Source organism: Callithrix jacchus, chromosome 5 (assembly GCF_049354715.1).
Source record: "Callithrix jacchus isolate 240 chromosome 5, calJac240_pri, whole genome shotgun sequence".
NCBI lineage: Eukaryota > Metazoa > Chordata > Mammalia > Primates > Cebidae > Callithrix > Callithrix jacchus.
The window spans coordinates 117,784,293-118,328,721 of NC_133506.1; the positions used below are offsets into that span (position 1 = coordinate 117,784,293).

The window sequence follows — 544,429 nt, forward strand, 5'->3', positions numbered from 1 at the left end:
TAGGACAAGTATTTTTATTTCAAATTCATATCACTGGAAACCAAGGCTCAGAGGACAAGTGACTTGCCCATGCTCACACAACTGAATGGAGAGGTTGGAATCTGAGCTCAGCTCTTTTGACTCCAGAAGCCAAGCTCTGCCATGATTCAGAAGCAGAGACAAAGAAGCTAACTCAATGCAAATGTGTTATCCTGAGATATGACCCCTTTGTGCTGCTGATCGTGTTTCTCACCTGAAGTAGTGTAAGAAGCTATCTGAAAGAGGATAAGCTATCATGATGAGTTCAGTTCTTCCTTCAGTCCTTTCCCCCCAGCCCCCACCTCCAGCCACCTAACAGCATCTCTAACCCTGGCCAAATACTTCACTAGCACAGGCTGTTAGCAATAATTGCCAGCACCTGTCACAGTGCCTGGCATTTAGTAGGCATTCAACAAATGTTTGTTGAGCCAAATAGAATTACCTAGCATTAGCAAAAGCTCTAGGTCTGATTACCACGGCACACTGGTAAAGAAGTGTTCTGGGTCTTCGTGACTTCTCTCTCTAGTCCTGGAGAAACATTCAAATTACAGGTCCTCCAGACAAGAATTAGTGACACCATCTTTTTAACTCGAAGGGCAGATTTTCAAAACAAATTATATTGTCTGTGTCTATCTATCTCCCAAGCAGGGCTCAAGCCAGGAGCTGCAAAAGCCTGAAGTAGATGAGTGTAGAATTTACATGCTTACACTGGAAAACAGGCTCTGCTGCATTTTCTTTGACTGGAAGCAGGGAGTGTGGGAAAAGTCGAGTGCATAGACTGAACCCAGTTTGGAGCCAGAGGTCAGCAGAAGGAGATTGTTGGGTGACAGTAACTGGGGTCTGCCTGTTAACATCCGCTAACGTTTGGGGCTTTCCCATTGCAGAGGGGAAAAACCTGAGGTTAACCAGGGAGGGGCTCTCAGTGCATCAAACGGAGACAGGGCTGAGTGGGAAATGCCTGCTTTTCTTTGCTTGCTTCCCCCAAAGAGTAGAAATGAAGCAAAGTTCTGAGGAGAGTTGAATTATTATGCTGCAAGAAGTTTTCTGAAGATCTGGGTTACAAAGATGGATCCCATTAGTAAATTTGACAGCCATTCCACTCCTCCTTGCATTTTAGCATCTCATGCCAAAATATAAATGGAAGGAATACACTATGTATTAAAGGAAGCTGTCAATCCTTACTCTCCCTAACTGGGCACATATTTGGGGGTTCTTCTACCTGGTTTTGTTGCTTTCCCCACGCATTCTCATCCAGCACTCTTTGTGTCTCGTGAAGTCTGTGAGCCATCAGACAGAGAAGTCTATAATATCTTCCTTTGTGTGCATCGGATCCTAAACCATGTAGGCATGGGAGGGAAGCCTACATGCAACAAGACACAGTGTGCCTTTGATCATATGAAGATTGGAGAGGTTTGGGTCATTCTCGTCCAACTCTGAAAGGCGGCACAATGACTTTTTTCCTTCTATATAATGATGTGGGTAGGCAGGGATTCAGCTCTTCTGCTATGGGTGGGAGAAAGCCCTCCCTTTGCCCCTACCCTGCTCAACTTGTTTTGGCTAGGAAACCTAGCCCTGGGCTTTTCTAAGAGTTAAATCAGAAAGGGAGAGAGTACTAGGCTGGGAGTGGTGGCTCATGTCTGAGACAGTACCAGGCAGGGAGTGGTGGTTCATGCCTGTAACCCAAGCACTTTGGGAGGCTGAGAGGGGAGAATCACTGGAGCCCAGGTGTTTGAGACCAACCTGGGTAACATAGTGAGACCCTGACTCATTTATTTAACTTAAAAAAAATTTAAATAAGAGAGTACCAGCTTCAGGGTGTATCTGTTAGATATGCTAGCTTCTAGGGGTTGTTTGCAGGGAAATATAACCCCATTCCTATTTCCCTTAATTTAGCTGGTTTGTTTGTCTCATAGCATTGCTAGGGGCAGGTAGGTTTCTTTCCCTTCCTACTATTCCTCCTACTCAGATCTTCTACTCCAAGCTAGTTGCTGGTTCATTCATTCATCCAACAAATATGGGACACCAATAGTGTGCAGAGAACCATGTAGGCATGGGAGAGAAGCGACCACTTCCTCCTTGGCACCCCAGTGTTCCCTCTGCAGACTTCTGTCACAAAACTAACAGCATTTTATTGCATTTATTTGATATGTCTTCATGTATCTTCCTTTAAAAGACAATACACAGCTCGAAGAAAGGAATCATACTATTTGTTTTTATCCTAAGTGTCTAGCCAGTGTCTGGTATATGGGAAATATTTAGTATATATATGAATGAGTAAGGAAGGTTGTTAGGACAAAGACAAATTAATCAAAGAAATCCACTGTTTGGAAAGTAAATAGATCTAAGTTCTTCTTCCGAGTGTCTTGGGCTTGGGGAAATTTTTCAAGACAATACTGGGTTTGGAAATTTGACCCCTTCAACCTTGACATTGCTACAGCCTCAGTGTGGTTGCTGTGCTGTTAATAGTATCACAAAGATATTTGACAGGACTGAGGACAGCTGATATGTCATCATTTTGAGCACCACATAGGACATTTATCAGTGATAGAACATTGCTTAGAAACTGTTGCAGCAATGCATTTTGTTAATTGATTTGTAAAATTATTAATATACATGTTTATATTTTGGTGTGCATTTAAAAAGCACTTTATTAAGGCATGATTGACATACAAAAAGCTGGACATATTTAATATGTACCACTTGATTGGTTGTATATTTGTGAAGTCTTCACCATAATCAATGCCATAAACATATCCACACCTCCAAAAGTTTGTGTGCATTCTTGAACAGAGCCATAAAATGTTAAACGTTAAAATACTGTAGAAGGGAGTTTGCCCTTTTCCTTTTACAAATGAGGATCGGAAGCCCAGAGACTGAGCAAGGGCATATTACCAGCTAGTGGAAGACCTGGAATTAGAATAGAATCCTCCCAATTCACAATATAAGGCTTAGAAACCATGGAGAAGATGGCAGTGGCTGTGTAAGAGTTACTTCTCTCTTATTCAGGAGACTTGAACATTTTTTTCCTAGTTCCTACATACAGAGGCATTCCTTTCTCTTTCTCTCTTTTTCCTTCCCTCCCTCCCTCCCTCCCTCCTTCTTTCCTTCCTTTCCTCCTTCCTTTTCCTAACATTTACAGTATGGAGCACTTATGACATAACAGGTAAGCATTTATACACATTCTCTCATTTAATCTTTTTAAAAATTTATTTGAGATGGAGTTTTGCTCTTGTTGCCCAGGCTGGAGTGCAATGGCATGATCTTGGCTCACTACAATTTCTACCTCCTGGGTTCAAGTGATTCTCCTACCTCAGCCTTCCAAGTAGCTGGGATTACAGGTGCCCGCCACCATGCCTGGCTAATATTTATATTTTTAGTAGAGATGGAGTTTTGCCATGTTGGCCAGGCTGGTCTCACACTCCTGACCTCAGGTGATCCACCCACCTTGGCCTCCCAAAGTGCTGGGATTACAGGCGTGTAATCCTGGCCCTCTCACTTAATCTTCACTACAATCCTATGAGGTAAACATAATAATAATAACAACAACAGTTATTATTCCCATTTTACAGGAGAGGTACAAGGAAGTTCAACAACTTGACCAAGATCCCGTAATCAGTGAGTGCCAGAGCTGGAATTCAAACTCCAATATTCAGACTCACTGCAGAGTCCTTGCTCTTAACCGTGGCTCTATAGCTTTTGTTTGTCTGTTTTTAACAGCTTTACTCAGACTTCAGCAATGCCCCACTATGGAGAGCTGGGCTCATTTGCTGACAGAAAATCACCCTTGCTAAGTAGGTACCAGACACCATCTTATTTTATACACATCTCCACTATAGCTGTTTGTAATTATTTGTTTTATTCCCATCTCTTATATGAAAGTAGAAGCTGAATAAACTGTCTTTCATTATTGTATTTTCAACACCTAGCACAGTGCCTAGCACAGAGAATGTGTGTCGTAGGTGCTGAATAAAGGAAGAGATGAATGAAATCCTGACACAGCTCCCAGGGTTATCCAATACTAACAGAACGACTCAGAGCCTCTGAATTGGGGACTTGATCCACCGCATCTGTTCTCTTGGCTTGGTTTCCTTGTGGGAGAAAAAAAAACCCACCTCTTTCATGCCCTACCAAATACAAATGTCAATAGATAATCTTCCAATCTCTGAAGCCAGAATTTGGCCTATATACTCCTTTGCTGGGTGAATTCTGGCCTAGAGACATGGCATGGGCAGTGAGGATCGTATCCACAGAACCCAGGGGCCATAGTGTCTGACATATCAGTAGCCACACATTCCATGTGGGAAGATGGCTCTGCTCTCTGGGTAATGCAGATACTTTGGGGAGGTCTGTGCACGGGTAAAAGAACAGTGGTGGTGTGGTGCCCCTCCCCATTTCAGCAGTACTTTGATGTCTGAATCCAGGAATCCATCTCCTTGATGGCTTGGCTGGACCTCCCCAAACCATGAATGATCTAACCTGGCATCATGGGCTTCATAAGAAGATTATAAGGCTATTGCTTGCTGAAGGCTAACCTGTTATTTTTACATGAAACTAATTTCCCCAAATCCAGTTTCCCTGCATTGGGTTAATCATATTCAGGTCCCTGTTGGGTTAATCACCTCTGCATTGGGTCTGTTTAGATACTTCTAGTCAAAGCCTGATAGGCCCAATGCTGGACTCCCCAAACCCAGCTCCCTTTTCCTGCGAAGGGAACTGATGGGACCCAGGCCTGGCTAGGCAGGGTGGGTTGCCATCCAGGTCTTTCCCCTTCCTAATGACCAGGGAGTTTCAAACTCCCTTTGGGAGACAGGCCTGCTGTCCACAACCCTCTCCAAGAATGCACTCTCCCATGGGAAAGGGCATGGGCCCTTCCACCCTGAGCCCCCGAGAGAGGCACAGACAGTCACAGGAGGGTAAAGAACGGTCCCGGTACGATAAATATTTCTCAAACGTCCCCTGTAAATCTGCAGATGTGTCATCAGGGCACAGGGAAGAGAGCTTGAATTAGAGCCGATTAGAGACTATATTCTCCCAGAGGAGGGCAAGCCTGCCCGTCAACCGAGCCCCACTTGGCCGCCGGGACCACCTCGGGAGGAAGTGTCTCCTGACAGCTTTCCTGGCGGCTGCCCCGTACCCTTCCGGGGCGCTGCGGGCTCTGGGAAGCACGGACACCATTTCCCCTTTGCCCTCCTGCCCTTTGTGGTGACAGCTCCGGAGTCGTCCCCGATTGTGCCCTCTTCCGAGGTGAGTGGGGGGACAGGCAGCGCGCGGAGGGAGAACCGAGACATGGCAGCCGCAAACTGCCCGGGCGGATGGGTGATTTATGAAGTGTTGAAAAGCATCTTCGAAGCTGTCATTTATCTTACAGCTCTCAGCCTAAATAAACACTGAATCCGCCTAATTATAGTTACAGTGGAAACACAACACCCCAACCTCCTCGCCAGCGCTGCCGGCCCGGCTCCGGCGCGCCTCCACCCTAGCCTGGGCTCCCGCGTCGGCCCACAGCTGCACCCTAGCGGTGGGCTCTGCGCCCGCGACTCCCGCATTCCCGCGCGCCTTTCCGGGCGCCCCTTCCTCCTTTCTCTCCTCTCCCCTTTCCCCTCTCTCCTCTCCCTCTCACTGTCCCACGCAGGTACAGTCCTGACAACAATTTCGGTCAAGAGCAGAGGCACCGTCTCATCCTGCTGGAAAACTGCACCTGCCGCAACCCGCCAGCTGCGGTAGAGGGTGCGGTTGGAGGGGACTCTTGGCCTGGATGCTCCCACTCTTTCCCTGTCCTGGGATTCCTTGTGGGGGGTCAGCCGGTCTAGCCTGGCTCAAGGGTCTACTGCAAGGCCAAGGGAACTCTCTTTGTGGTCGACCAGATCAGGAAAAGCGGGGCGGGGGTGGGGGTGTTGGGGTGTTGGGGGGATGGGGGATAGTGGTTAGGAATCACTTAGGGTAGAGAAAGGAGGACATCCTTTTTGTTCCCTGGTGATTTCGTGTCCTCCCAAGGAGAGGAGAAAGTTTCCTTTCTCTATTTCTGTTCCTGGCCTTGAACTTGGAACCCCGCTTTCTCTTTAGCATATGGGAGGCTTCCTGTCTTTAGAGATTCTTCTAACCTGGACTTCAAAGTGGGACAGGAGTTGAGCAGGACTTGTTTTGCAAGGTAAAAGTCACAAAGACCCATCTGATAAAATGCGATGTGGTAAAAAAAAAAAAAAAAGCTGGCTAAAACCTACCAAAACCAAGATGGTGATGAAAGCGAGCTCCAATGGTCCTCACTGCTCTTTATACATTAATTATAATACATTAGCATGCTAAAAAACATTCTACCAATGCCTTGACAATTTACAAACACCATGGCAACATCTGGAAATTACTCTATATTGTCTGAAAGGGGAAGGAACCCTCATTTCTGGGAGTTCTCCCACCTCTTTCCTGGAAGATTTGTGAATAATCTACCTGTTATTTGCAATACAATCAATAAATAACCATAAAAATAGCCAACCAGCAGCCCCTGGGGCTGCTCTGTCTATGGAGCAGCCGCCCTTTTATTAATTTACTTTCTTTTTTTTTTTTTTTTGAGACACAGTCTCTCTCTGTTACCCAGGCTGGAGTGAAGTGGCATGATCTCAGTTCACTGCAACCTCTGCCTCCCGAATTCAAGCAATTCTCATGCCTCAGCCTCCTGAGTCGCAAGTAGCTGGGATTACAGCCACCACGCCTGGCTAATTTTTGCACTCTTAGTAGAGACCGGGTTTCACCATGTTGGCTAGGCTGGTCTAGAACTCCTGACTTCAAGTGATCTGCCCACCTTGGCCTCCCAAAGTGCTGAGATTATGAGAGGGAGCCATTGCACCTGACCTATTCTTTTACTTTCTTTCTTTCTTTCTTTTTTTTTTTTTGAGCTGGAGTTTCACTCTTTATTGCCCAGGCTGGAGTGCAGTGGTGGGATCTCCCCTCACTGCAACCCCCACCTCCGGGGTTCAAGCAATTCTCCTGTCTTAGTCTCCCAAGTAGCTGGGATTACAGGTGCCCACCACTACACCTGGATAATTTTTGTATTTTTAGTAGAGACAGGGTTTCACCATGTTTGAACTGGTCTTGAACTCCTGACCTCAGGTGATCTGCCCACCTCAGCCTCCCAAAGTGCTGGGATTATAGGTGTGAACCACCATGCCCAGCCTTCTTTTATTTTCTTAATGCACTTTCTTTCACTTCATTGTATCGGCTCACTCCTGAATTCCTTCACCCATGTGAACCCCAATCATCCTGTGACAAAAGCAGAGGCAGATGCTTCAGAAGCAATCCAACTTTGATGCCCCAGAGTTGTTCTGAATGAAGCCATCATCCACTGGGGCACCATCTCTAACTTAGTCCTTGTTCTTGGGGGAGGGCTGGGTTTGACACAGCAAAAGCATTCAGTTATTCTAACAACTGTGGGACTCAGTGCCTGCCTGATGGAAGCATAGTCCCTACAACTCTGCAGAAACCAGTTTCCTAAAAATGAGAATTTTGGAGCCCGAGGCATTGCATCAACAGGGGCAGATCTAGATTTCATCCACATGCTATCAACTTACATGTAAATTACACTAGGCATATAACTCACCCCTAATTTACTGCTGTCCTTTTGGGTGTACAGGGTCTTGTTCTTGTAGACAAATTTGGAGATCTAATAACAAAGTAAAGGAAGGTTTCCTCAAGGGCAGGTGTAATCTGAGTAGCCTCCTGGAGGATGTGGTTTGGAAAAGAGTATAAATAAAGAAGGGGCTGCCACCTACCAGTTGAATAGGAATGGGGAGGATACCTTGTAGAAAGAGAAACTGGGAGTGAGCACATAAGAAAGAACAAGAAGAGGAAATAACTCTCCCTGCTCATTAAGAGCCCAGGCTGGAAATTCTTTTTTCTTTTTCTTTCTTTTTTTTTTTTTTTTTTTTGTATTTTTAGTAGAGACAGGGTTTCACCATGTTAACCAGGATGGTCTCCATCTTCTGACGTCGTGATCCACCCGCCTTGTCCTCCCAAAGTGTTGGGATTACAGTGGTGAGCCACCACGACAGGCTGGGAATTCTTAATTCTGATTTTACTTTCAGACTCACCCCTGACTTGTTCTATCAGAGAGTAATGGAATGTAGTCCTGCTTCAGTTCCAGCATTGAAACCAAGCCAGAGCAGCCAAGACAGTCAACCCACATAACTGTGAGGAGCTCGAGTAGCTGGGTTCAGGCCAGAGGCTCTGGATTTGAGCTTTTCCATGACACCAGCAACCTCCCCGCTAGTCTGTGGGTCCCTCCCCTCTCCAAAGAGTAGGATTTGCCCACTCAAATCTAGTCTACTCAGCCTAGTCTCTGAATTCCATCTGAAGGAGAAAGGCAGGGCCTTTTCTATAGTGTGCATCACAGTGTAACAAGAGAGAGATCATTTTCTTTCTTTCTTTTTTTTTTTTTCACTAGTTACACTACTGCTTATCCATTAAAGTAAGATAAAAATACCTGTTCCCTGCCTGGCTCCCAGAGCACCAATTCAAATGAATGAGGATGTAAAAGCTCATGGTAAGAAAATCTCTCCCTAGGTAGTTCCAGATGAAAGAACAGCTCTTTAGCACTTCTAGTGACTTAGACAATGAGGGCTCTCCTTACAGCCGGCTGGGGTAATCTCTGCATTTTTTTTTCTTTAAATAAAAGAGAGGCATAAAGCCTCAGTACATTTGAGTGACTTTCCAGAAGTCACATAGTAAATCACTCTTGAAGATTTGATCCTTTGTTTATCAGATCACAAATGCGTTTAAAGAATATTTGGTTTTCATTCACTCTTTGAAGGCCAAGACAGAAGAAAAGCATGTTTTAAAATGACATACCTACAGATAGATGAGAAAATACTGTTTTTTTTGAGGCTGAGTTTCACTCTTGTTGCCCAGGCTGGAGGGCAATGGCGCGATCTCAGCTCACTGCAACCTCTGCCTCCCGGGTTCAAGCGATTCTCCTGTCTCAGCCTCTTGAGTAGCTGAGATTACAGGAGTCTGCCACCACGCCTGGCTAATTTTTGGTGTTTTTAGTATAGATGGGGTTTCACCAGGTTGGCCAGGTGGTTCTCGAATTCCTAACCTCGTTCCGCCTACCTCAGTCTCCCAAAGTGCTGGGATTACAGGTGTGAGCCACCTCACCTGGCCGAGAAAATATATTTTTAATAGAAAAGGGAAATTCTCCCGATTTCTGTTTTGCTGAGTCTCTTTAGGTTTTGTGGGTCTTTCTGCCTCTCCTCCTTTTCCAATGTTCTCCCCTTACATCGATTTTCCTTTTTCTTAGCAGTCCAGTCAGCAGTTTTGTCCCCAAGATGCTTTGCTTTGCCTTTTTTTTTTTTTCTGCCAGCCCTTTCCTGCCAGCCGCCAGGGCTGCCCCACCCTCCCAACTTCCTCAGTTGATCCTGTGCAGAAGTCGATAGCTTATCTCCATGCAGCAACCAGAAAGTGAGACAGTGAGTGCAGATGCTAGCAGCCCTGAGGATCCTGGGAAACGGCCTGCTGTTGTGAGCAGCTCTGTCCCCTACCCTCCCCCACCCCAAGCAAAGATCATCCACAGATAGCTTTCGCCTTTCTCTCTGGTGTGTGATCCTACCATCAGAGGGGTCACTGGATTGGGAAAGAAAAAAGAAAAGGTCCTGGATAGCTGGGGTGCACCATGTCCCCTTGTCTTTCAGATGTCTATCTCAAAGGGAGTTCCAGTGCTGGTTTTGTCTCTGATGTGCTGTGCAATATTAGAAAGGTCACTCAGTCTCTGAAACTCCGGTTTCAGTAGGCAGATAGGCTCCAACCACAGTGGACCTTTATGTATCTGAAACCAGGTTCAGAGCCCTAGCGGGTCCCAAGGAGTGGAGAGTAATTGTTGTTTCTAGTAACTTCTGATGGGGCATGCCCTTACCCTCCAGCACTTCCCTCTTCTGTCACTCTGTCCTGCACCCCAATGGTCAGATAATTTTGTCCCTGGCAAGGATTTTTTCACCTGGAGTCCTCCGGGGTTGAATTCTGAGAAACCCTGGGAGTTGGAAGTACATTTCTCACCAGTTCTTTTCTTTCCCCCGCTTTGGAGATGGAGTCTCACTCTGTCACCCAGGCTGGAGTGCAAGTGGCACAATCTCGGCTCACTGCAGCCTCTGCCTCCTGGTTCAAGTGCTTCTTCTGCCTCAGCCTCCCGAGTAGCTGGGATTACAGGTGCCCACCACCATGCCCAGCTAATTTTTTTGTATTTTTAGTAGAGATGGGGTTTTATCATGTTGCCCAGGTTGGTCTCAAACTCCTGACCTCAGGTGATCCACCCACCTTGGCCTCTCAAAGTGCTGGGATTACATGTGTGAGCCACCACACCTGGCCACTAACCAATTCTTAATCTAATAAATATTCTACTTCTCTGTTAGAAAAATATTTTCCATTTCCACAGGCAATAGAAAGTAAAGAAATCCCATCTTGTTTTGCTTCGGTCTAAGTTGGTAGTTCTCAACTGGGAGTGATTTTACACCTCTTCACTCCCCTAAACACAGGACATCTGGTGTTATCTGGAGGGATTTTTGGTTGTCACAACTGGGAGGGGGTTGCTATGGGCATCTAGTGGGTAGAGGGCAGGGATGTCCCTGAACGTCTTATAATGCACCACCAGTCAGCTCCCCACATCAGAGAATGATCTGGCCCAGAATGTCAATAATGCTGAGGCTGAGACACCCTGGTCTAAGTCACCATTAAGCAAGGTTCTTTTTTTTTTTTAAAGGAAGATGCCAGTTTTATTTAAACACAAAATGTGCACATAAGCTGTCTACTCATTTTCTTCACTGCGCAGCCTGGCATTGGGCTTGGTGACTCTGATGGCCAGCTGGGCAGCTCTTTCCACGATGGCTTTGCGGTTCTTGGAGGAAACATTGTGAGCGATCTCAGCACAGTAAGATTTGTTGCACATCAGCAGCACTTCCAGCTCCTTGACATTGTGGACCAGGAACTTGGCATTTATTGAATACCTAAATGTGCAGGAATTATTTTATGTACTTCAAAGTTACAAGAATATGTTTGTTTATTATTTATTCATTCACTAACTGGATTCAATATGGAAAGCCCTTTTCTTCAACACGCTTTGGAGCTCACAGCAAGTGTTCTGTGAACATGGCAGAAAGAGAGAAAGCTTAGCAAGCCCAGTGCAGACTGAAGTGCTTTGGAAGCCACTGGGCAGCATGTGCTTTGTTTTCTTATTGCTCCCATAACCAATGTTAGGCATTAAGATCTGGCCCTTGAACCTTCTACGAACCCTGTTGTCAATACCTCTGGGTTTCCGCCAGTTACGCTTAATTTTGACATATCGGTCTGACTGGTGCCAGATGAACTTCTTCTTGACGAAGTTTTGGGAGCTCACAGAATGTGGAGGTGGCATGGGCTTACCCTCATAATGCTCCTGTATAATATGGGTTAGGAGGCATCTTGTCTGATAAGAGAGACATAGTTCTTAACTTTATGATTGGGGAGTTTATAGTCTAAAGAGAATAGTAGGCTGGGCGTGGTGGCTTACGACTATAATCCCAGCATTTTGGGAAGCTGAGGCGGGTGGGTCACAAGATCTGGAGTTTGGAGACCAGCCTGACCAACACGGTGAAACCCAGTCTCTACTAAAAATACAATAAATTATCTGGGCATGGTGGCGTGTGCCTGTCATCCCAGCTACTCAGGCAGCTGAGACAGGAGAATCGCTTGAACCCGGAAGGCGGAGGTTGCAGTGAGCCGAGATTGCATTGCTGCACTCCAGCCTGGGTGACAGAGGGAGACTCCATCTCAAAAAAGAAAAAGAATTGTATAGAAACATGATGGATTTAACCAACCAATATTTATCCATTTAATGTACATTAATTGAGCTCCTACTGTATTCCAGGTTCTATGTAAGGCACTAAGGATGCCCTAAATTAGTTCCCTTTCCATGCACCTGGGAGAGAGTTTTCTTTCCCCTCAGTCCTGTTTCCAGTCATCACAGTGGGCAAGTTTTGACCAATATACTTGTGGGTGGGAAGGAAGGATATTCCAGAAGAATAAAAGGTAGTATAAAGAGATCCTAGAGAACTGTGTACTTACAACACAGAGTATATTATGAACAGTGCTTAGAAAAGTAGAAGCCAAACTTGCAGGAAGGGGGAAAAAAAGAGATGAGTTTCATTGTAAGGGCGGGCATATCTCCTGGAGTCAAGAAGGCAGCCCAAGACTGGAGATGCTGCTGAGACTTGAGACTGGTGACTGCGGTCAGACCTGGGTCAGGTGATTGGAATTCTCTCAGTTGCATGGACTAACTGGATTCAATATGGAAAGCCCTTTTCTTCAACACGCTTTGGAGCTCACAGCAAGTGTTCTGTGAACATGGCAGAAAGAGAGAAAGCTTAGCAAGCCCAGTGCAGACTGAAGTGCTTTGGTTACTCTCACATGGAGCTCTTCCTCCTCTATATCCCTTGCGCAGTGGAATTTGCCATGAATGATGGAAGAGGAGGATCCCCAGAAAGTTGGGAGTAGGTCAAATACTTGATTCGGAATTGTCCTTCAGGACCTTTAGGGACATGAGCAAATTCCTTTTCTCATTAAGTAGGATACAGAAGAAGTAGGCCTTATATAGGATTATTACATGCATTCACTTGGCATTTATTGAATACCTAAATGTGCAGGAATTATTTTATGTACTTCAAAGTTACAAGAATATGTTTGTTTATTATTTATTCATTCATTCACTAACAGTCATATATTGAACACCTACTATATGTCTGGCACCATGCTAAATGCTTGGATACAGAAATGGAGCAGTCCCTCTCTTCAAGAGTTTATAGGAGACAACTAGTTCTTAAATTTTAACCATGTACCAGGCATCGAGCCAACAGCTTTGTGCACATAATTTTTTTAATACTCACAAAAACCTCAAGTCTATTTTATAGATGAGGAAAATAAAAGCCCAATAACTTTAAGCCAACAATGTGGTGATTCTTCCAAAAATTAATAATAGAACTACCATAGGATCCACCAGTTCTACTTCTGGATATATATCTAAAAGAATTGAAGAAGGCAGGGTCTCAAAAAGATATCTGTACACCCATATTTATAGCAGCATTATTCACAATAGCCAAAAAGTAGAAGCAACCCAAGTGTCCATCAGTGGATAAATAGATCAACAAAATGTGGTATATCCATATAATGGAATATTATTCAGCCTTAAAAAGGAAATAAATTTTGACATGTACTACAACATGAATGAAGCTTGAGGACATTATGCTAAGTGAAATAAGTGATTCACAAAAGAACAAACACTGTGTGGATCCACTCACGCGTAGTGAAATTCACAGTGATGGAAAGTAGAATGGTGGTCGTCAGGGTCTGAGGGGGAATGGAGAATGAGGAATCATTTAATGGGTATAGCTTCAGTTGTTGAAGATGAAAAAGGTCTGGAGACTGGTCACACAATAATGTAAATATACTTAATACTGCTGAACTGTACACTTAAAAATCGTTAAGATGGTGAATTTTATGTTATGCATATTTTACCATTATTAATTATTTTTTTGAGATGGAGTCTTGCTCTGTTGTCAGGCTGGAGTGCAATGGTATGATCTCCGCTCACTGCAGCCTCCACCTCCCGGGTTCAAGCGATTCCCCTGCCTCAACCTCTTGGGTAGCTGGAACTACAGGTGCATGCCACCATGCCTGGCTAATTTTTTTGTATTTTAGTAGAGATAGGGTTTCACCATCTTTGCCAGGATGGTCTCCATCTTCTGACCTCATGAGCCACCTGCCTCGGCCTCCCAAAGTACTTGGATTACAGGCGTGAGCCACTCCGCCCTGCCAATTAAAATTTATTTTTTTTTAAAGTTTAAGCCATGCAACCCAGGTCTGATTCTTAGAACCCACTAGTTTCCTTCATCACAAAACAACTATAAGGTAAGGGAAATGTGACATTAGAAGTATAAGTAAGAAATAATTTACTAATGTGTTATTGTTTACATCCAAAGATAACAGCATTATTAGTTCTCTTTGGGCAACTGTGGTTAGAAAGAGTAGCAAAAGCCAATAGCCCCTAAGTCAAGATTTAACAGACTTCACAGAGTCTGATGCAGTTGGAGATTCAGACCTGTCCTTGCTAAGTCTTTGTTCAGGAAGACCTTCACCCATCTCCCTTCTCACTCACATTCCTTTTTTGTCCACTCATGGCCTCTGGAACTGCTCACAGCCAAGAACTGAGATTCACTCCAGGTGGAATAAAATATTCTGAAGGCAGAAAGTGCCAGCCCCCATCAAATTTTGAAGGAGGCCAAGTTTATCTTTCAGACCTTGGGCTTTCGTTTTCTGCAACTGGCACAAGGCTAAGAGTCAGGACACCTGAGTTCTGGTGTCCTAGATCATACAAACTTGCTGTATGATGCTGTGAAAGATGTTCTCTGGGTTTTGGTTTCCTCATCTGCAAGAGAAGAAGTCTGGCTCATGATCACTGAAGCCTCCCCTCCAGCACTAACCTTGTAGGAGTTTTGAACCATTTGACCCCTTAACTCCATTGCCTCACCAGGCTCTCTCAGAAAAACTGAATTTCTCTTTCAGCAAAACTGCTCTGGAAAGGGTCTGATAAATTCATTCCCACAGAGACATATTTTCTCCTATGGTACTTGCATTTCCATTTGGATCCAGATGAAAGGGAATGGAACTCTCACTTGGGAATGAGCAACAGACTTTTTGAAGGGACAGGGTGGAGGTAGGGAGAGGGACTCACCCCAAGCTGCCAATTAATGAAGCAAGCCCTGGGCCAGGACTCAGCCCTCAGGTGGAGATCTTGGTGCATCTCTCCAAGCACACCCTTTTTGTACTGGCCCAGATATGAACCCACCATGCAGCCTCCTCTTTTTCCAGGGGCTCTGCAGAGATGTTGGCAGCCTCTCTGTCCCTGGAGAAGAGAGTTCCAGCTCAGATACCAATGAAGTCATCAAGATCTGAGGTCTAGCTGGAATCCGAAATTTGGCAGGAAGGTCCATGGGACAGCTGTTTGTGGTTTCTCTTTTCCTCTGAAGGAAAGTCTGAACAGATGATGGCCAAGGTGCTGCCTCTTTCCATGTGAGGGACAAGCAGGATGTGGCTGCAGATCAGTGGAACAGGAGGGAAATTGGCAAGGAGAGTCTGGGTGATACATAGATGACTTATTTCTGAGATGAAAGATCCCAGGATCTCTCATAGAACTTCCTCAAATCTGCTTTTGTTCTTGTGAAACCTCATTTCTTCCCTAATATTGATTCATGAGGATTTTTGTTTTTGGAGACTTCGAGGAGCAGCTGTTTTGGGTCTGAGGGAATTCACTCCACCGTGAAGACAGCTTTTCCTCTTCTGCCCAGCTAGGCTCCTCACCAAGAAACATTAGCTCCTCCCAGGGATGGGCCTCCAATTCCAGTGGGATGAGTGTGCTGTTGTGGAGGACTCCCGGCATCCTACCTCCTGCCCAGGCATCCCTGGGGCCTGGGGACAGGGCAGGAAAGGGCAGCTTCCAGAACACAGGGAAGGTCATGTGACAGGTCAGACATACCTGCCTGGGAACCTCATGGAGTCTTGTTGGTCAGCAAAACACTAACTGGAGGCTCCAAGAGCTATGAGTTCCAGACTGCCATCATCTTTCCAAGGCTCGTGTCTAATAGGATAAACCAGAAAGCAAATCCAATAGAACAAAAACACAAGTGCCCGGTGGGGAGGGCCAGGCTGGTTCAGGGTGCAGAGGGAGGACAGAATTAGAAAAAGATGTGCATGGGTGGTTTTGATTTGGGATGTCAAGACTTCTAGAATATCAAAGTTGAGACAGAATTTGAGTTCTGGCTCAACCCTTCTATTTTCCAGATGCAGAAATTGTGGGAGGTGTTTGTCCAAAGTCTGCATCAAAGAGGAGATTCACATAGACATGTTCTCACCCCAGTCCAGGGCTTTTTCCTCCACATTTGATCTCTAAATGTCTGGTTTGCCCAACATTATAGGACTCCAAGATTCACTACCCCTATGACTTCCCAACGCCCTACCTCACGTACATCCTTTTTGTGCTGGATTTCCACTCATCCCTCCCGCTCTCTGTTCACTGCTGTATTTTGTTTCGTTTTGTTTTGTTTTTGAGACAGAGTCTCACTGTTGCCCAGGTGGAGTGTAGTGGTGTGATCTCGGCCCTCTGCAACCTCTACCTCCTGGGTTTGAGTGATCCTCGTGACTCAGCCTCCTGAGTAGCTGGGATTACAGGCACGAACCATCAGGCTCGGCTAATTTTTTAAAATTTTTAGTAGAGACAGAGTTTCGCTATGTTTCCTAGGCTGGTCTGGAACTCCCAACCTCCAACAATCCACCTTGGTCTCCCAAAGTGCTAAGATTACAGGCATGAGGCACCACAGCCCAGCCCACTGCTCTTTTTAAATGCCCATCTGAGCAAACCCTGCTTTGTCACTGGCCACTGTAATGCTCACGGGGTTGTGAATGCAAAGCTCCAGCTTCCATATAAATAAGAAACATCCTGGAAATGTTTTTGTCCAAAAATGGGGGCACTGACATTCTATAAGGAAAGATATAGGGAAAATAGGACTGTGTTTAGGTTCTTCTTGAGGCTCTAGACTGGTTTCTCCTATTGTCTGCTGTCAGCACTTCAACCTGACACTCGGTTCCATCCTCCAAGGTCTTCACTAGTCTTGACTATCTGGTCTTCTCTCTCCACTTCCCACCTCACTCTCATTCAAGAATTGGAGCTTCAAAAAGTGCCATTGAGTACTTGGCTATATGTGAATAGCTACTGCACTCCAGGCTGTACAACATAGCAAGACCTCCCCTCTTAAAGAATTTAAAATCACATGGGAGGGCACATTTAAACTTTTTCTTAATTGAAAAAAAATTGTAACATATATGTATATTTCAAATCATCTTCCTTCATCAGTGTCCTCTGAGATATACTGGTAAGCAGCTATCTGCTAAGCCAAGTCTGAATTTCATCTCATTTTATATCTTCTCTTCTGGGGAGAGGGACTGAGAAGCAGTAGTATAAGCATAACGGAGGTTGGTGGAAATAGAAGACCTATACACCCCAGAAGGATCTGAACAATCTCGTGTCCATTGGGGGGGAAAAACAGGGAAATCTCAATAGGACAAGGTTCTGGGTTCCCTCTTCTTGTCTTAACAACCCTTGGTCATCTGGATATTGTTAGGGTTGGTTTAATTTATAATTAAGGTCTAGGTTAGGATTAGGGTTAGGGTTGGGGTTTCAGTTAGGTTTAGATTTCAAATTGGGATTCAGGTTTAGATTAGGGTTAGAGTTAGGAGTGAGAAATTGTTTTATTTTATTGTTTACTTCATTCATTCATTCATTCATTCATTCATTCATTCAGACAAGGTCTTGCTCTGTTGACCAGGCTGGAGTGCAGTGGCATGGTCAAGGCTCACTGCAACCTCTACCTCCTGGGCTCAAGCAATCCCTCCCTCTCAGCCTCCTGAGTAGCTAGAACTAAAGGTGCATACCACCATGCCTAGCTTATTTTTGTTTTCATTTTGAAAATTTTTGAGACAGGGTCTCACTCTGTCACCCTGGCTGGAGCGCAATGGTGTAATCTCAGCTCACTGCAGCTTCGACCTTCCCAGCTCAAGCAATCTTCCCATCTCAATACCACAAGTACTGAGAGTACCGGTGCACATAACCATGTCAGGTCAATTTTTGTATTTTTTGTAGAGATGAGGTCTCATTATGTTGCCCAAGCTGGTCTTGAACTCTTGGCCTCAAGCAATCTGCCCATTTTGGCTTCCTAAAGTTCTGGGATTACAGGTGTGAGTCACTATGCCTGGCCTTAGGTTATTTATTTTGAGACAGAGTCTTACTGTGTTGCCCAGGCTGGAGTGCAATGGTATGATCTCAGCTCACTACAACCTTTGCCTCCCAGGTTCAAGTAATTCTCATGCCTCAGCCTCCTGAGTAGCTGGGATTACAGGCATGTGCTACCACGCCTGATTGATTTTTGTATTTTTAGTAGAGATGGGTTTCGCCATGTTGCCCACGCTGGTCTCAAACCCCTGACCTCAAGTGATCTGCCCACATTGGCCTCCCAAAGTGCTGGGATTATAGGCCTCCTTAGGTTTATTCTTAAAGTTAAGGTTAATAGTATTAGTTTATTTTAGAATTAGGGTTAAAGTTGAGACAGCATTTCTAAACTTTGCAATATGGACATTTGGGGCTGAATAATTCTGTTTTGAGGGTGCTGTTCTGTGTACCCTAAACATTTTAGAATGTTTAGCAGTATTCCTGGCCTCTACCCATTAGATTCCTCTTTCTTTTTTTCCTTTTTTTTTTTTTTAAGGCTAGTCAAGTGGAGCAGTGGGAGTGGAGAAGGAACAAAGAAATCTGTAACTGGTTGTGATCAATTAGTTGTAAACACCACTGCACTTGGACCAGCCAACCCCTTAGATTCTGGAAGTATTTGCCCTCTCTCTGCATTATAGGACCCCAAAATATCTCTAGTCATTGCCAAATATTCCCTGAGAAGGAGAGGGGTAATCACCCAGGCTAAGTTAAAATAAGGATTAGGATTAATGTTAAGAGTGTTTTTAGCCGGAAGCGGTACCTCATGCCTGTAATCCCAGCATTTTGGAAGGCTGAGGCAGGTGGATCATGAGGTCAGGAGTTCGAGACCAGCCTGGCCAATATGGTGAAACCCCATCTCTACTAAAAATACAAAAATTAGCCAGGCCTGGTGGCACACACCTCTAGTTCCACCTACTTGGGAGGCTGAGACAGAATCGCTTGAACCCAGGAGGTGGAGGTTTCAGTGAGCTGAGATCGCACCACTGCCCTCCAGCCTATGCAACAGAGCGAGATTCCATCTCAAAAAAAAGAAAAGAAAATAAAAAAGATCAAAGATTGTTTTTAGAGTTAGGATTAGGGTCTGGATCAGGTTATCAGGTTATGCTTACATTTTGAGTTGGGTTCAAGTTTAGATTTGGGTTAGAGTTAGGGTTCAGAAACTATTTAGATTTAGGGTTAGGATTAAGGCTAAGGCTCAGGTTTAGGTTCAGGTTCGGGCCAGGTCTAGAGTTTGCGCTTTGGTTAGGTTTAGGTTAGCACCTTGCAGAGACAAATCTATTTCAAAAATATTACACAATGAATTTCAGGTCTGAATACAAACAACTGTAGGGCTGCCAAGCCACTATTTCTTTCCATTAGCCCTACTGGGAAGTCGCTGTCATAGCACACTGCTAGGAAATACGCCCATCGAACCCTGCTGAGTCTGGGGAAGGTGACTTCATGATGGACTTCAAGCCTAAGGAAAGTTATAATTTGGGGTTGTTCCTTATCTATACTCGATGGGTGACATAAAGACTTCCGGAAACTGGCCCGTATGTGCTCACATGCTTGTGCATACATACTCTTTGTGCCGAGTGATGATTTACATCTTATTTCATATCCTTATTTGCATATGATGGCCACAAAGGTCCTTTTGCTTACAGTTAAGAAACCAGTGCAGCCAGGCACGGAGGCTCAAGCCTGTAATCCCAGCACTTTGGGAGACTGAGGCAGGCAGATCACTTGAGGTCAGGAGTTTGAGATCAGCCTGGTCAACATGATGAAATCCAGTTTCTATTTAAAAAAAAATTAACTGGGCGTGGTGGTGGGTGCCTGTAATCCCAGCTACTTGGGAGACTGAGGCAGAAAATTGCTTGAACCGAGGAGGCAGAGGCTATAGTGAGCCAAGATCATGCCACTGCACTCTGCCTGGGTGACAGAGTGTGACCCTGTCTCAAAACAAAAACAAAAAACTAGTGCATATGTGAGGGCTCTCCTCCTGTCAAGTTGTGCAGGTATGAGGAAGAGTAAGGTGACCCAAAGATCCTAGAACTGGGAGGATCTTGAAGCTGGACACCATGACACCAATTTATTCTCACCTTCATTGTCCTACTGTGTGAAAAATCACAGACAAGTTCATCTCTCTGTCTCAGTGCTCTCATTTGTAAAATAACCAGAATAAACCTTACCTGAAAGCTTACCTGGAAGTTCCATCAGGGATGAAGTTTATTTCAACAAGCTCTTGAAATGTCTGGGAAGGAATATGCTGGGTCAACCCAAATATTTTTATTATTTCTTATTTCCAGAAGGAAGGGGTGTACAGAGCTTCCTCTAGCACAGCACCCATCTGCCCATGTCAGAGAACACAGGAGGAATGGTAGTGCCAGAGGCAGATGCAACAGAGAGGGAGCCATGCTTCACTAGCTTGTCAACATGTCATTAGGGTGTTCCTGTGGGAACCAAGAGCAGAGGCAGGAGGCAGGAGCCGTGGGAGGGAGGGAGGTGGGAGGAGGGAGGACGAGAGAGAAATGGAAGAGATGAAGGGGTCCATGCCAGTACCACATTCATCCCTGTCATGAGGAGAGCTCTATCAAACCAAGGCCAGGCCTATAAATCAGGCCATAATTAGTTGCAAAGAGAAAGCTTTAACATCCTCATCAAATTGATTAATACATCTTGCAGCTCAGGACAGGCTGGCCCTGCCTTGGAAAAACTGCAGGCTCGCCCAGCGTGGTGGGAATGGAGTGGGGAGAAGATAGCTCCAGCCCTGGCAGCATGAAGCATCCTGCTCCTCTGCTTACTCCCTTGAAGAAGACTCCGACAGGTGGCAGTGAGACTGGCTCTTAGTCCAGGAGGTCCTCATGGCCTGAAGCCTGGAGAAACAAAGGAATATGTTAATTTTGCCAGGAAATAGCCCCGATATTATTGGCAGGTTATTCTCCCCCCTCTGGGTCTCAGTTTTATCATCTCTAAAAGGGCCATGTTGGACCAGAGAAACGTTAATTTTGTTTCCAGTTCTGACATTACAAATGAATATGAGCCTTGTGGACAAGGATTTTTGAGAGTTATGGCTAGTGAAGATCTCATTTTGGCTTCAATTTCTAGGACACCCAGTGAGAAGTCAGGAGTCTGGGACAAATTTAAACAAATTGTTCTTGCCTCAGGCTTGAGACTACCAAGCATTGCCTGTGTGTCCATTCCTGAGGCCTCAGCAGCAGATACCCCTCATCCTTCAAGGCAGCACAAAGAAGGAAAGATAGCAGATCAACTTGGATTCATGACCTGACTTAACCATTTATTAGTTCTGTGTTTGGGAAAAGTTACTTAACCTCTTCAGCTTCCTCTGCAAGATAGGTATAATAATGTCAACCTTGCCGGGTCATTAGGAGGAATAAATAAGATATAAATAAAGTGTCCAGCTCAGTGCCTGGCTCACAGTAGGTGGTCACCAAGTAATAACCAGTATTATCTTTGTGCACATGACTCTTGACGTCTTCATAGTGACATCCAAATCACATGGAGACTGAAAAAGTAAAGTCCTTACTCCCTTTGGGATGTCCAACTAGTCACCCACCCAGGATAAAAAAAAATGAATATACAGCATTTTCTTTTGTGAAAAGTACTAGACTGAAACTTGGAAGACTTGGGTTCAGATCCCACCTTTGCTTTTTATGAATTGTGTGATTTTGTGCAGGACCTTTCACCTCTCTAAGTCTAGCTGTCCCTAATGAGGAATGCTTTCAACATTCAATCAAATGATACGTACAAATGATCCTTGTAAACTGTAAAGTATTATTTAAAATATAAATCATTTCATAAGCACTGTTCTGGGTATCCATCACTCTTGTCTGCTGCTGAATGCCCCTGCACTCCCCTGTCTGGAAGGACAAACAAAACAGGCTCTTTCCAGGCCCCTGGGACATGCTCCATTACTTGAAGGGATCCTATGTCCTTATGTCCTCTATGGATCATACTTTCCCTATTTCCACTTCAACAAAAAATCTGACCTAATTACTTATAATAAATGAAGAGCCTCTACTTGGTGGTATCTGGGTCACATCTAGGTTGATGTAATGACACTATCCAAAAACCCATTCTTTCCTTCTACAATAATTGAACTACTGGGCATACGCCTGCATATATATATATATTTCCCAGCCACCTTGCAGTTAGAGCTGGTCATGTGACTCATCTCCTGATAATGAAATGTAGGCAGAAGTGATGTGGGCCACCTTAAGAAAGGTGCCTCATCCATATTTTTTATTCCTCTTGAGACCTAGATCATGAGTGTACCCACAATCTAGTTTGGACCTTGCAGAGAAGGGCTACATCTGGGTAGGTGTGGTCCTGTAATCCCAGTATTATGGGAGGCCAAGGTGGGAAGATCACTTGACACCAGGATTTTGAGATTAGCCTGGGCAGCATAGCAAGACTTTGCCACTATTTATTTTAAAAAAGATAGGGGGGCTGGGCACAGTGGGCTCATACCTGTAATCCCAGAGCTTTGGGAGCGTGAGGCAAGAGGATCACTTGCAGCCAGGAGTTTGAGACCAGCCTGAGTAACATAGTAAGAACCTGTCTATACAGCAACGCAAAAATTAACTGAGCAGGGGTGGTGTGCCCTTGCAGTCCTATCCACTTTGGAGGCTAAGGCAGGAGAATCCCTTGAGCCCAGGAGTTCAAGGCTGCAGTGAGCTACAATCATGCACTGCACTCCAGCCTGGGCAACAGAGTGAAAGAAAACCTGTCCCAGAAAAAAAAAAGGCTACATGCTAGGGAATGGTGGAAAAGCAAAATAGAAGGAACCCCAGGCCCTGCACAACTGCATGAAGGAGAGCCCCCTGACAAAAAATAAGCTTCTATTTTGAACCACTGAATTTTGGCACCTCTTTATTAGATAAGCTTAATCTTTCATTCCAACTATTTATTTGCAAGAGTTCAGAAGTTTTCTGACTCATTCTACTATCTCTAGGTCATCCTGACAATCCATGCAAAAGATGTTCTCCATTTAAGGTTTTGTTTTTTTTTTAAAGACAGAGACGCTCTCTGTCACCCAGGTTGGAGAACGGTGATGCACTTACAGCTCACTGAGGCCTCACTTCCTAGGGCCGAGTGATCCTCCTACCTCAGCCTCCCAAGCAGCTGGGACTACAGGCGCACGCCACCACTCTCAGTTAATTTTTTTTCTACCTTTTGTAAAGACGGGGTCTGATATCTGTGACTGAAATCTCAACTTAAATTGTACCTCCCAGAATTCCCACATGTTGTTGGGGGGATAGGGGGGTGTGGGAGGAGGTGGGTAATTGAATCATGGGGCCGGTCTTTCCCGTGCTTTTCGTGATGGCGAGTAAGTCTCGCGAGATCCGATGGATTTATCAGGGGTTTGCGCTTTGGCTGCTTCTTCATTTTCTCTTGCCTCCACCATGTAAAAAGAGCCTTTTGCCTCTCACCCTGATTCTGAGACCTCCCCAGCCATGTGGAACTGTAAGTCCAATTAAACCTCTTTTTCTTTCCAGTCTTGGGTATGTCTTTATCAGCAGTGTGAAAATGAACTAATACAATAAATTGGTACCAGTACAGTGGAGCGTTGCTGAAAAGATACCCAGAAATGTGGAAGTGACTTCAGAACTGGGTCACTGGCAGAGGCTGGAATAGTTTGGAGGGCTCAAAAGAAGACAGGAAAATGTGGGAAAGTCAGGAACTTCCTAGAGACTTGTTAAATGGCTTTGCCCAAAATGCTGATAGAGATATGGACAATAAGGTCCAGGCTGAGGTGATCTCAGATAGAGATGAGGAACTTCTTGGGAACTGGAGCAAAGGTGACTCTTGTTATGTTTTAGCAAAGAGTGGCATTTTGCCCCTGCCCTAGAGATTTGTGGAACTTTGAACTTGACAGAGATGATTCAGGGTATCTGGAAGAAGAAATTCCTAAGCAGGAAAGCATTCAGGAGGTGACTTGGGTACTGATGGCAGCTTTCAGTTTTTGTTTTGTTTTGTTTTTTGAGATGGAGTCTAACTGTCGCCCAGGTTGGAGTGCAGTGGTGTAATCTTGGTTCACTGCAACCTCCGCCCCAATGGTTCAAGCAATTCTCCTGTCTCAGCCTCCTGAGTAATTAGGATTACAGGCACCCACCACAACCAGCTAATTTTTGTATTTTTAGTAGCGATGGGGTTTCATCATGTTGGCCAGGCTGGTCTTGAACTCCTGATCTCAAGTGATCCTCCCACCTCAGCCTACCAAAGTGGTGAGATTACAAGCATGAGCCACTGTGCCTGGCCTTTTTTTTTTTTTTTTTTTTTAGATGAAGTCTCGCTCTGTCACCCAGGCTGGAGTGCAGTGGCATGATCACGGCTCGCTGCAGACTTCATCTCCCAGGTTCAAATGATTCTCCTGTCTCAGCCTCCCAAATAGCTGCGATCACAGGCGCCCACCACTGCACAGAGCTAATTTTTACATTTTTAGTAGAGACAGGGTTTCACCATGTTGGCCAGGCTGGTCTCAAACTCCTGACCTCAAGTGATCTGCCCACCCAGCCTCCCAAAGTGCTGGGATTACAAGCATGAGCCACTGCACCTGGCCAGGTATTCAGTTTTATAAGGGAAGCAGAGAATAAAGGTTCGGAAAATTTGCAGCCTGATAATGCTGTGGAAAAGAAAGACCCATTTTCTGGGGAGATATTTAAGCTGGCTGCAGAAATTTGCGTAAGTAGTAAGGAGCTTATTGTTAATACCCAGGACCATGGGGAAAATGTCTCCAGATCATGTCAGAGACCTTCATGGCAGCCCTTACCATCACAGGCCTAGAGGCCCAGGGGAGAAAAGTGGTTTCATGGGCCGGGCCCAGAGTCCCCATGCTGTGTGTAGTCTAGTGACTTGGTGCCCTGTGTCCCAGCCCCTCCAGCCGTGGCTGAAAGGGCCCAACGTACAGCTCAGGCTGTGGCTTCAGATGGTGGAAGCCCCAAACTGGCAGTTTCCATGTGATATTGAGCCTGTGAGTGCACAGAGGTCAAGAACTGAGGTTTGAGAACCCCCACCTAGATTTCAGAAGATGTACGGAAATGCCTGGATGCCCAGGCGAAAGTTTGCTGCAAGGGTGGGGTCCTTATGGAGAACCTCTGCTAGGGCAGTATGGAAGGAAAATGTGGGGTCAGAGCCCCACACAGAACCTAGTGAGGAACTGCCTAGTGGAACTATGAGAAGAGGGCCACCGTCCTCCAGATCCCAGAATGGTAGATCCACCAACAGCTTGAACTGTGTGCCTGGAAAAGCCACAGGTACTCAACGCCAACCCGTGAAAGCAGCTGGGAGGGAGGCTGTACCCTGCAAAGCCACAGAGGCAGAGCTGCCCAAGACTATGAGAACCCACCTCTTGCATCAGTGTAACCTGGATATGAGACCTGGAGTCAAAGGAGATCATTTTGGAGCTTTAAAGTTTGACTGCCCAGCTGGATTTTGGACTTGCATGGGCCTTGTAAGCCCTTTGTTTTGGCCAATTTCTCCTATTTGAAAGGGCTGTATTTACCCAATACCTGTACCCTCATTATATCCAGGAAGTAACTAGCTTGCTTTTGATTTTACAGGCTCATAGATAGAAGGGATTTTCCTCGTCTCAGATGAGATTTTGGACTGGACTTTTGGGTTAATGCTGAAATGAGTTAAGACTTTGGGGGACTGTTGAGAAAGCATAATTGATTTTGAAATGTGAGGACATGAGATTTGGAGGCACCAGGTGTGGAATGATACGGTTTGGCTGTGTCTCCACCCAAATCTCAACTTGAGTTGTATCTCCCAGAATTCCCACATATTGTGGGAGGGACCCGGGGGGAGGTAATTGAATCATGGGACTGGTCTTTCCTGAGCTGTTCTCATGGTAGTCAGTAAGTCTCACAAGATCTGATGGGTTTCTCAGGGGTTTGCGCTTTTGCTTCTTCCTCATTTTTTCTTGCCTCCTCCGTATAAAAAAAGCCTCTCACCTCTCGACATGATTCTGAGGTCCCCCAACTCATGTGGAACTGTTAAATCCAATTAAACCTGTTTTTCTTCCCAGTCTCAGGTATGCCTTTATCAGTAGTGTGAAAACAGACTAATATAGGTCTTGCTATGTTGCCCAGGCTGAACATTCCCCACTTTTAAAGACATTTTAGGAGATCTCACTGCTCCTGTTTTCTTGAAGGCTGGGCCCGCAGCTAGCTCAGAATCAGTAATAATTTTATTTAAAAGCTCTCTCTATTATTACTATTATTTTTAAGACTGAGTCTTACTGTATTGCCCAGACTAGAGTGCAGTGGCACAATTCCGGCTCACCGCAACCTCCACCTCCCAGGTTCAAGTGATTCTCCTGCCTCAGCCTCCCCACTAGCTGGGATTACAGACACCTGCCACCATGCTCAGCTAATTTTTATATTTTTAGTAGAGACAGGGCTTCACCATGTTGGCCAGGCTGGTCTCAAACTCCTGACCTCAAGCGATCCACCTGCCTCGCCCTCCCAAAGTGCTGGGATTACAGGCGTGAGCCACCATGCCTGGCCTCTATTAATATATATTCAAAACTATCCCATAAAAATAAGGTTTAATGTTCTTCCTCCTTGTACCATTATATTATGACAAACCTTATTCTATTTCTGGAAGGCAGCTGCAACTGGAAAGTCAAGGGGTGGGAAGATGAGGCAGAAATTAAGACAACTGCAGATAAGAAGGAGGATGCCTGGGGGGACCCACAGGAATCGGAACTCCGACCCTGACCCAGGGAATGGGGCAGGAAGGGCTCAGGAAATACAGACCTGGAGAAAAGGACTAGAGATGCTCAAATGACTCATGATGAGCCTCAGGAAGAGGAATGTTTAAAATATGCACACTGCGTCTTATGCTTCTAATCTCCAAGAAGACGTGACGCTCTCTAGCTGACCCACTTCCTCATCAGTTAAGATTTTTACAGAGCCTCTGACATTTAGAAAGCCTATCTCCTGACACACACCTTTTGGAATGCGGTCCTGGGCAGACTCAGAATCACTGTTTAAAATGTTTAATTGAGCAGATGGTTTGGAATGTGAGGACTGAATAATACCCGCCCCCGCCCCCCCCCGCCTTTTTTTTTTCTTTTTTGAGATGGAGTTTTGCTGTTGTTACCCAGACTGGAGTGCAATGGCACGATCTCGGCTCACTGCAATCTCCGCCTCCTGGGTTCAGGCAATTCTCCTGCCTCAGCCTCCTGAGTAGCTAGGATTACAGGCGTGCACCACCATGCCCAGCTAATTTTTGTATTTTTAGTAGAGACAGGGTTTCACCATGTTGACCAGGATGGTCTCGATCTCTTGACCTCGTGATTCACCCGCCTTGGCCTCCCAAAGTGCTGGTATTATAGGCGTGAGCCACCGCGCCCAGGCTGAATACCCCCTTTTGAAAGCTAAGAGCTAAAGGAGTCTAGTAGACATGGGATAGGGGAAGAGGAGAAAACAAAGGAAGGACATCATGCCAAACAGCCACAGGTGGGAAGCCAGAGTGGGGAGGAGGGGCAGCCTCACTCTGTCACACCACTGACCTGAAACACAGGGCAGGGCCGGAAGGGAATACCAGTTGCAAATATTCCCACCTCATCTCACAGCTCACCAAATATTACGGCTTCGCACATAAAACCAGACTGCTAAGTTGCCAGGAGTGTTAAACTCAAGGAGCTGTGACCAGAAGCAGGCAGACTCCGGGGACAGGAGTGGGGAGGCTGTCTCACCGGTGCCTGCAGTTCCATTGGACCCTCCCGGTTCTTAGGCAGCAACTGAAACTGACCAGGAAACGTAGCTGTTGCCTGAGACCGGCCTCTGCTGCTCTCCTCTCCATGGTGACAGCATTTAGGGGAGTCCTGCACCTCTTTAGCAGTAGCTGTGCTGCCTCTGAGCAGAAAATAAATGCTCTCAGGCCACATAAATCAATGAAAATTAGCAGGCATCAAGGTAAAAATACATCCTCCACCACTTGGATGTTTGAGCCAAGGTTCTTCTCAGTGATTTAGAGCTGTGTAATTAGAGTGATCCAATCTCAGTTGTTGTTGTTTTTTCAACCTCCCTTCTCTTTCGAGACAAAGTCCTCCCCCATGAGGCAGGTTCCCACTGGCCTCTAGCTCCTCTGGCTAGAAGCAGGTGTGTGCACCTGTCAGCTTGGCACCTTGATGGATCTCTGTACTATCTTGGTTCACCTCCTCCCTGCCTGCCCTAATGAACAGTCTGCCCCAGGCTAGGTATGAGATGTGGGTGGAGAGACACACCATCCTTCATAGCTGCCCTCTATCCTCTGCAGAACTAGAGAGGTGTGGCTGCTAACCCCCACGTGAAATGTAGCCTCATACCAGAGGTGGAGGGGGGTGCTGGAGTAAAGAGAGCCTCTGACCTCCGAACTGGGGAAAAGATTGATAATAGCATGAGGATTTCCTAGCCTCACGACACCTGCCAGATTAGGAACATAATCCAGCAGTTGATAGACATGTGAGGAAGGATCCAGAGAAGTTAGGTGCCTGGATTCATATTTTAAAAGTCCCCAAGGCCCAGAGGGACAACATGATGTGAGGAAATGGAGATAGAATTTAGAGTCCTAGAGACAAAGGTTCAAATCCAGTCTCCATCACTTCCTACCCATATGACCATGAACAAATTTCATTATCTCTTTGAACCTCGGTTTCCACAGTTTAATTTTACTTAAAGTTAAAATGTTGATACTATCTTACACAGAGTTCTCATGAAGATTAGATGAAGTAATCAATGTAAAGTTCCAGCATATAATGCCTGGAACGTAGCTTGTTTTCCCAACATGATACCTTTCTGCCTTTCAAATCTTCTCCTTACTCAAGGCTATACAACAAGCTAGGAAAGGAATCACAACCTTAAGGTGACTCCTGACATGTAGCTCAGGAAGTGACCTATGAGGGACTTTCAAGCTAGATGCTCACCGAATGGCAGAGAAAACAGAATTAGTAGTTTCCTTCAGGAGGTCAACTAGAACATGCCTACTCTGAAGAGGGAGGAAGCACGATCAGTATGGGATGTACATTGCCAGGTTCAAGTTCTGCCTCAGCCTTTTTTTTTTCTTTTTGAGACAGGGTCTCTCTGGCTCTATCACCCAGGCTGGAGTGCACTGGTGTAGTGGCTCACTACAGCCTCAACCTCCCGGGCTCAACTGATCCCCCCACCTCAGCCTCCCAAGTAGCTGGGAGCAGCATGCCCAGCTAATTTAAAAAATATTTTGTTGAGACAAGGTCTCACTATTTTCCCCGAGCTGGTCTTGAACTCCTGGCCTCAAGAGATTCTCCCACCTTGCCCTCCCAAAGTGCTGGAATGACAGGTATGAATCACCATGCTCAGACCCTCAGCCACTGTTAAGTTATGACCCTGAGCAATTCCCTGAGCCTCAGTATCTCCCAACGTAAAGTGGTTATAATTGTAATTCTTACCACAGGGTGGCTCTGACATTCAAAGGAAATAGTGAATGGGAAAACCCTTTGCAAACAATTCTGTGTGTATAATGAAGTAACAATTTAACTAACAGAATTTCTCTTAGGAAGGGAATTCTGCTTAGAAGAATGCCTTGATATGCTTAACACATGGTAGATGTGCTCACAGCTTCAGAGAAGGGAGACTGCTGCTCTGCATGAGAGAGAAGAGAGCAAGGGGAGGAGGAGAAGGCAAAAGTGGGATGGAGAAAGGCCAGGTGTGGAAAAGGGAGAAGTGAAACTCCATTCTGTGTTGGATTGACCAATGAGTGTCTAAGAACAATGACGCCCATTGTGCCCCTTCAAGTTGTCTGTGCTGGGTACTATGAGCTCTTTCTCTTTCTCCCCAACAACATCTTTGGGTATATTTATTAAACTCACCATTTTTAGAACATCAGTCACAAAATCTGGTGATTTACACATATTCTTTCATTTATTTCCCCTATAACTTTCCACAGATGAAGAAACAGGCTCAGAAAATATGGACAACTTGCTCAAGGTGACACAAGTGACAGCTGTTGGAGGAGGGCTCTGGATACTATACTGTGTTGCCTTTCTGGGCCTCAGTTTTTGAGGTTAAAAAGGTCACCTAACCTCCATGGGCCCCAGTTTTTCTGTATTTAAAAAGTATCTTGGCTGGGCACAGTGGCTCACACCTGTAATCCCAGCATTTTGGGAGGCTGAGGCAGGTGAATCACTTGAGGCCAGGGGTTAGAGACCAGCCTCGTCAATATGGTGAAACCCATCTCTATTCAAATTAGCCGGGCATGGTGGTGCACCCCTGTAATCTCAGCTACTCAGGAGGCTGAGGTAGGAGGATGGCTTGAACCCGGGAGACAGAGGTTGCAGTGAGCCCCGATTGTGCCACTGCACTCCAGGAGTGACAGAGCGAGACTCTGTCTCAAAAAAACACAAAAATCTTTATTGCCGCTTTCCTTAGTTACTCAGATGCTTGATAGATCGAAGAGGTCATAGATGTAAGTACTTTCAGCGATTTTAAACAAACAACCCCACTGTGAAAGTAAGCTATTATTAATATAATACACATCTCCCCATGCTAAAAGGTCTACTTAGTCCATCCTGTCCTAAGCAGGCAAAGACAACTAACCTTCTCCCCGGTTTAGAGAGAACAGTTTAGTTTATCCTTTCTAGTCCAGTGCCAAGCCTATTACACTTTGCTTTCTCACAACAGAAACCAAGCATATGGATCTCCCTTAAAACCACACAATTCCAAATACCACGATCATCTCAAAGGTTCCCTTTCTACTGGAAAATGATTAACAAACAGCTCTTCAGAAAAAAATTCAGTCCTGATTTGTTGCATTTGTCTATTTCCTTGGTGTAAATACTTCCACCATGCCTGATTTCAACTTTCTTCCTGACATCATTGAAAACAGAATTAGGACGAGATGTGCAGGAGCACATCATCATACAGTGTTTCTACCACCCAGGTACACCAGACATAAATACCCTAAAAGGTTAGATAGCAATGACATTTAGCAAAATAATTAGGAAGTGATGATATTTAGTACTTATTTTCTTTCTTTCTTTCTTTCTTTTTTTTGAGATGGAGTTTCACTCTTGTTACCCAGGCTGGAGTGCAATGGCGCGGTCTTGGCTCACTGCAACCTCCGCCTCCTGGGTTCAGGCAATTCTCCTGCCTCAGTCTCCTGAGTAGCTGGGATTACAGGCACATGTCACCATGCCCAGCTAATTTTTTTTGTATTTTTAGTAGAGATGGGGTTTCACCATGTTGACCAGGATGGTCTCGATCTCTTGACCTCGGGATCCACCTGCCTCGGCCTCGCAAAGTGCTGGGATTACAGGCGTGAGCCACCACGCCCCGCCTATTTTCTTTTTAAATATAATTTGGGCCACCTACAGGTGGCCACTACAGCACTTTGGGAGGCTGTGGTAAGAGGATCATTTGAGGCCAGGAGTTCAAGACCAGCCTGGCCAGCATGGCAAAACCTCATCTCTACTAAAAATACAAAAATTATCCAGGCATGTTGGCATGCACCTGCAATCTCAGCTACTCAGAAGTCTGAGGCATGAGAATCACTTGAACCTCCTAGGTTCAAGTATATGTAAATATATATATATATAAATATACACATATATATATAATTTATTTAATTGTAATTTTATACAATTTTAGTTTTTACTGTTTTTTTTTTTGAAACAGTGTTTTACTCTTGTCACCCAGGCTGGAGTTCAATGGCATGATATCAGCTCACTGCAACTTCTGCCTCCCAGGTTCAAGCAATTCTCCTGCCTGCCTCGGCCTCCCAAGTAGCTGGGATTACAGGCATGCACCACCATGCCTGGCTACTTTTTGTATTTTTAGTAAGAGACAGGGTTTCACCAGGATGGCCAGGCTGGTCTTGAACTCCTGACCCCAGATGATTTGCCTGCCTTGGCCTCCCAAAGTGCTGGGATTGTAGGCGTGAGCCACAGCCACCTGGCCAATCTTAGTTCTTTGTAAAACAACTTATTTTTGCAAAATTCTTGAGAGTTTAACAATCAGTGCTCATGAGCAAGAATGTGGCAGCTTCAGTTCACTCCTTGTGACCTGCACTTGCACTTGCAGATAGGCTGTAGCACAGAAGCTGAGGCGTGTTGGAGAAAGTGCCAAGTGCTTCTGTGATGTATTTTTCCATTCTTGAAACAAGATTCACAGAAGAAATAACATGCTGGATTGAAAAATGTTTACTTCGATCTCAAAGATCTTTAATTGAAAATGCTCATCTAGGTCAATTTCCTAGTCATAAGCAAGAATTCTTTCTGGGTCTGTTCTCCAGGGTACCTGATTGATCACAGTCCTGCTGGAAAACAGATGACACACTCAAACGGGGTTTGTCTGAGAAAAGTTTAATGAAGGCATATTTACAAAGATATGGGCAGGGTTCACAGAAACCCATAAGACATGGTGATGTTAGCCAGAGTAGGGAATAATGACCACTTGAGGCCTGAAGGGGTGGAGAGGAGTGGTCCTCATAGTCTGGAGAGAGTCGCAGGAGAGGGCTGGCCTGCAGGAGCTGTGGCCTTTAGTTAGGAACACAGCCACTGTCAACATGAGGCCCAGCTGGGGGAATAAAAATCTTGATCCTACCCTCAGTCTTCTCCAGTGGCTTGCTGCATAAAAAATTATAAATGCATTCTCCTGTTTCCCTATAAAAACTTCAGGTAAAGTCACTAATTCTGTTTTTTTTTGAGACAGAGTTTTGCTCTGTTGCCCAGGCTGGAGTGCAGGGGCATGATCTTGGCTCACTGCAACCTCTGCCTCTCAGATTCAAGTGATTTTCCTGCCTCAGCCTCTTGAGTAGCTGGTACTACAGGCACGTGCCACCACACCTGGCTAACTTTTTGTATTTTTAGTAGAGACAGGTTTCATCATGTTAGCCAGGCTGGTCTCGAACTCCTGACCTCAGGCGATCCACCCACCTCGGCCTCCCAAAATGCTGGGATTACAGGTATGAGCCACCACACCAGCTGGTAAAGTCACTATTAAGTCACTGCTTCTTGAGCACTGACCATTGGCTGAGCCCAACCAGAAGCCAGATGACAAGGGGGCCTGTTGAAGCAATGCATAAAGGAAGCGAATTCGTCAATTCACTTCTTAGTCCCAACAGCAGGGGAATAAGGATGGTGGTGGATTTGGAAGAGCAGAGAGATTATCTAGCACAGTTCCTCAGCAGCTCACTGCAAGAAGTGATTCTCATTGAAGCATCTAGGCTAATGCTTCTGAAATTTTATGGACATACTTATCACCTAGGGATTAAAACACAATTTCTGATTCAGTATAGGTTTGGGATGAGGCCTTAAGAACCAGGTGATACTGATGCTGCTGGCTGGGGACTACTCTCTCAGTAACAGGATCTTAGGCTATCCCTGACCTCCATCCCAAGCCCCAGTGGTCTTTTCTAGCTAAGGGGATCAGGACGAAAAAAAAAAAAAAGCTTAGTGTTTCCCTTCCCACTTCCTACCTCTTCTTCCTCTCCTTCTATCAAAATATCTTCCTGATGCAGCCCAACTACCTAGTAACAATCCATAATTCTGTTCTCTGTCCTCCCCTTCTCCCAAAGCCAAGCTGGAAAGGGGTGAGTTTGTGGACCACAAGTACTTTAAAGCAGACCTTTCCAATGGAGGAAATTCTTAGGGAGTATTCCAAATTCTTCAGTCTCCCCTGTGTACTTCTTTTTTTCTCCTCATCCTCATCTTTATAGTTAAGGTTGCTAGAGAAAGCCAGTGATCTCCCAAAAGGAAAAAATTTTCAGCCAAGCCATGAGATAGGATTGGGGAGAAAAGTGCCCCTACTCCCTACTAGAACTTTTCATTGCATGGAGTAGCTCAGAGGCCATCCCACTTGGCACCTTTTAGAGTTGCCAGGGTGTCATTATTGATGGGGTCTGGCCATGATAGAGGCCCATGCTCCTTAACTAGCACTTAATGCAAGCCCTTTGGAAGGTGCAGCTCTGGGAGTTGTTCACAAATTTTGAGCATTAAATAAAAGATGTGCCTGTGTTTGTGTTCAGGACCAATTGGCCACCGGGGGTAAAATCTTGGGTGGTATGTCCATTCCTGGACATACACAAGCCAGAGAGGCTCCCATTTCTGGATAAATAGGAACCTTCACTTAGCTAGTGATGAGTGCCAGGAAGCAGGTTAAGCCTTCAATCCTTATAAGGCAAGGATGCAGCAACTCACAAGACTTCGGAACAGGATTATTTAACTCTGTTCTTAAGCAGGAGGAAGCAGCTATGGTCTTATCCCCCAGACACTTGGTCAGCTTGCCTGATATAAGAAAGATTGGCCCTAGGACTATTCCCGTTAATCCTAGATATGATGCAGGTGTATGTGCTTGCAGGTATATATTGTATGATCTATGTACAGGGATGAGGGGCAATGAATGTAAAGCTGGAAGTTGGATCAAGATGGCTTAGGCACAAATTCTTCTCAGGAATGGAGACAATCTTCTTCTTCTTCTTTTTTTTTTTTTTTGAGATGGAGTCTTGCTCTGTTGTCTAGACTGGAGTGCAGTGGCATGATCTTGGCCCACTACAACCTCTGCCTCCCAGTTCAAGCAATTCTCCTGACTCAGCCTCCCAAGTAGGTGGGATTACAGGCACGTGCCACCATGCCCAGCTAATTTTTTGTATTTTTTTTTTTAGATGGAGTTTCGCTCTTGTTACCCAGGCTGGAGTGCAATGGCGTGATCTCGGCTCACCACTACCTCCGCCTCCTGGGTTCAGGCAATTCTCCTGCCTCAGCCTCCTGAGTAGCTGGGATTACAGGCACGCGCCACCGTGCCCAGCTAATTTTTTGTATTTTTAGTAGAGACGGGGTTTCACCATGTTGACCAGGATGGTCTCGATCTCTTGACCTCGTGATCCACCCGCCTCGGCCTCCCGAAGTGCTGGGATTACAGGCGTGAGCCACCGCGCCCGGCCCAATTTTTTGTATTTTTAGTAGAGACAAGATTTCACCATGTTGGCCAGGCTGGTCTAGAACTCCTGACTCAAGTGACCCACCCACCTCAGCCTCCCAAAGTGCTGAGATTACAGGCATAAACCACCATGCCCAGCTAGGAATGTAGATAATTTCCTGAAAGGAAGACAACGCAAGAACAGTAATTAGACATAGTGCTTCAAAGACTTTCCTCATTATCTATGTTCACTCATCATAATTCCAACAAGGGATAATTTCCATGCACTGTTCTAAGAACAGGAGGTACAGTAAGTGAGGGCTTCCTAGGGATGGCTTGTTAGTGAAGTCAGTACTAGATATTCAGACCCTACTAGTAAAAGACCTGGAGAGTAAAAAGACTTTTACCCTGCTAGTAAAAGACTCCCCAGGTCTTTTTACTCTCCAGGTCTTTTACTAGTAGGGTCTGAATATCTGGTATTCAGAATATCTTTCACTCCTGGGGATAGCCCTGCTTGCCCCTTTTCCTGAAAGAAAGCAGAAGAGGATGTGTCCCAAGGCTACTGGCAAGCAAATGAACCATCCCATAATACTCACCATTCCATTTATTTGGCACTTACACACCTGATGCCATAGAGCAATTTCGTTTATAAGGAACTCTTTGACTAGATTATCACATTTAATTTTTACACAAACTCATGTGATCAGTTAAGGCAGGTTTATTACCATTTTGCAAACAAGAAGCTGAAGTTTGGTTGGGTGCGGTGGTTTATACCTGTAATCCCAGCACTTTGCAAGTCTGAGGTGGGAGGATTGATTGAGGTTAGGAGTTTGAGACCAGGCTGGGTAACACAGTGGGACCTTCATCTCTATAAGAAATTATAAAAATTAGCCCAATGTTGTGGCATGCACTTGCAGTCCCAGTTATTTGGGAGGCTGAGGTTGGAGAATTGTTTGAGCCTGGGAGGTTGAGGCTACAGTGAGCCATGATCTCACCATTGCACTCCAGCCTCAGTGACAGAGCGAGACCCCGTCTCAAAACAAACAAACAAAAAATCTTAAAAAAACAAGCAGGGTTCACAAAAGTTAAATATACTAAATCATCAAAAGTTGTAAGACTCTTAGGTAGGAGAGCAAGGACTGGAGTTCAGGTGTTCTGACTCTTAACACAGTGTCTTTCTTTAAGCTCTCTTCCTCTTGTATACTTTTGTCTAGTAGCTAATTTTTAATTATTTCCTGAGTTTGTCTCCTACAGATATGTAAGTACCCAGAGAACATAGACTTTGCCTCTTAAATTTACTAATATTCCTTCAATACTTTGAGCAGTGCCTGATACCTAGTATGTGCTTCATAAAATTATGTTGAGTAAAGATATGAAATAGATTACCAGAAGGCGGGACTCTAATTTTGACTTGTTGGTATCCCTTGCAATATTTACACAATGGGGGAGTAAATATTATTGATAAGTATAATGACCTAATATCCAGTGGGGCTGTGATGATTCCCAGGAAGCCATCCACCCTGCAAGGTGGATGTAAAGAGGATCCCTGCCATGGCTTCCCAAATTCTAAGTATTAACTCTCTATTCTTAGCCTTTCTCATTATCCTCAACTGCCCCTCTCTCATCCTCAGGGTTAGAACTTTGCCCTTGAACAGACTGCCTGGAAGTTGAGGCTTGCGTCTTTTTGATTTAGGAAATAGTCTCTACGGAGTCTTCTAACAATAGCTCTCATCTCCATGTGTTCCCACTGCCACCAGAAATTATAAAATGGTTTGTTTCTCTTGGCAGCCTCCACCCAATGGTTCCCCATGTGTGTATTGCTTTCTTCAATTTTCCCCTCTACAAAATCTAGTCATGTTTAATAACAATAAATCAGAGGAGAGATTGCAGCCTGGAAGAGAAGTCTGGGGCAGCCAGGGTTTCCACATCTGGGGCCCATTCGGGTTGAAGTGATGACAATTCCTAATAAATGGTAATGGAGAACCTCCTCAGATTCATATACTCCAGCCGTAATTTAGCCTGTCTCTATGCCAGATGACCTTTTGAATATCCAGAGCACAGCCAGCATAGCAGCAGCTACAGCCTTGGACTGCTTCCTGCATACGAAGTGAAAAGAACAAGGCTTGTTGTTATTGATTATATTTCTCCATTTTCCCCTCCCTGGATTTTTCTTTCAAAGGCTCACAAAGCCTTGGGACCCCTCAGCCACCCAGGTGGTTAGAGACAAGTCAGGATGTTATCCTCTGCTCCTACAGGAGAGCTCCCTAAGAAGTCTGACAGCCAATGCTGGTCACAGAGGAGACAGGGCCGGACATCAAAATTCTCCCTTTTCTAGGCTTCTGAGACCCTCTGCTGATTCTGTTTCTCTATCCCTCTTACCAGCCATGCTTCCCCCACCTGCCCTTGCTAACTAGGCAGTGTGCAGGGCTGGCTTCAGTCTCTGGCTTCTCTTTTCCTACACCTGTCACCTCCATGAGTCTAATGACCACAAGCAGTTTTTGTTCTGACTTCTCTCTCAAAGTATAATCCTGAATTAATTAAGTAATTAATCTTCCTTTCTCTCTTTCTTTCTTCTTTCTTTTCTTTCTTTCTTTCTTTCTTTCTTTCTTTCTTTCTTTCTTTCTTTCTTTCTTTCTTTCTTTCTTTCTTTCCTTTCTTTCTTTCTTTTTTCAGGGTCTCACTCTGATTGCCCAGGTTGGAGTGCAGAGGCATGACCTCGGTTCACTGCAGCCTTGACCTCCCGGGCTAGGTGATACTCTCACCTCAGCCTCATGAATAGCTGGGATTACAGGCACAGGTCACCATGCCCAGCTAAGTTTCTGTATTTTTAGTAAAAATAGGGTTTTTCCATGTTTCCTCAGTTGGTCTTGAACTCCTTGACTCAAGCAATCTACCTGACTTGGCCTCCCAAAGTGCTGGGACTACCGGCATGAGCCACTGTGCCTGGCCTATTCCTGAAATTTCTACCTAGGGGCTAGGAATTTTCACTTGATAACCAGCCATTGTCTAATATTCTATTTGTCTAAAATACATTATCATTCCTCCCAAATACAGCCGGCCTCTTCTCCAACTTCCATATATTTATTAAGAGCACTTCTATTATTTCAGCTATACAGTATAAAATAATGGAGCTACCTTAGGCACCCTCTCTCTCCTGCCTCCTTTTCCCATCAGGGATAGTGTTATTGAATCTTCCATCCCAGTCTCATTCCTTTTCACTCCCACTGCTACCCCACACTTTAGGCCCTTATTCGCTCACTTTGAAATTACCTTCTAACTGCTCCCCTTGCTCTGCTGACCCATCCCTGAACACAGCAAGCATATACATCATCTCAAGATGCTGGTTTTTTTTTTTTTCTTTTGAGACAGAGTCCTGCTCTGTGACCCAGGCTGAAGTACAGTGGTGCAATCTCAGCTCACTGCAACCTCTGCCTCCTGGGTTTAAGTGAGTCTCCTGCCTCAGCCTCCTGAGTAGCTGGGATTACAAGCAGGTGCCACCATGCCCAGCTATCAAGATCCTGTCTTGATCGGTCCTTCCACAGCTCAAAATTCCTCATTGGCTCTCCATTGACTATTATTATGATTTAAAGTTTTTCACAATTAGGTGCCCATTTACAATGGAGTGAATCTTTATGTTTCCCCCAAATTCATATACAAATCTAGTCCCCAAGGTAATGGTATTAGGAGGTGGGACCTTGGGGAGGGGATTAGGTCATAATGGTAGAGACCTCGTGAATGGGATTAGTTGCCTCATAAAAGAGGTGGTCCCAGAGAGCTAGCTTTCTCCTCCTACCATGTGAGGACACAGCAAGAAGGCACCATCTATGAAGAAGCAGGCCCTTACCAGCCACCAAATGTGCTAGCACCTTGAACTTGGACTTCCCAACGTTCAGAACTGTCAGAAATAGATTTCTCTTGTTTATATCCACCCAGTCTATAGTATTTTGTTACAGCAGCTGCAACAGAGTAAGACATCGTCGAACTATCTAAGATCACGTACTGTAGAAGCCAGATGTTTAGACTGTAAATCCCATCTCTTGTTCATTATTTCCCCCTTTCCTGGACTAGTGACATGCCTTATTAGAAATTATTTATTTATTTAACAATTTTTTTTGGTCAGGTGCAGTGGCTCACGCCTGTAATCCCAACACTTTGGGACGCTGAGACCAGGAGTTTGAGACCAGCCTGGCCAACATGATTGAAACCCTGTCTCTACTGAAAAAAATTTTTTTGAGTGACTGCTACATGCCAGAGTTTGCTGAGCACTGGAGACTAAAGCTGTGAACATGACAAACATTGTTCCTGGCTTTATGGAAACACATTCTAGTTGGGGAGACAGGCAAAGAAAATAATTACAAACTGCTAGAAAATAAATAATTTATAAACTGCTAGGAAAGAAAGCTAAGAGAAAATAAGGCAGTTCTTTTTTTCTTTTTTGTTTCCTCGAGACAGAGTCTTGCTCTGTTGCCCAGGCTGGAGTCCAATGGCATGATTTTGGCTCACTGCAACCTCAGCCTCCTGGGTTCAAGTGATTCTCCTGCCTCAGCCTCCCAAGTAGCTGGGAGTATAGGTGCACGCTATCATGCCTGGCGAATTTTTTGCATTTTTAGTAGAGATGGAGTTTTACCATGTTGGCCAGGCTAGTCTTGAACTCCTGACCTTGTGATCCACCAGCCTCAGCCTCCCAAAATGCTGGAATTACAGGTGTGAGCCACTGTGCCCAGCCCGGTTCTATAATATTTTAATTAAGTTTCCAAACTTGCATCTCTCCCATCACTACTCTTCTGGTTCCTGAAGATGACATTTCTCAAGGACCCACCTTCTAATAGCTCCAATAAGGAAAAGCATAAATGATACTTTGTAAATACAAATAATTCCCTGAATGCATCTCTATTTTATTTGCTTAAATATATATTAAGCAATTCAAGCTAGATTTGGACATTTAGAATCAAGGATGTAATCTAGTGATCCCTCATTTGTACCACAAATAAAATAAATCTTTACATGAATGTATGAGGGATTTAGGTTAGATAAAATGAAGAACTTTGCAGCAAAAGTTCAGTGGAACAGGTACCTGAGGGAGTGTATCAGTCAACTTTACTACAATAATCTTGCATAACAAATAATCTGAAATCTCAGAGATTTATAACATTCATTTTTTGCTCACAGGTTTGTGGATCGGCTAAATGACTCTGTTCCAGGCTGTGAATCTTGTACAGGTCTGTTCCATGTAACTTCTCATTCTGGGACTCATGCTGAAGCGACAAGGGCATGCTCTTCTCATGGCAAAAGGTAGAAGTGCAAGAGGCCAAGCTTAACCAAGCAAGTGGAGTTAAACCCTCTATTTACATTCTATTGGCCAAAACAAGTCACATGGCTAGACCCATCATCAATAGAGTGGGGAAGTTTGCTCCCCTGGTGGAGGGGAATAGAGGAGAATGAATGTTTGCTAAGCAATAATACACTCCACCACAGGGAGGTTATGGAGTTTCCTTCACAAGTGGTCTTTACAAATAGAAGAGGTTGTTATCTCTCTGGGTTCCTCTGGGTACCATATTACCTGAAGTATAGCAAAGGAGGACCAGAAGACATGATTTCTTAAAGATGCCTATTTTGGTACAAGGGCAATGTAATTCGTGTTTGATATCTGGTTGCCACTGAAGCCCCTTTTCCTTTCCCACCAGAGCTGTGCCATGGGGGTGATTTCCAGGCCAAGTCTTAATATCAGAGTCTCTGCGTGATTGTATACAAGTGACAGTCACATAGCAAACATAAATACAGAAGAGGCTCTGATACCATCGGGGAACAGTATTCCTGCCATCGGGCCAGTTTTGTCTGCTGCTACAGTGCAGTTAACTCAGGAATGAAATTGGAAAGTTAACTGATGGTCAGAGGGGACTGGGAATTTCATTTGTAACTGAGACAGGCAGAGCTCAGCAAAAGGTGAGACAAAAGCAGATTTTACCATAGGCTAGGTAAACTCAGCTAACAAACATGCATGCATTGTATTGAATCACTTAAGGATATTAATATTTGAATGTATTCAAATGGAAAGATGTGATTGTGCACTCACACCCTCAGCTGTTTTGACTCCAAGCCTTCATATTCTGTACCCTTTGCACCCTGGGTGATAACCTTTCCTTCTCCTACCTCAGCATTCTCATTCTCCCTCTTCTCCCTCCCCAATATCTGTTAGGGAACTCCTTAGGTCCTACTCAAAGTGTAGTCTCCAGACCAGCAGTAACTGGTCTTAGGTGCATTACCTGAGAGCCTGTTAGAAATGCAAATTTTGGGGTGCGTTCCCCGGACTTCCTGAATCAGAATCTCTAGGTTTGAGGTGGGGAACAGTTGTCTCAGAAAACTGTTTTCATAAACTCTTCAGGTGAGAACTTAAGCACATACACAGAAGTTTGAGAACCATGGCAATTCTGACTCAGTAGGTCTGGTTGAAAGCCATGACTTGTGTTTCCGACAGGCATGCAGATGACACTGATGCCGCTGTCTGTAGACCGCACTTCTAGCAGCACTGCTTTAGAACTCAATTACATACACATGAAATGATGGCCAACAGTTAAAAGCCTTACTGGTCCTGAGTGGGCAGGATCAAAGTCTTAGTGAATAAAATGAGTCACTAATGGTGGCATTTTAGACAACAGCCACCAGTTGTTTTTTTTTTGTTTTGTTTTTAAGTATGTTTTGGGCCTGGTGTAGTGGCTCACACTTGTAATCCCAGCACTTTGGGAGGCTGAGGCGGGCGGATCACTAGAGGCCAGAAGTTTGAGACCTGCCTGACCAACATGGCAAAACCCCATCTCTACTAAAATTTCAAAAATTAACCAGGTATGGTGGAGTGTGCCTGTAATCCCTGCTACTCAGGACGCTGAGCAGAAGAATTGCTTGAACCAAGAGGCAGATTTTGCCGTGTGAGCCAAGATTGCATCACTATACTCCAGCCTGGGTAAGAGAAGAAAAGCCTGTCTCAAAAACAAACAAAAAAACGGGAGGCTGAGGCAGGAGAATCACTTGAACTCGGGAGACGGAGGTTGCTGTGAGCTGAGATCACAGCATTGCACTCCAGCCTGGGCAACAAGAGCGAAACTCCTTCTCAAAAAAAAAAAAAAAAAAAATACGGAAAATGTATTTTTGGCAGAGGGTAAGCCTGGAGCCTCTGAAGCCACATTGTGTGATTAGTTTCCTTCCCATATACAGTACCTGTCCCATCTATGGATGATTAAAGAATGAATGTAGCATGGAGGGAAAGCACTGGCTGGGAGTGAGGAGATCTGGGTTCCAGTTCTTGCCCTGTAACTAAGACTGTGCACATGGTTGGGTCCCTTACCTCTCTCATACTCATCTATAACCTGAAAAATGAACTGATGAGAGATATACAATCTCTAGCATCCCTATCCTCTTTTTTGCCTTGGTTTTTCAAAAATTTTTGTGGGTACATGGTGTATATATTTATGAGGCACATAAGATATTCTGGCACAGGCATGCAATGTGTAAGAATTACATCACAGAAAATGGGTATTCTTTCCCTCAAGCATTTATCCTTGTGTTCCAAATAATCCATCATACTCTTAGTTATTTCAATATGTACAATTAAAGTATTATTGACATAGTCCCCCTGTTGTACTATCAAATACTAGGTCTTATTCATTTTTTCTATTTTTTTGTGTGTCCATCAACCATCCTGCCTCCCCCTCGGGTGCCCCATTAACCTTTCCAGCCTCTGGTAACCATCCTTCCACTATCTCCAGGAGTTGTTTTCTTAGATCCCACAGACAAGTGAGAATATGCAATATTTGTATTTTTCCATCTCTTTAAAAATTACACGAGGTTGTGATTACCTTAGCAACTCTTTCCTCTCCAGATGAGTAAGCAAGTCTCAAAACATGGTATACTCAAGCTGCAGAACTGAGGGCCCATAGAGTTGAATGCTGTGAACCACAAGTAGAGTTGGACCCGACTCTAACCATCCCACAACACTCACCTTAGTGCCTAGGCCTCCAGGCTCTGAGCCAGATCTCAGGGTAGGGGTCTCCACTTCCCACTTCCTAACTGGGTGACTTGCGTCAAATTACTCTTTCTCCTGGAGCTGTGGTTTTTTATTCCACAAAATAAAGATGAAAATAACACTTACCTGATAGGTTTGTTGTGAAGTTTAACATCATTAATATATGTCAAGTGCTCAGGACAGTGTCTGGCACGAGAAGAGCATTGGATAAATGTCAGGGACTATTACAACAGGAGGAGAAAGGACTGCCCTCATCAGCCCTCCTCCCCCCGACAGATTGTTGAAATCGCCAGCCCAAGCTGCAAATCTTCCTCTGTCCTGTAGGTGGCGCCTCCCCGCGTTGAGCGCGCCACCTGCGTCCTGGAGCGCTTTGAGAAAGCGGTAAGAAGTAAGTTTTCACATCTCTGCTCAGTTCAGTGTTGCTAGAGTGGGATCTTATGCAGTCACTTGAAGCCTGTGCCCAGGACAACCAGGTTTTGGATTCCGTCTTCCTTCCTGGAGTGGCTTTGAATCCATTTCCTGCTGCACCCCTCCCCCATCACCTAGGCGCCTCTCCTGCAATCCAGGAAGACTCCTGGGAGGATTGCACTCCCAGCACCTGAGGCAGGGAGTTGAGTGGGAGTTTGTTTCTTGCTCGGTTAAAATGACAAATTGGTACATGAGTGCTTAATGAAAGATGCTGGAAACGTCCGTGGAGATCAGAAAAATCGCCTCTCCGAGCTGACAGCCAGGCCATCTGCATTCCCGCATTCCTATTAATTCCTTAACAATAAACGACAGGTGCGCCTAGAGGGTTAACAGCTTAATTTAATCTCTGAGATTCCTTCCTGGAGCATTGAGAATTAGAAAGATATTTACACAACGTAATCTGCACACCTGATTTTTCCCCCTTGATGTGTCTGGGACTAGTCACACCCATTTCTGACCCATGTCCAGACAGGCTCTGCCCCTCTAGCTGATGACTGCGTAGTCCCCACAAGTTGCTGTGGACTCTGAACCACGTGACTGGGCCCCGACTGTCACAAGATTTGGCTTCTTAGCAGCTGCCCCCAAAGTTGCTTTACATTATGTTCCCAGGTCCTTTCAGGGACAGGAAGTTCCCCAAATAGAGATGGAAAGGTAGTGCCCAGTGAATTTCCTTCCCTTGTGAGAAGCAAGGCAAAAATGGAAAGACGTACGTGGTAGCAGCAATCAGTTTGGAGAGCTGTGAGGTCAGATTTTGATAGTCCCTGGCAGATCGAGAACTGTTTGTTGTTTTTATTGTTGTTTTGAGACGGAGTTTTGCTGTCGTTGCCCAGGCTGGAGTGCAATGGTGTGATCTCGGCTCAGTGCAACTTCCGCCTACTGGATTCAAGCGATTCTCCTTCCTCAGCCTCCCGAGTAGCTGAGATTACAGGCGTGGGCCACCATGCCCGGCTAATTTTGTATTTTTAGTAGAGACAGGGTTTCTCCATGTTGTTCAGGCTGGTCTTGAACTCCCAATTGCAGGTGATCTGCCCGCCTAGGTCTCCCAAAGTGCTGGGATTACAGGCATGAGCCACCTTGCTCGGCCGAGAACTATTCTTTGGAGGTGCTTGATTCTCATTTTATGGATAAGGAAACTGAGACTTGGAAATGTCTAATAAATTTGTTTAGGCCCTACATCCAGGTAATATCAAAGCCCCAAAGTAGAATTTAGGTCTTTTTACTCCTGGACAAATATATGTTTCACGATAAGGTTGGCAAATAGATTTCATCTTACATGATAACTCACATCATTGGCTGGTAGGGGCTGCCCAGGGCCCTATGGGCTTCTCAGGGTATTGCCAGGCATAGCAGGAAAAGCCTCAATGGACATTAAAAACGTCTTCCAGAAACAGGGAAGGAGCAAAGATGCCAGACATTTGCTATCCCGGCATTTTTCATGCTGTTTCCTTCAGGTTAAAGCATTTAAAAGCTCTATTAAAATGGAAATGTTAACTGGGAAGAGTAACCATTAAGCCATTATCTGTCATTAACACCTTGGGTAAACTGCATTGAAGATGAGTTTGCTAGTTGCCCAGCAGGACCCCAAAGGAATGAGTTTTGACTCAGATAGGGGCCAGGGAAATGACACACAGCCCTGTCCATAGGGGTGTAATATTTGGAGGCCCACTGCAGATAGGAGTTAGGCTGAACACACGGGATATCTAGTGGAAGGAACTCTGAGGGACCAAGTTAGGGAAAGAAGTGACACTGAAAACATTTTTGCACAATTCTCTCTTGGCTTACCTTGTATAATAACATGGTTTCTACCAGTCACACTGCTTGATCCTTCATTTCTCCACCTGTAAAATAAAATTAAAATTTTAAATACCAACGCTTGGCTCCTACCCCAAGCCAATTAAATCACAATGTCCAGGAATGGGACCTTGCTCTCCCTTTTCCCAACACTTCTCTATAGAACATTCTGGTATAATGACATACTAGTCATCATACTGAAAGAGGAAAATTTCCTTGACCCCCTTCATGGACCTTGCAACAGGGATAGTCTCTTAAACTCAGCTGGCAACTCTCAATCCCTCACAGGATGGGGAGCATACAAGTGAGCAGGTGCAGGAGCCAGAGTGAGTGCTTTTGGGTGCTGACAGGAGCAAAACAGTGTCGCCCTGCAGCAGCATCTGGGGTGGGGTGTACTCATAATCCCTGAAGCCCCAAGAGGGCATGTGTTACAGTGTGCTCTTTTAGCTTTGCTGTGCATGGATGGCTTAAGTGTTAACAGCTCAGTGGAGGGTCAGTGTGACAACCTTTTGCACCCACTCCCAAGTTCTTGTCTGGTGTCCACAAGGAATGAGGCTGCATGAAAAAACTGAAGGGTGATGAATATGGAGAATTTTATTGCTGATGAAAGTGGTTCTCAGCAGGATAGGGAGCTGCAAGGGGAATGGAATGAGAACGTGATCTTCCCCTGGAGTCTGGCAGTCCCCTGCTGGACACTTCTCTGAAGTCCCACCATCAAGCCATCCCTCTGAAGTCAAGCGGCTTCTTTCCAATGTCTGCTACTTCTTCTCTTCTCTCCTTCTTTGCAGAGGGCAAAGAAGGAGAGAAGGATTTTTATGGATACAGGATGAGGGGTGAGGCAGGTCATGGGTGATTTTGGAAAAGGCAACATTTGAGCAGGAAAATACGTTCTCACTTTGGACCAGGGTGGCGCTTTGCCAGGGACCCTGCCCTTTTCTGCCTAAAATTTCCCTGTCTCCTGTTCCTATCAATATTATCCTGCCCTTATCCACACACTAACATATTTTCTACACTTACAATGAAACAGGTTCTGTATCATTTTATATTTTGAATGTGTCAAAATGCAGAAGCAGGTAACACAAAACTAAAACTGTCAATAAAAGTTCTTACTCTCTCACAAAATAAGACATGTAGAGGTCCTATTTTGGTTCATCAGCTGAAAAATGCTATGGCTGACCAGGCTTCTTTTATCCTTTTGCTTTTCTACTTTCAGTGTTGGCTCTTGGTCTCTAGGTTTGCATGGTTGCCGTGGTTAAAGAAAACGTGCTCACACAACTGTATTCATAGACATGAAGGAAAGGGGAGGAGCCTTATGCATACTCATCCTTTTAACTAGAATAAAAATGTCCTCAGACATCTCCCAGTAGTCTTCCCCTTACCTCTCCTTGGCCAGAATGTGTCATGTGGCCTAGTATAATCTGAATGTTTGTGTCCATTCAAAATTTATAAATTAAAACTTAATCCCCAATGCAATATATTAAGAGGTAGGGCCTTTAGGAGTCGATTAAGTCATAAGGGTGGAGCCCTCATAAATTAGATTAGTACCTTTGTAAAAGAGGCCCAAGAGAGCTTGTTCATTCCTTCTATCATGTGAAGATGCAGCAAGAAAGTGCCATCTATGAAGCAGAGAGCAAGCCTTCATCCGAATCTGCTGGCACCTTGATCTTGGACTTCCCAGCCTCCAGAACTGTGAGCAATAAATTTCTCTTGTTATGAATTGTCCAGTCTGAGGTATTTTGGTGGAGCAGCATGAATAGACTAAGATAAGGCCATTCCTAGTTGTAAGGGAAACTGAGAAAGCAAGAATCTGGTTTTTCAGTCTCTGTCATGAGAGGCAGCTCTTCCAGAAGTATATTTGATAATTAATAAGTACATTTGATAAAACATGGGATAAAATTAAATATCTATTGAGGACTTAAATGCAGCTGCTACTTTATATACTACTTTTTTAAGCAACTAAAGCCATTTTCTTCATATCTGTGGTTCTAGCTCCTGAGACCACAACCTCCTATCTAGGCAGGAAGTATAAAAGAAGATCAAGGCCATTTAGATGTGTTTGTTAATTTGTGCTGTGACTATAAATGTCTTCCTCAACAGCAGACTCTTGTCATCTGGAATCTGATTCCTCCACCTCATCTTGCTAACTAACGTCACAGTGTTTAGACCTTCATCATAAGCTTGAACAATGGAGACTGCCCACTTTCTGGCATCTGTGCTTTCATCTCTAGATCCCTAGACCTGGTGTGTTTCTGTCCTTGACATCTGCATAGCTCTCTAGTGATCTTATCTCCCTGACAGACAAACCAGGTTCTGCTGCAGGGTGTGTGAAAAAAGGCATGACTCTAGTTATCAATCTGAATATCTATGGAACAAGCCAAATGCATAAGTATTCAGGAGAAACCAAACCAAGGAACCATCAGCAGAGTTAATAAAATTAAGCTTAGCTCCTGGCAAAACTTGACATTTTTAAAAAGTGGCCTTTGGTTAATGGGTTAATATCCTTAATATATAAAGAGTTCTTACAAATACATAAGAAAAAAGGGACAAATATCCCTAAAGAAAAATGAATCAAGAGTAGAACAAGTAATTTCCAAAAGAAGTAATATGAAAGGCCAATACATACAGTTTTAAAAGTTTATCCTGGCCGGGTGTGGAAGCTCATGCTCACAATCCCAGCACTGTGGGAGGCTGAGCAGGAGAGTCACTTGAGCTCAGGAGTTTCAGACCAGCTTAGGCAACATGGTAAGACCCCATCTCCACAAAAATAAAAATAAAAATTAGCCAGGTGCCATGATGCATACCTGTAATCTCAGCACTTTGGAAGGCTGAGGTGGGCGGATTGCTCGAGCCTCAGGAGTTCAAGACCAGCCTGGGCAACATGGAGAAATCCTGCTTCCGAAAAAAAAACCTTTAAAAATTATCCAGGTGTGGTGGCGCATGCCTGTAGTCCCAGCTACTTGGGAGGCTGAGGTGGAAAGATCACTTGAGCTGGGGAGGTTGAGGCTGCAGTGAGTCATGATGACAACTGCACTCCAGCCTGGAGTGGGCAGGGAGCAGAGTGACACCCTGCCTCAAAAAAACAAAACAAACAAAAAAACCCCAAAAAGCTTGTCCTTTATTCAAATAAATATTATTTGAAACAATACACCTATTTGCCAACTTGATAAAGGTTTAAGAAAGTTTTAGAAAATGTAATATATAATATGCTAGATAAAAATTAATTCCCACTTGATATTCATTCTTACTGTTTCTGGTGTGCTTTTTTGTACTGCAGTCTGTCAAGTAAAATACATCTTCCAGACTCCCATGTAGCTAGGACTCTGGATGTGAATTAGGTTCTGCAAGTTAAATGAACTCTCCTGAGATTTGTATGATGCTGTCTGCTGCTGTGCAGAGGCTTTAGTCATGATTCTTTTGGGTTAGAGCATTTAAATGGTCGAGCCTTGTGGCAAATAATAAGCTTCATAATAACTAATGTATAGAATGCTTTAAATAAGATAGAAGGCTGGGTGCAGTGGCTCATGCCTGTAATCCCAGCACTTTGGAAGGCCAAGGCAGGCGGATCATGAGATCTGGAGATTGAGACCAGCCTGGCCAACATGGAGAAACCCTGTCACTACTAAAAATACAAAAAGTTAGCTGAGCGTAGTGGTGCACTCCTGTAATCCCAGCTACTGGGGAAGCTGAGGCAGGAGAATGGCTTGAACTCAGGAGGAGAAGGTGGCAGTGAGCTGAGATCATGCTGCTGCACTCCAGCCTGGGTGACAGAGCAAGACTCTGTCTCAAAAAAAAAAAAAAAAAAAAAAAAGAAAGCAACTTTCCTGTGTATTAAATTATTTTGTTCCAATTTTGGCTCTGGTTTCATGGCCTTCAACAGGTCACCTATCTCTCTGGGTTTTAGTTTCCTCATCTATGTGGTAAAAGATGTATTAGATTACTCCTGCTGGCTCTAACATCCTAGCCCCATACCAATCAAACACAGGACTAGCTCATTTCTCCTTGGGAGCATCTGTCATTCAGGTGACCCTAACTTGAAGATCATTCAGGAACCCTAGATTCCTGTTGTGGCAGACCAAATTTCATTTCTTTGGTCAATTTATTTGGTCACAGTAGAGACCACATGTACTTGCAGTGTTAGTATTTATGTATTTTTGCCATTTTAGTTCTGTGACTCTTCTACACAAGTGGGTGAGTGATGTAGTTTTAGGGCTCCCTAGGTCAGGGTCCTTCAAACTCTCCTGCCAATGATTTCCCAACCCCTCACCATCCTGAATGCTGGCATAATGCATTCACCATTAGAAATGGCTCTATTAGGTCAAGGAATTGTTTTTAGTTAAAGTGAAAACACATTATGAAAAGAAGTAATACATTAATATATTAACCTCTGCTAACCTGATTAGGACTTATTACACATGAAGTTAGCTAACTGGTTATCATTTTGGAGGGCAGAGAGCAGATCTGGAGGAGAAAGGGAGCCTAGGCTTGACAAAGTTTGGGAGAAAGTGTTCCCAAGTAAAACAAGACTAGGTGAGATGCTGCAATGGGACACACTGGGAACCTTGGGGACAGCATGAATGTATGAATATACTTCTTTATTTTCTTTTATTTTTTAGCTCAGGCTGGAGTGCAGTGGTGTGATCTCAGCTCACTGCAACCTCTGCCTCCCAGGTTTAAGTGATTCTCCTGCCTCAGCTTCCCCAGTAGCTGAGATTATAGGCACATTCCACCATGCCCAGCAAATTTTTGTATTTTTAGTACAGACGGGATTTCAGCATGTTGGCCAGGCTGGTCTCAAACTTTTGACCCAAGGAGATCCATCTGCCTAGGCCTCCCAAAGTGTTGGGATTATAGGCGTGAGCCACTGTGCCCGGTTGAATATACTTCTTTCCTTCATTGAAAGAAATAAACATTTATCAAGCCTCCATTATATGCTAGACACTCTGTCAAGTGTTGTGGATACAGACATGAATAAAAATTAGTTGTGATTCCTATGGAGATATGATCTACTTGGGGAGAGGGATCAAATGTAAACTATTTAAGAAAGTATTACACGCACACACAGATGTATATGTGTACACGTATACATCTTCACTGCATGCACAAAATAAGGAGTGGCCAATTCTTGGGAGGCATCAGAACAAATTTCATGGAGTCAGTATTTCTTTCCTTCCTTATATGAAGAAGGAGCTGTGATGGGGAAGGAGGATGAACAAGCTGCAGCTACCTCATTATTTTTATCTAGGACCAGCCTTGTTAAGGGAAGTGAAAACTCTTCTTTACGATTGATAATGAGACAAATAAATTTATAGAGGAATTGGAAGCAGAGTGCCATTTGAATCCTATCCTTTGACCTTTGGAGGGCAAGCTGTCTACCCAGCATCTAAGGGTCACCAGTTGCAACATAAGATACAGCTTATGGTGGCTGAGAGCATGGGCTTTGCTGTCAGACACTCTGGGTTTGAACCCTGGCTCTTTGACCATGGTTCCCATTTTCTTTTCTTTTTTTTTTTTTTGAGGCGGAGTTTCGCTCTTATTACCCAGGCTGGAGTGCAATGGTGCGATCTCGGCTCACCGCAACCTCCGCCTCCTGGGTTCACGCAATTCTCCTGCCTCAGCCTCCTGAGTAGCTGGGATTACAGGCACACGCCACCATGCCCAGCTAATTTTTTGGGTTTTTAGTAGAGACGGGGTTTCACCATGTTGACCAGGATGGTCTCGATCTCTTGACCTTGGGATCCACCTGCCTCGGCCTCCCAAAGTGCTGGGATTACAGGCTTGAGCCACCGTGCCCGGCCGGTTCCCATTTTCTTGATTGTAAAATGGGGAAGAAAATAATACCTGTTTCATGGAGTTGGGAGAATTAAATGTAATAATGCATAGAAAACACTTAGTGACTGTAGTAATTATCATGGATTTTTCTGAGATGTGTTCTATGAAACAAAAATGACCTAATTTAATAGTAGAGGCAATTAATTCTAGCTCTAGTTCAGTATCTTTTACCTCATTGATGAAACTGACAGCTACTCCGTGGTGTTCCAGGGATCTTGCAAATCTTTTCTATAAACCCTTTGTCTGCCTTCTATTCCCATCCAGATCTTTTGTAATTATGATCATGCCTCACATTCAGAAAATTTAGGACAGGAAAATCTGAGTGTGTTAAACAGATATATCTAGGGTTTTTTGTTTTTTGGTTTCTTTGCTTTATGTTTTGGGATACATGTGCAGAACATGCTGATTTGTTACATAGGTATACATGTGCCATGGTGGTTTGCTGCACTTAGGTTTTAAGCCCTGTATGCATTAGGTATTTGTTCTAATGATCTCCCTCCCCTTGCCCCCTACCCCGACAGGCCCCAGTGTGTGATATTCCCTTTCCTGTGTCCATATGTTCTCACTGTTCAACTCCCACTTATGCGGGAAAACATGCAGTGTTTGGCTTTCTGTTTCTCTATTAGTTTGCTGAGAATGATGGCTTCCAGCTTCATTCATGTCCTTGAAAAGGACACAGATATTCTTTTTTAAGGCTGCATAGTATTCCATGGAGTATATGTGCCACATTTTCTTTATCCAGACTATCACTGATGGGCATTTGGGTTGCTTCCAAGTCTTTGCTGTTGTAAATAGTGCTGCAATAAATATACATGTGCATGTGTCTTTATAGTAGAATGATTTATAATCCTTTGGGTGTATACCCAGTAATGGGATTGCTGGGTCAAATGATATTTATGGTTCTAGATCCTTGAGGAATTGCCACACTGTTTTCTGCAATGGTTGAACTAATTTACACTCCCACCAGCAATGTAAAAGTGTTCCTATTTCTCCACAGCCTTGCCTGCATCTGTTGTTTTCTGACTTTTTAATAATCACCATTCTGACTGATATGAGATGGTGTATCACTGTGGTTTTGATTTGCATTTCTCTAATGACCAGTGTACATCTAGGGTTTTATATTCATATTACAAAATAATTATTTGTTTTAAAGGAGAATTAATCTTTATTACATTAATTTTCTATGTACTTGCAAAGCTAAATGCAGAATATAAAAACTTATTTTTACATGTATCTTAGAATCATAGAATTGTGAAATCTTAAAGGTGGAACAGGCCTGAGAAATCATCCAGGCCAGTGGTTTTCAAATTTTTATTGTAGCCCTATTTCTTTAAAAGTGTTAGAATTCGGGCCGGGCGCGGTGGCTCACGCCTGTAATCCCAGCACTTTGGGAGGCCGAGGCGGGCGGATCACGAGGTCAAGAGATCGAGACCATCCTGGTCAACATGGTGAAACCCCGTCTCTACTAAAAACCCAAAAAATTAGCTGGGCATGGTGACGCGTGCCTGTAATCCCAGCTACTCAGGAGGCTGAGGCAGGAGAATTGTGTGAACCCAGGAGGCGGAGGTTGCGGTGAACCGAGATCGCACCATTGCACTCCAGCCTGGGTAACGAGCGAAACTCCGCCTCAAAAAAAAAAAAAAAAATGTTAGAATTCTTAGACGCATGATGCAGATAAAAGCAGAGTTACTCTGATTAAAGCAGGATGGGAGGTGTAGTACTCACTCCTTTGCCCTCCTGCCCTATCCTGGAAGCATTTTCTGAACCCCTCTGAGTAAGCCAAAGGCTTCTAGGAACATAAATTTTGAGTTCCACTGATCCCACTCAACAATTTCGTTTTGTACATTCCTTTTGTAAAATGTGATACTACTGTTTTTCGATTGATTCAACTGTCATATTTTCTTTTTTAAATTATAGGTTCTTGCCCCCAAGGAACCTATACTTAGGTTTTTCAAAAAAAATTATGAAAAAATGATTTCATAATTTTTTAAAAGCGGGAGGATCGCTTGAACCTAGAAGTTCGAAACTAGCCTGAGCAACATAGGGAGACCCCGTCTCTACAAAATAAAAATAAAAATAAATTACCCAGGTGTGGTGCTACACTGTGTAGACCCAGCAACTCAGGAGGTGGAGGCGGGAGGCTTGCTTGAGCCTGGGAGGTAAGGCTGCAGTGAACCATGTTGTTTGCACCACGGCACTCTACCCTGGGTAGCAGAGTGAGACTCTGTCTTGAGAAAAAAGAAAAAATTCTTAGTGTACTTTCTCTGCATGTGAGTATTTCAGGCCTTGTCAAAACCTTCCTGTTAGTGTCAGAAATGACCAGAGACTATAATTATATATAAACATCCTTTATTGAATCTTTGAAAAGTGATTTCATAGAACTATAGAATTTTCAGCTTGAAGAGACCTTGGAGAACATGTACTTTAACACTCTCATTTTCTGGATGTGGAAACTGGGGCCCAGAAAAGTGATTTGGTTGATGTCATGTAGTGAGTTAATGGCAGAGCTGGGACAAGAGTTCTGGATGCCTGATTCTTGGTTTAGGGCTGTTTCAACTTAACTTACACTACTAGGTTATTACAGATTTGTATTCCTGAGAATACACTTCAAGCACCTACAAATCACCTTACTTTTCTCAATAGTTAGACCAGAGAACTATCTGAACTATCTTTATAATCCATGGCCTGTGTTTTATTATGTGTATTTATTGATTTATTTTTTGAGACTGGCTCTCACCATCATCCAGGGTGGAGTGCAGTGAGTGGCATGATCATGGCTCACTGCAACCTTGACCTCCCAGGCTCAAGTGATCCTTCTACCTCGGCCTCCCAAGTAGCTGGGATACAAGCAAGTACCACCATGCCTGGCTAGTGTTTTTTATTTTTTGTAAAGATGAGGTCTCATTATGTTGCCCAAGTTGGTCTTGAACTCCGGAGCTCAAGCAGTCCTCTTGCCTCTCAAAGTGCTGGGATTACAGATATGAGCCACTGTGCTTGTTTTTTTGTAATGTTTTTAATAATAAAAATTAAGAAGAACTGACACGAAGAGATGTCCATGATATATATAGTAAATGGAAATGCAGCTGTTAGATGTATCCCTTTTTGTTTAAAGTTTTGGATATTTCCCTGAAGTTTAGCTCGATGTGTTTTTCTGTTGTCATTCTTGACTCAAGGATCTAGTGAACACCAAAGGATTTAATGATATAATAACCTCATCTGTTAATTTTTGTAAGTTGACTTTCATGCCCTTATAACTCTTATAATAACCATAAAGTTATAAATTTACTTTCTTATTCTTTTTTTCTCCCCTCCCCTCCTCTTATTCTTTTTAACTATTACAGTGTTGCATTTTTATAATTTATTAGCTCAGTTCCTCATTGACAACATTTAGATTGTCTCTGAATTTCAATAAGTTGCAGTGAAATTCCTCACACATACATCCTTTTGCACATCTGTGAGCATTTTTGTGGCATAGATTCCTAGAAGCAAAATTGCTGGGTCAAATTTTGAGAAACATTCATTCTCATATTTTTTTGTTGTTGTTGCTGAGACTAAAATGAATAAACTCTAGCATCTGTACATAACTTTGTAGTCTATTAAGGTTTTTACACACAGAAAGTTATTTGAACTTTTAAACATCTGTGTGGGTTTATGGATGGAGAAAATGAGGCTTAGATAAGTTAGTTATTTGCTCAGTCTTAGAGCTAGGGAGTATATAGGCAGATTTGAAAACAGCCTTCGCACTGTAGGTATAAGGCTAAAATATAGAAATAAACTATTAGGAGAACAGGCATGTGAATATGTTTTCTTTCCTTTTTTTTTTTTTGAGACAGAATCTCACTCTGTCGCCCAGGCTGGAGTACAGTGGCGCGATCTCGGCTTACTGCAACCTCTGTCTCCTGGGTTCAAGTGATTGTCCTGCCTCAACCTCCTGAGTAGCTGAGATTGCAGGCATGTGCCACCACACTCGAATAAGCTTTGTATTTTTAGTAGAGACAGGTTTCATCATGTTAGCCAAGCTGGTCTCAAACTCCTGATCTCAGGTGATCAGTCCACCTTGGCCTCCCAAAGTGCTGGCATTACAGGCATGAGCCACTGCACCTGGCCATCATTACATTTTCTTTGGGCATAAGAGCCCATCAGTTTGGTCTGTTGGCAGCTATTAGCTGAAGAAAAAGCATCATCTGGCCCTCACCCTGATCCCTTACTGAAGACAGCACCAGCTTTTCTGTTGGAAGCTGTCTCCATCTTCACTAGTCTTTTTATTTATTTTTTTGAGACAGGGTCTCACTCCATTACCTAGGCTAGAATGCAGTGATACAATTTCAGCTCACTGTGCAGCCTTGACTTCCCAGGCTCAATTGGTCCTCCCACCTCAGCCTCCTGAGTAGCTGGGATGACAGGCACCCACCACCATGCCTGGCTAATCTTTGTAGTTTTTGTAGAGATGGGGTTTGCCGTGTTGCCCAGGCTGATCACAAACTCCTGGGCTCAAGCAATCTGCTTGCTTCAGCTTCCCAAAGTGCTGGGATTACAGGTGTGAGCCACTTGTGCCCAGCCCACAGGTCTTTATTTCCTGCACAGTCTCCTAAACCAGATGTCCTCTGTCCCTCTGAGATGGGGCACCTTTGGTGAAAAGTGGATGCTTTTAGATGATAGGGGTAGAGCATGTCTAAGAGCACACATCTTTAAATTATCCTGAGAACAGTTTGGTTGTATCTCTAGAAATGAACACTCCCATAGACTGCCATGATGACAAGAGGTTCAAAATGGTGTTAAGAAAACTATTTGTGTCTCAGATGCAGAGGAGAGGAGAAGCCCTGAGATATGTGAACTAGACCCACTGGACAGGCCTTTATGGGCAGAAAAGCTATATATGTGTGAGGGGAGAATGTGGCATGAGACAGTTTTTTTTTTTTTTTTTTTTTTTTTTTTCCTGGAGACAAGGAACTCTGTTTTGGTGAGATTCCTGCTCTGCTCCAAGGAGCTGCATTTCAAGTTGCCAGAGGATTTTTAACATGGAGTGGGCCCCATGAATGTCTGGTGACAGTAAAGATATCCCTGGATAAACATTTCCTTTTTTTTCTCTCCACCAGGGCCCTGTCCATGCTAACTTGTTTTAAACTTTTCAAACAAATTGATGGCAATGCATACATCAAGACTTACTCGGTTTGATAGACATTTAGCTGGTGCCTACTATGTGTAAGGGCCTCTGGATGCAAAGCTGAAGAATAATCAGAGACCTCTGCAGAAAGACTGAGAAAGACTGGAGGGCCTTCTGTAGCACCTCCATTCTCAGTCACCCAATCGTACCCAACCACAGTATCTCTTGGGAGCAGATGCTGCTGATGTGGGCAGAGCAGAGTTAGCAAAGGCCCGACTTGTCACATACCACTGCTACCATCTGTGGCTGTAAGGGGGCCTCAGCGACCTTTTGGGCCTGGGCTGTTTGGCTCAGCTTCCTCTTCTGAAACCCCCTCTCCTAGCTGCATATTATGCTAGCAGGACCCAGAGAGATTTATTTGGTGACCTTTCTGGATGCGGAATCCAAGCAGGGGGAGGGAGAAAATCAGCTCCGAAGCGGTTAATTTTACTGGCTCCTAAATTGATAAGCGGTGGTACGTCAGTCTGAAATGAACTTGCCTTGTTCGACGGGGTTCTAAGACAGCGGAACTCAATCAACAGCGGGCCGCACGGTTCAAGGCTGCAATTCATCCCGCCGTGCCTCTGAAAAATGGGAGGTGACAGTTCATTTTGCCAGTGACAGTCTGTCGGTCTCGCTCGCTGCTTCTCCTGTCGATTGCCTGGCTGAGGTGAAGTGCAGCTCTGAGACACCCTTGTTTGGTATTCTACTCAGCTGAGCAGGATGGTCCCAGGACCAAGGTGTGCAAATCTTACTGCCCCTACAGCTTGTCTTCTTCCCTTCTGGGATGCTCTGAACTATTCATGCATGATTATGGGCCCCAGAAGTCATCTTCCCACTTCCTGTCCCTCACCTTTCCCCCCAACCTTCACTTCCACTGGACTGGGCCTTCTTCTTTCCCTGGGACCTTGTGAAACAAAGCTAACCTGCTCAGGAGCCTTCCAGCCTCCCAATAGAGGACTGTGCATAGGCAGCACATGGGCATGGTGCAGAGAAGTTACTGGTGCAAGTGGGGGCACGAGGGAATGCCAGACACAATCAGCTTGGCTCTGCCTTGGCAACCACAGCTTTAGTTTTAGAGGAAACCCTTGAACAAGGGCAGAGAGAAGAGAAGGAGAGAGATAGAGGTGACCCTATGGATACATGCACCTAATCCCAGACTGCCACCGTTGCCTAGTACTTTCTACTTCTTTGAAAATGACAACACATATTTGAATTAGAACTCATGTGTCTTTGCTAACTTTCCTCATTTTGATAACTGTACTGGGTGTTATTTTTAAGGAATGTCCTCATTCTTAGAATACTGCTGAAGTTTTTAGGGAAAAGGAGCATTTTAAAACTGCAAAAACTGCAAATTACTCTCAAATAGTTCAGAAAAAATATGTAAATTAGGCCAGATGCGGTGGCTCACGCCTGTAATCCCAGCACTTTGGGAGGCTGAGGTGGGTGGATCACGTGAGGTCAGTAGTTCGAAACCAGCCTGTCCAACATGGTGAAACCCCGTTTCTACTAAAAATATAAAATTAGCCGGGCATGGTGGTGCATGCTTGTAATCCCAGCTACTTGGGAGGCTGAGGCAGGAGAATCACTTGAACCTAGGGGGTGGAGGTTGTACTGAGCCAAGATCATGCCACTGCACTCCAGCCTGGGCAACAAGAGCAAAACTCCAGCTCAAAAAAAAAAAAAAAGAAAAAGAAAAACATATGTAAATTAATCTAGTATTTATTATGGAAAATATAGTAAATTTAATAATTGATGATTATTAAATTTAATAATCAAAGTTAATAACTGATGATTCTAAGTGAATGGTATACTTGAGCTCTAGATACTATGGTGACATTTCTGAAAGTCTGGAATTATTTCAAAATAAAATAATTTTTAAGAAAACAACAGACCAGGCAGGGTGGCTCATGCCTGTAATCCCAGCACTTCAGGAGGCCGGGGTGGGCAGATCACTTGAGGTCAGGAGTTCAAGACCAGCTTGACCAACCTGGTGAAACCCCAACTCCACTAAAAATACAAAAATTAGCCAGGTATGGTGGCGCAGGCCTGCAATCCCATCTACTCAGAAGTCTGAGGCTGGAGAATCACTTGAACCCAGGAGGCAGAGGCTGCAGTGAGCCAAGATCGTGCGACTGCTCTCTAGGCTGGGTGACAGAGCAAGACTCTCTCAAAACAAACAAACAAAAACAAAAACAAAAAGACCTCACAGACTTACCTTGTAGCACTTACTCAATCATCTTTTATTGAGGACCTACTATACGCTAAGCATAGTAGTAGCTGGGAATACATTAGGAAATAAGATAGGAAAGATCTGGACCCTCAGGAGGAGATGACAGGTGGCAGATAGACAAGTATCAGGTTGGTGCAAAAGTAATTGCTGTTTTTGCCATTACTTTAAAATTTTTTAATAATTACATATGGGATGTGAGTTTTGAATAGCAGGGGCTGCTACAGGAATGTAGGAGATGGAAATATAACCCAGTCTGGGGGCCAAGGGTGGTTACCAGAGAAAATAAAGTTGAGACTTGAAGCATGATGAGTAGGAGTTAGCTGAGTGAAGGGGAAGGGCAAGAGTGTTGTAGACAGAAGGAATAGCACATGTGAACAAATGGAAGTGGGAGTAGGTATGGCTCATTTGAAAAACTGCAGGAAGTCTGTTACTGAAGATGATGGAGAGTAAGGGGTCCATGCAGGCAACGAGGCTGGAGAGATAAGCAGGAGGTTATGGTGGTGGCAATGGTAGAGGCCTGTTAGCCATTGTGAGGAGTTAGAAAGTGTAATGTTGGGAAGCTACTAAAATTTTAATTAGGGAAGAGGCATGAGCAGATTTTTAAAAATGACATCACTGGTTTTAGGGTGGAAAATGGGTTGATGGGGCATATAACCAGAGGGTTGCAAGGTAGGAGGTGATGGTGGCTTGGACCAGGATGGTGGCAACAGACTAGAGAGAAACAGATTGTTTGAAAGATATTTAGCAGCTAGACTTGGCAGAGGAAGAAAGAGGGATGAAGGATGACCCCCTAGGATTCCAGATTGGGCAGCTGGATTATTCATGGTGCCATTTACTAACCTAGGGGAGTTGGAAGGAGGAGGTGACTTGGCCAAGAAGGGGGCAAATGGTTGTGGAGTCTGAGTCCACCCTGCACATTTCACATCCAAAAATATAACACCAAGTATAGCAGAGTCCTAGGCAGGATGGCGCTAAGGCTTCAGTGAGCGGAGTGAGCGTAACCACGTCCCTGATTTTAAAGGCTCAGAATTTGAAATTTTTCTGTAATGATTCAAGCATATATAGCAGGTATGAAGAACAGGTGTTATGATGGATAGATTGCTTTTTCTGTGCAGCAAACCTATCCATTTCTTCTAGAAATAGCCATCTGTGTTGTCTAAGAATTTATTTTCTCCCCTATTCCACACAGTAGTTTCTGTAAGAGCTGCTTCATTATTACACCACCCCACACTCCACCACACCCATACCCCCACCCTTCCCATGGCCACAATGCACTCAGGTGGGCCAGTGAGAGCCTGCCCTATCAACTACTGGAATATTAACAACTTAGACTGTCATGAGTAATATATAAATTGTTGCCTCCTCCTCCTTAAAACACTAGAAGGAACCTCAGTGCATGTTTCTGGAGTCCATGGTAACCCCTGGGAGCTGGACAAACCCTTGGTGCTTGCCACACTGATGATGCTAAGCTTGGGGCCAGGGAAGCCTGCTACTTATAAGATATGCATTAAATGCTGTAAAGGGATCCTGGAAAAGGTTGGGAAGTCTCCACCTTTCAAGATCATGGAGTTCTGGCATGTTAGACCTAGAAGGAACCTTATTTCCTCATTTATAATTGGGAAACTGAGTCCTTTAATAAAAATGAAAGACAATTAAATTACCTGTCCTAGATGGTTTAAATTACTCAGCAACCAGAAGACATAATGTTAGACCATATGTTCTCTTGGGGTTCCTATAAACTCATTATTCTTTGATCTTGTGATTCTGTGTTGGACACCAGCCAATGAAACCACCGACAATCAGGTTTATGCTCTCCTCAATGGCCTTAGAGAAGGAGTGTGGCCTGGGTGGGGACAGTTATGCGGAAGCCCACAGTCCTGTCACTTAGCTATTTTCTTCTTCAGAATCTTCTCTCCTTTAGCATCAGCTGACACAGGAAGTGGTAAAGCTATTATCTGTAGATTCAGCCAAATCACCATTTCCTGATTCTAATGTTCATCAACCACTTTGAATCCTCCCTCCACTTACCCTCTATTTTAGTTTGAGGTTCAGAAGCACCCAGGAGGTAAATTAATACTTGGCTGAGCTGAGTGGGGCCCTGATGCCCTTGTGGTTCTCCCATTAATTTAATGTAACTCTGAGACATCCAGGCTAGTCCTCAGGTTTCTCTATAGGTTAAAGGGTTTCTAAAGTTCCTTCTAGACCTGAAATTCTGAGATTCTTTGTTGAATCTCATTCTGCAAGGGGAATCTTATGGACAAGCTCCCTCTGGGAAGAAAAATATTTCATGCAGCTGTATGAATCTCTTCTTAGCCCAAATCTTGTTGCTTTTTTCAAAACACTATACTGGAAAAGTGAAAGAATCAGAGAAGCAGGATAACTGGCAACTGAAGTCGGCCAGCATCTCATGTGAATTTGAAATGGAACTACAGGAAGCTAGCATCCAAGTGGCCAAAGGAGCTCTTTGCTGAGTTTGCGTGGAGTTTACGGAAAGAGGCTATGGGGTCCTCCTTTGATGCAACTACATTTCTCTCTAAGCCTCTATCTGTTTCCTGTCAGTTTAGTGCAAAACTCTAGTCTCCTACTCTGGGCTGGATTAGAAAAAAATTGCATCCTGGTTTTGTTCCCATTCGGGATAGAGGTGGGGAAGTCCTGCTGACCCCCTCCCATGGTGAGCCTTCCTCTCACCACTGGCAACACTGACACCAGTGACTAGCATTCACTTCTTGGGGCATGAGTCCACTGAAGTGGGCAGGGTCCTTGCATTAAGCATTATTTGGGTAGGATCTTAAATTGGGGACTTTGGAAGCCCTTGGCCTTCCCTTCCACAGGCATTTTCTCCCTGGAGTGAAGATGTTGAAAGTTGGAGGTTAAATGACTTGTCCAAGATCACACTGTTGGTGGCACAGCAGGGATGAAAACCTTGGCCAATCTTCTGAGTCCTTGGTCTGACCTTCATACCACAGCTGCTCCTTGGATAAGGGACAGTCCCACCTCCCAAGGACACTGGGCAAGGACACTAGGTATTGATATTACTCTCATCCCAGTCCCCAGTGACCTTCTGCATCCTGAAGCCCACTCAGACATTAGAGGAAGCAGCTCTGGGGCAGAGGGGACTACCATATGCAGAGCTGCCCTGGTGAAGATAACAGGTTGTCTGTCAACGTAGGAAGCCTATGTAAGGCCAGGACCACAGAGCTTCCACTGCAGGAGAAATTAAACCTGTCTCCCACACCAATCCCAGTGCTCTGATTACATTTACAGAGGTCATGGCCTGCATGCTGTCACCATGGAAACCTCTCAGGCTGCCGGGGTGTTGTCTGTGTGTGTGGTTGATATTTAAAGGCGAAGTCGCAGGCTGCATTGCTGAACTATCAGCTGCCAGGGGCAATTGCTCTCCTCCACCAGCCTGCGTCCTGGTGCTTCATCCCAGAGATAAGAGGAAGGGGAAGAGATGAAGAAGAGGGCCCACCTGTCTCTAACAGGCAGGTCTTTTTAGTAGAGCCAGATTTGTAGGGAGGAGGGCTATAGAGTGGGGGTGCTGGGATAGCAGATGAAGGGATATAAAAAAGGACCCCAACTTTGTCAGAATATAAGCATTTTCTTGCAAGCACACAGGCCCTCGTGTTGAGTAAAGCACATTTTTCTCTGATTCCTCCTTCAACTCATGAACACATGTCTTAGCAGCCATGTGGAGCTGGGGAAGCCCCTTTGCCTGAATGCCCTTGGTGGTTTCGATTTAGCACATCTGGTAGCTGTGTGAATCGTGCTGATAACAATATAGCTTATGAAAGATCCCTACTTCTTCCAAAGACCCCATAGCACTGTCCTGGAAAAAGCTACCATGGGAGTGACTTATCAGGAGTCCCAGGTGTTAGAAGAGGTAAATAACACCTAATTCAACAGAGTAAGAAAAGAATACAAGCGCTGACTCGGCTTGTGACCATCAATTTTTTTCTTTAGTCTCAAGACAATTATTTCCACACCATTGAATGGAGTGTAGATAACACGGGCACCTTAATAGGCTGAGAGCAGAGGCTGTTTAGAGGAGATTTCAAGCACTGTGAGCATAAAATGAACATGAATATTCTGCAATATGCATCTTACAACTTGTCATTAAGTGGATGGCCTCAATGGTGTGATGCAACAGGCTTTGATTGGAATATTGAGCTCGGAAAAAGGAAATTATGCATCAATAGTCTCATGATGCAGAGTATCACCTATTACTCAATAAGACATGTCATTGTGTTGAAAGTACAGATGCTAAAAAGTACAGCAGCAGATTGGAAAAGCTTGATCCACAAGGAACTTTTCTTTAGGAATTTACAGCCATTCCCTGAAGCTCCTCAATTGTCCTTGGAGGTGGAACATGGTATAGCCTGAAATTATAACCCTGAAAATGAAGTGGCTCTGTTTTAGTTTGTAATCCTCCAAACTATGAAGGCTTCTTTATTATGTTTTCTATTTCTCTACTTATTTATCTTTTCATTAAATTTCTCAGTCCCTTTCTTTTCCTTTTTTCTTTCTCACTAGCCTCATCCCTAGGCCATCACCCCTTCCACATACTCCCCAAATCACGTCCATCTGCCACAACCCCAGCCCTTCTGTAGTTTAGCCCTGCTGGCAGCTCTCCAGACTAAAGAGGCTACAGACTCCTGGGATATAATCTTCCTTCTGATTGGTTCTTTGCAGGGTCTTTATTTATAGTAGAAACTTTGTTTCTGCCACAATGAGTGAAAAGAGGAGTTAATATCTCATGCCTTCCAGATCAGTGTTTTCCCAAACACTGCAAGTATTCTACAATAGATAGGGCAGGGAGGAAATCTCTGGAGGTGTGCTGGGAGAATCTGATAACCAGAATTTGTTAGAGCCTGGTGCCAAGGAGGCCAAGGTCACTCTGTTCATCTCTTTAAAGGCATATTAGTTTCATAAAGAGGAAAACTCTCATCCTTGGTGACCAATGACACCCATATGTTGACTACTCACTCCTCAAATACATCTTTAATGAGTAAGAAAGATCAAATGAGAGATTATGGATAATTTGTATATGTATTTATTGAGCATCTGACAGGTGCTAGTTTTTGCAGGGAATGCAGAGACAGGACTCACTAAACTTTACAAAGCACCTACCATGCTGCAGGCAGGTGTAAGCACTACATATATTAGCTCTTTGGATCTCCACAACAACTTTGAGAATACAGTTACTATTGCTATTTAACAGCGGAGGAAATTGAGGCACATGGAAGATAAATAACGTGTCCCAGGTCACAGAAAGCAGTGGCAGATTTGAGCACAGGGCTGTCTGACTTTAGGACCACTATACTCTATACTCTATCACCTCTTTGATGGAGTGAGAACCATGCTTGTTGAAGATGAAAAAGAATGTGAGACTGAAGATCTCAAAGGTGGTGCAAGAGTACGATCACAAATTCTAGTGGAGGGATGAGAGGAAGTGAGACAAGAGTGAAACTGAAAAGCAATGCAACATAAACTGAGAGTGCTGTTTTGTGTATGAAAGACAGTGTGCTTTACACAGGAAGAAAATGCCATGGGAAGGGGAGTCCAGGGATATTTAAGAATAGAGGCCGGGTAAGGTGGTTGGCCAGACATGGTGGGTCATACTAGTAATCCTAGCACTTTGGGAGGCTGAGGTGGATGAATCATCTGAGGTCAGGAGTTCGAGACCAGCCTGTCAACGTGGTGAAACCCCGTTTCTACTAAAAATACAAAAATTAGCCTGGCATGGTGGTGCATGTCTATAATTCCAGCTACTAGGGAGGCTGGGGCAGGAGAATCACTTGAACCCAGGAGGTGGAGGTTGCAGTGAGCCGAGATCACGCCATTGCACTCCAGCAACAAGAGCAAAACTCCATTTCAAAAAAAAAAGAATAGACATTTAGAAAGAAAAAAGATGAAATGGATACTGACACAATTCTGAAGGCAAGGAAAGAACACATCTCGAGGACCTAAAGGTCATTCCAAAGGATATCCATTGCTGTTTTTGTCTCTGACTCTAGTGCTTCTGTCTGTATTTGAGAATGCTGGTGATTCTAGTAGATTACATCCACTTCTCTTAGTGTCAGCATCCTCCAAAGCACATGAGCACATGTGCAGTGTGGGCCAGAGCTTTCTAACAGCTTCTAAATAACTGCCCCTTCTCTCACTTTGAATTTCCTGCTCCAACTCTGAATTCTAAGACCTGTAGTAAACTGAGGAAGAAGAAAGGATTAAAAAGTAAGGAAGGGGTTTAGGGAGCTTAGACTTTTTACCTTTTGAAACAACGGATGAAAGGAAACCAAAGAAACCCATTTCAACTTTAGAAAATTGCTGTCCTTCTACCTTCAATCCCCTTAATCCCCCCAAATGAAATGATTACTTCTTTTATCTAGTTTCCAAAGTTATGCCTGCAAACATATCTGTAAAATTAGCCTTAGTCTCATCTGCCTCTCATGCAGTTAGCCACATAGACTGTTTCCGCATCTCACTCAGAGTGCACAGCTCATCTGGCTACAGCTGATACATTCTGAGTCCTCCCACCACCTCTTCAGATCCCCAGGAGAACCAATCAAAAACAGAGAATGTCAGAGTCAGCAACCTCTTTGGTCTTCAGGTCCTCTGCTGCTCAGCAGTGCCCAGGAGGTATATCTAATGTAGTCTAAAGGCTAGGTAAAGAAGATACGAAAAAAAAAAAAAAGGATTGGGACAATAGGGAAAAAAATAAGAAGAGTGGTGGAAAGATAAGATAAAGAACAAAGGAAGAAACGTTACTATTTATTTATTTATTTATTTATTTATTTATTTATTTATTTGAGACAGGGTCTCAGCTTTGTTGCCCAGTCTGGAGTGCAGTGGCACAGCAACCTTGAACTCCTGGGCTCAAACAATCCTTCTGCCTAGGCCTCAAGAGTAGCTGGGACTACAGGTTCATGTCACCATGTCCAGCTAATTTTTGAAATTTCTGTATTTGCTGTAGAGGGGGTTTCACTGTGTTGCCCAGGCTGTTCTCCAACTCCCTGCCTCAAGTGATCCCCCTCCCTCAGCCTCCCAAAGTACTGGGAATGAAACATTACTATTTAGATGGAAGAGGACCAACAGTGATTACTTCGTAGAGTGGCTTAGTGATCCCTAGGCTGTTACTATCTTAAGTGTTTTTCAGTTCTACAAGAGCTTCGTATCAGATTCTAATGCACAGCTTCTGGTGAGCTGGGGGCCCCTGGGCATAGTGTTGAGTCTGTTCCTCATCTTGAACTTGCTCCCCTTGAAGATTCTTTCGAGGTTTTTTTTGTTTGTTTTTTTGAGACAGAGTCTCACTCTGTCTCCCAGGTTGGAGTGTAGTGGTGCCATCTCGGCTCATTGCAACATCCGCCTCTTGGATTCAAGTGAGTCTCCTGCCTCAGCCTTCTGCGTAGCTGGGATTACAGGTGCATGTCACTGCACCCAACTAATTTTTGTGTGTTTAGTAGAGATGGGGTTTTACCATGTGGTCAGGCTGGTCTCGAACTCGTGACCTCATGATCAGCCCACCTCAGCATCCCAAAGTGCTGGGATTATAAGCATGAGGCACCATACCCAGCCTACTTCTTTTGAGTTTTTATATAGTTCCTTGTCCTGTTCCAAGCCTGTGCCTCATTGAGAAACTGCTTATGGGATTGTTTCCTGATATGATATGAGAAGCTGCTTATTTCTTTGTATGTATTAAGGCGGAGAATCTAGGAGTGTTGGCTGGAAGGAGAGACCATTTTGTATTTATGGCCAGGCATGGTAGCTCACGCCTGTAATCCCAGCACTTTGGAAGGCCGAGGCCGGCGGATCACGAGGTCAAGAGATGGAGACCATCCTGGCCAACATGGTGAAACCCTGTCTCTACTAAAAAAATATAAGAATTAGCTGAGCATGGTGGCGTGCATCTGTAGTCCCAGTTACTCGGGAGGCTGAGGCAGGAGAATTGCTTAAACCCAGGAGGCAGAGGTTGCAGTGAGCCGAGATCGCACCACTGCACTCCAGCCTGGCTTCTGGCAACAGAGTGAGACTGTCTCAAAAAAAAAAAAAAAAAAAAAGAAGTGTATTTGTGTGAGTACGTGTATAACAGGACCCTTCTAAGTTGAAGGGTTAGCTAATTAATAAGAAAAAGGCTTCTCATAAGCCGTGGAAACTCTTCATTCTTAGGCCACTGAAATAATGTGCCTAAGTTAGCATCTTTTGTCCATCTCTTCTGCCTCCAAGGTAGCACGATGCTTGCTTTCTGGGGCCTTGCAAAACATACAGTGAGCCTGGTTCTTGGCACTGACAGGATACATCATCTCTCCTTCCATATCCCTTAATGAAGTGTGCAGCTCTTGTCCTCATTAGGCCCTAGCATTGTCAATAAAAGAGTCAATAAACCTGGTTGATGGGGTTGGGACCGAGAGGTTGAGAGGCAGTGGCTGCACATCCACAGGGCAGACGTCAGCTCCGCCACATGTCATGACCCAGCATTCAGGGATCAATAACCAGCTCGGAATAAAGCCTCAGAGCCTGCCCTCCACAGTTTCCTCTCCAGACCCGTTTCAGCCAGGGCAGAGCAATGCCAGCCAGCTCCTGCTTTTGCTTGCAGTTGTTCCCACTCTATGACATTCTGGGTGCCAGATGCTTTTGTTTCTTCCTGATTGGGCCCTCTGGACATCCAAAGATGCCTATTTAGTGAGTGCCCACCTGGCATGAGAACATGTAGACAGCATTCCCAAGCAGCCCAGAGGCCAACACAGGCCCTATTTTCTGTGTCTTCCGTCTGCTGACAGTGCGTGAAGAGTCCCAGTGGACAAGGTGGTATATTTTCTGCATGTTGTGCTGTTGGACTCCATTCCTGGCTGTTCTGCATCTCTTTAGATACCCTTATCTTATCTAATTACAAGGAATTCCAGATTAATTTCATGGCCTCTGCTCTAAAGGACCTCTTATCTGTGAGGGTCTTGTATTTTAACCTTGTCATTCTTTTGTTGTTTGTCTTTAAGGGGCGGGCAGCTAAGGGGATTCTAAGATCTTGCTGGAATTGGGTCTTGGGGGAGGGGGAGAAAAGGGAGGCAGACAGACCTGAGATCTGTGTATTCCGTTCCATCCTCCTGGCAGTGTGCAGAGACAGCTGGCTGCTTTCTTCCATGACAGCCACATGGTACCCAGCCACACAGAACAGGACCCAGGCAGGAACTCGACTGCTGCCAACCTCTCCAGATCTCTTTGATATTTCTGACAGAGCAGTAAAGGACTTGTGACTATCACATTTTGCCTTGCCTCTCTTCACCTCCTCTAAGACTCCTCGGTGTGGTTTCCATGGCTACCTCCAATCAGATTTGGATTCCTGCAAAATTGGATTTCAAAGAAGGACAAGGCTTCAAAGGAATTTGTCCATTTAACAGAATGTCATTAGGAGTGATGCTGAACTGCTGAACCAGGGTCCTCAGATGATTAAGGAAGGGCTGCGTTCATGTGTGGAGCAGATTTCTGTCTGCAATGAGGATTCTTGATGCAACATGACAATACCGTATTGGAATCTGCCAGTCGCCCACTACACACTACCTGACTCTGTACCTCCCTCTACTCCTGTCTCTAAAACCCAGAGATTCTTGTAAGGAAGGATACATGTAGAATACCGACACTGTGAGCTTTTGCTGTTTTCCTCTGTTTAAGTAAGCTATGACAGGCAGTGAAGCCTGCAAAGAAGTGCAATTACCTGAGTTTATTGCTCTTTATCAAATAATTCATTAGCTGGTAGCCTATATTAGTATGCGACATCATATCCTTGAAGAAGAGAGGGAGGTTATAAAATTTCCTTATGTTGCCAAAAGGGAATGCAAAGCAAAGTTTGGGTTGACATATGGGAGGGACTTTGTTTTCCTTGCTGTATTGTTTTGTAACAGTTTAGATTTACCAAAAAAATTGAGATGATAGCACAGTCAGTTCCCCTACATCCTTCCTTGCTTTTTAACATGTCATAAATACTTCAGAATGATTCTAGAGCAGCTACGATTTTACAGGTGAAGTAATGAGGTTGGTAAAAATGCCTTGGGAGTACTGGTGCTTGATCCCAAGCCTGAAAGAGGGAGTCTGCCCATTGCTGTGCTTTCTCAGGGCAGGAAGGAGGATGAGCAGGAGCCAGATTCTCCAGAGAGACATGACAGCCTCTGTCCCCTCTCCCAAATTTACTGCAGCTTATAGGTGGGTCATGAGACCCTGAAACCAACAAACCGTTCCTTTGCAGATGGCAGGATGCACTGTATCCCTCAAAGGATCACAGCCCCATCCTTGAGGCTGTATCTCTGGGCAGAAAACTATACAAGGAGGCAGGCACTTCTACCACTCATCCTTCTCAGCAATTTCTTCTTACTGCTCTTGCCCCATCTCCTAGGTTGAGTCCATCCTTATTCCCCTTAAGGCCATTGTAAAAACCATTTTACCCACCGCCCCCTGTGTTTTTTCTTACCACTCCTAATCTTTTCCACATATTCTGTAGGTTGAGTCTGAGAATAGAAATGCCATTCTTTTACAAAGAAGGACAATGGTAGAGGTGGAGATGTGTGAGGCCACATACTATACAGGAGCTCTGGTTAGGTCACTCGCCATCTCAAAAATTCACAATGGCTCCCTGGTGCCCACTCAATTAAGTTCAAAATTCCTATTCTGACTTTCAAGTCCCTTTGCAGTAGAGCTAGTTTGTCTTGACAACCATAGTCTTCCTTTAACATCCAGTAAAAGAGGGCTACTAACTATTCCTCAAGCTGGTGAGGGCTTGTTCATCTTTCTTTACTCTTGTCCTTCAACCTGGAAAGTCTTCCTGCCCCTTCAAAGTCTGGTGTGTTATTCAGAGCCCATCTCAAACACCACATGGACCTTTAAACACTCACATGCACACTGGCATTTCCTTTTTTTTTCTTCTTTTTTAAGAGACAGGGTCTTGCTCTGTTGCCCAGGCTGGAGTACATTGGGGTGACCACAGTTTGCTGTAACCTCAGACTCCTGGGCTCAAGCGATCCTCCTGCCTCAGCCTCGCAAAGTGCTGTGATTACAGGTGTGAGCCACAATGCCTGGCCTCTTCCCTCCTTTTCTTGTATTCAACTCCCTTATTTTATCAACCATAGCACTTTGTACTTTTTTCATGGCAGTTGACCTATTTATTTTTAAAAAACCTCTTTATTTTGAGAGAATTGTAGATTCACAGAGAGTTTAAGAAATAATAGAGAAGCTCTGTGTACCTTTAGCCAGTTTCCTCCAAGGGTAACATCTGGCAGTATTACAGTACCATGTCACAACCGGGACTCTGACACCCACTGCACCTTGAATGAGGCCCTGTGATTTTGTCCTTCACTTTCCTCCCTTCCTCAGCTCTTGGAGGGAAAGGGTTTTTGTTCTCCTCACCCTCGGCTTTCTCCCTGAGTTACCGCTTCCTTTCCTCAGGGCCTTTCCAGCCTACAGGAGAAAGGCACAGTTTGGCTTCCTGCGTCCCTTGCTGCCGTGCTGCGGCGGCGATTCTCCCAAATGTTGGTGGCCTTATATTGTTCATTGGGACTTCCAACATTGTGGCTTCCCTAAGAGTGATGATCTGCCCTCCTTTCTGGGGATGGAGGTGCGAACTGGACGCCAATTGAGGGTCCCGGGGATTCATCTCTTCCTTGGATTCTGCCTCCGGGTACCCCTCAGGCACCCCGTGGTCCTTCACGTCTGCCACCGCGAGGCCAACTGTTCGGTGCTTTAGGATGGAGTCTCCAAAGCCGTGGTTCCTTTGAGCCTTGTGAAGTCTTCTGTTTTGGTGGGTGCTGGAGGGGCGCACCTTCGGCCTCTCAGGGTGCGGCGCTTCCGGCATCCCCATCCTTCTACCGCTGGGCCCCGGCGTGAGCGCCACGTGCACCCACGCCGCCCCGTCCCGGGCCCCCGCCCGCCGCCCGCCGCCCGCCGCCCGCCGCCCGCCGCCCGCGCCACTTCCTGACGCGCCCCGGGACCCACGGCCCCGCCCCGCGGCCGGGCTGGGCTGGCAGCGAGCGCGGCTGAGGTACAGGTGCCTCGCGGCGCAACCGGGTGGCCCTCCAGCCCATCCACCTCCCGACCAGGGCCCGCGCCCCGTCCCGCCTCGCACGTCGCCTCCCTCTGGCCCAGCCAAATGCAGGCCGCCGCCCTCCCTGAGGAGATCCGTTGGCTCCTGGAAGGTAACGCCCTGGCGCAGGCCCCCTCCTGTGCTGAGCCGAAGGCAGGAGAGGAGACACCAGGCCTCCCACGGCCGGGCTTTCTTTTCAGCTCCATCACTCACCTCCTTCTAGAACCTCAAGGTTTCTAGAGCCCTCAACTCCCCAGAGCCAGCTTTCCATCCTCTCACCTCAGGACCCCTTTCACTCCTTAGAGTCCCACATCTTCCTCGAGGCACCGCGGCGCCTCCATTTCACCTCCCAGGCTTCTACACTCCTTCAGGCCGGATTCTTGGTCCCCATGCCACCTGGCCTGGTCCTCCCCCTGTCCCTTCCTCCGAGGTACTCCCCTACATCTCTGGGTTTCCCGTCCCCCTCGTTCCCCAGCCCCGACTTCCTCACGTCTCACAGAAGACCCCAAACCTTCCTGCTTAGAGGCCCCTGCGGTTCTCCGGGGGGCTCCGAGGGGCTGGTGGGATCCCCATGGGCCAAGGCCCGGTGGCTGACCAGAATTTTGTCAGAGCGAAAACCCCGGCCCTCCCTTTATCACCCTGTAGACGTTTAGGGGTCTCACCCACCCCAAGGCAGGCTCGTTCCCAGTATGGCCTTAACTCCTTTTCTAGAAGTGCTCCCATTGTGGTGTGTCCACCTTCCAACTACAGGGTCTAAGCAGCGGTTTAAAGAGTTGCGGCCATCCTCACCAACACTCAACACACTCTGCCAACACTCCAAAGAGATACGGCAAAGAGACGTCGCTAACGGGCAGTTTCATCTGCTGGGTTTCATGGTGAAAGTCACTTTTACTTGCATTCCTGTGACTAACCTTCCAGGGAGGACAGAGGCCTGGAATCTGCAGTTGCATAAGGTCCCAGGAGGAAACTATTCAGAATTAAGCCTTTTGGCATCTAAGTTGACGTATTTGACACATATTTAACAGATGGCCTGCTCTGGGCAGGTCATATTTTTGGCAAGCAGTTTTTTTTTTTTTTCAGTTTCTCTCAATTTAATTGGTTTTATATCTCCATTACCTTGTTATCTCGGTATAAATGCCTCCTAATCAAATATTTGGCAAGTCCTTTTGGTCTCTGTTTGTAGCACTATTTCCATTCTGGATTGCCTCTATGTAAAAGCTGTCAACTAGATCTTTATTTTGAGGAGAGGTTTCCAAAATCCATTTTACTGGTGATGAGAATAAATCTAAACTTTGCGGGTAGAAAAGTATTTGCAGGGTAAAAGAGCATTATCTGGGTGTCTAAGAAGAAGCATTCCAGGCTTTCCCTCTGCTGTTGGTTTAATATTAGTCTTGTGAAGGAAAGCTGTAATTGTCTTTGGTTTCTAAGAGAAGGAACTGTGGCAAAAATTTAACTCTGTCCTTGCATTGAAAGATATAAAGTGATTATTTTTATTGGTATCTGTCATTTGATGAGAGGAAACCTATTTTATAAGCTTGTTAAACTCTAATTCAGTTTTTTGTCTAGCTTTGGTAGAAAATTCCTTTTTATTTTCAGAGGCTTGCAATGAAATTCACTCCTTCAGCATTTTTGATGTGCAGTTCTTTATTGTTCAGAACTGACACTTTGGTAAACAACTCATTTCTGCACCTGCCACCTTCCTTTAGCTTAGATTATTTTCTTGTTAGCTGACTGTTTTTAATTGAAGTCTTCAGATCTCCTTCTAAAGCAGAACCTTTGTTTGCTGACAAGTAGAGCAGGGTATGAATGGAGATTAATTGCATGTCACATACTTCTGTATCAAACTTGCTGTGTCTTAACAATCTCTGTTGGTGCTCAGGTCTTTAAAATATATGAAGGAGTCTGAAACTAAATTATAAGGAGCTTCGTTGGTTAAAGTATTTCTTTTAGGCTTTTTTTGTTTTAAGTTTGCAATTAGAACTTGAATCTGAAATAGAGAAAAGAAGTGTGAAGTGTGATTCATCCAGTGATTCTACTGAAAAATGTTTCAAGACTATGTTTTTGAAAGGTTCCTATAATAATAATAGCAACATGTTGGTTATAGGTTTTTATTTCTTATGGAACATAGGCTCTGATGTAGTACAGGAGCATTATTCATTGTGTTACAAATAATTTGTCGATATTAGAAACCCAAAATGGCCATGAATTTGTTGTTTCTTGCTATTTGTCTCTCCCATCACAAGCTTTTTAAGGTTAACTGTTGAAATTAGAAAAAGTGGAGGTCCTGACGTCTATATAGTTACTCTGTGAGAGGGAGTCACAGGATGTGAGGACTGCAACTCTAGTGCTGCCACATGGCTGTGGGGGTGGGATTTCCACAATGAATTATGACTTTGATAAACCAAGGCATAAGCATTTGCACAGTGATTTAACGCTGGATATCACAGTCATAACTTAAGCATTTATTTATTTATAACTACGTAAGCATAAGTGACAGGGGTATTTTCTGACATAATGTATGTGCTTTTAAGAATAAAATATGTAAAGTATTATGAAAGGTTGATAAAAAAATTTTGCATAATGAAAAAGAAAACAGAAATTCTCAAGGCCTAAAATGAATTTTGTTTAAATATAAAATTTTAAACATTGGAGATGTTTCACTTGACCTAGAAACCTCACTTCTAAAAATCTGTCACTGAAACTTAAAGGACATAAAGTAGTATATGCACAAAGACCTATCCTAAATATTAATGAGTTGGGAAACTCAGGGTGATGATTGAATGAATTATGGGACATTCGTCTTACAGAATATTTCGCAGCCACTAAAAAAGGATTCTGTGGATCTATATATAGGCTTGAAAGGCGTCCATGGCATATTTTTTAGGCAAAATGCATGATAGTATATGTAATATCCCATTTTTGCTTGAAAACCAAAAGACAAAACCAGAAAAGATACATATGTTATAAATGTCTGTGTAAGTGTAGGAAGAAGTAAAAAAGAATACATACCAGTCTGTTAACATTGGCTTCCTTGGGAGAAGAGTGAGAGTTTGGAGGAGGGGAAGTTATTATTAATTTTTATTTCATACATCTTTGTGTTGTTTGAATTGTGACAATGACCATGTGTTATTTTTGGTAAACAGGAAAAAAAATAAGTAGTAGGGATATTTAAAGAAAAAGGAACAAAAGATAAATAGAAACTCAGAGAGGTCAGATTGCTAATGGACCATTAACTATGCTTGTGGTCATGTTTTTCTCTTTTTAGCCCTGAGGGGTATGGAAGGTGGAGAAATTTAAAAAAAAAATGCTCTCTTGGATTTTTGGCAAGTATAAAAACAGTGAGAGGCTTCTAAGGTAACTCAGGAAATAGCTTCTTTAGATAGACTTTGTCAAGCTCTCATATAGAAATAGTAACTAGTCCCCTATCAGCAAATAAGTACCTTATAGATAAGTAAAATGAAGGGTGCTTTCTGCTTTATTGAAAGAGGAGGAAATATTCAGGTCTGTTTTCAAATAATAGGGCTTCAGATGTAGAAGTTATCTTTTTGTTTTTGTTTTGTGATAACCACACTGAAAACAAAAACAATGAAGTGCTGGCAGTTTGTATAATCTTTGCTCCACAGATATAAACATAATTAGTCTCTGCTTCCTGGTCTTTCTAACCCCGCTTTTGAAGTCACAAGCAAAAGAGGCGAGTATGAAGGAGGTGGAATAGGTATTTCTTTTGTTCATAGTTTGTCCTGTGTAATGGAATGGGGCCTACTGACTTTACCCTGGTAGCTGATAGGTCCCAACTGCCTACATGGTACTAAATCCTGCCCAGAATATGGATTTAAGCCAAAATAACATCAACAAGCTGGCTGCATGTAGTTCCAATTGCTGCATTAATGCTGATTCTGATATGAATACTTATTTTTAAACTTCCTTGTAAAGAAGCAGTCATTAATCATTTCCTTCCAGATTGTTCTCTAGACCTGTATTGGTCAATGCAGCCAACCATAAAATCCATTTCCGTATAGTAAAATTCCAGTTATGGGGAACTTGCAGGAATGAGTCGCTCTAGTAGCTGAGATTTTCTTTAAGTCCTCTTAATTTTTTATTATAAACATTTGTGACCAGGCTTTTTTCTAAAATGCATTAACAGCTTTTCTTTAACCAACTAGTCTATGGCTGTCTTCAAATGGACCTCTTTAGAGCACTGTTTAACTCAAAGTTGTTATAGTGAATATCTATTATCACACTTTATGGAAATGTATTGTTTAAGATGTTTTGGCCATAGTTGCCCCTGAACTGCTTTGTGAGTATCTGTGTCTGCTTTATATTTTTATTTTCTTTTTTTTTTTCCTGCTGTAAGGCCAGGACCTATCACTTTGTACTTTTGTCTGTGTGTCTACATTCCCAGAGCTTCTGGAACATCAGATAACCAAGTTAGTTGGAATTGAGATATGTGTAAAAGAAGTTACAAAGGGCTTTCTTGATTAACAAAGTACCCACACCTTTAACTGTGGGCTTTGTAAAATGTATTTTGGTTGCTCAGAATCTTTTTTGCTTAATTTTTGAAACTGGATTGCTTCCAGACTGGTTAGGCTACTGCTCAGTTGAATTCTAAAAAGTAAGATATGACCATAGTTCTATTCCTTTTTTATGTTGAACTTTTCTGATTATAAAAGTAATAATGCTAATTATAGAAAATTTAGAAAACACACAATAGGTTACAGTACACAGAATCAATAATTGTTAAATTTCCATGTATTTTTCTCAGTGTTTATTATATGGATTTACCTTAAAAGTTGGGATATATTTGTGTATAGATTTGCATATTGATTTTTCTACTTACAGTTTTTCACTTGTTATTGTCTCCTGAGGGTTTTCGATTCTTTTCTTTTTTGAGATGGGGTCTCCCTTGTTGCCCAGTCTGGAGTGCAGTGGCATATCCTTGGCTCACTGCAACCTCTGCCTCCTGGGTTCAAGCCATTCTCCTGCCTCAGCCTTTTTAACAGCTGGGACTACAGGCGCTTGCCACCATGCCTGGCTAACTGTTTGTATTTTTAGTAGAAGTGGGTTCACTGTGTTTGCCAAGATGGTCTCAATCTCCTGACCTCGTGATCCCCACCCCTCAGCCTCCCAAAGTGCTGGGATTACAGGCGTGAGCCATCGCGGCTGGCCTAATTTTTGTATTTTTAGTAGAGATGGGACTTCACTATGTTGACCGGGCTGGTCTTGAACTCCTGACCTCGTGATCCACCCACCTTGGCCTCCCAAAGTGCCGGGATTATAGGCATGAGCCACTGAGCTTGGCCTTCCTGAGGGTTTTCTTAGATCACTGCTATGCTCTGGATGTTTGTGTCTTGCCAAAATTCGTATGTTGAAACCTAATTACAAATGTGATAGTATTAGCCTTTGGGAGGTGATTACCCCTTATGAATGGTATTAATGTCCTTGTAAAAGAGGTCCCAGATAACTGCCTTATTCCTTTCACTATGTGAGGACGCAATTAGAAGGTGCTGTTTTTGAACTAAAAAGCAAGCCCTCACCAGACACTGAATCTGCTGGTGATCTGGACTTACCAGTCTCCCACTGTGAGAAATAAATTTCTGTTGTTTATAAGCTACCTAATTGGTAGTATTTTGTTATAACAGCCCAAATGAAATAAGACAATTATTAAGTGGGTTTTTTTCCTTCAAGTTATATATCCTATGTTTATTTCACAAATAGTTTTATCCTAATGTCTTTTTTTTTTTTTTTTTTTTTTTTTTAGACGGATTCTCCCTCTGTTGCCTAAGCTGTAGTGCAGTAGCTTGATCTTGGCTCACTGCAACCTTGACTTCCCAAGTTCAAGTAATTCTCATGCTTCAGCCTCCTGAGTAGCTGGGATCACAGGTGCACGCCACTTTGCCTAGCTGATTTTTGTATTTTTAATAGAGATGGGGTTTCACCACATTGGCCAGGTTGGTATTTAACTCTTGATCTCAGGTGATCTGCCCACCTTGGCTTCCCAAAGTGCTGGGATTACAGGTGTGAGCCACTGCACCCAGCCTATCCTAATGTCTTAAAAGAAAAATCAGGCTAGGCATGGTACTCATGCCTGTAATGCCAACCCTTTGAGAAGGTGGGAGGATCAGTTGAGCCCAGAAGGTCAAGGCTGCAGTGAGCTGAGATTGGGCCACTGCGCTCCAGCCTGGGTGATGGAGTGACATCCTGTCTCAAAAAACAAACAAGCAAGAATATGTTTTTCCTGCTTAACTTGTTCATTTCTTACTTTTGGTACCATGAATTTTTCATCCTTGAACTCTATTTTATATCTTAGATATTAAGACTGTGCTGTTGACCATAATAGCCACTAGCCACATGTGGCTATTTCAATTTAAATTATTAACTAAAATTAAATACAACAAAAAAAGTTGGTTCCTCAGTTGTACTAGTGACATTTCAGGTGATAAGTAGCCACAGTGGCTGCTATACTGGACAGCATGTGAAGTCCTAGTAGATGATGATCTAGAATATAATCATCTGGGTGAATTTCTCAGAAAGGGAACTTTGATAATAGGCTTGCTGCACCTCTGTATGTCTGAGAATGTGTCTCCATTATTTCATATAAACTTAGCTATGGGCATGAAGTTCTGGGGTCACACTTTCCCCCTTCCTTCTACCTCCCCACAACTCAACCTCTAAAAGTTGTGCCGTTATTTTCTGGTCTTCAGTTTTGGAAGGAGAAGTCTGATGCCAGCCTGATAGATTTTATTTATAATCCACTCCTTCCAGCTGGGGATTTATAGAATATTTTTATTGCTCTTAAAAATGTCACTAGGTTTTATCAAGGTCTTACTTAGACCTTACTTTTTAATAAATATTTTTTAATAGCATGCCAGGAAGACCTTTTAATAATTTTGCCTGGTATGTAGTGAACCCTGTTGATTATGGACTCAGGTCTTCCTTTGAGTTGGGAAAGTTTTCTCCTACTTTGCTTCTGCTCCATCTGTTTTATTCTGTCATACTTGGGTTTATATTATACATATATTGGACTCCTGATCTGCTCTCTCTGCTTTATCTTTTTTAACTGTCTCATCTGTCATTGCTTTCATTATGGTTTTAAATTCAACATTTATTTATTTTTTTTAAAGTTGCCATATATTCTTTTCTCATCATTCATTGTCTCATTTTCATTACATCTATAAAGTGCTGATTTATACATGTAATGACTTTTTGGATGTGGCCAAGAATTAGAAATTTTCTAAACATTTCTGTTCTTTAATAATAAATCTGCTTCAGAAGGAGGCATTTTCCTTAGTTCTTCAGGTGATCTTTTCTTTTTGAATATTATTTTTTTCTCATAGGTCCTGTGTATTTTCTGTGTGGAGTTTGCCTGTATTCAAATTCTAACTCTTCCACTTTCTTACTACCATTTACTCACTAAATAGACCATGAGCCTCGGTTTTGTGATCTGTAGTATTGAGATAATAATGGTACCTATCTGTAATATTGAGATAATAGCAGTACCTATCTTACATAATTTATATGAAGAATAAAGAAATGAATATTGAAAAGAATTTAGAACAGTATCTGGCATGTATTAAACACCATATAAATGTCTGATAAATAAAACTAAAAATTTTTTTCACTTGAGTTATTGAATTGGCCTCCTTTTTTCTTTTGGCAGCTGCCTTTCCACAGGAAAACTCCCAGTCATGGTCTTTATGGTCTTTTCCTTATATTGGTGGCCCATCCATGTTTTTCTCTATTATGGGAGGCTTTTAGGGATTCTTTCAAGATCTCCATTTCTTTCCTTCAGAGTCTAGTGATCATTTTGATGAGAAACTTTATGGAGGAAGGAGAGAGAAAATTAGCTTCATTGCTTTTGTTGTCACCTTGCCTGCAGTTCTCTGAATTTTCTATATTCTTTTAGATTCCCAGGCATATAATTTTTCTTTCCTGATATTTCAGTTGAAATTTTGTTTTGTCACAGGGGGATTCTCTGAGGTGGCACTTGAAACTTTAGCTAGTCTGTTTGTGTATGACTGAGCATATCAGGAAAGATCTGTGCTCCTTGCCTTGCTATAGAACACTCTGTTTTGTGGCCGGGAGTGGTGGTTTATGCCTGTAATCCCAGCACTTTGGGACGCCGAGGTGGGTGGATCACCTGAGGTCAGGAGTTCCAGACCAGCCTGACCAACATGGTGAAACCCCATCTCTACTAAAATTACAAAAAATTAGCCAGGCATTGTGGCAGGCATCTGTAATCCCAGCTACTCAGGAGGCTGAGGCAGGAGAATCACTTGAACCTGGCAGGCAGAGGTTGCAGTGAGCCGAGGTCACACCATTATACTCCAGCCTGGGTGACAGAGCAAAACTTGTCTCAAAAAAAAAAAAAAAAAAAAGGAACACTCTGTTTTGTTTGTGTAAAACTAGTATTTTTGCATTAATCCCCAGTTTTTTAAAAAAAAGGTCTATTCTCCTTCTCCCTTTTGTTTGCTAAAATTAAAAAAAAAGTTGGTGGAGATATTTGAAATTCATTCTGATTATAGTCTAGTGTTAGGTGGGCTGCCTAGGGCTTTTGAACTCTAGGTAAGAGCTGCTGTCTGTGCAAGTTCACAGCTCTCCTCAGGATTAGGGTGATTCTCAAGGAGCATGTGTTGTCAAGGTCAGCTTTCCCTCCAAGCTCCCATGCTGCTGTGTATGCTGTCTGTCCTGGGTTGTGTAGACCCAAACCAGCAGTTGCCACCAGGGTGATTTTGACCCTGGGGACTTTTGGTAACATCTGGAGACATTTTGGTTGTCACAGCTGGGGAGGGTGCTCCTGGCATCTAGTGGGTAGAAGCTAAGGATGCTGCTAAGCTTCCTACAATATAAAGGACAGTCCCTCCACAGTAAAGAATCATCCAGCCCAAATTGTCAATAGTGCTGAGGTTGAGAAGCCCTGTCCTAGGCATATTTTCCTTCTCAATTTCCACAAAAGCCTTTTCACAGGAAATCCTTATGAGTACGGAAGACATGACTGGAGAATCGGGGGTGCTGGGAGAGGGAGGAGGGGTTTACATTGCAGTCATGCAAATGATTTGAGCATTAGGCATTCCTTTTCCTAAATGCCCTTCTGCCACCCCAGTTACCAGGCTATACCTCTATTCTTTCATTTAATTTAGTTCCCAGCCTTATACCTTCTCATTGCCACTTTCTTCCTTTATCCTATCTTGAAGTGAAAAATACATATATTTTTCCCTGCCACATGAAAAGGCAGTTTAACTATATGTATAGTTGTTTAGTTTCCCACCAATAGCCACACACAGCAGAACAAGTTATTTTCCCAAACAATGACAGTTCTTTCCCTAAGAGGAACTATAGTACCAGTTATTAAGATAATATTTTTACCTAATTTCTTAAGTATAATACTTAAACAGTTTTTAGTCATTTTAAATATAGGAAAAATAAGGTAAGTTTTAAGTTTTACCACCATCTGAGAATCTTAACATACTGACATAAGTATCATAGATCTAATTTTTTAATGTTATAAGCCATTACACCCTACAGAAATCTTATAATTTCTGCTACATTTATTCATATTTATTTCCCCTGTGTTTCCAAGTTCATTGCTTGCTTTTCCAGTTTGTCAGTGCTGCATTATAGGTTAGGTGATTATAACAGATGGCTTTTCAGAGTCTTTTAGAGTCTTTGAGTTCCACTGCTTACTTTTACTATCCAGCATTTACATGGAAGATAAGATAGATCTGAGCTCAGGAATAGAGAGGTCTTACCATCCAGATAGCAAGTCTTCCTCAAGGCTGATGGCTCTAATAAAATCATTTGAGAATTATTTAAATTCTCATTTAGGGTCTCCTCCTAACATTGTTGACATTCTAATATTAGTATGTTATGGGAAAATAAAGTTTTTATTCAAATAGTAGGAGCTTTACTAAAATATATCCAATGGCACATATTTGTACTTGGTTAAACCAATACTATAATAACTGGAATTAATTAAGCTACTATATATTATATATAAATCTAGTATGAGAAGTATGTTGGGATGCTTAGGTAGCTACAGAAAACATCTCTTCACTGCTTTTTAATAACCCTTCTTAAATCACAGTCCTTTAAAAATAAACTTTTTGGCTGGGCATGGTGGCTCATGCCTGTAATCCTAGCACTTTGGGAGGCCGAGGCTGGTGGATCATTTGCGGTCAGGAGTTCAAGACCAGCCTGGTCAACATGGTGAAACCTCGTCTCTACTAAAAATGTAAAAATTAGCTGGATGTGGTAGTACATGCCTGCAATCTAAACTACTCAGGAGACTGAGGCACAAGAATTGCTTGAACCTGGGAGCTGGTTCAAGCAAGTTGCAGTGAGCCAAGATAGCACCTCTCTACTCCAGCCTGGGTAGCAGAGCAAGACAGTGTCCCACCACCAAAAAACCCCCCAAATCCTTTTTTCCTTATAACTTTTTGTGTGAGCCCTTTTATTCATCCATCTATTAGGTTGATGTAAAAATTGAGGTTTTTACCATTACTTTTAAATGGCAAAAAGTAGAATTACTTTTGCACCAACCTAATATTTCTTTCTCCCTCTCTCCCTCCCTCTCTCTCCTTTTCTTCTTCTCTTCCTCCCTCTCTCCCTTCCTTTTATTTTCTCCCTTTCTTCTTAGTACTTTAGGAATGACTTACATACCACTTAGCTTAAGTGTTAAAACTGGTTGACTTAAACATATATATACACTTATGTGACCACACCCCCAGATTAAGATACCTTATCAATATACACCCACACCACCTTCCATCCCCCTAGAAAATTTTCATACCAGTCAGTACTCCTTCCCACTGTTCTGACTTCTATCATAATGCAGTCAGTATGTACTTTTTTATATCTGTTGTCCACATAATATTTTTGAAATGTATCCATGTTGTGTGTATTGGTTTGTTTCTTTTTGCTAATTAGTATTTCCATTGTGTGAATATTTCATAATTTGTTTATCCATTCTTATGCTGATGGACAATGAGTTGTTTTCAGTTTTTGGCTATCATGAATACAGCTGCTATGAGCATTCTTGTATAACTTGTTTTGTGAACATAAGCACTCATTTCTCTTGGATAAATATGTCTAGGAGTAGAATTACTAGGTCATGGGTTAGGTGTATGTTAAAGTCCAAATACTTTTCCCAAGTGATTATGCCCATTTTACACTCCCACCAGCAGTATATGCTGGAGTTAAATTTGTTCCATATCCTTACCAACACTTGGTATTGCAGTCTTTTTATTTTTGATAAAATACTGATGGATGTTTAAGGTTGTTTACAAATATTTTATACATCCACAGTGCTGTAGAGAACATCAACATCTGGTTGATATCATGGTCCTTGTATTTTTTTAATTATGAAAATAACTGATAGATGTATTTTTATTTTAGGATATTTGTACAACACAGAAGTATATAAAATACTTGGGGTTTTTTTTTAAGGTTTTTTTAGAGCTGAGTTCTCGCGCTGTTGTCTAGGCTGGAGCATAATGACACGATTGAGGCTCACTGCAGCCTTCACCTCCCAGGTTCAAGCTATTCTTATGCCTTGACCTCCTGAGTAGCTGGGATTACAGGCCTGCACCACCATGCCTGGCTAATTTTTGTATTTTCAGTGGAGACAGGGTTTCACCATGTTGCCCAGGCTGATCATGAACTCCTGACCCCAGGTAATCCTCCTGTCTCGGCCTCCCAAAGTGCTGGGATTACAGGCAAGAGCCACTGTGCCTGGCCATATGCAGATGTTTCTGTAGAATAGATTCTTAGACTCTCAAATAAAGATTGTGAAAGAGTTAATCCTGGATTTATAGGCTGGTTGCTAGTTAAAACTTAGTCTAAAGTACTCTCATTGTTTTAGTTTCAGGTTTTTGTTTTTTCTGTGTTGTGAGTATATAGGTATTTTCATTTTTTCCTCTACAGGTGGTAGAAGGAAAATTAAAAATATAAACACTACACATTTCTTAGGTCATGGGGCAAACACAGTTAGCAGGTCAAACCTAGCCACTACCAGAACATACTGATGACTTTTCTATTTTATGCTGACAACTTCCTGCAAACCAAAACAAAGCTGGAGGTATGAGGTATGATTTTAGCCTGCCAATATGTTTTCCTTCTTGATAAAAGGTAAAAAGTCTATGCCTTAATGATGACATTTTTCAGATCAAAAGTTTTATGTAAGTTTAAAACATATTGTAGACAAGCTGAAAGCCATTTTCCCCTACTATGGTACTTTTATGTAATTGGTGTGAAAATAGATAAGACAAGGTTTCCATGAAGGTTTCAAGTAATAGGACAGGAAAATTAAACACAAAAGTCTTAGAGATATATTTGCGAGTGACTGCAGAAATCCTAATGGTCTGATGACTTCAGTGTACCTGTGACAGGGAACTGGGAATTTTTATTTTTGTTTCTACCATAAGCTGTCAATGAGACTTTATAGAAGTTAGATTACCAACTAGGTTGCTTTCTTCCTTAAAATAGCAATACATAACTTACAGAGATACTTGTGACATTTAATTAAATGTATAGAATACTCAGATACCCTAGAATGAAATATGGTTTTCTACTGTTTACAAGGTGGAGATTGTTTTGGGGTGAGAGGCATGGTTGGCTAGACATGACAAGGTGGTTAGGCATAACCCATGATTTTTAGGAAGAATGTCTTACTGTTAGTAGCTCACTCATGGAAGTCCTGGGGATGACACAGATTTTTACTACCTGCCCACCACCACCAGTACAAAGAGGGTTCTGGGATGGGCCCCTGGGAGTTCCTTCTTCCCTTGTTCTCCTTTCCTCTTCATAAACCCAAGGAAACTTTTCTATCCCTCTGCCCTTTTCCGCCCAGGGTCCCATCTCCATCCCAGAGGGGGATTGTCTGGTCTTTAAGGCTTTAACTATTTCACAGCATTTGGAGCAAAATGTCTGCAAGATAAAGGAAATCGTTTCCTTATCATTAGAAAAAAAATACTGGTATTGTTGAAATTTTAAGGGAAAATGAGGCTGAAATAGCATCCTGATCTTAGAATTAAAAAAAAAAATTAATAAATAGCTTATTTTCCAATGTTTACTTAGATATTTTCTTATAGAAGCAATGTTTTTTATGGGAAAAAGAACCATGGTTTTAGGCTAATTCGCAGGCCAACCTATTTTTTAAAAACTACTTTTCAAGTATTATACCTAGAGAAGAGGACTATAGATAATATTTTGATAGGGGCCCACCTTCCAACTTGGGCTTCTGGAAACTTCTTCCCTGCTGAATATCTCCCCCTTCTATTTGCTGCCTCTTTGTTAGTTGGGGGAACTCACTCTTTATCGCCCTCCTCTCCGTCTCCAAGCTCTGATGGTGGTACTTGTGACTGGGGAATGACTCCAATGAGCTGGGCTAGGCAGAAGTGAGGAACTGATAGGAGCCAGGTTGGGGTTCTGAGGATTAGGGAAGAAACCATCTAAGGGGACAGAATGAGGCCTAGAATGGGGCCCTACCTAGGGAGGAGTTGAGTACCAGTAGAAGGACCCAAAGGGAAGGGAGAACAGAATTTCTTCTTGTGTCTCTCTCTTCTTTCCCTCTCCTGCACTCCCACCTCCAAGAGTGTGACTGCCAACCAACAGGCTTAGAGGTGCTATGAAAAGAGGAGAGGGGTTAGGGGATGGGATGAGGGATGATGGCAGAAGTATACAGAGGGCTGATGAAGTAAAATGAGAATAAAATCACCAGCAAAAAGAGAGAATCTGACATTTCTGTGATTATGCCCAGTGAGGACAAGCATTCACATGTAAAGAGTCTTTGCCAGTACTTGGGACTTTTATTTATTTTTATTTATTTATTTTTTTTGTGCTAAAGAGAGGGCCTGAAATGCTGCACAGCATTAAACTTTATGGAATTAATTTGGTGAGTCATTTAAAGGGTGGTGTTAACCCAGCCCTTTTCCCCATAGACAAAAACCTCAAATATTTTCTTGAGTGTAATGCCAGCAAAGGCAGAAATTTATGCCATTTTTCTTTTTGGAAATGTGAGTTCTGCTTTAGTAGTTCCAATACTTTTACAAAATTTCCCCTCTAGGAACATTTTGATTGGTATTTGGTTGGTGGAATTGTTTTCAACAGCATTTGGCCATTCATCCTGCCTCCAAATAAAAGGTTGATTGAAGTGAACTTTTGAGTTTTAGAAACATATATCAACAAAAACACTTGCAACTGTTAGGGAACACAGACAAATATTTTTTGCTTTTAGTGTATTAGGAGCATTACTTAGAAAACAGGAGGCAACCTTAATCTTTTAGTATTTTGAAAAATATGACCCATAGGATGTCATTCTCCTCTAAATAAACAAAAGAGTAGCTTTGTAAATGTACAAGATCAGAGAATTTGGGAAAATGTCAAAAACTTTCACCAGTCTACAAAACCTAGTGCTCTTGGGTGCATCCTACCAAGTCAGAGTCTTTTCAGCTGGCCTTCAAATTCTACAGCGGTTTTTCGATGGGGTGTGGTAATCGTATCATACCTCTAGTGTTGCAAATACCCTCTGTTCCCTTGTCCTTCAGTCATCTTTTCCTGTTTGCTTTTCCTACCCTGACTTGATGGCATAGATATCTATAAGCTGCCTGGAAGTTGAGAGAATTTGCATTTTAGGGCAGCTATGTATTATAATAGAAAATGCATCGTTGCCAGGGCTGTGTTTACCTTTTAAATATGGGACTTCAAATGAGTTTATATTACTTTTAGTACAAAATACTGTATATTGCTACAAGCTTGCCCTCCATATTAATCTTTCACCGCCTTCCTCCTGACCCCTGTGTTCTGCCCTCCAACTTGAAAATTTTGTCTTTCTAACTGTGATCTCTCACTTCTGGACTGCTATACATGATGTTCCAATGCCTGGGCCATTCTTTTACTCATCTCACCAACTTCCCACCTGTCCCCCAATACACATTCTTGGCCTGCTAATTTTGGAGGTTTCAGGTGAAAGATGAGTTCTCTGAGAGGTCTCCCCTGATACCTTCCCTTCTAGACTAGGTGCCTCTACGATGGGCCTGCACACCCATTACTTCCTTTATTGTCGCAATTTATTCTAATTGTCTGCTTAAGTCTATATTCTTTGCTAGACTGTATACTCTTAATTAAGGTAGAGATTAGATCTATCTCATTTACTTTTTTGTGCTTAGCCTGTGATAAGCACTCTATAAATATTTCTCGAAGAATAAATGCATTTAGACAATATGGCATTGTTTATGGTTGTTTTTGATTTTGTCTTTTCTCTTTGGTCTGAGGACATTTACACCATGTGGTATTGTTCACTCCCTAGTCGAATGTAACTGTGGGAAGACTGTGCAGCATCGGGTCCTATATAGAGTGAATGCTGCAATGTCAGAAGCATCTGGGGGACATTCTTATGTAGTTAGTGGTGCTTTTCACACTGGGCATTACACTTGCAGGAAGCCCAAGGCATTCAGATGTGACTGCACATGGTGTTTATATTAGAAGAGCTCTTGTTTGTGAAAGGTTGATCACCTCATAGAAAACCCACCAGACAGAATAGTGACCTTAAATAAAAGAGGTAATGTATTAAGAGATCTTCTAAAATCTCTTCCATGTTCAGTGGTGAGTAGTGTGTTTTGAGCAGGGTTGCTCAGGCCTCCTGGGGTTATAATCACTGTGAATAGGATCATCATTTACATTGAAGAGCAAATTTTTTTTTTTTTGAGATGGAGCTTTGCTCTTATTGCCCAGGCTGGAGTGTAATGGCTTATTCTCGGCTGATCACAACCTCAGCCTCCTGGATTCAAGCAATTCTCCACTCTTAGCCTCCCAAGTAGCTGGGATTACAGGCATGTGTCACCACTCCCAGCTAATTTTGTATTTTTAGTATGGACGGGGTTTTTCCATGTTGGTAAGGCTGGTCTCAAACTCCCAGCCTCAGGTGATCCGCCCACCTCGGCCTCCCAAAGTGCTGGGATTACAGGCATGAGCCACCTCGCCCAGCCCTGAAGAGCAAGTGTTTTGTTGTTGTTTGAGACAGAGTCTCACTCTGTCGCCTAGGCTGGAGTGCAGTGATGGGATCTTGGCTCACTGAAACCTGAAACCTCTGCCTCCTGGGTTCAAGCAATTCCCTGCCTCAGCCTCCTGAGTAGCTGGGATTACAGGTGCCCACCACAACACTCAGCTAATTTTTGTATTTTTAGTAGAGACAGGGTTTCACCATCTTGGCCAGTCTGGTCTTGAACTCCTGACCTCGTGATCCACCCGCCTCAGCCTTCCAAAGTGCTGGGGTTACAGGCGTGAGCCACCGTGCCCAGCCACAAATGTTTTATATACTAGTCGGAAGTTTCCTTTCCTAGGTCTTCATCAGGTTTTGGTATCAGGGTTATATTGGCTTCATAAAATTAATTGGAAAGCATATATAATAATAAAGATATGATCTCTCATGTAGACCTTGCTTTTGACTTCTTCATATTTTTTTGGTTATGTGCTTATTCATCTAGTAAGTTTGTGGGTATATTTTTAGAGCAGATTTTTTTTTTTAAAAGTTGGATGAGACAGATGGAATAGGTTATTTTTGTGACCTTTTATTCCCCTGAGTAGATGCAGGTGAAGAAGCAAGTACTTAAATTAACATGTGACCTCCTAAAGTGTTTTGAAAGGAAGTCTTTTAGAAATTAATATGGAGTAACTTGAAAAGTAAAATCATAATAAAAACAACCTGTCCTTAGTGACATCATTGGGGGATAATTATATAATTATTTTTTAACAATTTTAGCATGCACAACTATAATTACATGGGCTATTTTCCTTATAATTTAGTAAGGATATTTGTCAGTTACTACTCAAGAAACATGGAGGAAAAAGAATTTATAGTAAGGAGAGTTAATATTCAAAATTATATATATGTGTAGTATTCATCATCTATAGGAATAAAGTATATAGTTTAACACTCCACCTCCTGTTGGATACTCTTTATTCCCCACTTGATCTCTGACCAGGGGGCTTCCTTTACTTGTTCACAACTACCTGAGTTGAGCCCACTACTACCAGCTGAGCCCACTACTACCGAGTGAAATAAAGATGAGGACCAAAAATTAAAGTCTGTCCAGTTTGTGAATAATATTACCTCATGCTTGCATAATTATTTTTATTTTACTTATTTTTTTCTGATTCCAAAACACATATTTTTAGAACATTTTATAAATATAGATAATATAAAGGTTATGAAAATGGCTGCAATTCACTACCCAGAGATGGCCATTGTTAATGTTCTGGTGTTTATCACAGTGCGTAACTGGCACATAAGAAGGACTCGGTAAAGATCGGGTTAATGAATGAATGGAACCCCACCTTTTTTTATTTGTAAAACATTAAGATTATACCATCCGTCACTTTTTTAATTAATAGGCTTTATATTTTTAGAACAATTTCAGATTTATAGAAAAATTAAGCAGATAGTACAGAGTTCCCCTATTCCTCATCTCCCCTCCAGTTTCCCTTATTGTGAGCATTTCACATTAGTATGGTACTTCTGTTACAGGTAATGAACAAGTACAGATCTATTCTTAACTAAAATCCACATTTCATTCAATTTTCTTTAGTTTTTGCCTAATGTTCTTTTTCTGTTCCAGGATCCCATTCAGGATACCTCATTTAATTTAGGCTCCTTGGGCTCCTCTTGCTGTGTCAGTTTCCTAGACCTTTCTTGTTTTTGATGACCTTGATAGTTTTGAGGAGTACTGGTGGGGTATGTTGTAGAATGTCCCAATATTAAAATTGGTCTGGTATTTTTCTCATGACTTGACTGGGGTTATTTGTTTTGAGGAGGAAGATCACAGAGGAGAAGTGCCATTTTCATCCCATCATGTCAACTGTACATGCTATCAGCATGATTATGACTGTTGCTGTTGACTTTGATCACCTGGCAGATAGTATGTTTGTCACGTTTCTCTACTGTATGGTGACTTCTTATTCATCCTTTCCATACTCTTTGGAAGAAACTTGCTATGTGCAGCCTACTTAAGGAGTGGGAGTTAATGCTTCTCCAACTTTAGAGAGAAGGAGAAGAGTAGTACATAAATTATTTCAAATTCTTCTGCACTGGAAATTCATTTATTGTCTCCCATTTATTTATTTGATGGAGTCTGGCTCTGTCACCCAGGCTGGCATGCAGTGATGCAATGTCGGCTCACTGCAACCTCTGCCTGTTGGGTTCAAGCAATTCTCCTGCCTCAGCCTCTTGAGTATCTGGGATTACATGTATGTGCCAGCACACCCAGCTAATTTTTGTAGTTTTAATAGAGATGGGGTTTGGCATGTTTGGCCAGACTGGTCTCAAACTCCTGACCTCAAGTGATCTGCCCAACTTAGCCTCCCAAAGTACTGGGATTACAGGCGTGAGCCATAGTGCCCAGCCCCACTTACTTATTTATTCAATACTTATTGATACAAGTATGGAATCATGCATACTTATTTTATACTTTGGGTTATGATCCAATATTATTTTATTTTGTTGTGGAAATTGTTCCAGTTTTGGCCATTGGGAACTCTTTCAGTTGGTTCAGGTGACCCTTTCTTTCTTTTTTTTTTTTTTTGAAACGGAGCCTTGCTTGCTCTGTCACTCAGGCTGGAATGCAGTAGTGTGATCTTGGCTCACTGCAACCTCTGCTTCCCAGGTTTAAGTGATGCTTGGGCCTCAGCCTCCCAAGTAGCTGGGATTACGGGCACCTGCCAGCACACCCCACTATTTTTTGTATTTTTAGTAGAGACAAGGTTTTGCTGTTGGCCAGGCTGATTTCGAACTCCTGACCTCAGGTGCTCCACCTGCCTTGGCCTCCCAAAGTGCTGGGATTATAGGCATGAGCCACCACATCTGGCCTCCTGCACCCCTTTCGACATGTCCCATCAATGTGTGTGTGTTTGTGTGTGTGTGTGTTTTCAATACTTCCTTACTTTCTGACACTACATGATGCTTTAGGATCATCTTATATATTTCCTGCTCCAGTCCTAGAATCAGCAGATTTCTAAGGAGCCTTGGTTCCTTAAATTGAAGATTGGTACTAGAAATCAAGATCTTTGTGCTAAGTATGCTTCTTGTTGCTGGGATGTCATTTCTTTTAGGTCCTCTTAGCTGACAAAGCTATGAAATACATATGTATATATTAATAATTACCTGATTTTTTTTTGAGACGGAGTCTCACTCTTGTTACCCAGGCTGGATAACCTGATTTATATATTTCTATATATAACCATCTGTATCTGTGTAAAGTTAAACATGGGATCTTACTGTTGTCTCCAATTCTAATTCATTACCACGTGGATCATTCTAGACTCCTCTCCTTGCTACTTGTTCCTCTCCTTTCCACTCCAGCAGTGAGAAACCTGGCACTCACCATTCACCATCTATTTACTTAATTGTTCAATTAGAGTAAACATGTATAACAGTATAAGAATTGTTAACCCATACACCCGTGGCAAACAACTTTATTGACTAGAGTTCAGTATTTATGTTCAGTTCCTTTTGCCTTTAGTCTTACAAACTCTGCTCATTTCCAAAGCTACTTAGGTCAGCACCTTTCCCCTTCCCCTTCAGTGAGTTTATTTCTTAGATTTGTAATACAGTTAGATGACATTGTTACAGTCTACATTCTTTCTTGAAATCTCCTAACCTCCTAAATTATTTTTTGAAATTTGCAGATATTAAGGTTCACTCTGTTTTAAAGTTCTATAGGTTTCAACAAATGCATGATGTCACGTATCTGCCATAGAATCATATGATACAATTTCACTACCCTAAAAATCCCCTGTGCTTCACCTGTTTATCCCTCACCCACTCTTGAACTCTATCTTTTTCTAGCTTGAGAGTCCCTTCTTTCCTCCCTCCCTTCCTTCCTTCCTTTCTTCCTTCCTCCCTTCCTCCCTCCCTCCCTCCTTCCTACCTTTCCTCTCTCTTTTTCTCTCTCTCTCTTTCCCTTTCTCTTTCTCCCTCCCTCCCTCCTCCTCTCTCTTTCTCTCTCTCTCTCTCTCCCTCCCTCCTTCCCTCTCTTCCTCCCTCTCTGTCTCCTTCCCCTCTCCCTCCTTCTTTCTTTCTACAGCCTCCCTAGTAGCTGGGACTACAGGTGTGCGCCACCACACCTAGCTAATTGTTTTTTGTATTTTTGGTAGAGACAGGGTTTCACCATGTTACCCAGGCTGGTCTCAAACTCCTAGGCTCAAGTGATTTACCCATGTCAGCCTTCCAAAGTGCTGGGATTACAGGTGTGAGCCATCATATCCAGCCAAGAGTTTATTTCTTTTTAATGCTGAATAATATTCCAGTGTCTGGATGTGTCACAGTTTGTTTATACATTCACCTATTGAGGGACATTTTGGTTGCTTCCATTTGGCAATTATGAAAGAAGGTGTTATAAACCTTCACTTGAAGATTTTTGCGTGGACATAAATCTTTAGCTCAACTGGATAAATACTTAGGAACATGACTGCTGGATCTTATGGTAAGACTAACTTGCTTGCACCACTTGCTAGGTGTGTAACCTGGGAGCAAGTTTCTTTACCCAGAAAATGGAATAGTAGTATCTGCCTCATAGGTAGCCCAACCTATCCTGATGTGACATGATCTGATGTATATGTTAGGAAAGATTTTATTTTAAAGAGGTTGACCGCTTAGAGGAAAACCCATCAGACTGATGAGGAGCTTTGTTAAATAGAGAGATGATCTATCAAGGGACCTTGTTAAGTCTCTTTGCTGTTCAGTAGTAAGAAGTTATGAAGTACAGTAATGAAGTTGCTCAGGCACCTGCAGATCACATTCACTATGAGTAGCACCATTTTCTAAATTGAAGGGCATGTGTATTATATATTGGTCTACAATTTCTTTTCTTAATATCCTAATCATAAAATGTTGGCATTGGGGAATGCTGGCTTCATAAAATAAGTTGGAAAGTCTTCCCCTTCTTCTATTTTCTAAAAGAGTTTGTACAAGATTGGTATTATTTCTACGTTAAATGTTTGGTAGATTTTACCTGTGAAATCTGGGGCTCACTTTTCTTTCTAAAAAGGTTTGTTTTTTTAAAACTCCACATTTACTTTCTTTAATAGATACAGGGCTATTTGGATGTCTTTTTTCTTTTTTCTCTTTTTCCTTGTTTCAGAGAAAGGGTCTTGCTCTGTTGCCCAGGCTGAACTAGGACTTTTGGGCTCAAACAATCCTCTTGCCTCAGTAACCCAAGTAACTGAGACTATAGGCATGTGCCACTGCACCTGGCTCTAGGATTTTGTATTATTTTGTGTATATTTTGGTAAGTTGTGCTTTTTAAATTTTCATCTAAGTTGCCATATTTATTGGCAGAAAATGATAATATTCCCTTTTCTTAACTTCTGTGAGATTTTTCATAACATCTCTTCTTCATTCCTGATACTGTTATTGCATTTTTCCCCCTTTGATGAATCTTGTTAGGGATGTATCAAATTTATTCATCTTCTGAAAGAATCAACCAATATTTTTTCTGCTTTCTATTTCATTGGTTTCTGCTCTTATATTTTTGTTATTTTCTTCTTATTTGGAGCTTAATTTGCTCTTTTTCTACTTTATTTATTTATTTATTTATTTTTTTTTTTAAGGCCAGTCAAGTGAAGCAGTGGGAGTGGAGAAGGAACAAAGAAATCTGTAACTGGTTGTGATCAATTAGTTGTAAACACCACTGCACTCAGACCAGCCTCTTTTTCTAGTTTCTTAAGGTGAAAACTTAGATCACTGATTTTTAAACCTTACTTCTTTTCTAATATAAGAATTTAAAGCTATACATTTCCCCTAAGCATGGATTAGCTGTATCTCAAATTTTTACTCAGTTTGAAATAGGCAGTGTATTCAGAGAATATTTCTTATTTGATTCTGTGTTATTTCAGATTATTGAAGCTTTTTAGATATCTTATTGCTTTTAGTTCCTTTGTGGTCAAAGACATACTCTGTAAGGTTTTATATTTTGACATTTTATTAAGAGTTATTTTATGGCCTAAAATATGGCCATATCTTTGTGAAAATTCCATGTGCACTTGAAAAAACATGTGTATTCTTCAGACATTGGATATGGTGTCCTGTGAATGTCAATTACATCAAAGTAATTGATGGTGTTGTTCAGGTCCTCCATATCCTTACTGATTATTTGTCTAGTTGTTTAGTCTCTATGAGAGGGTGGTAAAATCCCCAACTGTGATTGTAGATATGTCTTTTGCTCACTTTAGTTCTACTGGAGTTTGCTTCAAGTATTTTGAAGCTCAATTGTTATATGTATACACATTTGTGATTATTACACCTTCCTTATGAGTTGGGCCTTTTATCATTATGAAATAGCCCTCATTATCTCTGTTATACTTCCCATCTTGAAGTCTACTTAATATAGCCATTCTATCTTCCTTATGTTTACTGTTGCCTACTATATTATTATTATTATTATTTATTTTTTTTTTTAGAGAAAGAGAAAGGGGGAGAGAGAACAGGAGTCTTGCTTTATTGCCCTTTTACCATTAGAGTCTTGCTCTAATGCTCTTTTACCATTATGTAATGCCCTTGTTTCTTTTAGTCTATTAAAGTCTATTTTGTCAGACGAAAGTTACAACTCCTGTTTTTTGTTGTTGTTGTTGTTGTTTTTTTTTTTTTTGCTCTCCATTTGATTGGTAAGTCTTCCACCAACCCTTTGTTTTGAGTCTTTGTGTGTCCTTGCTTATGAGATGGATCTGGATACAGCGTACCAATGGGTTTTGACTTTTTATTCAATTTGCTTGTCTGTGTCTTTGATTGGGGCATTTAATCCATTTAAATTTAGGATTAATATTGATATTTGTGAGTTTAATATTGTCGTTTAATGCTAGCTGGCTATTTTGCCTATTAGTTGATATAGATTCTTCATTATGGAGATACTCTTTACCTTTTGATAAGTTTTTGGGATGACTGATACTGGTTGTTCCTTTCTATGTATAGTGCTTCTTTCAGAGCTCTTGTAAAGTAAAGCAGGCCTAGTGGTGATGAAATCTCTGAGTGCTTGCTTGTTCATGAAAATTTTTATTTTTCCTTCATTTATGAAGCTTAATTTGGCTGGATATGAGATTCTGGGTTGAAAATTCTTTTCTTTGAGGATATTGAATATTGACCTCCACTCTCTTCTAGTTTGTAGGGTTTCAGCTAAGGGATCTATCTGATGTGAGTCTGATAGGCTTCCCTTTATGGGTAACCTGACCTTTCTCTCTAGCTGCCCTTAAAATTTTCTCCTTTATTTCAACCCTGGTGAATTTAACGATTATATGTCTTGGGGTTGCTCTACTTGAGGAATATCTTTGTGGTGTTCTCTGTATTACCTGGAGTTGAGTATTGTCCTGCCTTACTAGGCTAGGAAAGTTTTCCTGAATAATATCCTGAAGAACGTTTTCCAGCTTGGATTCATTCTCTTCATGACATTCAGTTACACCTATCAAATGTAAATTAGGTCTTTTCACATAGTCCCACATTTCTTGGAGACTTTGCTCATTCCTTTTTACTCTTTCTTCTCTAATCTTGTCTTCTCATTTTCATTTCATTAAGTTGGTCTTCGACCTCTAATATACTTTCTTCTGCTTGATCAATTTGACTGTTAAAACCTGTGCATACTTCGTGGAGTTCTCATATTGTATTCTTCAGTTCCATTAATTCACTTATATTCCTCTCTAGATTGTCTATTCTCATTAGGATTTCGTCAAACCTTTTTTCAAGGTTCTTAGTTTCTTTACATTGGGCTAGAACATGTTCTTTTAACTCACAGAAATTTCTTATTATCCACCTTCTGAAGCCTAATTTTGTTATTGGAACGCACTCGTTCGCCATCAGGACTTGTTCCCTTGTTGATGAGGAACTGTGATCCCCTGTAGAGGGAGAGGCATTCTGATTTTGGGTATTCTCAGCCTTTTTACGCTGGTTTCTTCCCATCATTGTAAATTCATCCACCTGTCGTCTTTGTAATTACCAACTTTCAAATTAGGTCTCTGAGTAGACGTCCAATTTGTTGATTCCCAGCATAGAATCTGAGCAACCCACTGCACCGGCTAAAACAGCAGCGTTAAGATTTGTGGTGCTTTTCTGCCTGGGAATCTCCTGTCTGGCTTCCTTCTTGAGTCCCTTTTTCAATCACCTGAATAGGCGACTCTGCCTTCCCGGAGCTCCAAATGTCAACCAAAAGGGGACCCAGTCCCGTTTGCTCTGCACCAAGAATCTCCGAGGAGCCAGCAAAACTGCCGCGCTGGCCACAAGAGTCGCACTGGCGACCCGTGGGGCTCCTCTGCTGGGAATCTCCTAGTCCGTGAGCAACAAAAATTTGTCTGAAAGTGTGGCGTCCTCTTGTTCTCTGTGCTTTTACTGGGAGCTACAATCCTGAGCTGCTAGTAATCAGCCATCTTGGATCTCTCTCCCTGCATACTATATTATTTTCTGGTGTTTTTGTTTTTCACTTTCAGCCTGTGTCTTTATATTTAAAGTGTATCTCTTGTAGACAGTGTAAATTGGGCCTTGAGTTTTTATTCAGTCAGACATTCTCTGCTTTTTAATGAGAGTGTTAATTTATTTGCATCTAACATAATATTGCTATGAATGGATATAGGGTTTACCATTTTACCACTTGTTTTCCAATTGTCACATTTTTTTGGTTACACTAGCCTTTCTTTTAAAAAATTAATTGAGCCTCCATCTCCCAGGCTCAAGCAATCCTCCTGCCTCAGCCTTCAAAGTAGCTGGGATTACAGACATACGCCACCATGCCTGGTTAATTTTTCTATTTTTCTGTAGATGGAGTTTCATCATGTTGCCCAGGCTGGTCTCAAATCCCTGGGCTCAAGCAATTTGCCTGCCAGGGCCTCCTAAAGTACTGGGATTACAGGCCTGAGCCACTGCACCTGGTCTTTTCCCCCTATTTTTAAGGTTTATGATTTTTATCCACTAAAAGTTGTACAATGGAACTCTTTTAAAAAATAAAACCTTATGTGAAATCCTGGCATATACAAGTCAAGCACTTGTGATTAAATCAAAGGGGAGTGAGGAGAATGGAATTTCCCACTCTTTCTCTTTCTTATTAAAGAAAGGCTTGTGAGTCCAGAGAGCACTGTTAGAAACCATTGTTCTGATTCACTAATTTCTGCTTTTATCTTTATTGTTTCCTACCTTCTTTTCCCCATAGACTTGTTTTATTGCTCTGTTCTAACTTCTTGAGTTTGGTGCTTATTTGCATTTACTTTAGTTCTTTCTTATTTAACATTGAAAATACCTAAGTTTATGAACTTGTCACTCTGTGATGCTGGTCATATCTTATAACATTTTATATAGGCTGTTTTCTCCTAGGTGGTAATTATAATTTTTGAGTTTCTCTTTGGCTCATAATGCATGTAGGAGTGTGTATTTTTAATGTTTATATGTAGAGGGGTTTGTTTACTCTTATTAATATCAAGTTCTGGTTTTATTTCATTGTGGTAATAAAATAAGATCTTTCTAGGCCAAGCACCGAGACCCACACCTGCAGCACTTTAGGAGCTGAGGCAGGAGGATCTCTTGACCCCGGAGTTCGAGACTAGCTTGGGCAACATGGCGAAACCCTGTCTCTACAAAAAAATGTTTTTAAATTGGCCGGGCACGGTGGCTCACACCTGTAATTCCAGCACTTTGGGAGGCTGAGGCAGGTAGATCAGTTGAGGTCAGGAGTTTGAGACTAGCCTGACCAACATGGTGAAACCCCATCTCTACTAAAAATACAAAAATTGGCCAGGTGTGGTGGCAGGTGCCTGTAATCCTAGCTACTCAGGAGAATGGCTTGAACCTGGGAGGCAGAGGTTGCAGTGAGTTGAGATACTGCCATTGGCACTTCAGCCTGGGTGACAAGAGTGAAACTTCGTCTCAAAAAAAAAAAAGAAAAGAAAATGCACACTGGGTTTTGAAGATGTAATGCCAAAAAAGCAAAATAGCGCAAGAATAATTTTTTATATTGGTTACATATTGAAATGATAATATTTTTGGTTAAATAAAAATAAATAGCATTAAAGTTAATTTCATCCCTCTTTTTAGTACTTTTTAAATGAAGCTACTAGAAAATTTAAAATGAAATGTGTAGCTTGCATTCTATTTCTGTTGGACAGCACTACAAATCATTATTTATTTTTGTCTGCTTCATCCGTCTAAGACTAGTAGTAGCATTAAAAAATTTTTTCAGTAATTTCTGCTTACTTTTCTCACAGTTTTTACTGTATATATTTTAGTGTACTACTTAACACAAACAGGTCCTATCTACTGTGGATTGTACTTTACATCAAATTAAATGACCACCTTTGGCCTTTTTAAAATAGTTTCTTGAATTCTAGTTTGATATGAATTATTGCCATTCTTGCTTTAAAAAAAAATCTTGCCTAGGATGTTTTGTACACCTCTGTTATTTTCAGTTTCATTTGTTTCGGGTATCTTTTAAATAGTAATTAAATTTGTTTAATTTTTTGATACAGTATGAAAATTTTTGCTTTTAATACAAAAGTCTAACTTCTCACATTGTCATTTTATGAATTCCACTTTTATGCTATTTTCCTGTTTTCTATATTTTATAATATTGATTTTTTTTTTTTTTGAGACAAAGTTTTGCTCTTGTTACCCAGGCTGGAGTGCAATGGCGCCATATCAGCTCACTGCAACCTCCGCCTCCTGGGTTCAGACAATTCTCCTGCCTCAGCCTCCTGAGAAGCTGGGATTACAGGCACTCGCCACTATGCCCAGCTAATTTTTTGTATTTTTAGTAGAGACGGGGTTTCACCATGTTGACCAGGATGGTCTCGATCTCTTGACCTCGTGATCCACCCGCCTCGGCCTCCCAAAGTGCTGGGATTACAGGCTTGAGCCACCGCACCCGGCCTAAATTGGATATTTTTTAAAAAAACCTTTGATTCTACTTTTATTAGATTTGCACTTTGAAAAATCATAGTTAAACCCACTGTCTTTAATTATCACTGACAAGGATGGAGTCCTATCCATTGACACTATGTAAACATGTAATTTCGTATATATTTTCCTCTCTATTCATTTTCTAACTGGGAATTAGACTGTTTTTACATTTTTTTATGTTTTCTCACCATAAGAATTATTTTTCATATTAATATTTTTATAAGTTTTAAACCATATTGACCACAGTGATCTAGATTTTATTTTTTTTTGAGACAGAGTCTCATTCTGTTGCCCAGGCTGGAGTCCAGTGGCTCTCTCTGGGCTCACTGCAATCTCTGCCTCCTGGGTTCATGGGATTCTCCTACCTCAGCCTCCTGAGTAGCTAGGATTACAAGCACCCACCATCATGCCCAGCTAACTTTTCTGTATTTTTAGTAGAGATGAAGTTTCGCCATGTTGGTCAAGCTGGTCTCAAACTCCTGACCTCGGGTGATCCACCCACCTCTGCCTCCCAAAGTGCTGGGATTACAGGCGTGAGCCAGCTGGGATTTTGATAGGGATTACATAAAATATTTAAATTAATTTTCTTTTTTTTTAGACAGAATCTTCCTCTGTCACCGAGGCTAGAGTGGCACAGTCATGGCACACTGTAGCCTCAAACTTCCAGGCTCAAGTGATCGTCCCACTTGCACCTTGAGTAGCTAAGACTACAGGCATGCACCACTATACCCAGACAATTAAAAAAAAATTTTTTTTTTAGAGATGGGATCTCTCTATGTCACCTTGGCTTGTCTCAAAACTCCTGGCCTTAGGTGATCCTCTTGCCTCGGCCTCCCAAAAGGTTAGGATTATAGGCATGAACCAGCATGCCTGGCCAGTCTTTAATAATTAAGTACAATGTTAGCTGTGGGTTTGTGTAGATGCTTTTTATTAGTTTAAGGAAGCTTCCTTCTATTCCCAGTTTGTTGAGAATTTTTATCTCGAAGGACTGTTGAATTTTGTTAAATGCTTTTTCTGTGTCTAGTGAGATGATCATGTGGTTCTTTTCCTTTATTCTGTTGTTATGATATATTACATAAATTGAATCTTAGATGCCATTTATTTTTGCCTATTAATTTAGCTTCCCATTTCCTCATTCTTTAGCATTCAGAGGAGCCTAGTGGAACCCATTAAATCACATATGCAATAGATGCAATGCAGAGCTTGGATGTTGATGGTGGTCCCTTGTGAAATATTCAATTTCCAGGACTTTGTGTCTCATCAAAAGTCCCAGTGATGGCTATTTAGGATTTTTTTTGGTGTTGTTAAATGATATGAATATAAAACAAAATTTTAAATATAATGTATCTTTTGATGTGGTACAAAGTTCTGGAAACTGAATATTTCACAAAGGACCACCATCAACATCCAAGCTCTGCATTGCATCTATTGCATATGTGATTTATTTTGATAATATGTATCAGGGGTCCCCAGCCTTTCTGGCACCAGGGACTGGTTTTGTGGAAGACAATTTTTCCATGGACTGGGAGTGAGAGAATGATTTTGGAATGATTAAAGAGCATTACATTTATTGGGTACTTTATTTCTATTATTATTACACTGTAATAGATAATGAAAAAATTATACATCTCACTATAATGTAGAATCAGTGGGAGCCTTGAGCTTGTTTTCCTGCAGTTAGGTGGTTCCATTTGGGAGTGACAGGAGACAGTGACAGATCGTCAGGCATTAGATTCTCATAAGGAGCACAAAGCCTAGATCTCTCACATGTACAGTTCACAATAGGGTTTGCACTCCTATAAGAATCTGTGCTGCCACCAATCTGACGGGAGGTGGAACTCAGGTGATAATGCAAGTGATGGGGAGCAGCTGTAAATAGAGAAGCTTCACTTGCTCACCTGCTGTTTACCTCCTACCGTGTGGCCCTTTATTTAGAATTTCATAATTATCATATCACTGAGGAAATAAGGTTCCTGTACTGTGGCCCAGGGTTGGGACCCCTGATATATATGACACAGTTTCACAGGCACAATTTTTGGAGGTGGAAAATTTTAACTATATTATTTATATGCTTTTGGGGGATGACAAACCTTTTGTGCAGAATAAAATGTGTAGCTAGTATTTTTGGCAATTGTAATCATTAACAATGTATTTTGTCTTTGAAAATTTGTAGGGCCCCCAGTTTCTTCCTTCAACATAACATGATTTGTTTCATATTATGTATTTCCATCATGTCCCTATTTTTTTTTTTTTTTTAGATGGAGTTTAGCTCTTGTTGCCCAGGCTGGAGTGCAATGCTGCTATCTTGGCTCACTGCAACCTCCACCTCCTGGGTTCAAACAATTCTCCTGCCTCGGCCTCCCAAGTAGCTGGGATTACAGGCATGTGCCTAATTTTGTATTTTGTAATTTTAGTAGAGACGGGGTTTCTCCGTGTTGGTCAGGCTGGTCTCAAACTTCTAACCTCACGTGATCTGCCTCCCTCAGCCTCCCAAAGTGCTGGGATTACAGGTGTGAGCCACCATGCCCAGCTCATGTCTCTATTTTATAATATATGTTCACATTAATTGCAGTTCCCATCTCTTGAAGACATTTTTCTTTCCCATGTGGGTTCCTTCACTTAGTTATATTATCATTTTCATTGATTATATATCTTTTAATTAATGTTTCTTCTTTGAATGCTTGCCCTTTTGTTGTTGATTTTTGCAGTTCAGCTCTATTTTTTATTTTGGCCCTATTTATTGGTATTTCTTGCTAGCTTCTATTGGTCTATGGCCTTCTGTGACTTATTCATAATATTTACATGTCTATCAAATTGATAGCCCAGGCCGGGTGCAGTGGCTCACGCCTGTAATCCCAGCATTTTGGGAGGCTGAGGCGGGTGGATTGACTGAGCTTAGGAGTTTGAAACCAGCTGAGCAACATGTTGAAACCCTGTCTCTACTAAAATACAAAAAAATAGCCAGACGTGGCAGTGTGCGCCTGTAGTCCCAGCTACTCAGGAGGCTGCGGCAGAAGAATTGTTTGAACCAGGGAGGTAGAGGTTGCAGTGAGCCAAGATCATGCCACTGCACCCCAGTTTGGGTGACACAGCAAGACACTGTATCCAAAAAAAAAAATTGACAGTTTATCCTCTGCCATCAGTGATAATTAATATATAAATGTTTATTTAAAATTATTTAGAAAACAGTTATTTCTTGTGGTTAATATATGTGATAGTTTTCTAAGTTCATAGCAAGTTCTTGGATTATTAGAACATTTCATCTATAAAATTTTAATTATTATTTATTCTGGTAAAATATACATAATATAAATTTTGCCATCTCAACTATTATAAAGTATACAGTTCTGTGGCATTGAGCACATTCACATTGTGCTACAACTATAACATTTTTAAAAAAGAAAACAATACTCATTTCTTAATAATTCTGATTTTCCTTTCTCCTTAGTACATCTTTTCTGTTTTATCAACTTTTCTTTTCTTTTAGATGCTGAAGAGTTCCTGGCAGAAGGTTTGCGAAATGAGAACCTCAGCGCTGTTGCAAGGGATCATAGAGACCATATTCTACGGGGCTTTCAGCAAATCAAAGCCAGGTTTGTATAAACTGGTTCCATTAATCTTCTTCATAAGCTTTAAAACAATTTATAACCAGTAAAATAAAGTCACTAAGTAAGACATACCTATCATAGTTCTTTATACTTGGTAGAAACTTAATAAATATTTGCTGAATTGAATTAGAGGCAGGCAAGTATAATTAGTATAGTTTACCAAAATAAAAATGTTTTGATAATTATGTATGTATCTTGAGGTAATTATTCTGCTTTTAGCTTTAAATTTTTATGTTAGCCTTTATTGACCACTTTTGCATTTAACTAAAAAATAATGAAAGCTAAACATTTATGCTTGTCCAAATTATTAACTAAAAGATGTTAGTACGAGATAATGTTCATTATGATTTTTGGTACTATTTTACTTCCACATCTCCTTCCCTCATAGAAAACTTAAATGAGACTCATCAAGGTGATTCTTTGACCATATTGGGATGTTTTATTCTTGGACTGGGTTGAAATATTATGTTCTTTTCTTTTTTTTTTTTTTTTTTAAATAAGAGGCCCTGGCCTAATTTGTGCATTTTAGAATATGAGCATCTGACAGATACAAACATTTGGTTAGGGGAAGAAGAATTAAAATTTCCCTTTATAATATATTTCCTGACCACCTATTGCTTGAAATGGGTAACTGAATGAGAGCAAGGGATAAGTGAGTGTTCCTTTAATCTTTTCAAACCTGGTGGCAACGTGATTCAGAAAGTTTAAACTGAGTATTCTTAGATAAGGAATAGCATCTGCAGGGTTATGGTTGGGATTTAATTTGCGTGGCTGACCATTCTTAGTATCTACTCTAAAAACCTCATTGAAACTCCATAGAAGCAGAGAATTTTATCCTTCAGAAGGGCACAGCCAGAATCTATTCCGTTCAGGAATGTGAGAGAACCTCATGAGATGCCCTGCCGGATCTTAATCGATCTTTCCTGCTGGCTAATTAAGCATCACTTTTACTCAGCAACTGGGGACTGTGTGATTATCAGCATGGGTTGCCCTGAATAATTGAAACAAACAATGCAGAAGATGGGAGTTTTTTGCAAAAGTTGGAATACCTATAATTTTTGGTAGGTTATAAGAGTGTTTAAAACAAACTTCTCTGTAATGTTACTTTATTAGTAGATAAGTTTAGGCTTAGTTATGTACATGGAGACTTAGTAACCTATAGAATTTTTTATTTTTACAAGTTTGCCTTTGTACCTTTGTATTTTATTATTACTGTAAGGGTGGCATGCAGAATAAAGGTGGAATTATTTTAAATTGGGGGAGGAATGCCCTAATTATAATGGTGTATCTGGCGATTCTGTTGGCATAAATCTCTGGTAAGGTAGGCAAAAACACTTTTACTGCAGCTGTAGTTACAAATACACAATGAGGAGGAATTCTTTCCCATATTTGTACCATTTTTACCACATTTGTACTACAGCACTGAGAAAGAACTACATTTCAATCTTAAGTTGGCAATAAAACACAGATTTGTGGTAACTCATTACTGTCAGTTGCATATTATTATACTTCTTAATCCTCTTTTTAAATACATACACACATGCATAAACACACACAAAAGCTGAATTTGTCATGGGGTGCAGTTGGTTTCTTGTTCTCAAATTCTTGTTCCCAAAGAACTTTCTGTATGGTTTGTGGGGTAGACATTCAGGAAATAATCAACGGGAGCTTTAGGAAATATCTGCACTGTTGATGGGAGCTTTCTGCTCATTGACTTGTTGCAAGAAAGATGACACTTTATTTAGAATTTCATAATTATCAGACAACTGAGGAAATGAGGAGCCAGAAATTAGATACTGTACAAGAAAATGGAAAAATGAGGCTTTCCTTTGGCAAGCTGTTTGAAATTGCCTTTCATCTACTCATTCAATCTTCATTCTGTTAATGTAACCCTTGTTTTCCTGAATCCTCTTCTTCAGCCATATCACCTCTATTGTGCCATATATGGCTGCCACATTTACTTAGGCCACATTTGTTTATGTTGTGTGGCAGTTATATGTTCTCCAGAAAGCTTGGCATGAAAACAGATTTAAAAGTCATCAAACTTAAGAGTTAAAAGTATATGTCAGGCTAAGCACAATGGCTTACTCCTGTAATCCCAGCACTTTTGGAGGCTGAGGCTGGAGGATCTCTTGAGGCCAAGAGTTTGAGACCAGCCTGGGCAACATAACAAAACTGTCTCTACAAAAAATAAAAAATTAGCCAAGGGTGGTGGTGTATGCCTGTGGTCCCAGCTACTTGGGAGGCTGAAGTGGGCGGATCACTTGAGTCCAGCAGGTTGAGGCTGCAATGGGCCATGATCATGCCACTGCACATCAACCTGAGCAACAGAGTGAGACCCTATCTCCAAAAAAAAAAGTAAAAAAAAAAAAGACAAATACATGAATCATACAGTAACATGAAAATAATTAAAATTAATGAAAATCATTTGAAAGGTTTTAGTTTAGTCTTTTTTTTTTTGGAGACAGGGTCTCACTCTGTGGCCCAGGCTAGAGTGCAGTGGCGAAATCACAGCTCACTGTAACCTCCACTTCCTGGACTCAAGTGACCCCCCAGCCTCAGCCTCCCAAGTAGCCATACACCACTATGCCTGGCTAATTTTTTACTTTTTGCAGAGACAGTGTGTCACTATGTTGCCCAGTCTGGTCCAGAACTCTTGGTGCCACCAGTTCTCCTGTTTTGGCCTTTTAAAATGCTGAGATTATAGGCCTGAGTCTCTGTGCCTGGCCTATTTTTAGTCAGATTAAAAGAATAATATTTTAGGAGTTTGGTAAATTTGAGGGGGGAAACCTATCTAAAACTATAATTTAGCACTTCAAGGCTTATTTGGAAGGTAGATAAATCTCTAGCAAGATAATCTGGAAAAGCCACAACTAGATAAATATAAATTATATATTTACACATACATATATATTTTTTACAATGTCCCACTCTTGTTGTTTTCTTGCTTCCTTTAATTCTTTCTTCAGCGCATATTTTTCTAGAAATAAAAGGGTGGAGAGAAATAAAAATACCACTGCCTCTGATTCTTGGTAAACTCTAGGGGCTTAGCTCTGATTTTTACGGCTGGCTTGGAATTCACTGTTATTTGCCATGGTTGTGGACTTGCTGTAAATGGAAGCATCTGACTCTATCACAGCTGTTAGAATGTGCTTTTTGCTGCCTTTTGTGGTCTAGAGTGAATGACCATAGGAAAAGACAATTGTGTCAAGAATCGTGGGTGTTCTCCAAGTGATCATCAGTTTTTCAGTACAAATCACTTTAGCTATTCTGTTTTTAGACTTAGAAACGAAAAATAGCTATTCTTTTTTTAAACTTAGAAACAAAAAATAAAATCATATCTCTACATAGCTTTTTTTTTTTTTTTTTTTGCTTGAAAGTGTTACCAATGAAGGCTAATATTTTCCATGTAACACAAAATAAAAATGGATGGCAATTTCTGTGATTCCAAGGAAATGAAGCCCTGTTGTGGTATTTGATGTCCTAAGCTGTGATTTTCATTTCTTTTCTTCAAACTGCCTCCTCGTTTAAACCTTCTCCTTAAAAACTAAACAGCTTTCACATTCCAAGTCCAAGTTTTCATTGAGCCCTTTGGAGAATGGTTAGGATGAAAGCCAGGCAAAGGCACCTCCTGCTTTATTACGGTGGTCACTGCAGGATTAGCACCAGATGTGAAACACCTGGAATGAAGCAGACATGATCTGTGCTCAGAAATGTGATGGCATTCTAATGCACTGGGAGAAACAGGAGAGCATTTTTTAAATGTTTGATTCAGTGGAGGCCATCTGACAGCAAGAATACATTGAGAGTGGGGGAAGGGATAAAGAAAAAAATATTTATATATTTTTTGAGATTAAGTCTCACTCTGCTGCTCAGGCTAGAGTGCAGTGGTGCATCTCGGCTCACTGCAACCCCCATCTCCGGGTTCAAGTGATTCTCGTGCCTCAGCCTCCTAGGTAGCTGGGACTATAGGCACGCAGTGCCACACTTGGCCAATCTTTTTTTTTGTATTTTTAATAGAGACAGGATTTCACCATGTTGGCCAGGCTAGTTAGTCTCAAACTCCTGACCTCAGGTGATCCGCCTGCCTCAGCCTCCCAAAGTGCTGGGATTACAGGCATGAGCTACCACACCCAGCCAAAAATAGAATATTCTTATTATTGAGATATGGCTTAATTTCTCTCTTGATGGCCCTTTTTGGGATAACTAGTCATTTATGCTCCCCGTTGGAAGTGAAGGACAGAGCCAATGGAAACAAACTTAGAACATTGTTTCCTTCCATAAAACTTAATAATGCTGAAGGAGTTCCAAAGAGACCGGGAGATTTATATCATATTGAGATGGAAAGAAATAAAGAAATACCTTTGTGAGTCTGGGCGCGGTGGCTCACGCCTATAATCCCAGCACTTTCGGAGGCCGAGGCGGGTCAAGAGATCGAGACCATCCTGGTCAATATGGTGAAACCCCGTCTCTACTAAAAATACAAAAATTAGCTGGGCATGGTAGCGCACGCCTGTAGTCCCAGTTACTCGGGAGGCTGAGGCAGGAGAATTGCTTGAATCCAGGAAGTGGAGGTTTCGGTGAGCCAAAGATTGTGGTAAGCCAAGATCCTGCCATTTCACTCCAGCCTGGGTAACAAGAGCGAAACTCTGTCTCAAAAAAAAAAGAAAGAAAGAAAGAAAAGAAAAAAGAAATACCTTTGTGTAACAGGGTTGTGGCACAAACCCCAGGACATTTAAAGAATAGGCTGAAAGAATGTCTTGAACATGTCTCATTGTGGGTGGCTAACTTATAGCTAGCTCTGTGTGAAACATCATAAAAATAATTCTGCCTTTCTTCGGGAATTTCACATTTTCTTTTCAGCTTAACACGGATTTAGCTATAAAACAAGATTTAGCTTAAGAATGTATAATTCTGATATTTTTGTATTATAGGAAGAAAGACAAGGAGTTAGCCTGATAAAACTCTTGGGAGCAAGAGTTTTGAAGTAGTATATTGTAAATACAATTACCATTAATGATATAGGGAGTTTTACTTATCTTAAATGTTATTGAGCTTAAAAACCCCCAAAACAAAACACATTCAAATGAAGTATGCTTATCAAAAGAACTAATGTATAATGTGCTATTAGTACATTTGTGTTATTCACAAGTTTTGAGATTTGCTCATAACATCTTTTTCTGTTCTTTAATTTTGCTACTTGTTCTGGAGTTTCAGTGCCAATGCAGAAAAAAAAAAAGTAGGAAGTACTTGCACGATGCATCTAAGTTTAAATAGCTCTGAGAAGGCTCACAAGTCATAGCCATAATTTGACCACACCCAGAAGGTTAATAACTCTTTCTTTTTCAGTCCTGTCCCTTCCTCCATTCCTTACAAGAAGAAAGAACAAAACCCCACAACTTCAACCCTATCTCTCAAATCATCAGTTATATCAACCAAATTTTCTGCTTAGTTCTCTGTTATTTAGTGAAAGAATATTGAGATTTCACAATTGAGTTGAAGAGTTCTGTGAATCTACTTCTCTAGGAGTGAGAGGTTGTATTTATTGCTCTTTTAATCTGAAATGCCCTGCAGGTGAGAGTGATAGAATATTACTTGCTGTTGATCTTTTGGCTTAACTTTTAAGACCTGGAAAGGAAGATGGTCTTATCTTTTGGCTTAACTTTTAAGACCTGGAAAGGAAGATGGTCTCATCTAGTTTCTCTGAAGTGCAGTGCTAGCAGGATTTGAAAATCTCTGTCCTTTCAAAATAGCTTTGAAATGTATAACTCTCCTTATAATTTTATCATAATGATTATTTTGCTTATTCTTTCATATGTGAGGCTATCTGGAAGTAGAAAATTTTTTCTTAGATAACATTTTTTCATGTAATAATGATCATAGTCCATGGTGGTTCAGAATAAATCATACCTATGATATTTTCGTTTCATATCTTTAAGATTTTAGATTGACATTTAGAAAAAATATATATATATTTAGATATATATATTTTTAGACAGAGTCTCACTCTGTCACTCAAACTGGAGGCCAATGGGGTGGTCTTGGCTCACTGCAACCTCCACAGGTTCAAGCGATTCTCATGCCTCAGCCTCCAGAGTAGCTGGGACTACAGGCATGTGCCACCATGCCCGGATAATTTTTATATTTTTAATAGAGATGGGGTTTCACCATGTTGGCCAGTCTGGTCTTAAACTCCCGGCCTCAGGCAATCTGCCGACCTTGGCCTCCCAAAGTGCTGGGATTATAGGCACGAGCCACTATCCCTAGGAAAATGTATTTTTAAGGCAGTTTTTAGATCACTTGCAAAACTAGATCATGTGTAATTCTTCCCAGTACTGAGCTCCGCATACTGAATAACATGTTCTATTAAAAGTGAAAAGGAGTTTTGAATTGTGAGCTAGAACACAGGCAAGTAACTAAATTTGCACCTTTCCAGTGTGACTGACCCATTAGAATAATAAGCTGAGCCATACTCTATATACAGTTAGGTCACTGAAATTTGCTTTACTCCTGATAATATTTTAGCCATCACCGTCTCTTGGGCACATTCCTATTAGCTACTCAGTATGGATTTGTCTTGGTCTCAGAAAATCCTGTATCTTTTTCTTTTTTTAATACCTGAAGCCTTGAAGTCTGTAGATGGAAGCTCTTAATTCATATAGTGTATGAAAAGATCATCTGTATGAAATTACTGCCTTCATTTTATCGCCATTTGCTTTGGCTTTGATTTTAAGTCTCATTTGATCTGGAGCTAGTCTTTTGTCCCAGAGCTACGCTATTTTCTCTGTTTAAGGAAAGCCAATGAAAAAGGCCTCTCTGTATTTATCTGTTGGTAGATTCTAGGAGCCTGTGCTGTGGCTTGGGACCTTCCTGATGGTAGCTTTCTCTAATTTGCATGTTTTCTCTTGTTTCTGATATGGACCCACCCTGAATCAACTTTTCGTGTTACGGGGAAACTGGAGCAGAGGGGAGGGAAATGCAAGAGCACTGGCCCAACTTTCAGGAGCCAAGCTCTTTGTTCTGATGTTATTTCTATAATACTGAGTCACTTGAAGATTCTCCTAATGACAATCATATGTTTTCTTTTTAGGTTGATTCTGCAAAATGTTGTTTGGAATTTTTTTTTAAATAAATGCTACAAAAATGCAAATATTACCAACCAAACCTTAAAACTATTTGATTTCTTTTCTTGTATCCCTATGACTTTTAAAAAAAATTTGGAATGTGATGCAGTAAATTTCATTTCTTGGGATTTTATTTTATTTCACGATTCTGCTGAAAATGAGTTGGGCCTAAAGTGGGTTTTTACAATCACACCATGTAAATCATTTCTTCTTTGGATTCTGGATCTTCTCTCCTACTGTGTAGCCTCATCTAGTTTCTCTGAAGCTAGCAGGATTGATAATGAAAGGCAGTCCTGCTTATCACGCTCAGCAAAGGGCTCAGAGAAGATGGGAAAAAAAAATCAATCCCACAGAAACTTCTCAAGTGCTGGTTAGCCCCCATGCATTTAAAATGGAAATGAGATATGTTAGGGTTTTAGTTTTTGATTTACACAAGATGTCACTGCCTCCTTGGCAATGGGAATATTTTAGAGACCAACTGCTGACCTGTTTGAGAAAATCTCAGCCTATCGCCCCAGGTGTGACGTAGTTTCTTCATATTTCTTTCAAAACTCTCAGCAGCGTTTCATAGTAGCTTTGATTCTTTGGGCTTCAAAGGGTGTCCCTGCCAGGGCCAATCTTAGGAAAGAAAAAAAAAAATTAGTGTAGGGGAACAAACAGCTTATAAAAGAAGTGCTATCCCTGTGACAACTCTTACTGTAGTCAGACAATTAATAGAGTTCATAAATCAGTAATGGCAAAGCCAAGAAAACTCTAATTTGATGTGGTGCTTTGTTGTTACAAAATCCGGACTTGTAGTGAACCATTCTTAGATAGTCCAGCTTCTAGTAGTTTTTATCACAGATACAGTGTGGTTTATATGAGATATATTATAATTAAATGCTCAAACTCAAGCCCCCTCTTGAGTTTGTGAACCTTGTTGAGGTTCTCATTATAATTTACAGAAAACTTTATGCCCCTATAATCTCCAATTAGCTATTTCTCTAAGTTATATTAGTGAGTGACTCATTTGTAAATTCTACCATAACCACAAGGCCCATACAATCTGGTAATTTAGACCTTCTATCATGTTTACCAAGTGCCTTTGTTCTTTTGTTGATGAGAGAACTGATATGTGAGAAATTACTCAAAGTAACAGAATTTGCTTAAATGTTAGGATTTAGAATTTAGAATTTTATTTAGCCAAGCCACTAAAAAAATGAAGTGGCATCTTTTAAAGATTATTGGTTTAAAAGAACTGTAAACAGATGTTGAAGTCTAGCTGAATTGTTTGGTGATGGAGTGTACTAATTTGAGCAGTTTGTTTTGGAATATATAAAAAAGAATATGGATGGATTGATATATGACAAAGCAAATAAAATGTGAATCACAGAATATACCCACTAGATTGTGGGTGTACATGAGTGTTCTTTCACTTTTGTTCAGAGTTGAAAATTTTCATAATATAATGAAGTTTTTTTTTTCCCCCTCCAAGACGAGGTATCGCTCTGTCACCCAGGCTGGAGTGCAATAATGCGATCTCAGCAGCTCACCGCAACCTCTGCCTCCCGGGTTCAAGTGATTCTCCTGCCTCAGCCTCCTGAGTAGCTGGGATTACAGGCATATGCCACCATGCCTGGCTAATTTTTGTATTTTTAGGAGAGACCTAAAATATAGGTTTCACCATGTTGACCAGGCTGGTCTCGAACTCCTGACCTCGCAGTCTACCCACCTCAGCCTCCCAAAGTGCTGGGATTACAGGTGTGAGCCAGTGCACTCAGCTCCATAATACCATGTTATGAAAAATATTTGATTGGTTTGAGTTTGCATTTCAGAAACCATGGATTTTATTCACTCTGGTTTCAGAAAATCATAGACTTCCTTCATATGGAAATGTGGTTTGCAAGGATGATAATTTTCTAGGAATAATCTTATTATTTTTGGGTAACACTGAACTAGAGGATAATCCTCCAGTTTGTTATTTCTGACATAAGTAGCAGGATGTAGCTAACTTTTGTACTTCTTTAAAACTTCTACACCAGCAATTGTTAAGAGCTAAAATTCAATTCAAACATTCTACCTGAGGTATCCTGAAATTTTTATTTTTTTTAAAAAAAGGAAAGGTAATTTCTGACTGTTCTCATAAATTTGATAAAAGGAAAGCTAATATGAGATTGGTAGTCCAGTAGGAAATGGAACTCAATTTTACGATTTAAAAATCATTTTATGATATTAAAAATGACAGAGGTTAGAAACAAAGCTCTTATTCTTTTATTGAACTAGAATTGAAAGTGGCAGAAAATCATTTTGGCCCTAGTGCAGCAAATGTTATCACTAAAACATGTTCAGGGGATATTAGGATAGTCTCTCAAGCACCAGAGACAAAAGTTCACAAAGCAAGAACAGATTTTTCTGTCCTTATCTTGGAAATTATTAGATGTAAAGGAGACATGAAGGTATGTTAGTTCTAAGAGGACTGGGGATGAAGTATATGTTGAAAATGATAAAATCTTCATTCTGGAGTGGTGAGATAGAAGAATGTGGTGGCATGGGTGTCTCATCAGTGACAGGCATGGTGGAGGAAAGAGAGTGCACAGGGATAGGAGGGTTCATGAACCAACACAGAGCTGAGAAATCCAAGGCCAGAGAAAATTATACTCGTGCAATATCATGAGCTGATGATGAAAATGGTAAGGAAACAAGTGATACTATTCTTTAAAAGAACTGTGTGAAGATTATATTGAACAGGAAGATTAAACTGGAGCTGTCAGCAGCTACTTTATTTTGTGAATCTGGGAGGAGAGAAATTTTAAGTCCATTTGGGAAAAACCAATCATTTTTGAGTGTGCATTGTGATTATGCTTCAAAATTTTGTGTAAATGGAGCAGGTTGATAGGCATATGTTTGCTGATCCTAAAATGATTAAAATTCAGAATAAGTAAGACTCTTGTGAAATTGAGTTTTCAGGTTCCAGCCAGTGTTCTATGCTGCCGTATGGCATAACTTGAATTAATTGCTGTTCTCAGTCTCTTATTCTTCTACTGAATATTTAGGTGCCCTGTTTGAAATATTAGTCGATCCACAGAAGTATTTAATCACATGAGATAGGTGTTTGATATATTCATGAAAGCCGTGTATGTAGCTAATAGTTGCTTAGAAGAAAAAGCCCCTCATGAGGTTTTCTGGCTTCCCTTCCCTGCTCCTGCCCTCACCCCCTGACTTTTTAAGTTAGAAAAATGGATACTGGACAGGAGGGTTAGCAAGGAAAGGAGGAAAGATTATCAGAACTTTATAGGGCAAACAAGAAAAGATGAGATGAGAAATTGTTTTTGCTAATCTTTAGCTCCTGGATGCTCCACGTATCAACATGGAACATCATCTACAGCATCACCTGGAAATTGTTAGCAATGCAAACTCTCAGGCTCCATTAAACAAGACCTACTTAATCATAATCTGCATTTTAATAGGATCCTAAGTTTATTTATACAGTATGCACATTAACATTTGAGAAGCACTGTTTTCACACATCAGGAACATAGATTCATTTTAAATTCAGTTTCTCAGACCTTAGAATACATATTTCTAGAGATCATAAGTTCCTTAAAGGCATAAATGGTATTATAGTCACTAAAAATAAAAAGGTCTAGCATGGTGCTGGCATGTTGCCTGAGTTCAATGATGTAAAAAACGGTTGTAAATATGTTTTTAGGTCCTAGACTAGACCTGAGAACAAGAGACCCTCTTTATTAGGAAACTTACTATTTAGTAGCCAACCCTACATATTCTTTCCTAGAAATAAAGATGCTTTCTTTTTACTGAGTGTTAGGAAAGACAGAGCCATTTGAAAAGATGGCATCCATCTCTTCAAGTGTCTCCTCTAATAAGATATCTCTAATATTCTAATTGGAACTGTAACAAAAGGTTACAGGGCTATTGACCATGTGTTGGAGTTCTATCAGAGCATGGATGCCAGGCATTCCAGCTGTCTTTGAGACCTGTCACCAGCCCTCTACCTTTGACCAGCAGCCCTCCCTGTTTAGCTTTGAACTTCCTTGTCTCTACCATTTCTCCTCCTTCTTAAAGACCTCTTTTCTAACTCTTTCCTCTGTGTTCCTTAGAATCTATGTCCTGTTATAACCAAATCCCACAATATCCTCCACCTCTTTTCTCCATCTATGCCTAAAGAATGGTTCTCCCACAGAACCCTGTTTGCTTGTGGCCCTCTTAAATAGTTTGCTCAAGCTGTCCACCTGAGACCTCCTGAGCACCAACCCTAGTCCCCCGTGTGGCCCCTTGTCTGCTCTGACAAGATGAAAGAAACAATCATGAACGAGGAAAAACTCGAGAAACTGCAGGCACAAGTGCACATTGATGGGAAAGGAACTGCTTGCAGAAAGAAGAAGGTGGTTCATAGAGCAGCCATAGCAGATGATAAAAAACTTCAGTTCTCCTTAAGGAAGTTAAGGGTAAACAATATCTCTGGTATTGAAGAGGTGAATATGTTTACAAACCAAGGAACAGTGATCCACTTTAACAACCCTAAAGTTCAGGCATCTCTGGCAGTGAACACTTTCACCATTACAGGCCATGCTGAGACAAAGCAGCTGACAGAAATGCTACCCAACATCTTAAACCAGCTTGGTGCAAACAGTCTGACCAGTTTAAGGAGACTGGCTGAAGCTCTGCCCAAACAGTCTGTGGATGCAAAGGCACCACTTGCTACTGGAGAGAATGATGCTGATGAAGTTCCAGATCTTGTGGAGAATTTTGATGAGGCTTCCAAGAATGAGGCCAACTGAATTGAGTCAACTTCTGAAGATAAAACTTGAAAAAGTTACTAGGAGCTGCTTTTTAAGAAATTTTTATTTATGGATCTGATAAAGTCTAGATCTCTAATATTTTTAAGCTCAAGCCCCTTGGACACTGCAGCTCTTTTCAGTTTTTGCTTATTCACAATTCATTCTTTGCAGCTGATTAAGCTGAAAAAGCCTGGGGACCAAGTTTGAAACAAAGGTTAATAAAGTTCTTTGCTTAGTAAGGAAAAAAAAAACAAGAGTTTGCTCATTTTCCCAAAGTGCTGTTGGCATTCTTCAAGCACTCTGCTGCTACTTCTGGACTTTCACTATTCAGTCTTGCCCCAGACCTCTCCCCTTTTAAGGTTTGTCTTTGTGGCTTTACAGTACCCTATCCTTCTGTCATCTTTTGAGTTCAGAGTCCCTCCAAACAATATTTGAAGACTGCACTATTGGGTCATAGTTGTCATCTTTGCTCCATTCTTGACGTAGAGACTTCCTCTTTCTTTCTTTTTTATTTTTCTGAGAAGGAGTTTCACTCTTGTTACCCAGGCTGGAGTGCAATGTCGCGATCTCGGCTCACCACAACCTCCGCCTCCTGGGTTCAGGCAATTCTCCTGCCTCAGCCTCCTGAGTAGCTGGGATTATAGGCACGCGCCACCATGCCCAGCTAATTTTTTGTATTTTTAGTAGAGATGGGGTTTCACCATGTTGACCAGGATGGTCTCGATCTCTTGACCTCATGATCCACTCACCTCGGCCTCCCAAAGTGCTGGGATTACAGGCGTGAGCCACCACGCCCGGCCCTTCCTCTTTCTTAAATTTAGCTTTTCCATCTTTATTATGTCTCTCCAATGATTATATAAATATGCTTAAATTTCTCCTAATATTAATAAAGACATGTGTCCTACACAGTGATCCCCTCTTTAGCTACTGTCTTTGCATCTCTTTTTTTTTGCAGACAAACTTCTTGAAATAGAAGCCTAGACTAGCTATTTCTGGCTTCCTGGTCTCTAGTGACTTCCCAGTCACTCTTCAGTCCCCTTTAATCTAGCTTCTGCTCCTATTGAGCGACTCTCTCCAGTGTACCAATCTCTCTAATTGCCACAGCCAGGTGGTGCTGTTAAGTATTTGTCTTATTTGGTCTTTCTGTAGCATTTGATACTGATGATCACTTTCTTTTTCTCAGAAATGTAAAAAACTCTCCTGTGATTCTCATGAATTCTGCTGGTTTTCTTCTTCCTTGTGTTTATGCTCTTTTTTAGGCCCTTGCTTGAGCTCATTTTTCTATTCTACCTTCTTTGTTCTTGTTCCTCAGGGTTGTCTCTTTCCTCACCACGTTCTCCTTAGGAGGCAGTTACATGTATGTCCATAGCTCCTCAGCTTCCCCTGTGCATGGGAGACTTCCAATTCTACAACTCAGCTGCAGTTCTACCTCCAAGGCACCAGAGAGGTGCATACCTCCTTCTGTGTGTCTCGAAGATACTTGAAACTTCACAAAGCTGGGCATACCCTGCTGGATGGCTACTCAGCAGCCACCCTCCCTTCTTCCTTGACAACAGAATTGCAATCTGTAAGCCATTCTGCTTTGCCAGTGCTTGGTCTAGGGTTTACATAAAATATAGTTATGGCCAAATAAATGTAAGAAGACTTCTGATAGATTCTCATAGGATACTTTTATAGTTGGGAGATAGTAATACATTGAAATGCATTAGAACGTCACTCCGCTCTAAGGTATTAGAGCAGAAATATGGGAAGAGCCTGGCTCCTTCATGTCATTCTTGGGCCCTGCACAACTCTGGAATCTCCTGTCTTCATACATTTTGCTTTATGGGAAAAATTAACTTCCACTTGTTTAGGCCCTAGTCAGTCAGGTTTTCTGTTACTTGTGGCCAGAAGAATCCTAACTGCTTGAATGTCAAGAACTGAACTCACTACCTTATATTCTGCTCACCCCTGAAGTCTACCTCTGCTTTCCCTAGGCCTAGGCTCCCAAGGCAAAATCCTGGGAGTCATTCCTGATTCCTCTTCCTTCACTCCCCAAACCATCAACAAGGCCTGTTGATTCTTCATTCTAAATGTCCTCCCCTTTCTCTTCCCTTTCTCACTAGCTAAACTTTAGTCTTCATAAAGTTGTACTCAAGCACTGCAGAATTCTCCTTTCTGGTTCTCTGCTTCATGTCTCTCCCTGTTCCAGTTTATTCTACTCTTCCATTCTGTGTTGAAAGAGCAAACTTTTATTTTTTTTTTCCCCCTGAGATGGAGTTTCACTCTTGTTGCCCAGGCTGGAGTGCAGTGGCATGATCTTGGCTCACTGCAACCTCCGCCTTCTGGGTTCAAGCAGTTCTCCTGCCTCAGCCTCCAGAGTAGCTGGGACAAGCGTGCCACCATGTCCAGCTAAATTTTGTATTTTTAGTAGAGACAGGCTTTCTCCATGTTGGTCAGGCTGGTCTCAAACTCCTGACCTTGTGATCTGCCTGCCTTGGCATCCCAAAGTGCTGGGATTATAGACATGAGCCACTGCACCCTGCCTGAAAAAGCAAACTTTTTAAAAGGATAATTTATTGGCTGGATGTGCTGGTAATCCCAGCACTTTTGGGAGGCTGAGGCAGGTAGATCACTTGAGGTCAGGAGCTCAAGACCAGCCTGGCCAACATGGTGAAACCCCTGTCCCTACTAAAAAAAATAACAAAAAAATTAGCTGGGCATGGTGGCAGACACTTGTAATCCTAGCTACCCAGGAGGCTGAGGCGGGAGAATCGTTTGAACCCAGGAGGCAGAGGTTGCAGTGAGTGGAGATTGCTCCACTGCACGCAGTCTGGGCAACAATGCAAGACTCCGCTTCAAAAAAAAAAAAGGAGGGGGTAACTTACTAATGCTTTAGAAGATTTATTTATTTGTTTGTTTATTTTCTGTGAGATAGAGCCTCACACTGTCACGCAGACTGGGATGCAGTGGTACAATCTTGGCTCAGTGCAACCTCTGCCTCCCAGGTTCAAGCGATTTTCCTGCCTCAGACTTCCAAGTAGCTGGGACTGCAGTTGCCCACCATCATGCCCAGCTAATTTTTGTATTTTTAGTAAAGATGGGGTTTTGCCATGTTGTCCAAGCTGGTTTTGAACTCCTGGCCTCAAGTGATCTGCCCACCTTGGCCTCCCAGAGTGCTAGGATTATAGGCATGAGCCACCACACCCAGTCATTACTTTAGAAAATTTATTGATATAGAATAATAAGACATACTGTAAGTGAAAATGTAGGTTAAAAATATACATAAATATATATATATTTGATTTTATGTATATTTTTAACCTACATTTTCACTTACAGTATGTCTTATAATATATATATATAATATATATATATATACACATACACATAAAATCTTACAAAGAAAAAAAATACCTGGAAAAATATACACCAAAATGTTAATGGTAGTTATCACTGGGAAGTAGGGTTTGGATGATTTTTAACTTCTCCTTTTTGTTTATTTGTATTTTCTAGCTCTCTACAGTTAATATGTATTTAATCAGAAGTTACCAATATGAGTTGTTCCTCTTTTAAAAAGAGGCAGAGATTTAAGAGTTGAAGGATATTCAGTTTCCAGGTGGGAAAGGAGTTGGCATTGACAGGGAAAGAGATTCGGGAAGAGAAAATTAGGATTTAATTGTGCAGCCTGGCCTTGGGTCACTTCTGTGCAAATAAACAGCTCTCTTCGGAAGTGTTTTACTCTGTGCTTAAATACATACACACAAAAATGAAATTGTTTTTGAGTCCTGTGAAATATGGCAGTACTCTGGGTATTTTATGATTATTTTTCTAAAATATATATATTTTAAAATTAAGGAGGTTGACTCTCAAGGCCTTCAGTAGATGAGGTATCACTGACTGGGAACAACTCCATTCTTCAGATGTTATCCCTTTGAGCTGCACTGAACTGACACAGGATAAATACTTCATTAGAAGAGGATTATCTACCCTCTGCATGACTATTTAGTAAAACATTTGTATTTGTCGGACTACTTTTCCAAAGAGAGGGTGCTTGAGTAAACCATTCACTTCCTCCTTCTCAAAACATCAGTCACCATGATTGATTTTTTGTTGGTCATAAAGAGAAATGGAATCAACTAAAAGCAGGGTGAGGATTACAGACCGGAAGCAGATAATTTACTTAACAAATATGTATTGGCTATTTGTTTATGTCAGACACGATGCCAGGTGATCAAGACAGTGTCAGATAAGACATATTCTTGTTTTTCAAGCAGTTCTTGGGCCAAATGAGCGGCCAGACTCATGAAGCTCCTCGATGGGCTAGCATGGAGCCCACTACCCCCAGATAATCTGCTCTAGAAGGTCTGAAGTTTTGTTTTCAATTTATTACATGCCTGCAGTTTCACCACTTAGAGATTCATTTGTGTTCAACATCCTCTTTTAAAATACAAATTCACCTGGAGGGTGAAAATACTTTTGGTGGTTCAGTCATGTGCATTAGACCTGTTTAATGATTTCTTTCTAAGTTTTGGTTAAGATGGCTTCACTGAAGAAATTTAGTGGAGTGGTTTTTTGAACCGCTATTACAGGCAATACATAGTGCTAGCTATACTGAGGGTTACAGAGGTAACAGGATGCCTTTTCTCAGAAAGAATGAGGACTTTAGAGACTGTTACCTCTGCAACTTAAGAATAACTGTCATAAAGACTATACTTTCAGGGATCATTTCTATAGCTTGTTACTACAGAAGTTTCTCTGGACATGTGGAGCACCAGAAACCATGAGGAGGAGATGTATGTAGTGTTCTCTCCCGAGCATGAAGCTGCCTCTTGCTGTTACTATGCTGCACCTGCCATTTGCCATTGACAGTCATTCTTCTCTTCCTCTAGGAGAGTAAGGAGGAGAGGACACAGTCTGAATGGTTCCCATTTATGTCTTTTTTTTTTTTTTTTTTAAGAATAATAGTCACAGCTAGCATTCATCACACACATACCATGTGCCAGGTTCAGTGTCAAGGGCTTTCCTCACAACAGGTGTGTGAGATTGATACTGTTATAATCCCTATATAGCAGATGAGAAAACTGAAGTTCAGAGAGGTAATCAACTTGCTCAAGGTTATATAGCTATTAGGTTCTAGAATTGGAATTTGAAACCAGCTAGTATAACTATTGGGAAAGCACTCTTGCTGAGGATCAATTTATCATAAAAAGTGAATAGTGCCACTTCATTCATTCACTCATAGTTTCTACAAATGTTTATTGAGCATATACTATGTGCAAAGCATTTTTGTGGTGAACACAGCATAGGTCCCAGTCCTTCTATAACTTATTTTTGAGCCAGATAAATAAAATCATTATACAATATACTTACCTTGTAGGGTTGTTGTTATGTACCTAACAGTGCCTAAAACAAACATGTCACATAGTCATAAATATTCCCAAAAAATTTATAACCCCATGGGAAAGGTAAAAAAAGCATGCACAAATAACTATAATTTAAGATATATTGTGGCAAGGCTTTAGAAGAGGACATATTTTATTTTGTTTTCCAGTTTTATTGAGGTATAACTGGCATACGAAACACTGGATAGGTATAGTACTATAAAAGCCTATAGAAGGAAATCACTTCTAGTGGGCTTGAGAAACCTTTATGGATGAGTTGGAATCATGACTTGGCCATGGGTGAATGGGACAGGTTTTTGGTGAGATACATTGCACACAAAAATACTATGTGCTAAGATGCAGAGGCAATAGAGTTTAGGCATTTGGGGGAACCAAAGGGTGATTCTGTTGATTGGGTAAAAGAGAGTAATGGGAGATATGGCTGAAAAGACAAGATGGGATTAACTCATGGAAATAAGAGTTTTGACTGGGTTTGAGGAGTACAGATAGGTAGTTTGGAAGAGTAAAGCATGAGGCAGGGATAGGTAAGCTGAGGAGAGATGCTTTAGTAGTGGATAACATGTGGCCCTTTGGCACCAGGGCTGAGGCCAGTGGAAGGCAGAAAATGGTTGCAAAGAGAGAGATGATAAGAATGTCAAAGGTTGCCTATGTTCCATGTACCCAGAGAAGGAAGACAAATCTCCCTTGCCATACTTCATTTTATTTTTCAGTATCATCGGGCGTAATCTGTATACAAAGCACTGTAAACAAGGAATGCATATAATTTGGTGCCCTAACCACTTTTCAGAATGTTATGTCAATGGGAAAATATATTCTAAGGATATATGCTTCAACTTTTGAAATATGATTGGTCTGAAAATTAAAGACTGTATTTACAATTTTTCAGATCTGTTAATAAGATTTAATAGATTTTCAAAGCTGGCCCAAACAACTTTCAATTTCGTTTCATTAGGAAAATGTATTCCAAGATCCAAACAACTGGAAATGAACTTTTAGAATACAGTCAATACTTGAATTGAGAGCTGCCTGTCTACAGTTTCCTTAATAGGCAACCACCGATAAATATCTGTTTCCTTTATAGTATTTTCCAAAATTGCCCCATCATATGATTACCTGGGGATTTTGTTAAAATATATAGATTTCTAGACCCCTATCCTGCAGATGCTAATTCACTAGGTCTGGGGTAGACCATGAGAATTCGTGCTTCAGTAAGGGATCCAGGGGATTCTTAAGATCAGGAAAGTATGTACATATCTTTATCAGACCCCGTTTTTTTTATTTTTGTTTTTGAGGTAAGTGGCTATTTTGGTTTTCAACTGAATTTTAACAATGAAGGGAAAATCTTACCAGCAGGGCTTAAGACCTGTCAGTAGTGACAGTATCTCAGCCTGATTAGCCCCTGGGGTGAGGAGATGGGAATATGTTCACATGCTGCTCTGTGCTTCCCTGTGAATTGGCAACATCTCAAGATGTTTCTGATGCTGGAGAATCCCTCAAAGTGGGACAGAACTGGAAGTCCTGGCTCCAAGATGAGCCAGGTAAAGCCTGGGATTGACTGTTTGATAGTAATTAAACCTCTGGGGACCCCTCCTGACCTGTATTAATATAGCCACAGAGCTGGTCACATAGTCATTAGCCTTTAGATCAAAGTCCATTCCATTTTTTTAATGACTTGGATAATTGGGTACTTTATGTAAGGATTTAGTTATAACTCGTGTAGATACTGGACAAAGTAATAAATGGATAAGAATGATACTTTAGGCCGGGTGTGGTGGCTCATGCCTGTTATCCTAGCACTGTGGGAGGTTGAGGCGGGTGGATCATGAGTTCAGGAGTTTGAGACCAGCCTGGCCAACATCGTGAAACCCGATCTCTACTAAAAATGCAAAAAAATTAGCCAGGCATGGTGGTGGGCATCTGTAATCTCAGCTATTTGGGAGGCTGAGACAGGAGAATCTCCTGAACCCCAGAAGCAGAGGTTGCAGTGAGCCAAGATCTTCGCACTGCTGCACTCCAGCCTGGGCAACAGAGCAAGACTCCCATCTCAAAAAAAAAAAAAAAAAAAGAAGTGATACTTTAGTATACAATCTTGTACAATTATGGAAAAAAAACATCAGCTTGAGGGCAAAAGCAATAATCTGGATTAAATAAATTGATATGAATTTAGGAAAAGTATGAAATAATTTTAAAATGATTTCTGGATTTTTGTGTACATCTCAGTTCTTAACTACAAGAATGTGTACACATAAGAATAGGCATTTTATGAAAATATTGGTAATCCATTGTAGTTCTTAGAGTGGTTACCAGTAGAAGCTGGTTTTCTAAATTCTGTTATTTTTTATTTATTCAGATTTTGGTGTGGTGTGAATGAGTGAAATAATGTTATATCTTTAATTAGGATTCTGTTGCTATTTTTCAATTAATCTGTGTCAGTAGCTTTGGCATTTGTATTAAATCATTTTCTTCATGAAAGCTTTTAATGAGGAAACAAATTGATTGTATTTATATATTGGATTCTTGCCACTGCAATGTGTATTCATTTGTGTCTTTTGAAGTATATTTTTGCTGGTCATTTTGTGGTTTGTCTTTGAAGCCAGGCTTTGGGGGGAAAATTCATCATTTGGATGAAGGCTTCAATTTAACAAAGCTTTCTTATTTTTATCTCTCTTCTCTTTCATCCCTTACTTTGATTTTCTTTTTTCGCCTCTTGCCTTTGTGTGAGTGATTTAGAAAAAAGTGAAGTCACCCCAGATCCATTTTTTTGGAGTAAAATCCATACTTCATAGCATTGCCTGGAAGTGTCTTGCCCTCTGCCTGCCTCTCCAAGCTTGTCCCTACCCTCCCTGAAATGCTTTCTTATACTGAATGAGTCTCATACCAAACTCAGACAGCCCTTGCTAGTTTTTACCTCCATTCACTGATTTAGCAAACATTTACTGAGCACAAGCTCTATGCTACTGTCCATTGAGGGCTCAGTGACAGAGACAAGAAGATACTAATACAATATTATAAGTGCTACTGAGAGGCTGCAGAGATGCGCTATGGGAACCCTAATATAGGACAGTAAGCTGAGCTTTGAAGGATCATGGAGGGTCTGCTAGGAGAAGGAGGCATGAAAGGAAAGGTATGCTGGCAGAGGGTGCAGCAACAAGTGGGCAGGAGTGTGAGCGGGAGCAGGGGAGGACCTGAGAGCTGGGGTGAGCCATGGAAGGATTTCAAGCTGGAGAATGATAGGACCAGGCTTGCCTTTTAGGTCATTAAGATAATAAAGATGCTAATGACTAACAGCTAACATTTATTGAGATTTACCAGGTTCTTTATGTGCATTACCTATGTTAATCCTCCCAAGAACCAAACGAGGGAGATACGGTTATTATGTCTGTTTTAAAGATGAGGAAACTGAGGCTGCAGCAGAAGTCTCAGCTGGAAGATGGAGGAGCTGGGACTTCAACCCAGATCTGTCTACAAAGGTTTTGCTCTTCATGCTCATTCCACTCCCTTTTCCATCAGCACTGAGGAGAGTAAGTCGGAGGGAGGAGGATGAGGGCAGGTGGGCCATTTACGATGTAGTCACATGGATGTGGGTAAGGCCTTTTGAGAGCTCAAATCAACTCAGTATCTGTAGAGATGGAGAGGAGACTGATTAAAAGGGTATTAAGGGAGTATAATCTACAGGTCTTGGTGACTAATATGATATACATAGTAATAGAGAAAGAGATAAAGGATGATTCCCAAGTTTCAGCTGGGTGAATGGTAATATCATCCACTCAAATAGGGAACACAGGGGTAGGAGAGGTTTGGGACTTGTGGGACAAAGGATAGTTCTACTCCTGAAAGAGAAAAGTAATGATATGTCCTGCTTTTGAATGTTTTAATTGACTAAAGTATTTAATATATGCAGGCACTATAGTGAAGTCTTTGGCAATTGATTTCTTCTCTGGTCAGACTGAACCCTATGACCTATCTCTCTAGTCATCTAGTCTTCTCTGACTCTCTTGTCCTTTCATCCCACAAGCCGAGAAAAATCCCAATCTTGGATCAATTCAACCGTTCAGCTTCTCTGCATGTATATCTGGGAAGCTATTCAGTTCTGGAGGAAAATTGCACAATTGGATTGCACCACAGTAAACCTTTTTGTTTAACTTTTTTTTTTTTTGAGACAAGGTCTTGCTCTATCACCCATGCTAGAGTGTAGTGGCACAGTCATGGCTCACCGCAGCCTCAACCTCCTGGGCTCAAGCAATCTTCCCACCTCAGCCTCTCAAGTAGCTGGGACCAGAAGTGCAAGCCACCACATCTGGCTTTTTTTTTTTTTGGTGGAGACATGGTCTCGTCATGTTGCCCAGACTGGTCTGGAACTCCTGGACTCAAGTGATCTGCCCACCTTGGCCTCCCAAAGTGCTGGAATTATAGGCATGCGCCTCCATGCCTGGCTGCACTACAGTAAAACTAAGTCTTCAACCTCAGCTGAACCCTTAGTGATAACTGGCAGTTATTTCACATGCTCCATGTCAGCAACCTTTTTCCTTGATTTTTCCCCCTCCCCAAGTCCTTATCAGCCTTTACCTCATCATATTGCTTCTCAGTCTTTCCATGAGTATGTCACAGCCTACTTAACAAGAGAAAAGAGAGGCTCTCAGACTGGAACCTACTCAGTATCCTACCCTGTCCCTTACTCAACATAACTACTTCGGGATACTAGGCTGGGCCTTTGCCACCTTCTCTTCTGCTGGGCCTGGCCCCTCTGCTTGACCTCCCTCTGCATCTTGACCCTGGCCTCTCTGTGACCATCCCCTCCCCTGCAAGGCTTCTCTGTGATCCCAAATGCTCCCTCAGCAAATCTTATCTGCAGGCAGTAAGACAGGTTGTGACATTAGTCAGACTTGAGTTCTTCTGGTTCCAGTTTTTACCATTTGTATGTTCTGGGCCAATTACAGCACTTCTACATAATTTGATTACTTTGGCCAAACTGGTCCACAGTTGGGTTTTCTTTGCTCTTAGTCCCTCGCAGAGTGTCTGGCAAATAGTGGAAATTTATTCATTTCCACTCTTGAGAGAACAAGTGCAGTATTCATAACTTGAGATACAGAGACTGTGTTGGCATGTTAATGCTGAGATATCCACTTTGCCTAGATGAACTCTGATAACTAATCTAGCTGTTACATAAAATTTTTTTACATAACATTTGCCTTCAGGTGAATAATATGTCCATGTTTATAACAAGGAAAATATCAAAGGCATGATAGCTGAGAAGAGTTTTTCCAAGGAGGTGTTAATTTTTTTTGTAGAAACCGTCTCATTTTTAAATGAATATCACATTTTTGAACTTGCTTCTGATTCTGTACAAGATAAACTGTGGTGGCTCCACAGTGTGGACTTTTAAACTCCTATATTGCAATCAGATAACCTCTCCATGATTCATTGTTCTCATCTGTGAAGTGAAGCCTAGATTAAATGATCCCAAATGTCCTTCCAGCTGTAAAATTCAGTGAGTATATGGGCCACAGTCACACTGTCACTCAGCTGTCAGTTATTCACTAATCACATAATGACATCTCAGTGGTCAAAGAGTAGCTGTTACCCTGAAGCAAGCAAAAAATAAAACAAAATTAGGTCCTTAAGCATCAACAGTGACAAAAAGGACAGAGCAAGGGCCAGAGAGACAACAGTTTAGAATACAGTAATCAGCTAGAATTCTTTTTACATAAGCAGTGCCTTGTTTTCTCCAATATGCAAGTTTGGAACCAAAAGGCATCTCTGACTTTCTTCTTGTTCCTCTGCTCCCAGCCAAGTCTGTTATCTAATCTTTTGTCTCTTCTGTTGCTCTCAAGTAGCTTCCTAAACTATCTCTCCACTTTTCTCCCTCCCATCCATACTACACATATCTGCTGGATTTGATATGAACATCATTTTTTATCCTTAAATATAAACAAACAAACAGAGCTTGCAGTGACTCCCTTTTATTTACAGAAAAAAACCCTCTAACTCTGACCTGTTATTTAGTGTTTTTATTTTTGCCATAATGTATTCGGCTAGCATTTTCCCTTTATTAGTTCATCGAATTATAGTTTGTTTCCTATTACATGCAGGATGTATGGGGATTGTGTGGACATATAAGTGAGATTTGCCAGTGAGAAAACAGTCCTCATGCTAGAAAGTAGGGGAAGGAATATTAGAATGTGGGTTTCTAGTGTTGCAATGAGAAAAAGCTTAATCACTCACTAATCAAAAAGAGCTCTTAGATTTATTAATGTTTATATTCAGAGTGGGTGTTTGATCGACTAGCAATGACTCCATGGAGCAAAAGTGTTGTAGGAGACTAGTGGTAAATAGGACTTTAATTTCTTTTCAAAATTTAAGTTCTTTTTTGCTCTCCAGGAATGGACTTAAAAATTGTAGTGGGGGAGCAGGTGATACGTTATACTGTCAATCTCAGATAATGTTTGCTATTTAATAAAAGTTTGATTGTGAGGATTGTATTTAGTAAGTAAGTGAACATTGTATTATCTACCTGGATGGGCTTGTAAATATGGACTCAAGACCACAGAAATACTACATCTCCCAAAAGAACCCAGGACCTTCTTGTGATATGTTCTTCTATTACATAATTGAGTTATATGCCTATTATCTGTTGTTACAGTAGTATTTATTTACCATATTAGATTGTTGTCTCATCATATACAAATAGCTCATATTTGAGGGGCTAGATTGTAAGCTCCTTGTAGGTAGGCATACAGTCTTGTACTTTTGGTGAGATTAAGGAACTGGGACTAGAAGGATCACCAGCTCCCCTACCAAAGACCACCTTTTTACTGGCCAATTGTATCTAAAACTGGTACCTGGACCCCTGGGTCCCAGGCCTTGGATGCCTCCACCAGGGACTTCCACCAGATGGTGCTCTTTTCCCATTTCTGTTGTTGGGTGTCACTGGCCATGTTACTTTTTGCCACTAGTACATTCCTTCTGCAAGGTAGTAGATGGGACACTTTCAGAAGATAATTTGGAAACAATATGAATCTTTCCAAGTGAGAAAATAAATCACAGGAAATATTTAGTGTACAGACTCCACACTGCTCAGCAAAGCCATTTCCTTGAGCATAAATCAACTTCTACTATGTGGCTCACTGCTCAAGGTGAGTTGCAAGGAGTTTTCCTAGCCTTATCAACTTCCATGGAATTCCTGCTCAACTGGGTGTCCATCTGAATCCTATTCCATTTTCAATGCCAGAATAACTCTTCAATGTTAGCCTTTGCAGTCTGTTTGGAGACAGCCATTATCAAAGAACAGAGGTGGTCAAGAGGGAGATAGAAGTTTTTGGACATTGAGTATTGCAGACAGCCTATGCATTCAGAAGGCATTACTGGTTTAGTACAAAAAGGAAGTTCAAGCTGAGTGCAGTGATTCACCTGTAATCTCAGCACTTTGGGAGAACAAGGCAGGCAGATTGCTTGAGTCTAGTAGTTCAAGAGCAGTCTGGGCAACATGGTGAAACCCTGTCTCTACAGAAAATACAAAATTTCACCAGGCGTGGGCCTGTAGTCCCAGATACTCGAGCGGCAAAGGTGGAATGATGGCTTGAGCCTGGGAGGCAGAGGTTGCAGTGAGCTGAGATTGTGCCACTACACTCCAGCGTGGGCAACAGAGCAAGACCCTGTCTCAAAAACAACAAAAAAAGAAGTTCAAATTTAGATGTCCTTAAGAAGAGATTTAATTTTGTTCAGCAGGTGGTTTATCAAGGCAGAGAGTATATGATGTCTTTTAAATTTCCATAAGTCACAGGTAAAATAACACTTTTAATACTTCAGTTGCAAAAAAAATTCATCTAGATGTTCTGGATTTATAACATCACAGATGTTGGCCTTTCTGGATAGCTAATTTTATAATGCCATTACAACCCTATTCATCTAATTCAATGGGTCTTATCATTTTTGGTGGGTGTGGGGCGGGGGTGAGTTATTGACACTAATGAAGTCTATGGAAAACATAGAAAAGAAAACAAATATTACATTTCACCCACAATTTTAGGAAGTTTAGGAAACCCCCTGAAGCCCAAACTATGGACTCCAGGTTAAAGACCTCTGTGTCACTACTCCCTAATATTCATATTAGGGTTGATTCATGCCCATAGGCTATCTAACAAAGCAATTGTATCTTCTTGTAAGTACCAGATTTATCTTCTATGTTGTAGCCAATAGGAAAGCAGTTAATATGGAATATAAGAGCTTGGGCTGTGGAACCAAGTAGACCTGTGATATGATTTGGCTCTGGGTCCCCACCCAAATCTCATCTTGAATTGTAATCCCCACATGTGGAGGAAGGGACCTGGTAAGAAATGACTAGATCGTGGGAGCAGATTTGCTGCTTCTTGTTCTCATGATAATGAGAGAGTTCTCACGAAATCTGGCTATTTGATAAGTGTCTGGCACTTCCCCCTTCTCTCACTCTCACTCTCTCTCTCTCCTGCCACCTTGTGAAGAAAATGCTTGCTTCCCTTTCACCTTCCACCATGGTTGTAAGTTTTCTGAGGCCTCTGCAGCCATGTGGAACTGTGAGTCAATTAAATTTATTTGTAAATTACCCAGTCTCAGGTAGTACCTTTATAACAGTGTGAAAATGGACTAATACAACCTGAATACAAATGTTGGCTCTGCCACTTATTAACTATGTGATCTTGGCCACGTTGTTTGACCCTCCTGAGTTTGAGTTTCCTCATCTGTAAAATGGGGATAGTGATAGTCCTGGGCTGCGCACAGTGGCTCATGCCTATAATCCCAGTGCTTTGGGAGGCCAAAGTAGGAGGATCACTTGAGTCCACAAGTTCGAGACCAGCCTGGACAACATAGTGAGAACTTGTATCTACTAAAATAAAAATTAAAGGAAATTAGCCAGGTGTAGTGGTGCATACCTATAGTCCCAGCTACTTGGGAAGTTGAGGCAGGAAAATAGCTTGAGCCCAGGAGTTTGAGTTTACGGTGAGCTATGATTGCACCACTGCATTCGAACCTGGGTGACAGAGAGCAACCTTGTCTTAAAATAATAATAATAATAATAGTGCTGACCTCCTAGGGTTATTATGAAGATTAAATAAAATAATACATGTAAAACATATACCTAGCACAGGGCCAGAGGTGGTAGCTCACACCTGTAATCCCAGCACTTTAGGAGGCTGAGGTGGGTAAATCACTTGAGGCCAGGAGTTCAAGATCAACCTTGCCAACATGGCAAAACACTATCTTTACTAAAAAGATAAAAAAATTAGCTGGGCATGGTGGTGCATACCTGTAATCCCAGCTACTCAGGAGGCTAAGGCACGATATTCGTGTGAACCCAGGAGACAAAGGTTGCAGTGAGCCGAGATTGCACTACTGTACTCCAGCCTGGGTGAGAGTGAGACACTGTCTCAAAAAATATATATATGATATATATATATGTGTGTGTGTGTGTGTGTATATATATATATATATATATATATATATATATATATATATATATATAAAACACAGTGCCTAACATATAAGTGCTAATAAATGTTAATCATTTTATTATCATTGGGAAATGGAATTTTTTTCCTTCCTTTTGTTTTGTTGGTTTTTTTTTTTGTTTTTTTTTGGTTTTTTTTTTGAGACAGGGTCTTGCTGTGTTACCCAGGCTGGAGTGCAGTAATGTGATCATGGCTCGCTGCTACCTCAACCTCCCAGGCTCAAGGGATCCTCCCTCCCAGCTCCAGCCTCCCAAGTAGCTGGGATTATAGGCATGCATGGCTAATTTTTCTTTTTCTTTTTCTTTTTTTTCTGTAGCGTTTCGCCATGTTGCCCATGACTGGTCTTCACCTCCTGGGTCCAGGCAACCTACCCGCCTTGGCCTCCCAAAGTGCAGGGATTACAGGCATGAGCCACTGCACCTCACCAGTATTTCTAATAATATGAGGATAGCTACAGTTGTTTGTCTGACCTGTTTCATCAGGATCTATCTAGTTAGCTGACTGAGGGGGTAAAACTCTGAATACTTTAATCTCAATAAGCATGTTCATTGGTTAGCTCCATGGTCAAGAATGTGATATTCTCTCCCTTGTAATCTATTGATTTAGATTCAGTAGCCCTATTTTCAGCAGAAACCTAATAATGTGTTCTGTGAACTGTTTGTTTTTTATAATTTCAACTTTTATTTTAGACTCAGGGGTACATGTGCAGGTTTGTTACATGGATATATAGTGTGTTGCTGAAGTTTGAGATACAAATGATCCCATCACCCAAATATCGAGCATAGTACCTAAAAGTTTTTCAACTCTTACCCCTCTTTTTCCCCACTTCTGTTAGTCTCTAGTGTCTATTGCTCACACCTGTATGTTCATAAATACCTAATGTTTAGCTCCCACTTATAAGTGAGAACATGAAGTATTTGGTTTTCTATTTCTGTGTTAATTACTTAGGATAATGGTCTTCAGCTGTATCCATGTTGCTGAAAAGGGCACGATTTCATTCTTTATTATAGCTGCATTATAGTCCATGGTGTATATGTACCACATTAAAAAAAATCTAATCCACTGCTGATGGATACCTAGGCTGATTCCATGTCCTTGCTATTGTGAATAGTGCTACGATGAACCTACAAGTGCATATGTCTTTTTGGTAGAATGATTTATTTTCTTTTGGATATATACCCAGTAATAGGATTGCTGGGTTGAATGGTAGTTCTGTTTTAAGTTCTTTTTTTTTTGAGACGGAGTTTCACTCTTGTTACCCAGGCTGAAGTGCAATGGCACGATCTTGGCTCACCGCAACCTCCGCCTCCTGGGTTCAGGCAATTCTCCTGCCTCAGCCTCCTAAGTAGCTGGGATTACAGGCACGTGCCACCATGCCCAGCTAATTTTTTGTATTTTTAGTAGAGACGGGGTTTCACCATGTTTACCAGGTTGGTCTCAATCTGTCAACCTCGTGATCCACCTGCCTCAGCCCCTCAAAGTGCTGGGATTACAGGCTTGAGCCACTGTGCCCGGCCTGTTTTAAGTTCTTTAATAAATCTCCAAACTGCTTTCCACAGCAGCAAATCCAATTTACATTCCCACCAACGATGTGTAAGTGTTCCTTTTTCTCCATAGTCTCATGAGCACCTGTTGTTTCTTGACTTTTTAATAATAACCATTCTGGCTGGGTATGGTGACTCATGCTTGTAATCACAGCACTTTGGGTGGCTGAGGTGGGCTTGAACTCAGGAGTTTGAGACCAGCCTGGGCAACACTGAGAAACCTTGTCTCTACCAAAAACACAAAAATTAGCCAGGTGTGTTGGCATGTGTTAGTTCCAGCTACTGGGAGGCTGAGGTGGGAAGGATTGTTTGAGCCTGGGAGGTTGAGGCTGCAGTAAGTCATGATTATGCCACAGCACTCCAGCATAGGCGACAGAGCGAGACCGTGTTTCAAAAAAATATAATAATAATGATAACCATTCTGATTGGTGTGAGATGGTTTTGAGTTGCATTTCTCTGATGATTAGTGATGTTGAGCATTTTTAAATATTCGTTGGCCACTTGTGTATCTTCTCTTGAGAAGTATCTGTTCATGTCTTTTGCCAACTTTTTAATAGCATTTTTTTTTGCTTGTATGATTGTTTAAGTTCTTTATAGACTCTGAGTTTTGGGTGGCAACCGACAACTGTGTGTTTGCAGTACGAAAGATACTGAACTATATTTGAAGATGGAGCATATCTATTATAGTCATCTGTGGTACCTAGGCAAAGGGTTTGTCATAGAAGAAGTTCAATAAATATTGAATTGGTTGACTAAGTCCCTGAATTCTTTTTGAATAGTAAAATATCTTTAGAGAAAGACTCAGTTAATTTTGATGATTGTCTGAATGTTAGATTATATTTTCAGGACTTTCCTCTTTAGTTTCTCATTAGAGGACCTAACTGGTGGGGATGGAAACTGGTCCACTCCATTTAAAAACTCTCTAATGATCAGTAAGTTATTTAATCCTTGGTTCCTCAGTTTTCTTATTTAGAAAATGGGCATAATAATGGGATTAGAGTGTGGAGGAAATGGATTAATAGAAGTGTTTAGAGAACATCTAACAAAATGTTCAATGAATCTTAGCATTGTTATTAGCACTACTGTTAGTACACAGTGACTGCTGCTTATCAAGATTCCCTCAATACTGTGGGTTCAATTTATTTGTACCTTTCCCCCAAATTAAAGTTCATTCTTACTTTTTTTTTTTTTTGAGACAGGATCTCACTCTGTTGCCCAGGCTGAAGTCCAGTGGTACAATCATGGCTCACTGTAGTATTGACCTCCCTGACTCATGCAATTCTCCCACCTCAGTCTCCTCAGCAACTTGGACTACAGATGCACACCACTATACCCAGCTAATTTTTGTACCTTTTGTAGAGATGGGATTTTGCCATGTTGTCTAGGCTGAACTCAAACTCCTGGGCTCAAGCAATCCACCCGCCTTAGCTTCCCAGAGTGCTTGGATTACAGGTGTGAGCCACTGCACATGACCTAAAGTTCAATTAAAACTTTTCTTTTTGAGACAAAGTCTCTCTCTGTCACCCAGGCTGGAGTGCAGTGGCGTGTTCCCAGCTCACTACAACCTCCACCTACTGAGTTCAAGTGATTCTCCTGCCTCAGACGCACATGTAGCTGAGATTACAGGCACGTACCACCATGCCTAGTTAATTTTTTTGTATTTTTAGTAGAGACAGGGTTTCACCATGTTGGTCAGGCTGGTCTCAAACTTCTGACCTCCCAAAGTGCTGGGATTACAGGCGTGAGCCACCACACCTGGCCAAAACATCTTTAATTTGAAAACACAAATAGTAAACTCTGTCTAGCATCCAATGTAATAATAAAAATTTTAAGACTCTGTTCTGTAGCATAGAGAAAATATTGTGAGATTTTATTCTTCCATTTTCATTTTTGGAGGCACAAGTTAAGATGGGTTTATTTTTACTGAATGTGAAAATGATCATCATCAATATGGTTGCAACATTCTCTCTCTGCTCATTCTGTACTCAACATTTTTCAGTTCCAAATATCATTTGCGTGGTCCTGATGACACTGAGTATGGATATTGCAGAGGAGTGATAGCTTCCCTTTCCTATTGAAGCTGAAGCTTCAAAGAGAAGATTAAAGAAGTGTTTGTTATCTATCTGCACAGGCCTGATGTAAAATTCTCAGAGGCTTTCAGGATAAACACAACTCTGTATGTGTGCATTTATATGCTTTTTCTTCTGTATACTTCCATTGTGGTCTTTGTATTTTGGTTTAAAATTTCTAGTTTCAGACTTGTTGGACTCTCTGGTTAAAGGAGAACTGTTTTCAGAAAAAAGGGTAAGAATTGGAAGATGTTGGCAGGATTTTACTAAATGCCTCCTGAAGAGTATAGGATTCTCTATTGTGGAATTATATTTTTGGAGAACATGATGAAGGCCACCCATTGGGTATCTTTAACAAGACAAGACCAAGATCTTAAAGAAGTCCAGCAGAGACTAATCTGTGGTGCCCTCCAGTGAGGGATGCAATTGCTCACTTTTTGGGCTTTCCTTTAGAAGTGTTCTTTGTGAACTTTGGAATAGAGGTGTGGCTTTAAAAAAAACTTCCTATAGGGTTAATCCATAAATAATATTTAGAGGAAGAAAAGGTAGGATAGCAAGATACCTTCTGAAAAAGAAGGGAACTAACATTTTATTTCATGCTGTTGTTCCACATCAAGTTCTACATATGATTTTTATTGTCAGAATTTTCTCTTTTTTGTTTTTTGGAGACAGGGTCTCGTTCTATTACTCAAGTTGGGGTGCAGTGGTACAATCACAGCTAACTACAGCTTCAACCTTTTGTGCTCAAGCAATCCTCCCACCTCAGCCTCCCAAGTAGCTAGGACTAGCATGTCCTACCACGTCCAGCTAATTTTTGTACTTTTTGTAGAGATGGGGTTTTGCCATGTTTCTCAAGCTTGTCTTGAACTCCTGGGCTCAAGCAATCCTTTTGACTTGGCCTCCCAAAGTGCTGGGATTACAGGTGTGAGCCACCACACTCAACCTCAGATTTTTTTTAATTGACAAATGCAGTGGAATATATTTAAAATGCACAATATGATTATATATCTACACATACACATTGTGAAATGATTACCATAATCATATTAATTAATACATTCATGACCTTACATAGCTTACATGGTTACCTTTTTTTTTTTTTTTGTGAGAATGCTTAAAAATCTACTCTCTTACCAAATTTCAAGTATGTAATACAGTATTATTAACTATAGTCACTATGCTGTAGATTAGATCCTCAGAATTTATTCATCTTATAATTGAAAGTTCAACAGAAATATTTAATTACAGTATTACCAAGAATAAAGCAGGTTCTGCTTTTTAACATCAACTAGATGGACCTACTACTTTATTTGATACTGTTGAGTTATTAAGATATAACTACTATTGGCAAAAGCAATACTTTTAGTATATGTGACTTATAAGATCATATTTCTTCTTGACTAACAAGAGAAACCAGGAAGCCATGGCACTTCAAAGTAGGTAGAGAAAGGGACTGAAAATGTGTGTTAGTTGGAATGGGTATTATGGGAGAGGGAGGCACAGAAGAGGGTGAGATCAACATCAATAACATACTTTGCCTATTCAACAATTTACCTGGAGCACTTTTTAACTGCCACTGCATGAGTAGGGTTTTTTCCTGGGCCAAAAAATGAGAACAACATTAGTTAGCACAGTTCTTGTGTTGCCATCATTAATATTTTGGAAAGAAGGGAGAGAAAGAAGAGAGAGAGAGAGAGCGAGTACATACACATGTGCACATACATATATGCACATACTTCTATTTCTATTAAATTAGAAGTTGGGTAATGATAGAAATTGGGGACTAGGGCAGTGCCTCAAGAGAAGATGAAAAATAGCAAGAGCAGATGGAAAACTGCTCAGCCATTTGATGATTTGCTTGATTAGCTATATTTTACAGAAAGGAGTTTTATGGAAAACTCTTCATGGCAGCCAGGTACAGTGGAAAGCCGCACTGTCTGCTAGGTGGAGATTGACCCATCATACTATTATTCACAACTTATTTCAGTTTCAGCCAGTTCCAGCTTGCATATGCCCTACATTGATATGGACACTCCTTCTTCCCAGCTTTTGAAGCTTTCCACTTTTCACCCCATCCTCTGCTCCTTCCTCTCCCCTTTGCTACTGCAGATGACAAAGCTATCCTGGAATTTCCTTGTCCTCTAACCCAAGTATCTTACATTTCTTTTCACCTGATTGCCAGCCTGGAACTGTTCTGGAAAAGGAAAGGAACAAGGAAATTCAAATTGTCAAGTTTATTCTCCATTTTCTTACCTTTGATAATGTTCCCCAAATTCACCTGTGGAATGTGGCAACATACTTACTCTCCACTGACCTCTTCCATCTTTATTTTCTGAAAATGTATCACACAGTAAAGAAATAACAAACATACTCACTAGGCTGATACTCCTCCCTGAAGAAGCCAAGCCTAATTTTAGTCATGGATGTACTAGAAGATACACCATTATCACCTATGTATTGTCCTTTTCTGCTTCTTTTTTGAGTTTATGGACCCTTTAAACTGCAAGCTTGTCTAATCCTGCCTTATTTTGTTGTTGTCGTTGTTTTTGTTCTGTTTTGTTTTGGATTAGGCTTTTAGCAGACTGAAGCCATGATTTTTAGTTTCTTTCTCTAGTGATAAGTGGAAAAGAGGGATGAGGAAGGGGCTTTACTGGCCCACCAGAAACAGAAACTAAGAACCCATGACTATTCTCTCCCTTGGACACCCCTATGAAAGAATTCTGTAAAAACTGTGGACTCCCTCCCTAGGTAAAAATAAATAAATAAATAACCTCTCACGCATATACACACTCCTGAGAGGTCAAGAAAAGGATAGAAAAGTATCCTTTATATTTGCTGGCATGGAGGTTATTAGGTCTATAGCAAGAGTTAATGTGCAGTGCCTCTGAGCCTGACTGGAGGATGTTGAGTGAGTGGACAGTAAGGGAATAAAATGAGCCAAGTGTAGACAGTGCTTTTGAAAATGTCACTGTGACGTGAAGGGAAACAGGACAGCAGGTGGAGGGATGTGAAGGGCTGAGGGAGGGTTTGCTTTATTTTTATATGAGCATAAATGCTGATGGAAAGGGGTCAAACTGAGATGAAGAGGAGAAAAACCGATAAAGAATAATATAAAGTTCCTGTGAAGGTAGGAGGAAACAGGATCCAAAATATAGTAGACCTTCTTGGATAACCATCATATATAACATTGTTTTTGTGGGAAAAGAAATGCAATTTAGTTTCCAAATAAGTAACTTACAAATGATCCTTTCCACCATTGCTATTTTGTTAGTTTAAGACTTCAAGGGTTGCTGGATGCAATGGCTCATGCCTGTAATCCCAATACTTTGGGATAGTGAGGTGGGAGGACTGCTTAAGCCCAAGAGTTTGAGACCAGCCTGGGCAACAAAGTGAGACCCTATCTCTACAGAAAACCAAAAAATTAGCTAGATGTGGTGGTATGTGCTTGTGGTCCCTGCTACACGGGAGGCTGAGGCAGGAAGATCTCTTGAGCCCAGCATGTCAAGGCTGCAGTGAGTGATGTTCATGACACTGCATTCCAACTTGAGTGTTAGAGTAAGACCCAGTCTCAGAAAAAAAAAGACTTCAAAGGTTGTCAGTTTTGCCAATCATTTCCCAAAATAATAGAGGAGATAGGAAGGTACAGTGGACTGCAAGAGCCCCATTCTTGGCTCAGACATGAAAATGTTAGACAACCTTAAATAAAGTGTTATGTTTCACTTATAAAATTAAGAATTTAGGCTTAAGATGAGGCTTCAGTGAGCTATGATTGTGTCATTGTACTCCATCCTGGGTAACAGAGAAAAAAAAATTAGGCTTAAGAGGCATTTCAGGATGTGTTGGTGTTGGTAGTGGGGTTTGACCGTTGTAACAACTGGGAGTGCCTCTGGTGTTTGGTGCCCAGGACCAGTGATGCTAATGGTCCTATAATACACAGGCCAGATTGTCGCAACAAAAAACCATCCTGCTGAAAGTCTGTAGAGCTCTTGATGAGAAACCCCAGGCCACTGCTAGGTTCCCTTTAGGACCTTTTCAGCTCTAACATCAAAATTATCTGAGGAAGTGCAGTGAATTAAATGCATCTTTTAAGCCATTGAGAGTCTTTCAAATCTTAGGGACAACATTTTGTTTTTCTCAAAGTGAGTAGTGTCTTTGGCTGGTTATAGACTTTAGCAAGCTTTGTGGACCAGGTGCTATAGCTATGGTAGGCCAACCAAAATTGAGAAATACAACTTTGACTTATCCCCCTTTTTTCCTTGTATTTCAGGTACTATTGGGATCTTCAACCCCAAGGTGAGTCCTCTTTGACCACGAATGGTTTTATGCTAAAAATGTGTAAGTGGGATTGTTTACTTCTGTCTCTTCTCTACAAACTTCTCCACAGAGTAGCATTAGCCATTTCCAAGGAAAGCTAGTGGAGTGTTTAATTAACCTTCACCCTGCTGTACCCCCCTGCCCTGCTTTTTAGCAACAAGAGTCTCTGTGCTTCTACCTTCTGAGTGGATTGTTGCTATATTATTTTATAAAATCAAAGCTATAATATGCTTTTATTTCTTAAGCTTTGTTAGGTGCAAACAGGATCCAGTGGCATTCAAATAAAATGGTAGCCGAGTCCATAATAAAAACCTTGGGAGAGTTCCAACTCAGCTAATCCTTCATTTGCTCCAGAAATAAATTCCAGTATGTTACCTCCTCGATCACAGTGCCCTTCCACACAGCCTGCCTGTCTGGCAGCAGAGAAATGTCAGAAATGGAGCAGTGTTGAAATTCCCACTAGAACAGTGTTATCACATTTTAATATGAGCCTCGCTGCAGCCTCAGTGCTTCTAATTGCTTTCAAACCATTGTTTTCCTGCTTTTGCTTGATGAACCCAGCATCTGGCATGATTCTAAAAAGTACTGCAGACAGCTGTGTGCAAAATTAAAAAAAAAAAGCCAGGATTAAAACACATTTTTAAAAGGTTCAGAATTGAATTTTTTTTTTTTTAATTCAAACAGTTTGAGGGGATGTCTTTTAAAGTATTTGCCTTCCTTCTTTTTAGTACTCTGGTTGAGAATGTCAGAAACATCAACCTGAATATTAATTATTTTAATTTATTATAAATGGAGGGGCTTTTATTTTCCCAGAGAATCACAGAGTTTTAGATCAAACTCACAAATAGCCTTATAAACTATTTTGCTCTATAACTTTCTTAACCAATTGTAAACTTTTAAAGTACTTTTTATTCTCTTAATGTTGTCACTGTATCCAACCTCAGTGAACAGCAATATTTTAAATAAATTAAGATTGTGAGTGATTATAATAGTTTTATTAAAATTGTTATTTTTCTAGCTCATACTTTTAGTGTATTTCAAGTTTTATAAAGCTTTCTTTTAAAGCTGTCTTAAATAAAAATATCTTATTTTCAAAGCTTCTTGACTCTTGTAAATTAAGGTCAGAGGACTTACACTATTTTACATAATGTGAGTGCTGTTACTACATATCTCACTGTTCTAAAGCATTTATAGCTGAAAACATAGATTAAGCAGTAGATAATTTTTTGTAATAATTTAGCAGTTTGGTTTGCAAAATGGGAAATACACTATTCAGTGGATGGCCCTATAGTTCAGGGTTTAACAGATGTTAACCAAAATCTACAGGGTGAAGAACATGATTGTGAACTGGCAGAAATGAATGGAACTGTGAGGGTAGAATTAATTACCTAAAGGAAAAATAAAGAATTAGTGTCGGGGATGCGGTATAGTAATAGGTTGAGAAGAGAAAATAATTTTGGAGCTTAACACAAGAGACTATATGGGACTAAAAAAGACAAAGGGCACAGCTTACCAGATTCTTGCAATGGTGGCACTGCAGTCATCTTTCAACATAAAGCAGCTTCTACACACCCTTTCTCTCTTGGAAAGAGGACAGAGGTAGAGCAGCCAAGGAGACAAGTGAAAATAGTTTATTTAGAACAGAAAACTGTATTTGCCTCTTAACAATGATTAAATATATGTGGCAAAATCTTTGTGCATTTGGAAGTAAATGTAAGGAAAGGTGAAATAGAAAAACTCATGTCCTAGCCCTCAGTCTCATGCCTTCTCACAGATATTTTTTGAGGGGGCAGTGAGTGGGAGGGTACCTTTTACCTTACCCTTTTGATCAGACCCTAGCTGATTATGTGCTTCAGAAGCTGGTGGGATGGGTGGGAGCAGTAACTGGTCTAGATAAGGTACAACAGGACAATTTAAGATTGTGAAAAGATTAGAAATAAATAAGAAAGAGAACAACTAGCAGAATAACCTTAAAAGCCCTGGAAGACTGGGTGGTGTTGGGATGGGAGCAAGAAAGAATAGAAATGGTGGCCCCAAACTTTCTGAGCATTTTTATCAGTGACAGGACCCTGTGTACAAGAAGATGATGGGATGAATTTTATTAACTCTACATCTGCCTAAATACACACTTGGGTTCTTCAAGATATTTGAACTAAACCAGGCCTGGTGCCCGGAAGGAAAATAGTCTTTAATGATAAAAGATCCACTATTTGTAAATCCTTTTAGTAGCACACATTTGAAAAATAGCAGCCTTGGCCAGGCGTGGTGGCTCATGCCTATAATCCTAGCACTTTGGGAGGCCAAGGTGGGTGGATCACCTGAGGTCAGGAGTTTGAGACCAGCCTGACCAACATGGTGAAACCTCGTCTTTACTACATACAAAAAATTAGCTGGGTATAGTGGTACATGCCTGTAGCCCCAGCTACTTGGGAGGCTGAGGCAGGAGAATCGCTTGAACCTGGGAAGTGGAGGTTGCAGTGAGCTGAGATTGCGCCTTTGCACTCCGGTCTGGGCAACAAGAGCGAAACTGTCTCAAAAAAAAAAAAATTAGCAGCCTTATCAAGATATAGTTCACATACCATAAAATTTACCCTTCTAAAGGGTACAGTTAATGGTATTTAGCATAGTATAGTATAGTACAAGTTGTACAACCATCACTACTATCTAATATCAGGATGTTTCATCATCCCAATAAGAAACCCATTATCTCCAGAGGTCGAGAGCCCATACTCTTCATGACTGTTTTTCACTGTTTCATTGCAACGGTTGTTGAGGATTAGTAGTAATCTGGACATAGTGAAAAAAAGCCAGTAGTTTCTATTTATAATAATGGTACATTAGTGGTAATTCTTTCTCTCACATTTCCACCTAGGTTTTCTTATTGGTCCACTGTCAACTTCCTGAGTGATATTTATTTAAAAAAGGAAATAGGGAAAATAAAACATGATCCAAAGAATGTATTACTTTAATGTAGAGGAGATATAAATGGAAGGGCACTTTTTTTTTTTTTTTTTTTTTTTTTGAGACGGAGTTTCGCTGTTGTTACCCAGGCTGAAATGCAATGGCGCAATCTCGGCTCACCGCAAGCTCCGCCTCCTGGGTTCGGTCAATTCTCCTGCCTCAGCCTCCTGAGTAGCTGGGATTACAGGCACGTGCCACCATGGGAAGGGCACTTTTAATGAGTTTAAACATAATTGGAGAACATGAAAAAGGCTTTTTATTTTTACTTGACAATAAGACATAATATTGCTTTGATACTTCATGTCCTGTTTACTTAAATTTTTTTTCTGCTTAATTTTTTTACCTAAAGTTACAAAGAAAAGCCATTAGAATTTTTGCCATGGAATTTTTATCATTTCAGTAATCAGTATCTAAAAGGTGATGTCAATTGGCTGTCTAAACAATGATATCAATGTTGTCCTTAGATTTGACGACAATATCACTTAAAGTTGTTGAGCAAAGTGATTTCCTTCATTTACTTCAGTTTCCCCTTTTATAAAATGAGTTAATGACAGTTTTTTAAATAAAAAATTTGATTACAAGGTATAATGTTTACATTTCAAAATTTATTGCTATAAAAAATTCATTGAATTAGATTGAATTTCCCACAATAGGATCAAAGTCTAAAACAAATGACATAATATTTAAATAAAAATCTAGGGAAGACAATGGGAATATTATATTTGATAAATTTTCTTTTTTGTTCATTGGTCACTCACATTACATTTGTCATAGTGGTAAACATGGGCCAGTGGAATCTCTTGCTGGCTTAAAGATTCTTTGAGTATCTCTATGGATGGTGTAAAGGGTTTCTGAGAAAATTATTCAGTATATTTCCATATGAACAAATTCTACTTTGTGAAGCTTAAAAATCTCATTTGAGATGAGATTTCGCAAGCCTACATTCACGTCATAGTAAATTGATGCTGAATAATATAGCCTGGCAGGCCAGGCACGGTGGCTTATTTCTGTGGAGGCTGAGGGCAGGTAGATTGCTTGAGCCCAGAAGTTTGAGATCAATCTGGGCAACATGATGAGACCCTGAGTCTACAAAAAAACAAAATTAGCTGGGCATGGTGGCACAGGCCTGTGGTCCTAGCTGCCTGGAAGGCTGAGGTGGGAGGATCACCTGAGCCTAGCAGATTGAGACTGCAGTGAGCCAAGATTGCGCCACTGCACTTCAGCCTGGGAGACAGAGCGAGACCCTGTCTCAAAACACACAAACAAGCGAACAAATAAAAATATAACCTGGCAAAAACAAATAGTGTTAAGCGAGTAAGGAAATTGTAAAGCCCTGTTAATGATAAATTAAGGGATTTAAGAGGTTTACCAACAAATGTATGGACTTTATGTGCATTTTGAGTTAAGCAAATTATATAAAAAATGACAACTATTAGAGAATTAGAAATTTGAACACTGGTCATTTTATGTTATTAGAAAACTATCTTTTTTTTCAGTGTGGCAGTGGTATTATGGTTTTCTTAAAAGAGTTCTTTATTTTAGAGAGAGGCATCCTGTGATATTTAAAGATATAATGTCTGACAAATAATATGGGAGAGGAGAAAGAAACAGGGTGAGTATAGATAAGACAAGATTGACCATACATTGACACTTGTTGAAGCTGGATGATTTATGTATGGGAGTTTATTACACTGTTTTGTCTACTTTTATACATGTTTAAAATTCTCCATGATGCAAAGGTAAAAGCAAAAGAAACCCATGTAGAGATTAATTAAAAATGTAACATTATTCTTTAATCTCTGTCATGAGACCTAGTATATTAATGCATACATTGCTTTATGCATCTGGGCATAAAGTATGTAGAATAGTGAACTGATTTTTTAAATGGTTGTTCAAGTTAATGTTTTATAATGGAAAGAGCCTGAGCTTTGAAATCAGACCTGAATTAGAATCCCTGCTCCTCTACTCAGAAACTTTGTTAGCTATAGCAAATTACATCACTTCTTGAAGCTTCCATTTCCTCATGTATAAAATCTCACTAATAATATCTACTTCACAGCTATTATGAATTGTAGTGAGTTTTGATGAGACTATAACTCATGGGGAGTGCTTGCCACATGATAGGCACTAACTAAAGTGGTAACCACGAGGCAAGTACATACGTGTATCAAATTTTGTTAATAAAAATTTCATATATCTTTTCATAAAATTCATTCATTAATTACAGCTGAACCCTGGCGTAGGACGATGAAACTCGCCATGTATATATTTGTAAGGTTTGTATTTATAGAGAGTATTTTTTTGGTGGCAGCTACTTCAGAGGTTAGATTTAGAAGCTTTTTGCTATACAGTGTCTGAGACATGTTGAATGGAAGCAAAAATGTTGCTTAACTTCTTGTCCCTCATGGTCACATACTTGGAGCATGTAGTTATGACAAATACAAGAAGAAAACATTAAAGTAGCAAAGAAACATCATCTTTACACTTAAAAAAAAAAGGAGGAAGGAAATTTCCTTTGAAGTTGAAGAGAAGTGTTTTTGAATTAATGGAGTGTACAGTGATTTTGCTAAGTTTTATTTATGAAAATACTCTTTGTATTCATGCCAAAAGGTTTTAGCACAGTCATAAGTAGGATTTATACAAAGAAACATAGCCCAAATTTATGACGTGTTTGCAAATGTAAGAAAAAGTCTAAATTTACAATATTTGTAATTTATTGTTAAGTATCTTTCCACCACTATTCCTGGAATGCTGATATTTTATAAACATAAGCATTGGTTTTGAACCTAGACTATCTCAACTTACACTACTTTTAAAAAAGAAATCTTCCAGCATGTTTTCCATGTCTTTCGGGGATTTAATAGGAGGGAAATGAACCCAGGCCTAATACTCTTGCCTTTGGCTTTGGCTCAACATTTTAACATTGACAGTCTTGACAGCTGCTTTTGTGGTTTGACTTCCTTCGGGCATTTCCCCCCGTTTCTTTCGCTACATTTTCTACAAATTAATCTGTAGAAAGTGGATATACACATAAACTGTTTTTGAAGTTAATTACTAATTTGATACCTTTTCAAATATTCTACTTCCTATGCATCTACTGGTAGGGGTTTTTTTAGTGAAATAATGCATTTTTTAAGAGTAGAATAATGCATTTTAAAATTAATGCAGCAGTTGTTTTGCAATGGCTGTCAAAGATGGTTTGTTTGTTTTTTTTAACAAAAAGACTCACTTTTTTCCTTTTAAAAGTTAACATTTTCTAAGATTTTTATATCCTTTCTAAAAGTCCTTCCTATTCTGGAGTAGGTGATATTACGGTATAAAAAAGAAAAGAACTAAATTTTATCCAGGTAAAAGACGTCATTGGAATCAGGCAATGCTGCCTCTGTATTCCCTACACAATGTATTATATACATGGATGTTCATTATAGCATTGTTTGGAATAGCAAAGACTACAGACAGCCTAAATGTCTAGCAATAGGGGACTAGTTAAATAAATCATGTTGCATCCATTTAATGGAATGCCATATAGAGTTAAAAGAAAATTATACATATATATGTAATATGGAAGGTTCTCCAAGGAGTATTGTTAGATGAAAAGGGTAATTTGAGCAAACCAGTGTATAGTTTGTTTCTGTGTGTGTGTGTGGCACAAGCACACGTGTTTTTATTTGTATATGGAATATTTTTGGAAGGATACATATGAATCTTTTAACAATGGTAACCGCTGTTGAGGGGGATATTGGTATGAATGAAAGAAAGAATCGTCTTTGGTACTATTTGCATTTTCACCACGTACGTATATTATTTTTAATTTTAAAAATTGGTTAAAGTGAAAAATGAGATAAATATATATTGCTGATATGGAGCAATTGCCAAGATAAATGGTTAGGAAGAAAAGCAGGATACAGAATAGAACAAATGTTACCATTTGTTTAAAAAGAGGAAAAAAATACATACACTACACACACAGAGACCCTTGTTATAGTAGATGGAAAAATTCATAGAACACCCAAGAAATCTTATGATGTTTGCCTCTGGAGAGAAGGATCAAGAGAAGAGAGGATAGATAAACTTTCATTATATGCCTTCTTGTAACACTTGAAGGTTTTTCTCTGGGCATACTTAACTTTTTTTTTTATTTAATAAAGAAACTTTCCAAAACAAACAAACAAAAATAGTGGTAGTAAACTATTTTTCGGTAGAATCATGATTAGCGGTTATCTATTCAAGTTTTTATCTAGTTACTTATTTAAGCGTTTATTTTATTTTTTGAGACAGAATCTCACTGTGTCACCTAGGCTGGAGTGCAATGGATTGATCTCAACTCACTCACTGCCGTTTCCATCTCCTGGTATCAAGTGATCTCCGACTTTGGTCTCCACAGTAGCTGGGACTACAGGCATGAGCCACCATGCCCAGCTAATTTTTGTATTTTTTGTAGAGACAGGGTCTTACTATGTTACCAGACTCGTATCAAACTTTTGGGCTCAAGAGATTTGCCCACCTCAGTCTCCCGAAGTGTTGGGCTTACAGACATGAGCCACTACTCCTGGCCTATTTATTTTGATATGTGAATTAATGGTCAAGGCCCTGTTGATGGTATAAAACAGTAGCATTCTCTGTTGTTTAATTCTTTAATGTTTGAGAACGTTGGTATATATATGTGTGGGTTGAGTTTACTTATCACTTAAAAGTGAACTTTTTTTTTTTTAAGACAGAGTCTTGCTCTGTCACCCAGGCTGGAGTGCAGTGGCACGATCTTAGCCCCACCTCCCAGGTTCAAGCAATTCTTGTGCCTCAACTACCCGAGTAGTTGAGATTACAGGCACATGCCACCATGCCTGGCTAATTTCTGTGTTTCTAGTAGAGTTGGGGTTTTGCCATGTTGGCCAGGCTGATCTCATACTTCTGGCCTCAAATAAAAAAGTAAATTTAAAAATAAATAATATGGCCTGGCATGGTGGATCACACTTGTAATCTCAGCACTTTGGGAGGCTGAGGGAGGCCAATTGTTTGAGCCCGGGAGTTTGAGACCATCCTGGGCAATATAGGGAGACCCCATCTCTGCAGAAGATACAAAAATTAGCCATGCATGGTGGTGTACATCTGTGATGCCACCTACTCTGGAGGTTGGGGTGGGAGGATCACTTGAGCCTGAGTGGTCAAGGCTGCAGGGAGCCACAATTGCATCACTGCACTCTAAACTGGGTGATAGAGTTAGAACCTGCCTCAAAATAAATAAATAAATAAATAATTTAAAATTAGTATTATACTCATGGTGACGGATAATGTATATCTTTTCTTACCCCGTCTTAGTCTTTTTAGAAGTTCATAGAACGGATTTTCGTCTTCATGTAGACGTCAAGGAAAATCAAGTAACTGAAAATTAATGACTGCTTTAAGTTTATTTGGTTAGCCCTGGGGACTTTGGTTGAGGAAAAAAACAACTTATAAATGATTTCTCTTAGAAGGTATTGTTCCTGAACCAACACAGAAAATCAGGTGAGGAGTACAATTTATGAACATAGAATTTTGACGTAAGAGTTAGTGTTCATCAGGACCTGTGCCTCTGACAAATTTTCATGTTCTGAACACAAAATATTGAGAGAAAAGTGTAGTTCATTTTAATATAAGCTTTTTTGTTTTTTCTGCTTAAAACTTTTTTGTGAGTAAGTAGGTAAAGCCTTCAGACTTGAAACCCAAAGAATTTGCTTGATATCTGGAGACTAAGTAATATAATGTAATAGGTGAATTATATTAGAAAGCATTTATTTTTCATTTGACTTCTCATCAGTGCTTCATTTGACTTATCTCACATGTTTCTTTCAGAAACTTATTTATGAAGATAGTTAAGTATCACTAACACAGGAAAGGGACTACTAAGTTATAGGCAAGGGATATTTTATATGACATGTAAAATAAAGCTTCCAGTTTCTGCTGACTCTTGTGAGACAAATAGTGGAAGAACCAAATCTTGTGAACCCTATCGGTCCTTGTCAGCTGATGGAAATTTAACACACATTTGCCATCCTGGAAAAGTTCTTGATCATGATTAATCTCTAAAAAGGTATTTTCCTAAACTTAAAAAGTGATACCACTTACCCTTAATATTTATGCACTTTACTTAGTGATACCTCAATTAAAAAGTTTTTTTTTTTAATGAAGAGATACTTGTTCATGTGAAACTTTTTTCCCAGGGAAACCTTTTTTCCCTGGGAAAAAAGTTTCACATGAACTGAATTATTGACAGTGAGAGGTTTTGGCTGTTGATAATGGTGTTACATACATGTTGTTGAATACATGAGTGAGAATCCCTGTTTGGAGTGCGTGTGGCATGAGGAGGTTGAATCTTGTCACCATTTGCCATTACAGTGTTAGTGGTATTTTGAGGTTTATGTTATCACAAAGAAAACTTACCCTTCAGCATGTTAAAACCTGGCTCACGTGTTGAGGCCTACTAATCTTACCCGTAATCCATTCTTTACTATGTATTATTTTCTTTTTACTCCTTGGACTTTTGAAAAAACATTTCTTATATCTACCTGTAGCCTGTAGAACATGTAGGTTCATTATTCTTCTTCCTTTTTTTTTTTTGAGACAGAATTTTGCTCTTGTTGCCCAAGCTGGAGTGCAATGGTGCGATCTCGGCTCACCACAACCTCTGCCTCCTGGCTTCAAACAATTCTCCTGCCTCAGCCTCCTGAGTAGCTGGGATTACAGGCATGCACCACCAGGCCTGGCTAATTATTTTAGTAGAGACAGGGTTTCTCCATGCTGGTCAGGCTGGTCTCGAACTCCCGACCTCAGGTGATCCTCCCTCCTAGGCCTTCCAAAGTGCTGGGATTACAGGCGGGGGAGCCACTGCAACTGGCCAGTCTCATTCTTCTTTAATGGGAGATATTAGAATCCAACTAGCCTTATAGTTTCTCTCAAGAAGTTTCTTAAGTAATGTTGGTTTACCAGTTGGGGCATAACAGACCGTAAAATGCATCAGGATTGTAAATGAGTGCTCAGGTCTACTACAACTTGTTGTTTGGGAGAAAGGAAAGGTGGGACAAGAGAGCAAGATGAACCAAGAGTAATAAAATTGCTACATTTATGTGGCATTATATATTTTTCAAAGGATTTTCCTGCTCTGAGACTTAAAGCATGATGGTGCCAGAAAGGAAACACATTCTTTAACCAAGCCAGGTCAGTGCTGTATTTAAGTATCAAACAAAATCAAACAAAAGGTGCTGAAAAAAAATTCAGCATATTAATTTCACTGAGCCTAAAGTAGCTGTTCTCAACTTTGCAAGCATGAAATTCATGCCAAAAAGTGATATTTAAAAAAAAATTACTACACATTACTCGATAATAAATTTCAATTATGAATTGGACCACTTCTTTCTTGATCAAATCATTGACCACATTTTGCTTTGTCAGTTCTACTCTTTATGCCTAATGTGAATACCTCTATTATCACTAATAATAATAATTTATGGATTTACTTTACTAAAGTTAAGAATACTAATTGATAGCATAAAGTCAACTCACTGGCTTTCATTCAATATGCTTTGCCTTTGAGTAATGATCATGATTTATTAAGCATGCAGATTTTGAGACCATATAGTTCAGTGTATTAGAACAAGAGCTTAGTAATCAGACAAGGTGGGGTGAAAGCCTGGCCCTGCCACTTATGAGTCACTTTTATGACTTTGGGTAAGTTATTTCATCTTTGTGTCTCAATTTCTTGATCTTCATCTTTGAGATAGTAATACATCTCAGGATTTTTTTGAGGATTAAATGAGATAGTCCACAAATAGCCTTGACCCAGAGCTTGTACTCACTAAGAGTTTAGCTAGCTATTGTATAATAATTATTATTATAGCTAACTTTCTCCTGTATGTCAAAAGATACTGAAAATTTAGTTTTGGATAGCTTTGTAATAAGAATTAAGGGCTGAGAATACAGTGGCCCAAAGAAAACAGAACTGTGAGCCAATAATTCCAGGCTATGATTACCTGGTTGCCATATGATAAATACATTCATTTTACAGTGTATTTATCCACATACTACCAAATACCTAGGTTTATATATTTTGAATTCTGTCAAAATCTTATTACTGTTGAAAATATTCCCACTCATCAGGTTCCATTTTAGTACCAGTTGAACAATACCAGTGGTAGCTGGAATGTGTTAGTGTGAAGCTAGAATGACTGCTGACAGGCTGTAATTTGCTTTATGAAGTGTGGGTTGTCACATATACAATTATCTGGTTTATATTTGTCACTGCCAGACCTCCAGTTTGTTAACAACCAGGAGTTATGCCTTTATGTGAAACCTAAGAAGGGTTAAAACTCCCAGCATTTTCTTAGAGGGTGGGAGAGGAGAAGAAGAAAGGTTCACACAGTGGCTATTTTTTTTTCTCTGTTTTCTTTTCTTTTGCATTTTTTTTTTTTTTTTTTTTTTTTTTTTAAGAACTAGGATGATGCTACACACTGCAGCCCACCCTACTGGTCAAAATTTAAAACTGCATTACAAAGGACCATTTTCTTGAGGGGAAAAAGAAAAAAATAACTTTTCAATTAGCTCCCACTGACATTTTCCTGTCCAATCCACCACTGACAGATGTAGTTAATTCTGAGAATATCATTAAGCTATGCTACCCTTTCGGCTGTTGGATTCACAGGTGTTGTTATAGTGATTGTATTAAGAGTGTCTAATCAATTTGGCTCCATTTGTGATCAGACTGTGCTACTCTCCTCAAATGTTATCTCTAAAGGGTCTTTTTTTTTTTTTTTTTTTTTTTTTTTTTAAGACAAAATCTAGCTCTTTTGCCCAGGCTGGAGTGCAGTGGCATGAACTCAGCTCACTGCAACCTCTGCTTCCCAGGTTCAAATTCTCCTACCTCAGCCTCCTGAGTAGCTGGGATTACAGGCACCCGCCACCACGCCCAGCTAATTTTTGTATTTTTAGTAGAGACCAGGTTTCACTGTGTTAGCCAGGCTGATCTCAAACTCCTAACCTCATGAACCTCCCGCCTCAGCCTCCCAAAGTGCTGAGATTACAAGTGTGAGCCACCGTGCCTGGCTATCTCTAAAGGTTCTTAAGAAGGCTGTTATTCTTAGTATGATCACATAATTAGCAAAGAGCATTCTAAGCTAAAAACTGTAGTCTTGGGCTCACTTTACTTCTTGTACATTTGAGATCCAGTTGGAACAACTTTTTAAAAGAATGATAAATGGAAACTTTCTTTACCTGACCTATCATTTATTCTGTAGATTTAATGACATTCCGTACCATTACACTCACTGCCAGGGCCTTGGGGGGAAAAAAGGAATATTTTATACATTGAGTTATGGATAGATGTAGTAAGGGAAAAAAAGGAGATGGGCAGAAAGTCAGACTGTGTAGAACAGAGAAGAATTTGAGACCTTCACTATACATGGATTAATCACAAGGACTAACCACGCAGATCCAAATGGATATTTAGAAATTGGTGAAGCCTCTAAGATGTTCTCTGGAAAGCATAGTACATTTTCTAAAGCATGAATATGTGCAAACTGGTATGTAATTTATAATGGAAGCGTTGACAGAATTTTAGTTTTGGTGCAGCGAATGTGCTGTATAATATGTTTATATGTGAGTAACATTTCATATATATGGTCACATCTGTACCCAACATATTTATTTAGTTGGTGTTAGATTCAATAACTTAGTTGAATGGTTATAATAAGGAACAATAAGCTGCAGTTTTGCCAATCTTACTATAGTTCAGCTTTGGGAGCTGTGTTACTGTTAAATTGGCCCATGAAAATCTGGCAATATTAATGCTGTCAAGCATGAAAACAAACTGGATTTGGATTAGGGAGCTTTATTTATAGCGTTTTAGTGAGAATGTATTAGTTTAAAGAGGGAGCTCTATTTCTCATGGGTTCTTCAATATTAAATAGAGTAGGAAGTCATGTGTTCCCTTCCAACAACAACAATAATAATTTTAAAACTTTCAACTTTAAATGAATCTCAATTTCCTTATATAATTCAGAGATACTTGGTGAAGTAATAGCAAACCCTAGTTTTTAACCACACCATATAAACAAATGGTTACAGATGTGAATAGTCTTATTCACTAAACTAAAATAGAGTTTTATTATAAAGCTTTATTATAAAGAAGAGTCTAATATAGTTCATAATTAATTTGAAGAGAAATAAAAGATATAGACTAACAAAAAATCGAGCTTTTACGTATTGAATAAGCAAGCATATATGTTTTCGCTGTTATTTATTATTCTCTCATTTTTTTAATGCTTAAACCATTTTCTGTCTTTTTTCATTTATTTCTCATTTCTCTGGTAAAATTGTCATTATGGCCTTTTTTTGCCCCAAAAATAGTACCTGCAAGTTCAGGACTAAATGGATTTGCTGTGAACTAAAATAGTTACAAGGGGAACATCATCATGGTTCATTTTTCTCCCTGTTTTATTTGGAATTGAATTAGTAAATGAAAGTTTTTGCAGTTTAATTCACTTCTCCATAAAGTTTATGGAGCAGCAACAGCTGGTTGAATCTGTGGCAGAAAAAGCCAACTTCTAGTGGCCAAACCTATTGTTTCAGAATTAAGGGGGAAAACTCATTAACTGTTAATGAAAACACAGGGAATAAAAACAAATAGCACAGAAACCCTAGCAAATAATTACCTTACACCTGACACAAAGCTGCTTCATCTTTCTGCTCCAACCCTCAGAAATTCCCAACTTATCACTCTATGGAGCATGAATGAAATTGAGTTTGACTCTCAGAAAAGAACAATAGAGAAATCATCCTGCTTATGGTCCCCTCAGCATGTACTTGGTGGAGAACCTGCCATTGAATATACTAAGGAGTATATCTAGTGCCCAATTCTTATGACACTTAACCTATGGGAGCAAATTACCTACAATAGCAGGTGAACCCTTGATATAGTTCCACCAGATCTTGTTTAGAAATACAAAGAGAAAGGACTGAAAGTAGTGGACGTGATTAATAGAGATATGGTGTGTTAGAATATATATCTGTATAGAAATATATTGATTCTGAGGGAGTTGCAGTGTGAAAGTGTGTCTCCAGTGGCAAGGGGTCTTGCTTGTGAGAAAGCCACTCAAAGCAGATGGAGTTCTAAGCCCTAATTGTAGAGCTGCTGAGTGGAAATGTCTGTCACTATAGTTTGTGATCATTTATGTCTGATCTCACTGGACTACAGTGGTGGCCACTTGGAACTGCAATTGTCAGAACTATGGGCAAATCCAGAGAACACGTGCAGTTATGTTTTAAAGAAAAATGATGTTCTTAAACAAATCCAAAATGACCACAATAATTGCTGTTCTTCTATAAAACTTTTCACCCATGCATCCTGAGTAGTTGTAATCATTTCAATTACATGGGAGTGTCTATTTATATAGTGTTATAGCCTTGTTTCTGCGTGTGCCCAAGGGAACTGGGTCACTTGATATGACACTAAAAACACTTATAACAACATCTCCATCATCAGGAACTAATTGCACTTGGGTGTAAAGCTTATTTTTAAATGTTCCCCACCACAACCATTTGTACAACCATTTGGCCTAGGCTCTGTTTTGCCGCATTGAGTTGTATATCTTTGTCGTTGTGTACTTTACAGAGGAATGGTCTCATATTTGACACCAGGGTGGCTTACCTTGGGTGACTATAGTCAGAAACCGTAGGAATCATGTGGAAGTGACTTTTCCATCAGAAGTTAGGAAAGCAAGTGCCAAATCCAGGCAGGTGTTTTGGGTAAGACTTTAAAAACAGAGGCTGTGAAGGCAGTGTGATACCCTGGATTGGATCCTAAAACAGAAAAAGGACATTAGTAGAAAAACTTGTGAAATCCAAATAGAGTCTGTAGTTTAGTTAATAGCAATATACCAATGTTAATTTATTGGTTTTGGCAAATAGACCTCAATTATGTAAGAAGTTGACACTGGGTGAAGGGTATGTGGAAACTCTGTACTATTTTTGTAACACTTACATAAATCTACAATTAATTCAAAATAAGAAATTCACTAAAAAAAAACACCAACACAACAAAAGCCTTTCCTGATCTGCATGTTTTTTAAAAAGCTTAGAATGTGAGCATGTACTCTTTTTCTTTCTTTTCTTTTTCTTTTTTTTTTTTTTTTTTTTCAGAGACAGGGCTTACTCTGTTGTCTAGGTTGGAGTGAAGTGGCACAATCAGTCATGGCTCATTGCAGCTTTTACCTCCTTGGCTCAAACAATCCTCCTCAGCCTCTCAAGTAGCTGGGCCCACAGGCATGAGCCATCATGCCAGGTAATTTTTGTACTTTTCGTAGAGATGGGGTTTTGCCATGTTGCCCAGGCTGGTCTTGAACTCCTAGACTCAAGCCATCCTCCTGTCTCACCCTCCCAAAGTGTTGGGATTGCAGGCGTGAGCCACTGCACCTGGCTAGGTTCTTTTTCTTTAATGGTAGATTTGCCACATTTCTGAAGCAAGCAGAAAACTCTGAGTTTATAATAGTTTATAAATAATGTTCAGTATATTCTACAAAAGTTACATGTTGCTTAGCAATTCAAGTACTATTTTTTCTTTTTAGGGATTTTTATTTGGCTTGAAATAAAAATTCAGTTTAACCTTGCAGCTCACTTTCAGGTTAGTAGCCAGGCAGTCCATTTAGAATGTGTTGATAATATAATTTTAGTGGACTTTCAGTGATGTAAAATTTGAGCATTTAAATCCTCAGACCAGTATGTGAGAATTTTTCTGGTTATTATGGAAATTATATAGCGATGCTCTAAGCATAGCTATAAATGTTGTATCCTGATAAGTAAACTAATAAAGGAGAGTATTTCTTCTGGCTTCGGCCAATGACTGTTGCGTGAGTTTTCTAAAATTTTTATTTTTCTTTTCCATAATAAACTCTACAGTTTATTTCTAAAATCCTATATTTGTAGGTGTTCAACTCAGTATGGACATCTACCTACCACACAGCATTTGAAGAAGAGTCTAGATATGACTATCTAATTTATGGAAAGAGAAGGCTACAGCCATTCTCTTTTTATCATTTTATAACCTCCCTAGCTTTCTGGTTTAATTATAGGAATAAACCTTTAAAGTGAGGCAATACAGATTCTATGTAGGTTGTTTGGTTTCACAGCTCCCTAGTTGAAATCCAAGGCCAAAACTCTGCAGTATTTACTGAGATTAGCATTGGTGATTTCCTATGAAAATTAGTATTTGAGATAATATTAAATTCAGTTGAAAATCCTATTTTCGTGTTTGTGAAATGAACTAAGCAGCTGTTGGTTTCCTTTTATCAGCAGACAGTCCCTCTGTTTGGGGGATTTTAAGGAAAGCCATTTGCAATGCAGAGCCTTTTCTTCCGGTTTCCGAATGAGCTAGCTTCTTCTGTCTGAACCTTTTAAAGTATCATAATAACATCGGCCACTTCTACAAAATACAATCCAATGTATGTTGAAAACACACAAAAGAGATTAGCATTAATTGCATAATTCAGTGTTGTATATACATTATCTTTTATCAAAGCCATTTTACAGAACAAATATTATCTTCTTAGGGCTTTTAGAATCCTAAGAGGTCAGTTGCCTAGGCTGTAAACTAGAATTGCAAAGAAAGAACTTTGTTAATATTACAGAACAAATAGGAATACAGTCCAGCAAAGTCTAATTATCTCTATTTTTATAATACTTCTGTTACTTTTCAGAGGAAGACTATTGACCTTGCTATGTTATATTATGTATAGAAGGTTAAACCTTTGGGTCCGTCCTATTTCATTTGGAAATAAAGGCATGCAGGGTAAAGGTTGTAATTATTGGAGACATCATATATATGAACACAAACTTAATTCTTTTTTTTTTTTTTTGAGATGGAGTCTCATTCTTGTCACCCAGGCTGGAGTGCAATGGCTCGATCTCAGCTCACGGCAACTTCCACCTCTGGGGTTCAAGTGATTCTCCTGCCCCAGCCTCCAGAGTAGCTGGGATTATAGGTGCCCACCACCATGCACGGCTAATTTTTGTATTTTTAGTGGAGATGGGGTTTCACCATATTGGCCAGGCTGATCTCAAACTCCTGACCTCAGGTGATCTGCCCACCTTGGTCGCCCAAACTGCTGGGATTACAGGTGTGAGCCACCGCACCTGGCCAAATATATTTATATAGCTCTGTTTTTATATAAACTATGATAGACAAGTTTCTTTTTGGTGGCAAGAGGTATTCCCACTCTAAGCTAACAGTTCTTAAGTTTTAGTAAGAGAGTTATTTGAGTGGAAAATTTTTCATACAGGTAAGTTGGTTCTTGAACTTATTTATCTGTTTCCCATATGTTAATGGATAGTAGCCATGTTCATTATAGAGTAAGGTACATCTATTTTTTTTCAAATACTGGAAGAGATCTATGTATGCTTTTATAAAGATGTCCAAAAGATGACCTTATTTTCTCTCTTTTTTGTCCCTCAGGGGGAGACCTTGGACAGGACAGCTCTGATGATAATCACAGTGGGACTCCTGGCCTGTCCCTTACATCTGATGCACCCTTTTTGTCAGATTATCAGGATGAAGGTGAGTGTTATCCTTCTGGATTTTGGGTGACCACCATGTTTTATTATCTTTTATCCTGTCATCTTTGCCTTTTCTCGTTGTGTATCCAGCAACCTTTAGTGGGCTCTCTGTACTGGTAATCACTAGTTTGCCAAGGACAACTATTTGTTTCATTGTGGTGCCGATCCTTCTTGGTAATTCAATACTTCTGAAGTTAACGTATTTAGGAAAACACTAATGCCATACTGGAGCAGGAATACATCATTATTGATCTTTTTATAAAAACTGTAGCTCAGAAGCTAAGAGGGCATTTTAAGATTTCAGGGCCTAGTTTTTACTGTCATTTTGGATTTCTTAGCTTCACTGAGTTACATGAGAATTGAAGCATTTGTTTGATGATTTGGATTATTAATTTATTGTGGATCATTTGAGAGTCTTGAACTCCTCATATTATAATAAGGTATTATTTCACCTGTGCTTCTCACATACTGCTGACCATATTGGTATTGTTCAAGGGGAAGGCAAAGCCACAAGAACCACAGTGCAAATCTTCCTGGAGCATCAATTTTACTTGTATATTTGGGAATGGGAGGAGTTAAATAATTCAATTGCTAGAAACATTATTTTTATATTCAAAATTCCATAGTACATAACAGAGTAAAATGCAAAATGTATATGCATTTTAAAAATAAAACATAAAATATAAAAATTTTGGGCTGATGGTTGCCAGTTTCTGGCTCAGGCCCAGATTTCCCAAGTGTGGGGGATCCACTGTGCCTCTTGCATGTGGCTACTTGAGCAGAAGGTTTCATCATCATGAATGCACATGGTTTTGTTTTTTTTTTAATCAGAGTTTCTCTCCTGCCTTCCCATTAGTGTTAAAAGGTAGAGATGCTACTAACCTGAACATTAAATTGGAAACACATTATTCACTTAGGGATTGGGAATAAAGTTTGTAAATTATTCCTTACTTTTCTTTATTAGTTTGTAATCTTTCCATTTCTTTTTATTTAGATTTCAAGAGCTTATAATTTGTTTTACCCTCTCTTTTTACTTTATCCATTGATTGTTATTTCATTAAGCCCTTTTGATGATTCATGTTTTTTTCCTTTCATTGACTTGATAACTTCCACAAGACAACTGTGGGTTGAATCACACAGAAACATTTTATTTTGCTTGGGCTTTGTATAATAGCACAATTAGTAATACCCAAGTTTTAAAATGGGGTTTGTAATATAGGATGTGTGTATTGGTTCAGTATTACGCTAAAAACATTGTTCGGATTGAAAGTTTAATAATTACATTGGTAGCTGATTAATAATTGTAGAAGATTAACAGTGTAAAACATGAAGAAATCAACCTTTCACTTGTTTTTGATTAATCTAATGCTTGACAGAACTAAAACAATAGTGCCTCATTAGTCCTTAGGTCACTTTTTTGGTATTTCCAACTTTCCCCAAAACAACTGAGAACACAATAAGTAATCCAGAAAGGCCTCTAAGTAGAAATAGATGTAATTTGTGTACCTTATTCTTGGAAGAAACCCTGAGGCCCTTGCTGAGGAATCTTTTTACAATTTTTTTTTCTTTGAGACAGTCTTGTTCTATCACCAGGCTGGAGTGCAGTGGCTCGATCCTGGCTCACTCTAACCTCTGTTTTCTGGTTTCAAGCAATTCTCCTGCCTCAGCCTCTGAAGTTGCTGGGACTATAGGCATGTACCACCACACCTGGCTAATTTTTTTTGTTTTTTTGTATTTTTAGTAGAGATGAGGTTTCACCATGTTGGCCAGGATGGTCTTGATCTCTTGACCTTATGATCTGCCTGCTGTGGCCTCCCAAAGTGCTGAGATTATAGGCTGAGCCACCGTGCCCAGCCAAAATATTTTTACAAATTTCTTACCAATACAGTGTTTTGGTTTCTCAGCCCACAGTAAAGCTTCAAATTAGAAGAAGGGGTATTATAAAGGCATCAATTAACAAATAAGATTGAGGTAACAAACAGAAGAACAAAACTTTACATAGAAAACAAAATCTATAAATACAATTTATGTAAGAATAATTTTTTTAAAATAGCAATTTGGGACTGGGCACAGTGGTTCATGCCTGTAATCCGATCATTTTGGGAAGCCAAGGTGGGCAGATCACAGAGGTTGGAGACCAACCTGACCAACATGGAGAAACCCCGTCTCTACTAAAATACAAAAATTAGCCAGGCATGGTGGCACATGCCTGTAATCCCAGCTACTCAGAAGGCTCAGGCAGGAGAATCGCTTGAATCCGGGAGGCAGAGGTTGCAGTGAGCCGAGATCACACCATTGCACTCCAGCCTAGGTGACAGAGAGAGACTTCAACTCAAAAAAAATAGCAGTTTGGGACCATTTTGTATGATAGAGGAAAAGAGTACATGCTCACCTAAGAACTCAGTACCTTAATAAATTAAAACTTTTTTAGCTAGTATTTATTGAGCACTTACTATTTGCCTTACATCATCTGTATTGTAAGCACTCTGCGTATGTCATCATTTAATCCTCACAACAGCCCTAAATTGTAGATATTAGGATTATCCTTATTTTACAGACAAGGAAACAGACTCAGGGAAGTTAATTTAACTAAAATACCATAGCTAGTAAGTAGTAGTGCCAGGATTTACACCTACATAGTCTGGTTCTAAAACCTCTGCCCTTAACTACTCTACTATCCTTATCTGAGATATCCAAAAAAATAGATTCATACTCCAAACATTTTGGCTAAGGCCGTACAGATACAAATAGTTATGTTTAAAAATATTTTCATTAAAATAGTTAAAATTTAAGAAAAACATTTGTGTTGAAAGAGTTACATCTGGAAAACTCCAAAGTGGAAAACTTTGTTCTATAACAGTTCCTCATAAGAGAGGAGTTAATTGTATTAGTAATATTAAACTCTTACTTAATAGATTTATGTTTTTAGTTTTGTGCATGAAATTAAAAGAATTCCCAAAGTGACACAGTCAATGGTAGAGGTAGGAATAGACCTATTTATGTGTTAAAAGCTTGATTGTAGGATGATGTGATACTGTTTAAGTGTGAGTTTCTGCAAAGCATTGAATCTAGCACAGTGCCTGAGTGCCTAATGCATAACAGGCGCAATAAATGTTCATTTTCATCCTCTGAAAATTAAAGCTACATACATTTCCTGTGAGATTAAAGAAGAAGTTATAAAGGTGTCAAAATTTTGAGTAATCTCTATATCCTATTTAATTAGATTTTACTTTTATAGAGAATGGTAACACTTGATATGCCACTTATTCTTTCTTTCTTTTTTTTTTTTTTTTTTTTTTGAGCTGGAGTCTCACTCTGTAGCCCAAGTTGGAGTGCAGTGGCATGATCTCAGCTCACTGTAACCTCCGCCTCCCGGGTTCGGGTTCAAGCAGTTCTCCTGCCTCAGCCTCCCGAGTAGCTGGGATTACAGAAACATACCACCATGCTCAGCTAATTTTTGTATTTTTAGTAGAGACAGGGTTTCACCATGTTGGCCAGGCTGATCTTGAACTCCTGACCTCGTGATCTGCCCTCCTTGGCCTCCCAAAGTGCTGGGATTACAGGCGTGAGCCACTGCACCTGGCCTCTACTTAGTCATTTTTTTAAAACAAATATTTATTTAAAGATTTCTAGGTTTCCAGCTCCATCCATGTCTCTGCAAAGGACATGAACTCATTCTTTTTATTGCTGCATAGTATTCCATTGTGTATATGTGCCACATTTTCTTTATCTAGTCTATCTTTGATGGACATTTGGGTTGATTCCAAATCTTTGTTATTGTGAACATTGCCACAATAATTCTCAGCAAACTAACACAAGAACAGAAAACCACACACCACATGTTTTCACTCATAAGTGGGAGTTGAACAATGAGAACACATGGACACAGGGAGGGGGACATCACACACTGGGGCCTGTTAGGGGTTGGGGGACTAGGAGAGGGCTAGCATTAGGAGAAATACGTAATGTAGGTGACAGGTTGACAGGTGCAGCAGACAACCATGGCACGTGTTTACCTAAGTAACAAACCTGCACATTCTGCACACGTACCCCAGAACTTAAAGTATTATAATTAAAAAAAAAAAAGATTCTTAGGTAACACCTAGACACTGTGTTAAGCTGCAGGTGAAAAATGTAATGAGAAAGCAGATACAGTCCCTGCCCTCATGGAGCTTACCATCTCATTGGGAAAACTATTAATAAGTAGACAAATAAATGTAAAGTTAATATCTTCATAGATAGCTAAGTCAATTATTTATGAAGAAAAGATATTCCTCTTTAGCCTTCTTTGTAATGACAGTTATTTTAGGCTTTTGGAATTCTATCTTCATTAGAAAATGTGAAAATATTTAAGATATTTTGTCTTCCACTGCCAGCCAGAGCAGTATCCTGGGCTTACCATTATAAAAGGATACACATTCTGGCCCATCCACCCATAACTTTAGTGATGAGAGATAATAACCATGGTGCATATCGTCTTTAGGTCATGACTTTGTGAAAACTACAAAGAATTCTAGAAGAATATAGAAACCTGGCCAGGTACACTGCAAAACGTGAAAACCAAGGTTACAGGCTAACCCATGCATAAAAATGAAAGCACGTGGCTACCTAATTACAATTCTGTCTCCTTTTCTTTGTAAATGCACACAATTTGAAGGCAGAGAGAGATACCCAGAAGAGCACAGCCCCACCATCAGGAATGAAAACTTGCTGAAAGTAATAACATTTAGATTTCTAAATGCATAGTTTTTACCATATGGAAGGAAAAAAATGTAGTAGGAAACACTGACCACAATACTTTGTAAAAGAGTGAGGCAACTACAAAGCTCAAGATCTGATTGTTTTCAGTGTCTGAAATATACAGTGGATTTTAATGTATTTATAAACTTACTTTGTTAGAGTAATGAAGAATCCCTGTATACATACATTGTTTTTTAAAGTGGATTAGGGAAAGTGATTATTCTATAAGCAGGGTATAGTGACTCCTTCTGGAAGAAAGAGAAAAAATAAAATTATTTTATAAGAAACCTAAAATCTATGATAATATATGATTTGTTATAAGTGATTACATTCTAATTAAAGAACAGGGTGAGTGGATATTGAACAATTAAATCTGGATAGAAGTGAGAATATTTTAGAGCTTCTTTGTACATCAGGATGTTGAAGGTTAGAGAAGATTCTTATTCTTCAGCAAAATGAGAAACAATTGGAAAAGGAAAGACCTGTAACTATTATTGGAAAGAGTAGTAATGAATAACTGAAGAGCCTGTTGTTGATTGATTTTATTATATGCTTGTTGATTTAAAAGAAACTTTAACATGCAAACATGTTAAAGTACCAATAGTAGCTATTTTCAACTTTATGCCATTTCTGAAAAGTACATTTAAAAATACAGAGAATATTCTGGAAATACAAAGAACACATTTTTTACAGTATTATTTTAAGGACATTTTGTTTTTGTTTTAGCTCTGAAATACAAGTCAAATTTGGATTTAAGATTATAAATAGTAATAGACTAGATTTTGTTGATCATTGTGGGTTTAAAATTTTTATTTACTTTTATTTTTTGAGACAGTTTCACTCTTCTCACCCAGGCTGGAGTGCGGTGCAATCTCAGCTCACTGCAACCTCTGCCTCCTGGGTTCAAGCGATTCTCCGACCTCAGCCTCCCGAGTAGCTGGGATTACAGCTATGTACCATAACACCTGGCTAATTTTTGTATTATTAGTAGGGACAGGATTTCACCCTGTTGGCCAGGCTGGTCTTGAACTCCTGACCTCAGATGATCCACCCACCTCAGCCTCCCAAAGCGCTGGGATTACAGGCAGGAGCCACTGCTCTTGGCAGGGTTTTAATTATATAACAGTGGGAAGAATACATTAGATATGAATCTGTTTTCTTTTCTTTTCTTTTTTGAGATGGAGTCTTGCTCTGTCTCCAGGCTGGAGTGCAGGGGCACAATCTCGGCTTACTGCAACCTCTGCCTCCTGAGTTCAAGCGATTCTTCCACCTCAGCCTCCTGATAGCTGGACCACAGGTGCACGCCAGTACTCCTGGCTGATTTTTATATTTTTAGTAGAGACGGGGTTTCACCATGTTGGCCAGAATGATCTTGATCTCTTGACCTCGTGATCTGCCCGCCTCGGCCTTGCAAAGTGCTGGGATTACAGGTGTGAGCCACCGTGCCTGGCCAATATGAATCTATTTTAAACAAAACTATTTTCGTATTCTGAAATTAAAATGAAGGTTTAATTTATTGATTATATTTTTGTGGCCAGAGTTCAAGTTTGTCTTAAATTTTATGATGCCAAAGTACTAGTATCATGTAATCTAGGAGCTGGAAGGGATTATAAAGTCATCTGCTAATAGGAACCATTTATCGAGTGTTTACTATGCTCTACTAAGAGCTTTCTATGGGTTATCTCATTTAATTCTCAAAACAGCTCATAGAGGACGACACTGTTACCCATTTACAGGTAAAGAAATCAGGCTTAGAGAAATTAATTGACATGGCCAAGGATGACACATCTAATCCACATGAGGGACTAGAGTTCCAGTAGATTTCAAAGCCACTGCTTTTTGAAGAGTTCTCCTGAGGTGGATGTTTGTCCTCTGTAGACACCTACTCTTATGGGCTTTACAACTCATTTTCCTTATTTCTTTTTTCCACTGGATATAATGTGGATTTTTAAAATAAATGTATTCATACCTAAAAATTATACTCTAAATGCTACTTTTACTACATCCCACAAAATTTGATATGTACTGCTTTCATTCATAGTTCTATTCTAAATGTTTTATCATTTCCTTTATTATACCCTTTTTTATCTTATATGTAACTTAGAAGCATTTTTTGTGTTTTTGTTCTCGTTTTTATTTTTGTTTTGTTGTAGTTTCAAGAATTTTAAAACCTGCTCTTTTGTTATTGAGTTCTGATTTTACTACATTATAATCTAAGAGCACAGTGTGTATTATTTTGATTATTTGGACTTTGTTGAGACTTCCTTTGCAGCTGTAATGATCAGGTTATGGTTCTGTCCTGTGTGTGCTCTAGAAATATTTATTGATTACACTCTTACTCTTTTTATTTTTACAAATGATATTCTTTAAATCTTTTATGTTCCTAGATGTTCTTTTCTCTCCTGAGAGGATTGTGTTAAAATCTCCAATTGCAATTGTAGATGTATTCATTTTTTTCTATGTTTTGTTCTGTTTTGTTTTTAGGGCCATATTATTAGGTACTTTTTTTTTTCTAACTAGAATAACCAGTTTATATAAGGTACTTATAAAGAGCTCTAATTGATTAAAAAGACTTATCTTAATGAACTGAAATCCTATTCCTAGAACTTCCACTTATTCAGTTTGTTTTGACTCTAAACCTATGAGAGCACCCCCTGATAGATTTTATTCATTGAGTATTAAAAAAAGTTCATAAGCCAGTTTGAGATCTCCATTGTTCTGAGTCAGGGGTAAGGTCTGATTTTAGTGTATAAATTATATTGTTTCACAGAGTAAATAACCTGAGCTTCTTACAGTGTTTACTGAGGGATGTGAATTAATGATGCAGGGATTAGAGGTAAATGACCTCATTGATCAGGATAAATCTTAGATGGAATCTTGCTGACAACTTTGGAGGAAAATGTGTGTAATTTAGGGCTGCTTTACTTGGAGTATTAGAAACCTATTGTAGGTTCAGTCACTGGTACCCTAGCACCAATAATACGTAGTGTTCTAGCACCAATAGAACCCAAGTAGATTGAAAGAATTGATGGCTTAAAAACAGCAAGCCATTTGCTTCCTTCTTACTGATGGGATTAGGCTTGTTAACTTTCTTCATGCGTATTTTTTTTTTAAATTTGTAAACTATGTGAACGTATTTGGAGTTCTTAGTTCCTTTATACTCTATGATATGAAGATAATGAAAATGACTCAATATAGTCTCTTTCCTTTTTTTTTTTTTTTTTTTTTTGAGACGGAGTTTCACTGTTGTTGCCCAGGCTGGGGCAACACTCAGCTCATTGCAACCTCCGCCTCCCAGGTTCAAGTGATTCTCCTGCCCCAGCCTCCCAAGTAGCTGGGATTACAGTAGCTTCTGCCATCACGCCCGCTAATTTTTGTATTTTTAGTAGAGATGGGGTTACACCATGTTGGCCAGGCTGGTCTCAAACTCCTGACCTCAGCTGATTCGCCCACCTCAGCCTCCCAAAGTGCTGGGATTAAAGGCGTGAGCCACCACACCCAGCTTGTCTCTTTCCATATATAAGTCTGTAAATAAACATATGTGCATACATACATATATTAAAACAAGCATTTTCTCATTTTGTTTTTGTTCTTCAGACAACTGCTATCATCTTTGTTGCTAGTTATAAGGTATATTTTTCTTTCATAAAGGCACGTGACTCCTGTCAAAACTAATGAAAGTTAAGTATGTGTGTTTAGAGGCATATACTGTGGAAGAACATAAAACTTATATCCATGTCTGTATTTTTGGAGCCAAAGAATGAATTCAACAGTAGAACACACACTTTCATGAGCCTGGTGGATTTCTGAGCAACTTTGTGTTGGCTTTAGTTGAGTCCATCAGATTTCAGATCATTGGAAGAAATTAAGGACTTGGTGTTGAGTTTACTGTGATAAGGGTAAGTAAACTGTCACTCAGGATCACAGTGGCTTCCTTCATGAAGATAAATGTCTTATTAGATCTAAAACATCATGTCGTTTATATAGTCTGGTATAAATCACAGATAGATGACAAACTGGGCTTCCAAGTTGACAATAATTTATATAACTTAAACAAATGGTTACCAAGGATTATATATGTTTTGTGAAGAATTAAAAAACAATAACAATTATCTGTCTATGAATGACCCGTTTTTCATTTTCAGCCAGCATGTTGGGCTGTTGGTGTGTGTTTAAACTCTAACTTTTCATCCAGTACCCAGTAAAGTGCTCTCACACGTTTTGATAGCTGGACATCTTCCATAATGCTTCTTTCACTAAAACAAACTCCTTGTAAATTTAACCCATATATTTGGGTTGATTTCTACATAAAAGCATGAAATTTAAGAGCTGGAAGAGACTTGGCAATCACCTAATCTAGTCTCTGTTTTAGCAAATAGGAAACTAAATTTTAAAGATGCCAAGTGTCTCCACCCTACAACTAGCAAGTGATAGAGCCAGTACCAAACCCAAGACCACCTCTCTGAAAGTGACCTCTCCTGGCTTACACTGCATACATTTCCTCACCTGCATAATCTCAGGATGCTTTTCAATGCAGCCTCCAAACAGCTTTTTCGAAGGCCTAATCCTGGCTCCTAGGTGATTTCTTGCAAGTTTCAGTCAAGTTCTTCAGAGACATATGTTTCTCTTGGCTACGTATGTTCTTATTATTTTCCCAGGATGATTTGGGAGTGGTATAGTTTATAAAGAATTTCAAAAGGCTCCATAAATACCAACAATGATAGTTATGAATAACATACAATAAGCCCCTGAATTGATTTGACATAGAACTAATTATCTTTTTTGGCCTTTTTGTTCATGTTATAGATTTTAATATACTACTAAAGAAAAGTTAGTTATTGAATACCAATATTGAATGTTCTTATTCAATCACAAGTTTGGATGCTGTGTAGAGAGGATACAAAAAAGAATAAGACTTGATTCTTTAGTGAGCAAATAATCTAGTTGAAGAGCGATGATTCAGGCATCTTCACAACTAAGCGTACATAACCAAGTGTTGATGACTGGGGACAGAGTTTGCAGAAACAACTAATTGGTTGGACTTGCAGTAGTTCGGAAGAAAGTTAAAATAATATTTGGCCTAGGTTCTTGCCAAAGTGTTTTTAGAAATCTTTCCCAGAGTGGGAGTATAGCAAAAGTCCACTCTTTCAAAGGTCAAACATGGCAAAACAACAGTGGACATTTTTAAGTGAAAATAGTTGATTTTTAAATGAGTGACTTGACAGATGAGAGTAAGCTTTTTCATCATGCCTTGAGAATTCTTTCTCTCCAAATTCTAAACTAGTCAACAAATTTAATGGCAATGTGAAAGTTCTAGTATATGATTATTGAAGATTATATATATATATATATCTGATTGGTACATAAAGCAATCAAAGGTGGGGAGGGGTTATATATTTGCATACTGTTCATTAGAAAATCTTATACAACATATTTAATTACCTTGTTCTTAAATCTATACATGCACTACAATTAAATGTAGCATCTGCTTTACAGATGAACACTGAATGACCCCCAAATTTGGCTATCTTTCCTAGGACAATAAAGACTAAAGTTCTAGAGGTCTGAATTCTCAAGTATAATTTTAAACACCAGACTGTCCTTCCTCAAGCACCGAAGTCACTGACCATTTTTACCTCAAATCTCATATTCACTTCAATCGGAAAGAATTTTGTTTAAACATAAAATAACTCTTTTGGGCCAAGTATATGTTTGTGTTTATACTTAGTATATATATTCAACTTTTCCTGCTTTGATAGTTTTTGTTTTTCTATTAGTCATAATTTATTTTGGCCTAACATAGAAGTCTGACTTTTCAAGTAAATAGAAATGTTTGTAACACTGTTTAATACCATGCTGAAGCACATCTTAATCTAGAATATGATGGCATACTAGGGGAAGATTGTTGAATTTACAAATTATATTATACTTCTGCTCTAGGCTGCCTTTCTAACTCTGAGTGACAGCCTTTTTTATGTTGGGCCCTAAGTAGCTTAAGTCTGGATATACTGGTCTAGCAAGAAAGAAAGATTATATGGAATGGATTCTCTGGGTTGTAAAGGATTGGGATTTAGAGGGTAATTGTTCCTTTATGGGAAGTTTTTACTTATAGAAGCCTTTTCCAATTTGCTGACCCATTTTGTTAGAATACAGTTTATATGATATAGTATATTTTCACAGAATAGTATGAAAGATAGATATTGTTGTCTTGGTTAATTTTATCATTATGTTGTCTCATTATAATACCTCAGATTTTATTTTAAACAACAAAACATAGGGTTAACTAGAATTACTAGTTCTCTCTACAAATGATCATTATCATCAATGAAAGACATTTATGAATGCCCAAGAACATAGCTGAACCTAGAGATTGTCAGAGCTTAGGGAAAAAAATTACTTTGAGTTATCTAATCTAGTCCTTCTAATGAATTCACATCATTCTTACTAATATCTCATTTAATTAATTATCAAATATAGTGATTATGCTTTGGATACTTCCTTTGCCAGACATCTTTCCCGCCCAACTATTATTCCTAATTTATTCTTCATGTCTAACCTAAACTTTTCCTTCCTTAGTTTCAGGCCATTGCTCTTTTCTATACCATTTTCTGAGACTGAATAATTCCCCTAATTCATTTATATTGTTACCTTTAAAAGGTATTAAAGACTGAACATTTATCCCTAGAGTCTTTACTTTTCCAAACTACATAAATTTCAGTTCTCTTAATCCTTACTTCACTCTGCCCCTGTCATACTAAGAGTGCTGAGGTATTTTATCACACTCCTTGATATTTTCCATTCCAAGGGGATCACCTTACGAAGAGAGCTGCCCTATGGGGAGGGGAGTGCTCAAGAGTAAAATCTCATATAAACCACTAGAAGATGCCTAAGTGTTTATTTGATGTTGGTGTTGGTGATCATCTGGAGAGCATACCAGTGTAGTGCTTGCTTTGGCATATGTTGGGATATATGTGTATTTTAATGCTTTAATGTATTATGGCCATGTTGTAATTGAATGTCTATAAAGCAGCAGTTAAGCGGGTTTTATAGACCTTGGAAGAGATCAGAATTCTCTAGCTCCCTCTTGTGGTAAAAGGAAATACTACTTTTGGGTTTTTCTGGATTTGTTTGTTTTGCTTTAGTGAAGAGGAAGGCAAAGATGTGTTAAGTTCTCAATATGTGAGCTTACATAGTGAATTCAAAAACTAAGAATGTTATTTGTATGTGTGCGTACACACACATACTCAGATATGAGAAATTCCTTTTCTTTTTCTTAAAACCTCAAAAATATTACTTTCTTACAAGCATTTCATATATCATATATGCTTATACACATGTTAAAGGGAGGACAAATAAAGCTATAATCTTGAGCGTTTGTATTCCAAAATAGATAAATAAAAGGAAATGGGTTAAATATGAATTTTAAACCAAGTTTACAGGTATCTTTTACTTTGCCAATTACAAATGGATATGGTTAACATTTCTAACATATTTAATCAGATCTCCTGTGTCTCCTACAACATATTAATTTTATCAGCTTTATTATTATTTTACTTTTATGATTATTATAGCATTTATTCTGTGGTAGACACATTTCAGTTATTAATAAAGTTCTAAGTAAGTGGCAAATAGCTGAAGAGGAGACTGAACTGGTGTGCAAATGTGTTCGTGTGCTATGGATTAAATTTTTACAGATAGCAAAAAAATGTGTTTTCTAGAAGACTACTAAAAGTTACCCTTCTGCCTTGAAATAGTTGATCTCTAGACAAGAACCAATGAAAAGTTGCTATTAATATGTTTTATATGGCAATGCAGAAAGTGATTAAAATTAGACACCATCCCTAAGTTGGTTTTGTTTTAGGCTATTCAGAAACTTGAGTAATGGTTAAGATAGTTTGCCTTTATGTTCAAATCACATTCTGATGAAAATATGGGGTCCTATTTTGTTATTCTGAGAACCCTAAGAATAAATTTGAGATCATGCTTTTTAATATTAAATATTGTCCGTTTTTCCCCAAAAGGGAGTCCTGAATATTATACTAATTGGGGAATTGTAAGAGAAGGATGATATAGACATACCCGAACAAAATGAACAGGGGTCAGTCGTGGGTGAAATGAGTGAGAATGTACAGTGATCCAATATTAAATAGGAAACTCATAATTTTGACTAATTTTTCTTCTTTCTCCCTTACTTTAAGATACAATAATTATTTTTTTAAAATAAGGAAATCAGTTCACTTCTATTAAACTATGTGCTTCTTCCTTAAGATGTGTGAATAAAATTTTAATCTCAGCTATTTATTAATAATATCATTATTTTTTAAGATGGAGTCTCATTCTGTTGCCCACGCTGGAGTGCAGTGGCGTGATCTCAGCTCACCGAAACCACCACCTTCCGGCTTCAAGTGATTCTCCTGCCTCAGCCTTCCTAGTAGCTGGGATTATAGGCGCCCACCTCCACTCCCGGCTAATTTTTGTATTTTTAGTAGAGACAAGATTTCACCATGTTGGCCAGGTTGGTCTTGAACTCCTGACCTCAGGTGATCAACCTGCCTTAGCCTCCCAAAATGCTGGGATTATGGGGGTGAGCCGCTGTGCCCAGCCATTAGTATTAATTTTTAGTATTGACATTCCTACAAGCACCTGAAGATAAAATTTAACCAACCTACAGATCAAACCTCTTAATAGCAAAACATTTATGGATCTTCATAGGAATAATCTAATTTGTATCTATTTTTTAAAAATGATAATTTGATATAGCATTTTTGAAGTTTAACTATAATCAAGTTAGGCAATCTTACCTTGATTTCTTTATCTGTGTCAGATTTCTTAGACACCTGCTGGACCTAATTTTTTTGTTGTTCTTGTAAAGACTGTGCTTCCATGAGACAGATAAAATTGTCTCATGATTTTTATAAAACTTTTATAAAAACTCTAGATTTTTTAGTAAAAATTATAGATTTTTATAAAAATTGTAGAACATTCTTATCTGAATAGAGAAGTAGAAGATGACCTGTAGTTATACCTGTGCTGTTTACTACTATGTATATTTCAGTTGGTGTGGTCACCAAAAAGTTGTGATTGTTCTTGGGTATACATTCTTTGATTATTGATTTTAAGTTACGTGTATATATTTTTACAAAGCTCTCGGAAGTGTAGCTTTCTTTCTTAGGGATCTGTCTTTACTTGGTGATTGGGAAAAGGTTCATTCTAGAATACTTATTTTTAAAACAAAATGTATTAATTAGCTTAATATTTTGTATTCTTTCTTTTAGCATTATTAGGGAAATTACAATGACAGTTTTTTTAATATTAAAGTTGATAACAGTATAATATGGAAATTATTTACAGAAATTTAACAGAAAATTAACTTGTGTAGTTATAAGAGGGTGTCAGGGTCTCTTGGGGTATCAGAATAGTTGTCAAAGTGTAGGACAGAAGAGAATTTCCTAGGAAACTACATCTGGGTACCTGTTAAGTATTTTATTTTAAATAAGGATTATTTTCTTTATCATATAATTGAAACTGAAAGTAAGGCAGTTTACTTCTACCTTCTTTGCTTTCTTGCTCTGTATGTGCAAATGCTTTTTCATCTGTAAAGCAAACATCTTTCTTAATTTTTCTAGAAAACACCAAGACAATTCAAGGAGCTCTTCATGTGAAATCTTTTGCATGTTTGCTATCTCAAGAATAACAAATTTACTTAAATTTGATAGTATTAGTATTTTAAGTGTTTTCCCCCTAATTTGGTTTCGTTAAAATTCCCTATTTGTTTCGGTAAGATACACTAGAAGGAGCAAAACAGGGAAAACTTTTTACTGCTTTCAATTTGTTCCACAGATAAAATTTTAAATTGTAATATAATTCCCTGACTCTAAATATATTAATTTGGTTAGATATGTTCATTCAGTGTTAAGAGGCAATACATATAGCTTGTCTTACCAGCAGAAAAACATTTTTCAGCAATATAAGACGTCTCAGCTTTGTCTAATTGAGATAAAAAGGAACATGAAAGAATAATGACTTTGCCTAGCAGATGCAGAGAAATTTAGGACAAATGTTGGAAAAGCTGATATCTAATTCCAGTGCAGTTAGGAAGGCTAGGCTACTCCACTAACTAGATCTGGAAAAAATAAATAAGGACTAACTTGTGAAGCCATATAAATCATAAGCTTTCAGAGTGTTTACATTTTTATCTAATGCTGGCCTTCTGTCAGCATTTTTGTTGCTTCTTGCATGCTTACATTATTTCTTACATTGTTACATTTTGTTGTTTCTTTTTGTTTTTAAGAAGTTAATTAAGGGAAATAGCTGAAATTGCACAAGTGGTGATTTGGTAAATTCTGCCAGTTAAGTAATTGTGACACATTTCATAGTTTGCTTATGATTGTTACAGGGTAAGATACTGTATATTGAAATTATGGCTGTTACAGTATGAATCACTGTATAGAATATTGCAGAGGTCCTGGTCTAGGACTGCAGAAACCACAACCTAGGTAAAAAGTTTCACAACTTTAAGTTTACTTTTCCTATCTAGAATAGGCAAAAATTGAGTTCTGTCTGATTTAGTTATAATGTTCTTTAAACTCTTACCCACGTTATTACTCATAATAATTCTAACATATTATATTTTTCAGTCCAAGTGATATAAGACCATGCTGGGTATGATTTTCAATATATGGCAAAAGTGTAAAATTAAGAAAAGATTTCTATGAAATTTTTTGCTCACTCTGCTAAATGAATTATTGAAATTCCAATAAAGAATTTTTTTAAACCCTAAAAAGCAGTGTGGGTTTTATTTTTCCTTCAATTCTTTCAGCTCTCATAAATGTCTCCATGAAAGCTATATCTGCAGAGTTAGAAAAGAATATATTCTATAATATTTACCCGATCGGGAAGATTTTTAAAACGTGGCATCTTGATGTGAGATATTGACTGAAGTGGGCTGGCAGTTTTACTGGCCTGGCAGATGCAGCAGGTTTGCAGTAAATCCTTGTGGTAAAAAATCCCGGAGAAGTTTTTGATTAAGAAACTTTTACTATCCTTTTAAAATGAAATATGCTGGTCATTTTTTAAATGATAAAAGTGGATATTTTATGTCATCTTCTAAAGTTTAGTTTCTGAAATATATTTTAATAAGTTTGGTTATATGAAAGTTCCTGGATTTCCAACATGTTAACTTAAATTATCAGTTCATAGTCCAGCATATCCAGAGAGCACATAAAAAGAAATTATAAAGTAAGCATATTCAACAAAAATAATAAAATTTTATATTTTAAATCAGAAAGCTGCATACAGAGTAGTATGATTATTCTTTTATGAATGTTATCTGTTATTTAAAGCTGTAATAATATAATAAACTATGCTGAGAGGTAAAATTAAAGAAAAAGTATTTTAAAATATGTATTTATTTTTTAAAAGTACTCTGAAAAAACAAACTAAAGTCATGAGGTAGTTTTTAACAAGGCATTACAAGTTACATTTTGACTTAGAATCAGTATGGACAATGATTAATTTACAACATAATGTGAAAAGAGTGGCAAAATTTTATTGGGAAGATATGTTTAGAAATAATGTTTTTTATTAAAATTCACATTAAAGTTTATAATTTATTGAGAATTAAATTTTGAAGATGATGCCTGGTCCTTAAAAAAGCCACATGTTCAATGAATATATTATCTCCTTCCTTGGATGCTTTATTAACTAGCTTATTACTAAAAAGGCCACATATGGCCTTCTTAAATTTTGCATGAAAGCTAGTGTTTTGCATGAAAACAAGATTTTTTTCAAGTCTTATGTGATTATCTTTAAACTTTTTAATTTAATGAAGTAAGAGCAGAGGTTAAAAGAGATGTATGTTTCAAATTAATTCGTGGTTGCTATTGAAGAATAGCTGTGTGTCTATATATTCTGTCAAAGTTAATTTTTTAAAAAATCCACAACATCATATTAACAAAAACTGCTCCTTAACTCACTAAGATTCTGTGTTCTGTTCCACAATTTCAAGAGACGTAGCTAAAACAATCGGCATCATTCTTCACCTAGATAATGCTTTCTCTGCAGCTAATAGCCCCTTTTTCATCAAGGAAACGAATGTGCGCGGAGGTGACATGTTCTTCACCCACTGCTCTTTGTTCTAGGGTCCCTCAGACTGATTATATCAGGCTCAGCACTGATAAATATCCCCCCAAACTTTAACACTATGTTAAATTGAGTTATGAGGTTTTAAGGGTACACTTCTTTGGCAGAAGGTTGATTGTCTTTGAGAGATAAAGGAATCATGCTCAACGATAACAGAATCCTTACCATAGGATAATCCTGGTTATTGAACTCATAGCTCTCTTTACTTGGTTACTTGGTCGCTCTTTGTTGTTTTTTTCCCCCTTGGGGAATGACTGGGTACTAAATTTGTTTCACCACTCTTCATCCACTCCCCCAAAGATATTTTAGAAGCACCCACAACATTATAGCAGTTGAAAGAACGAGACAACTCAAGCAAATAGAACAGCTTCTTGAAATGTGCTGTCACTTAGGGTGTGCCAACTGCTAGATGCAAGAGGGACACAATTCTTATTTGCCCTTCTGGCAGCATGAATGAAGAGGGTGGGTTGCGGAATGCTTCCCTTCTCCTTCTCCCAGCCTTTCAATGTCTCATGAATATGTTTAATCTGTTGGTTTGTTTGGTTTTGGTTTTTCTTTTTTGAGTTGTGACTTTTGGATTATGCTCTGATGGCAGAAATTTTAGACTTGCTATTCAGGCAAAATTTTAAGCTACAACCTTTATTGGTGACAGTGATGGTGGCAGTTCTTTATGCCAATCTGCAGTTCTGATCCAGCATGCCACTCCATAAATGCCTTTTTAATAGTAAAAACTACCAAATAATGGTAAATGTAAGCCTGTCCGATGAATTGTGAATACTCGATTTTTCCCTCTATCTCATGTAAAATTTTTAAAACTTCTAAATTAAAAATAATTAAGTGGAATTGATAATACCATAGAGAAAGACTTAAGTTTACCTGCATCCTAGGGAGCACCAGAGAAAGCACTCTATAGGGGGAAATGTTTAAACAAATGTATAAATACTACCATCCTACAACAGATTTATTGGCCTGGCCTTCATTACCAGCAACAGCAGTCACTTACTTAGCACACAACTATGCTGAATACATGGCACTCTGTAAGGTGAATTAATAGTACCTACTTTCTATAATAAATTTATTGAATGCCTACCATGTGCTAGACATAGTATTTTACACATATTACCTCTAATCATCATTACTGCTGTGCATTGTAGGTATTATTATTCCCTTATCACAGATGAAGAAATCTGAGCATCAGAGAAATCAACCTGCTCAAGTGCCTCCACTAATAAGGGGCAGAGGCGGGATTCAAACAAGTCTCTGTAGTTCCAAAACCCATGTTCTTTCCAGTATGCCACACTCCCTCACAGAAAAGGAAGTAACATTGGTTGTTACTCCTCCAGGTTTTTGTGTGCACTGCTAAAAGGAAAACAGAGACTCTGGAGTTACTTTAAAAAGCAGTAGCACATTAATATTGGGTACCATGAATTGAGCACCTGCTCTGACAGGCATTGTGCTAGGCACTTATATAATTTCTTACAGTCATCTTTTAAGTCCAGTATTAAAAAGACAAAGGGCATCTAATTTCAAAATTCATACCTTTCCCACTACACCACATTGTCTTGCACTATTATAGAGAAAGGGGATTCTAGCACTGTCCAGTAGAACTTTCTGTAGTGATGGAAGTGGTATATAACATTTGCATTTCCTGGTAGAGCAGCCACTAACGTTTGTAACTATTGAGCACTTGAAATGTGGCTGGTAAAACTAAGAAACTAAACTTTGTTAAATTTAATTTTTTAGTTAATTGAAATCTATCCTTAAATCGCCATATGTAACAAGTGGCTACCAAATTGAAGAGCACAGCTCTAGAAAAATGACTTCTTAACTAAATAGTCAAGAGTACCTGAAAATAGTATTTCAGAAATTTATTGAAAAACAGATGGAACGGAAGTTTGCTGGGCAAGGGAGAGTAGAAAGGAAGGCTCAGACATAGGCTGGTTGAGAAGGTCAGGGGTGCAACGTAGGTGAGTAGGCAGGAGAGCCCTCATATAAATTTATGGGAGAAGCTGAGAGAAAACAGGATGTGGAGTGGAAGAAAGGAAGTGACCTGGCAAAGTGCTTTGAAGAAGAGCATTAGCATCCATAGTTAATGGATTTGCACAGATTGAAAGGTAAATAAAAATCAGCACTTTTTATTTCAGTATTCACCCACTGTAAATCATTACTTGACATTTTGATTGGTGGCTTTGGAGTAAGTTGTTTAAATGGTACTGAGATGTTTGTGTAGGATAGAAACTTACACTGCTGTCATCCTATAGAACTCACAGAGCTCCTGGGTCATAGAGCTGTAAGTTTCCTGGGGAGGGGGCTTTATTTATTCCTTCACAAGTATTCATTAAGCCATACAGACCCTCTTGTTTCAAGTCAGTGTCATATCTAATCTCTCTTAAGAGATAGGTTTTCCAACACATTAAAATATTTTTTCATTATAAAAGTATTTAAGCCCCTGATAAGTAATGCTGTCACTAATTTGTACACTTTATAGCACTTTGCACTTTAAAAACCTTGTTCAAGTGCATCACCACATTTAACCATCACAGCAGTCTCATGAAGTGAGTAGTATCTTGTTTGATAGGTGAGGAAAGTGAGCATGAGATTCATCTGGGATCACACATCTCACATGTAGCAGAGATGGAATCCAGACCAAAGCCAGGCAGTTGCAGACTCTGATCATACTTGTCATTGTTGTTTCTCTGTATTTAACTCCCTCTGTGGTGATAAGTATGGACATAATGGTGAGCTGTAATACTTTCATGCGTATCCATTTTTTTGATTAAGAAACACAGGCATGACAGGGCACAGTGGCTCATGCCTGTAATCAGCATTTTGGGAGGCTGAGGCGGACGGATCACTTGAGCTCAGGAGTTTGAGACCAGCCTGGGCAATATGGTGAAACCCCATCTCTACAAAAAAAATTTTTGTTTTAAAAAATAAGCCAGGTGTGGTGGCAAGCACCTGTAGTCCCAGCTACTTGGGAGGCTGAGGGAGGATGGCTTGAGCCCAGGAGGTTGAGGCTGCAGGGATCTGAGATTGCACCACTGTGCTCCGGACTGGGTGATAAGAGTGAGACCTTAGAAAAATGTTAGTAGGCAATTAGCAAAATGCAGATGGTGGGAAACTCCAGAGTCAAACATTCCAGGTATTTCAATGAATAAATTATAGGGAAAAGAAAGGGATAAAGGGCAACATGTAGATTAAAAGAGATTTTTTAAAACAATAAAATGTCTTACATGGGCAAGAATTTTTTAAAAAGAAATCACGGTGCAGAGGTATTAGAATCATGGTCTGAAATCTGTGACTTTCTGCTCTGTCACTTAGTCTCTTGAACTTTATGGCTTTCTGTAATGAAATTGACAGGAAGAATGTTGCACTAGCTTAATATTCAGTGATCACTTTGAAAAATACATATTTAAAAATTTTTTTAAATAAATAGCAGTTGTTGCTCTGTAGTGTGTTGACCCTAGTGTCCCTTCTGAATGACCATAAACCTTCTGCCTATTCAGTTTTCTTATCAAGCTGAACACAGTGGCTCACACCTGTAATCCCAGCACTTTGGGAGGCTGAGGCAGGCAGATGACCAGATATCAGGAGTTCAAGACCAGCCTGGCCAACATCTCTCCTAAAAATACAAAAATTAGCTAGGCATGGTGGCACATGCCTGTAGTCACAGCTACTCAGGATGCTGAGGCAGGAGAATCACTTGAACCAGCAGGCAGAGGTTGCAGTGAGCCGAGGTTATTCCACTGCACTCCAGCCTAGGTGACATAGAGAGACTCCTTCTCAAAAAAAAAAATCTTAACACACATCTTGTGGTTGTTCACTTAAAATGGTTTTGGTTTTTTTTTTTTTTTTTTAAGAAAGAAAGCATTTTGGATTGGAGAGCTTTATAATAAATTCCTAGTATTCTGTAAATCTTGGTAATACTCAAGTTTAAAGTTCTGTGATCATCAGAATTGAGAATAACTTAGAAAAAACAGTGGGAGAATTATTAGATATGTATTAATGTCCTGCTCTGAATTCTGATCCACAATCAACCTAGGAATGAAAACATTTAAAACATTTTTCTAATGTAAAAGGAATGCACTTATAAGGTGAGCTACAATGTCCAAGCATTCGATTTGATCTAGATAAGCCATTCAAAATAAAATCACTTCTTCACTTATAGGGATGCTGAATTAGCAGAAAAAAATGTTCCAGTGAGAGACAACCTTGTACATGCTATTTCCAATCAATTCTGAAGCACCAGAAGTTTGAAGAGCCTGAGCCATTTGACATATAGAATTTCCCACAAGTTCTATAGTTCCTTTTGTTTTTATCATCTCTATTTCTGTAGCTTTGAAACAAATGAACTCATCAAGATTTCAAGAATAATATCAGGCAGGAAGATTTTGACAGGTATTTTAATTAGCCTGGCCCATATTAAAACAAACAAATGCATTTCCCCCCTTTATGGAGACAGTTCTGGCAAAGAGCAGGATGTATGTACAAGGATGTTCATTACCAGGTTGTTTATAATAAAGGTCAAATTATTTATGCTCTACACTTGTGGAAGGATCACACGGTGTTATAACATTAATATAACTATTTTTAAGTTTCCCCATATTCTACTTGGTTATAATGTGTAGATTTACATTGCTTGCACGCTAAGTTGATGATGTGTGTATACAGTTTTGAAAATACAAAGTCTGTTTGTGTGAATTAATGAAAAAATTTCCCCTTAAAATGAAAGCTACTTACAGTATGAAGACTCTTTTGCTTGGAAATATCTGGTACAGCACTTTTGTCATAGAGTCTGAAATAGAAGAAGGTCAAAGTTTGGAAAAATATGCCTTGTTTTTTTTTCCGTAAAAATTGCTCTACTAATGAATGCTTCTCTCTAGATTGCATACTTTGATAATCCTGGACGCTCCTATTTTTATTTAACACCTATGGATTCTTGTACAGCACATTATATCAGGAATTGAAATCCAAAATAAAATAAGTATAAACTAACTACCCAACATTAGATACTTCAGTAAATAAATCATGAAAATCTAAAATTTTGAAAAAAGAATTGAAATCCATAAATCACCTTGCAGCATTTTCTGTAGGAAAACAGAAAGTTCTGACACTAATCTGTACCTTCATCCAACATTTATTGTGCCTGTTGTGTGTCAGACATAGCCAGGCACTGGAACTACAGCAGTGAATAAAACATGACCCTTACCTCCAAGGAGAGGCACACAGTCTAGTGGGAAAGACAATATTCAAACAGTAATTTGACCACTGAGTAGTAAGCACTAAAAATGAGGAGCATATATGGTGATATGAGAGCATAGTGGAAGGAGCGGTAACTACACTTAGAAAGAAAACTGGAAACCAGGGAAAGCCTCTCTGAAGAAGTGATATTTAATTGTGTCTTAACAGAGCAATAGAAATTTATCAGGCTGACCATGGTTGGGTGGCAATGAGTGAAAATATTTAGTGTTGGGCAAAAGTACAGGAAGTGACCACATGCTGCCAGTGGGTATATAGTTTGGTATAGTCAAAATTGGGAAAAATGTAACAAAAATCTTAAATTTAAATGCCCTTTGGACTTAGCAGTTCAACTTTTAGGGATGTAATTCAAGAAAATAAATATATACAATAACATTTAATGATGTTTACAAAAAGTAGAAACAGGAGAAATCTCTGAGCTACTGCCATACAATGGAATATATGCAACCACTAAAAGTGGTGTTTGTAGAATAACATTTATATACAGATTATAGAAAGATACTCATAGTTTGTTAAGTGAAAAAATAAGGTTATAAGACAGTAAATATAGTGAGTTCCCACTTTTTGAGATGTATGTATATGTGTGCAAAAAAAAGACTATAATGCTCTTTGCCAAAATATATAATTTTTATAATTAAAAATAAGCAATGGAAGTTACTTTTCATAAAGCTTGAAAATAATATCGCTCCTAGAACATCAAGTAATTAGAAACAACTTAAATGTCTAATTACATGGGATTGGTTTAATAAATTACAGTACATCCATATGATAGAATGCAGCACAACCATTAAAAATCATGTTGTCAGTAGAGGAGTCATTATTGTCACAGGAAAATGTTCATAATATATTAAAGGGAAAAGGCAGGATACAAAACAATGTGGAAAGGACATATACCAAAATGTTAATAGTGAGTTTTTCTGTGTTATAAGATTATGGGTTGCTTTTTTTCCCTTTTGTGCTTTTCTGTATTTCCTAAGTTTGCCGTTTGAACACGTTACTTTTTAAAATGAAAGGTCATTAGTTGTTTTTGTTTTTTCAAATGAATATGCTAGAAGTTGTGACATTAAATAAGAGTTAAGTGTTAAGAGCTCAGGATATGAGAGTCCATGATAACATGAGTATATGTCAGGAGCTAACAGCAGGCACAGCATGTGTTTGTAAAGGTCAAGATGTCCCTTAAAATATGCCAGCCAGACCTGGGAAGACTCCCGAATCCATCTCTGGAGCAGTGTTAAGAGCAGTAGCTGGCTGGGCACCGTGGCTCATGCCTGTAAGCACTTTGGGAAGCCGACGTGGGCAGATCACAGGGTCAGGAGTTCGAGACCATCCTGACCAACACGGTGAGACCCCGTCTCTACTAAAAATACAAAAATTAGCTGGGTGTAGTGGTGTGTACCTGTAATCCCAGCTACTCAGGAGGCTGAGGCAGGAGAATCACTGGAGCCTGGGAGGTGGAGGTTGCAGCCAGGAGACTCCAGCCAGGTGACAAAGCCAGACTCTGTCTCAAAAAATAAAAAAAATAATAAAAAAAATAACCAATAGCCAGTCTCAACACCGTGATCTATTTGAAACCTGCCCCCACTCAGCATCGTTCCTCTTATCCCTCTTTTTTGTCCAGGGCTTCCTATGTATCTTGCTCTTCATTACGATCTTTTGAAGGTAATACTAATGTCTGATTCAATTGTTCTCACTCTAGGATCTGGCATGGTACTTTTCACATAGAAATGCTCAACAAATGCATATATTCTTATATAAATACATATTACTAGTAAATGCTTGTTAAATAAATTTGAAAATAAATAAATTTAAAGGTAACGGTCACAATGCTTTCTATCATAATGGCTTGAATTTTGTGTCCTGTTTGCCCAGAGCAACCCATTTAACTAACATTTTCAAGGATCACTTTTTAATGATCGAAGTGAGAAACTTTTCTTTGGTTTTAATTGTTGAGTTTCCATAATCCATTAAATGTAGTTTGGACTCTGTGAATAAAATTTCATGTGTATTTTCCAGTCCTAAAAATACATTAGCTATGCTGGAGCTCATCTGCCATTTCACTGTTCAGTGACCAATACAGTCTTCTGAGGTTTTACTACAATTCGTCCGCATTAACTTGGCTTCTTTTTCTCTTGCTTTTTTTTTCACTCTTGTCTGAAAATTTAGCTATTTTGCTATCTCCCTCTTCCAAGTTGTAACACGCTCTGCTAATTGTCTACCAGTGTTCATACTACCTTGTATTTCTTTTTCTTTCTTTCTTTCTTTTGTTTATTTTGGGGGGAGGGGTTGTTTTTGTTTTTTTAGACGGCGTAGCACTCTGTTGCCAGGCTGGAGAGCAGTGGCATGATCTCGGTTCACTGCAAACTCAGCCTCCTGGGTCAAGAGATTCTCCTGCCTCAGCCTCCCAAGTAGCTGGAATTACAGGCATACGCCACCACGCCTAGCTAATTTTTGTATTTTTAGTAGAGATGGGTTTTTTTCATGTTTGCCAGGCTAGTCTCGAACTCCTGATCTCAGGTGATCTGCCTGCCTTGGCCTCCCAAAGTGCTAGGATTACAGGCATGAGCCACCGTGCCCAGCCATTCTACCTTATTTCTTACTTGTAGAACCCCCTTTTCACAGGGACTGTGTGTCCAGCTGAAAAGTACAGCTTAGTGCAGGTTTGTCTAATAAGAACATGCGACACAGTTCTAACATCAAAGTGTAAAGTGAAGTCACTAGAAGAATTGTCTCTCCAAAATAAAAAAGTTGAGAAAGCCCTTTGCCCCTCCTGTCTTCATCTTTGCTTTTATTCTGTCACCTTCCTCCTGCCTGTAATATAGACTTGCCGCCTAGCGGTATAGCAGCCACTTGCTCAGCGATAATGTGTCTTACCCATGGCAACAATCAATAAGCAGCAAAGCTAGAAGAACATAAATATCCAGTCCGCTGTTTCTGTTATACCTTGAGTGTAATTGTCAATGAATTTCCTTTTATTATAGATTCTAGTAATTTTCCCCACCCCCAAATGAACCACATATCAAACAAAATGGGTCTAAATATATATGCATACACAAACATGCATAATATAATTCAGCAAACATTTCAGTCTCTTACTGTGCAAGCTCTGTGCTAAGAAATAAAGAGGAGAGCAAGACTATCCCTGCCCTCTGGTGGCTTACAAATAGACTTATGTGCAAAAGTAAAAAAGGTAGAATATGCTAATTTTATAATGTAATAAAAGAACAAAGTAATGTAAGATCCATCTTGAATGGGAAATTCTACAAAAACTTTAAGAAGGTAGTAGGCTTTGAAGTCAGCAGTTAAAAATGAAGGAAAGTCAGTAGCTAAAAATGAAAGAAAGATAATACCAGGCAGATAATACGAAAGGGGACATTCAAAGGGGTTTCTTGGGTGGAGTTCGGTAGTAGGTTGTGGCTAAAGCATAGACTGCACAGGTAGGAACAGGAGAAGATAAAACTGGAAAAATAATTTGGGTATAGATTGTAAAGATTGTGTTCAACTTTTATTTTGAAGGTGATAGGCAGCTGTGAAGTTTTTTTTTTTAAATCACAGATTGACTTAGGTTTATATTTGGGGAGGAAAGGATGATTAGAGAGGATTAGGAGATGCTTGCCATGGTGTTGGTTAGCACTGGTGGGGACTTTTCAATGTCAGTGGACCTTTCAATGGAGAGAGATGGACTGGAGAGAGCATTTTACCTTTAAAAATAATGAAATAGAAGGATGAGCTGATATAAAAGATCATTGTGGAATATTGTTCATTGAAAATGTTTTAAAATATGGTGGCAAACTATCTCTATCTTGACCAAGTTGCATATTTATATCTAGAAAGGTAGGGAATTGGCCCAGATGATTTGTTAAGGGGTCATTCTTTGCTCTTGGGTAATTAGAAAATCTACGCAAATGGGTAGTTCCTTCTATACTCCGGTGGGATTCTTGGTTAGCTAACTGTTGCTTGTTTCTTTCCATTCTGTTGGGGACCACTAGCCATGTTACTGATTAGTATCACATCCTCTAAAAATGCTAGAGAAGTTCTGGGACCTCACATGCTAAGGTGCTTATTATCTGGATGCCTGTCACTGGTTTGGGTGGCCTGGAAACATAGATTTCCACCAGAAACAGAAAGCATTTCACATGTAATACGTTCAATAATCACTGCCTTCTTCTGCTCCTGGGCCAGCATAACAGTTGAATGAGGGTTTTAAAGTAGCTAGGAATTTTATTTATTATTGTTCTTTTAATTACCACTGTTATTGATAACAAGAAATGCTTTTTCTTAAAAAAAATTTTTGATGGGGGTAGAGATCGGATCTCACCGTGCTGCCCAAGCTCCTCTCAAACTCCTAGGCTCAAACAATCCTTCTGCCTCGGCCTCCCAAAGCATTGGAATTACAGGCATGAGACAACACACCCAGCCAAGAAATGCTTTCTCTTTTGATAAAAACTTGCATTTTTTTCTCTCTGATTGCATTTTCTTTCCCTTAGTAAGATTTTTAAGAGAAACTTTCTTTTTTATACTGCAGCAACCATTAGTAGTTTTCGGAGTTACAAAGTTCAAGTCAAATAATTTACTTTTTATTTAACATTTATAAGTGTGCTAGGCACTGTGAGTTTCTACCATGTTGCAGATTTCTATAGCAACTTATTTCTAGGAGAGTAAAGAAAAAATTTACTTTCGAAAGACATCCTTGTCTAGCAATATCACTTTAATCTTAAGGTAATATTACTGATTTATTGTACCTCCCAGAATAGACTTGGGGGTTTTTAGGGCATACAGAGAACCAATAACATCATTTAACTAATACTTAAGGCTGAGTTTTTCCTGATGACATGTTCTTGAATTGTTACTCTGTTATTTGTGGTTCATGAGAGACTGTTTCTTGTTAATAATCGAGTTCATTAATAGGAAACTAATCCTTTTTTCCTTTTGGCATCATTTTTATTCCTGGGTTATCTTGCATGCCTTTGGATCTCTTGCCTCATGAAATATCCTGGTAATTTTGTTTCTCAGGTTTTGTTTAGCCGTTTGATTACTAAGAGTCTATGAGATTATTTGTCCATTTACTAGATAGTTATCATATTGGTTATCAGATAATAGATATTTCAGATACTTGCTCATAAGCTTTCTTATCAAGCCTTCAAATTTTTTATTAAAAGAGAGGAGTCATCTCAAAAACAATACTCTTAATTTTATTCATTCATTTGTTTGTTCGTTTATTTTTTGAGACATGGTCTCACCCTGTCACCCAGGCTGGAATGCAGTGGTGTGATTACGGCTCACTGTAGCCTCAACCTCCCAGGCTCAGGTGATCCTCCCACCTCGTCTTCTGAGTAGCAGGGATTACAGGCTCATGCCACCACACCCAGCTAATTTTTGTATTTTTTGTAGAAATGAGATTTCACTATGTTGCCCAGACTTGTCTCAAACTCCTGGGCTCCAGTGATCTGCCCACCTTGGCCTCCAAGGTGCTGGGATTACAGGAGTGTGCCACCATGCCTGGCCCAGAATTTTAATATTACTGTTCCAATCAAGCTGTGGAGCAACATCATTGACTACCATGATCTACTGCTGTTTCTTATGTCCAGAATACTCTGATGGAGAAAATAATTGGCGTCTTCAAGTTTGTCATTATTTTCCAGGACTATGGAAAGGGTGTGGCAGGTGAAGATTTGTCCCAAAAAGGATTACTCTGGAGGGGAGAGGACCTTGGGATTTATGGCTGAAGTGCTTCTGCAATGTACCTTTGAATCTGTAGGGGACTAGAAACAACTGGGATGCAGCTTCAGTTTCATACTCCTGATCATTTCCTTTTGCCATTATAGTCTGTTTTTTCTATTTTGTTCACTTTCTCAGAGAACCATCAACAGCAAAGCCCTAAACCTCATGTATTCTAGAGAATTTTTACCAACAAGTTATTATTACTGCTATATGTACTTCTTTAAATATTCTTTCTCCTTTTCATTTCCACTTTAAGATGATTATTTACATTAAGTTGGGAATTCTCAAGCCTTTGAATAAATTGAAGCTAATAAAAGAAACCTTAATATTTAAGAAATCAAAGACTTTTTTTTCCCCAAAAGCAAGGTCTTTCTCTGTCCTTCCCAGGCTGGAGTGCAGTGGTCCATTCATGAGTCAGTTAGCCTCAACCTCTCATGCTCCAAGCGATCCTCCCACCTCAGCCTCCAGAGTAGCTGGGATTATAGGTTCATGCCATGCCTGGCTGATTTTTAAATTTTTTGTAGAGATGGAGTCTCACTATGTTGCCCAGGCTGGTCTCGAACTCCTGACCTCAGGCAATCCTCATGCCTTGACCTCCCAAAGTGCTGGAATTATAGATGTGAGCCAGCACACCCAGCCACAGAAAGCAAAGATTTTTTAAAGGATAGTTACGAGAACAAATACAATCATTTGTATTACACCTACATTATTCCAAACACATAAAAGTCTGATTATGATGGTGGTGACAGCAAATTGTATAAGTAGCTTAGTGTGTCAGAAAAGCCAAGTAAAGTGAAAATATCAGTCTTGATGTAATTATAAGTGAGACTTCTTAAGTGGGCTACCCAGCATGAAATCAAAGTGAGCCAGCCTCCTGCTTTGGGTATAAGATAATTGCCATCTGAGGTCAAAAAGAAATGATGTTCTTGACATAGTATTGCACCATTAGGTGTATTATTGAATTTGGGTTGGTGAGAGTAGAGCTTTTCTCTGAAACATCTGTTTGCTGTCAAGGCAGCATGGCAAAAGGGATGGACCAGTGGTCTGTTTCAATATGGCAGTTCCTACCTCAAGAATGTGGAAACATGAATGCCCTCTTAGGGGCTTATGAATTATGGTGCTGTACCTGAAATCTAAAAATCACTGGTTTTGTTCCTGTGTCATAATGAAAGTTTATTTGCACTTCTCTGGTGCTTTAAGTCTTTTTTACAGTTTTATGCTTCCTAAACCTTTCTGTTTATTGATACTTGTATTTTGCATTATTTTTCTCTCAGACGTGTTAATTGCATTTTTTTCTTGATTGAACTCCATTTTATTTTATTCTTGAAATACTTTAGTTTCTACCTCTACCCTTTGATTCCTTCTGTTTTTGCTGACTTGTATAATGCCTTCTAACTTAATGTCTCATGAGAGTTTAATAATTCGTTCTAGTTTCAGTCATTAATAAGCATAAAACACATACGCATCCTGAAAAACTCAACTAGATTCTTATTTTAATTATTTCAGACCTTGAAGAGATCTGAAGTTACTTCAGTTCCTTTTGTTTGTAGATAAAGATACTAAGATGTAGATATGTTAAACAACTTGCCTATTGTCATTTGTTTACAAGTTTTATTTAACTTCTGGTACATAAAAAATTTTCATATCCAAGAATATTTGTTTCAAAAGAAAATGTTTATGAACATTTTATATGACTAGCTTACTGTTCTAAGTATAGAATTATACTTTGCTGGTTCAAACCTTTGAGCACTTTTATTTCTTCATCTTTAAAATTGTTCCTATTATATAACTTGATTTCTTAATTTAATTCAATTTAAAAAATGTTTAATGCCATGTTTGTGATTATTCTACTTCTGTTTGGGAATTGATGTCTAAAAAAGAAATGAATGTCAACTGATCATCATTTAAGATTAGTCTTTATTTGTGTTCATCATTCTTTTTTTTTTTTTGAGACAGAATCTCGCTCCGTTGCCAGGCACCAGGCTGGAGTGCAGTGGCACAATCTTGGCTCACTGCAACCTCCACCTCCCAGGTTCAAGCAATTCTCCCACCTCAGCCGCCCGAGTAGCTGGGACTCCAGGCACGTGCCACCACACCCAGCTAATTTTTGTATTTTTAGTAGAGACGGGGTTTCACTATTTTGGCCAGGATGGTCTCGATCTCTTGACCTCGAGATCTGCCCTCCTCGGCCTCCCATCGTGCTGGGATTACAGGCATGAGCCACCGCGCCCAGCCAGTGTTCATCATTCTATCAACATTGAGATAATTTTTTGCTACAATTATCATACAAAGGATTGGTGATTTTTCATAGGTTTATTTTCAGTGGGAGTCCTTTCCCTTCATTCAGCCTTGTCAACAGATGAATGCCCATGCACATCCGTCTGAACATAGAGTCAAGGATCATCATTCAGCATGGCTCAGAGAGGCTGGCACCTTTTGCTCCTGCATGAGCAGCTGGGTCTCAGATTGTCATGGCCAGGATGCGACTGTCAGCCCTGCCCACAACCCAGGGGCTGGGTACCTGTTACATGTTGGATGTGATAAGGAAGAAGTTGAAGGATCAGAATGGGATTTTTTTTCCACAAAGGCTACTAGGTGAGATGAGACCTGTAGGCAAATAAGAATGGTATAAAAGAAATAGTGATAGATACCATAAGGAAGATGTAGTTTTGGTGTTAAGAAAGTTGGGGAAAGAGAGAGCTGATTTTTAGCTGTCTGATAATAGCTCATCTTAGTGTGGTGGCCTCTGTCATGTGAACATTCTTTTGAGGTTCATATTTAAATGAACATTAGGTGGACTATCTGCCAATTGCTTTGACTATTCTTCATCCATTCATTTCTCATTGAGGACCTACTATAGGCAAGACCTTAGACTAGTACTGGGGACACAGAGATGTAGCTGACAAAACCCCTAGCCACATACAGCTTATATTTTACCGTGACAAGTACATAATATAATGTCAAGCCGTGGTAAATGGTCTGAAACTAAACACAACAAAAAAAGACTGAAATGCAGAGAGAGAGTAACTAAAAAGGGTGACAGTCGGTCTTTTTGAGAACAGGGTGATCAGAGGAGGCCTCTGAGCAGATACCTGAATGAAGTGAGAGATCAAGCCATGGGTTGATCTAAGGGAGGAGCGTTCTAGGCACAGGGAATAGCAGATGCAAGGGCATCCTGGAGTGTTCAGGGAATAATCAAGAAACCTGTGTGGCTAGAGCCAAACCTATGTGGCTAGAGTGAGCAGAGTGTTAGGAAATAAGGCTGAAGAGACAGAAAGGACTAAGTCACTGAAAGGTCTTTTAAGCCATAGTAAGATATTTGGATTTTATTTTGCATATCATGAGAAGCAACCAGTGAGTTTTAAGTAAGAGATTAGCATGATATAACTTACATTTCTAAAAGAGTTCTCTAATTACTCTTTGTAGAATTTATTTTAAGGGGGATAGGAGTGGAAGAGGGGAGAGACTAGGGTGAGGTATACTGGATGATCCCTAGGAGTGGGAAGAAAATATTAACATACACGTATATATAGGTTGATCCCTTATCCAAAATGCTTGCAACCAGATGTGTTTTGGATTTCAGATTTTGGAATCTTTGCATATATCTAAAGAAATATCTTGTGGGTGGGACCCAAGTCTATACATGAAATCCGCTTGTTTCATATATGCTTTATATACATAGTCTGAAGGTAACGTTATACAATATTTTAAATAGTTTTGTACATAAAACAAAGTTTATGTTAAGTGCTTATGTGTGGAAGTCTCCACTTGTGGCATCATATCAGTGCTCAAAAAGTTTCAGGTTTGGGAGCATTTTGAATCTCAGACTTTTGGATTACAGATGCTCAACCTGAATATGAGAAAGAAATTAAGCTTTTGTAATATTAATGAATTATTAGTATCATATATAAGGTCTGTAAATATGTATACACTGTAAGTGGATAGTTGTGTCTAATTAAAATTTACAGTTGGGGAAATCATTTTCTTTTCTTTTTTTTTGAGATGGAGTTTTGCTCTTGTTACCCAGGCTGGAGTGCAATGGCGCGATCTCGGCTCACTGCAACCTCTGCCTCCTGGGTTCAAGCAATTCTCCTGCCTCAGCCTCCCAAGTAGCTGGGACTACAGGCATGCACCACCACGCCAAGCTAATTTTTTTGTATTTTTAGCAGAGACGGGGTTTTACCATGTTGACCAGTATGGTCTCAATCTCTTGACCTCGTGATCCACCCACCTCGGCCTCCCAAAGTGCTGGGATTATAGGCGTGAGCCACTGCGCCCGGCCGGGAAATCAATTTTAAAAAGTTGGAAAACCACTGTTCTATATGAGAGATGATGCTGGCTGTTCATTGGCTTCCAACATCTTTTCTTTGGAAATTGTCATAATTATTTTTTTTGTGCTTTTATTCTTTTTCTTATCACTATGTAGCAGTGGTTCTTCATTGCCATAAAAATGAGCATGCACAGGGCACACATGCACATTTGCATATAATTTCAGAGTGTTCACAGATACTACATTAAGAATCTTGACTGTAGAGGATCATTTCAGGGCATGCCCAACCCCAGAGATAACATGTATTCTTTTTTTCTGAATATTCCAGCATTTCTATCCCTGTTTTTGTCAATCCTAAAATTATTATATACGTACAGATTTTTTATTTACTTCTTAAACCTGGAATTCTGACTTGCAAGTGAGGGCAGTTTCTTTTAGTTATATTTTGCTGTCCATCCATCATCGAACTGTCTTGAGGCTTAGAACAATAATACCAAATCTAGTATTTCTCTCACAGAATAGGCATTCTATTTCTCTGTTTCCTGGAATGTTTCCTGGATATCAATATTAATATGTTTGACAAAGGTCCTTATGATAGCCAAACAGGAATTAGGAGCAATGTTTTTATAATTGATGATGTGTTTTTAACGTGGATCTCAGCCATCTGGCTATGTGTTGCTTTCCTCAAAGAAACTGACACTCCTATGTACTTTCATGGTTACACCTCAGGCTTTGGGTAGAAGTGGGAGTCGAGATCAGGCATTTTTCAAGTATTCCTCAGAGTTTTCTATAATTTTTGTACTTTTCTAAGTGAAGAAATAGAACAGATTTTACCTGCCTTTTAGAAACTACCTAATGGCCCAACATTCTGGAAACCTTCCAGTCTATTTTGTTATGTCTGTACAACCCTAGCGACAATTGACATCATAAAATGTTAATCTTTTAGAGATTTGCCTCAGAGTACACTGTGATAATTTCCTAAAGAGTTCAGCCACCTACTTTTTTTTCCCTCCTTGTTTGTGGAGGCCTTTGGTTTCAAAGTATAATTAAAACTAATTGCTGATGATAAAATTCAAGAAGCAGGTCCACTGTGATGGTCAGATGAAGGACTACTTTTTTCTTTCAATGTTGTTGGATTTTTGTAAGAGACGACCACAAGAAGCTCCACCAAAATAAGCAGGTGATTTGACTTCATAGGTGTTTTCTTTACAAATCTTTTGTCCCTTCTACCTATAAAGCCTGATAATGTTTGGAGGCAGTAGTGATATGATGCAAAAATGATATAAAGGAAAATCGACTGTCATTTTGTTTCTGAGAGAACATGATGCCCGTGAATATAAACTATGACATAAAGAAGTGAGAAGAATCTCTTCTTTGTTTATTCCTTGCTGTTTAACTTTTTGCAATTCATCTTTCTTTTTCAACAGTCTAAGACAAGATAATGAAAACTCTCTGTGGTTTCAGTTTATTCCTTTTAAAAATTAACTTGAGGTAGAGATGAATACTCACAAATTCATTTTTTAAAGTCAACTCATATAGTTTCCATCAACCTGAGTTTTGCTTTTAAATCACATATTTTATTTTTTAAAATGTATCCCATTATTTAAACTTTGTTATTAAAGTCTTTGCTTGGGATTTGTTGTACTAAACTTAGCAGACATCCCCCACCTCCCCACCATCACACACATAGTCCCGTTAAAAAGTACAATCCCCTATAGTTTAAATAGATTATGCTAACTCTATTGATATTGCCTGTGTCTGCTTTATGACCTGAAGTTTGTAAATTATTAGTAAAGAGTCTGAATCATAATAGATTGATGCTAAGCAGTCAGATAATTTCAGAACCTTGTGGGAACTTTCTAGTTTCCACTCTTTTATCTCCTCAGAAGACTTTTTCTTGAAAGACAGGGATTAGTGACGACTTTCTAATGCAGAGTTAATCTTTAGTTTTTTTGTTTAAAAATGACACTTTGAACATGTAGCACATAATGCATTTGAAGGTCTGTTGCCAAGCAGCTTGAAACCTAGGGGGCATTGTTGAATTTGAAGGAATAGTGGGTTCAGGGAAGGGCCCAAAAGAAAACTTGAGAAAAATAGAGTAAGACTGAAAGTGTTCTATGATAATTAGAATAAAAATTGTATATCAGAACTTCATGGGTCAGCTTCTGTTCACACATTTAGCTTTCACCTTGCAAAGAAAGGGATGTATCAGGTAATTAGGTCAAATCAATGATTATATATCTTTAACTCAAGTGGAAGGGACTGTAATTGTGATGAAATTTGTCTGAAGGGGAACGCATGGGGAATCTTGTCAAAGGTCATGAGTTCAAAGGGGAAATTAAGTTCAAGGTTTGGTTCCTGTTCACAGCCCCCCACTACCACCAATAGTACATAACAAGAAACGAAGAAACCCATATTTTTATAAACAAGTTAGTTTATCATTCTGGAACAAGAAGAATTTTTCTCATTCACATCCCTTTAGGAATATAGAATTAAAGTAGTTATACCTCCTTAATGGAGCATTTTCTCCTGGTGTAGACAGAAAGAAAATCTCTAGCATTATATTCCTGGCTTGTTGGTTTCTGCTGCTTTGTTACTGATCACACAGAAGACACCAAACTGCATGGAATGCAGATAAACAGCCCACCTCCAAGATATCATATGGCCAAGTATCTCTTAATGCAAGCAAATTCCTGACTTCTTTACTGAATAACAACAAAATGTTATACGTTTAAGATTGGAGGCAATGAGGAGACAGCTAAGAAAGTTGTTTGGGGATCTCTCTCTCTCTTTTCCTGAATTCAGTTTCCCCTTAAACTTGACAAAGTGGAGCAAAAATTCACCCTTGTCTTGGTCATTCTTCTGAAACAAAGGGTCTATTCTCTCTTTTAATGTATGTAGAACTTCCATGAAGGTTGATCGTAAGCTCTTGCATGGGATGAGAAAAGAAACAGCCCTCAAATCTTTTCTTTAGTCTGGTATTATTTTTAAGGACAAACAATAAGAACATAGTTTCACATAGTAGTATAGAAATCCTTGCTGACGAGACACAGCCTTTAAGAACCAATGGCCTTTAAACATTCTGGATTCCATGTCATCCTAATACATTCTTTTCTATAAGTGTGTTCTAGTAAGTGTTTTAAGAAAGAGAAGTATGTACAAGAAAACAAATTGCATAATTCCTTAAAGCAAATCAAGAAAGTTCTTGCAGATATTTTTAAAAATTTTTACACCCAATCAGATATTACCCTTGTACTTCATATAGTGGCACTATTACTGATTGGAAAACAAGAAACATAACTAGTAAAAGGAAAACTGGGAATCCATTTTCTCTACATTAGAGTTTGTGTGTTTGGTATGTAACCACACATGCACTGGAGCCCAGACTGGGCTAATGGCTAAAATCGTATTTTAATGTTAAATATGATTCATGTAACAGAATACGGAAGTATTTCAAATATAAGCACAAGTAGCCAAACCCCAGATGTTGTGTCTTCCTTAGAAAGATTTTTGTAGAAGTAGACTCTTGCCATAAAATAGGACAAGAAAGCATTTGATGAAAGTCTACTCATATTTTTGCTCATTATTTTTCTTGTATTTATCATGGATGGTGCTTGGATAGGCTTATTATCCTGAGGTTTCTTCTTGAACAGCTCTATCTTTTTGTGTCAGAACGTATGTGATTTCTGTCTGTAAACTCTAAAGTACTTGCCGAATTTTAACAGAAAAATAATCTCTGACTCAGATCGTGATTGATAAACTATTTTGGAATAACCAGACCCGTGAGTGAAGATCCTAGGAGGCAGGTGCCTCGCTTAACTGAATGGGTTTGGGGGAGAGGAATTAAAGGGCAGGGGCAGTTCACACTTTGGTTAAACTCTAGCAACTAAAATTTCTACCGTGGCAAAGTTTAAAAATTCAAGGAATAGCACTGCCATGATATTAATGACCTTTGGGGGCAGATAGAGTTCAGAGTTCATTTTCTATTTACAACATCCCTTGCTGCTCCACCTCTTACCCTTACCCTTCCCTCCTCCTCAAAAAAAGCAATTATTTAGGGCATTGTGACATTCAGCCTAACTAATTTTTATACAAAAAAAATAGAGTCAGTGGAAAATACAGCAGTTGTGTATTGGTAATGGATAGAACTAGGGATGCCCAATGTGGGGAGAGGGTATCTCCTGAGCAGTTCAAAGTTCATTCTTTGTTCACATATAATGAAAAGTCTTCAGTTATCAGGTATTTAAACCCAAATCAGCAGTTCCATATCCGTAACCTGAGCTGAGTGTTCCTCCATCTAATGGCCATGCTGCTGTCGTTTGCAGTGAGTTGGGTGACACTCGATTTGTACTCCGAGACGGGAACAGATGGGCTTTCATTGTGAGACTCCGCCTGTATGCAAATGTGAACGGAGTTTCACCCGATCCCGGGGTCTGACCTGACCGTGCACATGCATTTACTCAACGTGGCTCAGCCTGGGGGGGGCAGCGAGGGGGGAATAAAAAATGGCAATCGGATAGTACCAGCGGCAGGTCAAGTTTACCATCCGTCTTTCAGCGGGACTGAGATGGCAACACAGTTATTTAGTTTCAGTGTTGATGTGCGTTGCAATAAACTCCATCATTTCACCTGTTTATGAACCCAGCCTCGTATGAGATCTCTGTGAAATCAAACAAAGCTGGCAATCAACTCTCTTGTTTCTAGCAGCATGGGGGATTATGGGCTTTTTTTAAAAAAGCATCCTTAATTTTTCCCCTGCCTTAACATACATAAATCAAGAATTTTTCTCTAGCCCTTTTATTTCTTACATTAAAATTATCATTTTCTGATTTGGAGGAAAGAAAATACATTTTCCCCAAATGCTTTTTCTTTCAAATTAAGAAATATGATCATTAATGTCAGAATAAACAACCAGCATTTTGGATGTCGATTAACTGTTTTGCATGTACATAGCAATGTACAGTCTCTAATAAATCTTACAATTAACTGTGCAGCCCTTCATTAGAGTGAAAATATGAACAGCTGTAATCATACACATTGTATTGACAGAGAAAAATTTGGTTTCATTTGGTAATTTTTCATATTGAGAAAGAATGAGATAGATTGGAAGCACAGTTGTTTCTGTAACTGTGGAGTTTTTCTTCACATGTACGGAAGGACAACAAACCAGTGTCTCTGACTTCAGGGTCTAACAGCAGTGATTTGCCTCAATTTTCTTCTCTCATGAAAGTAAATTTCTCTTGGGAAACATAGAAGCCTTTGGCTAGAAAACCCGTAGGACAGACACCCCAAACTGTAACAAATAACGAATTGATGCATTTCTTCAATACATCTGTTCGTTAAGGGGTTCTGTTAACTGATGTCTGGAACTGGCATACAAGAAAGACTTACTAAGAATATAGTGAAAGCGGATGCATGCAGCAAAAATTGCTTCCGATAAAAGACATTGCTTTGGTAACACATACATATTGCTCAGAATAGAAAGAGGGTCTTTCAAAGTAGTATTTGTGCAAGTGCAGGCAAAACCAAGACAGGCTTCCCTCAAAAAAGGTGCCAAATTGTCTCTACCCAAAGATTTCTTTCCACCTCCCCTTATTCCAGACCTCATTCAAGGTTCAAGGCCAACATACCCAGACAGCATTTTCAAGGAGTTCTAGAGAGTTAGGCTTGAAATTATTCCAAATAGAAATAAATGGTCAGGACTAGGACTAGCATTTGTCTACTAGGCACCTAGTAGTAGCTGACAGACATAATAAAGAATAAAGAGTTGCATGACAGTTTAGCAGGTATTTTAAAATGTCATACTCTTCTCCTTGGCTGTTGAAAATGGATTTGATTATCTTTCTTGGTCTCTATGTATTTCCAAGTAGATGGGAGGTTTTAAGAGAGTATATATGTAGACATATAGTATATATACATACCAATACTATGTATATATTTATATCTATGAATAGAGACATTTCCTTATACAAACAAGGATTTATGTAAATGCAGGATTTTGTGTCCACATAAGCCTTTGCCCATGGTTGAATTATTACAGGCCACCTTAAGGATATTGTTTATATCCTTAGAAAATTTACTTGAGAATTGTCAAGGCCGTGCTTACTGGGGAATTCAAAACATTTATTTATGTTAGAAGCAGGGGACTCATATGTTCTAAGTTTAATAAGAGGCTTAACAAAGTCATATTCTGGCATGAGTAAGCTCCTGCAGATTTTTTCTATTATAGTGAAAAAGCAAAATGAAAATATTTACAATATGAATATTGTAACCAAGTTATTGGAACCACTACTTGCAGTTGTTTTTTGCTTTAGTAAAATGATGCATTTTTAAAAGTGTTATCTAAAACCAGCTTGAGATTTGGAAATCAGCAGTTTCTTTTTTTAAGTGTCATATTGAAAGTAATACCATGAATTGTGATGAAAATGCTTATTTTATCAAGTTCTGGAGGAAGAAAAAGCCCATACACCATCAGTTAGCCCGATCAGAGCCCTCAGGTATCTAAAAAAAAATGATACTTTTCATGTCTTTATGAAATCTATGAGAGTTTATTTTTCTCAAGTGATTGTGTCACGAAGTACTTGTCAACAAGGAGGAACTGAGCTCAAATAAATAATAATAATAATAGCAAACATTTATATGGCTCTTATTATGTACCAAGGACTCTTGTAAGTGCTTTACATATATTAACTCATTTAATCCTGGCAAAAATCCCATGAGACATATGTCTTATTTATATCTCCATTTTACAGATAAGGAAAATGAAACTTGCCCAAATGTTAAATAGCTTCTCCCCAGAACAGAAAATGAAAACTGTAAGAAATTAGGACTCAGACTTTTAGAAAGACCTTCCATGTAATTAGATAAATAATTTGTCTCTCTATGTCTATTTCAGCTGTAGAAAATTATGATGTCTTCTTTAAAAATCACACTTATAAAATATGCAAACTGTTTGCTAAACAACAAAAAAGAAATATATAATATTTCTGCTCCTTTTAAAGTCTTGCATTATGGGAGATCACTGTTCTTCACTGATGGCATGATGTGGGACTTCTAAAAAGTTTTGCAAAGTCTTCTTATCAAAACTCTCTCATGGGTAAAATATCAAATCCAAAATGTAGTTGTAGTTTAAGTGAGAATAAATTGTATATTTTTCTTAAAATTTGACCTTGTCTAGTGTATGTGTTCTTTGGCAACAAAATTAGGTTTCTCTAGAGCCCTTTATTATTTTTCTTATTATGCTCTAAATTTAGCTCTGTTGTACTTTTGGAAGGATGGGTAAAGAGAAATTAAGCAAATACAAAGATTTTTTTTTCTCCTATTTTTAAAGACCAATTTTGAATTGTATCTCAGTGTACCAATGTGTAGGTTGTGAGCCATTCACTTCACAATGAAAATAATGGTATTTATAGATCATAATTAGCTCTGGATTCTAGTGAGCCTGGAGTAATCAGCAAAGGTATACATCCATTGGCTTGAGAGAAGGGGTTGGGGGAGCCACCTTGTGGCTGGAAGATGACCCAGCAGCCTCCAGTACTCCTTATGTTCAAAGCAGAAAAGAATAGAGATGAGGATAGAAGCCAGAGATAAATCAGAAATATCAATCACTAAATATTTGTGGAAAGTGGTAAGGGACATAAATAGAATCTATAACTACAATAACACTGAAGCTGTAGTTGTAAATATACATTATCCTCTTTAATATGACATACAGTAGATTGAGAACTGAGAAATTATTAAGACCCCCACACAAAAAAATTGGAAGAAAGAATGAAAACATTTAAGTTAAAATTATGTTCATTTTGTAATTCAATAAAGAAATCCCAGAGACATATTTTTAAATTTAATGTTGTTTTCTAAAGCATAGAAAAAGCCCCACAGACATCTGTTTGCATACATTGTGTGTCAGGCAACATCAGATCTGAATGGAATTTATCTAAATTTTATATGCATGGCTTGATGTCAATTGAAATAAATTGTACAGCATACTCTGTGTGGACATATTGGTTTTTCCATCGCTGCTTGAACTTTTAACCCCAGGGCCTGAGCCGGTCACACGTTGACCTGTCTGAACTCTGCTGGTAGATCCAAGTATGGAAGGCTGACCTTGCATCCATGGCAACCATAAAGTAGGGTCCATGACTCTTCTCTCCCTTTCTCTCTCTTTTCCCCACACTCCAAACAAAACAAAACAAAACAAATTAGTATATTCTGGCACAGTCAGTCAGTGTAATCTTGGAATAGTTTTACCAAAATCCATTTTGCCCCTAACCTAAGCTCTAAGCAAAGCTTTTTCAGCTTGCTTGTCAGATGTTAATGAAACTTTGAAATGAAAGCCTTTATAAAAGTTAATGGAAAAGACCCCTTCCTGGGACACATTCAATTTGCTTGTCTACTATTATAACAAAATATACTTCACATACTCATATATTAAGTAATGTTGCTATAGGTATGTTAGACATGCAGATGAAAATTATACTTGTCTGAGAATTCAACATAATCCTTTGTGGGTGGATTAAAAAAAATAATTATGTAAGGTTTACCATTACCTCCAAAATCCACATCAGATATAACATTTTCTAGTGTCATGGAATGTATCTGAAAGGAGTAGTAAGCATTAGGGATCTAGAGTTAATTTCTCTATTATGGGTTGTAGACTCCATTTTAATTAAGATACTTTTACTCTTCTGGTTTGGTTTAACTTCAATGATTGGTCTTTAAATTCATGTACCAAAAATTATCATTTTTACAATCTCGTTGATAGTCTAAAGATATTATTGATTCATTCTAAAAGTTGAAATTTTGTTCATAGGATGTATCTGTGGTTCTTCATTTATTAATGCAAGAAGCATTTGTTGAATGCCTACTGTGGTAAATAACTTCATCTAAGTACTACGGGTGATTTTTTTTTTTTTAAAGATATGTACCTGGTTATAAGGAATTCAGTTTTGTTGCAAGATAGGTGATACTATTTAGAAAGAAAAAAACTAGAGAACAATTAGACAGCAGTGACAAATGGATAATTGTTTAAAATTGTGTACCAACTGACAAGGAAATATGGCATAATGGAGTGACCAACTGGGAGTGGATTTAATGAAATAAGACCTCTTAGGAGCAAAGCCTTGAAAAGGTGGTTGTCCAAGACCACTAAGTAGACATTCTAGATGTGAGAGGTTTCATAGAATAAGCAAAAACTGGGGTTGTGTTGGTAATTTGCAAGAGTTGATAAAGAAAAAATGACCAGAGAAAATTGGCTATGGTTATACTGGGAATAACAAGTATCTTTGAATGCTTATGGACTAATCTGCCATCTTTTCAGATCCTGGGCTCTATATACAAACTTCAGTTATTTGTTTCTGAAGGTTTTGCAGCAAGAAAATTTTTAACACAATTGTCAGATTTGAGTTGTAGAGGCCTCTAATATTTTTTAGAAATAATGAAGGAAATATTTAACTTCTAGAAGCTTTATATGTAAACCTGAAAATCTCAAATGTTCCACAACTTGTCTTTGCGCAACTACAAGTTATAGGATTGATAGGAGAAGAGTCTGATGAAACTGAAGTTTTCATTTAGAGTGCCCATGAGGTAATTTAAAAATAACAACAGAAACACCCTAAGAATATCTTTTTTGGTCAGGCCATATTGAAAATACGAAAGGTAATATGATGTAAGCAAGAATCAGGAAATTCTCCCAGTCTGCCTCTAGCAAATTCTATGAACTTGTGAAATTACTTTATCTCTGTAAGCCAAAGTTTCTTCATGTGTAATAATAAAAATACTTCGCATTTACTGAATCATTACTTTATACCAGGCACCAGTGTTGTAAACACTTTCATTTAATTCTCACAACAGCCCTATCAGATAAGCATCATTACAGATCATTTTACAGATCAGGAAACTGAGGCACTCCATCTTTTCTGGAGTCACACCCAGGTAATCTAGCTTTAGACTTTATGTCGTTCAGCCACTACACCAGAGGTCCGTAAACATTTTCTATAAAGTGCCAGATAGTAAGTATTTTAGGCTATGTGGTCCATACAGTCTCAAGACGGCAAATGTGCAAGTATATCGCAGTATGCAGATGGCCTTAGACAGTATGTAGATGAATGACTGTAGCTGTGTTCTATTAGAACTTTCCTTTTTTTTTTTTTTTTTTTTGAGACAAAGTATCACTCTGTCACCCAGCCTGGAGTGCAATGGCACAATCTTGGCTCACTGCAACCTCCGCCTCCCAGGCTCAAGGGATTCTGCTGCCTCCTGAGTAGCTGGGATTACAGGCGCGCACCACCACGCCCAGCTACTTTCTTTATTTTTAGCAGAGACAGGGTTTCACCATGTTGGTCAGGCTGGTCTTGAATTCCTGACCTTGTGATCTGCCCACCTGAGCCTCCCAAAGTGCTAGGATTACAGGCATGAGCCACCACACTCAGCCTAGAACTTTTATTATAGGCCAGGTGCAGTGACTCACACCTGTCATTCGAGTATTTGGGGAGGCCAAGGTGGGAGGATTGCTTGAGTACAGGGCATTGAGGCTGTAGTTAGCCATGATTGTACAACTGCACTCCAGCAGCCTGGGTAACCAAGTGAGACCCTGTCTCTTTAAATAATAATCATCATAAATTGACACTGAAACTTGAATTCCATATAATTTTTACATGTCAAAATATTATTTTTCTCCAACCATTTAAAAACATAAAAAACATTTTAAGCTTCTAAGACCTACAAAAAATAGTGCAGGTCAGATTTTGCCTAAGTCATAGTTTGACATCCCCTGCATTATACTATATTGCCTCTCAATATACAAAATAAGGATTTGAACTTGATGGCCTTCAGTTTGTTACTACTATTAAGAAAAAAATTTTCCCAGTCAGAATGGTTTTATTAAAAAGACAAAAGATAACAGGTATCGGTGAGGATGCAGAGTAAAAGGAACTCTTTGTTAAAGAAAATTTTTAATTCAATGAAAAATTTTAATTCAATTTTTAATTCGTTCTAGCTCCACTGGTAGGGTTACTTCTTTGGATTCAATACTATGTAACTAAAGAATTGAAAGTGGTGGCTCACGCCTGTAACCCTAGCGCTTTAGGAGGCAGAGGTGGGTGGATCACGAGGTCAAGAGATTGAGACCATTCTGGCTCGGGAGGCCGAGGCAGGTGGATCACGAGGTCAAGAGATCGAGACCATCCTGGTCAACATGGTGAAACCCCGTCTCTACTAAAAATACAAAAAATTAGCTGGGCATGGTGGCGTGTGCCTGTAATCCCAGCTACTCAGGAGGCTGAGGCAGGAGAATTGCTTGAATCCAGGAGGCGGAGGTTGAGGTGAGCCGAGATCGCGCCATTGCACTCCAGCCTGGGTAACAAGAGCGAAACTCTGTCTCAAAAAAAAAAAAAAAAAAAATACAAAAATTAATTGGGCGTGGTGGTGTGTGCCTGTAGTCCCAGCTACTCTAGAGGCTGAGGCAGGAGAATCACTTGAACCCAGGAGGCAGAGGTTGCAATGAGCCGAGATGTGCCACTGCACTCCAGCCTGGTGACTGAGTGAGATTCCATCTCAAAAAAAAAAAAACAAAAACCTGCCTTGGAATACAAGACTGCTTTGGAAAACAAAGACTACATTTAAAATATCTCAGAAAGATGAAGAATGACTTCTGTTTAATTGATATTTTGAGAAAATATTTCATTATATCCTTCAAAAAGCCACTTTACGTTAATGGGTGTTTCTATCAGGCTGCGTGCCTCATGTTTAGTCCGGAGTCTCTCATGATCAGCAGAAGCCCATTAGCTCTATTTTTTAGAAGTGGAGATGAACTTGTCTCTGTCTTCTACACAATTCTAAACTACCTTCTATAACTTCCGCATTACCTCCTGCAACTGAAAATAAGAATTTCCCATCATTTACCCACACTTTTTTCTTTGCTTATCTACATTGCTTTCTGTTCTTCCAGCTATTATTGTAACTTTCAAAGGAATCTACTCCAAAATGTCTTTATCCTCTTACATGATAGAACCAGGAGTTAGGCAGGTTAGACTTCCTTTCCTTATCTGTATTTAAAAGTTTGATTTTCCAAAAATGCATATACAAAAATGTCTATTAGTGTCATTATTAACTAAAATAAGTGTTTTTATAGGTTACTTTAGTTGTATAATACTTTGGTATTACATTAGATGTAGCAAATCATCTCTTCTTTTAAAATCAAGTAATATAGTTGATTGCGAATTTTAAACTTTTTTTTTTTTTTTAGCTTTAAAACTCACCTGTTTCCATAGTGTCTATCGAGGTGATGTGGTAAGAACAAAATATAAAATCTCACACATATTATGGTGTTTCTGTGTATATTCCCCAGTTATAACCTTAGCATTCATACTCTTGAATAATTCGTCTACTGAGCTGTATGCCTTAGGATTTCCCAAACAGTGACAATTTATTTCATAGATAGCAAGAAAAGATCCCCTTATTATCTAACAACCTTCTCTGTGTCCTAGGTATGATAAATTCAGAGGGACTATATTTCATTTTAGAAATGGCCATAGGAGTCAAATTTTTTAAGGTTCTCCCCCAAGCCTGTGTATACTACAGATATTTTGTCAGAAAACTAATATTTTGCACATGTATAGTTTTTGGTCATAAGATGGTTCTATAGCCAGAAAAATCAAAGGAGCATGAAGGAAAGCAGTCCCTTTAAAGTATGCCTCCTTTATGTGTGTTCAAATGGTCTTAGCATACTCACTCAACAACTTTGGTCATAGAAATGTAGTGAGACCAGGTGAATAAAGTGCTTTTTAAGAGTAAAATGCTCATCTATTTATATTTCCAAGACTACTTGAGTAGCATTTGATGAACTACATAGGCATTAAGGTAAAAGACTATTCACAGTTTATTTGAAGTGGTTCAGATGAGATATGATTTAGAACAAGAACATCTGGGAATAGCCTTCAAAAGAGAAAACAATACTGTGACCAGTAGAGCCCCTTCCCTACCATAGTATCCCAGGACAGTGTCCTTGGAATACTCATCACCTGGTAACATCTTACCATAACCAGAAAGCAAATTTAAAGTTGCTTGTGAAATAAAACTCTCTAATATTTCTTTGGCCAAGCTTGCTGCCTTTAAAGACATTTATTTTGAGAACAATCTGTTCAGTGACTAAGCTAGTCAGTATGTTTTTGGTTTTGTTTTTTTACTTTGTACTTGTTTATGTATTATTTTTGAGGCATTTCAGTGATCTTTAAAAACTTAAATTTCAAGTTTTAAATTTGAGCAATTCTATATTTTAAGATAAAGTTTGAAATATATAATTGCCCAAAACACAGCTCGCTCTTTTAAAATTATTATTCCCTGTGATTTGACTTCTTCAAATCACTACCAGTCTTAAATGGAAGTTCTGTGTTTACAAATCTCTGTTCTCCACTGCACTCTGGCTTTTTGCAGCCTTAGCACAATGCCTGTCAACAGGTAAGTGCTCCCAGAGTGTTTGTTGACCTAAACTGTTGAACCGAATAGTGACAAAGAGGATGGATTTTTAACTGAGCGTTAGAATGCACCACAGAAACTCGTGGATTCTTTGCATTTTTGGTGATTAGGCCCATTCTAAAGGAATGCTACAAGTAAACAAGTATAACAAGCCAGTATTGACTTCTTGGGCATTTCATATTGCTGGCAGTAAGGTGGACAGCAACGTAGGGAAGAGAATTGGCAGAGTAACTAAAGTATATACGCATGTGAAAGAAGTTGAGTGGACTTCAGCTGCTCCTCACCACTCTTAAAGGTTTTCCATGAGCTGGAGGGGAGAAGGAAACTTCACTTCCTGTTAGTGAAATTCCATGACAATATAAGACACCTGAGGGCAACAAAGTAGCACAAAAGTCCTATATCTCATTGATTATATTTAAGTGTTTGGATTTTAACAAATAATATGTGTTCTTCTACCTTCTGCAGAAAAAAAAAAATTGTATTTATTAAAGATGTCCTATCAATATACTATTATAGTAGTGATTGCCCCAATTCCTGGATATAATTTAGTATATATCATATCAGCCACCTGAAACACTTTCTGGGAAAATGCTTAAGAAATATAGGCTATCAAATAATACAAAAAGTGTTTAATGTTTGGGTCAGTGAGAGACTCACTTGATAAGTTTTGCTACTTAGTATGTTTTGAATTCATTTTTAAGTTGTTGATCACTACCATTGATGATTATGATATGCCATTTTATGTTGAATTATTTATTGTTGGTTTCCTATAATTTTAACAGAAAATCAAAATAACATAGTCTTCATTATACTTTCTGATAAATGAGAATTTTTTTTTATTTTGTTTCGTACAACTGAGAATGAGATGTTTCCTAATTCTGAAAACTCATTAGAGAAAACTACATGCCCTGATGCCAGTTGTAACATCAAGAATACTGCAAGGTTCCTAACATGGTGAAAGAAAATCAGGAGCCAGGGGACCATAAGGAAGGTCTAAGACATCTAGATTCAATTCAAATACTCATGGAGTCTCTACCATGTGCAAGGCATAATGCTAGGTGCTGAGAGAATGTAAAGATGGGTTATTGGGAATCTCCCTGCAAATTTATAATTTATTGAATATTGGGCTGGTGGTAAAGGATGGGGGCTGGAGAGGAAACAAAACAAGAAGATCTTTGCTAATCTTCCAAGGAGCAGTTTCAGAAGCCTAGTAAAAACAGAGGCCTAATTTTAGGGATCTTAGAGTCAGTGAGTAGTCAAAACTAGAGGCTACAGGTATATGTTACCTAAAAAAGGCTGTTTGGCGAAAAGAAGGAAAGAGATAAATGGTAGGAGGAGAGAGGAGCCTTTTTGGTTATTTTGTTTTAGTTTTAGGAGAGGGGAGATGTGAGCTTGATTTTCTAGTATATGAGAAAGAACCAGTCTAAAAGAGAAGATAATGAATAGAAAGAATCAGGTCCTGGAAAGGTAGAAATGGGTCAGTCAATAATATTCAAGAATCAGTCCTGGCTAACAGGCAGGACACTCATTCCTTAGAGAAAGGAATTAAAAAATAGAAGAGAGTGAAGATATGGAGATATTTTTACTTGAAGGGAGGAGAAGGCAAAGCTGTTTACTAAGAGTAAAAAGCCATGGAGTAAGGACTGGCCCAGTACTTAGGGAGACTGGAGAGTGAAAGTTTAAGGCAGCCATTAAAGAGATGTGATAAGATTAAGAGAAGACACATTATTGTTAAGCAGTAATTAATATACAGTGAGAACCATCTCAGCTGTTCAACAAACATTAATCATTAAATGGAGAATTCATGGAGGAGCAACACACTAAAAGATTCTGTTCCATTTTGTTTTTAGGCTCACCCCTCATCGCTCTCTCTTGCTATACTATGCAGTTAATAATGTAAGATAGCCTCCAGTCCATGGAAAATCACATATGATCTCACACTAAGCTGTCTATCCCTTTGACACCAGGACCCAGTCCTGAAGAGTTATCACATTCACAGAAGCACAATAAAAGTAGGAATTTCTGTCCTCAAAACTATCTGAAGCCCATTTTATAAGGCAAATTTCCCCTCCTTTTTCAAAATCCCCATAACTCCCTGCACCCTCTCACTCTCCTGTCCCTGAACTCTCTCACAGTCCCATGCCATTCTGCCCTGTCTCTCTTAATCCTTGAAGATATGGGGTGGAAAGTGCTTCTTTGCTCCCTGTCTTCTACTGTCTGCCTAAGTGTCTTGTTCTCCACATTCTCCCCATACTGCATCACAAAGCCAAAACCCTTGTCTGAGAATGGCAGAGCCCTCCATGGTTGATGGTGAGCCTGGGAAGGATCTGAACTAGTGAAGACAGAAACTCATGCACACATGGGGGAAATAATAGGCTAGGTACACTCATAGTTAAAAACTGTTTTCTCATAACACTGCAGCTTCATGACCTACATTTATTTTGAAAAGGATTTGAAACCATGACCTGAAATACCAAGCCTACCTTTCGTCTTACCTCCTACATGTGAAACTCATGCCCTAAACCCCAGCCTCGAAGGATTAGTCATCATCACTCCCCATACTCAGCCCTGTGCCTTCTACCTGGAGTATGCCTTTCCCATCCTCACATCCACCCACTCATCCTTCAAGGCTGTGCTCAAACTCCATCTTCTCTAGGTGGCTTCCTAGTTGCCCCAAGTTGGACTTAACCCCTTCCTGTCTTGCATTTTACTTGATCAGTACTTCTATCATAGCTGTTACCTACCACCATTTGCCTGCGTTATATTACCTACACTGGCTTCTCCAAAGGATTGTGGGCTGTCAGCACACGCGTGCGCACGCGCACACACACACACACACATTTGCTGTCATATCTTTTTTTTTGGGTCTATATTTTCTTTTGCTGACTTGCTTTTTTTTTTTGCTGTCATATCTCAAAGAACTTTCAAAGAACCTTGAGATAATAGCAGTCTTCTGTTCCATATTGTGTGTTAATGTGCCATAGAGTGATAGCCTTTCCCTCTTCCCCCTTCCATGATATCTGGAGGTTTTCTTCCCTTTGACACCAGAAATACTGAAGGATGGAAAACGCTATACCAGATAGATCCAAGATAAATGTTTACTTCCTTCAGTAGTCTAGCTTGTGAGTATGAAACCAAATGCTGGACAGTACATTAACACCACAAAGACAAAAGAAATAGACAGGGCACGGTGGCGTGTGCCTGTAATCCCAGCTACTCAGGAGGCTGAGACAGGAGAATTGCCTGAACCCAGGGGGCGGAGGTTGCAGTGAGCCGAGATCGTGCCATTGCACTCCAGCCTGGGTAACAAGAGCGAAACTCCGTCTCAAAAAAAAGAAAAAAAGAAATAGGAACTTTAGAAAAGGGAAAGGAGGCAGCCAATAAGGGCATGCTTCATTGTGTATGTTACAACTTAGAGAAGAGAAAATGGCAGCAAAAGCAAATCTACATAAGAGTTTATATCCCTTTTACTACTGAAATATGGTCTATGCTGAAATGGCAACAATCTGTGATCACCCACATGAAATGAAAATGCTCATATTTATATGGTGCTTTTCATCTGCAGAATCCCAAGGTGCTTTATAAATTATAAATATGAATGTTCCTTCTGCAATGTCCCTGATGTTCTCCATACACAAAATCCAGTTTCTGATGGTCAAAATCTCCCCATGCCTGCCATACCTGAATATTAAATATTTTTATCAGATCACAATTTTTTATCTTTACAAAAATCCACTGTATTGAAAGGTCTACAGTTTACACTATTTGTCTTGTAACATATGCTGCATCCCTCCTACCCACTTCCCTTCTCCCACTAACATGGAAAGTGAATTCAATTAGATTTAAGACAAAGAGTAATTGCATTGGAAAATAGAAAAATTATCTCATCCCATAGCGATTAAGCTCTTTACCTTATAGAAGGAATTTAACTCTTTCATGAAAACAGGATTTAATGAAATAAATTAATACAGGGATTTGCTAAATGAAAATATAGTATCTTGAAGCAAGTTCCATAGTCATCAGGGAGCCTTTTGCTCCAAGGGAATAGGATACTACTCAGTGTAAGACAGGAAAGAAATGTAAAATAAAGGCTAAAACAGTTAAGAATTTAAATATTTAACCTTTAACTATTCTTATTTTACAGTCATTATCTCAAAATCTGAAACCTACTCTAAACTCTTGGCTTCCTGAAAGTGAATTTAATCATCTACTTTCCTAGAAATTAGGAATCCAGGGTAACTCCTTCCACATATTCAGTCAGAATCAGTCCAAGCAGAACCTGAGTTATCCATACTACCAAAACTGCTTTGCCCAAAGCTTCTGACTAGTTGTTTGTTGATGCTTACTCTGACTTATACAGAAAGATAATAAAATACTCTAATGTGACAGGTTCTTTATAGAAGTCTAGGAACTTTAGATGACCAATAGCTAAGGATGACATACTGAACTGTCATTTCCAATAAATATTTAAGGTGGAGAAGCTGGTGTCATTTGCAAGGGAAACTTTTAAAAGGTAAATGTTGGAACATCTGGAGAGAGTCTGGAATCAAGAAGCAGGTCAAATGTGCAGGTATAGGCTGCAGTCAACCCGGTGGGAGTGGCTGCTCAAGGTTGGAGTGCAGCAAACGGAAGAATCTTCTTGAAAACAGGAAATAGGTTCAGGTGCCTTAGGATAAGAAATCTCCCTTGGACCTTTTCCCACTTATATTATTCGGACATTTCATACCTATCAGTGTGGTTTGGCTTAAGTAAGACTGAGACTGCCAAAATTTCTGAAGCTAGCCCTGTTTTTATACCTTCAATGGTCCTTTGTAATGATAAAGTTATATAGGTCCAATCCCTTATAGGCCCATTTGTTCTTTTTAATAACCAATAAAATAGGAACCACACATTTTTATGTCACATTTACAAAAACTCTAGCAGCACAAGGCATTGGCTTGGTTTTGACTTTAGTTTCTCATGGCAGCATGGATTTTTCTCTTTTGAGTAGTACCTAGACTGAACCATATATATTTTTAATCATTGATGAGACTCTTACTTTTAATTGATTAATACCCTAAAAGGGTGGTAGGTCTGATTTAAAAGGTAAAGCAAGGGAATAAAAGTGAACACTTGTTTTAGAAGTTTTGTACTGCTTATCTCACCATATGATCTTGTTTTGCACCATTCCTAACTAAGGATGATAATATCTGTAGCTATTTATAAGATTATAAGATCATTTATATTGTCCTTCAAGATCTGCTGGTGAAAGGCACTATATAAATAAATCTCAATGTTAGTAAATGTATATATTTACTCATATATACAAAACCTGTTGTATATAGACTGATTCATTTATTTATATGTACTCCGTTTGTTACTTTTAGCAAAATTTGTGTCATGATAAATAGTTTAAAATAATTATACATGTTAACCAGGGATTAGGGAGACTGATTTATAGACTTAGAGTAGGCAAAAGAGTGAAATAAAACCACCATCTATTTGGGTCATGTAATCAAGTAAGTTTAGACGTTCTTAAGTGAAATGTTTTTAGTCAGTCAACAACAGGGTAAGGCCTACCAAAAGGAGTGTCTTTAAGGAAGTAACACAAGGATTTTTTTTAAATCTAGAAATATGTAAGTTAGGAAAATTAATGTCTAACTCCTTAGACAGAGAGTTCTCCTTTCAAGTTTGATGAAGGTCATTTTCAGGACAGTCTAAGAGAGGTTACAGTTCAACTTCTACCAGCAGGCCTTCAGAAAAGGAAAAATGGCTTCAGCTTCTGAAGCTATTGTGCTTTTTTCCCCCCTAATTAAAGATGATAAAATGCAAATGATTACCTGTATTCTGAATATTTTATAATAACATCTTCTAGTTTTCTCCAAAAAAATGAGGAAGTTATCACTTTTTCCCAAGACTAGAATGGAGAGAATACCAGACAACCATGATGCAGTGAATGTGTGCCAGTGTCTACTCCCAGCTGCTCACGTAAATCTTTCCTCACAGCAGGATTTGAACAAAAACTTGCCACTTAATTGAATAGTTCAAATACTACTGAGTAGGAAATTTTAGTTCAACCAGAATATTTGTAAACTTTAAGTAGATACATGTATTCTGGCAGCATATATGGTATTTTGAAACATCAAACAATTTTTAAAGACATCTGTGCTCTTATGCCAGTTGTGGGTATTACTTGTTTTAGGACTTTGAAAGTATTTCTTTCATACTGTAGCTGTTTTCTTAAACAACAACAACCACCTTGCTTCATATTCCTTTTTATTTTTGAGCTGTTTGCAACCTCTTTTCCAATAGTGAGAAACAATGCAATTAATTTTCTCCAGCGCAATCATGCATAGATTTAATAAGCATCCGAAGGTAGGATCCATCTGTAAAGTATGCGTTGCATGCTAAATTACTTCTCTTCTGTGGTTTTTTTCCTTTCCAAACCTTAATTAATTGAAGAAAAAAATGTTTATTAAAGTGGGAACAGGCTGGGCTCTGGCTCTCCGTCTCTGGTTCAAAAGTTCATACAATTCCCTGAAGGCTCATCTGACAGTGTGTGTCTCCTTCTCACAATCTTTCTTTCTCTGTCTCTATATTAGGGATAAATGCCTAGAAAAGGTGTATTGTTTTGTTCCCAGAATCAATTTTAATAATCTTGAGTAAACTAAGTTTTTCTGTGTACAGATTTGCATATATCATATGTTTATATAATAGGATATGTTTTGCATATATGATATGTTTACATAAATAGCATATACACATAGACACATAAATGTGTTAGTTACTCATTTTCCTAATGTTGAGAATTTTTTAAAGTTACTATAGTACTCTCGGTGGCATCTTTAAACAGGATGTAGATGGAGCAGGAAGTATAATTCTACAGGTGGATCTCAGACAGGAAATTAAAGGAATTATGTATGAAAAGAAGCTAGATCTTTATGGATTAATTTGGACCAGACACAAAAATATTAAATATATTCAAATAGAGCAATGTTTACCCATAAACAGAGAAATGGAAAAAAAATAGCAGGAAGTGACTCACTCCTATGAGAGGCTTTGGAAACTGAAAACATTTCCTGATCTACAGCAAGCTTTATGTGACCTAGGTGGAAAACGACAAGTTTATTGTAAAAGAAAAATAGTATATTTAAAGATGGACTCAGAATTTTTTCAGTTGCTTCAATTGCTTGCCTAGGATGTCATGATTTTCCTTTTCTTTTTTCAAAGTATGACTTTTCTCCTTATCATATGTTACAATTTTAGATCCTTGTTTTAAAAAGAAAGTTGTAGTTTATGTTCAAATTACTAGTTTCTCTTTTTAGTTTAAAGTATTATAAGTCTTCTTCCTTAACACAAATAAGGTTTGCACAGTCACTTCCAGATTTAGATGTCTCTGGACTCAGAAAGCAGCACTGAACTTGACTATGATCTTGCCCGATTGAAGTCAACTTCCTTTGCCCACTTGCTTCGTGCAAATGTAGTGATCATATAGGAGCCTAGCAGAGGGCTTTCTGCAGGTTGTTTCTTTCTCTCTTTTAGACTTTTGGGCCTAAAACCACTGGTCTGTTAGTCATTTAAATTTTTTTAAAAAACACATTTAAGTTGGGAAAAAATAAGCAGTACAGAAAGCTACTTTACTTTGACATAGATACAACCTTTGTCATGCTGGCTCTTTTAGTCACATACGTGTACCACCATATACCCTTGCCATATGAATGTCAGATGAGGACAGTGCCATGGGGGACATTCCTGGAAAGAATTTTAAGGAATCAGCATTCTATAGTTTCCTCTAAAAGTAACTGTTGCTACTATATATTGACATATACAGATTTAGGCCACTTTTGAAAACTTGTGAGTCAGATCACATGGAGGTGATGCTGAAGTATCATTACCACCTAACAGTCATAATTTATGTCTTGGGAACTTGAAGACTATATTATGTAGGTCATGTACTATGTAGGGCATCTATCTATTTATGTGTATCACATGTCATAATCTCCCCCACACAAAATTCTGTGACTTTTGGAAGAATCTCGATATTGCTTTCTACACAGATTTTGGTTTAGATGTCTGTGAAAACCCTGAATTGAATAGGGTTTCACAAATTACATGCATGTAAACAACATACCTTTGAAAGGAGATGTGTGGGCCTTTTTCCTATATGCCTGTATGTCTGTTGTCGTAGATTGGCATCCTTTGTGAGCTATTCAGTGACATTTCAGAACCATTTTGCTCTGCAGAAGACCCGCAGTTGTGTTTCTTTAGCTGACACTGTGGCACTTGCACTCAAAATTGCTAGTTAGAAAAAAAAATTGTTGAGGCCGGTGGCTGTAATCAGCGTTGTTGCTGTCTGTTTCCTCAGACTAATAGCAGAGCGATCCGAGTCTGAGAGTTCAAACAGAGGTTATCTTTCCCAGGTAGCATCTCGTCCAACGAGAATTTGATTTTTTTCTATAGGACTTTACTCCATTAGATTAATGAAATTTCAATGAGAGCCTGGCGCCCCCTGAAGCTTTGTTAAGAAAACAAATGGTGATTCTGTAGGTGTGACAGCTTGCTTGGAGAGTTACCAGAAGGTGAATACATCCCCACAATCCAGGCAGCCTGGAACACATTGATCTCTATTTAAAGCACCAATCGGATTTTTGTTAATTATAAATGATTGATCTACAGATTTTTCCTCTCTCTCCTCTTATATGTGTGGTTCCCCCTCCTTCCCGCACTTCTAACTTCTTTGCATGCTGAGTGCAGAGCTTTTTGTTTAAAGGAACAATCATAGAGAGCAAATTATAGCAATACCCAGCAGCAATGCTGTTGTGAATGTCATTGTCAGAGCGTTCACTGTTCATCTAACAGAGGTGAGCCCTGAAGTAGATTTCAGTCTGACTCCATGTTCCCTCTTTTACTTAGCTTATTCCTAAAATAAGGGATGATTTTAACAAAAAGAAAACCATAGAATCATTAGACTAGTATAATAGATGGTATCATTATTACAATTTAAAACCTGACTTGTAAGCCTTGTACACCAATTCCCCACTATTAACTCTGGACCAGAGTGCATATCTCGTATGTACCAGGATATGATGTGTGACCAACCAACCCCGTGTAGGACAACTAGGGGAATATCTAAGGGATATCTAAGGAATATCTTAAGTAAACTAAGGGAATATCTCTGACCTTAAATCTCAATTTATAGACATTTAGGTGATTAATACACCTTTTATTATCTTTGTGGAGTAGTTTTAAAATAATGTTTAGAAAGCTTACTAAATTCAAAAACAGACACATGTATTATTCCTGGTAATTGCTCACCATACATAGTTCTGAAGACCACAGAAAAACATTGCAAGCTTCTTTGTGGAACTGTTTTAGTGAAAATATCTGAGCATTAATGTATTTATTTATTGAATACAAAAGCACATAATTCATTCTCAGTTATTTATAACAAATACAATACATAAAGAAGCTAATTTATGCAGCTCTTAGAAAATGTAAAAATTGCAGCTTAAGGATTTCAGATATTAGTGTATTATATTGCAAACTACATTGATTTCAGAATCTAACTCAAATGTAGATTTTTATGAAAGTGTCTTTCTTAAGTTTGAGCTTTTAATTAAGTTTCAGGAGATATCTTTTCAAGTTAGAAAAATGAATTTGCCCCAGTGTGCTTTTTAAAAAATTGTCTAAATAATCCAAAGAGATTTTCTAGACCAACAATCTTACGGTAGTTTATAGTTTGCAGTGACACTCCTCTTCAAAATTCATTAGATTTGAAAAAGTGTTACCTCATTTATTTGCATGTCCTGAAACTTTGCTTAACTTTCTTATGACTTGCAGTATCAGTAATTGTATATGATAAATTTAACAGCATAAGAGTAATTCTGCATTTAAAGCAGCAGTATGAAATGGTCAAAGACTAGCAGTATAACATACCATAATCTCCCCACACCCAAAATTCAGTGACTTTCTGAAGAAGCTTGCTATTGCTTTCTAAACAGGTTCAGAGTCTATAATACTCATCTAAATATGAGAGGTGTTCTAACAGAACTTCCCCATAAGGTAATTATTTAATAATCTTGTAAATACTCTTGGGAAAATTAGACTTGAAGTATAATTTTGTGATATAGCGTGTTTTCCTGGTATCTTAAAAACATTTTTTCTTTTTATTGTTGTTTTTATCTCATTTTGTAAATTAGAAAAAGTCAATAAGGCATATTTATAAATAACTGTAATTATAACTTTTAAAATCAGATTTTGAATTAGCCAGAAAAAAAGCAATTTTTTTTTTTTACAAATGTTAGCACATCAGAATAGTTGTTAATGTCAGTGACTAAATGAGTGACCAATGACAATATTAAGAAATGAGCGATCATGGTAAATTCACCAAGTTATTTTCATAAAAAGCTTCCAGCAGGCTGATTTTAAAATGTTTTAATTTTACTCCTGTTGGAGATTTTCTTTTCTTTTCTTTTTCTTTTTTTTTTTTTTTTGAATAGGCTAACTAATGATTTTCATTAGTGTATTTGTAATTTATGTTATTTTAGTAGGTTATACCAAGGTTAAATAATTTAAAGAAATAAACCCTTATCTGATATAAGATAGCTAATGAAGTGTATTAGATACTTGCCCTATTGCTGTGTGAAATGGATCTCCAAAGCTAACAACAGCTTTCTGCGGGAACACAAATCTCTGTATAAATATCCAAATGTAGCAAGATGTTGCAAATTTTTAAAGATACGCCATAAAAATAGATTAACGCTAGTATGCAGTCCTGTTGAACTGAATTACAAAGGGATATCATGGGATTGCCAGTGACATTCACATAAATAAAAAATCAATTCTTAATGATGAGGCAGACTTGTTTTAGTGCATTACCCAGGTTAAATGAGAGCACACAAAGACATCAACTCCTATAAGACTAGTGGAATCATTGTATATTAATATGATTTAGGGAGCTACACACCTCAATGGAATAATTGTTATTATATCTATAGAGCCAGATGGCACTTGGTGTAAACAGCCATTGAGCACCTCAAACGCAAGTGCGGCAGGTGATCTCTAAGATGTTCTTGCATCCTGCTCACTCATCTTATCATTGGAATCTGCGTTACTGTTTGCAGAATGATTTGATTGCCAGTACGCAAATTTTTCAGAATGGTGCTATTGTTCAACAGAAATATGAGAATATAGAATGTCCTCCGCAGGAGAATAGATGAGGCAGAATAGATGAGAATAGATGAGGCAGCTGCTTGGATTTGTGTGGGTTAGCACTGGATTTTTTACAAGAAAGAGAACAGAGAGAGTAATTTTTTTTTTTCCAGCACCAGTGGCCCAAAAAGTGTGTTTTCAGAAATTTTAAAAACTTAACTCTCAAAATTTATTTATTTATTTATTTTTTTGAGATGGAGTTTCGCTCTTGTTACCCAGGCTGGAGTGCAATGGCGCAACCTCGGCTCACCGCAACCTCCGCCTCCTGGGTTCAGGCAATTCTCCTGCCTCAGCCTCCTGAGTAGCTGGGATTACAGGCACGCGCCACCATGCCCAGCTAATTTTTTGTATTTTGAGTAGAGACGGGGTTTCACCTTGTTGACCAGGATGGTCTCAATCTGTTGACCTCGTGATCAACCCACCTCGGCCTCCCACAGAGCTGGGATTACAAGCTTGAGCCACCGCGCCCGACCAACTCTCAAATTTTCAGTGAAGTGGGCTTTAGTAATATGTTATCAAAATAACTCCATGAAAGTGGTCAACAGGTATAAAAATTTGTGCTTCCAAAGTTAGAGAAATCCAAGTTCTGAGCAAAAGTTTATTATTTTGTTTTTGTTTTTGCTTAAGACAGGGTCTACTCTGTCACCCAGGCTGGAGTGCAGTGGTGCCATCATAACTCATTGCAACCCCCAACCCCTCCTGCCTCAGCCTCCAGAGTAGCTGGGACTACAGGCGCATACCACCACCACACCTGGCTAATTTTTTTTTTTGTCTTTTGAAACAGAGTTTCACTATGTTGCCCAGGCTGGTCTCAAACTCCTGGCCTCAAATGATCCTCCTGCCTTTGCCTCGCAAAGTGTTGAGATTACAGGTGTTAGCCTCCACACCTGGCCAGAAGTATCTTTAATTTTTTGTAAAATATTTTTCTTTTCTTTGAATATTTAAATTTGGCTTCTGCTAATCTTAATTAACCAGTTAAAGAAATCTCATTCATTTATTCAAGAGACATTTATTGTGCACCTACTATGTGCCAGGCACTGTTCTAGGCACTGGAGATCTATCAGTGAAAAACCCTGCCCTGGTATAGTTTACATTCTTCAGGGGGGCAATAAATGAAATGATATGATGTAATGTAAACTATGTGAGAAATAAAACAGGGAAGAGAGACAGTGTGCTAAGGTACAGCGTAAAGCTTAAGATTTGCCTTTCCCTCCTCAAGAACATAAAACAGATTATCTGGGAAGAATAAGAGGCTGGGGAAGTTCTTGTTTGTCTTCTGACTTAATCGATCTTGTGAAATTCTAGTGCATTGTCTGATAACACACCTGCTGTTCTAGTCTCAGCTCAATGGCCAGGGTTAAATAGAATGAGCATTCAGTGTAAGCTTAGATAATCTTGGCTTGAATTAAATTTAATAATGTTACATAATTTTTTAATGGTTTGGTTTCTTTCCTCTGATAATAGCATTAAAAAAAACGTATCTTTAGTTAAAAATAATTCTTGAATTGCCCCTTGCTCTACCTTATAACCCATGTTTTCTAGTTTCTAATCATCAAGGACATGAAACTCTATAGCCTCATAGAGGAATTATTCATAGTAGATTGAGTAGATTTTGATAGCCAAACATATGAAACAGATTTTTCAAGTATCAAAAACAGAGAATGTGCCTCAGAATTTTGAGATCTTATAAATTAAACCCATCTGTCCCCTAATGATAACATTTACACTAATTCTGAGAATATTTCCACCACCTACTCCAGGGTACTATTGACTACTTAACTCCTGGATTTTAAACTAATGTTCAGTTCTTCACCAGATGTAGTTTATTATATAATAGCAACCACTCTTTAGGTGAAATATGGTATGTGTTCTGAAATACTCCTTTAGTTTAGATGAAAATATAAAATTCTTTTTGTAATATGACATAGTCTTCATGCAGGTTTACTTTTGATTAAATATTAATTCTTAAATATATATATACTTATTGCTGCATAGATAAAAATACTGAAAGGATGTGTTCTAAAATGTTAATAATGGCTACCGGTTACAACATAACAGGGATAATATTTCTTTTTTCCTTGTACTTTTCTGTATTTTCATTTTTTTCTGTAATGAACTTGTATTATTTTTGTAATAAAGAAAGATCTCTCAATACTATTTTTTGAAAGCTAACAGAGCCAAAAATTTATATTTCTGCTTAACACAAAACCTCACAGCTGGCAAGTGAATGTAGATCAGTTTTGCAAATAACAGAAAGTAGTTGAAATCAGCAAACATTAATATTTCAATAATGCCATGAAATTACTAATTTTACCTATTTCTATTTATTGCACTTGAACAGTACAATGCAAAATTTCACCAGTTTATTTCTTCTTTTATTTCCAAGATCTCTAATTTAAAAAAAAATAGTAGGCAGGAATATTTTTTAATGACATGCCAGATATACCAAATTTCATAAGGAAACGTTTTTAATTTCAGGCCTTTGAATATGATATTACTCATAAGCATGAGTATTTATGAATATATAGGAAAAAGAGGCTTGAAAACTTTCTTTTAGCAGTCAACAATATTTAGCCTATTAGAATGCTTGAATAAATAAACATTCCTACTGTTTTAATTTTGAATATAGATTGTCTCGTGCTGATGGGAAGTATTGTTAATTTTAATAAAATTAACTTTATATTGTTATTTCACCACTTTATAATAATTTTACATGGTGCCCTGGGGATGCCTCTGTTTTACATTATCAGGTGTCACATTTGCCATTTGGTTGGCATAGCAGCGTTCAGCTTCACTTCTCTATTCAATTGCCTGAAGCCACACTATTCATGTTATGTTACAAGTAGCTATATTGCTATACACTGCACAAGTTTATATACTTTTATTTCATATGTATGTATCATTCTTATATTTTCTCAAAATCATTGTTTTGTGCTGTTTCCCAGCATTCCTCTTGCTTGCCTTTAGGTAGACATAGTTATGATAACAAGTTGGCTAAGATTCCTGCCAGTCTGCCTCCAGTACTAAAATGTTTAAATATATTTTCTTTTTTTTTTTGAGATGGAATCTCGATTTGTTGCCCAGGCTGGAGTGCAGTGGCACAATCTCGGCTCACTGCAACCTCTGCCTCCTGGGTCCAAGAGATTCTTCTGCCTCGGCCTTTCAAGTAGCTGGGACTACAGGCGCACACCACCACGCCAAGCTAAGTTTTGTATTTTTAGTAGAGATGGCATTTCTCCATAGTGGCCAGGCTGGTCTCCAACTCCTGATCTCAAGTTATCTACCCCTCCTCGGCCTCCCAAAGTGCTGGGATCACAGGCGTGAGCCACCATGCCCAGCCTAAATTTATTTTCAATCTGGTAGTCAGCCACTATTTTGATACTATCTTAGCCAGTGCTTCATTGTTTTTGATGAATTATAGCTTGATAAACCCTTAAAATATAACTTCATATATAGAGAGAATTATTGCTATGTAAAAATAAGGGGATATTATTGATGACTTTCATAACTCACTATAGGTCAGACAGATCACTGAGAGATAATTAATCAGAACATGCCTTCATTTAATGTTACCACTTGTCTTAAATTCTCCCACGAATTCATAGAAATCAGACAGACTAGCAAATAATCTATTAGAGAGTTCAGTATTTGTCAAATTAAATACCACTGTTACTAAATACACAGTAATTAAATTAAAGATATACCAAGTTCTTCTTGAGTCAGTCCCCATGTTACCAATTTTTCTCTTTTTTAAAAAACAAGTTTATGGCTTTGCTTTGAATTCCGTCTGCTTTGAATTCTGTTACACGTTTTTATTATGATGCTATGTAAAGCGTAAGAGTGTGATAAAACATTTTGGTTAGCTGTGTCAAATATTTATTGTGAACAATTCTAAATATACATTTTAAATAGGCTTTCTTTTCCATTTGAGTTTGTATATATGTGTTGATAAGAAAACTGGTATATGAGACTTCATGTACAGCTGACTGGTATTTGACTGATAAGCTAATGATCCCTATAGTCTGAGCAGCATGTAACTAACTGATAAATAACAAACAAACTAAACAATTTAACCCTGTTTTAGTACTTAATAGTCAGAAAATACATAAAAATAAAAATGAGTGCTGAGAAGTTTTTATAAAAGTGTGCTTTACATTGGCATTTTTGTTTTTCAGAAACTGCCTCCTTTTTTCTCTTTCTTACCAAAAATTTCTGTGGCTAGTAGGAACTATGTTTCTGCTTTGAATTATATCATTATTCCATGGTATTAGGAATCATATATCACTTCCTTTCACACCTTAGAATTTAATATTTTGTAAACACTCTTTTAGTTAGAATTTTGGAACGATATATAATAGTCTTACCTTTGGTTCCACTAAAAAAAAATGTAATTACCCTGCCATTCTCTTAAAGCCTAGGTTGCTTATTAGATATATTTTTCATTTTCTGTTATTATTGTGAATCTTGTAGATTTGAGGAATGTTGCTGACTATATATAGGTAATGAAAATGTGGAACCAGGTGGTAAGAGTCATTCCTGTGTTCTTGTTGTGGCACTGGCACAATTTGCCCAATAACTTTGATGAAGAAATTAAAATTATCTAGATGATTAAGATAAGCAATATGAAGAGGAGTTATAAGAAAGTGGGGAAGCAACTATTAAGCTTATTTCAAAGCCAAAAGAACTCTTGCTCTTGAGGAAGAAGTCAAGTGTGTGTGTGTTTGTTATGGGATGTTGCAGGTGTTAATGTGCCTGTTGAATGCCTATATAGCTTAGATCCACTCAGTAATTCCTAGTTGGTTGTTTGCCTCTGGCTGAATTCATAAACTTTATTTTTGCTTTTCTGGTTCAAATACTTAGAGATCCTACATATGCCATTTGAAGTGTTACATATGGCGATTGCAAAGGCAATATTGCAAAGGAATTTCTTGCAGAAATTTAGCAGGATATGGGGAGAATCTGGGGCTAAATATAGTTTGCATAAATATCCATTCTGAGCCAGAATTGGAGACAAATGACCCATAATGTGCGCAACAATTCAATGGCTATTAATACATTTCTGAATTTTTAGAGGAAAAATCATTTGAAATAATTTTATGAAGTCTCTGAATATCGGTAATTTGAATAATGTTTATAAATATTTTACCTGCCTTAAATAGATTAGTTTCGTCCAATAACAATTTCAGAGTAGCTAATGTGGCAATATAAATATGAATATTTAGGGGGCATTTTTAAAAATATAGTAAATGTGATTAGTAATGATTTTTACAGAAGGTTTTTTTAATGGAACATTGCTTTATAAAGGAAACTTGAAGTTAAGTTTGAGGAATTACATAATGAAATCTTCTGGGAGTATGTGGTTTAGGTATAATTACAAAAGTGAAAATATATAATTTATACTTGCATAATGTCTGTCATTGAAAGTTATAGAAATAAATCTTGATATATATTCCAAGCTTCACATTTCTTATATGCATCCCTATATGATTGAAACAGCCTTCCTGCTATGTTCTAGCAATAATCCCACATTCAGAAACACCTAAAATTTAGTCTTATGCAGCAAATCTTCACTATAAGGTAAAATGAATGACACCTTGTTTGCCTTCTTGTTTGTTTATATGTTCTCTCCTTTCACCAGGCATTTGAGGTAGCCTCCCCAACCTGTTTAAGACTTTTCCCCAAGCTGAGTCACTGCTATCAGAAATTACAGTTGCAATAATTTATTGAGAGCCCTTTATGTGCTAGGTACTGGGCTGGCTGTTTTCCATATAATTATTTTAACTCTCACAGTAATTATGTAAACTAGATATTACCATTCCCATTTCACAGATGTGGACACTTGAGAATCAGAGAGGTTAAATAACTTTCCTAAAACCATACTGCTCAGCTGTGGCAAATCAGGGCTGTTCACATACATCTGACTCCAAAAGTAAATATCCGAGAAAACAAGGAATATATTAAGGAGCAATATTCAGAATTTGTGTCTCATTTTCTCACCACAAAATTGCACATAATGGCTGTAATGGAGAAAAAGATGAATGATAAAAATGTAGCATTTGTTTAGGGTCAGAGGATCAAAAAGGGCTCATAGGAAATATTTACACAGGGGCTCCCTTTTTATTTTTCTTTTGAGTCTGAGTCTGACTCTGTCACAGGCTGGAGTGCAGTGGCGCGACTTCGGCTCACTGCAACCTCCGCCTCCTGGGTTCAAGCAAGTTTTCTGCCTCAGCCTCCTGAGTAGCTGGGATTACTAGCTAATTTTTGTATTTTTAGTAGAGACAGGTTTTCTTTCTTTCTTTCTTTTTTTTTTTTTTTTAGTTTTATTTTTGCCCAACTTCTTGTTGATTTGCAGTAAGAGATGGGTTTTCACCATGTTGATCAGGCTGGTCTCCAACTCCTGACCTTGTGATCCACCTGCCTCATCCTCCCAAAGTGCTGGGATTACAGGCATAAACCAAGCCACTGCGCCTGGCTGGGGGCTCCCTTCTTCTCTCTAGACTCAGTATAACCAGAAAGAGGAGTTGATATCGTGTAAAGGAGAGGAGATGGAAGTAAGCTTTCTGCTCCTTTCCTAGAATCACCACTCCCATCTTGTTCCCTTATTCAAATATGTTGCTAAATGTCTCTTTCTTCATCCTTAATCATCTTGGCCATAGAGCAAATACCGTAAAAGAACATTTAAAGATGGCTGTGAAGATTTGGAGAGCTTAGAGAGTAAATGCACCAAAAGCATAAAACATGGCCCTCTCTGTGTGTCAGAAGAGGACTCTGTGTGTCAGTCAGGCGTGCTATAAGAGAAATCTCTATATATTAATAATTGCTCTGTAGGCAAATCTATACCTTAATGTCTTTCTATATGACTTTCATAAATCTCAGCAACTAAGAATTTCATTGTGCTGAAAACTACCAATCTGGTAACCTGATCAGAGTTTAATGACTACTGTGTAAGAATTGTGTTGACTTGTGAACAAAATCCAAATGCTTTCAATCTTACCATGTAAGTCTGCACCAGTTCTTTGGCAGCCCCTGAAAGGCACGTCCTCCCAGACTTGGCTGAAGTTTGGTTTGCTTTAAGATTTCCAACTTCCTACAACTGCTAAAAGATATGTTAGTTGACATAGATATGTTTTCTAGTTAAGGTGAGAGTGAAATTGTCAAAGATATATACATCCCTGAGTTACTTATAGAAAAGGGATATATTGAATATGTGTATTTTTTCCCACAATGTGCCAGTGTTGCTTTTTGGAAGCTGGTTTTGAAAATGATGATAGAATATATTTGAACATGGAAGTCACCCGTGTACTCATATCCAAGTCTCCTTCATTGATCATCACCTTTGAAATTGGCGGAACCCACCATAGGCCCATGTGCCTCTGAGTACACTGAAAAGAATGTCATTTTGTAAATTACCTATGCTAAAATGGCAAACAGTTTTTCCTCCATGTTCTAATAACTACCCATGAGTGGTCTGTTTCAATGTTTCAAACTCACCATAAAGTTTCTGTTTGATATAGAATGTCTTAGAAGAAATTGGCCTCCACAAATTATTTATCGTTGTTGGTTCTATTCATGACCTACTTTTAAAAAGCATTATTATAAAGGATAGCCCCATTAAAATCAGAACAACTATAAATGTGTGCCATAAATGGAGTTGAATTGACCAGTCAACAAGTTGGCAGCTCTTACTAGGAGAAGGGACTGTGTGGGATTTAGCGAAAAGGAGGGGGAAGCAGGTGGAGGTAAAGGAAATCTTAGCAATATGAAAGGGAGGGAGCAGCTCCTTTTCCTGTGAACTGAGTTTAGGCTGGGCAAACAGTTATTAAGTTATATCTCAGGCATTCTAAGAAGAGTACACAGAGAATGGCATTTAAATAAACTGAGTAAGCCTGGTCAAAGAATGACAGGTGAGAGTCTGGGGCATTAATCAGGGAGGGAAATACAGTCTGATCTCAGAGAAGAAGGCTGGCTAGAGTCCCACTTTTGCCCTAGGGAACTAACTAGGTACAAGATGCCCAGACAGAAGGGCCAGTTAGGCAGACTGAGAGCACATTGTCCTCCTTATTCCTAAGTTATTCCCACCCAGAGGGAAACAGAATGGAGCAGCAGTTTGTATCCAACTGTCGCTCACTTCTATAATCTATCCACCACCACTATCATCTTCAAAAGTTAGTGAGATCTTGCCCCCTGCCTACCCCTAAATTATAGCTATAGTGAAATATAGCCAGTCAGCGAAGTCAATAGACATATGATCTCTGCTTGATTGGACCAAAGCTGATGCATCCATAGATGGCAGAGGTTATTATAAGCACCTGGAGTCAGAATCTGAAAAGGTTAAATAACTTGCCCCAGGTCATAGACCAAGAGCAAGTTGAACTGTGATTTGAACCCATGCAGTCTGATTCTAGACAGTGGCTTTAAGCACTGTGTTATGCTGCCTTAATGATATATGCATCTAAATTATATTATTATTTTATTTTTCTTATTACATCTAAATTTTAGATACGACTTTAAACATGTCTTCCCTTAGGAAACTTTCTCCAGCTCTCTATCATAGTCTAATCTCTTTTCTCTGCATTCTCTCATCAGTTATGCCAGGTGGCAGGGGAAGCTCATTTGTCTTGACTCAGAGCAGGAGTCTCTTGATATTACCTATATTTTAGAAATGCCCAACATGTCTAAGCCACAACTTCATTAGTGTTTCTCTATTCAGATAATTATTAAATTATATTCTGCCACTGAAATAGGAGCTTGACTCTCCCAAACATCTTTTTAACTAGAAACTGCACTAGTTTATGACTATTTTGGAGATCTTAAAGTACTTGCTTTTTTTAGCCAAATTGAAAAAATAATTACATGGAATTACATAATTGCTAAGAGTGGATGGCATTTTGTAGTTATTGTTTCCTCAAATGGGTGGGTTTGCATTTAGTAGAGGAGTACAAAAATGTGTAGTTTCCCTTACCAAAAAAAAAAAAGTTTCTTTTTTTCTTTTTTGAGACAGAGTTTCGCTCTTGTTACCCAGGCTGGAGTGCAATGGCACGATCTCGGCTCACCACAACCTCCGCCTCCTGGGTTCAGGCAGTTCTCCTGCCTCAGCCTTCTGAATAGCTGGGATTACAGGCATGCACCACAATGCCCAGCTAATTTTTTGTATTTTTAGTAGAGACGGGGTTTCACCATGTTGACCGGGATGGTCTCGATCTCTTGACCTTGTGATCCACCTGCCTCGGCCTCCCAAAGTGCTGGGATTATAGGCTTGAGCCACCGTGCCCAGCTAAAAATGCACTAGTTTATGACTATTTTGGAGATCTTAAAGTACTTGCTTTTTTTAGCAAAATTGAGAAAATAATTACATGAAATTACATAATTGCTGAGACTGGATGGCATTTTGTAGTTATTGTTCCCTCAAATGGGTGGGTTTGCATTTAGCAGTGGAGTACAAAAATGTGTGGTTTCCCTTACCAAAAAAAAAAAAAAAAGTTTCTTTTTTTCTTTTCTTTTTTTTTTTTTTTTAAGACTAGGTCTTGCTCTGACACTCAGGCGGCATTGCAGTGAGGCAATCTTGGTTCATTGCAACCTCCACCTCCTAGGCTCAAGCAATCCTCCCACCTCAGCCTACTAAGCAGCTGAGACTACAGCCGTATACCACAATGCCTGGCTGACTTTTTACTTTTTTTGTAGAGATGAGGTCCCACTATGTTGCCCAGGCTGGTTTCAAACTCATAGGCTCAAGCAATTCTCCTGCCTCAGCCTCCCAAAGTGCAGAAATTACAGGTGTGAGACCCCTTGCCAGCCAAAAGCAGTTTCTTTGTTTTGATAGTTATACTGTGTTTATGTAATATGTTCGCTTTGAGGGAACAGAATGAAGGATAGATGAGAACTCTGTACTAATTTTGCAACTTTTCTGAAAACTTAAAATTATTTCAAGGTAAAAACTTAAAGAAGGCATTAATTTAGGTAGGGTGAATAAATGAATGGAGGAAAACAGAGGAAACAGAATTGGCCATGAGTTGATACTTGTTGAAGCTGGATGATAGGTACAAGAGGTTCATTACATTATTTTGTATACATTTGTACATGTTTGAAATTTTTGTAATTTCTTAATCTAATAAAATGAAACAGAAAGGCATAAAAGGAAGTATTAGGTACAGTTCAACTTTGGGCAAACATGAGAATTTTCCAAATGATATTGTTAGCTAAGACAACTTATATGATTTTGGGATTTCTGTTTTTCTTTGCCATTCTTATTATTGGTGCATGAAGAATCAAGTAAATGTTTGTGTGATTTTTTTAAACTATAGAATATGTACTCTTAGTTACACTTAGCTATTGTTCTTCAGGTTTTTCTTATTGCTGCAGTACTAAAAATATATGCATTAGATAAACTAGAATTTTTAAAAAGTTATCTTGCCTGTCTATAAACTAGTAAATATTAATATTTATTTTATGTCTATATTTGTTTTATTGTTTTTCTAAACAATATGAGTATGAGGTCATGCCTATTGACATATATTTTCTCATTGATTTTATAATAAACTTATACTGTTCCAAAGATAATAAATTATACTAGATCAACACTTATGGGTAAGAGAAGTTTTTATTGCCATGTTAAATCTTAAGCCATGGACCACTAGATGATGGCCACAGTGTTCATTTCTTATTTTCTAAGCTCTCCTTTTAAAGATACTTAAATTAGATTTCCTTACAAGCAAATTCCCTTAATTTGTTTGGGTTTTTCTTTAAAGCACAATTTGAAAGCATGCTGCCTCTGCCTACCAGCCTAAATGGGCGGCGCTTGATATGTGATCAGGCAGTCTCCACTTGGAAAACATCATGGGAACTAGGAGCAGTGAGAACCCCATCAGAGAGTGCCATGTCAATGACAAAGAGCTTCATGGTTTCTGATTGGGCACCAGTAGACTGAAATGCTTTAAAACTTGAGCTCTGTGTTTAGAGTGCCTAAGTCTGAGTACAAGTTCTGCCTTGAGTGTTTATAACAGCTTTATTCACTGAAACTGAAAACAGTCCAAGTATTCATCGACTAGTGAATGGATAAACAAATTGTGGTTCTATTCAGCAATAAAAAGGGATAAACTACTGATACACACAACTACATGGACGAATCTTAAAGGTTTTATGCTAATTAAAGGAAGCCAGACATAAGATATTAGATACTATTGATATCCCTTAAAAGTCAAAGCTATAGACAGAAAAACAGATCAGTAATTGGCAAAGCCAGTGATAGAAGGAGTAGATTGACTGCAAAGGGGCATAAAGGAGCTTTCCAAGTGATGGAAATATTCTATATCTTGATACAACTACTATATATACATGCATATATTTGTCAAAATTCATTAAACTGTACATTTAAAAAAGAATTGTGGATTTTGTGCATGTATTTTTTTTTCTTTCTTATTTCCTTTTTTTTGAGACAGAGTCTCACTCTGTTGCCCAGGCTGGAGTGCAGTAACACAATCTCGACTCACTGCAACCTCTGCCTCCCAGGTTCAAGTGAGTCTCCTGCCTCAGCCTCCTGAGTACCTATGATTACAGGTACCCACCACCACACCTGGCTAATTTTTGTATTTTTAGTAGAGACAGGGTTTCACTGTGTTGGACCAGGCTGATCTTGAACTCCTGACCTCAGGTGAATCCATCCACCTCGGCCTCCCAAAATGCTGGGATTCCAGGAATTAGCCACAGGGCCAGGCCAATAATTGTATTTTATGTAAATTTTATCTCAATAAAGTATTTAAAACCAAACATACAAAATATGCTTTCCAGAACTCTTTTTGATTTGTCTAGTTTCCATGAACGAGCTTATTGTTATTGCTTTAGATCAATTGTCATTCTAGAACCCAAGCAATATATGAGTTATTTGCCACATGTATATTTTCTTGTCTGTCTGCTCTCTTCTGATAAAATGGTGTGACAACAGGGCCCCAGGGGGATGAAGATGGCAAAGGGGACCCTGGGTTAAATTCTGGCCTTGGGAGACAAGCTCTTAGAAGGCACTGTGAGCACAGGAAAGAAGGATTTAGGGAAAATGGAAGCTGGCCCAGGCTACAAAGAAAGACCCAAGAACAGAATGTTGGTGGGCCATAGGAATGGAGAAGATGGATGAGATGACCCCATTGGGAAAAGGGAAGCTAAGAGAGTGGAATGAAATATACTTCTTTAGGTGTCATAGCCCTCAAATTAACATGTTTACACATTCATGACACCCAAGTGGCTTCAATTTCTCGGCAGTGGAATTTTTCACAGAATTAAGCTTTTAGAAAAAAATTCATTTTTTTCCATTAAAAAACCTGACAAATGGTCCACATGTATCATTTGGACACAGGTCACATTACCCAGATAATGAACTCTTTCATGTAAAATTTCCAGTAGATTTTTAACATGCAAAATCCTCCTCATATGTTATCCTGCATTGATCCGATTGGAGCTGTTAGTGTCTAGTGGATCAATGATCAGCAAACTAAAAAGTCACTTAGTGACTATGACACCCATGGCAGTGTTAGAATCTATTGTGTCAGGAATCTTGTTTTATTAACTCTGTAATTACCTGTTCAGCTGAACCAGTGAATTTTATTACACATTTTCTTTCACCTGAACAAGACCTTTGCACTTCTACCAGTGCCCTGAGGATCCTCCTTTTTTTTTTTTTCTGCTCCATGTCTTTCTCAAGTGCTCTTTGGCTTTGCTGCCATCTGTTTTGGCAGAGAAGTGTGTGGGGAGGAGGCTTTAAGAATACCACCATCTTGCTTTGGAAGCTGTTAAGTGGCCTCATCCTCCAGGATAGTTGCTTCAGTTGAGACACATTTAGTGCCCAGAAGTCAGGAGTGTAACTCAGCTTGCTATATATTGGTGCTTTCTTTAAACAAAGGATCATATGCTGTATGTCCTGGAAGTTAACAACATGGACTTTGGAGGCAGGTCTGGGAAGCGATTGGCAAGTTATGTAAGCTCCCTCAGCCCAGGTTTCGTTGTGTGTAAGAGGGGAGGATAGGAATAGTTCCCTCCTTATAGTAACACATGAATGTCTTTCCAGTACCTGACTCAATATATCTGAAACTTTGTTTTCTCCTCCTAAAACTTGTACCCTTTTCTTCTTTCTCTTGGTAAATGGTGCTCTCATCTTTGACTTCCTCTCTCTTACCCCAGCCCAATATCCAGTCACTCACCAGATGCTATCAATTCTGCATCAGAAGTGTTTCTCTGCTACATCTGTTACTCTCCATCCCTGCCATCTCCACCTAACCCACTATGGATTCTCATCTGGACTATTAATCATTCAACTGGACTTCTCAAAACTCACTCTTGGCCTCTTTCAATATAGTCATGCTGCCATTCTTCAAAGACTTCTGTTATCCTTAACATTAGGTTCAACGTAATTAACACATCCAGAAGACTTTATGTGATTCCATCCTTTTCTTCACTCTCGTTGAACTGTCATTGTACTAGAATTATATTTGATTATAATTGAGGTCTTATTGTGCTAGAATTATATTCTATTATATACATGTAATTTATTTTTTCATTTATTAACTCATTCGACTAACAAACTGAACATCTACTACTATGTGTCAAGAACAGTGCAGAAAGAAAGAGAGAGAAAGAAAGAAGAAAGAAAAGAAAAAAGAACACTGAAAATTCAAACATGAAGAGGGTCTGGCCCCTGCCCAGGATGAGCTCAATGCCTAATGGGGGATAGAGATACAAGAAAATGATCATGGTAAAATGTAACATGGGAGCAGAGAAGAGAGAATGATTAGCTTTGTATTAGCAAAAGAAGGCTTTCTAATGACAGTGACTATATTATGTCTTGAAGGATAAATAGGAATATGTTTTTGTGTGTAATTTTAAGTTAGATGTTTCATGCTAGAAAATATTTTAGGAATATGATAAAAACCCAAAGCGTAATTCTTATTTAGAGTATGTAAAAGGTGCTTAATGGTTTCATCATAGAGGTTACTTATTACCATTACTATTCATAATTTTTTTTAGAACAAATGAAGCTGAGGCCAAGCACAGTGATGCTCAAGCCTATAATTTCAGTATGTTAGGAGATGAGATGAGGGGAGGATCACTTGAGGCCAGGAATCAAGACCAGCCTGGGCAACATAGAGAGACTCCATCTCACAAAAAATATATTAAAAAAATAGCTGGACATAGAGGTATGAGCCACTTGGAAGCCTGGCAACACGGAAAGACCAAAGGTCATAGAAAAGCACTCAATGAAAATAAAAAGGTATCTAATCAACTTTATTATTTATTTATTTTAAAGTGGTGGACATGTTTCATTGATTGCCATTGTAGTCAGACCCTCCCCCTTTCTATGTTTTACATGGCTAATATAATAACCCCAAATTTCCATTACCTGCCTCAAGAAGTGGGAACTGAAAAGGCTGTTGATGACAGAATATGGTCAGAATCACCCAAAAAAATAAATTAACATCTTCAGCCTTTTTCTAATCGGGAATGCTCCATATATTCATCATGTAATCAGACCTTTTTAAATGTTTAATTTCAGTACAGATAAATTAGACTATCCACAAATGACGGAGAGTCTGTTAGTTTGAGGTTTTGAGGCTTTCCTAAGCACCGATTAGGTATGAAATATCTAGTTTTCTAGAAATGCAACTTTAATACTCAGCTGCTGCTGAATGTCCACTTGATAAATTTAACTATTAATAAGAGTTTCTTTTACAAATGTAGCCTTCTGATTGTACTTCATTTTCCTAACCTTTGGGAAATTAAAAGCATTCTCTTAATTTTTGAAAAATGTATTAAGCAAAATGCGATCATTTCTGTAATATAAAAGTATTCTTAAAAGAGAAACTTAAATTTCCTTTCAGGAAAATGATGCTTATTGATCATAATATTGTGCAGACATTTCATAGAAATATTTTTTACCATAAGGACACTGATTCATAATCACAGACTATTTCTATTGAAAGTAATCTCCTGTGTCTAAAGTCTGTCACATAAAGATCTCAATGCACTTGTTACGTGAAGTATTTTAGTGTTCTTAGTTTTAAGCCCAGTGTTTAAGATGCAGAGAAACGTATACGACTAGCTCAATCTGTGCTCCTGAAAGAAAAGTATAGCAATTAAGCAAAATTGAATTGCTTGTAAGACCTCTGAAAGTACTGACGGCACCTCAGTTGTGAAGAGCAATGGGAACATTACACTCTGCTTCCTTCAGCTAAAGAATAAGAAATAACAAAAGTTACCTGACCCAGGGTGAAGTTGACCTAGAACTCTATAGACCGTTTCATTTGAAATGATTAGGAAAGTACCATGTATGCAGCAAAAGAAATTAAGCTAAAAAAATGTAAACCATAAGTTAAGAGACCTCATCATTATAGCAGCATCACCCCTTCTGCTTCCTAATTCTTCCTTACTGATGTAGACTGTGAAGATATAAAGATGAATAAGACCTAGTCCCTGCCTTCAAGGGACTAATAATCCAATGGAAAACAATTATGTACAACTAACCATAATCATTAAGATATATTAGTGTTTTCAACAAAGTGCTAAGTGGGGGGAGAAAAAAATAAATTATTAATTTTCCCCGGGAGAATCAAGGAAGACTTTACAGAGGAGGTGACATTTAACCAAATCTTGAAGGATAAGTAAGATTTAACCAAATAAAGAAAGTAAGAATTCCCTAGAAAGAGAAAGTAGCAGAAAACAAAAGCAAGTTATATAAAAATTATTGGCATATTGGAGAATATTTAGAGAGAGTGGCTGGGAAGATAGATTAGGGTTAGTTGGGAATCATATGATTATTACTCCTCTCTGATCCACTCCTGTTACCTATGGTGATAGGCTTTATTTTTTAAGATACTGGGGACTAATCAACCTTAGTATTTTGTGGTGGGCATGTTTCATTGATTGCCATTGCAGTCAGACCCTCCCCCTTCCTATAAACTCTCATCCCCTTCATATTATCTCCTATTATGTGTGGTATTAATAAGATATAGCGGCCCCTTTCCACAGTCAAATCCTTCTTCACCCAACTCTGGTGTTACTAAGGCCCAATCATGTGATTTAGGCTCGACCAAATGGATACTTCCTCTTTGAAGACTTTGAATCTTAATCAAGTGATACAAAGATATGAGGACATCTGGTGATGATATTCATAGCAGCAGTAGCAGCAACAATAGTTGGGATTTTTGCTGTGATTCCTGTCCCTTGCCCTCAGGAGCACCCTTGTTTCCAACCATGAGTCAGTTTCTGCTTTGCAGCTAAGAACGCTGACCCAACAATGTCCAAAACCAAACTCATCATTCAAGTTCAAGAAGTTACACACTGAGAACATGGAACTACAAGTTCAAATTTTCAAATGAAAGGCTTTTCAGGATGAAGAAAGATTTAAGATCCCCTGTATTAAAGCTGAGAGTTAAAGGCCAAGAGATAGATCATCCAGGGAAAGACTATAGATAAAGAAAACAAGAGGACCAGAGATAATATCCTGGGAGTTGTCAACATATGATGAAGCAGACAGAAGAGCTAGCAAAGATGCCCTAATGGATATTAGAGGTAGAAGGAGAACCCAGGGAGGAAATAATTTCAAGAAAGGGGTCAGCAATATCAAATACTGCAGGGGGATCAGAGAGAATAAGGACTGAGAAGAGGTCATTGGGATTGACAATTAACAGGTCAGTGGGTACATTTGAAAGGACAAATTAGTAGTAGCTTTAAAGGTGAGAGCCAAAACTCCATGGTTGAGGAAGTAAAGGGAGGTGGCAAGTGAAAGCATCAGTATAGATTGCTTTACTGCAAGTCTGGTAAAGTGAAAGGGAATAAAACAGCCACAGGAATTTGAAGTTGAGAGAAAAGTGAGTCTTTTCTAGCAAAAGAGTTGGTGGAGGAGGAGGGATTGAAAGTATAAGACACAGGAAACATAGATGATGGAGCATTATCTAGGAGAAGGAAGGAGGTGATGGCAGTTGTAGCAGGGTCAAATTGGGTTGAATTAGCAGTTGTCCTTGGAAAGGAATAGAGCCTCTTCTTCTTTGGAAACAGGACAGAAAGAGGGAAGAAAAGATGAATATTAAAATCACTGGAGCCAGGCACTGTGGCTCACACCTGTAATCCCAGGAGGCTGAGACAGGAAGATCACTTGAAGCCAGAAGTTCAATTCCAGCTGGACAACATAGCAAGACCCCTGCCTCTTAAAAAAATTTTTTTTTTTTTTGAGACAATCTCACTCCGTCGACCAGACTGGAGTGCAGTGATGCAATCTCGGCTCACTGCAACCTCTGCTTCCTGGGCTCAAGCAATTCTCCCTCCTCAGCCTCCAGAGTAGCTAGGACTATAGGCAAGTGCCACCATGCCCAGCTAATATTTAGTATTTTTAGTAAAGACAGGGTTTCTCCATTTTGTACAGGCTAGTCTCAGACTCTTGGACTCAAGTGATCTGCTCACCTCGGCCTCCTGAAGTGCTGGGATTACAAACGTGAGCCATCTCACTCAGCCTAAATTTTTTTTTTTTAATTAGCCAGGCACGGTGTCCTATACCTATAGACCTACCTACTCAGGAGGCTGAAGCAGGAGGATCCCTTGAGCCTAGGAATTTGAAGCTGCACTGAGTAAGCTATGATTGTACCACTGCACTCCAGCCTGGGTGTCAGAGCAAGACGCCATCTCTAAAAATGAAAATTTTTAAATAAAATGTAAATCACCAGAGTTCTTAAACCTGGAGATTTCCTCAAGCCTCAACTTAGTGAATTTGAATATTAGTGCAAAGAGCCCCTGATTGTGCATTATTAACAAGCTGCAGGCGACAATTAGGCATACTAAAATTTGAGAATCACTAATAGAAATTATACAAAAGGAGAGATGGAATTGGAGCTAAAGAGTGATAAAAGGGCTGGGCGCAGTGGCTCACCCCTGTAATCCCAGCACTTTGAGAGGCTGAGGCAGGCAGATCACCTGAGGTCAGGAATTCAAGACATCCTGGTCAACATGGTGAGACCCCATCTCTACTAAAAACACAAAAATTAGCCAGCCATGGTGGCCCACACCTGTAGTCCCAGCTACTTGGGAGGCTGAGGCAGAAGAATTGCTTGAACCCAGTAGACAGAGACTGCAGTGAACTGAGATTGCACCAATGCACTCCAGCCTAGGTAACTGAGTGACACTCCATCTCAAGAAAAAAAAGAAGGAAGCGGATTTATTTTAAAAACATCTGAGAATCATTACTGCTTTTATAATATTTAAATTTTCTATGTGAATTAAATAGCCAAAGTACATAGTTATCTATCATTAATTTATCCAATAAACTGTTATATATTTACGATGCTGAAGCATTATAACTAACTTTGAGAATCAGAAGAAGTATATCCATCTATTTTTTTAAAAGGGGGATGTAAATTCATTTAGGATCTCAAAACATAAATTGATAAAGTAACAATACATAAAAAGCAACACTTCTTAGACAAGAAGTAGAAGTGATATGGGAGGTATGCATCAGAATCCCTAAGGAGATTTTTCAGAAATTAATGCCCTCATCCAAGTCAAATCAGAAATTTGGAGAAAGTGTGCTTGGTTTGAAAAGTTCCAAAATTATTCAACACAGTTCCCTCCAGCTCTTAAAAATCACTGAACTAGAGAAAAAAAATCAAGAAACAAGAATAGTCTAGGCGCAGTTGCTCTTGCCTGTAATCCTAGTACTCTGGGAGGCCTGCTTGAGGATTGCTTGCAGGAGGATTGCTTGAGTCCAGTAGTTCAAGATCAACTTGGGCAAAAAAGCCAGACCTCGACTCTATAAATGATTCTAAAAAAAACTGGTCAGGTGTGGTGACACACACTGTGGTCCCAGCTACTCGGGAGGCTGAGGTGTAAGGATTGCTGGAGTCTAGGAGGCCAAGGCTCCAGTGAGCTGTGATTGAGCCACTGCACTCTGGCCTAGGGAGCAGAGTAAGATGCTGTCTCAAAAAAAGAAAAAAGAATATTAAAAATCACTGTCAGGTTTGTTGAATGAATATTGCAATTTTGTAAAAATTGTTGGTACTCCTAATATGGTTACAATTGAAATATGTGTTTAGATTCTTAGGCAAGCCCAAAAAGGTGTTATGTAATTACTGATATGGCTAATCATAGGTCACTAACCTTTTCTCTGGAGCTTAAAAATAGAGAGGTGTATAATAGAAGTTTCTTCCTATTTCCTAGGAAATGCTTTAAAAAGAAACAAGCAAAAATTTCCTTGGTGCTCTTCTATCTCCTTTTGACACCTCTCTTTTGCTCAGGTTCACCATATGCTCATGCATCCCCCTTAAACCTACACTACTTTTAAAAACATTTCCAAATTCAGTTGTACAAAAACTGAATTCCAGCATTAATAATTATAGTGAAAATTTGGCAACAACATATGTATCCATCAGTGGGAGATTTGTGAAATAAATTATAATGTATCTGAATCATGGTCAGTATGTTATAAACACAATAATAACAATCTACTTTTTTGGTTAAAAAAAAATAGCCTTGACCTTTTAGAAGATAAAAAAGCATGCTATAAAACAGGATTAAAGACTTACTTGTTCACTTGACTAGCCTTAAAAAAAATAAAAAATAAGGCCAGTCACAGTGGCTCACACCTGTATTCCCAGCATTTTGGGAGGCTGAGGTGGGCAGATCACTTGAGGCCAGGAGTTCGAGACCAGCCTGGCAAACATGGTGAAACCCCATCTCTACTAAAAATACAAAAATTAGCCTGATATGGTGGTATGCACCTGTAGACTCAGCTATTTGAGAGGCTGAGGCAGGAGAATCGCTTGAATCCAGGAGGTAGAGGTTGCAGTGAGCTGATATTGCAGCCCTGCACTCCAGCCTGGGTGACAGAGCGAGACTCTGTCTCAAAAATAAATAAATAAATAATACAATTAAAATAAATTAATTTAACAAATTTTTAAAGACTGACTTGATTTTGCTAAAATTAGGTGTGTATGTGTGAGTGCATGCATGTATGCAAAAAATTATCCAAAAAAGTCACAATACTGAGATTTTTTTTAAATGATTTTTATTTACTTATGTTTTCTATATTGTTTAAAATTTTACTGTTTTTCATGTTTTAGGACTCTGAAAATAAGTTGTTTTCTTTTTTTTATTATTAAACTCCCAAATCACTTACTTTCCCTCCCCACCAGATAAAAGCTCTCTTTATCTTAGTGTAGCTTATCTCAGCTAGATGTAGAAGGAAGCTGAGCTGATTAAATTAGTTTGAGCCAGTTTGTGAGTGATTGTTATCTCCATTATCCTTCAAAACGTATTTGTGTTCTCAAAATATAAATGAATCTCTAAATTATGGCATTTAAGGTAGAATATTGAGGAAGCACAATAATTGGGACAATGTGGGTTACCTAATTTTGGACAAGAATATGACCTTATGGCAAGTTAACTCTGCCTGGAAATACATGTCCCTTAGGCTCAGCTTCCAGAAGCTCTTCCCACTTATGCCACATTCTCTAGTACTGGTGTACACAGATACTTGTTACACAGAGAAGTTATTTTTTGTTTGGTTTCTTAACATGGTCAAATTTACTTATTTATTTAATAAATTTTAACTTAAAATGTCCTTTCTTCTCTAGAGAGCTTTGTTCAACATTCAGTTTTCTTCTGGTTTTTCCATAATTTGACTTCCATATATTTACCTTTAATTCAGTTGAAATTTATTTTGATCAGTGTGAGACAAGAATCTAAATTGATCTTGTCCCAAATTACTATTCTCTTCAAAATCATTTATTCAATCACCCTCTTCTACTTGTGGTGCATTATTTATTATACATTAGTATATTACATCTAAAATGAGCTCTTTATCCTATTTTATTGATATATCTTTGTGCCAATACTAGGACTTACTATAGCTCTAGAATGTTTCAAATATTGTGTCAGTCATGATTTTTCTCTTTCAAAATTCCAAAATGTTGTTTTCACCCTTTATTTTTCCTGTAAATTTCAGAATTGTTTTATTAAGTACCTTAAAAATCTTATTGTGGTTTTAGTTTATATTGCATTATGGTTAAAAATTAACTTTAGGCTGGTGCCGTGACTCATGCTTGTAATTCCAACACTTTGGCCGAGTTGGGTGGATCAGTTGAGGTCAGGAGTTAGAGACCAGCTTGGCCAACATGGTGAGACCCCATCTCCACTAAAAATACAAAAATTAGCTGGGCGTGGTGGCACGTGCCTGTAATCCCAGCTAATTGGGAGGCTGCGGTAGGAGAATCACTTGAACCCAGGAGGCAGAGGTTGCAGTGAGCCAAGACCATGCCACCGCATTCCAGCCTGAACAACAGAGTGAGACTCTGTCTCAAAAGAAAAAAAATTAACTTGAATCTCTCTATTTTGTACCAACACACCCTTTTCAGTCTTCCAACTATTTTCCGTGAGACTCTGTGTCAGATGTGGCAGCAATGGATATACATTCTATGTGGTAACTCAGGGGTTTGTATGTCAGGATTGCCTGTACTCAAGTTTTAGGAAACTGTCATTTAGGACTTTTGACTAGTAAGCACAATATGTAATAGAGGTTTGGGATTTTTTTTTAAGTAGTCTTTTTTCATGTTATTATTTTAGTTTACTATTTGGAAGGTTAACTACTTATTGTTTGGTTGCCCAGGACTGATATCCTTTGCATCTTCTTCTCATTTTTATAATTGGCATTATATTGATTGGAAGCCTCTTTAAGTTTTTTTTAAACTCTAGAGAGTAATGTCTGTCTCTCAAGGATTTGATGAGATTTATTTTGTAAAGCATTCCAAACCCTACACTGGATTATTACATTAACTATCTGTATGATCTCAGAGAAATAATTTAAGTTCTCTGATTTTATTTTTCCTCATCTGTAAAATGGGTGTAATAATACAGACATGAGGTAATAATGTAAAGGTACCTATAAGCAACCTCTGTATAATTACACAAGAAATGGTGTGCCTTTCCATCTCTCCCTTCCCTCCATTTACCTGTTGATCTCTATTTTGTTAGGTCCTCCCCACCTGTGGTACTGTAATTCCCCTTCCTAATGGAGTTTCTAAGCATCTCCCATGGCTCAATAATTAAAACAAAGTGGTGAAAGAGTAGAAATATCGTAAATAATTTTGTAAGCAATCTAATATTAAATTAATTGATACTAAATCACAAATCATTTTAATAGTAGCAAATTAAACTAAGCAGGTGTTTTTGCTCTTTAGAAAAAATGTATTTAGAAAATTGTTATTTTCTAAGTTATTAATGATTAATATAAGGCAATAATTCGGGTGTTGACCTTAAAGACTTGTGTATAGAGTATCTATTAGTACCAAGTAGTAATTTGAAGTATAAATGCTGATTGTATCACCTTAGAGCCAAAATCATTGATTAAACAGGCATATTCAACATTAAAGTGTGTGTGTGTTTAATTAAAATTGATTTTGGAAGAATTCTCCAACTACTGTTCCTTTTGCTCAATTTTTTTTTATTGTGAAAACAAAGTAAAATTGAGGTATTGCTTAAGTTAAATCATGTATGTTGAGAGGTATCTAATTTTGTTTTTTTTTTCTTCTAAGGTCTAATAACTTATATATCTACTTCATGTCTTAATTTCACTTCAAGCTAGAAAAGGCTTACTAGTGTTCATAATTCAGAAGTTGGAAATTTATCAGAAGATCCTAAATGTTGTAGGAACATTCAGAGCCCTGTGTATAGGGAAGGATGTGGAAAACAAATTTGAGAAAAGTAATTATTTGTTTGGCATCACATTTTTTCCATGATGAAATGATATCCTATGCACTAATTCTGTCATCTGCTATGTTCTATGAGGGATTTCCTTAAAGCAGTGAAAGCATTATGTGTTGAGTGTCAATCTAGTCACAGAAAGAAAGCTAATTCATGTGTATTTGGACATTTTCACTTCATTCACCTAGGAATTTTTTTCTAGTAATTGTAAAATAGAAATATCATTTTTAAATTTCAAAAAAGTGAAAGAGGACTAAGAAAAGGAAAACAGAATTTCCAAAATTAAGTTGCTTTCCAGCCACAGACTTGATTTCTTGAACTAACAGTTTCAAAAGTATATTTATTGTTATATATAATATAATACATATTTTACAGGCAACTGTCCATCTGTTTTCAAAGATGGAAACTATTTTTAAACAATAAAAGAACTCCTTTCTGACACAAATGCTCTCTGCCTTTGCAGTAGAAATATGCAGCATGCTGTTTGCACCAGCCTAACGATTTATATTAAGACCTATTTGATATAGCTTATAAAATCTATTATTTTTGGCAGATACTTCAGTTGAATAGACGATGCTGGGGTGTGTGTGTGTGTTTAGATTGTCTCTAAAATATTTCCAGCTCACTCACAGGTTAATAATCATACAGTGATGTCAGCCAAACCAAGTGCTGACAAGGAAATGAGAGCCTTGTTCAGGAGAGAATGAGTATCCCAAGAGAGGAATCAAACAGCAAGCAGTCATTTTTCATAAAGAGAAAAATCACTAAACTAAAGAAAAGAGGTTTTAAAAAGTAAGTTTAACTGAAAACTTGGACAACCTAAAAAGATATGCAGATGTGAAGATTCTAACAGAAGAGGCATTTAGAGCATGGCCAGCTCCCTGTTCCACCTGCCACAGGAGTTTGCCTTTGGGCAGATGCAGCTCCCAAAGGTATTTTCTCCCTGGTTTGATGGGGAGGAAAAAGTGAAAGGTTACAGTTTAGGTGTGTTAGACATACCACTCAGAGTGGTATTACTGAGTTACTAACATTATTGATCACAACTATACTAGAATAAAATAAAAGGTGAAAACTGTGTGCTGATTTTTAACTACCACATCAATATGCTTAAAAAATAATTTGAGGTTTTGTGAATACACAGTAACCACACACCACAGTGTCATTGCCTTTCTTTCTTTCTTACTTTTCTCTCTCTCTTTCTTTGCTTCTTTCTTTTTTCTTTTTCTTTGAGTCAGAGTCTCACTCTGTTGCCCAGGCTGGATTGCAGTGGTGCAGTCTCAGCTCACTATGACCTCTGCCTCCTGGGTTCAAGCGATTCTCCTGCCTCAGCCTCCCAAGCAGCTGGAATTACAGGCACCTGCCACCACACCTGGCTAATTTTTTGTATTCTTAGTAGAGATGGGGCTTCACAGTGTTGGCCAGGCTGGTCTTAAACTCCAGACCTCGTGATCTGCTCACCTTGGCCTCCCAAAGTGTCGGGATGAGAGGCGTGAGCCACCATGCCTGGCCATAGCTTTCTTACTAATTAAAAATTCCCAGTTTTAGAGTCTTTGGAACTTCAGTATGAACTAACTTTCCAAATTAAAACTGGATTCGGGTACTTCTATTAACAGATTGGGTTTTATTAAATCCCACCACAGACAAATCCTATAAAAAGTGTGTATTGTTTCAAATAGTTGGAATGGAGAGCAGCTTTCCCCATCACTCACCAGAGCTGTGGCTCACCCCAGTAGAGTCATGTTTTTAGCAAAGTTCCTGTGGGAGATCTGTTTGTGAAAGTGGCATTTGTGATTCAGACTTGAGCTCCCCATGCCAGCTTCGGAAAGTCAAACAGATGTTTCCTCGTTGACGGCAGCATAGCTCATCACTTATCCCAAGAGGAAAATCAGAAGAGGCTGGGGACAAGCACAGTTCTGTCAGCCACAACCACAAGAAAATGGAGCTAAAGGGTGTGTGTGTGTGTGTGTGTGTGTGTGTGGTGTGTGTCTGTGTGTGTGGTAGATTTGATTAAATGTAAGTTTAAATATTGCTTTATTTAAAGATAGAATGATTCATCATCTACATAAACTTTTATCCTCTACCTAAATTTCCTTTTCTACTTCCTTTTCCCCGCTCCTTTCCTGGCAAAGTTCAGTATCTTTATGGGTCTCTTTGGAGTACAATCTTCGTGCTTTTCAGTTTTTACCTTGGATCTGAAAGCAAAGCTTAGCTCCTGATTTGTTTTACAAGAATAATGAGAATAAAAAGTTACTTTTTATTCACACATCAAAACACATGCATACCAAGAAAAACAAATAAAATGTACATTGAATCTCATACCACAGTAATGTGACCTGGGAATTAAACTCATTAAGTGGATTTCAAAGAGCTGGGTAGTATATAGTGGAAAACAATTTTGCAGTAAGCCTGAACTAACAGTAAGTAGAACATAGTGACCTCTTTATTTTTGATCTGTGTGTGTGTGTATGTATATATATATATATTTTTTTTAAGTAGTGTTGCTGAATTTTAAGCTAGGTATCAAATGCTTTTGAAAATACAAAAAGTCAATTTTAAACATTTCCGTATTTTTGTTTTGAACATTTATTAGATATAATCTTGCCTAATTGTAGCCTAAAGTCAGATTTCTTAAGTTAGATTTTTTTTTATCTGATGTCTCTTTGCTTGGATTGAATTCCTCTTGTCCTAGGCCTTAGACCATTAGAAGGGTTGCGGCTGGTTTAGAAGTTTCTCTGCAAATGTACGTCTCTGTCTATCCCTTTCAGATATTCTCATTTGCTCTCCTCTCTTGCTCTGTGCAAACGCAGAGTGGTGTCTGTGTTTCAGGAAAAGAATGTGTGTTAAAAGAACTAATGGTCTGACTGTCCATCAGACTGGGCAGCAGTGGAGGTCATCTGGCGGTCAAAACCAAATAATTTCAGCCTGTTCCTAAAGCCCCTGAAGCTGTTGACTTGATGACTGGAGTTCACCACCTCTTGTTGCTTCTGTATCCTCTGAAACCTGGGAGTTTTATTTTTGGAGACAAGAAGGGACATATTTTCTCCCTAGCAACTGTGTGCACAGTGCCCACCATTCAGCATTTGCTCAGGTTAGCTTGGCTAAAGTATACAGTCAGTGCTCCTTCTTAATATGCGTCTGCCCTGAATAGATGATTGATCAGATTCTAAACCTAGAGGCCTCCAAAATATTGGAAGAGTCTGGATACATGTACATGCTTGAAGCTCATTGTTATGCAGAAAAATTAAATATTTAAAAATAGAAAATATTGGTCTGCTTTTATAAAGAGACCCAATGTTCTTAATGTAAAACTTTCTCCAGGCACATATTTTAAGGTGTCTTCCAAGTTTCCACATTCATGTGGAACAGATGGGAATGGAAGTAGTTTCAGAGTGCTGACAACTCCATTAAAAATGTTTTAAAATCCATAATCCATAAATCTAAACCATATATTGGTTGTATTCATAGCCTTTTCAGTATTTCTTGTACCCTATTTGTGAATACCACCACCTGCTGGTAGTTAATGACAAGCTCTCACTTTGTTTACTGAAGAATCAACCTAAACATCAGTATTAAGTAAAACTTATTTTAAGTAGGTAAAATTTTGAGATGTGAATCTATTTACTGTGTTAGTTTGAAACATCCTAACCACATTAATTTGCAAAAACTTTTAAAGAAACACTTCCAAAAATTGCACATGAAATATTGTTTTGAAATGAAAGCTATTCTTAAATTATAGCAATTTTTATTATCTTTTAGCTTCAACTTATTTTTCCTTGCCAATAACATTTCAAAGTAATGTTATAGATATACACATCTTCAAATCTGAGTTTTATCTCTTCTTCTTTTGTTTGCCTGCTTTCTAAAAGAAGTGTGTATATGCAATGAAATACCTAAATATGGACACGGAGGAGGGACAGGAAAGCATGAAAAATCCACAGGCTGAATAATTAAGTGTTGACTTCTAAAGATTATGTCTCTGATTGAGGAATTTACCACTCTTATTTTGGCATTGACTCATAAAACATATGTCCACAAAATCTGTTTTATGGGCTTTTTAACAGGGTAAGAAATTTAAAATGTACAACAGAATAGGAAAACCAAATCTTCATGCAATGAGGTTACAGTATATTGTTTATTTTAATTGTTCAAGTTTTTACTCATCAAACAGAAATATACTATAATACCTTACAATAAAATATAATGTCACATTGCCCAAAACAGTGAATGACAGAATTTTGTAGATTAAGGATATGGATTAATGTAATCCAAAACTGCAGTTTATTAAACTCCACCCTCCCCACCCCCCCACAAAAGTGTGTGGTTCTTATTCTGAAGCTCTTAGAGTTTTCTGGCTTTCTTAAAAATGCATCCTGGTCCAATTTTAATATATGCCTTTTGCTGGGTCATTTTTATTATCTCTTTGCTATCTAGTAAGACTCTTGAAATGTACTGATTTTTGGCTGAACTTGGACAGTGATTCCTTCTTCTTAAATATGGTCTTCTAACCTCCTGACTGGGGGCCTCCTGCAGGTGGATAATTCTATCCAACCCTCCAATGCGAAAGGCTCTGCTGCCTCCGGTAGGCCCTCCATCTTCTTTGCAGGCAGCCACACTACTAATATTTTTAGATGCTTGTAGCATTCATTCATGTCTCAGTTTGTCCAGTATTTCAGGAAATTTGAAGTTACAGACCATTGACAGCAAGAAACAAAGCCTCACTGAAACTTTGTTGTACTTACATAGCCTGGTGCTGAGTTTTATGTGTTATCTGGAGAAGAATGAAATTGATCCAACGCCTTTCCAAGAGGAAGAATGACTTCCAGAGATTTTTCTCTCTCAGGGGAGCTTTTACAGACTTTTTTCAATATTCTTTCATTATGTGTATGGTTTTTTTCCCCACCATAAAACAAAAGGAACTTCTAATGCTATAAGGAGGCAAGGAATAGAAAGGGTAGAGAACAATGACATCAAATCCCTTTTGATGAGGGAAACCTAAGTAAAAAACTCTGTTAATTAGGCTAAGAAATTTCTTCCTTAATTTGAGAATGCTGGGTTCAATATGACCCTTGCTTTTGGAATTTTTACAGTTTGTTACCCCGTGACTCTGATCACTGCTACCAGGCCTGACTTATACTTCCCGCTGCTTACATTTAAAAGGTCACCAGGACAATGACTAGGTGACTGCCCATCCCACAGTTTGTGAGCGCATCCTCCATTCGCATCCTCAGCATAAAACGCCCTCTACTGCTTCCAGGAGGCCAGTTCACTAATGATTCTCGGGCCTTACTCCTAGCAACCAAACTAACCCTGTAACTCCCAAGGATTCCTGGGTATATAAGGAGATGGTAAAGGTTGGTGCCACATTTCTTTTTAAGGCTTTATAGAGTGAGCCACAGACGTGTCACTCTTCTGTTGTTCACCAAAGCATAGATTCTTTACTGTCCACAGCATGAAACATGGTGTATTTTAAGAGATGGTTTTCAGTCATCCTTTCAACTAACTCAGATAAACACACATGAGGCATCCTCTCCTTGAAGAGCATGGCACCAGAAATTTTCCAAAAATTATCAAGGACTGCCCCTGCCCCCTAGTACTTGCAGACTTGGGGGTCATTCAGACGCAAACATAGCTATAATAATTCTAATTCTAAAATGTGGTAATTGCCATAATAGAAGTTTTAAAAAATACTATAGGAGACGGAGTGAATTATTTCATATCAGGGATTCTGAACAGCATTTTAGAATATCTAGATTTTGAGGTGAATCTTAAAAGATGAATAGAAGAAGAATGTTCCAGCAGAGGAACAGTAGTACTAAGAATGTGGCATTTGTTTTCACCAGGTTTCTTGCATCCCTTAACTACTTGGTTGCCTTCCTTTGTTATTAACTGTGTGTGTGTGATTAACCAGTTAAGGAAAGGAGAAAAGCTGATTTGAGATAGCCATGGTATGAAAAAGCTTTGATCTGGACATTTACCTTCATTTCTTTTCACATGGTGATTCTGATATGAATAATGTCATTAACTTCCTTTTTCCCCTCTTATAACCCATTTACCTACCTATTTCTTTCTATCTGTATTGATACACACACACACACACACACACACACACATACACACACTCTCACATGCTCACGCGTGCGCCTCCAGTTTTTAATCTTGGACACCTTCCAGTTTCTAGTATGATGTCCACAAGTCAAATCAATTAGATTGAACTGATAATACAACTTAATGACCTGCTTATCTTTGCAGATAAACTTGAGAATGTAATGAATCTAACTGCCAACTCATTAACCTTGAAAGACAATTCAGGTAGTTTTATTCTAATGTTTCTAGTATTTGTTTAGAGTTGAGCACACTTTAAATATGTCTACATTGTTTAATAGCCTTTTGTACACAATTTTTTTGATGGACTCAATTGATATTCTTCATTAAAGACCAGATCCTAATGAATTTATCTCCCTTACTCTTAAATTCACATTCAAACAGGAGATTTCTTAATGGTTTCTTAAAAAGCTAACTTACTAGTTTTAAATTCATGTATTTCATGCTGCTAGCCTCGGAGTTTCCTGTCCACATCAAATTCCTAATTATTTCTTTTAGATTTGTGGGAAACAATTGTCCAACCCTTCTCTCTTTTCATTTTTTTCTAATTTCGTCATCCTTGCTGCTCACTTTTCATGCTATGGATGTCTTCATTAAGAGATTGGTGGGATTTTGGTCCCTAAAGACAAATAATTTATTAGCTCTTAATGGTGATCTGCTATGGAAGGTTACATTTCAGGAAATTATTTATTTTAGTATGTTTCTAACTTGTTTTTAAGGAGGTTTCTTCTTCCTTTTACATTTCCAACTGAGAAGAGCCATCCAGAAATGTCTCCACTGCCACCTACTTGCAGTTTGGAAATTTACATGCACCTGGCTTTTCAAATAAAGCTGATCTTTTTTCCTGCTGAGGCAAGATTACTGTCGAGAGTACTGTAGGTGGCATTGTGGATTCTTCTCATGTTTTTAAAGGCATGGATTTTTTGAAATTGCTAGAAAAACACCTACATTATAGGATTTTTACTAACATTCATGGGAACGGCTTTTTCTGTAAATGTGGTATGTCTTCTCCTATGATAATTGTATTGCTGCAAATTATATAGGTAACGGTCTAAGTGAAAATATCATTCCTAAATGCTTTATTCATATTTATATTAGAATTATGTTGCTATAGTCATAATCCTTAATAACTTCTTATAAAGCACATTATATAATGCATTCATGATTATGCTATGGAAAGCTGTTACTTAGCACATTGTTAAAGGCAGACATTTTAAAAAACAATGTATGTTCCTATTTAATATAGAGAGATGAGTTATCAGACACCGTGTGTACTTGTAATTTCATAAATAATAATAAGGTATGCATAAATGGCTCTTTAATACCCAATGTTATTATGTAGAGAAGAAAGTGAAGTATTCTAATATAATAATAGATATGAGAATTTTGACTTATTTCTTCTTCTCATCATAACAGTGACCACTCTTTGCCTAATGATTTCACTTTATTGCAAATCCTCTGCTTGAAAGCTTAAAGATTTGATATCATTATGCACTTTTAAAATATAGGTTATTCTACATTTTATTCAGCCTACTAAAAGTATATTGCCTGTCTTAGTATACTTACCTGGAAATCTTAGCTTGAGTATTTTTGCAGCATGTTCTGTTGAGTCCCCCATTTTAAAACATTCTGTACATTCAAGCATCTGCCTAAAATTTTAATTGTTACCCAAACCTCATCTACCTCATTTTTCTCAATTTTCATACAATATAAATAGACTCAATTTTTAAGTATATTTTATAAAGTATTAGTTAAACATTCTGAATCTGATAAATTATTTGGGTCACATTGTAGGTATAGATACATACATATGAAAACATGATTGGTGATGAGAAATATTTTATTCTTTCTCTTGAATGCAGAGCTAGGAGTTCAGAGTACAGGCCTGGTCCTTCTCCAGAACCATTCAATACTATCTAATTTCCCATCTATACAGTTTGTCCCTAGGTGACATTTTAAAAGCAGCTGTAACTTTATGGTTGTTTATGTTCAGTGACTGTACAATGCTTGTCTAAGAGAAGTAAAACAAATCTTTGCTGTGTGTTCCATAGCTGGTACACAAGCAGTATTATGTTTGGACTTTTAAACAACTTCTAATATAATCTGATTTCATTTGTATGCTGCACACCCTTTTTAAGATTTTTAAAAATCTCATCTAGAGAAACTGCAAGTCATTTAAGTTTCCTTAACGGCACCAGTAATGTATATAAATCTTGTTAGTATGCAGTGCATTACAGAGTGGAGTGGCATTAAAACTCTTTTGTTGCACAGTCATGCTTTAAGGAAGGCTTGCAGATCTGAAGATAAACTGTGTGCTTGGTGAATCCACTTCATTTGAAAGTGACTAGAATATGATTTGTCTTATGGGGCAATCTTTTCTTGTAATATAGACACCAGGTGAGTTCTTGTTAAGCATAAGGAAATCTGCACACCAGGATGAAATAAAGTTTTATATTTTGCATCTTCTCTGATAAATGCAATAGAAGAACATTTTGGGCTTTGTGGGGGACTTAATTTATGGTTTTCATTCAGGTGAACAGAGATCTTTGAAATTTCAGTATCAAACGCACCATCAGAGGACTGTCCTGTTGGGAATACTGATGATTTACTACATAAGAGCATCACTTTAACTGTTCAAGAATCCTGACTTTTTTTGTTATAGGATAATAAAGCACTAGTGTGTCATGCTGTGAGCTTTTTGCTGGAACTTGGTGTAAAAGACAGGTGGGCCAGAAGTTGACTGTCCTCAGCAGATTTCTAATGTTGGGTCACTTTTCTCATCCATGTGGCCCATATTCAAAGCTGTTCTTCCTTTGTGAGCAGATCAATCACTTGCATGCATTCAGGAGATATATAAACAGCTTGAGAGGCTCCAACTGTCAACTCCTTTTCTACTCCAAGAAATGAAGAAGCTCCATACACTACAGTTATTTTTTAAAAGACTGTAATAATTTATAGGTCATGGTAGTTTTTTTCTATAGTGTTATTACCATTATTATCTTCTACAGCAGTAAAAATTGATTGTTGAGATGAGCAGTATGAGAGACCCTCAAATTCAGGCACCAGGACCAAATCTTAAAAAAAAGAAAAGAGTATATTAACCTACTATCATCCTCCTTCATTGTAAGTTTCCAAGAAATTTTCTGAATGTCCATGGATATATCACAAATACACCCTTCAAAGTGAAGCTACATTTTTAAGTTACAGGTCTTAAGTATGGTGACCATCTGTCACCTGTCTTGGTCCTCTTTAACCGTATTTACATTACTACTATAATTATAATACCTTCATACATAGCTCCACATGTAAGATTTGTGTTTGAAATAAAGTGGTTAAATACTGTTTGGATATGTATTTGGGAATCCAGAGAAATATGAGAAGGGCAAATATTTTTTAGCCCCAGAATGTGTTAACAGAAAATACATCTAGTGGTTAAAACAGAGAACAGTAAGTCAGAAATCCTTCAGTTTCATAACCTCAAGCTATAGTACTTTCTAGACTCTGCAGGTAGTGAGACTTGTTTTTAAATGTTTTTAAGATAGACATTTTAAAATACAATTAAAATATTTTTAAATGACAGTAAGCTAGGCTCTCATACAATTGTAAGGTTTAAACATTTGAGATTATCAAAATAACATTGTGTGTTTTTTCATATCTTTATTGCATATTAGTTATTTAGTGTCATCCCTCTGCTTAATCAAGTAGACTTATCAACACTTAAAACCTCTTTGACTTCAGGGGATATTTCACATCCTTCTAAAATCACAAGAGCATCAGCAGTGTTTGGACCAAGTGTCTTGTGATATTGGCTCTATTCCATCTTAAGATATGGCCACTCTCCCCTCCATATTGAGATGTGTTTCACAATCATTAATAATGCATCATCCACATACCATTTCTATAAATATTTTTTATTTATAGCTTAGCTTCTTCCTTCCTTACCTTCAATTGCCAAAGGAGCCCACAAAGCCTCCTGTCCCATTTTTACCTTGCTTCTCTCTTTTCATAGTCAATGTCCTTTACAAGACGTTCTCAGCACTTATAAACAGATAAGTCCTGCTCCTTCATGAATCAGACTATCCATAGAATACAGGGGAATTTCTCTGCATGAGGCTTTGTACACTGCCTCACAGCTATCCTGAAAACTAGGACTAGGATGCTGGTGGAGTCTAGTTTCCTTCATTGTCAATGCAAGATTGTGACTCTGTGATGCCACAGACTAAAAGGAACATTTGCTCTTCAAGGCCCTGAAAATATTTTTGTTTATTTTTATTTGTAGAGTTGATATTTAAAAGTATCTTTTTGCTAACCACTTTCACCTTTACATATTTTATTTTTATCGATAGTTATTTTCAACTAAGGATGTCAATTATTTTAACAAATTTTTTCATCATTTAGTCTATGTGTAATATCAAATCATTAATAAAGTTTACATGGGATTGATTTACATTAATTTTTCTCTCTTATACTACTCTCTGGACCTTTTTGCCCTAGTTCTATGTGTGAACTCCTCACCCACACACACATTTTGGTAAACTGAAGAATGCACATTATTAAGAAGAGAAGCCAGTGAGAAAGTGACAAGTGCATGGGGATAACAAGGAAGGAGGAAACTATGCTAAGTGTGGCTATTTTATAACCTTATTTATATTGATTTAAAAATACATCTTTGCAGAAGCCTTTTTCCCTTGCTCTTTTGGCTGCTAAACTGAACAAGAAGGAGAAACCAATGATAGCCAGAGCGTTAAGCAGAGAGCAGACGGTAGTGATTTAGTAAATATTGCACTGTCAGTTTTATTTCATTTATACAATTTATTTCATTGAGAAATATTGGGTAAAATAGATTTCCAAAACAAACATTATGACTTATATTCTCCTAGGGTGAACAGACTGCATTTTTCATAAGCTGAGGCTGCAGATCTCGTCGAAGGAAAAATTATGGGGGTTGATATTACAAACCTCCTAGGTAGCTCTTAGGTGTAGATTTTGAGGTAGTGAGACTAGAATGTTTGAATATTGTGGGATGATTGTAAAACAAAAACTATAATCTCTAGCCACATTTTGTTTAAGTTAGGAAAAATTTTAACATTCAAGTTTTTTACTGGAAAAAAATTCTCTCACTTGGCTATAAAAAAATAACACTAGAAAAATTTCTTTGCCAGATTACATGATTATCAATTTTAGGGGAATCATTTTGAATGTAGTAATTACAGAGGAAAGTCATGAGTTTTTAAAGTCTATTATACTGTATTCTGTTATCCTGTATTCTTTATCTTAATGTGCAGTATAACTAGATATATATGTATATATTATATATATATATATATATAGTTAGTATTGTTGCAGAAAGGAATAAAATCCTTTTTTATGTGGCTAAAAAATAAAAAAAGAACTTGCTTATAAGTAGTGCAAAATGAGAGACCCAGAAAGTAGTGCAGGTCACCTCTAATGAGTGCAAACAGATGACTACAGTCTCCACTCTTAGACATAATTCTGATTTAAGATCCAGTCATTTTGTCTGGCTTGAATTTTAATTATATTCTGTTAATTAAAAACAAGATAAGCCCAAGAAGAGGTTCCAGACCCTTTTCCTCTTCCTTTCTTCACTAAGGATGAGCTTATCACCATCTGCCTCACTAGGTCCCTCTGTCTCGCCTGTGATGACGTTCAGCATTTGAAGGAGGAGTACTAGCCCATCTAGGGGAGGAGCTTCTGATTCATTTCAATGTGTAGAGAAGTTTCCGTGAAAGGGAAAGAAGAAATCTCAACAGCTTACCCAAAGGAAAAAGAAAAACAAAACAAAATCCCAAGCTGTAAGAAAATTCAAGTCCTCTTGGGATCGTATAGATTTTCAAACCATTGCTGATGATGTTAGAATTGTATTTGCTTGTATTATTGAAGTTCACATCCTTATTGCCTTGAATTTGCATAATTTTATGGTATTTCTAGGTGACAGAAGCATTGGAGAATCCTTATCACTTTAAACAGGAATAATACCATGTTTAAGTTAAATAAATCTACTTGTCTTCCAAGAGAACATACAGAAGCAACTTTACATCTTGCATCTAGTAGGCATTCAGTAAATATGATGGAATGAATTAATGTTCCATGAACACCATTAAAAAACTAATGTGTTGTCAAAATAACATGGCAATAATATATTGTAGTGTGGACATAAGTAATTCTTTCGTCTCTCTTTAACCATATATCTATGTATATGTGCACTTGGGATTTATATTCTATTCCCCATGCAGACATGATTGCTTAAACTATATATCAGGAAACTAGTTTAAATTTCTCAAAATGTTTATGTCATATGTGGAAGGCAAGATGTAGAGATTTAAATCAATATGTTCAATAGCAGTAAATGGCAATTAATAATGTGCAAATTTTGTATATTCCATTCTAGCTTTGTGATTAGGAATGAAGTTACTTTACACATTGCACATTATAAACTGAAGGGGGAAAAAAGGAAAAGAAAACATATCTTGAAAGAAGTTTCTCTTACCAAAAGTTTTCCTAGTGTTATTTTTATAGCCGAGTGAGAGAGAATTTACAGGGAGCTGAAATCATTGAAGCTAATTAGTTGAATGGCCCTATTATTTATCCAGGGACACGTAGTACAATAATTGCTATTGCAGGTTTGAAGCATCTCAGGGATATTAATTCCAGAGCTTTCATGTCATCTCAGTACAGTAAAACTTCCTAATGGCACCCTGAAGGTGCATAATCTCATTTTAAAACTACTTTTTCTTATTTTTTTCTGAGGGAACTGGCAGAATATCCTTCCATAAAAGCTGAAAAAGGGGAAGAACTCATAATATTTTCCTCATAAGAAAGCAGTTATATTTTCTTCTTATTATTTTTTTTTACTTTGTGACCTTTCCTGCCTTCTGATGAGGGGTTTGCTATGGCACTTTATCAAAAGTTTATCTGAACTCTGGTCCTTTGCCTACCCTTGGTGGCAACTAGAGCATCTCTTGATCTCTCAGAGAGAGATAAGAAGAGTATGAGGAAGCATTGGTTCTAGTCCCTTCCGCAGTCATATAGAAGATGAGGTCTCATTACAGAACACAGCAGGGTCCAGGTTCAGGGGGATGATGAGTCCAGCACCTATGCCTAAGAGAAGTAGCCGTTCTAACCCATACCTAATTTGGATTCCCTTGGGGAAAACAACCATAATCTCTATAAAATCACACCAAGAAATGCCACTTGTGTAATTTTAGAGAGAAATGAAGCCATTGCTCATAAAACTGCTAGCACTGTCTTGAGTCAAGAGTCGTTTGACTCAAGAGTGGACTGGCAAATATCTCATGCTCATCTCTGGAAAACCATCTCTGTTCTTACATTTATCTCTCCTTCTCCTTCCATCCCCTTGCTTTTTCATTCTTGGCCTTGCCACAACTTGAAGATCCAAGTTCTAACCCAGAAAAAAGAGATCAGAGTTTTAAGAGTTAGACTTCTAAGTGTCCCAGTGTACTCTTAGAGGGGACTTTTAGAAACCATTTCATCCTTGCCTCAGCCTTAAGCCTCTTTACACTTCCACCTTGCAAATCTCCAGAGAAAGACTGAGAACCCCTTCTCTTAGCTAGGATGGCTCACAAACTGAAACCTATCATGCTTAGTTTGTGAGCTAGGATGGCTCACAAACTGAAACCTATCATGCTTACTTCATGTTGCAGTTCTTTAAGTGAAGAGTGACCAGAGGACCACAGTGATATGTCCCCACTGGCGACCAGAATGATGTCACTTAATCTGTGGTTTTAAAACCTAAGCAACAATTTGTATCCAGTTTTCAAAATTCGAAAAGCAAATGCAACTCTTACTATGCCATTAATCCAGGGAAGCTAATGCAATTAGGAAAACTTGACTTAAGTATATAGATCAAAGTTCCTCCCTCATATCGGCTGTGTTTGTAAGCAACTTGATCTGTACACATGTATGCAGGCGTGCGCATGCACACACACACACACACACACACACACACACACTGCCTTCGAGCTTTGGCCATCTTTATCATACTATCTGAATTCCTTTATTAAGGTTTCCTTGAATTCCTTGAAATCCAATGTAACCTTATCTAAATAACAATTCTACTCATTAAGGTTTTAAGTAGAACAAGACTCTAAAATGATAATGTACTATCCTCATATTCCTTCTCTAGAGTTCATTTTAAGGATTGGTAGATTTTCCCAGAAGTCATTGGTTGCCTTCTCAGATAAATGGGTAAAGTACAGGCAAAGTAACAACTAGTTCATGATTTCTGTGAAATCCAGGGCAAAACACCATATATCAGAAAATTCTATAGAGCTGCTATGGGACCCCTCTCTTGCTAAAAACAGCACTATCTTCTTATCTGACATTTGGTCTCAAGAAGTGCTACTGAGTGAGAAAACTGGGATTAAAATCAAGGACTCTCTTTCTGTCCTATAACAGACAAACTAGGTCACTCATGTGTGTGCTCTTCTCTTTCTCTCTCTCTCTCTCTCTCTCGTGTTTCTCTCTCTTTTTCTCTCTCCTTGTGTATCTCTCTCTCCCATTCTCGCTTACATATATTATTTACTCGAGTCTATACCAACCCTTTGGGGGCTGTTAGAATCTATTTTATAGTTTGTTGGTCACTGACCTGGTAAGTCATAATCGCTCAGAAAGAATCATCACTATTTTATCAGGTGAGAGCAGCTGCTGCACAGCCACAGTAAATTCTTAGCCTTAAAATCTGTGCAGTTTTTTTTTTTTTTCAGAATAAATGTTAAATAAATACTTAATACATGCATCAAAAGACTATCTCCTCTTGTTTAGAATTTAGCAATGGTGTTTGGGAAGAGATAATTTCCAAGTGTTCAGAGAAATAATTTAAAAGATAATTTTAAAATTTTACATAGTTCTATGCATTTGAAACCTTTGTAACTTCTCTATGCCTGATTTTTCATTTATGAGAAAAGGTAATTATTTTTGTTGTGAGTTTTGCGTGGCAGCAGGTCAGGAGGTGATACATGAAATCTCTAATCTTTAATGTCTTTTAGAAAATTCACACACATAGAGAATTTCATGTTTTAATCAATTTTATAGCTGAAATGGCTTTGAAAGCTATTATGGTGGAAAACAGAAAATTCCAACCAAATGTTTTAAATCACTAGGATATCTATCTTTTACCCCAAGATGGACCTTAAAACATCATTAAAGATAAATGAATACAGCAATTCATTTCTAGGCTAAGTTTCTCTGCATTAAAGTTCTTTTTTAAAAAATTTTCTTGTCCCTTTCAAGTTGTAAACTTGTGACAACAAGGCTTTGCATAAAAATGCTGACAGACCTTTAACTATAACAATGTGAATGGTGCTACTTTCACTTTAATTTAATTTGATTTAAATGAAAAGAATGTAGAATAAAAGAGGGTGTACATTTGGAGGTGATTCTATATACTTGGTTTTAACCAACAGTCTTCATAAGTGTTCATTAAGAAACTCCACCAGGCATGTTTCCTGCTGCAGAGTAGACTTTAACGGAAGAAATAAAGCTGTGAAGATTCCGTTTTCACTTTGTTTCTCATAAAGACAGTCAGGATCCAACATAAACAACAATTTACACCCAGCATTTATTCTGGAAATTACAGTATCGTGCAGTTAACGCACACAGATAAATAATGTTTTATGGGATGCTGTGGAGTCCTTTCAGGGTAGCGGATGTTTAACCAAATTAAAGGATTTTGAGAACTCAAAGCTCTCATTTTAAGCAGGTTTAAATAGTTAATATTACAAAACAAGAGCTCAGAGGAGCTGGCCCAAATATATTTTTAATGCATAGTTATTTTATTTTCATGATTTCCCATTTTGGTTTTATTACCATTTGGCATCTTCCATTTATACTAAGTTACTTGTCTCCCTTTCTGTCTCCCTCAGGACTTTGCTTGCTTTATGGTGACATTTCTTAATCCACTTTTTAATCCTCTGTATATCTGCAGGTGTGGAAATATCAGAAATTGAGCTATAATTCCTGAGATGAAGTTATATAACAGAGATTATTATAAAAATAAAGAATTATGACTTTAAATAATGCCAAAACACTATTTTTTTTAGAAAAAGGAGAAGATTGCATATTTAGACTAATTTTTGACCTTTCGATTCATGAAAGGGGCAGCTTTAAAAAACTATGGGCCAGGCAAGGTGACTCATTCCTGTAATCCCAGCACTTTGGGAGGCAGATTTGGAAGACAGATCATGAGGTCAGGAGCTCGAGACCAGCCTAGCCAATATGGTGAAACCCCATCTCTACTAAAAATAGAAAAATTAGCTTGGCATGGTGGTGCATGCCTGTAATCCCAGCTAGTCAGGAGGCTGGGGCAGGAGAATCACTTGAACCTGGGAGGTGGAGGTTGCAGTAAGCCAAGATCACACCACTGCACTCCAGTCTAGGCGACAGAGTAAGACTCCATCTCAAATAAACAAACAAAACAAAACAAAACTATATGGCAGCAAAAATATATACTTTTTTTCATTTACTGCAATTTCACAATATGTTTTATATTAAAAATGACTCCAGACTCTTATAATCTATGAGATCTATGTTATAAGCTGAGATTATAACAGTTTGGAGTCATTTTAATATAAAACATGTTATAAAATTGCAGTAAATGAAACCAGATATAAATATTAGGGAAAGAAATACTGAGGAATGTGTATGTGAAAAAAGGCAGGAGAGATTTTAACGGCAGCATGAGTGAGGGTAAGAGACTGGATAGGATGCTTCAGGCAGAAAGCAGCAGCTCCAACCAGCAAGCCTTAGGAAATGCTTCTAAACTCCTCTCTTATTTTCCTGAGCTGTAACAGATCTGTGTCATTTTCAAAAGATCACTCCCTATTCGTGCTGTTAGGTCTGTATCTTTCTCACTCACTTATAAGGCCTCTGTGCCCTCCCATATAAGCAATATGCATCAAAAGCTATCAGTGAGTCATAATTTTTAGTAAAATTCAAATTGTGATTTTAAAGTTTACTAAAATTCTATTTTTTTAAATTTTTAAAAAATTTATTTATTTTTTTGAGACAAGCTCTTGGTCTGTTGATTAGCCTGGAGTGCAGTGGCATGATCGTGGTTCACTGCAGTCTCGACTTCCAGGGCTCAGATGATTCTCCTATCGCAGCCTCCTGAGTAGTTGGGACTACAGGCACATGCCACCACACCCAGCTAATAGTTTGTATTTTTGGTAGAGACAGGGTTTCATCATGTTGCCCAGGCTGGTCTCAAACTCCTGGGCTCAAACCTCAGCCTCCTAAAGTGCTGAGGCACTGCGCCCAGCCAAGAATTGTAAAGTTTTAATATTCTTCTTTTGTTCATATATTTTCTATAAGGTACAATTTTCAATACTATTATAATGTTAGTTTAACCATGGCTAAGGTTAAGCTGGTATTTCTATTCTAAATCACTTTTCTAGGCTTTTGAAACTTGACCTTTTAAATTCTAATGGGACTAAAGCTGAGTGAGCTAGACCAACTGAGTGTGATTAAACACACATAAAGCCATTAAAAACTTGCTGTGGAGGCCAGCCAAATCGTCTAATAGAACTATTTTGCATTGACAAGCTATTGTCTATTAGAGAATATCAAAGTGTTTATATTCTTTAATTAAATGTTCTTATCTAAATTTGAAGTATGTTGAGGCATACCACAGTTACATGATTTTTTTTTTTCTTTCCAAGATGGAGTTTCGCTCTTGTTACCCAGGTTGGAGTGCAATGGCGCGATCTCGGCTCACCACAACCTCCGCCTTCTGGGCTCAGGCAATTCTCCTGCCTCAGCCTCCTGAGTAGCTGGGATTACAGGCACACGCCACCATGCCCAGCTAATTTTTTGTATTTTTAGTAGAGATGGTGTTTCACCATGTTGACCAGGATGGTCTCGATCTCTTGACCTCGTGATCCACCCGCCTCGGTCTCCCAAAGTGTTGGGGTTACACGCTTGAGTCACCGTGCCCAGCCTACATGATTTTTTTTTAAAGTTCCTCTATTAAACCCTGTTCATTGATAGAAATTAAGCTTATCTTTCACTCAAATACTACCACCACTCCCAGGCTTCCTGATCACACCAATCTAAGACAGTTTCACCCTTTGTTGATTGAGAACACATGTGGACTGCATAACTTTTTCTTGCATTTGTCATTTGCTGTCTTACATTACTGTAATCACATAGGCTCCTTGGGGGCAAGGATTATGTCTTAAATTTCTTATCCCCTACAGTTTGTTTGTTGTTTCTTTTTTGAGATGGAGTCTTGCCCTGTCTCCCAGGCTGGAGTGCAGTGGCACAATCTCTGCTCACTGCAACTCCCACCTCTTGGGTTCAAGCGATTCTCCTGCCTCAGCCTCCCGAGTAGCTGGGATTATAGGCACGTGCCACCACCCCTGGCTATTTTTTGTATTTTTATATTAAAAATACAAAAATATTGGCTTCACCATGTTGGCCAGGCTGGTCTCGAACTCCTGATCTCAGGTGATCCACCCACCTCAGCCTCCCAAAGTGCTACGATTACAAGTGTGAGCCACCTGTTCCCTGCCTCCCCGCAATTTTTAGTACACTACCCTATACAGAGAAAATAATAATTATTCGGTGAAGGATTGACAAAAGTGAAAACTAAGAAGACTGCCTGTTCCTGCACAGGCCATCCTTGCAAGAATAAACAGGTAAAAATACAGCTAATCACTTCTACACTATGAGGCCTATTCATTGGCCTCTTTATCATTATGACCTATTTGCCTTAATAGAAATAGTATTGTTGATCATTCATTCATCAATTCAGAAATTTCTTGTTGAGTGCCTACAATGAAAGAATAAAATGGATGAGTTTTACATTCAAGGAGAGCAAACTCAAGGACTTTTACATTCTACTGGGGAGATCAACAATAAAGAATTAAGCCAATAAATAAAATAATTACAGATTGTGATTAGTATGATAAAGAAAATAAGCAGGTCATTGTGATAGAGATATGCCTTATTTCTGCTTTCCTCTTTTCAGGAAATTCATGAAGAGAGATTGCAGGAACGAAGTAGAACAGTGTTGCAAAATTGAAGTGTAGCTATGCATCTGTAGTATACAGTTTGCACTTGACACTTTCCTGCTGAGTTTGTGGGGGGAAAAGGATGGAAAAAGATACATAAAAACACTTTGAAAAATTTAAAATGGTTTATGTATTGTTACTATTATTTACTATCACCAACTGGAAAAGTATACATGTAATGATATTTAGTCAAACTTTGGTCAGCAACTAAAACTTTTGTGAGGTAGGAAAAGAAGGTTACCTTTAAATCATTGAGTAAAGAAAATGAATGATAGAGGAAGAAAAATCAGAAGTATTGGATAGAAGGAAACAAATTGTATTTGGGCTTAGCTTGCAAATTGGAGCCCCATAAAAGAGACAGTATAAGACATACTACATAGTATTGGCATATTCTTCTGGTAACTACTATTTCTTTAGCCTCCCTGAATCCCTTTTTATAGCTATTTGCCTTCATTATCATGTCTGTGCTTTCATGTCTAGTTGTGCTGTATATAGTTCTTTCCAACAGAATGTGACTAAAAGGAAGGCAGGGTTTGATCTCCTACTCCTTTGGCAAATAGTGTGCATACTTTGAAATGAAATGCATACAGAGAATACACAGAGACTTTTGCAAAGTAAGTGAATTCGTGTATATATATTATGTATAGTGACACTTTTCTGCAGATGTGGAGGTATTGTGCACTGGAATTGATGGTTCAATTCAGATAGTTGGGTTAGAGAGAACTTTTGAGACTGAGAGGTATGAGTTAGTGGGATGGGAAAGGTTGTTTAATTCCCTCCTTTCTAACATTCATTTATACATTAATTCAACAAATATTTACTAAATGCCTTCTGGTTAAAACTCTGTTCTAAGCAATCCAGGGATAGACAGAGGTGTAAAAGGCACATGAGAGATGACATGGGAGATAAGTTATGCACCCAAATAACTGCAATTCAAGAGGCTGTATGACAAGTGCTGTAAGTACATAGCAGTTTGAAGGAGACCAATCAGTTTAGATTAGAGTGATAAGAAAGACCAGAAGGATTGGGTTATTAACTCTCAGTGATCTCTGCACTGTTAGGAAACCTGAATTGTGGTCCAGGCTGTAGCTTGGTGTCTTTGGGCAAATCACTTAATCTCTGCATGCCTTAGTAAAAAGAGAAATTAGATCATTTAGTCTCCAAAGCTCTTCCAGCTCTAGAACTCCACAAAGAACCATATTTGAATCAGGCTTTGAAGGATGGTTATAAAAATAAAATAAAGCCTTATGGTTTGAATGAGAGAACCTTGCTATGCTATGATTTCAACAAGTAGAGATGGGGAAGATAGAAGTGAGAATGGTGAACCCCAGAGCAATGGCGATATATCCACAAAGGTGTAGGTGTAGAATGTGTTCAGGAAACACCAAATAGTTCAGTCTAACAACGGTTATTTAATTGTAGGAGGATGATGAGAGAGGACAGTAAAGATTAACCAGCCTAATTTGTGGAGACCTTTGAATGCCAATCTGAAATCCAATATTCAGCTTAATTGAAGATTTTTAAGAATATAACCTTTGCTTAGGTATAATATATCCTTTGCTTAGTTACAATACAGATAATGAATTACCTAAGTCTTCCATTTCATATGTGTGTTAAAATGTACAGATCCCCTACGATGTCCCAGGCTATGTTCTAAGTGATTTATGTATTTTAATTTATAGAAATCCAATGAGAAAGACATTATTATTGTACATTTTAGTTGAGGTTTTTTTGTTTTATGATTTTTTTTTTTTTTTTTGAGATGGAGTCTAGCTCTGTCACCCAGGCTGGAGTGTAGTGGCATGATCTTGGGTCACTGCAACCTCTGCTTCCTGGGTTCAAGTGATTCTCCTGCCTCAGCCTCTTTAGCAACTGGGATTACAGACATGCACCACCATGCCTGGCTAATTTTTGTATTTTTAGTAGATACAGGGTTTTACCCTGTTGGCCAGGCTGGTCCCAAACTCCTGACCTCCAGTGATCCACCTTCCTCAGCCTCCCAAAGTGTTGGGATTACAGGCGTGAGCCACCGCACCTGGCCTATTATTGGATATTTTAGAGATGAGGAAATTGAAGCACAGAGAGGTTAAGTAACTTTCCCAAAGTCACACAACTAGTAAAGTATCAGAGCTGGAATTCAAACCCATTTGTTATAACTACCATAGAAAACTTATTATGGTAAGTGCTGTCTTCATTTTTCTCCCTTTAAAGCCACATGTTATATAAAAGCACATGTAAAAATCAAATGATTTAGTGAAATAAGCCAGTATGGATCAGTCATTCTAAAGCATAATAACGGCACTTTTTCCCGATCCTTGTTGGAACAAAAGTCTACTTCTTGTGCAGCCTGTCATTATCATCATTTAAGAAGACTTAGCTGGGCACAGTGGTTCACACCTATAATCCCAGCACTTAGAAGACCGAGGTAGGTGGATCACAAGGTCAGGAGTGCAAGACCACCCTGACCAACATGGTGAACCCTTGTCTCTACTAAAAATATATATATATATACAAAAGTTAGCCAGGTGTGGTGGTGCAGGCCTGTAATCCCAGCTACTCAGGAGGATCAGGCAGGAGAATCGCTTGAACCTGGGAGGCAGAGGTTGCAGTGAGCCGAGATGGCACCATTGCACTCCATCCGGCCTGGGCGACAGAGTGAGACTCTATCTCAAAAAGAAAAAAAAAAAGAAGAAGAACACTTAAATATCTTGTCAGAATGTATTCATTAAAATGATGCTTAAAAAAAAAAAAGATTGTGGGTTGTGTTTTAGAAAGACTACAGTCTTCTTTGTTGTGATCTTACATCCCAGAAATTCAAGAGGGGCAGTTGCTCCAGCCAAGTCAAGGAGGAAGGTACCTACTGTTTTCCAGGTTCCTACCATTTTAGATTCTATAATTTTGGAGTTGCCAGCAGTGTCTCAGGCAGATGGTTTTCCAAGTGTAAAACTGTTCCCCAGGAAGGAAAGAGTCAGGTCATTCCTTCCTCATGTGCCAAAATTCTGAAAGTAAAGGGGGGTGTGTTCTTTCTCCAACCTCTGGACTGAGCCATGATTCCGTATTGAGTTACTACTCCTAGAAATCTTCTGTTTCCATTATCTATGATTATGGTCCAGGTTTTTAGACCCAGGAACAAATGGCAAGCACCCATGCATCATTTTGGTGGTTCTAGAAGAAAGAATGAAAGCCCTTGACACTATTCAGCTCTTTTATTTTGTTTGTATGTAAGTATAAGTTTTAACTAATTATTTGACCCATTCTCCCTGTGAATGCATCTTCTTTTAAGTGGATCTTCATGCTTTTTGCTAGGCAGTGTGATCATTTCTTAGTCTGGTCAAGCCCCTCCTCTGAGGTTTCCAAGCTTCCTTTGGAATACCATAACTATGTATCATCAGCAGAATTTTCAGTTTTCTTTCCCCCAACTACTTCTAAATGTTTGCTGAAAGGAATCTTTACAGGAAGTAAACTTGCTTGGCATGGCCCAGCTGTGAGTGAAGCTTGAGTGAGAGGTATTTATGACCTGACAGGAAGATAAAGATAAAGATAAAGATGAAGCTGACTTGGTGGCTGTTAGCAAGGGGAGAAGGAAATGTTTATGACCCCATCTGCTGGTGTTTCAATAGGATAGAACTGCCTTTATGGCGTCAATCTCCCCTGTGACTTCCTTCCATTTGGGGAGTGATATCTTATTTCAAGATGTTCCCACCGAACACACTGTTGTCCCCTTTGTTTCAGGGAGAAGGAGGAAGGAAGGACTTTGTTACTGGAATGTGGGGATGGGGCAGTATTTATGGTTATGACTCAAGCTGGAGAAAAGGCTTCATTGGGTTAACTGTATGGTCCAGGAACGCTGCCATGCATTCTTCTACTTCCTTAAACATTATCCATCCTGAAAGCAGAACTATATTAGCTCTGGTCATTATCAGGCATTAAGGCTAACCATTTTCTAACATTATTATAACTAGAATTATTGTAGCTTGATTTTGTTGCATACCGTGGGGAAAATAATTTTATTTTCTTAGTTCCTTGTTTCTTGTCTTTTATTTGACATCTCTTCTTTTTCTTCTCCTGTACTTTTTCCTTTTCTTAGAGGAGGTGACATTTAAAACCAATAGGTGTAGTATCTGCTCAGTTCAAAATCTATGTATATGTAAAAAAAAGAATGAAATGATTCCTTTCTTAATGTTAGCCCAGGTTAAGAGTCTGCAAATAAGTTGATAGTGCTCTGTGAGGTAATATATTTTTAAAGTGCCAAAAATGTAGGAATATTCTTAGAATACAATAGCTTGTACATCACTGAAGCCAGTGTTTTATATATATTAATAGCATTCATTGTACTGCAAAACAAGTATTTATTACTCGGTTTTATTTGCGCTTCCCCCAGGCCCATTAGTACAGATTAAATTTTTTATATTGATGCTCAAATAATCAGCACAATATATGTAAATCAGGGACTTTAAGTTCTTGGGCACTATTCATATAGATATATAAGACCACGTTCAACGGGGCCTTTTTTTTTTTCTTTGTAAGAACAGGATTTCATTCCTTTTTTAGTGCTAAGATCCTATTTCCAAAAGATGAACTGTTTGCCCAATTACATATGCAAAAAGCTCAAAACCACAGAGAGAACAACTTTCCTATTTCCATTGTGTTTGTCTGATTCATAGAACAAAGGGAAGAACTTTTGTTTTGAGGGTAAATCACCCAATGATGGGCTTATATATCTCCTTAAGGTCCTGTCTTTATTTTTACTAGGGGAAGTTGGGGAATTTGAAAGGATGGGGAGGGAGATGGCTTGCTCAAGCATTTTCCACCAGAGAATTCCACAGTAATATTTGTTTTAAATGGGAGAGTCCTGTAGTTTAGCTGAGCAAGTTAGTTATAATGTTTGTATCTGATTACCTAAAGACTGGAAGGTAATAGTGTGTGACGAGTTACATTTTACATCACAGCCCAGGTATAGTCAATTTGCAAAATGGAAATATTCTGGTGGCAATGTTCCTTCAAAGGGTTACAGCTATCACAGAAATAAAATTTCATACAAGCATTTATTATTATAATGCCAGAGTTGATCCTTGATTTTTCAGAAGTTTCTCCAAAAAATATTCTACCATTCCTTTTACAGTACAGGTTCAAGTCTTGGCATGTTCAATAGACTAGCCAATCCAATTCTAACTGTATTTATTCAGTGTGGTTCCTGAGAATAATCTGATAGACCTACTAGGGGAGATCCTATCACACAGTATTCTAAGACCTTCTTTTGCACGACAGGTTATCAAGTGGCATTCCTATTAACAAAGGTTCAAGCCACACTATCAAATGGTTCAAACCACATAACCCCTTGTCTTAGGAGTTAAGCTAGCTTCCTAACACTTCCTTGCAGTGGTTAACTCCACTGAGAAGCTTTCTATCAGCAATAATAGCTTCAAGGTGGGAAATAAAAAATGGAGAGTGTTTAAATTGTTAATAGGTTTCATGTTCTTGTCACTGTTGAGGGTTTGTTCCCTTTTATAAACTCATAGTTTTTGGTTGACATTGCTTTTATGCGAGCCATCAGCCAGTTGGTGATGGTGTTGCTGTGTTAGACCATTACTGCCGGATTGTATTTGCAGTAAAGAAGGAGAATGGAGGCTGTAAATCTGTAACTGGAGATTTAGGGCTCTGTTACTCTGCAGTTTAGGCCCATGTGCTGGGGAGTCCATTCTCCTCCGGCAGAATTATACCCTGAAAACATGCCTTACCAGGCACACTGATCAACGACTCTCATTCCCTGGGCTACCAAGGCACTTAATACGGCTAATTCAGTTAAAGAAGCCCGAGGGGTGAGGTGGATGAGCCTCTTTCCCTGCTGGAAGCCAGATGCCAGGCAGGTTAGTGATATTGCTTTATTCCTTCCCCCAGGTAAAAGCTTCTAGGAGAAGCAGTTACTGCAAACACAGAGAAAAATTATAAGAAAATGCTTTTAATGTTGTTGGACTCAGTTCTCCTTCAAGCAGGAAATGCTGCCTTAACTCAACCTCATTAACTCTTTTGATACTAAGCCCATTATCAGGAATATTCAAGAAGCACGTTCTTTCAGAATTCAGGATGTGTCAGGAACCTTAATATCTTGACATCATTTTACAAAACTACCACAAAGTAGGAGAACAAGTGCTTTTCAGACAGGTAACTAAAAATGGAAAAAACTCCCAGTTGTTGCCAGTTGGTTGATTTTTAATATAAACAGTTTGAAAAAATTTATCTGTTACTGCTGAATTCAGAAATATTTTGAAAAAACATCAGAAATAAGTATATTTAGAATCACTTTATCAATCACATATCATTTCTACTGTCAGATGTTTTACAGTGAAAAGAATGCTGGAATGTTTCTTTGGCCAGTAAAAGTTTTAAGCATGGTTTTAGATCTGTTTTGTTTCACTTTGTTAGGCCTTCCCCAAGAGAGGAAGAATGTTAAATATAGACTCATCTGCATGATCCATGTGAGGCATCTGGGTCTGCTTTCTGTGTCAGCTGTGGCACAAATGTGCATGATTTAACCATACAACTATGGAACCAGCATTGGCCTATTAAGACTTCAGATGATCTGTTCATGAGCTGTCAGCCCAAATTGAGCTTGAAGCCTGCTGTAAAAGATCTAATTTTCATAATTATCCAGAACCTTCACACCCTGCTTCCCTTCAGTACCACCCACCTCCACACATGCACACAGAGGAGTAAACGCATACATATGGACACAGAGGCACAAGGCAGCACTGTCCCTGGAGATTCATCAGGCCTCTTGCCCGAAAATGCAGAGTTCATCCAGGGGTCAGAACTGGCTTTGACTTCCTGTTTGAGGAGCCCCATGTGTGGTGTTCCAGCATTGCTAGAGGCTAGTGATGACTAAGTAACCTTTTCACACTATAGCCTTCCACCAAGAAACAAGGTCCCTTATGATCTTGGACCCAGAGTGATTAGGGCACAACAAATACCTTTTTAATATATAAGGTGGAACTAATGCCAATAGAAATAGCACTTCACTGTCTCATGGCCTCACATTTATAAAAAGAGGATAGAGCTGTTGTCTTTGAAGATGAAGAATTTTAAAGGCAATCTGATTTAGTCTCAGGGTACACTAAGGACTTTCATCATTTAGCAGTTGCTTAAGGCTACTTTTGAGCTTTACCTGACCCAAGTCTTCAAAGGAAGCCATCATACTATGTGTGAAGTTCATCTGGTAATATCTTTCTAGGTAACCTGGCCTGAATAGGCAGCACTTTCAGGTTTAACTCTTTGCAGCACTGGGATAAATAACACATACTTCAAGGATTAGGTCATTCCGATGTCCCTCCAGTAATTCCACTGGAACAACACTGCATAATAAACCATTTGGTTTCTGGACATATATTGCCCATGTGTTAAGGGTGGACAGGCAGCACTTACTAGGTTCTTCTCATACAACCTCAGGTTTTTGAGGCTGCTGAGGCTTAAATTCCTTGTCTGAACATGGGACAACTGTATTTCTACACTGGTTGTCAATTGTCTTTGCCCTCAGAAGGCATTTGCTGCAACTCAGGTTCTACAGTTAGAATTAAAGGAGTTATTTCCTGCCTTCAATGCTTTTTTGCTTTTCTTTTTTTATCATGAGTGGAGACTGAGTACATTACTCAAACCTTGGCTTTTCCCTGAAGTCCGTTGTTTACAGAGAGACATTTGGGTCCCTGGGGCTCACTCCCATAAAACCTTATTATCATATATTTCAAGGCATGAACTTCAGTTGTCAGCTCAGGAGCAGTTCTGAAAGCTCTGGCTGCTCTTGTTTTTCTTCTGCTTTACTATGGTTTATTTTTCTTGCAGCTTTGGCTTTTTTTTCCCCTTCTCCCTCATCTCTAGCAATGCTCAATTCCAAGCTGGCTCACTCCTTATTCCACTAATTAGACAAGAAGTCCAGAGAGGCCATTATTAGATTCTGAGAATCTTTATCAGAGCTCATTATGGCCTTAAATACTGCACAAACATTTTACTAACTGAATCCATGAACATTTCAACTGATCCATCTTTGGTCTTTAACATCCACCTTCTTTTGTACCTATAGAGTTATGTTACTGATGATAGAGGCTCTCAACAGCTTATTTTTCCGTATATTAATTTTCTTAGAGGCAGTGATTCAAGTTCATTCTCTCTCTCTCTCTCTCTCTTTCTTTCTGTCTCTCTCTCTCTCATTCTAATTACGGTGGTGGTGGAGGGGGTCTGAGAAGCCTGCTTTTCCTTGGTGGGGTATGTATGAGTGTGTGTAAATGTCATATGTATTAATGTCACCAGTGAGTAGGATTCATGGTTGCCTGTTTTTCTCTCATTTTCTTTACAGAGCCAGGGATTATTTGTATGGACCAATGGTCTCCCTTTTCTTTCAATGGAAGAATAATTCTGCATTATAATATAGTAACTGCAAAAGAAAGCTCTTTTTCTATTTCATTCTTTTCTTTCTTAATTCACTGTCTAGTGAGTTTCTGATTGACTCACAGACCAATTAAAGTAAAATTTAATGGAAGAATAGATTAACTCCCTGAGGTTTCCCTACCATCCATCACATTTTTATAGCAGGAGCTGTGAGGAAGCTCATAACTTCATGCTGTGAATGTGATAATAAAGAGGGCACAGAGAGGATTCCGATTTACTGCCGGGCTGATGTTCGCCAGGACAGAATTTACTGCCCAATCCCCTTCCCCATTTTATTCAGGAGGAGGTCACTAGATCTGCCCTCAGCCTGGGTCTGAGACACTGAAGGGCAGATTGTCAGGTTGAAATTCTTTCCCTTTAATTGGGCTGTTGGTGGTGGGGAATGTGAATTTCACTGTCCAGAGATGGATATTGTGTTAAATTCATTTCTGACTTCAGGAAGCTGCGGTCACCCCAAGTGTTCATATTTTTAAAGGGTGCATTTGATTTGTTACGATTCATATAGAAATTCAGAAGTAAGGCCAGATATTTCTGTTTTTGAGTCACTAAGTCATTGTCTTTTATTTATAAGCTTTTCCAAATAACTAAAGATACTGTCTCTACATCTTCATAGTCAATATTAATAATGTCTTTTTCTGGACATCTTTCATTTGAGGATCTCGAAAAGCACTTTATAACCATTATTTTGGACTTCTGACAGGGCCAAAATAATCTACTAGCCTTCCAAACATTTTACCAGTTCACTGTTTCTCTGATTCATCCCGATCACAATAAAGTGTGACAAGGATCACAATATAATAGTAGTCATATGATGAAGCTTCATATCTGTGCGTAAGATTAATTTTGTACACTTATTACAATTTTTTACTTCATGAAGCGTAGTCTATTTTTTAGTTCTTGACTATTTAAACCTATGTAAACTGGGCACGAGGGCTCATGCCTATAATCCCAGCACTTTGGGAAGCTGAGGTGGGGGGATTGCTTGAGCCCAGGAGTTTGAGACCATCCTGGGCAACATAGGGAGACCACTGTCTCTACAAAAATAAAAATAAAAACTAGCTGTGCACAGTGGCACATGCCTGTGGTCTCAGCTACTCAGGAGGTTAAGGTGGAAGGATTGCTTGAGCCCAGGAGGTTGAGGCTACAGTGATCTGTGATCAACCACTGTACTCCAGCTTTGGCCACAGAGTGAAACCCTGTCTCAAAAAAAATAAATAAACCCAAAATAAATAAACAAACCTGTGTCAAATTTCATAACTACGTGAAAGATAATCTTTTTGTCCCCAGAAGCTTGGTGAGATAGAATCAAAATTTTTAAATCATATTCATCTGATTGTCTTTGAAGTCAAAACATGTCTGGCCAGGTGCAGTGGCTCATGCCTATAATCCTAGCACTTTGGGAGGCCAAGGTGGGGGTATCACCTGAGGTCAGGAGTTCGAGACCAGCCTGGCCAACATGGTAAAACCCTGTCTCTACTAAAAATACAAAAATTAGCTGGGCATGGTGGCATATGCTTGTAATCCCAGCTACTTGGGAGGCTGACGCAGGAGAATTCCTTAAACCAGGTCCCAGGAGGTGGAGGTTGCAGTGAGCCAAGATCACACCACTGCATTCCAGGCTAGGCTACAGAGCAAGACTCCATCTCAAAAAATATATATATATACACACACACACACACACACACACACACAAATCAGCTGGATGTGATGGCATGTGCCTATAATCCTAGCTGCCCAGAAGGCTGAGGCAGGAAAATTGCTTGAACCTGGGAGGCGAAGATTGCAGTGAGCCAAGACCATGACACTGCACTCCAGCCTGGGCAACAGGTTGAGACTCTTAATCTAAAATAAATAAATAAATAAATAAACACACACACACACACACACACACACACACACACACACACGAATCAAACTCAATCTATCTTTCCCTTCACCAGTCCAGTCTTCTTCACGAACACAAAATCTTAGGAGTAAGCCCACCCTTCAACATGTTGTAGACTGGAAATTTGGGAATAGTCCTAGATTCTATCTCTCTTGCACAGCTAGCGTTTCATGGGTCATCAGACCCACTGACTTGATCTCTTCAAAGTCTCTTAAAACCATTCCTTCTCTCTCCTGTTGCCTTAGTTTAAAGTTCTCATCACCTCTTTGTTGGATTGCTATGATCATCTTCCAGTTGGTCTCCCTCTGGAAGTTGATCAACCTCCTCTAATCCATCCTCAATGCTAATAAAAGAATAATCCCTCTAGAATGCAAATTTTATAATTTTACTGCTAAAAATACTTAAATGACCTCTCATTGCTTGTAGCATAAATTTAAATATTGTAGCATGGCTTACACAATCCTTAGTAAGGCAGCATAGCTTTATGGCCTAGAGCAGTGATTTATAGGTTCGGAGTAGTATCATGGGATTGACAATTTTCAGTTTTGACCAGAACATTTTTAAGATCACTACCATCTTCTAGCTACATAATTTCACAAACACACCAAAAAAATTGATGTCAGAAAATAGGAAGAACATAAGTTAGGAATAAAGTATTTTATATTGAATAATGATACAACTTTATGGGGAAAAAATCATTATGTAGTCCTTATTTTTCTCATTTTACCATAGCCCTGAATATCTTTGGACATTCTCTTATTGTATTTGGGAAGCAGGAGTGATTAGGGCACACCAAATATCCTTGTAATTTGTAAGGTGGAGCTAACAACAAGTGGATGGTTTCTGGAGTCGAAAGAACTGGATTTCAAATCCAACCTCATGACCTAATAGTTGTATGATCATGAGTGAGTCACTTATCCTCACCAAATTCAAGTTCCCTCATTCGTAAAATAGAGATAACGATAGTACCTATCTCTTACGGTTGTTTTGAGGATTACATGATACAATACATATGAATTGCTTGGCCCAGTGTCTGGCACATAGTAAGCTCTTAATAGTAGATATTACTATTTTGACTTACTGGTCTCATCTCCTGTGAATCTCCTTACAAGCACCCTATGTCTACAGATAGACTAAATGACTTAGCAAGTATGTAACACACTCTTACACACCTTAGCAGATGCTTTTGTCTTTGCCTGGAATCCTGTTTTTTAATTGTAAGTCTGGTGAATTCCTTCTCTTCTTTCAAGATTTAGCTCAAACTTCACAGTCTCAGTTAACATCCTATTCATTCCTCCTCCTCCACTGGCAAACAGTCTTCCATAGTCTCACAACATTTTATAGATTGCCAGATTCATACCAGGTACTTTAAATTTATTTATGTAATCTGATTAAGTGATTATATAACCCAATATGGTAGAGAAATTTATTTTTGGAGATTGATTACTTTTTATTCATTAATACAAGGAATATTTATTGAGAACCTACTATGGCACATAAACCTCTACATAGTGTATATTCCAATAATAGTAATGTAATATCCAAGATTCGGAAACAATTACCCTGTCTATGTTTCCAAAGAATGTGGTAGAAACCTTAATACAAATGATAATTTGCATTATAGTTATTTGTTTACATTCTGTCTCCTCCTCTAAACTCAGTTCCTTCACAGTAGTTATCTTACTCATCTTTGTCTCTCCAGTACTTAAAATTTTGAAGGTGCTTACTGTATGTTTACTGAATAAATGAAAGAATATCAGAAAGCATTTTCAACAAAAGAGCTTTACTTAACCTCGTTAACTCTATGTATGAGTGTATTTTTCTCCCTTGACTTTGAAATGATATAATCATCACAACCGGTGTAACTATTTTTAAAAGGCCCAACATCTTTTCTGATGGTTCCATAAGAATTTTATCCTTCAAATTGTGTCTGCAGCTCCACCCAAAATTGGGATGGCTTTCCTTGTAAATCAATGGATCATTTCTCAAAAAACAGCAAGTGTGGTCCCTTGAACTACATGCCAGACTATCGTAGGAAAGACTAGTATTCTCTGGTATGTTTGACTATAGGCTCCTGATGAGTAAAGCAGGGAAAGAGCTGTGATTGCTGGTCCAAGTACAAACAAGACGTGCCTCTGGGTGATGTTATTCTGGGAGTGGAATAGCATCATCACTTGCTCAGTTCTCGGCACTGTGGGTTGGAGTTGAGAGGTGAACACCAACATTCTTTGCCATTCTCAGCTTTGCTGCACTACTGAAAGATTTAGTGGCATTAAACCTCTCTCATCATGCTTGTCCTACTTTAACACAATTTCCAGTAGCATCTTGGATATTCTGCTATTGTCCATTTATCAGTTACCTTAGCACAGGGTGAAATGACTGCATCTGCATTCAGAGTTTGGTTGTAGTTGATCTTGTTCTGCAGCCTTCTGCTAAATGGAGTCTGAATAACATTGATAAACTCACTAAAAAAAATGAAAGCTAACTTCTGAAACTGTTCAAACTTAATAGTTGTCTAACAAATTAGGACAGTTAATTACTTTATGGACCTTTAAACATGGTGATGCTGAATGCTCCATGGTCACACATTCTGTAATGTTTCCTAAGTATACACATTTTTGTTCATTTCTCACTCTCTTTGTAGACCCCTGCCACCTCCCTATCCTCATGTCCCTTTGCTGCTCATTCTCCTTTTATATATCGACAATACCAAATATTCCCTGCTTTTCTACGTCTCTCTTTTCCCATATATTGTTCCATTAGTCTTAGAGAACACCTATTCATCCTTCAAAACCCAGCTCAGTCTTTGTCTCCTCTGTGAAGCCTTCATATATACACACAAGGAAAAAGCTAACATTTCTTGAGCTCCTGTTAGGATTCTCATGTCAGGAACTATGTTTGATACTTTTACAAATCCTACCTTGCTTAATCCTCACAAAGCATTTTAAAATAGATTGATATCCCCATTCTCAAAACATAAAAACCAAGGCTAAAAGCTTTGTGGCAAGCAATAGAAATATTCAGAATTTAAACCAGGGTCTGCATGATTTCAGAACTGATCCTTGTTCTGCTGTGTCATGCCACCATGAATCTCCTTTATTTATTTTGTAATAATGCATACATTTGTAATTTTGCTTTTTACTCATCACATTCTGTGGTTATTTATTTGACTGTCTTTCCTACCAGAAAAAAAAAAGTTCCTTGAAAATAGAATATGTTTCTTATTTACCTGGTACCCCACAGCTCTCAGAACATTACCTGACATATAACAGATGCTGAATAAAGGTTTCTAGGGTTGTATTGCATCTGATTAATATTAAGTTGAACTTGGAACAACATATTACCTTGAATTTCAGAATTTGGCATTTCTGATGATATCTTGGGCTCAGATGCCATTTCCCTCATGCCAGATGACACATGGCCTCAGTTGTCTTAACAGTTGTCCATGTCTAGCCCTGTACCAATTTCAGCCTAAACAATTGCCCATTTTCCCATTAATGTGACATAATCATTAGCATATATAAGTTCCTAGATAACTGCTTTCTATCTCATGTATTTATTGTAGCCAATTGAGTATACTCAGTCTTTTAGGAATAATTAAAATATTCTGTGACTCTAATTAAAGTAGTCTGGATATTTTTAAGAAACCTATATATAAGAACAAGCTGAGGGCTCACATCAAGTTAATTGTGCTATTTTTAGTGGAGACAGCAGCATGGCACCCATTGCCTTTTTTAATCTTCATATCTGAATATAAAATGTTAAGAGGAAAAGCATTAAAGCATAAATAAAGCTGTTATGAAAACTTAGAAAATTATCTAAATGCACTTGAGTAAGAAGTCATGTACTTATTAAATTGCTAGTTATAGTGATAAATGCCCTTAGCACTTTTCACTGCCAAAAAAACCAAACACCCAAACAACTTGGAACTCTTGTCACATAAGAGTGGGGGAGGCAGAGAATAATCTTTTTCTTTTTCTTTTCTTGAGACAGAGTCTTGCTCTGTCACCCAGGCTGGAGTACAATGGTGTGATCTTGGCTCACTGCAACCTTCGCCTTCTGGGTTCAAGCGAGTCTCCTGCCTCAGCCTCCTGAGTAGCTGGGATTACAAGTGTGCACCACCACACCCAGCTAATTTGTTGTATGTTTTTTAGTAGAGACAGGGTTTCACCATGTTGGCAAGGTGATCTTGAACTCCTAACTTCGTGATCCTCCCACCTTGGCCTCCCAAAGTGGTGGGATTACAGGCATAAGCCACCACGCCCAGCCAGTAATCTTATTTTACCCATATGTTTTACAATTAGTTCAGTAACATTTTATAGTATTATATTTGATCTGTTTAAATTACAGACTATTCTTGTTTTTACTAGAAGTCAGAATTTCTCCCCTTCTTTCTAGTTCCAGCCCCAAACCTTGGCCAAACAGGGACAACACAGTTCAGCAAAGCCACACATTCTAGTACTGCCATCCTTTCTCTCTTCTATTGATGTAAAGAGTCATCAACATTTCCTTTTAATATCCTCCTTCATCTTACTCTCAATTGAACATTGAAACCCATTGCAAAGTAGCCACATTCAATTTTCCATAGCTGAAATGGAGTTCTTTTAAATGTGATATCCAGAACTGGTGACCTCCCCAGGTTGCAGTACTCTTAGTCACAACTGCCGCAGAGTTTTCATTGGAGGTGGAACATTCCTTTTACAAAATGTACTCAGGAAGTCCTTGGCAAACCAATCTCCTCTAGTCTCTTACTGTTGGTAATGAGCAGGTTGGCAGAAATGCATCTCTCAAAAACAATCCAGGCACAGTGACTTATATAAGAACACAATCATGATTATGAGTGTTCACTAGACATTCTGATTCTGGATCATCTGTGAACCTAAGAAAGGGAAGATCAAGCAGTGAATTTATTTGGAAATAATAGAACTGTTGGTTAGGTTTTGTAGGCTGAAGTTCTGGAGTTAATCATTATTCTGTGGAATCCTGAATGATGTTGCTGGTAGCTTTCCTATGCAGGCAGTGTCCCCATGGGAGTCCTACTAACAGTCTTTTGTCAGGCACTATCAGCAGTATTGAGCCAACCTGAGCACCCTATTATTAATCCTTTTCTCCTAGTGACATGACAGCGATCAATGTCTGAACAAGCTATTGAAACTGTAGCAATCAAGTGGACTCCAGTTAATCCAATGGGATACTTACTCAGAGCCTATGAGAACAGCAAGAAATTTTTTCTAACTCCATACTGTTCCCATATCCATATACTTTATGTTGCCATAATTTGGGTAAAGGTTGTCATTTACCCAGGCCTGTAAAATACACAATTGAACCCTTACCATTGACTCAAACACATTCACATCGCCTTTACAGCCATCTGCTACTTCTGTGCATAAAATTGTGATCATTATATAAATATTTGTGCCCATGTAAATGTAAAGCAAGAGGATTGAAATCTTTACATAAAAAGGTACCCACCTGGTAATATTTTTGGACTCATAGAAATCAATCAGCAGTTACAAAGAATAATATATAAAACACAAAACTATCAGATTTCCTTTCCCTTATTCCAGATGGAAAGAAGTCTAAATTGGTGGTGCCCAACCTGGCATACAGATTCCTGAGTCCTATCTGCACAGATTATGATTCAGTTAATCTGAGGCATGCTCAGAAACTTGCATTTCTAGGTTCGAAGGTGTCTGGCCTAGAACAGCAGTTTTCAGGCTCTATTCCTAAGTGCTTTAGTATTTCCTGAGGCACCTATGTGGTTTGTAGGGTGAGGAGAATGGGGTTAAGAGAGAAGAATACCAGGAAGGAGAGATCTGTTCTTAGCTTTTCTAGCAAGTGTCTCTCTCTTGGCAACTCACCTTAGCTCCTTGACCTCAGCGTCTCTGATTGTAAAATCTGTATCAGTAATATATGCCTTTGTTTTTTACGTAGGTATTTTGAGACGAATGAATAGGAGAGTTTAGAGAAAATAGGAATTATAAAAGATAAAGCCAACTTCTCCATCGGTGTAAGAATCTATTAACACAAGGTCACATAGTACCTGCCTAACCATGCAATGAAGTGGAGCTTCCTACCTCATGACCACCATTACTTCCCAAGACTTGGAAAGGGGGAGCTCTCCAAGGTCTGAAGGGTCTTTCTCATGCTGAACTTAACCCTTCCTGTCATTAGCTTCTGCTCATGGGTCCTAGTACTCCCACTACTCCCTATATCTTTTTTTTATTTTATTTTTTTATTGTACGTTAGGTTCTGGGATACATGTGCAGATCATGCAGGATTGTTGCATAGGTATATATGTGGCAAGGTGGTTTGCTGCCTCCATCCCCCCGTCACCTCTCTCTGGCATTTCTTCCCATGTTATCCCTCCCCAACCTCCCCACCCACTGCTGTCCCTCCTCTAGCCCCCCTGCAACAGACCCTAATGTGTGATGCTCCCCTCCCTGTGTCCATGTGTTCTCATTGTTCAACACCTGCCTGTGAGCGAGAGCATGTGGATTTTCTCTTCTTGTGTCAGTTTGCTGAGAATGATGATTTCCAGATTCATCCATGTCCCTACAAAGGATACAAACTCATCATTTTTTGTGGCTGTATAGTATTCCATGGTGTATGTATGTGCCACATTTTCCTTGTCCAGTCTATTGTCGATGGGCATTTGGGTTGGTTCCAGGTCTTTGCTATTGTAAATAGTGCCACAATGAACATACGTGTGCATGTGTCTTTTTAATAGAATGATTTATAATCCTTTGGGTATATACCTAGTAATAGGATTGCTGGATCAAATGGAATTTCTATTTCTAGGTCCTTGAGGAATTGCCACACTGTCTTCCCCAATGGTTGAACTAATTTACACTCCCACCAACCGTGTAAAAGTGTTCCTATTTCTCCGCATCCTCTCCAGCATCTGTTGTCTCTAGACTTTTTAATGATCACCATTCTAACTGGCGTGAGATGGTATCTCAATGTGGTTTTGATTTGCATTTCTCTAATGACCAGTGATGATGAGCATTTTTTCATAAGTTTGTTGGCCTTCTTTTGTAAAGTGTCTGTTCATATCCTTCGCCCACTTTTGAATGGGTTTGTAAATCTGTTGTAGTTCTTTGTAGAGTCTGGGTATTAGCCCCTTGTCAGACGGGTGAATTGCAAAAATTTTTTTCCCATTATCTTGGTTGCCAGTTCACTCTAATGACTGTTTCTTTTGCTGTACAGAAACTCTGGAGTTTAATTAGATCCCATTTGTCTATTTTGGCTTTTGTTGCCAATGCTTTTGGTGTTTTAGTCATGAAGTCCTTGGCTATGTCTATGTCCTGAATGGTTTTGCCTAGGTTTTCTTCTAGGGTTTTTATGGTGTTAGGTCTTATGTTTAAGTCTTTAATTCATCTGGGAGTTTATTTTAGTGTAAGGTACTGCCTATTTCTATGGAACAACCCTTCAAATCTTTGGGGATGGTTAGAAGGTCTCAGCATAAAATTCCTTGCTTTCTCAAGCTGTTTATTAAATCATTTTCTAAAACCCTCTCAACTACATAAACTATGTAGTACTCTCCTATTTGTGTAGTACCCTTCCTCAAACTATGCCAGTTGTTAAGTTAATTTGCTTTTGCTTTCTGCACCTTTCTGTTTTTTACCCAGCCTTCTTTCTTAACCTATGTAAGCATGTATGCGTTTACAACAGCTATTGCAATAATCCCTACTACATTATTAGTTGTTTCTGAAATAATGGTATAATTACTGGTCTGAGAGACACTTAGTGTAAAGATCCCTCTCAAACATGGAAGCATGATAGAATAATTTAAGAGAATTTGTTAAAAATATAAATTTCCAATAACCTGACCCAGAAATTCATTTTGAGATCTGGTGAAACAAGGCTTTAGAGGTATCTTTAAGGTGCCCAGGTGATGCAAATGCAGCTAATGTGTGAACCACTGGGTACACTAACTTGAAAATACTATGATTTCAAGAGACTGGGACAGAGAGATGTAAACACTGCCTGTGTCTATCCCCTAACCTATCCCTGACTTAAATGCCCACAGCCTTCTTTCTTCATCATCTATATCACATCTCCCTCCTAAATTGTGCAGATTACATGAGATAATATATGTAAGACACTTCATTATCATAAAGGATTATACAATATCTTTGGGGTGTGTGTGTGTGTGTGTGTGTGTGTGTGTGTGTGACATAGTCTTGCTCTGTCACCAGGCTAGAGTGCAGTGGCATGATTCCAGCTCATGGAAACCTCTGCCTCCCAGGTTCAAGTGATTCTTCTGCCTCAGCCAGCTGAGTAGCTGGGATTACAGGCACATGCCACCACACACAACTAATTTTTGTATTTTTTGTAGAGACAGTGTTTCACCATGTTGGCCAGGATAGTCTCAATCTCTTGACCTCGCGATCTGCCCACCTCAGCCTCCCAAAGTGCTGGGGTTACAGGTGTGAGCCACTGCACCTGGCACATAAAACAAGATGATTATCTTTTTTGTGTATATATTAGTGTAAATCACTTTTTGCCAGGCACGATCTTCCGTCTCCACCATCCAGCAGTTCTGGAAGAATCTGCAGAAAGACACCTTTATGTTTAACATAAAACAAAGCTTTGTTGATGCTCTGATGCTCTGACCTAGTATGGACATGAAGAGACATCCTGGAAGGCTCCCATGTGGACAGCAAGTTCTAAGAAACAGGTTACACAAGAACATTGCCTGGTTTATTATTTTTAATTTAATGAACCTCAATTGTTCCTGTAAAAATTGCAGGGCAGATATTCCAGGAAATCAACATCTTTTTTTTTAGCCCTGGAGCAGACAGCCCAGTAATGGTGATGGCTGGACAAGTATGCCTGACCTGCATTCCAACCCAAAAGGACAATGTTAAAAAGTGAGAAGGATTTTTCAGTTCAAGGTCTGAGCCTGGATGCTCTGCCCTTCCTAAAGAGAATGTCAGCATGGAGGCAAATTTTGAAACTAAGTTTTGTGATGTGTGTACTTTCCACTAAAAACTGGACCAAGTCCAAGACTCATTTCTCAGAGTTTCCTATCCAAGCACAAGATGAGGAATGGCATTTGGTCATTACCACTTGGTTTGGAATAGCCCAGAGGTGAAAAAGTTGCTATTAGATTTCATTAATCTGAAGAACACTGCTTAGGTTAAAACGTCCTCTTGCCATTGTAATTGGAAAGGGTGATGTTGGTGTTTAGCAAAATATATAAACTCAAGATTAAGGGGGGAAAAGTTGTTATGAGTTGAACCTGTGAGTTAATAAAAAAAACTGCAAATGTTTTATTTATTTATTTAATTGAGATGAAGTCTCACTCTATCACCCAGGCTGGAGTGCAATGGCACGATCTTGGCTCACTGCAACCTCTAGCCCCCGGGTTTAAGCGATTCCCCTACTTTAGCCTCCCAAATAGCTGAGATTATAGTCACCCACCATAATGCCCAGCTAATTTTTGTATTTTTAGCAGAGATGGAGTTTCACCATCTTGGCCAGGGTGGTCACAAACTCCTGACTTTAGGTGATCCACCTGCATTGTCCTCCCAAAGTGCTGGGATTACAGGTGTGAGCCACTGTGCCCAGCTCGCAAATGTTTTATGATGACAAAAACATTTTAGTACTGCTAACTTAACTGATGCTTCTAGGTAGTTGATCATCATTCTCTTGCTTTTATTTCCAAGTCTATGTAACAAAAACAAAAATAAATAAAATGTTCATATTAAAGCTTCAGAACTCCAAGTTGAAAAAAGAGATTCATACTTAAGCATAGGTCTTTTGGGTGCCCACAATGTGTCTGACACGGTGCTAAGTGTTGGGTGTAAAGAGAGTAAGATCCAGACCTCACCCTCAGGTATGCACGACCAAGAGCACAGAGACTCACTCCAAACCTGAAGGCAGTGCTGAGAAGAGACACAGAGGTCTCTCTGAGCTGAGCATCAGATGTGGTGTCTTTCCTTACCTGCCCCAGCTCTTACCCCACCTGCCTGTAGAGGGCCCTGAGCCAGCAAACCACAGGGGTCTATTAGGAATCCCACTATGGTGGCCGCTCTTTTAGCCCTGCTCCGTGGTACCTAGTTCTCTTCAGTTTTCCAAAATGCCTGGGACCTGGCCCGAAACCCCAGGCAGTAAGCCGAAAGGTTTGACTGAGTTCTGGCACTTACTAGCTTTATAGTTTGAGCAAATTATTTAATTTCTGTATACCTCAGTTTCTTCATTCATAAAATGGGAGAGCACCTAATTCATAAGGTTGTTTTGAGACCTGAATGAGTTGATACATGTAAAGCACTTAGAACAGCAATTGAAACATAAGTGGAGTCTAATAAATGCTCACCAGGCTATTTCCTCAGTTCTAACACAATACCTAATACAAGGCTTAAATTGTTCAAGGCCTACTTTTTCTATCTATTGGATATGATTTGAAAATTTAACACAACACGGTAGCAATATTTGAATGATGCTCCAAAAGCAGAAACTAGCCTATAGAAGCATCTATGATTAGCCATGGCTAGATGTCAGAAGACATTTCAGGCTATTCAAATGTCAGCACTCTCTATGGGAGGTTTATTAAAAACACAAATGTTCTATATTGTGTTTTTGAGTGAGACACAAAAACACGGTGTGAAAAAATTAAGTATTTTAGAGACAGACTTTTTCTTGGTGGATTAGAAAGATTTCTCATGCTCAATCTCTTTCTCTCTCTGTCTCTCTGTCTCTCTGTCTCTCTCTTTCTCTCTCACTCTCATGTACACACACACCCCACCCCCACACCTTATATACTGATGTTTCCTGCAATCTTAACAATATTGAATAACATCAGTGTTACTCTATGCAACTTAATTCTAGGTGTTAAATATGTGTCATAATATCTCTGCTACTCATTAATGATCAGGATATATATAGAAACACTTTGAAATGAACAAGGGGCTTGGTAGCTCCAGTATTTTTCTTTGTTTAACCAACATTTACTTAATGCATACTGTGTGTGCCAGGCAGTTCTAAGCACTATTCAGCAGTAATTCATTTTATCCTCGTAACAATCTTATAAGGTAGATGTTATCATTACCCCCATCTTATATATGATAAAACTGAGACACAGAAAAATAGATCAATTTGCTCAAGTCTCACAGCTGGTAAGTGTGAAACCTGGATTCAGAGCAGGCTATCTGGCTCCAGAGTTCATGTTCTTCACCACCACTCTCTACTAACCAGTCAACTTCATTTCTTTCAAATCCACAATAAAAATAAAAATGAGCTTCTCTTTGAGACTATGTTATTGAATCTCCTCTTGATAAAAAATTCCAAGATGCCAATACTCTCTGCATTCTATAAAATTATAAAATATTTTTATTTTATTTTCCACTAGAGCCAAAAAATTCTAAAATTCTTAACACAAGGTGTTAATGCTCAGTTGGCATAATTAGTGGATATGATGATGCATAAAATTTAAGTTTTTAAAACATTTCTCAGTCCCTTTCTGTATTGAGCTGGAGCCTGAGTGATGGGGTCCTCAGTTAGAAACCAAGAAAGATCCAGGAATCTTAGGACAGGGAAGGAGCCACGTACTCATGTAGTCTAGCCTACCCATTCTACAGATCAAAATGCAGATAAATCAAATGCCTTGCTCATCATTGCAGAACCACTTTGTGCCAGTGCTAGGACTAGTGCACAGGACAAGAATAAACAGGGGCAGTTTAGGAAACAGTCCTACTGGAGGCTCTTAATTTCTCCCAAGCCCCAAGCTTCTTTTTTTTCATACCATGTACCCCCTCCATTCAGAGAAACCGAAGTAAAACTTAAGATATCACGCCAATCCTGAGAGTCAGAGTAGGGAAAAGTTCAGAATCCAAGTTAAGTAGGGCTTGAAGAATTCACCTGTGCCAGAATTCAAAGCAAGATCAATAACCAAAATTGGAGAGCCAAGCTAAGGTCAAGCCAAAAGGAAGATGCATTGGAAGGTAAGGCAAGACAGGAAACTCAAGTCCAGCCAAACCAAACGTATGGAATTAGGAAGGGGTAATTGGAATTGCAACAACCTGCGCATTTCAAACCCCACAGATGCTTAAGAATGTCTCAACTTGGTGGAGGGTGTGAGGTCACCCTAAATGGCACATTCCTTTTGAATGACAAGCATCAAGTTTACCATGCAGACTGTACGGAATTTTTCAAGAAGGTCAAAACCACCAGAATCAAGTTAAATGTCCACTTCAAAAAAAATAGGCAAGATTATGAGTTACTGCAATTCATCCAATAGATCTGTGCACAGTAAGCTTCCTCGTATCTTACTTTATCTGCCAGTGAAGACTGAAGGACTGAGCCAATTCAGCTGGGAATTGAACCTTTGGTTCCAGGAAGTCTAGATATTTCAAACCTCATCCTTAGTCCATTAAGATATCCCCTCCAAGAACATAATGTAGTTAAAGTAGACTTAAATATCTTTAGTACAGAGAGTGGATTTTATTTCCACTTTGGGAATTTCTGATCCATAATAAGGAGAGATGTAGATGAAACGTACCTACAGTAGTGCCTATAGAAAAATGCATGCATGTCAACATACACTGTCACTTTTCTGATTTATGATTAAGTAGGAAAAAACCTATCTTGGGAGAAGTGGATTACAAATACATCTGCTAAATGGAGGCTTTATACATAACTCTCTTCTCTTATTCTTCCTAAAGATCCACTCTTGCCTGTATCAATAAAACAGAATAAACTCAAACAATTTGAAGAGAGACCACAGATTTCACACATCTGTCAGGTAGGTGAGTTTATTTGGGGGACAGTAGGGGAACATCCTGTACCATTACAGTCTGTCAGCAACAGAGAATGTTTACTAATAAGCCTAGCCATTAGGTTGGGTCAGTGATGGATGTTCTGTGCTCCTGTGCCCTAGCCTGGCATGTGCTGTGATGCTCACTGACCAGCAGCAGCTGTTGTACTAGCTGCCTTGTTAAGGGTCTCACCAAGTGACATTAGCTATATATCACCCTGGCTGATACCTTTGATTATTTGGACAGCTCCTGGCATGATGAATCGTTGGGATTGATCTGTCTTTTCTCACACGTCCTAGTCAGTGTTCTTTACTCATCTCTTTCAACTCTCATTCTTAAGTCCAGGGCCCTTATTACTGCTCTTTCAGATATATGTATCTCCTACCCTCTCCAATTTAAGGGACCTCCTGGTTTCAGTATTCATAATAAGGAATTGAGATGAGGCTGAGGAAAATAAGTGCATCATAGTTAAAACAGGCAAGCAGAGAAGACAGCAGTCACTCTTACAGCCAGAAAAACAAGAAGAAAAAGCTTTTTTCCATGGGCATCCAGGGCTCAGCAACTTTCATTATTGAGGTCATGGGCCCTCCACATAGTCCATGTGGTACATGTGGTACAAATTAAATTTGAATGCTGTGGGTAACCTGGACAATGCTTTCTATTTATAAGATCCTTTTCTTCCAAAGAGCGTGAATAATTTCACACACAGTATTTCAAGCATCACCATATTTCTGTAAAAAGTTTTATCATCTTGATTTCAGAGAGGGGAAAAAAATGAGTACAGAAAGCCTTTATACCCAAATCTACTTGATAAATAAATGTGTGGCAAAATCAATAACAAGACCTAAAATCTCAGATTCCCTGCTATAGTCAGTCCTTTAACTCATTGATTTTTAAAATGTTGAGTAAGTACCTACTGTGTGTGCCAAGAGCTAGGAATACAGTGAACCTTTATGGGACAGCCATTAACTCATTCAGTCCCATTTATCTCTAAATCAGTTTTAGTGAGGGAGAAGCATATTGAAATATACTATTTTACTTTAGAGAATTTGCATGGACATACTAGAGATACAAATTGTATTTCACTTTATCATAATTGAGCCAGAGGCCATAGGGGACTGCCCTTGCCTATTAAATTCTAAATTTCTGCCCCCTATGCTTATTTGCAGTCCTTTCCTAATCTGTTGAAATTGAATAGATTCAAATATGGCTATGTAAAAGCAGTAGTTCTCAAATGCATTCTGCTACACTTGGCAAAACTTCATTAAATATATGTTTAGCTCCATTATACAAACAACTCTATTGATATAAAATATGGCCACATTGTATGTATACAATATAAACTCTCAGCCAGAAGCACACCCATCTCCCCTCCCCCAACAGATCACTAAGTATGGCTTTTTTAACTAAGCATGATCAGTGGTCCCCAAAAGTTTCCATTAATATATTTATTTACCATTTGTTCTTTTTTGGTCACCTAAAGAAAAGTGTTAAAATAACCCAAGGTTTAAGAGAAAGTTTAAATTTGATGACATTTCCTATCCATTAACTAGGCATAAATATGATACCACATTGTTCCAGAAAGAATATAAGGCAAGAACCATTTTATTTTGTTAAGAATTATTATTCTATTTGAAAAGTGGAATAGCTCAGTCAATAGAAGAATAGATGTAGGGCAACTATATTTAAATCATCTTCATCACTAGAAAAACTCTGGCTTTATTATGTCATTTCCTGACTGAAAACTTTAAATAACTCTGCATAGCTGAGACCTCCTAGCCTCTCCAATTTAAAGGAACTGCTCATTTAGCATTCATTAAGAAGTTGGAATGAGGGAAACTAGGCAAAACTAGATTATTAGAACTTGTTAGGTTGACCTTTGGAATCTTTCAGTTTGTCCTACGCTCATAGGATAAATGTTAATCTTATTTCCTAGAATACACTACACCTACATATCCATCAAAAGCTCCAGGCATCACTGAAGTTACTGTTGGCTAAGAATACATTATACTCATTGCAGACTTTCAAGCTCTTGCTTGTGCTGTTTCCTAACTGAAAAGTTTCTCCTCCTCCTCCTCCTCCTCCTCCTCCTCCTCCTCCTCCTCCTCCTCCTCCTTCTCCTCCTCTTCCTCTTCTTCCTCCTCCTCCTCTTCCTCCTCTTTCTCTCTCTCCCATCACGCAGAGTTCACCTCAAGGTACTCTTCTCCACAGTCTATACATACTGCCTTCTCTGAGCTGTAGGTTTTTATTTTGGTACCTACTCATATACTTTTTTATAGTGTTAATTAACAATTTCAGGTATTCAGCTAGGGGCCATCTGCTCTTCCTCTCATACTTTTCACATACGGTGCCTTGCATATCTGTTCTTCCTTGGTACCTGTACTTGTACTCAGAACATGCCAGTGAAGCTCTGAGTGAACAAGTCCAAGTAAACTGTTAACCGTCGGTAACTATGAGCTCATGAAAACTGGTTAGGCCGGGCACAGTGGTTCACACCTGTAATCCCAGCACTTTGGGAGGCTGAAGTGGGTGGATCACAAGGTCAGGAGACCGAGACCATCTGGCCAACATGGTGAAACCCTGTCTTTACTGAAAATACAAAAATTAGCCAAGTGTGGTGGCGTGCACCTGTAGTCCCAGCTACTCAGGAGGCTAAGGCAGGAGAATCACTTGAATCCAAGAGGCGAAGATTGCAGTGAGCCAACATTGCACCACTGCACTCCAGCCTGGGTGACAGAAAAAGAAAAGAAACTGGTTAAATTGGCTTATTTTCAACAATTGCTTATTTCCAAATACATGCGATAGTTCTTCTAGACTTGACTGATAGAAATTTACAGGCATGGCCAGGTGCTGACTCTCACACCTGTAATCTCAGAACTTTGGGAGGCTGAGGCAGCAAATCACAAGGTCAGGAGTTTGAGACTAGCCTGGCCAGTATGGTGAAACCCAGTCTCTAAAAACAAAAAAAAAAGAAAAGAAATTTGCAGGCATTTCTGTGCTTAGACTAATTTACTAATTCTGTGGCCTGGTTTATATAGATATATATGCACATGGGACATTTGCCCACATTTCAGTTTTCAGCAGTTTATAGATGATGCCAAAAGGGTATTTCCACATACTGTGCAATATATAATGATAGTAATATGGAAATTTAGGAGTAACTAGGAAAGTGTCCAGAATATAAGGGATTGGACATATAATTCAGAGAACTGCTGTATTACTCATAATTGAGCACCAGTGTCTTAGTTGTGCCAGAAAACCACTCCAAAGAAGTTAGAAACCTAAAATTGTAAGGGCTTTAAATTTCCACATAATAATTTTTATCTTACACACATCTTTGTTAAGCATAAATCTACTTCTGATTCTTCAGACCTTAGTTGCTATAACTCAGTTTCATTTACCAAGTGAGAATCAGCAGTTTTTAGAATGCCAGCATCTCCAAAACCACACATGAATTGAGCTTAAAATCTGGTAGCATTTTAACACTGAAAAGCTTGACTTCAAACCGTGCACATTTTAAGAGGACATTTTAGGAAGCATTAAAAATATTCTTCTATATGCATCTCCTATTTTAGCTATGTGCATTTTTCAGCTACAAAAGCAAAGCAAAACTAAACAAACAAAAAAATATCTTTTGAATATGGTTTTTCTTAGAGGCAGAAAGAATGTAGGAATATAAAGGAAGAGTAATCAATGGAAGGAAAACTAGAAAATCCTAGGTGATAGCTAAAATTATTATTGATTTGTATTAGCTTGAGAAACCCTTTTCATCATGTTTACCTAGGGTTTCCTCTAGACCAGGCTCCTTTTACCTCCGCTCCCTGAGCTTAGGCTCTTTGTGATTCCCTCTCCTTCTCAAAGCCTGTAGCTAACTGTAGCAACTGAATTTCTGAAAGAATGTTGAGTTCCATGTTACCCCTTAGACATTTCTGGCACCACCAATGTTGTGGTTGACTGGGTTTATTATAATAATTATTCTTTATATTTACATACCATATTTCATCATAGAATCACTACAAATTATAGATGTTAGCCAACTGGGCTTTCTCCCTCCTTTTTTTTTTTTTTTTTGAGGCAGAGTCTAGCTCTGTTGCCCAGGCTGCAGTACAGTGGTATGATCTCGACTCACTGCAACCTCCGCCTCCCAGATTCAAGTGATTCTCCTGCCTTAGCCTCCCAAGTAGGTGGATTATAGGCACCTACCGCCACGCCCAGCTAATTTTTGTATTTTTAGTAGAGACAGGGTTTCACTGCATTGGCCAGGCTGGTCTTGAACTCCTGACCTCATGATCTACCCGTCTTGGCCTCCCAAAGTGCTGGGATTATAAGCATGAACCACTGCACCTGGCCTCTCCCTCCTTTATCATCAGGAGGAGCAGGCAACAGAGACATTTAGAGAGAGAAACTGAGTTAGGAATGTTTCAGTATTGATCAGTGAGTTTAGGGCAAGAACCCTAAAACATGCAGTGCTCTCTGTGAAGGGTAGATTTTTAAACTATGCCATCATTCCACTGTAAACTGGAGAACAGAACTAAAAGAGACTGCAGGCGATCTTGTGGATTTCTTAAAGATATTCAGCAATTTTGATCCCACAATTATTTAACTTATTTAAATTGCTCCTGTTTTAATTTAACCAATTTCTCTTGCTGCATGAACAGAATTAGCTGGTTAGCACTGTCCTTATAAAACATTTGATATAATGCACTACACAGTACTTGAAGGTTTAAACCAAAACACCATTTAGTCTTATGAGCTCCAGGCAAGGAAATACAAATTCTTTTAGCCATGCCTATGCAATTTCTCTACGATTCTTAAAAAGTAATGCTGTAGCAAACTTTACTCAAGGAGAAATTGTTTTAGTCATTCTTCCCTTATTTCCTAGTGTTTTAGAAGTTGACAAAGGCATTAATTAGTAACATACTACATTGACAGTTTTTTGTCAACATTTTTATTCCAATACATCATATAAACAGAAAAATGCACAAATCAAAAATGCAGAACTCAATGATTTTTTTTTTTGAGTTGGAGTCTTGCTCTGTCACCCAGACTGGAATGCAGTGGCATGATCTTGGCTCACTGCAACCTCCACCTCCTGGGTTCAAGCAATTCTCCTGCCCCAGCCTCCTGAGTAGCTGGGATTACAAGCGTGTGCCACCATGCCTGGCTAAGTTTCATATTTTTATAGCAACAGGGTTTTGCCATGTTGGTCAGGCTGGTCTTGATCTCTTGACCTTGATCCACCCGCCTTAGCCTCCCAAAGTGCTAGGATTACAGGTGTGAGCCACTGTGCCCTGCCCAGTGATTTTTTTATTTTATTTTTATTTTTTAAATAAAGTGAATACACTTGGCCAGGCACAGTGTGTGCTCTGGATGACAGAGCAAGACTCCACCTCCAAAAAAAAAAGAACAATACCAGCACCCCTAAAGCTTCTCTCTCTTTCTCGTTTTTTGAGATGGAGTCTTGCTGTGTCACCCAGGCTGGAGTGCAGTGGCATCATCTGGACTCACTGCAACTTCCGCCTCCTGGGTTCAAGCAATTCTGGTGCCTCAGCCTCCCAAGTAGCTGGGATTACAGGCATGTGCCATCAAGCCCAGCTAATTTTTGTATTTTCAGTAGAGACAGGGTTTTGCCATGTTGGCCAGGCTGGTCCCAAACTCCTGACTTCAAGTGATCCTCCTGTCTCAACCTACCAAAGTGCTGGGATTATAGGCATGAGCTACCACACCTGGATGGAAGCTTCTCTGTAGGCCTCTTCCCAGTTATCTCCACCAACATAACTACTATTCTGACCTCTATCACCAGATTAATTTTGCCTGTACTTGAACTTCATATGAACAGATTCATATTATATGTACTTTTGTGTGTCTGGATTCTTTCATTCAGCATTATAATTGTGAGGATAGTTCATGTTTTTGCATGTTAACAGTAGTTCCTTTGTTCTCATTACTATATAGTAATTTTCTTTATTCATTTTATTACATTCTATGGTAGGTAAACATTTGGTTTTCTTCTGCTTTGGAGATATTATAAATAATGCTGCTGTGAATAATATTATATCAGACTTTGGAGCACCATTATGTCGGCATTTCTTTTGGGTAATAGCTAGGAGAGGAGTTGCTGAGTTAGAGGGCATGTGCATATTCTGCTTTAGGAGATTCTACCAAACATTTTTCCAACAGATTTGCACCATTTTATACGCCTACCAACAATGTGCGAAAATTCCAGTTGCTCCTCATCCTCACTGACACTTGGTATTGTCAGTTTTTCTTAATTTTGGCAATTCTGATGGGTGGCTGTAGTAGTTTCTTCAATTGATAAACCAGTTGCCTGGAGGGATTAGGTCTCTGAAAATATCCTTTTTTTCTATGGCCATTGTGTGTTTGCCAGTGGGTCACAGGAGCATCTACTCTGTAAGGAGTAAAGTGGTAGCCTAGCCCTCATTTGCATGACTTTGAACTGTTATCTGTGGCTGCTGTAGATTCTAGCCAGAGCAGACTGGGAGACACTGTGCAGCCAGATAACCTCTTCTTGTTCATTAAGGACCCACTTAGCTCTCCATGGGACTGCAGCAGACAGCCTAGAAAAGCAGGTCATGACTTTATGACTATATAATGTGAATCTCATAAATAATAATTCTAAGAGGAAAAACCCCAGAATTTAAATAACTGGGTTACAGTACCAACACACAAAAGTACAGAAGTCAGGTTGAGGACAGCTGTACTTATTTTTGCAACTAACGTATAACTGACATGACTCTATTCTCCATAATACACTTTCAGAGAGACTTTTAAATTGGATGCTGAAATCTAGAGTGGGGAGGGCTTAATCACCTGAAGTGTTTTGAAAATACTAACCAATAAACAGTCATAGAAGAAATAGGCAGAACTGGTGCTTTATTTGAGGCTGGACACATAAAAGTTTCAAAAAGGTTTGTGAATGATAATTCCTCTCTGTCGGCAAGAAATTCAAGTTGAGTGGCTGGTTTCTTTGCCAATGAGAAGTGAATAGTACAACTGACTTTTAAAATCCAATGTTGGATTCTACATAATTCCCACCTGGTTTTAGTTTCTCAACAATGAAACAAAATTTTCGATCAATCTAGAGATTAAAATGCTGCTCAAGTAACCTCATTAATATTGAGAGAACTCTTCTCTATTGGGAATCTGTGTGTTTTGTTCAAAAATTGGAAGGAAGGAACTCTTTAATAATTCTAGAGATTCAGAAATTAAACATATACTATCGGATAAATACTAATAGGAAATTAGGTTGTTATATTTTTTTCTCTTTCTCTTTCTCAATCTGCCTTTCTCTTTATTCCCACTGTAAAATGTGTGCATGTTTATTCCTTTCTGCTCTATGCTCTGATTTCACGTGGTGACCCCTATGAGGGTTTTTTTAACAATCTGAAACCCCCAAAATATTGTATTATTATGGAAACAAGGTATAATATTTCAAGCATCATGCTACAATAAAAGTAACAGGATAATGATTTTCTTTCTCAGTTCAGATATTAGAGGCCCAAGTATTGATTGCCTGTTTCTTTTGCCTCCTGTCCTCTGATGAAACTACACTTTCGACACAGAGTCACAATAAAATGTGCCCTTTCCAGTATGAGATCTCTGTAAACGTCATTCACACAGTCATTGTTTTCTAATTCTCTGCATTTTCATCAGAGTAGCACACAAGCCCTTCGTTGAATGAAGAGACAGCAAGCATTGTTTAAATTTAGAATTCACTAGGACAACCAAGTTTCATTATTTTGCTAAGGTCAGCTACAGTCTAACAATAGGACTCTTTCCATAGTGTTTATGAAATTATTATTCTTAGAATTGACTAAGTGATGAGGACTTTGGTAACTAGAGGTTTCATGAAATGCTGTTGGGAATATTGATGTTGGGTTTGCCAGGCCAAGAAAGGTTGTAAAATCAGTGTGAATATCAGTGTTTATGGATGAGAAGGGTTGGTGGGTAACATAAGCTGAAACCAAGCTGGAGAACTAGAGAAAATGGCTGCTTCTCTAACCCAACTCTGCCAGCTAGTCTTCCTCCTGACCTGCAACACTCTTGCTGTCGCAGCCCCAGGTCTCTGATTCTAGCTGTTAGCAAATAATTTGTGAATTTGTTTAAGGATAAATACCTAGCTTGAGACCACCAAACTCATTTCACTTGTGCCCTACACCAAATTTAATCCCAAAGGTGGCAAGCTGGCATATTAACACAATGTGATACTTAGTACCTTCCTCCTCCTCTATGAAATCAGTTTATCTAAAAATATATCACACAAATAACCTGCAAAAACAAGCCATACACAAAGCTTTTACTAATGTCTTGATAAATGTAATCAGTGCACCTATGGCTCTGACATCCTTTTTTTTTTCGAGACTGAGTTTTGCTCTTGTTACCCAGGCTAGAGTACAATGGCGCGATCTCGGCTCACTGCAACCTCCGCCTCCTGGGCTCAGGCAATTCTCCTGCCTCAGCCTCCTGAGTAGCTGGGAGTATAGGCACACGCCACCATGCCCAGCTAATTTTTTGTATCTTTTAGTAGAGATGGGGTTTCACCATGTTGACCAGGATGGTCTCGATCTCTTGACCTCGTGATCCACTCAAATCATGGTCTGATCATCCATTTTGGTGCCTTTATTGGCCTCGAAGGCAGTTTAAGCTGTTAAAATAGTTTTTAACTAGTTTCCCTTGGATAAGAAATGTTGTAGTGGACTCTATATATTTTTTTTACCTTTACCTAACCTTTTCTTATTTATTTATTTGTTTATTTATTTGTTTGTTTATTTATTTATTTATTTAGAAACAAGAACTTGCTCTGTCACCCAAGCTGTCTGGCAGTGGCACAATCTCAGCTCACTGCAGCCTCAACCTCTTGGCTCAAGCTATTCTCTCCTCAGCCTCCCAAGCAGCTGGGACTACAGATGCATACCACCATGTTAGGCTAATGTTTGTATATTTTGTAGAAATAGGTGTTTTGCCACGTTACCCAGGCTGGTTTCAAACTCCTAAGCTCAAGTAATCTACCTACCTCAGTCTCCTGCAGTTTTTATCTGGCACCATTGCAGCTGATCCCATCTTGAAAGCAATCCTACTATAAATCTATTCAGAAACCCCTCTTCTGTTCATCTTTGCATCGTCCTATCTGGGAGGCAAAGTTACCCAGGAGACACTGAGAGGGCAGGTCTCACTCTCTTTTCTTTTTGCTTGCTTTCTATTGATTGCCCCTAGAAGAAAGGTATCTGATTTAAGGGGCCTGAAAATGGTTTGGACAGACTATAAAGAAAATAAAAATGAGTTCAGTATGAAGAAGTCAATACCACACACCTTTTTCAAATTTGGCAAAAACATTTAAGTTCTGAAATATTTCAGGTAAAAAAATAAAATAAAATATGTGATAAGAGAGGCTTACCTGAGATATATTTTAAGAAATCTAGACTTCAGTTTTTTAGTTGTTTGTTTGTTTGTTTGTTTGTTTGTTTGTTTTGTTTGTTGAGAGGGAGTTTCCCTCTTGTCACTCAGGCTGAAGTGCAATGGCATGATCTTGGCTCACTGCAACCTCCACCTCCCAGGTTCAAGCGATTCTCCTGCCTCAGCCTCCCGAGTAGCTGGGATTAGAGGCATATGCCACCACGCCCGGCAAATTTTGTATTTTTAGTAGAGACAGGGTTTCTCCATGTTGGTCAGGCTGGTCTTGAACTCCCGACCTCAGGTGACCCACCCACCTCAGCCTCCCAAAGTGCTGAGATTACAGGTGTGAGCCACCACACCTGGCCAACTTCTTCTTATATTCCCCCTTTTCACTCTCAGCACGACAATGCTGAAAATGGAATTTTTGCCTTCTGTATTAGAAGAATTTTCAGCATTTACATATCCTAGAAAGTTTTGAATCTTATAATATTTGCCAGTGCATCAATGAAAGAACATATATTCTAGAGAATGTCTGGCAAAAGAAAGGCCAAAATTTTCTAATGAATATTCAGGCCAGGTATAGTGGATCACACCTGTAATCCCAGCACTTTGGGAGGCCAAAGTGGGTGAATCACTTGAGCTCAGGAGTTCAAGACCAGCCTAGATAACATGGTGAAACCTGATCTCTACAAAAAATACAAAAATTATACCAGCATGGTGGTATGTACCTGTAGTCTCAGATACTCTGGAGGCTGAGGTGAGAGGATCCCTTGATCCCAGGAGGCAGAAGTTTTATTGAGCCAAGATTGTACCACTGTACTCCAGCCTGAGCAACAGAGTGAGACCCTATCTCAAAAAACAAAACAAAAATAACAAATATTCACAGTATTGGAGTCTTGTGCAAAGTGCACATAGGATACATAGTTCTTAAAATTTGTCAGCATTATATCATATGTTATTTCAATTTCATAAGCAAGGAAATAAGTGGTGGCTTTACAGTTATCACACACTCTATCAATAGGATGTTGTCAAGATAGAATCTCAGTTGTAAGCTGTCTATTCAGAGTTTTGTCCATAGAGTTGAATTGCTTCCTATAACTCAAGATCAAGTTATAGCTGGCACCATTTCCTCAGAATACCAAAGATGTAACTGACTCCTTGTTAAGAAATGTCAAAAGCCACCAGAATTTATACTGCCAGGAACAACATGTGTGTGATATGTTGCTAAGCTTCCTTCTGTAGGTTTCCCCTCTGCATCAGTGGTGTGAACCCAGCAGCTCAGAATGAAGTCGCTTCATAAAGGTGGGCATTTTGAACGCTTATGGCATCCTTCAGATAATGCATAGGTCAGAGATGGAATAAACAAAGCAATATGCCGGCAGCAAGCTGTTTAGGTGAGGAGGAACAGGCCTGGGAGTAAAGGGCTACATGGAGGATTGCAGTTAAGCTAGGCTCAGGGGCTTTCCTGAAAGGTGAGCTTGCCCTGTTGGTTCTTATCTTAACACAGTGGAAGGAAAGGAGGAAAACTGTCTCAAATCAGGGAAAGCTGGTGATGCTGGGGCGGCCTCTATCTAAACCCTGATCTCATACTGCTTCCCTGTGGAAAATTCTCTGAACTGCAGCTTTCCTCTGTGGGCCCCTGCCTGTCACGTCCATCCAGTATGGTCTCAAGCCTGGGCTTGGTATCATCCAAGAGCAGTAAAAAAAAAAAAAAACCTTCTGTTAAGAACTTCAGCAAAAATAATGGGGAAGCCATGAGAAAATGGTCCTATCATGAGTCCAGAGTCATATTCCACAGCAGGCTGATCTGACAAGTCTGCATCCTCACCCTTCCCTTTTTATATACCTTTTTAAAAAGCCCAAAGCCTCTGTCTGCCCAGTGGTGTTCCTTTGGTTCTACTTTTGCAGATATATGTTCTGGATTGCACCCTTGGAAATTCCAAATCAATTGTTAAAATTACCTACTATTTCTCTGAATATTTTTCACAAGAGCCAAATCACAAGGCTATGGCAAACACAGAGGTTTCCACTTTTGTCTTTTTATAATTACCACCGCAGCATTCTGCTTGTCTTCCTCCGTACCCACCCAAGGAAGTGTAGACATAGGTATTAACAAGAATACCCCTACCCTCAGCTACCCTTCTTCAGAGGGCATTAGGGCAATAAAACATATTTTAGATATAGATCTATAGCTGACTATTTCATTATGATATAAAAATGGTACTGTAGGAGCATTACAGTTGGTATGGTGGTTAAGTTTCTTTCTTTCTCTACAATTTAAGAACCAGAGGCCAGGTGCAGTGGCTCACACCTATAATCCCAGCACTTGGAGAGGCTGAGGCAGGAGGATTGCTTGAGCTCAGGAGTTCAAGACCAGCCTGGGCAACATAATGGAACCCCATCTCTAATTTTGTTTTATTTTATATTTTATTTTATTTTGAAACAGAGTCTCACTCTGTCACCCAGGCTGGAGTGCAATGGCACAATCTTGGCTCACTGCAACCTCTGCCCCGCTGGGTTCAAGCGATTCTCCTGCCTCAGCCTCCCAAGTAGCTGGGATTACAGGCACCTGCCACCATGCCCGACTAATTTTTGCATTTTTAATAGAGACGAGGTTTCTCCATGTTGGCCAGGCTAGTCTGAAACTCCTGACCTCAGGTGATCCACCTCGGCCTCCCAAAGTGCTGAGATTACAGGTGTGAGCTACCACATCCAGCCACTATTTTATTTATTTTATTTTTAGAAATGGAGTCTCCCTCTGTCACTCAGGCTGAAGTGCAGTGGCGCAAGTGCAGTGGCACAATCTCAGCTCACTACAACCTCCGCCTCTCAGGTTTAAGCAATTCTCCTGCCTCAGCCTCCCAAGTAGCTGGGACTACAGGCACACACCACCACACCTTGTTAGTTTTTGTATTTTTAGTAGAGACAGGGTTTCACCATATTGGCCAGACTGGTCTCAAACTCCTGACCTCAGGTGATCTGCCCACTTCAGCCCCAAAATGCTGGGATTACAGGTGTGAGCCACTGCGCCCAGCCTCTAATTTTAGAAAAAGAATAAAGAAACTGGAGAAAGCTCAGTTTCTCTTAATTAAGAAACAATCAGGCCCACTGCAGTGGCCTACACCTGTAATTCCAGCACTTTGGGAGACCAAGGTGGGTAGATCACTTGAACCTAAGAGTTTGAGACCAGCCTGGGCAACATGGCAAAATCTCATCTCTACAAAAAATTAAAGAAGAAGAAACAATCAGAAACTAATGGAAAGCTATAATTAAAGTTTGATACTTTTTAGAGGAGATGAAGAAAAAGGCAAAACATCTTTTGGGCTGGTCAGTGGTATTTCCTAGTGAATATTCAGAATCAGAAAGTATAAAGGAAGTTGACGCTGTAATTCACATTCCACAGAGAACCTGTGATCCTTTCTCTTCCTCTCCTCTCTGCCTCTGTTGAAGGCTCGAGGGTGAAAGCTGTAAGTTGAAGAGGACAAGCTATCAGCAGAGGGTAACTTATGATGAGAAATAAAAATATTTGGATTAGCTATAATACTAAGCCAGTGATATTTACAAATTATTAAACTGCCATCCTCACTTCAAACACTTTTTATTTTATGAAATGCGAAGCTGTACTTTCAGTTCGTTTCAAACTGTCAGGGCCATTATTTGATGTTCCTCTTTGTTTGTTTATCTTAATTAAGATGTTGAATCAATCATTTTTACTTTCTCTATCCAAGAGCAGCAGCCGGCTCAGAGTCAGGATGAGGTCTGGCCACCCTTGAGTGCTGTGCAGGTGCTGAGCCGTGTTTGTTCACAGAGGGATAAAAAACACATTTGTTCTCCAGGTTGTGTGGATAGACTGACAGATTTTGATAAGAGGGAAAAAAGTCTTCCTCTGTGGTGAGAAATAACATTTCTATCTATAATAAGTAAAAGCAGCAGCAAATATCATTCCTATTACAGAGATGATTTTCCTCAACACATAATGACAACTCACCTGGAGGTGGGACACACTGAGGTGGGTTGGAAATAGGAGGCAGAATGTGGTGACCCAGATCAAGCATGAAGCAGAAGATGGAGAGCCCCAAACCTTGTCCTGTGAATATGACAGTTGTTCTTGCCACGCTAGCTTAAATTTCTATTCCTGATGCCGCAGTTCAGTCTCCAAACTGCTAAGTCATAGTCTCCTGAAAGTAGGATGGTTTATTGTTGGAGGACCATTTCATACCCAAACTACTTTGTGTTCCTCTTTGTATACAGGTACTTGTGGACCATCAACTGTGTATAAGGAGCTTTGCAGGGTGTTATAACAGTATAGCTTAATTCTGGTGAGGCACCCACCCTTTCCTACTCAGCCCCTCTTTTGAGAAGTATGCATCCGCTTAGAATAGCTAGCCAGGGGTAGAGAGGCAGTCAACTAGACATGGAACAGAATGGAATTCTGCACACCAGTCAACTCACTTAGGGATAAAAACTCATCTCCTTAGCACCGTGTTCCTCTGTCTAACTGAGCTAAATGGCCATACAATTCAATCAGCTGGTCAAATGAGAAACACAAAGAAAGGAAACAAGTCTATTGCATGATTTAGGGAGATCAGATTGAAAAAGATACAGTGCTTTGCTTTTAAAATCATCCTAGTCACTGAAACAATCCAAACACAACAATGGACTTAAACAGGTTATTTGTATTTTATACTGCATGCATCAAGAACAACATTATCTGCAACTCTCATGCACTTGGAGCCCTAGAGTTAGGGAAAAATATACCTTTTCATTGATCAGAATCTTTTTAAGCACAGCTAAGCAAATTTGGATGTGAAATTAGTACTAACATTTCTCCTACTTATTGTGAGCACTAACAGCTAGCACACAGTCCAGTGGTCTTATATGTTGTTCTGCTCCTGGCAATGTTATAGAAGTTGACTTCAGGGCCAAGTGCAGTGGCTCACGCCTGTAATCCTAGCACTTTGGGAGGCTGAGATGGGTGTATCACAAGGTCAGGAATTTGAGACCAGCCTGGCCAATATGGTGAAACCCTGTCTCTACTAAAAGTACAAAAATTAGCCGGGCATGGTGGCAGGTGCCTGTAGTCCCAGCTACTTAGAAGATTGAGGCAGGAGAATTGCTTGAACCCAAAAGGCAGAGGTTGCAGTGAGCTGAAATCATGCCACTGTACTCCAGCCTGGGTGGCAGAGTGAGACTCTGTCTCAAAAAAAATATATTGATTTCAGGAACTTGGACAAGAAGGCCTGCATACCAGTCCTTCATTAGGCAAGAGGTAGACTTTTGAATCACATAATTCCAAGAGGAAGCATAACCTTTCAAAAGATAAACCAACACTTCATTTATTTGAGGCCTCTGTTATGACTCTTGGACCACAGATAACTACTTTCAACAAATTCTCACTCTTCATTAGTGGAAAACACTTTCCTCTAATCACCATGAATTACCCAACACCTGGAATTAAGCAGTCTTCTCTTTCCACACTCATTTGCTTTCTTTCCAGTGGGATATTCTAGGTTCATAAGGTGACTGCCAACACTTATTTAGCTGTATGCAGTGTTACTGGTGTGGCTAAGACTGCTGGCTAGCCCCCAGTATCCATTCTCCCATTCTTTATTTTTAGATGGGTTCATGGCTCTGCCCAGAACAACTCCCTGCCTCCCTACCTCTGCAGCAACTAGATTTGACCATGTCATTTAAGTTCTGGCTAGTGGAATGTATAAGTGATGTGCCAACTTTAGGGTCACAGACAAGTGTCCTTAAGAAGGTAAGGGGAGGGTGATGCTCTCTGTGTTGCTTCTTTCCTCCTTCCTGCTGGCTGGAACTGGAGCCAGTTTGGATCATGGTGAACAAATGACATACTTTATAAAGACAGAAAGAGCCTGAAGGGGAAAGGACAAAGGGTTTCAAACATGGTGGATAACGTAGACCAGCAACAAACTACCAACATCGTAGAGGAGCCCCTTGATCTTATCAGGGTCAGCCTGGATAAATGAATTTATGTGAAAATGAGAGATTACCAGGAGCTTCTAGGCAGATTACATGCTTATGATCTACATTTAAATACATTATTGGGAGATATAGAAGAAACTGTGACTACTACAGAAATTGATGAAGAAGCATATGAAGAGATATATAAATCAATGAAACAGAAAATCCAATGCTGTGTTTCCAGGAAGATGGTTTGTCCTGGTTGCCCCTCTGTTGAGAGTTGACTGAAACAATTTATCCCATATGGAAAATAGGAGATTTTGTACAGTTGCCACTTTAAATGTTCGGGACATTCAAAAGAGAAACCAACAAATATTTTAATATTAATAAATTCCCCTACTCCTGAACTGAGTTGATTTGCAGATAACTCATAACTTCTATTTAAAAAAAAAATTTATAGAGATGGAGTCTCCTTATGTTGCACAGCCTGGTCTCAAATTCCTGGGCTTAAGCCATCCTCCCACCTCAGCCTTCCAAAGTGCTAGGATTACAGGCATGAGCCACTGCACCCACCTCAAATAATTCATAGCTTCTTAAGCTAAGTGGAATTTTTATTTTTCTCCAATCCTTCTAATAAATGTGATCACCAAGATGCAAAACTCTTTTTCAGGGGAAAAAAAAGAGGAGCATGAAGTGCCCTCCCATTCCTGGAGTGCCTCCCCCTAGTCTTTTTATACATGAAGAAGAAATTACCTTCTGCTTTGTTAAGTCCTCTATTATTTGGTATTTTTCTGTCACACTGGCTAAACTAATCCTAATGATACATCTGGTAAGGACTTCCTTTAGTGGGTAGCCGAGGACAAACTGAGTAGGGTAACACTTGGGAATTGACTATGAAGAATGGAATGGGAAAGATACCACAGTGATGGAATGACTACAAGTGATTTCTTCAGCCATGGAAACCATTAAAGCCAGAGTTATATTAGCACAGATAATAATTTATCTAGTATTTCTTAAATGGTGTGCAGAAGTCCTAACTTTCCTAGACTGATTAATGTAGTTTCTTCCAGTCTTGGTAATAATGATCCTTGATAGTTTGTTAAAATTATCATGTGTCCAAGTTGTCTTGGCTCTTTTCCAGGTTACCTTTGGTTACTTTGTTGCTTATGGCACTTCTCTTGCTGCTCATGCTTGTTCTGATACTCACTGTCCAGGCCCTCCACCTAGGGGCCTCCCTGGGCCCACCTCACCAAGGCCCTCCAGGAAGCCATCAGGACAGTAAGAGACTGTGGTTTCTCTGCCCTAGGTGAGCATCAGAACTACTCATAGAGCTTTGTAAAAATAAACATGCCTCAGTCCCACTTCAGTTAATCCTGAATCAGTATATCTGGGGTGCAGTTTAGGTATCTACATTTTTGAAAAGGTAGACAGGTGATTGTGATGTGCAGCCACAGTTAAGAACCACTACTCCAAGTTGTTGATGACTGATAATGGCTCAGTATAATATTGTCAACTACACGCACGTGCCCTCGGATACAAGTCATTGCCTGACATCTATCAGTTATCTACTTCTGCTCAGTGGTCTACCACATAGGTACAGACAGCTGTACCTTTGTCCCTAAGAGAGCTGAAGCTCTGCGCCTCCTCCTCCCAGTGATCTGTGCTATACTAGCTTGTTACATTGCAGATGAGAATACCTCAATTAATATGCTACCTCTCCCAGAAGCATTTGTAGTTCAATGGGGAATAATGTTTTAATCTAAGGGAATGGTCCCCAAATGATGGAATTTCAGGAATTATGGAAGTCAGTTGAGAAGATATTTTGGAAGATGGGCTCTTTTCCAGTTCACTTAAAAGACACCAATTCTACTTACAAAACAACAACAACAAAACAACTGGGTCAAAAGATGTTTTCGACTTCTGAGGAAAAAAAAGACTCTATTTCTTCAATTGCCTTCACCTGCTGTTTGAAATCACCCTCCACCTTCACACTTTCTCTTACCTCTAGAGAACCAATGCTGTTTGCCCCTAATTCAGCCGTAGTTAAATGGCAAGGGAGCTCATGATAAAAGAGCACATTACACTCTTCAGAATATTCCTTCATACATGGAATCCAATCTTAGAACACAGAGCAGAGAGTCATTAGTGATCAATCCCCTATTACAGCACAGGCATAGCCAGTCTAATCAATATTTTCATGTATCTGACCAGCTTTTACAAACCTGGGGTAATTAAGATTCTACAATGTCTTAGGTAATCCTTAATATTTTGCTGGCTTTTCTTCTCAACTGTTTTAACTGTTTCTTACTTTTATCCTTTCCTTCCAGACTCTGTAAATACCCACCTAATAGGACTACCATAAAAACCAAGTTAAATAGGAGGTTTGAAAGTGTTCTAAAAAAATTTAAAGCTCTACATAAATGTATAATAATGTTTCTATAATAAGGACTGCATTCTTTGTGTAGCAAAGTTTTTGATGGAAAGAGGAAGGGGAAAGATTGAGATATGGAGAGATGAATGCTAAGGATTGCCATGAGAATTCCTTCTGTTCCTGCCTTGTCCACTTAACAACTAGGAGACTTGAGCAAGTCACTTTAATTTCTCCATCAAGAGAAAAATAGTCATTTTTCTTATTAGAGAAAATTACTCTTATAGAGATAGTGGTGAGGATTAATGAATCAAGGTATATTAGGAGACTTAAATATCCATAGATTTTGTAAATCCTGCAGAAAGAATCTGGAAGGGAGATTTAGATGCAGGCCCAAGTTCTAGCTAGACATGGAACCTGGCATCCAGACACTCGCCCTTCAATTCTAATTACTAGCACACTCCCTCGGTTTAATAGGATAAAAGGAAGAGCTTTTGTTCTTGTCCATTACAAAAACACACTGAGTTGTCTATGGAGATTTTTTTTTTTACTATCAAAGATTTATTGACCCGGAAATAATGATTTGTAATAAGAGTGTTACCACAGTGGAGGGTGATGCCACTGGCGGGACAGAGCATCTTGGGTCAGCTGGGAGCCTCCGATCCCCGACAGTTTTGCAGAACACTGATATCTATGGACTCTAAAATTCACTTCATTTAAAGAAACCACAGACTATTAATGGACAAAAACATGAGTCAATATGTATCGTGGCATTCAAATCCTAGCACTTTGGGAGAGCATCAAGTACCACGTTTTTGAAGACCATGGCCTATCATCATTATGCATTCAATATTTGAGTTTGAATAACTTCGTCAAGACTTAGATCTTCTTCAGAAGCTTCAAGTCTCATCTGTATTAAACCTCCCCATTGAACCCCCTCACAAAAGTACAAGCTTAAAGGGACTAAAATCCATTAATACATTCCATTTTATATCCCTTCCTCTGACTTCTCTTCAATTTCCTTGGCCTCTAGGGTCTTTCATATTGCTTATGTTCCTTTAGACTAGAGGCAAGGAGACAGTGCTTTCCAAAAAAAATATGTTCTGTGGCCATAATTTTTCATTGGTAGCAAAGTATAAATTTAGCATGATGAATTTAAAATTAGGTCTTTTATGGTATCCTATAAAAAGCTGAATTAATAGTCCAGGAGCAGTGGCTCACGCCTGTAATCCCAGCATTTTGGGAGGCTAAGGAGGCAGATCACCTGAGGTCAGGTGTTTGAGACCAGCTTGGCCAACATGGAGAAACCCCATCTCTACTAAAAATAAAAAATTAGCCAGGCATGGTGATGCATGCCTGTAATCCCAGCTACTTGGGAGGCTGAGGCAGGAGAATCACTTGAACCCCAGAGGTGGAGGTTACAGTGAGCTGAGATCATGCCACTGCCCTCCAGCCTGAATGACAGAGCAAGACTCCATATCAAAAAAAAAAAGTTGAATTAACAATAAGAAAATGTAGATGAAGCAGTAAAAATATTTTGGGTTAGATTATATTCTTAGAAGCTATGTGGTTTAGAGAAAAGAGCCCCCAACCTAAAAGTTAATGGTTCTTATTCTGTCTGCCTTGAACTAGGTATATGGTAACTGAGAAAGTCACTTAACCTCTCTAAACCTTAATTTCATTATCTATAAAGTGAATCTGATATTTTCCCCGCCTACCTCACAGGGTTGTTGTGAGGATCAAATGAAATAATATGCATAAAAAGTCAAATATAAAATGTATAATACAGACATAAGGTCCTGTTACATAGTTGCAAGTCACTTCCTCAGATCTTGGGTGTAGGAAGGCAGGATATTTAAGTTCACTGAAAGCATATACCATGTCCAGGCTGAATACATGGTAACAAGCTATGTTAATTTTTTTTCTCTGAGTTGAGTCCCTAAAGTACTATCATGGGCTAATTCTAAGAAGGAACACGACTATATATTTCCCTAAAATTACAGCTTAGCATTGTTAATGCTCTAGAGCAGTTATGGGAGTTATGGGTTGTAACATATTAGTGATTTATGAAACTTTTTTACTAAAATGTGACCAGCATTTTTTTTAAATGAAAGAACATAGACTTACATTTTTTTGTAATGAAAGAACGTAGCATTCCACATGGTAAGGGTAAAAAATTGTTTTAGTCATATGTACAAATGTGTATGTGTGAACGTGTGTGTACTTCATCATTAAATAAAATGTACTTTTTTCCTGTGGAAAAAAGTGTTATCACATCTTTGTTGGTGTGAACTGTTCACCAGGAATAGGCAAAGAGATACATGAAATATATACAGGACAATGGGCTAAGTGCAGCCTCCACTAATTGTTTATTTTCTTTCCAAACTGGCAAGAAGTTGTTGGAGTTTCATACTTCATTTTATATACAAATTGAGGTCCTGGGGGAGAGTATCCTTCATGTGAACAGCTCTCCCAGTTACAGAAGAAAACTGAGTAACAATAAAACCCTCAGGGACATCATTTAATATTTCCAGCATTTCACATGAGCTTCTGACACTTGGGTCTTCAAGGGGAAAGCTGATTTATACCTTCAGTCATTAGACAATGTAAAGGTGAGGTCAGGCATAGGCATCCTTCATCCCTTTCCCTGGTGCTCACAGGTCCCTTGGGCAAGGTGGAATCAAAGCATTTCAAATGGTAGAGGTCACAGGAGTGACATCGTAAGAGGTAAGAGAGCACAGCCTCCTTCCTGTACCAGTGGGTCTGACGCCCATATATCTTCATATTGCCGTTGTTTCCGCTTGAAAAATTACATGCAGTTGGTTTTACTTTTCCTTCCCTTCCTATTCTGAAAACATGATTTCCACTCCCAACCTAAAGTATAATTTATGTCAAGACTAATGATTATGTGTTTCTGATTATTTTTTAAAAAGGTGAAACCTTTAACATAAATGCAAGACAACAGGTGTCCTGTTTTATAGCCTTATACCTTTCCAACCCTATAAATTAAAATCATGTCTGTGCTGTCTCTGTCTTTGCACTGATCTGAAGTCCCTCTAGGACATTCTAGGAATTCTGTGCTCTCTGGCACAAAACCTCCCACGTGGTAGGTTCCAGATAAATTTTTCTTGATTTGATTTTATCTACAGGTACTTGATCAAATTCTGGTCATGCCCAGTAATACAACCCAAATTTATACCCTGGGATTCTGACCCCAAATTTTGTAATGTGATTCCATACCTTTTATTACTTAGGAAATAAAGCGGCTCTCCAGTGGAAAGAGACCTCCTGTTTTTGTGGGTCCCCTTGTAATGCAGGAAGAGCTTAGGCAAATTAGATGTATGGTATAAAGTACAATATTAGAATTGCAAATGAGTCTTAAAATTGCATAGAGACTACAGATTATTAAAGTATTCCTAAGACAATATCTAATTCAAATATATATGACTTTGTGTAAGTGGTTTTTTTTTTTTGAGACAGAGTCTCCCTGTGTTGCCCAGGCTGGAGTGCAGTGATGCAATCTCGGCTCACTGCAACCTCCACCTCCAAGGCTCAAGCAATTCTTGTGCCTCAGCCTCCTGAGTAGCTGGGATTACAGGCATGAATCACCACACCCAGCTAATTTTTGTATTTTTAGTAGAGATGGTTTCTCCATGTTGGCCAGAACTCCTGGTCTTGAACTCCGGGCCTCAAGTAATCTGCCTCCAAGGTGCTAGGATTATAGGCATGAGCCACCATGCCCAACCTGCACAAGTGTTTTTAATAGCATTATTTCTCTTTATTCAACACTGGTTTCTTATTGTCTTCTTTCTTTTCTGGATTCCTTTGCCACATACCTTCATACCAAGCTTAGGAATTTTGTGTAATCAGCCACTCAGAATGAACATCATTGTATAAATATGGAGACGTGGCTTTACTTTGAAATAGTTGAAAAACTATTTTTAAATTTTTCTAGTTATTTTTATTTGTATCAGAATAATGTATGCATATAGTTCTTAAAAATCAAATAGGGCCTGGCATGGTGGCTCACGCCTGTAATCCTAGCACTTTGGGAGGCCAAGGCAGGCAGATCACAAGGTCAGGAGTTAAAGACCAGCCTGGCCAATATGGTGAAACCCCGTCTCTACTAAAAATCCAAAAAACTAGCTACCTGTAGTCCCAGCTACTTGGGAGGCTGTAGGTGGCGCGTGCCTGTAGTCCCAGCTACTCGGGAGGCTGAGGCAAAAGAATTGCTTGAACCCAGGAGGTGGAGATTGCAGTGAACCCAGATCGCACCACTGCACTTCAGCCTGGGCAATAGAAAGAGACTCCATCTCAAAAAAAAAAAAAAAAAAAAATCAAATAAATCCAGGCAAAGTGGTGTTGTACCTGTAGTCCCTTAGGAGGCTAAAGTGGGAAGATTACTTGAGTCCAGGAGTTTGAATCCAGCCTCAACCACATAGCAAGACCCCATTTCCAAAAAAAATTTTAAAAATCTAATAATACTACAAGCAGTCACACTGGAGCTCTGCTTTCCAGAGGCAAACCATTTCCATTTTTTAAAAATTAACTTTTTCATCCATTCTGATGTGTACCTTCCACACTTCTAAATAATATGATTATACAGCTATTTTTTTAATTTATCAATTTCAACATTATCTGTTGATTTTATATTATGGTAAGGGAGGATTTAGCATTCCTATTCCATCCCAGCCATCAATTCCTCGTTCTTCATCTTTCCAGTGTGGCTATATCATAATTTTTAGTTAATCAGTATTTAGTGTTTACGTTGTTTAACTGCATAAATGTTATTTACTGTCAACCCTTATAAAATTGTATAATTAAATTGTATTTATTTTTTATACCAAGGGGTATAACAAATATACCTCTTTATTTTTTACTCAAGAGGACTGGGTTCATAGAGCTTCCAGATAGCTAACCAGGTGGAGGTTCCTGGGGGGTAATATAGCCAGGGAGAGCATGGAAGCTCCACCCCTTCCCTCATACCTTGGCCTATGCATCTCTTCACCTATGTCCTTTGTAATATCTTTTATAATAAACCAGTAAGTGTAAAAGAAAATTCTTGTTTTTCCTAGAATTGGCAAATGCCTTGACTTTTTTTTCATTTGCATAGTTTTCTAAGTCACTGTCCCAATTCTTTCCAAACTTTGCAGAATTGTAATTTTCCACATGGTCAAACACACCAGATGATCCATCAGTTCCATTTGTGCTTCTAGTCTCTCCTGGAGATCTCCATACTCCTCCCCATTCTGGGCTGGCTGCTCTCAGACCTCCTGCATAGCTGTCACCCTGGGACTTCCCTTTATCCCTTTCCTTCATCAGAGCACCACTTTCTGGACCCAATGTCACCTTCTTTCTTGGTGGACTCCCAATTTAGGTGGAGCACATATTGTGGTGGCATCCTGAGAAAGGATGCCTGGAAGGTCAGTTTCTTGAGACTTTGAATGTCTGAAAATCACTGTATTCTACTTTTACATTTGAATGTTACTTTGGGTGTGAGAATACTAATGGAAAGCATTTTCCCTTAGAACTTGGAAAGTTTTGCTTCATTGGCTTCCAGCTTTCATTGTTGCTGTGGAGAACTTCAGCACCATCCTGATTCTTGATTCTTTGTATGACTTGTTTTTGCCCCCTGATTCAGAAGATTTTAGGAGCTTCTTTATATTAATTCTGTTCTGAAACATCACTGTCATTACCAAGGTGTGAGTCCCTTTCCATTCATGTGCTGGGTGTATGGAGGACCATTTCAGTCAAAAAATTCCTATCATTTTGAAAATTTTTATTATTTCTTTGATAATTTCCATTCCTCTGTTTCTATGTTCTAATAGTTTTTTTATCTTTTCTGGTTTCCTTTTCTATATCTTTTTGCTCTATGTAAGATTTCCTCGGCCAGGCGCAGTAGCTCACACCTGTAATTCCAGCACTTTGGGAGGCCGAGGCAGGTGGATTGCTCAAGTCCAGGAGTTCTAGACCAGCCTGAGCAACATGGCTAAATCCCATCTCTACCAAAAAATGCAAAACCTAGCCGGGCATGGTAGCACATGCCTGTAGTTTCAGCTACTCAGGAGGCTGAGCTGGGAGGATTGCTTATGCCTGGAAGGTAGAAACTCCAGTAAGCCAAGATCAAGAAGTCCCCAAGTTCCACTCAATCTCTGGGACTAAACATCCCTGTGAACCTCATACAGCCCAGGCACCTGGTAATGCCAAAGATCAGATCTCATTTTAAGGCCGAATATCCTGGACAACTCCCAGGTATAATGGCTCCATTTAATAGTATAGTTACTGTAGCCGTTCTTAGTTAGCAGAGTAGGGTTCCTAAAACTCATGAAATTTGGGCTGAGAAAAGTAGAATTAAAGCATTGTTCATCTTGACTTTATAGTTAGGACTGTAACATACATTAGATAAAATATGTAGCATGGTATAGCAAAAAAGAAAAATGGGGGGGAGAAAAAGTACTGGATTTGGAGCTTAAAAATATCTGAGTTTTGGCAGGGTGCAGTGGCTCACACCTGTAATTCCAGAACTTTGGGAGGCCAAGGCAGGGGATCACTTGAGGTCAGGAGTTCAAGACCAGCCTGGTCAACATGGCGAAACCCCATCTCTACTAAAAATACAAAAAGAATTAGCCAGGCATGGTGGCAGGCACCTGTAATCCCAGCTCTCATGAGGCTGAGCCAGGACAATCATTTCAACTCAGGAGGTGGAGGTTGCAGTGAGTGGAGATCACCCCATTGCACTCCAGCCTAGGCAACAAGAGTGAAACTCTGTCTCAAAAAAAAAATAAACAAAAAAAACCCCTGAGTTTATGTCTTGGTTCTTCTTCCCAACTGTGTAAGCCTGTTTCAGCTTCAGAAGGCTAGACTGATGAGATCTTTCTGTCTGAATGAAGGAGATCAGAATTAAGGAGGTGTCATACATGAAAGCATTTTATAAACACTAAATAAAGTGTTATCCAAATGTAAAATATTACTATTATTGTGTTACCATTGTAACTACCTGGTCAGGGAAGCTTGAATTTCATGCTGCCTCTCCTATCTGCTTTGTAACACCCAGGCAATTCCACAATTAGAAGTGGCTATCCAAAAGACACTTTAGTTCTTTTTTTCCTTGAAAACAAATGAATCTGGAACCAATCTACCTTAGCCATCCAAAATGTACAGCCTCTTTTGTTCATGAACAATCTTAAGGTAATAAACTTCTCTGCCCCTGTGACAGAGAAAAATGTTAGAAGGAAATGGGTTTCCATCTCAGGCTTCCAAGGTCCTATACCAAACAATAATAAGGGAAAAATTATTCAGCTAAATGCACCTGACATGCATTGGCATCCAATATGCCACCCTCCTCACCAGGCATTATTACTTATATACCTGCCTGTGAGGAGGGCTGCTCGGAAGAGCTACTCTGCTTTTGTCAGACATACATTTTAGAGCCTTTTAAATAAACTTATATAGCAATACCAAGCTGCATGTCTTCTAAACTTTGCTATTTCATCCGTCTATACCAAGTGCCGTGAAGCAAAATGGATGTGCCTTCAGCTTTCTGCAGTCCTGGAAAATGAGCCAGTCCACTTAACAATAAATGGTGGTTGGTTCAAACACACATGACTGGTCTAGTGAAGAAGAAAAGAAAGTTGAGCTTAATGAAGTCCAGTGTCTGTGTCCCTGTGCACGGACAGGAAAGGACGAGTGTTTTATAACTGTTTATTGGAGTTAATGGTAATAAATTCCTCACTTGTGATGCATTAACTTTAATGTTTTCATTACTTGGTGATTTAGGTTTTCCCTTTTCACATTGTAAATCATGTTGTCCCAGTAGCAGAGCAGGTCGAGTGCCTGCCATAACGTTCATAATGTTCAGTGGGGAAAGAAATGTTCTCTTTCTCTCTCCCATATGGTCTGACAAAAGATGCTTTGCCTCATCCCGATTTGCTACTTGCTAAATAAGCAATAAAGACAGACAGACAAACAGATGCATCCAACCACAGTGTAGCAGAATGTGGCAGAGCCTAGGTTAGATCCAAGGGAAATATAAGTCTCTATAGTAACTTTCCAAATGTGTTTGGTACTGAAGTTTTTTCTTTTTCTTTTTTTCCCATTTGCTGAGTGTGAGCCCCTAGTTAATGAGCTGTGCAAATAGATATTGAGATTTAGTGTTTTTATTTTGCAATTACAGACTTGGTGATTTGGTTGGAAAATTTTGGGTTTAGAAACATCACCCTCATTTTCTCCTCCTAATTCTTTTTCCTTGCAAAGTTTGACTTCAAACTTGCTTGAGTTTTGTCTCAAAAAAAAAAAAAAAAAGATGAAAACAGATGAAACAGAGGAATCTAGAAAGATTTAAATCTAGAATTTTTAACATCTTTTTTAAGGGAGGGTGATTTTTGCCTTAAAGGTAACTTATCATAGCCAACATCATTTTTCTGTCTCTGAGCTGGTACTGCTGCACAGAGACACCCATAGAGCTGTCTGGGGGTTAGGTTTGGCTTGTGAGTGGCCCTTTGTCCAGGAAGTAATATCAGGTCAAAGCCACATTGTTAAGATCACTGCTTTCCCATCAAATTCTTCCTGATGGGGTGTGAGAGTTCTCATTAGATCACCCACCCTGAAATACCCCCAGAGAATCACGATAATTAGTTCCTGAGTCTTCTTTTTTATTTTCTGCTGTCTTTGCTTTTAAAGTTTTCTCAATGCAGCACTCCGATGATATCTCAATGTCTTTTACTAGAGAGACATGGAGAAGGCAAAATTATTATCATTTGATTCCTCCTTACATCTTTTGCTTTGGATAGTAACTAAAATAGAGACGTCAGGAGTCTGTCACACTGATCTCCATGTAGCCTTCACCATTAACAGTATTAAATGCTCAGACACACATAGGAGGTTTGCTCACAGGATGCAAATCAATGTACATGTGAAAGTCCAAAAATAAAATGCCATTTCTCCAGGAGAGAAAAGAATAAGACTGAGGAAACACTGTCTGTCAGTGGCCGAATTCTCAGCCACTCAAAGTCTATAGCTCAGAAGTTGCTATCAATAGCTATTTTCTAAAGAGTAATCGGTTATTCATTTGGCTCAGTCTTTTGCCTGTTTATGGCTTCTTCTGAACCCTATTCTGGAGATAGATAAAGTCCAAGGCAAACAGAATTGGTGTGCTAATCAGGCTGTAATATGAGACTCAGAAATTTATTTCTTGGCCAGGCATGGTAGCTCACACCTGTAATCCAAGCACTTTAGGAGACTGAGGTGGAAGGATTGCTTGAGCCCAGGAGTTCAAGACCAGCCTGGGCAACATACCGAGACCCTGTCTCTACCAAAAATAAAAAATAAATTAGCGGAGTGTGGTGGTGCACACCAAGTAGTCCAAGCTACTTGGGAGGCTGAGGGAAAGAGGATTGCTTGAACCCAAGAGATGGAGGCTACAGTGAGCCATGACTGCACCACTGCACTTCAGTCTGGGTGTCAGAGTAAGACCCTGTCTCAGAAAAGAAAGAGAGAGAGAGAGAAGAAAGAAAAGAAAGAGGTAGGGAAAGAAGCAAGGAAGAGAGAGAGAGGGAGGGAGGGAAGGAGAGGAGGAAGGAAGGAAGGAAGGAAGAAGGAAGGACAGAAGGAAGGAAGGAAGGAAGGAAGGAAGGAAGGAAGGAAGGAAGGAAGGAAGGGAAGGAAGGAGAGAAGGGAGGGAGGGAGGGAGGGAGAGAGGGAAGGAGGGAGAGAGGGAGGGAAGGAAGGAGGAAGGGAGGGAAATTTATCATGACATTTTATTCTAACTTTTTCTCCAAAATTCTTTTTGGTCCTCTTTCTTTCATTCTTGGTGCTGTCATACTTGCTAACTTCTGCACCTTCACTTCCTCCTTGCTCTCATGGCAAAATCCTCCTTTCCTTGTATCTTCTTACTTTCTTGTTTTATATGATACCTACCCTAAGATTAAAGTAGAACAAAAATTACTGTTTGTGACTTAAGCAAAAATGGTTTGACTAACAAATATTCACTTTCATATTGCATTCCTAGATCACAAGTCCCATTAGGCTAGAAGTGGTTTCAGTTCAGTTTAACAAACATTTATTGGGTACCTACTGTGTGTACAAGGCCCCTGGGGAAACAAAGAGAAACAAGTACATAAATAATGAATTGCACTGCCCTCTGTGAAAGGGACCAGATTTCCCACTGGCAGCTTTTATTTAGGCTTCCAGAAATTAAATAATTAGTACCACAATCCTTACAGTGTATTGTATATATTTAAGGGAAAGATCCTTCTTAATCCCACATCAGTTCAACAACTAATTAAAGAATGGCCTAGGGCCAGGTGCAGTGGCTCACACCTGTAATCCCAGCACTTTGGGAGGCCGAGGTGGGTGGATCACCTGAGGTCAAGAGTTCGAGACCAGCCTGACCAATACGGTGAAACCCCATCTCTACTGAAAATACAAAAATTAGCTGGGTGTGGCAGTAAGTGCCTATAATCCCAGCTACTCGGTAGGCTGAGGCAGGAGAATCGCTTGAACCCAGGAGGCAGAGGTTGCAGTGAGCCGAGATCACTCCATTGCCCTCCAGCCTGGGCAGCAAGAGCGAAACTCCAACTCAAAAGAAAAAAAGAAAAAAGTGGCCCAATCTTGTGATGGGGCTCAGCTATTCATATGCTCCAGTTCCTCCTCAATCTAATTCTTAATCTTCTTACCTACACAACTGTCATTGCAAACCTTGGCCCATCCCCTTAGGTGCACAGCTATATGTAGCAAAGAAGAATCTAATATGCAACTTGTTTCCCCATTTTAATCCAGGTACTACTATAACGTTCTGTTCACTTAATTTCTTCCATGGTGTTATCTCTTTTCCTATGAATGCAAAATTATTTTTACCCTCCTCCCTACTGCCTTGTACCCAGGTCCACAACTACAGTTCTTTTCCCAGGAATAGCCCTTTTTCTATTTGCTTGTTCAAGGATTCTGGCAGCTCTACATTGTTACTAAGGTCTTATGGAAACCGAAGCAAAGTGGCAAGAATGGAATGCATTGGGGAAAAGATTTAGGGTCCCTGGGAGCCAACACTGTGCTATAAAAATGCTGTAGAAAATGCTATTAAAGCACAGAAGAGGAGTATATAATTTTACATGAGGAAATCAAAGATTCAAAGAGGATGTGACATTTGAATTGAAGGAGCGCTCCCAACTCGACAGCTGGGAGCAGAGAGGAAGTTCCAAACAGGAAAAACAGAATTCACAGAGACCTGAGAGTGTAAAGTACATGGTATGTTCCATAGGACAGAGTCTGTTTCTTATTGTTGCTGGAGTACTGGGAGGTGCAAAGGTGGGAGAAAATGAAACTGGAAGGTAGGAAGAGATCAAGTGCTTAAAGCTTTTATATGCCGGAGAGTTTGAGTTTCATCCTGTAGGTAATAAAGACCCATTATAGGATTTAAGCAGGAATGTGACATGATCTGTGTTTTAGAAAGATGACTTCTCTCTACAGTTTGGTGAACCAGTTAAAACGTGATTCCAAACCCAGGCAAGGCTCTTTTCTTTTTATTTCCTTTTCTCTGTATTCTTATCACAGTCCAGTGGCATAGTAAATAAATATATCTGAAAGTGACATTTCGTCATTTGTTTTTAAAGATAGGCTCTCAAGTGATGCATGTTTAATGGTGATCTGACTCAGAGGGAATACATTGATCTTGAAAGGTTTGTAAAGACAATTTGGCATTTTTAAATCCTCTTGTCCTTTTTAGAATCATGAGGCCATTTGAGGGATTGCTGCCTAAATTTGCATCCAGATTCCTACGTTGTTCTGTTGCCACTTACAATGGCTTAGCTGCTAAAGAGACTTCTGGTCTTTTGTGGTTCTATATTAAGGATGGATTCTTAGGATAAAAATGAAGCTGAGGATGCTGGGTTACAGATATGTGTTACTGATAAAATCAAGACATATATGCTTAACCCACTACCACAGAACACTCATGGTTTTGAAGGAACACAATTTTTTTCAAGTAAATAAAGCACTGTGGGGATTCTTGATGCCATAACTATGATAGTACATCAGATTTGTTTCATCACTATAGTCTGTAGCATACATAGGATAAGCTATAAGTTATTTTTAATTGAATTTTCCCTGTAAGAAAGCATATCAGAATTCTGTGAATGGTATTGTTATAGAAAAACTTAAAACCCATTCTTTTTCTAAAAATAAATTATTCATAATCTCTGTCCTTTAACTGATCAAAATACACTAATGTTTCATGATTGAGAAGCAGTGGATAATTATAGTTAGTCATTCTTTAAGATGAACTCCTGACATCTACCAGAGAGTACTGATTGTTACCATTTATTTAGATGTTATCACTAGTGCATTGAAGTTACCATGCCTGGAGTTGGAAGGGCTTTTTCCTAACAGTTTCATTTCTTATAAGTAAAATCTCACTGAAAGTGAAGCTGTGGAAGAGAGTATCTCCTAAGACCACAGGTCTCTTAGACAATTAGGGTATGCTGCCCCTTTGTAGGAATGAGAGGGTTTTTCATCCTCCATGAATACTCATGGTCTATAAATTACCTTGTGGCTTGGCATTATTGAAGGAATACTTTATGAAAAGAAACCAATTTGGATATTTGGCTTTAAAATCTTTTTCTTTTTTTTGATCCAGAGTCTTGCTCTGTCGCCTAGGCAGGTACAGTCTCAGCTCACTGCAACCTCTACCTTCCAGGCTCAAGCAGTCCTCCTGCCTCAGGCTTCCAAGTACCTGGGACTACAGGCACGTACCACCATGCCTGACTAATTTCTTTATTTTTAGTAGAGATAGGGTTTTGCCATGTTGGCCAGGCTGGTTTCAAACGCCTGGCCTCAAGTGACTCCTGCCTCAGCCTCCCAAAGTGCTGGGAAAAATCTTCTTCCTTTTCAAACCAAATCTTTTCCTTCAAGAGTAAATAAATCATGTCCAAGATTCCCGCATGAGCCCTACACTGGAACGGGGGTTCTTTTTCTAGATATTACCCTTGCCTCAGAAGAGGTCTTAGAAACCTTGGTGACCAAGCAACCAAGCAGCACTTTTTTTTTTTGGAGATGGAGTCTTGCTCTGTCACCCAGGCTGGAGTGCAGTGGTACAATCTTGGTTCACTGCAACCTCCACCTCCCAGGTTCAAGCAATTCTCCTGCTTCAGCATCCCGAGTAACTGGATTACAGGCACACGCCACCATGCCTGGCTAATGTTTTTGTATTTTTCGTAGAAACGGGGTTTCACCATGCTGGCCAGGCTGGTCTCAAACTCCTGACTTCATGATCCACCCACCTCAGCCTCCCAAACTGCTAGGATTACGAGCTTCTGGCTGTGTCCTCTTATAGTTTCTTTTCTTTCTTTCTTTCTTTTTTTTTTTTTTTTTTTTTGAGACAGAGGCTTACTCTGTCACCAGGAGCCAGGCTGGAGTGCAGTGGCGTGATCTCAGCTCACTGCAACCTCCGCCTCCCAGGTTCAAGCAATTCTGCCTCAGCCTCCTGAGTAGCTGGGACTACAGGCATGCGCCACCACACACAGCTAATTTTTGTATTTTTTAGTAGAGACAGGGTTTCACCATATTGGCCAGGATGGTCTCGATCTCTTGACCTCGTGATCTGCCCGCCTCGGCCTCCCAAAGTGCTGAGATTACAGGCATGAGCCACTGCACCCAGTCCTCTTATAGTTTCTTAACTCATATGTCCTTTTATTGCATTCTGAGATTTTCTTGTATTTTGCTCTGTATCTCTATTGACCTCTTGGATTTCACATAGATCTGCACTAGGAGACAATTCTAAAGATTAATCAGTTAGTACATTAAAAAGTAAAAAGGTCAGGCACGGTGGCTCATGCCTATAATTCCAGCACTTTGGGAGGCCGAGGTGGGCAGATCACAAGGTCAGGAGATCGAGACCATCCTGGCTAACATGGTGAAACCCCGTCTCTACTAAAAATACAAAAAAACAAAAACAAAACAAAAAAATAGCTGGGTGTGGTGGCTTGTGCCTGTAGTCTCAGCTACTTGGAGGCTGAGGCAGGAGAATCACTTGAACTCAGGAGGTAGAGATTGCAGTGAGCCAAGATCATGCCACTGCACTCCAGCCTGGGTGACAGAGAGGGAGTCTGTCTCAAAAAAATAAAAAGTAAATAAGAGTGCTCACTTTGGCAGTGAATATACTAAAATTGGAATAACACAGAGATTAGCATAGCCCCTGTGCAAGGATGACATGCAAATTTGTGAAGCATTCCACGTTTTTGAACTAACGCAGAAACAGAAAACTAAATATGTAATGTTGTCTCTTATAAGTGGGAGCTACACATTGGGTACATATGGACATAAATATGGCAACAATAGGCACTGGATAAATACAGGATGAGGGAGGGAGGGGAGCAAGGGTTGAAAAACTATTATTGGGTACTGTGCTCACTACCTGGGTGACAGATACATTCATACTCCAAATCTCAGCATCACACAATATACCTTTGTAACAAACCTACACATGTACCCTGGATCCTAAAATAAAAGCTGAAAAAACACAAAAATAAAATAAAACCTGCTCAGTTTGCTCATTAAACAAATAAGAAATATAGATATTAAAATAATTTTTGACACCAAGAGTTAGAATAATCACACATCATGCCTGTTTCTTCTTCCAAAACACAGGGTCTCTTTTTGTGGGGGAGTGAGGTGGAAGACCCAATCTTTCCTCAACCACTTCTATGCATGTCTGAAGCTCAGAGTATTGGAAAGAGCACTGGCTTTTCCAACTGAGCAACCTTCAGCAAGTCATGTCATTTCACTACACCTCAGTTTCCTAGTCTGTAAATTGAGGATGATAATAAAACATGCCTCATAGGGATGTTGTAGGACTTAGATGTAAAAATGCTTGATACAATCCTGATTAATTAAAACCTGGATAGAGTTTTTTGGGGCCATTTTGTTAAAGCATATTCATTTTAATTATTTTGTTTATATCTGCTTTTTTTCTTAGTACTACTGACCTAGGACCTCAGAAGTTTTTTTATCTTCAGTATAACAGGATTTTCTCCACATATTTCTATAATCTAAGTTCACTATAACCTGGATTCACTCACTGGTTTTGTTTGTTTGTTTGTTTGTTTTTTGAGACAGAGTTTCGCTGTTGTTACCCAGACTGAAGTACAATGGCACGATTTTGGCTCACTGCAACCTCCGCCTCCTGGACTCAAGCAATTCTCCTGCCTCAGCCTCCCGAGTAGCTGGGACTACAGGCGTGCACCACCATGCCCAGCTAATTTTTGTATTTTTAGTAGAGACAGGGTTTCACCTTGTTGACCAGGATGGTCTCGATCTCTTGACCTCGTGATCCACCTGCCTCGGCCTCCGAAAGTGCTGGGATTATAGACGTGAGCCACCCCGCCCGGCCTCACTGGTCTTTTTAAAAGACCTTCAAAAATTGGAAGGGCAACATGAGTCTATTGAGGTCTCATGAAAGTTGTCTTCTGTGTTGGTTGGCTAACTACAAACACATAATCTCTACCATTTTCTGGGGTCCTTTAGTCTAGCTCCAGTTGCTCTCATTTTGTTTCCTAGCTTCTTACATCACAGCTTGTTGAAGAACTTGATTATGTACGTTGTGTTCACTCCCTTCCTTTCATCTGTTGTCCAATTTATTTCTCCATGAACCGTTCCATTCAGTTAGTTTAAAGACATCTGTTTGAGTGCTTTCTATATCTTTGAAACTTTTAGATGCTAAATCTATTAGTAATGGTTTAGAATTTTTCACCCTTTATATTGTTGGGCTAAATTCCTTAATAAGTGAAACAGAATGAAAGAAAAGTGTGCGGTGTAAGTGGAAACTCAGGTGGATATCAAATGGAACCACAGAAGTTAAAGAACTATATACACCTGTTCAAGGGACTAATCAAGGAATAGTTATTTAAACCAACTTCCCTGTTAGCACCAGAAGATGAACACTTCCTGCCAGATACTACAAACTATCATTTATTGACTGGTTCCTGAAAATTGAGAAAAAGGCAGAAAAAAGTAAACCAGAAAAGCAAGAAGCTAAGGAAAAGCAGTAATGAACTTATTAAAGAAGGCCACAGAAATCAGATGCACAAAAGAGAGCTTCATGAACAGATTTGAAATCCACAATCACCAGACAAAATTAGCCCTCACAACCTACTTACTATACCCTCCTCACATTTGAGGCATTTTAAAGTGTGTGTTTGTGTACATGTCTGCAGATGCACACACACCAGCCATCTGTGAGTGCACTGGAATTGCAGGTGGAATTTGACCATTCCCAGCCCTCAAATATTAAATTTTATCCAATCTCATACACCCAATCCACAGGTTTTTTGCATGAGTATTTTAAGGAAGGAACCTGCTACACTTCACCCTATCTGAAATTCAGCCCTGGTAGCTATTAGTCTCTAGGCTCATGTTGGTTTGATCCCTTTCTAAACAGTTGAAAAGAACTTGAATTAAAAGTAAGAGGGAGGATGGGAGAAGTCCATGACTTAACAGGGAAAAGATTTGAACCAAATATTTTTTTTTTAATATTTATTTTCCTTTCTGGATGATGTAGCAAGAGATCAAGCCAGCTGCCTATAATGAAAGTTAGTGGGCACCTGGTTTGTTCTGCAAGGGCCACAGCCTTTTCGCAGTGGAAATTGTGTGGCCTCCTGTGCCATTAGCCTTGTGCTCTGGTGTTGCCAACTGATTTCTCCAATTCTCTTTTCTCAGTGGGCTAGAACACAGCTGGTTAAATAGGCCGTGACTCACATAAGCTCCCGTGTCTTTTTTATTGACTGCTTTATGGAAATGTATCACACTCCAAAGGGTCCCATTGTTGTTGCTGTGCATAGCTGACTGAAGAGTCAAGTTTAGCATTGAGAGATGGAATCCTATCCTGTTGTTTTTTATTGCAGAGTTGGATGTGGGTGGGATACAAGTGTTTATAAAGGAATCTAGATGAAGAGAGAAAGATATCTGAGAATTTGGTTTATCTTCATCTGCCATGAAAGTTGGGTGGCCATCACTTCTGGGTAACACACTTCTCTGTTGATCTTATCTTTATGACCCCATATCCTTCAGCTAAGTGAATCTTTTCTTTATATGGGCTGTTCTGAGAGATTTAGCTAAGTGTAGTGGTAGAGAGAGATTATGACACTAATGTAATTCTGTTTTGTGCTGATATAATGTAATACACCTTTAGACTTACCCAAGACGGCCATTTATTCTCAATAAATCGAAATCATTTTTATTTTTTCATGATGGTGGTGGTATCTTTTCTCAGGTAATGAACAAAGTTTCTTTTTTTAACTGTATACTTAAATATAATTTTTTTGCCTTAAAATAGCAACTTATACAATTGTTTGCAACTTCTCCCTGTTTTTATACCCATCCTCTAAAACATACTTTTACATGCTTTCTACTATACATTAAGTAGCTCTCTGCAGATCTGTTTATTTACTACTAGGTGTGGATTCAAGCATACAAGATTCCTGCATCATCCCCCCATGGCATGGCTAACATTGTGCATCCTCAGGATCATCAGTTCTTGATCAGTAGGACCCTGCTCTGACACCAAAAGAGGACGTAGCTTGCATGCCACTGTGGATTCCCATCTTGTTTGCTTGGATTTGTCAGATCATGGAGCTAATGAGATTGAGCTCAGAGTCAACTACATTGAGAACAGCTCTATTATTGGATTCACCATACAGTACCTTGTACATATAAGACAATAATTTTTTTTCCATAGACATTCTAAACTTTGCCTATAATCCCATTTTTTCCCACTGCCCATAAGAGAAACCAGGCAAGAAAGTTTCTCAATACAGATTCTAATGAATAAGAAAGCAACATAGGCCAGGTGCTGTGGCTCACGCCTGTAATCCCAGTACTTTAGGAGGCCAAGGCAGGTGGATCATCTGAGATCAGGAGTTCGAGACCAGACTGATCAACATGGTGAAACCCTATCTCTACTGAAAATACAAAAATTATCCAGGTGTGGTGGTGGGCGCCTGTAATCCCAGCTACTTGGGAGGCTGGGGCAGGAGAATTGCTGGAACCCAAGAGGCAGAGGTTGCAGTGAGCCAAGATTGTGCCATTGCACTCTAGCCTGGGTGACAAGAGTGAGATTCTGTTAGAAAGAAAGAAAGAAAAAAGAGAGAGAGAAGGAAGGAGAGAAAAAGAAAGAAGAGAAGGAAAGAAAGAAGGAAGGAAGGAAAGGAAGGGAGGAAGGAAAACACATCTTACAACACACAAAAACACAGCATATAAAAAACTTTCCAGCTATATTACTTTTCAGAATCTTGTTAGTGAATGACCAAGAGAGAAAATTCAGCAGTTCCTTCAGTACCCAATTTTAGCAAACAGATTCTGACTCTTGGGGAGAGAAGGTGGTGGTGGTGCTGTCCCTTGTCACCTAGAATTAGTAACTTGGAGTTACATCTCTGCTGCATTATGTCTTTGTTTTCTTGGTGGTGGCATTCTTGGGTTTCGGTTAGTGGGGAGAGAAAAGTCTCATGCTGATAATGTACTGAAAGTAAATGAAATTAAATAAGCGAAGCAGTGCTCATCACTACTTCCTCCCCCCTGGGTAATTCAATTCAAGCTCTCTCTCTGATGGCAACTCACAGGGGCTGTCTCTGTCACCCCGCTGGGGCCTGGAGTCTTAACATCTAAATAAAAGTTTCACTCAAGCATTTTTTATGCTCCTGCCAGCAGGATCAGTGAGCTGGTGTGGGCACATTAATGTAATATTCATACTCACAGACTCTCCCTGCACACGAGGCAGTGTCTTCCCATTTTCATAATTATAGATGTTCCATAAAATGCCATTTAAATTTGCATTAAAAGAAGGAGATTTGAATTCTAATAGAATGTTTAACATGTCTTTTATGATTCAGACTCTTGGTATCTTTAACAAGGAGCTGTTTAACAAGACCTTTAAAAACAAAAGGAAAAAAAAACCTATAGGAAGAAGAGATGGAAACTCCAAGCTTATGGGATCCTGTTTTCCTCATCCCTCTATGTCTTTCATTTAATTTTTAGGCCTCCAGGAGCAATTTTTTTTTTTTTAAGAAACAGTCTAGCTCTGTCACCCAGGCTGGAGTGCCGTGGTTCAATCACAGCTCATGGCAGCTGTGAACTCTTGGGCTCAAGGGATCCTCCTACCTCAGCCTTCCGATTAGCTGGGATTACAGGTGTGTGCCACCACACCTGGCCTCCCCAGGAGCAATTTTTTGACAGCACTTCAGAGAGCCTTCTCTTCCATAACTGGTCCTCACCCCACTCAATGCCTCTCCCTAAGTAGAATCTGCTACTGTTTTCTTGGAGTGTTTCCAGAGGGATAGGAGAAATGAAAGAATCCTAGAAAAATGAACTTTCCTTTGCTGCTATTCATCTCATGCATGCACCCTAAAATGGATTAAAAGGATTTATGGCAACCACATAGTTTGCTAACTGTGAAACACACAAATGAAAATAGTCCATGAACAAGGAAGTTCACAATAGGACCAATTAGATAAAGAATCAGGCACATAGACACACTTAAAAACAAAAAAGAGGTTCTTCTGATCTATCTTTTTAAAACTAAGCTTGAAAGAGCTTTAAAGCAAAATGTAATTTTGATTGCATTTTAAATTGTCATGAGATGTTATTTTTAAACAAAAAGTAGGAAAAGTACTGAGCAAGGTAGTGCCAGCTCACAGTCACCTTTGAATAAATGTTACTGAAGGAAATGTTCAAAAAACAATTGTTTGAAAAAAAGTTATTTCAACCATAGCTCTCAAGATATTGTATAGGCGGCCCAGTTGATTCATGTGTAGTTATTCCTTACTTTGTTTTGTATTTGGTTTGCTTCGTAAATTATTTAAGGCAATCCAAAAGAGCTGTGGGTTCTGGGACTAAAAAGAATAAATGTTAAAATACTGCTAGCCCAATTACCTTCATTTTGCCTAATTAAGAAATGCAGAGTGTGTTCTTAAAAGAGGTTGGGGTTTTTTTTTTCATTCTTCTTTCATTTTATTTTTTGAGAAGTAAATTCCTTCTTTGTCTCTATCCTTTGTCTCTCCCTTCTGTGAAGTAAGTTTAAACCCCAGTAGAGGAAGATGGATTAGGATTTTGACTTCTCAGTAAATTTATACCTAACAAGGCTAATTGAAAGCCAAGCACGTTAGCAGCATACAATTAAAGGCTGATGTCAGTTTCAGGGTATTCTTTGCGAAGCCTTCTACAGTTCTTAGATTATTTCCCATACTTTTTTTTTTTTTTTTTTTTTTTTGAGATGGAGTCTTGCCCTGTCACCCAGGCTGGAGCACAATGGCACGATCTCGGCTCACTGCAATCTCTGTCCCCGGGTTCAAGCGATTCTCCTGCCTCAGCCTCCCAGGTAGCTGGGACTACAGGCACTCACCACCACAGCTGGCTAATTTTTTGTATCTTTAGTAGAGACAGGATTCACCGTGTTGGCCAGGCTGCTCTCAAACTCCTGACCTTGTGATCCGCTCTCCTCAGCCTCCCAAAGTGCTTGGATTACAGGCAAGAGCCACTGCACACAGTCTCTTTCCCGCTACTTTTAAGAAATCAGGGTTGGGCAGTTATTGCTAAGTTCAGCTTGCATAGCTCTTCTTGCGCAAACTTAAAATTTATGTTCACAGAGGTGGCTGTCTGTTAAAAGAAAAAAAAAATTGAACGTGTGTTTATTGCTCCCTCTTAGATAACTACGTTTGATGTGAAGTCTATTACTTATTAAAGCTTGTCTGTGCTGGTAGCTATTCATTTGACTTTTCATTATCTCAATGAGGTTTATCCAATTTGGAACTTATATACATAAGAAAATTCTTAATTTTCTGGGGTCCTTTTCCTGCCAGTCAGTACATATTTAGGCTTCCTCACCTTACTACAAATTAATGTATGTTTAGATATTTTTAAGCAATTTTAGCATTAGATATAATTGAAAAGAAAGAAAATTGGCCAGGCAGTGGCTCACATCTGTAATCCCAGCATTTTGGGAGGCCAAGGTGGACAGATCACTTAAGGTCAGAAGTTTGAGACCAGCCTGGCCAGTACGGTGAAACCTCATCTCTACTAAAAATACGAAAAAAATTAGCTGGGTGTGGTGGCAGGTGCCTGTAGTCCCAGCTACCTGGGAAGCTGAGGCAGGAGAATCGCTTGAACCTGGGAGATGGAAGTTGCAGTGAGCCGAGATCGTACCACACTACACTCCAGCCTGGGTGACAGAGCAAGACTCTGTCTCAGAAAAAAGAAAGAAAGAATTACTTTTCTCTCCAATCATATAGAAATTGTCTTATTTTGTGCTGTGTTTAAGCAGTTGCCCTTTTGTACTCTGTTATTAATGTGAATTATCTAAAGTAGCCTAAATGAAAATTTTGCCAGATTTCAACAAAGCATTTTGCCATTGGTCTTTTTAGGAATGGAAGACATCGTCAGAGGAGCTCAAGAGCTTGATAACATAATCAAGCAAGGATACTTGGAGAAGAAAAGCAAAGGTATTGGTCAGACCCACAGATTGCAGAACATTCCAGGAAGGAAAGGGAAGTGAGGAAAAAGAAGGCTAACACATTGGGTGCTTTCTCTGTGTCCAGTACTGTGCTAGGCAGATACAAGGCAAAAGCAAAGCAAGGAAAGGAAAAGAGTCTGGTATTTGTGTGTAGGCTAAAGAGAGATGTCCCAGCCTTGAGCAGACTGTAAGCTTTATCAAGATAGGAATAGTTATGCCCTGCTCACCTCTCTATCTCCAATGCCTTCTACGTGACAGGTGCTTAATAAAACTTGTTAAACCAATGAATGGTGTTCTTGTCCTCATCTCTCAGTGTGCTCCCACTGTATAGTTTTTATATCATATGTGAAGCAGCCTACTTTCAAACTTCAGACAGCCCAACTTCTTTTTTTTTTTTTTTTTGAGACAGAGTCTTGCTCTGGGTGCAGTCGTGGCTCACTGCAACCTCCAGCTCCTGGTTAACGTGATTCTGCTATCTCAACCTCCTGAGTAGCTAGGACTACAGGTGTGCACCACCACACCCAGCTAATTTTTTGCATTTTTAGCAGAGACAGGATTTTAACATGTTAGCCAGGCTAGTCTTAAACTCCTGGCCTCAAGTGATCTGCCCACCTGAGCCTCCTCCCAAAATGCTGGGATTACAGGCATGAGCCACCACCTCTAAAAAGAAAAGAAAAAAAAAGACAGCATCTCCCTCTGTTGCCAAGGCTGAAGTACAGTAGCGCCATCCTAGCTCACTGCAGCCTCCAACTCCTGGGCTCAAGTGATGCTCCCACTTTAGCCTTTCAAATAACTGGGACAATGGTTCACATAACTGTGCATGGCTATTTTATTATTTATTTGTAGAGACATGGTCTCACTTTGTTGCTCAGGTTGATCTCAAACTCGTGGCTTTAAGCATACCTCCCATCTCAGCCTCCCAAAGTGCTGGGATTGCAGACATGAGCCACTACTCCTGCCTTCAAACCCAACTCTTGACCTCAATTAGAATAGGTACCACTAGAGTTGGCGTCTTAGGTTTAACACTCAGGCAAATTGGCTCAGCACCAAAAAAAAAAAGACTCTTTCATGGCCATGGCCTGGAGAATCATTTTGCTTTGTCAAAGGCAACACATAAAGATATAATGGAGAATTTGAAAATGTACGGGATGAGATTAGAACCGGAAAGATATAAAGGAGGCTAGATAAAAAGACAGCTGTGGGAGCACAGAGCAGGCAACCCTGTTTAGAACTTGGACCTTTAACTGAGCTAGTCCCCTGGACCCTGAGTCAATATGGGATAACTTGTGGGAGTAAAAAGGAGGGTTTTACAGTCCATTAACCTGGGAAATAAAACAATAACACACTGGACTGTATGTTGTTGGATTTTACAGACTTTTCAATGATGGTAGTTATCTGAATTTATGTCCCCTACTGCTGTTCTGTTTAGATCATAGTTTCTTTGGATCGGAGTGGCAGAAGCGATGGTGTGTTGTCAGCAGAGGTCTATTCTACTACTATGCTAATGAGAAGAGTAAGTGTTCTTCATTTGCACAGCAGCATCTCACTCCTGGATGCAAACACTTCGTAAATTCTCAAGCACGTAGATCTCAAGATAGCAGTCCTTAACTAATACCCGTAATAGGCATGGGCACATAATACCTTGCCCATCACCAAAAACACAGAAGCCAATTTAGAAATTATTTCACCTTTAAACACTATGGTCAGCATATCAAAGGGTTGTCTTTTATTATGACTAACAACACAATATTATAAAGGTTGAATGTTTTTATTTTAAAAAAATTAAAAGAACTTGAAACTCTTTATAGGCATCAATTCATGGCTAAAATATTGAAAAAAAAAATTAATTCTGAGAAAGACTTAAAGAGCTTAAACAATGGCCCATAAATAGAACCCCCAAGGACATACTCCAAACTTTATCCTAATGACTATTAGGAAGTAAGTAGTCCAGTGGACATTCCTATAGCCATGGAATATGGAGACCCAAATGGTTGCTGTACCCAAGACATGCCCTTCAGCATGTCTTTTTTTTTTTAGTTTGTTAAGCTCTACCTGAAAACATGCCGTTTTATTAAAACAAAACCCAAAGACTCAAATCTCAAGTTATATGGTTTTACAATGAAGTCTTACTGAAGCAGCACAGATTTTCTTTCTTACAAACAAGTTAATATGCATGAAGAACCCACAGAGTGCACACCAACAATGTGACAAATTGTAGTATGTGAAATACAAATAAATCCTGGAGTTAATCTGAAGAATGTCAAGGAGTTACCAGAGTGGTTATGTAGTGCCCTTGATTTTTATTTTACCTATACGTCTACAAATTCTAAAATTTACTAAATTTAATTTTTTGATAAACAGCACCAGTCTTGCCCATTGATACAATTGACAGCAACAGTGAAGTGTTGATTCAGGCCAGAGATAGTTTTTTAATGATCCACCACTGACTCAATCAAGTCAACCCTAGAAGACCTATCCATGTTTAATGTAATTGATTGGTTTATAAAAAGAAATAGAGGACATAAGCACAATGAGAGACAATTACAAATAAATACAAGCTAAAAATTATTATAGATGAATGCAAACTTTCAAATAGGGGATACTCTTATACAGAGTTGGACTGCCTGGGAGTAATTCTAAGAAGCAAGAGAGAAACAAAGTTTAAAAAACATCAATTCTTGTTGGGGCACATTTCCTTGTGCTGTGCACCTTCATACAGAGGCCAGCAATACAGTTTGAGTAGACCCTTCTTTTTCCTTGCAATCATTCTCTGTTTCTCCTTCCTTACTTCTTCAAATTTAGTCCTCTCCCAGTGCCTGGATATCCAATGTAGAGAATAATCAGACACCCATCCAGTTGCCTTTGTACTTCCTGCACCTGTGGCACTAAGGTAGTGGAAAGAACTGCAGCTTTGCTAAGTGACTTGAAATTCTTAAGATTTGCCCTTGGCGGAGATTGCAGTGAGCCAAGATTGCGCCACTGCACTCCAGCCTGGCGCCTGTCGACAGAGCAAGATTCTGTTTCAAAAAAATAAAGAAGAGAAGAAGAAAAAAGATTTGCCCTTGGACTTGGTAGCAATTGCTTCACCCTGCCTCCCTGCCTGCAGCGGTTATCACAGAACTTCACCTACTGTTCACCATCCTAGATTCCTCAGAACCTTTTCCATCTAGGGAAAAGTCTAAAGCCATACTTGGAAAGGATAACAGCATAGTTTGTAAACTGAGCTACAAGTCCTTCCAACCCCCAGCCCATTCTCAAACCCAGCAACCACAATTTCTCCTCTAAATTATAGGCATACAACACAGCCAGCTGTTCTTTTCTTATTTTAAAACTTCAAACTAATATACATTTGTTACTATAAAAATGTTCATCATTTCTTTTGCATTTAAACAAGTGCTTGGCATACCTAGATATAAAACAGGGTGTGTCACATCTGTTCATTCAGAATCTTCCATACTCAAGATGAGAGAGGAGTGGGGAGAGCAAGAGCGAGAGACTCAGAGGTTTTTATTGACCATTTTGCCATCAGGGTGAAATAAAATCTGGTGACCAAAGAAACAACAAAACATTTTAGTGGCCAGTTAGAACAAGGAGAGATACTTTAACAAAAAAGATTCTGGTGTCAAAAAGCACTGTTCCATGGCTCCCTTCTCGCCAGTTATTTCTTATTGTGCCCATGACATTTTCTTTAGTAAGAAGAGTGTTTGTGTATTTCTTTTAGCTCAACCGGGTGAGGACAGAGTCTTTTTTCTTCTTCTTTCTTTTTTAATGTTGTCATCCCACTGCCATCCTTATCATTATCATCATCAAAAAGCATTTATTAAGCAATTCATTTCACATGATATAGGGCTCAAAGCATCCCAGACACTAGTTCCTGTTCTCTGTGTTCTGCCTGAGCCACACAATAAGGACACAAAATTCTTGCTAGCCCTCCTCTTTTTGTGTTTCTAACATTTTTTTTTAAGTAGTGACAAGCAGAATAGTCACCCCTTCACTTAGGGTCCTTTTCCTTTTATCTTCTTTCTTGTCATCTAATAATACTCAACATTACTCTGCTACTTCCCAGGTTGACCTTTTACAAGAAGGATATACTGAGTTTTAATCATTCTCCCTCTAGCATAAATTCCCACCTGACCAGCAGGGGAGGGGGAGAGCAGTTTAGCCCAAATGCTACATAGGGCATGGGAGGCAATTTTGGGACCTTATAATGCCCCCCTGTGCTGCTGTCCCTCCCCTCAAATGTGAGCTCTGCTGGCCCTGATAATAATGTTTCAGCTCTATAATAGCCTTCAAGAGCCTCACATTTACAGCCACACTCTCCCTGCTGTAATAATTCCTTCTTTCTGTTATTATAGATCTCTTAACATTCTAATAAATTCTCTGTCTCTGTTGTACTCTTTTGGCAAAATAACCTTTCACGTTGCATTTCCTTAGCTTGGCAGAGATATCTGCCTCACTGTCACAGTAGCCTCTTCTTAAGCTTCTCTACCTTTCCTTGACTATTGTGGTTCCTCAGGGATGTAACAGCTGTTTCTGTGCTTTTATTTTACATACCAGAGAAGATGCCTTCCCTTGCCAGTTGCATCTCTCTAGGGATACAGGGAGTTTTTCTGTCTTTCAGGCAAGCAGCCCAAAGGGACCTTCCTCATTAAGGGCTACAGTGTACGGATGGCCCCCCACCTGCGAAGAGATTCCAAGAAAGAATCCTGCTTTGAACTGACCTCCCAGGATAGGCGCAGCTATGAGGTAGGACGCGCCAAGGACATGGTGATCCTCATTGGTGTTGCAGTTTCCTTCTGTATTGCATGTGAGCCATGGTTCCTATGCTGGGTTCCAGCCTTTCTTTGTTACCTGCTCATTTCATACCAACTAAGACCCTCTTTCTTGACATGTCCTCACATTTGCCTTGCCATACCCTCCCTCTGTTGCCACTCTCACCCTAGATACAGACTTTGCTTGGCTTCCATCCTTCATTCCTCCCCTTCTCGATTTCACCTCATAGGTGAGCTGCTTGTCAATTGCAGCACACAAGCCAATTCCTTACTTATAGTCTCTGATTTTATGGTTTAAAATCCCATTCTCTTTGTTTTTCACCTGATTTTCTTCACTTCCTTCCACGAAACCCAGAAAACAGAAGATCTAACTGTAGAGTAAAAAAAAAAATTATTTTCCCATGTTTATCTTGCTATCCCAAATAATCTTCCTGTGTGTGGATGCTTTGCATATCTCTGAAGGATTTCTAAGACATTGGTAACAATAGTAACAATAATAACTGAAGGACTAGAGGACCTGGTTGGGGCAAGAAAGACTTATTCCTTGCTGTGCTCAGTTTGAGTCTTTACCTCATTATAAAGTTAATTGGTTTTATTTTATTTTTGCCGTCTTCATCCTGAACGACCAACAAAATTTTTAAATTTCTGATTGTGTGGAAATATAGTGATTTTTACCAATGTATGTTCGCGTGTGTGTGTGTGTATTGTTTCCTGCTTTTTGGTAATTTTTATCTTATCATGATTTTATTAAAGCAATTTAGAAAAACTTCAGCTTATGAAAAAGAGAAAAATCATGCTAAGAGTAAATTAAACGCTTAAGTAACCCTTTTAGTCTTCATACTTTTCTCAGCATTCTTCTTTTTATTTCTACAGTATCTTAACTCTTATTTTGTTAAAGGACCTAGGTCTTCATTATGCAATTTCCAGAAATCATTTAATATTTGTACTAAAACTTTTCTATAGAGTCCTTTATGAATATATGTAATACAGATGTATGCACTGAATATGTTCCTAGTTATTTTTATTATTACATCCTGATAGTAACATATCTAGATAAAAGTTTATGTAACAAGTCTAAACCAATATTTCTAGAAATGTTTTTATAGAAATGTGTTTTTAAGAAATCAAGAATGACAATGTCTATTAAAAAGTATTATTATGCAGGAATTCAGTCTCTTTGTATGGCATATATCTTTATCTTACCCCAATGGCCAGATAATTAAAATGTTTTTCAGGAACAATTATTTCAAGTTGATTTATTTAAAATAAAAAAATTACTAAGGGCTGATGCTTGACTGGCCTATTTTGTAAATCAGAATGTAGTTTATTTACTTCTTTTCTTTGGCCTGTTAAATTCAAATCATTACCATTGTCTGTGGATTCTTCTTCTACAACATCCTATGGCTCTTCCCCTTCTTATTTATTCCCACAGCCATCACAATAGTTAAGTTCACCCAGAGGACCAGTTGGTCTTCTGTCTCCAGATTTTTGTATTTCAGTCCTTCCTACTCACAGCTATTGAAAGAATCCCCCACTCCCTTTGCTAGATTCCTGGAGTTCAGAGTTAAAATGTAGGCAACTCCTGTTGCCTACAGGAGTTGGCAATGTAGGCTAGTACCTGGAGTTCAGAGTTAAAATGTAGGCAACAGGAGTTGCCTACGTTGCCTACATTTTAACTCTGAACACCAGGTACTCAGAGTCATTTTACAAAGTCTTCTCTGACTCACAGCTCTCCAACTTCACCTGTTATTTTTCTCCAGTCAAGTTGATCTGCCAGCCTTCCCCATAAGTCATTTTATTCCTGTTCTTTTGCAATGGGTCTCCCTACCTGAAATGTCCAACTCTATCCACCAGTTTCCACAAACCCTTCTTTAAAATCCAGCCAAAATGGTATTATTACAGCAAGCCACCCTGACCTAACCTACTCTAGGCAACAATAGGTGTTCTCTGTCTCCTCTCGATATCCAGTTGATACCAAATGTGCCTCCTTTGTAGTGTTCCTATTTCATCTGTGTGGGTTGGTTTGCTTTTTTTCTTGTAAACTTTTCTCAAATAAATGCCTGATAAAGGAATAAATAATTAAATGAAAGAATGCACATGGACATGAATGTCTGGACTCAAAGAGCTGTCATCTCTGGGTATGCAAAACTGCTGAATGAAAAATCAGTTTGAGTGAATTATTTGGTCTTTTTTCTATATGTTAAGCAGACAGAGAATCCTGAACTTTAAACTTGACTCTGAAACTCACAGGCTCCTCCCACTTGGACACTGTAAAGATTCATGGAAACTTTAGTGACAATGATAAATTAATTCACTGATTTTTCTCTAGTTTACAGCTACTAGTCCAGCAGAAGCCAGAGACTGGGTGGATCAAATAAGTTTCTTGTTAAAAGGTAAGTGTCAGTTACAGAAATAATACTTGAGTTGATTTGCAGTTGAAGTTATGTTGCATAAATGTAATCTACAGGCTTATGTATTTGTTCTATCCTTTCTCACATCTGCCTTTCCTACCACATTCCTCATATTATAACAACAAATAGTACTATGTATTAATGAGAAGATAAAGATGACATCAACCTGGAGAAGACCTCTGATATCATAGCTCATCCACCTACCTGCAGGCAAGTCTGTAATATTCAAAACCACTAAAAAAGAAGATTCTAAAAATCAGCTCAGCCCAGTTCAGTGTCTCCTAACCCCTTATATTCTGGAAAGGAAATTCATAGTATCCAACTTAAAGTCATCTAGTTGTAATTGAAGTTCAAAATTACATTTTATTTTATTTTTTTTCTTATTTTAGTCTTAGGATGAAGTAGAAATCTAAACTAATCTAGATAGTCTTCAAGGACATTGTACATTAAAAACAAATTGCTATTTCCCAAGCCACAATAAGATGTTCCTTGCTTTGGGATGGGAGGATACCTGCCTGAAGACGGTAAATGACTGCTCTTAGAGTACCCTCTGCTGGCCAGCCTATAGACAAAGCAGAAACAGTGGCCCAGGAAGCCTTATCTGGGAGTGGCCTGGCAGGTAGAAGAAGCCAACTTTGAGTGTGTCACTTGGTGTTAGATAATCCTCACTTACCATCATGGCAGGACCCTACCTCTGCAGAAAGGCAGAAGCACCAACTTTATACATGGCCCAAGACCTAGAAAGAAACACGTCAGCCTAAAAGCACCAAGCCTTTTCATCTGTTTTTTATTCTGCTGTGAGATTTCATTGTGGATAAAAGAAGGAAGCACCAGAGCTTTAATTACAAAAATTGTCTGTTTTACTCAGTTATGCCTTCGCTATCACAAAAACAAACTATTGCACCTACCAACAGCGTCACGTATAATAGACTGGAACTAGGCAAACATGAACATTGATGGCGAGACTACAGGGTACATTCTCATCTAGGTGCCTTGGATTTATGCGTGTAATATACCCCTAAGTGTGTAAACCTCAATAAAACTCAAAGCAGCTTTATTGAGCTGTACCCTGTGGTACTTTCAGAATCCCACATTGAAGAAATTATTCATTCCATTATATTTTAAAACAAACAAAATAATAACATATGGTTTAAGCCACAAATGTGTTTTTGATCCTTTCCTCATATGTGGTGGCACCAAAATTCAGATGAAAATTGTTGCAAAATCTTTATTAAAAGCCTAATCAAGCCAAACAGTTTTATTACATTTTGAAATGAATGTTGGACGTCTCTCTATCCTTTCCTTCCCCAGAGTACGGTGACTGCACTCACCCATCCTGCAGAGGGCCCTCAGCAGGGTTTCAGAGAGCACTCTGTAGTACACATCAGAGAATGAACATTCCCAGTTCCCCATTAAAATAAAAAACCAATCTCCCTCCCCTGCCCTGGTGCTCCCCAGTGCTTTAATGGCTCAACACCCTCTATACAGTGACCCACTTTAAGGGCAGCTAGACTCTGCAGTTGCAAAAGGACATGGTAACTGCATTGTTCAGCTATTCCATTTGGTCTTGTATTACTGTTATATTTTTCCATACCCTGTTTCTTTTTCTCTTTCACTGTTGACCATTTTTTTCTCTGCAAACAAACATGTCTGAAATTCTGCAGTGAAATCATTGGGGAGATGAGCTTCTGACAGCTCCAACATTCTACAGAATTCCCATGGCCTATGCACCCTGGAGGACTGCAAGCCTTCACTCACCCTTCCAGTTTTCTACTTGATGAGTTGTGTGTAGCACACTGGCTTTTCCTCTTCTGGCCTATTTTCTTCCCTTCACCTCGTGTTCTCATTTACACACCCATACTTTTCAGGGCTGCTTCACCCTGATCAAGTTTTATTGCAAGGAAAGATTTATGCTGATGGTTTAAACCTGATGCAGTGCTAGTCTGGCCTTTTCTGTAGATTTCCTGCCACCAAAGCTCACATTAGAAATAACAGCATTTAACCTGGTGTTTCATTTTCTTTTGACATGTTTTACTCTGATCCCTCTTCCTCCTTCTCCCTCTTCCCTCCCATCTTATTATTTCATTTTTCTCTGTTTCTTGATTCATTCTCATCTTTGCCCTTGCAGATCTGAGCTCCTTAACCATTCCATGTGAAGAGGAGGAGGATGAAGAAGAAAAAGAAGAGACATATGATGATATTGATGGTTTTGACTCCCCAAATTCTGGTTCCCAGTGCAGACCCACTATCTTGCCTGGTAGTGTGGGGATAAAGGAGCCTACAGAGGAGAAAGAAGAAGAAGATATTTATGAAGTCTTGCCAGGTGAGAAATTTTGTGCTCCGATTATCTTCTGCTAGTTTCAGAAATTCATGACCTGATTAAAGAATAATAACTTTGAAAATTCCAAAAGAAGTCAAATCTAACCTTCATCCTCTGAAGGAGATAGTGTGGGAAGCTTTATGAGATTGTAGGGAAAACAATAATGAAGCTCTGCCTTGCTCTAGGAGCAAGAAGAAATTGATTATGGAGTGTCTTCTATCCATGCCATGTGAAGTAACTTAGTACATGTCCACCAGATTAAATAGTCAAGAGCATCTACATTGGTTTTTATTGGTTTACTGTGAGTTTTGGGATGAGTCATCAAAATTCTCAAGTTTCAACTTTTTGGCGTGTAGTTGTGAAAATAATGGAAAATTGCTTCAAAATTATGAAGGATTTCAAAAATCTGAAACATGTTGTAAATGCTGACAAACATTTTTAGTAATACCTTGATAGAGCAAACCTTCATAATAAACCTTGATAGAGAACAACGCATTATTACCTAGTTCAGCTATACCATGAATCAAATCACAACTCTTTTTTTTTTTTCCATGCGTCGTGTCCACATGATCAGCATCACACCTGTGGACAGGATTATCACTACTTTTAAAAAGAAGCCTAACATGTTTTATCTGCTCATCATTACAACATATCTACTCTCTCTATATTTCCTTTTTTCCAAAGGCATGAAAACTATCATCTTAAAAACTATATAGTCATCACTGCTTCTGCATAGCCACTTCTAGTGGGGATAACAACAGCTGGTGAACAGTGCAGAGCTCAGTGGGGGTCAGATGGAGGAGAACCAAAGCCTGAGCTTTTAATTGTGAGGTAGTTAGACCACAGAACGCTAATCTTCAAGTCCATTCAGAAAGATGGTTCCTATGGAAATTTGCCAGGAGTTCAGTGCTCTGCTGAGAAATTCAAGTTAAGCTTAAATTTATAGCAATTTAAGCCTCAATCCCAGATGAACCTAGGAACTAAGGTGAATCTAACACTCAAGCCCCTGAAGATAGGGCTGGTTGCTAAAAGCATCAACAGTAAGCAACTTGCATTTCAAGGCTTCCTAAGAAGAGCATCCAACCCTCTCCACTCTGCATTTATCTCTTCCTGGGGAAGAAGCTACGTCATTGCTTCCTGAGTTAAGGGGCAGGACTTTGGCCACATTTCCCCACCCTGCTGGGGACTTTACCCACCCACCAAGGAGAGCCTGCTTCTTCTCCTAGCACTTCCAGTCTCGACTTCTCCAGCCTTTTTGTTGTGTTTTATTATGCAAATGATATCTTGGTTGAGGTCGAGCCATTTCTTGTGTCTGACGTTAAAAAAAATGATAATTTCCTCAGCAAGTCATCGTCGTTAATGAAGTTTTACAAAAACAGATACAACCAAAGGAAAATAAAATTTCACAGGTGATAAATTTTTCCAATTTCCCTGGCAGAATTCGATAGGATTGTTAAATTAAGAGTGAAGGTGTCTGTTAGAAAGCAACGAGCAGTGATGGGTAATTTTATAGAGTGGAAAATTGAATCAAATTGCTACATTAAAACACAGCTCCTCTGAGAATCTTCCCTTTCACAGTCAGCTCCATTGCAACAGCAGGGTGCAGAAATGGATCTAATTCACAACACTCCCTAAAAGGAGATGCACTCCCCAACTTGGCCAGAATCTTCCTAGTGAGCTCATATTCTGCTCACTCTTGCCCAGGCTTGGGGAAATATCCGGATGACAGTCCACTTTGGGTGACAACTGTGGAAGAGTGCTCTGGGAATGCCTCAGTGAACCTTCTGGGGTAGAAAGAAAGGAAAGAAACATGTACCATGTTTTGTTTTCAAAAGAGCCAGGGAGGAGGGGGCTGATGCTCAGAGATACAGAGCAAAGGAGAATAAAGAGAAAGAGACCTCAAAAAATTAGATGAGTTTGGGACTGTCACCTTATCCCAGGAGTGGGAAGTGAAGGTATGATTGGCTACCTAATGACCGTCTTTCTCTTGCCTCCTAAACTTTTCCCCTTGGCCATTGCAGCACTGCCCAGAGTATTAGGGCATTTTTCCAAAATTCCTACCAGCTGGTATGTTGGAGTCGCTCCAATGGCATGAAGACTGGTCTGAGGGTACACTTACCCTGTATCCACAACAGCTGTCCATTGGAAGTGAGGAAAGCCACACAGTAGGAAATCCAGGGTCTCTTTCTGCAGGTTAAGGAAACAGCAGCTAAGCACCCTTTTAGTTTCCAAAGAACAGCACTGTACCCAGCCAACAGGTTCTTTCCCATAAGCCTCTATCCATCACAGTTCTTAGAGACAGAGTTGGAGGTGGGATATATTGGCATTTAATTATGATATGAATATTTCAGCAACCAGTCACTATCACTCAACTTCCTGTCCACTCCACTCAGCTGTTGCTTCTGAACTTACTGTTTGAATTTTGCATGTGCCACACCATCAGTCCTGGAGAAACTGAGAAGGGAAAGTGAGGGGGCCTAACACTGTCTCCTTTCTGCTGCCCTCTTACAAGACCACCTGCCAACCAGCAGCACATGAGACAGCATAGTATCATAGGTACAGATACTGGCTCTTAAGTCTGGATGGATCTGCCCTGCCACCTGCTAGCTGTGAGACCTTGAGCAAGTTACTTGCCCTCTCTGCCTGTTTGTACTACCTGTAAAATGGGGAAAACAATAGTAGTTGTCTTAGAGGGATGTGGTAAGGAGTCTAGAACTGACATGTGTAAAGTTCTTAGCACAGAGCCCTGACATACAATGGCATACAGTGAGTACTCAGTAAATGCTGGCTATTATTAATGTGATGGTGTTTAAACAAGAAGTGTTATCTCCTTGAAGAACTGGGGTGGTTAGGTCCCCGCCCTCTCAAACCAGACCCAAGACAGTCCAGTTGGATATTTCCAGCTATGTGTATGGAGCAGGTGAAATTGAAAATCCTGAGCAGATGGAATGTGGAGTGCACCTTCTGCCCAGGCCCATTTTTACTGCGAGGCCAGGTGCTGCGTGGAAGGATGGCCTACAGTAACGTTGGATTGTGCTAACACTGCATACCCATCAAGAGTCAAATATGTGGGCCTCTAACATTTGTTTCATTATAACAAGTAAATATGCTTTGTGGAGGATATTTAACATTGACAGTTCTGCTAATCCTCCCTTTTCCCTCACTGTCTCTATGGGGAAAGCCATGTTAGTGAGACCTCCCTTCCAGAGTATAATTTAGACGGGCTTCCTAATAGGGAGAAAAATGTGTGAAACAAATACCAAGTCAATAAAAAATGTTTTCCGTAATCAAAATAATGTATAGGTCATCACATTAAACTCACTCCATCACATTAATCATGGAATAATTAGCATTTGCTACGTGGCTAGCACTCTTCTCCCCATGAGGGAACACCAGAGCACTCAAGGTTTTCAGCCAGACCATGAAAATGTTAGTGCTGGAAAATATGGTTTCAAGGTTGGTATCTGGTGGGATTTCTGAACATCCGTGTTGAGCATATGGGGGCTGATTTTTTTAGGCTCTCATTTGCAATAGATTAAACTGCAGGGAACTACCACAAAGAAATGCTAAAGCAATATGTAGAAAATAGGAGGCCTTTCTGAGCCCTCTCTCACCACCACCACCACTCTCACAGTTATTTTACAGGCCAGCATAGGCCCAGCTTCATGATTCAAGATTCCATAAAAGGACAGCTTTTATCAAATTTTGTCTGGTGTCTCAAGGCTGGGATCCAGCAAGGCGCCTGAGACCATTGAAGTGGTATAACTGGGGCCTTGTAGCAGCTGCAGTGGCAACAGAATCCGGCTGTGTTCTCTAGAGAGATTTCAGAAGAGCAAATGGAAAGAGAGATGAAGAGCTTTCTTTGGGAATTTCTGTGCACATTCCAATGCTGCCCACACTGCCCCAGGGTGTTATTATAGACCTAGAAACCAGATTGCTTTATAATAAAGCATATAACTGAGTTTTTTTAAATTTTGAGTCAAATGGAAACAAGCATTCTGTGGAATTATTTTTCCCCCTGTACGGTTGTTCAGACCCACAGGAAGGGGTAACAGTGAAGGTAAGAAGTCTAAAGAAATTTAAAAAAATGAAGATGAAAAATACAAAGTTTATAAAGAAAGAGCATCAGTGAAGAGTCAACACCATTATCAGGCCTCCTCTGAACTTCTGGCCTTTTATCTTTCTTACTCCCATACCACTGAGCCCCAGCCACACAGTCCTGCTTGGCCAGCGCCAAAACGGGAATCATGTTGTTTCTTCTACGTAGACTACCCTTCTGATCTCAGCCTGTGAAATCGTACACATTCTGGTCAACTGTCTCCCCAGTGACACCTTCCCAGATACTCAACTGGAATTAAGCTTTGTTTTCACCCTCACCACAGTGATTTGTATTCAGGTCTTTCTCCCCAATTAGTAGATGCTTAGGTATTATTTGTGAGATGAAATTCAGTGCATTCCAAGTGTTGCAGTTAGCACAAATTGAGTTTAATATCTTATACATCAAGCCCATATCACTGAAATAGGATGCAAATATTTTGAGGTATCAGTTGAGATTACCAAATACACAACAAAGAATTAAATGTGTTATTAGCATCTCGCTTTTTCCATGTGGTCTGATGAAGTGCGGTAACATCCGTGGATTTATAACATATCTGTGCATGTTGGGGAGCAGTTTATTTTTACTTTTCTGCACGTCCCCTTTGCACCTTGAGTCTGTCTGTATTTCTGTTGCATCTGTCACCAGAGCACCTTGATGTCTGGTTGTACATTGATACAGTTGGCATTTTTTGAAGCTTTTGTCACTTTCTTTGTTTGGGGAAGTAAGTGATTTCCCCTCTTCCTGATTTAGTCATTTTTTTCTAATATTATTCTTTCTGATATCAGTGTAGCCAATGTCAGAAGAGTGTCAGAGCAGTACTTCAGAAAAGAGCCAGGTGCCATGAGAAGCTGCTGGCTCCCCTCTGTCCCTCTGAGGTAGATTCAGTGTCCTGTTCCTCTCAGCCTCTCATTAGTGTCCCTGACATTGTGCCAAGAATGTTGATTGAAATTGACTCTCCGGATACTGATGCTCATTTGTGATGCCCCATGGTTCTCTTACATGTTCGCACAGTTAACAGAATCTTCTTCAACTGTTTTCCCAATTGAGATGAGATATTTGGGGATCAAGTAGAGCATTTAATGTGATAAGTGGACAGTAATCTTCAGAGGTTAATTTGTTTAAAACCTGTGTAAGGTTGGGGTCCCATATGCACCGTTAGGAGCAAGGACCATTATAATCCATTACTGTTTAAAGTTGAGCTAGCACATAAATTTTAATACACTCTTAAATGAAGATGTATTTCAGTAGATATAACGCTGAAATGCCTAATAATACTCTTATAAAGAAATTCAACAAGCTCTTTAGCCTAAAATATGTTGTTCAAAATTGTCTCTTAAAATTAAAGCCTTACATTACAGATTAATAAAAATGAGAACTTTAGCTATTTAACCCACCCCTTTTTTTCTGTTGCCATATAATCAGTTGTCTTTGACTTGGAGTCTGAAAAACATCTATTTAGTTTCATGGACGAATCTGAGATAAATTGTATGCCTATTTGTATTGTGCCCCCAGAACCTAGGAAGGTGTCTGGGGTGTAATTTTTACAACCAGCTGTGAACAGTGCTTTCCTTTACTATGTGACAGTGCCCCATACCCAGTCTTCCAAAGACCCCAGAGTCATAGCACAAAGCCCATCAATGGGAAGGCTTCTTGATTTGAACCTACTTTCAGCCTCCCGGGAAGGACAGTGTTAGGTAGAACAGATGTGGGGATTGGAGCTTCCCCATTCACATCCATCATTATAGAGCTTAGTAATGGCGGCGGATGATATAAAAGCTCTATGGCCAGTGTTTTTCTTTCTTTCTAGGTGATTCCAAAGGTGCAAGGGAAATTAGAGTATCTGGTCTGGAATTGAACTGCATAGAACACATTTCTATTATTCCATCTTTGTATTATGACTAGATTAAGTGCTGTTGCCCGAAAGGATAAAGGAATCAAGTTTTAGTTTTCATTTTTATCATTGCAAATACATTTACATTCTCCTGTTTTACAAATGCAAAGAGCAGGCAAGCCACTTTCAATAATTTATTTTAAAATCAATGCTAATGAGGTTATGTCTCGTCAGTGGCCGAGTTTTACAATAAAGTCTGATTTATTTAGAAAAGATCTTTCGTGAAGCTTCCCATCTAATGGCAATGGGAAGGAGGTGGAGTAGCAGCACAGTGACCCTCCAACTTCGGATCCAATTTGTAATTCACAGTGGAGATCTGACCCAATTTACATTGATTAGAATTGGGAGGAAGAGACAGCTGCACACAGACAGCAGAGGTAGAATAAACCCTCTCTGCAAAAGTGCCTAAGCACAGCAAATTATTGGTCTTTGTGATGGAGTTGTTTGATACCAACAAAAGAGCTGCTCTCTCTCTAAATTGTTGGGTATCTCTAAAATGGAGGATGTACCAATTTTTCCTCTAATGTTTTCAAACCTAAAATTAGTCCCATGTCAAAAAGGAAATGCATCATAGCAGAGAAAGGAAGGAAGTGGATGAGTAACAAGAAGACAATGTGCAAAGAATGTTTGATACGATTTATTTCAGCATGATCTGTTTCCTATATTTGATTTCACTCCTCCATTAGCTTAGGTTCTTTTATTCTCTGTGGTAGGGTTGAGAGAGCACTACATGTGGCAAATAGAACATTCTCCGCTGCTAGATCATACATGGCTATAAGAACTGTTGCGTCAAAGTGCTCCTTTTCCCATACCATATTATAGGGCAAATATACATATATATCCCAGAGTATCAGCCTTTTTTGTTTTTTAGAGACAAGGTCTCACTCTGTTCCCCAGGCCCAGGCTGGAGTGCAGTGGTGCAATCATGGCTTACTGCAGCCTCAAACTCCTGGGCTCAGGCAGTCCTCCAGCCTCAGTCTCCCAAGTAGCTAGAAGTACAGGTGTACACCACCATGCCTAGCTAATTTTTATTTTTATTTTTTGTAGAGACAGGGTCTTGCTCTGTTGTCTACGCTGCTCTCAAACTCTTGGGCTCAAGCAATCCTTCCTATCAGCGTGCTGGGATTACAGGCATGAGCCACCACACCTGGCCATATCAGTCCCTTTTCAATTACTTCTTTAATGCTCTATAGTATTCTAACATATTTTTATTCTGCTGCTTCTTATCTATGAGCTTGGAGCTTACTTTTCCAGTCTGACATACCAGAACTCATACTGCCCTATAAACATTACATCTAAAAAAAGAAAGAAAAAAATGTCCCCAGACCATCTCCTCAAAGGTTCATTTAGTGGCAAAACTATAGAGAAGTAACACAAGCAAATGTTGTAAGACTCAGAAGGAGAAAGGAAAGTAAATGTGGCCAGGAGAAGCTCATTATTCAGCCTTCAAAACATTGCTTATTTTACCCTAGCTACTGAGCACGTGTGTGTATATATGTGTGAGTGAGAGAGTGGGAGAACATGGTGGTAGTGAAAAAAATAGTGAGTGTATTTTTGTTCACTTTGCTCCATGTATAAAATAGCTAAATATGATTTTGGCACATATTTACTTTATAAAGGACCAATCCCTGTTTTACCAGGTAATGTGATTAGATGAAACAGGTTAATGAGGGTAAGAAACTTAGGCCAATCACGTTATGACTTTGACAGTATAAACACTTGACTGGAGTTAGACAATGGCATTGACTTAGAATCCATTGTGAATCTACAGCAATTAAATAAAAGATCATTCCAACTACCCTCAGGAGCTTATACTCTAATGAACAAGGCAGGCTGAATAAAAACAGTAAAAAGATAACTACAAGCCCCAAGTACTAGGAACATAAAATTATGTACATGACCAGCCTCCACTACAGCTGAACAAAGATGGATACACATTAAGGATTAAAGACTAATTAACCACAGGAAGTTTTTTGGTTTTATTTCCCTGAGCCAGAGTCTTGCTCTGTCACCCAGGCTGGAGTTCAGTGGCACTGCAACCTCTGCCTCCCGAGTTCAAGCAATTCTCCTGCCTCAGCCTCCCGAGTAGCTGGAATTACAGGCATCTATCACCATGTCCAGCTAATTTTTGTATTTTTAGTTGAGACGAAGTTTCACCATGTTGGCCAGGCTGGTCTCGAACTCCAGACCTCATGATCCACACACCTTGGCCTCCCAAAGTGCTAGGATTACAGGTGTGAGCCACCGCACCCAGCCAATCACAGAGGGTTTAAACACCCACTTCAAATCACACACACACACACACACACACACACACACACACACAGAGCACACAATCTCTCTAACACACACACACACACACACACACAGACTAACATCTTAACTCTGGAGTGCTTAAAACAAGAGAGAATGCTTGCATCAAGGTGATAATTTTGGAGAGAATTCCAGAGGGAAGGAGAAATGGAGTTTGAGGAAAAGGATTAGGATACTGGTGATAGACACCTAAATAATCCAATGGCCTGGAAGCTCCACAAGGGCAGGAACCCTGACAGTCTTTTTTATGGCTTGTCCCACTTCCTAGTGCAATGTCTTGCATGTAATAAGCACTTCAAAATGTTTATGAATAAATGAAAGGGAAGAGAAGGAGAGGGCCAGTTTGTAGGTGAGAGATGTTTTTTTTTTTTAAGAACACAGTGATTAAACTTTCCTTAAAGAAAAGAGTATAATGAGCTCAGAGAAAGGGGATCTCTCCATATAAAGAATGTGAGACTGATTGGCTGGACATGGTAGCTAACATCTGTAATCCCAATACTTTGGGAGGCAGAGGAGGGCAGATCACCTGAAGCCAGGAGTTTAACACCAGCCTGGCCAACATGGCAAAACCCCATCTCTACTAAAAATGCAAAAATTAGCTGGGTGTGGTGGCAGACGCCTGTACTCCTAGCTCCTTGGGGGGCTGAGGCAGGACAATCCCTTGAACCCGGGAGGTGGAATTTGCAGTGAGCCAAAATCGTGCCACTGCACTCCAGCCTGGGCAACAGAGCGAGACTCTAACTCAAAAAATAAATAAATAAATAAATAACATGAGACTGTGAACCACTAATTGCTAATACTGATCATTTATCCCTCCAGATGAAGAGCATAATCTAGAAGAGGATGAGAGTGGCACTCGACGAAAAGGAGGTATAAGAGCTTCTAAATGAGCAGGCACTGGGTAGGACATTGTGGGCTTCTGATTAGAGAAAGCACCTTTTCTCCGAGACTACAAAAATTACCTGACTCAATAATTAAGAGGGTATTTATGTGTGACCCCAAGAGCCCCAAATAAAGTGACAGTAGGGAAATACCTAAACTTTAAAAGCAGCCATCCATTCACTTTAATTAATGTTCCCAGAACAGCCAAGATTTATCCTAGAGAGGGCGGGAAGCCAAACCAGATATTTATTTTTTCCTATCAGTTTTTCTCAAATTAGTACAGTGAAAATAGAATTGCCTCATCTCTAAGAGATCAGAGGATTGAGAATGGAAAGAATAGAAATGTCTCCTCTCTGAGAGGCCCAGAGATTACAAGTTCAGAGGGGAATAGAAATGTGTCAGATCTGAAAAGTGAACACGGAGTGAAGGATAGAATTGCTTGGTGATGCTGACTTCTGATGGCCTGGTTTGATTCCAGGCACATTTGGAAATGAATATGTAACAGGTTTGTTGAATATAAAATTACATCTTATTCCTCCCAGACTGTTAACCATGCTTCAGGCTGTTAGTGAGCCCATCCTTTCTGAGGTCAGATGCCCCTCTCAAGCCTCCGTAAGTGGACAAGGACCTATTCCATGGTTGTCAGTAAAGGAATGCTGCACGTTGCAAGGGCCACCTCAAGGACATTCATTCCATCAGCAGAGCCCTAATCATGACAGATTTAGATACTGGCTGATATTTTTCTTAGAGAGTCTATGAAATTCTTAAGCCTGGGAATTCTTGCCCTCTTTCCCTCCTTGCTCCTTCTGTTATCTGGCCCTGTCTTTTCCTATTCTCCTCTCTCCTTTCCTTGTGCTTTTTCTTCTCTTCTTTATCCATCCACCAAAGCTCCCATTTCTAGGTTCATTCTCTGAAGAAAGTAAATACTTAAAAGGTTTAGGACCCAACTTCCTAAGGGTCCAGCTTCTCCCAGAGAAGAGAAGAGATAACAAAGATGCAGCCTCAGAAGTCATGTGCCAAAGCAGGAGAGAAAGAAAGCAGGGGAGGCAGGCAAGTATGTGAGTGTAGCTGTAGGGACCTCATGATAATGAACACATGTGATTAAGTTCATTCTGAAACCTATTTCCTTCTTTTGTCTACTTACTATACAGAATTCCAAATGAAAATCTGTTCTGACCCACCCATGTTCCACATATATCTTTTCTCAACCAACAACTTCCATCACCAGTGCAGAAAAGAAACGCTTCATGTGGACAGCTTGGGTGGAGTAACTGTAAGCTTCCTATGGCCAATTTCATATTAAACTCCATTCAGGAAGCATCAGTCTTTTGGCATAGTCTAGAATCCAGTTTCAGACTCCTCTCTCATCTCATTTCCTCCTTCTACCTCTTTCTCTAAGGTTATGTCTGGGAGGTGAGAGTAGATTTATTTCTTAACTGTTCCCATAGCTATAATTCAAGTAGGTTTAAAAAAAAAAACACCTTTTGTTCCTCATGCTTCCTGCCTCCAAAATAAGTGTTGTTAAAGTATAGCGAGCTCTGAATATGTTTCTATGGTTTACACTTCCCACCAGTTATAATGATTGGTGACTTAGTGATTAAAAAAACAGGAGGACTTTTTGCTCTCTCTGCAGAATCTGAGGCAGGAATTTTTATTATTTGTGTTTACTTATTTATTGATCGATTTTATGTAGTGCCTTTTCTCCAAAGGCACTATAGAAATGGTGAAAAATATATAAATCCAAATGTCATCACTTAGTTTTGTAACAATAAAAGACAGAAGTCTGGGGGAAGGGCAGGCAGCCCCAGTGAAAGCATTTAAAACGTGAGGAGCTCTAGGACAGCCTGAATTCCTATGTTATAGACAAGCTACACAGGTTTGTCCTTAGTTTTTCGCAGGTGTTAACATGCTTTTTTGGGGAAAAAATTTTAAGCAAGTTGATCTTTCCCTTCCTCCTTTTTTCCTAAAAGATGCTATGGCTAGCAGAGTAACTTTTAACATCCAGGTACTTTTTTCCAACCTCCTTGGATCCTGTTCCTTGAATGCTGTGCTTTTCCCTGATGGAATTGCTAACATTTTTAAGGCCCAACTAGATCTTATCAGAATGGGTAAAAGGGATTCAGTTCATACTTATTGAGTGTTAATGACCCTGTAAGATGTAATTTCTTTTATTTCATTCTGTTACCTAGAAAATCTATCACAGCCTTGTAGTATTGATTGCTCAATCTATAAAGAGCTCAGTTTACAGCATGACTGCTAGTAACAGGGTTATTTTAATGAGTGACTCTTCAACACCTCAGATTTTCACTAAATTCCAACCCATCAGCCTAATAGTCTAACACTAAAGGTCTTAGGTAATGAGAGTTTATCACCTTTCCTTATCATGAATAGGTAACCTCCAGGTAACCAAAACCTCTGCATTTGTTTTTATAAAAATTACTAGCCATTTGTTTGCATGTACTATGTCAAATAAAAAGCAATCCTGGAGGCACAAATCATCCTTAGATACATAAAATCCCTGACCAAGGAAAACCTGAAATAGACCCCTCCCACCCGTACCTCCCTCAGTCTGCCCCATCCCCAGCTCTGAAACTGTGGGCAAACTAAGCCAAAATGAGACACAGACCACACCACTGTGGTCTTATAAGAAAATGGTTGCTTTGAGGAGGGCCAAAAAATGAGAGACCACAGAGGTATTTGCAGCTCTTACCTTTTGAAACCTGTTTCTCAAGACCAAACATGAGCTGATTATCAACCAGCTAAAATATTGGCCCAATGAAAGAGTAAATGAGATGAAATCAGAATGTGAGTGTTCCTCCACTTCCAACTCATAACACTAAGGACCATAGTAATTTCAAAACTCAAGATTAAAGGCCTATAAAGTAAGCAAATGGTATTATCCAATTGCTCTTCCTCCTCTGTACCACAGTCAGTGGATACTTGGCAAATTTTTTCTTAGCTTTCTTCCGAAATATTTAATAAATTATCAAGGCCGGGCACAGTAACTCAAATCTAAAATTCCAGCACTTTGGGAGGCTGAGGTGGGAGAATTGCTTGAGCCCAGAAGTTTGAGATCAACAAACTTCTGATCTGTTAAGGGCAACAGAGTGAGATCCTATCTTTTCAAAAAATTAAAAGATTAGCTGGATGTGGTGGCGTGTACCTGTAGTCCCAGCTACTCAGGAGGCTGCAGGGAGAGGATAGCTTGAGCCCGGGAGTTCAAGGCTGCAGTGAGCTGTGATTGTGCCACTGGACTTCAGCCTGGGTGACAAAGTGAAACCCTGTCTCAAACAAAAAAAAAAAGAAAAATTATCAGAGTTTACTTGAATGGACTAAATATGTTGGACCATTCTGACCTGGCTTAAAGAACATTTCAAGTCACTTCCAGTGGGTCACTACTTAAGGCATTTTTTGTCCAAGTCTCACCATCCCATGCTTTCATAGGACTGGCTTTATCCGTCTTCACATTTTGTCTCTTTTCCATAACTTAAGAGGTTATACTCAATGCTAGGTTTCACTGACACAATCATTTTAGTCATCAAGAAAATGTAAATAACATGCTGGCCTGCCTTTAGCCACTTTTCCCTGGTCACAGTTTGAATTCTGTAGCTACCCAGTGACTCCCAAACATAAGCTGAATTCTGGAAGGAATAGTCAGGTTTTATTGTCCCTAAGAAAGGAGAAAGGCAGAAAGATGTCCTGGTCCTTTTTACCTTAAACTTTCCTTGTAAGGCTGGGCATGGTGACTCATGCCTGTAATCCCAGCATTTTGGGAGGCCGAGGTAGGTAAACGCCTGAGGTCAAGAGTTTGAGACCATCCTGGCCAACATGGTGAAACACCATATCTACTAAAAATACAAAAATTAGCCAGGCTTGGTGGCAGGCACCTGTAATCCCAGTTACTCAAGAGGCTGAGGCAGGAGAATTACTTGAACCTGGGAGGCGGAGGTTGCAGTGAGCCAAGATCGCACCACTCCACTCCAACCTGGGCGACAAAAGTGAAACTCCATCTCAAAAAAAAAAAAAAAAAAACTCTCCTCGTCATAGAGGCTAATTTTCAGACATTGACTTTATCATCAGTAGCACCAACTTGGCCTCAGTTACAAGAGAAATGACTGTCACTAGTTGTAAAGAACCTGGCATGCAATGACAAATGCTTTGCAATAAATACCTAGAAAAAAGAAACCAATACTTTTTTTTAACTTGGTCTGTTGCTATTCTTCTTATGATATTTTGGTTGCTTGGAGCTTAGCTTCCCTTACATAGGATAAACAGAATAAGATGCTGCTCTTTTTTTTTCTGTAGAAAAAGTCTTTCTCAGCTCTGCTAGCAATTTAAATGCAGTGATCATACCCATTAGCTTCTCTATCATTGTAATTGTTGTTAATTGTTATAACTGTTTTAGTTATTAGTGGTGTCATTATTGCTCTAGGTCCTCTGTCTGTTTTATGCTGAATATATTAGTGCTTTGCTTTTGAATTACCAGGCTTTATTTAGTGCAGAGTTACGTTTTTTGGAGAGACATTGAGAAATGCTGGCATTAAGCTTTATTCTTTTGTTTTTCATTCCAAATGGACAGACTGGAAAAAAAAATAATTAGATGGAATAATGTCCTCAAAATGAGAATGAGGATGTTTTGAATTAATTAAATGGTCAGAATGCTGCACCATTTCTGATTTCAGATGGCTGCCAGAATAGTATAAGGCCAAAGGAACCTAAATCCAGCCCATAGAGGCAAGCCTTACCTTTGGGCTCTCAGTTCCTCTCCCTGAGCTAAAGAAATCAAAGTCTCCTGATACATTCTCTTGTTTATAGGATGAGTTGGGCAGGTTTAGGGAGAAGCTGGACTAGCCCTGCAGCCTTCTGGGCTTTTAAGCTCTTCCTGGTGCCAAGCTTCAAGAATGAAGCCCTCCTCCAACTTATCTCTTCCCCTCTTTAAGGTCCTTAAATAACACCCACTTGATCAGAAAGGCCCTTTCTAATCCATCAAACTACGTTAGATTCCCTGTTACACACAGCATCCTCAGCCTCTCCTTCACAGACATATCACAATCATAAATAAACATTTGTATAACTGTTTTTTCCATGGTGCCTCCCCGACTAGAGGGTAGCCTTGAGAGGAGGGCTCATGTGTGGCCAGTGTGGAATTCCCAGTATCTAACACAGTCCCTGGCATTTAGTAGGTACTGTATGCATGTCTGTTGGATGCTGAGAAATGAAGTTGCATGCACACATACACATAAATGCAAATCACGTGTGTTAAACAGGAAGTCTGCAATATGGGGTCATCTTGCCCAGCTAAGGAATTACCTACCGCTCACTGATTTCCTTAATACAGAATATCTCAAGCTAACTAGCAAGTTCAACCTTTTCCCAGTTTTTAGCCCTTCATTCTGCCTGTTTTTTGGAGCTGTTCTGCTTCTGACAATCCCTGTTCTTCGGCTGAGCTAAACCATCTCCTGGATTCCTGAACTCTGTCTTCTTTTGGCCTTTAACATCAAAGACCTTTTCTATCTAGATTTTTTTCCTAGAAGGCTTCTGTTTTCCTCCTAGCTTCTTGCTTTCCCTGTGATCTGTTGTGCTTTTAGAATAGGTCTTTTTTGCCAGGCGCGGTGGCTCATGCCTGTAATCCTAGCACTTTGGGAGGCCCAGGTGGATGGATCACCTGAGGTCAGGAGTTCAAGACCAGCCTGGCCATCATGGAGAAACCCCATCTTTAAAAAAAAAAAAAAAAAAAAAGAATAGGTTTTTTTCTAGATGTTCTCCCAGGCCCATATATACCCAATGTCAAATCTCTTTACGTATACACCAAAAGGGTATTCAGTAGTAGGACCTATCCCACATATCCAGGCACACTGCAGGGAACAGCCCTCCAAAGTGACCGTCCACTGGGCCAGAAAAGACCAAGACAAGCTTGTCAGTCTCCTTACAGCCCAAAAATATTGTTATGGTTTTAGAATCTAATTTTATAAAAATGGTTTTCTCTACTATATATAAATCCATGAAAAATATTGATGCCAATATTCTTTCATTCCTGAATTTAGTCAAAATCTTGGGGTGATTAATCAACTCCATTAAAATTGAAAATTCATAATATATCCTCTGGGAAAACTACTTTCACTTTTCAGGGATTTATATTTCTCTATTATTTCATGTACTTATATTTCCAAATATATATGCTTTGTCTTTTCAATAGTTAACATATTTCTCCCTAAGTATTTTTCAATACATATGATCAACTCTGTGGCAGAATGTTTTCACAGTAGTTATCTTGTTTGCTGCCCTCTGTTGTCTACTGCACACACAGACAATTTTACGTGTGAAGAAGACATGCCTGAGTTTCTATATGGTTGACATTTTTACCGTTTGCAATACCCGAGTCTTAACTAAATAGTTCTCTCTGTCCTCTGTTTTTGTACCCTTTAAGATTCCTACCAAAGTTCTCTTCCATAGACATATAGGGATTTTGTCCCCCTGTGCCTTTATTCTTTGAATTGCTTGTAAGTCAGTAACAAGTAGGAAAAAAAAAAATATATGCAGGGTGTCTGTGGCCCTACTGCCCGCTTGCCCTATCCTCAGCCACCAGTACTATCACTGCTCTTGGGAGGGTCAAAATTAATAAAGGGAAAGGTGGAAATCTATAGAATAGATTCCCCCAAAATCATGAGAATTTTAATTAGAACCCAGGCTTCCCGACTCCCATCAGTTGAATTTCATCTTTTGTAGGTGCTTTGTTCCCAACTCTCATACAGAGCACCCCAAGGAACAAGGAGCATCCCTGGTCTAGTGGGCATTAGCTCTCCTGCCATTCAAATCCCCAGATCCTCTCCCATTTTGTACTCTAGTGTTTAACCTTTCCGGGTAGAGGATCAATACAAATTCTTCATTGTTAAGAATCGATGGCTGTCCTGTGGCATCATTGCCATCTAGTTTTGCTGAGAAGCTCAGTAAATCTCTCCAGCTGCTTCTAAAGCTTGGTTTGTCGTCTTCAGTTGCTTTCATTTTTAATGCAGATCACTTTGGTTTCTTTTCCCCGGGGGGCTTGCAGATAAATCTTGGCAGACATGTTCAGGGTCTACAAATGAGATGCTGGAAAAGGGCCAGCCCACCCAGAATTTAGTTGTAATGGATGAGACACCCCCTTGGTTCCACTTAAAGACTGGGCTATTTGTTTCAGTACTTATTGGTGATTACCTCATATAGTACCTGGGTGGGAAGTGCCCAGGACAAAGTTGCTATGGACAGACGAGGCCGAAAAGTGAGCTGTGATCCAGAAGCCTGCTGGCTGACTCAGCCTTTCTTGTAAATAGGCCAAAGTCACAGATTTACTCTGATCCTTCAAATGCATGATGAAGAGAAAAACTAGATACTTTAGATGGCCTAGATCAGGAAAGTCTGGCAGGAAACCTCTGCACTGCTTACTTACAAACCCAAGTGAAAAATTACCTGCCGATTTTCTTTTATTAATAAATAAATATATTTATCATATTGTTGAACGGCATCCTACTAGGAGTGATCTGTAAATATTTAATGTTAGTTAATGATCTCCTTCTCCCATAGTCCTTTGCTCAGGCTGAGTGTTTGGCTGTATCTCATCTCAACCCCCCTTAATCTGAGGTTTCCTAGGGACAATATCAGAACCCTGGTTTCCATTTATAGCAAAAACATGGGCTCCTTGGAAAAAACAGAGTCCTTTTAACTTTGATTTTTCCTCTCTTTGATCAGTAGACTATGCCAATTACTACCAGGGCCTGTGGGACTGCCATGGTGACCAGCCAGATGAACTGTCCTTCCAACGAGGTGACCTCATCCGAATTCTCAGCAAGGTAAGGACAGAGAATATGGGGCTTGAATTGAAAGTCAATTTTTTCACTCTTGATTTAGTCACCATAAACAGAATTATTCCATGTCATACACTCCCCATGGCTCCCTCACATATAAATTCCCATTTATTCATAATTGTTGGGAAAAGTTATAGATGAAAATCCAGATCCAGAAACCAATTTTTACATTTAAAAATACAAGACCAGGCTGGGCGTGGTGGCTCATGCCTGCAATCCTAGCACTTTGGGAGGTCGAGGCGGTGAATTTCCTGAGCTCAGGAGTTTGAGACCATCCTGGGCAACCCAGGTCTCTCTAAAACAGTCTCTTCTAAAATACAAAACCCCAGTCTAGTCCAAAATACTAGAAACCCAGTCTCTACTAAAATACTAAAAATTAGCCGGGCGTGGTGGCACGCTCTTGTAGTCCCAGCTACATAGGAGGCTGAGGCATGAGAACTGCTTGAACCTCAGAGGTGGAGGTTGCAGTGATCACACCACTGCACTCCAACCTGGGTGAGAGCAAAATAGATTCTGAGACAGATCATCCTGTCTTAAAATAATAATAAAAATACAAGGCCAGGCATGGTGGCTCACGCCTGTAATCCCAACACTTTGGGAGGCCAAAGTGAGTGGATCACTTGAGGTCAGGCATTCGAGACCAGCCTGGCCAACATGATAAAGCCCTGCCTCTACTAAAAATACAAAAATTAGCTGGGTATGGTGGTGCATGCCTGTAGTCCCAGCTACTCAGGAAGCTGAGGCAGGAGAATTGCTTGAACTTAGGAGGTGGAGGTTGCAGTGAGCCGAGAAGGTGCCGCTGCACTCCAGCCTGGGTGACAGAGGGAGACTCCGTCTCAAAGAGAAAGGGGGAGGGGGCTGGGCACAGTGGCTTACACCTGTAATCCCAGCACTTTGGGAGGCCAAGTCGGGCGGATCATGAGGTCAGGAAATTGAGACCATCTTGGCCAACATGGTGAAAACCCCATCTCTACTAAAAATACAAAAATTAGCCAGGCATGGTGGTGGGCGCCTGTAGTCCCAGCTACTCAGGAGGCTGAGGCAGAAGAATCGCATGAACCTGAGAGGCAGAGGTTGCAGTGAGCCGAAATCATGCCACTGCACTCCAGCCTGGCTGGAGTGCAGAGCAAGACTCCTCAAAATAAATAAATAAATAAATAAATAAATAATAAAATAAAATTTTAAAATAAAATACAATAAAATTGGTATTATACCAAAACTATGCCAATCAAAATTTAATCTTTTTCATGGGCTTGTGCTTAAAGGTCATCACTATGTACATAATTTATTACCATACAATACTATTGAAATCATTCTGGCTAAGTAAGCTGCCTTCTTATTTCATTTATAGATAAACAAGACTGTAACATAATGAGGTATGGGGGAGGAGTCAGAGCTAGTTAACTCAATTGGTTTGAGCAATTGCTGATAAGGCCAAGAGAGTGAATTCAATCACACACAGGCCAGCTAACTTTATTCTCTTCCTCAGTCACAAGTTAACCCCTAGTTCCAGCTAACTATCTCACAAATAGTATTGTTGACCATAAACAACCCGGTTTTTTTAAAGGATGGATTATTATAGATCAATCACTGATGTGAAGAAGATTCAGAATTCATGGGCTACAGTTTGGGGAATCAGTAGGATCATTTTGGTAAAGAAAGACAATACATATTCTACAGGTGGGCTAAAATAATAGGTTCCATCCCTAGCACTTATTAAAAAGCCCTCTCTCCATGCAATCAATCTCTACAAACACATTTTTGAAATAGGCACAACTTGCTCTTTAATTGCTGAGTATGTGGATTCCATAAGGGAAAACTGAAAACTCACTGGTTATTAATCTGTCATTATTTATCTTTCTTCTTTTTTAACGTGGGAATATCTTTCATCTTTATTCTGTGAATTTTACTACCTTAGGCAAAGGTTTGTCTTGGTTTGAGATATACCATAAGCACCTTAGGAACAGTCTAGGTCTGACCCGGAGCACCTTTCCATGGTTCCAACAGAATCAGGCCCCTTTAAATATGGACCCAATTCAAACCCAACCCTTTGTTTGCAACAGAGTAGGAGGCCTGCAGGCATTGCTGAGTGAGATCACAATCTTCTACTGATTTCTTCTGGATTCTTAACTCACTACCACCCTAGTGCCATTTCGGTGCAGCTCCAATACACCAAGAATAAATTGGAAGCGAAGAAGGGAGTGGACATTGGCCTAATTGGTATTTCAAATGCCTGAAAGCAAGGTTTGCCATGTAATAGAAATTGTGTACATTACCACGCTGGCATTACAGGGGTAATCGAGTTATCCACTCAGGTGTGACCAGGCCTCTGTTTGCCCAGAGCCTGCAGGTGAACAAATTAACTGTTTACATTGTCTGGAGGTGCCTGCAGCAGGAGGTGGGGAGAAGAGAGCCAGACTGGCTGCTGGCCTTCTCTCTGTCATGATTATTTTGTTTGTTTTGCATGTCTTTTGCCTTTGTTAATGGCTTTTCACTGGGGGTCCCTTTCCTCTAGTTAGAAAGGGTTGTGCAGTGACCTGTCCTGCAGTATGGAGCTGTCTGTGGTTACCATGGCCACTGTATTTTTAAGAAATCTCAAAGAACATCGGGAACCAACCCAATCTTTTTTTTTTTTTTTTTTAACCAATTCCTCTTCCCCTTCTCTGTTACTAAAAGCTAACATAGGCCAGGTATGGTGGCTTATGCCTGTGATCCCAGTATTTTGGGAGGCCAAGGCAGGAGGATGCTTGAGCCTAAGAGTTTGAGACCAGCTTGGGCAACATAGCAGGATCCCATCTCTACAAAATAAAAAAAACTAGCTGGGTGTAGTGGTACATGCTTGTAGTTTCAGCTACTCTGGAGGCTGAGCTGGGAGAATCACTTGAGCCAAGGAGTTCAAGGCTACCATGATTACTGCCATGATTGCCACTGTACTCTAGCCTGTGTGACAGAGTGAGGCTCTCTCTCCAAAAAGAAAAGAAAAAGAAAAGAAAGCTAATATATCAGAATTTAATTCAATGAGAATACCTCACTGCCCTGTTTCTATCAGCTTCTTTCTCCACTCTTCTGGAAGGTTCTGAGTCCATTTTCATACTGATCCATTGTATTAATAGTAGCATATTTCTTCCCCAGAAAGCTATACCAGCCGGCTCCCTTCCCCATATTGCAAATCCCTGCATATCAAAGAGGAAATAAGAAGTTAGGAGCTCAGCTGACCTTTCCCTCATGAAGTTTCATTCCAGTTAACGTTGGTTTGGGGAGCATTTCAATTTGGATTCACCTTTATTATATTACCTAATTCAATAATAATCCTTGGACAGGAGGGAACCTTAAAAGGCCACCCAATCTATTTATTGTGTTGCTTCTAAGAAACATAAATGAATAAGTTCAAACAGATAGAAAAGGAGATTCCACTGTCATTCCCAGCCGTCTGTCTATTCAGAAGGTCAGTCGTGCCTACTCTCTGGAATTTTCCCTCAGATAGATTCTCATTTATTCCCACTTTAGTCTCAGCTGCCTTCCTTTGTTGGGGGGGGTCAGTTACACTCCGCAGCTGTCTCTCACACCTGTAAGGATAGAACTAACGCAAGTTAAAGAAAAAAAAGAAAAAGAACTAACCCAAGTTGAATTTAGTCCAGGAAAATGGCGTCTAGAAAGCTCGATTTTACTTTTCTTTTTGTCCAGTAGAAGCTCTATTGGGCAAGAAAGGCCTGCTGTTTAGGAATCTGGGGAAGTCTGTTTCCCTGAGAAACACAGATGCAGCTGTGTGAAGCTCAGCTTAACTGGACTTGTTTCCTCACCTGTTAAATGAGAGAGTGGAGCTGTACAGCATCTGAGAATCCTTCTACCTCAGACATTCCTGTTCTAAATATGGTGGGCCTGACACTGAAACTGCTAAAGAAGTTTCACACAAAAATGTGTTTTAGCTTTAATTACTTATTCAGTTTAAACAAAAAATAATTTTTTAATTACCAGCGCTTTTGTTTTCAGAAGTTCTCATAAATACATCTGGTTTCCCCCTCTCTGTCTATCTAATAAAAGTATTCTGAAAGGCCGAGTCCGCGGTGAGGAGGTTAGAGGATCTAGAAAGGGAAGTGAGATAGATAGAGGGGGCAGGGGAGATGATGATGGCAGCTTTAGTCGTAGGCTCCTGCTGCTTCCTGCTGTTTCTTAATAGTCACCCAAGTATGATCCAACTTTGAACGCTAGAATCCTAGGACCAAACTCAGGAGAATCTTTCAGTCTTGCCTTTGGGCACGAATGATCCCAGAAAGAGAGCTATTTATCGCTTTTGTTTTCTGTTTTGTTTTTCTTTCGTGGAGACAGAGTTTTGCTCTTGTTGCCCAGGCTTGAATGCAATGGCACGATTTCGGCTCACTGCAACCACCACCTCCCAGGTTCAAGCAATTGGTTTTGCCTCAGCCTCCTGATTAGCTGGGATTACAGGCATGTGCCATCATGCCCAGCTAATTTTCTATTTTTAGTCAAGTCCAGGTTTTCCAGTGTTGGTCTGGCTGGTCTCAAACTACTGACTTCAGGTGATCCACCTACCTCGGCCTCCCAAAGTGCAGGGATTATAGGCGTGAGCCACCGCACCCGGCCGATTTATTCATTTTCCTTTTATTCTTTTCTTTCTTTTTCTTTTTTTTTTTTTTTGAGATGGAGTCTCTCTTTGTTGCCCAGGCTACAGTGCAGTGGCGTGAATTTAGCTCAGGCTCTTGGGTTCAAGAAGTTCTCCTGCCTCACTCAGCCTCCCAAGTAGCTGGGATTACAGGTGCGCACTAGCATGCCCGGCTAATTTTTATATTTTAGTAGAAACAGTGTTTCCCCACATTAGCCAGGCTGGTCTTGAACTCCTGACCTCAGGCGACCCACCCGCCTCAACCTCCCGAAGTGCTGGGATTACAGGCATGAGCCACTATGCCCGGCTCTCCCATTAAAAAAAAAAAAAAAAATTAGCCAGAGAAGATGATTGGTTGGGCAAGAAAGGTGCTCCCAAGTGGCTGGGCATGGTGGCTCACGTGCCTGTAATCCCAACACTTTGGGAGACTGAGGTGGGCATATGACCTGAGGTCAGGAGTTGAGACCAGCCTGGCCAAAATGGCAAAACCCCATCTCCACTAAAAATACAAAATTAGCTGGGTGTGGTGACGTATGTCTGTAGTCCCAGCTACTTTGGAGGCTGAGGCAGGAAAATTGCTTGAACCAGGAGGAAGAGGTTGCAGTGAGCTGAGATTGTGCCACTGCACTCCAACCTGGGCAACAGAGTGAGATCCTGTCTCAAAAAAAAAGAAGCTGAATGCAGTGGCTCATGCCGGTAATCCCAGCACTTTGGAAGACTGAGGCAGATGGATCACCGGAGGTCAGGAGTTCAAGACCAGCTTGGCCAACATGGTGAAACCCCATCTCTACAAAAATACAAAAATTAGCCGGGCGTGGTGATGTGTGCCTGTAATCCCAGCTACTTGGGAGGCTGAGGCAAGAGAATCGCCTGAACCTGGGAGGTGGAAGTTGCAATGAGCTGAGATCATGCCACTGCACTCCAGGCTGGGCAACAGAGCAAGACTCCGTCTCAAAAAAAAAAAAAAAGAAAAGAAAGAAAAAAAGAGAAAGATGCTCCCCAGAGATAACCAACTGCCCATCACCTGTCCTGTTCTCAGGGAAGCAAGTAAGTGCCTATAAGAGACAGGTTATTTATGACCCTGAGCAAAAATCTCTTAATCCTGCTAATCTTCAGTTTCCTCACACGTGACAATTGGGAAAATGTATATTTATAGGTTTGTTGTGATGCTTAAATTAGAGAATTTGTGAAAGGAAGTACCTGGCATGTAGGAATGTTTCCTTCCCTTCCACTAATAATAAACTTTTGGATCAGCGTTGGGCACTTACTAGGAGTTCAATAAATTATTGAAAAAGAGATGATGGACAGCACAAAACGTGCTCACTTGGATATTAAAAAAACTACCCAGGAAGAGGCCTACATGAAAATCCACCATCCCCTTCCTGGTCTGAGAGCTTTTGTCCCTGACGGATTATTCAAACTTCACTTCCCGGAGAGACCAGAGCCACGCATCCAAGCTCTGAAACAGTAGCCAGTGGCACTGTCAGCAGGAGGACTCCCACTGACCTCCCTGCATTACATCCATGCATTCCTTGGCCCCATGCAGCGTCATGCCCACTTAATTCACTGAGTTCCAATTTGGGTCTCAAAATATATTAAAGGGAGATTTTAATAACAAAGCAGATCTGAGCATCCAGCGGATGTTCCTGTGTTCCTTTTGGACTCAGATATTTCTGAACAGCTTTTTCTGGTGAGGGACTAAGCTTCCCTTCCTCCCTGGAGCCAGGACGCAGCTCAAGCCACAGCGGGGTGTTTAGCGCTCTTCAGTGGCTCCAGATTGTGGCGCTGGTGCAGGTCTCCTCATACGTAACCAATGGCTCCTGAGAGCCTGCGTCTCGAAAATTACTTCCCACGATGCCGGCAACCACCGCAGAATTCAAGTTTGAATAGAGCAGGAAAAAGGTGTTTGAAAGGCCTGTTCACTCAGCTGCATTTTAATTTCCTTTTCAATCTTGTCCCAATTAATTTCACAGAATTAATCTCACAGAAGCAAACTCGGCAGCACTGAGGCTGCGGTTTTAGTGTGGCGGTTGCTCTGCCTGAACATGAAATAGGAGCTAATATAAAAATCCATCTGCTGTGTTTGAAATACATGCCGGCTGCTGCTCAGTCCTGTCTGACATTTCAAACATCAACAGCGGGGAAAAGTGATTTGGGGGTTAGTGGCCATCAGTACTTGGCAGGGGTTCAACAACAGGTGTACTCCAAAAATCCATTCAGCCTGGGCACCAGGCATGACAGGGCAGGTGCCGAATCACCCTCCATGTGATGGTGTGGTGCCCTGGCTTAGCTCCTTTCATCTGGGGATTGCAAGGCCCTTTTGTGGACCAGCACCACTTTAGTCACTTGTTTTGTTTTTGTTTTTTCTGAGATAGAGTCTGGCTTTGTCACCCAGGCTGGAATGCAGTGGCACCGTCTCAGCTCACTGCAACCTCTGCCTCCTGGGTTCAAGCGATTCTCCCGCCTGTCTCCTGAGTAGCTGGGACTACAGGCAAGTGCCACTGCACCCAGCTATTTTGTATTTTTAGTAGAGACAGGGTTTTGCCATATTTGCCATATTTTGCATATTGGCTACAGTGGCTCATGCCTGTAACTCCAACACTTCCGAAGGCTGAGGCAGGTGGCATGAGCCACTGTGCCAGGCCTATGGTCACTTGTTGTAAGTGGGAGAAAGAGAGGTAAGACGCCTCTATTTGGATAAGACAAGTCACAAGTCCTGGCTTTCAGAAAAGTGATCCTTGTCTTCTTGGCTCCAAGGTCTCTCACTAGGGAACATTCTTTCCAAATAATAATAGTGCTTGTTGGCAGGGCATGGTGGCTCATGCCTATAATTCCAGCACTTTGGGAGGCTGAGGCAGGTGGATTACCTGAGGTCAGGTGTTCGAGGCTAGCCTGGCCAACATGGCAAAACCCCATCTCTACTAAAAATACAAAAATTAGCCAGGCGTGGTGGCACATGCCTGTAGTTTCAGCTACTAGGGAGGCTGAGGCAGGAGAATAGCTTCAACCTGGGAGGCAGTGGTTGCAGTGAGCCAAGATCACGCCGCCGTTGACTCTAGCTGGGCGACAAAGCAAGACTCCGTCTCAAGAAACAATTAAAATAATAATAGTGCTTGTTCCACTATTTAAGAGAACTTTTTTTTTTTTTGGAGACAGAGTCTTGCTCTGTCACCCAGACTGGAGTGCAGTGGCGTGATCGTGGCTCAGTGCAACCTTCACCTCCAGGTTCAAGCGATTCTCCTGCCTCAGCATTCCTAGTAGCTGGGATTACAGGCATGAACCACCACAGCTGGCTAATTTTTTGCATTTTTAGTAGAACTGGGGTTTTGCCATGTTGGCCAGGCTGGTCTTGAACCCCTGGACTCGAGTGATCCACCCACCTTGACCTCCCAAAGTGCTGGGATCACAGAACTGAGCCACCAAGCCCTGCCAAGGTAATTCTTAAACACCTTTTTTTTTAAAAAAAGCATCCTGTTCCAGAAGTTATTTATGGTAGTAACATGAGCTGTTCAGAAGGGCAAATTAAAGAGGGAGAGAAAGAGAAACTCTTTTTCAGTTGACTAGGAAGGAGGATGAGGTCTTCCATTTAAGGTAAACTGAGCTAGTGGGATACATCTCTTGGGCTTGGGTTGTGTGCATCATAAATTGGTCTGAGGCTCTTCCAAGGAATTGTCCAGTCCCTTACTTCCTTGAAAAGCAGCCTTGGAGCAACAAGTTGGGCACCGGGTTTATACTTACATGGTAGCTTAGCTGGGGTGGGAAGGTATTCTCATGGCCCAGACACACAAGGATCTGGGTCATCTTCCCTACTGATGCAATTGATATGGAAACAGGGGGCCTTACAGACAAATTTAAGTTTAGCTTGGAACACGTGATGCTGTCAGATGGTGATAGGTCTTTTGTGAAGAAGAATGGACAGACTTTGTCACCCTGAACTGCAGCTACTTAAACTCAGATTGGATCCTGGCTCCACAGCCAGTCTAGTCATCTGAATGCAGCAGGCCTGCGCCAGCACACCTGGACTATGTTAACACAACACTATGTCTGTTATAATGGGAGTTTTAACCCGATTTTCTCCACCTACTTCCTCAAAGGGCTACTTAAAGAATGTAGACCTTTGCCCTCCCTTGACCCTGTTCTCTCCAAAAGAGATTTGTATGTTGTAAAAATTATCTTAATGCAGCAATATTTCCTCTTTTAAGTGTGCTTAGTTGAATGTCACAACAACCCTCATAAAAACAGATAAGTTAATTCCTTCAATTGCTTTAAATGAAGGGTTTTTTTGTTGTTTTCTTTTTTTTTTTTTTTTTTTTAATTTCAGGGCTCTGAGGGAAAGGAGGTGTTTGGTGACATCTAGTGTCCATTTAGGATTTCCTCAGGCACCATACCCTCTGGTTGGCTGAGTGGGGGATGGGCGGGAGGTGATCTGGGAGGTAATTTAGGGGTAGTAAGTGGGGAGAATATAGGCCTGGGGCACAGGCTGCCCAAACAATGTGATGAAACTGATCAATGCCTGTCAAAGAGCTATTATGCACCTCTGACCTAATCAAAGAGGGTGAGTGAGGGGATCCTATGGCAAAGTATCTTTTCTTATTCATGATGGTTCGAAAGAGAAGCAGAAGCTGTCCCTGCCACCCCATTTCATGTTAACAAGCAGGTCAACACTGAGCTGTGATGACGAAGACGATGATGATGATGATGGTGTTTTCTCTCATTAATAACCCCTGTGGGAGGCAATAGAGTTAGGAGGATAGGAATGGGATTTGGGGTCAGCTGGAAGGCAACGGTCATATACCGGTCAAATTCAGTAGAGGCCATTCCTTTCCCCCAGACAGGAACCAATCGTCTAGAACAAACCCTGGCAGCCTCATTCCTTCCAGGTAATTTTTATAAATGAGGGGAGACTCATTCCAAGAGAGGACAAAAGGCAGACGGTGTTTATGTGTGTGTGCATATGCATGCATGTAAACCTGCTAACAAGAGGCCCAATTGCACATCAACCCTATTCTGCAAACCCTGACCATTTATTCTAAAACCCATTTTTTAAAAAGAGAATAAAATTGGCATTTTCCTCTCTAATATACTTATTCCTAAACAGTTGTCCTGGACAAGACCTTTCATTTTCTCTGTGTGTGTGTTTGTGTGTGTGTATGTGTGTGTCCATGTGCACACACACTTTTCAGTTGGAGAAAAGTCCAGACCAGATAATTAACTATGAAGCCCAGACAGAAATGTTTACCTAGAACCATATAAGCCATGGCAGGGTTAGGTTAATGCTCAGAATCACCCGATGCTTTGCAAACTCCAGTGTAAAAAATTCCAGCCATTTATTTTGCAGTGAATGTATAACAAATGCTGTTAAAGTCTTCGTCTTTGACAGAGGTAATAATAAATTCACTGTTAAAGACGGTAGTTTAATTCCTTATACCTCCAATACTGCACAGAATAAACCATATTCATCACTGAGTAATTTTTTACCACATAAATCTTTAAAACTAACTGGTGAAGGCTGTTGAGACTGAAATATTGTGAATTTATTAGATATGCCCATGTAGTATTGGATTCAGAGGTTTCCATTCGAATATATTATGGGGAAAATTTGTGTCTTTAACTGTGACATTCCCTCCATTTCCCATTGCCAGTATTATAACAAGCAGCTCCTACAGAGTCAACTGCACATTTATTAGACAGAGATTTAGTAATAAACTCCTCACTAATCTGCCAAAGAGGCTGGATGACATTTTGGTGAGACGCCCTATTTAAAAGGAGTCACAAAAGCTTTGTTTCAGTAAAATTATTTTCTCAAAAGGAACTTATTGTCCCCAAGCCTCTTCTGCCACTATTTCTTAGTATTGCATGGATTCAGCTCTCCAACCAAACTAGCAAAATATTGAAACAAATTATAACGTCATTGCTAACATACAGGGCAGTAACTTCTGTGCAGGTTATAGAATTAGTTATGCAAGATTGAAGGTAATTGATTAGAACACAGAAAAGCTTAAATTTGCAGACATTCCCAGACGTATGGTATTTAAGGCTAATAAAAAGACCATATTGATTCTCAAATTAGAAATAATAGGAAATGGTTTCAGAAAACATTATTTAAAAACTTTAAAAAAGAAATAAAAACTTTTATCTTGACATATGAAACATTAAAGATACAATTAAATCCTCAGATTTGGGCAAAAATCCTTTTACTCCACATATTAATTTTGAGTGAAAATCTGCACCCGATAGAAGAGAATATTCTGAAGCTTTCTCATGATTTGCTAGTGAAGTGACACTGAAACTAACCAAGTATATCAAATTGTAACACCCTCTCCAGTTTCATTAAGGAATATTAATATTGCTAAAATGAAAAATATTTTTTCTTTTAAATCCAGAAATGTTTATCATCTTTTTAGCAAAGAGATTCTGCAGTCTCTCTGTTCCTGATAATATTCTATATTTGGGGAGAGTTCCAAATACTAAGAACTTTCATGAAGCATTGTGAACTTTACAATGTTTTTAATAAAATAAAATAGGTTTCTAACTATTAAATAAAGGAGAAAAATCTCCTGGCAGTGCAAGACTGTAGCCCATCCAAATAATTGTTAAAAGACAGAACCCGGCTAGAAAGATAAGCATAATACCAGCAATTAATATTCAGCATTTCTCATTATAGTCAAGAGGATGTATTTTTCTTTGTGATGTGGCTCATAAGCTAAGAGTGTTGGGAGCCAGACTCTGAGCTCTGTATTCTTTTTGTGGATGAGGATTAAAGAGGAAAAAAACAGCGACGATAATCCTACTCCATCTGTAAATGAACAAACATCTTGATTTTATAGCTATTTGCTTTGTAAAATTGAGGAATGAAACAAAAATTACTGGATGCCTAAGTAACACTTTAATTCTGAATTCATTTACGCTGTAGCTATGTAGTTGTCACAAACCATAATGCAGTATTTAATTAAAATAACAGAAGTGCATCTAGATATGTCCTGGGGTAGCTATCACCAAATTATAGTCTATGCCATCGGTATTTTATTTATGAAATGGCAGATTCTAAGGTGCAACTAGGCTGATGCAAAAACGTGAACAGTTTAAACTTGCATTTTTAGAAAGGCTCTTTTTTTTTTCCTGCTGCATCTTTAAATTTTTTCCTTCTTCTGTCTTTGGAAGGGAAGGGAGGTTAGTGTGATTGTTTAAAGATCTCTCTTTCTTACTCTTGCTTTTCAACTATTGACCTCCTAAGTCTTCTGGCTGTGAAATCCCCGTCTGTTGTCACGGAAAGGCTTGCAAGGTTCATAGGAGCCACAGCAAGTGTGGGACATCTTAGGCAGAACTTGGACGTGGATTCCAGGAGGGTAGGAAAAAAGCAAACTATTTCAGACTCTCGATGCCTGTTCCCACACAATCTTCCTTGCACCTTTTTCCACCTATAAATACCTGTTATAGTGTACACACTTCCTTGCTCTATTTTGTGGATGTTCACATGCAGACATACTGCTCCTTTTCATAAGCGCATAGCATCTGTCTTACACGCACCCACCATCTATCTCCTTGTTCACATTGGCTGTCCCATCCACCTCCTTGTCTGCAGAATTATGTTCAGCAAGGTCCCGATTTATAGGAAATAAATAATGAAAATGGAACGGACTGGGAAAGATAATCGAAACATTCAAATTGTTATTTTTCACTGTACTTTACAGAAACAGCGCATCTATAAACACCTAGAAAAGGTGTTGGCTGATCCCTAAAAAGGAATGCCTTTTCAAACGTTGTGATCAAGTGGGTCTCTACACCTTTCCTGTTCCTACTGTCCTGCTTTTTGATGCTCACCATTTTTAAATGGTAAACAATGCTGTGTTACTGTTTTCATTCTTTCTGCTTATTTATCCTGTCTATAATGATAAGTTTTTGTCATCACTTATCTTCTATGAGATAATCCTGAGAATTATAAAACAGAAACAATAATTGCAATCACCTTTTTAAAGAAAAAAGCCCTTGCAGTTGCTGTATAAAGATATTAGGACAATGGCATCATCGGATCACAGCCTGATCCTACAGCGAGGGTCTTTTGGAGAGAGAGTTTCTTCTACACACTTGTAATTATTTTAGCCCCTTTCACAGGTCACATAAAAAGTTAATTTCAATCGCTGCTAATTTCCGTCCAACAAGAGTGCGGTACTTTAAGCCACCCAAAATAATTGGATTCAAAACAAATTTAGGAAATTGAGTGTGTTAGAAAGCAAATAAAAATATCCTTTTGGTAAGGAGGAGGGTAAAAGTAGTAAAAATGGCCTTTTTTTCCCCTTCACAACTTTGCCATTAAAGTTGCACCTACAGCTAGAAGTTTGTCCGTGAAAAATGGTCATTTTGTTTCTCTGCTCAAAGAATGTTATTAAAATGCTAATTTAAAAGAAAAAGGAGTTAAATATCTAGCGATGGTGCATTCTAATTGCAACCATAATGAGCTCTCTAAATGTGCGTGCCCCTGACACACACAGAGCATAAACAGCAGTAAACAGATCATTAGTACCCGCGTTCATTTATTCTGGCGACCTTACCATGACCCCACTGAGGGTAGGGTGAAAAGCAGGTGGATCTGGCTGTGACACCCCCTAGAGGGATCCAGGAAATGAAGCTATAAGCCGTTGTCATGGAAACGCCTATGTGTGCAGATGATGTAACACACCGACAGGCTGTAGGGCTCCGCAACTGGGACGTTGCCTTTCCCTCACTGGAACAATCTTGAGGATTAAATTATTCATTTCTTTAATTCACAGAGCAAAAGGAATCCTAATTTTCTTGGTGATGTGCAACTCACTTCCATTTGTCTAGGGTCTGAAACATGGTGACTTGTCACCCTTCTTTCTGCAAGGCCCACCCCAGCTAGACCCAAATTGCTGAATCTGGCACAATCAAGTGCGGAAAAGCAGTGGAAATCTGAGACCCAGCATCTGTACTTAAAGAGAGAAAAATCTTAGGTTTTAAGCTAAAATTAAAAATATAGACAGTGTCCTCTCCTAATGAGGGCATGTTAACCAGAGACTAAATGTATGCTCATCCTGATTGAGATGGCTTTGTTTAGAGAGGAGCAGAGACAGATTTGGCCCTGGGAACTAACAAACTGGTACTTGATGCCAAGAGTGAAAAGGAGAGAGGCTCCAGCCCCAAATGAGCACATCACCCTAGAACACCCTATGTGTGCTTTCTAGCAAGGTGCAAGGAAAAGAGATAAGGGAAAACGAGCATTTGCTTACCCCTCCCTTGTGCATTTGAGAGAATCGAGATTAATAAAAATAATTCTTTGGAGAATGATTCCACTCTATCCTATCCTGTTTTGTAGCAAACAACCTCAATAACCTTAAGGCAACAGTAGAATAACTTTTCTTCTTTTTTTAAAGGAAGCAGAAAAGACGATCTCTGGAAATTATTTTAAAATAAAAAATCTCCCGGCCTGCATCTCCCCCCACACCCCCTCCCCATTGCACTTTAGATGAACCTGTGATATTGTAGCAATGGCCCTTGAAGTGCAGTGGGGAGGTGATTTAGGAGAATATTAAAGGCAATGTGGAGATTCAAGGCGCCTCTCTCAGGGAGATCTGGAGAAATACGCAGCACAGATGGGCCGAGCAGATTAAACATTTCCGTCACATTGTTTCCAAATTGTGTTGTGGTGCCTGAGGCTGGTACTGCGGTCAGAGCAAAACAGAGCTGTGCAGAGCTGCGCAGTTTATGGAATACATATTAATACGCCCGTCTCACATGGTATCACAATTCTATCAGCTCCGAAATGGTGCTGTCTCTATTGTTCCTGACTTCTGCACTTGGCACCTTGCTTTCTCCCATCTGCAGAGTGTTTACATTCTCTCTATCCCTTCTCTCTTCCTTAGGTATGTGCTGCTTTTTATTTCTCTTAACTTACAGCCCTGTTTCACCTTTGCTTTTACCTTCAGAGCTTATGATTTTTCTGCCACATACACGTGCACACACCTACTCTGTGTTTTGCACACACTTCACCAACAACATACAGTGTGTGTGCACAGGCCCTGCATACCTCCGTGGCCTCAACCCAATTATTATCCACTCCCACCCAGTACAGGATATAAGCATCACCCTTAAGTCTAAATGTTCTCTCACACTCAAGTGCTCTGAGACCCTCCATCTAGAGAACACATTCCTCTTCTCAGAACACTTAGCTCAGGGTGCGTTTTGTGGAGTTGTCACCATGAGCCACCCCCCTCCCAGCTGCTGCTGATTACCTAGCTTTCCCATGTCCCCTTCTCATACCCACATACCTTCCCCTGTATCCAGGCCCATCAATCTCCAAGTTAGCAAGTTACCCGAAATGTAACAATAAATACAACTAGCTCAATTGAGGCATATTTAATGATTCATTTTTATTATGATTTATAGACCAAAACTCTGAATAATGGAAAAAGAGAAAGTGATTGCCAAGAACTTAAAACACATTGTAAAACAGCCTGGAGAGGCTGCCATGCTACTCAAGGTTTCAGCCAAGTGCTCAGCTTCGATCCTTTCACAAGTTCCAACACCTCTAACCCACCAGCCACCCAACTGACCATTTCCTTTCTCCTTCTGGAAAATCTCTTCATAAAACTATTTTTGCTAAAGAATGGGTACTTTGTCTTAGGTGAACAATTCCTGTTCCCAGCCTTGTTTTCTCAGCAGTTAGAAGGATGCTGTGTTGGAGCCCTTAATTTATTTCATAGTGTATGATATCCTAAGAAAGCATTATATATCCAAAACTGGATTTTTAGGAGTAGAGAATTTGTGGGGAAATCCAGAGTAAAAATATGATGTTTGGAACTGACCCTGGAATAGTACAAGTTACTCTGCTTAGGAATTCAAATTTCCTATCTTAACTAATGGCAGTGTACGATACCCAAACACTAATAAGAGAAATAAGCAATCATAAACTAAAAATTCTGTGATTGATTGGCCTTTCCCATATGTCTATCAAGCACTTACTAATCTTTCGGGTTGGGGGCTCTTGTTTATAAGCACTGACATAGTGAACTTTTATAGTAAAAAAAAAAAAATACGAGACATTTTCTGGGAATCTTGTTTCATGGAAGTTTGGAACCCAATTCAATGTGAAAAGAGAATGTTTCTATTAGAAGCTTTTTGCCAGGGAATTGCCCCAAGCCATTTGAATGGAAATTATGAGAAGACACCACAACTTTGAAGTCACAGTTAAAGAGATGATGCCGGCCAGGCGCGGTGGCTCAAGCCTGTAATCCCAGCACTTTGGGAGGCCAAGGCAGGTGGATCACTAGGTCAAGAGATCGAGACCATCCTGGTCAACATGGTGAAACCCCGTCTCTACTAAAAGTACAAAAAATTGGCTGGGCACAGTGGCGCGTGCCTGTAATCCTAGCTACACAGGAGGCTGAGGCAGGAGAATTGCCTGAACCCAGGAGGCGGAGGTTGCGGTGAGCCGAGATCGCGCCATTGCACTCCAGCCTGGGTAACAAGAGTGAAACTCCGTCTCAAAAAAAAAAAAAAAAAAGAGATGATGCCTTGGCCGGGTGTGGTGGCTCATGCCGGTAATCTCAGCACTTTGGGAGGCTGAGGTGTGCGGGATCACCTGAGCGTGGTGAAACCCCATCACTACTAAAAATACAAAAATTAGCTGGACATGATGGCGGGCGCCTGTAATCTCAACTACTCAGGAGGCTGAGGCAGGAGAATTGCTTGAACCTGGGAGGCAGAGGTTGCAGTGAGCCAAGATCACACCACTGCACACCAGCCTGGGCAACAACAGAGCAAGACTCTACCTCAAAAAAAAAAAAAAAGAGAGATATAAAAGAGATGATGCCTTAAAGGAGGTACACAAGTGCAGTTGGCCTTTGAGGAAGGAATAGCCTCTGCAGCTGGAGGGTTGAAGCCCATGAAATCAAGTGTGAAAGCAATGAAGATTCTTGATTCTCCTTCACTGGTTTTTGTTTTGTTTTTTTTGAGGAGTCTCACTCTGCCGCCCAAGCTGGAGTGCAGTGGTGCTATCTCGGCTCACTACAACCTCCGCCTCCCGAGTTCAAGTGATTCTCCTGCCTCAGCCTCCCAAGTAGCTGGGTTACCGAGGTGTGCCACCACGCGAGGCTAATTTTTTTGTATTTTAAGAGACAGGATTTCATCATATTGGCCAGGCTGGTCTAGAACTCCTGACCTTGTGATCTGCCCGCCTCAGCCTCCCAAAGTGCTGGGATTACAGGCATGAGCCACTGCGCCTGGCCTCTCTTTCACTGTATTTTTTAAAAGCAGAAATTGTGTGTGGGGAGTGCGGGGATACCCACTCTGGGCCAAAGTACAGATCCAGGCCATAAAGACCATAGTATTTTTTCCCCTAGAGTGCCGGCTGGTAAACTGCAGAGGGTTCATAAACCCTTTGAGTATCTGATGAAAGGTCAGGGCCTCACCCCAGGGATGAGGCCCATATACACATGCACACAAAATTTTACACCAGTTTCAGGGAGTTCAAAGACTCCTTCACATCCATCCATAGAGAGGCCAGGGGTTCACAGATTCTGGTTTAAGAATATGTGCCCTGGAGAATGGTAAATTCCTTTTGTTGGAACAGCCTAGGATTCACTGAGCCTAGAAATTGAATTCTCATCCCAAGATAGGATGGTCATTCCAGGTCATGTCTGTGCTACTCCAGGGGAGCCATGGAGGAGCTTATACAAATAGGAACCAGCAGGGAGAAGAGAAATTAAAATGTAGCAATCATGGAGTAGGGGTATTTAATCTCTTTTAAGGCTTATGATAGGCGCCTGCTGGTTTTCCCCTGATATCCCAACACCTACTGACAGGGTATTTGCAGCACCACACAGGGACTCAGGGCCCTGTGACAGGAGGAGCACCGAGGAGGTCCATGATAGTCTTGAAACCATAAACAGCAATAGGAAACCACTGGAGGCAGAGTCAAGCTGTGCAACATGCCCGTTGTTGGTGGCCATACTGCTTTTTGTTTATAGAATTTGCTGTTCTTTTTATGGCAGATTTGGTAGGGTTTTTTCTTTCTTGTTGATGGAGATTAGCAGCATAAATTCTTTTATGGCAGTGTGCAATCCCATATAAACACTTTGATTGTTGCTGATGGTGAGTACTGCGTCTATTTCGGGTTCACTCAATGCTCCACTCACCCAGACCAATAGTTTTTCAAGCCAGGTAATGGAGTCCAAATAGCCAACTTTTATTTTTAAGACTTCTTCATGTGGGGTATTCAAGCAGGTGGGGCAAGGTTGGTGTTGAGAGAAACAGATGTTTAGTCAAACCTAGAAATATTGATGACAAGAACAAACTGTTCACTGTACTTATTTTAGATGAAAGGTTTCTAAAAAGACTTTGTGGCAAGCCCTGATGGAAAGGTTTGTGGTTTTTTTAAAAATAACTTTTTATATTCTTATCTAAAACATCCTCATTGAACAATTTTGTATAATTTAAATCTTAGCTCTACCATTCAGAATATATATGTAGAGTTATGGAGTCATGAGCACATATAATTCTGAAGCCCTACATTGTCACTTGTAGATGTGTATCCCTACCTTGAAGATAGAAACACTTCCAAATAGAGGATTTCAGGTCTCCTGGGAGCCTCTCAGCATTTTCCCAATATTTCCAAACATCTGGGCAAAGAGAAATCAGTCTTTATAGAAAACATTGATCCGAGAAATTCAGTTCTCTTTGCCATCCTAAAACTAAAACCCAAGAATCAGCAACTTAATAAAAATGCAGTAAATTAGCACCTTCAGACAAGAGCAGGGTTCATTCAGAGCTGGGGTCTGCCTGACTGAGCCAGTACTCTCTCTATTTTAATAGTTTAATAAAAATTAGCATAATTAACGAACATCTGTATGATCCAGAGTGGTGCAATTTGGCACTTGGAAACGAGGGCTTAAACATGATTGCTGTGAGTTTAATGTTGTTTTAATTCTTTTTGGCACTGTGCAGTGAAATAAACGTTTGGTGGTGATAGTTCTCGGCCGGATCTCATTTGCATTTTTCTCCCTTTGATTATGAGCAATTGTGGACTCCCCAGCAATTCATCAAAGTAGAAATTATTTTAAAATACCTCGTGGTGTTCAGACTGGGCTGGAGCAATGCGTGGGGGGGTGGTAGTAGGAGAGAAGGCTAGAAATTTTCCATTCATGCTTTAAACATCTCAGCCCTGCAGCCCTTTTCGGGTATCCAGCCAAGGGATGAAATCTGGAAAAGACAGTCAGATCCTGGGACATGTAGGTGCTTTGATTAAGCTCCCAGGCTCCCATAGCAGGATACATATGGTCTCTGAGACTGTGCCATCCTCCTTACACTTCTGCCTGCTCTTTTGTTTTGAAGGGCAGAGAGTTGATTTCACTCATTTCAGTTCTCACCACTGTGGCGAGGCTTCTACATCTGCAGTCGGCAGGGTCAGTGTTCCCCTCAAGCAAGAGCAGACAGACTGGGAGCCCGGCTCTTGCAGGTGCCCTGCTGAGCCTCATCTGCTTCCTTGTTTGCACCCTCTTCGAGTTGGCAGAGAGCACCTTCCCAAGGCTTCATCCATACTCCTGGCATTACAACTAAAGAGGGGTGCTACAAAGTGTGAATCAAAGATAGGGGTGTTGAACAATCCCCGGGGAGCAAATGCCTTGTCCTGTCCCCTGCAGGTGATGCAGACAATAGTATCTGGCAGGTGGAAGACTACACTTCACACATTTCAGCAAGTTGACTTCAATCAAAAGACTCTCAGACAACACTGTGCCCACCCTCTGCCTGTGAGATAGCAGAAGAGCTAAAGCTAGCTTTTATGAGTTATAGTGTGAGAGGAAGACAGAGTATGTATTTCCCCTTCACAGTAAGGGCCTTACGAGAAAACTTAAGTCAGAAACTGCCCTAACTTCAGTGTTGGAAAATGGACAGTAACATAACTTGTACCAAGAGAAGCTTAAAAATGCCCTGAGAGGCCGGGCATGGTGGCTCACACATGTAATCCCAGCACTTTGGGAGGCCAAGACGGGGGGATCACTTGAGCTCAGGAGTTCGAGACTAACCTAGGCAACATGGCAAAACCCCATCTCTACAAAAAAAAAAAAATATATATATATATATATATACACACACACAAAATAATCAGCAAACAAAAAATAATTAGGCAGTGGCATGCGCCTGTGCCTGTGGTCCCAGAGGCTGAGGCAGGAGAATCTCTTGAGCTCAGAAGACAGAGGTCGCAGTAAGCTGAAATCATGCCACTGCACTTCAGCCTAGGAGAAGGGAGTGAAACCTTGTCTCAAAAAAAAAAAAGCCAAAGAATTCTCGGTAATTTCCCATAAGACATTGCAAACTATAGGGAGAAGCTGGTTTGGGAGAGGGAGGAAATGAGTGTGGTGCGTCATACACAGTGGCTCACTCCAGTAATCTCAACAAGCAGGAGGATTGCTTGAACCCAGAAGTTTGGGACCAGCCTGGGCAATATAGGGAGACCCCCATCTCTACAAAAAAAAAAAAGTTTTTTTTAAACTTGCCAGGCATGGTGACATGTACCTGTAGTCCTAGTTACTTAGGAGGCTGAATCGGGAGGATCACTTGAGCCCAGGAGTTGGAGGTTGCAGTGAGCTATACTTGCACCACTGTACTCCATCCTGGGCAACAGAGCGAAACCCTATCTCAAAAAAACAAAACAAGCTGGGCATGGTGGCTAAATGCCTGTAATCCCAGCACTTTGGGAGGCCGAGGTGGGCAGATCATCTGAGGTTGGGAGTTCGAGACCAGCCTGACCAACATGGAGAAACCCCATCTCTACTAAAAATACAAAATTAGCTGGGTGTGGTGGCACATGCCTATAATCCCAGCTACTCGGGAGGCTGAGGGAGGAGAATCGCTTGAACCTGGGAGGCGGAGGTTGTGGTGAGCCGAGATCGCACCATTGCACTGCAGTCTGGGCAACAAGAGCAAAAATTCCATCAAAAAAAAATGAAAAGAAAAGATGTGGCATAAGAAGAGGTGGCAGACAGACACATTCAGTTATTTAAGGCTGATTTTAACAAGGCAATTCCCTGATCCTGAAAGGATCAACTCAGTAGTCTCACTTCTTATGGCATTTCAGACTCCTATTGGTGTTTAGGGAGTCATTTGAGGAGACTGTCTCCAAAGGCAGTTGATCTCTTTCTGCCACAAACAGTTCAATCACCAGGAGAATATCTTGGAGTTAGTTGTAACTAAATCTGCTCAACTAAGAGTACAAATTTCCACTGCCCCCTTCATTTCATCATAATCTCACTTAACAAGTTTTTGGGGTGTTTTTTGCAACGGAGTTTAGCTCTTGTTGCCCAGGTTGGAATGCAGTGGTGTGATCTCAGCTCACCACAACCTCCAACTCCCAGGTTCAAGCAATTCTCCTGCCTCAGCCTCCAGAGTAGCTGGGATTACAGGCACCCACAACCACACTCGGCTAATTTTTGTATTTTTAATAGAGACAGAATTTCACTATATTGGTCAGGCTGGTCTTGAACTCCTGACCTCAGGTGATCCACCCACCTCAGCCTCCCAAATTACTGGGATTATAGGCGTGAGCCACCACGCTTGGCCTCATTTAACAAATATTTATTTGGCCCCATTCTATGCTGCCTACAGTGCTAAATGCTGAGAATACAACAGCAAACAAAACCAACAAGGTCCAGTCCTCAAAACTTTCCAACTAGTGATTGACACAGAGACGAAGACAGTCAGATCACAAGCTCTTTTCCAGGAAAGCACAGGGCACAGCACTGTGGACCATGTAACGAGGACCCCACACAGTCAGAGAGTGTCAAGGAGAGGCTTCTAGAGAGTCAGTAACTCAGGAATTGAGATCTGAATCCTGCTTAGGAGTGAACCCCTTGAAATGAGGAGGGAAGTAGAAGCTAAACAGAGGAAAGATTCCAAGGCGAGGAAGCCTGTGGCCCATGGGAGCAGCTGAGACAAGTTCTGTTTTACTAAGGGACACTAAATCTAGGAGGTGAGTGACCATGCTGGACAGTGAGAGGGACTGGGTCATGCAGGACTTTATCTACCTTATTAAAAAGTTAAGCAGGGGGCCAGGCACTGGCCCATGCCTGTAATCCCAGCACTTTGGGAGGCCGAGGCAGGTGAATCACCTGAGGTCAGGAGTTCAAGACCAGCCTGGCCAACATGGTGAAACCCCGTCTCTACTAAAAATACAAAAATTAGCCAGATATGGTGGTGGGCACCTATAATCCCAGCTACTCGGGACACTGAGGTAGGAGAATCGTTTGAACCTGGGAGGCAGGGGTTGTGGTGAGCTGAGATAGTGTCACTGCACTCCAGACTGGGCAACAGAGGCTACAGCTCAAAAAAAAAAAAGTTAACAACGGGCACTGGGAACCCACTGAAAGTTTTCAAGCAGAGCAATGACATTATCAATGTGCACTATAAGAGAGTCTGGTTGCACAATGAATAGAGTGGAGAAGAAGAATGCTGATACAGAGACTAATTTGGAGATTGTTTCTGTAGTTCTCATGTGAGAGATAGCTTCATGACCCTAAGGTATTGACATCTGGGAATGGAAAGATGACATATTTTAGTAATATTTTAGAGGGAGAACTGACAGGATTCAAGGATAGATTAGAAGAGGGGGATGGGGCTGGGCACAGTGGTTCATGGCTGTAATCCTAGTACTTTGGGAGGCTGAGGCGGGTGGTTCACCTGAGGTCAGGAGTTTGAGAACAGCCTGGCCAACATGGTGAAACCCCATCTCTACTAAAAATACAAAAATTAGCTGGGTGTGGTGGTGTGTACCTGTAGTCTCAGCTACTCAGGAGGCTGAGGAGAATCGGTTGCGGAGAGCTGAGATCATGAGATCATGCCACTGCACTCCAGCCTGGGTGACAGAGAGCAAGATGCCATCTAAAAAAGAAGAAGAAGGGGGTAAAATTAGGAATGACTCCTGAGATTCTGGCTTGGGTAACAGTGCATCATGGTACAACTCACTGAGATAGAGAACCAAGGAAGCAAAGATAGCTTTGGAGTGAGGATGAAGGTAAAGGCAGGATGACATGTTAAATTTAGGACATACTGAGTTTGAACAGCTTCGTAGAATGCACTTGGATACTGGGGTCCAACACAGACTTGGGCTGGAGCTCTGGTCATGAATGATTAACACAGACATGGTGGTTACACTACAGAGGTATATGGGATTGCTGTAGTAAAGTGCATCAAGACAGAAGAGAAGACCAGGACAGAACCCTGGAAAATGACCACATTAAAAAGTGGAATTGATAAGTGTATTAGGTGAATGGGAAAAGAAAAAAAAAAGTGGAATTGAGCAAGATGAGCCTGCAAAGGAGAATGAGAAGCAAACAGAGGCAGGAGGGAAACAAAGAGAGTATAGTTATCATAGAAACTAAGAGAAGAAAAGGTCTCAAGAAGGATCAATAGTGCCAGCACTGCTGAGAGATCAAGTATGTTAAGGACTGAAAAGTACTCAGAGAATTTGAGCAATGCAGGGTTTCAGAAGACCATGGAGAGACAGCATCAGTAGAGGATGGCAACAGAGCCTGATTAGCGCAGCTTAACAGTGAATAGGAAGAAAGTTGGAGCAGTGAGTAAGTAAACTCTTTCAATAAGTGTGGTATAGACTAGCAGAAATGGGAAGTAGACATGTAGTGGCAGCTATTTAATGGTTGTTTTCAAAAATGAGAGAAATTTGAACACCTTTGCTGATGAAAGGAACCATTTACATCACAGGCAGAGAGGGTCAGTCTCTACAGAACCTCATCTCTCAGAAGGAAAGGAGAAGGGTTGCAAGTGCATATTTTGAGGGGTAGTCTTAAACCAGGGGAGGGATACTTGGGAAAGAAAGATGGTTGTCAATACAGGTAAGTTTCTGCTTTGGTGCCTGGAGGCTGACAAATCTGATGGCTTCTCTTTTCTCTTTGAAGGTGGAGAAGAGGTTGTCAGAAGTAGCAAGAGTTTGAGGAGGAGGGATATTAGATATCATAATTCTACATAATTATATTCATCTAGAGACAAAAAGATCACCAGATAATGTAGGGACTCTGAATTTTACATATCACCATTCTGGTTTTTTGTTTTTTGTTTTTTTTTTTCCTAGAACTCAGCAACCAGGTATACAAAGAAGCAGTTAGCTCTATGGTACCCCAAATCCAATTGAACTAAAATATGTGATTTTTCCCACTCTTAAAATTTCATTCTGGCCAGGTGCAGTGGCTCACACCTGTAATCCCAGCACTTTGGGAGGCCAAGGAGGGCTAACCATGAGGTCAGGAATTCGAGACCAGCCTGGCCAACAAGGTGAAATGCATCTCTACTAAAAATAAAAAAATTAGCTGGGCATGGTGGCACATGCCTGTAGTCCCAGATCCTTGGGAGGCTGAGGCAGAATTGCTTGAACCCAGGAGGCGGAGATTGCACTGAGCCAAGATGGCACCACTGCACTCCAGCCTGGGTGACAGAGTGAGACTCTGTCTCATAAAGAAAAAAAAAATGTATTCTAATTTTACTTCTTTTTTTTTTTCTGTTCGTTTGTTTTTGAGACAGAGTCTCACTCTGTCACCAGGCTGGAGTGCAGTGGCACAATCTCAGCTCACTGCAACCTCTGCCTCCTGGGTTCAAGCAATTCCCCTGCCTCAGCCTCCCAAGTACCTGGAACTACTAAGGTGCCTTCTACCACGCCCGGCTAATTTTTTGTATTTTAGTAGAGATGAGGTTTCACCATGTTGGCCAGGATGGTCTCGATCTCCCGGCCTCGTGATCCTCCCCGCTCGGCCTCCCAAAGTGCTGCAATTACAGTTGTGAGCCACCATGCCTGGCAATTTTACTTCTTTCAAAAGAAAGAAAACAGTTTCTGGTGCTATCAGAAATAGCCCTGTACTCTTCAACATCTGTTGTGCTTTTTTTTTTTTTTTTTTTTTTTGAGATGGAGTTTCGCTCTTGTTACCCAGGCTGGAGTGCAATGGCGTGATCTGGACTCACCGCAACCTCCGCCTTCCAGGGTTCAGGCAATTCTCCTGCCTCAGCCTCCTGAGTAGCTGGGATTACAGGCATGTGCCACCATGCCCAGCTAATTTTTTGTATTGTTAGTAGAGACGGGGTTTCACCATGTTGACCAAGATGGTCTTGATCTCTTGACCTCGTGATCCACCCGCCTTGGCCTCCCAAAGTGCTGGGATTACAGGCGTGAGCCACTGCGCCCAGCCCTGTTGTGCTTTTGAGAAGCTCTTCTGTATTCAAGGAGCTGCATCCTCACCCTGTGACCACCCCTTTAAGTCTCTTTTAAACCTTCTCAGCCTCTTTCTTGTTTGCCCCTCTCTGTGACATTTATGTCCAGCCTGTCATTATTAATGTACCTGTTACCTCTCACATGTTGAAGGGAAAGAATCTAATGGTTAGAGTGCCTACTATGTATCAGACACTTTCAGTTGTTTTTATTTCAGTGATGCAATTTACATCCCCACAGTATAGAAGGGAGATATTATCCCTACTCTTACAAAGAAACTAAAGCTAGAAGAACCTAAGGTCATGTGGCTACTAAATGATCAAGCGAGGATTAGATCTCGTCTGTCTGACTCCAAAACCCATTACTCTGCTGCAAGCTCCCAAGGAGCAAGCAATCTTCTGATTCATCATTATATACCTCATGGGAACTCAAACAGCACTTTGCACATAGAAAATGCTAGATAAATATCATTGATTTGAACTATGACTTGACCCCTTGAATATCTTCAGTGTTCTGGCAATTTAGTGTGTGGCCCAACTTACTCTAAGAAGCTATACCATTCAGCTTGGTTTAAAAAAAAAATGCTCTTTAGGTTCAGCAAGGGCATCAAATGTGCTAACTTTACAATGTAGACAGGAAGATGGCAAAATGAAAGCACTTACTCTCTTCCTCTAGATGACTTTTTTTTTTTTTTGAGATGGAGTTTCACTCTTGTTACCCAGGCTGGAGTGCAATGGTGTGATCTCGGCTCACCGCAACCTCCGCCTTCTGGGTTCAAGCAATTCTCCTGCCTCAGCCTCCTGAGTAGCTGGGACTACAGGCGCACACCACCATGCCCAGCTAATTTTTGTATTTTTAGTAGAGACGGGGTTTCACCTTGTTGACCAGGATGGTCTCGATCTCTTGACCTCATGATCCACCCGCCTCGGCCTCCCAAAGTGCTGGGATTATAGGCGTGAGCCACCGCGCCCAGCCTAGATGACTTTTTTAAATTTAATAATCCCATCAGGGAAGTTAACAGTTCACAGTGATATGGCAACAGTGAAACCACCAAACAGAATCTCCCATGCAATCACTGGAATAAATGAGCAGAAGAATGACCAAATTCTAACTGATGCTATCCTCTTTTCCCTTTTCAGGAGTATAACATGTATGGCTGGTGGGTGGGAGAACTGAACAGCCTCGTTGGGATTGTTCCAAAGGAGTATCTCACCGCCGCATTTGAAATGGAAGAAAGATGAATCCCAGGTATCAGAACCATTGTCAGTGAACTGCCTGTTAGTTGAATGGAACTTGTGGGCCACTACTTTGTTTCTCTGAAAGATGAGAGTTGCTGGTGAAGTAGCTTTTCTTCATTTCCCATACTAATGCTAATGATTCACAACTGATGGAAAGAAAATGAGTCTAGAATTGTTTTTTCTTAAATTTGGAGATAGTGTCACTTAGGATAAGGTTCAACTAATAGCAATATAAAATCCAAACTAAAAGTGACTTGAGCGATGTAATCCCCACAGTTTGGGAGGCTGAAGTGGGTGGATCACTTGAGGTCACCAGCCTGGTCAACATGATGAAATCCCCTCTCTACTAAAAATACAAAAGTGAGCTGGGCATGGTAGTGGGTGCCTGTAATCCCAGCTATTCGGGAGGCTAACGCAGGAGAATCACTTGAACCCAGGAGGCAGAAGTTACAGTGAGCTGAGATCGTGCCACTGCATTCCATCTAAAAAAAAAAAAAGTTAACACAGAAATTTATTTTTCTGTGGGGCACGGTGGCTCATGCCTGTAATCCAAGCACTTTGGAAGCCAAGGCAGGCGGATCCCCTGAGGTCGGGAGATCAAGACCAGCCTGACCAACATGGTGAAACCTCGTCTTAAAAAAAAAAAAGAAAAAAGAAATGTATTTTTCTCTTCTGTAAAAATCTAGAGGTAAGTGGTCCAAGGTATCCAGTCCCAGGTACCTTTTCTTTTTGTTCTTCTCTGTGTGTCCAACATTCCCAAGGTTACCTCATGGCCAAGAGAGATGCTCCAGCTCCGGCCATCTTGTCTGCATCCTACACAGCACAGCAGGAAAGATAAAAGAAGGTCAGGCCAGGCACAGGGGCTCACACCTGTAATCCCGGCACTTTGGGAGGCTAAGGCAGGAGGATCACTTAAGGTCAGGAGTTTAAGACCAGCCTGGCCAACATGGTGAAATCCTGTCTCTATTAAAAATACAAAAAATTAGTCAGGCATGGTGACACACCCCTGTAATCCCAGCTACTCAGGAGGCTGAGGCAGGAGGATCACTTGAACCTGGGAGGCAGAGGTTGCAGTGAGCCAAGATCATGCCACTGCACTCCAGCCTGGGCAACAGACAGAGTAAGACTCTGTCTCAAAAAAAAAGGAGGCCAGGCCCAGTGGCTCACGCCTGTAATCCCATTACTTTGGGAGGCCAAGGCAGGCAGATCACAAGGTCAGAAGTTTGAGACCAGCCTGGCCAACATAGTGCAACCCCCATCTCTACTAAAAGTACAAAAATTAGCTGGATGAGGTGGCATGCACCTGTAGTCCCTGCTACTGGGAGGCTAAGGCAGGAGAATCACTTGAACCTGGGAGGCAGAGGTTGCAGTGAGCTGAGACCATGCCATTGCACTCCAGCGGGGGTGACAGAGTAAGACTCCACCTCAAAAAAAACAAAAACATACCTTCTCCCTTAAGGGCACTTCACAGATGTTGCACACAAAATTCCTCTCACATTCCATTGGCCAGAAGTTAGAATACATGTATATGACAAGCTGTAAAGAAAGTGTATAGCCCCATGTCCAGCTTAGAGTTGAGAGATTCATGATTAAATACAAATGGAAGAATGGATATTGGGAGAAACCTAGGAATTTTGCCACAGGGATGGATCTGGGTTTATCCCCAGCTCTCAAGTCCAGGGCACCATTTCCCCAAAATGCCCACATATTGCAATATGACTGACCCAAGATTAAAACTCCAATACAAGGATTCCTGTGGAACATAATCAAATCAAATTAAGTAATAAAGAATATCATTTGCAGGACCAGGCACAGTGCCTCACACCTGTAATCCCCTTTGGGAGGCCAAGGCAGAAGGATCACTTGAGATCAGGAGTTTGAGACCAGCCTGGGCAACATAGTGAAAACCCCTATCTACAAAAAAAAAATTTTTTTTTTAGAAATTTTTTGAGACAGAGTCTTGCTCTGTCACCCAGGCTGGAGTGCAGTGGGGGTATCTCAGCTCACTGCAACCTTCACCTCCTGGTTTCTTGCATTTCTCCTGCCTCAGCCTCCCAAGTAGCTCGGACTATAGAGGCACACGCCATGCCCAGCTAATTTTTTGTATTTTGGTAGAGACAGGGTTTTGCTGTCTCTCCTGAGCTCAAGCAGTCAGCTCAACTCGGCCTCCCAAAGTGCTGGGATTATAGGATTTTTGTATTTTTACTAGAGATGGTGTTTTATCATGTTGGCCAGACTGGTCTGGAACTCCTGACTTCAGGTGATCTGCCCACTTCAGTCTCCCAAAGTGCTGGGATTACAGGTGTGAGCCACCACATCTGCCCCACCAAAAAATGTTTTTTAAATTAGACAAATGTGATGGTGCACATCTGTAGGCCCAGCTACTTGGGAGGCTAAGGTGGGAGGATTGCTTGAGCCCAGGAGGTTGAGGCTACAGTGAGCCATGACTGTGCCACTGCACTCCAGCCTGGGTGAACAAGACCCTGTCTCCAAAAAAGAAAAAAAATAGGTTTGTGTTTTATTAGCAAGAACCACATTGTGTTTCAAAATAGTGGAAGTAGGTGCTTGGTTGGGTGGGGTAATAGTAGGAGCCACTTCGGTGCAGAGTGGGTTTTGGTTAAAATTAAGATGCTGATGGAGGGCCCCTAAGACCAGCATGTTGTTGCTAGCACCATCTTCTACGCTGAAATGGAGCAGTCTTCATTGCTTGGGGAAAGAATGGCATCAGTGTGACAGTGATACAAACAGTCTTTGGAGTCCAGACCAGAGCCCATTCTAGTGTGCAGCAGCAGTTGGGTGAATTCATTTAGGAAGATACATAAGGATAGACCTTATTCTCCAATGCCCTTGTACACCCATACAACACCTGCTTGGGCCTGTCACTCAAGGTTTGACTTTATGACTTTCCTGATGAAGACTCTGTTCCCTGGCCATAAGTGTAGACGGTTGGAATTTTTCTGTCAAATCTAAACAAATTCACCCAATCAGGCGTGGTGGCTCACGCCTGTAATCCCAGCACTCTCAGAGGCCAAGGCAGGCAGATCACTTAAGGTCAGGAGTTCGAGACCAGCCTGACCAACATGATGAAACCCCATCTCTACTAAAAATACAAAAATTAGCCAGGCGTATTGGCGGGCACCTGTAATCCCAGCTACTTGGGAAGCTGAGGCAGGAGAATCGCTGGAACCTGGGAGGCAGAGGTTGCAGTAAGCCGAGATTGCACCATTGCACTCTAGCCTGGGCGACAGAGAGACTCCATCTCAAAAAAATAAATAAATAGGCTGGGCGTGGTGGCTCATGCCTGTAATCCCAGCACTTCAGGAGACTGAGGTGGGTGGATCACAAGGTCAGGAGATCAAGACCAGCCTAGCTAACACAGTGAAACCCCATCTCTACTAAAAATGCAAAAAATTAGCCAGGTATGATGGCATGCACCTGTAGTCCCAGCTACTCAGGAGACTGAGGCAGGAGAATCGCTTGAACCTGGGAGGCTGAGGTTGCAGTGAGCCAAGATCTGCAGGGTGCGGTGGCTCATGCCTGTAATCCAAGCACTTTGGAAGCCACTGCACTCCAGCCTGGGTGACAGAACAAGACTCCGTCTCAAAAAAATAAATAAATAAAACAAAATGAATAAAATTAACAAACAAATTTACCCTTTTTTACTTGGTCATTTATTTATGTATCTGTTCATTGCCTTTGACCCAACCATTCTACTTCTTTTTTTTTTTTTTTTTTTAAACACAGGGTTTCACCATGTTGGCCAGAATGGTCTTGAACTTCTGACCTCGTGATCCACCCACCTCGGCCTCTCAAAGTGCTGGGATTACAGCCAACCTTTCTACTTCTAAGAATTTATCCTAGTGACCATTTTTGGTTTGGGTAAAAAAAGAAAAAAAATAAAGAAATTACCCTGTAGCTATACTGTTTAATAGAGAACTAGTCAGGCCGGGCATGGTGGCTCATGCCTATAATCCAAGCACTTTAGAGGCCAAGGTGGACGGATCACCTGAGGTCAGAGTTCAAGAGAACTAGTCAAATAACTATTATACATTCATAGAATTGAATATTATGCAACAGTAAAAAAGAAAAGGAAACTATTATGGAACACATTCTGAGATAAGTTTAAAAAAAAAAAACAGCAAAGAATGGAAGCCAAATTTGCCCCATTTGTATAAAAAAAGACTGGAGACTGTATATACCTATTTGCTTATATTTGTATGGGATATTTCTGGAAGGAGACACAAAATGATGCCATGGTTGCCTCCAAGGAGAGAGAAACTGAGTAGAGGGGAAAATGTTATACTCTGTGCCCCTTAATACTTCTATATTTTGAATCAGAAAAGCAAATTTATATATTTTTCCTCCTTTAGGAAATACATTCTTCCCTCTATCCTGCCTTTATGAGGAAATCGATAATTGAAAGTTCCCACTCCCTACTTCTGCCACCCCACCAACGCCTTGGACTTCTCTCTTTGCTGAAGAGACCCAAGTTTCTGACACCTCATAGTGACTGTAAGCTACCAGTAAGACAAGTGGGAAGAGGCTCGTTCATCAAACCTGTTACTAAACCAGGCTACTCATAGTTCATCCCCATCTCTAAATGTGTCCACACATCCACATTTGCCTTTTCCACAAGCGTCTCACAAAGAAGGTGAGAGAGAAGGAAACCTTGGGAGGAGACGTTGCTGGCTGCTCTGGCTGGTTTGAAAAGCACAAATAAACTCGAGATTTGGTTCCTTGACATGTGTGATGATGTTAAGTTCCTTTTTGTAATGGTATCAATATGTCAGCTCTGGGCATTTTCACCACCTTCCAACAAAGTGAGGACAGCCCAAGAGAAAAGCCCAGAGAAAGAAGGAGACTTGTTAATTGTCTTTCAGAGCACTCTTCTCTGGAACCCAGGTCTGCTGTTTTCTTTCTTTGCCCTTTTCTGTATTGTATTGTATTGTATTGTATTGTATTGTATTGTATTGTATTGTATTGTATTGTATTGTGGATTTTTGAGACAGAGTCTTGCTCTTGCTCTGTTGCCCAGGATGGAGTGCAGTGGCATGTTCTTGCTCACTGCAACCTCCACCTCCTGAGTTCAATAAATTCTCCTGCCTCAGACTCCCGAGTAGCTAGGATTACAGGTGCCCACCACTACACCTGGCTTATTTTTGTTTTTTTGTTTGTTTGCTTGTTTGTTTGTTTTTGAGACGGAGTCTTGCTCTGTTGCCCAGGCTAGAGTACAGTGGCATGATCTCAGCTTGCTGCAACTGCCCCCTCCCTGATTAAAGCAATTCTCCTGCCTCAGCCTCCCAAGTAGCTGGGATTACAGGTGCACACCACCATACCCAGCTATTTTTGTACTTTTAGTAGAGATGGGGTTTCACCATGTTGGTCAGGCTGGTCTTGAACTCCTGACCTCAAGTGATCCACCCACCTCGGCCCCCTAAAGTGCTGAGATTATAGGGTGTCTGGACCACCATGCCTGGCCAATTTTTGTATTTTTATAGAGACAGGGTTTCACCATGTTGGCCCAGCTGGTTTCAAACTCCTGAGCTCAAGTGATCCACCCGCCTCAGCCTCCAAAAGTGTTGGGATTACAGGCATGAGCCACCCATCACTCCCAGCCAGCTACATGGTTTTTGTTTTTTGCTATGTGCTTGCTGTATCTCCGAAATGAGGCACAACCGGAAGCAAGGCCTTGGAGTCAGCACATTGAAGAGTTCCTCTTCAGGCCTTGGGTTACTTAACCTATGTGTCTTGCACTACAACACCTCCCAGGTAGGGGCTGAAGAAATGCTCTGAGGAGGGCTTAAGTATGGATACAGGGCTCCCTTTTTCTCTTTCCTGTTGCCTGTACCTAGCACTCAGGTCACATGCATGTTAAGAGGCGGCAAAACAGGCCGGGCGCTATGGCTCACGCCTGTAATCCCAGCACTTTGGGAGGCCGTGGCGGGTGGATCACAACGTCAAGAGATCGAGACCATCCTGGTCAACAAGATGAAACCCCGTCTCTACTAAAATACAAAAAGTAGCTGGGCATGGTGGTGCGTGCCTGTAGTCCCAGCTACTCAGGAGGCTGAGGCAGGAGAATTGCTTGAACCCAGAAGGCGGGGTTTGCGGTGAGCCGAGATCGCGCCATTGCACTCCAGTCTGGGTAACAACAGCAAAACTCCATCTCAAAAAAAAAAAAAGAGGCAGCAAAACATAGTTATTAAGAGTATAACATCTACAACCCGACAGCCTGGGAATAAATCTCAGTTCCTTGTCTACTGTGCTCTCTAGAACAAGTTGTTTGACTTTTTATGCCTCAGTTTCCTAACCTTAGAAGGGATATACTCTATTCACTTGGTATAAGTGATTAGGAAGATTAAATGATTTAACATGTGTAATGGTACTTGGAATAATGCCTGGCACATAATAACTGCTCAATAAGGGTAGCTGCTATTATTGCCTGACTCTACAGGAGAAATGTTGAAAGGCAACGGAGCAGCTGTAGAAATGCCTATTCAGGCCCAGGCATGGTGGCTCACACCTGTAATCCCAGCACTTTGGGAGCCTGAGGTGGGGCAGATCACGAGGTCAGGAGTTCGAGACTGGCCTGACCAACGTGGTGAAACCCTGTCTCTACTCAAAGCACAAAAATTAGCCAAGCATGGTAACACACACCTGTAATTGCAGCTACTCGAGGGTCTGAGACAGGAAGATTGCTTGAACCTGGGAGGCAGAGGTTGTAGTGAGCCAAGATCACGCCACTGCACTCCAGCCTGGGAGACACAGTGAGACTCTGTCTCCAAAAAAAAAAAAAGAAAAGAAAAACGAAACAACTGTTCAGAGAAGCCCTGGATTGGTGGTAGCCTTCCTCTCCTCTGTAATGACCACTTTGCAGCACTGGACTAAGACATCTATCTTACATCACAAGAGAGAAACCAGGGAGCAAACAGGGATGTCAGTGGGCTCGAACTTTCTCAAAAAAAAAAAAAAAGATCTTATACCAATGATTCATTTCCAGATTATCCGTCCCAGGAGTAAAAAGAAGGAAACCGTTTTGTGTATGATGAATAATTACATGGATGAAAAAGGGGAAATTTTAGGTTTAGGAGGAAAAAACCCAAGTGAGATAAGGGCAGTGTAGAAGTGTCTGTAACGTCCCCTCCGCTTCACACAGGGTGCTAAAGGAGAAGGAACCACTAGGTGGCAGCATATGAGCAGGTGAACCAAAGAGAACCAATTGCCTCCGGTTTTAGGAGCCTTTGCACCAATCCCATCCACAGGTAAGGACAATGGTCATTATCCTAAACTGTTTTAACAGAGGGAGCAAACACAAACCCTTCTATACTCCTCCTCTGCCACCCACCTCTCTCCCACCTCCCCATCCTTCCCTGGAGATCCAGGGACCGAAATCGGAAAGGCTGGGGGGCTCAGAAGCCAGAATATCATCGTGCCACGGCTCTGTGGCTGAAAGACAACAGAAAAGAGGATACCAGAAGAGAAAGAGCAGGGATCTGGGGCAGGATAAGAGGCTGAAAAAAAAGGTCTGCCGGGCACTGTGGCTGACGCCTGTAATCCCAGCACTTTGGGAGGTCAAGGCGGGCGGATCACAAGGTCAGAAGTTTGAGACTAGCCTGGCCAACATGGTGAAACCCCATCTCTATTAAAAAATACCCTAAAAATTAGCCAGGCGTGGTGGTGTGCGCCTGTAATCCCAGCTACACAGGAGGCTGAGGCAGGAGAATCGCTTGAACCCGGGAGGCAGAGGTTGCAGTGAGCCGAGATCGTACCACTGCACAAAGCCTGGGCGACAGAGTGAGACTCTGTCTCAAAAAAAAAAAAGGCCGGGTGCGGTGGCTCACACCTGTAATCCCAGCACTTTGGGAAGCCAAGGCGGGTAGATCACGAGGTCAGGAGATGGAGACCATCCAGGCCAACATGGTGAAACCCCATCTCTACTAAAAAATACAAAAAAATAGCTGGGCATGGTGGCGCGCGCTTGTAGTTCCAGCTACTCGGGAGGCTGAGGCAGGAGAATTGCTTGAACCCGGGAGACGGAGGTTGCAGTGAGCCAAGATAGTGCCACCGCACTCCAGCCTGGCCACAGAGTGAAATTCTGTCTCACAAAAAAAAGGGAAAAAGAAAAGAAAAAGGTCAAGGTAACTTCACTCCCTGGCTCTCTAAATTGTATGGCCATTGGCTTTCAGCATTTAAAAAAAAATGTCCCTTCTATACCTGTAGACCAGAAGAAACAACCACTTTCCAAACAACAAAGGCTTTTGGGTACCTCCATACACCCCACAGTAGGTACCACACTCAGATCTCTGGCCCTTCTGGCTGTGAAATTTAGCAGAAAAATAAATTAGATTGGCCCTAAAGTATAAAAACAAATGGCCTGATTGGAAATCTGGTCTGTAGCTGTTGTGGCTGTCTCTGACACTGTTACATGAAAAAAAAAAAAAAAAGGTGGGGTGGGTAGAGCTTCTTTGATGGGTTAATGAGGCAATCTACAGGCTCACGGACATTCTATGCTAGGGGATAGTTCTAAAAGAGACTTTTTAGAAGCAGCAGATTCCTACAGTGTTGGAAACTAAAACCTCACCCAGAAAAACTGCTCCCCACCCAATTAACCACCGTCTTAGCCGACAGCCTCAAATGGCAACAGGCTAATCAGATTACTGCTCCTCTGACTCTACTAACCAAATCCTCACCTCACTGCCTGCCACTAACGGGATAACTGGGGCATTAGACGACTTAACTAACCACATTATTTGCAAGATGGCTTCTTAATAACCACCAATTGTTCTGGCAAGTGAAATAGGGGAGAGGTGGAGATGAAAGGCTTTTTTCCTAATCCCAAGTTTAAGAAGTAAAAGTGTAAAAAAAAAAAAGGAAAGAAAAAAGAAGTAAATGTGTAATCATTTACACAGAATGTCCTGACACCCAGTCACTAATCTAACCTGGGGCTGGTACAGTTTGGCCTGAATTGTCCAAGCTGGTATCTAAGAATACTAAATGCCCTGAAAGCAATCTTTCAGCTACATTTCCTTAAACATACGTTTTTCTAGTGTATTTTCCCTATCATCCACATAGCAAAAATAGCATAGACATGGTTTTGCAATTACCTCAATATTGTCTCCATATGATGGCCTGGTATATCTCTTAGAAATCTCTATGTAAGGGCCGGGCGTGGTGGCTCACGCCTGTAATCCCAGCACTTTGGGAGGCCGAGGCAGGTGGATCATAAGGTCAAGAGATCGAGACCATCCTGGTTAACATGGTGAAACCCCGTCTCTACTAAAAATACAAAAAATTAGCTGGGCATGGTGGCGCGTGCCTGTAATCCCAGCTACTCAGGAGGCTGAGGCAGGAGAATTGCCTGAACCCAGGAGGCGGAGGTTGCTGTGAGCCGAGATCGCACCATTGCACTCCAGTCTGGGTAACAAGAGCGAAACTCCATCTCAAAAAAAAAAAAGAAATCTGTATTTAATTAAAAACCAACTATATCTTTCTTGATGGTGAATAAAAAATGGGAAGGAGGTAAGAATTTCTATTGTCTTATTCCCTAAACTCAGGTCGATTTTGTTTTCAACTAGAGTAGCGTCAAAGGTGGGGCTGACAAGGTGCCCTCCCTCCTGTTTGGGACAAATGTTTTATCTAAACAGAATATGTAAGGAATTAATCTTGATCTCAAGTTGCCATTAACCTTTATAAGAACTTTAGCTTCCTTAGTTGCACCACCTTATTTATAACCAGTTAGTATTTGCAAATAATGAAATTGAGGCTCAAAAAGGCTGTGACCACTGGTTCAAAATCACACAAAATCTGCCGTAGAAGAAGAAATAAAATGAAAACCCCTTGAAATTCTCCATCAGCTGCTTTGCTTATTGACTTACTCGAGTTCTATTGCAGTTAGACACCTCCAATGAGACATCTTTAAAATCCACATTTCACTCCAGTCCCTGGCATCACAATAAAGCAGCGGTGTCAGTGCAAAGCACAAGATAAAGCACGTAGCTGGGGAGTAAGACCCCTGCCTTTAAGAACTAGTCTGAGGCAGGAGGCTGAGGCAGGAGAATTGCCTGAACCCAGGAGGCGGAGGTTGCGGTGAGCCGAGATCGCCCCATTGCACTCCAGCCTGGGTAACAAGAGCGAAACTCCGTCTCAAAAAAAAAAAAAAATAACCAGTCTGAGAAAGTTGGAGTTGAAGAGAAGCAAGAATAAAAAGGAATAAAAGTATGCTCTCTTTTTTTTTTTTTTTTTTTTTTTGGTGCCATGACTCGGATCTCTCTCTCTTTTTTTAATCTTAAGAACAAAACTCTCAGATGTCAGGGACAGTGGAGCTTTCATCTTTGGCAAAAAAAAGAAAAAAGAAAACACCTCCCGTCAGGTCTCCTACCGGGAGTGGCTCAGGAAGGATAAATCTCAAGTGACATTAATTTGTTAACTCCCAGAGCACCAGCAAAATCTGCAGGGCTGAGTTTAGAAAAAGCAGACCTCTACACAAAGGATTATCTGCGACACAGCCCAGTGAATCCAGCTTATTTTCTAGTTTGTGGATTATCACAGTCCCTTTGCTTCTTCCCTTCCCTACTGCCCAGCTATTTCATTTCCCACTAGAACATACCGAGATTGGGTAGGGACTTTGATATTTATAACTTAAAAGATTGTTCTTTTTCAAGGGATTTGAATTAGTCTCTCTTTTTCCCTATAAAAAACTATTCAGAAAACATGCTGTTTTTCTCCTCTGTATGAATTGATGACCATTCTTTGGGTCATCAATTATATATCATATTAATGGTATATTTTAAGATTTAGCCCATGCTGCACAAAAATCTTTTACAAATGTAATGGCCCCCCAAAATATTACCGTGTCAGAGGAAACTGAGGTACAATTAACAGAGTGATCATATCATTTATTCTCCAAAGGAAGACATTTATGAGAGTGAAAGGCGAGTTAATGATGATGCCAAGACCAAACTGAGAAGTGTGGTCATGCTAAAAATAAGGCAAAATGAGGTGCCCAGTCACCTGGGGAATAAATAGACAGTAGAGAAAGATGACCTGGCTTTCCTGGTATGAGGCTTGGCAGTGTCCCTTCTAATGAAGTCCTCTTTCCTGCAGGCCTGGTTTCTAGGCAGACCCTGCCAACAGGGCTTTCTTTTCCTGATGCCCAGGCATTCTGAGGGGTGTCTTTGGCATCAAACCGCTTGTGGAGCTGGCCGGCTATCAGCAGCTGTGTGCATTCATTTCCCTCATGGGGTCTCATCACAGTCCACCACCCCTCCACCTGGCAGAGTGCCACTGAAGGAAGCATTTTTGTGGCACTGGGCAATAGTATGCCACTTCCTTGCCTGCTGTGACAGAAGTATTCCAAGAAGCTTCTAGTGCTAGTCCTCAAAGAGAGCATCTGGTTCCACTGTAGACACTCTCAGCCCGATGGTGAGCAGCTGGTCACCTTTTATCCTCCACATCCCATCATGGAACAGGAAACAGGCTACAGTACAGACATTTCCCTTTTCCACGCCATCAGACTTTGCCAGCATTGCTGTGCTGTGAGTCACCAAGGTAGCATACGCACACCACCAATCCCATGGACCTGTCATGAACATATTCCACCTCTGGACAAGCACACGGCATCTGCAGATCTAAGCTCATTTATTCAACGTCTCCACGATTAGGGGACCAGAACTTGGAGCTGATTACTTCATTCTGTTAGTGCAAGGCTTCTCAACTTCAGCATTATTCACATTTTAGGCCAGATAATTCTATGTTGTTGGGGGCATTATAAGATGTTCAGCCGCATCCCTGGCCTCTACCCACTAAATGCCAGTGGCCTCCCTCTACCCTATCCCTGAGCTCTGACCACCGAAAGTATTTCTAGGCACTGTCTAATATCCCCTGGGGGCAAAATCTCCCCTGGTTGAGAATCACTGTCTTAGGGCATTTGGGGTGTGCTTAGTGCAAACCACAGAGAAACTGTCCTGCCTTCTTGAAGTTTGTGCTTGAGCCACTGGATTATAGTGATAGAGATCACAGCTGGGTTAAGAAGCTACAGCATTTAAATACCACAAATCCCCCAGGGCTTAAAAACCCTTTGCTCTCCCTTTAAGATCTGCTCACCTGTGCTGCTCTAGATTTGCACTATGATGTGTTGGAATGAGTAAGACCATACTTACCAGATCAGAGCTGCAATTACAGCGTCTCTCTCATGTCTCGAGCCCTGTGGTTACTATCCCTTGTTTCCTTTTTCTGTGACAGAAATCTAAAAGAGGAGCACTGAAACTCTCAATTAGGACCAAGTGAAATGCTGTGTATCTCAGATCAAGAAACACAGGCTCCTAGAAACAGCATGCAGAAGGCAGCCGCAGCTGAAAGGGTTCAGCTCTGGTTCCCTCCTCAGTGCACTGGTGGGGCTGGGGCTGGGGCTGGGCAACATGCTTTGCGTGTGTTGACTACAGTCCCCAGGCAGAAGTGGGGAGATTCAGGACAGATTGCTATCTCTTGGCTGTGATTTTCCTGATCCTTTGTGTTCATTTAGGGGAAAGTTTTCTCATACAAAATGACTCCCAGGAGCTCTGTCCAGAACCAAAAAATAAAACAAAAATGCAACCAAAACCACTGCCTTCTCAGGAGGCCAAAATAGGAAGTGGGGTCCAGTGCCATTGTTGTCTCTGCCAGCATAGGCCAGACAGGAGGACCATTGCTGGCCCTGGTGCCAGCCAGAGCCCTGTTGACACTACCTCCCATGAGCCCTGAATCAGAGGCACCTGGAAGGGTTATTAGCAGGATTGGAACTCATCCCTCTGCTGGGACTAGATCATAATTACAGTAATTTTCTAACAGAGCTCGGCAGTACGACTGTTTAATCAGCATCTGACTCCCTTGTGCTCCCAGTCCTCATTACTCAAGGAGAGGAGTGGGATGACTCTTAAAGAGACAGTGCCCGCCTTTTAGCATTTTGAACAGATGTGCCCTAATTGGTAGAATATATCTAAGTCTCACAGCTTACAGCAGGCAGGCTGCATTGCCTCCAACAAACCGCCTCAGGCTTTCACTGTTCTGGGCCTTCTGCCGGAAGGATTCAGGTCAGGCTGCTGGTGGGCTGGGCTTCCCACACCAACACAGCCACCAGAGAAAGGGCACGCAGGGCTAGAGCACTTACGGGATTTGAACAGGCTGGTCCCTTCTGAACTGATGGTACCAAAGAAAAAGTGCTTCACTGAAGGATGGGAAGGAGAGACTTGATAGCCATGCATTAAAAGAAATTTTGGCTGGTGGCTTCCCATAATCCAGAGATTCCAGAAGCATCTTTAGTTCCTGTCCTTCCAGGGAAAAAAACCTTAGAGACTTTCCAGTAGTCTCCTAATTCTCACACCCTAGCTTTATCACCTCTGTTTATTATATGTGGGCCTTTGACCACCAAGAAAGTACTCCTTTGCTTCTTTTCCTTCTCCTTTACTTGTGAAAATAGACCAGATCTCCCCTGAACAAAAGAATTACTCACTCCGTTCATTGAGTCAGAAGCACTCTGTCTCCCAGGAAGTATAGTTCTTATTAAGCTTTTCTTTTTTTTTCTTGGAGACGGAGTTTTGCTGTTGTTACCCAGACTAGAGTGCAATGGCACGATCTCGGCTCACCGCAACCTCTGCTTTCTGGGTTCAAGCAATTCTCCTGCCTCAGCCTCCCGAGTAGCTGGGACTACAGGCGCGCACCACCGTGCCCAGCTAATTTTTTTGTATTTTTAGTAGAGACGGGGTTTCATCTTGTTGACCAGGATGGTCTCGATCTCTTGATCTTGTGATCCACCCGCCTCGGCCTCCCAAAGTGCTGGGATTACAGGCGTGAGCCACCGCGCCCGGCCAAATCTTTTGAGCATAAGTTGTCTGTGTTTATATCTCGAGATTTGAGGTCTCCAGTGCTTTTCCCCCCACTAAGAAGTCCTATCTCTAATAAAGGCTGGACGCAGTGGCTCACACCTGTAATCCCAGGACTTTGGGAGGCCGAGGCAGGTAGATCACCTGAGGTCAGAAGTTCAAGATCAGCCTGGTCAACATGCTGAAATGTTGTCTCTACTTAGCTGGGCATGGTGGCGGGCTCCTGTAATCCTAGCTACTTCAGACGCTGAGGCAGGAGAATCATTTGAACCCAAGAGGTGCTGCAGTGAGCCAAGCCGAGATCATGCCACTGCACTTCAGCCTGGGCAACAGAGCGAGACTACATCTCAAAATAAATAAATAAAATTTAAAAAGCTGTATTCCTAATAAGAAGCCAGAACTGGCTCTCACCACCCTATTAGTAAGCCAAATACATACTTGGTCTTTGTAGGAAGGAGGGGGGTTCCCCAAAACAGTTTAGAAGAGCTGAAGCAGGAAGTAGATGAGAGATAAGAAGTGGGGCTGGGGGCAGTGGCTCAGGCCTGTAATCCCAGCAGTTTGGGAGGCCGAGGCAGGCCGATCACTTGAGGTCAGGAGTTTGAGACCAGCCTGGCCAACATGGTAAAACCCCATCTCTAATAAAAATACAAAAATTAGCCAGGCGTGGTGGCGTATGCCTGTAATCTCAGTTACTTAGGAGGCTGAGGCAGGAGAATCACTTAAACCTGGGAGGCAGAAGTTGTAGTGAGTAAAGATTGTGCCACTGCACTCCAGCCTGGGTGAGAATAAGACTCCATCTCAAAAAAAAAACTACATCTCAAAAAAAAGTATAGTGGGTAAGAACAGGAAAGGGAGCACTCATCCACAGTTCAAAAAAAGGTACTTTGAGCTAGCCCCGCCCCTCCAGCTTCAGATCACTGCCCAGTGCTCCACTAAGGAAGTGCTATGCCGCGCTGCAGTGGTTGTTTGGCTTTAGCTACATCTCAGCTGGCTGCTCATACATAAATCCACAGACGCCACTCCAGCCTCTGATTTAATGCTCCTGCAGCCTCTGTGAGGGAGGCTGGGAACTGGTCTATTCCCCTTTCTACCCCCAACCCCTCCTCACATCAAATTCTTCAGGCCTACTGTCTATCCCACCCCTAAAGGTATTAAGCATATTCTGCAAGAGCTGAGGCATATAAACAAATTCACATGCGTGGAACTAACTTAATGCTCAATCAGATTGTTAAAAAGTCATGATCAGGTTAAAAAGGCCAGGTGTGGTGGCTCATGCCTATAATCCTATCCCTTTGGGAGGCCAAGGTGAGTGGATCACCTGAGGTCAGGAGTTAGAGACCATCCTGGCCAACATGGTGAAACCCCATCTCTACTAAAAATACAAAAATTACCTGGGTGTGGAGGCATGCACCAGTAGTCCCAGCTACTTGGGAGGCTGAGGAAGGAGAATCACTTGAACCCGGGAGGCGGAGGTTGCCGCCGAGATTGCACTACTGCACTCCAGTCTGGCGACAGAGCCAAATTCCATCTCAAAAATTAATTAATTAATTAGGCCGGGCACAGTGGCTCAAGCCTGTAATCCCAGCACTTTGGGGGCCGAGGCAGGTGGATCACAAGGTCAAGAGATCGAGACCATCCTGGTCAACATGGTGAAACACTGTCTCTACTAAAAATACAAAAAATTAGCTGGGCATGGTGGTGCATGCCTGTAATCCCAGCTACTCAGGAGGCTGAGGCAGGAGAATTGCCTGAACCCAGGAGGCGGAGGTTGCGGTGAGCCAGATCGCGCCATTGCACTCCAGACTGGGTAGTAAGAGCGAAACTCCGTCTCAAAAAAATATTAATTAATTAATTAATTAATTGAAATAAAAATACAAATTAAAAATTAGCCAGCTATGGTGGCAGGCCCTGTAATCCCAGCTACTCAGGAGGCTGAAGCAGATGAATTGATTGATCCTGGGAGGTGGAGGTTGTAGTGAGCTGAGATTGCTCCCTGGGCAGCAAAGAGAGACTCTGTCTCAATTAAAGTGCACACATAAACACTCACTGAGCTCTGTTTCCTCAATGAAAAAAGGAGCACATATCTGCCCTACCTTCCTCGCTAGGCACTAAGAAGAGCCAATTTAATTATGCTTATATAAGTTAGTATTTTCATATAAGAAAACCCATCCCTACACACAAATATATTTCCTTCCACCAAACAAAACAGCCCCCATAAGCTTGGAATCAGTCTTCCTGGGTAATGGATGACTAGATGTGGGTCATGGAGGTATGTGACAGAAGAAAGGTGACTAAATCAGAACAGAACTTGACTCAAAACTGAATTCTAAACAAAATATTTTTATTTTACAAACAGCTCAATGAGCCACTCTCCCCATCTAATACCCCATCTTTCATAGAGGTCATCCAGCCATGCAGGGACAGAGAAGAGGTGCCTATGGCACTATCTGGATGGAGAGGAAAACTCATATGCACAATTTTTCTGATGACCCCAAGCCTGTATTCTTAGAAAAGTGCTTTCTTTCTTAGGACTTCTCCTTCCAAGGCCTATACTTAACTCAGAGAGAGACTGAAAGGAGATGGTGCCTGGCCTTAGATTAACCGAGGTGCTGTTGTAGGCACGCTGCTAATGGATCATTAAAAAACTGGGAGTCGGAAAAATCACATCCATGTCTTTGAATGGCTCCTGCTGGCAGAACTAGCTGCTGAGCACCAACTCCAGAAAGAAAAGGAGCGAACAGAAGAAGGCCAACCCAGCTTGCTGTTTTTTGGCTGAGTAGGGAATTGACACAGACCACCTCCGGCTCCTGTCTGGAAGTTTCGAGATCAGAGAGCTTCAGGCACAGCTGGGTTCACAGCTGCACCATTTGGAGCATTGGACTCATTAATATTCATGAGCCATCCCCACCAATCGGCAGAGTGGATGCCATTAGCTTAGCATCTGTCAGGTTTTTGTAAGGGTTGCGCGTGGAGTTTTTTTCCCCTTTTAAATGAACTTCTTCTGACATTTTGGATTTGCCTCTGTAGGTTTTCTATCTTCACCTTGCTCTGCTACATCATATAAAGGAGAGACCCAGGGGAGGCGGGCAGGAAACAGGGATGAATACCAGCCAGGGTTTTGCATCTGCCTGTTGACAAACTTTATTTCTCTTTCAGCACCTGGCACCTCAGACAGGCTGCGAGGATGGAAGCAGCATCAGGTAAATTATACCTAACAAGGTTCATGCCCAGAACTGTGAGAAGAGTTGGATCCCAGCTCTTTGGAAGGCAATCCTTCCTCCAGTGGTGAACTTGAGCTGCACACACAATGCAGGAGAGCTGCAGAGCACAGTTCTGAACCATTATTTCCACGCTGATAAATTCATGATTGATGAAAGGAACTACTGCCAGCCCTCACTCCCTCCTTCTCTGCTACAGCTTGTTAGACACAAATTGCAACAACAATCTTAAATACTTGCATTTTATTTCAGGCCAAAGCCCCTCAACTCTGAACTAAATGCCATGACAGTCCCACAGCATAGGCTCGTAGTAAAAGAGCCCACAGACAGGGTAAGATGGCCAGAGGAGGGAGGAGTGGGCAAGAGGGAGGGGAAGAATCACACAAACCAACCTAAGAGTAGAGCAATGCAGAATGCCCGTGGCACTCGGCTCCTACCAGCTCTGGCTCTCGGTGGAGATGAAGAATGGCAGCAGGACAGAATGCCTCATTGTCTGAAGGAGAACGTGTTCTTCCTCATCCCCAGAGCCCTCTCTTCCAGGCAGAAACAAAGCCCTTGTGCCCCACTGGATGAACATATGGCCTCCCTGCAGCACAGCAGAGGGATGCTGGTGGCTGAAGCCCTGGAGGCAGGGAGCTGTAACCAAAGGAGAAGAAAAGGACTCGGAAAAGAAAAGAGCCCACGCTAACCCTGCAGAAAAGAGAGCCCCCTCTCCCCTTTATAATCAGGCCCCTGAGCTGTTGCTGTTCCCTCTGGCTGTGGTCAGCCTCTTCTCTCTCATGCATGACCATGAGCTGTTGTGCAGGTCTCAGGCTCCACTCAGCCAGACTAAGGTCTTGGGACATAAAACCCCAGCAGCAGGAGTCACAGCACCAGTTCCATTCAGTGGTACCGGTGGAAGAAAAAGCAAGGTGGAGAGTAAATATTCATCCCCCTTTCCATGCAAGGAGGTAGGCAAGAGGCCAGCCTTCCAGAAACAAAGTGCTCTAGGGCTACAGCAAAAACTGAAGCCAGTCAAGATGGGGATACAATGTAATCACTCCTGTTGGGACAATGTTCAATATGGCAGCTTATAATCTGCCACATACAGGTCCCCAAAACCAGCCACTTGAGGAGGTACTCCGGGTCCTACATACAAATGACGTGTAGAAACTCAGCTCCCAGAAGAGTAAATATGGGTTCTGTTCAAAATAAACAGCCCCTAGGCCTTATGCTTAACTTACAAACATCTGCACAGTATTTATTCCCATGGAAGAGGCATAGGGGGCTGTTATGATTGACCTCTGTCAATCAGCCCAAGCAGAGGAGACTAGAAGACACTAAGCAACCCAGCCTCCCACAATACCTGCCCATGCCTAATCCCACCTGAGTAAGTCTCCTGGCCTGTATCTCCTCTGACCATCTCAGAGCAGAACCCAGAGCTCACTTTTCCAAAACTGTTTCTAACTGACCAGGATCCAAAGGCAAAGCATGGTCTCCTCCCACAGCCCTCCTCACAGACTGAGGAGTGGAGTTTCCTTCATTGGCTCTTCCAAAATCACAGCATAATGGTGAGGAGATGGGTGGGAGAGTGGGACTTTCCAATGAAGGAACCTCAGAGTCAACAACTGGAGCCCACACTTCTAAATGTCCCTTTTCTTCACTGGGAGGCGGTGAGGGAGAGTTCCTCCTACCAGATCTTGGAAGAAAGCAGCAACTGGAAAAGAGTGGAAAATGGAAAAGAAAGGTATGAACAGCTTGGGTAACATAGGGAGACCCTGTCTCTACAAAAAAAATAAAAAATAAATTAGCCAGGCATGGTGGCATATGCCTGTAATCCCAACAACTCAGGAGGCTGAGGCGGGAGGATTGCTTGAGCCTGGGAGGTCAAGGCTGCAGTGAGTTATGATTACACCACTGCACTTCAGCCTGTGCGACAGAGTGAGGCTCTGTCTCAGAAAAAAAAGAATATGAACATATAAACAAAAATGAACAAGAAGGAAGTCTCTCTGAGCCTATTCTGGCTCAGAGGGCTGCCCAATTAAAAAAAAAATGACTGGGTATGGCGAATTGTTTGAGCCCGGGAGGTGGAGACCAGCCTGGCCAACATGGTGAAACCCTGTCTCAATTTAAAAAAAAAACTCTCTGGGCCGGGTGCGGGGGCTCACGCCTGTAATCCCAGCACTTTGGGAGGCCAAGGTGGGTGGATCACGAGGTCAACAGATCGAGACCATCCTGGTCAACATGGTGAAACCCCGTCTCTACTAAAAATACAAAAAATTAGCTGGGCACAGTGGCACGTGCCTGTAATCCGAGCTACTCAGGAGGCTAAGGCAGGAGAATTGCCTGAACCCAGGAGGCAGAGGCTGCGGTGAGCTGAAATCGGGCCATTGCACTCCAGCCTGGGTAACAAGAGCGAAACTCTGTCTCAAAAAAAAAAAAAAAAAAAAAAATGGCCAGGCACAGTGGATCACATCTGTAATCCCAGCACTTTGGGAGGCTGAGGCGAGTAGATCACCTGAGGTCGGAGTTCAAGACCAGCCTGGCCAACATGGCGAAATCCCATTTCTACTAAAAATACAGAAACAGCTGGGCGTGATGGCAGGTGCCTGTAATCCCAGCTACTTGGGAGGCTGAGGCAGAAGAATTGCTTGAACCTGGGAGGTGGAGGTTGCAGTGAGCTGAGATCGCACCATTGCACTCCAGCCTGGGTGACAGGGCGAGACTCTGTCTCAAAAAAAAAAAATTATTAAAAATTTTAAAAATGAACAGATAAATGCAAATGAATGGATAAACAAAATGAGCTTATATAGCCATACAAATGGACTGTTATTTAGCCATAAAAATGGGAATAAAAAAGAAAAAAGTAATGAAGTAATGATGCATACTACAATATGAATGAACCTTGAAAACATTATGCTACATAAAAGAAGCCAGTTACAAAAGACCGCATATCATGACTCCCTTTGTATAAATGTCCAAAATAGACAAATCCATGGACAGATAAAGTAGACTAGTGGTTGCCAGGAGCTGGGAGGAAGGGAAGGACAGGGGAGTCACTACTCATGGGTACAAGGTTTCTTTCAGGATGATGAAAATGAAAATGTTCGAAAATTGACTGTGGTGGCTGACAGTTATACAATGCAGTGACTATACTAAAAACTACTGAACTGTACATTAAAAAGGTAAACTTTAAAAAAAATTTTTTTGAGACAAAATTTCACTCTTGTCTCCCAAGCTGGAGTGCAGTGGCGCTCGGCTCACTGCAACCTCTGCCTCCCAGGTTCAAGCGATTCTCCTGCCTCAGCCTCCAGAGTAGCTGGGACTACAGGCACGCACCACCACATTCAGTTAATTTTTCAATTTTTAGTAGAGATGGGGTTTCACCATGTTGGTCAAGATGTTCTTGATCTCCTGACCTTATGATCCGCCAGCCTTGGCCTCCCAAAGTGCTGGGATTATAGGCGTGAGCTACCGCACCCGCCTAAAAAGGTAAACTTTATGGCAGGTAAATTGTATGAAAATAAAGCTATTAGGCCAGTGGTGGTGGCTCACACTACCTAGCACTTTGGGAGGCCGAGGTAGGCAGATCACCAGAGGTCAGGGGTTCAAGACCAGCCTGGCCAACATGCTGAAACCCTGTCTTTACTAAAAATACAAAAATTAGCCAGGCATGGTGGCGCACGTCTGTTATCCCAGCTACTCAGAAGGTTGAGGCAGGAGAATCGCTTGAACCTGGGAGGCAGAGGTTGCAGTGAGCTGAGATGGTGCTACTGTACTTCAGCCTGGGAGAAAGAGTGAGCCTCCATTTCCAAGGAATAAAAATCTGAATAAATGAGAAAGCTTTCCTTTTTTTCTTCCCAGGTTTCAGAAGGAGCCCCTGCTACCCAGTGTTGGGTTAACGTAGACCCACCTGGATAGATAGCCATGCACCCAAAGAACAAGATCTCTGTAAAAGGTTATCAATGGTATAACATTACTTTCCCTAACAAATGGACACCTCTCTGGTCCAGGTTCTAGCAAACCTAGCCCCTGCTATCTCAAAGAGTACTCTGTTTACCTCTTAGGCTGGTCTCCTTTAGCCAGGTGCGAAGAGCTCTGCCTTTCTTCCTGGGCCCAGCCACAGTTTGACATAGCATATCGAAGAATGGCATCAGACACAGTCATGGTGCTTCGGCCCTGGACACAGGCTTCTATCTCAGGCACTGAGAGCTGGCTTTGCAGGAAGAGGTGCAACTGGCTGTCTGACAAGAGAACCACACTCTGCAGGACCCTGGGGAAAACACAGGTAGCACAACACAGAGCATCACCCTGAGGAACTGATCTCCATTCCCCGTCCTCTGAAGGGCTTCTGGCTACTTGAGCAGGGAGCTCCATCCTGCCTGGCACCTTCCTCCACCCACCCCTGCCTCCACACTCAGGGGCCAGTGCCAGCCCATTAAGTCCACTCACTTTTCAAGGAAGTGCTGCAGACCTTGTCGTCGCTTCTCAATAAACTCATCTGAGGTGCCGAAGAAGGTTGACTTCCCAGGAAGTTCAGGTACAGGCCTGTGGAGCCACATGATATAACACCCATGATAATTGTAACATCTAAGATAGTCATTCTAGCCTCAGATCAAGGAAATACCCTGAAAAGAGGCCTGGTCAATACAATTCGCTTTTAATAAAGGGTTGTGCTAACATTGACTGACTGAATGACAAGTGTCAAGCCAGACTATGCTAAATGTTTTATAAACATTATTTCATTTAGTCATCCCAAAGCCCCATGATAAAGATATTAGTAAACTCACTTTAGATCAGAGAAGTTAAGTAAATTTCCCACTGTTATACAGCTAGTACGCAGCAAAGCTCATATCGGAACCAGGTCTGTGACTATAAAGCCCATGCTGATACATTATTTTGTCTGTTTCTTTGATTTTAGAGACAAGGTATTGCTTTCTAAGCTGCTCTCTCCAGGTCACCCAGGATGGAGTGCAGTGGCATAATCGTGAGCTAGCTCACTGCAGCCTCAAGTTCCTGGGCTCAAGTAATCTTCCTGCATCAGCCTCCTGAATAGCTATGACTAAAGGCACGTGCCACTGTGCCCACCTAATTTATTAATTAATTTATTTACTTATGTATCTGTGGAGACAAGAGTATTGCTTTGCTGCCCAGGCTGGTCTTAAACCCCTGGCCTCAGTGAACTTCCTTCCTTAACCTCCCAAAGCACTGGATTTACATGTGTGAGCCACCAAGCCCAGCCACACTACGTGTACATAAAACCCACTCCTGGCTGGGTGCCTTGGTTCATGCCTGTAATCCTAGCACTTTTGGAAGGAGTTCAAGACCAACCTGAGCAACATGGTGAAACCTCATCTCTACTTTAAAAAAAAAAAAAAGAAAAAGAAACAGGCTTGTCATGGTTGCTCATGCCTGTAATCCCAGCACTTTGGAAGGCCAAGGTGGGTGGATCACCTAAGGTCAGGAGTTCAAGACCAGCCTGGCCAACATGATGAAACCCCATCTCTACCAAAAATACAAAAACTAGGCCAAGTACAGTGGCTCACACCTGTAATCCCAGCATTTTGGGAGGCTGAGGCAGGCAGATCACCGAGGTCGGAAGTTCAAGACTAGCCTGACCAATGTGGAGAAACCCCGTCTCTACTAAAAATACGAAATCAGCCAGGCGTGGTGGTACATGCCTGTAATCCCAGCTACTTGGGAGGTTGAAGCAGGAGAATCTCTTGAATCCAGGAGGCAGAGATGACAGTGAGCCGAGATTGGGCCATTGCACTCCAGTCGGGGCAACAAGAGCGAAACTCCATCTCAAAAAAAAGGCTAGGCACAGTGGCTCATGCTTGTAATCCCAGCACTTTGGGAGGCCAAGGCGGGTGGATCACGAGGTCAGGAGTTTGAGACCAGCCTGGCCAACATTGTGAAACCCCACCTCTACTAAAATTACAAAAAAAAATTAGCCAGGCCTGGTGGCGGGCACCTGTAATCCCAGCTACTTGGGAGGCTGAGGCAGAAGAATTGCTTAAACCCAAGAGGCAGAGGTTGCAGTGAGCTGAGATCGTGCAACTGTACTCCAGCCTGGGCGACAGTGAGACACTTTGTCTCAAAAAAAAAAAAAATCTCTGGGGTGTGGTGGCACATGCCTGTAATCCCACTTACTTGGGAGGCTAAGGAAGGAGAATCACTTGAACCCAGAAGTGGAGATTGCAGTGAGCCCAGATAGTCCCACTGCACTCCAGCCTGCGTGACAAGGGCAAGACTCCATCTCAAAAAAAGGCCGGGCGTGGTAGCTCACGCCTGTATCCCAGCACTTTGGGAGGCCGAGGCAGGCAGATCACCTGAGATCAGGAGTTAAAGACCAGCCTGACCAACATAGTGAAACCCCATCTCTACTAAAAAAACAAAAATTAGACGCATGTAGTGGTAGGTTCCTGTAATCTCAGCTACTTGGGAGGCTGAGGCAGGGACAATTGCTTGAACCCAGGAGGCAGAGGTTACAGTGAGCTGAGATCAAGCTATTGCACTTCAGCCTGGGTGCAGAGCAAGATTCCATCTCAAAACCAAAAAAAAAAAAAAAAAAAATTATTTCCCAGCCAAGCATGGTGGCTTATGCCTGTAATCCCAGCAATTTGGGAAGCCAAGGCAGGAGAATTGCTTGAGCCCAGGAGTTCAAGACCAGCCTAGTAACATAAGGAGACCCCATCTCTACAAAAATATTTTACAAATTAGGCAAGTATGGTGGCATGCACCTGTAGTCCCAGCCACTCAGGAAGCTGAGGTGGGAGGATTGCTAGAACCCAGGAAGTCGAGGCTGCAGTGAGCCATGATCATGCCACTGCACTCCAGCCTAGGCAATAGAGCAAGACCCTATGTCAAAAAAAAAATCAAAAAACAAAAAAAGAAACAACATATTTCTCAATTTCCTTAGTGCTTAGTATGTTGCAAGTTCTCTTCACCGTCAACTCCAGTTCCTACATAAGCACCCAAAAAGCCAGTCACAGACCCGAGAAGGAAGCAAGAGCAAACTCACACCAAACCAGCATTTCTCTGTAGCTGCTTTCTCAGCCACACGAACTCACGGTAGCGGCGCCGCACACAGGAAGTCTTGGCAGTAAAGGCTTTGCTGTTGGTCTATACATGAGGATGTACATGAAAAGGGTTTAGTGGAAGAAGACAAGTTCACACGAACTCCCTATCATTGCTTTCACTGAGGAGCCATGCCATCAGGCCACAGACCTGATCATGTCCCCAACTAGAACAAGGTGCCATCAGGTAGCCTGAAAGCAACTCAAAGACATACCTCAAGCTCTCTTTCCTTTCCTCTCTCCCTTTTCTTTTGCCTCGGGTCCACCAGAAACACTCAAAAATAGTTTACATGCCACTGGCATGGTGGCTCATGCCTGTAATCCCAGCATTTTGGGAGGCCGAGGCAGGTGGATCACCTGACGTCAGGAGTCCAAGACCAGCCTGGACAACATGATGAAGCCCTGTCTTTACTAATAGCTGGTCGTGGTGACATGCCTGTAATCCCAGCTACTTGGGAGGCTGAGGCAGGAGACTCACTTGAACCTGGGAGGCAGAGGTTGCAGTGAACCGAGATCATACCATTGCACTCCAGCCTGGGCAACAAGAGTGAAACTCCGTCTCAAAAAAATAAAATAAAATAGGGGCCGGGCATGGTGGCTCATGCCTATAATCTCAACACTTTGAGAGGCCGAGTTGGGTGGATCACGAGGTCAGAAGTTCAAGACCAGCCTGGCCAAGATGGTGAAACCTCACCTCTATTAAAAATGTAAAAATTGGGCCAGGCATGGTGGCTCAAGCCTGTAATCCCAGCACTTTGGGAGGCTGAGGCCGCGGATCACAAGGTCAAGAGATCAATACCATCCTGGCCAACATGGTGAAACCCTGTCTCTACTAAAAATACAAAAAAATTAGCTGGGCATGGTGGCATGGGCCTATAGTCCCAGCTACCCGGGAGAATTGCTTGAACATGGGAGGTGGAAGTTGCAGTGAGCCAAGATCGAACCACTGCACTCCAGCCTGGCGCCTGGCGACAAAGCAAGACTCTGTCTCAAAAAAAAAAAAAAAAAGGTTTTACCTCAGTACAGCCCTCAGCCCTGCAGAGCACAGATCCTAATATAGAAGCTTGATGCACTCACATGAAGGAATATCTTATAATCCACATAAGAGTTCCAGGAGCCCTCATTCTGCACTCGGGGTTCCTGAACACGCACTGTAATCACCTCCTGTAGGTAAGAAAAGCTCCTTCAGCTTCAGCTACACAGCAAGGCAGCTCTGATAACACAGGTTGCTAGATTTTTCCACCCAGCACCAACTTTCATTCATTCGCTCAGTCATTCAATTCAACAGATTTTTACTGAGCCCCACTACATGTCAGACACTGTTGTAGGCATTGGGGATAAAGCATGAACAAGAGGCATAAGTCCCTGACCCCATGAAGCTTACATTCCAGTATATTCTAATCAATGGAAAATTTAGTCAGAATGGAACCCCATTTCCTAGGAATGGCTCTGCTATTGATTTCTTTCTCCTGACTTTATTTTGAGCTCATCAGAACCACCAAAGTAATACTGCAGGAAGAACACTACTGAGTAATGATTTAGATCTCTGCATCCTCCTTCCTCCTAAATCCTCTCTCCAACTTTTACCTACCTGTTCTCTGGAGACCACACTCTTACCTCCTGTTCTTGGTTCTCCGACATCCTACACCAAAAGCCCATTTGAAGAAAACATCTGATGGGGGATAGAGGACAGAGGATCAAGGTTAGTATGCCTCTGTTCTTATCATTCTTTACCAGGGAAAACCCTGAAAGTTTTTAATAGACCCCCCTGGGGAAACCCAGGCAACACTTTTTGTTCTTGTAAAACTTAAGAGGAAACAAACAAAAATCCCCATTAGCTTAGTGCCAAGCTAAAAAGCCCTGGGGGATTTGCCTCCCTTCTCAGACCAGGCCCTCACACACTCTCCCCATAGCATGCTGGAGTCTACAGAATTTTGTTACACGCAGTCAGAACAGGCTGGTTCTGATGTAAAACTTTTGCCTTGAAGACTGCAGGCACAACAGGGTCTGGTGAACTCATATCACAGCTTTGAAATCGAGCCTAACAGCGCCCCCTCCCGGCTGTTTACAGACAACCAAGTCCCCACAAACACCAATGCTCCTGCATTTCTCACTGTCTTACTAACAACCAGTCACCTCCCCACAGGTGAATCATAGAGCTAAAGCACTCCAAGAAGCACCTGAGTAGGTTGCCCAGTTGGGACCTTCCCCTTATCCAATCCATATTCTGGAACCCAAGCCAATTGTTCTAATTATTTCCGCTCCTGACATGCTATCCGGTTTGTACCTCTGCCCAAGCACCCTATAGCTGCACAGGTCGACTCAGGATGTGTTCTGCTCCTTTGTAAAGATTCATTAAAGCCTCAGCCCAATTTCCCCCAATGTGGCAGTTTACATGTATAGCGACATCACCCACTCCGACAAGGGGACCATGAAGGCTGCAGCACAGGGTTACTCAAGTCCAGTGGGGCCCATGATGTCACCTTCTGTTAAAATACAACACTAATCTTGTTACTTCTAGAACTATTCCAACAGCATCCACCCTGGCTGCCGCCTCCACCCCCTTCTCTCTTAAGAGCAGAACAATAAGGTTTAATTTCCCTTTCCAATTTACCTTGAAATGAAAACTGACTTCAGCCAATATGTACTGCCAACAAATGATCCAGGCTGGCTCCTGGGAAAACAAGACTATCTCTAATATCTCTAAGCCCTCCCTCTCCTCCCCCCATACCCATTCACATACCCACTCATTTTTACAGTCCCACAATTAATTTTAAACACATTCTCTTATTAGTTCTGCCTTACCATTAGAGAGTGTGTAATGAGTTTCCTTCTATTTTATGTTTTGCTAACACAAGGCTAACATTTCAAAAGAAGGGGAACTCATTTGCACTATGAAATTAGCAAAGCAAACAGCTTTTTCAATCCTCTCCAATATACCAGAAGGTCTCTCCACAGACAAATATTGCATGCAGAGAGGAAGCTGCATGGTCCATGACAAAAGTGGGCTACACAATGTTGAGCAAACCCAGCGTTTTGTGATTTCAGTACCATCTTAAATGGTATTCTTGCTGACAATCTGATTTTTATCTGATGCAGCCACCACCTCCACAGGGTCCTGAACTGAAAAGTGGGAAATTCCAAGTCCATAACAACCCATATATAACATTCCAGATAGTAGTCAAATGGCTAAGACCAAAAAGAGCAGACCTATTTATTTGCTGTGAACAATTAATCTCCTTAAATTTTTTTCTTCTCTTCTCTCTTTTTTTTTTTGGAGACAGAGTCTCACTCTGTTGCCCAGGCTGGAGTGCAGTAGCACAATCTCGGTTCACTGCAACCTCCGCCTCCTGGGTTCAAGCGATTCTTCTGCTTCGGCCTCCCAGGTAACTTGGACTACAGGTGTGCGCCACTACGTCCAGTTAATTTTTATATTTTTAGTAAAGATGGGGTTTCAGGCTGGTCTCAAACTCCTGACATCAGGTGATCCACCCACCTCAGCCTCCCAAAGCGTTGGGATTACAGGCATGAGGCATGAGCCACCTCACCTAGTCTTTTTCTCTTCTGTTTGCTGGAATTCAATAAACTGCCAGCAAAGGAGCAGAGTTAAATATTCTGAAGTGTCTTTAAACAAAACTAACAATGGGAAAGATGATGAAAAGGAAATCATAGTCATCCACTCAGTGGAGCTCATACATCTTTTGTAACTTGAAAAAGGTTTGTCAAATTCAGGACCATAATTTAGTAATGAAATGATCATCATACCCTTGGTCTCAGGAACAGTTTGCATAGGGCCCCACACTGCCTTTATAAAGAAATTCTTTCCTTTGGGGCCAATACCCCAAAGGTATTGAGAATCACTTGAGGCCAGGTGTGCTGGCTCATACCTTAGAAACAAATAGCTATGAACTGGCTTTTAAAAACCTCCAGATGCCAGCCTGGCCAACATAGTGAAACCCCATCTCTACTAAAAATGCAAAAAAATAGCTGGGTGTCGTGCTGGGTGCCTTTAATCCCAGCTACTTGGGAGGCTGAGGCAGGAGAATTGCTTGAACCTGGTAGGCGGAGGTTGCAGGGAGCTGACATTGAACCACCATACTGCAGTCTGGCAACAGCAAGACTGTCTCAAAAAAAAAAAAAAGTTTCAGTTGTAACTGTCCTTAAAAACACTAGGCCTGCGCAGTGGCTCACCACTGTAATCCAGCACTTTGGGAAGCTGAGGCAGGCAGAATGCTTGAGGCCATGAGTTCAAGACCAGCCTGGCTAACACAGCAAAACTTTGTCTCTAATAAAAATACAAAAATTAGCCAGGCATGGTGGTGGGCACCTGTACTCCCAGCTACTGGGGAGACTGAGGCATGAGAATCACTTGAGGCCAGGCGTGCTGGCTCATACCTGTAATCCAAGCAGTTTGGAGGCCAAGGCTGGTGGATCGCCTGAGGTCGGGAGTTCAAGACCAGCCTGACCAACATGGTGAAACCTCGTCTTTAAAAAAAAAAGAGAGAGAGAGAGAGAATCGCTTGAACCCAGGAGGCAGAGGCTGCAGTGAGCCAAGATCACCACTGTACTCCAGCCTAGGTGACAGAGCAAGACCCTGCCTCAACAACAAACAAACACTGGAACAAATACAAAAACCTACATACCAAGCAGTAATTTCTAGCAACCACTATTCTCCATTAACTTCTTCCCCACAGACATCACTCCTCAGAAGAGAAAGGAGCTCAGTTCCACTTCTGGAGAAGCAGCAGGAAGTTCCTAACTTTAGTTCTATGATCTGGAAGACGGATCTGTGCCTCATCCAAATAAGGCTAAAGTCAGTGACCCTAGCTAGTTACATAACTTAATGCTAACTACATTTTCTGGGTCCTTTCAACCACATCTGAAGTTTCCTTTACTTTCTTCACCTGTTCCAGCACCAATAGCTCTGGTGAGTACCCAATTGTTTGCTGTTTACAAAGTAGATTCATCATAAACCTTCCTAATATAGTAACAGTTCAAGGCTTTAGTCTGTCATTTACTTTCTGTCCTATTTAAACAACTTCAAGACACTGGTTAGGCCGGGCACGGTGGCTCAAGCCTGTAATCCCAGCACTTTGGGAGGCCGAGGCGGGTGGATCACGAGGTCAAGAGATCGAGACCATCCTGGTCAACATGGTGAAACCCCATCTCTACTAAAAATACAAAAAATTAGCTGGGCATGGTGGCACAAGACTGTAATCCCAGCCACTCGGGAGGCTGAGGCAGAGGTTGCAGTGAGCCGAGATGGAGCCATTGCACTCCAGCCTGGGTAACAGCAGCGAAACTCCGTCTCAAAAAAAAAAAAGACACTGGTTAAAAAACAAATCAGGTGGCCAGGCACAGTGGCTCACGCCTGTAAATCCCAGCACTTTAGGTGTCCGAGGCGGGTGGATCACCTGATGTTAGGAGTTCGAGACCAGCCTGGCCAATAAGGTGAAACCCCATCTCTACTAAAAATACAAAAATTAGCCAGGCATGGTGGCACACTCTTGTGGTCCCAGCTACTGGGGAGGCTAAGGCAGAAGATCTCTTCAACAAGGAAGGCGGAGGTTGCAGTGCGCCCAGATCGCAGCACTGCACTCCAGCCTGAGCAACAGATCGAGACTCAAAAAGAAAAAACAAATCAGGTGATAACAGACTGAACTACCGAGACTTGCAGTCCCTTCTTACTCAAATCTTGAGCTGTTAGTGCCAGATGGCAGATAGCAGGTAGCAACTCAAAAAGCTCTCCCTCCAATTATAAATATCAGAGGTACTAGATAGAGGAAGCTCCCAGTTCTGACGAAGCTCTGTGTAATCTGAACCAAGTAGTTATGCTCCATCTTTTTTGTCCATCTCTAACGTACTCCCTTCACTTGGAAGGTAAGTAACAAAGGCGACCACAATCTACTGCAAGTCTCCCGTGTCCACGTAAAATATTCGTCATTCCCCCCAGACCTAGCCGTTTAAGTAAATGTCCCCAGAGCTTTGTACTACGTCCACTCCTCCTTCATTCTCCACAAACTAGGAGCGAAAGGTCCACATGGTCTTTCTTCCTTTCCGATTAAGCTTGGGGAGTAGGAAATGAAAGATACACTTTGAAGATAAACTTGAAAAGCCGGGTTTCCTTTCTTGGATCCAGAACAAGCCCTTGCCTTCATCCCGAACGGTGAGACAGCCTCTCCCTAGGATGTAAAGCGATGCCACCATCCCGAGTGCCACTACTGACGCTCAAGCCCTCGCGCGCCGCCTCACCCGAGAGTAGCACCCACTCCCCGGGGCCCCGCCCACGCCCTCTCACCTGAGAACAGCACCAGCTCCCAACCGCGACACCGCCCGCGCCCCACCATATAGCCAGATCACGACTTCTCCTTCCGGGTGAGTCGCCGGTGCCCCGGTGCACGACGGGAGACGCCCCAATCCCGGGTGCCCAGGACGCCCCGCCCCTATAGGCCCGGGCTCTGAGTAAAATTCCCGCTTCCGAACAGCGCGGCTCCGCTTGCCCAGGCCCCGGACTGGAGTCAGGATTCCCCTCGACTCACTTGGGACGCTAGAGAGTGGACGCAGGTGCCGGGTGAGGGATGGCGAATGGGCTCCATGTCCAATCCGGGGCTGCGTTCCGCCCACCGTCAGGGGCAGCCAATCAGCGGCCAGGGGGCGTCAGCGATGGTCCGCCAGTGGGTCCCGGGAGCCGAGGGGTGTGAGAGGATGTTACTCCTGTTCCCATTTTGCGAGGACTGTCTGCACTGTGGGAGGTTCGGGGCGTTAGGAAGCCCAGAACCCTGGAGCGTCACTAAGTCCCGAGAGCCGCCATTTGAACCTCGTGGTTTGCTGTTCCGCAGCGGAGCTATCAAGGGGACTCCGATTCAGATTCGTAAAGCCACTGACCGATTATCAGAATGAAAGCCAGACTCGAGAGGGTCCGGCAACTCAGATTGAAGTGACCGAAACACACCCGAAGCAGCATCATGCAGCTAGGTCGCAAGAGAAAGCCGTTCAGTGTGTTAAGACTTTTGCGGTGCTATCGAAATGTCTTTTAGCCACTTTTTTTTTTTTTGAGACGGAGTTTCGCTCTTGTTACCCAGGCTGGAGTGCAATGGCGCGATCTCGGCTCACCGCAACGTCCGCCTCCTGGGTTCAGGCAATTCTCCTGCCTCAGCCTCCTGAGAAGCTGGTATTACAGACACGCGCCACCATGCCCAGCTAATTTTTTGTATCTTTAGTAGAGACGGGGTTTCACCATGTTGACCAGGATGGTCTCGATCTCTTGACCTCGTGATCCACCCGCCTCGGCCTCCCAAAGTGCTGGGATTACAGGCGTGAGCCACCGCGCCCGGCCGCCACTTATTTAAAGATAATTTCAGCATGCCGAGCGCAGTAGCTCACGCCAGGATCCCAACACTATTAGGGTGGCCGAGGCAGGAGGATCACGTGAGGCCAGGTTTGAGACATGCCCTACCAATTTAAGGAGACCATCGTCTCTACAAAAAAATTTAAAAATTATCGGGGTGTGCTGGCACGCGCCTGTAGTTCCAACTACTCAGGAGGCTGAGGCAGGAGAGGAGAATCGCTTGAACCCAAGGGTTCGAGGCTGCAGTGAGAAAAGGAAGGGACCAGGCCGGGCACGGTGGCTCACTCCTGTAATCCCAGCACTTTGGGAGGCTGAGGCAGGCGGATCATGAGGCCGGGAGATCAAGACTATCCTAACCAACATGGGGTAACCATCTCTACTAAAACACAAAAAAATTTAGCCGGGCGTCTTGGCGAGCGCCTATAGTTCCAGCTACTCAGGAGACTGAAGCAAGGCAATCACTTGAACCCAGGAGGCAGAGGTTACCGTGAGCAGAGACCGGGCCACTGCACTCCAACCTGGTGACAGAGCGAGACTCCCTCTCAAAAAAAAAAAAAAAAAAAAAAAAAAAAAAAAAACAGAAAAAAAGAAAAGAAAAGAAAGAAAGGGGCCAGGCGTGGTGGCTCAGGCCTGTAATCCCACCACTTTGGAAGGCTGAGACAGGTGGATCACCTGAGGTCGGGAGTTTGAGACTAGCCTGGTCAACATGGTGAAACCCCATCTCCACTAAAAATACAAAAATTAGCCAGGCATGGTGGTGGGCACCTGTAATCCCAGTTACTCAAAATGCTGAAGGAGAATCGTTTGAACCCGGGAGGTGGAGGTTGCAGCAAGCCGAGATCAGGCCACTGCACTCCAGCCTGGGCAACAGAGCAAAACTATGTCTTAAAAAAAAAAAGAAAGAAAAGAAAAACAGGCACAGTGGCTCACACCTGTAATCCCAGCACTTTGGGAGGCAGGGAGGCCAACATGGGTGGATCACCGGAAATCAGGAGTTTGAGACCAACCTGGCTAACATGACGAAACCCTGTCTCTAATAAAAATACAAAAATTAGCCAGGCATGGTGGTGTGTGCCTGTAATCCCAGCTACAGGGGAGGGTGGTGGGGAGGGCTGAGGTGGGAGGCTTACTTGAACTCAGGATGCAGAGGTTGCAGTGAGCCGAGATCTTGCCACTGCACTCCAGTCTGGGCAACAACAGAGTGAGACTCCATCAAAAAAAAAAAAATCTCTGAGGGTCTGAATAACCTAAAATGTCCCTATTCTTATGGGAAGAAAAAGAACTAACTCATTTGATACCAAACAATTTTTTAAATGGATATTGTCAACACAGAAACTTTAGGCTTTTGGGCCAGGTGCAGTGGCTCACACCTGTAATCCCAGCTCTTAGGGAGGCAGAGGCAGAAGAATAGCTTGAGCCCAGGAGTTTGAGACCTGCCTGGGCAATATAGCAAGACCCTGTTTTCCACAAAAAGGAGGGGGAAAGACTAAAAAATAAAATAATGGTATAGAGCACCAGAGCAGTGATGGCCCTCTCCACCTTGAAACACACGCACAAGAGCCAGAGTTTACTAATACACTAAATGTGATACATCTGAAACTCTTGTCCTGTAATGTAGAGTTTAGGAAAATGATGACATTTAATCGAGACCTCAGGGAAGAAGAAGGTTGAACTTCAATATTAGAAGAAACATACAAAAGAAAGATTAGACTTACTGTGTGGCTACAGATGCCAGAATTAGGGAAGATAGGTGGCATTTACATGGGGAGGAGAATTCAGGTCAATATGGGGAATTAGGGATAGCAGCATTTTATGTAGACAGAAATATGGTTTGGGAGTTAGATAGAAATGAGATCAAATCAATCAAGAATTTATGGCCAGGCATGTGGCTCACATATGTAATCTCAGCACTTTGGGACACCCAGGCTGGTCAATGTGACAAGACTCTGTCTCTACAATAAATATTAAAAATTAGCTGAGTATGGTGTGGCTCACAGCTACCCATGAGACTGAGGTGGAAAGATTACTTGAACCTGGGAAGTTGAAACTGCAGTGAACCATGATTGCACTACTGCACTCCAGCCTAGGTGACAGAGTAACCTCTTGTCTCAAAATAAATAAATAAATAAATAAATAAATAAATAAGACAGGCACCGTGGCTCGTGCCTGCAATCCCAGCACTTCGGGAGGCTGAGGTGGGTGGATCACTTGAGATCAGGAATTCAGGACCAACCTGGCCAAGATGTGAAACCCCATCTCTACTAAAAATACAAGAAATTAGCTGGGTGTGGTGACTCATGCCTGTAATCCCAGCTATCCGAGAGGCTGATGCATGAGAATTGCTTGAACCCAAGAAACGGAGGTTGCACTGAGCCGAGATTGCACCATTGCACTCCAACCTGAAAGACAAAGCAAGACTCTGTCTCAACAAATAAAAAAATAAATTAAAAATGACAGAATTCAGACGGGTACAGTGGCTCACGCCTGTAATACCAGCACTTTCAGAGGCTGAGGTGGGCAGATTACAAGGTCAGGAGTTCGAGACCAGCCCGGCCAATATAGTGAAACTTGTCTCTACTAAAAATACAAAAATTAGGCCAGGCACGGTGGCTCAAGCCTGTAATCCCAGCACCTTGGGAGGCCGAGGCGGGTGGATCACGAGGTCAAGAGATCGAGACCATCCTGGTCAACATGGTGAAACCCCGTCTCTACTAAAAGTACAAAAATTAGCTGGGCATGGTGGCATGCGCCTATAGTCCCAGCTACTCGGAAGGCCGAGGCAGGAGAAATGCCTGAACCCAGGAGGCAGAGGTTGCGGTGAGCCGAGATCGCGTCATTGCACTCCAGCCTGGGTAACAAGAACGAAACGCCATCTCAAAAAAAAACAAAAATTAGCCAGGTGTAGTGGCATGCGCCTGTAATCACAGCTACTCAGGAGGCTGATGCAGGAGAATCACTTGAACATGGGAGGTGAAGGTTGCAGTGGTGAGCCAAGATCGAGCCACTGCACTCCAGCCTGGGTGACAGAGGAGGACTCCATCTCAAAAAAAAAAAAAAGACAAAATTCCTAGTGATAGAGTAAGCACTCTTTTTTTTTTAAGACGGGGTTTCACCATGATGGCCAGGCTGGTCTTAAACTCCTGACCTCAGGTGATCCACCCACCTCGCCTCCCAAAGTGCTAGGATTACAGGCGTGAGCCACAGCGCCCGGCCAGCACTCATTAATAGTAGCTAATATCATTACAACTAATTTTCTCAGCATTAACGTCATTCAAAAACAGCACACTTCAGGAGGAAGTGAGTAGATGCTTCTCACTTGCTTCTTCATAGAGACCCAACCCAAATGTTTCAGGAAGAATTGCTCTCTTCTCTGTGCTTTCTTGAAGGCTTTTTAACTAAACTCTATTATGATATTGCTGGGCTGGGTTTTTCTTACATGACAGTTCTTCAGAGCCCTGCATCAGCAAAACTGTCTTATAAATGCAGACTCTTGCCTTTTGGGGTAGAGTGAAATAGAGTTTCCTTCTTCCTCCTGATTAGAAGTATACTTTAATATTCAAAATAAAAAAATTAAAAAAACCTTTCAGCCGGCCGCGGTGGCTCAAGCCTATAATTCCAGCACTTTGGGAGGCCGAGGCGGGTGGATCACGAGGTCAAGAGATCGAGACCATCCTGGTCAACAGGGTGAAACCCCGTCTCCACTAAAAATAACAAAAAATTAGCTGGGCATGGTGGCGAGTGCCTGTAATCCCAGCTGCTCAGGAGGCTGAGGCAGTAGAATTGCCTGAACCCGGGAGGCGGAGGTTGCGGTGAGCCGAGATCGCACCATTGCACTCCAGCCTGGGTAACAAGAGCGAAACTCCATCTCAAAAAAATAAAATTAAAATAAAGTAATAAAGTCACCTTCTCCTGCTAGAAGTTCTATTCACTTGCTGACTGGATAGGTGAAAAGAGAGTAAAGCAGAAAGTTTAAAACACACGCACGCACACACGCGCACACACACACACACACACATCTGAGGTGAAGAAAGATGAAGGAAACCTTGATCAGCTCCATTTTCTGCCAGGTAGGAGAGAATTTTCTTTATCCAACAAATGTTGATTGATAACTTTATGCAAGGGACTGTGTTGGGCACTGGAAGTATAGTGGTGACAATACAAGGCAGAGTTTCTATTTACGGGAGTTTTGAGTCCAGAAGCGAAGACAGACTTTAAGGACAAGAAAGTGGGTGAATGTCATGATGGCAGTCTAAATTTTCATATTAATGAGATTTGGGACAACAATCTAGTTGAAATCAGAAAAACCAGAACATATCTCAAACGATAACAAACAAGGTTTTTTCCTAATTGTGTGTTTCTTTGGGATGACTGGGTGAAAGGTGTGCATGGAGGTTAAAGGGTCGGCACTAATGCCAATGAAAAAGGGGACATTTTCGTGGTGCACCCAATGATTAGGTGGAAATTCAGGAAGCTATGAGACACCTATGGGGGACTCTAGGGAATCAGGGAAGGCCTCAAAGGGGAATTAATCTTTTTTCTTTTTTTTTTTTTGAGACAAAGTGTCACTCTGCCACCCAGGCTGGAGGGCAATGGCATGATCTCGGTTCACTGCAACCTCCACCTCCCGGGTTCAAGCAATTCTCTGCCTCAGCCAACCAAGTAGCTGGGATTACAGGCACCCACCACCATGCCCAGCTAATTTTTGTATTTTTAGTAGAGACAGGATTTCACCATCTTGGTCAGGCTGAACTCCTGGTCTGGTGATCCACCAACGTTGTCCTCCCAAAGTGCTGGGATTACAGGCGTGAGCCACTGCACCCAGCCAGGGGAATTAATCTTAACACTGAGTAGGTTTTTTTTTTTAGATGGAGTTTTGTTTGTTGCCCAGGCTGGAGTGCAATGGTGCGATCTCAGCTCACTGCCACCTCCGCCTCCTGGGTTCAAGCAATTCTCCTGCCTCAGCCTCCCAAGTAGCTGGGATTACAGGTGGCACCACCATGCCCAGCTAATTTTTGTACTTTTAGTGGAGACGGGGTTTCACCATGTTGGCGAGGCTGGTCTTGAACGCCTGACCTCAGGTGATCCACACACCTCGGCCTCCCAAAATGTTGGGATTATAGGCTTGAGCCCCCGCACTCCGCCTTAAGAGGAGTTTTGCAGAGATTTGAGGAGGCGGAGATTGAGGACTACAGAAACGGTTGGAAATTTGAGGAGGCGGAGATATAATAAAGTTCTGGTTAAGAACATAAGATTAAAAAATTCAAGGATGTGAATTACCTAACTGTCCAGAAGTGGTTGATTTTTTGGGCCAAGCATCAAAGGGCTCATTTATAAAAATCACATGTCCTGGTCGGGTGCAGTGGCTCATGCCTGTAATCCCAGCACTTTGGAAGGCCGAGGCGGGCGGCTCACGAGGTCAAGAGATCGAGACCATCCTGGCCAACATGGTGAAACCCCGTCTCCACTAAAAAATACAAAAATTAGCTAGGTGTGGTGGCGCGCGCCTGTAGTCCCAGCTACTCGGGAAGCTGAGGCAGGAGAATTGCTTGAACCTGGGAGGCGGAGGTTGCAGTGAGCCAAGATCGCGCCGCTGCACTCCAGCCTGGGGACAGAGCGAGACTCCGTCTCAAAAAAAAAAAAATTATGTTCTAATTTTCTAGGTTACAACGCTCAACGCTGCAGTCGCTCCGCCGTTACAGTTTAAAACCTCGAAGTCCCTACCACCCTCGCCTACTGTGCGTGCGCAGCGCGCGGCACTTCGGGCCCTGTAGTCTTGGACTGATCCCGCGGACCAGGGTGCCATGCGGCGGGTCGCCGCGCCTGCGCGGTGCGGGCGGCGGGCAGAGCAGAGTGCGAGGCTCTTTTGTTCGGTTGAGGGGAGGGCCCTTGGCCTGGGCCTGCGGTACGCCGCTCCAGTGAGGTGCTCCATTGCGGCCACCGGGCTTGCTGCCTTCCTGGGCGCCACTCCCCCGGCCGACCCGACACGACGCGCCAGCAGCGCAGCACCGATTCCTCTCCGGCTGTTAGGCGCTGCTCTGAGGTGAGGAGCCCGCTGGAGGCGGGAGAGCTGGGGGAGGGGGCACGGTGGCGGCGGCGGCGGGAGCCCTGCGTGGGGGCCCGCGCTTTCGAGGCAGAGGTTGGGGGCGGGGAGCGGGGAGCGCGCCCGGGTCCAGCGTCCTGTTTTTCCACTTCCCGCGCTGAGCTCTCCGCCTGGCGCTGAGGCGTCGTTGCCAGCTGCGAGAAGGATGGGGAGGGCGGGGCGCGAATCCTGAGCCAGAGACTGAAGCTCTTCAGGGTGGGCCGAGCAGTTGGGGACCGCTTTTCCGGGCCCGCGTAGTCCGGGACAATGCTGCTTGGGTTGGGTGGGCGTCTGGGGATAGGGCTGGAGAGAAAACACCTTACAAGATTGGGAAGGGGACAGGCTTGAGGCTTGGATAGGTGTGGGGAGGAGCTGACGACCGCGAGACCCGAGGTTTGTAACTGTAATCGGAGGACGCCGGGTCCCGCCGGGGCTGCCAGAGAAACCTGGCTTTGCAGGACTACGGAAGAGTAACTTGGAGTTAATTGGAAAGAGGGCCCTGGGCCGCACAAAGTGTGCCGATTGGTGGAGGAGATGGAATAAATTGGGAAGGGGGGCACGGAGGGGGAGGGGCAAGCGTTTGCTGGGCCTGGCTCTGGAGGGGGAGGAGCTGTTAGGATATGTAGGGCGGAGATCCGGAGAATATTTCTGTAAGGTGTGTAAGGGAAAAGGGGAAAGCAGGCCGCCCTTGCTTCCTGATGGGTCCTTTCAGTGGGGAGGCTGTAAAATAATACGTGAAGAAAGGATTGAATACGCTTTCTTCACTTTTCCAGGTTTCCTACTGCCTTTGCTCCATGATTCCTTTGGGGAGTTAAGTCCAAGTGCAGCTCTTGCTTTGATTCAAAGTTAGTTCCATAAGTTTTTGTCTGGGATCGTTACTGGTCTCACAAAGGTGATAAAATTGTAAAATGCGTAGGTGAGTTAACAGTTAAGGAATGGAGTGAGGTAGTGATGACATCGTGTAAGGTAGGAGAAATTGGGAGACAGGAAGAGCAAGTATGTGAGATTGTGAGATAATACTTGTTTAGTGGGCCCTTCTGTTTTTTAGCCAGGTTTTCCTTTTTGGAAACTTTGAATACAGAGTGAGCAGTATTTTACCTCTTTTCCAACTATTTAGATGAGGGTTTTTCGTGAATTGATGTTACATTTAGACTTGTGTTGGTTTAAGTCAGTTGAGGTGGAATTTACAAAAAGATAGCTATAATCTGTTATACTAGAACCTCTAGCCTAGGGTAAAGTAGCCTTCTCAGTTGTGTTAAGAATCACACCAGCAGTTTGGAAAAATTGTGAAAGGTCCAAGGCTTTGGAATAGATTCAGGAATACAATGGGGAAATTAATGCCGGTGTTCCTCCTTAGGTGCCTTACAGACTTTTATAGGAAAGTGGTGAGATTGAAAATCCCTTGTATTGAAACCAGTTGCACCTTAATGAAGCTTCAGGGCAGCGGAGGACCTGAAGTCATTTACGATTTTCCCTGTGGTAATATTTTTCTTCAATGGCTGCTGTTATTCTAAATTATTTTTCACTAAAAATGTAAATAATGGGGCCGGGGATGGTGGCTCACGCCTGTCATCCCAGTACTTTGAGAGGCTGAGGTGGGCAGATCACCTGATGTCAGGAGTTTGAGACCACCCTGGCCAACATGGTGAAACCCCGTGTCGACTAACAATACCAAAATTAGCCAGGTGTAGTGTGCACACACCTGTAGTCTCAGTTCTTCGGGTGGCGGAGGCAGGAAAATAGCTCGAACCTGAGGCAGAGGTTACAGTGAGATGAGATGGCACCACTGCACTCCAGCCTGGCAACAGAGGGAGACTGTCTCAAAAAAAAAAAAAAGAAATAGTTTTGAATGTAAATAGAAGCCTAGTGCTTATAGCTTCCATATTAAAGGAGACCAAGTAAGGTACCCTAGTCTTCTGCATTTTATAAACCATATCTCCAAAGAAAAGAAGCAATCACTCTTGTGCCCATTTTAAGGACTAGGAAAATGTTTCTTTTTGTTGTTCACACCATTTGAAAAGAATTCCTTAAATTTTGGCATACTCTAGTGGTTTATCTAGCAAAACCTCCCTTTTTAAAAAATATCCTGGCTGGGCACGGTGGCTCAAGCCTGTAATCCCAGCACTTTGGGAGGCTGAGGCGGGTGGATCACGAGGTCAAGAGATCGAGATCATCCTGGTCAACATGGTGAAACCCCGTCTCTACTAAAAATACAAAAAATTAGCTGGGCATGGTGACGCGTCCCTGTAATCCCAGCTACTCAGGAGGCTGAGGCAGGAGAATTGCCTGAACCCAGGAGGCAGAGGTTGCGGTGAGCCGAGATCGCGCCATTGCACTCCAGTCTGGGTAACAAGAGCGAAACTCCGTCTCAAAACAAACAAACAAAAAAATATCCTATCTGCGGTGGTATAAGAGATTTTCCATTAGATTTGGTAGATTTTCACTTCATAGGTTCTTTCCATAAAGAGTTTTTGGAGTAGAAGGCTAATTGCTAGTTTATGGACTCCCATAAAATGGGCCATACCTCTTGTTCATCAGTGCCTGCCACATAGTAGGCTGTTCAGATTGTTGATGCATGGGGGGGCGTTGAGATCCATTCTCAGAACTCTGTGTTAGCCAAATTAATGTGCATTTACATATTTAGTAGTTTGCTTGTCTTATTATCTGTGACATTTGGCAGAGTTAAACTGTTGTCTTTGGCATGCTTGTCTTAGCCTCAGTTTCTTTTTTGTTGTTGTTGTTGTTGTTTTTGTTTTTTTAGACAGGGTCTCACTCTGTTGCCAGGCTGGAGTGCAGTGGTGGTATCATGGCTAATTGCAGCCTCACAAGCAATCCTCCCACCACAGCCTCTTGAGTAGCTAGGACTACAGGCTCATGCCACCATGCATGGCTTCTTTTTTTGTAGAGACAGTCTCTGTTGCCCAGACTGATTAGCCTCAGTTTTGTACTCACTCTGGTACTAAATATAGTAGAAGTATACAGACTGTGCAGTTGGCCATTTTAAATACCTTAGGCCTCAGATTCTGGGTTTCATCAGCAAGCAAAATAGCTTGAATATATCTGTTTTAAAAGAATCTTGAAAAATCTTTGTGTCCTTTATATTGACCTGAGTAGTAATATACCAGTAGTGATGTCTGTTGAAAAACTGAATAGCACCTGGCGCAGTTGGCTCATGCCTATAATCCTAGCATTTTGGGAGGCCAAGGCGGGTGGACCACCTGAGGTCAGAAGTTTAAGACCAGCCTGGCCAACATGGCGAAACCCCGTCTCTACTAAAAATACAAAAAAAATGGCCGGGCACAGTGGCTCACACCTGTAATCCTAACACTTTGGGAGGCCAGGGCTGGCAGATCAGGAGGTCAAGAGATTGAGACCATCCTGGCCAACATAGTGAAACCCCGTCTCTACTAAAATACGAAAGTTAGCTGGATGTGTGGTGCATGCCTGTAGTCCCAGCTACTTGGGAAGCTTAGGTAGGAGAATTGCTTAAACCTGGGAGGCAGAGGTTGCAGTGAGCCAAGATTGCACCACTGCACTCCAGCCTGACACCAGGCAACAGAGCAAAACGCTGTCTAAAAAAATTAAAAATATAAACTGGGCATGGCGGTGGGTACCTGTAATCCCAGCTACTTGGGAGGCTGAGGTAGGAAAATCGCTAGAACCCTGGGGGGTGGAGGTTGCACTGAGCCAAGATCGCCCCATTGCACTCTAGCCTGGGCGACAGAATGAGACTGTCTCAAATAAAAAAATAAAAAACAGAAAAATTGTATAACCTTTCCAAGGTTAATTGGGGAAGTTACTCAAATATGGACAAAATTTAGATTCTGTCAGAATTTTTTTTTTTTTTGAGACGGAGTTTCGCTGTTGTTACCCAGACTGGAGTGCAATGGCACAATCTCAGCTCACCGCAACCTCCGCCTTCTGGGTTCAAGCAATTCTCCTGCCTCAGCCTCCCAAGTAGCTGGGACTACAGGTGCGCACCACCATGCCCAGCTAATTTTTGTATTTTTAGTAGAGACGGGGTTTCACCTCGTTGACCAGGATGGTCTCGGACCTCTTGATCCACCCGCCTCGGCCTCCCAGAGTGCTGGGATTATAGGCGTGAGCCACCGCGCCTGGCTGATTCTGTCAGTATTTGCATAGAATAATTTATATTAAATCTTTCCTGCCTTTAGCATTTATACTTTGATGACCAGAAGGGGGTGACATAATTTGTGAAATTATGCCTTTTAAAATAATAGTTGGCACTTTGAGGGTCTAACAGAACTGTGGTATTATTATTACTATTATTGTTATTGAGACAGAGTCTTACTCTGTCGCCCAAGCTGGAGTACAGTGGTGCGATCTCAGCTCACTGCCACCTCTTGCCTCCCAGGTTCAAGCCATCCTTCTACCTCAGCCTCCAGAGTAGCTGGGACTACAGGTGCCCACCATGATACCTGGCTACTTTTTGTATTTTTAGTGGAGATGAGGTCTTGCCATGTTGGCCGGGCTGGTCTTAAACTCCTGACCTCAGATGATCCACCCTCCTTGGCCTCCCAAAGTGCTAGTATTACAGGCGTGAGCTACCACGCCTGGCCTGTGGTATTAATTTTTAACTGACAAGTAAGAATATGGTGTATCCTCTTGGGGGTACAGTGTGGTGGATTTTTTTTTTCAGACGGAGTTTCACTCTTGTTGCTCAGGCTGGAGTGCAGTAGCGCAATCTCAGCTCACTGCAGCCTTTGCCTCCCAGGTTCAAGTGATTCTTCTGCCTCAGGCCTCCTGAGTAGCTGCGATTACAGGTGCCTGCCACTATGCCCAGCTGATTTTTTATATTTCTTTTTTAGGAAAGATGGGTTTCATCATGTTGGCCAGGTTGGTCTCCAACTCCTGACCTCAGGTGATCCACCCACCTCAGCCTCCCAAAGTGCAGGGATTACAGTGTGAGCCATCATGCCCAACCTGTGGTGGGGTTTTTTGAATTTTTTTTTTTTTTTGAGACGGAGTTTCGCTCTTGTTACCCAGGCTGGAGTGCAACCCGTCTCCTGGGTTCAAGCAGTTCTCCTGCCTCAGCCTCCCGAGTAGCTGGGACTACAGGTGCGTGCCACCATGCCCTGCTAATTTTTGTATTTTTAGTAGAGACAGGGTTTCACCATGTTGACCAGATTGGTCTTGATCTCTTGACCTCATGATCCACCCGTCTCGGCCTCCCAAAGTGCTGGGATTATAGGCGTGAGCCACCGTGCCTGGTGAGTTCTTTGAATTTTTATTTTTATTTTTCTTATATAAGTAGAGGCAGGGACTCACTATGTTGCCCAGGCTAGCTTCAAACTCCTGGCCTCAAGTAATCCTCCCACCTCAGCCTCCAAAAGCACTGGGATTACAGGCATGAGCCACTGCACCCAGCCCATTGTGGCGGGTTTTTGTGTGTGTGTGTTTGTTTTGAGATAGGTCTCTCTCTGTCACCCAGATTGGAGTGCAGTGGCATGATCTTGGCTCACTGCAACGTCTGCCTGACTGGTTCTGGTAATTCTCATGCCTTAGCCTCGCAAGTAGCTGGGATTACAGGCATGAACCACCACACCTGGCTAATTTTTATATTTTTAGTAGAAGACAGGGTTTCACCATGTTGGCCAGGCTGATCTGTAACTCCTGGCCTCAAGTGATTTACCCACCTTGGCTTCCCATAGTGCTGGGATTATAGGCGTGAGCCCCTGAGCCCATCCAGGAGCACACTTTTTTTTTTTTTCTCTTTGAGACAGAGTCTTGCTCTGTCTCCCAGGCTGGAGTATAGTGGCGTGATCTCAGCACATTGCATCCTAACCCCATTTTCTGGGTTCAGGCAATTCTCATACCTTAGTCTTCTGAGTAGCTGGGACTACAGGTGCACCATGCTGGCTAATATTTTTTTTTTTTTTTTTTTTTTTGCATTTTTAGAAGACACAGGGTTTCACCATGTTGCTGGGCTGGTCTCGAACTCCTGGCCTCAAGCGATCCACCCATCTCAGCCTCCCAAGTACTGAGATTATAGGTGTGAGCCACAGTGCCCAGCCCACACTGTTTTTTTTGGAGACAGAGTCTTTTTTTGTCTCCCAGGCTGGAGTGCAGTGACATGATCTTGGCTCACTGCAACCTCCAACTCCCAGGTTCAAGGGATTCTCCTGCCTCAGCCTCCCAAGTAACTGGGATTACAGGTGCATGCCATTTCACCTGGCTAATTTTTGTATTTTAACTATAATGGGGTTTCACCATGTTAGCCAGGCTGGTCTCGAACTCCTGACCACAAGTGATCCACCTGCCTTGGCCTCCCAAAGTGCTGGGATTACAACCGTGAGCCACTGCACCCTGCCAAGCCCACACTTCTTTTTTTTTTTTGAGACAGAGTTTTGCTCTTGTTGCACAGGCTGGAGTGCAATGGTGCAATCTTGGCTCACCACAATCTCCACCTCCCAGGTTCAAGCGATTCTCCTGCCTCAGCCTCCCGAGTTGCTGAGATTTAGACTTTCGTCCCCTCGCCCGGCTAATTTTGTGTTGTTAGTAAAGAGGGGGTTTCTCCATGTTGGTCAGGCTGGTCTTGAATGCCCAACCTCAGGTGATTTGACCACCTCAGACTCCCAGTGTGCTGGGATTACAGGCCACTGCACCCTGCCTAAGCCCACACTTGTTAATAGATGAGCAAAGCTATAGAGGAAACATAGGATGTGTTCAGGTTATGGCCCAGGTTATAGTCTTTGATGGGAATATAACTTTTGTGATGAAGCAGGGACATAATTAGTCTGGAATGGCTGGAACCAAAGAATGTGTTACACTGAGGACTTTGGCCTTTAAGTAGGAGGAAACCTGGTAGAAAATATTTCCTATTCTGTCAGTTCTAGCTCAAACTGGTTTATATGTGTCACATTGCTTTTGTTCACAGCAGTTTCTGAAGCCAAATTGCCCTACCATTCCACCTTTTCAAATGCTGGTAGAACCTGGTTTCAATCCCAGATTTTCAAAACCTTTCCTCATCACCCTAGCCAGTTCTTCCTCCAACTTCCTATAGTGCTTAAATGGCTACTTTGTTTTATTGCTTATACTGCTTTTGGTAATTATGTATGCTTGTCATTTTGGACTCTCACTTGAACTTGCATTGTTTACTTTTTTTTTTTTGTCTTTCAGACCTGTCTTCTCTGTTTTGTTTTGTTTTGGTTTGTTTTTTGAGAGGGAGTCACCCAGGCTGGAATGCAGTAGCATGATCTGGGCTCACTGCAACCTCTGCCTCCTGGGTTCAAGCGGTTCTCCCTGCTTGCACTGCCTAAGTAGCTGGGATTACAGGTGCCCGCCATCACACCCAACTAATTTTTGTTTTGTTTTGTTTTGTTTTGTTCTGAAACTGCATTTCCCTCTTGTTGTCCAGGCTGCAGTGCAATGACGTGATCTTGGCTCACTGTAACTCCTGCCTCCTGGATTCAAGCGATTCTCCTGCCTCAGCCTCCTGAGTAGCTGGAACTACAGGCGCCCACCACCACACCTGACTAATATTTGTATTTTTGGTAGAGATGGGGTTTCTCCATGTTGGTCAGGCTGGTCTCAAACTCCTGACCTCAGGTGATCCACCTGCCTTAGCCTCCTAAAGTGCTGGGATTATAGGCATGAGCCACTGTGCCCAGCAATTTTTGTATTTTTTTAGTAGAGATGGGGTTTCACCATGTTGGCCAGGCTGGTCTTGAACTCCTGAACTCAGGTGATCTGCCCACCTCAGTTTCCCAAAGTGCTGGGATTACAGGCATGAGCCATCCACCCAGCCTTGTCTGTATCTTACTATTGGGGAATTTGGGTTTTTCTTTGCTTCAGTAAGCCTTAGTTTCCTCATTTGTGAAATGGGCTTAATATGAGTGTTGCAAGAATTAAGTGACTTTATTTTATTTATTTATTTATTTATTTTTTGAGACGGAGTTTCGCTCTTGTTACCCAGGCTGGAGTGCAATGGCACGATCTCGGCTCACTGCAACCTCCGCCTCCTGGGTTCAGGCAATTCTCCTGCCTCAGCCTCCTGAGTAGCTGGGATTACAGGCATGCGCCACCATGCCCAGCTAATTTTTTGTATTTTTAGTAGAGACGGTGTTTCACCATGTTGACCAGGATGGTCTCGATCTCTTGACCTTGTGATCCACCCACCTCAGCCTCCCAAAGTGCTGGGATTACAGGCTTGAGCCACCCCATTAAGTGACTTTATATGCATTACTTGTTACCATTATGTTATTATTTGTCCTCAAGAGCTTCTGAAAAGCCTGTACTTATGTGTCTACATATTCCACCATTGTGATCAAATGGCCCCATTTGCCTGGATTTGAGGGGGGTCGTTGTGATGTGGTGGAACTTCCAGTGCTTTAACAAGGGTGAGTTGGTTATCACATAGTTCACTCAGGTTTTTAGTATTAATAAATACTTAATGATTTGATTTTTTTCTTCCTTTTTTTTTTTTTTTTTTTAAGACAAGGTCTCAGTCTGTCACTCAGGTTAGTGCAGTGGCATGATCACAGCTCACTGTTTTTTTTTTATTTAATTGACACCTGTAATCCTAGTACTTTGGGAGGCCAAGGCGGGCAGATCACCTGAGGTCAGGAGTTTGAGACCAGTTTGGCCAACATGGTGAAACCCTGTCTCTACTAAAAATATGAAAATTAGCTGGGCGTGGTGGCAGGCACCTGTAGTCCCAGCTATTTGGGAGGCTGAGGCAGGAGAATTGCTTGAACCTGGGAGGTGGAGGTTACAGTGAGCTGAGATCAAGCCACTGCAACTCCAGCCTGGATGACACAGCAAGACTCCATCTCAAAAAATAATTTTTTTTTTTTTTGTAACGGAGTTTCATTCTTTTTGTATTTTTACAACCAGTCCAGCCTAATTGAATCTTTATTTATTTTTAATTATTTTTTTTTTTTTATACAGAGACAGGGTTTCGCCATGTTGGCCAGGCTGGTTTCGAACTCCTGACCTCAGGTGATCTGCATGCCTCGGCCTCCCAAAATGCTGGGATTACAGGTGTGAGCCACTGTACCTGGCCTAATTAATTAATCTTTTAGAGGTGGAGTCTCACTGTGTTGCCCAGGCTGGTATCAAACTCGTGTCCTCAACCACCCCACAACCTCTGCCTTGGCCTCCCAAAGTGCTGGGATTACAGGTGTGAGCCACTGTGCCTAATTTTATTTTTTTATTTTTTGGTTTTGAGATGGAGTCTTGTTCAGTTGCCAGGCTGGATTGCAGTGGCATGATCTTGGCTCACTGCAGCTTCCACTCCTGGGTTTAAGTGATTCTCCTGCCTCAGCCTCCCAAGTAGCTGGTACCACAGGCATGTGCTACCACATACAGTTAATTTTTGTATTTTTAGTAGAGACAGTTTCACCATGTTGACCAGGATCTTCTCGATCCCCTAATTTCGTGATCTGTCAGCCTCAGCCTCCCAAAGTGCTGGGATTACAGGCGTGAGCCACCTCGCCCACCAATAGATTTTATTAAAAGCTAGAAGGTCTGGCTGGGCTCAGTGGCTCACCCCTATAATCCCAGCACATTAGGAGGCCAAGGCGAGTGGATCACCTGAGGTCAGGAGTTCGAGAGCAGTCTAGGTAAAACCCCATCTCTACTAAAAATTAAAAAATTTAGCCTGGCATGGTGGCACGCACCTGTAATCCCAGCTACTCATCAGGGCTGAGATAGAATTGCTTCAGCCCTGGAGGTGGAAGTTGTGAGCTGAGATCGCGCCACTTCACTCCAGCCTGGATGACAAGAGTGAAACTGCATCTCAAAAAAAAAAAAAAGCTAGAAGATCTGCAGTTATAAACTTTGATAGCCATTAATTGACTAGATCTTCAACCTAAACTAGAGGTAAAAGCATGGGAAAGAAAATGGAATGGTAAAAAGAACTAGATGAAAAAAGGAATGAAGTAAGCAGTGATATGCAAAATAATTGTCATCTTGTCCCTGCCTGTCATTCCGTCACTCTAGTCTCTTTCCACCTGGCCACATTTCTTTAACTCAGATAAAGCAAGCTCATTGTCACCAGGCTGGAGTGCAGTGCGATCTTGGCTCACTGCAGTCTCCACCTCCAGGGTTCAAGGGATTCTCCTGCCTCAGCCTTCTGAGTAGCTGGGATTGCAAGCACTCACCACCACACCCAGCTAAGTTTTGTATCTTTAGTAGAGACAGGGTTTCACCCTGTTGGCCCAGGCTGGTCTTGATCTCCTGACCTCGTGATCCGCCTGCCTCGGCCTCCCAAAGAGCTGGGATTGCAGGCATGAGCCACAGTGCCCAGCCACCTTAGGACTTTCAAACCAACTATACCCTAAACTTGGGAGTGCTTTTCTCATTTTGACTGAGTTGTCTCATTGTAGTTCAGGTTTCTGTTTAAATGTTATTCTAAAGAGATTTGCTTTGTAATATTTACCAGTTATATTTTCTTGTTTCTTGTCTGTGCCATGCTTTGCAAATACATGTGTGCAGACACTCAGTAGTGCTGACTCACTTGTCCACACTAGAATAATAAGATCTAAGAGAACAAGGATTTCGTCTGTCTTGTCCACCCGATTTTTCCAGCACCTCACACACGTTAGGTGCCCAGTAGATAATTGTTACAAGAATGAATACTATAGGAGCATGTTCATACAGAGTTAATCTAGTCTGGGGCTTCAGGGAAGGGCCTCTAACGAAGTGACATTTAAGCTAAGGAAATGGGTTAAGTGAAAAGTTGGGCAACGGGTAATTGTGATTGATAAAGCAACCTCCGCCTCCCAGGTTCAAGCAATTCTCCTGCCTCAGCCTCCTAAGTAGCTGGGATTACAGGCATTTGCCACCACGCCTAGCTAATTTTGTGTTTTTACCATGTTGATCAGGCTGGTCTCAAACTCCTGACCTCAGGTGATCCACCCACTTCAGCCTCCCAAAGTGCTTCAATTACAGGCATGAGCCACCATGGCCGGCCTCCTTTTGCCATTTGTTCCACAAACTTTGTGACTTTATTCTCCTTCCTTGGCCAGATAAATGGAAAAGCACAAGAAATTCTACACTTTAGGTATGTGTAATGTAATTTCTGTTTCTGGCAGCTCTTCTGTCTCAGTCCTCCAGAAATAAGATCTTGGTTTCTCTGTTTTGTAGTTCTTGGTTCATTGATAGTAGCCATATCTGGGTTCTTCTTGAGTGTTTTCTGGAACTGCTCTGTGTTTGGAGAAACTGAGTCATGAATTTCAATCATATCTATAGGAGAAAAATATTGTTTCTCATTGAGTTTTCTCAGTGCATTGGGTTTCAGAGAGCTATCCTTAGGCTTAAAACAAAGAAGCAGAGTGTAAGTGCAAATATATAAATAGATAATTAAAGCCAGGCGATCATAAAAGCTAACCTCTCAAGTTATCCCATGAGGGTCATTAAATCTGTTTTACAGATGAAGAAACTGAGTTATGCAGTAACTATATGTGACTACCTATAGGCATAAAGTTGAGAGGTAAGAGAAGTGAAAGATATTGGAGCCCAAGGCTTAGAATCATACCAGTTGTGTTTTGCTTGTTATTCTGATACTTGGTTAAACCAGACCACACAGGAACCGTAATCATGCTTCTGGTGCTCCTGTTACCTTTCTTCTGGTGAAAGGGACACTGAGGATCTTTTAAGCAGTGCTCTTCCAATTTCATTGCTGTACAACAAAGGTTTAGACTGCATGGTGTTGATGTGATATAGGGAAAGTTTTGTTTTCAAGGGCACCAGTTGTTACTTTCCTTACTGCTCCATTGTTATTCTAAATGTGATGGAGAAAATAAAATGTTTACCTGCATACTTGTTACTTCTCATAGTTTCTAGCCAACTATGAGAAGTCAGTTCTGTCTGCAGTAATGTGTGTAATTTCACGTGAGGAATATGGTTTCTGCCAATACTCTTATAGCAGTGCCTTTTATCCAAGAATGTTAATCAAAATTGCCTGTGGAGCTTTAAAAGATGCAGATGCCATGGTCAAAACAGCATTCTTCACAATAATAAAGAAAACAATACAGTGGAATACTATGGCAACTGTTAGGAATGGAGATCTTTATGGAATAATGTCAAAGACACATTGCATTGTATAAAAAGATAAACTGGTGCTTGCCTAGGCAGCACATGTACTAAAACTAGAACAACACTGAGAAGATTAGCATGGCCTCTGTGCAAGGATGACATGCAAATTCAAAAAGTAGTCCATATGTTTTTTTTTTTAATGAATGAGAGGTTCTTATGTTACTCAGGTTGGCCTTGAACTCATAGCCTTGCCTCCTCAAGCTCCAGGACAACTGGCCCGAGCCACCGCGGCTCCCCATTTTTTTTTTTTGAGGCGGAGTTTTGCTCTTGTTGCCCAGACTGGAGTGCAATGGCGCAATCTCAGCTCACCACAACCTCTGCCTCCTAGGTTTAAGCGATTCTTCTGCCTTAGCCTCCCAAGTAGCTGGGATTACAGGCATGTACCACCATGCCCAGCTAATTTTTTGTATTTATAGTAGAGATGGGGTTTCTTCATGTTGGTCAGGCTGATCTCGAACTCCCAACCTCAGGTGATCTGCCGGCCTTGACCTCCCAAAGTGCTGAGATTACAGGTGTGTGTGAGCCACTGCACCTGGCCCTGACCAACATTTTATTTTACTTTTATTTTTTGATACAGAGTCTCTCTCTGTCGCCAGGCTGGAAGTTCAGTTGCACGATCTTGGCTCACTGCAACCTCCGCCTTCTGGGTTCAAGAAGGCTACTCCACCATGTCCAGCTGAGCTGAGTTTTGTATTTTTAGTAGAGACATGGGGTTTCACCACGTTGGCCAGTATAGTCTCAATCTCTTGACCTCGTGATCCACCCACCTTGGCCCTCCAAAGCGCTGGGATTACAGGTGTGGGCCACCGCGGCTGGCCTCCTGGGTTCAAGCAATTCTCCGCCTCAGCCTCCCGAGTAGCTGGGACTACAGGTGCACACCACCATGCCCAGCTAATTTTTGTATTTTTAATTGAGACGTGGTTTCACCTCGTTGACCAGGATGATCTTGATCTCTTGACCTCGTGATCTACCCGCCTCGGCCTCCCAAAGTGCTGGGGATTACAGGCTTGAGCCACCGCGCCCGGCCTATAATTTGTTTTTTTCAAACTGGCAAGAAATCAGAATCGTGGAAGTAGCTAGCATAGCACTTCATAGTTCACATTTATAGTGGCAGCCAAGAGCTTTGCCCACACTGGCTTCTCGAAGCCTTCTCATACCCTTTCACAGTACAAACTATTTAAAAACAAAATGAAATGCCTAAGCCTGTGTCTGTTAATGTTACTATCTCCTGCAGTCAAGTAGCATTATTCCTTTACATTTTTCAGCTCCTCAGGGGTGGAGGGTGGGTGAGGAAAACACAACAGTACTCTTTCTCTTAAAAGAGATGTGAATTAATTACTCTTGATTGAGATTTACACTATTCCTGGATTCATCTGGGCACTAAAAACAAATTTGGGGTTTTTTTGTTTTGTTTTTAGTTGAGACAGTCTTGTTCTATCACCTAGGCTGCAGTGCAGTGGCACAATTTTGGTTCACTGCCAATGTCTGCTGCATGGGTTTAAGTGATTCTTGTACCTCAGCCTCTTGAGTAGCTGGGAATACAGGCATGTGCGACCACAACCGCCTAATTTTTATTTTATTATTATTTTTTGAGATGGAGTTTCACTCTTGTTGCCTAGGCTGGAGTGCAATGGCGCCATCTCAGCTCGCTACAACTTTCACCTCCCAGGTTCAAGCGATTCTCCTGCCTCAGCCTCCAAGTAGCTGGCATTACAGGCATGCGTCACCATGCCCAGCTAATTTTGTAGTTTTATTATAAGAGATGGAGTGTCACCATGTTGGTCAGGCTGGTCTCGAACTCCCCACATCAGGTGATCCACCCACCTTGGCCTCAGCCTCAACCTCCCAAAGTACTGGGATTACAGGTGTGAGAGCCACTGTACCCAGCCTAACTGGCTAATTTTTTTGTACTTTTAGTAGTCATGATTTTGCCATGTTGGCCAGGCTGTTCCCAAACTGCTGAATTGACATTTTCTCAGTAGTTCTCTCTGTAGTCTAATTGCTACATGTTTAACTTCAAAAATTCCATGCTATGTAGCACTTGTCAATTTAAAAGACTCAGAGACTGCTGGGGCATTAAAAACCCAGCTTTGTTTCTGTCTGCAGATTTAATAAACAATACCTTCATATTCCAGAAACCAATTAAAAATCATTGTTTTTTTTTTTTTAACGGAGCCATACCTTTCAGTATCATTACCAGTCACTTTCTTATTGACAAATTGTAGGGAGGAGTCATCTGAAGAGACCTCTCTCTCCTTCCTTTCCTTGTACAGGATGGAGTTTTCTCTGTAGGTTTGTAGCTAGCTGCTAATTGTTTTTTTTTTTTTTTTTGAGATGGAATCTTGCTCTGTACCCAGGCTGGAGTGCAGTGGCACCATCTCGGCTCACTGCAACTGCTGCCTCCCAGGTTCAAGTGATTCTCCTGCCTCAGCCTGCCAAGTAGCTGGGACTACAGGTGCGCGCCACTACACCCAACTAAGTTTTGTATTTTTAGTAGAGATGGGGTTTCACCATGTTGGCCAGGATGGTCTGGGTCTCTTGACCTCATGATCTGCCTGCCTCAGCCTTCCAAAGTGCTGGGAGAGCCCAGCCGAGCTGCTAGTTTTGTGTGTGCAACAGGGTATTTAGCCTAATCTTGCTAGATGGCCTTACTGAAATGCTATGCTCCGTTATCATTGTGTGACCTTAGGTGATTTATTTCATCTAAATTTGATCTATTTATGAGGTAGAGATAACATCTGAATGGCTTTTCTCACAGGATGGTTTTGAAGATTAAATGAGATCATAGCACTTTGTTAACTGTGAAGTATAATGCAAATGTAAACTATTGTTTTTTAGGAGTCTTCAAATGTAGCAGACTCAGTGAATATTCAGGTAAAAATTACAGCAATTCTAGATCTTTTTTTTTTGAGACGGAGTTTCACTCTTGTTACCCAGGTTGGAGTGCAATGGCATGATCTCGGTTCACCGCAACCTCCGCCTCCTGGGTTCAGGCAAATCCCAGCCTCCCGAGTAGCTGGGATTACAGGCGCGCACTACCATGCCCAGCTAATTTTTGTATTTTTAGTAGAGACGTGGTTTCATCTTGTTGACCAGGATGATCTTGATCTCTTGACCTCGTGATCTACCCGCCTCGGCCTCCCAAAGTGATGGGATTATAGGCGTGAGCCACTGCACCCGGCCTTAGATCTTTTTTTTTGTCTGCAGTATTGTGATATAAACCATACGAGTTGGCTAAGTAGGACTCAAACCCGTTGAGGTTTGAGTACATACTGTAAAGCGACACTTGTGAGTTTGTAATCCAGTTTCCTCAGTTACTAGCTTCGACTAGTAACTAGTAACCAGAGTCAGTAGTACCTAGACTGACTAGTTACACTAGTAATGAGTCACTAGTACCCAGACTGACTAGTTATACTAGTAACCAGAGTTACTAGTCAAAGCTAGTAACTGAGGAGTATTGTAAATAATAAACGAATAGGCAGGATGCTGTGATTCATGCCTGTAATCTCAATACTTTGGGAGGCCAAAGCAGGAGAATAATGTGAGGCCAGGAGTTTAAGAGAAGCCTGGACAACAAAGCAAGACCTTGTCTCCACCAAAAAAATTGAAAAAGTTAGCCAGGTTTGGTGGTACATGCCTGTAGTCCTAGCTACTTGGGAGGAAGGCTTGAGCCCAGGAAGTAGAGGCTGCAGTAAGTTATGAGCAGATCATTCTACTCCAGTCTAGGCAACAGAGGGGAGACCCTGTGTCTAAAAAAATTTTTTTTTAATAAATGAGTAAAGTGTAATAGTACCTTGCACATAATAAGCACTCAGTATTATTAGATATTGCAGTGAAACTTTCAGGTAAACATGGTTGATTGAACCACATGGTTCTAATCCCTTTAAAAAAACCCACACAAATAGCGGTAAAAGGATTTTTTTTTGAGATGGAATTTCACTCTTGCTGCCCAGGCTGGAGTCCAATGGTGCTATCTTGGCTCACTACAACGTCCGCCTCCCAGGTTCAAGCAATTCTCCTGCCTCAGCCTCCCAAATAGCTGTGATTACAGGCACCTGCCACCACACCCAGCTAATGTTTTGGATTTTTAGCAGAGACAGGATATCACCATGTTGGCTAGGCTGGTCTCAAACTCCAGACCTCAGGTGATCCACTTGGCTCAGCCTCCCATAGTGCTGGGATTACAGGCATGAGCCACCGCACCACCCAGCCCATAAAAGGACTTTTAAAGAGACAAGAAAAATAGAAAAAAGACAAGCAGAGAATAGATGTCAGAACAGATGGAAAACTAGTTACTGACCAGAAAAAGCTAAAAATTAAGTAGGGCTAGATTTAGGAAGAGCCAAGAAGGTACAACAAGCCAGTTTGTGTTACAGGATTCTGGAAAGGCCACTAGGTACCCCTGGCAATGGGGGTGCTCATGGAATTCAGAAAATGGGAATTGGCCAGGCTCGATGGCTCACACGTAATCCCAGCACTTTGGGAGACTGAGATGGGAGTATCACTTGAGTCCAGGAGTTAAAGACTAGCCCGGGTGGCATGGCAAAACCCTGTCTTTAAAAAAATAAATTAAGTAAAAGGAACATTGGTAAATAGGCTTATACCCCTGCCTCAATTTCCTCTCTCACCCAGACAGGAAACAGGTTTCTTTCTGGAGAAATTGGCCCAAGGGTGAGGAGCTGTGGATAGTTTGGAAGATGCCCAACAAAATATCTAGGTCTTTGATCAGTCATCCTACAGTGAAACCATGGCCTAACAGCAATGTATTCAACTTCCAAACAATATTAAAAAGATATTTAGTTGATAAATAATTTGGAGGAAGGAAAAACATCTAATAAAATTGCCTACTAACAAAGATGTAATAGTAAAAAAGCTTAGAGTCCAAAAGCTTAATTTCAGGATTAAGATATCTGAGTTAACTAGAACTGTTGGCCCATGTGTACATCTTGTGATATTCTATCATACTTTGACCCTTTATTCAATAATTATATGGCTTCTATAAGGCCTGTCATCAAATTTTTAAAAAATGATAATTGTGGCATTAAAAAAAATAAAATTGCCAGGCGTGGTGGCTCACACTTGCAATCCCAGCACTTTGGGAGGCTGAGGTGAGTGGATCACTTGAGGTCAGAAGTTGGAGAACAGCCTGGCCAACATGGTGAAACCCTGTCTTTACTAAACATACAAAAAAAAAAAAATAGCCAGGAGTGGTGCTGTGCATCTGTAATCCCAGCTACTCGGGAGGCCGAGGCAGGAGGATTGTTTGGACCTGGGAGGTGGAGGTTGCAGTGAGTCGAGTTTGAAACACTGTACTCCAGCCTGGGCAACACAGTAAGTCTCCCTCTCAAAAAAAAAAGTTAAAATAAAATTAATAGATCATTTTTCCTTTTCTGTCTTTTAAAGATAAAGTCTTGCTTTTTCACCCCAGCTGGAGTGTGGTGGCACAATCACAGCTCACAGCAGCCTCAACCTCCATGCTTAAGCAATCCTCCTAACACACCCAGCCGATTATTTTTTGTAGAGATGGGGTCACACTATGTTGCCCAGGCTGGTCTCAAACAAAGGGAGGAGAAGCTTGCAGTAGGTAGAGATCAGTTAGAAGCTATGCTGACCCTTTAGGTGAATAATAGTCAGTGCTGTTTTTTCTTTGTTTTTTTGGCCAGGCCCCATGCCTGAAATCCCAGCATTTTGAGGGGTCAAGGCAGGTGGATCACTTGAGTCCAGGGATTCAAGACGAGCATTGGCAACATGGCAAAACCCCTTCTCTACCAAAATCGCAAAAGTTAGCGTGTCTCATAACCTGGTCTCTAAATAAACAAATAAATAGGCCAGGTGCAGTGGCTCACGTGTAATCCCAGCACTTTGGGAGGCCGAGGCCAGGAGTTCGAGACCAGCCTGACCAACAGGGTGAAACCCTATCTCTACTCAAAATACAAAATTAGCCAGGCTTGGTGGTGTGCACCTGTAATCCCAGCTACTGGGGAGGCTGAGGCAGGAGAATTGCTTGAACCAGGAGATGAAGGTTGTGATGAGCTGAGATTGTGCCACTGCACTCCAGCCTGGGCGACAGAGTAAGACTCCATCTCCACAAAAAAAAAAAAAAAAAAAAGCTACTTATTTTTCTAAGATAAATATAATTATTAAAGTAAATAATATAGATCCTCAGATAGCTCTGAATTCTGAAGCCATAGTGATAGAGTGCCTTTAATTATTTTGGAGATGGGATATTAGAGGACAGTAGTTGATTTTGGGGGGGATTGTGAGGGGTGTGTGTGTGTGTTGTTTATTTGGAGACAGGCTCTCATTCTGTCACCCAGGCTGGAGTCCAGTGGCACTATCACAGTTCATTATAACCTCAAACTCCTGGACTCAGGCAGTCTTCCCACCTCAGCCTCCCAAGTAGCTAGGATTACAAGCACACAACCGCCACACCTGACTAATTTGTAAAATAATAATAGTAAGTTTCACTCTGTCCCCAGGCTGGAATGCACTGGAGTGATCTTGGCTCATTACAACCTCTACCTCCCAGTTCAAGTGATTCTCCACCTTAGATTCCCGGGTAGGTGGGATTACAGGCGCACTCCATCAAGCCCAGCTAATTTTTGTATTTTAGTAGAGATGGGGTTTCACCATGTTGGCCAGACTGGTGTCCAGCTCCCAGCCTCAGGTGATCCACCCACATTGGCCTCCCAAAGTGCTGGGATTATAGGTGCAAGCCACAGTCCAGCCTAATTTATAAATCTTTTGTAGAGACAGCATCTTGCTATGTTGCTCAGGCTTGTCTTGAACTCCTGGGCTCAAAGAGTCCTCCCGCCTCAGCCTCCCAAAGTGTTGGGATCTCAGGCATGAGCCACCACACCTGGCCCAGTTGCTGATTTTGGACAGTCCATAACTCACTCCTTCCCTTCTGTCTGTTGAGAAAAGGAGTTGTGGTAGCCTAAAGGTGAGTTGTCAGTTTACTTTTCCCTGTGCTATAACCAAAGACTGACAATGAATCTTGCTACCCCTTCAACTGACAATGAAAGGAAGCAAGCAAAGAGTAGCATGTGCTCTTCGGAGAAAACACTGCATTTATCCAAGAGGAAAGTTAGATTTTTCTTTTCTCATAAAATAACACTTGTCATTGAGCAATCAGAATTCTGAAAATCTGAAAACATCTCCGTCCAGGAAGAAGCACATGCCCCTAAATCATAGGCTCAATAAAGCTAGCCAAGAATTAGCCAAAGATTACATGCAATCCACTGGTTCGTTTGTTTAGTAACAGAAGGAAAGGAAGACTCATCTAGAGTCTAAAAGACAACGAGGGGTTGGGTAGAGAAGGAAAGCTGAGTCTGTAGTGCGTAAATGGAGAGGAAGAGTGTTGAAAAGATAGCTGTATGAGCTGTTAACACTGATGTGTGTTCAGACAAGGTTCGGAACTGTGTGGACAAGGGTAGGATGTTGTCTTCAGCCACACTAAAAGGACCTCAGAAAAATATTATTTTCTGCCACCCTGCAAGATTTCAGAATACGTTCGGTGGAAGAAGTCTCTAAATTATTTATTATTAGACATTAAGCTTCAGGAAGGCAGGGACCATTTCTTATTTTCCTTAATGTCTAGTATTTAGCACAATGTCTAGAATTTTCTAGCAACCAAACGTTTATTAAGTCAACATTATTTATAGATGCAGACAGGAATATACTCTTGTTTCTGAGGCTATAAAGCATCTGTAGATGATATAACTGATTCATAATAATGATCCTGATATGAAAGGATTTGTTAATATTTCTTGTAGTCTGTAGATGGACTCTTTTATTTAATTATTTATTTTTTGAGACAGAGTCTTGCTCTGTCACCAGGCTGGTGGAGTGCAGTGGCGCAATCTTAGCTCACTGCTACCTCCACCTCCTGGGTTCAAGCAATTCTTCCACCTCAGCCTCCCGAGTAGATGGGACCACTGGCGCGTGCCAAATGCCTGGCCAATTTTTTTGTATTTTTAGTAGAGACGGTGTTTCACCATGTTGGCCAGGATGGTCTCGATCTCTTGACCTTGTGATCCGCCTACCTAGGCCTCCCAAAGTGCTGGGATTACAGGCGTGAGCCACCGTGCCCGGCCGATGGACTTTTTCTAAATTCTATCTATACATGCCAGTTTTAAAGTGTTTGGAAAAGTTTATGCTGGCCAGGTGGGTGGCTCATGTCTGTAATCTCAACACTTTGGGAGGTCAAGGCGAGCAAATCACAAGATGGAGTGGGGGAGAGAGAGAGACAGAGGGACAGAGAGAGACAGAGGTTTATGCTTTTCTGTGATACATCCATTTTTATATTTTGGCCAGTTTTGATGATCAGTTTTGTTTCATTCGTACAGCGCCATCTAGTGACAAAAATTGGTAATCATAAGAGGCTTTACTTCTGTCAGAAGTCAAAGAGTTGGGTCTGAGCACTGTAGCTAACCCCTGTTAATTCCAGTATTTGGGGAAACTGAAGTGGGCAGATCACTTGAGGTCAGGACCAGCCTGGGCAACATGCTGAACCCCATCTCTACCAAATATGAAAAAATTAACCGGGCATGGTGGCAGGTGCGAGTAGTCCCAGCTACTCAGGAGGCTGAGGTATGAGAATTGCCTTGAACCCTAGAGGCATAGGTGAGCTGAGATTGTGCCACTGTGTTCCAGCCTGGGCAACAGAGGGAGACTCTGTTCCCCGCCCCCTCAAAAAAAGTCAAATTTGGATGAAGGACAAAATAAAATAGATTTATAAGGGACTAGAATTTTAACACTGGAAAAACCCTTAGATGTTACCCAGCTTGATGATGTATTTGCATAAATACATCTGATGTTACCTCAGTTTACTCAGATTCTGTTGTCTTTGATAACTACAGTTCTTTTTTTCCCCACACTTGTTTTCCAAATTATTGCAGGGTTCCAGTTTAGAGAATTTCATGGTCATTCTGGCGTTTTTGTGACTCCTCTTAATAAATTGGAGGCCAGGTGTGATGGCTCATGCCTGTAATTTCAGCGCTTTGGGAGGCTGAGGCGTATCACTTGAGCCCAGGAGTTTGAAACAAGCCTGGGCAACATAGTGAGAACTTGTCTCCTAAAAATTTAAAAAACTAGCCAGGCATGGAGGCACACACCTGTGGTTCCAGCTACTCAAGAGACTGAGGCAGAAGGATCACTTGAACCCAGGAGTTCAAAGCTGCAGTGAGCCATAATTGCTTCACCTGCATTCCAGAGTAGGCTGTAGAGTGAGACACTGTCTCAAAAAAGAAAAAAGTTGTAAAATAAACGAAGTAGAATACGTTAACAAGAAACTTGTGAATTGTAAGTTCAATTCAGGAAAGACTGCATAAAGAACAAGGGAACTTGGCTGGGCACAGTGGCTCATGCCTGTAATCACAGCATTTTGGGAGGCCGAGGCGGGCAAATCACAAGATCAGGAGATTGAGACCATCCTAGCTAACATGGTGAAATCCTGTCTCTACTAAAAATACAAAAAGTAGCCAGGTGTGGTTGTGGGCACCTGTAGTCCCAGCTACTCAGGAGATTGAGTCAGGAGAATCGCTTGAACCCAGGAACCAGAGGTTGCAGTGAGCCAAGATCATGCACCATATTCCAGCCCGGGCAGCAGGGTGAGACTCCATCTCGAGAGAGAGACAGAGAGAGAGAGAGAGAGAGAGAACACTTTTCAGAGAGAACACTTTTCAGAACATGGTGTTTTAATCATGCAGAATAATGGATTATATTACATACATACACATATATGAAAGGAAAAAGTTAAACAGGTGTTTAATAGGACAAGCTGTTTTCCACAGTCAAAAATTGAAGTCCAGTACTTTGATGAAAAGAAAAACTTGGAATAGGAGAAAGTATGAGTCAGAGAGTAATATGTAACTTTGATTGATATGTGTACATTTTTAGGAGGACCGCTTTCTCATTTTGTTGCCCAGGCTGCAGTACAGTCATGCGATCTTGGCTCATGCCTGGCTAATTTTTGTATTTTCAGTAGAGACAGGGTCTTACCATGATGGCCAGGCTGGTCTCGAACTCCTGGCCTCAGGTGATCTGCCTGCCTTGGCCTCCCAAAGTGCTGGAATTTACAGGCATGAGCCACTGCGCCCGGCCTTCTTTCAATTTAATACATTATTTTAGCAACCATGCTCTTTACAGATTTTTTTTGTGAAGATAAGGTCTCGCTGTGTTCCCTAGGCTGGTCACATCTGCTGGGATGAGATGATGGCCAGCACACCTGGCCCTAGCTACCATGCTTTATGGTAAAAGGAGTATTGAGAGCCTTTTTAAATTAGAAAGAATGGACATAAAAATTTTAAATGGATGTACAAGAACAAATAACTTTGCTATGAAGGCCGGGCGAGGTGGCTTACACCTGTAATCCCAGCACTTTGGGAGGCTGAGACAGGCGGATTAACTGAGGTCAGGAGTTTGAGATCAGTCTGGCCAACACATAGTGAGACACCGTCTCTACTTTAAAAAAAAAAAAAAAGAAAATTGAAAATTAGCTGAGCATGGTGGCACATGCCTGTAGTTCCAGCTATTTGGGAAGCTGACACAGGAGAATTGCTTGAACTCAGGAGGCAGAGATTGTAGTGAGCTGAGATCACACCATTGCACTCCAGCCTGGGCAACAGAGCAAGACTCCATCTCAAAAAAAAAAAAAAGTTTTCTGTGAGATTAATTGGGGCTGTTTTATGAGCTTTCTGGCCGGACATATCAGAAAATGTGTGTATCAAGTGTGAGAATAGGCATAACACTTACTATAAACAACATACAGTATTATAGTCATCTGTCATGTCCCTGGTTTTCTTACCATTCAGATATTATCTAACCAATAAAAGTGCTCCCTAATGCCCTTTTTATTTCCTTTATCATTTTAGCAGCGTCACCCTTTATACCAGAAAGCTGGCGGGCACTATGGGGAAAAAACAAAACAAGAAGAAAGTCGAGGAGGTGCTAGAAGAGGAGGAAGAGGAATATGTGGTGGAAAAAGTTCTCGACCGTCGAGTGGTAAAGGGCAAAGTGGAATACCTCCTAAAGTGGAAGGGGTTCTCAGAGTAAGTTTCACTGACACAGGTAAATGTGGCCACCAGGTGTTTATCAGGAGTCTAGAGATGTATGAGACCTCCTGTACTGTGATGGATACAGTGTGGCTCTGGCCCCGCCTTCATGGCTTATTGTTTAATTAGGAATATGGCCTACTGCTTATAATACAAAGCAGAATGACTTCTCTTTTAAAATTCTTTCTTTTGAGATAAGGTCTCGCTCTGTCACCCAGGCTGGAGTACAGTGTGGTACAATCACAGCTCGCTGCAGCCTCAACCTCCCAGGCTAAAGCTATCCTCCCACCTCAGCCTTCTAAGTAGTTAGTACCACAGGCAAGCACCACCACGTCTCACTTAGTTGCCCAGGCTTCTCTCTTAACTCCTGTCCTCAAGCAATCTTCAGACCTGGGCCTCCCAAAGTGTTGGGACTACAGGCATGAGCCACTGTACCCAGACCATAGTAATCTCTGAGAAACAGTTTTGTATGTGGCTATAGACCAATTTAAATTTAGAAAGAAAAGTCATTTGCCTTTGAAGGAAGCAAGTTTCTTAGCTTTCTATTTATATTAAAAAGCCTCCCCATCCCCCAAGAAATTTCAGCTTTTCTGTGGACATCTGAGCGCTTGTCCTCTTACAATTATCCTTAGTATGAGTATACTTAATTTTGAGTGGAAAGTGTGACTTGCTGTACCCTCTGGTTTCAGTGAGGACAACACATGGGAGCCAGAAGAGAATCTGGATTGCCCCGACCTCATTGCCGAGTTTCTGCAGTCACAGAAAACAGCACATGAGACAGATAAATCGGAAGGAGGCAAGCGCAAAGCTGATTCTGATTCTGAAGATAAGGGAGAGGAGAGCAAACCAAAGAAGAAGAAAGAAGAGGTACGACTAGAATTAAGAATCTTTACTAGCCCACAATTCAAACTACTGTCAAAGTAGTTTTGTTCTGCTTTTTCTTGGATATCAGCAGCCATCTCTTAGTCGTGAAATCTTAGGTAGGCTAATGCCTACAAAATGAGAGCGTACTTTCATAAAGCCACATGATTTCTTACATTTTATCCATGGTACAGAGTAGTAAATGGAATACTTGCTGGGGACAGATATAAGGGCAAGTGAATTCATTCCTGTAAAAAATAGTTTTCAATGTTTAATCATTAAAAGGTGTGAGGTGGCTATTTTGACTTAATCAGTACCTTAAAGTAAGTTGTTTTTTGAGAATGAAAAGATAATTGTAAACATTGATTTTGCTTGGGCTGTATGTCCCTTCTCACATATGGGAGAATCTCAAGCGCTTCACGCATTGATTAATAATCACTCCAAAGGATTCTAAAAGCTCTGTTACTTTGAGCCAAAGTATTGGTGAAATGTTGGCAAAAGAGTTTGTTACATTAATCAGAGACACAGGAATGGTTCCAATCTGGATAATAGTCCCATATAGATAAAACTGTTCCGCCCATCTTGTTTTTACAGTCAGAAAAGCCACGAGGCTTTGCTCGAGGTTTGGAGCCGGAGCGGATTATTGGAGCTACAGACTCCAGTGGAGAGCTAATGTTCCTAATGAAATGGTGAGTCGGCCAGTGGCCCTGTGTGGTGGTTTTTCTTCTTCTCCCTGTTGGTTTCATACCAGAGGAAAACAGTTGGACCTTCAAAACTCCAGTCACCCAAGTGTGAAATTGTTAAGATGGCATAGTCCTTCAATAGTGACCTTCGGCCTGACTGCCAACTTGGACTCATGAGTTAAAGGTAGGAGCCCCTAAGAATCTCAGGTCTTTGCCCATATTTTTAGGAGGTGGGAGAATAAAAACTAGAGGGGAAGGAGTTTGAGAAGGAATCACATCTCACTAATGTAAATAAAGGGAGGGAAAATAATGAAATGTGATTGGACCACCCTCTCCTTCTACCCCCACTTAATAAAGATCGGGCTGGCCCCAGAATCAGAAGTTCTGCTTAATAATCAAGGTTAGGAAAGAATTTGTAGTTCTTCCTTTTGTCCTTTGTTAGATGCCTTTCAATTTGTGCAGATTCTACAGTTACAGAATCAGCCAGCAGGGGTCAGCAAGGCTCCTTAACTGCTGTCAAGCACAGAGCAAGCCCGCTTTTTTCCATTATGAGTATAAATACCAGTGATAGTAATGCTCCATGAAACAGCCTAATGAAGACAGTTATCCCAGCAATCTCTATAATTTTCCTAGTCTGTCAAAAGAAGATCATTCTTCCCATTTCTTTCCCATTGAAAATGCTTATGCCTTTTTTTCTCCCCCCAAAGTGGATCTCAGTCATTGTATTTTTTTTTTTTTTTTAAGTTAGAGTCTTGTTCTGTCACCCAGGCTGGATTGCAATGGTATGGTCTCAGCTCACTGCAATCTCTGCTTCTTGGGTTTAAACGATTCTCCCACCTATAGCTGGGACTATAGGTGCATGCCAACATGCCTAGTTAATTTTTGTATTTTTAGTAGAGACCGGGTTTAATTGTTTGCCAGGCCGGTCTCGAACTCTTAACCTTATGATCCGCCTGCCTCAGTCTCCCAAAGTTTTGGGATTACAGGCGTGAGCCACCTTGCCCGGCCAATCATTGTATTTAAAGTTAGGAAGGAATAATTCTAAGCCATTGCCAATGCAGGCAGCATTCTCAAAACTTTGTCTTTTGAAATATATATACACACACAATGTCTGTGGAGCTTTATCCTTTTGACAGTCCAGAACTTTCTCTGAAACTCCTGTCTGTACTAATTATTCTCCTTTACAGTATGGCTGGAGAGGCCTAACTTTAGCATCACTGAAAGCCAGAGTCACAACTAGCTAACCTATGCATTCCCTAGGCAGTTACTGGAGCTTGACCCTCTTTCAACTGATTTATTGTTTACCTGTAGGATAAAAGTTAATTTTTAAGATGCTGCTTATGGGGTGGGAGAAGTTATACCATGAGTTAATCAGTCTAGCTAGAAGATACTTTTTCTGCATGTGACTAATGGGAGTTACAGTAATTGCTTACGATTGCATTCCTTTGGTTGACTCACTATTGTCTTTTTTTTTTTTGAGATGGGGTCTCGATCCTTAGCCCAGGCTGCTGGAGTACAGTGGTGTGAGCTCGGCTCACTGCAGCCTCTGCCCCCCCCGCCCCAGGTTCAATGATTCTCCTGCCTCAGCCTCCCAAATAGCTGGGATTATAGGCACCCGCCACCTCGCCTGGCTAATATTTGTATTTTTAGTTGAGATTGGGTTTCACCATGTTGGCCAGGCTGGTCTCAAACTCCCAACCTCAGGTGATCCACCCATCTCAGCCTCCCAAAGTACTAGGATTACAGGTGTGAGCCACTGCACCTGGCTGACTCATTACTGTCCACAGGTTAAAATTGGATTTGATTCTAAGACCAAGTACATTTTAAAAAGTTACTTTACTGGAGAATAGGGATTCTTGTATATTTCCGAAAGTAGCAAATATTTCTAAGCAGTGAAATGACTGAATGTAACTCAGAGGGTGTTGTTCAGCTGTTAGCAGATGGCAGCATGCTTCAGATTCCCATTTCCCTCCCATTCTCCTGGATCCATTGTTCAAAAACATTTTTTTTTTTTTTTTTTTTTTTTTTTGAGACGGAGTTTTGATCTTGTTACCCAGGCTGCAATGGTGCGATCTTGGCTCACCGCAACCTCCGCCTCCTGGGTTCAAGCAGTTCTCCTGCCTCAGCCTCCTGAGTAGCTGGGACTATAGGCGCGCGCCACCATGCCCAGCTAATTTTTGTATTTTCAGTAGAGATGGGGTCATCCATGTTGACTAGGATGGTCTCGATCTCTTGACCTCGTGATCTACCCGCCTTGGCCTCCCAAAGTGCTGGGATTACAGGCGTGAGCCACCATGCCTGGCCTCAAAAACATATTTTATCGGCTTACTCTTCTGCTCCATGGGACTCTGTGGCTCTTGTTTCCTGTTGGGGTTCTGGAGGTTTTGGGTGGTGCTTTGTCAGAGATCTCATCAGATATCTCCTGCTTGCCTTATACTACTGCTTCTGTCTAGGACATTCCTAATAACCTGAAGATAGGAATTTTTTTTTTTTAAATACAGCAAGTTGGTGCTGGAAAAAAAATTAAAAATTAAAAAAATATATATATATTTTTTAATGAGACAGAGTCTTGCTCTGTCACCCAGGTTGGAGTGTAGACCCCTGTTCACTACATCCTCCACCTCGCGGGTTGTTCAAGCAATTCTTGTGTCTCAGCCTCCTGAGTAGCTGGGATTACAAATGCACGCCAATATGCCTGGCTAATTTTTGTATTTTTAGCAGCAATGGGGTTTTGCCATGTTGACTGGCTGGTCTTGAACTCCTGGGCCTGCCCACCTTGGCCCTCCAAAGTGCTGGGATTATGGGCATGAGCCACTGCACCCGGCCTAAGAGTTTACTCCTAATTCCCTTATAATGTGTATGATTTTCAAATTTTGAAAACATTTTAAAATTCAGAAAAATATGGCCCCCCCATTTTCTGCCTCCCAGTGTTGAAACAACATTTCAAAGCACCTGGAAGTTACGTAAGGATAGCATTTGTAAATGTCAGTGTAATTATGATTATGCAAGAAAGTGTCCACTTTGATTTGCTCTGGCCAGTGCCAGATGTGGTATTTTTAATTCTACTCCAGGCTGGGCATGGTGGCTCAAATCTGTAATCCCAACACTTTGGGAGCTTGAGGCAGGTGGATCACCTGAGGTCAGGAGTTCAAGACCAGCCTGGCCAACAGAGCAAAGCCCTGTCTCTATTAAAAATACAAAATTAGCCAGGTGTGGTAGCACATGCCTGTAGTCCCAGCTACTTGGGGAGGCTGAGGCAGGAGAACTGCTTGAACCCAGGAGGTGGAGGTTGTGGTGAGCCAAGATCACACCACTGCACGCCTGGGCGACAGAGTGAGATTCTGTCTCAAAAAAAAAAAAACCTATTACAAAGCCAAGATTTCTCCATGTGTTCATATCAGCTGGGATATGGCTTTTGGAAGAGTGAGGTAGCCTCTCTTCCCTCAGAGATTCAAAAAAGTCATGCTTTTGGGGACCTTTCCGAAATATTCAGATGTGACTGGTTAAGTCCAATGACCTGGCTTTTGACATACACAAATCCCCAGAGGGAATTTGCAACAGGAGAGTATCTCTGAGGATGTCACTTGACATAAAGTTGCCAGTAAATGCTGCTTAGGCCACGTTTTCATTGTTCCCTGCCTATTTTTCTAAAATTACTAATTTTTTAATTTTTATTTTATTTTTTTTAAGATGGGTTTTCACCATGTTGGCCAGGCTGGTCTGACTCCTGACGTCAGGTGATCCTCCCACCTCTGCCTCCCAAAGTGCTGGGATTACAGGCGTGAACCACCATGCCCAGCCTAAAATTACTGTTTTTAAAAGTTCTATCCCCTGGCTTATTCAACTTATGATAGACCACTAGCAGTTGGTCTCAAAGTCTCTCTTTGCTTTATTCTGCAGGAAAAACTCTGATGAGGCTGACCTGGTCCCTGCCAAGGAAGCCAATGTCAAGTGCCCACAGGTTGTCATATCCTTCTATGAGGAAAGGCTGACGTGGCATTCCTACCCCTCGGAGGATGATGACAAAAAAGATGACAAGAATTAACTCTCCTGAGTACCAGCCCCTGTCACATCTGACTGTGGGTTTCAAGTGGGAAGGGAAGGAGTTCTACTTGTCTTGACACCACAGAGGTGGCTTGAGAAGATGTCCTTTGAAGAGCCAGTATAGTTTCTGTGCCCTGCAGCAGCCCAAGTGCTTTAAAGCCCTTACAAGCTGTATAGTTTGCACACCCATCCCAGTGGAGGGGAAGGGGGTAAGTGTTTCAAGGCAACCTTTTCTGCACTTTGCTGAGAAAAGCAAAGGGCCTTCTATGAAGGACAAAACTTGCAGAATTGGGTGTGTGGGAGAGCAAAAAAATACTGTAGATCTTCAAAGAGCATCTCCACAACCCACAGCCTTCTTCCCAATAGTGTTAACTCTGCATTTTTACAGCATAGCATGTGTGTAGTTTTTGGCTATTACTGGTGTATTATTTGGGGGAGGGAGGGATGGGGAGGGGAGAAAGGGAGATGGGTAGCATCATTTTAATTAAATTTGGGGGCCTGAAAGGGGAAATGGTGAAGCAATGGAAAGAACAGACAACTAATGATATGCTTCTGTGTCCAGAATATTTTACTTTTCAAAAAAAAATGTCATTGGCACCATAAATAAGGACTGTGAGAGACTGTTTAAAAGCTGTGAATGTCTGAAACCTATAAGCCAAGGTGTTCCCTGCCTAAACTTACTGCTGTTCCCCACAAAGGACTAAGCCAGTTAATAAGTTACCAAAGTTGCCATTTTGGAAATGGAAATTGACTGAGGAGGGAAGGTCTTTTATTGGAGAGTATACAGTACAAGCAGATCATTCTGTCTCAGAGGTGCTAATTCCTGAAATTAGAAAACCTTTCTTTTCCAATAACAAAATTATAAATATCAGCTTGTTCATCCAAGCCACTGGCTGAGGTGTTGGGGAAAAGGAAGAGGGTGGTAGAGGAGATAAGACAGTAGGGAAAGATAAGGGCCTATGCTCTTAGTGGGGAGAACTCTTGGAGCCATTCTGTTTTTTTTGAGGTTTGAACTCTGAAACCATTGGTGGCAGCGTTCAGTCACTGACAGCACAAGTTTCACTGAATTGATTCCAGAGTTGGGTGACTTAAAAAACCTTGGTCCCAGGAGAAGATTAAACTTTCATACTGGGCAGTGTTCACTTTAAAACACACACACACTTTTTTAAAGAAATCCTAAGAAGTAACATACCCAAAATACTCTGTCTTGAGTCATGAAATCCATCAGTTCTTGATATTGTCTAGACTTGCATCTAGGGCTACATTGTAAAATCTTTTTAGGCATGTGTTAGATTTCTGTGAAAACTTTGTTTAAATGTAAACTTCATACTACACTGTCAGTTTTTGTCTTAATAAAACTATAGATTTATAATCCCTGATTTCTGTCTTAAGTCTTCCCAGGAACCCTTCTTACCTTATAGGTTCAGCCTGTTGGAAATCGCATCCTCACTTGGATGGTTTTATTTCTTGCTACAGGCTTGAAAATCTAGTGCCTGGCCTGAATCTTTAAGTGGTCTCACCATGTTAATTTAGTAAATACTGAGCATTTGTTGCTGCAGGGATTGTAAAGATGGTCCCATCATGCTGTCTTCAGTATTGCTGAAAGTTTATTGAGCACTCTGACCTGATAGCACTTGCAAACTATGGTATATTTGGAAACATGGGTTTTTGAGTTAGGTTTAGATCCTGCCTCAAGTATGTAATAGACCTTGGCTAAATTCTACTTCTCCAAAATTTTCCAGGAATTGGCCCTGTGTTTGAGCACTGACTGAAAACATTTTCTGCCTGTGATTCTAGAGCCAAAATTATAGCAGAAATAGCATTTCCACTGATACCTAATCAGTATAACAGTTGAGCACTACTCACTTGTGCAAAGCATAGGTTTAAAATAAACTGATGTGTACTTTTCCAAAAGCCTCCTCAGGAAAGTTCTGGGGAGACATAAATGGAGCTGGGGAACCTTACTGAAGGTCTGGGTCACAGACAGGCCTTCCTCCTGCACAGAGGTCTGAGTGTGTGCCCTTGTGGTGGTTGGCAGTAGCACAGCCATCGGTAGCTAATTAAGGGAGTTTAGGTGGAGGTGTTCTGGTTCTGTTCTGTACCATCAAATGCACTGAAATGAAACTGCAGCCTTGGTTTGTATCCCAAATGGGCTACCAGTCAGCTTTGGCCTTAACCTTTGGAACTGACTTCCTTGTCATTTGTGGCATTCCTGAGCTGTTGTAAAAACTTATTCTCCACCAGAGAAAACAGTAATACTGCTGTGCATGCAGTGAAAACTGAGTTGAAACTAGACAGAATTTTGTTATTTTTGAAAGCCATTTAGAACATCACTAGATCTATCGTTTAAGGACCAACTTTTATGATTGTTGAGGTCACAAATTCAAACTGCTACAAATACAAATAGGCACAACAAATGTTAAGTCAGCTTGAGAAAATATTCAGAGGTTATTTCTTTGTTTATTGTTTGTTCTATTTTTGAAACAGAGTCTTGTTCTGTTGCCCAGGCTGGAATGCAATGGCACAATCTTGGCTCACTGCAGCCTCTGCCTCCAGGGTTCAAGCAGTTCTCCTGCCCCAGCCTCCCAAGATGCTGGGACTACAGGTGCACACCACCAGGCCTGGCTAATTTTTTTTTTAATTTTTAGTAGAGATGGGGTTTCACCATATTGGCCACACTGGTCTCGAACTCCTGACCTCAGGTGATCTGCCCACCTTGGCTTCCCAAAGTCCTGGGATTACAGGCATGAGCCACCACTCCCAGCCAAAGAATATTTCTTCAGACAGTGGAAAAACATGTTTGTTGGATGGTTTCCATAAAATTGCACCATCACAGATCTCTTGCCCGGGAATTAAAGAGGATATAAATTATCTTAGTTACTATTAGAAAAGGGGAGCTTGCTAATATTGTGAAATCATTATTACCTGAGGTATCCTGTACTGGCAGAGCCAGTAAAACAAAAGTCTTGCTCCTTCATTGTCTTAAGTTTTGTATTGTAAATGGATGGAACAACGACCACAGAAACACCCTTGACAGTGTTGAGTAATAATTGTTCCTGCATTTGATATCGTTTGAAAATTTTGACAACCGGCCAGGCCCAGTGGTTCGCGCCTTTAATCCCAACACTTTGGGAGGCCGAGGCAGGTGAATCACCTGAGGTCAAGAGTTCGAGACCAGCCTGGCCAACATGTTGAAACTCTTCTCTACCAAAAATGCAAAAATTAGCGTGGCGTGGTGGTAGGCACCTTTAATCCCAGCTATTTGGGAGGCTGAGGCAGGAGAATTGCTTGAACCTGGGAGGTGGAGGTTGCTCTGTGCAAAGATTGCGCCATTGCACTCCAGCCTGGGTAACAAGAGCGAAACCATCTCAGAAAAAAACATTGACAGCCAATTTTTTTTTTTTTTTTTTGAGATGGAGTTTTGCTTTTGTTGCCCTGGCACGATCTTGGCTCACTGCAAACTCTGCCTCCCAGGTTCAAGCATTTCTCCTGCCTCAGCCTCCAGAGTATCTGGGACTACAGGTGCCTGCCACCATGCACAGTTCATTTTTTGTATTTTTAGTAGAGACGGGCTTTCCCCACATTGGCCAGGCTGGTCTCGAACTCCTGACCTCAGGCAATCCACCTGCCTTGGCCTCCCAAAGTGCTGGAATGACAGGCGTGAGCCAGTGTGCCCAGCAATTTTAAGTAGTTTTCAATTTTTTATTTTTGGAGAGATGGTCTCACTCTGTCACCCAGGCTAGAGTGCAGTGGTGCTACCATGACTCATAGCAGCCTCATCTTCCTAGGCTAAAGGGATCCTCCCACTTCAGCCTGCTGAGTAGCTGGGACTACAGATGTGTGCCCTAATGCCCAGCTAATTATTATTATTTTTTAACTATTAGTAGAGATGGGGTCTCACTATGTTGCCCAAGCTGATCTTGAATTCCTGGGCTCAAGCAGTCCTCCTGTCTCTGCCTCCCAAAGTGTTGGAATTACAAATGTGAGCCAACACACCTCACCTAATTAAATTTTTAAATACCTATTTTCAGATATGACCTTATATTCCAGAACTCTCAGTTCTGTAGTGGCCATAGACTTGGCTCAGATTGATCTTAAACTCTGGCCATTTGGGGTTTGTCTGTGTGCGCGGCACGTTTTTTTGGACTGTGGCATTGGGAATCTGCATTATAAAGCAATTATTTCTCATAGTAAAAGGGAAAATGATAGATAGCTGGGATTAATGTGCAGGTTTTCTGATGAAGATATATCCTCATGTAAAATTTAAAGCTGATAGGACTGAACTAAGTCCAGGCTCAGGGTTAGTGTTCAACTTAATAAAGGAGTCTTAGCTCTCAGCAATAGAAAACAATTATCAGGGAGAGGCATCCTAGTGTGCCCTTGTGGGATTACAGGAGTTTGACAGAGTAGAGCTTAAGATCCTGAGACAACTTGTCAGTCTGAATCTGCACATCACCTTGTTTTGACAATGTCCAGCATTGAGGTTTTCCCCAAAAAGTTACTACTTTCCTATCTGGTGTGTTAGGTTTAAAGTTACTCGTCTTTCTTATGGATGACTTAATTGACCTTGACCTTGTAAGTTTCCTGAATAAACTGCTGCATGTTGAAAGTAAAGGAAATCTGAAATAAAACCATCCTGCTGGGATGAAAAGCATAGTTCGCCCTGCTTTGTGGGGCAAGCAAAGCAGTGCCTTTTTAAGGCTTTTATTTATTTTTTTGGCTTAGGCTAATGAGGTGGCAAAAGTGAGGCAAGGCTAAAATATTTAGAATAAGTCCTGACAATTCAGCTTCTGTAGTTTTTGGGTTAAATAGCCTGTGTTAAAATGTACAACAGCACAACTGGTCTGCCTTGTGACTTTGTTGGTTTGTATGGTGGTTTGTGATAGTACCAAAGCCAGTTTACCCCAAAGGGATTTTTAAATCCTAGTTGACTTTGACCAAGACTGCCCTTTTTGTTATTTGCATAGCCTAGGGTCAGGCTGGGCAACTTTGAGGCCTGGCTTTGGGACACTAGCCCATTGCTTCAGTTACTGCTTCAGCCCCTAACTGAGGATTGGAAAGTTCAAGTCAACTGTATCGGCCCAGTTACACTTGTGTTTGACACAAAAGGCAGGATGCTAACTCTTTGGTCTTTTCTCCACCCCAAGTGAACTAGATTTTTTGTTTCCTTGGTTGAAGAGCATCTGGAATTAAATTTTTAAAATACCATGTAACCTATCTCCATTCTGCTGTTTAAGTTAGGCTGGAAAAGAAGCAGCTTTAAGACGGTGCAGTGGCTCCTGCCTGTAATCCCAGCACTTTGGAGGCTGAGGTGGATGGATCGCTTGAACTCAGTTCAAGACTGACCTGGACAACATGACGAAACCCCATCTCTACTAAAAATACAAAAATTCGCCAGGCATGGTGGTGCACGCCGGTATGCCAGCTACCAGGAGGCTGAGGTGGGAGGACAGCTTGAGACCAGAGGCAGTTTTACAGTGAGCCAAGATTGCACCACTGCACTCCAGCCCGGATGACAGAGCCAGACCCTGTCTCCAAAAAAACAAAAAACAGCTTTAAGACCTCTATTGGTGTTACGTACTCAAAAAGGAAGACAAAGACTTCTATCCAGCTGATTTTTGAAATCAGACCTCTTTTGCAAGGCACCATACTCTGACACTACTCCAGAGACAGTATGTGTACTAGATGCTATTTCTCAGCTGATTTAGGCAGACACAAACTGAACAGAACAAGGACTAGAACTCATAGTGTTAAGTTTCACACATATCCCCATAGTCCCCAAATGCTCATTTTCCACTCCAAACTTCAGAGCCAGAGGCAAGGAAGATGACTGAGTTCTGTGTAAGAAAGCAAAGGTAAAAAGAAACGTTATTTTTGGTATATTGACAAACTGACAAGTTGAAGGTTGTGGGTCCCCTTCACTTAACAGGGGAGGATCTGTGATAGAAAAATAAGGCTTAACCACTCATGGTCATGAAGCATGTAGGTTTTGCTACAGAATTTCTATACTTGGCTGGGAAAATGACTCACAAAGCAGACACCAATCTAGTACCTATGTTTGTATACAATGGCATATCAATATGGAAACAGGCTTCTAAAGTTGTCGCTCTTGGTCAGTGCCTACAGGATGAGGTGGTGGACTTGAGGGTGGTGGGGATGTTGTTGTTTTTCCATAAGGAACTGTTTGCCAAGCAGATGTGAAGAGGGGCTGCAAGGTTTGGTTTAGCTGGGAGTTATAAAAGCAGGGATGAGGCCAGCTTGACAGGGCTCTATGGAAAGTACCTCCCTGTTCACCTGTTTGTTGGACTAATTATTACTCAGCTTTCCCCAGTAAGGGTGGGGAAATGTCAGCCATGGAGGCCAGTCTTGATCACACTGAAGCATGTCTCTAGATCATGATTTTCCCTCCATAGTTCACTATTCCATTTTTATTGATACTGAAACAGCCCCACCTTCATTGGTGAGATCTATGCAGGGCAGAGGTTGAAAATATGGGTCTGTTTTTATCTCCTTAATATGAGTAAGATGTGAGAAAAAATTTGAATGAAGCCTCCAATTGCTGAAGTCAAGACAAAGTAAGCTTTCCCACACCCACCCAAGTCAGTCACCCTGCACAGTTTGGTCCTTTGTTAAGCCTAAGTCCTGTTTGGCTCCTAGCCTTCCACCAGGACCTCTTCTCACTTTCTGCCTTGGGTAGATGGCTAGTGGTAGTAGCCCTTCCACAGGCCTTGAGTCCTCCTCTCTTCTTCCTGCCAGATAGAGGCTGGAATACCCACTCTACCTGCCAGCAGAAATAGAGGTCAGTTCCACAGCAGTGCTGACCAACTTGGCACCGTGCCCTAGCTAATCAGCACGATCCTAGACAAAACTGTACATCTCTCTAAGGGGGAGGAGCTGCTAACAAAAATGCTCTTTTTTTTTTTTTTTTGAGACAGAGTCTCAGTCTCACCCTGTTGTCGCCCAGGCTAGAGTACAATGGCGCAATCTCAGCTCACTGCAATCTTCGCCTCCCGGGTTCAAGCGATTCTCCTGCCTCAGCTTCCTGAGTAGCTGGGATTACAGGCACACACCACCATACCCGGCTAATTTTTATATTTTTAGTAGAGTCAGGGTTTCACCATGTTGGTTAGGCTGGTCTGGAACTCCTGACCTCATGATCTGCCTGCATCAGACTCCCAAAATACTGAGATTACAGGTGTGAGCCACCTCGCCCAGCCAACAAAAATATTCTTACTCAGAGCAGGGATGACACTAGCAAAGGGGTTAAGTGGAATTTTTTAAATCTCTAAATCTTTTAAGTTAAAAAAGATTACAAAACAAGGTAAAAGTTACAGCCTAATTACTGAACAAAAATACAGTCATGTGCTGCATAACATTTCATCAATGACAGATCACATATGTAATTGTCCACTAAGATTATAATACCCTATTTCTAGTGTACTTTTTTTTGAGACAGGGTCTCACTTTGTCACCCAGGCTGGAGTGCAGTGGCACAGTCTTGGGAGTACAGGTGTGAACTACTGTACCCAGCCTATACTGTACCTTTTATTTTTAATTTTTTCAAATTTTTCTTCACTGTGGTCTTCCTCTATGCACCTTTTCTATGTTTAGATATACAGGTGCTTATCATTGTACTTCAGCTGCCTACAATATTCAGTATAGCAACATGCTGTACAGGTTTGTAGCCTAGGAGGCACCACCATTTAATTTTGTGTAAGTACACTCTGACAAAATGGCCTAACGAAGCATTTCTCAGACTGTATGCTGGTCATTAACACATGACTACATACATTTCTAGAAAGGATATAAGAATATTAAAACAATTTTACTTTTCAGTTTTCTACATATAATTTGTGTTTTTTAAATTATTGGTATGAATTAATGGTTTTCGACCCCTTTTTTTTTGTTTTTTTTTTTGAGATGGAATTTTGCTCTTGTTGCCTAGGCTGGAGTGCAGTGGCGTGATCTCGGCTCACAGTAACCTCTGCCTCCCAGGTACAAGCCATTCTCCTGCCTCCGCCTCCGAGTTGGTAGGATTACAGGCACCCGCCACCACACCCAGGTAATTTTTGTATTCTTAGTAGACAGGATTCACAGTGTTGGTTAGGCTGGTCTTGAACTCCTGGCCTCAGGTGATCCACCCACCTCAGCCTCCCAAAGTTCTGGGATTACAGGCGTGAGCCACCACACCCGGCCTCAAACTAACTTTTAGTTTTGCTTTTTTTCACCCCTTTACGTGTCTTGGTTTTATCCGGCTTACAGACGTTAGTCAATTCCTAATTAGGAAAGAGTTCTTTTTTGATATGACCAAACCTTTCCAACTGGAGGCTGGGTAATCAGGGAGAGGCTCTTATAAACTGAGACATTAAAAAAATCATCTTTTTTTTTTTTTTGAGACAGAATCTTGCTGTCACCAGGCTGGGAGTGCAGTGGTGCCATCTCAGCTACTGCAACTTCCGAGTTCCTTGTTCAAGTGATTGTCCTGTCTCAGCCTCCCAAGTAGCTGGGATTGTAGTCAAACGCCACCACACCCAGCTAATTTTTGTATTTTTAGTAAAGACGGGGTTTCACTATGTTGGCCAGGATGGTCTCAATCTTCTGACCTCATGCTCCACCTGCCTCAACCTCCAAAAGTGCTGGGATTACAGGCATGAGCCACTGTACCCGGCATCATTATTCTTAGAATTCTACTCCACTCCTTAGAACAATTCTAAACATGACTAAAGTAATATCACTAAAGGACACCTGAGCCAGGTTACAGAGTGGTATCCAGTGGATTATTTCACAGCTTCCATTAAGGGGATCATAGCGTCTACTCTTAAACCCTGTCCAATAATCTCACAGAAGATGCCAGGAGCAATGGCTCATGCCTATAATCCTAGCACTTTGGGAGACTTAGGCAGGAGTTTGAGACCAGTGTGGGCAACATGGTGAAACCTTGTCTCTACAAAAATTAGCCAGGTGTGGTGGCATGCACCCATAGTCCCAGCTAGTTTGGAGGCTGAAGTGGGAGGATGGCTTGAGCCCCAAAGGTGGAAGTTGAAATGAATTGAGATCATGTCACTGCACTCCAGGCTGGGAGACAGAGCAAGACCCTGCCAATAAAAAGACTGCTGAGTGAGTGTTCATTCCTGCAGCATCAACTAAACACCTGCCGTAACATGGCCATTTGGAAGTTCCAGCATCCATGCAGAGACCTGAAAGCATTGCAGCTATTCATAGGCTGGGTAGTTGAGCATTCTGAGGGAAAACAGATTCTAGCTCCCTCCGCAGGGGAGGTTTTTTCAGGGTCCTGAACCCTGGCTTCCTGCTTCTTTAGTGGTCCTGCTGCTGCTTATGCAGCAGTCTTGTCACGTTAGTCACTGCCATGGGTTTCTCAGGTTTTCACCATCATGACTACACTCCGATTCTCTGCACCCCTTTGGCAGGTGAGGCCACTAGAGAAATAACAGCGCAATTGAGTTTAAAAGTAGTTTGTAGCAGGTGGACAGGTAAGGAGCTGGGTTAGGTGACACCTCCACTTAGCCTCGCCATATGAGACCAAAAGAACTCTGGATCCTTCCTGAGAGGACTGAGCTGACTAACCCTATGAAGTAGACACTGCATAATGCCTTCCCTGAAGGTTTAATACAGTATTTAAGACTTGCCCTTTAAAGTTCCCCATTGTCAACCTCCCCAGTTCTCCACCCATCTTCCCATGTGAGCTCTGCCTTGGCCACACAATGGCCATTCCTCCCCACAAAAGTTCATTTCCTTTATTCTCAATTTAAATTCAAAGTGGGGAAAAAAATTGCACTTGAGAATGAATCATCCATTTTTATTTTATTTTATTTTGTCATGTGCTCAACAGCATCTCTTTCTCTCTCCCCTCTCCCTGGCAGGTCACAAGAGATAAATTAAAAATAAAATCTACAAGGAAAATAATTTATAGCACTCCTAGGTTCACACCTTCTATCCCTACTGCTCAGTTATGAACCCCCTAACTGGGAATCAGTGCTCTCCTCCCCTTACCCCCATTTCACTCCTGCTTGTCTGGGGTACACAGTAGTACTCCAGAGCCAGGCAGGGGTGGGGGAAGCAGTGGCAAACAGTTAAAATAAAGACATTGTGGTCCTGGAATCATCTGGCCGCCTTGGCATTCCCATGTCTGCCTCCCCCAGGCAGCCCTCCAGGAGCCTGTGCTAAGCTGGGGCTGCGGAGAAGCTGTCTGTGGCTGAGAGCTTGTGTGTTTGTGGTGGGGAGTACTCTCAGCCTGTCACATGCACTTCTCAATCTTCTAGAAAGAAACCCAAAAAAGAAATATGACGACCTCGGGACAGAGGAGAAAGATCCCAAGTGTTCACACAGTTACACGGAGTCTTTATGGCAAAGAGAACATTTAGCAGCTTTGAATATTGGGGCATCTCCTTTTTACTCAACACAAGCATTCTAGACCCTATAAGTCAAACAGGGCACAAGCCCTAAAAAAATCAAAGCGCCAAGAAATTCTAAGACTAGGTTTTTTGTTGTTGCTGGGTTGTGTAATTTTTTGTGTTTCCCCAGTGACAAGCCCAATTTTTGGTAGGCAGAGGCCCTAGGGAAGGGTCATTCCCCAGTGTTGTGCTAAATCCTCCCTCCATCATTCCCCTGCCTCATAGCAGTCCCTGAAGAGGAAGGCTGCAGGCACAGTTCCCAGAGCACTGCCAGCACCCTACTCCAGCTACAGAAGAGCTCAGGCGGCTGGTGAGGGGTGGGGAACACAAACACCAGACCCAAGGAGGATGGCATTCACATGCAGGCTCTGATGGAGACAGTGGGAGCCTCAGCTCAGGGGTGGCTAGAGCATGGAGGCAGATGGAGTGGCAAGGCAGTGAATGACATGCGTGACATTGGGGCTGCTGCAACATGGGGCCACATGACCTTTTCCTGTTCACTCTTTGACCCTAAATCTCCAAGCCAGTGTTGGGGCCCAGTGGCTCCATTCGATTGAAACATTCCAGCTGATGATACCCAAGAGCTCCCCTTCAGGGATGACAAAGTGCAAGGAGCAGAAAGAGTTAACATCGCCCCTCCCCACCCCCACCCTGTGTCTGTGTAACCCCCACTGGGGTGAAATGGGGTTTATCACCAGTGACCTAGGCCCACCAGAGTCACTCAAACCTGCTGCCTGGAATCCTGGCCAGAGCCAACCTTAATCTTCCCTTTGATTTTTTCCCACTTTGATTTTTGGGGTTTCCTTCTCTTTGCCTCTTTCCTGGAATGAAACTTTCTGCCACCTTCCCTTCCTCTCACAGGTCCATTCCTTCCCCTTTGTCGGCCTTTGCTCCACACAGCTCCTCTACCTCCAGCAACTCCACCACCACCCTTGCCTCACAGGAAAGTGGTAGGGTGAGGACCCTGTCCGTCCAAATGGTCTAGCTACTTCCACTCCACCCAAGTAGAGCTGAGCCAGCCAGTGCCTGTACCTGCCTCTTCCTGTACACTGACCCGCAGTCATCCCATCTGAGAAGATATATTGGATAAGAAGGCATTAAAGTTCCCGCTGTAGCTGTAGGTCCAGGTCCAGGTCCAGGCCCAGCCCTTCTCCAGTTTCGGTCTTGGTGGGCATCAAACCCCCTTCCTCCCCAGGCTCACTTTCTCCGGTCCTTTGGCTTCCTCTCCTGCCGCCGGGCCTGCTGGTCGGCCATCGTGCGGGGGATGAGGAGGACACTGCCGTCCCCAGCGTACTGGAGCGCGTACTGACTAGGTGAGTAGGGTCGCCCATTCTCATCCCGCAGCCGCCCAAACACCTCCTGGTACAGGCTCTGGACCTTCTGCTTCATTTGCCGCAGGGAGCGCAGGAACTCCACTTTCTCCCGCAGCAGCCGGGCTTTGTCGCGCTGCAGGTCCTCCACATCACGCTCCAGATTCAAGATGGTGTCCAGCTTGCGCTTGCGGCAGTTCTGCGCCGCCATCTTGTTCTTGCCCCGGCGCCGGATGTCTCGGATGAGGCTCAGCTGGGCTTCGCTCAGCTGGTATTTGGACAGTAGCTCATTGAACTCCTCCACAGGCAGGTTGATGATCTTGTCATTGGTGAAAGGAATCTTCATGGCTCGGGCTCGGTGCTCATCCCGGCTCATTTGCTTGTCCAGGAAGTCAGCCTGCTTCTCCTTGCTGCCTTTCTTGAGGGCACTGGGTGGTGGCAGGTCGGCTGAGTCCAGGGCACTGGGTGCCATGTTGTATGTGTGGTTGTGGCCCACATGCTCTAGGTAGGGCAGGCAGGAGAGCTGAGCCGGATCCTGATAGCTCATGCGGCAGAACTTGGAATACTCAGGCTGGTAGCCCACAGCACCCTCGGCCTCTTCCAGATCCAGGGTCTCAGAGTCAGAGCTGTAGCCAACTGCACCTTCCTCAGAAAAAGAGGAAGATGCAGAGGAAGAAGAGGAGGAGGAGGAAGAAGAAGAGGAGGAAGAGGAGGAAGAACTGCCTTCAGAGCTGCTTAGGGAAGAAGGGCTATGGCTGGAGTCTAAGGAGAGGCCTGAGTCAGAGTCAAATTCCTCCTCCAGCTGGGAGGCCTGCACAGGGTTAAAGCCTTCTTCAATGGCCAGGTCCATTAAGCTAATCTCATCCAACATGGCTTCATCTAACAGACCCCCCAGTGGGTCAGGAAGCTCTGGGCCTGCTGTGTCATTGGCTGTGCCATTGAGCTGGGGTGGAAAGAAGAGCCCTGTTAGGTTGGTGGAGCCGAAGGTGGAGTTGAGGCTGGTGGAATTGCTGGGGACCAATGGGAGCAGCGTGGAGCTACTGGCCACAGGCAGGCTTTCCACCTCGGGGCTGAAGAGTAAGAAGTCCTGGCTGCAGCCCCCCAGGGATGCCTGATGCAGGCTGACATTCTGATTGATGGGAGTGCTGGGGGCAAGGCTGTAGTTGGTGCTCAGTGGATCTCCAGAAGGGGTATTGTACAGGATTTCACTTGCTGATGTGTTCACTTCCATGGCCTGGGAGGGGAGAAGAGCACCACTGTTCACTAGGAACTGACTCCCTCCCCTGGGGCTCACACACTGCAGGCACCCAACAGAGGCACAGCGGCTGGGTGTAAAGGCAAAAGACTAGAAACCAAAACCCACAGTGTCAGCTCCTGACCGAGCTTCATCCACTAGGCCTTGCAGAGATGGGTTTTTCCATGTATAACCCTAATATAGGACTGACCAGCTTTTCCTCATTTTTGGCTAGACTCCCCCCATCTTGGAGGGAGAGGAAGAAAACACTACCTTGTTACTGCAAAATCAACACAAGTGAAAAGAACACCCAGCCTTACGTCAGAAAACCTAGTTGCACCACTTGCTGTGTGACCATGGGCACATCATTTAACCTCTCTGAGCTTCAATTTCCTCACCTTTGAAATAATAAAGGCTGAATAGATGATTGTGAGGGCCAAGTGAGAGAACGATGGCTGTAAAGCACCATGTGAATGTCAGCTATTATTAATGCAGAACCTTGGAAGCACTCAGCAAAGTGCCTATTTGCCTGAAGGAAAGGAAGAAGGCACACCTTCAGGAGGCAGGCCCTGATTTGGAAGGCTGAGTCCTGAGTTTTATTTAACCCAAACCCTACCTGTCTCCACCTCCCTTGTCCCAAGGAGACACCTGGACAGGTTTCCTCTCAGTGTCCCCACTTTCCTATGGATCAGAGACAGTATTACTACTTCTTTCCACAGAGATGGAAAAGCAACTGAGTGCTAAGACACCCTGTGCAAAATCCAATAGGTTTGTGCCATTTGACAATCCTACCTGCATTTCCATGATGGACATGAGATCTTGCCACTGCTGTTCCAAATCAAATGGTGACTCTGTCCCAGTCAGGAGAGGAGACAAGAGGTTGTTTTGAAGATCTGGGGGCTCACTCTCACTAGGCACTGCTTCTGTTATGCTGGAAATGTCTGCTGGAAACTAGGGCAAAACATAGAGTCTTTAACAAGGGGAAGGAAAGACTGTGTGCATTCTTCCCAGAGACTACCATCTGGAGTCTGTTTCTGTTCTTCCTTCCTCTGCATTTACCCCCAGCAGCCAGGACAAGGCCAGAACCAAGAGCTGGCCCCTCAGCCATGAAGGAACACACCCGGTATAGGCTACTCTGCTCACTTGGTGGGCTCTCACTGGAGTCCTGCTCACCTCAGCATTCTCCCCAAAGGGGCAGGTGGCTTCCAGCAGCCTAAGGCACTCTTCCAGGGACAGGGCCGTCTGGTCCTCCCCACTAGGCACCTGTGGCAACAGGAACTGTAAGTCTGACTCGGGCCTTAGCTGCCTAAGGCTGAAGCTTCTTTCTCAGAATGGGTGGAGGCCTGCAGTCTCCCTCCCATTCCCAGGCTAATGGCTGGTCCCCAACCCCAAACTCCCAGCAACAGAAGGGAGACTGGAAGAGTCCTGAAGCAAGCAGGAAGATGCTAGATGCTCTGCCTCCCTTAAGCTGTCTGTTGCCAAGGCCTGGCCCTTCTGCGTCTGCTGCTTTTCACTTCCCTTTCCAAGACAGCCACTGGGACTAACAGACCCAACCCAAAACAGAAATTCAGGTCCACCCCACACACAAACTGTCTTCTCTAAAGGAAGTTTCTGGAAGAACTCCAGCCTGGTTTTTGTCAGGGAAGAAGGGACAAGAAGAGAGCCCAGTGAGCAGAGGTGATGGTACCTGTACAGGGAAGCTCTCCCCAGTCTCTCCATCCACTAGCAGGTTCCGTGCCAGAGCTTCCGCGCCCTCGCCTGCCCAAGTGTCCTGTTCGCCTCCATCTCGCAGCTCCTTCTCCACATCCTGCTCCTTCTGGCGATGACTATAGTCAAAAACCTCACGCCCAGCCCCCAAATCAATATCCTGTCGCCAAAGGATGTCAATCAGATCTATGTCCTGAAAGACAGATCACATGACTTTAGCTCTCAGGAACCTGGGTCCTTTCCTTGTCCTGCCCCTCAGAGGTTCCTCCTAGTGTCACCCCAGCTAGTCCTGCCTTTACCCCCTGGTCCCTCTGCACCAGCAAGTGCTCATTCATCTATTTCCAGACACTATCCCCTCACCACACAAAAAAAAGAGCCACTAGCAAAACCATTAGCATGACTATCACCATCAAGGTGGGAATGATTAGGATGTGGACTAAGACACACCTGGCCAAAAGGCAGGGCCACCTCACCCCTACACAAAGAAGGGGAACATCAGGAGACACCTCTCGCTTTGGGAATCAGACCCCTTAAAACTTGGTTTGGTGGAAGCTGGCCATGGCAAGCAAGAGCAAATTGTCATGCAGAACTGCTTAGCAGTGGCCAGGCTTGCATCAGCCTTGTGGTGCCATTTCATTTGCATAAAGGGGTGGGGTAGGCTGGAGAGGAAAATCCCTGCATTTCCAACCACCTGATGCAACCAATGACAACGCCATGCTGTCTCCAGCCCTTCCTAAGGCCATTCCCCATTCCCCAGCTGGTAGCAAGAGTAAGGCTGATACCCACAACTCCTCAACCCCAGGCTCACCTCAAGATTCATCCCTACCAGAATTCCCACTCTCAGAGGATCCCCAAGGGGGCATCCCAACCCTGCCCAGGCTAGCCTGTGTCCCCTCACAGCAGGGCTCTCACTCCCTTCCTCACCACACCCCAGAACTAACCAACTCCCCATCAGTCAACCCACTCAAGGACATAACCCCCATCACTGCTCAGCTACAACTGCCACCTTGGCCACCAAAATGCCTCCCTCCCGCTCTGCCCTGGTGGCTTGTGAACAGTTGCTGCACCAACTGCCACCCCCACTGCCAACAGCATAGGGCCCCAATAAATAGAGCTATTTCGGCTTCCTACATATGGCACCCCCCTGTAGTCGTGCCCTCCCCACAAGCCTGAAGAAACCCTAAAGTGTTGCCTTCCATCCAGGGAATAAAATGCAGACACACACTTTCCAGAACACAATTTCCTTAGATCAGACCCACCTCCTCCCTATCTCTAAGCTGGTATCCCTTTCCCATTAACCCTCCCTGACCCTAAGACCTCCCAGATGTAATACTTCCTTTAGTCTACCCACATACACCAACCTGAACAGAAGCCCTGGACCCAGGAGCAGAGGGAGGCTGGGCCACCCCGTGACCAGCCAGCAAAGAGTTAAGGGGCCGGCTGCCTTTGGCATGGCCCCCACCACTGTGAGAGCTGCGGTCCAGGCGGGTCATGGTCTGCGAGATGAGCCCCAGGGCAGCCGGTGCCGGGAAGCCGGACAGGGGGCTGCAAGGAGCTCTTGGCTTTCAGGGAGCACACCAGGCTGGAAGGGTGGCCCCTTGCTAGCTCCGAGGGGCCTGAGGAGGGTGCCCCGCCCGTGATGCTGCCTGGGCGGCCCAGCCCAGCCCCCTTCCTCCATCCTTAAGCAGCCCCCTCCCACCTCAGAACCCCAGTTCCACTCAGGCGCCCAGCTGCCCCCACCCTGAGCTCACCGCAGAGGCTGCAGTGAGATGGGACTCCCACCCCATGCTCCGTGCTCAAGCTGCAGAGGAAAGCAAGCTCCCTCCTGGGCCTATCCTCCCGCTCCTCCCTCTCCCCCTCCCCACGTCCCCCAAACTTGTTACCTAGGCTGCAGCAAGGAGCCAATCCCCTCCCCCTCCCACCCCGCAGGTCACTGCTGAGGCTGCAGAGAGCCAATCCCCTCCCCCAGGTCAGCAGCTGGGCTGCGGAAAGAGCCAATCCCCTCCCACTGTCGTTACCTAGGCTGCGCAGAGAGCCAATCTCCTCCCCCAAGTCTCCGCTGGAGATGTGGAAGGAGCCAATCCCCTCCCACCGCCTGTTACCTAGCTGCAGACGGGAACCAATCGCTGCATCAGGGCAGCTGGAGAAGCTGCCGCAAAGAACCAGCCCATCCCTGGGCCGCCTCCGTCTCCTTGAGGAGATGCGCCCAGGGGCGGGCAGCCCCACCCAGCCCAGTCAGTCAGCTGGGGTGGCGCAGTGAGAGCCCTGGGGGAAGGGGTGCCACTCTCCTCCCTCCTGTCGCAGCTTGCTCATCCAGCCCACTCAGGTCTGAGCATACACTCCTCCCCAGATTCTCTGGGAATCTAAATTCTTTGCTGGAAGTGGAAGGACTTTTCCCATTCTTCAGGAAGGCAGTGGCCAGTTCTCAAGGCCAGGGACTTACTGGCCAGGCTGGGTAGGAACCCAGGGCACACAGGCCCACCATAAGTTTTGTCACCTCAGAATAGGCCAGACTAGGGAAAACGGAAGGCCATTTTCCCCAAATGCAGCAATGTCACAGTGCTGGCCAGTCCTAGCCCTAAGCAAGAGGAGGGGACACACAACCCGGAAGCCCTACACTTAGGGTGACAGGTGCTCGACATTCTCCTGGCCACAAATGTCCCCATTCCCCTTTTACCCTGGCTTTGTTCAAGAGCATTCTCTGCCTGATCCCTGGCCCACATCTAATCCAAGCAGGAAAGAAGCCCCTCACAGACTCAGTATCACAATTCAGACTCCCTGGATTGGTCTCTCAAGGGGAAATTTAGCTCCCTCCCCACTGCTGCTCCCCTGGAGCCTAAGGTCAGGTCAAAGAGACAGTATGTTCTCTCTGGTCAGTCTGCTCCTAGCCTGAAAAGAGCTGTAAACAGGCCACCCCCCTGCTCTGGGCAGAATGCCAATCTCAAGGGGAATCCTATCCCTGACAAGGGCCTAGGCTATGGCTGTCCATAGAACAGGCCTGGCAGCAGGAGAGCACTACCACCCCAGGGATAATACCGGTTCCAGCAGTGCCTGTCACATGCTCTGGACCTGGGTATTTTTATCTCTGAGTTGCTGAGGAAATGTTGTTCTAGACACATAATAACTCCCTTCCCCCATACCCAGCCTGGGCCCCTAATGCTGACCCATCCCACATCCCAAAGGGAGTCCTAAAGGCCTGAGATAAGGAAAAGCAGGACCTTCACCAGGGCCAAGAAACAGGAAGGGAGCGTCAAAGTCCCATCCCATCCTGCCCCAACCCACCCAATTATGTCCAAAACATCCCATCCCATACCCATCCCAAAAGGAACTGATATGGAGCTACCCCTGCAGGGTTTCCAGGAGCAAACTCAGTTCCACCCACCCCTGGGGGAGCTACACTGGGGCAGGAGTATGGAGCAAAGACTGGGAAGCACATTTTAGAACACTGTGCCAAGACTGGAGCCCACTTGAACTAAAGGGAAAGGGCATGCGGAAGAAAGGTGAAGTTCCAAGAGGTCCTCTAAGAAGCTAAAATGAGAGGCCCTGAAAGGTAAGAAATGTTCCTGGCTCCTGCGCTTAGATAATCCTAGTCCCTCTCAAAGCAGGTCCACTATGAGCCATTTGAACACAGAGCAGTGTCTCAGTCCCTATATTACTGACACTTGGGGGCAGACAAATCTGTTGTTTTGGGGTGCCCTGTGCCATTTCGGATGTTAAGCAGCATCCTTGGCCCCTACCCACTAGGTCCCAGTAGCACCCCCACCCAAAGTTGTGACAACCAAAACTGTTTCACCATACTGGCACCTGCACCCTCGGGGACAAAATCACCACTGGCCTAGAACAAGCCATACTCTTTGACAGTCACTAACAGTCAGAGAACTGAGCTCAGGAAAAGTCTCCAAAGCAGGGAAGGAGGGAAAACATGGTTTGACGTGGCAGGCAGAGGAGCCAATTTCTGCAGCATCTGTAAAACTTTTTACATTCTTCCACATTGCCACCTCCAAAAACCCAGTCAGGCCTTTTCCTTCCCTAATGGCCAGGGGGAGTGAGGTAGGCCTTTTCCTCAGCTCCTTAAGGCTGGGTGGCAAGCCAGAGCCATACAAACCCACAACTCAAAGCAATCTTATCATGGTGGGGCAAAGGCACCAGTAGCCATTTGCATCTTAAAAGGCAAAGGACTGCATCACTTTCTGCTCAGAACAGAATGTCAGGCATGTGACAAGAGCTAAGGATCTCTTCTAACAGCTCAAAGCAAGTTGACTTGGGCAGCAGAAGGCAGTTTCTCTTCCAGCTCCCAGCCTTCTTTTCCCTACTCCCTGCAGTGGGCCTTTAGCAAAGAATGGAAGACTTGGCCCTCTCCTGGCCAAGAATAACTATTCAAGTCTACCCCTTGGCTCAGGCCCAGGAGGTCTGAATTATCACGACAATACAACAGGCCTGACCACAAAGGAGAACTTCAGGGTATGTCTGTGTTCTGATGTGGGGGGAGGTAAAAGGCAACAGTCCGTAAGTATTTGTGTCGTAGCAACACATGTACACTGCATCAAAGCCCAACACAACATGACTCCTCCCCCACCCCAGGCCTCAAGCAGTCATCCTGAAATCCAAGCAGTAAACACCCTGGCATGTGTAGGAACCTCCCACTGCCATGACAGTACATTTAGTTAGGTCAATGGTTCAACACAGGGAAATGCTCCCAGCCCCCAGTCCTAATGTCAGACAGTTCAGCCCATCCCTACACAAGAACAGTGCCTGAGGGCCCCAATGGAACCTGTCTGGCTCTTTACAGGGCTCAGGGTTGTGACCACAATCCTTCAGGACCAGCCCACTCCCACCCCCAAATCCCAGGTCCCACCCACCCACCACAGGTCCACTAACCTCTTTGGTTAAGTCTCCACTGACTGGAGGGGCTACAGCCCCCAAATCCTCCAAATCTTCACCGAATCCCTGTTCCGTTTCGCTTTCTCGAACCCCGTTGTCTGAGCCTGTCACATCTTGGAGGCCACTGGAACTCTCGAGAGCGAGGCCTGAGTTGGGCTGACTGCCAGAGACAGACCCCTCTGGGTCTCGGTGAACCAGCCAGGCATTTACCTCAGTGGTTGGCACCTGGAACCTGTCCAGGGCCCTCACCTGACTGAGGAGCCGCCGGGCAGTGAAGTAATTGTCCAGGTCTATGCTCTTGGGGTGGATACCATAGCCATCCAAGGTATTCCTCAGGTTGTGGAACTGGGTCTGAGTATAGGCAGAACTGGGCCCCAGGATGATCTCCCGGAGTGGGGGGAGCTGTGAGGTCAGGTAAGTATCCACGTCCACCCGTACCCCAATCAAACTTAGCAGAATGGTGAACTGGAGAAGTCCTTCCGTTAAGTATTTCTTCAGAGAAAGCATTGCTGAAGGACCAGAATGTTTATGCTTTTTGGTTTTTAAATCTTCCAAAAGATAAATCAAGGCCACTGCTCTGCCGCTCCAGCCAGCAGGTTACCCTGCTCGGTGCCAAACCCCGTACCCCACCCTGGCAGAACACAAGGGCTGAGCTCCCTGATGGCCCCAGAGGAAAGCACACCCTGTGGAGCCAAGGCCAAGGCCACACTCCAGACAACATTCACTTTTCCCTTCTCGACACCTCACCTCTGAAAGCGCAACTGTTCCTAACCCAGTCTAGGCCCTCACGGCCCACGTGACTTACTGTCTCCACAGTCCGCATATAGTCACTTCCTCACTCACATTAGTTGTCTGCTCCGTAGATTCCACTGCAGGCTGTTCTCAGGAACAGCTGATGGATTTTTTTTCCTTCTCCTTCTTAATGTTTATTTTGTTTGGCTGGAGCTACAGGACTTTTGTCTTGGATCAGAGTGTCCCGCCTCCTCCACACTTACCAGGGGGGTTTCCAGAGAAACCTGAAATGGCAATCACAAAAGCAACAGGGTAAGATTCCATACTTTTCACATCATGATCAGGGTAGGAAATCTTCACAGAAGGCAGAAAACACATTCAAAAGTCCCTTTCACTTTTTTTTTTTTTTTTTTGAGAGTCTCATGCTTTGCCCAGGCTGGAGTACAGTGGTGTCATAATCTGCACTCGCTACAATCACCACCTTCCAGGTTTAAGCCGTTCTCCTGCCTCAGTCTCCCAAGTAGCTAAGATTATAGGCGTCCACCACTATGCCCAATTAATTTTTGTATTTTTTGTAGAGACAGGGTTTCACCATGTTGGGCAGGATGATCTCAAACTCCTGACTTCAGGTGATTTGCCCACCTTGGCCTCCCAAAGTGCCGGGATTACAGATGTGAGTCACTGTGCCCGGCCTAAATGCCACTTTTAAAGGAAGAAAGGACTACTTACATTCTCAGGAAAAAAAAACCCAAAATATAACAACTGATCATAGATGTAAGAACTATAAAAGAAAAGGACTGATCACAAAGGATCTCAGTTACTGAATATTAAACGTGCACTATTCTAAAAGGTCACTTTCTTTGGATAAGCAGACAATGACCAGGGCATCTAAAATATCTTACACCTCTGTCTTATTTACCAGTCCTCCTCCCTGCTACAGAAGCATTACCCAGCTTCTATTTTTACATGAGAAGCCCATTTCCTGTCTTAAAAGTAAAGCAGGATTTTCACCTCTCAGGAGAAAAACCACCTATAACAGTTGTCTTTTCCAGTTCAAAAAGGTGAGATTATTAAAGGGTAAGAGTGTGGAAGGACAAAAGGACAATGTTCAGGCCACCACTTCACCCAGAAGAAGAATGTCTTTTGCTTTCTGAACTTTGAAATCCAATTTCCTTTTCCTAACCTCAGAACTTAAGAAAAGAAAAAGGCCGGGCACAGCGGCTCACGACTATAATCCCAACACTTTAGGAGGCCAAGGAGGGAGGATCACCTGAGGTCAGGAGTTCGACAACAGCCTGACCAACATGGTGAAACCCCGTCCCTACTAAAAATACAAAAGTAGCCGGGGAGGGTGGCCCATGCCTGTAATCCTGGCTACTTGGGTGTCTGAGGCAGGAGAATCGCTTGAACCCAGAAGGTAGAGGTTGTGGTGAGAGGAGATCACGCCATTGCACTCCAGCTTGGGCAACAAGAGTGAAACTCCGTCTCAAAAAAAAAGAGAGAGAGAGAGAGATGGGGGCCTACCACGCAGGGCTATTCCATCCAGAATTTGCATAGGCAGGTTTTATTTTCATTCATATGACCTTCTGAGCCAAAGCAGAAGGATATGGCCAAGTTCTCCAGCCAGCCTGCCCAGTGCCGAGGGGGTAAATCTGTTTCTAGTCTCCACTTTTGAGCTTCCATTAATCTAACAAACCAAGACGTGTCTACCCCTCTCCTCTCCGGCGATGTAACCCATCTAGCAGACAGACACACACACCACACACACACACACACTCTCTCACTCTCTCTCTCTCTCTCTCTCTCTTCCCCCCCCCCCCGCCTTTGGTCAGAGTAAACACAATTGCGACCCAGAATTCCTGCTTACGCTACACTCCCGTTCTCACGCAGTTTATTACTAAAACCTCCCAAGAGTCAATTAAGTTCGAGAAACCGGACAAAGTCCCTTAAAAATCGAGTTAGGGGCACGTCCCTGGCCTGAGGCTGGTCCCACCCTGCCCGGATACCCGAGTCCGGCTGAGACCAAGTCGCCATGCCCACTCTCGGCGCCTGAGCTTCCAGCCTCCTGGGGCGGCCAGCGAACAAGTGCTACGTCCCTGGCCTTGACCCACCCTTACAGCAAACCCCACCCCGCCCTCCGTCCCGATGGCCCCACCCCACTCCCAAGTCCGGGTCTCACACCACGCCTTCTCGTGCCCTCAACCCTGCCCAGTCCATCCCACCCCGGAGCCAGCTGTCCTCGGCCCCGCGCGCGGCCCCTCCCTTTCAGGCCCAGGGCCCGGCTCCGGCGGGAACCCCGCTCGGCCCCCGCCTCCTGCTCCTCAGCACCATCCCGCAGCCCATCGCCCCATAGGCCTCCGCCCCGCGGCGCTGCACCCCTCCCTTCCGGGAATAGAATGTGCCCGATACCCGCTGCTGAGCTCGGCGTCCGCGGCTGCCGCCACAGCAGGCCCTCAGCCCGAGACCCGGCCTCGCCGCCGCCACCGCCGGCCGGCCTAGAGCTCCCCAGCCTCCGCTTCCCTCCCCGCCCCCTCCTGCCACCGCACTCAGAAGCCCGCCCGCCGCAGGCAACCCAGGAACAGTTTCTCCAATCAACGGGCCGATACTATGGCCGTCGCCGGATGTCCTTCTGATTGGCAGCAGAGAGGGCCCAATGGCTGAATGTACCTCCCATCTCCGGGCACGATTTCCCAAGACTGACATAAATTCAGGCCCAATGGGTGCCTAGGCCCGCCCCGCTGCATGGACCCACCAATGAGTAGGGCGAAGGCCCTAGTGCCTGGCATTCTGGACCCCCTCGGCCGCGCGTTTGCGGCGGGTGGTGGTAGCGGGCTGGGCACCTGGTGAAGTATCCAGATTGGGCGCTTCCAGAGCTTTCTGTGGCCGGGCAATGAGACCCTAGGGCAGGGAATGGGAGGTTGTATCGCCGTCGAAGTGCAGAACTCCCCTCTTGAGGGTTCCCACAGTGACTTGCAAAAGTCCAGTGAGACCCGAGAGCGCTGAGGCGGGGCACGAAGCATGTGGTTCTTGCGGTTGCGACGCTCGAGCCGCCATCTTGGGTGCTGGCGGCGGAAACCAAACTTCCTCTCGGGGCGAACCTGGAGAAGCCACCCCAGCAGTGAGGGACGGTTGCGCCTCATGGCTCAGGCAAGGGCACCTTCTCGGGAACAGTCCTGCGGACGATTGTCATGAGGGTGGTGGGACGTTGGTGGTGTGAGAGATGTGGGGTAACGGCGATGGAAACACTCCAAAGAGCCGCCCTCGCTTGGCCCCCCTCCAAACTCATCTAATCCCACGGAGCTTAGTCCTGCTTTTTAAGGGACGTTTCTCAGTTTCCAGTTTCTCCAGTCCCATCTGGTTATATTTTCAAAACACGTTTGTGACTCTCAAACGTTAGTTTACTCCCAACATCACTTGGGGAGCTTCTAAACTTAGGAATTCCGAGGCCCCACTCGAGAGTCTGATTTTGTGACCCTGGAGTGGCGGCCCGATAACCCGCCTGCTGGGTTATTTAACGCAGCTGATGCGAAGACCCCATTTAGGAAATCATTGGGTTAGCGTTTGCAATGCGTTGCTCCCAGCTGTGGGACAAAGGTGTCAACTTAAGTTCTGTCTTCTTGGAAGACCCCCTAATTTATGGGTGAGTCAGTCCCTGAATAAGGACAAAGCCAACTGATAACCCAGTAAATGATGGAGCCCATTTTGTGCTTGCAGAGTTAGGAGGCTCACTTTGGGGCGGTTTACAGATTATTAAATACTTTCACTGTGTATAAACATACACCAGCAACTACTCATGGAATTCTTAAAAAAACTTCTGAGCTAGTTTACCGTTTCAAAGACTAACTCAGAGAACATGTCTTATCTATTCCAAACTGGACTCGAACTCCCGGACTCAAGCGATCTTCCCACTTATAAGGGACTACTGGACACCTGTCTCCCAATAAATACTTGAGTATTAACAAAATGAGGACTAGAACTTTGTGCGTTAACTGTTACAACTTAGTAGACACTCAAATACTGAGTACTTGAAGGGGGACTAGAGCAGGCAGGCCTGTGATTTTCCTGTTAAAAGCAGAAGTTAACCACACCTTGGAGGATGTATAGTTTTGAAGGATATGGCATGTTACCAATAAAATAGAGCATTCTGTCCCTGAATTAGTGAGACAAGACGGGTATTGTGTAATAAAGGAGGAGAAATTTAGTTGTGGCCATCAACTCTAAAAATCAAGAAGGTTGAGAAATACTGTAAAACCATAGAACTGGGCTGGGCTCAGTGGTTCACAGTAGCACCTTGGGAGACCGAGGGGGGAGGATTGTGTGAACCTGGGAGACCAGCCTGGGCAGCATAGAGATCCCCATCTCTACAAGAACAAGCAGGGCCTGGTGGCACACATCTATAGTCCCAACTACTCAGGAGGCGGAGCCGGGAGGTTGAGGCTGCAGTGAGCTATGATGGTGCCAGCCAGGGGAACAGTGAGGTCCTGCCTCAAAAAAATCAAAACGGAATTCAAAAATACAAAGTCTCAACTAAAGTACAGTGTTTAAATACAAGACGGTTTTGAAAAGGTGAGTGGTCTTTTTTTTTTTTGACACAAAAAATACAGAACAATTTTCAGTCCTAACATAATTCAAACTAAAACTGGGCAGTCATTTATCTATGTGGAGTTTCCTACATAGCCATTTCACAAAGGTGGGCAGAAAAAGGGAAAGAGAGTTGCAAGAGCCAAAGAGAGTAAAGGTATAGAGACAAACATAATTGCAACAGTAGGTCTAGGCCTGGCAGAGTGTGGGCGCCCAGGATATCTGATACTCCATGGAATGTCTTCCATTCTGTCTAGAGTTCCAGATCAAGTCTGAGCAGGTGCAAGCTTCTCAGAACCTGCTGATTAACCTTGTAAAACCCAGGGTGTGTCCTTCTTCACCCAGGAAGCCACCCCTCTCTTTTCCCCCCACACTCTCCCCCTCCCGTTTCCTGGGACAGCTGTTAATAGGACAATTACCCAAGAAGCAAAAGAAGAATCTCATGTTGATGTCTCATCAGTCCCGGTATATCCATTAAATCAGACTGAGAAGACCGCTGGAAAAAGTGAGCGCATATGCATGGCTCCCAAGGGAAAGGCTGGCAGCCAGTGTAAAACCAGGCCTTGCCCCTGCGACTGTAGGCTGTGCAGGAGAGAGAAGGCAGTGGAGCCGAAAAGAGAGTTAGGTCTAATGCACAGGGATTTGGGGCCAGCTAACAATAAAACATACATGGAAATCCCCAGCCTGGGAATAGCAGTGTTGACCGACCCAGCTTCCCCCGTAGGAAAAGCTGCTGCTGCCACCAACAGGCAAATCCATCCCACAGTCATCCCCAGAGGATGACACCTGGCAGAGAAGAGGCTGTGGGAGGGCAGGCTGGCTGGGGCTTCCATTTCTTCTGGAACAGTGAAATGGCTTTTTTCCCTTAAAGGGAAACCCAGTCTTTCTGCCATTCTGGTTCCCCATTGTCTTTCCTCTAAAAATGTCTCTAAGGCAAGGCACAGTGCCTCACACCTGTAATCCCAGCACTATGGGAGGCCCAGGTAGGCAGTTCACTTGAGCCAGGAGTTTGAGACCAGCATGGGCAACATGGTGAAAACCTATCTCCATAATTTTGAAAATGAAAAATCCAGGCATGGTGGTTCATGCCTGTACTCTTAGCTACTGGAGAGGCTGAGGTGGGAAGGTCACCTGAGCCCAGTGAGGTTGAGGCTGCAGTGAGCTGTGATCACGCCACTACACTCCAGTGTGGGCGACAGAGTGAGACCCTGTCTCGAAAAAAATGTCTTTAAGTGTTGCTAATCTATATAAGTATTTCTTACTCTCCAAACTCATCTAATCCAGGGGAATAGATTAGATAGATGATTGCCTGAGATTTCCTTACAATCCTGAGAGATTCTAGGATTACATCATGTCAGTACTAAATGTTAGCATGTTTTGCAAAAAAAAAAATCCATTAGTCTTCTGGTTAATCCAGAGATCTGGCCCCCTCTCTTAAGTGGTAAACATCATTAGCAAGCTTGTAGCTAGCCATTAAACCACCAAAAAAGGTAAAGCTCTTCTGCAAGCCAGCCTCTTTCCTATGCACCACTACCATGCTGTCTTAGAAGATTGCTTCTCAATCCTGGCTGCACATTACAATCACCCAGGCAGGGAGCTTGTAAAAAATACCAATGCCCATGTCCCACCCCACACTAATTAAAACAGCCACCCAGAGCAGAATTAGGCATCTGTATTTTGTAAAAGCTTCTCAGGTGATTCTTATGTGTAGCCAGAGTAGAGAATCACTAGCTTGGAATAAGAATCCACGTTGGATTAAAAAAACAAAAAGCAAGCAAAAGATTGTGGTAATACAGGAACACAAACTAGAATGACCATCTGACTTCTTTTTTTTTTTTACTTCTTGCTCTGTGGCCCAGGCTGGAGTACAGTGGTTGCCATATCAGCTCACTGCAACCTCTGCCTTGAGTTCAAGCAATTCTGCTTCAGCCTCCCGAGAAGCTGGTATTGCAGGTGTGGACCACCACACCTGGCTAATTTTTGTATTTTTAGTAGAGACAGGGTTTTACCACGTTGGCCAAAGCTGGTCTTGAACTCCTGACCTCAAGTAATCTGCCCACCTCAGCCTCCCAAAGTTCAGGGATTACAGACCTGAGCCACTTGCACCCGACCCATCTGACTTTTAGGATGTGTTCTTTCTCAATCCTAAAATGTTCTTTCTTCACCTTTACAATGAAAATGCCTCATTGTTCATTAGTGTCTGAGTGTAACATTTTTTGAAGCTGAGTTCAGCTGTCCTGTATGTCTTGCTATGTTGTCTGAAACACCACCAGGTAATGTTCTTTGCATAGCTCTGTGTGACATGTCACAATCAAGGAGCTGCCATTATGAGGAGGAAGAGTGGGTGCCTTGGATTCCTAGCTGGGTTCGAAAATCTGGCTCTGTCTCTTACTAGTTGGGCCATACCAAGCTAAACAGAGATAACAATAGACATATTCACAAATCTTAAAAATGAGATCAAAGGCTGGGCACAGTGGCTCACTCCTGTAATCTCAGCACTTTGGGAGGCTGAGGCAGGCGGATGACAAGGTTGGGAGTTGGAGATCAGCCTGAACACATGGTGAAACCCTGTCTACTAAAAATAGAAAAATTAGTCATGCATGGTGGTGTGCTCCTGTAATCCCAGCTACTTAGGAGGCTGAGGCAGAAGAATTGCTTGAACCTGGGAGGTGGAGGTTGCAGTGAGCTGAGATCATGCCACTACACTCCAGCCTGGGCAACAGAGTGAGACTCTCTTTCAAAAAAAAGACTTTAGAAGAAAAATCAGGTCATGTGCCTAAAGCCATTAGTGCGCCTGGGAGAAGAGCTGAGTGTAAGGCCCTGTCTTGGCCAATCCCTCTCTGCACTCACCCTACAACTTTATCTCACAGAAAGCCAAAGGCAATGAAGAAATGAGAGCTGTCCTTAGAATGGTCTACTAGAAACCTATCCTACAGACGGAACATGGAAGTTTTAGTTTCTCTCTAGAGGATGCTACCAGCACACACCTCCCCCTCTTGACATTAAGCAGGAAGGATAGAGAGAGGCTGGTACCCAAGGGAGCTGTTCCTTCTCGTCACATAAGAACAGATGCTGAAATCCTAGGACAGACAGCACAGAAATGTGGCAACAGGAGGGTGAGTCAGAGGAAACAAAATGGTCTCCCCTTTAAGTTATACCAAGACCCAGAGGAGAACCTCGTTTTAATTGCCTGCCTCCCGGGACACCAAAGGGCAGTAACCAATTCTGAGTGCACTACTTCACAGGTTCCAGCTGGGTAGGGATGTGCATAGCCCACCTCCCCGCCCTACTGGGCTACCCCAAAGGGAGCAGAGGGCAGAGAAACATGAAGGCTGCATTCTTTTTTTTTTTTTTTCCTAGTACAAACTTAGGGCTCTTTATTCAGGCAGTAAAGTAAGGAATAGCAAAGTGGGAGGGCTACACCATCACCATGGCAACAGAAAGCCTCAAAAACATAGAGTCCCTCGACTTCTGTCAGGTAGACTCTTCCTAGCTCAGGAGAAACACATTTTAACTGGTTGAGAACAAGGCCAGGCAGCCTGGCCACACTGTGGAAGGACGGCTGGGTGCGTGGCCTCTGGTCAGTCCTGGAAGTGCTTGGTGAGGGCTTCCAGCAGCTCCTGCTTCTTCAGCCCACTCTTCAGCCCATATGCCCGGCAAGCCTCTTTCAGCATGGGCACAGTGAACTTGCCCAGTGTGCCCTTGCTGATGTGGGTCTTCAGCTCTTCTTCTGAATACTCCACCTTGGGCCTTTTGCTTCCAGAACCGTGTTTTCTCTTGGTAACTTTCCCTTCAGGATTGTAATCTGGTGGGTAAACAACCTCCTTAAATTCATCCACCAGGGAACCCAGTCTTTTATTCATTGCTTCAACCTTGGGCAATGTCAGGTCCACTGCTTGTTCAGGCTCCATCAAATCCAAGGCCAAGGCCTCCAGGTTCCTGAAGTGTTGCTGCAGCACGGGGTTCTCAAAGCTGTCACTTCTGTATGTGAAGCGGAGCTTCTCAACAATAGCCTTCATCTTGTCCACCTGCTCTGGAGTTGCCATGATCTTTTCAGTAAAGGGCATCTTCCTTTTATCATCAGCAAACGGTAAAAAGACCAGCTGAAAGCCTGGAGGAGTGACCTGAATTTTCTGGTCGTCCAACTCCTCATCCTGTGGCACCAAAGCCACAAAATAAGGGGGGATGTTCCTCCGGGGTGCATATCTGCACAGTGCTGCGACCTCCTTCTCCAGACACTTGATGAGCAGAGCACTGAACAGGGTTGAGCTCCCAATCACCAGAGACTCCTCTGGGTACACGAACAGGGAGGGTCTCAGGTAATGGTGCTTCTTCAACATTACCACGGGCTTGAAGCCCATGAGCATCAAACCTGGATCATCAAATCATTTTAGCTCTTCTGTTTCCTCTTTCTCCAGTATAATCTGACGACTTCCATAGATCTGCGACCTCTTGGTATCGCTAGGCAGAAGCAAACCGCCTGTACTTGTATTAAATGTCCGGGTCTTAGTTTTCACTGGTTCATTTGTTTCTCGATAGAGCTTTATTGGAGGAGGCTTGAGAGCCTTCTGGACCAGATTATAAATGCCGACAGAGATCACTATATCTTTGTTGAGCTTCAGCTTTAACCTGCTAAGTGCTCGCTTTCTGGTCTCCTTGGGGCGAACCTTCCGCAACAGGTCTTCTAGCTTGCTGGATTTCTCAAAGTGAACCCTGAGGTCCTCATCCTCTGCTATGCTGATAATATCTCTGTAGAACAATGATATGTCAAAGCCCCCAGGTTTCTTCAGGTGCATCAAGTCAAGGAAGATGCCTGTATCTCGAAGATCACCGGCTTTGGTCCTGGCCCGGCTGGCTTTGGCACTGTCATTGCCGTGGGGGTTGTCTTCATTGGTGAAAAGCATGATCCTCTTATGACTCATCTTGAACTAGACATCACTAAAGAGGTTGGCACAGACCCACAGCACTTCACTGAGTGAGTAGTCAGATCCGTGGCCCATCAGCTCTTGGAAGCGTTTCTGTCCCTGCTGCCCCTTAAACTGGTCAAGCTCTAGAATTCGTTTTGCACCTGGATTATCCAACTCCTGTAAGACGTAAATATTTTTAAAATTCACTGAATTTTTGTCTTTCTCAGTACCATAGAACACCACTGCCAAGAGATCTCGATCACTGCTTATGATCTTACTGATGTAAACACTTTGGATACACTGGATGCTCATGTCAAAAGGAGTCAACTCATCTTCACTTTGAGATTCAAACATAGCCCTGGAAGCATCAACCAAAAAAATCAAACTATCTCTTCCTGAATATTTGTAGTCTCCACTTGCTTCAAGGTTCTCCTCTTCCTGTTCTTCTGCTTCTTCATCGCCCTCAGTTTTGTAATAGGACTCCCACCCTGACATGTTGGCGACTGCTCACTCTGGCGCAGGGAAGCGACCAACTTGGACAGAAGACGAGAATGCACGCAGGCCAGCTGCATTCTTTTTTAACCCAACTTGGCTTCCTCCTGCTGGGGAGGCTTTCCCACCGAGTCTGCTGCTGCACGTGCGCACTTCCCATGTGCTGCCAGCCTTAAACTGGAAAATCCTCTTAAGGCCATGCTCTGTGGAAGACACTGTCCCAACACTGGACACACATAACTTTCATGTTTATGTAAAACTGCATTAAAGGTGCACTTCAAGGCCAGGCACGGTGGCTAATGCCTGCAATCCCAACACTTTGGGAGACCGAGGCGGGTGGATCACGAGGTCAAGATATCGAGATCATCCTGGTCAACATGGTGAAACCCCGTCTCTACTAAAGATACAAAAAATTAGCTGGGCATGGTGGCGCGTGCCTGTAATCCCTGCTGCTCAGGAGGCTGAGGCAGGAGAATTGCCTGAACCCAGGAGGCGGAGGTTGCGGTGAGCCGAGATTGCGCCATTGCACTCCAGCCTGGGTAACAAGAGAGAAACTCCGTCTCAAAAAAAAAAAGAAATACAAAAATTAGCCAGGTGTCGTGGTGTGTGCCTGTAATCCCAGCTACTTGGGAGGCTGAGGCAGGAGAATTGCTTGAACCTGGGAGGCAGAGGTTGCAGAGAACCAAAATCGCACTACTGTACTCCAACCTAGGCAACAGAGTGAGACTCCATTTCAAAAAAAAATATGTAAAGAAATTGTTTGTTTCTTGTTTTTGTTTTTGAGATGGAGTTTCACTCTTGTTGCCCAGGCTGGAGTGCAATGGCATGATCTCGGCTCACCACAACCTCTGCCTCCCGGGTTCAAGCGATTCTTCTGCCTCAGCCTCCCGAGTAGCTGGGATTACAGGCATGCGTCAACATGCCCAGCTAATTTTGTATTTTTAGTAGAAACTGGGTTTCTCCATGTTGGTCAGGAACTCCTGACCTCAGGTGATAGCCCGCCTCGGCCTCCCAAAATGCTGAGATTACAGGCATGAGCCATCACGCCTGGCCAAGAAATTTTAAGAATAGCAACAACAGTGGTAGAGGTGGGGGGTGATGAGAACTTTGTGGTTCCTAAGCTTCCTTCCCAACCTTCTCTCACCCCTATGCCCTTGACGCCCTCCAGTGTCTTCCTGTCCCCAACCTGTGTAACTGACTCCTTCCTCACCTCCCCCATGGAGCCAGCCAGCTCCCTAAGTCCCCTATTTTCCCAGGTCTTCCTCTGACCCTTCTCCTGGCTGCTTGTCTTTCATGGTTGGTACCATATGCCAAACAGAAATGCTCCTGGAGGCTTTTTGGTGCTGTCCTTGTAAATATGGGCCAAATAAATGGACTAGCTCACAGAAATATTAAGGCATCAAAATAACCAGTGTTTTTAAAAATAACATACCAGCTGGGTGCTGTGGCTCATGCCTGTCATCCCAGCACTTTGGGAGGCCGAGGCAGGTGGATCACCTGAGGTCAGGAGTTCGAGACCAGCCTGGCCAATATGGTGAAACCCCATCTCTACTACAACTACAAAAATTAGCCAAGCATGGTGGTGGGCACCTGTAGTCCCAGCTACTCAGAAGGCTGAGGCAGGAGAATCGCTTGAACCTGGGAAGCAGAGGTTGCAGTGAGCCGAGATTGAACCACTGCACTCCAGCATTGGGTGACAGAATAAGACCCTGTCTCAAAACAAAACAAAACAAAAACCCATACCCAGCCATGACCATTGACATAACTTCTGATGATCTGGAATCCAAAAAAATAAAATGCCCAAATACTGGGTCTTTTCCCTGCCTGCTGTATCAAATAGTGTCAAGTTATGTTCCCTGTTATAACTGATAGCCTGCAAGGAAGGTTCAGATGTGCCTTCTAAGTCATCATATAGGGAGGGTCAGTAGATGCTTCCTCAAATATCTGCATGGCCTGCTTCCTCCTTTCCTTCACCTCTTTGTTCAAATGTTACTTTGTTAAAGTTTTTCTCAGCGGACTCATGAAAATGGTTTTCTGCCCTGGCAGCCCCTGACTCCTCACATTCGATACCCCATTTCTGCTCTGTTTTTCTTTGCAGCACTTATCCCCAACTCACATAATATCTACTTTACCCATTTATTTGTATATTATGTCTTGCACAGACATGTACTCATGCACACACACAAACACTTGATTGTAAGTTCCATGAGAGCAAAAATTTTCTTTTGTCTACTACTGTGTCCCAGTGGCTAGAAAAATACATAGTACATACTAAGCACTCAATAAATGTTTGTACAGCACATAAAATATGGTGTCTTTTTTTTTTTTTTTTTTTGAGATGGAGTTGCTCTGCTGCCCAGGCTGCAGTGGCATGATCTTGGCTCACTACAGCTTCTGCCTCCTGGGTACAAGTGATTCTCCTGCCTCAGCCTCCTGAGTAGCTGGGACTACAGGCACTTGCGACCATGGCCGGCTGATTTTTGTATTTTTTTAATAGAATCAGGGTTTCACCATGTTGGCCAGGCGGGTCTCGAACTCCTGCTCTCAAGTCATCTGCCCGCGTTGGCCTCCCAAAGTGCTGAGATTACAGGTATGAGCCACCACACCCAGCCAATATGGTATCATCGATAGGTACATTTTAATTATTATTAGTTAAAATGTGATATTTGTGAATATTTATACATTATCTCCCTCATCCTGAATTCCTTTATTCATTTACTTACTCCACAAATGCTTTTTTTTTTTTTTTTTTTTGAGACGGAGTTTTGCTCTTGTTACCCAGGCTGGAGTGCAATGGCGTGATCTCGGCTCACTGCAACCTCCACCTCCTTGGTTCAGGCAATTCTCCTGCCTCAGCCTCCCGAGTAGCTGGGATTACAGGCACGTGCCACCACGCCCAGCTAATTTTTTGTATTTTTAGTAGAGATGGGGTTTCACCATGTTGACTAGGATGGTCTCGATCTCTTGACCTCATGATCCACCCACCTCGGCCTCCCAAAGTGCTGGGATTACAGGCTTGAGTCACCGCACCTGGCCCTCCACAAATGCTTATTAAATATCTGTCATCACCAGGCCCTGTAAGAAATACTAGGGATTCCATAGTGAACAAGACAAGCATACTTGGCTAGGCAGTGTGGCTCACACTTGTAATCCCAGGACTTTGGGAGGCCGAGGCAGGGAGAGGGCTTGATCCCAGGAGTTCAAGACCTGCCCAGACAACACAGCAAGACCCAGCCTCTACAAAAAAAAAAAAAAAAAAAAATTGGCCGGGCATGGTAGCACATGCCTCTAGTCCCAACTACTCAGGAGACTGAAGAGAGAGAATGGCTTGAGCCTGGGAGTTTGAGGCTGCAGTGAACTATGATCACACCACTGCACTCCAGCCTGCATGACAGAGCAAGACCCTGTCTCAGAAAACAAAAAAAAGTCACATTCATTTGTTCTTGCAGGCCTCAAAGTCTCGGGGGAAGAAGGAACACCTGTAAACAAACTAGTAAAAGCTGGGATGGTGGTTTGTGCCTGTATCCCAACACTTTGGGAGGCTGAGGTGAGATCACTTGAGCCTAGTTCAAGATTAGCCTGGGCAACGTAGTGAGACCTTGATTCTTCTTCTTCTTCTCCTCCTCCTTTTCCTCTTCCTCCTTCCTCCTTTTTTTTTTTTTTTTTTTTTTTTTTTTTTTTGAGACAGGGTCTCACTCCCATTGCCCAGGCTGCAGTGCAGTGGCATGATCATGGCTTTGCAGCCTAGAACCCCCAGGCTCCGGTGATTCTCCCACCTCAGCCTCCTGTAGCTGGGACTACAAGTTCACACCACCATAACTGGCTAATTTCTTTGTAGTTTTAGTAGAGACCAGGTCTTACCATGTTGCCCAGGCTGGTCTCAAACTCCTGGGCTCAAGCCATCTGCCCACCTCAACCTCCGAAAGTGCTAGAATTACAGGTATGAGCCACTGAGCCCAGCCTTGAGACTTCATTTCTACAAAAATAAAAATAAAAACAAAATTATCTGGGAGTGGTTGCATGCACCATTGGTCCCAGCTACTCGAGACACTGAGATGGGAGGACTGCCTGAGCCCAGGAGGTTGAGGCTGCAATAAGCCCAGATCGAGCCACTACACTCCAGCCTGGGCAAGAGAGAGAGACACTGTCTCAAACAAAAAAATTAGTAAAAATAATATTTAGACATTGAGAAAGTGCAATGAAGGAAAGTGCAAAGATATCTCTATATCTCTGAGATAGAGAATGTGACAGGAGAGACCTATCACGTCAGATATGGTGGCTGTCAGGAGGACCTTTTGGTAATGACATTTCAGCGGAGGCTTGAAGTCGAGAAGGCTTGATGCATTCAGTGAGGAAAGCCCCATTCTGTAACCATCTACGGTGAGTAACTGTGGTCCACAACATAAGAGGGCTTGAAGAGAATAGGGAAGAAATTTTGAGTAAAAAACCTGGGTTCTATCCCCAGTCAACTAGCTGTACAGTCTTGAAAAGGTCACACAACCTCTGAGTCTCTCTTTCCTTAAAATGGGGGTCCATCATGCCTACCTCACAGGTGTGGGCTATATTAGATAATATATGTGAAAGTGTCAAATGTAAAATGCATGCACAGTCTTGTTACCTGTAAATGCATACATAACAGTAACATATATATCACCCGGGTGTGAATTTCCCTCTGGCCAGTATACCCTGAAATGAGATCTTGTCTTTGGTACACTTAGACCAAAGAAACCAAAACATGCTGCAAAACCCGATGTCATTGGTGGAGCATTTGTGCTGTTGGGCGTCTGGCTTGCTTCTGACGGTGCCACATCTGTGTCTTAGGAGAGCCTGGGGTGGTGTCTCCAGGACTTTGGTTCCCTTCTGCAAGTAGTGAGAGACGAATGGGAAAGCTTCTTCTCCACAGAGGGGTGTTCCCAGAACTATCCTCATCTGCTCTCGCTGACAGACCCTGTCCCTGAGATCCAAAGGGTGACCTATTTGTTCCCATGGTACCTACCAGGGCTCAACAGACAAAAGTGGGCTTTGCTTGTGTTTGCTGCTGAACCCAGGACAGCCTATAGACACCGGTGCACACCAAAGCCACAGACCGGAGTGCAGGCAGGAAGCGGGACGACGGCTGGTCTTGGGGTACTCTCAGGATGCAGAGTTCAGGGCTGTAACGGAAGGAGCCAAGGAAGAGAGAGGGAGAGGAGAGGTGGAGGAAGGGGAGGGTGGGGGTGAGGGCGGGAGGGGAGAGCAAGGAGAACGAGCCTGAGGACTGGGCCCCGAGGCAAGGAAGGCCACGCGTGAGAAGGGGCCGTAGGGCGGGCGTGGAGGCGGGGCGGCGGCAGTGGGCAGGCGGCGGGCGGCGCTGTCAGTGCGAGGCGGCGAGTGGAATGCAGCGGCCCGAGGCCTGGCCACGTCCGCACCTGGGGGAGGGGGCCGCGGCGGCCCAGGCCGGGGACCCAGCGCCGCCTGCTCAAGCTGGGGAGCCCTCGGGGCTTCGGGTATGGAGCGGGCGGGCGCGGGGGTCCCGGGCGGCGGGAGCTGGGCCGGGACGGAGCAGGGTCGGGGAGCAGCCAACTCAGAACTCGCGCCCAGTGGCTGGGAACTTTGTGTCACCCCTTGACCGGCCCCAGACCCGGGGAGAAAAAGTTCGTCCCGGCGGTGAGGAGGCCTGTCCTGACGGGGCTGAAGTTTTGGGTCCATTTGGAGCGGGGGTGGCGGGTGAGTTGCGATTCCGCGGGGAGGGTAAGGAGTGGTCTGTCTGTCCCAGACTCGGCTCCCATCGCCGGTGGGTGATGGGCATGCTTCTGGAGCCCACACGGGCCAGGGCCTGGGAGCACGCTGAGAGCGCAGGTCCAGCCCGGCCAGGGATCAGCTGGAAGGAGGAGGCTCGGCCCGCTGTCCCCCCCGGCCCAGGTTCTGTGATACACTCCGACTCGGGCTCTGGAGTAGTCAGTGCATGACAGAACTTGGGCCCGGAAGGACCTTCTGCACCCAACGGGCACAGCCCCCACTAGGGCCTGCAGTGGAACATCTGTCTGGGAGTGGGCACCTGCGTTGGCCCATGTGGCACAGGGTTGGGTAGAACGAGCTGTGGACCTTGAGGGCTGGGGTTGCTGGTGCCTGAGGATGTATCCTAGGCCAGCCCATGGATCGATCCATCAGGAGCCAAACAGAACTCTCCCTGATGTCAGTTGCAGGAACCTTCCCTCTACACCATCAAGGCTGTTTTCATCCTAGATAATGATGGGCGCCGGCTGCTGGCCAAGGTAACATCTGACCCCACCCGTGAGGGGCACAGTTCCCACCCAGCTGACACTCCTGTCTTAGGAGAAAACTCCACGGTGATCTCTGACTCAGGGCAGCTCAGCTTAGACCCCTCCAGAGGTCCTTCTCATCCTCCTGCCTTGTCAAGGTGCTGCTACCTGAAGTGAGGGGTCTCCTCTGTTTCTACTCATGCTCCCTGAAGTGTTGTTTTCTCATCATTCTGCTACTGGCCAGTTGGACCTGGGCCTGGGAAAGTTCTGCCTAATGGGTTAGTGGAGTGTTGAGCCTCTGACTCAGGAGTCTTAGTCCCTAAACCCCCAAACAAACTCTTTTGTTCTTTGGGGTTTGTCTCTAAACCTCCTCAAAACCTCCACTTTTGTTCTACAGCTTGGTAAACACTAAGGATTTAGTCTAAGGAGTCTAAGGATTTAGAACCAGATGGGATTTTAGAGACTGTATAATCCAACTCTTTTAATTTCACAGATGAAGAAAATGAGGTGTAGAGAAGCTAAGTGAGTTGCCTGAGGTCACAAGAATTAATATCCTAACAGATCCAAACTCAGGTTTTACTTATTACTTAATTTTTTCACTTCTCCCATTTTACAGGTTTCACGGGCAAACTCAGGTTTCTTGACATGAAGCTCAAGGTGGTTTTCACTGTACCTCCCATTCAATTATCTGGCATCTATCCTAGCAAACATGGCCTGAGCAAACCAAACTAAAATAATCCAAAAATAAATTTTTACTGTTTACACAATTAATTATTGTGGAGCTGTAGCATCTGCATTAGCTATGACGTGCATTTAAGGCCAGCTTCAGTGGCTGATCCTCCCAGCACTTTGGGAGACTCAGGCAGGTGGATCGCTTGAGCCCGGGAGTGCCAGACCAGCCTGGGCAACATGGTAAAACCCCATCTCTACAAAAAAAAAAAAAAAAATTAGCCAGGTGTGGTGGTATGTGCCTGTAGTTCCAGCAACTTGGGAGGCTGAAGTGGGAGGATCACCTGAGCCTGAGAGGTTGAGGCTGCAGTGAGCCATGATCGAGCTACTGGACTCCAGTCTGGGTGACAGAGTGAGACCTCATTTCAAAAAATAGATTTTCTGTTTGTTTGTTTGGAGCTGAAACTTATTTGTTTTTATGATATTCAAATAAGCTTTTTCACCACAGCAGCGGCCAGCAGGGAGACTGCTAATCTGCTTGCAGATTGAGTACTAAGTGGCAAAATCCACATCCAGAAAACTGAAAACTGAGCTGACCATACCTTGCCCTAGCAGATGGTCAGAGGTGGATCAGCAAGGCCAAAGGTTCTCGCTCCCTACAGATTAAGAAACTGAGTCAGAGAGAGAGGCTCACCATTCCCAAATAAAAAATGTTAATTTAGTTATGGGATATGTGCCAGGAATTATTTCTTAGATATTTAATCTTCACTATCACCCTGTCTGCAGTCAGACCATCCTTAGTGCTGAAATCCAGCTTTGGCCTCACAACTGTGAGATGTTGGGGAAGTTACCTGACTTCTTTTTATTTTTTAGAGACAGAGTCTCACTCTGTCGCCAGGCTGGAGTGCAGCGGTACAATCTTGGCTCACTGCGACCTCTGCCTTCTGGGTTCAAGCGATTCTCCTGCCTCAGCCTCCCAAGTAGCTGGGACCACAGGTGTGCACCACCACAGCCAGCTAATTTTTGTATTTTTAGTAGAGACGAGGTTTCACCATGTTGGCCAGGATGGTCTCAATCTCTTGACCTTGAGATCCACTCACCTTGGCCTCCCAAAGTGCTGGGTTTAACAGGCGTGAGCCACCGCACCTGGCCATTACCTGGCTTCTTGATGTCCCACTTTCCCCATCTGTGTAATGGGGAAAATAAAGTAGCTGTTGTTATTATTGTTTAAAAAAAGACTCCTGCTTTTGCTATAGACTCAGGGTGCTGTAGAATTAGTGTGCCCTAGAGATCACACCAGTCCTTAGCATGCCAAACATCTGCTGAATGTACAAGATCCTTTAAGAAACCAGGAGGAGACTCCAAAAGTAGGCCTCAATATCCTACTTTTTGGGACTTTCTTTGCTTAGAATTTGTTTTGGAAGAAGTAGTGAACCAGCAGGCCTAGGGTGCAGTAATGGACAGATGGGGCAGGGAAGCAGGATCCCACTTGCCTAGCACCCACTATTTCCTGCCCCCCCCACCCCCGGCTCCAGGGAGAAGCCAGTCTGTGTGGAAAGCTATGGTCCCTTCTCCTTCCCTTTCTCATAGTATTATGATGACACATTCCCCTCCATGAAGGAGCAGATGGTTTTCGAGAAAAATGTCTTCAATAAGACCAGCCGGACTGACAGTAAGTGTTCCCCTCTTCCTCCACCAGACTCTCAGATGCCCACTGATCTTCTCCATCTGGACACATCTGTCCTGTTAGCCTTGCACACCCACAGGCCATTTCCCTTTCTTCAGTGGCTTTTTCTCTCCTTCCCTGTTGTTCTCCACTCCCTTCCTCTAGAGAACCTCCACTCCCTGTCACTCTCCAAACCCCCCGACCCAACCCGAGCATCCCCAGACCTCTCTCTAGCTGAGGAGGCCAATAGTGTTGGGGTCCCAATGTGGATCTGGTCCCAAGGTGCTGCACAGGGTGGGAGTGTGGGCAGGAGGTCAACTGGTCAACAACTGGGCTTGTTACCTCCTTGGTTTGAGGCGGTCCCTAGAAATAGAGTAGCAGATAAGGGGAAGGACACAAGGCAGCCTAATGGTAGTGTCCCTAGTGTTGGTCTTTCCAAGGGTTCCCTAGAAAGGGGAGAAGGAAATAAGAGGAGAGGCACAGAGTCATAGATAAGGAGGAGGGGCTAGGCTGGGACCAGGCAAGGTGGCCAGGACTGAAAGCTCCCTCCACTTCTAGGTGAGATTGCATTTTTCGGGGGCATGACCATCGTCTACAAGAACAGTATTGACCTCTTCCTATACGTGGTCGGCTCATCCTACGAGAATGAGGTGAATTCAGGAGGTTGGGTCAATACAGAGCGTCTATGGGGAAATGGCCTGGAATCTGGGCTTGAGGCTGGACCCTGGAGGCTCACCATTGGACTGTCCTTCTTGGCTCCATAGGGTAGAGGGGGGCAACCAGAAGGGTTCTTTCTGGGACAGTGTATATCCTCTATGCCCCTTAGTTTCCTTGGGAACCAGGAATGAGGTCATTACTTCCTCTGCAGGGAGGCTTTGTCCTTCTTAAACCTAACTAAAGAAGGATACACTCAATGTCTCCCAGTGGAGAACTCCAGTTTCCCAGCCCAGACACAGGGAAGTTCCTTCTAATGTCACATTGCAGTCAGTCTCCAGCCCAGGCTCTGAAAAGGGAGAACTCTCCATTGCTGCCCACACAGGTGGGCTCCAAGGGCTTCTTTTGACGTTCTCAACCTCAAGCTCTCTTGTTTTCCTCCTCCCATATCTGCCCATCCCAGCTGATGCTCATGGCTGTTCTCACCTGCCTGTTTGAGTCTCTGAACCACATGTTAAGGTGAGTGAGGTTCTCTGCCCTCCAAGGACCCATCCCCCAGGCCCTGATATGTCACAGGGCTCTTCCTCCCTGTTTTTCTCCTGAAGTCCCCAAAAGACTAGGATAATCCAAAAAGAAAAGTTCACAGTTGATACAATGAACTGAAGTCGGGCTATGCTATAGCATCTAACTTGGTTGTGAAATGCATATGGGGTCCTGTAGTGGGTGTTGAGGTGTTAAGGTCCAAAGTGTAGGAAGTTGGACAAGGTGGGGTACAAGTAAGCAGAACTGCCCTGTGCTCAGGAATGACCTGCATGGGCTCTGGGCTCACTACCCTTCACATTCTCCTTTCCATTCCTTGTTTGATAAGGGGTAAATGCGGCAGTCTTTGGAGAATGGGGTTGGCCTCACCTAGGCAGGGACTCAGTTCCTTTCAGCCACAGGAAGGCTCAGGAGTTTGTGTCCACCTTTAGGAAGAACGTGGAGAAGCGCTGGTTGCTAGAGAACATGGACGGAGCCTTCTTGGTGCTGGACGAGATTGTGGATGGCGGGTAAGGAGGGGACGGTCAGGGACACTCACAGCAGCAGTGCCTTTGAGAGTCAGCAGCAGTGCCTTTGAGAGTCATCAGCCCCAGATGGCACCCAGCATGGCCAGAAGTCTGACCAATTTCTCCCTCTCTCCCCCCCTGCATATTTCCAGGGATCCCATTCCCCCACCCCTTCCCCTTACTAGCGCCCCACTCATGAAGATGGAAGTTGATCTCAATGTTAGCCACAGTCAAGCCAAACAAGACAATAACCTGATGTCAAACTATGGCAGACTGTTGAATAGGCAGGGTTTGGGATTTTCCCCAAACCCTGCCTATTCAAGAGTCTCCAATGCCCAGGGGAAGCACAGATTCTGGCCCTCTCTGTGAGGACTTCAGACAGTCCTAGCAGCCCCACACCTCCCGCTCTTAGGGCTCAATTCCAACACCAGTTAGATGCGTGATCTGGATCAATCACTGACTCCCCGAGCCTTACTTTCTCCATCTTTAAGATGGGGATAATAAGGGATTGTGGGGATGAAATGAGAGGATACATGTGAAGTTGAGGATCTCGTTCAATAAATGTTGCCTCCTATTGGTATGCTAGTATATTTTTAGGAAACTAGGAGCACTTTTCAGAAAAGTTGGTTCATGAATTTCCATCAGGGGATCAATATTCTGGGAGAAAAATAAGTTCTGGCTGTGGGACAAAGGATAATAGAAACTTCTTGAGCACCTTAAAAACATACATACATCTATCATTAGATCTTTTTTTTTTTTTTTTTTGAGATAGAGTCTCCCTCCTGTTGCTCAGGCTGGAGTGCAATGGCACCATCTCAGCTCACTGCAAACTCCACCTTCCTGGTTCAAGCAATTCTCCTGCCTCAGCCTCCCAAGCAGCTGGGATTACAGGCATGTGCCACCACGCCCAGCTAATTTTGTATATTTAGTTAGAGACAGGGTTTCTCTATGTTGGTCAGGCTGGTCTTGAACTCCCAACCTCAGGTGATCCACCCACCTTGGCCTCCCAAAGTGCTGGGATTATAGGCTTGAACCACCGTGCCTGGCTGCCATTATATCATTTTAGAGATTAGGAAACAGGCCCAAAGGTTCAAGTAACATGCCAGAGGTCACTCACACAGCGAAGGAGCGGCAGGGCCAAGATCTAAAACCACGTGCATAGTTCCAGGGGCTGTGCTCTTTCCGTGGCACTGTACTGAACTGCCTGGGGCACTAAGGAATGCTTCCGTCTCTATAGCCATTAACTGCCTGCTACTGCTAGGCCTCCTGCAGATTTCTGGAACTCAAAAGAGAGTAGAGTAAGGCCAGGTTTGGGGGAGCCAGAAGCATAGACAATCTGGTGAACTCTCTTGAAGGAAAACTTTACACAAACACACACAAAACTACATATGCAAAACGAGAAGCAGGGCTCTGGATGGCTTGTGCATAGGAGGATGCCTGAGGTGTAAGCTTCACAAGCCTCCTGTCTTTGCCTCGGAGGAGCTCACAATTTCCTGCCAAGAAAAACTGGGGAAGCGCCAGTCGGGAGGCAACGCCTAAACTGGAGCCTTGGCCTGGGATGCTCTGTCTTTTTCTATTATTATTATTTATTTATTTTAAAGATGGGTTTCACCATATTGGTCAGGCTGGTCTCGAACTCCTGACCTCAGGTGATCCGCCCACCTCAGCCTCTCAAAGTGCTGGGATTACAGGTGTGAGCCACCGCGCCCAGCTATGCTCTGTCTTTATGGATTACAGGACCTCTGTTTAGGGAGCCTGGGGCAGAGGGTGCCCAGCCCAAGGATGGGACCTGGAAGAGGCTCCCAAAAAATGTTATTTCCAGCAATTTGGTAAAAAAAGAAAAAAAAAAGCTTCTGGCCTGGAGGAGCCTCTAAGGAGGTGCACTCAGATCCTGTCATCTTTGTCCTGCCGCAGTGACAGGCTGTCACACCCATGTACCCTACATGTACATACCCCCAAGGCCTCATGAAGGAGTGCCTGCTCTCTGAGAAAAGCTACAATATTTGAGTCTATCAAAAGGGAAGTTTTTTTTTTTTTTGAGATGGAGTCACACTCTGTAGCCCAGGCTAGAGTGCAGTGGTACAATCTTGGCTCACTGCAACCTCCACCTCCCAGGTTCATGCAATTCTCCTGCCTCAGCCTCCTCAGTAGCTGGGATTACAGGTGTGCACCACCACACCTGGCTAATTTTTGTACTTTAGAGATAGCGTTTTGCCACGTTGGCCAGGCTGGTCTTGAACTCCTGACCTCAGGTGATCCGCCCATCTCGGCCTCCCAAAGTTTTGGAATTACAGGCATGAGCCTCCGTGCCCAGCTTTAAAAACAAAACAAAACCTTAAAAATGTTTAAAGTAAAAAAAAAATGGGAAGAAGTTGGGTGGATGCTTACTTTTGGAGTTTCATTTCTTTTATGGGGGCATGACCCCATGCCATAAAATAACAGTGCGACAAGTTAAGAACCCCCAGGGCCTTCCTTGCTAAGTCTTTTCACAGGAATCCACCCCTAAACCCAGAAGATGAAGTGAACTTTCAAGAGCTCTGAGTTTTGAGATTCCCTGCTTTTGACAGCCTGATCGTTCTAGACCAGACTGTTACCCAGTTTCGAAGATTTTGCCCAGGGATGACAAAGCATGTGGAGCACTGGGCTGAAGCATCAGGGAATCAGAGCTGAGGCCTCCCCCCCCCTCCATGCTGAGGGAGAGTTCTGACTTGAGGGCTCTCAGTGGGAAGGAACCTGGAAGGTGGAGATGTTGCAGGATGCAGAGGGGGAGAGAAGAGATTTGATAAGATGTTGCAGGATGCATAAGGAGAGGGAAGGGGAAGAGGTTTGTTGCAGGACGCATAGGGAAAGGGGAGGATCGTGCCATTGATTTGCCTCGTTTTTTATCTCATCTTGTAGTGTGATTCTGGAGAGTGACCCTCAGCAAGTGATCCAGAAGGTGAATTTTAGGGTAAGAGTCTTCCTGCATGTCCACTTACTCCTCTAGGCTGCCCTTCCTGTCCTCCCTAGGCACGGGGCTACCAGGGCCGAGATGGTAGAAGCCCAAGTTCCTCTAGCAGAAGCCAACCACTGGGCTGATAAACTTCTTAGGGGTGGGATGAGCCGCGGAGTGGGGGCTGGGATGTCAGTTAATGGAAGACATCTTCCTGTCCTCTCCCTAGCTAGGAGCACAAGTACTTCACCTCTTTCCTGGTAGGAATTATAGACTAGGGAAATAAATACATCCTCAAAGAGGTACCAGGTGGCTGCCCTGGCCTTGAGGTTAGAGGTCAGGGGTTTGGATAGAACCTCCCTGCCTTGTTTGCCTTTCTCATATCTGGATGAAATCTTCCTTCCCATCTTCCCTCACCCTCTATGCACCATAGCAGAATCCCAGGGGTCCTGGCTTCCAAATGACAGGCTGCAGGACTTCTACTAACCAGTGATACAGATGCAGCTCTAAATCACCCTAACCACTGCACCACCTCACCCATTCCCCCAAGCCCCTTTCACCTCCCTGACCTAGACCCTCACCCTGGTCCGACCCCACCCTTTGACTCGTTTCCTTACAGGCAGATGATGGCGGCTTGACTGAACAGAGTGTGGCCCAGGTAGGCTCTCCTGCATCTGCCTTGGCTAGAAATGGTCTAGAGAAATACAAGGAGCAGAGCGTCCTAGGGGGACCCAGTAGGGCTATCAAGGCTAAAAACCAGGGGTGTAGAAGGGAGGGATGAGGCACTGACAGGTCATATCTTGGAAAGACTCACTGGAGGCCTCTGGGCTCTCCAAGTTGGGGGCGCTGGGTACTAATAGAAGAATGGGCATGCTACTATCAGCCCACCTCCTCTCCTGGCTTGGTTTAGTTGGATTGAAAGTGGGATGAGCTGACTACTTTGGAGATGGCTGGGTCACTTGTCTCCTCGAAAAATCTGGGAACTCAGGCCTCTGGTGCACTCTCTACTCAAACCTGGAAAGGGTACCAAATAGGAGTTTGGCTCCTAAACCCTGTCCTTGCCATTTAGAGTGCATGCTGGGATTGTTAAAGGACTCTCAAACCCATGATAGGATCTGATTTTCCCCACTCATCATTTGTCACCTTGCCCGTGAATGACCTGGCTATGGAAGAACCTGCCACAACCCTGCATGGTCCTATCCGGAGGTGCATGCGGAGAGGCCAGGGGATGTTCCTGGCTCTGAGGCCTGATCAGTTCCCCAACTGTACAAACTTCCTGCTACTTCAGGCTGACTGTCTTGACCTCTATTCTGTCTGCCTGCAGGTCTCTCTGCTCAGACTAATCCTGCTTATATGGAACTTCCCGCCCTGGCACTAACTCCTTGTGCTGTGGTGGCCCTGCCGAGATGAGCCTGTGCTGTCTCATGTAGAGCCCCAGGTGTGGTACCCACTTTCCTGCACTGCCCTTGGCATTCACTCTGCCTCACCCTCCCCTCTGATTCCCCATGTTTCCTCATACCATGCTAAAATGAATGCAGCTGCAAAGCAATTTTCAGGGTGGAAAGAGGGTAGAGAGTAATGAGCAGAGCAGATAACCATGCAGGTGTGGCCGGGCACAGTGGCTCATGCCTGTAATCCCAGCACTTTGGGAGGCCAAGGAGGGTGGATCACGAGGTCAGGAGTTCAAGACCAGCCTGGCCAAGATAGTGAAACCCCATCTCTACAAAAAAAAAAAAAAAAAAAAATTAGCCAGGTGTGGTGGTGGGCACCGGTAATCCCAGCTACTTGGGAGGCTGAGGCAGAGAAATTGCTTGAACCTGGAAGGCAAAGACTGCAGTGAGCCAAGATTGTGCCATTGCACTCCAGCCTGGGCAATAGAGACTCTGTCACACACACACACACACACTCACAGAAAGAACACTGGTGCTTATGGAAGTCATCCCAGGATAAATGTTCCACCATACCACCTAAAGCTGGGTGACCTAGGGCAAGTTACTCACCCTCTCTGGGCCTCACATAATAGCAGGACCCTTCCCCTGGAGTTATGAGAATTCAATGAGCCAATACATGGTAAGCTCTTAGCAGGCTCCAAGAAAGTTAACACATGCTGAATAACCATCAGTATTTTTCCAGAGGGAGAAAGAATGAAAACATAGCATTTTTTTTTTTTTTTTTGAGATGGAGTCACCCAGGCTGGAGTGCAGTGGCATGATCTTGGCTCACTGCAACATCTCCCTCCCCAGTTCAAGCGATTCTCCTGCCTCAGCCTCCCAAGTAGCTGGGACTACAGATGCACGCCACCATGCCTGGCTAATTTTTTTGTATTTCTAGTAGAGACGGGCTTTCATCCTGTTGGTCAGGCTGGTCTCGATCTCCTGACCTTGTGATCCACCCGCCTTGGCCTCCTAAAGTGCTGGGATTACAGGCCTGAGCCACCGCGCCCAGCCAAAAACAGCACTGTAGATGGAATTCTTGTGTAAAAACCAAGGAAGCTGCAGGTAGCCAATGGGGGATAAAATCAGGAGAAAGATTCTGGCGAGGAGAATCAGGCAAACCCTAAGCCACTGTCCCCAAGAGAGGAGGGAGACTGTGTAGGAGGAGACATACACAGTGTTCCCTCCTTCTCTGGAAGGGAATGAGGCTGAGTGGCTGGAGGGACAATCTAAGGGACACACCTGGAGTCCCGTCCGCCTCTCCCGCTTTGGTATTGCGCATGCGTGTGTGCACTTGTACTGATTTGTGTAAGCACTGGGCTGAGACTTTCCGCTGCAGGGCCTGGGAGTGCACACAGCTAAGAGCAGGCACCCCACGGCAGTGTCTGGCCAGCCACCCTTTGCCAGCTGTGCCACATCAGCAGTGGTTGGGGTGGGGTGTTGAGGATACATTGCCAGCCCTGGCCAGAGCTAAAGGTTTGCTGAGGCATCTGAGCACAAGGAGTGTCAGGCCTGGGCCCCATCTCCACCTGGATGTGGTACTGTGGGCAGGAACTCTCATGCCATAACAAGGGGGAGACAAGGCTGCTGCCACACCCACGCTGCAGATGCAGGAGCCAGAGGTCTGGCAGGCTTGGGCATGAGGTGGGAGCTGGCTGTAGCCAGTTTGGTCTGCCCTTTCTGAGGGAGGGTTGGCGGAGTTTAAGCCAAGTGGAGACAAGCTGCTGCCACCTAGTGACTGGGGGTTGCAGGGGCGCTTGGGAAAGGTGGGCTTTGGACCTCTTCCCCATGACTGTGTGTGGAGGCATTTGACATTCTTCTCAATTCTCTCTCAACCTCCCCCACCCCAGGTTCTTCAGTCCGCCAAGGAACAAATTAAATGGTCGTTATTGAAATGAAGGCTGTGGATTCAAGGCTCCCTGCCCTCCAGACCATTTCCCCACTCCTGGTAACAGCCCAAAGATCCCAGGGTCAGGAGAGACCCCTCTGCATCCCCAGGCTCCTCCCAGAACTGACTCCTAAGGTCTCCAGCCAGGGAGTCTGAGATGCAAAAGTCTGGCCTCAGCAGAGTCACCTCTTCTCATTGCCCTGGCCTTAACTCATACCCTAGGCATTCCTAGCCCTGGGGCCCTAATAAATCTGCTTTTGTCTTGTGCCAAGGGTCTTCTTATCTCTTGGCCTCAGAAGTGTGTGTGTTCAGATAAGGGCTCCTGCACCTTCTGTGGCTCAACATAGGGATATCCAGTACCAGGGTGAGGCGTGTCCCTGTGGTTGTGTGATTGGGGAGAGATGTGGGACAATGGAAAGGGGACTATTTAACACCGTGAGGGGGTGCGACGCTGGTATCACAGAGCCCCTTGTGTGGCGCATACTGCCAGGTAGGGGAGGGCAAAACATGGTACCTCTATTTTGCGGTGCAGTACATACATGATGGCTCCGCTGGGGATTCCTTGAGTCACTTTTTCCATTCCCAGTCTCCAGAAGGGAAGGAAGTAAGGCTTTCTCTGAACAAACCGAGGAACAGCATGGCTATTTTTCTTGGCATGCCTGGAACCGTGGAAATCCTATCCTGGCATACACCCTGAGCACTACAGCTCTCTGCAAGCTTGCGGGTGGTGGGGGCGAGAGAGCATGGCCAGCCCCCACCGCGCACAGGTGTCCCGAGCACCCAGTGCGCTGCCGGGGGTGTGAAGAATTGCAGGTCCGGAGGGAGAGGCGGGCGGAGGGGTGTCCCAGGGACAAACGAGAAGGATGGAAATGTATAGTCTTTGTGGATGACGCGACTTCCTTTCTCTGTCGTCGTCCCAGAATCTTCGTTTTCTCCCTTCCATTCTCTGACGCGTACACTTTCTGCGTCCCTGTAAACGCGTCCCCGAGCTTGTCTAGCGTGGCGTCCCGGGACAGCTCGTTTCCCTTGATCCTTTGCGGTCTGCGACTGGCGACTCACGCTCCATCCCGGCCCCACCCATCGCGGGCGCGGAGAACCGCGAGAAGTCCCGCCCCAGGAAAGCATCCGCGATCCTATAGCGCCACCTACAGGGATAGATGGGAAACGCGCTCCCGCCGGGGCGGGACTAACTCCGCCCGCAGGGCGGGCCCGACTCCGGCTACTGAGAGTGTCTAGCTCGTTTCCAACACAGGCGACAGGGCGTTGCCCCAGCAACCTGCACGCGTGACCCACCCTGCTAGTTCCGCGCCAGAGTGGGCACAGGAATTTCAGCGAGAAAGGAAAAGTGGCTAGCTGTGGATGTTAATAGAAGTTGTCCCTGAGGCTTTCAAGTCCTACATTATAAAACTGTCCAATTAAGATTGGACCTTTAGCCTGTTATCCCAGCACTTTGGGAGGCCGGGGCGGGCGGATCACAAGGTCAAGAGATCAAGACCATCTTGGCCAACATGGTGAAACCGTCGCTACTGAAAATACGAAAATTAGCTGGGCGTGGTGGAGTGCGCATGTAGTCTCAGCTACTCCGGAGGCTGAGGCAGGAGAATCGCTTGAACCCGGGAGGTGTGAGATTGTGCCACTCCACTCCAGCCTGGTGACAGAGCGAGACTCCGTCTCAAAAAAGAAAGATTGGAAATTTATAACGGGCTTGACTACTTCTGTAATTAGAGAAAATGGTAAATATATAGTTATGTAAACTTTTACATTGTAAGCGCTGGGTGCATTACCCATCCCAGTAAATAATGCAAAATGGCAACTCTTGAAAGGGGAGGGGGAACAAAGAGTATTCGGTTAAATTCCTTGGAGTTCAGGAGCTAGTGTGGCAATAAGAAAGGAGACATTTTCCATAAATATTTTGGCAAATAGACGGCCACACCCAGGGCTTTGGCTCCTTCCACCACCCGTAAGCGACCACAAAGAGGGAGGGGCAAATGCGCTTCTTGGCAAAGCGGTCCTGCCCTCTTCGGCCCTGACATTCCAATGTAAAGGGACAGGCAGAAGCCCAGCCTTCACACAAACTGGCTCACCGAATCCTGTGAATTACGCTGTGCTCTCCCCATTTTACGGAGGGGAACACCGAGGCCCTAAAAGGTTGAAGTGTTTGGTGCAGTTTCCGCAGTAGCTCAGGTGGCTTTCTCACGCCTCCCTGCCCTAGGCCCATCCGAACCCCTGGCCCACACAAGAACCGTACTGGGTTAAAAGGAATGAGCTGAAGGGGCGTGGCAATGCAGAGAGGCGACCCGAAAGGTGTTCTCGTCTGCAGTGGCGGAGGTACTGCGGGGAGCGGCGCTGCTGCGAAGCAGCCGACGGACCCACGCCGCGGCGGAGAGGACGGCACAGAGCTGCTGTGCTGCACCGGGAGAGGAGCCGGGAGTGCCGGCAGGGAGGGGCGCTGCCCCTTCTCGAGGACCCCGAGTTTGCAGGCCCGGCTTTCTGGGGGCTGAGGCGGAGATCCCGCTGGAGGTGGAGGGCCATGGGCTGCTTTGCCCCCAGCTCCCACGTGGCATCCGCAGCCCGACAGGGCCGCCAGGACGGCTACCCTGGCCTGCAGCCCGCTAGCACCGGCTTCCTCCAGACGTCCTCATTAGCGCGGCCACAGACCGGAGCCGGCAGGCGCGGAGGGGAGCGCGGAGGACTGGCTTTCTGGAAGAGCGGCCGACGGTTCCGGGCGGGAGCGCCGCCGGGGCCTGCCTTCCAGTCAGTCTCCTGCCATCCCCAGGGCCCCTCTGCATCTATCTGCATTCCTCCACCCGCTTGCCCTCGTGAGCGACCCTGCGGGCCCCAAGTGTATAAGGGAAAGGGGCCTCAGGGCGCCTTCTTTCCTCCAGCAGAATGGGCACCAGGGCATGTCTGAAACCCAGACCCCAGGAGCCAGGGCCCAGCCAGAAGGCACGCACAGAAACAGCGGCCCCAGGGCCCTGGCGCGGAACAGGACGCCAGCAACACGCAGACCCAACCCAGGGCGCAGAGGTAGCGCGGCCAGGCCCTCGGACCCCTTTTTTAACACTTAGGGCTACGCGCGCCCCCTGCCTTCCAGCTATTGGCTAGCAGGAGGGCGGGGCTGGTCTGGTTGGCTGGCATCCAGGCGGTGATGGATGGCTCCCCGCTGGCGGGACCGCAGCCGGGCGGGGCGCTTTGCAGGGCTGCAGAGATTGGTGGGGGTGGGGCCAGCCAGGCCTGGGTGTGGGGTGAAGGGGGATGAGGAGGACACCGCCTGAGGCTCAAATTTTTTGTGCCCTTAATCACCCTTTAAAACTTTGTTATATAGCGGGGAAAAAAAAAAATCTTACCTCTAAATTCCCACTAGGTACCCTTTTACTTTGGAGGCCCATGCAGGTAATGTTGAACAAGTTACCCAAAACAGACTGGGCACAACCTTACAGACCTCCATTTATTTCCAATTTGGGTCTCATTCATTCAACAATATTTGTTTGTTGATTCGTTCATTCAAATATTTGAGTGTTTGCCATGAGCCAGGCGCTGGAGAAAGACAGTGAGAGAGAGACTGATTCGACTCCGCAGAGGGGTGAGGGTGGAGGGTTAAAAGGCAGGAAGGGATTTAAGAGATATTTGAAGGTAGAAATGCCTTTTTAGCACTGAAATGTCCTTTGATGTGTTGGGAAAAAAAGAAGGTAGAAATGCCTTCTAAAATCAAATTCTGTTCTATATCTTGATCTGAGTATTAGTAAAAAGTCACAGAATTTACATTTAAGATATGTGCTCTTGGCCGGGCACGGTGGCCCACGCCCGTAATCCCAGCACTTTGGGAGGCCTAGGTGGGCTAATCACGAGGTCAGGAGATTGGGACCATGCTGGCTAGCACGGTGAAACCTCGTCTCTACTAAAAATACAAAACATTAGCTGGACATGGTGGCAGACGCCACCTGAGCTACTCGGGATGCTGAGGCAGGAGAATTGCTTGAACCCCGGAGGCAGAGGTTGCAGTGAGCCGAGGTCACGTCATTGCCCTCCAGTGTCAATGACAGAGCTAGACGCCATCTCAAAAAAAAAAAAAAAAAGTGCTCTTTCCTGTAGGTAAGCCATACTTCAATAAAAAATAAAAAGAAATTAATTCTAGCATCAATGTGTGTGTGGTCCTCATGTGTTTCCTCATCTCCCTCATATCTATCAACAGAAACTGGAACACATGTTAGATGAGGTTCTAAATAAATGCGTGTGAGACACATGTAAATCTTACTGCACAAATAGATGAATGCCATCCCTCAAAATGGACCCTTTGGTAAGAAAAACAATGTTAATAATAATAATAAAATAATAAACTCTTTTGGAATGAATTCTTTCAACAGACATTTACTAATAGGCCCTTCCAGTCCAGGCCCCTTGCCGGGATTGTTGGGAGCTTCTAAGATGAATTCGGAAACACAGTTCCTGACTCAAGGAGGTTATAATTTGGCTGGGGACAATGTCCCCAGATACAGATAAGGAAATTGTAGACATTCACAGAATAGACAGTATATTACATAACATGTAAAGAAGGGATATGGGGAAAGAGACACCCCAAAGGTAGCAACAACATAAGCAAAGCCAGAGGTAAGGAACCTCCATTTAGGCTGGGAGCAGTGGCTCAAGCCTGTAATCCCAGCACTTCGGAAGGGTGAGGCAGGCAGATTGCTTGAGTCTGGGAGTTCAAGACCAGCCTGGACAACATGGTGAAACCCTGCCTTTATTTAAAAAAAAAAAAAAAATTAGCTAGGTGTAGTGGTATGTGCCTGTAGTCCCAGCTACTTGGGGGAGGGGAGAAGGGGCGCTGTGGGCCGAGGTGGAAGGATCACTTGAGCTAGGGAGGTCGAGGCTACAGTGAGCTGAGATCATGCCACTGCATGATCCACCATGACTGCATGAGCCATCAAGACCCTGTCTCAAAAAAAAAAAAAAAATCTCTGTTTTGTTTAAGGACTTGCAGGCACGCAAATGTAGCTGGAATGGTGTGTGTCTGCATGGAGTGTGTTGAGATCCGAGGTTTCTTCTAGAAAGGTTGCAACTGGGTCACAGTGGGCAATGAACGCCGTACTGAAGAATGATTGCTGTCTATTGAGTTTGCTGCTATATACACCTTAAAATTACCATTGTTCTCAAAACAACCTAATAAAATAGATATTGATGGACTTGCTGCAGCCTCAACCTCTGGGGCTCAAGCTATCCTCTCGCCTCAGTTCCCTGAGTAGCTGGGATCACAGGCATATACCACCATGCCTGGTTCATTTTTTTAATTTTGTAGAGATTTTGTTTTTTAATTTTGTAAAGATGAGGTTTCACTATGTTGCCCAGGGTGGTCTCAAACTCCTGAGCTCAAGCGATCTGTCCACTTTGGCCTCCCAAACTGTTGGGTACACTGCGCCCAGCCTGTTAACCTTATTCTTACAAATGAGGAAACTGAGAGCCTGAGAGATTAAATAATTTGCCTCAGAGCTCATAGGTGGGATTTAAACTCATGCTTGTCTGACTCCATTGCTCACTCTTCTTTACCCCAACCACAGAACTAAAGAACTTGGCTTGTATTCTGAAAGTAACAGGGAGCCACTGAAGATTTTCAAGCTGTTAAGATGTTTAAGCTGTTAAGTATCAGCTCTGCATTTTGAGGGAGGAACTCTGCTAACAAGAGCAAAACTCCATCTCAATAAATAAATAAATAAAAATAAGTATACTTCTTATCTTATATATTTAGTGCCCTCGAATCACTCTCACATACCCCCACTCTGAAAATAGAAACATGCACTTCAACTGATAGAAAAAGAAGTAGCAAGAGAGATCTTATTTCATTTGACCAGACCCACAATTTCTTTTTGTCTAGACACCAGATTTTTTTTCTTATTTTGAGACTGGAGTGCAGTGGCATGAACACGGTTCACTGCAGCCTTGACTTCCTGAGGACAAGTGATCCTCCTACTTCAGCCTCCCATGTATCTTGGACTGTAGGTTCACACCAGAACACCTGGCCTTTTTTTTTTTTTTTTTTTTTGGTAGGGAGATAGGGGTCTCACTTTGTTGTCCAGGCTGGTCTCAAACTCCTGGGCTCAAGTGATGCTCCTGCCTCAGCCTCCCAAAGTGCTGGGATTACAGGCCTGGCCTTTTTTTTCCACCCCAGGGACAGAATTTTGCTCTATCACAGAGTGCAGTGGCATGATCACAGCCTCACTGTAGCCTCAACCTCCCAGGTAGCTAGGACTTCAGGCACATGCCACCACGCCTGGCTAATTTTTTGTTTTTTTGTAGAGACAGGATGTTGCCACATTTCCCAGGCTGGTCTTGAATTCCTGGGCTCAAGTGATCCACCTATATCAGCCTCCCAAAGCACTGGAATTACAGGCATGAGCTGTCACACCCAGTCCAGACACCTGGTTTTTTGTTGTTGTTGTTAAGTGGGAGTCTCGCTCTGTTGCCCAGGCTGGAGTGCAGTGGCACCATCTCGGTTCACTGCAACCTCTACCTCCTGGGTTCAAGCAATTCTCCTGCCTCAATCTCCCGAGAAGCTGAGACTGCATGTGCACACCGCCATGCCCGGCTAATTTTTTTTGTATTTTAGTAGAGACAGGTTTTCACTGTGTTGCCCAGGCTGGTCTCTAACTCCTGAGCTCAGGCAATCTGCCCACCTCGGCCTCCCAAAGTGCTAGGATTACAGGTGTGAGCCACCTCGCCCAGCCCAGACACCTGATTTTTAACATATTGAAGATGTGTGTTTTATTCTTATGGCTGTCAGTGAGCCCTCATCTAAAACAAACAAATAAACTTAAGGATAGAAGAAAACTCTGGAAGTCATGAGGCTATATCCCTGCTTCCAGACAACAGCTTCTAGTGAGTGACAGAGTATTCTGGGCTATATGGGGCAAATAGGTGAGGACTCAGGTTCTGGGTAATGATTGGAAGACTGGTCTCAGCTGCTTACCATCCCTAGCAGCCCTGTGTTTGGAAGGTTGGAGGGCTCTTGGAACATCCCCTCCTAAGAGATGGTTGGAAAAGTCCAGAATTATTTTATCCTGGGGAAACAGATAAAGGATAAAAACTTCTGGGACCCAAAGTTCCCCAAAATCTCAGTGTTCTCGGATGGCAAGAAAAAGTAGCTCTCACAGGTTTGCCCAGAAGATGGTGCTATAACACAAGCCCCTCTTTCATCCTTAGCCTGGCTGGGATCAGTGACAGGGCTACGAAAAGGCTTGCAGGAACCAGGCCTAGAGGGATCTCTACTCCCTATTAGGCAGGAGTTACCGCACCGTGCTGAGCATTGCAATGCATTCCTAGATACCCCCTAGACCACAGAGGAGACACTTGGGGGTTCCCATATTAGATCTGTGAGCACCTCGGGGAGAACATGAAAGTGAGAGACCCTGGGAACCAGGGACAGCAATTGTCCTGAGAAAACTGGGCCTCTGATCAAGAAACACTGTCAAGAAATACAGACCTGGCTGGGCATGGTGGCTCACTCCTGTTAATCCCAGCACTTTGGAAGCCGAGGTGGGCATATCACTCGAGGTCAGGAGTTTAAGACCAACCTAGCCAACATGGTGAAACCCCGTCTCTAATAAAAATACAAAAATTAGCTGGGTGTGGGGGCATGCAGATGTAATCCCAGCTACTAGGGAGAGTGAAGCAGGAGAATCACTTGAACCCAGGAGATGGAAGCTGCAGTGAGCCGAGATTGCCCCACTGCACTCACTCCAGCCTGGGTGACGGAGTGAGACTTTGTCTCAAACAAACAAACAAAAAACAAATACAGACCTTTTCTTTCAATTCTGGAGATTTTGCCCCACTCCCCAAGGTAGCTGGGAGGTTGGAGAAGGGGGCTGAGAGGCTTGAACTCCGACTGAAGTTTATAATCTAAGGTAGAAAATTAAAAGGTGGGTCATTCTGGGAGAGCAAGCTAGAGGCCTTCAGATTAGAAAAGTGAAGCTCAAAGGGCGACTTACCCAATGTCACACAGCTAACAAGGGACAGAGCTGAGACAAGGATGAGGGTTTCCTGGAACCCTCTCACCTCTTTCTGCCCCATGTTTTCTGCAGAGCATGAGGAGATAACTTTTTTTTTTTTTGAGACGGAGTTTCGCTGTTGTTACCCAGGCTGGAGTGCAATGGCACGATCTCAGCTCACCGCAACCTCCACCTTCTGGGTTCAGGCAATTCTCCTGCCTCAGTCTCCTGAGTAGCTGGGAATACAGGAGCGCACCACTATGCCCAGCTAATTTTTGTATTTTTAGTAGAGATGGGGTTTCACCATGTTGACCAGGATGGTCTCGATCTCTTGACCTTGTGATCCACCCACCCCGGCCTCCCAAAGTGCTGGGATTATAGGCGTGAGCCATCGTGCCGGCTGAGAAGTTAACGTTTATAAATAGAATTCCCTTGACAAAGAGTGCCTTCCCGGACAATTAGAAAAAAATAGTAGGGCTCTTTGACTCAAAACCCCAGTACACATTTTTCTTTTTCCTTTTTTAAGTTTTTTTTTTGAGATGGAGTCTCCCTCTGTTGCCCAGGCTGGAGTACAAAGGTGCAGTCTCAGCTCACTGCAACCTCCACCTCCTAGGTTCAAGCAATTCTCCTGCCTCAGCCTCCCAAGTAGCTGGGATTACAGGCACACGTCACCATGCCCAGCTAATTTTTGTATTTTTAGTAGAGACAAGGTTTCATCTTGTTGCCCAGGCTGGTCTTGAACTCCTGACTGCAAGTGATGCACTTGCCTAGGCCTTCCAAAGTGCTGGGATTATAGGCATGAGCCACTAAGCTCAACCTTCTTTGCATGATTTTTTTTTTTTTTTTTTTGAGTGCAGTGGCACGATATCTGTGCACTGCAACCTCCGCCTCCAGGTTCAAGCAATTCTCCTGCCTCATCTTCTTGAGTAGCTGCGATTACAGGCACCTGCCACTGTGCCTGGGTGATTTTTGTATTTTTAGTAGAGACAGGGTTTTACCATGTTGGCCAGGCTGGTCTTGAGCTCCTGGCCTTAGGTAATCCACCTCCCTCAGCGCCCCCACAGTGCTGGGATTACAGGTGTGAGCCACAGTGCCTGGCTCTTTTCATGCTTTTAATTAGCTTTACTGAGGTATAATTTACATACTTTATGTCCATTTTTAATTTTAATAAATTTATCCACTGTCTACACTTCAGTTGGACTACTATGTGTAGGTATTTTGTGTAGTTTCTAGGTACACAAACTCCAACAGTATTATTTATTTATTTATTTGAGACAGGGTCTTGCCCTGTTACCCAGACTAGAGTGCAGTGGCATGATCAGGCGCACTGCAACCTCCAACTCCCAGGCTCAAGCAATCCTACTTCAGCCTCCTGAGTAGCTGGGACCACAGGCATGTGCCATCATGCCTGGCTAACTTTTGTATTTTTAGTAGAGATGGGGTTTCACCATGTTGCCCAGGCTGGTCTTGAACTCCTCAGCACAATCTGCCCGCCTTGCCCTCCTAAACTGCTGTGAGCCACCATGGCTGGCTCCAATAGTGTTTTTAATTTTCACTTCATTTATTTATTTAGAGACAGAATCTTGCTCTGTCACCCGGGCTGGAGTAAGTGGCGCCATCCTGGCTCACTACTGCCTCTGCCTCCTGGGTTCAAGTGATTCTTGTGCTTCAATCGCCCGAATAGCTGGGAGTAGAGGTACGCGCCATAACGCCCAGCTGATTCTTGTCTTTTTAGTAGAGACAGAGTTTCACCATGTTGGCCAGGCTAGTCCCAAACTCCTGACCTCGTCATACCTCCACCTCCACCTTCCAAAGTGCTGGGATTATGGGTGTGAGCCACTACGCCCAGCTGATTCTTGTCTTTTTAGTAGAGACAGAGTTTCACCATGTTGGCCAGGCTAGTCCCAAACTCCTGACCTCGTCATACCTCCACCTCCACCTTCCAAAGTGCTGGGATTATGGGTGTGAGCCACTGCACCCGGCCACGTGTTTTTTAAATAATGAAATTAATAACTGAGTCCCATCAGCTGCACTTCTTTTCTGAGAGAGGATAATTCATATACAAGATACAGAAAAGCTTCTTGCACAATGTTCTTTTTTTTTTTGAGACGGAGTTTCACTCTTGTTACCCAGGCTGGAGTGCAATGGCACGATCTCGGCTCACCACAACTTCCGCCTCCTGGGTTCAGGCAACTCTCCTGCCTCAGCCTCCTGAGTAGCTGAGATTACAGGCACGTGCCACCATGCCCAGCTAATTTTTTGTATTTTTAGTAGAGAGGGGGTTTCACCATGTTGACCAGGATGGTCTCGATCTCTTGACTTTGTGATCCACCTGCCTCAGCCTCCCAAAGTGCTGGGATTACAGGCTTGAGCCACCACACCCGGCCACAATGTTCTTTTAATAGGATTTATGTAAAGATCTGTAAAAGTATTCTATTTCTTCCACACATGTAATTTTTTTTGTACCTCTGTCTCAGTGAAGGAGGCAGGCATTGTCATTCCCACTTGTCAGGCGATTGCTCTCTGGTCCTGGGAGCAGAAGCAATGCGGCCTGAACTCAGGTATGGAGTTCATTTTGAAAAAAGGTCTCCCTTCTTGTAGGGCATCATCCTGGACCCAGTGGGCCTGCCCTTTCTATTTATTTCTTAGCGAAACCAGAAAGTTTGCTGGGGCCAGTAAGATGGAGCATCATGACTGACAAATGGCTGGTATTAGGCTAATGGGTAGGCAGCTATGTATGGAGGAAGGCGATGAGGGATCAGACCATTTCCCCAGATTCCAGTGGAAACTTTGGAGGCAGCATCTAAATGAATCAGAGAAGATAAGAAGCCTCAAATACCTTGCAGAACACTGCCCATATCCTCCCACCTTCAGCCCCAAGGAGGATTGGGATGCAGGGAGTCTGCAGATGAAACAATTGTTTACAAAGTCTGGAGAAGCATGCCAGGAAGCTAGTCCAGGGGCAGAGTTTTCAGGGTCTGAGATTGATCCTACTCCATCCTGAAAACTGAGAGAAAAAAAAGTGTGAGTCTTTAGTTCTCTACTCCCTTTAGTTCTGGGAGTGCATTTGGAGTTTCCTTTAAAATCTATGTGGATATGGGAGGCTGAGGCAGGAGAATCACTTGAACCCAGGAGATGGAGGTTGCAGTGAGCTGAGATTGCACCATTTGCACTTCAGACTGGGTGACAGACTGTGACTCTGTCTCAAAAAAAACTTTTTTTAATATAAAGTAAAATAAAAAATAAATTCCATGTGAATAAATTGAGGAAAGCTAAGGTGTAACAGATGAGAAAGAGACAGAGCGGGGCTGGGCACAGTGGTTCACGTCTGTAATCCCAGCACTTTGGGAGGCCACGGTGAGCGATCACCTGAGGTCAGATGTTCAAGACCAGCCTGCCCAACATAGTGAAATCTTATCTCTACTAAAAATACAGAATTAGACGGGTGTGGTGGCACATGCCTGTAGTCCCAGCTATTCAGGAGGCTGAGGCAGGAGAATCAGTTGAACCCAGGAGGCAGAGGTTGCAGTGAGTGGAGATTGTGCCACTGCACTCCAGCCTGAGCAACAGGGCGAAACTCCATGTCAAAAAAAAAAAAAGAAAAGAAAAGAAAAAAGTAGGGTTGGGGCTGGGAAGGCAAGAAGTAGATAGCAGAGAAGAGACAAGGGAAACTCCTGCTTGGTAAGACTGTTGTCTGTCCCACTTCATGCAAGCATAAGCACTTCCGCCAAGACCGGGCCCTCCAGAGGATGTCCAACTTAAAGCTTGGATCCTGGGCAGCAGCAGGAGGGGATTGGGGATTGGGATGTCCCAGGGCAGATCGCCTTAAGGGACCTATTTGTAGATGCAGAGGCCCAGAGGCTGCCTTAGGCAAGCTGCTTAGGGCTTTGGGTCACAAGAAATCCAGAGCTTCCCCGATGAAAATCTTTTTTCTCCTCTTTCTGATTCTCTTCTTCCTTCCACTTTCCCTAAACCTGCTGAATCCCTTAGGCAGCTGGGATCAACATAAGCTAGAAACTGATGCGTATACAAGGGAAATGGGGAAGCCTAGAAACAGCAGAACCTGGGAGAGGTATCTGTGTACAGGGCAAATGAGGGGAGCCTGAAAACAGCTGAATCTGGGGAGATGGAACTGCCTAGTGAGAGAGAAGGGGGGTACTGGAAACTGCCAAACCCAGAGAGGCCAATTTGTGTACTGAGGAAATATGGGGGAACCTGGAAACAGCAGGATCTGGGGAGATAGTCGTGTACAGGGGGGCAGACGGAGGGAGTAGCCTGAAAACAGTTGAATCTGGGGAGGTAGATTCGTGTGCAGGGAGAACAAGGGGGGACTAGAAACAGCACAATCTGGGGAGATGGGATAGTGTACAGTGGAAGCTGGGGCGGCCTGGAAACCAGGGCTCTCAAGGGATGGATCTGATGGAAACTACATGGAGGGTCAGGAGCCTGGGGAATCTGATGTAGCAGGCAGGAGCAGGGACAAGGGCAAGCACAGGGGTGGAGTCAGGGTGGTGGTTGTGTGGAAGGGGAACGGATTGGTACCCCCTGCTTTGTAGGTTTGAGTTAGACCCCTTGGCAGCCTCTTCTTGCAGAAAGGGCATAATGTAGTAGCTCTCCAATGGGAAGCCAGGATTTCACACAGAAGAGAAGGGCCTTTGTGCGCAGTTGCTGCCCTGGTCCTAAAATGAGCAAAGCCTGGAATACCCTAGGGGAGACAGCCCAGGAGTTGGGGTGGGGGAGGATGAGGAGGTTGAAGGAGCTTCGGTCCCCTTGCCTGCCTTCTTCCCAATCCCTCTCTGACAGGGACAGGCCTTTTTCTCCCTTCCTACCGACCAGCCTGACCTCTCCCCTCAGCAGTTCCCTTCTGAGTGACAGACAAAGACAGAGCTGCAGACAATCAATTGAAGGAGGCCCCACAAAAGTTCCCTCCCAACCCACCATCCCCCATCCCCCCACCCACACTGACGCCCTGGGCCTGTCACTCTAGTGGAGCTGCCTTCAGGTGACAGGGTGACTAGAGACTGGGAGAGGCCTGAGATTTTGGGTTTCTGTCTGTGCCTCTTGGAAACCAGACTTTCCGAGCTGGTTGTCTCTGAGAGAGGAATGGGGGCAGAACAGTGGCCACTATTGCAGAAAGAGAAACCTGGTTCCACTATTTCTAGCTGTGGGATCTTGGCCAGTGGTCATTCCTCTCTGGGTTTCAGTTTTCTCATCCGTAAAATGAAGGATTGGTCTAGATCTCTAAAGGCCCTTGCAGCTCTAATCCTCGTGACGATTCTTAGTAGCCTCGGAGAGAGAGCTCAGCCTGGCATTTCTTCTCATTCTATAATACGGCTCAGAACTTTCCAGCGACCATTGTGGGGAGGCAGGCATTTGGGATGTTGTGGGAGTGTTTAGGCAAGCTTTCTCTGGCATTGATAACACTTCTGGAACGTGTGTGTTTCTACTTTTCATCACTCTAAAGGGTTCCTCCCCTTGAGCAAAATTATTTTTTGCTCCAACCACCTCGGGTTTCCCGTCTTGTGATATAGGCTGCAAGGTGGAATCTGAACCCAGAATCTCATCTACCTGTCCCAAATCTGCCCTTTTTCTCTGTAGGACTCACTCCCAACCCCTCTGTGCTTTCTTGCCTGTGGCTTCTCTTATTACCCGGTTTCTCTTAAAGTCAAGGATGTTTGGAAAGGGGATTTATGCTTGGGATCTTATAATGAAGCCTCAGAGACTCAGGGAAAGGACTCTCCTCCCCTAACAGAAAGACAGCCAGGTACCCCAAGGCCCTGAGGCATCACACTGCCCCTTGTTCATTCCTAAGCCTGGAGAGGGTTCGCAGTGCCTCCCTTGCAAGGCTGCCAGCCGGGAGTATATCTGAGACCACCTATACAAAGCCACCCTCAGCCTGGAAGCATGGAAAGCATAGTGTGTGGTGGTGCAGAGAGGGTCAAATAACCATGGGCCTAACTCCGGCCAGTGGACTGCCCATCTCCAGTCTGTGCCGATGAAATCATTCCCAGCACTTACAGAACGGGAATGGAAGAGTCTTGTCCAGATGGAAGGGGAACTATAGTTGCCTGCCTTACCTCTCTTGGGGACCTCAGGTGACCTGCCTCAACCTACCAAAGGGGAGGAGGAGGAATCTTCAGGGGACAGTGCTGGGAGCTGGATTCCCCAGGTCCAGTGTCACCAATGATGGCCTGGGGAAACAGAACCTCTTGAGAGTCGCACTGGGGCCTTCCTAACACAGGCTAAGTGCAGGGCATCTCTCCACAATTCTGCCTTCCTGGGCACCGTCAGGGATGCACGGGCAGTTCTTAATGAGTCCCAAGGCTGTGGGAGCTGAAGGGGTAGTGGGCCGGACGGAGGAGGGAGCGGGGAGGAGATCTGATTAGAATCCGGACCGTATGGCGAACACTGCGGAGATGGAGGTAATCACTGAGCGGGCGAGACAGCGTGCTCCGCGACAGCAGGCGGCCCCGCCGTTGCCATGACAACCGCGGCCTCCTGGGCGCGCGGCTCCGCGCTGCTCGGCGTCAGCAGCGGAACATCTGCTTTGCACCGGGCTGCTGGGAGACGGGGGGCGCGGGCGCGGCTGCTCCCCCCACCCCGCGAAAAAGAAACAAATTAGGCCAACTGTCCAATGAGGGGCCGCAAATGTATTTATTAATGCGAGGGAAAGGTTGTTCCGGAGCGCAGTTTGATTAATGTTTGAGTCTTCAGCTTGTCAGTCTGGTTTTGTCTCTTGCAAAAGGGGAAAAGGGAGGGGTTGAGTGAGGGGCTGGTAGGGGAGTGGGGAGGAGAGAGACAACAAAGCGGGAGGGGACGTTAATAGCCAAATAGGCTCTTTTTCATGTTTCCCCCAGCCTGCCACCCTTGATGGATGGCTCAGACAGACACCAGAACGCATCAGGGAGACGCGAGCCCCTCGGAGAGATGGAGAGATGGCGAGATGGAGGAGAGGGGCCGGCTGAAGCCTGGTTGGGGTCGGTGGGCGGGAACTCCCAAGGGCTGCCTGGAGAGGAATGGCCTCAGGAAACGGAACGGGCAACTCCTGGGGAAACCAAAGGAAAATTACACTCATGTTTACAAGTCTTCCCTCCTCTCCCCAGTTTGCCCCTCTGGGCCCTGGAGACAGCACCGAGGTCGGAGAGTGAGGGTCTTCATACCCTCTGGATACAGAAAGGGACGAGAAGCTCTCTTCCGTGGTTAGGGATGGGAGAAGGAGGTGGGCAAAAGCCTATGGCTTCGAATTCTCCTTCCTCTCTCTTTCCTCCACCCTTTTCTTTCCTCTCACCCTGTGTCCTTGGCCTTTTATCTTATCTTCACTTTTACTCTGTCGTCCCTCCTTCCTTCCTCTTTGTCTCTTCCATTGTTTCTTTCCTCCATCTCTTCCCCCTCCCCCGTTGGTGACATCAGCTGGCTGTGATAGGAACTGCCTTGGGGAACTGCCTTCCCTGACCAGTTTGAACACCTATACTGCTTTCTATTTTTCCTTCCCTAGAGACATGGGGGAACTGAGAGCCCCCTTGGAACCTCAAACTTAACCCAGTTTGTGAAAAACACACACACAAAAACCACACACAACACACACACACACACACACACAAAACACACCACCACCCCTTTTCTACCCTCCCCACCAAATCCTTCTCAGCTCCAGCACACTAGGAATGTGGAGTGGAGGCCAGGTGCGGTGGCTCACCCCTGTAATCCCAGCACTTTGGGAGGCTGAGGTGGGGGGCATCACCTGAGGTTGGGAGTTCCAGACCAGCCTGACCCACATGGAGAAACCCCATTACAAAATTCGTTGGGCGTGGTGGCACATGCCTATAATCCCAGCTACTTGGGAGGCTGAAGCAGGATAATCACTTGAACCTGGGAGGCAGAGGTTGCAGTGAGCCGAGATCATGCTGTTGCACTCCAGCCTGGCAACAAGAGCAAAACTCCGTCTCAAAAAAAAAAGAGAAAAAGAAATGTGGAGTGGAAACTGAAAATTACAGATTTCTGGCCAGGCCTTGGTCTGTAAACTTAGGCTGCTTTGAGGTTAGATGCCTCCTCTTTACTAGGCCTTAAAAAAAAAAAAAAAAAGGAAAGAAAGGAAAGGAAAGAAATACCTCTTTACCAAATTCTAACATGACTTTGCAGCTCATTTTACCTTCCTGTACAGGAAAGAATTGCATTTATACATCTGAAGACCTTTGCAAGAGGGAAGTTATTGGATACAAAAAAAAAAAAAAAACCTACTTGATGGGCTGGGGACTGTGGCTCATACCTATAATCCCAGCACTTTGGGAAGCCAAGGCAAGTGGATCACTTGAGGTCAGGAGTTCAAGACCAGCCTGGCCAATATGGTAAAACCATGTCTTTACTAAAAATACAAAAAATTAGCTGGGTGTGGTGGCATGCACCTGTAATCCCAGTTACCCAGGAGGCTGAGGCCGGAGAATCAGTGGAACCTGGGAGGCAGAGGTTGCAGTGAGCAGAGATAGTACCACTGCACTCCAGCCTGGGTGACAGAGTGAGACCCCATCTCAAAAACAAAACAAAATAAAACAAAACCTGCTTGAGCATATCAGAACCCCACTTTCCATGGAAGATTTTTATTTATTATCATCAGAATCACAATTATTATATTTATTATTTACAGTGTTAGGATGGAGGAATTATTCTCTTCAAATGTCAGCACAGTGAGAGCTGTGGCTTTGGAATCAAACCATCTTGGCTGAATTCTGGTTTCTCCACTCATGCACTGGATGACCATGGGAAAATTACTTAGCTCTCTCTAAGCCTCAGTTTCCTCATCAGCAAAATGGGGATTGTAGTTGTCCATAGATTACTGGGTTGTAGAAAGGACAAATGACATAATCCATATAAAGTATATAGCATTGTGTCTGAGGATTATTATATGCTCAATACACATTGGCATAGATCCTTGGTTCTAGATCCTTTTCAAACACAGCTCAGGATCACCAGCACTGAATATGCATTGCACTCCAACTATGTATGTGGCATTACATTAAATATAAGGTAGCAAGAGATATAAACATGCCTTCTGCTGTCAAAGGGTTTGGTCTTTCTGTTGAGAAACAGTAGATGCATTAAAAATTACAAATCACCAAATAATCGTATGCCAAGTGCCAAATGAAAGTACAAATGCAGATGCTTTCAACACTCAGCTCCAAGGGAGGGATTGCAGGACTTGGAGCTAGGGGCCCCCCACAAAAGAGGCCACTGAGCCTGGGTCTTTAAGGAAGTGAGGGATGGAATGAAGTGAAGTGAAAAAGGGAATGGCATGAGCAAAGACTACGAGGATGGCTTGCTTTTGAATGAATGAATTTGGCTGGATTTAAAGAGGAAACTTGGAGCTGGGTGGGTGGCTTGTGCCTGTAATTACAGCTACTCTGGAGGCTGAAGCATGAGGATCACTTGAGTCCAGGAGTATGTGACCAACCCGGGCAACACAGCAAGACCTTATCTCTTAAAAAAAAAAAAAATACAAATACAAATAAAGTGTATCAGCCTGGGCAACATAGTGAGAATTGTCTGTATTAATAAAAAATTGGCCAGGCACAGTCATGGCTGCCTGTGGTCCCAGCTACTTGGGAGGCTGAGGTGAGAAGATGGCTTGAGCTCAGAGGCAGCCAAGGCTGCGGTGAGCTGGGACAGTGCCACTGCACTCCAGCCTGAGAGACAGAGTGAGATCCTGTCTCAAAAATAAATAAATAAATAAATATAAGTATAAATAAAGTATAAACTTGATAAGTATCCTGAAGACAGGGCCGGGCGTGGTGGCTCATCTGAGGTGGCCTGTAATCCCAGCACTTTGGAAGGCTGAGGCAGGTGGATCACCTGAGGTCAGGAGTTCAAGACCAACCTTGCCAACATGGCAAAACCATGTCTCTGCTAAAAATACAAAAATTAGCTGGGCGTGGTGGCACATGTCTATAGTCCCAGCTACTCAGGAGACAGTCAGGGGAATTGCTTGAACCTGGGAGGCGGATGCTGCAGTGAGCCAAAATTGCACCACTGTACTCCAGCCTGGGTGACAGAGCAAGACTCCATCTCAAAAAATAAAGAATTTGAATACAGGGCCCAGATACTTGGTCTATATGTTGTATGCTTTAGGGAAGTGTTGGAGACTTTGGAACAGCAGTATCATACATGTAAAAATATAGGTATATATATGTGTGCGTGTGTGTGTGTGTATTTTTTTAAGGAAGGTTAATCTAGGGGTGCCGCATAGAATGAACTGGTATAAGAGAGACTAGAGATCAGCCAGGCTTGGTGGCTCACGCCTGTAATTCCAGCACTTTGAGAGGCGGAGGCGGGCAGATCAGAAGGTCAGGCGTTCAAGACTATCCTGGCCAACATGGTGAAACCCCATCTCTACTAAAAATATTTAAAAAAAATTAGCTGGGTGTGGTGGAGGGTGCGTGTAATCCCAGCTACTCAGGAAGCTGAGGCAGGAGAATCGCTTGAACCAGGGAGTTAGAGGTTGCAGTGAACCAAGATCACACCATTGCACTCCAGCCTGGCCACAGAGTAAGACTTGGTCTAAAAAAAAAAAAAAAAAAAAAAAGAGAGAGAGACTAGAGATCAGGGAACCAGTAAAGGAGGGCTTGGGCCAGAATGAAGAGAAAATAATAAATTCGAGAAACATGAAAAAGTTTGATAACTAAATGGATGTTAGGAAGGGATGGAGAAGGAGAGTGATAAGGCACTAAGCTCTAAGGCTTTGAAACTGGGTGATTGGGAGCAATCTATAGGAACAGGGTTTGGTCATCATTACCCTGAGTTCTGGTTGGAGCCCAGGTTCCCTGAGTTTAGCAGACCACTGTAAAGCCTGCTGCCACGTGCTTGTTGATGTGGTTTCATATTTATTGGGTATCTGTTATGGTGTGGGTATGGTGGGAAGTTAGTTATCCACCCTCCATCAGTCTGATACGTGTTTTGAGTAGTTGGAAACTGGTTACCCTGTACATCTTCTGTTGCCTACCTGCCTCTGTCATAACTGATGTTAGAGACTGAGGTTTGAACCTATGGAGAGCATAAATAACTCTTTGGGGAGCTAAACTTAAGGCTCAGCTCCACCCACCCAATATATTAGCAAATGAACCAAGAAGAATGTGCCTATCCCATAGGCCCTGTCTTCTGAGACCTTAAGCTGTAAGAGGGTCTGCTGTTTGACTACCAACTAATGAGGCAAATTTGTAGGCAAATGCCTTAGGAGTCATTCCTCTCTATTTGAGGATATTCCCTTCAAAGTCATGTCACCAGGAGACTGCATTTATTCCAAATGCTTCCGTTGCTTAAAACATTTGGGAAGCCTCCCTGGGAATTATCTTCAGAGTCTTCAGCACATTTGTGTGGCTTTCCTCAAAGGTACCAGTTCCTCATCCTTGGAAGGTGGTGGGATGGTTGCAATGTTTTTCTGTGGTTGCCATTTTCCAAAAAAGTTTTGAAACTGCTTTTAGCAATGGCAAAGTGTTGAAACAGAATTATAGGCTCCTACTAAGAAGTCATGACGGCCGAGCGCAGTGGCTCAAGCCTGTAATCCCAGCACTTTGGGAGGCCGAGGTGGGTGGATCACAAGGTCAAGAGATTGAGACCATCCAGGTCAACATGGTGAAACCCCATCTCTACTAAAAATACAAAAAATTAGCTGGGCATGGTGGCGCACGCCTGTAGTCCCAGCTACTCAGGAGGCTGAGACAGGAGAATTGCCTGAAACTAGGAGGCAGAGGTTGCGGTGAGCTGAGATCACGCCATTGCACTCCAGCCTGGGTGACAAGAGCGAAAAAAAATAAAAAAAGAAGTCATGACAACTGAATGCCATCTATGATCCTGGACTGGATCCTGGACTGGGGGTAGAGAGAGTCTGACGACGGGAATAGTCATAAAGGACTTTACTGGAAAAATGGATGGACATTGAATATGGGCTGTACATTAGAACACATTCTCATAACAATGCTAAATTTCTTGCTTTTGATCATGCTACTGAGGTTTGTGTAAGAGAATGCCTCTGTTCTTAGGAAACACATACTAGAATATTTAGGAGTAAAGGGACAGGATATCTCCAAAATGCTCTCCAAAAGTTCCAAAAAAAACATGTAGATAGAGAAGGATGAAGTGAATGGAGCAAAATGTAAACAATCGATGAATCTGGGTAAAGGGCAAATGGGAGTTCTTTGTACTATTTTTGATATTCTTTTATAAGTTTGAAATTTATAAAAATAAAAAGTTACCCAAAAACCAACTATATAGCCTCCATTTGAAGGAGAGAGATTCAATTAGATGCTGATTCTTTCAAAATAATCCTTTTAGGAGGCACTGCACTCTTCAATACTTTATTGAGATTGGGTGAAAACATGAAAGACGAGCTCATCAGATCTGTGGATGATACAGAGACAAAAGAGAGAGTTAATGTTTTGGGTGGCAAGGTAAGGATTTAATAAGATTGTAGCAGGATAGGAACCCTGACCCAAATCATACACAGTTTAACATGATGTACACTCCATCAGTGTTAGTTAAATTGAGTTGAGTGAGGTGAAATTTAAAAGGATTAAATGATAAGTTTCATACTTGTCACCAAAAGAGTTAATTCAGTAGGGACGAGGAAGATATTGCCTAAGAGTTATATATACTAAAAACAGTAAGTTTAGTTGCCTGCAACCTCAATATGCTGATGTGATAAAGAAGCTGATATTATAAAGAATCTACTATGGGCCGGGTATGGTGACTCACACCTATAATCCCAGCACTTTGGGACACTGAGGAGGGTGGATCACTTGAGGCCAGGAGTTCGAGTCAGCCTGGACAACATGACAAAACCCTGTCTCTACTAAAATACAAAAATTAGCTGAGCGTGGTGGCATAATACCAGCTACTGGGAGGCTGAGGCACAAGAATGGCTTGAATCTGAAAGATGGACGTTGTAGTGAGCCGAGATTGTGCCACTGCACTCCAGCCTGGGAGACAGAGTAAAACTCTAAAACAAAACAACAAAACCCGCTATAAAAAAAATTAGAGATTCTGAGCTGCATTAATAAAAATACAATCTTCAGAACAAGGGAGGCGATTGTCTTTCTTTATCCTCTGCCCTTTGGACTTAATCTTCAGGGCTGGGGCACTATTTATAAAGAAAGGTATTGCTAATGAAAAGGCCTTTGGAGATAGTGAGATTTTGAAAGGAGAGTATTTGAGGAATAAGTAAAGGAATTAGGGATGTTTAAGCTCTCAAGGATTCCTGTTGGTTGCCTTCTAGACATTTGATTGGCGCCTGAACAGGGGAGGAAGATTGATGTATTCTCTATCAATTCACACAACGAAAAGAGGACAGAAGGAGTGAATTACAGGGAGATCGTTTCTGGTTTAGTATGAGAAAGAATTTTCTAAACATTAAAACAGTCTGAAAATACAAAGGTGCTACCTAGTGAGGTAGTAAGTTCTCTGTGGCTGGAAGTATCCAAAGAAGGCTACTATGAGGGACACTATAATAATAACCCTCGCAGCAGGAAGGTCCCTAGGTCAGGTAGACTGCTGGCCTGTTGAACTCTAAAATTCTAGGTAATTACATGTCTGTTTATGAAAAAATACACCTATGGGCCTCTTTTCTCTGTGGTCTTTATTATATAATGTTTACAGAAACGGCCCACAAACCCACTGATTGTATAATGCTTGGGAAGCCTGGACTGGGAGCCTCTTCCTTTTGAATTCCTTGCTTCCCTACCCCTTCTTTTTTCCAGCCTTCCATCTGCCCCTTGGTTGCCTCTGTCTAGAACTTTCCATGTCTGTCTGCATGATGGGACTTCTTGAGAGATTTGTAATGTTGAAAATTCTGCTGGACCCTGTGGCTCATGCTTGTAAACTCAGCACTTTGGGAGGCCGAGGCAGGCATATCACTTGACACAAGGAGTTTAAGACTAGCCTGGCCAACATGATGAAACACCATCTCTACTAAAACTACAAAAATTAGCTGGGCCTGGTAGCTCATGCTTGTAATTCCAGCTACTTGGGAGGCTGAAGCACGAGAATTGCTTCAACTCAGGAGGGATTCCTTGAACCCAGAAGGTTGCAGTGAGCTGACATTGTGCCACTGCACTCCAGCCTGAGCAAGAGGGTGAGACTGTCTCAAAAAAAGAGGCTGAGCGGGGTGGAAGAGGGTGGGCAGGGTGTCTCATGCCGATAATCCCAACACTTTGGGAGGCCAAGGTGGGTAGATCATCTGAAGTCAGGTGTTCGTGAATAGTCTGGTCAACATGGTGAAAACCAAAAATACAAAAATACAAAAATTAGCCAGGCATGGTAGCATGTGCCTGTAATCCCAGCTCCTTGGGAGACTGAGACAGGAGAATCACTTGAACCCAGGAGGCAGAGGTTGCAGATAGCTGAGATGGCACCACTGCACTCCAGCCTGGGTGACAGAGCAAGACTCCTTCTCAAAAACAAAATCAAGACAAAAAACAAAACAAAAACAAAAAAGTAGGAAAAGTCTGGGTATTGTGCTAGTCTCCCTACTGAGGCTGACTCTGACACATAGCTGATTGGCATTTGCTCTCAAAGAACAGTTTCTGCATTTGAGGAATTTCATTGGAATCCCAGCACTCTTGCTTAGCATGGCAAGGTGAAATGAAGGTGTGAGTTAGTGGAATATGTGGGTTCTAAACCCCAAGTGGAGCAAACCCCTGAGGATGGCCTGCACATCTCAAGAGCAAAGGAAGGTAGAAAACAGAGATCAGAGATAGGCTCTTCTTCTCTGCTGTAGCCTTTCCTCCAATTCTTTTCTGTTTTAATCACAGGAAGAGTGATTAATCAGCCGAAGAAGGTTGGGGGAAGAAAGCAGATGAGTTTTATCTGGCTGGGGTCTGCCCAAGCCGCAGCCATGTGACTACCTGGCTGACCCGGGGTCTCGGTCATGTCCCTGCCTGTCCACAAGACGGATCAGGCTGCCCTTCTCTGCAGCACCCGCCCCCCCCGCCCCCATTCCAGGAGAGGGTTGCTAGGATAATTATAGCCTACTTGTTTCTCTCCCTCTCTTTTATTCCTTTAGATCCTGGACATTTTTACTTTCTCAGGGAACTGGGGAACTTCTTCAACACCATAGTAAACTAGAATCTGGAAGGTTCCCTCCAGCAGAAATGAAGAGGTTAAATTCTCAGAAATCTTCTCTATTTTTTTACCCTTCTCTACCCACCTCCCTCCCAGTGTTAACTGGGAACCTATTGCTTTGTCCTCTTTGTCCTTCATTTCTTTCTTTCTCTTTCTTGAGACAGAGTATCACTCTGTCACCCAGGCTGGAGTGCAATGGCATGGTCTTGGCTCACTACAACCTCTGTCTCCCGGGTTCAAGCGATTTCCCTGCCTCAGCCTCCCGAGTAGCTGGGACTACAGGCGCATGCCATCAAACCCGGCTAATTTTTTGTATTTTTAGTAGAAATGGCATTTCACTATGTTGGATAGGCTGGTCTTGAACTCCTGGCCTCATGATCCACCTGCCTTGCCTCCCAAAGTGCTGGGATTATAGGCATGAGCCACTGCGCCCGGCCTTTGTCCTTCATTTCAACAACACAGAGCCTTTTCCTGAATATTCAGGCCTCTCTGTCATCCATAAAATTGCTCCTCTTGACCTGCTGGACTCAAGTGATCCTCCCACCTCAGGATCTTGAGTAGCTGGGACTATAGGCATGCCCCACTATGCTCACCTAATTTTTGTATTTTTTGCAGAGATGAGGGTCTCATCATGTTGCCCACTCTGGTCTTCAACTCCTGGGCTCAAGCTATCTGCCCGCCTTGGCCTCCCAAAATGCTGGGATTACAGGTGTGAGCTACTGTGTCCAGCCTCAGGAATCTCATTCAGTATTGAAGGAAAAAGACCTGGCTTTGAATCCTGATTCTATCAGTTGCAAATGCTGTGACCTTGGACAAGTGGCAAAATTTCTCAGAGGATCCATTATTCCACTTGTGAAATGGGAAAAATTATACCTATTCACAGAATTTTTGTAAATATTCAGTGAAATAATGCATGTCAAACTCTTAGCAAGTGACTGGCAAAGTAAGTGCTCAAAAGATGGCAACTATTGCTGCTAGGGCTCACCTTTGTGCGAAGTGGATGAAGTAAAAGGAGATGACAGGGGTTAAGGGAACACACCAGAAAGGAAGCTCACAGAAGAGACGCTGAAAGGGATGGATCTGGTTAATGCAGGACAGATGGCAGAGAAGGAGGAAGATGGGGAGAAGGAAAGGGGAAGGAAAGGGCTCACTGGAGACTGGCCTGGCAGGGAAAGAGAGAAAGTTGGGATGCACAGAACAAGACAAAGCACGGGAAAGGGATGGACAAACAGCAGATGGGAGAGGAAGACAGAATGACAAAGACGGCGGGGCTAGGGGGGTGGTGGTGGGAACCCAGCTGGTGTGAAACAGACAAGAGGTGCTGGAGAAGACAGAAGGAAAAGAGAAAACCAAGGGGTGGGGGGCGGTGCCAATATGATACAGGGAAGCAGGGGCAGGACAGACAGACTGAGAGCGAGTTGGGAAAGCACAAGACGGACAGACAGATGGCAGGGACAAGAGGGTGCCCTGGGTTGCCTGCATTCTGCTGTGTTTACCAGCTAATTGAGTTAAATTGTTGTCAGAGATGTAATTAAAGGGTAGAGAGAGCTCTCTGGCAGGCCCGAAACAGATGGAGGGGGCTTTAATTGGTAATTAAATTCTTCCTTGGCAGCTGAGGAAGGAGCTTGTGCTTCAGCCTCACAAGGCCACGGGTGGCCTTCCCCCCATTCCCGGCCCCTCTCAGGGGCTCTTTGGGGAGGGGGCTGGGCCCTGCGCACCAGCAGCCTGGCAGGCGGTGAGGCCTGGTAACTGCAGGAGAATGCATGCCAAAGCGACCCTTCTTCCCTGCTGGGGCTGGCTCAGCTCCCATGAGCAAGTCCAAGCAGACCCACCCCTGTTCCTGCCCCTTCCCGACCTCCCCACCCCCACCTACCAAACTAGCATTGACCCATGAATTCCTGCACGGCCCCCATTGCTTCACTTGGGATCCCAGCGAAGAATAGTCGGGCTCTGGCCCTGCAGCCTGATTGGCTTGGGAAGAGTTAGTTTAGTCGGGGACCCAGGCAGACCCATCTGCTGGCATGGCTCCCACGAGCCTGTCAGCATCTGCCCCCTCCCCCTGCCCTCCCTTCTAGGAGACACTGTGCAGAGATTCTATTCTGCCTGGCACATCACTGTCTGGCGCAAACACTGCCTCCATCCTTCTCGACCCCCTGCCCTCACCCCCACAGCAGCAAATAAGACAGGGATGGGATCAGTCACCCTGATGGGCAGACAGATTGGTTAGATGCTCTAAGATGTGGGCATTTAGACTTATCAGCTTTCAACTCCAAATCTCAGTTTGACCTGCATTTCATTGCAGAAGGACCCTTGGGATTGGCAGCTTTCCCGGAAACCCACAACTTCTAGACATGATCCATTTCAAAGAAAGAGATAAGTAAAAACAGAGCACAGAGGCAAGGCTTTTTAAAAGAAAGCTGAAAGGGAAGTTACGCAGAAAGAAAATCCAGGGCAGACATTGTGGGATTGTTGTAAAATGTGTGGCTGACCGTGAGTCAGCAATAATACAGTGCTATTCTCACAAAAGCAAGCTGCATGCCCAATACACAAATAAGGTACCTGGGGGTCATTCTCATTATATCTCAGGTGATCAAACAAAAGTTCTTTGTCTTGCTCTGGGCTCCAGGGAGCCTAGAGAGTCATAGGCAAGTTTTGAGGGGTTTCTGGGGAGAACTGTAGAAATGACAGAAAGGTTTGTGAGGCACAATGCCCGACTGTATGGATTTTCACTCAGTTTGTCAAGCATTCTCTGTTCTTTTGCCTTTGGCCCCACATATACTGGTCTCTTTGCCAGGATCTTTGCTCTCCCACTTCCTTCTCCATCCCTGGACTAACTGCTACTTATCCTAAGGCTGAAAGCTAGTCCTCCTTTCCTGCCCTCCGTTCCTTCCTCCCTCCCTCCCTCCCTTCCTTCCTTCCTTCTTTCCTCCCTTCCTCCCTTCCTTCTGATGGAGTCTCAATGTCTTCCTACACGCTGGAAAGCAGTGGTACAAACACCACTCACTGCACCCTCAACCTCCCGGGCTAAGGCAATTCTCTTGCCTCAGCCTCCTGAGTAGCTGGGATTACAGGCATGCACCACCACGCCCAGCTATTTATTTTATTTTTTGTAGAGATGGGGTTTTGCTATGTTGCCTAGGTTCGTCTCAAATCCCTGGGCTCAAGGGATCCCCCGCCTCAGCCTCCCAAAGTGCTGGAATTACAGGCACGAGCCACTGTACCTGGCCAACATTGCAAATTTAACTGACTCCTTTAAAAGGGTATAAGCTCCAAAGGCCAAGGATAGTGTCCATTTTGCTCATCTCCCCAACAGCTACTAAACGACCTAGCAAATAGGAGGTGCTGAATTAATTTTTGTTGAATGAAGAAATAAACCCACAACATTCAGGTGAAGAAAGCAAACTCTGAAAGTCATCAGTAAAGTTATTACACAGATAAGAGGCCTAGAAATGCAGCCAAGATTTAAGTTAGCTGCAGGAAATAACTTTTTGGGCTTTTTTTTTTCATCTTTGTCTATTTGCTAAGGGAAAATGAGGAAACCTTTTTTTTTTTTTTTTTTTGAGACGAAGTCTCCCTGTTGCCCCGGCTGGAGTGCAATGGCACGATCTCAGCTCACTGCAACCTCCGCCACCCGGGTTCAAGCAATTCTCCTGCCTCAGCCTCCCTAGAAGCTTGGATTACAGACATGCGCCACCACGCCTGGCTAATTTTTGTATTTTTTAGTAGCGATGGGGTTTCACCATGCTGGCCAGGCTGGTCTCAAACTCCTGACCGCAGGTAATCTGCCCTCTTTGGCCTCCCAAAGTGCTGAAATTACAGGCGTTAGCCACTTCGCCCAGCGGAAATCTCTTTTAGAAACAGAAAGAAGACAGTCTTATGACAGGTCAGTCGGTGGTAGCCTTCACCGTCTGCTGTGGGAGGTCAGGAGAGTGAGTGTGCTGGTTTCCAAACATCAGACCCCGCCCCCGCTGGAGATTTTTAATAATCTGTATGTCTAGAGGCAGGGGTAAGAAATTGTACTTTTTAAATCATCCTAGGTTATGATAATTCTGATGACTGGCAGATAGAAACCATTAGATTAAATGCCGGGTTTCTTTCAGCTATGAACATTTGTTTTCTCTCCTTTTCTTTTCTTTTGCTTGCTGGCACTTTTTCCCCACCAGCTAGAACAAATCAGCCCAGCTGATTCTACTAGGCCTGAAAGAAAGCAAGCTTGGGGATATTGAATTCCTCACAGAACCTTGGCAAAAATACAGGTGAAACATGCTTGTGGGATGAACCCTTCCACTATGTGCAGAATGGGGCAGCTCCATTTTCACCCCTACCGTCCCCATCATAGAGACCAGACTGAATATGATTTTAAGCCTGGTTCAGCAGTCCCATTCTACAAAACGGTACTGAAATACAAAAACTGTCACGGTCAGGAACTGCTGGAGCTATGGTTTGAGCCCTGCATTTGAACACCAACCTTCACTTCCTGGTTAGTATCCTCCCCACCACATGATAGTGACAAAGCTTATTTGGCTTCCCCCTGATAGCTCCAGCTTTCCCTGGATTCATTCATTCATTCGGCATTCATTCTCCTGCATTACCTGAATGGATCCAAATGTCACATCATTTCCCTTCACGCAGCAGGGTGGGGGCACAGTTGTGGGGAGGTGGGTGACATTCCCTCCCCTAAAGCCATCCTCCTGCCACCCACTGAGAGATCCCCTAGTGAGAGACTGTTCCAGAGGGCACCACTGCCTGCCGAGACCACCAGAAGGCCTTGGGACCTGCAGGGTTAAGCATCTCCAGAGCTGCTTCCTGCATCATCAAAGCTGACTTGCCCACACAGCCAAGGCTCAATGAGCTAAATATGGTCATAAAACCTAAGCCTCATCATTGTCATCCTTCCTCTTGCATCAACTCTTTTTTTTTTTTGAGACGAAGTTTCGCTCTTGTTACCCAGGCTGGAGTGCAATGGCACGATCTCGGCTCACCGCAACCTCTGCCTCCTGGGTTCAGGCAATTCTCCTGCCTCAGCCTCCTGAGTAGCTGGGATTACAGGCACGCGCCACCATGCCCAGCTAATTTTTTGTATTTTTGTAGAGATGAGGTTTCACCATGTTAACCAGGATGGTCTCGATCTCTTGACCTTGTGATCCACCCTCCCCAGCCTCCCAAAGTGTTGGGATTACAGGCGTGAGCCACCACGCCCGGGCTTGCATCACTTCTTGTGGCCTGTTACTTAGACTCACAGGATTGAGAGCTCGAACAAATCTCAGACTTCAAATCCTGTGTTTTGGCAAAGCTTGGTATGTGTATGAGGGGAGTGGGCAACCCCTGTTTCAACCAAAGCAATTCTGTTTATGGTTTTGTTTTTTTTCTTTTTTGAGACGGAGTCTCGCTCTGTCACCAGGTCGGAGTGCAGTGGCATAATCTCAGCTCACTGCAACCTCCATCTCCCAGGTTCAAGCAATTCTCCTGCCTCGGCCTCCTGAGTAGCTGGGATTACAGGCACACGCCACCACACCCAGCTAATTTTTGTATTTTTAGTAGAGACGGGGTTTCACCATGTTGACCAGGCTAGTCTCAAACTCCTGTGACCTCACCTAATCCACCCACCTTGGCCTCCCAAAATTCAGGGATTACAGGCGTGAGCCACCATGCCTGGCCTGTTTATGTGCTTTCGTATGTCATGTTAAGAGTTCTGGTCAGTGTCGTGCTGGTAAAAGTTTACTAGCTGGCTCTCACTTGGACTGCTGAAACCCTGATATGTAGCATTTGCTTATTTCTGTGGTGTAAATACTTCCACCAAAGCCCATTTCAAGCCACCAACTGGAAATCCCGGTGCAAAATTGGGAAATGCACATAATTGGCTCTTGGGAGCCAGTGCAAGCCAGCTGCAGTGTGGCACTGGTTCTGGTCTTTTTTTTTTAAAGACGAGGGCTTGCTCTGTCGCCCAGCCTGGAGGGCAGTGGCATGATCTCAGCTCACTATAACCTCTGCCTCCTGGGCTCAAACCATCCTTCCGCCTCAGCCTCCCAAGTGGCTGGGACTACAGGCATACAACACCACACCCAGCTAATTTTTGTATTTTTAGTAGGGATAGCGTTTCACCATGTTGCCCAGGCTGCTGTTGAACTCCTGAGCTCAACTGATCCTCCCACCTCAGCCTCCCAAAATGCTGGGGTTACTGGCATGAGCCACCGTTGCCCAGCCTGGTCCTTCTGTTTAAAAAGAAGTGTGGGTTGGGTACAATGGCTCACGCCTGTAATCACAGCATTTTGGGAGGCCAAGGCAGGTGGATCACCTGAGGTCATGAGTTTGAGACAGGCTGGCCAACATGGCGAAACCCATCTCTACTAAAAACACAAAAATTAGTCAGGCGTGGTGGTGCATGCCTATAATCCCAGCTACTTGAGAGGCTGAGGCAGGAGAATTGCTTGAATCCAGGAGGCAGAGGTTGCAGTGAGCTGCGATTACACCACTGCACTCCAGCCTTGGGTGATGGAGGAAGACTCTGTCTCAAAAATTAAAAGTGTGAAGACTTTTCTATTATTACCTTTTAAAGATGAGACAGCTGAGGCCCAGAAAGATTAATTGTTGCTGAGAGCCACACAGCTTACTAGGACCAAATTCCAAAGTCCCTGATCCCTGAACCACCAGATCCCACACTCCACAATCCAACTGGGCTGGACTGTCCTCAGCAGGGAGGAGAGGAGGCAGACATCACCGCAGCAGTGCCAAGGCAGGGGGCGATGACCAATGTCAAAATAAGTGGCCAAAGGGTCTCGCAGGCAACCTTTGCTGGGCAAAACCAGACCAAACCCAAACAAACCCCTCAAACTTGAAGAGTCCTATTTTGAACCAACCCTGTTCATGTCCTCATGGAGTAAATTATTCCCCATTCTGGCTTGGATGAAACAAGAAGCATCCTTACCCTCCTCCCCCAAGTCTCTCTCCCAAACCTATGGAAAGTCCTTGGGCAATGCACTGTATGTGGGTTGAGGGGGTGGAGTGGGAAGTGGGAAAGAACAAACCCTTTTAGACAAGTCCAGGAATAATTAATTCGGCAGCTGTTATATTTTCTTCCCGGGTAAGGAGCATAAGAAGGAAGCGTGGTGCAGTGCTGAGTGGAGGCATGGGTCTTCTAGAGCCCTGGATTCTCACTCTGGCTCTGCTACTCATTTGGGTGCTGGATCTCTTCCCCTCTCTGGGCATTAGCTTCCCCATCTGTACAATGAAAGGCTAGAACTATGCTTTCCAACATCTTTTTTTTTTAAATGCCATGAATCACCGGGGGGGAAATGGAGGGAGACCACCCAATAATGCAGTAATGTTTCTCCCCCAGTCCTTACATCCCACTCTTTCACCAGCTTCAACAAAGACCCTTTCCTTGCACCTCTGAAGATGCTCCTCACTCCATAGAAAACACCCCGCAAAGGCCTCTTCCAAGTTTCTCTGACGTCTTCCAGGACTGACTTGGGGCTGCCCCAGCCTGGCATCTGGTCTCCTGTGTCCTAGTCATTCTTTGTGTCCATGTTTCTTCCCTAGGAGCTGGGGTCACCGTGCCAAGGAGGAGGAATGAGAAGGAGGGGTCATCTGTTTTGCACGGCCTCTGCCCATCTACCTTCCCCGCCAGGGTCTGGTTTGCCAGAGGAGGGGAAAAAGGGTAGGGATGGGTGGTAGAAGAACCCTGTGATCACCCCCGCTCCCGGCCCACCGACAAGCCTGTCCTGCAGCTTCCCATCCGACTGTCTTCACCTCCACAGAAGGAAAATGGGTCACGCTCCACAAGGGCCTGTTATTGCCAACCTGGCCTGCTGCTGCCTGATAGAGCCCAGCCCTCCCCCGCCAGATCTCATTAAGGGGTCACCGCTTATGCTTCCCAGCCGCCCCCCATCCATCTTTGGCCATGGATGACAGACTGGGCCCGGAGGCTGATGTCCGGCAGGTGACAGGGTTAATGGCAGAAGAGGGTAGAGGGCAGAGGCCAGCCAACTCACAGTGGTGGGCGGGCAGTCTGGGAGGCCCTGTCTCCACTCCAGTCAGGCAGCCCCTCAAATTACAGCACCTGGGGGAGGGATGAGCCCTGGACCCCTCCATCCCCAGGGAAGCAAGGTAGACAGTATCAGCCATCTTGGAAGCAGATGGTGGGAGGAGAGAATGTTAGCCTGGGAAGAAGAGGAGTGAAGACACTTAGAAGGGGAAGGAGAGCTGGAAAGAAGAGGGGGAAATTTCTATATTTGTGGGCTCAGTGAAAACATTGCTTCTTGGAAGCCTGGATGCTCTTTGGCAAGAAGCACATATTTGCAGATGTGTATGAAGTCAGGTGAGTATTTTGAAGATGGGTGCCCAGGACCCATTCTGTTTTCCTTCCCAGTTGCCCGGTTCAGCACCCAGCACTGTGGTTAGGAGTAAGTTTCCGGAGTTAAATAATATGAATCTAAGTCCTTTTCAGGTCCTTTCTATGTGACACCGGTAAGTTACTTAACCTCTCTGAGCCTGATTTTCTCCATCTGTGCAATGTAGCTTCTGTGAGGATGAAATGACATGGCACATGGGAGACACAGCACCTGGTCCTGTGCTGTGCTAAGATTAGCTGCTCCTGGAAGTAGCCGGCTCATTGCTTTAATTACTGCAATCACCTTTGCTGCCTTTCTCCCATCCCCAAGCTTTTCCCAAGCCGTGTGCCTGGGACCTTCCTCATTTGACCTCCTACATGCCTGTGATCACCTCCTAGCCTGCCCTAGGGAACTGCTGAATGCTGCTTTGGGGGCAGCTGCCCCCATCATGGCTCCCAGAGGGGAGGCCCCACGGAGACAAGGGTTACTCCCTCCAGGCCTTTGAAGCCCAGGGAGGGAAGGGGGAGGGGCTGCCCTGTGCTCCTGACCTGGGGGGTGAGGCTCACCCCTCCACCATGGGAGGAGAACAGAGGAACAATGGGCAGTGGAAGCCTGGCTCCCACGCCCGCCAGCTGGCAGTCAGGAGAGGGGGTGGGGTAGGGGTGGGAGTGTCCCCTCCTCAGAGCAAGCAGAAAGCTTCAAGAGGCTGGGGTCTCCCCAAAAGGACCCTGAATGTCAAAGGTATCCTATGGAGACGTGGAGAGAGATTTTTGCAATGTGGCTTCCTGGACGGAGGTTGTCTAGAGCCCCCCATGATGGGGTGCAGGGAATGCCCCCAGTTCCAGGGACCCCCTCAAGCATACCCTGCTCTCAGCGTGGGCAAAGAAGTGAACTAGCACCACTCTGCCCTCCTTCTCAAGCCTGGATGGAGTGCCCCTGCTCTGGGGGTGCTGATCACCTCCATTAGGTCCTCAATCTTGCGAGAATAATGCATGGCCCAGGCTGGGCTGGGGGAGGAGGCCCCTCTGGCAGAGAAGCCAGGAGGCAGGATGCAGCAGCAGCTGCCTGAGCAGAATACCAAGCAACCGCCTGGTTGCCTTGGGCCTGAGGCCACCCCTGGTGGCCAGCAAGGTGGGGGTCTGTCCCCTAGCTACCTCTACACCTTCATGCCCAGCTTTACCAACTCCCTACTACTCAGTGAGGCTTCTCCGTGGGGTGCCAAGGTCCTGAGTAGCATGAAACAGCTGTGTTCACCCCACTCAACTAGACCAGAGCCCTGCCCATCTCAAAGTCCTGAGGATGACCCAGCAAGATGAGAATTAACTACACCCCGATGGAGGTGGGAAGCCACATAACACAGAACATTCTCCCCTTTCCTTGTCTATCCATGGTTGTCAAAGGAAATAAAGCTTTCTTCTAGAGTGAGTGTTGGAATGGTGTGGCCTGCTCACTCAGTCCCCTGTGGGATGTTGCTGATGCCTTTTGCAGCTTGTTCTTGTTGTCCATGCCTCTAATCTTAGTGTATCAGACCCCAGCCTCCCTCACCTTCTGTTGGGAAAGCCTTGTAGCCACCTCATATGATACTGCAGTGCAGGTGACAGAGCCCTTTCACTTGGATAGGCTCATTTGACTCTTTCCTTCCTGCCAGGTGAGAGGGACAGCTGTTACTTCCCTGGAAGGCATTGTAGCCTAGTAGTTAGGCGCTTGGGCCCTGCAGTCAGACACATCTAGGCGGTCAACAAGTGTCCCTGCTTACCAGCTGGGCAAGTTTCTTAATTTCTTGGTGCCCAGGTTTCCTTATCTACTATATGGGGATTAAATTAGTCTCCATACACGGTGGTCATGGCACTGCATTAAATGAGATCGTGTGTAAGGGCTTAAAAACAGCAAAGAAACAAGTAGTTTCTTGAACTTTCTATGTTAGCTGGGCAAGGTGGCTCATACCGCTAAGCCCAGCACTTTGGGAGGCTGAGGCAGGCATATTGCTTGAGTCCGGGAGTTCAAGACCAACCTGGGCAACATGGCAAAACCCTGTCTCTAATAAAAATACAAACAATTAGCTGAGTGTGGTGGCCCGCACCTGTAGACCCAGCTACTCAGGAGACTAAGGTGGGGAGATCCCTTGAGCTCAGGAGGCAGAGGTTGCAGTTAGCTGAGATCACACCACTACACTCCAGCCTGGGCAACAGAACCAGACTCTGTCTCAAAAATAAAACATAAAATAAAATTCCTATTTCTTTGAGGCAGGTGAGAGGTTGAGCTAGATCCCAGAGCTGGCGATTGCTTTGAATTGAGGTCTCCTGACCTCAGTCTGGAGCTTTTCTCATCACAGCTTACGGACGCCTTCCTTCCCCTCCTGCTCTGTGTCTCAGCTTTGTCCCCCAAATTCTGCATGCTCCCAGATAGAGCAGCAGACCCTCGCTCCAGCCTCTGAGTCTTCCCTGCACGTGGAGGGATGCTTCTTTTCTTCCATCAGGATCGTGTGGAAACGTCTGCAGTCATGGGAACCGCAATTAGGATTCAAGGCCCATAATTCAGCAGTGATCAGATGTAGGGGAGGTTCTGGGACAGTTATATTAATAACTGTGCCATTAAAACAAGCAAGCAATGTTCTCATAAAGCATGTGTTGGTTGGGGTGGTTAGGTTTGTTCATTTATTTATTTATTTCCTTTCAGGAGTGAACAGGGCCACACAGAGGGAGACCAGTAAATTATCTCTTGAAATGATTCTGGTAATAAGTTGGGCAGGTTAGAAGAGCTGTCGGCAGCTCCTGCCAGACCTCCTTCAACCTTTCGGAACTCCTATCTTTCACTTGGCCTTGTTTTATATGGGGCCAGTTACTCCCTTCTGGGTTAGCTGCGTCCCTTGTTTAGAGCTGCTGTTTACGTGGACAAATGTGCATTTTTTTTCATCAGCCAAACAAGTCAGAGTGATTGTATGTTATTTCTTGCCAGGAATCAGAACATGCTGTGTGACATAGAGTAGAGAGGGATCCTGTAGGGACAGGGGTTATACATATTTCAAATAAGCACTATTCAGGAAAATCCACAGAGACCCAATAATAATAAATCAATACTGCTACTACTACTACTACTAATAACTCACATTATATTGGGGGTGAAGGGCCAAGTTCCCTTTTGAGCACTTTTCCTGTTAACATGTTTGATCTTCATAATAACCCTACATAGTCAATTCAGTTCCAGCCACTCTGACTCTTCAGCCTGGGTTCCCACCCACTAGACTGCCTCTAATATTTTTCTCTGAGGATGCTGCCTTCTCTCTCTTTAACGATCTGAGATGGGGATGCCCTGGCCTCAATTAAGCAGATGATTCCTGAAGCCTGAGAACTCCTTCCTGCCTAATAGCATCATAGCTATGAGACCCTGTGTACCTACTATGAGCCAAGCACTGTGCAAAGAAACATGCTATGTGCATTATCTCACTCAAGCCTTAACCCTGTGATGTTGGTGCTTTTATCATTCCCACTCTGCAGATGAGCATATCAAGCCACATGGTAGCAAGAAAATACTAGATTCAAATCCAGGGCTGACTCTGCAGGTCCGGATACCCTATGCAGTTTCTCCCATTTCCCATGCCAGGATTTTATTTTATTTTATTTGAGACAGAGTCTTGCTCTGTTGCCCAGGCTGGTGTGCAGTGGCATAATCTCTGCTCACTGCAACCTCTACCTCCCAGGTTCAAGCAAGTCTCCTACCTCAGCTTCCCGAGTAACTGGGATTACAGGTGCATGCCACCACACTCTGGCTAGTTTTTGTATTTGGTAGAGACGAGGGTTCACCACGTTGGCCAGGGTGTCTTGAACTCCCGACCTCATGATCCACCTGCCTCAGCCTCCCAAGGTGTTGGGATTACAGGCATGAGCCACCGAGCCGAGCCAGAATTTTATTATTCTAATACTCTGGACTTGGGTTTGACCAAGCCCCAGTGCAGGGAGTTTAACCCATTTCTAAGATCCCTGGCTCCCCAAGGGTGAGGTCCTAGGCCAGGGGACCCAGCCTGAGATAGGCAGACAGGGAGGCACAGGGAGTCATTTAATTTTACATTAAAAGAGAAGGTCCCCTCCTCCTCGCTCCTCCCGCTCTCCCCTGCCTGGGCTCCCTTCCAATCACATCAGAGACCCCAGAGGGGGCTTGACCTCTGTCTTCGGGGGAGGTCAGCTGGGGTGACCCTGCCTCTGTGTACAGCATCCCGTGAGAGAGGCCCAGCTGCAGGCCCTTGAGGGCTGGAAGCGCACCCCACCCGGAAACAGGCCGGGGTCACAGAGGGCGGCCCAGGCTGAAGGGGCTTCCCTGGCCCTTTGTGAGACAACGAGCAGGGGGAGATTCGTTCCACAGGCAGCCCCTGTGTCTCCAGAGAAAGGGGCTATTATGGCACAACTAAAAATACAGGCCACAGCCTGCCCCACCTCCCCTTTTATCACCATGGAGATGAGGGGAGGTCTCTGGGAGGGAGGAAGAGAGCAAAAGAGGGAGGGAAAGTGAAAGGCCGGTGGAAACAGGGGAGGAGCAGAGGGGTGGTGAAGTGGAAGGGGGAGAGGGGAAGCCTGCAGAACTCCCGCCGCTGCCTTTCTCAACCAGAGGCACTGGTGGGATCTCTCAGCTTCATCTTTCATTCCTTCCTCTCCACATCCTGCCTGCTGGGTCACAGGCACTGCCTGGGGGCTACTGGGGCAAAGGAGGGTTTGCCCACTACCCTGCAGCTGGCCCTGTGACCTTTGAGGGTGAGGGGTCTGACCATCTGGAATTAAATTTAAGATGGTCACATGGAAGGCAGCTGGTGAACAGCTGCTAGGGCTCGTCCAGCCTCTGGACGTTCCAAGTGGCCCAAATCATTGACTCAGAGTCATCTGACCCAACCTTCCACTCTCAGCAGCATCCCCACCAGATATTGATCCAATGTCAGCCTAAGGTCTTCAGTGATGTGACTTTCCCACCTGTACCCTTGCAGAGCACTCTTGGTTGTCAGAAAGGCCTTCCTTATATCAGGTGGAAATCCATCTCCCTGTTACTGCCACAGGTGGGCTCTCATTCTGCCCTCTGAGGCACACAGTGGAATGAAGTAGGTTAATGTCATAGAAAGGATACATAAAAGCCTGACCCTCCTTGGCATAAAATATTTGAAGAAAGCTGCTGAGAAGATAACTCAGTTGGGAAAAACACATAGTTTGTAGTTTAAAAATATCCAAAGCTAAGTGAAAGAGTGAAAGTCCTGGGGTGAGAAGTGATTCTAGCCATTGGACACTGGGTGGACAAAAGACAGGACATCTTAAGATGCCAGGCTCTCTGGAGCTGCACTGCCTGCTCATGTCAACAGAGGTTGATGGGCCAGGTGTGCTGGTTCACCCCTGTAATCCCAGCACTTTGGGAGGCTGAGGCAGGTGGATCACCTAAGGTCAGGAGTTCAAGACCAGCCTGGCCAATATGGTGAAACCCCGACTCTACTAAAAACACAGAAATTGGCCAGGCATGGGAGTACATGCCTGTAGTCCTAGCTACTTGGGAGGGTGAGGCAGGAGAATGGCTTAAACCCAGGAGGCAGAGGTTGCAGTGAACCGAGATCATACCACTGCACTGCAGCCTGGGCGACAGAGCAAGACTCCGTCTCAAAAAAAAAAAAAAATTCAGAGATGACTGGGCTTCTTCAGTTGGCAAGGTCATAAGCTCCAGCCTGCACTCTCGGGAGCCCACCCCACCTGCAAAGTCAGTTTCTGGAATCCATAAGGCTTTTTTTTTTTTTTTTTTAAGCAAGGCAGGGCAATTTTGAGGCTGCATGGAGCAAGGAGAGTGGAAGAGAAAAAGAGGCAAACTCCATCGTGGAGGAGAATTCAGGCTCTGGTTACCTTTTTATTTCTCCTCCTGCTCCTACCAGCTGGGGTGGCCTGGGAACCAGACTCCTTAGGCAGGCATTTGGAACAGGTGTGGTTTAGGTGCACAAGGGGCCAGTGATAAGCTTCGAGTTGTGGTTCCATTTACCAAAGACTACATCCTATGGTCAAGAACAGTTGTTTCAAAATACCAGGCATCCAAGACATCAGAGAAGGCTCTGATTCCTGCATCTATAGAGAGAAAAAGGAGATAAGCCCATAGTCCCTATTTGAACATTGCCAAAGCCCAGGCTGTCAAGAAAGGCAGGCATACCTGCTGTTGCCTCTTCCCACTTAGTGCCCTGCCCAAATGCTGGTGTCCAGATTGTATTTATGACTGTTTTAAGAAGGAGTGACAGAGCCTTTTAATATCCCTGACAGCCCAGGATGTTTTAATAGATGGTGGAGCTGGGCTTAGGGAGTTAAGAAAAGAGAGCAGAGTTGTTGAGCGAGCTGTCAGGGCTGGTTTCTATGACAGACCTACTGATCTGACAGACCACGACAAAATAAAATACGGAGCGGTGTCTCTCCTTGGCCACATCAGGTTGACAGACAGTCTGTCACTATTGTATGTCATCTTTCACCTTCTAATCGCTCAAGCTTAGGGGAAATCTGTGTTTAACTGGGGTCTCTCTGCAGGACTTCCTCCCAAACCTGCCTCCTGAATGGCAGGCCTCTATTTCAACTTCCCGGGGCTCCTGTGGGGGTTCTCCAATTTTCTAGATTTCAAACAGAATTCTTCTAGCTACAAGGCCCTGCCTCCATTGTTGCTGTTTGTTAGAGGTGATTACAAGTATAGGATGACTCCATATTCTGCAAAAACAGAATGGATAGTGATGATGGTGGCACAGCAATGTGAATGTCACCAAACTGTACACTCAAAAAAGGTTAAAATGATACATTTTATGCTACATATGTCTTATCACAAAACCAAAACCAAAACCCACAGATGGATAAGGAAGACAGCTGCCTTGGCTCTTTGATCCCTTGTATGTGGTATGCTCCAGGGTGTGCGCCTATAACCCACAGGGCCTGCGCAGGGCCATTCCCAGTGCCTTCCCCTCCAGAAGCACACTCAGCTCGGCCACCTCCTGCTTCCTCACCTCTCTGGTTAATAGGCCTCAAGATGATTTTTGGAGTTGAACATCTGGAGGCTCCTTCAACACACTTTTCCAGCACCAGACTTGGGGCTGCTCTGACCAGCAACTCAGTTTGTAGCTAAAGCTACTTTGGCCACACCCTTGGCATGTTCTGGCAGGTGAGGTCTAAGAAATTCTCCCAGGATTTTTGTGGGGGGGTGGTGGCATGTGAGGGGGAAGCAGGGAAAGGATGGCAGCAAATCCAAGGGACTACTGACTTGGCTTTTTTTTTTTTTTTTTTTGCATTTTTAGTAGAGATGGGGTTTCACCATATTGGCCATGCTGGTCTTGAACTCTTGGCCTCAACTGATCCACCTGAGTCAGCCTGCCCAAGTGCTGGGATTACAGGCATGAGCCACTGTGCCTGGCCTCCATGTTACAACATTTTTTTTTTTTTGAAATGGAGTCTCGCTCTGTTGCCCAGGCTGGAGTGCAGTGGCACAATCTCCGATCTCTGCAACCTCTGCCTCCCAGGTTCAAACAATTCTCCTGTCTCAGCTTCCCAAGTAGCTGGGATTAAGAGTGTGTGCCACCATACCCAGCTAATTTTTTGTATTTTTAGTAGAGATGGGTTTTCACCGTGTTAGCCAGGATGGTCTCGATCTCCTGACTTTGTGATCCACCTGCCTCAGCCTCCTAAAGTGTTGAGATTACAGCATGAGCCACCACACCTGGACTAACTCTTTTTTTTTTTTTTTGAGATAGGGTCTCTGTCACCCAGGCTGGAGTGCAGTGGTGCAATCTTGTCTCACTGCAGCCTCTGCCTCCTGGATTCAGGTGATCCTCCCACCTCAGCTTCCACAGTAGCTGGGACTACAGGTGCAGGTCACCAAGTCTGGCTAATATTTTGTATTTTTTTTGTAGAGACAGTGTTTTGCTATGTTGCCCAGTTTAGTCTTGAACTCCTGGGCTCAAGTGGTCCACCTCCCTCAGCTTCCCAAAGTGATGGGATTTCAGGAGTGAGCCACTGTGCCCAGCCTTTGCTTTTTCTTGAGTGGCTGAAAGAAACCTGAAAGACAGAACTAAGTTCTTCCTTCCCTGCGCTTTAAGGTTAGTTGTGCTGGGTTTGCCCTCAGGCATTTGGGACCCCCCTCACTTCTACCAGGGTTAAGGGGCAGAACGGATGCTCCTCAGTTCCTGGTCCCTGGTTGCAGACGCAACTAGCAACTACCTCCCTCCAACCTCACTGGCCCAGGGCTCTGCGTTCAAGTCCTCTGCCAGGAGAGAGTTAAGGGCTTGGGTTTAATTTGCCCGTTAATCACAGTTAAAAGAAGTAATGAGCGTCTCCCCAAAGCCTGGGTGTTTCTCTGCAGATTAAGCAGCAATTTGCATAGCCCCTTTATTCATTCCCACCTTCCCCTGTGGGGCGGCTTGTCCTTTCAGACACAGCCAAGCGCAGCCAGTGAAGGGAACGATTTGACAAATGGCTTTGCCATGCACATGGTTTGGGCGAGAGGAAGGGAGGAGGACGCTGGGAGGGAGAGGGCAGCTCCCGACAGTAATGGATAGCTGGGGCGTTAAATAGTGCAGAACTTTTTATTAGATACACAGGAGAAGTTTAAATATTCAAACTGGTTTTCTTTGAAGCCTGGGGAATGAGAGGAGGGTGTCAGGCTGGCTAAGAGTTTACTCAGGGCCAATTTACTCAGAGAGGCCCTGGCGGTCACCAGGGAGGAAGGGCATGTGGAGGACACAGGCAGATCTGGGTCATCTGGTGCCCCCAGGCTCCATACTCCCGCAGCAGCCTTGATGCCCTCCTGCTGGGCTCAGACTCTGCCAGGCAGGACAGCTACCCTGGACACAGCTCCTCGGGCCTGACTGTTCAGGGGGCAGAACTGCTCGCTCAAAGCCCAGCAGATGGGTGGCATTCAGACAGAGGAGGAGGCTCCAGCTTTGCTAGCAAACCTGGGTCTATGAAGCAATGATATCTCCAAAAGGATGGGACAACAGCCCTCTACTCTCCTCTCCAGAATTGCCCTCAACCAAACAGGGAAAGAGGAGAGATGAGGCCCAGAAATAATCCTCAGGGTAGGCAGGCACTGTGCCCAGGCTGGTCTTGAACTCCTGGGCTCAAGTGATCTTCTGGCCTTGGCCTCTCAAAGTGCTGGGATTACAGGCGTGAGCCACCCCACCTGGCCATCAGTCCATTTAAAAAGCTGACTTGCCGGGTGTGGTGGCTCACACCTATAATCCCAGCACTTTGGGAGGCCGAGGCGGGTGGATCACTAGGTCAAGAGATTGAGACCATCCTGGTCAACATGGTGAAACCCATCTCTACTAAAGATACAGAACTTAGCTGGGCATGGTGGCACAGCCTGTAGTCCCAGCTACTCGGGAGGCTGAGGTAGGAGAATTGCTTGAATCCAGGAGGCGGAGGTTGCGGTGAGCTGAGATCGAGCCATTGCACTCCAGCCTGGGTAATAAGAGGGAAACTCCATCTAAAAAAAAAAAAAAGCTGACTTAACCTTAATTTTCTTCCCAAACTTCTAGTACTTCATGGGACTCTTCTTTTGTGTTAACTTGTAAGCCACATAATCATACTATGTCAGAGGTCAAAATCATTTTAGAGAGCATTAAAACAAAGTTCAGAAAAGCTAAAGTTTGATACTCCAAGAGAGACACAAATGTGGGCAAGACACCATCCCTGCCCTCAAGCAGCTCAGTGGGCAGGCACTTCAAGAAGGCAGGTAACAGGATCAATAAGAGCTCCCCTAAGGACATCTGCACCGGGCTGCAGGATGCTGCTGAGATAGGGAGTGACTAATTCTCCAGGGACAACTGGAGATGTCCACAAAGATGTGTTTGGGCTTCATCTGAGTAGGGAGTCAAGATGGTTTGAAGGGAGCTGAGTAAAGAGTGAGGCCTTGAGGACACAAATGGATTTGGTGTTTGGGTGGGTAGCCCAGGCTGAAATGTCCAATCATGCAGGGCTCAGCAGCTGCTAGTCTAGGAATTTGGGTCACTACAGAGCCTCGGAGTTTCTAAGCAGGGAAATGACTAGGGTGAAAAGGCCCAGAAAGGGTGAATTAGAGAGAGCAGCCAGCAGAGCCCAGGACACCACTGATGAAACCTCAGGAAATAAGAGAGAGATGCAGTGTGGGTGTGAACAATAATGGCTTTGATTTGGACATGTTGGAATATGGGGGGGCAGAACACAACTTTTTTTTTGAGATGGAGTATTGCTCTATTGCCCAAGATGGAATCCAGTGGTATAATCTCAGCTCACTGCAACCTCTGTCCCCCAGGTTCAAGCAATTCTCCTGCCTCAGCCTCCCAAGCAGCTGGGACTACAGGCACATACCACCACACTCAGCTAATTTTTGTATTTTTTTTTTTTTTTGAGATGGAGTTTCGCTCTTGTTACCCAGGCTGGAGTGCAATGGAGCGATCTTGGCTCACCGCAACCTCTGCCTCCTGGGTTCAGGCAATTCTCCTGCCTCAGCCTCCTGAGTAGCTGGGATTACAGTTACCATGCCCAGCTAATTTTTTGTATTTTTAGTAGAGACGGGGTTTCACCATGTTGACCAGGATAGTCTCAATCTCTTGACCTCGTGATCCACCCTCCTTGGCCTCTCAAAGTGCTGGGATTACAGGCTTGAGCCGCTGCACCCGGCCTAATTTTTGTATTCTTAATAGAGACAGGGTTTCACCATCTTGGCCAGGCTGGTCTCGAACTCCTGACCTCATGATCCACCTGCCTCGGCCTCCCAAAGTACTGGGATTACAGGTGTGAGCCACTGTGTCCAGCCAGAACACAACTTTCTAACCTCAGCTGAGGGTATTTTCACCCCACCGCCCTCTCACAACAGCTGATGCCTGAGTCTTACTGTGCCAGGCACTGTTTTGTTTTGTTTTTGAGACGGAGTCTTGCTCTGTTGCCCAGGCTGGAGGTCAATGGTGTGATCTCGGCTCACTGCAACCTCCACCTCCTGCATTCAAACAATTCTCCTGTTTCAGCCTCCTGAGTAGCTGGGATTACAGGTGCCCACCACTATGCCTGGCTAATTTTTGGCATTTTTAGTAGAGATGGGGTTTCACCATGATGGCCAGGCTGGTCTTGAACTCCTGACCTCAGGTGATCTGCCCACCTTGGCCTCCTAAAGTGCTGGGATTACAGGCATGAGCCACCACACCTGGCCTCCAGGTACTGTTCTAAGTGGTGTCGTGCTCACCACAACTCCCTACCCAAGGTCGGGATCGTCGGATCTTCATCCTCATTTTACAGGTGAAGAAAATGAAGCAGAGGTCCAGCAACTCACCCAAGATCACACAGGGAGTAAGAACATAGACAGGGTTTGACCTAGGCAGTCCAGATCTCAAGAATGCTAATCACCACCACACTGTATTGCTTCCTTTCACCTTTTTTTTTTTGAGACGGAGTCTCACTCTGTCACTAGTCTGTAGTGCAATGGCACAATCTCAGCTCACTACAACCTCCACCTCCCGGGTTCAAGCGATTCTCCTGCCTCAGCCTCCTGAGTAGCTGGGATTACAGGCATGTGTCACCACGTCTGGCTAATTTTTGTATTTTAGTAGAGATGGAGTTTCACCATGTTAGCCAGGATGGTCTCAATCTCTTGTCCTTGTGATCTGCCCACCTCGGCTCCCAAAGTGCTAGGATTACGGTAGTGAGCCACCGCACCCAGCCCTTCCCCCTGTTACTTTTATTAGATTTTGTATGTGCATGTACAGGAGTTGGGAAAGAGATTAAATAAATGGCACTTAGAGTAAACAGACCTGGTGAGGTGGCTCACACCTGTAATCCCAGCCCTTTGGGAGGCTAAGGCAGGACGATTGCTTGAGGCCAGGAGTTTGAGATCAGCCTGGGCAACATAGTGATACCCTGTCTCTATTAAAAAAAAAAGTTTAGGCCAGGTATGGTGGCTCATGCCTGTAATACCAGCACTCTGGGAGGCTGAGGCAGGTGGATCACCTGAGGTCAGGAGTTCTTGACTAGCCGGGCCAACATGGTGAAACCCCATCTCTACTATACCTGCAGTCCCAGCTACTTGGGAGGCTGAGGCAGGAGAATCACTTGAACCTGGGAGGCGGAGGTTGCAGTGAGTCGAGATTGCCCCATTGTACTACAGCCTGGGTGATAAGTGAAACTCTGTCTCAAAAAAAATAATAAGTTTTTTTTTTTGAGACAGAGTTTCACTCTTGTTCCCCGGGCTGGAGTGCAATGGCCCGATCTCGGCTCACTGCAACCTCCGCCTCCTGGGTTCAGGCAATTCTCCTGCCTCAGCCTCCTGAGTAGCTGGGATTACAGGCATACACCACCATGCCCAGCTAATTTTTTGTATTTTTAGTAGAGATGGGGGTTTCACAATGTTGACCAGGATGGTCTCGATCTCTTGACCTTGTGATCCGCCCTCCTCAGCCTCCCAAAGTGCTGGGATTACAGGCGTGATCCACCACGCCCGGCCAATAAGTTTTTTAAAAAGATGAAATAGGGCTGGGCGCGGTGGCTCACACCTGTAATCCCAGCACTTTGGGAGGCCGAGGCAGGTGGATTACAAGGTCAAGAGATCGAGACCATTCTGGTCAACATGGTGAAACCCGTCTCTACTAAAAAAAAAAAAAAAAAAACCACAAAAAAATCAGCTGGGCATGGTGGCGCGTGCCTGTAATCCCAGCTACTCGGGAGGCTGAGGCAGGAGAATTGCCTGAACCCAGGAGGCGGAGGTTGCCGTGAGCTGAGATCACGCCATTGCACTCCAGCCTGGGTAACAAGAGCGAAACTCCGTCTTAAAAAAAAAGATGAAATAAAAATCATTAACAGGATGTGTAGGAGTGTATGAAAAGGCAGAGAAGAGCCACAGGACCTGGGTTTCTGGGGAGAAACTGCATGCAACATCTGGGGAATTAATGGTGGTTGGATGGTGCACATGAGGAGCTCCAGCAAGGTTGGCTCCAGCAAGTCTGGGGATGTGCCTTTCTTTTGTCCTCAACTCTCCAGAGCAAGTTAATTCTTTTTTTTTTTTTGGTGCCGTGAGTCAGATCCACAGAGCAGGTTAATTCTTTAGTTGGGTGAGATGTTCACTCTGAATGATGCAGCTTGTTCCCTGCTCTGAACTGGCAACGGGAAAGGAGTTCTAGATGTGCCAGACTCCCCATGATCCTGGCAGGCCCTAAGAGGGGTATAGGGGGTAGACTGCTGAGACCCAGATAAATGAGCCCTAGCACTCCACTTATCCCATGTTCACAGTCAGCCACTGCAGGCTGCAGAGCAAAGGGATCCTACTTTTGGGGTCTATAAAGAGAACCACACAGGAGAGGACACGGTAGAGGTGATGCAGGGAAAAGAGGCAGTGTTGGGCAGACAGGCAGTGAGTGGGGCTGAGCCGTGGCTAGATTTAGCCAGCAGAGAATTTTGGAAAGGCAACTCACTGCTTCCTTATCTAGAACCTGGTGAGGAGTCTTAGCCAAGTAGTGAGAGGCGTTGCCTTAAATCCTTTCTGGAAAGAGCTGGGATAAAAGTCAACATAGAAGTATAGTGTGCTCTTGGCAGCATAATTCACATCAAACTAAGGATTCTGAGGGTATAGTCTCAGTGTACCACCTCCCTCTTTCCCTGAACTTTTTTTAGCAACCCTGGAAACCTGACTGCTTGAAACTTGGTCTCAAGCTTCCCTAAAGCCCCTCACCTCTCCCTTCCAAGAAGGCAAGTTAGGACAGGATGGAGAGTCCTCATCATGGTCCCCCAAGATAAAAATAAGAGCTCACACATGTCCAGCAAGTGCCTCCTCCGTAGCAGGAAGCATTCTAAGAGCTCTGCATATCTTAACTCATTCTGTCCCTATGACTTCTGAGGCCATTCTGAGATACACAGGCAGGAACCCAATGCAACCAGTGAAGCTCAGGAAAGTCAGAAGCAGACTTGAAAGACACAGAGCTGCCCTTACTCAGGGAGAGGCAGCCAGGTGGCCCAGTCAGTGTCTTCAGCCTGGCCAAGGTCCAATTGGAGCCAGGAAGCAGGTAGGGAGAAAAAGAAAGAGGCTGAAGGTTCTGCAGAACAAACCCAATGTCATCGGGTTCAATGCTTTTAAGAAACCACTTGCCTCAGCCTAGGGATCATCAGGGTGGGCCTGTTAAGCAGTAACCTAGTATCTCTGAGCCAGAACAGACGCCTAAACACACTGCTTACCAAAGGGGCCAAAACCGGCTGAGAAAACTCTAACCCACTTCCCTTCCTGGGAAATGGCCAAACCTCAGTGAGTACTACTTCCCCTCTATGACCTTAGGTGGGACAGGGAAAGCAGGTCAGGTGCTCATCTGCAAGGGCACAGGCAGGAGCTTTGGAGGGCTGAACCAGGCCTGGGCCACAGTCACCTGGTCCATAAGGCTTCTCCCTAAAGCTCCATTCCTGTAAGTAGTGGAGTCTGAAAAACAGCTGGTGACCGGGCAAGGGATGTTAGAATGGGCAAGGGTAGCATGCCTCAGTGAACTGACGGCTACTGTGAGGCTGGCCAGACGGCCAATGGAGCCAGCAGCTGAACAGGCAGGGAGGGAGCTAGCAGGCATTCTCCCAGAGGGAGAGGGACCAAGAGCAGCAGGCATTTCCCTAGGCCAAGAGCTTCCCTCCTCAGCGCCGAGGGCAGAGTGCAGTCCACTCAGCTCCTCTATGCTCTGCTAGTCTGCAGAGTCTTACCTCCATATTCAACACCAATATTTTTCCTTTTCCAGTTCCTGGAATTCTTGTTTCAGCTCCTGATCCCCCAAAAGGAGGTGACCAGGCAAAGATTGGGGAGAAGTGGTGGGTTGACATAAATTGATAGGAATGGCTTCAAGCAGTTCATGCTGCCTTATCTCTCTCTCCTTTGGATAGCGTGTGTCCGCCGGAGTCCGTGGGGTCGGTGATTAATAGGGGCCATCACTCACTGTCCAGGACAGCTGAAAGGCAGCAGGGAGGGGGCGGCCCTCCCCAGAACTGAGATAACAAGCAGCAGGAATAATGAGCGGTGTCACTCCACTTTTCATTTTGATGGAAAGTCATTACGGGAGTCAACGCCAGCGACAAAGAGCCATGAATCAACTGCTCTGCTATGAAATTAAAATCGAATTGCCGGCCACCCTCAACCCCTACCCTTCCTGGGAAATGGGGATGGGTAGGTGGCTTGGGAGAGGGCTGCTATCCTGGGGTGGGCTCTATACGATCACAGAGTGGGCAGTTATGGGCAGGAAGTGGACAGGCAGCCAGGGAAGGTGACAGCTCCTGTCTCCACCTTGTTTATCAGACCCTTCCTCCTCAAACCGCATTTTCCCTCTGCCTGGAGGTAAGCTGTGATTAAAAGGAAAATACGGCTTTGCTGGCTCCAACAAGGCTGCCGCCTGACTGCTCCCCTCTGGCTTCTGGCCTGAGTCTGGTTATGGAAAGAAGCCCACACGCAGCCATCCCCAAGCCCCTTGCTGCACCATTTGTACATCTGGGGTCCTCCTTATCACCAGAACCAGAGGGAAAGTCCTCAACTTGGGGCTCCACAGTGAGAGCTGATGGCTTGGGTAGCCCAGCCGGATCAAGAACTCCATGAAAATAGGTGCAGAACCTCAACTGCAGGCTCAAAGAAGCAGCATCAGAAACTGTCAATACCGAAGCAAGAGTTTTTTTCTCTTTTATTGAGTCCACTACACTAACTAGAAGGAGAAGCTGTGGTTTTCACCTGATAGGTCACAGGGCCAATCACCACTGCTTTTTAGAGAGAGCATGGAGAGTACCATCGGGTGTCACTTCCTTCCGGCGGCTTTCCATCCTCCAGTCAGCCTGGCCTTTTGCCTTGAAGGGCCCCGAAACATCAGCCTTGGCTATCATCTTCATCCCAAAGGCTGAGAAGATGGGCAGGCAAGAACACGGAAGGTTTCACAGAGAGGTTCCCATCAGGTTCACAGGGCGCCCGCTGTACCTCTTGGAGATGTCAGCTTCAATCTGAAAGAGCGATACCAAGTGGGTGGAAGCAGGGGAGCTCAGGCCTTGCTCTGCACAGACTGGGATATATACAGAAAGAATATGCTTGCTTCCTGAGAAGGACAGGGGAACTGGGAGTGGGTATTCCAGTCCTGCCGATGGCAGGTTTCCCTTTCCTGTCTCACCAGCTTCTGTAGCTCCTTGGTCTTCTCCAGCAGCAGGTCTAGCTTAGGCTCCAGGGCCGCCTGCTCCTCAAGTGCCTCCTGCTGCTTCTGCACCATCAGCTCTTTCTTCAAAGCCAGTAGCTGGGACTGCTTCAGCTTTTGCTGGAGGAATTCAGTCACTCGGTCCACATACCTGTGCGGGGCACTCAGGTGAGTGCTGGGGTAGCTGTGTACCCTGAGCATTCCCATTCAGCTGCTGGGGAGGTGAGAGGCTTGGGAAACCAAACCCCCAATTGGCACATCCTTAAACCCTTTCCTTGTAAGGAATACCCACTCCCAATTCCCATGTCCTACTCAGGAAGCAAGCAGATTCTTCCTGTATATATCAAACCACCTCCTCCTGCCCCAGAGAACCCCTATCCCCAGTGGATGGCAATGGCCAGGAGGCAGTGATGGGAACTAAGGAGTCATGGAACAAGACTCCTTACAAGAGTCATACAAGGAGGCAGAGCTGCTCAACATGGCAGAGCCTTGCGTCAAGGGGAAGCCAGACCTTGGTGAGTCCAGGATCATAAACAGGTGTTGCAGTCGAAGATTGACGAGCTGGCCAATCAGATCCTCCAGCACTGACACCATAGCAACCATCTTCTCTTTGGTTTGGCCCTGCAGGATGGCTGGAGCCAGCTGGAACTGGCTCACAGACAGGACGTCTGCCTCCTCACTCAACTCTACTACTCTCTGGCATAAGAAGATCTCAAGCTGAGGACAGAAAAAATATTGGTTCAGGCTGGACACGATGACTCACACTTGCAATTCCAGCATTTGGGGAGGCCGAGGTGGTAGGATCACTTGAGTCCAGGAGTTTAAGATCAGCCTGGGAAACAGTGAGACTCTGTCTCCACAAAAATTTTAAAAATTAGTCAAGCATGGCGGTGCACGCCTGTAGTCCCAGCTACTCAGGAGGCTGAGGCGGGATGATCACTTGAGTCCAGGAGTTCAGGGTTATAGTGAGCTATGATTGCCCCACTGCACTCCAGACTAGGCGATAGAGAAACTGTCTCTTTTTTTTTTTAGCAAAAAAAAAAAAAAAAGGAAGAAAGAAAGAAAAAAAGAAGATAAACTGGTTCAAACTGAGAGAAGAACTCAGAATCTAAGCCCTCAGACTTAGAAATGCAAAAATGAGATGTGAGGGCTAAACTCTGGGTAAGGAGGGGTTATTTCCTCTGAACACTGTAAGCACTTGGAGCAGACTACTGTCACCACCCTTCAGCCCCCCACTGCTATCTCAGCCTAACCCTTTCTCCCCAGCCTGGATTAGATAACTAATAGAGAGACTCAAAGAGTTCTCTCTGCTCAGGGTAAGTATTTATTTTGTCTTCATGGGAGGAATGAGATTCAGGGAACAGAAATAGATGTTTGAGAAGCACTGGATTAAGGCAAGACTGAAAATAATACAAGAGCCAGCCATATTATCTTATCAATCCTATTCTGTCATAAAAACTTGACAGATGTTGGCCTGGCGCGTTGGCTCACGCTTGTAATCCTAGCACTTTGGGAGGCCGAGGTGGGTCGATCACTTGAGGTCAGGAGTTCAAGACCAGCCTGGCCATCATGGTGAAACCCCATCTTTAAAAAAAAAAAAAAGAGGCCAGGCATGGTGGCTCATGCCTATAATCCCAGCACTTTGGGAGGCTGAGGCAGGTGGATCACAAGGTCAAGAGATTGAGACCATCCTGATCAACATGGTGAAACCCTGTCTCTACTAAAAATACAAAAATTAGCTGGGCATGGTGGCGTGCACCTATAGTCCCAGCTACTTGGAAGGCTGAGGCAGGAGAATTGCTTGAACCCAGGAGGCAGACGTTGCAGTGAGCCGAGATCATGCCATTGCACTCCAGCCTGGGTAACAAGAGACAAACGCCGTCTCAAAAACAAACAAACAAAAAACTTGACAGATGTCTTTTGTCCTCCTCTCCCTTGAGGCTAGGAGGAGCCTCTGGGCAGAAAGAGGAGAGAACTGGGTAAGGACAGAAATTTCAGGAGGCTCTCCAAACCAGCAGGCTACTGGGAAGGGAGCAGATCTAGAGATTAATAAAGACAGGACCCTATCCTCTCAGCCCCACAACAAAGGTCCAAGAACGCTGGCTCCTTACGCTGAGCTGCTCAACCCCTTAGCCACAGGGGTCGTGCTTAAACACAAATGAGATCATGTTCCTAACCTGCTTGAAACCTCCAACAGCTTCCCAGTTCCCTCAGAGGCAAACCAAAGTTCAGACACTATGTCTCTGAGCTCTTCTTCTACTCCCCACCAGCCCCCTCTCCTTAGCCACACCGGCCTCCATGTTGCTGGTCAGCTGTGCAAGGCCTGCTCCCACCTTGGGACCTCTGCAGTTGCTCCCTCTGGGAAGCCCTTCTGCCAGACATCTGCATGGTTTTCTCTGCATTGCCTACAGTCTTGATTATAGGTTACCTTCTCAACAAGGCATTTCCTGACCACCATATAGAAAACCACAGGCCTTCCTGACATCCCTATCATCTTCCCCGCTTTCTTTTTCTCTGTGGCACTTAGTGCCATCTAGCATCCTGCACATTTTACTATTAACTTCTTTCCAGTCTGCCTTCCCCATTAGAATATAAGCTCCTCCCACAAGGCATTTGAGTTAAAAAAAAAAAAAAAAAAAGAATATAAGCTCCATGAGGTCAAGGACTTGACTGTATTGTTCACTGCCCAAGTTCTGGTGCCTAAGACTGTGCCAGGTGCCTAGGAGGTACCTGATAAGTAACTGGATGAATGAAGGGCATCTAATATGTGAGGCTCCTGCTGCAGGACACAGAAAGCACTCATGTCCTTCACACAAATAGGAAGGGCCAGGTCAGGCATCCAGAGTAAGGCCTCCTATGCTGGCGCCATGCCTCCCTCTGCATCTCTCAAGGATAACAGTACCTCCATGAGCTCATCAAGGAACTGATTCCGGGTCTCAGTGTATTCAAGAAGTGTCAGAGCATCTGGGCCCCTGGCAACACCTTCTGGAGCTGCCAGGAAGAGAGACACAGAAGTGATAAAGTATTAGAAGGCTGGAGAAGGAAAAGACCCTCAAGTTTGAGAAACCCTGGAGGATTAATATGGACAGGCTCGCTGTGCTAATGCCACTTCCTGTTCCAATCTAAGGGGTAAGGTCACCTTTTCCCAGGTGTCTCAGCTCTAATCAGGCAACACTTTCCAACCCCCACCCTGACAGGAGGACCAAAGCTAGGTTCAGAAGGGTGGAAAGGACTGCTCTCTGCTCTGATGGAAGGTGGGAGGTAAAGTTTCATCCTACACCGCCCTCTAGTGGCTTAGACACCACTACATCTTTTCTAGGAGGATATAGCTCTGCTGCTAGGGCGGGGGTCATGTCACACTCTAGGGCCCCCTGACTCCCCTGGAACCCTCCTACCATAACAGCTGGCCCACATTTGGTCTCTAAAAAGTTGAGAGTTTCAGGCCGGGTGTGGTGGCTCATGCCTGTATTCCCAGCACTTTGGGAGGCCAAGGCAGGCAGATCATGAGGTCAGGAGATCGAGACCATACTGGCCATGGTGAAACCCTGTCTCTACTAAAATACAAAAAATTAGTCGGGTGTGGTGGCACGCGCCTGTAGCCCCAGTTACTTAGGAGGCTGAGGCAGGGGAATTGCTTGAATCCAAGAGACGGAGGTTGCCGTGAGCCAAGATCATGCCATTGCACTCCAGTCTGGTGAAAGAACAATACTCGGTCTCAAAAAAAAAAAAAAAAGTTGAGAGTTTCTAAACTAATTTTGTTTTTGAGACAGAGTTTCACTTATGTTGCCCAGATTAGAGTGCAGTGGCACAATCTCGGCTCACTGCAACTCTGCATCCCGGGTTCAAATGATTCTCCTGCTTCAGTCTTCCAAGCAGCTGGGATTACAGGCACGTGTTACCACGCCCAGCTAATTTTGTATTTTTAGTAGAGACGAGGTTTCTCCATGCTGGTCAGGCTGGTCTTGAACTCCTCATCTCAGGTGATCCGCCCGCCTCAGCTTCCCAAAGTGCTGGGATTATAGGCATAAGCCACCATACCATGCCTGACCTCTAATTTTAAAAACCTCTCTTAGGCCAGGTGCAGGAGAATCACTTGAACCCAAGAGGCAGAGGTTGCAGTGAACAGAGATGGTGCCACTGCACTCCAGCCTGGACAACAAGAGCGAAACTCCATCTCAAAAAAAAAACCTAACAACCTCTCTTGGTCCCCCTCCACTCACATCCTCATCAAGGTTTTGAGAAACAGTTAAATGTATGAGAAGCCTCATCTTAGCGCTGCATTTTTTCTGTTTCTATACAAGTGGGGACCCTTGAGCACCCCACTTTTGCCAGGGCTGCAGGGGATGGTGCACTTACCCTGAGTTCCTGCTTCCAGCACTGTGATCTGCAAAGCAGCAGCATCGTCTCCCCAGTCTATCGCATCACTTCCAGGGTCCTGGAAGGAGAGCAAAGAACTCTAGCAACGATGGGAGAATTTTCCTGAGCCAAGGAGTCAGAATAAACCAAAGCCTTTGATGAGGTCAATGGCTGCACATTCCAACTCTATTAAGGACTTGCAGCCCTGACTTAGCTGGCAAAGACAGCAGTATGGCCCATTTATATGGCCAACCTCATCCCTGCTCTGTAGTGTTCCCACCTGCCTATACCCCCACACCCTGGACCAAACACCAGGAAAAGGGACATCAAAACTTATCTCTGACATGGGCCGGGCGAGGTGGCTCATGCCTGTAATCCCAGCACTTTGGGAGGCCGACGGGTGGATCACCTGAGGTCAGGAATTACCAGCATGGCCAACATGGTGAAACCTCATCTCTTAAAAATTAGCATCGCGTGGTGGCAGGTGCCTATAATCCCAGCTAATCGGGAGGATGAGGCAGGAGAATTACTTGAACCCAGGAGGCGGAGGTTGCAGTGAGCCAAGATTGTGCCACTGCACTCCAGCCTGGGCAACAGAATGAGACTCTGTCTCAAACAAAACAAAACAAAACTCTGACATGTGATGTGTGAAACTCTGCCTTCGACTCTACCTGGTCTTAGGGCTATGAACTTCAAGTGATGCCTTTACAGACAGAAATTACACTTGTCTTATGGTTAGTGTAGTGATCAGAGAGATGGACTAAGAGGGCCTCCTCACCTTTGAGTCTGATTCCAGGGAGATGCCCCAGTCAATTCCAGAAGCCCCGGCAGAGAAGCCAGAGTCAGTCCCCTCAGACATTGCCTCCACCCCAAAGTCGCCCCAATCAATCTAGAAACGGAAAGAGAGTGTTAGCTCATGAAAGATGAATTTAAAAAGGGCTGGGTATGGTAGCTCATGTCTGTAACCACAGCACTTTGGGAGGCTCCCCTGGAACCCTTCAGCCCAGGAGTTTGAGACCTGCCTGGGCAATATGGCAAAACCCTGTCCCTACAAAGATGTTAATAAAAAATTAGCTGGGAGTGGTGGTGCATGCCTGTAGTCCCAGCTACTAGGGAGGTTGACTTGGGAGGATCACTTGAGGATGGGAGGCAGAGGTTGCAGTGAGCCAAGATCATGCCACCGTACTCCAGCCTGGGCAACAGAGCAAGGCCCAGTCTCAAAAATAAATTAATTAAAAAAGGAGGGTGGGGCTGCCTTCCCATAGGCCTCAGTTGCTTCTGTAGAGAGCACACTGTTCAAATACAGTGGCCTCTAAGCTCCCCCAAAGAAAGCCCATCTTCAGAAAGATCGCATGATGGAGGTTCCGAGTTCAAAGCGAACCACCTTGCAAAGCCTCTGCAGCACTCACAGAGAAAAATATATACTTAGGGCCGGCGTGGTGGCTCCTGCCTGTAATCCCAGCACTTTGGGAGGCTGAGGCAGGCAGATCACCAGGTCAGGAGTTCAGACCAGCCTGACCAACACAGTGAAACCCCATCTCTACTAAAAATAGAAAAATTAGCTGAGTGGGGTAGCGCACGCCTATAATCCCAGCTACTCAGGAGGCTGAGACAGGAGAATCACTTGAACCTGGGAGGCAGAGGTTGCAGTAAGCTGAGACTGTGCCTGTACTCCAGCCTGGGCAAGAGAGTGAGAGTCTGTCTCAAAAAAAGAAAAAGAAAAATACATACTCAGAAAAATAAAAGTAAGGGAGTAGGGCCTCCTGGGCCCTTGTACCTACAGTCACTCTCACACAAAACCCCCTTTCTTCCCTCTGGGACTCTGAATCCAGGTCTTGGGTTGGGCTGTTGGGGGTGGGGAGGAAACAAGTAGGTCCCACTCTTCTCCCACAGCTCATCACAAGGCCCATCTTACCGCATCTTCTGCCACCTGCTCAGGAGGCTCCTCAAGGTGGGGTCGCTCCACCACAGAGGGCTCTGTTCCTGTCCTCCACTCATACACCGTTGAATTTCCCCGCTTCTGCACGAACTGCAGCATTGGCAACACCTGCTCTGTGGAGCTTCAACAGAGCACACAACTAACTCTCCTGCCGACCATGCATGAGGCCAACACTGGGCTTTGGCCTGGGTCACATGGTCAAATGTGCAAGGCCCCCACAGGTTCACAGACATGAGCTGGGGAACACAGGCAAAATGAGCCCACCAGGAGAAACTGAGGCCTCTTTACCTCTCACACACAAACCCCACAAAGGCCTGGTACAGGTCGATGGCTTCCCCCAGGGACTGAGCTGCTGCCCCAGTCTCAGCCAGCTGACTTGGCAGGTCCTTCACCAGGGCCAGCAATTCTCCTCGGACATTTTCACCCTAGAGAGGGAAGAAGAGGGGAACTGAGACAGAAGTGGTGAGAGGCGGAGTACAACAGACTGAATAAAACATCCAAAGACTGGAGAAAAGTGAGACCCTGGCCCAGAGGAGGCACAACTGGGCTGAGGGATCAGACAGGGTCAGAGGAAGACAGACAGGGGCCCAGGTGTCCTCTGGCTGCAAAGAGGCCACCACTGCTCACCATGATGCCATACTCCTTGCAGGAGTGGTAGAACTGCTCCCGCATCTCGGTAGCCCCTGCCTGGCACTCCTCCTCCTTGCGGCTGTATTCCTGCCACAGCTGCTGGCACTTGGCAATCTGCTTCTTCAGTGAGGGGATCTCATAGTTGACATTCCGAACCAGGAGGCTAGAGAGTTCCACTGAGAAGGGCCCAGGAAATTCAGCCCAGGACACCCTCACATGAGGTAGACATGTCCCAGGATGCACACACACGCTTTGTGGTGGTGGTGAGCATGAGGTCAGCTTCCCAGCCCCTCCTGTTACCAGCTGTGGAGCCTAAGACAAGTTAATTAACCCCTCTAATCCAACCCTGATCTGTAAAACAGTGACAATAACATTTATTGTGAAAATGCAAAAGATAATCCACATGATACACCAAGCACAATTCCTTGCATTTAGTAGGTGCTCAGTAAATATTAGCCATTATTATTATTTATACTAAACCCAATCCAAACACAAGTTAGGCACTTGATATTGCTCCCAGGAGAACCTGTGCCTCTTCTGCCTTATGTAGAATGGGGTGGGAGGAGCTGCACACTTCTCCTTACCAAGAGGTGAGTGGTGGAGGACCCACACACACACCTGCTTGCTGAGGCATGGCGAATGCCCACTTCCGGCCTCCTCCTTCCCCCAGCATTCCACCCAGTGGAAAATCAATCTGTGGGTGGGAAAATCAATTCCATCAAAACCAATTGATTTTACCACCTACAAATAGGCAACATCTACACTCCAGCTTCTTCCCACTCACAGACTGTGCCTCCTATAAACCTGGTATCTCAGGACTCTGGAAGTGGGCTTCCCCACAGATACCAGGGCTCCCAGGCTGGGCCACTTTACCTAAATAGGTGTTGTCCTTCTCATACAGGGCTATGATCTCCTGCCAATCCTGAGTAAGAACAGAAAGAGGATGTTAAGCCAGAAAAGCACTCAACAGCCACATCCCAGCTCAATCCCTAAACAGGGGAAGTTCTCCCAGCTTTCACATCACATTAAACACAAATTCCTTGTCCTTCTTTCAACTTATACTGCTGGCTGGACCAACCACTTTAAGAGTGCAGGTGATCCCCAAAGTAATGGGTCTGAAAATTAAATTCAGGAGTAGGATCTACTTTTGGAATAAACTACAGAGACAGAGCAAAAGTTCAGAAAATATTGTATGTAGGCATCTCCACTGGAGCCTGAGAGAGACCACAGAGGCGATGACTCATTGGACTGGAAGTCCCCAGCCACATACTAACAGCCCTTGGCCCACACTTGCCTTCATCCGCTGTGAAGAATATCGACCAAAAATATTTTTCGTGGAGGCCTCTGTGCCTTTGAGAAGGTCCACGATTCTTAGGCAGTGAAAGTAGTGAATGTCTGGAAAGCAAGAGACAGGACTTTGAGAACTACAATATCTTCCTCACCTACTCTGGCCACTGCTGGTAGTTGATTCATGTGTAATATACTGCCAGTAACTTTAGTGTGTAGCTTTTCCTTTGATCATTTCATGGTGGAAGAAGCCAGCAACTATACCTCAAATAAAAATTGCTCTCTCTCTAAAGGCCAGCCCTGGTGGCTAAATAACAAGGGAGTAGCTCAGCTGATACATACTACCTCAGCAAAGAGGGGACTTCAGTGACAGTCTCTAAGCACTCACAGGATCCAGACAGCAGCTGGGCGATCTCTTCACTCTCTGGCATGTCCTGGATGGCAGCATTGATCTTCTCTCGGATCGTCAGCACCAGACTCTGCCATTTCAGGCTGCAATGTCTTCTGTCCACCAGCCAATCTACATAAGAAGCATCCACATTAAAGCATTCCCATTCATATCACCAAAATTCCATCACTAATTCAAGTGAAATACACAGTCTAAAAGTTGTCTTTATATTGTTTTAAAGTGTTGAGGTCACGGGAAGATGGGAATAAAGACAAGCACAAAGAGATGACTGGGCTGACAATCTGACTTCATTAGCAGTGTGATTTTTATGGAGCAATTGCCTCAACACAGGGATAACAAAAACTTTAAATTGGTCTTGACATGAAAGTGCCACTTTTGACCATTCTGAATTACCCATAATATTTTTGCTTCTATGGGTAATTATATCTTTCTTCCTGACAGAGGATGCTGCTCAACTTCCACTTCCTCAGGGCTGGGATTAGCCATGACAATGGAAAATACAAGATGGTTATGCCAAGTACTGGATGAATGAACAGCTGCAAAGCCCCTAATACCTACAGTGCCCTAAGGAGTAGATAATCTGACTCTATTCTGAACAGTGAAGTATCACCCTATACACATGAATACCAATGGGACCACCTCTTAAAGTCTGGGCCCAAATTTGTGGCTTCAGAGCCATGCATATTTCCTCAGTGAGGGCTAAGAGCTGAGCTTTGTGGTCAGATGGTCCTGGGTACTCATTACCAAGTTTTTGAGCAAGTCTTTCTACTATTCTGTGCTTCAGTTTCCCTACGTGTAAAATGGGGAATAATAAGACACTGACCAGAAAAGGGAATGCAGGTAAAACACTGAACAGCGTGCCTGGCCCATGGCAAGGACTCAAAATAATCATAGTGATTTTAGGCCGGGCGCAGTGGCTCACGCCTGTAATCCCAGCACTTTGGGAGGCTGAGGCAGGCACATCACGAGGTCAAGAGATCAAGACCATCCTGGCTAACATGGTGAAACCCCCCCTCTAAAAAATAAATAAATAAATAAATAAAAATCATAGTGATTTTAATAATGTCAAGTGCCTAAAACAGCACCTGGCACAAAACAAACCCTCAATGAATGGCTGACATTTTACTGGTCCTTTTCATGACCAAGAACAAGCTCACACACCAAGACCACACACAGGCTGAAGGGCTGGTACAAATCTGAAGCGAGCCTAAAGAAGCTCCCCTAGTGGCCACCAAGCAGGACTGACTAAATGGCCCTAGAGTGGTGAATACAGAACCTAAACTCCCCAACCGGTCAAACACTGGGGTTTCACACTAGTATCAGTAATACTCCATCTGCTGTAGTCCTGTAAGTTTTCAGAAAGAAAAATTCGGTTGATGTCAGAGAACTAGAAGCAACGGACTGCGGTAGTCAGACACCATCTTAAGGACAAGACTAGCATCAAATCCATTAATCCAATAAGCATTTTAAAATGCCAGGAGCTGTGTGATCAGGTGAAGAGGGCTTCCTTGAATCTGAACTGGGGAGGAGGTATGTGGTCCCCAAACAGACAACCTGGAGATGGCCTGGACACTAAAAGGTCTTTATTTCCAACTGGGTCTTAGGTCCCTCTTCCTCCTAAAATCAAGGGGGACATGGAAGCTTTTTATTTTTTTTTTAATTTATTTTTGAGATGGAGTGTTGCTCTGTCACCCAGACTGAAGTGCAATGGTGTGATCTCGGCTCACTGCAACCTTGGCCTCCCGGGTTCCAGCACTTCTCTGCCTCAGTCTCCTGAATAGCTGGGATTACAGGTGTCCACCACCACACATGGCTAATTTTTGCATTTTTAGTAAAGACAGGGTTTCATCATCTTGGCCAGGCTGGTCTTGAACTCCTGACCTCGTGATCCACCTGCCTCGGCCTCCCAAAGTGCTGGGATTACAGGTAGAAACCACCACATCCGGCTGGAAGCTTTTTAAATGAGGTGTTTTTTTTTTTTCTGGCACAATGCAAATGTAATGGACTGGGTCAGACAGACTAAGTTCCAATTGAGATGTGCCACTCACTTAGTAGTTGACTTTTTCTTTTTTATTGAGACGGAGTCTGGCTCTGTTACCAGGCTGGAGTGTAGTAGTGCGATCTCGGCTCACTGCAACCTCCCCCGGGTTCAAGCGATTCTCCTCCCTGCTTTAGCCTCCCGAGTAGCTGGGACTACAGGCGCGTGCCACCACACACACACACACACACAAATTAGCCCAGCTAATTTTTCTATTTTTAGTAGAGACGGGGTTTCACCATGTTGGCCAGGATGGTCTCAATCTCTTGACCTTGTGATCCGCCTGCCTCGGCCTCCCAAAGTGCTGGGATTACAGGCGTGAGCCACCGCGCCCGGCCAACTGACTGTTTTTAAGGGGAGTCATTTATCCTGTCCCTAAATGGTACGATTTGATAACACATTAAAGGAGAATACGCAGCTCAAACAGACTCTACAGAGGGTTCCTTCCCGCTGCTCTAAGGGAAGCAGTTCTGGCCTCAGATGTGGCGTAGAACAAGGCCAGTGATCGACACCTCAACCCGGGCTTTCAGGCGTCAGAGGACCCGGGCGTTGGACACAGGGGGCAACGAACAGGCCTCCCCCCGACAGCCAGCTGCGCGGGGGCGCCCCTCCTACCGAGCAGCTTGCTGGTCTGGATGTCGATGGGCACATGCTGATGCTCCTGACGGGAAGACGGGAGGAGAGGGGCGTGAGCGCGGGAAGAGGACGTGCCACTCGCGCGTTCACTTCACGGTCCCAACCGCCACCCTGAGGGGCCAGAGCGATGGGCTGAGATGAGCCGCGCCCGGAGGGAGACCGGGGACACGGGTTAGAGGTCCAGTGTCAGTCCCCCGCACACCCAGCTCCTGTCCCCACACCTCCATCTTTCCTCCACTTCCGCTTCAAGCTGCAGACTCTGGCCCGCCCCACTTTACCATCAATCTTGTGGAGTTGTGGCGGAGCCTCAGTTTAGACACTGACCGGCCTCCTTCGGTCACGTAGCCGCCTTCCGCACAGCCAATCAGGGCTTACGCTCCACTCCGGCCTCAAGCCCCACCCATCCCAAGGCTCCGAATGGCTGATCTCGGGAGGGGCGGGAGAATGGGGACAGCCAATGGGAGACGCGAGGCGGGCTCAGGGCCGGGGGCGGGAGGGGGTGCGCTGCAGCGGCAGTGCAATGGCGACAGGCGGCGCCCGAGAGCCCAGCCTGACAGTTGCCTCCCCTCAGGCACTAGGTCTTCTCCGCGCGGATTAAGGTGTCTGCGGACGGGGTCCTAGCGCAGATCTGGGAGGCCGCTGCAAATGCTTTCCCTCCTTGCGTCTCTTTACCATCTAGAGCAGTGTGTAGTCTCTTGTGGCACTTGTCATGCTTTGCCTTCTCATTCAGTTTAATAGGCATGATTGAGCGCAAGCAACGTGTTGGGCGATTAGGGCAGGGAAGGGGAGGGAGGAGGGTCGGGAGGACGTCACAAAGGTAACACATTGAGTCTAAAGAAAGAACTGAAGACAGCCGGGTGATGTGGGGAGAGGAGATTTAGGTGGAGGAGACTGCACAGACAAAACTTAGGTGGTCACAAACTGCGAGAGGGGTGCAGGCAACATAATTTGTGAAGTTTAGTGCAAAATGGAAATGCACGCCCCCTTGTTACAAAATGATGAAGAATTTCAAGATGGAGCCGGCTTCCCGGGCAGGCCAACCTTTGTGCAGTAGATGGTTTGAGGCAGCGAGTGGCTAGAGGAGAGGCTGTAAAGGTGGAAAGGTCGTATCAAAGGGAGGCTCATTAAGGAACTTGGACTTCATCCCTGCAGACAGAGGAATCGCAGAAGGGGTTTGAGGCAGGGAGGAACCTGTACAGATGGGCTGCTGGAATGATGGATGCATGGGAGAAAAGGCTGGGGACGGGGAGGTTGGAAGGAGGTTGCTATTGAGGGATTATAGTCTGAGCTGGGGCACAAGATGTGGGGAGGAAGGGGGAGGGCTGGATCTGAGGAATATTTAGGAGGAAAATGGATAGGACTTGGCAATAGATTAGCTATTTGGGTGGAAAAGAGAAACACCAAGGATGACACCTAGGTGACTGGGTGGGAGCCACCACCTGAGACAAATCAGATGCAGGATGCTGAGCTGGTGTTGGGGAGGAGGGAATCTAGCTTTGAACCTGGTCTGGCAATGCTGGGAAACCCCCAGATGGAAAGTGTGCAGAAGGCACTCGGGTCTATAATTTCAAAGTTCAAGGGAGTTGTCAGGGCTGGAGATACAGCTTGGAGAGTCAAAAGCTGGGTAATCTGCAGTCCAAGCAGTGGCTGAAGCTAAGGGAGGGTTTGAGATTGCCCAAGAAGTGGGTAGCGTAAGAAGGGAGGGTGGGCTGAAGTCAGATTCCACAGGATCTCACAGAGCCGGGTATGCCACTTGTAAATATTCCTTCCCCAGCTCCTGCTCACCACAGCACAACACTTGAGGCTCAGTAGATTTTCAACTGAAAGGCATAGTGTGATACAGCAGTGGGAAGAGCTAGATTCTGCCCAGTGAGGTCCTGGACCATTTCTACAACCTGTCTGATAGCCACAGTTTCTCAACATGGAGATAATAGCTACCCTGTCTCAGGATATTTCTGTTTAGAGGCTTTAATAAATAAACATATTAGTAACTCTTGACGGTTTACAACATACTGTAGATATATTTCTCATGCTTTGTAAACTCTCCCTATATGAAATAGTATATATGGGCCGGGCATGGTGACTTACACCTATAATCCCAGCACTTTGGGATGCTGAGGCAGGTGGATCACCCGAGGTCAGGAATGACCAACCTGACCAACATGGCAAAACCCCATCTGTACTTAACCCCCCCCACCACCACCACGCATACACAAGTTATCCTAGCGTGGTGGTGCATGCTTGTAGTCCAGCTACTCGGCTACTCACTCGGGGGGCTGAGGCAGAAGAATCACTTGAACCTGGGAGGTGGAGGTTGCAGTGAGCCAAGATGGCGCCAATGCACTCCAGCCTGGGCAACAGAGCGAGACTCTGTCTCAAAACAAAACAAAGCAAAACTAAAAAGGAAAGAAAAGAAATATCATATATGATCATTATTATTACAGAATGAATTTAAAGGCGGGGTGCGGTGGCTCACGCCTGTAATCCCAGCACTTTGGGAGGCCGAGGCGGGTGGATCACAAAGTCAAAAGATCGAGACCATCCTGGTCAACGTGGTGAAACCCCGTCTCTACTAAAAATACAAAAAATTAGCTGGGCATGGTGGCGCGTGCCTGTAATCCCAGCAACTCAGGAGGCTGAGGCAGGAGAATTGCCTGAACCCAGGAGGCGGAGGTTGCGGTGAGCCGAGATCACACCATTGCACTCCAGCCTGGGTAAGAAGAGTGAAACTCTGTCTCAAAAAAAAAAAAAAGAAAAAAAGAATGAATTTAAAAACTGCTCTGAAAACAGCTTATAGGGCAGAACTAAGGGCCTTTTCAGGAATCTTTCATGGGAATTTGGCTACCATTTGAATCAGCCTGACTCAGGCTGTAGGAATTGCCCAGGTTCCTCCATGATTAAACAAACACTTAACCAGGCCCCAACTATGTGCTTGGGGCTCTCTGGAACATCCCAAGAAGCAAGGCACTGCCCTGCCCTCAAGGTGTCAAGGTGTATCTGTCTGTCTTCCTTGAACTAACAGGCTGGGCAGAAGAGGACAGGGTGGGTCTAGACGATCCAGCCCAGGTGAGTTGATGGAAGCAGGGACCACCAGCACTTCAGCCCCACCCACAGCTCCTCTAGGTGACTCACATGGAGCAGAAGGATGTTTGAGGACAGTTCTGCCCAGCTACTGACTCCAGGGAGGCTGCCCCAAAGCCAGAGGCTCTGGGAGAGAACCTGCCACTGCTGACTTCAGAGGCTTTGAGGGAGAACCTGCCAAAGGCTCATGCTTCTGTGCTCCCAGAGTGTAGGAGCATGGGCCTTTGGTGGGTTTTGGCACTTTTCCAAGGCCATAGGGAACTTCACGGGCTGTGGGCAGATAAGCACATAATTGGTCTGGCATCCAGGGCATCAACTCTGTCTGCTTCAGGAGACTTTAGTGGTCGGGGCTCCCAGGAGCTGGAAGGAGGTAGAGAGAGGATATGGGAGGTTTCTGACCACGAATCTCTCAGTTCTCTGCTGACTTAGCAGATGGGACCCTGGCAGAGGGGTAGCACACGTAGAGAGGTAAGGGAGGATATATCAGGGCTGTGCCAGCTTTGGACAGGGAAGCACAGAGCCCTGAGGCACTGTGTAGGCAGCCTGCCTACACAGCCATTATTGTTGTTGTTAGCTTGCTTATTAAATGATAACCATGTCCACGTGCCAGTGTAGATGTTTTATAAGCCTTATCTAATTTGATTCTTCTAACTAGCTTATAATGTGGGTACCATCATTAGCCAGATTTTTTAAGGCAAGGAAGCCAAAGCTTAATTAAGTAATGTGTTGAAAATCATACAGGGGGCTGGGTGCAGTGGGTCACTCCTATAATCCCAGCACTTTGGGAGGCTGAGACAGGTGGATCATCTGAGGTCAGGAGTTCAAAATCAGCTTGAACAACATATAGTGAAACCCCGTCTCTACTAATAAGACAAAAATTAGCTGGGCATGGCGGTGCACACATGTAATCCCAGCTACTCAGGAAGCTGAGATAGGAGAATTGCTTGAACTGAGGCGGGGGGGAGCTGAGGTCGCAGTGAGCCGAGATCGCGCCATTGCACTCCAGCCTAGGCAACAAGAACAAAACTCCATCTCAAAAAAAAAAAAGAAAGAAAGAAAGAAAAAAAGAAAATCGTACAGTGGTGGCCAGATGCGGTGGCTCATACCTGTAATCCCAGCTACTCAGGAGGCTGAGGCAGGAGAATCGCTTGAACCCAGGAGGTGGAGGTTGTGGTGAGCTGAGATTGCACCACTGCACTCCAGCCTGGCTGACAGAGACTAAAAATAAATAAATAAAAATCATATGGTGGGTAGTTGGTGGGGCTGGGATGGGCCTGTCTGTCTCCCCCGCCTGCATTCTTGTTCTCTGCATGATGTGCCTTTGCTTCTGCACCCCTGCCTGCCCCATTGGCTCATCCACAACAGCTTCAGGTCTCTTCCTCCCTTGGGTCTGATTCCTACTTTCTCTCTAGATGTTGTGCCAGATGCTTAGAACTCACACCCCTGCAGGCCCTGCCCCTTTCCAAAGTTCATTCTTACCACACCCCATTCTGGGCAAGGGAGCTCATTATTTATCCTCCTGCAATAGCCATAAAAGAAGGCTTACCTTTGACACTTGAACAATTCATTTCTTTTATCTGCTATATTTTTATTACTTTATGGTCTGTGTGTCTGCTCACAGCCACACTGACTATGGGGTCTGGTGTGTGTGCCTGTGTGTGTGTGCTGTGTCTGCCTGCTGGGCTGGAAGCTCTGGAAACAGCAGCCTTGGGCCTCTTGCTGCGTGGAGTGTAACCTGTGTTGCTTTTTTCAATCTGTTTCCCTGCCTAGTCTGAGAGCACCTGTGGGCAGGGAGTGCAGACTTGTTCATCTGTATAACCCTAGTACCTGGCGTGACACTTGACATTGAGTGTCGGGAGCTTAATGGACGCTTGTAATAAAGGAAGGCTGTGCGCAGGAAGGCATTTGATGATAGTGGTAGTTGTGATGAGTGGGGACCATGATTGCTTGGTCTTGGGGCAAGAGGTTCAAGGTCCCCAGATCCTTTTCTCATCTTTTCCTCTATAGCTCAGGACTTGGAGTCAACATCCCCTGAGCCTTTGGGAGTGAAGGGAGGAAATCAGGGAGAAGAAATTAGGGGTGTTCAGCTTCACGAGTTTGGTACAGGCCAGTGAAGGTCTGTGTGGGGCCAGTCATCTTGGGTCATGCTCTGGGGCCACTCATTGCACCCTTAACCGTGGCCACTCATGCCCCCCTGGCCATCTCATCCGTTCCTCTTTGTTAGCCTTCTGGGGAAAAATAACTCCCTGGGTGGCTTCATGAAATGGGTCCTGTGTGTCATCTCCTAAGGATGTCACTGTATTTCATTATTTTAACATCCTTATCACGGAAGGGGGTGGGAATCTAATGTGCTAAGAGGAAGGAAGGGAAAACCAAGGATACTACCAAACCACCCACCCACCCGCCTCTTTTCCCAGGCAGTTCAGTGTCATGTTCCCTGGGCACCTTATCGCAAAGACACAGTCCTAGGCCTCAAAGGAAGGAGCAGGATGTTGAGTGAAGAGCCCACCACTTTCCAAATTCCATGACGGTACCCCAGGGCCTAGCACCGTGCTCATGAATAGTATGTGCTCAAAAAATCTACACAAAGCAAATAAGAGGCACCTATAATCCCAGCACTTTGGGAGCCTGAGGAGGGCAGATCACCTGAGGTCAAGAGTTCCAGATCAGCTTGGCCAACATGGCAAAACCCCCTCTCCACTAAAAATATAAAAATACAGAAAATTAACCGGATGTGGTGGTGCCTGCCTGTAGTCCGAGCTACTTGGGAGGCTGAGGCACAAGAACCACTTGAACCCAGGAGGCGGAGGTTGCAGTAAGTTAAGATCATGCCACTGCACTCCAGCCTGGGCAATAGAGCAAGAATCGGTCTTAAAAAAAAAACAAACAAATAAGAGGTAC

At 42.4% G+C, this 544,429-nt stretch overlaps 6 protein-coding genes, 2 long non-coding RNA genes, 3 other non-coding genes and 3 pseudogenes across 32 annotated transcripts in view; 8 read left to right on the top strand and 6 right to left on the bottom strand.

Moving 5' to 3' along the window:
* LOC118154177 (U5 spliceosomal RNA) overlaps nt 1-3 on the bottom strand; it is a 116-nt gene extending 113 nt beyond the window's left edge. The window contains exon 1 of the small nuclear RNA XR_004744071.1: nt 1-3. This exon is cut by the window's left edge and continues 113 nt beyond it. This is a non-coding gene — a small nuclear RNA (U5 spliceosomal RNA).
* A 38,539-nt stretch (nt 4-38,542) lies between these two features.
* On the top strand, nt 38,543-42,279 carry LOC144582838 (uncharacterized). The gene is made up of 3 exons (XR_013536288.1): nt 38,543-38,688; nt 39,892-40,014; nt 41,563-42,279. It is a non-coding gene; the product is annotated as an uncharacterized LOC144582838 (long non-coding RNA).
* A 27,945-nt stretch (nt 42,280-70,224) lies between these two features.
* On the top strand, nt 70,225-371,303 carry SKAP1 (src kinase associated phosphoprotein 1). 4 transcript variants are annotated; one of them, XM_035301334.3, is made up of 13 exons: nt 70,225-70,376; nt 100,663-100,768; nt 135,432-135,457; nt 152,913-153,014; nt 313,865-313,942; nt 315,383-315,466; nt 318,575-318,699; nt 321,055-321,118; nt 323,265-323,459; nt 332,579-332,629; nt 340,367-340,467; nt 366,464-366,572; nt 370,933-371,303. In XM_035301334.3, the coding sequence occupies exons 1-12, from the start codon at nt 70,331-70,333 to the stop codon at nt 366,563-366,565; spliced, it is 1,080 nt and encodes a 359-aa protein (XP_035157225.1). In that variant the 5' UTR covers nt 70,225-70,330; the 3' UTR covers nt 366,566-366,572; nt 370,933-371,303. The 4 variants fall into 4 exon arrangements, with proteins under 4 accessions (XP_035157225.1, XP_035157226.1, XP_035157227.1 ...); XM_035301335.3 differs by having other exon boundaries at nt 340,370-340,467; XM_035301336.3 differs by lacking the exon at nt 332,579-332,629 and having other exon boundaries at nt 340,370-340,467; nt 370,933-371,071.
* On the top strand, nt 108,016-114,932 carry LOC108591828 (transcription factor BTF3 pseudogene; annotated as a pseudogene).
* LOC118154116 (small nucleolar RNA U3) lies at nt 117,371-117,590 on the top strand. Its single transcript, XR_004744031.1, has one exon. It is a non-coding gene; the product is annotated as a small nucleolar RNA U3 (small nucleolar RNA).
* Nucleotides 306,597-306,696, top strand: LOC118154228 (U6 spliceosomal RNA; annotated as a pseudogene).
* An 11,435-nt stretch (nt 371,304-382,738) lies between the features above and the next one.
* SNX11 (sorting nexin 11) lies at nt 382,739-397,299 on the bottom strand. Of its 5 annotated transcripts, none has more exons than XM_035301338.3 (8): nt 397,234-397,299; nt 393,309-393,368; nt 392,312-392,366; nt 391,772-391,858; nt 390,640-390,740; nt 388,068-388,163; nt 387,676-387,888; nt 382,739-385,332 (listed from the first exon to the last, which is right to left on the bottom strand). In XM_035301338.3, exons 3-8 carry the CDS (start codon nt 392,351-392,353, stop codon nt 385,059-385,061), a joined length of 813 nt encoding a protein of 270 aa, XP_035157229.1. In that variant the 5' UTR covers nt 392,354-392,366; nt 393,309-393,368; nt 397,234-397,299; the 3' UTR covers nt 382,739-385,058. The 5 variants fall into 5 exon arrangements, with proteins under 5 accessions (XP_035157229.1, XP_003733061.1, XP_008995689.1 ...); XM_003733013.6 differs by lacking the exon at nt 397,234-397,299 and adding an exon at nt 396,993-397,054; XM_008997441.5 differs by lacking the exon at nt 393,309-393,368.
* A 6,572-nt stretch (nt 397,300-403,871) lies between these two features.
* Nucleotides 403,872-434,195, top strand: CBX1 (chromobox 1). The gene is made up of 5 exons (XM_002748485.6): nt 403,872-404,082; nt 427,056-427,232; nt 427,925-428,102; nt 428,691-428,785; nt 432,680-434,195. Exons 2-5 carry the CDS (start codon nt 427,093-427,095, stop codon nt 432,822-432,824), a joined length of 558 nt encoding a protein of 185 aa, XP_002748531.3. The 5' UTR covers nt 403,872-404,082; nt 427,056-427,092; the 3' UTR covers nt 432,825-434,195.
* LOC118154236 (U6 spliceosomal RNA) lies at nt 416,205-416,311 on the top strand. The gene has a single exon (XR_004744126.1). It is a non-coding gene; the product is annotated as a U6 spliceosomal RNA (small nuclear RNA).
* Nucleotides 434,196-442,633: 8,438 nt separating the features above from the next.
* Nucleotides 442,634-455,625, bottom strand: NFE2L1 (NFE2 like bZIP transcription factor 1). Of its 6 annotated transcripts, XM_002748480.6 has the most exons (6): nt 455,509-455,625; nt 452,365-453,383; nt 447,467-447,679; nt 446,953-447,042; nt 446,572-446,730; nt 442,634-445,779 (listed from the first exon to the last, which is right to left on the bottom strand). In XM_002748480.6, the coding sequence occupies exons 2-6, from the start codon at nt 452,872-452,874 to the stop codon at nt 444,433-444,435; spliced, it is 2,319 nt and encodes a 772-aa protein (XP_002748526.1). In that variant the 5' UTR covers nt 452,875-453,383; nt 455,509-455,625; the 3' UTR covers nt 442,634-444,432. The 6 variants fall into 6 exon arrangements, with proteins under 6 accessions (XP_002748526.1, XP_035157234.1, XP_078230376.1 ...); XM_035301343.3 differs by lacking the exon at nt 446,953-447,042; XM_078374250.1 differs by lacking the exons at nt 452,365-453,383; nt 455,509-455,625 and adding an exon at nt 449,238-449,527.
* Nucleotides 455,626-461,021: 5,396 nt separating this feature from the next.
* On the bottom strand, nt 461,022-463,142 carry LOC118153843 (X-ray repair cross-complementing protein 6 pseudogene; annotated as a pseudogene). Its single transcript, XR_013535880.1, has one exon. The product of XR_013535880.1 is annotated as an X-ray repair cross-complementing protein 6 pseudogene (transcript).
* A 5,292-nt stretch (nt 463,143-468,434) lies between these two features.
* COPZ2 (coat protein complex I subunit zeta 2) lies at nt 468,435-479,880 on the top strand. 4 transcript variants are annotated; one of them, XR_013535881.1, is made up of 10 exons: nt 468,435-468,565; nt 469,259-469,333; nt 471,581-471,662; nt 472,215-472,306; nt 472,774-472,829; nt 473,282-473,359; nt 476,255-476,306; nt 476,908-476,946; nt 477,613-477,726; nt 479,572-479,880. XR_013535881.1 is itself a non-coding variant. In XM_002748486.7 (9 exons), the coding sequence occupies exons 1-9, from the start codon at nt 468,455-468,457 to the stop codon at nt 479,617-479,619; spliced, it is 633 nt and encodes a 210-aa protein (XP_002748532.2). In that variant the 5' UTR covers nt 468,435-468,454; the 3' UTR covers nt 479,620-479,880. The 4 variants fall into 4 exon arrangements, 2 of the variants coding, with proteins under 2 accessions (XP_002748532.2, XP_078230378.1); XR_013535882.1 differs by lacking the exon at nt 469,259-469,333; XM_002748486.7 differs by lacking the exon at nt 477,613-477,726.
* Nucleotides 479,881-494,223: 14,343 nt separating this feature from the next.
* On the bottom strand, nt 494,224-507,529 carry LOC118153846 (uncharacterized). The gene is made up of 2 exons (XR_004743482.3): nt 507,283-507,529; nt 494,224-494,633 (listed from the first exon to the last, which is right to left on the bottom strand). It is a non-coding gene; the product is annotated as an uncharacterized LOC118153846 (long non-coding RNA).
* Nucleotides 507,530-526,631: 19,102 nt separating this feature from the next.
* Nucleotides 526,632-538,803, bottom strand: CDK5RAP3 (CDK5 regulatory subunit associated protein 3). 6 transcript variants are annotated; one of them, XM_078374253.1, is made up of 14 exons: nt 538,772-538,803; nt 538,427-538,472; nt 535,753-535,884; nt 535,372-535,472; nt 534,951-534,999; nt 534,075-534,253; nt 533,736-533,872; nt 533,424-533,568; nt 532,287-532,397; nt 531,509-531,587; nt 530,055-530,143; nt 527,664-527,869; nt 527,132-527,303; nt 526,632-526,967 (listed from the first exon to the last, which is right to left on the bottom strand). In XM_078374253.1, the coding sequence occupies exons 3-14, from the start codon at nt 535,793-535,795 to the stop codon at nt 526,902-526,904; spliced, it is 1,377 nt and encodes a 458-aa protein (XP_078230379.1). In that variant the 5' UTR covers nt 535,796-535,884; nt 538,427-538,472; nt 538,772-538,803; the 3' UTR covers nt 526,632-526,901. The 6 variants fall into 6 exon arrangements, with proteins under 6 accessions (XP_078230379.1, XP_008995691.2, XP_035157246.2 ...); XM_008997443.5 differs by having other exon boundaries at nt 538,726-538,798; XM_035301355.3 differs by having other exon boundaries at nt 538,427-538,558; nt 538,726-538,798.
* Between the last annotated feature and the right edge of the window lie 5,626 nt (nt 538,804-544,429).

Excerpts from the sequence above, each read along its gene's own strand:
- SKAP1 (XM_035301334.3), top strand. The coding sequence starts at position 70,331 with ATGCAGGCCGCCGCCCTCCCTGAGGAGATCCGTTGGCTCCTGGAAG. Across the intron at positions 100,769-135,431 it reads TTTCAGCAAATCAAAGCCAG|GTACTATTGGGATCTTCAAC; the intron begins GTTTGTATAAAC and ends CTTGTATTTCAG. Across the intron at positions 313,943-315,382 it reads CTTGGAGAAGAAAAGCAAAG|ATCATAGTTTCTTTGGATCG; the intron begins GTATTGGTCAGA and ends TGTTCTGTTTAG.
- SNX11 (XM_008997441.5), bottom strand. The coding sequence starts at position 392,353 with ATGGGCTTTTGGTGTAGGATGTCGGAGAACCAAGAACAGGAG. Across the intron at positions 390,741-391,771 it reads ATTATAAGATATTCCTTCAT|ACCAACAGCAAAGCCTTTAC; the intron begins GTGAGTGCATCA and ends CCTCATGTATAG. Across the intron at positions 385,333-387,675 it reads AAAGGAGACCAGCCTAAGAG|TTGCTGCTTTCTTCCAAGAT; the intron begins GTAAACAGAGTA and ends ACTCTTTTCCAG.
- CBX1 (XM_002748485.6), top strand. The coding sequence starts at position 427,093 with ATGGGGAAAAAACAAAACAAGAAGAAAGTCGAGGAGGTGCTAGAAGAG. Across the intron at positions 427,233-427,924 it reads AAGTGGAAGGGGTTCTCAGA|TGAGGACAACACATGGGAGC; the intron begins GTAAGTTTCACT and ends CTCTGGTTTCAG. Across the intron at positions 428,786-432,679 it reads CTAATGTTCCTAATGAAATG|GAAAAACTCTGATGAGGCTG; the intron begins GTGAGTCGGCCA and ends TTTATTCTGCAG.
- NFE2L1 (XM_002748480.6), bottom strand. The coding sequence starts at position 452,874 with ATGCTTTCTCTGAAGAAATACTTAACGGAAGGACTTCTCCAGTTCACC. Across the intron at positions 447,680-452,364 it reads GTGGAGACTTAACCAAAGAG|GACATAGATCTGATTGACAT; the intron begins GTTAGTGGACCT and ends TCTGTCTTTCAG. Across the intron at positions 447,043-447,466 it reads GGGAGAGCTTCCCTGTACAG|GTGCCTAGTGGGGAGGACCA; the intron begins GTACCATCACCT and ends CTGTTGCCACAG.
- COPZ2 (XM_002748486.7), top strand. The coding sequence starts at position 468,455 with ATGCAGCGGCCCGAGGCCTGGCCACGTCCGCACCTGGGGGAGGGGGCC. Across the intron at positions 468,566-469,258 it reads GGGAGCCCTCGGGGCTTCGG|TTGCAGGAACCTTCCCTCTA; the intron begins GTATGGAGCGGG and ends CCCTGATGTCAG. Across the intron at positions 472,307-472,773 it reads GCTCATCCTACGAGAATGAG|CTGATGCTCATGGCTGTTCT; the intron begins GTGAATTCAGGA and ends TGCCCATCCCAG.
- CDK5RAP3 (XM_003733014.4), bottom strand. Across the intron at positions 535,473-535,752 it reads CCAGCTGCTGTCTGGATCCT|ACATTCACTACTTTCACTGC; the intron begins GTGAGTGCTTAG and ends CTTGCTTTCCAG. Across the intron at positions 526,968-527,131 it reads CCAAGGAGCTACAGAAGCTG|ATTGAAGCTGACATCTCCAA; the intron begins GTGAGACAGGAA and ends TCGCTCTTTCAG.